The sequence below is a fragment of the Aquarana catesbeiana genome, linkage group LG01, assembly GCF_042186555.1.
Source record: "Aquarana catesbeiana isolate 2022-GZ linkage group LG01, ASM4218655v1, whole genome shotgun sequence".
NCBI lineage: Eukaryota > Metazoa > Chordata > Amphibia > Anura > Ranidae > Aquarana > Aquarana catesbeiana.
This window is the reverse complement of record NC_133324.1, coordinates 188,173,468-188,750,183: the sequence shown is the minus strand read 5'-3', so window position 1 is coordinate 188,750,183 and position 576,716 is coordinate 188,173,468. Positions and strand designations below refer to the sequence as shown.

The 576,716-nt window shown below is 43.1% G+C and overlaps 2 protein-coding genes across 2 annotated transcripts; one reads left to right on the top strand and one right to left on the bottom strand.

Moving 5' to 3' along the window:
* Nucleotides 1-95,189: 95,189 nt before the first annotated feature.
* STARD4 (StAR related lipid transfer domain containing 4) lies at nt 95,190-128,396 on the top strand. The gene is made up of 6 exons (XM_073624609.1): nt 95,190-95,366; nt 97,973-98,081; nt 107,094-107,143; nt 110,073-110,199; nt 113,208-113,322; nt 122,208-128,396. The coding sequence occupies exons 2-6, from the start codon at nt 97,977-97,979 to the stop codon at nt 122,435-122,437; spliced, it is 627 nt and encodes a 208-aa protein (XP_073480710.1). The 5' UTR covers nt 95,190-95,366; nt 97,973-97,976; the 3' UTR covers nt 122,438-128,396.
* Nucleotides 128,397-175,985: 47,589 nt separating this feature from the next.
* On the bottom strand, nt 175,986-517,881 carry CAMK4 (calcium/calmodulin dependent protein kinase IV). Its single transcript, XM_073624608.1, has 11 exons — nt 517,520-517,881; nt 343,003-343,081; nt 325,147-325,209; nt 320,461-320,543; nt 315,477-315,549; nt 269,735-269,825; nt 238,474-238,548; nt 193,089-193,164; nt 185,932-186,058; nt 185,038-185,190; nt 175,986-177,233 (listed from the first exon to the last, which is right to left on the bottom strand). Exons 1-11 carry the CDS (start codon nt 517,693-517,695, stop codon nt 177,069-177,071), a joined length of 1,161 nt encoding a protein of 386 aa, XP_073480709.1. The 5' UTR covers nt 517,696-517,881; the 3' UTR covers nt 175,986-177,068.
* Nucleotides 517,882-576,716: the final 58,835 nt, after the last annotated feature.

Here is a 576,716-nt window from a genome sequence, read left to right as displayed (position 1 = left end):
AATGCCTCCATCAGGGTTTTATGCGAGCTATCCTGCAACATAATTTTTCCACTGGGGTTCCTCCAATCCTGGGTCTCACATCCCCCTATATGCTGCAGCTGAGCAGCAAGGAAATGTATGGTTGGGGCACTGCCAATCCCCCCTCCCTGGTAGGGCGCTGTAGTGTTTGCAGACTAATCCTTGCCTGGCCTTTCCTCCAGATTAATTCTCTAAATAGGGTATTTATTTTCAAAAACCATTTCTTCCCAATCCATACCGGGGAGTTATGGAGTACGTACAAAAGTTGTGGCATCCATACCATTTTAATTAAATTAACTCTACCTGCCATAGATAAAGGAAGTTTACCCCAAATGTCGCTTTTCCTTTTAAATTTTTCCAATAAAGGGGCTAGGTTATCTTCAATATATTGATAAGGATCCCTGGACACCACTATACCCAGATACCTCATTTTCTCTATTACCCTTACCCTGGGCATACAGCCAATCGGGGCATTATTATAAGTTCTAATTGTTAAATCGTTCGCTCTTTTTTTTTTCCTAGTACCTAATTCAATAAATTTCCCACAGACAAAGGCCCTATGGGCCTCCCACACCGTGCCCGGTGAGATATCTGGGCTAGCATTCTTCTGAAAGTAAAATTTCAGTTCCTTTTCGAGCATGTTTTTGTCCATTTCGTCTGTTAGTAAATTATCATTTAACTTCCAATTTATTCTTTTGTGTGGAATAGATGGGACGTGTAATTTAAGTACGATCGGCGCATGGTCAGAAAGAGTAGTTGTTTCAATAAATGAATCTACTATCAAGGGAAGGTGTTGGTGACTTACAAAAAAATAATCGATACGCGAATAGGAGTGATGTAAATGTGAAAAATGTGTGTAGTCTCTCATCTGAGGGTGTAAGATTCTCCACACATCCATCAGCTGAGCTTCATGCAAGCGTTTACGTATAAACGTTAAACGCGTATGTGAGATGTAGGATTTGCCAAGAGACGTGTCCAATAAAGGTTCGAGGGGAACATAAAAGTCTCCCGAGAGGAGGACACATCCCTGAGCAAACTCCATTAGTTTCTTAAGAGTGCTAGCCAGGAAATTAGCCTGATCTCGATTGGGGGCATATAGCGTAGCAAAGGTGCACGGCATACTGCCCAGGTTGCCTCTTATAAATAAAAAGCGTCCCAAAGGATCACTAACCATGGAATCAAACTTGAACAGAGTATCTTTGCGGAGTCCAATGGCCACACCCTTCGATTTATGTATATCAGTCAAGCTGTAGAACCATGTTGGGTAATTTGGAGAGAAGAGTTTGAGCGAAGTTGTATGTGTGAGGTGGGTCTCCTGCAAGAAGACAATGTCCGCTCGCAGACGATCCAACTCTCTGAATAAATTATGCCTCTTACCTGGTGCATAGAGACCACGAACATTAAGTGATATCAAATTGAGCTTAGCCATTGACAGCGACAGGGAACGCTCGTTCAGTGTACTCTCCACATCCAACCGATTCGAGGCAAACAGCAGGGGGGGACAGGGGAAGGAAGAAGAGGGAGAAAAGGAGAAAACAAAAGTGAATGACAGAGGGAAAAAAGAATATGTTAATAATCATTTTCAGCACAATCAAAAGCCACCATATTAAAAGGTGGGTAAGGGCACACAAAAGTCTGTTGTGCATAGTTGGGACGAGCCGCCACCCCCCCACGCCCAGCCCCAAAAAGAGCAGGCGCCTGAGGGCGACGGGCCCCCCGACCCCCCCAGGGGGGCAGTCCCGCCACCAGGGGCGACCGACAGGGCGCGTACATAACTGCCCATGTGTTATCCCATCGCCCCGGGTACGGCACCTTATCTTATAAAATACGTTACGTAAAACCCAGCAAAAAAGAGAACCAGAAAAAATAAAGGAAAAAAAAATAAAAAATAACAGATAAGCAAGCCAGGAGACCTCTCTCCTCTCTTCTTCTCCTATCTATCTTCCTCCTCCTCTTTAACTCTCTCCAGCCACTTTAAAGAAAGGAATAATCTTAAAACAAAAAACTGAGTGGGGGTGATCCCATCATATAGAATAGGAGAACGCCTTCAGTATTTTAGCACCCCAATAAGACAAACTGTGAGTTTAAAGTAAAACAACATTTGTTCCACAGTTGTGGAAAGAGTGTACAGACACAGCATAATCTATAACAGTATACTTGCGGATGCTATGAATATGAGAAGTCTCCTGGGTAGCGTATAAGTGGATTTAGAACAGAAGTCACCCAAGTTGGGAAGAGGATCCAGGGGAGCCAGATCTGCGTTTGTGTTGAACTTTTTGCCAGCGTGGTTCCGAAGGGACATTGAGTAAAGGTATGGATTCTTGCCATCCTGGAAGATCCGGTGGAGAGATGTTAAGCTCCGAACAAAATTTTTCCAGATCCTCAGGGAAGCGGAGGGTTGCTGTCTTGCCATCTTTGTGGGCAATAAGGGCTGATGGAAAGCCCCATCGGTAATTAATGTAAGCTGTATGCAGCTGTTCAGTAAGCGGACGCAGGGCCCTGCGTCGCTCCAATGTTTCTCTAGCGAGGTCAGGGAAGAACAGAAGGGATGCGCCATCAAAGTCCAGTAGTATTTTTTCCCGGGCTTTCTTCATAATTCTCTCCTTTTCATCATAATAATGCAGCCTGCAGATAACGTCTCGGGGGATATCAGAGGACAGATTGCGAGGCCTTAGAGCTCTGTGTGCTCTATCGATTTTCAGGGGAAAGTCTGCTGGTTGGCCTAGCAGGCCATTAAAGATACCACGGAGGGAAGGCAGAAGATCACCTGTGGCCTCCGGCAGGCCTCTTATCCGTATATTGTTACGCCGATTGCGGTTCTCTTGGTCCTCAATCTTATAAAGAGCCATTCTATGCGAGATGGAGAGGTTGCAGGTAGTAGTCTGCAAAGACCTTATTGTGGCCGCGTGGCGATCAAGGTGCAGCTCCGATTCCTCTACACGTTCCAACACGTGTGCTAGATCTGACCGGACAGCTGAGAGCTCTTTCTTAATAGAGCGTTCCAGGCTAGAAAACAAGGTGGCTAGCTCCGTTTTAGTAGGAAGATCACTAACCAGTGCTGCGACCTCTGAATTCCTGGAGGTACTTTCTTCCCCTTCCGAGCAGGCCGAGATCGCCGGAGAGTGTCTCCTAGTGGCAGGTCTATGGCGGGAGGAGGAGCTCGAGCCACGTGGTGAACGGCCTAGTCCATCCATGCTAAGAGTGTCCTCTGTTTCCGCAGCTAGGTACCGCTTTATGGAACCCGAAGGGGTTCCTTTTTGAGGCAGGGATTTGCCTGTCCTTTTCCCCATATTGTGTTGGGTTGATGCAGGGTGAGTACCTGGGTTGAAGCAGTGATATGCGGAGCTCAGGGAAAACACGTCTTCACCACTGCATACCCAAACCACGCCCCCGACAATATCATCTTTTGACTGCATAAATACCACAACCTATTCATCTGTTGTATCCAGCTATCTGATGAGGATTGTCCAGGCCAGGCACAGAGGTCTCACAAGGGATAGTCGCTTCACAACAATCAGAGTCAGAATAAGCCCCTATGTTAATCCGGCCCTGTCTAAGTGATTCTTTACTACAAGTGATATGTACTTTAAACTCTGCACTTCAGTGATTGCATGGAGTGAATATACATAGCAAACTGCACTGGAAAGCACCTAACAGACTGCAGGTGACCCTGTCTCTCTATTCAGCTCTCCTTTCACTCTGTAACATGCGCTCTCTACCACTCCTTCTGACAGTTGTGTCTTCTCTCCTCAAACCCTCTTACTTTCACCCCTCTTCTCCACTCACTGCTTATACATATCACTCTGCCTTCTGTCCTCTCCCTATTACTGCTCCTATGAACTCTTGCTCATTCTGCATCCAAATACTGATAAAACCTCCAGTACCCTGAGGCATGCCCCTTCATATAAACCACACTCCCACAATACCTCTCTCACCCTCCCGCTTCTCCTAACCTTTGGGTACATATCCCCAAACTCTGGGCCTCCACCATCTGTTTTTGCCCAACGCTCCCGTCTCCCTACACCCTCTGGCAGCAACCGCAACCCACGGAAATTAGGCTCTATTCCTGTTCTTCCCAAAACCAGCCTCCCCTTCTCCTGTGCCCTCTGGAATGCACACTCAACCTGGGTCTCAATTTAGTTAGGTTTAGGGGAGCAATCATTGTTTACTCTACTTCAGTATGTTGAGCCCTTTACATGTTCACTATCCCATGTTGTTTGTCTGTGAGTGGTGTGGGCTGGTTTGGTCTGGTTGTTTTCCCTAGACTCGGGAGCTGCGATGAGCACCGGATGTCCTCCCCTTCCCTCTTCGCCTTCTGGCGATGTGGGGGATCTTAAATTTAGACCGATTATTAATGTGTACAACTTATTAATTATAGATATATATATCAAGAATCTGCTCCTGATGAGTGGAGCCCCCCCAAGCTGTATGCTTCATACAAAGGCCCAAACCTCTTTTTTCAATGAACTGGAATGCACACGCTGTCTGTAACAAACTCACTGCCCTCCAGGACCTCCTTCTCACAAATTCCTTTAACCTACTTGTAACTGTCTGTTACTTTAACCATTCCTGACCAGCCGCCGCAGTTGCACTGCGGCAGGTTGGCTCCCCTGGGTGAACCGATGTAGCTGTACATCGGTTCACCTTTTGACCACTAGATCTCTGTGCTGTCAGGGGTGAGGAGAGCGATCTGTTGTTCTTACTAATGAACAACAGATTGCTCTCCTCACCAAGTCAGTCCCCTCCCCCCACATTTAGAATCACTCCCTAGGGAACACAGTTAACCCCTTGATCGCCCCCTTGTGTTAACTCCTTCCCTGCCAGAGACATTTACACAGTAATCAGTGTATTTTTATTGCATTGATTGCTATATAAATGCCAATGGTCCCAAAAATGTGTCAAAAGTGTTCGATCTGTCCGCCATAATGTCGCAGTCCCGATAAAAATTGCTGATCACCGCCATTACTAGTAAAAAAAAAATAATAATAAAAATGCCATATATCTTTCCCCTATTTTGTAGATGCTATAACTTTTGCGCAAACCAATCAATATACCCTTATTGCGATTTTTATTACCAAAAATATGTAGAAGAATACATATCGGCCTAAACTGAGGAAAAAATTTGTTTTTTTTTTTTTTAAAAATGGGGATATTTATTATAGCAAAAAGTACAAAAAGTATAAAACATTGGGTTTTTTTTCGCTTTTTTTTTGTTTAAAATAAAACCAGAGGTAATCAAATACCACCAAAAGAAAGCTCTATTTATGGGAAAAAAAGGATGTCAATTTTGTTTGGGTACAATGCCGCACGAACGTGCAATTGTCAGTTAAAGCGACACAGTGCCGTATCGCAAAAAATGGCCTGGTCATTGAGCAGCCAAATCTTCCGGGGCTGAAGTGGTTAAACACTTGTTCAGCACTGACTGACAGGTGGAACCTTTATGCCTTTCTCTTGTTTTCCTGGGGAATGTTTTAATCATCCGACCCTTCCTGCTTCCTCTAGTTTTGGAGAAAGGGGGCTCTCGTGATTCAGCATTCAGAGGCAAAGCAATTGTATATTGAAGTTTTCTAAAGTTTGGCCTTTGGCAAATGGAGCAAGGTATGCAGTAAAGGTGCATTGTCTATAAATCTATATATATGTTTTTAGGCATAAATTGAGTCCATGCTGTTAGTTAAAAGATATGCTGTAAACAATCCAAATCCTTGAACATATAGTCATGTTTCCTTAGATGTTTAATGTTAATTTAGATGTGTGTAGATAACGGAACTCCACCTTGTAACTCCACATTGTAATTCTGTTGTAACCCCCTTTTGGTGATCTATGTAAACGAATGTATTGCATGTCATTTTACAGTTTTCACAGTTTTTAAAGAGTAAAAAGGATTAACCTCTGTGGTGTTCAACCCTACTGCACACCTTTGAGGCAAAAGAATAAAAGTACTGCACCTGTTGGAAGCTCTCCTATCGTTTTTTTACTCAAATCCATGGGGCCGCTACACTACTTGCCATTACCGAAACTTGGCTTCTTGAATCAGATACTACTTCTCCTGTTTCCCTCTCCCAAGTGGATGGAAGGGAGGTGGAGTGGGAATCCTTCTAGCCCCATGCAGCACCTATCAGGTTCTACACCCACCTCCCTCTCTGACACTCTCCTCTTTTGAGGCACATTGCATTAGTTTATTCTCTTCTATCGGCCTCTTGGACCAGTATCAACCTTCCTTGATGACTTCTTTGCCTGGCTACCCTACTTTCTCTCGACTGAAATCATAATCACAATTATTCTCAGTGACTTCAACATCCCTGTTAACATTAACACCAATATTACAGTGGGGACGGAAAGTATTCAGATGCCCTTATATTTTTCACTCTTTGTTATATTGCAGCCATGCTAAAATCATTTAAGTTCATTTTTTTTCCTCATTAATGTACACACAGCACCCATATTGACAGAAAAACACAGAATTGTTGACATTTTTGCAGATTTATTAAAAAAGAAAAACTGAAATATCACATGGTCCTAAGTATTCAGACCCTTTGCTCAGTATTTAGTAGAAGCACTTTAGTATTTAGTAGAAGCACCCTTTTGATCTAATACAGCCATGAGTCTTTTTGGGAAAGATGCAACAAGTTTTTCACACCTGGATTTGGGGATCCTCTGCCATTCCTCCTTGCAGATCCACTCCAGTTCTGTCAGGTTGGATGGTAAACGTTGGTGGACAGCCATTTTTAGGTCTCTCCAGAGATGCTCAATGGGTTTAAGTCAGGGCTCTGGCTGGGCCATTCAAGAACAGTCACGGAGTTGTTGTGAAGCCACTCCTTCGTTATTTTAGCTGTGTGCTTAGGGTCATTGTCTTGTTGGAAGGTAAACCTTCGACCCAGTCTGAAGTCCTGAGCACTTTGGAGAAGGTTTTCGTCCAGGATATCCCTGTACTTGGCCGCATTCATTTTCTCTCTATTGCAACCAGTCGTCCTGTCCCTGCAGCTAAAAAACACCCCCACAGCATGATGCTACCACCACCATGTTTCACTGTTGGGACTGTATTGGACAGGTGATGAGCAGTGCCTGTTTTTCTCCACACATACCGCTTAGAATTAAGGCCAAAAAGTTCTATCTTGGTCTCACCAGACCAGAGAATCTTATTTCTCACGATCTTGGAGTCCTTCAGGTGTTTTTTAGCAAAATTCATGCAGGCTTTCATGTGTCTTGCACTGAGGAGAGGCTTCCGTCGGGCCACTCTGCCATAAAGCCCCAACTGGTGGAGGGCTGCAGTGATGGTTGACTTTCTACAACTTTCTCCCATCTCCTGACTGCATCTCTGGAGCTCAGACACAGTGATCTTTGGGTTCTTCTTTACCTCTCTCACCAAGGCTCTTCTCCCCCAATAGCTCAGTTTGGCCGGACAGCCAGCTCTAGGAAGGGTTCTGGTCATCCCAAACATCTTCCATTTAAGGATTATGGAGGATACTGTGCTCTTAAGAACCTTAAGTGCAGCAGAATTTTTTTGTAACCTTGGCCAGATCTGTGCCTTGCCACAATTCTGTCTCTGAGCTCTTCAGGCAGTTCTTTTGACTTCATGATTCTCACTTGCTCTGACATGCACTGTGAGCTGTAAGGTCTTATATAGACAGGTGTGTGGCTTTCCTAATCAAGTCCAATCATTATAATCAAACACAACTGGACTCAAATGAAGGTGTAGAACTATCTCAAAGATGATCAGAAGAAATGGACAGCACCTGAGTTAAATATATGAGTGTCACAGCAAAGGGTCTGAATACTTAGGACCATGTGATATTTCAGTTTTTCTTTTTTAATAAATCTGCAAAAATGTCAACAATTCCATGTTTTTCTGTCAATATGGGGTGCTGTGTGTAAATTAATGAGGAAAAAAACTAAAATGATTTTAGCAAATGGCTGCAGTATAACAAAGTGTGAAAAATTTAAGGGGGTCTGAATACTTTCCGTCCCCACTGTACTTCTAAACTTCTCAGTCTAACCTCATCTCTTGACCTGAAGCAATGGATATAGGCTCCTACTCACTCCAACGGCAACACCCTTGACGTTGTCTTCTCCTATCTGTGCACTCCGTGCGACCTCTCCAAAAATCCTCTCCCACTCTCTCTCCCTGTCTTCCACCTCCTCTCCCTCCAACCGCCTAACAGTTACCCGTAGAAACCTTCGCCACCTCAACCCTTCTCTTCTCTACTCTGCTACTGATCACCTCTATGGCAAAATCTCTCCCCTGTCCTGCCCCAACCTAGCCACTTTCATCTACTGTCATCTACTGTCAGCTTACTGTCTTCCTCCCTAGACAAGCTTGCCTCCCTCACTACACGCAGAATCAGGCCCTGACCGCTACAACCCTGGCAAACAGGCGACACCAGAATTCTCAGAAAACGTAGCCGCGCTCTTGAATGTCTGTGGCATAAGACTAATTTCCAGAAAGACTTCCAACAATATAAAGCTGCCCTCCTAAAATATTGTTTCTGCCTTCACACTGCCAGACAGACCTATTTTATCACACTCATTAACATCTTCTCATCCAGTCCACTGGATCGTCAACTCTTCTTTACCTTTAACACTCTACTCTGTCCTCCACTGCCTCCACCCTCTAATTTACTCACTGCCCAGGAAATCACCAATCACTTCAAAAATAAGATTGATACAATTCATGAGGAGATCTCCAGTGCGCAGAAACCTCCCTCACTCAACACCCCATGTCCACAGATACAAGCATTACTTCCCTCATTCAACCCCCGCTAGTATTAACAAGGTTGTAAACTTTAATCTAACACTCATCACCTGCCCCCTGGATCCTGCTCCCCGCAAATGCTATGCTTACCCTCTGACTCGATTCTACACTCTCTAACTCACATTTTCAACCTCTTCCTCTCTTGTGGCATCTCCCCAAACTCTCTAAAGCATGCACTAGTCACCCCCATACCTCCACGGAAACTGCTCTCCTTAAACTCACAAAATGACCTACTAATGGCTAAACCCAATGGACACTATTCTGTACTACTTCTCCTGGACCTCCCTGATGCATTTGACACAGAAGACCACCCTTTCCTCCTCAAAAAACTCCACTCCTTTTGTCTCCGGGACTGTAATCTTTGCTGGTTCTCATTCTACCTATCCCACTGCTTCTTCAGTGTCACTTACAACTCTACTTCCTCTTCTCCTCTTCCTTATTCCGTTGGGGTCCCCCAAGGTTCTGTTCTTGGACCTCTCCTTTTCTCAATCTGTACCACCTCCCTGGGTCAGTTGATTACCTCCCATGACTTTCAATATTATCTCTACGCTGATGACACCCAAATCTATCTCTCCATCTGTCTCCTCACGCATCACCAACTTACTAGCAGACATATCAGCCTTGATGTCACAATCATTTCCTCAAACTAAACCTATCCAAAATTGAGCTCATGATATTTCCTCCCCCAGGTGCCACTTCCCCTGATTTACCTGTCGATATCAATGGCTCAACTATCAATTTGTCCCCCCACACCAAGGTCCTAGGTGTAATCCTGGACTCTGAACTAACCTTTCGACCCACATCCAATCGCTATCCAAAATTTTCCACCTCAACCTCTGCAACATCTCCAAGATACGCCCCTATGTCACCACAAAGCTTCTAATCCACTCCCTGGTCATCTCTCACCTCGACTACTGCAACTCCCTGCTCATTGGCTTACCTCTAAATAGGCTATCCCCACGTCAGTCCATCGTGAATGCAGCTGACAGGCTCATCCACCTCACAAACTGCTAAGTGTCTGCCATACACCTCTGCCAATCCCTCCATTGGCTTCCATTCAACCAATGAATTAAATTCAAGATACTAATAATAACTTACAAAGCCATCCACAACCTGGCCCCCAGCTACATCACTAACCTAGTCTCAAAATACCAACCTAATCCTTCTCTTCGCTCCACCCAAGACCTCCTGCTCTCTAGCTCCCTTGTCACCTCATCTCATGCTTCAGGACTTCTCCAGAGCCTTTCCCATCCTCTGGAGTGTTCTACTCCAATCTGTCCAACTTTCTCCTACTTAGTCCACTTTTAGACGATCCCTGAAAACTCATCTCTTCAGAGAAGCCTATCTGCCCCCCACCTAACAACTGTACATTTATTTTCTCCATCAGCACATTCCTCACAGCTATTAACTCTTGTATCTCTTGACCTTCCCTCTTAGATTGTAAGCTCTAAGGAGCAGGGCCCTCTGATTCCTACTGTATTAACGTGTATTATATTTGTACTGTCTACCACCCTCAAGTTGTAAAGCACTGCGTAAACTGATGGCGCTATATAAATCCTGTATTATAATAATATTCAGCACATATAGGGTAATAGATTTTTATCAACTATGAAATGTTGAAGCGCTATGTGGTGAAGGCATACTGTACCCTGGTAGTCAGCATTTGGGAAGAGCTTAGATCTATTTGTAGTGGTTCCCCTTTCTCTAACGGAGCATGCTTTTGTGAGTAGTCACTGGCATTACCTGTGCAGGGTTCTAACCTCTCAGATGAGACATCATGTCCAGCTCTGGTGTCCCACATGTCCAGTAACCGAGAACATTTCTGTAGGATTGATAAGATTGAGACACCACCCCTACAAGGAAATTTTTACCCTATTGATGTGTCATCTGGAGCTCCATAGTTTGGCCAACAGACACCTTACAATGCCTAAGTGTCAGCCTCCTGGTAACCTGCATCATATAAATTTGGTTATGCCAATATATGCCACACACAAAAACATACTTCTCTTCTTTTAATTCCTCCCCAAAACTCTGTAGTTTGCATTTCTTGTTCTGGAGGATTGGATAGGTTATACTCCTTCCCTAACCTTTAACCCATTGCACTTGTATTTACAGTATGTTTGCATTCTTAAATGACAGGAGGTACTCCAGTAAGATGTTTCACAAGTCTTGTTGATGGGAAAAGTCTTTCAGATACAGCATTAGCACTAAATTGCCCATAAGGAAAAGAAACCTTATATTACATATTAACCTGAATCTCTTCGTTCGTCCCTTCTCCAATGAATGTTTGTCAGAACAAATTTGCGGTGTGGCATGGCACAGACAAACTGCCAGCCAAATGAACATCTTTCATTCATGTTCCAGAGACCTCTCCAATCTCTCGCTCCACCAGGACTCTGGAAATGAAAAACAAGAGCAGAATCAAATTCTTATCCACCATATCTATTAGCTTGCTATTTTTGCTTATATAACCTCCCTTGGAACCCAGGGACTTATTTTTCTTGGCTTCTACAACTCTGAACAAATTATCAAAACAACCATGATTTCTTTAGGCTGAACCCACTCTTAAATGGATCCCCACGATAAGAGAAAGTGAGTGAATGGTATTTTCCAATAATTCTCATTTTAAACGCAAAAAGAGCATTCATCTGTTACTTAAGACTTATGCACTAACTCCCCAGAACCTAAACCTTTTGGAATTTTTTTCCACCTGAATGAAAATTTTAACTCCAAATAACTCCAGGGCATATTCAATGACCCCCCCCCCCCCCCTTCAGGTGGACTTAACCTGACAATTTGGAATTTTCCCACCTGACCAAAACAAAAAATAAAAAATAAATAACAAAATGAAGAGAGGGGAAAAAAAATAAACTCCAGAGGCTTTTTCTTGAGAATACTAAATATATATCAAGGTCCCACAAAATCTTACAAAAATGAAGGCCAAATCTTTGAAACGTGCATCTAAACCTTATTTATAGCAAAGAAACATTAACCAGAAAGTTCTTACCATCCATGCGACTCATTAAGGGCTGTTTTGTTTCCCCTATTGCTATACCTCTGTGAAAATGAGGCTACCTCCATTTTGAGTTTATTCAGTACATACTGATACCTTTCCTGCCTGACTATTTTCAGTTTGTAATCTCAGCATTTGGGTTTTAAAGGGGACCGGGGTTTGACTACTATGTCTGCTATGCCTTGGATTGCTACCCCATCTTGCAGAATAAACTTCATAATGCCTCGGTGTAGTTTTAGGGTACCGAGATTTTCTTTGCATATTATTAGCCACCAAACAATACCTGGCAATTTGCCCCCACTTTTTACAGGCAAAACACTTGAGAGCTGGTCTCCCTGCATTGGCCCTTCTCTGAGCATATGGCGATGGAGACTCACATTGCTGCATAACATTACTATGATTGGAATCAACAGACTTTACCCTTTCACTGTCAGATGAGTAGTCAATTGACTCATCCGAAGTCTCCACTTTCACAGTGCCACTGTTCTCGAAAAGATCAGGCGCATTTTCCATTTGAACTCCTGAATCAGTTTCAAGAGCAGTTACAGCACTTTTGTTTGAATACTCCTCATTCAGATCACCAACATTGATTCCAACCAAAGCAACATGAGCATTAGGCTTCCCTAACTGTTGTTCCTGAACCTCTGTGTGTGCTGAGCATTGAGACTGCTCAACCTTTGCATGTTTGGAGGATAACTCCATTATGGCTGTCTGGGCCTCATGGTTGACTGGGCTCCTTCCTAAGCAGTATTGTAATATGCTCATTCTCAACCTTTCTTTGTTTTAAAGAGGCAATACAACTTTCTTTTAGTTTACATGTTTCTTCCAATTCATCAATTTTCTGTTCCAATACTCACTTCTCAGTCACCAGTTGTTCAATCTGATCGTTAATATATTTTTACTTACACTTTCTATCTGATCTGTTAATTGTGTTTTTCAGTATACCACTGTATTTCTTTTTGTTCAGTGATCTCCTTCATTCTCAACAGCATGCATAGCACATTTGCCATCCTCGCTTTCTTGCATTCCTTAGCTGACGGTTTAATCTTCATATTATCATTTTTAACATTGCTTTAATAAATCATTAAATTGGTGAATTAATGCATCTTCTTTGCAACTGTTAAAACTGACACAGGCATGTCTCCTAAGAAAATCTTCAATGACCTCCATTGATATGCAAATTACATTCACACTGGAGCTTTGCCAACCAGTCTGCCAACAGCTGCAGACAAAAGACACACATATACAGACACACAGCTTTTCCCAAGCTAATGTGGAACTTGTAGTCCCACAAGGAGAAGCACACTAATAAATCAGTACCCTACTCTCTCCTTACCACCGCTTACCACTGCTGACTGTAGCCCTCTTATCTCAGATCTTAGGTGGAGAGGGATCTTCTGTTAGAGCAGAAAGCTCTTTCACATGGATACAAAAAATCATAAAACATAATCAATTTTTCTCCCACTTTCTCCTCAAAGATGTCTGGTTTATTCTATAAATCTACAGAGTACATCAGTTAACCAAGGGTGATCAGCCCTTCACTTGCCGGCACAAAACTGAACAACTAAACAGGCCTAAAACAATTTCCATTAACAATACAATAAACTTTGACACATACACATATACTAGCCAAAGATTCTCACCAGATATTCGCGTCCGCTCACTGATGGAGTATTTCACAGAACTTTCAGGACCACTCAAGCAGGGCTTCAGAATTAATGAACCAGCGCAAATCTTGTCCACAGGAGAGGAATACTTTCAGTTTGGGTCTTGTAGAGTAGAGGATTTCTTAGATTATAGGAACTCAAGGCAAAAATACATTGGGGTTTGGATTCTGTGCAGAATTTCCTTCCACACTCCTGCTTCCGGGGTGCCAAATGAAATAAATATGGGGTTGTTTTGGATTCCCCTTATTTATTATAACTGTGTATTAACTTGTCTATTCCTATAGTTAGCTAGTCTATCAAAGCTCTGATAAAGTCAATGGTGATGGTACAACAACAATGCTAGCTATTAAATAAACACACTTCTTAAATAAGCAAGGATTTCATTTATTAAACATTTATTAAACAAGAAAGTAGAAATGCTAACATAAAACACTAAAAAATATTACAGAGTGTATAGCAGAGGTGATACAATACCATAAGTCCTTCCTTTCAGGTTCTGTGTGTGGCTGGGCTCCAGGACAAAAAGCAAAGAGGAATAACCATAGCTGGCCACTACCTTTTTAAATCGCACTCAGACACCACCCACACAAACACCCAATGCACACCTGTCTAGCACTCTGACAAATGAAAATCCATAAGAGGTCGTCCTCTTCTTCTTTTGCCGTCCTCTTCTTCTTTTGCCCATCTTCCAGGAAGCATGCTGTAGTCTCCACTAGGGGCACCATTAGTCTATGAATCACTGTTTTTGACCCAGGTCAACTTTCAGTAACAGCTGGCCTTTGAGGTTGGTGTAACCTCCTAGGAGGTCTTATCTGGTGCTCCTCTACCCCCATACCTCATATCAGGAGGCCTATGCGAGAGCATTCTGTTAGGATATGAATTCCCATTTATGACTCCTTGTTTCAAACACCCTGCTGGGTAAACTTGCTGTTCTGGCATTCCAGGATGACAATTTCCAACACAGGCCAAATGACTGTATCAATCAGGCAGTAAAACTCCAGAAATATAAGATATTAAACCATGTTGCCTTCCAGCAGGTTGTAAGCCCCATTTAATGAAATTTGACCTAAGCACATAAATCTGTAGTATTTACTTATCTCTCTCCAAAGCTCTAAGTGCCCTTTCTCTCTGGTGCTCGATTCCTCTGTTATCAGCAGAGTCACTTCTGACAAGTTCTCTGACACATCAATAATCCATCCAAATCATTTGGTGGAGGAGGGATTTTGGTGTTAGGTCGTTTTTCAGGGCTTGGGCTTGGCCCCTTAGTTCCAGTGAAGGGAACTCTTAAGGTGTCAGCATGCAAGACATTTTGGACAATTTCATGCTCCCAACTTTGTGGGAACAGTTTGGGGATGGCTCCTTCCTGTTCCAACATGACTGCACACCAGTGCAGAAAGCAAGGTCCATAAAGACATGGATGAGCGAGTTTAGGGTGGTGGAACTTGACTGGCCTGCACAGAGTCCTGACCTCAACCTGATAGAACACCTTTGGGATAAATTAGAGTGAAGACTGCGAGCCAGGCCTTCTCATCTAACATCCAACATCAGTGCCTGGCCTCACAAATGCGCTTCTTGAAGAATGTTCAAACATTCCCATAGACACACTCCTAAACCTTGTGCACAGCCTTCCCAGAAAAGTGGAAGCTGTTATAGCTGCACAGGGTGGGCCAACTTAATATTAAGCCCTACGGATTAAGACTGGGGCACCAGTAAAGTTCATGTGCGTGTAAAGGCAGGTGTCCCAATACTTTTGACAATATTTTAGAGAGAGAGAAAGTCAGAGCGTCCCAGAGAGAGCTGAGAAAAGTCCTGTTTTTTGAGACACTGTACAGCACCTGTGTATATAGACTTGTAAATATCACCTATAAACACTGTACAGTTTTGTTACCTGAGAGACTGCTTATCCCAAGGACCTTTGTACCTGCTATCTGTTCCCCGTTCACAATATATATATATATATTTTTTTTTTTTTTTCAAAAGATTTTATTGAATTTTACAAGATAACAATTAATGCATGACATACATTTCAGTAATCCGGGTAACAGGTGGTTGTTAGGCATGTATAATTTATTGCAATAAGTGAAAGAAAAGGGAAGAAGAAGCAGGTAAGGGCATTGAGTCTGACAATTATCCATGCAAATATAATCTCTAGACACAAGAGGTGTTAACTCACAGAACTCTTGCGGAGTATGGGGAGTGAAACCACACCGTCAATAAACGACCCCAGTTCCGATCACCCCTAAAGGGACCTTCGTTGTGAACGGAATCGGGTACAGGATGAGGTGATGAGTATGTTTAAATGTGACGGTGTGGCTAAGTAAAGTCTTTGGTGCCCGATGAGAAGTTGGATCGTCCGGGAGGTAATAGGGACAGAGGTTGAGGTGTCCATTTGGGGGAAAACCTTTTCATGTAAGGAACTGTAGGTTAGAGTGTGCGGTAGGAGTCGTTATGTAGAGCTTTAGGGATCATGGCAATGTCAGATCAATGTGGATCGTGAGGGGTGAGGTAAGGAATGGGGGGAAGGGATGGCGGGTGGTTACTGAGGGAAGACACAGGACAGCAGGCAAAGATGGTGGAGACGGGGCAGACTTCGCTTGGGATTGTCTGTAATGTGTCCAGCATGCCCAAGTGGCCTGAAATTTGGTGGGTTTGTCGTTAGCTTGGCAAATGAGTTGTTCCATATTCGCTATTCTGTCTACTCTACGGATCCAGTCATTCACCATGGGGGGGGGGGGTAGAGTTCCTCCACAGGGCAGGGATACACAAGTACACATTAATGAGGTGTATAGTTAGTGATTTTTTGTATGAACTGGGGGACTCAGGGGTGTGGTGTAGTAGATAGCGAGCGGGAGAGAAAGCCGGGGAGTATGTGGTAATGTGGGAGATCAGCCAGTGGATTTCCGACCAGAATGGTTGTATGAGGGTGCATTCCCACCAGATGTGAAGCAGGGTGCCTCGTGTGGTATTACACCTCCAGCAGGTCGGTGGGACGGAGGGATGAAAGTGATGGACCTTGTCGGGGGTCCTATACCATTTCGAGAAGAGTTTATATCTGTTTTCCTGCCTTGAGACGTTGATGGAACCCTTGTGCATGAGGGTGAATATGTGATCCCAGTCCATGGGGGTGAGATCTATGGACAGGTCATTTTCCCATTGTCGCACAATTTTGTCCTCTTTGACCTTGTGTCGTGAAAACATGAGGGAGTAGTTTATGGAAATTAAGTGACCCTGGGGTTTCGTGGAGGCGCAGAGAAATGGGGGGAATGGTGGGGTGATTGAAGGAAATGTCTCAGTTGTAGATATTTGTAGAAGGGTATGTTGTGGTTAGGTAGTATGGCAGAGAGTGTAGGGTAAGGGAGGAGAGTCCCATTTTGAAAGAAGTTATGCGCCCTGGCTTGCGAGGTGTGTGTCTCTAGGGTTGGATCTTTTAAGGTTAGTCCTGGGGGGAAGTCCGGGTTGTTGTCTAGTTTAGTCATAGGGCCTGGCGAGGGTGTGAGGGCTAGCGATTTGCATGCCCTTTTGAAAAGTGATAGTGTGGCGCCAATGAGAGGGTGTGAGGAGAATTCTTTGGGTATATTTGTGTGGTTTATCCATGGCGAATTAGCGATGGGGAGGCTTGTAAAGGAAGCTTCCAAAGTGATCCAATCTTTAGAGGGGCGATGTACATGCCAATCCACCAGTCTGGTCAGGTGGCAAGCCCAATGGTATTTTTGAAGGTCTGGGAGACCCAGTCCCCCCAACTGTTTGGGGAGAACTAACCTATCCCAGCTAAGGCGTGGATATTTGGAGGCCCAAACGAAAGTCCTGCAGAGATGTTTATAGGAGGAAAAAAAGGACCCCGGTATCTTAATCGGGATAGCTTGAAGGAGGTAGAGGATTCTGGGTAGAATATTCATTTTTAATACTGCGATCCTGCCCAGCCAAGAGAAAAAGCCCAGATGCCATTTCTGGAGGTCACCTTGGATGGATCGAATCAATGGTAAGAAATTTTTGGCGTAAAGGTCCCGTAAGTTGGTCCTAATTTTGATACCTAGGTATGATATTTCGGATTTCTCCCACACGAATGGGAAGTTACTACTACAAAGATTTACCGTCTCACTCGGTAGGATGATATTGAGGGCCTTGGATTTCTCAAAATTAATTTGAAGTTTGGATAAGGTTTTGAAATGGGCAAAGTCAGCTAAAAGGTTGGGGATGGTTGTTATAAGGTCTGTAAGAAAAAGTAAGATATCATCGGCGTAAGCTGCTAGTTTATACTGATTACGATGGATATTAATGCCTCTAATGGCAGGGTTATTTCTCAATCTACGAGGAACATGGGTTCCATGGTCAGTATGAATATTAAGGGTGACAAGGGGCAACCCTGACGGGTCCCATTGGATACAGAGAAGGCGTCCGACAGGCCGCCATTGATCCAAAGCCTGGCTGTCTGAGAGGCGTATAGGGATAGAATCATTTGTAGCATGCATGGTGGGAAACCTGCCGCTTGTAACGTGGCTTTCATGTAATCCCAGGCCACCGGTCGAATGCCTTTTCTGCATCCAAGGAGAGAAAGAATCCTTGTGTAGCTGTTTTGGTAAGCCAATGATGAATGTCAAGGGCTTTTGTGGTGTTGTCCCTGGCCTCGCGGCCAGGGACAAAACTGACCTGCTCAAGTGAGACCAGAGTTGGAATGAAAGGGAGGATGCGGTTGGCCAGTGCTTTTGCGTAAAGTTTTAGGTCCACGTTTAAAAGCGATATGGGGCGGTAGTTGGGGACTAACGTGGAGTCCTTGCCCTGTTTGGGGATAAGTGTGATATGAGCTTCCAGTAAGTCTTTGTGGGCAGCTGAGGTTGTGGTAAGGTTGTTGAGGGCTTTGGCTAAATGTGGGAGGAGGATACAGGGGGTCCCCGGGTTACAAACAAGTTAGGGACTGTAGGTTTGTTCTTAAGTTGAATCTGTTTGTAAGTCGGAACAGGTACATTTTTTAAGTGTAGCTCCAGCCAAAAAAACTATTTTTAAGCTTTTTGGATAGCATAGGGAAGGGTTATCACCCCTGTAACATTTGTTTTGCTGTCTGTGCCCCTGTTCAGATGATTTCACCTCACTTTCTGTCCCAATGACAATTGGATTTTGAAAATTTTGGCTTGTTGTGGAAACAAGCCTTGGTGATAAAGCATCAGTGGAGGTACCTTTTCCCCATATTAGCTCTTACAGGAGTTTATTTCCCTTCCTAGGGGTAGATTTCCTCTCACTTCCTGTTGTCTCCCTCCGTTTGTAAGTAGGAGTCGTTTGTAAGTCAGATGTTTGTAACTAGGGGACCCCCTGTATTCCGGACCAGGGCTTTTGCCCATCTTCATTTGTTTTAAGGCTGTGAGGAGTTCATCTCATGACAGTGGAAGATCTAGCATTTGCGAGTCTTCTGGGGTGAGCGGGGTAGGGCCGAATTGTGCTAAGAAGTCCGTAATTGCCATCAGGCGGTTAACTGAAGTATCTGTCGTTTGGGCAGTCGGGAGGTTATAAAGCTTGGCAAAATAATGAATGAATTGGGCCGAAATGCCCTCGTTGGTGACCACTGCCTCTCCCTTGGGGTTGGTAATTTTGTGGATGGTATGAGAGGCTTTTTTTGGTTTGGAGAGCCCTCGCCAAAAGTTTACTGGCTTTGTTGCCAAATTCGTAATATAGTTTTTGTGTCAGTGCAAACTTGCGTTTTACTGTGGCAGTCAGTGCTTCTAAGAGTTCCTCTCTTGCTTGAGACAGTTTGGCCAGTGAAGAAATGGCAAGTGAGGCTTTGTGTGTCTGTTCTAGCCTGCAAGTGCGTGCCGTTAGTTCCGCAATGCGGGCATTTTTGAGTTTGTTTCGATGTGCAGCTATGGACAACAGTTCGCCACGAATGACACATTTGTGTGCCGCCCATGTGACTGTGGGTGCTACATCTGGCGACGAGTTATCCTGAAAGAAGTTGGAGAGGCAAGTGGTTAACTTTTGAACATTCATCTCGTCAGTAGGGAACTGTCAAGTCGCCAGATACGCGTCTTCGTGCGAGGCAAGGTCATGGAAATGGGGCTGTGGTCCGAAAGTATGGCTGGGTCAATGGTGGCTTTGGCGAGGTATGTGAGATCTGTTTGAGAGAGAAAGAAGTGATCCAATCTGGAATACTTATTGTGTGGCGCGGAGAAGAAAGTAAAGTCTTTTTCTTTGGGATGCAATGTACGCCATGTGTCATGGAGAAGTAAGTTGCTAACCTGCTGCTTGATCGCCCTTAAGGCCCTGTAGGTTAAGGAGGATGATCCATTTGATGTGTCAATAGAGGGGGTTAAGGAGACATTAAAATCACTGCCAACGATAAGGGTTCCTGATTGGAAGCTGGAGAGTATTACGAAAAAAGGTGACTTGGCCTGAATTAGGGGCATTTATAATGGCGATAGTGAGGGGCAAATGGTTCAGGGTGCCTTTGATAAAGAGGAAGCAGCCTAGCGGGTCTCTTTGTCTCGTCTGTAACCTAGAGGGGGCAGTTTTTAGAAATAAGGATAGTTACACCTTTTGATTTTGCCTCTGAATTGGAGGATTGAAAGGCCGTGGGGAAGTGGTGTTTTTTTTTAGTTTAGGGATAGAGTCCGTCCGGAAATGAGTCTCCTGTATTAGTGCGATATGGGTTTTGGCTTGTTGTAGAGAGTAGAGGAGTTTAGACTGTTTTTCGGGAGTGTTGAGACCCCTAATATTAATAGAGTGTAGTTTGAGTGCATGAAGCTGCGTCTGGCTTGCGGCCATAGGGAAGCTAGTGGCCTGTGGGACCGCCATTAGTGAGGGAGGTGAAGGGTGAGACGAGGATGGGGGGGAGGGTATAGTCCAGAAGGCGCGAAGGAGCTGTGGTTCAGGGGCGCGTGCGTCCGGGGATGATCCGAAGAGGTGTGGATCTCTGTGTCCGACAACCTCGGGGGTCAGGAATCGGTGTGGTATGGAACGTGAACGGGGGGAGCGTCCCTGGAAGGGAAACAACACCATGACCCGAGTCCGTGTGGGGGTTGACCAAAAACCAGGGCAGTGAAGGACAGATAAGGGTGAGGGTCAAAGAAGAGAATATGAGCTGCAGCCACAGGAGATTGTGTAGCAGAGAGGAAGGTGGTATACCTATGGTTAGCCCAACAGGGGCTTGTGAGGATCTCAACGGGTGTTACATAATAGGAGCAGTCAACCTGGGGTGGTGTGGCATGAGCGAGTAAACAGTACTATAGTTAGTGTATGTGCCCAAGGGAGAGAAGCCCAGGTACCGACAACCCTCCATAGCCTGTAGGGGAGGGCAGCTAACCAACCGTGCCATGTCCCCCAGGCCAACAAGAGTCCCTAGGGACGGTGGGGGGTGTCGGTGTCAGCGGGAAGTGTACACCTTGGGCACATAGAGGGTATGACAGGAACTGCTACCTGAAATCAAAATGGTAAACAAATCCTGCTAGTACATTTTTCTGTGTTATATCTACTTAACAAAAGTATAGAAACCAACATGGTAAAGTGAACAGGTATATACTAAACTGGCAAAATTCTGCTGCGGAAAAAGTATTATACTAGAAAAATAAAAAAACAAATAAGCTCCTTGAGAGCCTTAGTATTAAGAGGATGTTACCGGAGCAGTCCAGGGGAGAGTAGAAGAACCACCTAGGGAGGGAGTCTGTGGGAGGTCACTGTGATGCAACGGATGAGCGGCACGTTTTGATCGAGGAGTCTTGTGACGTGGGTGGATCGATCAGTTGAAGATGAATCGTCTGAAGTGACTCCGGGGTAACTGTGTTGAAGAGATGGAGGAGGCAGAGTGCGCCGCTGAGGTTAGAGGTTCGTCACGGAGGCTTGATTGTAGACTGCTCTTTGGATGTCCGCTAAGTTAAGCGCAGCCTGAGAAGCTTTGCAAGTGTCGAGGGGCGGAGTCTGATGCTGCTGTGCATTATGGTAGCTGTAGTGCCCAGCAGTATGTCGAGTAGTTCAATAGCTGTAGGCTACTATCGAAAAGTCCCATGCAGCTTAATGGGGGGCAGGTGGGGGCACACATTCGGCAACCGGTTGTGTTAACTGGATGATGTGGCAGTGTATAGGTATGCCATGGAGGATTCTTGGTGGTGCTTCGAATATGGAAAAGTGGCACAATAAACATAACATAGTCTCTAGGCGAACTAAAACCTCAACACGTAAAGAAATTCAAAAATTAGAACATGTAACAGAGTGAAATCAGAAAATGCACAAAGTGGTGCCAAACTGAGTAAGCCTGGAGTAGTATGAAGGGGCCCCTCTCACAAACTTTAGCGGTCTCTGTGTGCTCTCCTGGACCGTGGTGAGGTAGTGGGGCTTGTATCTCTAGGACCATTACGGTAGCTGGTCTGGGTCCTGAGAGTAGAGGGGGAGCGTCTCCTACAGTATCTGGAGTTTTGGGCATCCATAGGTGGCATCTCATGGTTCGCCGGTGCGGTGCGGAAAGCTGTGTACCAGTTAGGCACCGGGACAAGGGGGATTCCAAGCGTGGCACAGAAGTGAGGCAAGTCCTCAGGTACCTTGAGGAGAGCTGTGCGGCCATTAGTGGACGCCGAAAGACAAAATGGAAACTTTCATTTGTATAGAATGTTCTTTCCTCTAAGGACGTCCAGGAGGGGCTTCAGGTCTCTCCTATGTTGCAAGGTAATTCCCGAGAGGTCTTGGTAAATTTGGACATGAGATCCCTCGTGGAGGATTTGCTGTCTGCCCCTGGCCTGCTTAATGATTTGCTCTTTCAACTTATAATCCACCATACAACAGATTATGTCCCGCAGGGGGTCATTCTCCCTTCCCTTGGGACGCAGAGCACGATGTATTCTTTCCATGGCTAAAGGAGCTTGCGGGGGTTGATGAAGGAGGCCGTTAAAGAGGCTCACTACCGCCTGGGAGATTTGTTCCCCCTCAATGGATTCCGGAAGGCGTCTAATGCGGAGATTGTGCCTCCGACCCCTGTTGTCGAGGTCTTCTAGGTGCCGCTGCATGTCTCGCATCTGCAGCGTGTGGGAGTCAAGGCAGTCGGTGACTGAGTGGATGGCATTGTCATGGCATTTCGTCACTCTCTCCCCATCTGTACTCGCTCGTTTGAGGCACGTAGATCCAAGCTCAGAGATGGCGGCGGATAGTGTATCCTTGATGTCGCCCGCAATCGAGTGTAAGTCTTGTATGCTAATTGGAGGTTGGGGACTGAGTTCCATCCCGTCCCCCCCCCCCCCCAGATGAAGTGAGTGTGCAGAGGGGTCGTGGATTCGGGCTATTCAGCGGCACTGGTTGTGTTCGGGAGTGTGCCGGTCCGTGATGAGCAGGCGCCATGTTGCCTCTGCTGGCCCTGAACATTTCCGGGATATTACGGCTTTGTGAACTGGATAAGTCTCTGGGGGATCGAAAACGGGAGGCAGAGGAGGAACGTGAGGCAGTCCCCATTATCTGAGATCAATGCAGGGTGAAAATACCTCCAAGTTTAGTCAGGTTTCTCCTGTGGCGGACGGAGCTCCGGGATTAGACGTCTGTCTCCATGCCAGGTCAGGCCACGCCCCCCCCCACAATATATATATATATATATATATATATATATATATAAAAGAAGGATGCAATCTCCAATATGCAAATTCCTTTAACTTCAAAGTGATTTCTTTACAAGGTTGCAGACAGACAATGTAGCGACTGGTACAGTTTCAAGCATCCCTGCTCTTCATCAAGCTGTCAGTGAATGTTCACTGCACAAGATTATATCTAAATACCCACACAGGGTGTAACCACACAGGCATCGCTCACTCCCCATTACTCCTAATTGATATCCAAAAAGACTCCTTTAACCAATAGTGTCTACTCCAAAACAATCAGGATTATCAAAAATAATTTATATTAGATATACCATTCTAAATACAGGGGGTCCCCGGGTTACAAACAAGATAGGGACTTTAGGTTTGTTCTTAAGTTGTATCTGTTTGTAAGTCGGAACAGGTAAATTTTTTAAGTGTAGCTCCAGCCAAAAAATCTATTTTTAAGTTTTTTAGATAGCCTAGGGAAGGGTTATCACCCCTGTAACATGTGTTTTGCTGTCTGTGCCCCTGTTCAGAAGATTTCACATCACTTTCTGTCCCAATGACAATTGGATTTTGAAACTTTTGGGTTATTAGGGAAACAAGGATTGGTGATAAAGCATCAGTGGAGACACCTTTTTGCCATATTAACTCTTACAGGAGTGAATTTCCCTTCCTAGGGGTAGATTTCCTCTCACTTCCTGTTGCCTCCCTCCGTTTGTAAGTAGGAGTCGTTTGTAAGTCGGATGTTTGTAAGTAGGGGACCCCCTGTATATACTACTGATCCACCCTTTTCTCCTATAATGCCCTGAAGCTGTAAATTTTCATTACTTCATCATTCAGATCCTGTTCATCATTCATATCCTATAAGAAAAAATAGCATAGTGTGTACTAAATGAATTTTCTACTTGTTATCCCCAAGACAATGTATTTATAGAAACAACTAAAGATCACAATCTTTATTCAAGTCATGTGGATGTAATCTATTTAATGAATCCACCACACCTCCCTTTGTTTTAATTTTAGAATCTTGTCCCCACCTCTCCTATTCCTTAGTATTTCTTCCAAACTCATGAATCTCAACTCAGTAACTTTGTGATCATGTTCCATAAAATGTTTTGGTATATATATATATATATATATATATATATATATATATATATATATATATATATATATATATATGATCTTAAAGATCTATGACTTTTTCTATGTACACAAAAGGCCTATTTCTCTCAAATATTGTTCACAAATCTGTCATCTGTGTTAGTGAGCACTTCTCCTTTGCCAAGATAATCCATCCACCTCACAGGTGTAGCATATCAAGATGCTGATTAGACAGCATGGTTATTGCACAGGTGTGCCTGTGAAATACAGGACTCTCTGAAAACATGTGGTGTGGCTGTTTCAAGATGCACAATAAGGAGGCACTTGGGCTGCATGGTTGAGTCACCAGAAGAAAGTCATTACCACACAAATGCTACAAAGTATCCTGCTTACAATATGCCAAACAGCACAGAGACAAGCCTCAAACCTTCTGGCACAAAGTCATTTGGAGTGATGAGACCAAAATTTAGCTTTTTGGCCACAACCATAAACGCTACATTTGGAGAGGAGTCAACAAGGCCTATGATGTAAGGTACGGAGGTGGATCGCTGATTTTTTGGGGATGTGTGAGCTACAAAGGCACAGAAAATTTGGTCAAAATTGTTGGCAAGATGAATGCAGTATGTTATCAAAAATACTGGAGGAACATTTGCATTGATCAGCCAGGAAGCTGCGCATGGGACCTACTTGGACATTTCAACATGACAATGATCCAAAACACAAGGCCAAGTTGACCTGTCATTGGCTACAGCAGAATAAATTGAAGGTCTCCTCTCCTGACCTCAATATTATTGAGCCACTCTGGGGAGATCTCAGACGTGCAGTTCATGGAAGACAGCTCAAGAATTTACAGGAAGTGGAGGCTTTTTGCTAAGAGGAATAGGCAGGAATAAAGAGCCTCATCCACAAATACCACAAAAGACTTCAAGCAGTCATTGATGTTAAAGGGGGCAAAACACGATATTAAGAACTGGGGTATGTAAACTTTTGATCAGGGTCATTTGGGTAGTTTCTGTTGCCATTACGATTTAAAAAGAGTAAACACGGTTGATTGATAATAAATGGCTTCAGACAAACACTAACCATGAGTGAAAGAAAAGTTTTTGGGTTATCATTCATATTCTTTGAAAAATGGCCAAGTAATCATACATTTTGCCAGGGTATGTAAACTTATGAGCACAACTGTATATACACCTTTAAACTCCATAAGAGGCTAAATGGATCAGGGGTAGCTCAGATAGAGCCACTGCATTAGTTCATTGCCATATTATAGCACACCAAGTCAGAAGCAGTAAATACAATCTTAATCCAAAATTATTGTACAGTCCATAAAATTGCTTATTCGAGCATTGTCAGTTAATATATTAGACCTGATTTATTCAAGTGTAAAGTAAAGGAAAATTGAAAAAATACAGATTCTTCCTTATGATTTGATATTTAAAAAAAAATATTAGTTTGCTTCACCTCACTCCATTTCACACAGATGAACAGATGTTACACATTTATTACAGGTATTTCCTGTTAAAAAAATAAAAAATAAAAAGACCAAAAAACCTTATACATTGTTACATTTTTGCTTCTTGGCCAGTTTGCTCCCTTAGGTACATTGCATATATTTTAATATTTTTCGTTTCTTGTTACTTTTTCTTTTAATTATATGTTGATTGCCAGGTAGGAGTCTTACTAAATAATATATATTTACCCCATTTTTACATGTGAGGAGTACTATATGTACTAAATGTTCCAATAAAAAAACAGCCAGAAATAGGGAAGTGCTTTGTTGTTTCAGCATGAGCTAATTATCACACTGCTTTCTAAAGATATAAGCTACAATTTTCAGGTGCACAACTAATTATAGTCATTTGCTTAACCTTACGTGGCATGACTCATTGGAGGACGGAGAGATATATGGTACCTTCAATTTTTTATTTAATGGAGAAGATATACAGTATCTCACAAAAGTGAGTACACCCCTCACATTTTTGTAAATATTTTTTTTATATCTTTTCATGTGACAACACTGAAGAAATGACACTTTGGACTTGATTTACTAAAACTGGAGCACTCGGAATCTGGTGCAGCTGTGCATGGTAGCCAATCAGCTTTCAACTTCAGCTTGTTCAATTAAGCTTTGGCAATAAAACCTGAAAGCTGATTGGTTTCTATGCAGAGCTGCACCAGATTTTGCACTCTCCAGGTTTAGTAAAACAACCCCTTTGCTACAATATAAAGTAGTGAGTGTACAGCTTGTATAACAGTGTAAATTTTCTGTCCCCTCAAAATAACTCAACACACAGCCATTCATGCCTAAATCTCTAGCAACAAAAGTGAGTACACCCCTAAATGAAACTGTCCAAACTGGGCCCAATTAGCTATTTTCCCTTCCCGGTGTCATGTGACTGATTTGTGTTAAAAGGTCTCAGGTGTGAATGGGGAGCAGGTGTGTTAAATTTGGTGTTATCGCTCTCACTCTATCATACTGGTCACTGGAAGTTCAACATGGCACCTCATGGCAAAGAACTCTGTGGATCTGAAAAAAAGAATTGTTGCTCTACATAAAGATGGCCTAGACTATAAGAAGATTGCTAAGAGCCTGAAACTGAGCTGCAGCACGGGGGCCAAGACCATACAGCGGTTTAATAGGACAGGTTTCCACTCAGAACAGGCCTCACCATAGTCGACCAAAGAAGTTGCGTGCACGTGCTCAACGTCATATGCAGAGGTTGTCTTTGGGAAATAAACATATGAGGTCTGCCAGCATTGCTGCAGGCTGCTTTTAAAGGGGTGGGGGGTCAGCCTGTCAGTGCTCAGACCATAAGTCGCACACTGCATCAAATTGGTCTTCATGGCTGTCATCCCAGCCTGCAAACAGTTTGCTGAAGACAAGTAGACTAAGGACATGGATTACTGGAACCATGTCCTGTGGTCTGATGAGACCAAGATAAACTTATTTGGTTCAGATGGTGTCTAGCATGTGTGGTGGCAACCAGCTGATCAGTACAAAGACAAGTGTGTCTGTCAGGGCGCTGACAGCAGGAGAAGGTCTTTAGGGCCCAGCATCTGTCAGGGCACCAACAACAGGAGAAGGGCTCTAGGACCCAGTGTCTCCAGCAGCACATCACATGGGCCTTTATAAGGAAGTGCATCAGTGCATGAAGTTGCTGACTGATCTCAGCTTATTACCTGTGATCCTGTGATTCCCTTCTCATGTGATCCCTAGTTTCTGTCCTGGCTTGTTCCCAACCTGTCTGCCTATCTCCAGTCCCTGACCCCAGCTCATCTCACGGATACCCTCTGCTGCTTCTCGTGTTTGACCCGGCTTCCACCTGACTTCATCTGCTCTGCTTTAAACCTGGTTCTGATCTTGGCTTGTTTTGACTACTCTATTATCTTAGTGACTTTACAGACCTGTCACACCTCACAGGTGCCACCTGCCTGCAGACTATGTTCATCAAAACAGCAGTATTCCTGAGCTTTCTGCAAGCAACTCCACAGGTCACCTGTGCTACTTTGTGCCCGACTCCTCCTGTCTCACCTTCAGGGGAGTCTGGAACTTAGCTGCAAAGGAAGCCCTCTCTCCACTGGCCTCCAGCACCTGGTACCTGATATTGTCTTGCCTACATTCAAGCATGGTGGTGGGAGTGTCATGGTCTGGGGCTGCATGAGTGCTGCCGGCACTGGGGAGCTACAGTTCATTGAGGGAACCATGAATGCCAACATGTACTGTGACATACTGAAGCAGAGCATGATCTCCTCCCTTCAGAGAATGGGCCCCAGGGCAGTATTCCAACATGATAACGACCCCAAACACACCTCCAAGATGACCACTGCCTTGCTAAAGAAGCTGAGGGTAAAGGTGATGGACTGGCCAAGCATGTCTCCAGACTTAAACCCTATTGATCATCTGTGGGCCATCCTCAAACAGAAGGTGGAGGAGCGCAAAGTCCCTAACAATTCACCAGCTCTGTGATGTCGTCATGGAGGAGTGGAAGAGGACTAATCCATCTCTGAGCAATCCTCTTTTATTGTTCAGTGAGATAAATCTTGACAAACAGAGAAAAACAGAGAAAAATACTCCCCCTTGCTGTGAGTGACAGGTAATTTAAATATCTCCTGCACTAGCCCAAGACATGCATTATTTTTTAATTCCCTCCCACTCCTTTCTCCAGCTGCTCTGCCGGGATTGGATGTTCCACATCTCAGCATAATTGGGCATGCTGAAGTCATGTGGTTATTTTCCTGTCTTTTCACTGGATGTTAGAGATCATAGCAGAAGTTCGGTGTAAGAAATACACAGGAGAAAATGCATATTGACAAGGGGAGTGTAGAGGTGGGCGGGGAGTGTACTGACATCACAACTCCACCCACCGAGCTCCAGACAACAGACCCACCCACAGAATATGCAGTTTTTCTCTCTCATGCTCTCTTTTCAGACAGAGGGGAGACATTTGACAGGTAAAGATACATGCATGAGGCACGTCTATCCTTTATAGATAAACCCTATGGCAGTAGTTTAGAAAGGATGACATTGGGTTTACATCCACTTTAAGGCAGTGCTGGAAAATAATGGTGGCCACACAAAATATTGACACTTTGGGCCCAATTTGGACATTTTCACTTAGGGGTGTACTCCCTTTTGTTGCCAGCTGTTTAGACATCAATGGCTGTGTGCTGAGTTATTTTGAGGGGACAGCAAAGATATAATAAAATATTTACAAAAATGTGAGAGATGTACTCACTTTTGTGAGCTACTATATATTATTTATTATATCTTTTCATGTGACAACACTAAAGAAATTACACTTTGCTACAATGTAAAGTAGTGCGTGTACAGCTTATATAACAGTGTAAATTTGCTGTCCCCTCAAAACAACTCAACACACAGCTATTAATGTATAAACCGCTGGCAACAAAAGTGAGTACACCCCTAAATGAAAATGTCCAAATTGGGCCCAATTTGGACATTTTCATTTAGGGGTGTACTCACTTTTGTTGCCAGCGGTTTATACATTAATAGCTGTGTGTTGAGTTGTTTTGAGGGGACAGCAAATTTACCCTCCCCGTGTCATGTGACTTGTTAGTGTTACAAGGTCTCCGGTGTGAATGGGGAGCAGGTGTGTTAAATTTGGTGTTATCGCTCTCACTCTCTCATACTGGTCACTGGAAATTCAGCATAGCACCTCATTGCAAAGAACTCTCTGAGGATCTGAAAAAAAGAATTGTTGCTCTACATAAAGATGGCCTGGGCTCTGAGAAGATTGCCAAGACCCTGAAACTGAGCTGCAACACGGTGGCCAAGACCATACAGTGGTTTAGCAGGACAGGTTCCACTCAGAACAGGCCTTGGCATGGTCAACCAAAGAAGTTGAGTGTACGTGCTCAGCATCATATCCAGAGGTTGTCTTTAGGAAATAGACATATAAGTGCTGCCAGCATTGCTGCAGAGGTTGAAGTGGTGGGGGTAAGCCTGTCAGTGCTCAGACCATACGCTGCATGCTGCATAAAATTGGTCTGCATGGCTGTCGTCCCAGAAGGAAGCCTCTTCTAAAGATGATGCACAAGAAAGCCTGCAGTTTGTTGAAGACAAGCAGACTAAGGACATGTATTACTGGAACCATGTCCTGTGGTCTGATGAGACCAAGATAAACTTATTTGGTTCAGATGGTGTCAAGCCTGTGTGGCGGCAACCAGGTGAGGAGTACAAAGTCTGTCTTGCCTGCAGTCAAGCATGGTGGTGGGAGTGTCATGGTCTGGGGTTGCATGAGTGCTGCTATTACTGGGGAGCTACAGTGCATTGAGTGAACCATGAATGCCAACATGTACTGTGACATATTGAAGCAGAGAATGATCCCCTCCCCCCAGAGACTGCGCCGCAGGGCAGTATTCCAACATAACGACCCCAAACACACGTCCAACGACCTCTCCTTTGCTAAAGAAGCTGGAGTAAAGGTTATGGGCTGTCCAAGCATAGAGACCTAAATCCTATTGAAAATCTGTGGCGCGTCCTCAAACAAAAGATGGAGGAGCGCATGGTCTCTAACATCCACCAGCTCTGTGATGTTATCATGGAGGAGTGGAAGAGGACTCCAGTGGCAACCTGTGAAGCTCTGGTAAACTCCATGTCCTGGAGGGTTAAGGCAATGCTGGAAAATAATGGTGGCCACACAAAATATTGACACTTTGGGCACAATTTGGATATTTTCACTTAGGGGTGTACTCATGTTTGTTGACAGTGTTTTAGACATTAATGGCTTTGTGTTGAGTTATTTTGAGGGGACAGCAAAGTTACATTGTTATACAAGCTGTACACTCACTACTTTATATTGTAGCAAAGTGTAATTTCTTTTTTTTTTTTACATGGAAAGATATAATAAAATATTTACAAAAATGTGAGGGCTGTGCTTACTTTTGTAAGATACTGTATAACTGCTGGGTTCTGTCCTTGGACCTCTCTTATTCTAATCTCCATCTACATCTCCTCCTTGGGTCAGCTGACTTCCAATACCATTTCTATGCTGACTACACATATCACTAATTTACTAACAAACATAGCAGCCTGGATTTCACACCACTTCCTCAAACTCAATCTATCCAAAACCAAGCTCATAATTTTTCCTCCCCCACGTGCCTCTTTCCCTGATTTCTCTGTCAAGATTGATGGCACAACTATCAACCCGTCCCTGCATGCCAAGGTTCTAGGTGTAATCCTGGACTCTGAACGATCCTTTCGGCCCGCATCCAATCAATGCCCCTAAACCTCCGCAACATCTCCAAAATACACCCCTTCCTAACCAATGACACCACAAAGTTCCTAGTTCACTCTCTGGTCATTCCCTGTCTCGACTACTGCAACTCCCTCCTCACGGGGATTACCTTTACATAGGCTATCCCCCCTTCAGTCCATCATGAATGCTGCTGCCAGACTCATCTACCTTACCAACCGTTCAGTGTCTGCTACTCCTCTCTTTCAATCCCTCCACTGGCTTCCACCCACCCAGCAAATTAAATTCAAAATACTAACAACAACTTACAAAGCCATGCACAACTCAGCCCCTCAGCCACTAACCTAGTCTCAACTTACCAACTAAATAATTCTCTTCATTCTCCCAAGACCTTTTGCTCTCTAGTTCCCTTGTCACCTCTTCCCATGCTCGCCTCCAGGACTTTTCCAAAGCCTCTCCCATCCTCTGGAACTCACTACCTCAATCTGTCCGACTATCTCCTACTCTGTTTGCTTTTAGACAATCCCTAAAAACCCTTCTTCAGAAAGGCCTATTCTGCCCCTACCTAACAACTGTACTTTAATTTTCTGCACCAGATCATCCCCCACAGTTATTACATTTTGTATCACTTGACCCCCCCCCCCCCCCTTCTGGATTGTAAACTCCAATGAGCAGGGCCCTCAAATACTCAGGGTCAGCCCAGCTGGGGCAGTGCAGTTCGGGTGGAAGCTGGAGATGTGTGTTAGGCTGTTGGAGGCTTTTGAGAGTAATATCTTAGTCTGGGGGGTGAACTCAGGCTTGGGTTTGGGTGCAGAAGGGACCTTTCTCATGACACACAGAGGAATCCTGACCAGCAGACATGAGAACAAGGAGAGGACAGCAGGAGGACACTGGGAGGAAGACAGCCAGTTGGGCTGGTGAGTGACACACAGTTGGGAGGACTGAGAGGCATGACTGAGAGGACTGGGATAGAGAAGTCTGGGAAGGATGCAGAGTCAGTCAGGAGGACTCTGGTGGAATGGGCAGGAGAAAGGGGCAGCTGCAGCCAGGTGGACTGGCAGTGCCTGAAGAGGTGGTACTGGGTGCAGTAGCCACAGATAGGACAGCTGTGCACTGGGACTTTCTCTGCTACACCAAAGGGGCCTGCGGTCCCTGCCTGTAGGGGGCATTTCCTACTAGTCCAACTGAGCCTTGTGTTAGACTATAAAAACAGTGCCAGCTGGTCCTGGAAGTTGCAGGCCCACAAGCAAGAGTCGTGTTGGAGAAGCAAGAGTTGTGCTGAAGAAGAAGGAGTAGATCTGCAAGCAAGTTTGTGTAGGAGGCAAAAGAGTGTATATACTGGATGTATATAGTATCTCTCTTCAAAGCCCTAAGTCCCGATGCTTTCTCCTGCTCCGTTCTTCTGTTATCAGCATGATAACTTCCAACAAGTTCTCTGTCAACTGTGATAAAACCAGCCTGAATTTTGTGTCAGGATGGCTGCTATAAATAGATTAACAGAGAACTGGTCAATTCACAGCACAGCTCTGCAAGTCTCTGCCTATGTGCCTTTCCTCCAATCAACTGTCACACAGTGTATGGCAAGAATCCACACCCACAGGTGAATCAGGAAGAGAAAATTCTAACAGGACGTGCACTTTCTAAACAGTATATAAATCTGAAGACAGCAGATATACATGTAAAACTTATGTAAGAAGATTTGTTTAATTCCTGTGTATCATCTGAGGCTGTTCACTTCACTGGGTATATGTGGGGGTTTTCATCCACTTTAATTAATTAAACTGTTTGCTCACTGGGAGACATCCCAGTTAACTTTACCTTGTAGACCCGCTGCCCCCTTAGTCACAACCAGGTCTTTTTAAATGGAGAGTGCTAGACCCTAGTAAACTTGCAAGTGCGTGGGGCTGAGAATCTTTGTCCTTTTATCCAAATTAGCTTGATGAAACCCCTTATATTTTAAAAAGATAAGTGCAGTAAATCGGTATATAAACTTCATCACATTTACTTGTGATTAATTTCAGTATATTTCATTGCAGTATAATTCTAAATGGGTTGTGCGATTTTGCCATCTTGTGGCTATATTGGTATATGGCAATATAAAATATATGTATGTCATGGCAACCAGGAATTTGGGAAGCACAAGTTGCTGCTGGTAGTACTTGGACACTGATATCTTTTAATTTTGGAAAGTTAGTGAGAGGTAAGTGTGTACACATGGGGTTAGGTTTATAATAAAGAGGATTAGTGCTAGGAGTGGGGAGTAAGGGTTACTGGGAAGGTTAGTGTGAGGGGGCCCTAGGATGGGCCAAAGTTTTCTCTGTGCAAAAAACTATCAGTCCCCGTCTCCTAACAAAAGATAAAGTACCAATAAATATCTGTTCCTTTAGACACCCACATGGGGGAGAAATTGAACTAAACAAGGACTGAAATATGAACATGAAACAACACTAAAGCCCACAATCATGTTACATAATGCAGAATAAAAATAAATAAAGCCTATTATGAGAGTAATATGAGGGTTAACATTCTGATGTCCTTCTAAAAATTCTAGTTGCTTGGCTGTTATGCTGACCCACTAAAGCTAATAATTTAAGTCACTGACATGGACATCAGGAAAGTCAGAACAATGTCAAACGTTTGCATATTTTGTCTGGGTCAGCAGTAGGATCAACATTATTACCAGGCAACTGTCATTTTCAAAAAGAGAGGTTAGCCATGACAGCCTCCATGTTTCCTCATGACTGGCTTACTTTAAGGAAAGTCATTGTGGGGAGGTTGCTCTTCTATGGCCCAGCTCACTTTTCTGTACATTAGGCACTAAAGAACAGTAATGTGCTTCCTTTTGATACTTGCATATACAAATACCAGTTTTGGTTAGACTGCTAAAAGTTTAAAAATAATGTTCTCAAACAGGTCAAATGAAAATAAAACCAGGTATCCCTTAAAATTATATAGACCACTTAATAAATAAGTTTTAATAGAATAGGCAATCAGCCAAATCATTAGACAGAGAGTAACTGTAAATTGCAGTTTACTAAGCAGGTACAATGTTAGAAGCAATAATGAAAAACAGATTTAGGTTGGCAAAGAATATACATAAACTGCAGAATAATAAAATAAAAACGTATTAGGAAAGCTGCATACAAATGAAGTCTGATGGGTGATGCTGAGAGACTAGTTATCAGCTCTGTCTTCCTTGTGATTGACAGCTGATGGCAGTGGGTGGATTCTGTCAATCATTAGGAAGATGGATCTGGTGGGGACCTAGTCTCTTAGCTTCCCCATCAGGCTTCCACCCACTGTTAAGCTAAAGAGAGTCATACCTGATAAGAAGCTTGTGTGGGGGGGGTCGGCTGGGGATCAACTGTGCCCATGAACGTGGGGTAACACCTCGCCCGAAGGTGTGCTCACCAACGCCCAGGACCAGGTGGAGGCTTTGATCATGTGAAGAATCAAACATTAAGGTAGCCCCCCGATTCACAGAGATGAGCAACTTGTGTGCAACAATAATATACGGAGCGCCTCCTTAAGATACTTTGTCTCAAGCAACTATACCCTTGTGCTGATGTATGCGTTGCATTTGGAGGGACATGCAGAGCATTGCCCACTCCACCAGTTCAGCATACCTCCGTTACCTCATTCCCAGTAACGGAATTAATTTCTTCTGGACACATAGTGCGGGTCTCATGCATGTCCAAAGTTAACTCTTCCTCTTCCCGTACCTAGAGATCAGGCCTTGGATCTCTATAATGCTAGTGTGCTCCCAGTGACCGGAGGAGACAGAAAGTTAGGAAGTGAGTCAGAGCAACGAACTTCTCACTAATGGGGACCTGTCACCTAACCAGGTACCTCACCAATGACTGGTTGCCGAAGCTGATAAAAAAAAAATGGTGTGCTATTTCAAGGAGCTATGCAGCAAAAAAAAAAGACAAAACTGCAGTAATAAATGATAATGTGCGATAATGTGTAAAACAATGATAAAGTGTGCTAATTTAAAAAGCTATGCAGCAAAGATAAACAAATATGCATGAATGATTGCCCCTAATATCAAATATTACAAAGTAATATGCGATCATTTGCGATATTAACCACTTGCCGACTGCCTCACGACGATATACGATGGAAGAATGGCACGGGCGGGCAAAGTGACGTACGCATCGTTGCAGGAGTGATCCGTCCTGAGGGGGAGGCCACTGATTCATGGCCACCCCCTCACGATGAATGGGAAGCTTCCTCTGCTTCTGAAATGTAAACAGAAGCAGAGAAAGGGATGTCATCTCTCGTGCAGCCTTTTCGTTCCGGCGCCTGAGGAGAGAAGACATCAATGTGAGTTTGCACCAACACTACACTAACTCTAGTACACATAGGCACATACATCACCCCCCCTGCACCCCTGTCACCCCCTGTCACAGTGACACCAATAGCAGTTTTTATTTTTTTACTGATCACTGCATTGGTGTCATTTTGTGATTGTTATAAGTGTTAGGGCAATTAGTGGTAGGCCCCTTTAGGTCTAGGGTACCCCCCTAACCCCCCCTAATAAAGGTTTAACCCCTTGAGCGCCCCCAGTTAACCCTTTCACCCCCTGTGGCTAGTGCCACTAATCGATCATTTTTCTGATCGCCATATAAGTGTCACGGGTGACGCTAGTTAGCCTGTTAGCCTGTTAGTTATTTAGGTTCACCGTCAGCTTTTTATAGCATCAGGTACCCCCATATACTACCTAATAAAGGTTAATTTAATCCCCTGATTGCCCCCTAGTTAACCCTTTCACCAGTGATCACCGTATAAGTGTTACGGGTGACGCTGGTTAGTTAGTTTGTTTTTTATACCCGCCGTTTATTATCCAATAAAGGTATAACCCCCTATTCGCCCGGCGGGTGATATCAGGTAGGTTTTAGGGCCAGTTAGGGTCTGCGTCGCCCCAGGCAGTGTCAGATTAGTGCCAGTACCGCTAATACCCACGCACGCAGCATACACCTCCCTTAGTGGTATAGTGTCTGAATGGATCAATATCTGATCTGATTAGATCTATACTAGCGTCCCCAGCAGTTTAGGGTTCCCAAAAATGCAGTGTTAGCGGGATCAGCCCAGATACCTGCTAGCACCTGCGTTTTGCCCCTCCGCCTCTGCCCAGCCCAGCCCAACCCAGCCCAACCAAGTGCAGTATCTATTGACCACTGTCACTTACAAAACACTAAACACATACAGTAACTGCAGTGTTCGCAGAGTCAGGCCTGATCCCTGCGATTGCTAACAGTTTTTTTTGGTAGCGTTTGATACAGTTGCTGACAGCCTAGGAGCTTTTTTACCTGCGAGTCTCACTACTGTACCAGTAAATTTAGAGCCCGAAATGGCAAATCGAAGGTACAGTAGTGAAGAGGCCTAAACGTTTCTGAGCATGACAGATAGTGAAGAGGAAGTCACTCATCTGTCAGATTCAGGCTCAGAATACGATCCTGTAGACGACAGCGGCTCCATGACAGATAGCTCTGACGACGCAGTTGTGGTCCCTGCCAAGGTCAGGCGTACCAGACCCCGATCTTCTTCTGCTGTTGTTGAGGTGCAAGAACCGCAGGGCTCTCGTATGGAGCAGAGAAGTACTAGTGTCGCTCATCCTTCTGGTGAACTGGCAAGCACCAGCGGCCTAGTACACCCTGGTCATATATCCAGCACTGCAGTATCACGTGGTGACGTGGCGAGTCCCATAAATGCAGTTCAAGCTGGCGAGGTGGCAAGCATAAGTAGTGTCCCGCTGCCACCAAGAAGACAAAGGGACAAAGGTGGTTGTCTATGGGCCCGTTGTGCCCATAGTGTCCTTCCTGCCAATCCTAATTGGGAGCCCCACCATTATGCAGCACCCGTACTTCCCCATTCACTGGCCACCCCTTAATTCAGGTGGAAACAGTAGATTTTACGTCACTTGATTTTTATTCACTGTTTTTCACGGAAGATCTCTATAGAACTATTGTGGACCAAAGTATATTGTATGTTGGTCAATTCATCGCCGCTAATCCCCCAGTTCTCCCTTGCCAGAGATTGGAGACCAATTACGGTTTCCGAATTTAAGACCTTTCTGGGCCTATCCCTCGGCATAGTTAAAATGTGTACGTTGCGGTCATGTTGGTCCACTGACCCAATTTACCACATGCCCGTGTTCCCTGCCTCCATGACCAGGGCACGATACGAGCAGATCTTGCGGTTCATGCATTTCAACAACAATGAACTCTGTCATCCACATGGAGACCCTGGATACGATCGGCTCTACAAAATTCGGCCCCTCGTAAACCACTTCAACCAACGTTTTTGCAGCCTTGTTTACTCCCCATCAAGTTGTCTGCGTTGATGAGTCCCTGATTAAGTTTTCTGGCAGCTTGTCTTTCAAACAGTATCTTCCCAGCAAGCGTGCTAGATACGGAGTCAAGATGTATAAGCTCTGTGACAGGGCCACAGGCTATACATATAGTTTTATGGTTTACGAGGGAAGAGATACTTGTAGTCACGTAGAGCCGCCGAACTGCCCAGATTACATAGGGAGCGCTGGCAAGATTGTGTGGGACTTGGTGTCACCCTTATTCGGAAAGGGGTACCATTTGTATGTGGACAATTATTACATGAGCGTGCCACTTTTTAGCCACTTGTTTGATCATCAGATTGGCGCATGTGGCACCGTGCGATCTAATCGCCGGGGCTTTCCCCAGAGGCTTGTAGATTCCCGTTTTAGGCTGGGGGAGAGAGCCTGCTTGAAGTGTAATAACTTGCTCGCTGTGAAGTGAAGGGTTAAAGAATATTTCATACTGTCCTCCCTTCATGCAGACACGGTGGTCCAAATTCCTATGGCGAATGGTGTTGTGGAGAAACCCCTCTGTGTCCATGAATATAATCAAAATATGGGAGGGGTGGACCTCAACGACCAGTTGTTGGCGCCGTACCTAGTTGCCCGTAAGGCCAGACGCTGGTACTAAAAAGTGTCTGTATACTTCTTTCAATTGGCTTTACTGAACGCTCATGTGCTATACAGAGCTTCAAGACGGACTGGATCCTTCCTTAAATTCCAGGAAGAGATCGTCAGAGCCCTTCTGTTTCCAGACGGTGGTCCACCTCACCTTCCCAATCCAAATGCAGTAAGCTGGCTGCATGAGAGGCATTTTCCGTATGTCCTCCCTGGTACCCCTACCTAACGAGCCCCTCAAAGAAGATGTCGTGTCTGTATCAAACGCGTATATATAGGCATGACAAACGCTATTATTGTTCCTCCTGTCCTGACAATCCTGGTCTTTGCATTGGTGAATGTTTTGAAAGCTACCATACACTTGTGGAGTATTAGTGTAGGGTACAGAACTGCACAGACTAGGACACACTTTCACAGGGTCTCCCAAGATGCCATCGCATTTTGAGAGACCCGAACCTGGAACCGTACCATTACCGTTACAGTTACAAATAAAAGTGTAAAAAAAAAAAAAAAAAAATACAAAAAAATATATACAATTAAAAAAAACAAAAATAGTTGTCGTTTTATTGTTCTCTCTCTCTCTATTCTCTCTCTATTGTTCTGCTCTTTTTTACTGTATTCTATTCTGCAATGTTTTATTGTTATTATGTTTTATCATGTTTGCTTTTCAGGTATGTATTTTTTTTATACTTTACCGTTTACTGTGTTTTATTTTTAACCATTTTTTTGTTTTCAGGTACGCTATTCAGCTACAGAGTGGATTTATTTAATTTTGACAGCAACAGCGTTTGCTCCCACGATACATAAAGCCGTGACTCTATTTTTTACTATTTTGTTTTGTATTTGCTTTGCAGGTATGGTATGTCTTACTGTTATAGTGTAATGTTACATTGTTTTATTGTTAACCATCATTTGCTTAGCAGGTACACCATTCAGTTGCAGCGCGTATTTATTTATCTTGACAGCAACAGCATTTGCTCCCACGATACATAAAGCCGTGACTCCAGCGCTGTAGGAAGTGATTTCACCACCACAGTTAAAAAAAAGAGCATATATCCCAAAGCATGGGGGCAGCAGGGGTGGAGGAGCGATTTGCTCCTAACTTTTGGGGCGGATGCCCCTATGCTTCAGCATATATTTTTTAGACCATTCAGCTGCAGCACCGATTTATTTATCTTGACAGCAACAGCATTTGCTCCCACGATACATAAAGCCGTGACTCCACCGCTGTAGAAGGTGATTTCACCACCACAGTTAAAAACAAAATGGTGCATGCATGCCCATCATTAGAAGTGGGTGGATGAAGGGAGGTATTCTAATGGTGGGCATACCCACCGATCAATCTCTTTGTTTCGTTCAGCCCACAGACTGCATGAAAAAAAAAGATTACAATATATGCCCAAGGACCAGCAACGTACTGGTATGTTGCTGGACTTTGAGTGGTTATACCAGAACGATGCCTGTGGGTTTAGGTATCATCTTGGTATCATTCTTTTCAGCCAGTGGTCGGCTATGTAAAAGCAATCCTAGCAGCTAATTAGCCTCTAGACTGCTTTTACAAGCAGTGGGAGGGAATGTCCCCCCTCCCACCGTCTTCTATGGTTTTCTCTGGCTCTCCTGTCCCAACAGGGAACCTGAGAATGCATCCGGTGGTTCCGCCAGCTGACTATAGAGCTGATCAGAGACCAGAATGGCTCCAATCATCTCTATGGCCTAAGAAACTGGAAGCTGCAAGCATTTCATGACTTAGATTTCGCCGGATGTAAACAGTGCCATTGAGAAATTGGGAAAGCATTTTATCACACCGATCTTGGTGTGGTCAGATGCTTTGAGGGCAGAGGAGAGATCTAGGGTCTAATAGACCCCAATTTTTTCAAAAAAGAGTACCTGTCACTACCTATTGCTATCATAGGGGATAGTTACATTCCCGGAGATAACAATAAACCTGATAAAAAAAAAAAAAAATGAAAGGAACAGTTTAAAAATGAAATTAAAAAAGCAAAATAGATCTTTAAAAAAAAAAAAAGCACCCCTGTCCCAACCTGCTCTTGCGCAAAGGCGAACGCAAGCGTCAGTCTGGCGTCATATGTAAACAGCAATTGCACCATGCATGTGAGGTAACACCGTGAAGGTCAGATCGAGGACAGTAATTTTAGCAGCAGGCCTCCTCTGTAAATCTAAAGTGGTAAACCTTTAAAGGATTTTAAAGGCTTTTAAAAATGTATGCTGTTTGTCGCTGCTGCACGTTTGTGCACAATTTTAAAGCATGTCGTGTTTGGTATCCATGTACTCGGCCTAAGATCATCTTTTTTATTCCATCAAACATTTGGGCAATATAGTGTGTTTTAGTGCATTAAAATTAAAAAAAAAATGTTTTTTCACAAAAACATGTGTTTGAAAAATCGCTGCGCAAATACTGTGTGAAAAAAAAAAATGAAACACCCACCATTTTAATCTGTAGGGCCTTTGCTTTAAAAAAATATATAATGTTTGGGGGTTTAAAGTAATTTTCTTGCAAAAAAATATTTTTTCATGTAAACAAAAAGTGTCAGAAAGGGCTTTGTCTTCAAGTGGTTAGAAGAGTGGGTGATGTGTGACATAAGCTTCTAAATGTTGTGCATAAAATGCCAGGACAGTTCAAAACCCACCAAAATGACCCAATTTTGGAAAGTGGACACCCCAAGCTATTTGCTGAGAGGCATGTCGAGTCCATGGAATATTTTATATTTTGACACAAGTTGCAGGAAAAAGACAATTTTTTTTTTGCACAAAGTTGTCACTAAATGATATATTGCTCAAGCATGCCATGGGCATTTGTGAAATTACACCACAAAATACATTCTGTTGCTTCTCCTGAGTACGGGGATACCACATGTGTGAGAGTTTTTGGGAGCCTAGCCGCGGACGGGACCCCGAAAACCAAGCACCGCCTTCAGGCTTTCTAAGGGTGTAAATTTTTGATTTCACTCCTCACTGCCTATCACAGTTTCGGAGGCCATGGAATGCCCAGATGGCACAAAACCCTCCCAAATGACCCCATTTTGGAAAGTAGACACCCCAAGCTATTTGCTGAGAGGTATGATGAGTATTTTGCAGACCTCGCTTTTTGTCACAAAGTTTTGAAAATTGAAAAAAGAAAAAAAAATGTTTCTTTTCTTTCTTCATTTTCAAAAACAAATGAGAGCTGCAAAATACTCACCATGCCTCTCAGCAAATAGCTTGGGGAGTCTACTTTCCATAATGGGGTCATTTGGGGGGGGGGGGGGTTGTGCCATCTTGGAATTTTATGGCCTTCGAAACTGTGATAGGTAGTGATCAAAAATTTACACCCTTAGAAATCCTGAAGGTGGTGATTGGTTTTCGGGGCCCCGTACGCAGCCAGGCTCCCAAAAAGTCCCACACATGTGGTATCCCCGTACTCAGGAGAAGCAGCAGAATGTATTTTGGGGTGTAATTCCACATATGCCCATGGCGTGTTTGAGCAATATATCATTTAGTGACAACTTTGTGCAAAAAAAAAAAAAAAAAAGTTTGTCATTTTCACGCAACTTGTGGCAAAATATAAAATATTCCATGGACTCAACATGCCTCCCAGCAAAATAGGGTCATTTGGGGGGGTTTTGTGCCATCTTTGTGCCATCTTGGCATTTTATGGCCTTCAAAACTGTGATAGGTAGTGAGGAGTGAAATAAAAAATTTACGCCCTTAGAAATCCTGAAGGTGGTGCTTGGTTTTCGGGGCCCCGTACGCGGCTAGGCTCCCAAAAAGTCCCACACATGTGGTATCCCCATACTCAGGAGAAGCAACAAAATGTATTTTGGGGTGCAATTCCACATATAACCATGGCATGTGTGAGCAATATATCATTTAGTGACAACTTTTTGTAAAAAAAAAATTCTTTTTTTTGTCATTATTCAATCACTTGGGACAAAAAATGTAATATTTAATGGGCTCAACATGCCTCTCAGCAATTTCCTTGAGGTGTCTACTTTCCAAAATGGGGTCATTGGGGGGGGGGGGGGGTTGTACTGCCCTGCCATTTTAGCACCTCAAGAAATGAGATCAGTCATAAACTAAAAGCTGTGTAAATTCCAGAAAATGTACCCTAGTTTGTAGACGCTTTTGCGCAAACCAATAAATATACGCTTATTGACATTTTTTTACCAAAGACATGTGGCTGGATACATTTTGGCCTGTATGACTAAATTGAGTTTATTGGATTTTTCTTATAACAAAAAGTAGAAAATATCATTTTTTTTCAAAATTTTCGGTATTTTTCCGTTTACATCGCAAAAAATAAAAATCACAGAGGCAATCAAATACCATCAAAAGAAAGCTCTATTTGTTGGAAAAAAAGGACGCAAATTTTGTTTGGGTACAACATTGCATGACCGTGCAATTACCAATTAAAGCAGCGCAGTGCCAAATTGTAAAAAGTCCTCTGGTCTTTAGGCAGTCAAATGGTCCGGGGCTTAAGTGGTTAAGTGAAACAGTGATAAAGTGCGCTAATACAAGTAGATATGCAGAAAAAAGAGACAAATATGCATAAATGAATATCCCTAATTTAAAAAATAAATAAAAATGCAGTGAAATTGCGATAATATGTGATAAAGTGCACTAATTTAAGAAGCTAAGCAGCAAAAATAGACAGATATGTAAGAATGACTATCCCTAATTATAAAAAAAATAAAAATACAATATATGCGATACTATGTGATAATATATGAAACAGTGATAAAGTACTCAGTTCAAAAGCAGATATTCAGCTGATGTTATTTAATTAATATTAAGATAAGTCCCAAATAATAAAGTGCATCAAAAAGTGATGAGATGTGAAGATCAAGTGCTCAAAAAAACAGTTCTTCACAGCTGCGAATACAGTTGCTCCCACCATGCAGGCATCCACCAGGAGTGTGCCCTAGCAGCTCACCTCAAACAAAGACCACAACAGGTCCTATGACGCTTTGGTATAAATATCCTTAACGGCAGTTCACGTTCCACTTTACTCTCCTGCATCAAAATCCACAGCTGGTCTGACAAGGCTTTAATATATGGATCCTTTATGGACAATCACATTCCACTTTCCTCTCCTTATAGCATAAACCCAGGGATGGGGTATATGGCTCAGTAATCCAGGATAAATATCCGCTATGCTGTATTAGATCTCCTCCTCTCCTCCATTCACAGGCCATACAGGACAAATATGAACTTCATAGTGTAGTAATTTCACAGACGAAATGGTTTTATTAAAACATAATACCTTACATCTAGGTTAAAAGCCAGCAGTAAACGTAATATGGATATCGCATTGTGTTATTAAGAACTGTTTCAAGCACTTACAGAACTGTTTACGATGTTTGGTATGTTGTGCGGTATTTGTATACCACTACTCCCCCTTTCCCTTTTTTTTCCTTCATTCTGTACCCCCCTTTGCTCTAGTTTTTTCCTTTTGAAAATCAATAAAAATATATTGAACCTTTAAAAGCCAGCAGTAGCGATAAAATCCCTACTGGTTGCTGTGGCTGTTGTTTCCTTCGGTTACTCATGGTAACTACCTCTTCTTTTTAGCTTTGAGAGTGAGTCTCATAACCCATAGAGCGTTAACAAGCCCAGGCTCTTTAGGAATATGCCAGGACCCAACAAGCACTCATTGAATAACTTCAGACCAGGCTCATGGCAGTAGAAACGTTTACTGAAAACTTGGCACAACATGTCTAACATGTATAAATGTTCTTCTCCTAACTACACCTAACTGTGGCTCCCCCTATTTACCTGTACAGGTATAGTCTCTTTGGGAAAAATCCACAAATGGCAGAACTCGCATGGAGATGTGCATGGCTACAGGTGCACTCTGATGGTGCACCACAGGTCCCAGCAGACTTCAGCAAGGTTCCCGTTCTCTATCAAGCCCCCGACCCCTGTGACACAATCCTCTTCCCTTTTATAACACACAGGAGGGAAGCTGAACCCTAGAAAAAGCCCACAAACATGCTCAGGGAAGGCAGGAAGAACCATTAACCTCTTCCCCCTGACCTGGGCAGCCAAGTAGCTAACTAAACATACAATACAGTAGGCCAATTGCCTACAAACTAGTGTCTCAACATTAGGCTCCAACTACAAAACAGCTCAACCCTACAGGGCAGACCGACAGACCTCCCAGTCACTGAAGAGGCTAGGCTGTGTGATAGGTGCATTGGCCAGTCAGAGAGCTCAGTAACATTGAGAATGCAATTTAATCAGGCTCAGCATTACTGATCTTCACTGAGGATGGAGGAGTATCCAGTATGGACAGTCCTGCCTCAGTGCCACCCCCCTCACCATGTCTTCATGTGACAATTAGCAAGTTGTATCATTTCTTGCATACAGTAAATGGGTTTTCCTAGAAGTATCTACCAAACTCTTTATGAATTCCACTGAGAGTGTCCAGCTGAGAATCACTACTTAAAGCGTTTGTTACCCCAACGTTTCATATTCCTGATATGTGCCTGCTGTACCATGTACTTGTATGAAAAAATATCCTGTTGTCTGTATTTTGCTTCCTTTATGTGAAATCCCTGGTGTTCCTGCCAGTACCCTTGCTTTCCTGTTAAAAACTGACCATAATAAACATGAGAACACACCATGGTCAGTTCTCAACCTATGCTGGGAACTCAGCCTGCTCTCCTCCACTGATCAGACTTGTCCTAACACACCCCGCTGAACTGCCATTCACTGGGAAGCTCAGCATGCTGCTGCTTCTCCTCCTCCAGCTCCTATGCATCTGATAACAGAGGGAATGTGATTACTTTTTAAAAAGTGTTTGTAAATTTTTTTTATATCTATACAAAAATAATTTGCCTTTAATTTCTATTTTAAACTAAATGGGTTGCTTTACAAGGTGATGGTTTACATTTACTTTAAGTAAATCAGTTCAGGCCGAACTTCAATATATAGCAAACCCTACTACAGAAACAGAGCAGAAGTGGATACAAAAACAACAGATATATGCTGATATCGTTCGTAAAAAAGCAGAACAGAAACATTTTTTTCCTTTAGCAACCTTATTTTGAGGATGGAGAAACACAGGCCATCTTTTATTAGTAATAGTAAAATCTCAGAAACAAATGACACAAGTAGAACTACAAACCTCTTCAACTAAAACTGTACAAACTACCTTGGAGATTTCATCGGTGTTCTTTGACTTTTATATAAATCTGTATAGTACATTTTATTGATTACAAAAACACATTTTAGCAAGTGTAATAAAATCATGAGCTACAAACAATCCATTAGAGATACTTAATATTAATTATCATTAGTCCGCGAATTGCTGGAAAGATGCTTGGGTATGCGATAAGCCAACATGTTTCGCAGATTTCCTGCTTCTTCTTCAAGCGCTTACATCTGTTGGTATCTCTAGATTATATAAATTCATATTAGGTACTGTTTAATAGTTACATTGTTCAAGTACAGTTTATTAAACTAGTAAGGGTGCTTACCCAATATTGGATGAGAATGAGAGTTCTGCAAACCTAGATGACTCCTCTAGTGAGGAGGAAGAGTCTGAAACACCTGGCAATCTAGAGCCAGTTAAATTCAAACCTAGGTCCCAAAAATTTCCTAATTTACAGACATGCCCAGCAATCTGGGCTTTCCTTAAACAGACCAAAAAACAAATAGAAGACTTGTCATTCCCACGCCAGTTAGATAACAACTTATCACAGGCACAACGTCTGGCCCTTGAAGGGATGATCCATAATGACCAGATTATTATCAAACCATCCGACAAGGGAGGTAACGTAGTTGTTATGGATAAAGACACCTATATCGAAATGTGCAACAGGATCCTGAATAATCGGGAATGGTACCAACAGGTTCCACTTGATAGGCTTACCGAGGCTAGAGCTCAATATAAAGCAATTATTGTCCAGGCACACCAGCAGGCCCTGATTGACAAGGACCTGATGGAGTACCTTGATGTCAAGCATCCTATTACACCTACTTTTTATTCCATCCCGAAGGTCCATAAATGTCTACATAATCCACCTGGATGACCTATAGTGTCGGGGATCGGTAGCCACACTGAAACAGCCAGCAGATATGTCGACAGTTACTTACGCCCTCACGTGATGGCACTGCCGTCATATCTGAAGGACACTTCGGACCTCTTAAAGGCTATTGAAGGATTGACAGTGCCTCCTGGAACGATCTTGGCTGCCATAGATATACAGGCACTGTATTCCAGTATTCCACACAGTAAAGGTGTAGCAACCATAGCAACTTTCCTTAGAGAACAGGATCGCAATGATTGGAGGTTGTGTCAATTCATTACGACGCTCCTTCAACACATTCTCACCACCAACATCTTTCTGTTCAACGGCTCCACTTACCTCCAGGTACAGGGGGTAGCGATGGGGACATCTTGTGCTCCATCGTAAGCCAACCTGTACCTGGGGGGGTGGGAGCGGGAACTGTTTTCGGATGACCGCGCCGCGATACACCTTCGCCACATTTTATTGTGGCGAAGGTTTATCGATGACGTGCTGCTCGTTTGGACAGGATCCGCTCAGGAATTATCCGACTTCATGATATTCATTTCTAATAACAACTTTAACCTTAAATTCACTATTCAATCTGACACGAATAGTATTGCTTTTTTGGATCTACGTCTCTTCATTAGAGGCGATGGCTTCATTTATAGCAATTTTTATATCTTATATCTATATACTATCTTACACTATTCTAGTGCACATCCTCGCCCCCTGGTACGAAGCATACCGTACAGTCAATACTTAAAACTACGCAGAAATTGTGCGAGAGACGAGGATTTCTACCAAGAGGCCAAGGCTTTATACGAACGACTGATTACAAGGGGATACAGCAAGAAGGGGCTTAAAAAAGCATTTCAAAGAGCTAGCACACAAACACGTGAATCACTAATCTTTCGTACGCAGAAATCGAAAACCCAATCCACTACCAAATTTGTTACTACTTTCAGTGCACATCAAAATATTTTTCGGCAACTCATCACAAATAATTGGCATTTCCTATCAGAAGATCCAATTATATCCAAATACGTGGCGAATAGACCAGAAATCATCTATAGGAAATCCCGATCAATTAGAGATAGTCTGGTACATAGTCACTTTTCACCCGCTGCTCCCCTTTTTGGAGCGGCGGGTGGAAAGGGGACATTCAATTGTGGGGGATGCGATCAATGGCCGTGGATAAGAGAGTGTACTGGTTGCCCCCTACCGAGAGGTGGGTACTATAAGTCCAAAACATATGCAGATTGCAATATCATCGGGATAGTTTATCTTGCAATGTGCCTATGTGGCGCATTCTACATTGGCAAGACGAAACGCCCATTTGCCAAAGGGATTCAGGATCACCTCTATTACCTTGATGCAGGGTTACTATACACCCCAATTTGCAAGCATGTTGGACTACATCATAGTTATGATCCGAAGTTTATATCATTTTTTGCATTAGAGGTGATCCCTGAATCCGATAGAGGAGGCGATTTTGACAAGAGGATCCTGCAACATGAGGCTAGATGGATCTTCGGTCAAAGAGCCACTTACCCACCAGGCCTCAATACTGCTTTATCATTTAAACCATTTTTATAATTAACAACACCAAGTGGATAACTTCTGATTGGACCTTCCGTTGGCACCTCAGATTTGGCAGCACATTAACCAACCAAGGGGTCTTTGTTCGTGTTTTTGTCCCATAAACTTAACGTAGACCATGTTTATATTTGATCTGTTTGTTAGGACTGCTTGATTGACTGGCATGTCTTCTGTTATATGACATATCTGGCTTACTGGATGGTACTAGGGGGGCTTAAATGCCCACTAGGACATGGTTTAGAATCTCTCCATATTTTGCTCCCCCCTTCCTCTCCTCCTCACAATTTAGATAGTGTCATCTTCTATTACGTTATTTTCTTTATGTCCCTCCTTCCCATCTGTTTAATCCTCCTCCCCCCCCTATTTCTCAATGGATACCAATATGTGACTCTGTAGCACCTTAAAGTCAATTATGTTTAATGTATTAATAAGGTTTACATAAGCGTTGAACTATGCATTTTCGTATGCATTATTGCAGATTTTCTGTTCCTATATATGTACCAGTGAAATTCAGATTTGTAACAGTATTGATGCTAAGTGGCCTGCATGGCACCTCATAGCGGGGGTTCATTTGCTCAGCCGGCGGCGATTAGGAAATGAGTGTGGTTGTTCGGGCGCCCCTGGCGGGAAGTTAGGGTTATTACATCTTCCCCTTTCCTCCCTCCCCGCGCACGATTTAGCTGGGCGATGTGCGCCGACGCAATGACGGCCAGTCTTGACCGTCTTGCGCATGCGCAATACAGGGGCTCTCGCTCCGGAAGTGAAGTCAGGGGTCAGCTGACCCTTTACTTCCGGGGGGATCACGGAAATTTAAGGAGACGCGGCCAGCATCTCCTTCAGCCAGCGTCACTAACAGTGGTTGCAGCGGACCTTGTCCGGATGGTGGTGGACCAGAAGTTCTCCTATATTTACAAAATCAGAGGTAAATAACAAACTGTTAGTTCTCCTGCTCTTCTGTCATTGAGAGATTGAAATAGTTGGCCCCATATATACCCAATTCAATGCTATACTATCCCCCTTTATGAATTCTAATATCAACTTATATTACAGTGCTTATATAATGCTCCATGTGTTACTTGTATTCATATGGATGCATTCTGCAGTGACTAGTGGGGGTATGTCAGCTACTTATATAATAGCTGACACATTTGACTCTACAGTGATATAGATACATGTGTATATTTGTTTTTGAAATTAACTATGTATTCTCTGGAGGGTATAAGCTAGCCTTATCCATCTGGACGGCCATCTCTTTCAATATGACAAATGGAGTATGGTTCTATGGGTTAAAATTAGCTGTTGCTATTAAGGATGTATGGACAGTAAAAGTGAGAATCAATACATCAGTATTATGAACTACAATAACCAACATCTCTCCCCCTGCTAAATAAAGAAATAAAATTTAGTTGATAAAATTATCTGATAAACTATCTTCCTACACAGGATATACCTCTTGACTAGGCTGGTCAGTACGTGATCCGACATCCCACTCTCCAACCCCGTAGGCTCTGGCTGCCCTGGGGTTTTGATCGCGATCGGCTGTTAGCGAGCTGAGCCCTTTGATGTGAGTTGGGCTTTGCATGCCCCATTTTAGGCATTGGTAACCTTTATTGGGTAAGCACCCTTACTAGTTTAATAAACTGTACTTGAACAATGTAACTATTAAACAGTACCTAATATGAATTTATATAATCTAGAGATACCAACAGATGTAAGCGACGCCCTTGAAGAAGCAGGAAATCTGCGAAACATGTTGGCTTATCGCATACCCAAGCATCTTTCCAGCAATTCGCGGACTAATGATAATTAGTATCTCTAATGGATTGTTTGTAGCTCATGATTTTCTTACACTTGCTAAAATGTGTTTTTGTAATCAATAAAATGTAAATTTTATCAATTGCTAAGTTTGTGCTTACCTTATTATACAGATGATATGGTCCACTAAAAAATCCTAATTTTTAGGAGGTAGCCGAGGCTCTCTCCCCTAGTCTCTATTTTCGAATCAATTTGTAGGGATTGTGGACCTATATCTGTATCTGGAAATAGTTATCATTATTTAAATCTGTATAGTAGTAAAGTATCCTATAAGGAGGCTGAACTGCAACTTTTTGTAAATTCCATTATGTTAGTAGAATTATCAGCGGTTGACAGGGAGATGTTGGATCAGCCTTTGACATTAGAGAAACCTCAAATTGCTACCGCTAGTTTGCTTAATAATAAAGCCCCAGGAGCAGAATGGTTACCGAGGGAGGTGGAGATGAACTGTTGCCTGAATTGTTGGAAGTCTTTAATATACAGTGGAGCAAAAAAGTATTTAGTCAGCCACCAATTGTGCAAGTTCTCCCACTTAAAAAGATGAGAGGCCTGTAATTGTCATCATATTTATACCTCAACTATGAGAGACAAAATGTGGAAACAAATCCAGACAATCACATTGTCTGATTTTTGAAAGAATTTATTTGCAAATTGTGGTGGAAAATAAGTATTTGGTCAATATCAAAAGTTCATCTCAATACTTATATATCCTTTGTTGGCAATGACAGAGGTCAAACGTTTTCTGTAAGTCTTCAGAAGGTTGTCACACACTGTTGCTGGTATGTTGGCCCATTCCTCCATGCAGATCTCCTCTAGAGCAGTGATGTTTTGGGGCTGTCGCTGGGCAACACGGACTTTCAACTCCCTCCAAAGGTTTTCTATGGGATTGAGATCTGGAGACTGGCTAGGCCACTCCAGGACCTTGAAATGCTTCTTACAAAGCCACTCCTTCGTTGCCCGGGCGGTGTCTTTGGGATCATTGTAATGCTGAAAGACCCAGCCATGTTTCATCTTCAATGCCCTTGCTGATGGGAGGAGGTTTGCATTCAAAATCTCACGATACATGGCCCCATTCATTTTTTCATGTACACGGATCGTCCTGTTCCCTTTGCAGAGAAACAGCCCCAAAGCATGATGTTGCCACCCCCATGCTTCACAGTAGGTATGGTGTTCTTTGGTTGCAACTCAGCATTCTCTCTCCTCCAAACACGACGAGTTGTGTTTCTACCAAACAGTTTTACTTTGGTTTCATCTGACCATATGACATTCTCCCAATCCTCTTCTGGATCATCCAAATGCTCTCTAGCAAACCTCAGACGGGCCCGGACATGCACTGGCTTAAGCAGGGGGACATGTCTGGCACTGCAGGATCTGAGTCCCTGGCAGCGTAGTGTGTTACTGATGGTAGCCTTTGTTACGTTGGTCCCAGCTCTCTGCAGGTCATTGACTAGGTCCCTCCGTGTGGTTCTGGGATTTTTGCTCACCGTTCTTGTGATCATTTTGACCCCACGGAGTGAGATCTTGCATGGAGCCCCAGATCGAGGGAGATTATCAGTGGTCTTGTATGTCTTCCATTTTCTAATTATTGCTCCCACAGTGAATTTCTTCACACCAAGCTGCTTGCCTATTGCAGATTCAGTCTTCCCAGCCTGGTGCAGGTCCACAATTTTGTTTCTGGTGTCCTTCGACAGCTCTTTGGTCTTCCCCATAGTGGAGTTTGGAGTGTGACTGTTAGAGGTTGTGGACAGGTGTTTTATACTGATAACAAGTTCAAACAGGTGCCATTAACACATTTAATGAGTGGAGGACAGAGGAGCCTCTTAAAGAAGAAGATACAGGTCTGTGAGAGCCAGAAATCTTGCATGTTTGTAGGTGACCAAATACTTATTTTCCACCATAATTTGCAAATAAATTCTTTCAAAAATCAGACAATGTGATTGTCTTGATTTATTTCCACATTTTGTCTCTCATAGTTGAGGTATACCTATGATGACAATTACAGGCCTCTCTCATCTTTTTAAGTGGGAGAACTTGCACAATTGGTGGCTGACTAAATACTTTTTTGCCCCACTGTAGCATTGGAAATTGTCTTCCATGAATGAAGCAATTATAATAGTTTTGTTAAAACCAGGTAAAACTCCTAATAACCCAGAATCACATCGCCCAATTTCATTACTCAATTCAGATGTCAAGCTTTTGGCAAAAGTATTAGCTGCTAGACTGGCGAAAGTAGTATCTAGTATAGTGCATATAGACCAATCTGGTTTCATCCCAAATAGATCTACTGCGATGAATATAAGGCGTTTATTTCTTAATTTGCAGGCTCCATCTGAAAATTTGGGGAATAGAGCCATATTGCCGCTTGATGCGGAAAAAGCTTTTGATAGTATAGAATGTGATTTTTTGTGGCATAGTCTAGTAAAATTTGGTTTTGGATCCCAGTTTATAAGATGGATACAACTTCTTTATACTGCCCAGTGGCACGGGTAAAGGTAAATGTATATATATCGGCACCTTTTTAACTGCAACGAGGAACAAGACAGGGATGCCCATTATCACCTTTGCTGTTCGCTTTGGCCCTTGAACCCTTAGCTGCAGCTGTTCGTCAATCATCGAATATTATTGGGTTTTGTAGATCTGTAGGAGAGGATAAAATTGCTTTATATGCTGATGATACACTTTTATTTTGGGGAGATACTTTGTCTTCTTTGGAGGCAGTGATGTCCTTAATTAATACGTACAGCCCTTTTTCAGGCTTCACGATAAACTGTGACAAAATGGCTCTGTTACCTGTGGATCCCCTGGTGACCAATCTCCCCACATCTGCTGCTCAAATTGTTTAGTCTCTGTATTTAATTATCTAGGGCTACAAGTTACATCACAAGTGAGTGCATATGTGGAGAGGAATTTGGCCCCACTATTTAAGCGGTTTGGGCAAGTGGGGAAAATCTGGAGTAAGCTGCCTTTAACAATATTAGGTAGAGCTAATCTAATAAAGATGATATGGATGCCACAGTTACTATATTTGTTACATAATTACACTATATGGCTACCACAGAAATGTTTTTAACTAGATACCCTCTTTTTAGAGATCTTATTTGGAGATATAAACATCCCCAGATTTGATTGGAAACTTTGCAATTACCTAATAATGAAGGAGGCTTGGCTGCTCCTAATGACATGTTGTATTATCTGGCATCTCAACTCCAGCAACTATATGGATGGAATAATATAGATTGCGAGGACCCCATACAACAAATCATATTTTCTCAATTGCCAATAGATCCACGATTGCAGTCAATAGTAGCTCACCATTTTTATAATAAACGTAGATATCCTACATTTTATCTGATATATAGGATTTGGACTACTATTCAACAAGATACTCAGTATGAGGGATACACTCACTATATGCCCATATGGAATAATTTACATTTGCCTGAAGTGGCGAAGCTTGAAAATTTTGATTTATGGAAAAAGTCTGGCATTCAGATCCTTAGCCAACTTTATGATAATGATGTTTTGCAATCATTTGATAAGCTGTCAGCGAAGTATTATTTGTCCAATAAATATTTTTTTCAATATTTACAGCTACGGTGTGCTTTGCAGAGTCAAGCAAGGATCTTTTTATTAAAATATAATCCTTCATCAATTTTACCTTTGGCACTAACGGTAATGCCCCGTACACACGGTCGGATTTTCCGACGGAAAATGTGTGATAGGATTTTCCGACACACAAAGTTTGAGAGCAGGATATAAAATTTTGTCGGAAATTCCGATCGTGTGTACACAAATCCGACGGACAAAGTGCCACGCATACTAAGAATAAATAAAGAGATGAAAGCTATTGGCCACTGCCCCGTTTATAGTCCCGACGTACATGTTTTACGTCACCGCGTTTAGAACGATCGGATTTTCCGACAACTTTGTGTGACCGTGTGTATGCAAGACAAGTTTGAGCCAACATCCGTCGGAAAAAATCCTAGGATTTTGTTGTCGGAATGTCCGAACAAAGTCCGACCGTGTGTACAGGGCATAAGACGAGCTAAACAGGGACCATTTTTTGCGATACGGCACTGCGCTGCTTTAACTGACAATTATCATTATCATCGTGTGACGTTGTAGCCAAACAAAATAGATTTTCTTTTTTCCCCACAAATAGAGCTTTATTTTGGTGGTATTTGATAACCTCTGCGGTTCTTATTTTTTGCGCTATAGACAAAACAAGAGCGACAATTTTGAAAAAAAAAATAAATAAATATCCAGATTGTAAAAAAAAAAAAAAAAAAAATTCCTTGGTTTAGGCCAATATGTATTCTTCTACATATTTTTGGTACAAAAAAAAAAAATCGCAATAAGCATATATTGATTGGTTTGCGCAAAAGTTATAGCGTCTACAAAACAGGAGATATATTTATGGCATTTTTATTATATATTTTTTTTTACTAGTAATGACGGTGATCAGCGAATTTTATCGTGACTGCGACATTGTGGTGGACAGATTGGACACTTTTTGACACTTTTTTGGGACCATTGACATTTATACAGTGATCAGAGCTAAAAATAGCAACTGATTACTGTATAAATGTCATTGGCAGGGAAGGGGTTAACACTAGGGGGCAATCAAGTGGTTAACTGTGTTCCCTAGGTGTGTTTTAACTGTGGGGGGGATGAGACTGACTAAGGGAGGAGACCGATCTGTGTTCCTACTTAGTAGGAGCACACGATCTGTCTCCTCTCCCCAGAGAGAACCGGGATTTGTGTGTTTACACATGCAGATCCCGGTTCTCGCTCGTTCACGAGCGATCGCGGGTGCACGCGCATCGGCCCTGGGGATATGCTGCGGGCATGCGCGTGCCTGCTAAAGCGTCTTAAAGAGCCAACATACAGCTACGACAGCTCACGCAGAGGAGCCAACCTGTCACAGTATAAATACAGCGGCTGGTCCGGAAGCGGTTAAAGTATCCTTATCCTCCTCACAGTGTTTGACTCAGTTATTTATCATTCATAGAGCCCATTATATACCTTTAAAATTACACTCTTGGGGTAAAGCAACTATATCAAATTGTCCAAGATGTACTATTGGCACAGGTACACTTATACATATGCTGTGGCGATGTCCCAAATTGCATCACTACTGGGAGTGTGTATTCGATTCCCTGTGTTCTACACACGTACAGCTTGACTCAAAAATTGCATTGCTAGGGATTATACTGGAAGATATCCTCCCAGTTGAAATGCATGTAATGTGGCTGAGAACTATGTATATGGCTCGTAAACTTATAATACAAAAATGGATATCAAACTACTCACCAAGGATAGATGAATGGATCAAAGCAAATCATTTCTAATTTAAGATGAGAGGAACTGACATATAAACATAGGAGGTGTCCTAAAAAATGTGAAAAAATTGACAGTGGTGGTTAGTTTCCAACCTGTCTAAGCAGTCAGCTGAGAATATTAATGATATTGATAATTTAGATAGTTAATATGAGATAGAATTTTGAAAGGGAAATAATTAAATATGAGTATATGCACCATTCAGGTGTAGTAATGTGTTGGAGGGGTCTGAGTAATGATTGAAATATAGTTTGGTGAGCGCAAATATGGAGGGGTTTTTTATTTTTTTTATTTTTTTCTGTTGTATTGATGCTGGATGGGGATCTGGGATGGAAATGTTTTACATTTTTTATATGTTTTTTGTTGTATAATGAAAAAATGTAATAAAAATTAACAGTTCAGAACACTAATAGCCACTTGTGATTATCCTCATAAATAGTGTCCCTAGAAGTGAAATCCAGGGTAGTATTGGTAACACAGGCGAACAGCTTGAGGGATCCAAGTGTAAATGGCTACCCCACTGAAACTGGATTACTCTGGTATAATTTGGGGAAGGCTTCTCCACAGTATCTGGATCTTCTAGAGAAGCTGTGTGCTATTAGGCTCCTGTCAAGCTACCCACACACTTGTGGGCAGGGCTTAAGGTGCCCTATCGGGGACAATGCAGAACTGCACTGGCTGATGCCTAAGCTAAGCAGGGAGCTGCAGTCATGTGATAAGCAACATAAAGGCAGGTCTACCGACTTCAGGAACAAGCAGCAGCTTGCACTGTTAATTCTTTGTAATCCGTGGCTGAACTTCTATAAACTGTTGATACTGAGCACCGTGAACACACTACTTTTAGAGTCTCCCTCCCCGTGTGCACCATTTCTGAGCCAGTACTGCAGAGCATGTACCAGTTTTCCCCAACACAGCAATCCCATCCTCTTGCTCCCAGTGACTGGTCCCGTTCTTGCTATTGGATACAGAAACACACTTCCTCTATAACTTTGTGCTTGTTCTCCTCCTAAGGCCTTGCTACTACATCTCTCTCTCTCTCTCCTGTGACTCCAGGCTGGGTCCCTAGGTACCCTGTGCAGCAGATCAGGTCCCAGGATGTAGGGACCCAGTCGCTAGTGAAGGGGCCAAGCACAAAACTCCTTTACCACCAGAGTAACCATCACCGAGGCCGTGTCACCTGTCTCCTGGCTGGTTGTCTGCATTAGCAAGTGACATAGATACTTAAAGTGATTGTGAAGGATCGGTTTTTGTTTTTTTCACCACTTCATCCCCAGAAGAATTTACCCCCTTCCGGACCAGAGCACTTTTTGCGATTCAGTACTGCGTCGCTTTAGCTGACAATTGTGCGGTCCTGCGACGTTGTACCCAAACGAAATTGGCGTCCTTTTTTTCCCACAAATAGAGCTTTCTTTTGGTGGTATTTGATCGCCTCTTCGGTTTTTATTTTTTGCGCTATGAACAAAAAAGAGTGACAATTTTCAAAAAAAAAAAAAACACATTATTTTTTGCTATAAATAAATATCCCCCAAAAATATTTTTTTTTCCTCAGTTTAGGCCGATATGTATTCTTCTACATATTTTTGGTAAAAAAAAAACGTAATAAGCGTATATTGATTGGTTTGCGCAAAAGTTATAGCGTCTACAAAATAGGGGATTTATAGCATTTTTATTATTATTATTTTACTAGTAAAGGCGGCGATCTGCAATTTTTATCGTGACTGCGACATTATGGCAGACAATTTTGAAACATTTTTGGAACCATTGGCATTAATACAGCGATGAGTGTGATTAAAAATGCATTGATTACTGTAAAAATGTCACTGGCAGTGAAGGGGTTAACACTAGGGGGCGGTGAAGGGCTTAACTGTGTTCCCTGGGAGGTGATTCTAACTGAAGGGGGAGGGGACTAACTAGAGGAAGTTACGAATCGTAGGAACACACGATCTGTCACTCCTGTCAGAACAGAACAGGGAAGTGTGTGTTTACACACACCGGTCCCTGTTCTGTGTCTCCTTGTCACAATCACTCATGGCCGGCGGTCATTGCGACTGTCGGCCATGAGCATCAGCAGCCCCACTGTGCAGCGGGCGCGTGCGCCTGCTATCCGGAACCCGCAAGATCACGTACAGTAACGTGGTTTCATGCAGAGGAACCAAACTGCCGCAGTAAAACTGCAGCAGCTGGTCCGGAAGCGGTTAAATAACAAACGTGTCATACTTACCTTCACTGTGCAGCTCGTTTTGCACAGAGTGGCCCCGAACATCCTCTTCCGGGGTTCCCCGGTGGCTCTTGCGGCTCCTCCCTGCATCAGATAACCCCCTAGGAGAAGTGCTCCCGAGTCCAGCATTTGCATCCACAGACACAAATGCCGGACTCGGCCCCCCCCCCGGCGCCTGCGTCATTGGATTTGATTGACAGCACAGGGAGCCAATGGCTGCACTGCTATCAATCTTTCCAATCAGGACACGAGACATCAACTAGAGCTGATGTGCTTGTCCCCGAGGAGAAAAAAGACCGGGTTCAGGTAAGCAAAATGGGGGCTCTGGGGGGCTGCAGCATGAGAGAAGGTTTTTTACCTTAATGCATAGAATGCATTAAAGTGAAAAACCATGAGGGTTTACAACCCTTTTAAGTCATTAGAAACTGCACTCTAGCGTCCTCTAGACAGCATTCTGCTTGTTAGACCTCTGTACTGTATGTTCTCTAACTTTAGTCCCCTAGTTGTAAGCCCTTTTTTTTTTTTTTTTTATATGACATGCATGCACCCCTTGAGGGGCTTTAGATCAGGCAATTTAGATGAACAATAAAGATCCTTTACTGAAGCAGTTGCAAGTAACAAATCACAGTTCTCAAAGACATATTCCAAACTTTTTCCTATACAAAGCTCTCTAGTGCCCCATAAAGTGTCTGTACTTTAAGCAGATGGCTATATCCTTAGAGAGTCCTTCTCAAGGAAAGAATCCATAAAAGGCAGTCAATATACATAACTGGCAGTTATAAGTCCACAAGGGTCTACAGGCTCCCCTGGAAACCCTGACTGAGCTCCAATAACCCCTCCAAAGGGGTAATCCACTCTGGCAGATAAATGCCGCATAAACATGATCGGAATTTGCTGTTCTTCAGTGCGTTCTGTTAGTTCGTTCTGACCAGTTGACCGTTTTGAGGCCATGTTGCGGGTACGCGCTCGTCATAGAGTTCGTGCTATGCGGGGGCTTGGTGTTGGGGTTGTTGCTTTGACCCAAGCCCAGTCCATGAACAGGGTGGGGAGGAATTCATGAACCAAGAATTGGTTACTCCAACGTGACCAATTCTCTCATATGGCTTTGCTGCGTGAGATCCAGGAGAATAATCCTGATAATTTCAGGAATTTTTTCAGGACGACGGACCCCGTTTTTCACCGTCTGTTGGCTTTGCTGTCCCCTTATATTAGGAAGCAGGACACCTGCATGCGGCAAGCCATCACTCCGGAGCAGAGGCTAGTCGCCACCTTGCGGTACTTGGCGACAGTGAGAAGTCTACAGGACCTCAAGTTCTCTAAAGGCATCTACCCCCAGGCTCATCACATTCTATGTATTTAATGTATGCTAATGTATTGTATTTCTTTCATCATTCCCTAATTACCATGATTGTAATATACTAAGAATGTCCCCTTTGTCCCAATGCATGCTGTAAGCTTTTAATGCTCCTTTTTTGTCCTTCATGAATATTTGCCTTCACTAACTTCCCCAGCATGCTATCCTGGGCCCACATACACCTAGCCTAGTTACTTAACAATGTATTTTGTCAGCTCCATAGTAGTGCTTTAACCTAAACACCCCTAAAATGTGTCCAAATGTTATTTGTGTCCCTAAATTCAGGCAGAGTGCCAGGGGCTCCCAAACTCATTTAGAACCCCTCCCCCCCTAAACTTTTTCCAATGGGCCATCAGAGGGGGTGAGGAATCTGATAAGTGGACCTTATCTTTTTGTCTTTAAATACTCCTTAAAATAAATGTTATACTGATGTTGGCCAAGAATGTTTGTGTCTAATCTGCTTGCAATATTATGTGCAAAAGTACTAATTTGTTTTTTTCTGGTTTGACTCCACAGTTTCCTTCAACGCCACAGGAATGGCAGACTGTGGCATCCCAGTTTGCCAAGCGTTGGGACTTTCCCAACTGTGGAGGGGCAATCGATGGGAAACACGTCCACTTAGTCCCACCACCCCATTCGGGAGTCATACTATTTTAATTATAAGGGTTTCAATAGTATCGTGTTGATGGCGGTGGTCTCGGCGACATATGAGTTTTTATATGTGGACGTGGGGAAGAATGGCCGGATGTTGGATGGTGGAGTCTTTGCCCAGACGGAGTTCTACCAACCTCTCCAGAGTGGTGGCTTGGGATTGCCACCTGCGGAAGAAAACGTCGAAGGACTCCCATTTGTTTTTATCGCTGATGAAGCATTTGGTCTGGGTGATCACATGATGAGGCCATTCCCCCAGAGGACCCTCACCCCGGAGAAGAGGGTTTTTAATTTCCAGCCGGCCAGAGCCAGGAGAGTCGTGGAGAATACCTTCGGGATAATGGCCAGCCGGTTCTGCCTATTTCTAACGGCAATAAATATGGCGGAGTACAAACTTAACCACATTGTGTTATCATGCTGTATACTGCACAACTTGAATGCCGGCTGGAGAACCAATTAGTTGCCACAGATGAAAGAAAGCAGTTGCCGTCAGAGACAACCACTCCTGTCGCCAGAGGCGAGCGAGAACCAGAGGTAAAGGGGACACAGTCGCCAGCAAGGGACAGTCTATCCTGTTATCAGAGGCCAAGTTCTGTATAGACTGAAGAAGTACTAGAGCAGCCTTTTTCACTAGCCGGATACGGTGAAGAAGTTGGGAAATCTTCAGCAGAGTCAAGCTAGGGACCCAGCAGAACAGTGTGGGTGACGCTTGCAGAGGATTCAGCAGGTTAGCTGAAGAGCCAAGTTAGGGACTCAGCGGGACAGCGTGGCTGACACTTGGAAGCCACAGCGGGATAGTTGTGAAGGAGCTCAAGGGATCCAGTGGCGGCTGGATCTGAAAAATCTAGTGAGAGACTGGGTGCTTAGTGAGAGGATCTACAATGGGATACTGTGAGTTGTGATCTGTATTGAAGTTGAAGTTACCAGATCAGTTGCTATAGGAGACAATGGTCTACAGATACAGTTTGCTGCAATTCAGCTTAAAGGCCCTTGAACTGTATAGCTGTTTTTCTATTCCTATTTTTGTCTCGGAGTCTGACAAGTATTTTGCATCTGCCTAAAGGTGTTCAGGCCCTAATCCTCTCTTCCCAGTTCTGTTAAGAGACAATAAATCTTTTTTTGCATTCTCAAAGTGTCTGGCAACCAACTTACTCTAGTCTAGTAAGTACACCACACCCACTATGCCTAGTAACCCACACTGTGAAGATGGATGTCAGCTCTCCCTGACTCTGGAGGTCACCATTAGGCCTTTGGAGGTCAAGGATGCCACTACATATATGTATTGTATTTACATACTTCAGTCAGACCTCAGCCTTGTACATGCACTTAGCTTGCGTTATGAAGCTGGTGCCTGTCCAGGAAAGATGCACCTCCTAGCTGTATAGCATGTGCTGATAACAATGCCCAGCTGGTAATGAAATGGAAGGTCTGTGAACAGTGGCGGCTGGTGAAGTTTTAGGATGGGGGGGCGCCAGACCCCACCCTTCCTTTTTGACCCCTTCCACTTGGCGACAATGGGCGTGGTTTCAGCGAAATAGTGGGCATGGCTTAAATGGTGTGGCTCTAAGGGGGTGTGGTTAGTGTTTGAGATGAACGAGGGATGGAGGGAGAGAGGGAGGGACAGCAGGCCCAGATCCTACACAACAATAGAAATATGTGTATTCTAGAAACTTTAACAATCGGCAGCTAAAGATTCTCCAAACACCTGGTGTTAGCACTTCAATCTTCCCAGCACCATGGTTGTTATGGTGTCAGGATGATTGAAGCGCATTATTTCTATTATTACATAAGCATATAAAATGAAATCATTCAACTCACCATAATGCAGAATCAGTGGGAGCCTTGTCTGCGTCACCTGTCACCTGATGCCATCAGGTGTCCCCAGCTGAGTCCGTCCTTACATCAGGTGCCCCCAGCGGAATAATCCGTCCTTACATCAGGTGCTCCCAACGGAATCCGTTCTTACATCAGGTGCTCCCAACGGAGTCCCTCCTTACATCAGGTGCTCCCAACGGAGTCCCTCCTTACATCAGGTGCCAACAGCAGAGTCCCTCCTTACATCAGGTGCCAACAGCAGAGTCCCTCCTTACATCAGGTGCCAACAGCAGAGTCCCTCCTTACATCAGGTGCCAACAGCAGAGTCCCTCCTTACATCAGGTGCCAACAGCAGAGTCCCTCCTTACATCAGGTGCCAACAGCAGAGTCCCTCCTTACATCAGGTGCCAACAGCAGAGTCCCTCCTTACATCAGGTGCCAACAGCAGAGTCCCTCCTTACATCAGGTGCCAACAGCAGAGTCCCTCCTTACATCAGGTGCCAACAGCAGAGTCCCTCCTTACATCAGGTGCCAACAGCAGAGTCCCTCCTTACATCAGGTGCCAACAGCAGAGTCCCTCCTTACATCAGGTGCCCCCAGCAGAGTCCCTTCTTACATCAGTGTCCCCATCAGCGGAGTCCCTCCTTACATCTGTGACCCCAGCGGAGCCCCTCCTTACATCTGTGTCCTCAGCAGAGCCCCTCCTTACATCTGTGTCCCCAGCAGAGCCCCTCCTTACATCTGTGTCCCCAGCAGAGCCCCTCCTTACATCTGTGTCCCCAGCAGCATAGCCCTCCTTCATATCATGTCTGTCTCTCTCCCCCCTTCAGCTAGTTCCTGGGCCTCCCCTCTCCACTGAACACAAGGGGATTAGGCGGCGACCATCTTTTTGTAGCCCACCGGGTGCCAGAAGTGACTTTGTTCTCACACAAAGCACCCAGCCGGCGCCAGCGGATGCTGCTCGGTGCAATGGATTAAGCCGCAAAGCAGCTCCAAACCCCGCCAATGAAGTGTCGCGTCTGCAATCTCATGACTGCATAGACGTGGCGCTTTCCATAGTGCACTATGTCCGGCGCCTGAACACAGTGCACTTAAGGACTTTTATTTATTTGATTTATTTATTTATTTTTTGTGACTGCCTGGGGGGAGAAGCACCCGGGCACCCCCTATGGACAGGCCGTCACTGTCTCTGACCCCATACCTAATCACTCATAGCAGGACAAGCTGCAGGGTTAAGTCATCTGGGCAGCCATGTGCCACACCAAGTAGCCATGGCACCCTAGGCTACAGCCTATATGGCCTAGCCTGAAATCTGGTCCTGCTTTCAGACACCACAGCAGTTCTTGCAAATGCCAAACCTGCCCTGGACTGATAAGAGCTCCCGTAAGCAAAAGATGAAGGTAGGACAATGATGAGGTGTACTTTCCTTGTTTCCTTTGGTATCAATTAAGAAATCAGTCCATTTGATGGTTTATGCTATATGTTTTATAAATAATTATCAAATGTGCCCATACAAATAACATGGCAGAAATATACCCATTAAAGTATATACAAAGCCAAACTTTGTATGTTATATAGTGTAGGAAATTATAAGAACCAACAGTTTTTGCTTATTATGGCCCAGTGAAAGGGAGTTTCCTCAATGGGACACAGGCAGCAAAGACACATGTAGAAAAATAACAGACAGTAATTCTGTTTTTCACTCCATGCAAAACTATAAAAATCATTGAAAGATACTGTTTAACCCATTGCCACTTGGCCTATGGCCAAAGGATGTCGGGGCCGGATTCTCATTGATCCGGGTGGATGTCATATGATGTCCTCGCGGATTGTGCCTTGTGTGTGCCTGTGGGGCCCTTCCGTGGTGTGATGAGGACACAGCCTATGACTGATCACTGTACCAGCCCACTGCAGGTACGATGTGACCACTGTGACCAATCACAGCAGGTCATATGACAAGAGAAGCAAAATAATACCCCAGCTCCTCTGCCAATATGGTGATCTATGAACTGTGATCCGGTGCTCTAGCCAGGACGTTCAGGCCCCAAAATGCAGGACTTGAATCAGAAAAGGGCTGGCGACTCGGATGCTCTTGAATAAAAGTCCTTTATTGGGTTACATGGGTACATGGGTACACGGGTACAGGTTATGCTGACGCGTTTCGGCTAAGAAGCCTTCATCAAAGCATACATGTTTGATTTAAAAACTGATATTTATAACAGAGTAAGCACTCCAAATAGGGCAGGTGCATCCTAATCAGGCAATCAAAACAATTAAAAACACATGGAGAAGAGAAAGAAAAGCACAGCAGGCATACGAGAAACATACCATGAACAAATAAAGCATATTCAAAATGGTGCGATAAATGTATCAAACAATGCGACTATGTTGAAAAAAAGATTTATATCCATCCTATCGTTCAAACCATACGGTTTTCTAGAATTGAGGGTATGTATCCACCATACTTCACGCTTGAGCAAAATATGATGAGTGGCACCTCCTCTTGGGGTTTTTTTAACCTGTTCAGCGCCAAAAAAGGAAAAAAAGTGTCAAGATGGAATTCCCGGAAATGTTTTGACACATTTGAGATATTTTTAGCATTAGTATTTGTAGTGTCATTCACATGTTCCGAGATTCTAACTCTCAACGGGCGTATAGTGCACCCAACATATTGTAGACTGCAGGCACTACACTGAATAACATATACCACCGATTTAGAGTTGCAGTTTATATACTGTTTGATGGCATATGTTTTCTTGGTAGAAAAAGAAAAAACTGAAGTGCATTTTTTATGTCTATGACACTGCCTGCAGGTGTTGTGGCCACACATGTAGGAACCTACAGTGGAAAGCCAGGTCTGCGATTTGTTTGACTTCTGGGAGCAAAACAAGCTGGGTGACAACATTCTTCCCAGACTGGGGGCCCCTTCTACTGGAAAATTGACAACCGCCCTGGATAACAGAGTACAGATCCTTGTCAGCATACAAAATGGGGAGATGCGCTTTAAGAATCGCAACAATTTTGTTGTATTCTAAAGAGAAAGTAGTGACAAAGTTAACTTTATTTCTACTGTAATCCCTACACTGTTTGTGTTTATTTGTGCCACTATTCTGAATCATCTCCACCCGATCTCTATGAAATGCTATATTTTGACTTCTAGCTATTGATCGTGTATTATAGCCCCTTTCTTTGAGTCGCTTTTGAATTGCTGTGCATTCTTGCAAGAAATCCTTATCTGAAGAGCAGTTTCTACTGGCCCTGATGAATTCACCAGTAGGCAAAGACTTGATGGTGTGACTGGGGTGACAGCTATTGGCCAATAAAAGGGGATTTCCTGCACAGGGCTTTCTAAAAGTTCTAGAAGTCACTGTGTTGCTATCTGGGTGTCCCATCAAGGTCAAATCCAAATAGTCTATTTGGGTCGGGTGGTGCACACAGGTGAACCCCAGGTTTAGGGAGTTGGTATTAATATATTTCATAAAGTCACCTATGCCACCACTCGATCCATGCCATACTACAATCAGATCATCAATGAAACGACCATACCAGGCGATGTTGGTTTTGAATGGGTCACCATGGGCAAATAAAGTGGATTCTTCCCACCAGCCCATGTAAAGATTCACCAAGGGGGAAAATTTAGCCCCCATGGACGCACCTTGACTCTGAATGTAGTATCGTTCATCAAACATGAAGAAATTGTGTGTCAGGAGAAACTCTACTGCTCTACAAATAAACTCACGTACATTAGGACTGTAACCACTGTAGCATGAAAGATGATGTTTGATGGCTAACAGTGCTAGAGAGTGAGGAATGCAGGAATACAAAGATCTAACATCTATGGTGATCCAAATGCATTCTGTGGACCAAAAAATTTCCTGAATGTGGGCTAACAAATGTCCAGTGTCCTTTATGAAACCAGGTAGACGGACAACAAGCGGTTGAAGAAACTGATCAACCCATTCTCCTAATCTCTCCAATAGTGATCCTATGCCAGCAACTATGGGGCGACCTTTTACTGGATTATCTTGTTTGTGCACTTTGGGGAGATGGTGAAAAACCGGAGTAATGGGATGTGTCACCATGAGATAATCTACAGTTTTTTGATCTAAAACACCCATCTCCTTGCCTTCATCCAATAAGTGTAACAATTTTTGTTGTATTGTTGCTGTGGGATCAGAACTGAGGGGGCGATATGCGATGTGATCTTCCAGCTGCCTGAGTGCTTCCTGTTTGTAACTAGCAGTATCTAGGATCACTACAGTACCCCCCTTATCTGCCTGGCGAATCACTATGTCAGATCTCATTTTCAAGGATTTTAAGGCTGTGGTTTCTTGCTTGGTCAAATGAATTTTATTTCTATTATTGTCTTGTTGACACAATTCCTGCAATTTAACCAATTCTGATTCCACAATATTCTGAAACGAATCCACAATGTCATTCCTGTTTTGAACAGGGTAAAATTATTTATCCTCCATGTTGATGTTTGATTCCTTTATACCAAAAGACCCCCCCTCTGATTCTGCTTGCAGACTCTCCAATGCAGACCTTGGTACTAAATAATCAAATCTGAAGGAGGTGGTCTCATTTTGAACATTGTGACACACTGTGGATTCGCTATCAGAAGGTATATCCTTGAAATGTTTCCTAAGCATCAGATTTCTTACAAAACGATTGATATCCAGTATGGTGGAAAAAAGACAAAAATGTGTACTAGGGACAAAAGACAAGCCTTTAGACAAAACAGAAAGTTCATGCTTGGTTAATTCAATGCCTGACAGGTTCAATACATTGTTAGAAAAGTCTGTACCTAGTTCTGTGTCTTCTTGGCTTTCCTTGGATATCTTCTGTAGCCTGTGTTGTTTGTATGATGACCCCCGCCTCGTCCTCTTTTTCCTCTTTGATCTGGTGGTTGTGTTGATGTTTGAGGATTTGTTGCAGGTTGCTGTAATGGCTCCTCTCTGGAAAAAAACCGAGCTGACTGAACCTCTTGAGGAGACAGGAGACTGCTGTTCAGCTGTGTCAGAAAATTCTGACTGTGTATCCTCCGGTGAGCTGAAATTAACCCTTCTGTCGCCTCCTGATCCCGGTCTCTTTTTAAGAATAGAGTGAGGGAAACTTTTATTTTTTGTACGTATGTAAACAGTCCCATCCTCATAATCCTTTAAGTCCCGTAGATATTTGGATCTCTTGGTCTCCATTATCTCAGTCTCTAAGCTAGAGATTTTGAGCTGAAGATCGGTATTAAGATCATCATATATAGAGAGCGATCGATATTGCAAAACACTCTCCTTCAAAGAGACTATGTTCTGGTTGACATCTACAATAGGTTTCTCTTCATGATGAAATCAAACGCATTAAGTCAAACGAACATTTAGAGAGGATGTCATTCCATTCTGTGAGGAAAAGTTCAGAGTAAACTGTGGAGGGAGATTTCCTAATCCGCAGACCTCTGGGCACCATACACTCTGCGATATATTGCTGATGACCTGTGCAATCCCACCAAAGCCGCATTTCTTTCTTCATTAGAGTTTGCAATTTTTCAAAAATGGACTTACATTGGGCTTCTGTTGTTAAGTCTTTATCATCTTTAGTAAAGACTTGAGACAATTTGAACTGCCGGTCAGAAGATGAGAGGATGGATCGAATGTTGCCTGCTTGCTCATTCTCCAAAACTGTACTCGATGCTGTATCCATGATAAATCATCAAATGATATAAAGCCAACACAGTTCAATACTGATCAAAATGGAAAAAGCAGGAGCGGGTAATGAACAGTCACAAGAGAAGCAAAATGATACCCCAGCTCCACTGCCAATATGGTGATCTATGAACTGTGATCCGGTGCTCTAGCCAGGACGTTCAGGCCCCAAAATGCAGTACTTGAATCGGAAAAGGGCTGGCGACTCGGATGCTCTTGAATAAAAGTCCTTTATTGGGTTACATGGGTACACGGGTACAGGCTACGCTGACGCGTTTCGGCTAAGAAGCCATATGACAGTTGTAAACAATGAATGCCTTCCTTTCAAGCCATCCAAAATGTACAATTGTGTTGCTAGCTGTGATTGGTCACAGTGAACACATGGTACAGACTGGGCCAATCACAGTCCATCTATGCCATGTGATCAACTGTGGTCAATCACGGCTAATCACAACATAACAATTCGAATCCACTCAGTAAAATGCTTGCTTATAGCAATGAAATTAATTGCTATAAGCAAGCATAATGTGTAAAAACAAAAACACTGATCACTTCCCCAGAGTAGTAAAATTTTACTATGGTATCATTATATTGCTCTGGTCAAAGTGTGTTAAAAAAAAAAAATAATAAAAAAAAATTAAATGTTTAAAGATTATGCTCTACTGCACTGGTGACAATATTTTAAAAAACAAAATTAATTTCTCCATTTTTTAAAAAAATTACATCTTCAAAAACCTTGCCATGTCTCTTACTCATGGGCGTCCGCAAGGAGGGGCAAGGGGGACAAGTGCCCGCCCCCCACGGAATTGGCAAGGTGTCTGCAAAAATGGGTGTCCATGAGCTGAGCGGTGCTTGCAGTCAGGGTCCGCTGCGGCCAACGCAGACTTTATTCTGAGTCTGCTGCTGGGGTCAGGGTCGTTGAAGCTTTCTAGGCTCTGTCACCACGAGATTTTATAGCTATTTGTGATCACTTTTTATTCCTCATATTCGGTGCTTGTAAAGAATTTCTCTCCGGCACTTTTCAATAAATCTTTTTTATACCGGATTCATGCCCTATGTGGAGATCTTTTTCTTTTTCCTTATGAACTGATTTTCCATGCGGTGGAAGTCGCACTCTCCACCGGTCTGTTTCCTGTGAAGGTCATCCATCCATCCGCTGTGGACCTGAGCATCATCTTACAGCCACGGTTGTCCCAGATGGAACCCACCACCAGTGCCTCCTAGCAAGCATCCCTGGGATCGATTGGTCCTCAAGCACGTATGACACTCCACCGTATGGTGATTGTGTCCACCTCCTCCGGTAAGCGTATCCACTTCTGCCACTTATATGTTGATTCTGAATGCATGAAGATTCCACAGATTTGGAAGCACCATCCACATATGCCTTGTTTTTTCTTTTTTCTTTCTCAAGGAACACTACACTTCATGTGTTGATGAACGTTTATGTCATTATGGACATTCCTTCCAGGCTTTTGGGACTGTCTTTTCATGCACACAGGGTGATAGTTAATCACCTGGTTTTTCTTCATACCTAGTGCTGCATTTGTTACTATTTTTAATTTTTACGGCACGGTTTACCACACTGTTTGATGCTGGCAGCTACCATTTCATTATTTTATTAATTCTGTAGTAGCGCAATTATACGTTGTTTTTATTTGTTCATATTAAATAGAAGAAATAAAATAGAGCAGTATTTGCGGAAGGTAAAGCTTCCAACTATATCAGAAGAGGACTCAAATAAGCTAGATAGTGATACTACTAAGGAAGTAATAGAACAGGCAATTAAAAATACTAAGGTCGGTAAAAGCCCAGGTCCAGATGGGTATACGTCCCTATATTTTAAAAAGTTTTTCGGAACCTTGACTCCCTATTTCCAGATATACATTAATTCCATCGGGGGAGGCCTGAAGATATGTAAGGAAGCCTTCGGGGTCTATATATCACTCCTTGTAAAGGAAGGAAAGGTGTAAGAGAAACCCAGGTAACAAGCGCGCAGTGGTGCGCAGGCGTGGACATTCCAAGAGATGCACAAGAAAGGACATGTACTGGCGCATGCGTGAGCGCAAGCCGGTGCGCACACACGCACTGGCGCCAGTCCGCCTATTTAAACCTGCCAGTGACATGCACACTTTGCTGAGTGGTCTTTTCAGCTAGTGCCTGTTTACCTGATCTGTACCAGTTTCCTGTATCCCGACCCGGCTTGCCTGAACCTTCCGTTTGACCTCTGCCTGCCTACTTGTGACCCCAGCTTGTGCTTGACTCCGCTTCTGCCTGATGTTCCTGTGCTTCATTGCCCGACTGTGTTCCAAACCTGGCCTGTGTCCCATCCCTACCTCTGCCTCACGTCTCGGTACCTGATCTGTCCGGCTGTTGATGACCCTCTGGCTTACGCCCCGGGTACGTTTCCAGCTGCTGATCCAGTGACACGGAGCTCCTGTTCTCAGTTCCAGCCCAGCGCTCTCCAGCCATCTGGTTCCTGCCAAGACCCAGCCTGAGCCATCTGCTACATCGGCCCTCGTGCCACTCTGTGTCCTCCACTCCCTGTCATCACTACCAGGGGTGTTGGACAGGAGGTGCAAGAGAAGCCCCATCTACAGCTCGATCTCCACCAGGTACGTGACAGTACCACTCAGCCAAATGTCAGAGTTTGAGAGAGGGGCTTCGCCTCTGAAGATATGTAAGGAAGCCTTGGGGGTCTATATATCACTCCTTGTAAAGGAAGGAAAGGTGTAAGAGAAACACAGATAACAAGAGTGAAGTGGTGCGCAGGCGTGGACATTCCAAGACACTCACAAGAAAGGACATGTACTGGCGCATGCGTGAGCGCAGGCGCGAGCTGTCGCGCACACACGTGCATGCATTGGTGCGCAGGCGTGGACATTTCAAGAGATGCACAAGAAAGGACATGTACTGGTGCATGTGTGAGCGCGCGCGGGCGCAAGCCAGCGCGCACACACGCATTGGCGCCAGTCCGCCTATTTAAACCTGCCAGTGACATGCACACTTTGCTGAGTGGTCTTTTCAGCTAGTGCCTGTTTACCTGATCTGTACCAGTTTCCTGTATCCCGACTCGGCTTGCCTGAACCTTCCGTTTGACCTCTGCCTGCCTACTTGTGACCCTGGCTTGTGCTTGACTCCATTTCTGCCTGACGTTCCTGTGCTTCATTGCCCAACTGTGTACCGAACCTGGCCTGTGTATCGTCCCTGCCTCTGCCTCACGTCTCGGTACCTGCTCTGTCCGGCTGTTGATGACCCCCTGGCTTACGTCCTGGCTATTCTTCCAGCTGCTGATCCAGTGACATGGAGCTCCTGTTCTCAGTTCTGGCCCAGCGCTCTCCAGCTGCCTGGTTCCTGCCAAGACCCAGCCTGAGCCATCTGCTACATTGGCCCCCGTGCCACTCTGTGTCCTCCACTCCCTGTCATCACTACCAGGGGTGTTGGACAGGAGGTGCAAGAGAAGCCCCCTCTACTGTTCGATCTCCACCAGGTACGTGACAAAAGAATCCAACATTGTGCTCCAGCTTTAGTCCAATATCCCTGATTAATGAAGACATAAAAATTTATTCGAGGATATTGGCCGAAAGATTGAAGCCTTATATGCCAAAATGTATAAAATGTATAGAGAAAGACCAAGCAGATTTTGTCTCGGAAGGGAAGAAAGGGACAACATATTAAGAACTATTCTTTTAATACATGAAGCAAAAAAGTGAAAGAAACCAGTACTTTTTCTATCAGTAGACGCTGAAAAGGCCTTCAATAGGTTAGATTGGGAGTATATGTTGCGGACATTGCATAACTTTGGCATAGGCCCATACATGTTTAGGTGGATAGAGGCACTGTACTCTAATCCTATGGCCAAAATTCAGGTAAATGGGACCCTGTCAGAACCCTTTTTGCTCTATAATGGTACACGCCAGGGTTGCCCACTTTCCCCCCTCTTTTTCGTATTCTCTTTAGAACCTCTTCTAGCAACTATAAGAGCAAATCATGAAATTGAAGGAATAGAGGTGGCTGGACAAGAATATAAAGTACCTGCTTTTGCGGATGATATTATGTTATACATAACAAATCCCACACAAACGCCCCCAAAAATTTTGGTAGAATTGAGTAAATATGGGGCTATTTAAAATTTCAAGATCAATATGGAGAAAACATAGATATTAAATATTTTGGTTTCCTTAATAGAAAGTAGGGACCTTAGAACTCTTTATCCTTTTATGTGGAAGCAAAAAGGATTTAAGTCTCTGGGGGTATTTCTGTCAATATCAACAACAGATTTGTGTCAACATAATTACATAACTTTATTGAGTAAAATTAACCAATATTTGAAAGGATACCCTGCCCACAGGTTGTCCTGGTTTGGCAGGATAAGTGTAATTAAAATAATGATTCTCCTGAAAGCCTTGTACATTTTTCAAAGCCTCCTGATTATCATCCTGGGGACATACTTTAAAACCCTTAGACTTTTACTGCAGAAATTCATATGGAAAAATAGAGGCAAACCTATTGCCTATAAAATAATGAGTAGACCAAAAGAAAAGGGGGGCATATTTCTTCCAGACTTTGAGAAGTACCATGAGGCAGCAGTACTGCGGAGAATAATAGACTGGGTTCATAGCACTTCCCATAAAAAATGGGTGTCACTGGAGGAAAATATAAGGAAATTAGCTTTGGGCCAGATTATCTGGATCCCAAGGCAATATAGAGGTCTCTCTAGAGAAATTGCCCCAATTACAATAGAAACTTTAAGATCATGGGATAAGCTACTTAAAAATATATCATGGCAACATAATAGTCCTTTGATGCCTCTCTCAAATACTACTTCCCGCCAGGAAAAGAAAAAAGCTGTACTTAAAATGGACCCTCTCGGACTGTCTGAGATTAAAAGATGTTCTGAAAGGAAATGTTCTCTGTTCATTACTGGAATTGCGAGAAAGATATGGCACAACACCATGGGAGATACAGACAACTCCAACATTTTGTGGAGTCTCTCCCAAAACCTCCCTGCCCGGTCAGCAGGTTAAGCCCATGGGAAAGACTTGTTGGCCAAGGGGTAAAAAAATAGACAGGGGATTTCTAGTATATATAAAATGTTGATAGACCCCCCAGATTCTGGGTCTATGTGTCTTTTGGAGAGTTGGGAAATGGAATTGAATCAGCCGTTGTCAGAAACTCTGAAATGTAACGTTATTGATTACATACATTCCACTTTAACGGACACAAGGACAAAAGAAATTAATTATAAATTATTAACTAAGTGGTATTATTTTCCATCAAAATTGCATAAAATCAATCCCGATATTTTGCCTCTGTGTTGGAGGGAATGTGGGGAGGTGGGAACCCATGCTCATATGTGGTGGCAATGCCCTTTGATCCAGCCATATTGGGAGGAAGTATTATACTTAATTAAGAAGATCTGCAGGGCTGAAATTGGGCAAGACCCTTGGCAATGTTTGTTCCATGCGATGGGTGACTCAAGGAAAAACTATAGAGCAGCAATTACTCCATTCCTGTTAAATGCAGCGAAGGCATTAATCCCGAAGCAATGGAAATCAAAGAAAATACCAACGATAAAGGATTGATTTAGGGAAGTAGATAAAACTAGGCTAATGGAAGAATTAATATACTTACAAAATGACTCTGAAGTAAGATTTTATAGGACCTGGAAGAGTTGGTTGGAATTCATACAATCCTTGATTTACTTGCCCTACATGGGTAGTGAGGACATTGTTTAGAGTCCCTCCCTCTGTTTCCCCCTCCTCCCCTATCCCCCATCCCCCTTCATTTTTTTGAGTTGGAATCTAGGGGGCGAATATATGTAGTTATCCTACCCTGGATCTACCCTCTTAATTTTTGATACACACTGTAATTCACGGATAAGTATAGGAGATTGGGAATAGAAATTTCGGTAGGGATATTTAATACATTTGGGTAGGGAATTATGGGTAATGGGGTAAAGGGTTGAGACTATCGCCCCCTCTTAAATAAAAGGGAAAGACAAAGATACACTTTACACAAATAGAAAATTTGGTAGGGGTATTTAATAACTTGGGAGGGAATAAGGGGAATGACCTACTATACACAATAGTGGAAAATCCCTCCCCCCCCATTTTTTTCACATTATGTAATAGGAAATGGGGGTGTTTGTACAGGGGGTTGGGGCAGAGCGAGTTATTAGATTATGAGCCTTTTTAAAATTTTTACTTTTTCTAAGAACTTGACATTTTTGATGGAGAGATCCATTCTTGTGTTTTTGTGTTTTTGAATGATTTGTATATATGCTTTTAGAATGATATGTAAGGTTTTATATTTGTGTAATAATTTAATAAAAAATAACTGAAAACAAATATAAATCGCAGATAACCGCCATTACTAATAAAAAAAATAATAATAAAAATAGCATAAATCTATTCCCTATTTTGTAGACGCTATAACTTTTGCGCAAACCAATCAATATATACTTATTGCGATTTTTAATTTTTGGGGTATTTATTATAGCAAAAAGTACAAAATTTTGTGTTTTTTTTTTTTTTTTTTAATTTTCGCTCTTTTTTTGTTTATCGTGCAAAAAATAAAAACCCCAGAGGTAATCAAATACCACCAAAAGAAAGCTCTATTTGTGGGGGAAAAAGACATACATTTTGTTTGGTTATAATGACGCACAACTGCGCAATTGTCAGTTAAAGCTACGCAGCGCCGTATCGCAAAAAATGGCCTGGTCAAGAAGGGGGCAAATCCTTCCGGGGTTGAAGTGGTTAATGTCTATTTCCCAAAGAATGTTTATGTAGTTTCATTATGTGTGATTCAACAGAAAAAAGAGACACAATTCAGGCTGATGAGTGGGACTTTCATAAGAATCATCAACTTGATCATATTAACACGTTGATTAAACGTTGGTCTAAAATGCCCTGGGACATAGTACAAAGATTACCTTGAGGTATTGCTGATTAATACTTGCTTAATTGTATGCTGTGCTGTTTGTAGGATGTAAGGTAAAGGTTAAGGATTTATTATTGTCAGTAGTTTAAAATCATACCATATATTGCTATTTACTGCTGCTATAAGCAAGTCAGAGATGTTGCCTGCATCCAAACCCATTTATCATTGTCATTTATTGAAACCACTTTTAGACTTTGGACAGTACAGTAAATTGAAAAGTTACTAGAGTGCACAGCAATTCTGTTGGACTCTGGTTTATCTCATGTAATAAAATGAGTATGTTCTGACGATGCTTAACCACTCAAGGACCAAGCCTCTTTTTTAAATGTGTTGTTTACAAGTTAAAAACAATTTTTTGCTAGAAAATTACTTAGAACCCCCAAACATTATACATTTTTGTTTCTAACACCCTAGAGAATAAAATGGCAGTCCTTGCAATACACTTTTTTGAATTAAAAAATTAGACAACAGTAAAGTTAGACCAATTTTTTTTAATATTGTGAAACATAATGTTAAAAAAAAATGTTTTTTTCTTATTTATTTTACCTTTTTGGTTTTTATTTTTGAATTTTTTTTTAAATTGTGTCACTTTTATTCCTATTAAAAGGAATGTAAACATCCTCTTAAATATGAGACCTGGGGTCAAAAAGACCTCAAATCTCATATTTACACAAAAATGCAATTAAAAAAAAATTGTCATTTAAAAAAAAAGAGGGCGGAAGTGACGTTTTGACGTCGCTTCCACCCTGCAATGTCATGGAGACGGGTGGGAGCCATCTTACCCTAACTCGTCTCCATGCCAAGGAAGACACAGCATCCGATCGCCTCCACCGCTGCCGAGGGCACCGGAGCGCGGCGGGGGCACCTCTCCCGCCGCTGATAAAAGTGATCTCGTGGTGAATCTGCTGCAGAGACCACTTTTATCTTGAAGCGGACCACCAGCCGAACACGAGGATACCGGGGTTATGGCAGCTAGCTGCTGCCATAACAACGATATCCCCTGTCAAATTCAGGACGTACATCTGACCATGAAATAAATGCCTTTAGTTCTACTTTAACCACTTCCGGTGGTCCGGAAGTGTTTAAAGTAGAACTAAAGGCATTTATTTCATTTAGGAACTTGCGAGCCTTAAACGAATACACAGTTCCTTTTGCCTGTCTATGTCTGGATAATTAAAATCCCCCATTATGATGACACCTCCCATCCTTGCTGCTAATCCAAATTGTGATAAAGGCATTTATTTCATTTTGGATAGAGTAAGGGATGGTTATAACTCCTGTCAGTTTTTAGCCATTTGTGACCAATTTTTGGAAAGTTCCCTTCACTTCCTGTCTCACAGCCAAAACAGGAAATAACAGGAAATTCCTTCAAAGTGAGGGAATCCCTGGTTGTCACCAGAACTAGTGATCCCAACAGAAGATTTCCCCTCTATTTTTGCTCTGTGGGCTAGCCAAAATTTAGAATTTTCTTTTACTTTCAGTAATCATGGTAAGCAAAACAAATAGAGAAAGTGAATCCTAATGGGAGCACAGACAGCAATACAAAGAGGTCTAATCACTCTCTACCTGTCCAGCACAAAAAGTTTTGCCTTTAGTTACACTTCAGGTGTAGACTCATTCACTGTGAACATTGAGGAGGTTGGATTACTAAAGTCAAATAGGCCTTTCATTTTTAAGGGAATCACCCTTTAGCTTAGTGAACGTGATGAAAACTCACTTTGCAAAGAACCGCCAATCATGTGCAAAGAAAAGTTTATTTTGCATGCACAATATTAGATAATGGAAGTCAGCAGAGCTAAACTAAGGGGAAATTCCTTTGCAAAATGAACAGCCTATTTGCCTTTGATAAATCAACCCCAATGAGTTTCAGGTTTTTGCCATTATTTACAAATCCAGCAATAAGGTTAACTGATGACTGAGCTAAGTATTCTTTGCAAAAGTAATATGAAAGGGAAAATAAACAGAAAAAGTTTTTATAGGCAGCAAGAAACATTATAAGACCAATGTGAGATACTATATATATATATATATATATATATATACACACTCTGCATTTAGTGTAGACTATATATACAGTGCAGGCAATCCAGTGTATATATATATATATATATATATATATATATATATATATATATATATATATACATATACATACAGTGCAGTCAGTGTACAGTATATTATACAGTGTATTGAATTGGTTAAGGGGAACCCTATGACAGAATTAAGAAAAAAAACGGCATCCCCCCCCCCCCCCAGTCCATACCAGGCCCTTTGGGTCTGGTATGGATTTTAAGGGGAACTCCACGCCAAAATAAAATAAAAAAACAGCATGGGGGTCTAACATTCGAGATCCAAGAGGTACAGAATTTCTGATCATAGCAAATACATTCCCCCAGGGAGAGGTGGCGCTATGACCAGGGGCGTTTCACGTCTTGAAACTTTCTGGATCTATAATTTGCAGACCCACTCCCCATTCTGAATGAATGGGGAGTGGGACATTAACACCTTTATTAATAAGGCATAATGCAACTCATGATGTTTTTATAATATAGGAATATCTGGGTTCTATATTATTTTAACAATTCAATAATCTAATATAAAAAATGTTATTGTATATAATTTTTAACATATATAATTTGTATACATTTACTGTATTTATGACCCAAGTTGGAGTATCAACCCTGTGGTGGCATGTTAATTTTTACATTTATTTTAATGTGTCTGTATTAGGGCTGCAACATTAGCACATTTTTTTCACTTCCTTTTTCCTCCAAAAGACAGCATGGTGTCAATACCATATGATTTGTCAGAGGATTTCTGGCCACTCCGAAGCGAGGCTTGACCCGAAGGTGTCTATAACACTTGGATTGATGCGTTTAGCAGCCTGATAATCGCGGTTTGAGAGCAAGGCCCGATCCGCACTCATCAGTGTCAACTTGTCCAATAGATACTGGTTGTCTGATAATGAGGCCTGGCCTGCATACATTAGTGCCATTAAGCATCAGGTTGACGGCGCTTTTGACTCATGCATAGATTCATTTCTTATAGTGAAACTTGAACCACACGCGCCCATCTTGCCTGACAGGAAGTGATTACATACACTGCATTGCAAATGCATCACAGGTTTATATCTCATTATTGGTGTCACATTATCTATTTAAACGCAATGACCACGGCAAGCCTATACCCCAGATGATGACACAGTAGACGAAATGCGTCGGAACGAGCCTTGCTGATGCCATTGCATTATTCTTCAGTCACTCCTACAAGCACTTTTTTATCTACTCAAATGTGAGAGTTCCTAACTTTTTAAATAAATACTCTTTATCCAATGGATTTACACTATGTGGAACTTTGTTTCATTTTTGGTCACATCGTGTGAGTATATGGGAAAGACTTGGCCCACTCCTCTCTAAGATTATTTATCCAGTGTGAACCGACAGTATGATCATCCCTCACTTGTGCCAGAGGCTGCAGAAGTGGATGTTCCAATCTACTGTTGTGTTTTCACCACAAGCTTTGACGACTCATCGGGCGTATGCACTTTTGAGTCTGATAATTCTGGTAAGCCTTCTCACTCCTACTCTTTTCACCTGTCCTCCTATTGATGTCACAAGGACGTTATCCATCTACCTGGACTAATTTGGACTTTTTGTTTTTTATCTTTATTCTACATTCATGACATTTGTGGACTTATTGAGTTTCATCACTTTATTATATTCATGTTTTTACACGTGTCATTATATGTGTATTTAATTTTTTTAACATCACCCATACAGTCTCTTATTGCCCAGTGACCATTTTTATTAGTGCTGCACATTTAATCTGTTATTATCAAACACACCTATCCCAGTGGGAATTACCTATCAGGAGAAAGAGGCCCCCTAGAGGAATTTGCTGGTATCCATCCATAGAAGTTTACAGCAAGATTGAGTATACCATCCAGGACCTCCACTATTAGCTGCATATGCTGTTACCTTACAGCTGTACGGTGAGAAGCCACCCTGCGCTTAGGTGTCACTGCACAAGAAAGAAAAGACACCTACTTTATTCTATTCTGCACAAGAGTGGTAGAGGGACTTTATCACTGTATCCACCCCTTTTGATATCTTGTCAGCATTATCACCCAGGACTCTAGTCTATGCTCTATTCAATATTGTTATGATTTTATTACACTGTTTTTTTTCTCTATTTGTCATATTATTTGATGTTTATTGATTTATGCTACATTATTTTTAGTGATTTACTCAACTTGATCACAATTATTAACAGCTCAGCACCATTCACTTTTACACATGCCTTTATTGGCCGCAGATTGACCTTTTCAGTGATTGTAGCAGTTAGACTTCAGTTTTATTATTTAATACTTTGGCAGCCCAGGAATACCATTTCACTTTAAAACATGGTGTCAAACCCCCCCCCCCCGGGGAACTAAGCAGGCTAGTGCATCGGTGTGGCTCCCCCCTTAACCTGCCACAATGGATGGAGCCAGGATGGGATTGGGGCAGTGGATGGAACCAGGATGGGATCAGGGGAATGGATGGAGCCGGATGGGATCGGGGGAATGGATGGAGCCAGAATGGGATCGGGTGGGTGGCTGGAGCCGGGATGGGATGGGCGGGTGGATGGAGCCGGGATGGGATGGGGTGGATGGAGTTGGAATTGGATCGGGGGGATGGATGGAGCTGGGATGGGGGGATGGATGGAGCTGGGATGGGGGTGCATGGAGCAGGGATGGGATGAGGGGGTGGATGGAGCGAGGATGTGATCTTTGATTTGGGGGGGTTGGGGTTAGAGGATATGTACTAGGGGGTGCTTTGGGAGGGGAGAGGAATTGTGCTGGGGGGTTAAACTTCAAATCTGTCCCCCCACCTGTCATTTCTAAACCAAAACAAAGCACCAGGGCCGGTACAAGGGGTGGGCCGGCGGGGCTTCTGCCCTGGGAGCAATGTGGAAGGGGGTGTTAGGTTGTGGGCTGAAAAATCTGTCCACAAAATCTAGCTGTGACACTTGTATGCCCCTGTTGCCTGCCTAAATCAATGATTATACGCCCCTGCTCGCTGCTCCGTGGCAGCAGATACACCCCTTTCCAGGCTCCCTTATTGAGTTCCTGTGAGTCTCCTCCCCTCCCTAGATCGGAGCTGGTACAGTCCCAAAGACAGTACATGTGGACGGAGCAGGAAGTGAACCTCACATTGCAGCATCGATCTTTGGTTCCCGCCCAGCACACAGCAGAGACCTCCTCCAGAGCAGAGTGGAAATGTGTAAATCATGGATGGCAAACTTGATCTTCTTCTATTGTGAGTCCCGACTGCTCTGCATTCCTCACTGTGATGTAAACGTGCCGTGTACTTTTCAGTGCAGGTTTATTGAAAGTGAAAGTAAAATTCTTGAACAGGTTAGGAATTAGTGTGACATGTCAGGTGCTACATAGATGTAATCTACATGTACATTATATCTTCGAAAAAGAATGATTTTTAATTTCTTATCCCAGCCCAACTCCATAAAGTCCACTCTTGTCCTCCTCCTCCTGTATATCAATACACTGAACAAAATTATAAACGCAACACTTTTGTGTTTGCCCCCATTTATCATGAGCTGAACTCAAAGATCTATGACTTTGATGACGCGGTGCGGTTGCATACCAAAGGTTTTATTAGGGAGACATGAAATACATTCGAAATATTAGAAGGAAGGTCTAAAGCGTAAGCCACTGGGTTGATCCTATGGAGTATACGGAAAGGCCCAATAAGTCGGAGGTTGCAAGATGACAGCCAAACCCTATCCCCAACTTGGTAGGAAGGCGCAGGTAGGGGTCCGTGGTCAGTATGGAGTCTGTACCTATCATTGGCACAGAGCAAGGACTCTTGGACCTGTACCCAAGTGGAACAAAGACCACGGAGATGCTGCTCCAACGCAGGAATACACTGAGAAACAAAAGAGTCAGGCAACATGGATGGTTGGAAACCATAATTCGCAATGAATGGAGACAATCGGAAAGCGGTATTGACGGTACGATTGTGAGCAAACTCCGCCCAAGGTAAGAGGTCTGACCAGTTGTTATGGTGGTCAGAAATGTAGCAACGTAAAAACTGCTCAAAGGACTGGTTGGCTCGTTCTGCAGCCCCATTGGACTGTGGATGATACACAGATGAGAATAAAAGCTGAATTCCCAACTGTGCACAAAAGGCTCGCCAAAACCTGGACACAAACTGGCTACCCCTGTCTGAGATGATAACCTTGGGTAGCCCATGTAAGTGAAAGATCTCCCGAGCAAAAATGGAAGCCAGTTCTTTGGATGTGGGCCACTTCTTAAGTGGAATACAATGAGACATTTTCAAGAACCGGTCAACCACCATAAGGATAACAGCTCAGCGAAGCTGGCCCCCCTGCAATCAACACCCAAAAGACAAGAAACTGGTCTCGTTGGTTAGTGCTACGTTTTTGCTGGTTTGTGCTGTTTAAATTTGAATTCTATCTTTTAGCATTTTTGCATTATTAATGATTTTTCTTAATCGTACATCACGGGACACAGAGCCATAGTAATTACTATGTGGGTTATAGGTCACCTTCAGGTGATGGACACTGGCACACCCTAAGACAGGAAGTTCACTCCCTATATAACCCCTCCCACTACTGGGAGTACCTCAGTTTTTTCGCCCAGTGTCTAAGGTGTTGGTCACGGGTAAAGATGTGCTGTGCTGAGCTCAACTGGAGCAATTCTTGCTGGGGCTAGCTATGCAGCCGGATCGATTCAAAGTGTCTTTTTAGGCCGGATTGAATGGTACCCGGGCCTCGTGGCGGAAGAAACGAGGTTTAGCCCGTAACGCTTCTCTTTTTAGAGAGAGTTGGACCCCGGGATCCAGTGCTTTTGGTTTTTTCAGCCATAAGTTTTTTCTGGCAGGGTGCTATTACAGGTCCAGGAGTGGGATCCCCCGATAAAAGGTGGCCCTAGTTCCTGAAGGTTTTTTAAACGGAGCCCACCATGAGAGGTGGAGATTGGATCTGATGGTTTTACCACAGAATTCCCTGCAGCGGGAAAGGTAAGTGGAGACTTCTAAAGAATTTTAAAGTTTCTTATGAATTGTCTCCTTTAACCACTTAAGCCCCGGCCATTTGGCTGGCCAAAGACCACAGCACTTTTTGCGATTCGGCACTGTGTCACTTTAACTAACAATTGCGCGGTCGTGCGATGTGGCTCCCAAACAAAATTGATGTCCTTTTTTCCCACAAATAGAGCTTTCTTTTAGTGGTATTTGATCACCTCTGTGGTTTTTATTTTTTACGCTATAAACAAAAAAAGAGCGCCAATTAAAAAAAATGCATTATTTTTAACTTTTTGCTACAATAAATATCCCCAAAAAATATATAAAAGAACATTTTTTTTCCTCAGTTTAGGCCGATACATATTCTTCTACATATTTTTGGTAAAAAAAAATTAGCAATAAGCGTTTATTGATTAGTTTGCACAAAAGTTATAGCGTCTACAAAATAGGGGAAGTTTTATGGCATTTTTATTAATAATTTTTTTTTACTAGTAATGGCGGCGATCAGTGATTTTTATCGTGACTGCGACATTATGGCGGACAGATAGGACACTTTTGACGCTATTTTGGGACCATTCACATTTATACAGCGATCAGTGCGATTAAAAATGCACTGATTACTGTGTAAATGTGACTGGCAGTGAAGGGGTTAACCACTAGGTAGCGCTGTAGGGGTTAGGTGTGTCTTAGGGAGTGATTCTAACTGTGGGGGGGAGGGGCTGTGTGTGACACGACACTGATCACCGATCATTGATTACAGGGAGCTGTGATCACTGTCAGTGTCATTAGGCAGAACGGAGAAATGCTTGTTTACATTAGCACTTCCCTGTTCTTCCTCACCGTGAGTTGATCGCGGGTATCCCTGTGGACATCGAGTCCGTGGGACCCGCGAACACGCTCATGGAGGTCCAGGCGGCGCAGGCACGCCCTCATGTCGCCTCTTAAAGGGCAATGTACAGGTACGTTAATCTGCCTGTACGTGCCCTTCTGCCGCAGAATATCTGCTTGAGGCGGTCGGGAAGCAGTTAAAAAGTAAATGTTGTCATGCCTAAAAGTCACCACTGGGGGCTGTATAGAGCACGTACCTTGTCATGTTTTCTCAGATCATGCTGTGTCAGCAGACCCTGACAGACCTCTCCGGCTAGCGGTCACAGGACTCCGGTAAGATGTTGGGGGGGGGGGGGTTTTCTCTAAAAAGCACCCCCAAACCAGACAAAAGCTCACCCTCTCTTTCTGAGTGGAGGGAGAAGCAGAACGATTGGCGGATGTTGCTCCATTCTCCACCGCCTCTGTACAGCGGTTTGTCACAGCCCTCCTCCTCGCCCCCCCACACACACACACACACACACACACGCTGTTCCTGTCGGATCGGAGGCCTGCGCTCGCATGGGAAAACACTTTTTTGAAAAGAGGAGGGGGGAGGGCACGGTGGGAACACGGAGTGGGCGTGGTTTAGCGCGGCGTTGGCATGCAGCAACGTCCAGCGTGGGGGTATTTTATTTATGCAGCTGTCGGAGAGACACACTAGCTAAAAAGAGGCATGTAAGTGGTGACACAGGTATTCCTTTGGCACATTTACTAAAAGCATCAGGCTGAGCGTTAAATAGCAGCGGCAGTTGCTGGACTCCTCTCCATTTGACCTCCTCTTCTGAGGGGTCAAATGCCGTGGGGATCAGCTTCACAATCTGAAGGATTGATGGTGCAATTCTTACTGAATTTGTCCGCTCCACATTTTTTGCTACTCTTCATTGAGTCGGTTGATATGCCCACTTTCTTGTTTGGGTTCACTAAAGCCTCCTCAAGTTGCCCATGCCTTTCCTGTTCATTCATTGCTGGAAAGGCTTATTTATTCTGAATGGGATTACCCAGATAAACATTTTCTCCCTCCTTTAAAGTTTTAACACTTTTTACTATGGAGGAAAAATTCACTAAGAAGTGGGAGATACCAGCAATTGTTACTGTTATATCCTCTGTGAATGAAAGTTTGACCTGTCCGATAGACAATGCTCAAATGCTTAGGGATTCAACGGATAAAAAGTTGGAAATTCCTATTAAAAAAAACAAAAAAACGCCACTTTTTTTCTGATGTCTCAACCTGCGCTAGCAGCAATTGGAGTATGCCAGTCCTTGAGAAGACCAGTCTGAACAGGTCCTCAAGGTTATTTCTGATCAGTAGGCCCAGGATTTAGCCGAGTTACCAGCGGCATTATATTTGGCAATAGACGCCATGAGATATTCTATTCTTCAAGCCTCGTGCCTTACGCTTGGCTGGTGCATAGGCATAGAATCTTTTGGGTATTGTAGAGGGGCTGGGTGACATTTGGTGACCTTTAGGGATGTGCCGAACGACCCCTGTTCGGTTCGCACCAGAACTTTTGAACATTGTGAAAGTTAGGAACCGAATAATGAACCCCATTGAAGTATACGGGACCTGAAAAATCAAAAGTGCCCATTTTGAAGGCATATATGCAAGTAATTGGGAATACAATGGTTATGGGGGTCCGGGTACTGCCCTGGGGGACATCTATCAATGAAAAAAAGTGTGTAAATTTTGAAATGAGCAGTGATTTATTGATGCTTAAAGTGAAAGTATAAAAATGAAAAATTCATTTCAATATAGGGTCTGGGGGTCCTCTTAGTCCACCTGTAATGTAGCACATCTGTACTGTGTATAGAAGCTGCTGCAGCAATAATTGCAATTATAAAGCCCAAAAAATGACATTTTCCCTCCTTAATTTATTTTGTAACTAATGGCTTGGGGAGCCAGCCTGTATGACGAGGCCACAATGTAGTGCACGGAGAACAAGATTGAAGATTTTTTGGATTAATTATGGTGTCTCTACCACAGACATTGGTTAGAAGGTGGGGAAAAATTGGTCTTTTTGGTCGGTGGCGCCATCATACTATAACCCCATAGAAGTACTCTTGATGAAAGCAAGAATTGGCCTTGGTGTCAAAAATTGCAATGATATGCACTTGTCAAATAGGTGAAATAGGAAAAATTTGCTAAATTTCCAAATAGGAAAAATTTGTCTTTGGGTGTTAATTGTGCCTATGAAACCTATACCAAAAACATTTTTCCATATGAAATCAACACCCACAACACTAGGCAGCCTAGAAGTCCTGCAGAGATTCCACATCCCAAAAACACTTAATCGGCCACATCGGTATCAGGGTATTCATAGCTGCTGGTAATCCAGGACTGATTCATTTTGATAAAAGTCAGATGGTCCACGGAGTCTGTGGACAGACGCGTTCTATGATCAGTAACAAAACCTCCAGCAGCACTGAATGCCCATTCGGAAAGCACGCTGGATGCAGGGCAGCCCAGCAGCTCAATAGCATACTGGGCAAGTCCTGGCCAGTGGTCTATTCTCATGACCCAGTAAGGTAGTGGATCGCCGGCTGGAAAGCTCTCCATCTCTGTTTTCGCCCCTAGATAATCATCCACCATGTGATGCAGAGGCTGCTGATGAGGTGTGGAAGCTGACAGCCCTAGGCAGCGAGGACTAAAAAAATTGAGAAATGCATCACTTAGGTGGCCACCACTCCTCTCTTGATCAACAGAAGCCTCAAAACTAAATTTTCCATGACACTGTAACCTACTAGAGTCGGGAAAAGCATTCAATAAATCCCTCTTTAAGGTCGCCTCAAGATATTTTATCTTCTGCACTCTCTATGGGGACAGGATGATTCTGAGACTTTCCCCTTATAACGGTGGTCAAGGAGGGTTGCCAACCAATAGCAATCCTTTTCCCTTATGCCGCGTATTCTTGGGTCCTTTTGCAGGCTTTGAAACATGAGGGAGCCCATGCACTGCAAATTTGCAGAGGCATGAGAAGCAGACTCCTCGGGGTCACTGAGGATTACACTATCTGGAACTGCCTCCTACCTGCCACATTTACATCACAGAAATGCCAACCTACCTGGTTGTCCTACCCTGGCAGTTTCCCATGTAATTTAAAAACATGTAGATATTGTCATTTGAATGCCTCTACTAGGTCATTTAGCTCTTTTAGCTCAGGAGAAAGCTTTGAAATTAAACAGTACATTAATTGCGGGACTTGTTTTGTAGTGTATATTATATTTTGTGTGGCATGTAATTTGCAGTATGTGGGGTGCACTACACGTGCCCTATGCACTAGAATAGGGGAGCATTATTGTGACACTTAGAATCCCAATGCAAAACACATTTCAAATGCTTTACGACATTTCAGTGAATGCCATGCTGGGGATTTGTCTTCTTTCAGGTTCACTGGCATCGAGAGATTGACTCCAATGCCTAGCGGTGGAGATAGGGGTAGGCGATTTTTGAATAGAGAGGCATGGTGGATTTTTAGGATTCAAACTAGAGTCCCCCTGGGGTTGAACCTCAGGTGGGACCTGGATTTACATTTACGCTAGTTATAATGTATTAATGTATGTCTATGTAACGCTACCCCCAAAGGAGCCGCTAATGAATGTTTGATTCTGCACCCTGCCTCTCAATCCCAAGAACGGTCTCAACCCCTCTGGCACACCTGCTTGGTAATATTAGTGTGGGACCCAGCAATAGAGAGAAACACATTAATGATAAACCATAAATTATATTTACCATAGCCCTAGATCCCGTCACTTCACCAGCTGTGGTAGTAAATAGAGACTCACACAGAATATCAATTAACCACTCAGAAAGTTTACTAAAGTGGATATTAAACACAATGAACAATGTGATCAATCAGAAACAATAAGTGACAGTAGATAACAGTCAGTGTATATGTGAGACGGTGGGTTCAATAATCACAGGAGGGAGTATATGCAGACAGGTGTACAATGGGACAGGCGTTCAATATGCTCCAAAACCTATATTAAACACCTTCCCACCGAAGCCCCAATACACACACATCAGACCATCATAATATAATGTTACTTACATTCAACAGTACAATGTAATATTTAGCCTGTGCTCAAGGGCTCCCCCTAGGTTGTAATTCAGTGTCCCAACTACAAAATAGAACCGTGATGCTTTGCAGTAAATGATAAGAGTACCTTGTCTTCCGATATTTTCAGCTAGCCTTTAGTTTAAACTGCAGTATTTGTAATCTAACAGGGATACAGATAGAAAGCAAACTGTAGAATAAATGATACGTTGATAACTGTTTAACTGAAGAAATAGAGCACTTGTAAAACTTCCTCCTTATCTGTGCGTGTAATACAGTACTGACTTTACAGCACAGAAAATAACAGACCCTAGAGTTCAGCTGTATGCGGCCTGTGAATAGGCAGGATCACTTTTGTGGGACTACAAGTCTCAACAGCAGTCTGTAAATAACTCACTCAGCAAACAGTGCACTTTACGGAAATGAGTAGGTGCCCTCTCACCGCAATAGACCCAGAGGCTGTGAGTCTCCTTCCAGACTCCCCTCTTGCTGTCTCAGTCTGATGAAAGATGGCGCCGCCGCGCTGTACCGCTCCTCCGGATAGCTAGGATGCAGGAAACTTCCAGATGTCCTGGCACTATACACGGATCCGCTTGCTAAGCTGGCTGTACTCTGAAGTCCCTCAGAGGCTGGCAATCCTGCTCCGTGCCGTGTAGGCCGCAGTCTTTTGATCACACACAGAGCTCCCTGCTGGTTGTTGAATGGCGTCCAGAGGGACCGAAAGATGGCCACGCTTGTCCTTTAATCTGTTTACCCACCAGGCTGTTCTGTGACTTGGCATTGTGGGTCTGTGACTTATATTCTATCTTTATTTTTTTTATTGTGGTTTGCTTTCTTAAAGAACAACTTTCAATCCTCCTTTCCTTCTGGTCTCATTGCATCAATTTGAGGATTAAGAGGCTAATTAAAAGTCTCTGTAACCAATGAAGGGGGGCAGGGTGGGGAGTGTTTTTTACAAGTATATACAGTGCCTTGCAAAAGTATTCACCCCTTGGCTTTTTACCTATTTTGTTACAATACAGCCCTTAGTTCAATGTTTTTTTAATCTGAATTAAATGTGATGGATCAGAACACAATAGTCTAAGTTGGTGAAGTAAAATTAGAAAAATATATACATAAAAGTATTTTTCAGAAATAAAAACCTGATAATTGGCATGTGCGTATGTATTCACCCCCTTTGTTATGAAGCCCATAAAAAGCTCTGGTGCAACCAATTACCTTCAGAAGTGACATAATTAGTGAAATGATGTCTACCTGTGTGCAATCTAAGTGTCACATGATCTGTCATTACATATACACACCTTTTTGATAGGCCCCAGAGGCTGCAACACCTAAGCAAGAGGCACCACTAACCAAACACTGCCATGAAGACCAAGGAACTCTCCAAACAAGTAAGGGACAATGTTGTTGAGAAGTACAAGTCAGGGTTAGGTTATAAGAAAAAAATATCCAAATCTTTGATGATCCCTAGGGGCACCATCAAATCTATCATAACCAAATGGAAAGAACATGGCACAACAGCAAACCTGGCAAGAGACGGCCGCACACCAAAACTCATGGACCTGGCAAGGAGGGCATTAATCAGAGAGGCAGCACAGAGACCTAAGGTAACCCTGGAGGGAGCTGCAGAGTTCCACAGCAGAGACTGGAGTATCTGTACATAGGACGACAATAAGCCGTACAGTCCATAGAGTTGGGCTTTATAGCAGAGTGGCCAGAAGAAAGCCATTACTTTCAACAAAAAACAAAATGGCACGTTTTGAGTTTGCGAAAAGGCACTTGGGAGACTCCCAAAATGTATGGAGGAAGGTGCTCTGGTCTGATGAGACTAAAATTGAACTTTGGCCATCAAAGAGAATGCTATGTCTGCCGCAACCCTAACACATCACATCACCCAAAGATCACCATCCCCACAGTGAAACATGGTGGTGGCAGCATCATGCTGTGGGAATGTTTTTCAGCAGTCAGGACTGGGAAACAGGTCAGAGTTGAGGGAAAGATGGATGGTGCCAAATACAGGGATATTCTTGAGCAAAAGCTGTACCAGTCTGTGTGTGATTTGAGGCTAGGACGGAGGTTCACCTTCCAGCAGGACAATGACCCCAAACACACTGCTAAAGCAACACTTGAGTGGTTTAAGGGGAAACATGTAAATGTGTTGGAATGGCCTAGTCAAAGCCCAGACCTCAATCCAATAGAAAATCTGTGGTCAGACATAAAGATTTCTGTTCACAAGCGCAAACCATCCAACTTGAAGGAGCTGGAGCAGTTTTGCAAGGAGGAATGGGCAAAAATCCCAGTGGTAAGACGTGGCAAGCTAATAGAGACTTATCCAAAGTGACTTGGAGCTGTGATCGCCGCAAAAGGTGGCTCTACAAAATATTGACTTTAGGGGGCGAATAGTTATGCACATTGACTTTTTCTGTTATTTTGTCCTATTTGTTGTTTGCTTCACAATAAAAAAAATAATCTTCAAAGTTGTGGGCATGTTCTGTAAATTAAATAATGCAAATCCTCAAACAATCACTGTTAATTCCAGGTTGTTAGGCAGCAAAACACGAAAAATGCCAAGGGGGTGAATACTTTTGCAAGGCACTGTATTTTGTGCTGTTTTGTTCATTAATGTTGTAATCAAGGCCGTTGCGTCTGAAACGCATCTACCTCTGCTGTACTTTTATCTTTATGGAGATATAATAAATTTGGACTGATTTAAAGAGCATGTACTGTATGGAGTTTCGGATTGTCCATTATCCACTCCTCCCAGGCACATACTACTCCCAAGAGTTCTGGGGGTGGAAAACCATCTCTTACTGTTTGGGATGTGGAATCTCTGCAGGACTTCTAGGCTGCCTAGTGTTGTGGGTGTTGATTTCATCTGGAAGAATGTTTTTGGTATAGGTTTCATCAGGGCTTTTTTTCTCAGAGAATAGGTGCAGGAACCCACCCTCCCCAGTCAACTCGACCACCCCCTCACCCCCCATCCCCACCCCTATTCCCGCCCCCAATACCGCCATTCCTTGGGAAAGAGAAGTAAAGTGTTCTTTACCTTCTCCCTCCCTGTCCACAGCTCACCTCCCCATCCGCAGGTCACCTTCTCTTCTCTCGTCCACAGCTCACCCCCCCCACACACACACAGAGGTTACCTTTCCCTCCATGCACAGATTACCTTCTCTTCACAGCTCACCCCCTCCTCACTCTGGTTACCTTCTCTTCTCTCGTCCACAGTTCACCTCCCTCCCCCCACAGCTCACCCTCTCCACAGTTCACCTCCCCCCACAGCTAACCCTCTCCCCCCTCTCCACAGTTCTCTCCCCTCCCCACAGTTCAAACAGCTCACCCTCTCTCCCTTCCTCTCCACAGTTCAGCCCCCCACAGCTCACCCTCTCCACAGTTCCCCCCCCAGCTTAATCTCTCCACAGTCCCCCCCCCAGCTCACCCTCTCTCTACAGCTCACCCCCCCTCCCTCCACCCACAGGTTACCTTCTCTTCTCTCGTACACAGTTCTCCCCCCCACAGCTCCCCCTCTCCACATTTCACCCCCCCCACAGCTCAACCTCTCCACAGTTCCCCCCCAGCTCACCCTCTCTCTACAGCTCACCCCACCTCCCTCCACCCACAGGTTACCTTCTCTTCTCTCGTCCACAGTTCTCCCCCCCCCACAGCTCACCCTCTCCACAGTCCCCCCCCCTACAGCTCACCCTCTCCACAGTTCACCCCCCACAGCTCACCCTCTCCACATTTCACCCCCCCCACAGCTCAACCTCTCCACAGTTTACCCCCCCACAGTTCTCTCCCCCCACAGCTCACCCTCTCCACAGTCCCCCCCCCCACAGCTCACCCTCTCCACAGTTCACCCCCCCACAGCTCACCCTCTCCACAGTTCACCTCCCCCCACAGCTCACCCTCTCCACAGTTCACCTCCCCCCCACAGCTCACCCTCTCCACAGTTCCCCCCCAGCTTAACCTCTCCACAGTCCCCCCCAGCTCACCCTCTCTCTACAGCTCACCCCCCCTCCCTCCACCCACAGGTTACCTTCTCTTCTCTCGTACACAGTTCCCCCCCCCCACAGCTCACCCTCTCCACAGTTCACCCCCCCCACAGCTCAACCTCTCCACAGTTCCCCCCCAGCTCACCCTCTCTCTACAGCTCACCCCCCTCCCTCCACCCACAGGTTACCTTCTCTTCTCTCATCCACAGTTCTCCCCCCCCACAGCTCACCCTCTCCACAGCCCCCCCCCCCCCACAGCTCACCCTCTCCACAGTTCACCTCCCCTCACAGCTCACCCTCTCCACAGTTCACCTCCCCCCACAGCTCACCCTCTCCACAGTTCCCCCCCAGCTTAACCTCTCCACAGTCCCCCCCAGCTCACCCTCTCTCTACAGCTCACCCCCCTCCCTCCACCCACAGGTTACCTTCTCTTCTCCCGTACACAGTTATCTCCCCCCCACAGCTCACCCTCTCCACGGTTCCCCCCCCACAGCTCAACCTCTCCACAGTTCCCCCCCAGCTCACCCTCTCTCTACAGCTCACCCCCCTCCCTCCACCCACAGGTTACCTTCTCTTCTCTCGTCCACAGTTCTCCCCCCCCACAGCTCACCCTCTCCACAGTTCACCTCCCCCCACAGCTCACCCTCTCCACAGTTCACCTCCCCCCCACAGCTCACCCTCTCCACAGTTCCCCCCCAGCTTAACCTCTCCACAGTCCCCCCCAGCTCACCCTCTCCCCCTCTCTCTACAGCTCACCCCCCCTCCCTCCACCCACAGGTTACCTTCTCTTCTCCCGTACACAGTTCTCTCCCCCCCACAGCTCACCCTCTCCACGGCCCCCCCCCACAGCTCAACCTCTCCACAGTTCCCCCCCAGCTCACCCTCTCTCTACAGCTCACCCCCCTCCCTCCACCCACAGGTTACCTTCTCTTCTCTTGTCCACAGTTCTCCCCCCCACAGCTCACCCTCTCCACAGTTCACCTCCCCCCACAGCTCACCCTCGCCACAGTTCACCCCCCCGCCACAGCTCACCCTCTCCACAGTTCACCTCCCCCCACAGCTCACCCTCTCCACAGTCCCCCCCCCACAGCTCATCCTCTCCACAGTTCACCTCCCCCCCAGCTCACCCTCGCCACAGTTCACCCCCCCGCCACAGATCACCCTCTCCACAGTTCACCTCCCCCCACAGCTCACCCTTTCCACAGTTCACCTCCCCCCACAGCTCACCCTCTCCACAGTTCACCTCCCCCCACAGCTCACCCTCGCCACAGTTCACACCCCCCCCACAGCTCACCCTCTCCACAGTCCCCCCCCACAGCTCACCCTCTCCACAGTTCACCTCCCCCCACAGCTCACCCTCGCCACAGTTCACCCCCCCGCCACAGCTCACCCTCTCCACAGTTCACCTCCCCCCACAGCTCACCCTCTCCACAGTTCACCCCCCCCCCCAGCTCACCCTCTCCACAGTTCACCTCCCCCCCACAGCTCACCCTCTCCACAGTTCACCTCCCCCCCACAGCTCACCCTCTCCACAGTTCCCCCCCAGCTTAACCTCTCCACAGTCCCCCCCCAGCTCACCCTCTCACCCTCCCTCTACAGCTCATCCCCCCTCCCTCCACCCACAGGTTACCTTCTCTTCTCTCGTACACAGTTCCCCCCCCCACAGCTCACCCTCTCCACAGTTCACCCCCCCCACAGCTCAACCTCTCCACAGTTCCCCCCCAGCTCACCCTCTCTCTACAGCTCACCCCCCTCCCTCCACCCACAGGTTACCTTCTCTTCTCTCATCCACAGTTCCCCCCCCCCACAGCTCACCCTCTCCACAGTTCCCCCCCCCACAGCTCAACCTCTCCACAGTTCACCTCCCCTCACAGCTCACCCTCTCCACAGTTCACCCCCCCCACCGCTCACCCTCTCCACAGTTCACCTCCCCCCACAGCTCACCCTCTCCACAGTTCACCCCCCCACAGCTCACCCTCTCCACAGTTCCCCCCCAGCTTAACCTCTCCACAGTCCCCCCCAGCTCACCCTCTCACCCTCTTTCTACAGCTCACCCCCCCTCCCTCCACCCACAGGTTACCTTCTCTTCTCCCGTACACAGTTCTCTCCCCCCCACAGCTCACCCTCTCCACGGTCCCCCCCCCCCCACAGCTCAACCTCTCCACAGTTCCCCCCAGCTCACCCTCTCTCTACAGCTCACCCCCCTCCCTCCACCCACAGGTTACCTTCTCTTCTCTCGTCCACAGTTCCCCCCCACCCACAGCTCACCCTCTCCACAGTTCACCTCCCCCCACAGCTCACCCTCTCCACAGTTCACCTCCCCCCACAGCTCATCCTCTCCACAGTTCCCCCCCAGCTTAACCTCTCCACAGTCCCCCCCAGCTCACCCTCTCTCTACAGCTCACCCCCCCTCCCTCCACCCACAGGTTACCTTCTCTTCTCCCGTACACAGTTCTCTCCCCCCCACAGCTCACCCTCTCCACGGTCCCCCCCCCCCCACAGCTCAACCTCTCCACAGTTCCCCCCAGCTCACCCTCTCTCTACAGCTCACCCCCCTCCCTCCACCCACAGGTTACCTTCTCTTCTCTCGTCCACAGTTCTCCCCCCCACAGCTCACCCTCTCCACAGCCCCCCCCCCCCACAGCTCACCCTCTCCACAGTTCACCTCCCCCCACAGCTCACCCTCGCCACAGTTCACCCCCCCCGCCACAGCTCACCCTCTCCACAGTTCACCTCCCCCCACAGCTCACCCTCTCCACAGTCCCCCCCACAGCTCAACCTCTCCACAGTTCACCTCCCCCCACAGCTCACCCTCGCCACAGTTCACCCCCCCGCCACAGCTCACCCTCTCCACAGTTCACCTCCCCCCACAGCTCACCCTCTCCACAGTTCAGCTGTGGAGCACATTCCCTGGATGCCTAGTATACAGAAGATGGTGGAGGAAGTGAATGGTATAGAAAACTTCCTCTATCGGCTTCTGTTCTATGTAAGAGTCTGCAGAGGAGAGGGCTGTCTGAGGTGGCGGAACTGCGTTCCGGCAAGTTCCGACAGAAAAAAAGCCCTGGGTTTCATGGGCACAATGAACACCCAAAGACCAATTTTTCCGTACCTGTTTGACAGGTGCATATCATTGCAATTTTTGACAGCAAGGCCAATTCTTGCTTTCATCAAGAGTACCTCTATAGGGTTATGGTGTGACGGCACCCCTGACACCCAAAGACCAATTTTTCCCCACCCATTACTTCTTCAATAAAAGTTTGTGGTAGAGACACCAGAATTTAGACAAAAAATCTCCAATCTTGTTCCCAGTGCACAATGTAAAGTAGTGAGTGTACAGCTTGTATAGCAGTGGTTCTCAACTCCGGTCCTCAGGACCCACTAACAGGCCAGGTTTGCAAGATAACTGAAATACATCACAGATGATATCATTTGCTGCTCAGTGATTGCAGTATTCTAGTCTGCATCTCCCCAAGGTAATACTTAAAATCTGGCCTGTTGGTGGGTCCTGAGGACTGGAGTTGAGAACCACTGTTGTATAGCAATGTAAATTTTCTATCCCCTCAAAATAACTCAACACACAGCCATTAATGTCTAAACCGCTGGCAACAAAAGTGAGTACACCCCTAAGTGAAAATGTCCAAATTGGGCCCAATTAGCCATTTTCCCTCCCCGGTGTCATGTGACTCGTTAGTGTTAGAAGATCTCAGGTGTGAATGGGGAGCAGGTGTGTTAAATTTGGTGTTATCGCTCTCACTCTCTCATACTGGTCACTGGAAGTTCAACATGGCGCCTTATGGCAAAGAACTCTCTGAGGATCTGAAAAAAAGAATTGTTGCTCTACATAAAGATGGCCTAGGCTATAAGAAGATTGCCAAGACCCTGAAACTGAGCTGCAGTACGGTGGCCAAGACCATACAGAGGTTTAGCAAAGTGTAATTTCTTCAGTGTTGTCACATGAAATGATATAATAAAATATTTACAAAAATGTAAGGGGTGTACTCACTTTTGTGAGGTATTGTATATTATAATATATGTTGGAAAGTTGGACCAGCTATTGCTGGAAATATATATGTGTAGTGTAATGTTTTATATATTCATCTTCACTTTGTATTGGAAGTTACTCAGGCGTACCATGATCTTTTTATATTGCAATGTATTGCAATACATTTATTGTGGTGGCCATATTTTGATCTTGATGAAAACAGCTATACTGTATTGCAGATGCATTGCAATACATTGCAATATAAAAAGATGTACATTCTCTAGGCTATTTACAGTATATGGGCATGGTATGCCTGAGTAACTTCCAATACAAAGTGAAGATGAATGATCTCTTATATAACACATGTATTTTCAACATTGTCGAAAAACGGTGGAGCATGGGTGACCTTAAAATGATGCCCCCCCTGAAAAAAGTTCTGCGGACGCCCATGTCCCCTGGGGCAGGACCCAGGTCCCCAAACACTTTTTATGACAATAACTTTCTTATAAGCCTTTAAAATGAACACTTTTGTTTTTTATGTTTGTGTCCCATAGACTTTAACGGTGTTCGCGTGTTCTTACAAATTTTTTGCATGTTCTGGTGCGAACCAAACCGGGGTGGGGTGGGGGGAGGGGGGTGTTTGGCTCATCCCTACTCATAAACTTTGAATAATTTTCATCATTATACATTCACTCATATTTTATGATTTTTTTTTCAGCATTTTATTCACCTATACACAATTTTGTGAGATTAATCATTCACCATTGTATACACCTTGGGTAATGTCATTGAGGCGTTTATTAGGGTTTCCACCTTTTCTTCAAGTCCAACCCAAACGCTTTAGTGGCACATGGCAATTTCTTTTTATAGTATAAACTATAGAGATATTTTCCTAATAAATAACATTTCTAATCATATGAAGTTATTAACAAGAGTTCCCCTTTACATCTGAACTCACAGAGATCCTTTTCACTGTAAGGGGGGACTCTGCAGACTCTGATATAAGGGAGAACTCTGAGGACTCTAAAATAAAGGATGCTCTGGGAACCCTGGTTTAAGGGGGAACACTGAGAACTCTATGTATGGAGAAGACTCTGATGTAAAGGAGAACACTATGGCCTCTGATGTAAAGGAGAACACTATGGCCTCTGATGTAAAGGAGAACTCTGATGTAAGGGGTGCTCTGAGAACCCCGATTTGCCTTGATGCACTTACTCAGCTGCAGGAGAGAGAAGGGGGGAGACTTCAGTCACAGACCAGGATGGATGGTGAGCTCACTCACCCCTTGTCAGTCAGCACCTCTCATCCAGATGGATCTGAGGCTGCTGGACTTCAAATTTAAGGCCCCAACTTTCCTTTTCTGAGGTACAGCGCCGGGGATTTGAGTCTGGGCAGACACTGAGGGGTAGGGGTGGGAGGAAGAGGTGCAGATCTAGCCCTCTCTCCTCTCCCATCTGTGTGTGTTTGGGGGGTTGATAGTGTCGGATTTGGGCGGTGTGAAAGAGTGTAACAGACACGCTCAGCTTAAGACAACTGCAACCAGCAACCCTACTGGGAAACCATAGTCCGGTCTGAATAATGTGTCCGCGTTTCAGGCAGTCTGAAACCCGGACACACGATTCCAAACCAGAACTGTCCGGGTGAATCCTGGACAGGTGGCAACCCTAACGTTTATACATCTGTTTTTATTTCATTTTTAAATTATTTTACTTGTTTCACCACTTTGAGCACTACACTAACTATTGTTGATTCATTACATCTGGAATTCAATATTTAAACTACATAAACACTGATGCACCTGATAATCCGGTAATTTCACAATGATTCAGGAATGAGGAAGACATCCCATCCACAGCTAAGGATATGCCTTTGTACTGTCCGATCCCCCCGCACTCCATACTGCTTGCTATGATCCTAGACACCCCTGTACATCATCCCTCCCTCCCTACACCTCCCCATCTGTTCTCCGCTCATCACTCTACACACAGCGGAGATGTCTGAATCAGTCACGTGGCTCCGCCCACTCCAGCATCCTTCTGCCATCGCACAGATGCGGACAAACAGGACGGGGGGCGGGCTCTGACCGGGGCTCTTCTCTTATTGGTTCATGCTCTCTTGTGTTGACGCGGATATGAATGACTTCGCGCCGTGATTGGCCGGTAGTAGAACTGCCGATACTGGAGAATACTGTGTAGCTTCCATCCGGCGAGTGAGAAGGCAGAGCTGGGTACGTGTAGAAGGATATTATGGGCTGTGTGTTCTTTTATTATTTATCCTTTCATTGGACTGTGTGTGTGTGATCATGTGTTCAGGGGGGACCACAAGTCCCAGCATGCTGCTTTCCAGGCTCCCATAGTTAGGTGATCAGAGACAGTGTATCTGGCTGTTGATGACACTATTGTAATATACATGGAGACTGTCATGTGATGGGTTCAGGGGGAACCACAAGTCCCAGCATGCTGCTTTCCAGGCTCCTGGTAGTTAGGTGATCAGAGGCAGTGTAGCTGATCACATATGATGTAGAATGTCACTATTGGGGGTATCAGTAGATCCCTCTCATACTGCAGTACTCAGGTCACTCTCTATGGCAGGAGGTCAGACTGGACATCCATACAGATGATTAGCACAAGCTACTGTTTAGGGACACAAGTCTGCTGGGTCATGCTATAGATAAGTCACATGACTGCTGCTTTGTTGTTACATAGTGATCCAAGTTGCAGATATGTGATCATGATTACTGCATTGTAGCTAATTATTATTATTATTATTTTAGGAAAGTGCATGCAATAGCTGGCACCCCTCCCTAGTCAGTTATTCCATGTCATTTGCAGCATACAGGACAAGGACAGGCGCTGGACAGTGACACCTGTACAACGGATCTGATCCACCCATGGGATCCTAATCCTGAGATACCCCATTGATGTAGTCAGCAGCGTTGGGATCATCCTTACTTATTTTTTAAAAATAAGCCCGCATCCTCTCTGCGGCACCGGCATTGTAACTGTGAGCGCCCACTGCGCATGCGTGAGCCGCGCAGTGACTGGCCGGGCAATCATCTGGGACCTGTGACGTGTCCCAGGTGATTGCCGAGAGGGAGGGAGGAGAGGTGATCTCCCTTTCGGTGCCGCGGTGCGCCGGGAGGAAGTGGGTCCCGGGACCCTCTGAAAAGAGGGTACCGGCTCCCCGCCCAAAAAAATTACATGCCAAATGTGGCATGTCAGGGGGTGACCTCCCTTAAAGCGGAAGTTCCATTTTTGGGTGGAACTCCGCTTTAAGTAATCATTTTTCATTAGTCTAAAAACACTGTCACACTAAAAATAGGTATCGGTAATTGGTATTGTTACCCGTACTCGGCCTTAAAAAACTGGTATCAGTGCATCCCTAGTCCAGACATCGAGCTAACCTGCAGATCTCAAAGTTGGAGAAGATATGAGGTCTGTTGTGGGGGGGGGGGGAATAATTAAGCCATGGTTGCCAGATTGAGAGAAATTTGTCATGGGTATTTTCTAGTGTTGCGGATAGTTTTTCTTTGATATATGTACCCTGTGTCTGGGATTAAATTATGGGATGGGGATTTCTATGCTCCAGAAATGGTTTGTTTGGTGGCTATAAACTTGAGTGTTAACCTTTGACAAGGGACATTATCAATGGGTTTATGAAGGAAAGCTTCCTTCCCAAGGGTCCTTTAGAAGATTACTAAGTAGGATTGAATTGTATAGATATAGACCCTTATCCATAGACCTTAGGGTAAGACTAAAAATTCTATCATATCGCCTGTCTTTTGGCACCCTCTAAGGCAGGAAGTGGGGTAAGATGGCATGGATATTTAGTTTGATTTTAGAGTGCCCAAGGATTTAGGGTTCCCAAAGTACCACTAACAGGCTTATTTAAAGCAGAGACTAGATATTGCTATCCACAGTCAGTAGTGTTTACTCCACATTACACCTGCATTTTATGACCCATTTTGCAATGCGCAGTATGGAACCTACAGTGTAACTGCTGGTATATTTTTTAAGCAAAAATATGGCCACAATAAGACCATACTGCTGCTTTAAAAAGGGGCCTAAAGTAATTACCACATTACCCACATGCAAAGGTAATAAACACACCACTCAAAACCAGGTGGCATTTCATTTCTTCTCTGAGCTGGTTAGCAGTTAGTGTTGCATGTTTCCCTCTGCTATTGAGTGTAATGTAGAAGACGTCAGCTTGCAAGTTTCTCCTTTATACTGTATGGACTGTGAAGACAGTAGGGTAGGAAAATAAACTGTTCACTTTAAAAGGGATTTTCCCAGTGTGGTAAACAAATAAAATAAATCCTTTGCAAAGAATATCCAATAGTGTACAAAGAAAATAAAAAAAACAGCATCATTTTTTGTCACATGGTTGGATAATGGAAGTCAGTTGAGCTTCACCTCATTTACTAAGCTAATGGAAAATTGTCTTGTAAAGTTTACAGCCTGTTTGCCTGTGGTAACTCCACCCCAAGTTCTCAATCATAATCAATGATGCAGAACCACTGGCTAGCCGGCTCAGTGTTATTTAGCTGCATTATTTGGATGAAGGTGGCACATTTGGTGCATTGTTTTGATGAAGGTGGCACATTTGGTGTAATATTTGGATGAAGGTGGTACATTTGGTGCATTATTTGGATGAAGGTGGTACATTTGGTGCATTATTTGGATGAAGGTGAGGTTTAATCGGAGGTCTCTGCTGGGGCATGTGTAGTAGATGGAGAGGTCGAAGGGGGCCTGTAAAACGTAATTTGTTTTAGTATGTAGCTAGTTATATTTTAACATCATTTAATGGCAATATTTATTTTTTTTTATTTAGAAACATGGTGGACCATATAGATGTACCAACAATGTCTACAAAGTTGCAGAATACATTGATTCAGTACCACAGTCTTCCAGAAGATAAATGGAGTGTCGCTAAAAAATCAGTAAGTTTCCTTACAGTATTTTATCTGTGTAATCTCTTATACACAGACTGAGAATAAATCTTTTATCTGAATGGAGAGAAAATACTAAACGGGACCTTTACCCACACTAGTTATAAATGTACTCAGAAATGCAATTACATGATAAGACTTCCAGCGAACTTATTCACTTCCCAGACCATGCCGCAATACTATCAGTTAAGGATGATTTATATTCCCATGTTGGCTGCAACATATATTAACAATCATAGTTTTTGGTAAAAAAACAAAAATAACGGAGGGCAGTAGATTTAATGGCTTAAAGCGGAGTTCCACCCAAAAGTGGAACTTCCGTTTTAAGTACTTATTACCCCCTGACATGCCACATTTGGCATGTCATTTTTTGGGGGGAGGGAGCGGGTACCTAGTTTTGACAGGTACCCAGCTCCCACTACCCCTCGGGAGGCCTAGGCGACTCCTCCTCTCCCCCTAGGCGGCCCCTCCCTCCCTGCAATCTTCTGGGATACGTCACAGGTCTCAGAAGATTGCACAGCCATTCAGGACGCAGAGCGCGACTCGTGCATGCGCAGTGCGCACCCGGCTGTGAAGCTGCAAGCTGTCACAGCCGGGTGCCCACAGTAGTAATGCCGGTGCCACGGACAGGTGGGGGAGAGAAGTGAGGCTTTCGGGCGGCCGCATCGCTGGACCGTGGGACGGGTGAGTGTGTGTTTATTAAAAGTCAGCAGCTACACTTTTTGTAGCTGCTGACTTTTAATAAACACAGAACCGGGTAGAATTCCGCTTTAAGCTGGTCATAGATGGGTAAAATTTCTGTAGCACTACTGCCATAGGAGCCGCAGGAATTACTTGCCCAGGTCTTCCCAACTTCAGCCCCACAGCCAGGCACACAGCAGGCTCATTCGTTCTTCTACAAAAAAGAGTCATGGGGATGTTGTTTTTATTTTTGGAGAACTTAGATAGGAATGAGGGAGGTGGTGGGATACTCCAAGATAAGAACTTTGTACAACTGAGGACTTAATCTTCCTTTCTGTTTATGTAGCAGCACAGCCAGTAGAGCAAAGTCCTTTTTTCTTTAGTGGAGAAGTATCTGGATAAAGGTCTTCAGGACACCAGCCAGTGTCCCCTTTAACAGACCCACAGCTAACTATAACTAGGCACTAGAGGGGTAGCTAGAGCACAAGGTCCTCAAGATCTTCCCAATGTCTGTACACACAAGGCCCTAGGACAGATGGATGCCTCCTTCCAATCTTCCAAGCGATGCTCTTCCAAGTGATGCCCTCCAGTGAATACCAGACAGATCTGGAGCAGACAGCTCCCCTCAGTCAGCTTCTTCTAAGCAATCTGCATTCCTCACTCAGGTCATCCACCTGAGGTCTCCTCATGACAGCCTGTGCCTAAGAGGGTAGCGTTCCCCCCTCAGGCTGGACTCCTCCACTCTGGGACAAGACCCAGAGTTCTGTGGGCTCCAAGAATAAATACAGTCTCCCAGCCCGCCATCAGAGCCTGCCTCCCTGGAGTAGACCAGGACTGTATCAGTATTCATGCTGCTATCTGCATAGCTCCACACCTATCCTCCAGAAACTTCTCAAGTTGCCTGGATATAGAGGGAGCTATCCAGCATACTAGCAGGAGCAGAACACACAGATCAGGCCTGACTAAACAATTGTAGCTCACTGAGTACAATGAGCCAAACTATGCTTTTACATCAGCCAAAATCATAGGTAAATTTACCTATAAAAAACAAGCACTGTCACTTTCCTAACTATCCTAGCACCAACCTATGGAAAAGAAGATTCTAAGAAAGTTTGTTTATTTTTTCTAGTCATTAGTGGGGTCAAATTGACACTTATTTTTGACTGCAGTTATAGAAAATGAGCAGGATGGAAAATGTTTCTTGAATAAACAAATTTCCAACAGTGTATCTGGTCTTTGTTCAGTAAAGTCCATTCATTCAAAAATTAAATGTTAAAGGCAAACAAAATCTTTCAAATGGCATTCAAATGTTTTGAGAATTTTCATTCAGAATTCTATCCATCTATGGTCAGCTTTAGTATAGTGCAGGACATAGCAAGGTTATAAAGGATAAGGCCCCTTCATCAGGCTGATTATTTTACACTATGTAGAACAGTGGTAGGCAACCTTAAAGAGGTGGAGATCTACCTGAAGGTGTCATAATCGCATGCATTGCACGGCAACCATGGGTTTAAATCAGGTGATGAGGATCACTTTTCAGAGGAGCAGCAGTTGTGAATGAGCCCTTAGTTGGATTCGGCAGCAGAACCTTTAGAGCTTGTTCACGCATAAAGTTGGGGGCGGTAAAAATATGCAGTTTTACCCCCCCCCCCCAATACCTACCCCCCCCCCCCCTTTTAGCTGCCGAGACAGCAGCCAAAGGTGCACACATGCCACAGCAGGAATTAAGCACCCTGCTGCTTTTGGTGGTGCAACTGCATGCTTCTGCGGGTCAAAGAGGTTAAAGCAGGTGGTGAGAAAGCAACGCAATGCTGCCTGCTTTAACCCCTTGTTTGCTGTACTGCACAAGTTTGCAGGGCACTTGAATGGGTCATGGTTGGCAGGTGCCAAACCACCAACCGTGACAGCGGGTATGACTCCTGCTGCGTCTGCGACACTGCAGCTAAACGCTGGTGCGTTTGGGGTGGGGGTGATAAAGGAGGTGGAGTGCAGTTGGTATCATTCCACATGGGGCAAGAGTTAGCACTACAGAGGAGGCATCAGATAATGCAGGTCTTGCTCCCTACCACAGCTCCAACTTTACAAGTAACAAGTATTTCCTCTGCATTGCACTCTGATGCTCTGGAATGGCGGGTCAACAAGCCCAGGCCGCGATCTACCAGTCACCTGCCCGCGAGCTACTGGTTGCTGACCCCTGCTGTATTTTAACATTCCGACCTTCACAAAGCTGAGACCCCTGCCTACTGCTATGACAACCCCTCAATTACAAAATACCACTAACGAAAACCGACTCATGCATAGCCCTGGATCAAAAACAAAATTAAGGGGAAGGAGGGAGGGAAATGTCTCCTTCTTGCTGCCAGGCTCTCCACTGACCCTAAAACAACTACTCCCTTCCACTAGACCACCGCTGCCACACCCAGCCACACCCTGCCCCCATATTACCCAATAGGGCAGGCCCTATCACCTTATTCAAAACCAATATCCTACCCCCTACTTGTAGCCTACCCAGCAACTCAGTCATGCAGGCCCTCCACTTATGCTGGGCATGCAGTTACCAGTCTTTTCTTGACTGAAATATAGCTGATGTTGTGGCTGCCACAGCCTACCTCTATTACCCTTATCACAACCATCACCTTAAATACGGTAAATACGCAACACATTTCTTGGATTTAAAGGGCCATAGCAGTAATTTATTAACAACCATTAATAACATTATGAACTTTTTATTCCATTTTACTTAAAGCAGTTGTATACTTGATTTTTAAATTTTTACCTACAGGTAAGCCTATAATATGGCTTACCTGCAGGTAAAAACAATATCTCCTAAACCTGTATGGTTTAGGAGATATTCCCCTCACAATGAGCCTCTGACTGCAGCGGCGCATGCACACAGGGGATTCTCGGCTGAAAGCCCGGCAGACGCCAGACCTTGCCGGAAAGAAGTCTCCCGTGCGCATGCGCGGGAGTGACGACATCGCGGCTCCGGCCACTCACAGCGCCGGAGCCGCGATACCCGGAAGATGCGCCGAGGGGAAATGTCAGCTCCCTCGGCGTAGACCGGGTGAGATGCCGGCGCCTCGTTCTAAGGTAAGTATCTCATAATGAGCTAGTATGTGGTGCATACTAGCTCATTCTGCCTTTTCCCTTACAGGTGTAGGGGGAAAAAAAAAAAAGTCAGCGGGTTTACTACCGCTTTAAACAAGAACTTTACAACCCAAAAGTATCTGACTGAATATATGTCTCAGGTTGATGAAGGAAGTTTTCTCTATCGCATCGGCTGTATCACCAACCACTTTACCATCCTAGCCCCTAGCCGCAGTTACACCAGCTCAGGGACAATATTCCTAACAGTTTTCACACCCGATGCAGCCCGATGACTGATAGAACTTACTTATTAGTAGGGAAGCTACCCATACCGAGATGCGCCCAACTTGTTACACTCCACGTACTGTATTTTAACATTCCAACCTTCACAAACCTTATACCCCTGACACAAACGCCCACCAGTGAAACCTCACGCGAGGGCGGCCCGCCACAGCCGCAAGGCCCATTAAAGCACCTCCTGCTAACCCAAAAACCACATATTGATTCCTACCATGGTCAAGTGAACTCCATCTCCCCTTAGATAAATCCAGTTATCTCCCTCCAGCTCTACATGATGCACCGCCAGCCCCCCCCGTTGCGGACAAAAATTCTAGCCACCTCTTATTCACTTTAATCCTTGCTTTATTGAACCTTTCCACTGACCGTGCCATGCGCCATGACACTCACCCATTGATGTCCGACCACACCAATACGGTGTCCGGTAAGGAAAACCACATGCATCAATAGCACATCTGGGGGCATACCGTTGAATCTCCGGAAACACTGTGGACCACAGCATGACTGGGACCCCGATCCACCTCACTACAGCTTTACTACGTGGAAAACCCAGCTGCCTACCCTCCTGCCTAACTAACACCCTCCTAGCAACCCAATAAACATACGAATGTCCAAGTATCCACATCAAGCAAGCCAGGTCTGAAAAACATAAAGAAACAAACATCAAAATGCACCAACCCACCCAGTACATACAACACCCAAACCCCACCAAGCCTTGCATCCAACACATCTGAGCAACAACCAACAAAACAAGTCACAAAGACACCCAGACTCTCACAAGGGATAAACACAAGGTATGTTGACACACAAGGACTAAAGGAGTTGTCGAAAATATAAACTAAAACCAAAACAGTGCTGCGCTACCAATTATAAATGTGCAAAGAGTAAAATTAATACTAAACTTCAACTAAATCCAACCTGCAAAAAAAATGTGCAAAAATACAATGTGCAAAAATACAATTTCAGTGCAAAATAACAGTTAGGTGCAACGTTACACCACCACTTGATTGCTGCTAGTACCTATCAAACAGAACACAAAATTATATCAATTTAAATGCATATAAGATGATAGACATGAAAGTCCAAAGTCCTAAAATTAAAGTGATATAAAAGTCTTCAGTTTCTTCCAAATTGAAGACTTCACCAAGTCGTGCACAACAAGTTGAAAGTGCTGATGCTCTCCTCCACCTCAATACTCTAGCCGCACACCTTACCATCTGACCCCTGTTTTACCAGCAGGTTAGATAAAGCAGATTCCCTATTGTGGTAATCAATTAATCGGCCCGGCGTGGAACTGCTAATCCCTCCATTTCACCCTCTTTCTCTTTACTGGCTTCACCAGTCTCAGGCCTCCCTCAGGGGATTGCGGTACGACATAAGGATAAAAAACACCAGATCTAGTTCTCTCTGTTTGCCAAAGGTGTATTTGTCCAATAGGAACAACATACGATATACTCACAAATATATCACTTCAGCAGTGTGGGCTAAGGATGCAAGATACAGCGAGATACTCGTGGGATGACATCACCACTGCGACTCCTCCCCCTATACGCTTTACGTCAAATGTACGTGACTTCATCAGTAAGGCCTCCTCCTCCCCGAAACAACCATCCACCGAACTTACCAGCTCCTGCCACTCACGCCATACTCGCTCATATTCACTCATATGCTGTTCACGTGGAATCCACCACTGACCATCTGATCAGGTCAGTTAGGGTGGCAAAACGACGCCCCACAATCGACTGGGGCATGGAATTCCAAGCTGCTCCGCATCTGGTGGCAACTGACAGAATCTCAAGAAAGCGCATCAGCCACACTGTTCTCCACCCCTGGAACATGAACAGCATACACAAAAATATTCAATCTCAGACACTGTAGAACTAAATGCAAATACATGCTGGAAAATACATTAACCACAGTTCAGGTGGACTTACTGATTGCTTTGTCATTCCCTACTGTTTGTCCTAGTGTTATCATTTGGTCACAAGACCAGCTGACTTAGGCTTGTTGTGAGCAAACTCTGCCCATGGTAATAGGTCTGACCAGTTGTTATGATGGTCAGAAATATAGCAACGTAGGAATTGCTGCAAGGATGGATTGGTTTCGTTCTGCGGCCCCATTAGACTGCGGGTGATTCGCAGAGGAGAAAGCAAGCTGAATTCCCAACATTGCACAAAAGGCTCGCCAGTACCGGGACACAAACTGACTATCCCAGTCCGAGACAATCACCTTGGGTAGCCCATGTAAGCGAAAGATCTCCCGAGCAAAAATGGAAGCCAGGCAGCTACGAAGGCAGTTACATCAGCATATAGACTAGGCCACCAGAATTGTTGGGAAATGGCCCAAAAGAGTTGATTCTTCCCAGGGTGGCCAGCAGCCTTGGGAGAATGGTAAGTCTGGAGCAGGGCAGTACGGAGACTCTCTGGGACAAAGCAGCGGTCACAAGGTTTCTCAAGAGGAGCATGAACCTGAGCAGCAAGAATTTTGTCACCCAAAGGAGAAGTGAGAGTGGTGCGAACTGTAGCCAGAATACGATCAGGAGGAATCACAGGAACCGGAACCGACTCCAACTTGGAAGTGGAGGAAAATTATCGTGACAAGGCGTCAGCCCTTACATTCTTAGTACCGGGTAAGAATGAAACAATGTAATTGAAATTTGACAAGAAAAGAGCCCATCGCATGCGGGAACGTCAAATACCCTTTTAAACTAAGCCACAAACTCAGGGTAGCTCAAGACAACAGGTTTTTTTGTGTCTCCTATAAAGGGTTTGCCCAGGCCAAGGCTCTTTCAGAAAGTAAAGATATCATGAAACCTACTTTGCGTCTGTCCGTGGGAAACGCCTGGGGCAGCATCTCAAAGTATATCTCAACCTGGTTGAGAAAGCCTCTGCATTGGACTGGATTGCCCCCAAATCGCTGGGGAAGCAGAGCGGAACCAGACACACCTCTTATAGAGGTAATACTCGAGGCGGGTGCCTGTACAGAGACTGAAGCAGCAGCAGGGTCGGGCTGCAAAATAGGTTGTACCGGGGCGACCACAGTGGGAGATTCCAGGAGAGCCGTGCGACTCAGGAGCCTTTGCAAACTGGTCCGGTGATCCAGTTCATCCAATCTGGAAAAAATATTACCAACAAGTGGATTGACTGCATCTTCTGAATTCATGGCCTTCGCCTACTGTCTGAAACCATGAAATCAGGCCGAGACAGAAGTACAGTTTAATCACACTTGTTTAATAATAAAAATAAAAAGAACAAACATAGTCAAAACATAGCCAAAGTTCAGTAACCGGAACGGATAGTCAGCCAAGCCAGAAGTCGGAGAGCAATGCAGTGGAACAGCAAGCGGGATCTGGAGCCAGAAGGGATATCAGCAAAGCAAGTCTTGAACAGGATCACAGGAGATAGTTTCTGTGATGTGACCAAGGCGAAGGCAGAGATCCTCTGGACTGGACGGCTTAAGCAGGCAGGACTGACAAGCAGGATATCATCAACAGCTGAGTAACCGTGGAGAGATAGCCGACAGCTGAACGGCCAGCTCAGAGAAAGAAGGGCTGAGCCCAGCCCTGACAGCTAGACAGTGTGGCTCTCTTTCAGATGGAGTTTTACCACACAGTCCTAACACCTCTCCACTCTCTCTTCTTCAGCTGACAGCACTCTCTCTGTAATAATGTGTTGAAGCCTGTCTCTCTCTCTTTCAATCACCTCAGCACTTTTTAAAAACTCCCCTTACTCCCAGTGTCCTCTTTGTCTCCTTATATTCAGAAAGGAAGGGTTGGCATCTCCCCTATCTCAGTCTTGTGGCCAAAAGGAGAAATTGCATGTTTGGTTGGATCAATTAGTCTTACATTATAATCTGTGCAAGTCCTGAATAAGCCAATGACAGAATGCCTATTACACTTCTTTATAGAATTCCATAAGATTGCTACTTTTGGTATTACTCAATATCCACTGGAGATCTGCATCTCTCTTGAGGTCCTCCTTTGTGCCTTGAGTGGTCACGGATTATACCCCCACAGTTCCCGATAGAGACATCCCCTAGCGGCCCGTTATCCACAACATTACGTGTTGCACCTAAGGCTGAGTTGTGAGTATATTAGGAACAGGTATTTTCCTATTGGGGTGGATTCAATTTTCCCCTCTTCCTTTCTTTCTTTATTATCCTTGCTCAACCATCAGATTATAGTATTGCTTATATATCTGTTTACAGTTATCCTTAATGCATCTGCTCCTGAGGAAGTGGAGCATACTCCACGAAATGTGTCAAGCTTTTAGGATGCAATTTCTTCATCACATCATGTATCCAATTTAATTTTTAAATTTGTCTATATTTTACTAATTGTACAATGCTGTATTTATATTTGTATATAACCAGCTCTTGGTCCTTTAATCGTGTTTCAAATATGCTGTGATCCAATTGAATTATTGATCTAAGTCTTTTATCATATGCATGTATTGTTGTAATCATGTAGTTTCTACTTATTTGGTGATATAGTCTTTCAAATAAATAAAATTGCTCTCAACAGCATTTATTTTATATAATATGCCGTGTTATGAGTCCACCTGTGTATTTGGATACATTACATTATTATGTACTTACTATTTGCCATGCCACACACCTCATTCAAAGTCCCAACCTTTTCTTTTTATAGGAATAAAACCTTTAGGAGCAGGTGGAGGAGGGGGTCAAAATCGTTTCTTTTCCTTTTCCTACATGGCCATCATTTTGATTTAAGTACTCTTTAAATCAGTCTTATGGTAAAGCCATTTAAGTCATTTGTTCACTTTTACTAATGCGTATTTCTTGCTTTGTAATAATTTATAGCCCATTGTTGGTAATCTTTGTGATAGGATATCTACAGTAGTTATGTTATATTTTCTTCTATTTCAGTCATCTGATACTTGAACCAGTATTGCTGACCTTGACTTCTCTATTTTACAGAATGATGTAACAGTGTGGCGAAAACCATCTGAGGAATTTGGAGGCTGCCTGTGAGTATCTAACAAAGATAAATGTTGTTCATAATTGCATTTGTTTTATAAGTGATTCATGTTGCTTATATTTTATATACTGTAGGTAAAACAGAGCTTATTACCCCTACAGTTTAATGGCCCATTCATATCACCACAGTATGCAAAACGGTATGCATTTCAGTGCCATGTGTTTTGAAAGGGCACTACATTTTTTTATCTGATAGCACTTATTAACTAGGTTTTGTTAACATACATACCTATTCAAATGGCTCTTACATTACCTGCCACGTTTTTTTCACAGCTATTGTAAAAAAATGCACCAGTTCTGGAAGAATTTTTTAATCTTTTACCCTATGTCTCCCCTTCCTATTCCATAAGGCTACATTCCCTTGGGTGTTCATCTATATTGTGAATCCTAGCAGCAAGCATCGACTGACTCCTGCAGCTTGGATTGACAGCTGTGTGCGGATAGCTGTGGCTGCCAAGCCGCACATGGTTATGATAGGCTGTAGGCTGCTGAAGCTATTATTTGTGACCGTTTGCACAGCCAGTGGTTACTTATGGCGATCGTGGCTGGACATGCACAACGTGTCAATATCAGCTGCAGGAATCAGTAGATACTTGCCCTGGGGATTTTCAGTGTGGATGTGGCCTTAATGTAAACATGCCACAAATCTGAGCCATTCTCAGTAAGCATCCAGTGAAAAAAAAAACAAAAAAAAACATAGACCGTTTTTATTTTTAGTAGGATAAATGTGCAGGATAAATAGCAGATCTGGGGATATAGGATGCTGACTTTATATGCGGGTTAATAAAAACAAACCACATTGCAGTGAGTGTAGTATTAGTGTAATAGTTAAAGCGGAGTTCCACCCATTTTCTGAACTTTCTCCCTATTGTATCCCCTTAGGTCATCCTTTTCCAAAAGCAATTTATTTTTATTTTTTTCTACTTAGAAGTACCTTTTTCTGTGCTATTTCTCCTTTGCTCCCACCCGTCCCCGCCTAGGCGATTACGTCACTAGGCGATTCACAAGGGTTCCTGGGATAGCAGCGTCATGTATCCCAGAAGCCCTTGCGAATCGCCTACTGACGAAATCTTGCGTTATTGGAAGAAGGAGAGCCGCACAGCATCGTTACTGCGCATGCACGAGATCGGGAGGTGCATGCTGGGTAGCCAGCTGCACAGCAATCCAGGAAATGAACACAGGAGGGCTTCAGATGCCCACAGCTAAAATGGAATCTGCCTGCTGCCGAGATTTGTGACAACAAAAACAAACTATTTTAAAGAAAGTAAATGCGCTAAAAATATGACATGTTAGAAATGTTCATGGTACAGGTTTGGACAATTATAGAGCAGTCTTTAGAAAAAATGTTTGGGGGGACTGGAACTCCGCTTTAAATATTAAGTGCAATTCCAAGGATTGTACGTGTCACTTTGTGCCCTTTTATGTCCCAATTTAGCTGCTACATAACACAAAACTCCAAAAATATATCATCAGGTACATCTATACAGTATTTAAGTTATGCAGTGCTACTTGCTAATCCACACAGCCTCTGTGACAGTTGTCAATTAATTAACACTCAGTATACTTCAGCCTTCCACTATGTGTCAATTATGTGTGATACCAAAAACAGAGTTGTGAAGGCAACCACTTTAAAAGTTGTGATGAATCTCCATCACAAAAAAACTCACTTTAGGGCAGCCCAATTCCCGAACACTGACTGTGTTGTTGGGGGAACCCTCCGGTAATGCTATTATGTTCTGCTAGCAGGGTAGGTGGGCGCAGGGAGTGAAAAATCTGACAGGCTGGTTGTTCAAGTCGATCGATGGATCATTTTAGGTACAATCAACCTGCTCATACATGGATCAAAATTCGTCTGGTCTCTATATGGCTGGCTTAAAAGTAGCTATAGATGGATAAAATTTCAAACAAAAATTCTTTGAAAAAGAAAATTTGTACGAAAATTCTCAGAACATTCTAATTGTTCGAAAGATTTTGTTTGCTTCTAACCTTTAATTTTTGAATAAATGGGCTTTACTGAATGAAAACCACTTACCCTGTTAGAAATTGGTTCATTTGAGAAAAAATTTCCATCCCGCTCTTTCAAATTTTCTCATCGCTGCAGGCGAAAATGAACATCAATTTGACCCACTAGTGCTTAGAAAAACGAATGAACTTTCTTATAACATTCTATTCCTAAGCATTTTCGATCAAAATTCTACTCATCCATGGCCAGCTTAAGATGCTCCTGAAGACTGTTCCTCTATATGTTTCTGATAATACTCAGGATTTACACATCATCCAATGGAATCTAAGTAGAAATGTGTGAATCTTGGGTGAAAACACTTATAAAGAGACCCCTAAATCTGGCCATACACTGTTAATTTTTTTTTGGATTTATCCATATTCACACCAATGAGGTGGATAGAGGAATCCGCCTTCTGTGATAATAAATGCTGACAGCTCTACCCTCTGTTGTCAGAATACACTGATCAAAGGCTGTAGCTGATTTTGATTAGCCAGTTGGTTGCAGCGGCCAATCGAGGAATGTTTTCCAATATGTCTCTTTAAAAGTGGTCAACCAAATAACTTACTTCTTTCTTGCAGGAACGCACACACACTGAAATTCAGCCAGTCCCTGCTGAACTGGTCACATTTTGATCAGTATGGGTAGTAATTATGAGTTACTTAATTATCACCAACAAAGCTGATTAACAGGGGAAAGACAAGTGCACTTATTTATGTATTTCACATGTATAATAATTCAATATATATTTTAAATAATCCTGCACTCTCCTTGTTCTTTGATGCCAGATCAGCGAAATTCCATTATATATACAGTATTTGGTTTTATCTTTTCCAACATGTAAAATACCTTTTTTTCCATATTTTTTTCCATACTTTTTTGGACTTTGTGAAATGTTTTCCTCTTATTTTCTAAAGCTACAAGATTGAAGGTGTTGTGCAAGATGTTACAAACAAAATTGTTGACTATATCCGACCCGGACCATACAGGCTGCAGTGGGACAGCTTAATGACTACAATGGAAATAATCAAGGATCTAGAACAGGTCAGTGTTTTTAGGTTGGGATTTTTTTTCCATTTCAAAATAGATTTAGTAATTTTTGATCCTCCGAAAAAAGCAGAACAGCATAAACAGAATTAGAAAATCCAAAAATACATTGCTGGTTTAAACAAATAACACCCCGCCCAATGTTTGTGAACCAGTAATAGTAATGTAGTGCACAGTAGAGATCAATTTTAAAGTGTATCTCTGGGTTTTTTTTAGTTTTGGATAGAATGGAGGAGGGTTTAAACCCTTTGTTAAAGGAGAATCGGATCAATGCTGCATCCACCTAGGTGAGTATAATGTTTTTTTGTTTTTTTAAACCCCAAACTTCTCTTTTAAAAATGTAATGTTGTCTTTGTCCCCACTGGGGAGAGTCACCCCTTTGTTTGTACTGGTAACCATTGCCACGAGAAATGGAGGGGGAAATCCATTAGTTGTCCCCAGAACAATAGGTATAAGGAAATTTGTCCAATGCGGACACCTGTCCAGAGAAATCTATCTAAGGTTGGGTTCACACTAGAACACGCAGCGGCTCCAGTTTTATAATGTGACATTAAAGTCTATATTTTTTCATAAAACAGATAGAAAATAACATTAACCTACATGTATTATCTTTTTTCAATAAATTTCCAATCCCAGGGTGTACTTTTTAGGTTGTCCCCCGGCTGCGCTGACACACTTCCCATTCAATGTCCACCCACTGTGCCTCACAAACTATGGAGAGTTCTATATCTGCCCACTGTGCTCTGAGACCTATAGAGACCTGTACAAATCTCCTGTATATGCATGCTTCCTCCCTACAAGCAGCCGCTGCAAGTGCCACGCACACACCAAAAGCCACACCTCTCCTCCTCTTCTGCAGTAGTGATTGACAGCTTTTGCTGTGTGTCTGTCTTGCACTGCTTGTGTGTGTGGTGCTTACGTTAGCTGCATGTAGAGTACAGGGCAGGAGTGTGCAGGTACAGGAGACTCGTACAAGACTCCATAGGTCCTGAGCACAGTGGGCAGATATAGAACTGGGAATGTGTCAGCATAGCCAGCGAAATAAATAAACTTTAAAAGTAAATTCAAATGAGTACATTTATTGGAAAAAAGGGAACACATGTAAGTAATGTTATTTGCATCTGTTTTATGAAAAAATTAATGTCACTTTAACCACTTGCAGACCAGAAAATTTTCCCCCTTAATGACCAGGCCATTTTTTGCGATACGGCACTGCATCGCTTTACCTGCAAATTGCACAATCATGTGATGCTGTACCCACACAAAATTGATGTCCTTTTTTTCCCACAAATAGAGCTTTCTTTTGGTGATACTTGATCATCTCTGCAGTTTCTATTTTTTGCACTATAAACAAAAAAGAGCGACAATTTTGAAAAAAAAAAAATATTTTTTACTTTTTGCTATAATAAGTATCCCCCCAAAAAATTAAAATAAATGTATTCATCAGTTTAGGCCAATGTGTATTCTTCTACATATTTTTGGCAAAAAAAAAATTGCAATAAGCCTATATTGATTGTTTTGCGCAAAAGTTATAGCGTCTACAAAATAGGGGATACATTTTTGGCATTTTTATTATTATTTTTTTTTTTTTTTACTAGTAATGGCGGTGATCTGCGATCTTTAGCAAGACTGACATTGCGACGGACAGATCTGACACTTTTGACACTTTTTTGGGACCATTGACATTTATACAACAATAAGTGCTATAAAAATGCACTGATTACTGTGTAAATGTCACTGGCAGGGAAGGGCTTAACACTAGGGGGCGATGAAGGGGTTAACTGTGTTCCCTGGGAGGTGTTTCTGTGTGGGGAGGGGACTGACTGGAGGAGGAGAGAGGCCGCTGTTCCTAATCACTAGGAACAACAGATCTCTCTCTCTCTTCCCGTCAGAACGGGGATCTGTCTGTTTACAATGACAAATCCCCATTCTGGCTCTCTTTCCCACGATTGTGGGTGGCTGGTAGACCTCGCGGCTGCAGGCCACGTGCATCGGGTCCCCCGCCGTGCAGCCGGCGCCTGCTATGGCTCTTAAAGGAGCTGACATACACCTACGGTGATTTGCGGGAACGAGCTGACCTGCTGCAGTATAATGACAGCGGCTGGTCAACAAGTGGTTAAGCAAAAGAGGGGCCATTTTGTCATCTCCTGCTCATAGACAGTAAGACCCCTTTCACACTGGGGCGGTTTTCAGGTGCTTTAGTGGTAGAAATAGCTTTTGAAAAGCGCCAGAAGACCACCTCCCATTCATTGTAGTGTGTCTTTTCACACTGGGACGGTGCGTTTGCGGGACATTAAGAAAAGTCCTGCAAGCAGCATCTTTGGGGCGGGTTGGGAGCGCTGTAAATAGTGCTCCCAAAACGCCCTGCCCATTGCAATGTATGGGCAGCACTACCAAAGCGCCTTAAAAGCGATTTGAAAGCGTTGAAAAACGGGACTTTTAACCTTGTTTTTAAGGTAAAAACCGCCATGCTAGCGGCTGAAAAGCGCAGCTAAAACAGCGCTAAAGCACCGAAAAAATGAGTGGTGCCTTAGCGCTAACGGCCGGGTGCTGCAGTGTGCAAGAGGTCTAAAGGTTATTAAGACAGTGCATCCATGCATGGAATAGAGTGGAATGTACCCACACAGCACTTCCTACAGGTTATCTAGGAGAACACCATTATCAACTGGGAGAAATTATGCAAGAACATCCCCTTGAAATCTCTAGCTGGGGTACATAGTGACTGCTTCAAACCAATATTTTCTGCATCAAACTCCATTATTTATTGTCTGTGTCCAGCATAAGCAGCTCCTGCTGCTTTCTTACTGCTTATCTTATCTATGATGAAAATCTACCTCTTCTCTTTATCAGTTATTTTTCAGTAACCTTAGGGACAATCAAGATTTGAGTATATCTATGGCTAGAGAATGACAGCTAAAAGGAAAAAGAGAATCTGGGCCAATGATTGGGGAAGTTATAAGGTACTATTCACCAATCTCTGACCGTTATTTTGCCTTGGTTGGCAGAGTTGCTGCGTGATGCAATACACGACTGCTGGGCAACTCCTGAACATTATTTCCCCAAGAGAGTTCATTGACTTCTCCTACACCACCAGCTATGAAAATGGACTTTTAACCTGCGGTACGTTTTTGAATTTTATTAATATTGTATGCTGTATGACCAAATATTGTTGACACCTGACAATGACAGATATACAGTAACTGCCCTTACCTTTAGGATTTAGAGCCCCTTGAGTTTTACTTCCTTGTTTTAACCCCCCTTTCCATTTTCGTATTCCCTTCATTCCCTTCAAAGTAACAGAAATTGAATTATACAGCCAGGGAGGCTTTCCCCCATGTTAAACTGATCTTTTACCATCTATGTTTTTTGACATTGTTTTAGTAGGAAATGATAGGGCTTGCATCTCCCAGGTTTGGTTACTTTCAGTAACATTTTACAATTTGCATTTCATGTTTCAATTTCAAAAAGATAAGATGTAATGAGTCTCTTGTTTGGACTGTATACTTGATGAAAAACAAAGAACTTGAAATTAGCTTTCACTGGTAATATATTGATGCTATTAATGATCGGTTGCTACTATTAGGCTAGGCTTGCACTTGTGCGGCCGTATAGGCCGCGGTTTGCGTGACACGAGAGGCCATTCGTTTAAATTGGCTACTGTGCCCCGCGACACGCAGGAAAGAAATTCCTGCACTATGTTTGAAATCGCAGCCCACACGGGAACCAAGGTTATCAGTACGGCTACGATTTCCAGTGCGGGCTAATGGCACCCGCCTACAGGTCCCGCATTTCCCGCATTTCTGTGAGTGGTTGCGGCTGCCGGTATTTGTACAGGTCCTGCAGTGGCACCACCCACACAGATATGAACCTACCCTTAGAGAATAATTGCTGCCCATCTTAGTAGTGTGACTGAGCTACTAAAAATCATCTGTGCAGCTCTAGCTGAGCAGCAAGCATTTAAAACCATGACATCAAAAATTACTTTCCAATTAACTTAACCACTTCACCCCCTTCCTGACCAGAGCACTTTTTACAATTTGGCACTGCGCTGCTTTAATTGGTAATTGCGCGGTCATGCACTGCTGTACCCAAACAAAATTTGCGTGCTTTTTTTTCCACAAATAGAGCTTTCTTTTGGTGGTATTTGATCACCTCTGCGGTTTTTATAATTTGCGATATAAACGAAAAAAGACCGAAAATTTTGAAAAAAAAATATTTTCTACTTTTTGTTATAAAAAAAAAAATACAATAAACTCAATTTTAGCCGCTTCAGTCCTGAAAGATTTTACCCCCTTCCTGACCAGAGCACTTTTTGCGATTTGGCACTGCGTCGTTTTAACTGACAATTGCGCGGTCGTGCGGTGTTGCGCCCAAACAAAATTGACGTCCCTTTTTCCCCGTAAATAGTGCTTTCTTTTGGTGGTATTTGATCACCTCTGCTGTTTTTATTTTTTGCGCTATAAACAAAAAAAGAGCGACAGTTTTGAAAAAAACTCAATATTTTTCACTTTTTGCTATAATAAATATCCTTTAAAAATATATAAAAAAACTATTTTTTCCTCAGTTTAGGCCGATATGTATTCTTCTACATATTTTTGGTAAAAAAAATCGCAATAAGCGTATATTGATTGGTTTGCGCAAAAGTTATAGCATCTACAAAATAGGGGATAGTTTTATGACATTTTTATTATTAATTTTTTTTTATTAGTAATGGTGGCGATCTGCAAATTTTTATCATGACTGTGGCATTATAGTGGACACATCGGACACTTTTGACACTATTTTGAGACCATTGGCATTTATACAATGATCAGTGCTATAAAAATGCAGTGATTACTGTGTAAATGACACTGGCAGGGAAGGGGTTAAACACTAGGGGGCGATGAAGGGGTTAAGTGTGTCCTAGGGAGTGATTCTAACTTGGGGGGGATGGGCTTCCTCTCACATGACAGCGATCACTGCTCCCGATGACAGGGAGCAGTGATCTCTGTCATGTCACAAGGCAGAACGGGGAAATGCCTTGTTTACATAGGCATCACCCCGTTCTGCGGCTCCGTGACATGATCGACGGGAGACCGGCGGACATCAAGTCCACGGGTGCGGGCACGCTGTAAGCAGCTAGCCCCGCCAATTAAAGGGGATGTACAGGTACGCCCATTTGCCCACCACTGCCATTGTGCTGACGTACAGTATATCGGTGTGCAGTGGTCAGCAAGTGGTTAGTCATACATTTAGGCCAAAAAGCATTCAGCCACATGTCTCGGGTAAAAAAGTTATAGCATCTACAAACTACATTTCTGGAGTTCTGTAAATTTTCTGTAATTTACGCAACTTTTAATTTATGACTACCTATCTAATTTCTGTTGTACTGCCCTGCCGTTTTAGCACCTCACTTCTTGAGGTGCTAAAACGACAGGGCAGTACAACACCACCACCCCCCCAAATGACCCCATTTTGGAATGTAGACACCCCAAGGAATTTGCTGAGAGGCTTGTTGAGCACATTGAATATTTTTTTTTTTTTTATTAAAAAATAAAATACTAAATTAAAATACCATATTATTTAATTATGTGGTATCCCCGTACTCAGGAGAAGCAGCAGAATGTATTTTAGGGTGTAATATCACATATGCCCATGGCATGTTTGAGCAATATATCATTAAGTGACAACTTTGTGAAAAAAAAAAGGAATTTTCATTTTCCTGAAACCTGTGGCAAAATATAAAATATTCCATGGACTCCATGCCTATCAGCAAATAGCTTTGGGTGTCTACTTTCCAAAAAGGGGTCATTTGGGGGGGGTTTGACCTGTCCTGGTATTTTATGCACAACATTAAAAGCTTATGTCACACATCACCCACTCTTCTAACCACTTGAAGACAAAGCCCTTTCTGGCACTTTTTGTTTACATGAAAAAATATTTTTCTTTTGCTAGAAAATTACTTTGAAACGCCAAACATGATATATTTTTTTTAAAGCAAAGACCCTACAGATTAAAGTGGTGGGTGCAATTTTTTTTTCACACAGTATTTGCACAGCGATTTTTCAAATGCAATTTTTTGGGAAAAAAACACTTTTTTTAATTTGAATGCACTAAAACACACTATATTGCCCAAATGTATGGTAAGATATAAAAGATGATCTACTGCAGAGCAGATAGATACCAAACACGACATGCTTTAAAATTGCGCACAACCACGCAGCGGCGACAAACTACATACATTTTTAGAAGCCTTTAAAAGCATTTACAGGTTACCACTTTAGATTTACAGCGGCGGTCTACTGCTAAAATTACTGCCCTCGATCTGACGTTTGCGGTGATACCTCACATGCATGGTGTAATTGCTGTTTACATATGACACGAGACTGACGCTTGCGTTCACCATTCTGCGTAAGCATGGGGGGGAGGGGTGTTTGTTTTTTTTTTTTGTTTTTTTTATTGATATCATAGGGAATGTAAATATCCCCTATGATAGCAATAGGTAGTGACAGGTACTCTTTTTTTTTTTTTTTTAAATTGGGATCTATTAGACTCTAGATCTCTCCTCTGCCCTCAAAGCATCTGACTACACCAAGATTAGTGTGATAAGATGCTTTCCTAATTTCCCAGTGGCATTGTTTATATCGGGCGAAACCGAAGTCATGAAATGCTCGTAGCTTCCAGTTTCTTACGCATAGAGATGATTGGAGCCATTCTGGTCTTCGATCAGCTCTATGGTCAGCTGGCGGAACCACTGGCTGCATTCTCGGGTTCCCCGGTGGGACAGGAGAGCTTGAGAAAACCATGGAAGACGGTGGGAGGTGGGGGGGTGGGCGTTCCCTCCCACTGCTTGTAAAAGCAGTCTAGCCACTAATTAGCCACTAGGATTGCTTTTACATAAAAGCCGACCGCTGGCTGAAAAGAATGATACCAAGATGATACCTAAACCTGCAGGTATCATTCTGATATAACCACTCAAAGTCCAGCAACATACCAGTACATTGCTGGTCCTTGTTGGGCATATATTGTAATGTTCTTTTTTTTTTTTTTTTATCATGCAGCCCTGCATCCACCCACTTCTAATGATGGGCATACATGCACCTTTTTTTTTTAATTGTGGTGGTGAAATCAGCTCCTACAGCGCTGGAGACGCTGATTTACGTATCCTGAGAGCAAACGCTGTTGCTGTCAAGATAAATAAATCAGTGCTGCAGCTGAATGGCATACCTGAAAAGCAAACAATAGTAACAATAAAATAACTCAATAAAACAACAACAATCTGTGTCAGAAAAAGAGTAAAAAATATATGCCGAAGCATGGGGGCGATCCGCTCCTAATGTTAGGGGCAAATCACCCCTCCACCCCTGCCCCCATGCTTCGGCATATATGCTCTTTTTTTTTTTTTAAAGTGTAGTGGTGAAATCACCTCCTACAGCACTGGAGTCGCTGATTTACATATCGTGAGAGCAAACGCTGTTGCTCTCAAGATAAATAAATCAATGCTGCAGCTGAATGGTGTACCTGAAAAGAAAATAATGGTTAACAATAAAACACAGTAAACAGTAAAGTATAGAAGAATTACATACCTGAAAAGCAAACATGATAAAACATAGTAACAATAAAACATTGCAGTTAAAAAATACAGTAAAACAGAGCAGAACAACAGAGAGAGAACAATAGAGAGAGAATAAAATGACAACTATTTCTGGCTTTTTTATTTCATATATATATATATATATATATATACTGTATTTATCGGCGTATAACACGCGCTGGCGTATAACACGCACCCCAAGTTTAGGAGGGAATTTTAAGGAAAAAAACTTTTAGGAGGGAAGTTTAAGGAAAAAAAACTTACATTTAAATGCCCATCAATGCAGCCTCATCAGTGTTCATCTGCAGTCTTTCCCCAGTGTCCAGTGCAGCCTTGTCAGTGCAGCTTTGCCCCAGTGCAGCCTTGTCAGTGCAGCTTTGCCCCAGTGCAGCCTTGTCCCCAGTGCAGCTTTGCCCCAGTGCAGCCTTGTCCCCAGTGCAGCTTTGCCCCAGTGCAGCCTTGTCCCCAGTGCAGCTTTGCCCCAGTGCAGCCTTGTCCCCAGTGCAGCTTTGCCCCAGTGCAGCCTTGTCCCCAGTGCAGCTTTGCCCCAGTGCAGCCTTGTCCCCAGTGCAGCTTTGCCCCAGTTCAGCTTTGCCCCAGTGCAGCCTTGTCCCCAGTGGTCCGTGCAGCCTTGTCGCCGCCGACATACAAACGTTTAGTTTGTATTTTTAAACATGGCGCCGCGGAGTTCGGAGGGACTCGGGGGCGCTCGTTCAGCTGAACGAGCGCCGCCGAGGACACAGTGACTGGGCGGAGCCGAGATACACATAGCCGAGGCTTCTCGGCTATTCTCGGCGCCGTTCACAGTCACGCCCAGTCCCTATGATGAACATAACACAGGTCCAATGGCGGGACTGGGCGTGACTGTGAACGGCGCCGAGAAGCCTCGGCTATGTGTATCTCGGCTCCGCCCAGTCACTGTGTCCTTGGCGGCGCTCGTTCAGCTGAACGAGCGCCGCCGAGTCCCTCCGAACTCCGCGGCGCCATGTTTAAAAATACAAGCTATGTGAATGTCGGCGGCGATCACGGCGATCGCTCCGACAGATCACAAAATATCGGGGATCGGCGTATAACACGCACCCACGATTTTCCCCTTATTTTAAGGGGAAAAAAGTGCGTGTTATACGCCGATAAATACGGTATATATATATATTTTTTTTTTTTTTAACTATTTTTTACACTTTTATTTGTAACTGTAACGGTTCCAGGTTTGGGTCTCTCAAAATGCGATGGCATTTTTGGAAACCCTGTGAAAGTGTGCCCTAGACTGTGCAGTGCTGTACCCTACGCTAATACTCCACTAGTGTGTGGTAGTGTTCGAAACATTCACAGATGCAAAGACCAGGTTGACCAGGACAGGAGGACAGACGCGACATCTTCTTTGGGGTGATCGATTGGTAGGGGTACCATGGAGGACATTCGGAAAATGCCTCCCATGCAGCCGGCTCACTGCATTTGGATTGGGAAGTTGGGGCACAGCACCATCTGGAAACAGAAGGGCTGTGATGATCTCTTCTGGAATTTAAGGAAGGATCCAGTTCATCCAGACGCTTTGTATAACACATAAGCGTTCAGCAGAGCCATTTGGAATAAGTATACAGACACTTTTTTGTACCAGCGTCTGGCCTTATGGGCAATTAAGTACGACGCCATCAACTGTTCGTTGAGGTCCACCTCTCCTAAATTAAGGTTGTATTTGTGGACACAGAGGGGTTTCTCCACAACACCAGTCACCGTAGGAATTTGGACTGTCGTGTCTGCGTGATGGAAGGACAGAACAAAAACATCCCGATTATCCCTCAACTTCACTGCAAGCAAATTATTACACTTCAAGCAGGCTCTCTCCCCCAGTCTAATAAGGGAATCTACAAGCTGCTTGGGCAAGCCCCGACAATTAGATCACACGGTGCCACATGCGCCAATTCCATGATCAAACAAGTGACTAAAAAGTGGCACGCTTGTGTAATATTTGTCCACGTACAAGTGGTACTCCTTTCCGAATAAGGGTGACACCAAGTCCCACACAACCAGCGCTCACTATTTACTGGTACAACTAGTGCAACTAACAGGCTCACAGGCAAAAAGAGCACCTGATTGTCAGAGCCTGCTTCAATCGCTACTAAAAAAACTTAGCGTTTGCAGGGATCAGGTCTGACTCTGCGAATGCTGCAGTTATGTGTTTTGTAAGTGACAGTAATCGATTGATACTGCACTTGGGTGGGCTGGGCTGGGCTGGGCGGACGGGCTAAACGCAGGTGCTAGCAGGTATCTGGGCTGATTCCACTAACGCTGCTTTTTGGGAGCCCTAAACTATTGGGGACGCTAATATAGATCTGATCAGATCAAAGATATCTGATATTTTGAATATCAAAATATTGATCCGTTCAAACACTATACTACTAAGGGAGGTGTATGGTGGGTGCATGGGTGTTAGCGCTACTGGCACTAATCTGATGCTGCCTGGGGCTGACGCTGACCCTATTTGGTGCTAAGACCTAATTGATGTCACCCGCCGGGTGATCAGGGGGTTAAACCTATATTGGGTTATATACGGCGGGTACCCTGACGCTATAAAAAACAAATTAACCAGCGTTACCCGTAACACTAATACGGTGATCGCTGGTGACAGGTAGTGAATGGGTTAACTAGGGGGCAATCAGGGAGTTAAAACCTTTATTAGGTAATATATGGGGGTAACCTGATGCTATAAAAACCTGACAGTGAAATTAACCAACTAACTGGCTAACTAGCATCACCCGTGACACTAATACGTTCAGAATATAGATCTGTACACTATACTAGTGACATTGATGACAGGGGTGAAAGGGTTAACTGGGGGGGTGATCAAGGGGTTAAACTTTTATTAGGAGGTTTAGGGGGGTACCCTGGACCTACCTGGGCCTACTACTAACTGCCCTAACGCTGATAAGTTTTACAATCGGGGGGGTGATCCGGGGGTGACAAGTGTGCCTACGTGTACCTGTGTTAGTGTAGTGTTGGTGCCCTCTCTCCTCTTTCTGGAACCGAAAAAAGTTCCACGAGGGGAGATGACATCACTTCCCCTGCCTGTGTTTACACTTACAGGCAGGGGAAGCATTTCATTCACCAGAACCGATCAGCAGGTCCAGGCCAGAAATCATTGGCCTGGACCAGAAGATTGATCGGTTCTGGAACAAATCCGATGGTCACGCGCGTGCTGCCGGGGGGAGAGCGCGCCCTGTACGGGTAGGGGATTTTGCGCAGCGGTGCCGTTGTGCCGCAGTATAAAGACGTGAGCCGATCGGGAACCAGTTAAAGTGGTTGTAAAGGCAGACTTTTTTAATCTCAATGCATTCTATGAGGAGAGAGCGGGGGCAGAGCCTGGCCACGGCTCCATATCTGAATGGACACATGGGGCTTGCTGTGGGGGCACTCAACAGGAGGGAGGGGCCAGGAGCACAGAAGAGGGACCTGAGAAGAGGAGGATCTGTGCTGCTCTGTGCAAAACCAACTGCATAGAGCAGGTAAGTATAACAGGTTTGTTATTTTGAAACAAAAAAAAAAACAGGAGTTTAGTATCACTTTAATAATATTAATCATTTTAAATGTTTGATCACTGAAAATACACAGTAGTTGTCATATAAAAGACTTTCCTACTAATCTGTGGCCCCTATGGAGCTATTCATCTGCTGAAGGGCACTGATTCAGATCTACTTTGCAGTATTGATGAATAGGAGACCCTCGGTGCTTACTTGATGAGCGGTATTCAACCAATCTCTGCTCATGGGAATATCTTGGCAGCTATGAAGAGCTAATAATTATCAAGTAGCTAATGAAAAAAAAAGGCCATTCAGTATTTTGCTTTTTTGGAGGAAGTATTGATTTCAGCATTGTTTTGCTACAGCTCAAAGCTTTATTACCACTGATTTTCTTCAAATTATTGCAATGATGAAGAAAGAATCTGCAAAGATAAATGTAGACTTCTTGCCATGTGTTTGCTTAGCATGTTTGCCATTTTAAAATTAGCATAATCCATTATTTTCAGTAGGACGATGATGGTAAGGAGATTTTTTAAAGGTGACTCTGGGGTCTTCTGCAAGCCTTACATTCCCTCACAGAAATGTTAGCTCTGTACTTGTAGATTACTTTGTTGAACTTTGACCTATCCCATTTCCATATTAGTCTTGTGTAATACTCCAGCTGAGGGAACAACAGGGCAAGGTTAGAGTGGAGACAAATACAGATTGAGTCTGTGAATTCAGCACATTTTGATGGGTGACAGTTTGCTTAAAGCTTAGGGGCACCTTGGTGAAGACTGACCTCATATATGATAATAAGACATAAACATTGAATGCATACTTTTCTTCACAGATAATACATCCGTGAAAACAGGGTTATTAAAATGTAATGATTTGTAGTCTCATCCATTGTTTTTGTTTGCTCTCTTACACAGGTGTCAGCATTGAATATGAAAATGGCCATCCACATTGTGTTCGTGGCTTTAATCACCCTTGTGGCTGGTTTTGTGTGCCTCTACAGAGCTGCCCGGAGCACAGCTTTCTCACGGGTTATATACAGACAGATCTGAGGGGGATGCTTCCACAGAGCACTGTTGACTTTGCTATGGCGGGCTCCCTTGTAAATTTCTATAGTGACCTCAGGAAAGCGTTAAAGAAGTCGTAGAGCTTATAGGCAAACAGTCATCGCATATTTGGGATCAAACGCTGTTTTCCTTATGAGACTATGACTATAACAAGTAACAAAGCCTTTTGTAGACAGTTGCTCCTGTAGATGTTCAGTCACATACAGTAAATAGAACAATGTGTCCCTGATGCTTCGTGCTCACAGGAATGAGGCCTGCAGTCCATGTTCATATCTGACTTACAGCGACTGTATACACACCTCATACACCTGACTGCCCAATACAGACTTAATATGCTGGGTAACCCTATACACACACCTCAAACACTACAGGGCAGCTTCACACTGCCCCACTGCGTTTGGCCGCAATGTGAGTGTAGCACAGTGTACCTGCATTTTTTATGTCATAGACTTCCATTATGTCCTGTGGTTTTTGGTGTGTTTTATGACTGCACTGCAGGTAAAGCGCAGCGGCTCAGTGTGAAGCACCTATGCTGTTCTATACATATGTCATACCCCAGACTGTTCAATACAAACCTCATGCAGCAGGCTGTTCAACACACACAATTTACACCAGGCTGTCTCCATACACTCCTCATACACCAGGCAGCTCTATACACACCATTTACACCAGGCAGCTCTCTAAACACCTCATACACCAGACAGATGTACAGTATACACACCATTTACAACAGGCAGCTCTTTACACGCCATTTACACCAGGCAGCTCTTTACATGCCATTTACACCAGGCAGCTCTTTACATTCCATTTACACCAGGTTATCTCGATTTGTACCTCATACACCAGACAGATGTACAGCATACACACCATTTACACCAGGCAGCTCTCTGCACACCTCATACACCAGACAGATGTACAGTATTACACACCATTTACACCAAGCAGCTCTTTACACACTATTTACACCAGCCTATCTCAATTTGTACCTCATACACCAGACAGATTCACAGTATACACACCCTTTACACCAGGCAGCTCTCTGCACACCTCATACACCAGACAGATGTACAGTATTACACACCATTTACACCAGACAGCTCTCTGTATACTTCATACACCAGGCAGATGTACAGTATACACACCATTTAAACCAGCCTATCTCGATTTGTACCTCATACACCAGACCGCTCAATACTAGCCTCAAACACTCCCTTTGGCGTTTGTTTTTAGATTTTATCTTATATTAGGTCTTCAAAATAACAAGTTATATTTAGGTGAAGAAACATATATGCATATATATTTAATGGTATATACTATTTAGCTAGCTAAAATGTATTTTTATAGTTGCACATGCTGCTTTGCACACCTAGCTAAATATATAGTACTAAATACATTACTTGAAATTCCAGTGATATTACTGTCAATCTAAAATAACAAGGATATGCAGTATACAATAATGCATTCAGATCTGACTACATGGTCAGTTTTAAAATTTGAAAATGCATATAGCTATTTTTGGCCTTGTGATTTTATAAGATGGACAGCCAGTCCTTGTGAGTGCTTTATTTATATTAGTCAAGCTTGGTGATTGTTATGCCGTGTACACACAAGCGGAATGTCCGACAGAAAAAGTCAGACGGGAGCTTTTCATCGTATATTCCGATCGTGTGTATGCCTCATCAGACTTTTGCCGTCGAAAACTCTGACGGACTTAGAAATAGAACATGTTCTAAATATTTCCGACGGAACCAATTCCTATCGGGAAAACCGCTCATCTGTATGCTGTTTCGACGTACCAAAAACGACGCATGCTCTGAAGCAAGTACGAGACGGAAGCTATTGGCTACTGGCTATTGAACTTCCTTTTTCTAGTCCGATCGTACATGTTGTACGTCACCTCGTTCTTGACGGTCGGAGTTTGGTGTGATCGTGTGTGCTCAAGTCAGTTTCAGTGGAAAAAACGGTCGTGTGTACAGGGCATTATTCCTAACATTAACAGGTTCTTAGGCCACACACTCAAAAGTGGTTTTCACTTCACCCATCCCCCTTCTTGCCCTTAGGGTTTTCAGAACAGTATATACAGTTCATCATGTAACAGTTATATACAGTATATACTACATTTATGTTAATGCTCAATGGCCCTTTGGTAGTTGCTAGGCACCTTAACAGATTGTGAGCTGTACCTGTTGGCAGGGCTGAGCCTAGGCAAGAGGGGCACCCCCCTTAGACGCCATGCTGTAGGGATCACAGCTGAAGCCTCTGAGTCTCTCCTGCCTCTGCATAGCCCTGTACTGTAAAGTACTGAGCTGTCAAACCGACAGCCAAGTCCTGCGAATTACACATGGAGATCTTGACATTCACGGACATCACGGAGATCAAGGTGACAGTTGCCTGCTCTATATCCGGAGCTCTGTGTGATGCTAATAAACAAAGCACAATGCCCAGCTGTCATGAAGGTGTGTTCTCCCTGTGTAATCTTCAAGTGTGACAGCTCAGATCCTGCTTATTCATGAATGATTTAAATTTTTATTAATTACAGTTAGTTTTTTTTTTAACTGATTTTCTTAAAATAATTTGTATGTAAATTTTAAAATTGCATTAGTTTGTGTTTGTAGCTCCAGATTAAAAAAAATGTTTGTGCCAGAAACATGATTCTAGTGCCTTTTTAAAATATATATTGCAGGTAACCCTTACTGGTTTTTACCCTAAAATTTGAAGTTAACATTTTTTTGCTTAAGTTTGCGTTTTTGTAAAGCTTGAGCTGTTGTTTTTTGGCACCATAGCCTTAGGTGTCAGAGGATCTTGTCCCGGCACTACCTGCTGGTCACCAAAGTGTCAGTGAGCATTGACAAGTCAATTTCTGAAAGCTCAGGGGTCAGTTTTCTGCGACGATCACTTGTGAATTATATTGCTTAGCACAAACAATGCATACTCGTGGACACTGGTCAACTACTTAAAACTGCTACTGTCATTGTTTATATGCTTGGTATGCTTTCTAAATATTTTTACATAACTGATATTTAAGAATACAATTGTAATGCATTGCAGCTTATCAGTCCTTAGATGCGGTGTACATTTTCTGCACAGAAATCTTGTCTTCTTTTACCTTCCTGTGCACTGAACTAAAATATCAAACCGTCCTATCAGCCTTCCCAGCTATCTTCTGTGAACTACAGGACATCTCCTGTCTATGTAATGGAGTTGAGGAAAGAGGGTGGTGTTTGTAGTTCAAATCAGGAGAGCAGATCATGTCGACACCTCATCTAAGAAATGGAAAGCTGCATATATTAAATGTTTGTTTTAGATGTTTAGATGCGTTTTATTCCCAACATTTTTTCTATCAATTGATTACGATTTCAAATGTTTACATTCCTCCAGTTTGATGCTGTAAGCATTTTACTCACAGTGTTAGCTACTATAGTGTCTATATTTTATATTTACTTTCTTTATTTTATTTATTTTTATTTAATTAGTAAAAGCAGACATAACTAAAAGCAACCCCGTACCCCATACCACCACCATACATGGGAAAAAAAGGGTGCTAAAATACTTGGACAAGTATTCGACAAGTACTCCATCTAATGGACACTGTTCTCATGACCTCTGATAAGTACGCTGCCTGCAGCACCGATGGACCCTAGTCACATGAGACCTTTGCTAAGTAGAGAGCCTGCAGCACTGATGTGACCTCTGCTAATTTGGGGGCCTGCAGAACTTATGACACTGGCCACATGATCTTTGTTAACTTGGGGGCTTGCAGCACTTCTGACGCTGGTCACATGAGCTCTGCTAAGTACGGTGCCTGCAGCACTGATGACACTTTGCCATATGACCTCTGCTAAGTTGGGAGTTTTCAGCACTTCTGACGCTGGTCATATGACCTCTGCTAAGTTGGGAGCTTGCAGCACTTCTGACGCTGGTCACATGACCTTTGCAAATTTGGGAGCGTGCAGTACTTCTAATGCTGGTCACATGACCTCTGCTAAGTTGGGAGCTTTTAGCACTTCTGACGCAGGTCACATGACCTCTGCTAAGTAGAGTGCCTGCAGCACTGATGACACTGGCCACATGACCTTTGCTAAGTTGGGACCTTGCAGTACTTCTAACACTGATCACATGATCTCTGCTAAGTTGGGAGCTTTCAGCACTTCTGACTCTGGTCACATGACCTTTGCTAAGTTGGGAGCTTGCAGCACTTCACATGACCTCTGCTAAGTAGGGAGCCTGCAGCAATGATGACACTTTGCCACATGACCTTTGCTAAGTAGGGTGCTTGCAACACTGTTGGAAACTCATCACATCACCTCTCCTAAGTAATGTGCCTTCAGTACTGCTTTCTGTTTCAAAAGTAAGTGTTGGAACACTTCTTTTACAGCTAAGGTAGAAACCAAGATGGTCAGGGTAGGGAGTAGGGAGAATGTTATTTTTGCTATGCCTATTTTAATTTATTTTGAAGCGATCAATTTTACCTCATATTCACCTGCAATTTTTCAAATCTCAGAGATTATTTTACATGTTGCTAATTTATGATACAAGTACTGTAAGGGCCTGTTCACAGTAGAATGCCATGCGGAAAACTCGCGTTCCGTGCTTTTTTCTAGAACCGCATTCAAATCACACTGTCCTTGTGATCTGCAGTGGGTGTTAGTGCAAAGTTAATGACGTCCAAAATGCAGGTTACAAATGCAATGCATTCGCCCACACTGGATTGTATGGTAGAAATGTACCACGTGCTCTGGTGGCAGTGCGTTTCCAAACATAGTGCGTGTACTACTTTCTGTGCGGTGCGATTCCAGCCTATTCAGATTGAATGAGCTGAGATTACACTGCACAGAACTGCATGTAAATCGCCCAGGAACACGCAGCGCGATCTTGTGCACTTCACATGCAGTCCCTAGTGTAAATGGGCCCTAAGTCGAGTTAAATAACGATATTACCTTAAAAAAAAACTGTTCATTCTTTACCAGTGGTGTTCCAGTGCTGGCTTCTGTGTGAGACCACTTGTTTCAAGTTGACTTGCAGTTTAAGTGTGTTGTATGTAGTTAAATATATATGAAACTTTTGCCTGTTGGAATGAATCCAGAAAAGAGCTTTGTTACCATAATCACAATGTGGTATTATAAGGGAGGCTCCTTTAGGTGTCATTCCTCCTCGTGCTCTTATGGGAATCTGCTTGCTAATTGTGTTACTATCAGCAGTAAGATCTTTCCAAAAGTGTATAGACTGTTATATATAAGATGTGCCCCCCCCCAACTGTTCCAAGTGTGCAGGGCAGTGGTATATTTAGGGCTCCAGGCTAAGAGTATCTATAAAGTGTGTGCAATGCCCAGATATGGGTGAGTTTATAAGGATATGGATGGAATTTAGATGGATTAAAGTTGATTTTTAAAGGTTTTGCCAGTTTTATGTTTTAACACTTTTGGATACTACGAAGGATAATTGTAGGGCAGTTTGCCCATTACTATATTATTGAGAAAAAAAATCCAAAAGATTCATACATGTGAAGGGTTTTACTTTTAAAATGATTTATAATTCTATTAAGCCAGTGTTGTGAGCCAGGCACCCCTGCCAGATAGCCAGGCCCTGGTCCTTTACTGTGAACTACACTGTCGTTAAGCAATACAGTCAGGCCCAAGGCGCTCCAGTTCACTGACTGGACAGCAAAGAAGCAAAAGCACACTGAGGTTATCACTCTCTTCTCCCTTCATGTTCAGAGGATTAGTTTGACAACACTGTACACAGCAGTAGAACCTGTTTGGCACAGAAAGCTGACCCTCTGTCTCCCAGTCTGAATCCTGCTGTGCTTAAGATTACAAGAGGCTTTTTTTTATCTATTACGCTTTTATATGCTGTTTATTTTATCTTAATGAGCTTGCTCAGAGTTATTGTATATCAATATATATCCATAAAATGTTTTATCGTGTATTAAATTGTGCTATTAATTATCTATTTAATTTAATGCTATTGTTATCTAAATGTAATACTTGTATTTTGGCATGTCTTTTACTCAATAAATTAGCATACCATAGTAAGATTAAATTCATTTCATTATTTCTTTCTGTCTCCTCTTTTGTGATAACAGCTTGTATAGTTGTAATTATCTGTAGACACATTTAAGATCTGAACTCTGGAAGTTGTGCCCATAAAGAGACAAACAAAGGGCAAAGTACTAGTAACCAGTGCTGCCTATATGTTCCCTGCAGATGATCTTTTCCCCCATTCCTGGTTTGTTCTGCACTGTGTCTCTGTGTGGAAGCGACCATCTTGGACCATCTGCCGGCCTGGATGATGATCTGATGACTGCTGCAGAAATATTAAAAAAGCATTAGGAGAGGAAGAAAGTCCACATCCACACAATGAATGAAGCAGAGGCAGGGAGGTCCTTGCACTTCAGGTGCTTAGATGCAGCTTCCTCCCCAGCAAGGAGAACAGTGAAGAGCACAGTAGTGACATCACTCCAAATAAACTAGCAGTCATAGGCAGCAGCACCTTGGATGATCTCACACTGCAGATTTACAGCTATTAGACTCAGGGTACAGTCACATCCCAGGGTACATTTTTCAGGGTACAGGTTAGTCACAAATAACCTTTCTAGGTGATCCCTAAAAAATAGCAAATTTTAACGTTTTGAGTCCAGATCCACTGGAAATGGATCCATATATCTTATGTTGGTCATACACAAAGGGATTGTATTGTGATCTCTATGTACAGCATCAAGTTTTGAATATGAACATTTGTCATGAATTATGAACCTTAAAGAGGAGTTCCAGTCTGTAAACAAAAAATTTTAAGTCAGCAACTACAAATACTGTAGCTGCTGACTTTTAATGTAAGGAAACTTACCTGTCCAGGGATCCAGCGATGTCGGCACCCCTAGCCGATTTGTCATTTGGCTTCGGGTGCAGGCGCTGGCATCTGTAGTAAGGGTAACAGGAAGTGAAGCCTTGCGGCTTAACAGCCAGTTTCCTACTGCACATGTGCGAGTCGCACTGCGTTTTTTGATTGCTCCCTCCGTCTTCTGGGACCTCTGTGTGTCCCAGAAGGCAGCAGGGGGAAGAAGGAGGGGCTGGAAATGTCGCAGATCGCCGTGCGGCGATCTTACACGGAAGTGGGAGCAGGTACCTGTCAAAACCAGGTACCCGCACCTCCCTCCCTTCCAAAAAGTGCCAAATGTAGCCGTGGAGGGGGGGGGGGTGCGAACAAGCGGAGCGTCCCCTTTTGGGTGGAGCTCTGCTTTAAATGAATCTTTGCTTAGCTATTGCAGCAAAAGTTTAAAAAAAATACTTGGCTTCCCCATTCCCAGCAGCAATGTAAAATATCCAACACTACTGAAAATGGACAAGAATGCAGCTTTCTGCCACTCCTCTATATGACTGTGCTAGGATCCTCTTGATTAGAACCTTTTACTTTGCGCTGCATTGGCAAAGGAACATTTCACTTTGGAAGCACTTTGTCATATACGGTAAATAGGATTTTACAAGACAGAATGAATTAAAAGAAATTAAAAGAATGAGAACAAAAAAAAGACGAAGTGGTCTATTGAATCTGCTCTATTTTATTATAATTTCTATATATACAATTTGTTTAACGTTTTATATTTGTCCCAAGCATGTTTAAATCTGTTCCAAGAATCAATTACGCTTTGAGTAAAATAATACTTTCTAAGATTAGTTATGAACTTTCCTTTTGCAAGAATGAGGCCATGTCCCCATGTTTCTGCTCTTGGCTTCATGTTGAAAATGTTGCTCTCCTGAACCTTTTTCACTCCCTTGATGTATTTTAGGCTCCATGCACACTGGACGTTAAAATAACGTTATAAAAACGGCAGTAGCTTTGCAGTAAGTCTTTCAACGTTTTTTAACGTTTTTGCAATAGTGTTTATTAGCAGTTTTTAGCGGTTTTCCATGTTAGCGTTTTTTAGCATATTTTTTTCTAAATTTTTACATTTTTTTTTCAATGGATCAAAAACGTTAAAAACGCTGGTGAGCCACGTTTTTAAGCGTTTATCGCATTTAGGAGCGTTTGTCATTTTTTGTAGTCAGAAAAACAACTCCTGAACGCGATTTTATGACGTTCAGAAAACAGCCCATGAACTCCACTGCTCATAAATGTCCAAAAACTTCCATGTTTGCATGGATACATGGGACAGCACAAAGGACTAAAAGAGGATATAGAATAAAGCGACACAACACAATTTCATGTTGGCAATAATGGCCACGGCATTTATTAAGGGGTTACCCAAGATGAACAATAATCATTCATAACAAAATCTTTAATCTTAAACTTCCATAACCATAAATTATTTAGTTTATTAATGATATCACGTAGTCCATCCAGAACTGAACTGGATGACAAACCCCACTAACAAATGCCATGACAAATTCAAAATTGATATATTTAGGGAGGGAGGGTGAGAGCAGCGCGGGGGGTCCGTCTTCAGCGGGTCTCCTCAGTCGGTGAACGGAACGGGAAAGCTGCCGGCTTTTATAACCACAGCCCGGCTCAAACCCGCCCGATTCAGCCAATCGGAAACCGTTGCCATGCCGCTCTGCAATCTGCCATCACCTGGGGCAATCCAAACAGTAATACAGAGGGGGAGAAACAGCAGAACATACTACCGCCCTCTGTACTGTCCCATGGAGCCCCGCATAAGCGCTAGGGGCTCATTCATGGGACAGCACAAAGGACTAAAAGAGGATATAGAATAAAGAGACACAACACAATTTCATGTTGGCAATAATGGCCATGGCATTTATTAAGGGGTTACCCAAGATGAACAATAATCATTCATAACAAAATGTTTAATCTTAAAATTCCATAACCATAAATTATTTAATTTATTAATGATATCACGTAGTCCATCCAGAACTGAACTGGATGACAAACCCCAAAAGCTGAAAGCCACTCAAAAACGCCGCGGCCTGCTCAATCATGTTTTGTAAACCTAAAATAAGAAAGTCTAAACCAACCTCCGACAGGTGTACAAAATCAATTCTGTATAAACCAGGCAAGAAACCTTCAAGGTCTATATGGTGATAAGAAAAACCGCCTTGAGAAATGACTAAGTTGTGTATGGTTCTATTTACGCGTTTCCTAATCCTGTCTACATAATAAAGATTACTTAAATCTGACCAAAGGAGTCTTGGCAATATTTCTGAAAAACTATAACTGTAGAAGGAAATAACAACTTAAAAGAAGATAAGTCCCTCCATCTCGCAAATCAAATCTCAAGTTTTGATCCTGCCCAGGTCATTACCCCCGGCATGAATTATAATTACATTGGGAGAAAGCCACTTTCCTAGCAAGTAAATGAACTGATCCTTTAAATTCCTCCATCTCCAGCCCGCTTATTCACCACCATAAAACCTGAAAACGTCTTTCATCCAAACCATTATTGATTGTGCCATTCTTGATGGAAGCTCTCCGTTTGGCCCAAAATAAAAAGAATGTCCTATTATCCAAATGACACGCTTGGAAGAACCTAAGAAAAGTTAAATATAAGATCAGGACGAACATACAATTTAAATCTATCACTATCCCAACGCCCCAATTGCTTTAAAACATCCTTAGAAAACCAGAGAAGGCTGGCTTCAGTAGCCTCCCCAATCCTAAATGAATGTGAAGAGAAATGAAAACCGGAAAGGTTATGTTTCTTTAGGCAAGAAGACAGGACAGATGAGAACTGGTATCTAGTTAATGGAGATAGATTAATATGAATAAAGAATGAACCTGTAAAAAGGGGGTCGAGAAGAATGATACTGAGTAACTAAAAACTGGACATATGACTTGAAAAGGGGCTCTATAAAGAATTAACCAACAACCCTTGCCTAATGGATCCATCTTGGATTCACAGATAGAATCCTAACCGAATCTTCTGAAACAGAGATGTCTGAAAAACAAAAAAGGAAGAAGATTTATTAGGTGCTGTGAATTCCCCTAATCTAAGAGCACCAAAATGCAATAACAAGCGCCATTCTAAACAGCAAAGTCTCAAGAGAGGAAAAGCAAACTGATTCCAGAGTAGACATCAATTTTACCAATAAATCAGGAAATAGGGCGTCTACTGTCAACAGTTGGATAGGATCTTCTGAAGTCTTACAGCATTCGTTTGACTGGAAAAAAGGAATTAAGGGCAGGAAGTCCTGATTTTTTCAAAAAGAATGAGGCCCCTGCTACAATTTTGCCAACCGAAGCAGGGCTAAGTTTGGTTGGAATTAGCGAGGAGACAAAACATAACGCCATGTGCGCACTAACTGTATTAAAAGAAAAAATAGACTCTTCACAAAAATTACACCATCTAAACCAAGCTTGTGAGTATTCTTCCCAAGTTTTAAGAGCAATGGAATTTCTTATATTTTCTTCAATTATTCCCAAATCAGGCCCCAGAGAAATTCTGGGCAAGGGAATCCTTCCTGGTCCACCTCTGGAGCGAGTTCCCGAAAACCTCTGGAACTGCGAATGAGATAAGGAATCGGCGATCTCATTAGTAATACCCGGGGCATGTTTTGCTTTTAGCCAAATGTTAAAAGTCATGCATTGCAAAACCAAAACCAAAACGGAGTAATTTTATAACTAGTTCAGACTTAGATGATAAACAGTTTACCACAGAAATACTCCTTTATTATCCATATGCAATATAACTCGTATATTCTCAAAGAATTCCTTCCAAATAATAATAGCCACCACTACCGGAAACAATTCTAATAAGACTAAATTACGGCTAATATCTGGTGACCTCCAAGACTCAGACCATTCCTTAGCACACCAATGACCATCCAGGAAGGCACAAAAACCAACCTAACCAGATGCATCTGTAAACAGGCGAATATCACAATCTTTAATGAATTCGCTCTGCCATACTGCATGGCCATTAAAGTTGATCAAGAATTGATCCCAAACTTTAGATCCTCCTTAATGGGCCGGGTAATAGAGACATGTGAAAAAGGATTTTTAAGACCCCTAGTGCCTAGGGCAAATCTCCAAGAAAAGCTTCTGGCTACAGGGATTACTCTAGACGCAAACGCAAAGAGACCTAACAAGGACTGAAAGTCCCGCAACAGAACCCGTCTTTTAGACAAAAACGTAGCGATCATCAACCTCATTTGTATAATATTTTCCATCGGCAAACGGAATTCCATGGTGACAGAGTCAATTGTGATGCCCAGAAATTCAATAACCGTCACTGGATCCACTGTTTTTTCATTGGCTAGGGGAATGCCAAAAGACTCACAAATGTTAAAAAAACAATTCAACATTTCAGAACAAACTTCAGCTTCAACGGGGACTATAAATAACAAATCCTCTAAATAATGGATAGCGCCACCTTGAGGGGAATTTTGTAACAAACCCCACTGCAAAATGTTGAAAAGGCCTCAAAATAACTGCAAGATTTGGAAAACCCATGGGCATGCACTTATCAAAATAGAATTTATCCTCAAAATAAAAACCCAGTGAGTTAAAACATGTGGGGTTGACTGATAAAAGTCGAAATGCAGATTTTATATCCGCTTTTGACATAAAAGATGCTTTGCCAAATCGCTTCAAAAGACAAAGAGCTTCTTCAAAAGAAGCATAGGACACTGCCGATTGAAAGTCCGCTACTTATCATTTAGAGAATCTCAAAGAGGAATGGATAAACAATGAATCACCCGAAAAGAACCTGGCTCTTTTTATTTATTTATTTATTATTTTTATTTTTTTGGGGGGATCAGGCCTAAAGGGGGGAGAAGGAAAAATCCAGCAATTCTGCCTTCCTTAACTCCTTAGAAATTTTTACTCTGACTATATCAAGGGTGTGCAAGAATGGAAAGTAAATTTTACCAGAAGACAACCTTGCCCTACAAAAGCAGGGACTAAAAACCAAACTAAAATCCTTCATAAAGAAGGTCCGCCATCTTGCGGTCTGGATATTGATCTAGCCAGAACAGCATTTTGCCAATCTCACTGGCGTCCATGCCCTTTGAATTATTGTCTCTTGACTGAGATGTGTTAGCTGATTTTCTAAAACAGCGGGATGCCGGATGAGCATTCGTGCTTATATCTGCAGTTCAATAAGAATTTGCATTGGGAATCATTATATGCAAAGCATACTCCTTTATGAAAAGTCGAATGAACATTCGCCATTTGCAGTCTCTGTGTATATTGAAAAAAATAATGATGTAACAGCGCTCAAGTCAGTGGATATAACAGTAAATTGACATAGTCCAAAGATTCTGAATGGATTTCTCTCTCTATCTATAGGTAGATGGATTATTTAATCCATGTAGAGGGTAGGAAACAATAATGGTCCATAGAGAAACAAAGTCTATAATATGTGGATTATCCGTGGTATGGATGGATGTGGGAGCCAGGGAAGTCAGTGCGACCAGGATACCAAGGGCAGCTTCCTGTAGAATGAAGTCAGCTCTCCATGCGTACATAAAAAAATCCAAAAAAGAAAGCGCCTCTTAAGTATCAAAGGTTTATTATAGTATTAAAAGCAATTAAAAACACTTACATAAAGCGGCAATTCGTCAACTTTTATGTAAGTGTTTTTAATTGCTTTTAATACTATAATAAACCCTTGATACTTAAGAGGCGCTTTCTTTTTTGGATTTTTTCTGTGTATATTGAGGTCTTTGTGGCAGGATCAAGTTCAGCCACAGCCTTACAACTTTTACCCCCAGCGGAGGGATGGATGAACCGAGAGCTTTTGCCTAAAGCTCTCAACATAATTGAACCATGAAATGGCACCAAAGTGGCGGTATGCCTCCGCCACTATATCCCAGTGCTAAAACAATCCTGAGCATTTATCAGGAAAACGTTCACCCATAACAGGAGCAAAAATACAAAAGGCCTGAAGCCAGTTCCGAAAAATACGGGGAATTACCCTCCTCCTATCTTCCTCAGACCTGTCATCCATTCTTTTATCAGATTTCAACAGAAATTCCTTAGATGACGGGAGCAATGATAAAATATCTATGAATTCTCCACGCCATATTTTTTCTTTAACAGCTATGGATAAATGATATCCCAGAGGAGATAATTCACAGGGGAGAGCCTCTTTAAAACAGGATTCAGAAACCAGAGTTTTAACAGGTAAGGAAAATGTAGGATTATAAACAGAAAGAGGCATAGAGGGAACACTATTGGTATTATTAACAGGTAATTTGTCAATAGAAACATTTTTATTCAAATGGTTAATACTTACCGACGCAGGGTTACCCTGTGAAAACAGCATTATCTGATACAGTTAAACCACTTGAGCCACCGTCACTCCATACATTACCAACATTACCAATATTAATAGGTTCACACATTTTAGCAAGTACATTGGCTAAAGAACCAACTACTTTACCTAATTCTATTAAATATAAATCATTTCTTTCACCAGAATTATGGTCCACGCTAACAGGCTGCCCAGATGTTTGCACCTCACAAGGATATGCTGAAGGTGAAGCTGAGGTGATTCCATTCTGGCTCTGTTTAAGGAGCGTGACCTTGCCTCTTTTATATTTTCTTTCACAGGGGAAGAGGGAGAATCTTCTCTTCTCAACCTCTTTCCCTTGTTACCTTTGCAACCTCTCTTCTGGCCAGCAGGGGGAGCTGGTTGACTGTCATTTTAAATTACTTCAGTGGGCACAGACTGAGCTTGCTCTAATTCAGCTGAAGCTGACGTCAACGGGACCGCTTCCTCCTTCAAGCACCGCCTTAACCACTCCGCCCTTCTCAGCTTTGTGGAAAGATGGCACAGCAGCTCTTCCATCCTTCAGATAACGCTGTCTGGAGCAGCACGGGGGGTCCGTCTTCAGCGGGTCTCCTCAGGCGGTGAACGAAGCGGGAAAGGTGCTGGCTTTTATAACTACAGCCTGACTCAAACCCGCCAGATTCAGCCAATCGGAAACCGTTGCCATGCCGCTCTGCAATCTGCCATCACCTGGGGCAATCCAAACAGCAATACGGAGGGGAGAAACAGCAGAACATACTACCGCCCTCTGTACTGTCCCATGGAGCCCCGCATAAGCGCTAGGGGCTCATTCATAGGATAACATAGAAGGGAGTTTATAGGCTGTTAAAAAAAAACGCCCAAACTCCCAAAAATGTCCGTTAATGAGCTTCAGTGTGCCTAAAGGTTTCAATCAAGACTCTACATATTAAGTTCTTGAAGTCTCTCCTGGTTTGTTTTATTCACCATACATATATTGGTCCAGCTTGGCACATCTCATACCTAATGAGTCGCTGGAGAAGCTGAAAATCACTGTAGTAGTTGGCGCTCCTATAGTGTTAGTTGCAATCTTCCTGCTTGTGTTCTGTGCGATTAGCCTTCCCTCAGCACAGCTGCCATTCATAGAATCAGATTTTATTGAAAACAGAGATAGTTGCTTACAGACCATAAAATGTTATGCAATAACAATAAGAACAACCGGAAGGCACATTAACTGCCAAAGAAAGAGCAATTGAAAGGATTAGAAATAGATTCAGAAGAAGATTCTCTCTGCTAACAAGGCAATAAAATATTGAGCATTAAGCAGTAAACATGAATGGCGATTTCCTGGTCCAGTCAGCATTAACGCAATAAGTAATTAGAAAGCAGAGCAGTACCAGAAATTGCGGTGTACACTCATCTCCAAAGAGATTCTGTCAGAAAATCCAATGAACAGATTAAGATATACAGTATGTATACTAGTGTAGTCGGCCATTGGACCAGTTATGGGACTGCCTAGGCATGCAGGCACGAAGATGGTCCCCAGGCAGAGAGAGACATGAAAATAAGTAGGGAGATAAGAAGAAAGGAGAGGGGAGAAAGCGGAAGAAAAGAAAAGGGGGGATATGTTCTACCCCTGAGACTCTTTGTGGATATACTGATATGTCATATTAGGTTACAATTCCAGAAAGAGTACAGGCAGTTGTGTAGATGGAAAGTGATCCAGTCAAGGCTGCCAAATGCACATAAATTTGTCATGCATGTTGAAGTAAATTGGTACAATAAATTGATTGTACCTATGTATTAACTTGTCTATTCCCCTAGTTAGCTAGTCTATTAAAACTCTGATCACATGTTACTGATGATATCACTATAATACAAGGTTAACTAGGAAATCAAGCACACGGCTTTATAAAACGTATTTACTTCCCAAGAGGATAGGAACATGAACATGAAATTAACACGCTAACATGAAAGTATTAAAAAGATATTTCAAATAGACATGTGCACGCTGAAATATTTTGTTTCGGAATTTAGTTTTCGTCCGAAAAATAAATTTATTTAGTTACTCCCGAAATTCGTTTTTATTTATTTTGTTTTCATTAAGATAGTCAGAAAATCCAAATTAAGGTCGAATCTGTCATTGAAGGCTTATGGTGTCTGTTGAATGTTCAAAGAAGATTCGACGGAGCAGCTAAACTGTACGACGCCGTATAGTTTACCTGCTCCGTCGAATCATCTTAGAACTTTCAACAGACACCATAAGCCAAAGTATGTGTGTACTTAGTTCTAGCTATTTTACTGCTCCTCCTCTTTGGTTACAATCAGCCAATAACATTCATCATCATCATTATTTTTATTCATCTTTTCTCTCCTACGTCGAATCTTTTCTCCCCTACGTCGAATCTTTTCTCTCTATGTCAAATCTTTTCTCTCTATGTAGAATAATTTTGGACTAATAGAGCTAAGGTTAGGCACATTCGACCACAGGTTTGATGGACACAGATTGTTATTGTCATCATCATGTCGAATCTCCTATCTATATTGAACTGTTGCAGCAACGAAAACGAAAATAAAGCATTTGTTTATGTCGGATCTTTCGTTTTTCGGATTCTGCACTTTCGTTATCGTTTGTTAAAACGATAACAAAAATACCTGAAATTCAGACGAAAATGCATTAGGACGAAAACGAATGCACATGTCTAATTTCAAACATGTACCAACAAAACACATCACATCAGAATATCAAAGATACTTATCACAAGGCTCTCCGTGAGGCTTTGTATTGTCAGGCTCAAAATGGTGGAGAACCATGTGGCTCAGGGACAGAGAGATAGCCATGTTTTTTTGGTTGAAAATGTATAGTTTATTTTGCAAGAAAATATACAAAAAAACAAATACTTCAACAGGGTACATTCCACTCTGTACTGCGACGCAGCGCATAAATACACTATATAACAATACAGTTCCAAGCATACAAATAAATTATGGTATGATGCCTGATGTGCTCAGAGAGATAGCCATGTGACTCAAGCACAAGCCAGGAGCGATAAGAGAAAAAGGGGCTATTTCTCTTTAGTGTGCCCTTTTTTACTCAAACATTCACACCCACTCGTAACCACCCCCACTTGCCTCCTAATATCTGTCCATTCTCCAGGAAGCATGCTGTATTGTCCACTAGGGGGCAGGGTTTGCCCATGAATCATCTCTACGAGCCCTGGGATGTCTTAGCTAGCCCTTATTCTCTTTAAAGCCTGTACTCACACATATCACACCAGGTGGGCTTGCGCCAAGCCCTTGTTATTCTGATATGCTACAAAGCTTTGATGTGTATTTGGTTACATTCCAACTTGGGGCCATCTGCCTGTATTAGCCAGGGAATGAATTACCATAAATATTAAATCATGTTGAATTCCAACATGTCATTTATTATTGCCGTAAGCTTTTCATTTCATGAGAGTACCGTGTACCCGGCTCTTCACTTCGAAGCTAGGAGCTGACATTTCCCATGCTTGTGTAATTGTCTGTTTTGAAGCCCAAAAATATGTGGGTTAGTAAAATTTGTTCACAAAAAATGTTCTGATTGGTGGAGAGGAGGGGCAGTGACATCACAGTTTCCAACTTGTCCAGTCAGAAAATGCTAGTATTCATTTACAAAAATACAAGGTATTTCTATAAATGGCGGCAGTACCAAGTCAGCGAACCTCTGTGGCCATTGTGCAGAGGGAAAGCCAACCTTGAAGGACCCAGAAGATCACGTCACTGACTTTTACAGTGATTTCAAGCTTCAACAACTGTCCCTGATGTATGAGATATGCATACTTACATTGGGCCAAGGTAGATCAATGTAGCAATGCAATACATATCAAACTTATAGTTTACCTTTAATTTAGTTGGCGTTGAATATCTGAATTGCATGGTAAATTTAATACATGTAGTGAATACCAGATGCCTCTGGTATTCCTACATTCACCACTCCTTTCATAGGGAATTGTCAGTGAACTTGGTAATAAGTGAGAACTTTGACAGATAAAGTTTGCAAATGTATAATATTTTCAAGTTCATCTCAAACACATCTTAAATGCAGTCTAAATAAATGTCTTGTAAAACCTATAAATTCTTCATATATTTGTGCGGATAACCCTGCTAGTCAAACATACTGTCACCAGCCCATAGTGAAAAATAAAGGAAAATAAAGAAAATGCAGGCAAGCTTGCATCTATCTATCTGGTATTCCTTGGAGTCATTGCAGTCCCACTGAGAGGTTTGAGGCCCCAGAAAATTAGGTAAACTTTAAAAAAAGATGAATGTTTCTTCACAATTCAGTTGTTTTCCTTAATGGAACCAGTTCACTGAGTGATTGTACTTGTTTCCTGCAGTTGCCCTGCATAGAAAGGCTGGACATGTATAACACAGTAAAACATACACTATATTACCAAAAGTATTAAGACCCCTGCCTTTACACGCACATGAACTTTAATGGCATCCAGTCTTAGTCCGTAGGGTTCAATATTGAGTTGGCCCACCTTTGCAGCTATAAAAGCTTCAACTCTTCTGGGAAGGCTGTCCATAAGGTTTATGTTTGACCATTCTTCCAGAAGCACATTTGTGAGGTCAGGCCCTGATGTGGACAAAAAGGCCTTGCTCACAGCCTCCGCTCAAATTCATCCCAAAGGTGTTCTATCAGGTTGAGGTCAGGGTGTGCAGGCCGGTCAAGTTCCTCCACCCCAAACTCACTCATCCATGTCTTTATGGACCTTGCTTTGTGCACTGGTGCGCAGTCATGTTGGAACAGGACGGGGCCATTCCCAAACTGTTCCCACAAAGTTGGGAGCACGAAATAGTCAAAAATGTCTTGGTATGCTGATGCCTTAAGAGTTCCCTCCACTGGAACTAAAGCGTCAAGCCCAACCCCTGAAAATCAACCCCATGCCATAATCCCCCCTCCACCAAATGATTTTTACCAGTGCACAACTCAAGGTCCCTAAAGACATGGGTGAGCGAGTTTGGGGTGAGGGAACTTGACTGGCCTGCACAAAGTCCTGACCTTAACCCCATAAAACACCTTTGGGATGAATTAGAGTGGGGACTGCGAGCCAGGCCTTCTCTCCAACATCAGTGCCTGATCTCAAAAATTCTGGAAGAATCATCAAACATTGCCATAGGCACACTCCTAATCCTTGTGGACAGCCTTCCCAGAAGAGTTGAAGCTGTTATAGCTGCAAAGGGTGGGTCAATGCAATATTGAACCCTACGGACTAAGACTGGGATGACATTAAAGTTCAAGTGCATGTAAAGGCAGGCATCCTAATACTTTTGTAAGGGAAAAACTAATACCACACTAGACCTAAAAAGCAAGAATAGCAGCAACTAATATATGGAATACATACATATATGGAAATTGGAGAAAACAGTAAAGATTGCAATTAACAGTAAAGATTGTGCTAAAGATTGAAATTCCTACTGGTGATAAACCAATATAAGACAAATAAAGTCAAAATTGTAAGTAAATAAATTGTGATAATAAAAGTGATAAATCCAAGATATTGAATGACAATCCAAAATCAAAATAGAAATTTTTTTTAGATTGTACATATAAAGAATATGTGTAGAATTACAGTGCCCGGAGGTACACATTCTAAAATCACCATCATCCATGTGTTAAACACAGCCAAAACAATGGTATAAATCCCCTGCCATATCTTATTATGTGATTTGTTTTATTCTATTTTTTAAACCTTTACCATGTATGCCCTTTGGTTCATTTATACCATTGTTTTGGCTGTGTTTAACACATGGATGATGGTGATTTTAGAATGTGTACCTCCGGGCACTGTAATTATACACATATTCTTTATATGTACAATCTAATAATAAAAATATTTTTTGCCACTACTTTGCCCATATATATCATGGCGGATATCAGTCCGCCATGCTTGCTTTGTTTTGTTTGCGCCTCTATCCGCATTTCAGATCGAGGCTTGTTCATTATTGTTGTGCATATAACGTGATGCATCAGTGCGTCGCCCGTGCCCAAGACAACGTCAATTTATGATGAAATGTACGTCGGGCGGACAGGACGTGCTGACATCATCGCGTTGGTCCTTCTGAGCGAACAGGCACTCGCAAGCCGGCCGGCTACTCGTGCTGTTTTTCTACATGCTGATTGTAAGTGCGATCTTTATTTTATAAATAAACCTTTTTTTATGGTATTACACTATGGGAAGTCCCGTTTTTGTATTCTCGGCCAATACCTGATACCTACTTGGGAGATTCCACACATCCTAGCGGGTTGTCGGATCCCCTGAGTCCCAGTTTGATGTTCTGTGTTACCCATCAAGGATCCCCATAGCAAAGGCCCTGGCTGGGTGTTTAGCCGCAAGCTACAATTTGCTTGCCTTCTGGTAAGCGCATATTTTTTATGGTGATCAGCACTTAATGGTGGTGGAAGATTACAATTTATTGTCACAGTATCGTCATCAGACAAAATATTTTTTTTTTTTTTGCAGTTTTTTTGTCTTTTATATTTTTGTATTTCTTATCAATAATATTATCATTTTTATTATCACTAATTTATCACTATTTTAATTTATTCAACATTCAAAAAAGATTTTCTATTTTGATTTTGGGTTGTCATTCAATATCTTGGATTTATCACTTATATTATCACAATTTATTTACTTACAATTTTTACTTTATTTGTCTTATATTGGTTTATCACCAGTAGGAGTCCCAATACTTTTGGTAATAAAGTGTACAAGTAATACCAGTATATAATAATTAAAACTTTTGGAGTTTCATACTAGTCACTTTGCCCTCCTGTGTCACAATTAAGTTATGTAAAGATAACATATCTTCCATGACTTAGCATTTGTAACTGCAGTGTATGTTACTGTGATTTTTGTTACAGCACATTCTTTGGTAGGTTTCCATGCAGAAACCTGGTGCAATTATTTGATCTGAATCATCAGAATATGATCATATTATTACAATCCCTTAGTAGTCCCACACATCTCGATAGCTCGTGTAAACTTCATCTTGATGTTTTCATACTTCCCTGTTGACTGTCTAATGATCCATACAGAAATAATAATGGTACTTGTGTCTGCAGAAAACACATGGCAGTTACAGTTTAACCAACACATTGGACATTTATCCAAGTTATCACTTCTAGAATCTGTTGCCAAGCTGAACTGAAACTAATGCAATCTTTAAGGCATGTTTCAGTAGGATCCCTATCAAGACTGTATTATAGCTAAAACGGGACACAGTCTTTACAAGCTCATAAGCTCATTGATGTTTGACAAAACAAAAAAAAATGTACTATGTCCAAGCTTAATGTCACCTATCTGTGTTACCATGCAAGGTTCCCCAGGGCCTCTGGTGGTTGCAATTTAATGTTACCTTTGTCAATGATTATGATTGGTATGCAAACAATGATTATAGATTCCAGCTGGTGGAAGCTGAGCTGTTGTCATAACCTTTTGCTTCTACATGAGTTGCATAGCACAATTCCAGCATTGCATGCCCCATGAAGGACTACCAAAACTAATCTATGCACTTCTATCCTCCCGACTGCAATATTGCAATGCTTTACAGTGGCTTGCAAAATATGTGATGGATCAGAACATAATAGTCTAAGTTGGTGAAGTAAAATTAAAAAAATATATACATAAAACTATTTTTCAGAAATAAAAAAAAATGATAATTGGCATGTGCGTATGTATTCACCCCTTTGTTATGAAGCCCATAAAAAGCTCTGGTGCAACCAATTACCTTCAGAAGTCACATAATTAGTGAAATGATGTCAACCTGTGTGTAATCTATCTGTCATTACATATACACACCTTTCTGAAAGGCCTCAGGGGCTGCAACACCTAAGCAAGAGGCACCACTAACCAAACACTGCCATGAAGACCAAGGAACTCTAAACAAGTAAGGGACAATGTTGTTGAGAAGTATAAGTCAGGGTTAGGTTATAAAAAAATAACAAATCTTTGATGATCCCTAGGAGCACCATCAAATCTATCATAACCAAATAGAAAGAACATGGCACAACAGCAAACATGCCAGGAGACAGCCGCACACCAAAACTCATGGACCGGGCAAGGGGGGCATTAATCAGAGAGGCAGCACAGAGACCTAAGGTAACCCTGGAGGAGCTGCAGAGTTCCACAGGAGAGACTGGGAGTATCTGTACATAGGACGACAATAAGCAGTACGCTCTATAGAGTTGGGCTTTATGGCAGAGTGGCCTGAAGAAAGCCATTACTTTCAGCAAAAAACAAAATGGCAGTTTTGAGTTTGCAAAAAGGCATGTGGGAGACTCCCAAAATGTATGGAGAAAGGTGCTCTGGTCAGATGAGACCAAAATGTTGGCCATCAAAGAAAACGCTATGTCTGGCGCAAACCCAACACATCACATCACCCAAAGAACACCATCCCCACAGTGAAACATGGTGGTGGCATCATGCTGTGGGGATGTTTTTCAGCAGTTGGGACTGGGAAACTGGTCAGAGTTGAGGGAAAGATGGATGGTGCTAAATACAGGGATATTCTTGAGCAAAGCCTGTACCACTCTGTGTGTGATATAAGGCTAGGACGGAAGTTCACCTTCAAGCAGGACAATGACCCCAAACGCACTGCTAAAGCAACACTTGAGTGGTTTAAGGGGAAACATGTAAATGTGTTGGAATGGCCTAGCCAAAGCCCAGACCTCAATCCAATAGAAAATCTGTGGTCAGACTTAAAGATTGCTGTTCACAAGCGTAAACCATCCAACTTGAAGGAGCCAGAGCAGTTTTGCAAGGAGGAATGGCCAAAAATCCCAGTGGTAAGATGTGGTAAGCTCATAGAGACTTATCCAAAGCTCTACAAAGTATTGACTTTAGGGGGGTGAATATTTATGCACATTGACTTTATGTTATCTTGTCCTATTTGTTGTTTGCTTCACAATAAAAAAAAAAGTTGTGGGCATGCTTCCCAACCAGCCGCCGCAGTTATACTGCGGCAGGTTGGCTCCCCTGCACGAGCCGTCGTAGCTATATGTCGGTTCGCGGGGCCGGGATAGCAGGCGCGCATGCCCGCTGCACAGCGAGGGTGCCGGTGCTCGTGGCCGACGTTCACGATGACCGCCGGCCACAAGTGATCATGAGCAGGAGAGACAGAACAGCGACGAGTATGTGTAAACACACACTTCCCTGTTCTGACAGGAGTGACAGATCGTGTGTTCCTATTAGCTAGGAACCACGATCCGTCACTTCCTCCAGTCAGTCCCCTCCCCCATCAGTTAGAATCACCTCCCAGGGAACACAGTTAACCCCTTGAGCGCCCCCTAGTGTTAACCCCTTCACTGCCAGTGACGTTTTTACAGTAATTAATGCAATTTTATAGCATTGATCGCTGTATTATTGCCAATGGTCCCAAAAAGGTGTCAAAATTGTCCGATGTGTCTGCCATAATGTCGCAGTCATGATAAAAATCGCAGATCGCCACCATTACTAGTAAAAAAAATAATAATAATAAAAATGCTATAAATCTATCCCCTATTTTGTAGACGCTATAACTTTTGCGAAAACCAATCAATATAAGCTTATTGTGAATTTTTTTACCAAAAATATGTAGAAGAATACATATCGGCCTAAACTGAGGAAAAAAAATGTTTTTTTATATATTTTTGGGGTATATTTATTATAGCAAAAAGTAAAAAAGAATGCGTTTTTTTCAAAATTCTCTTTTTTTTGTTTATAGTGCAAAACATAAAAACCGCAGAGGCGATCAAATACCACCAAAAGAAAGCTCTATTTGTGGGAAAAAAAGGATGTCAATTTTGTTTGGGTACAACGTCGCACGACCGCACAATTGTCAGTTAAAGCTACGCAGTGCCGAATCGCAAAAAGTGCTCTGGTCAGGAAGGGGGTCAATTCTTCCGGGGCTGAAATGGTTAAATGATGCAAATCCTCAAATAATCCACATTAATTCCAGGTTGTGAGGCAACAAAACATGAAAAATGCCAAGGGAGGTGAATATTTCTGCAAGGCACTGTATATGTAGTCATCCCTGAAATATCTGCCAACTAATCAATCAGTTCTAGACTTGTTCCTGTATTGATACCGTCTGGGGCAGCCTACTATCTGTGCTGATACCCACCTGAGCTTTCATGCTACAAGAACCTCAGATGTTTGTCTTTTAGGTGTTCTTAATGACTTTATAGCGCTTGTTCATTCATGTAGGAAGGCCATTCTACATCAATCCTCCAACCCTACAACAAGCCTTTCATCAAGTAAATATGGAGCTGCCTAAATAAAAAATCATATAGACAAGCACAGCATGCCCTAACACATTCTATAAAATTTGGCTACCATGACTTCATGACTCCAATGACTGATAATGACGATTCCCTGACTCTCCATCTTCTGCTATATTGTCATAGACCTCTGCACTTACACCCGTGTGCCTGTTTCTAATTTACAAATTAGGGGATAGTGATGCATGGATGTTGTATATAAGTCAGTATGAATGGATGTAATATGTAGTAAGCAATGGTTTTAGCTATTTTTTTAGGTTGTGTGCAGCCATCTTTTATTGTTCTCTTGGACATGGTGAATACTGTGTCCATTGTACTTTATTATATAACACCTTTAAAAAAAAAAAAAAACAATCTATGCCAAATGCTAGAGCTGTACTGCTTACAAATCCACCCTGCTATTCACACATTACCTTGTGTCTATGCACCCTATATTGATTGGCAGTAAAATAACAAATTTAATTTAAGACTGGGCTGATGACCTTTAAAGAGCTGAATAACCAAAGTCATCCAGTGCCTTGAAAAAGTATTCATACTGAATGTATTCATACATTCAGATGTAACTATCCCTCCATGTCACTTCCTGTAAAAGATTCAAAGCATGAGTAGTGGCCTTCAAAAAAGTGGGCATTTTGGGGATAAGAGGCTATAAAAATTATTCTACATACTTCCCAATTCTCGAGGTCAGCGAATTGATTCTGCTGATAATAGGGCACTCGGGGGTTTTGTGGAATTTTTGTGCACTTTGGGAATATAGTAGATGACAGATACACATGGGGGCACTGAAATAAGATATGATCTTTCCTTTTTATTTTAAATCCCATCCCCTTAAGAGCCGGTTCACACGGGGGCGACTTGTCAGGCGACCTAGCCGCCTGACAAGTCGCCTCCCGTTCTGTACAATGGAACCGTTCTAATTGCGTCGCTCCGACTTAGAAGAAAGGTTCCTGTACTACTTTGGGGGCGACTTGCATAGACTTCTATACAGAAGTCGTCTTGCAAGTCGCCGCGGCAGTCGTGTGCAGGTCGCCTTGGTGAGGCGACCTGCAAGTCGTGCCGCTTCTAATGTGAACCGGCGCTAACCCTCATTGATGATCTTTTGCAGATCTCTTTAAAATTTAGAGGTGGGGTTAGAGCTTAACGGGACATACATAGAATAATCAGAAAGGGTATTCATTTCTGCCACAATCTTTTTTATTCAACACTACAACTCTAGCCCCCCCCCCCCCCCATTGTGAGCGGGGCGAATCACTATATCCTTTCTATCGCATAGCCGTTGCAAGCCATCATCAAAAATCCTGTTTCTGGAGACCTTTTTTATATTGACAGAATCAAGATCTTTGAGAGGCATTGGAGAGATTGATGTGTGTCTATATATCCCCTTCCGTACCTATATTGCTAACCGGATTTGACACCAAATACTTTTTCACATTAAGTCTCCTAATACACCTTTGAATGTCCATAAAGGTCTCAAATGTATTAAAAGGTCTCGGAGGGGCGAATTTAAACCTCGATTTAACACCAATTTTTCTTCTTCCATCAGTGTGACCTTAGACAGATTAATTATTCAAACCCATCTTCTTTTTGACTTTTCTATCCCAACCACCGCCTACAGTGTCTAATGGGTGTCGCGTGATTACACCATCTTGAACAGGAGAATCCATAACGTCCCGTTGCAAAGGTCCATACCTGTTAAAGGTAGGGACGCCAGCAAAATAGGAGGGTGCATGTGGGCTCTATACTGAGCATGAAGTGGTGGATATTGTGAATTCCCACCCTCTCTCTGGGGCCAAGGGTTCACCTCACTCTGTGTATAACTATTATCTCTATTTCTCTATGGGTCTTGATGACTATAGTAGGCAGGGCTGGCCCAGACATTGTGCTGCCTGGGACCAAGAATGAAATGCTGCCCCCCCAAACAAAAACACGCCCACCAAATGCCCCCACATTCATTATTTTATATCATGGTGGTCTACATGTATAGAAGTATAAAGAGGACCTGTCATGGCTCTATACATGTATAGGAGTATAAAGAGGACCTGTCATGGCTCTATACATGTATAGGGGTATAAAGAGGACCTGTCATGGCTCTATACATGTATAGGGGTATAAAGAGGACCTATCAAGGATCTATACATGTATAGGAGCATAAAGAGGACCTGTCATGGCTCTATATATTTATAAGAGTATATAGAGGACCTGTCATGACTCTATACAGGTATAGGAGTATAAAGAGCACCTGTCATGCCTCTATACACGTATATAGGAGTATAAGGAGGACCTGTCATGGCTCTATACATGTATATAGCAGAATAAAGAGGACCTGACATGGCTCTATACACATATATATATGTATAAAGAGGACCTGTCATGGCTCTATACATGTATATATAAGTATAAAGAGGACCTGTCATGGCTCTGCACACATATATAGGAATATAAAGAGGACCTGTCATGGTTGTTGACATGTATATAGCAGAATAAAGAGGACCTGTCATGGCACTATACATGTATATAGGAGTATAAAGAAGACCTGTCATGGCTCTATACACGTATATATAAGTATATAGAGTATGGCACTATACATGTATATATAAGTATAAAGAGGACCGGTCAAGGCTCTATACATGTATATAGAAGTATAAAAAGGACCTGTTATGGCTCTATACATGTATATAGGAGAATAAAGAGGGCCTGTCGAGGCTCTATACATGTATATAGGAGAATAAAGAGGACCTGCCGTGGCTCTATACATGTATATATAAGTATATAGAGTATGGCACTATACATGTATATAGGAGTATAAAGAGGACCTGTCAGGGCTCTATACATGTATATAGCAGAATAAAGAGGACCTGTCATGGCTCTATACATGTATATATAAGTATAAAGAGGACCTGTCATGGCTCAGCACACGTATATAGGAGTATAAAGAGGACCTGTCATGGTTGTTGACATGTATATAGCAAAATAAAGAGGACCTGTCATGGCTCTATACATGTATATATAAGTATAAAGAGGACCTGCCATGGCACTATACATGTATATAGGAGTATAAAGAAGACCTGTCATGGCTCTATACATGTATATATAAGTATAAAGAGGACCGGTCATGGCTCTATACATGTATATAGAAGTATAAAGAGGACCTGTTATGGCTCTATACATGTATATAGGAGAATAAAGAGGACCTGCCATGGCTCTATACATGTATATATAATTATATAGAGTATGGCACTATACATGTATATAGGAGTATAAAGAGGACCTGTCATGGCACTATACAGTATATAGGAGTATAAAGAGGACCTGTCATGGCTCTATACATGTATATAGCAGAATAAAGAGGACCTGTCATGGCTCTACACATGTATATATAAGTATAAAGAGGACCGGTCATGGCTCTATACATATATATAGGAGTATAAAGAGGACCTGTCATGGCTCTATACATGTATATAGCAGAATAAAGAGGACCTATCATGGCTCTATACATGTATATATGAGTATTAAGAAGACCTGTCATGGCTCTATACATGTATATATAAGTATATAGAGTATGGCAGTATACATGTATATATAAGTATAAAGAGGACCGGTCATGGCTCTATACATGTATATATAAGTATAAAGAGGACCTGTCGTGGCTCTATACATGTATATAGGAGAATAAAGAGGACCTGTCATGGCACTATTCATGTATATATAAATATATAGATAATGGCACTATATATGTATATATAAGTATAAAGAGGACCTGTCATGGCTCTATACATGTATATAGAAGTATAAAGAAGACCTGTTATGATTCTATACATGTATATAGGAGAATAAAGAGGGCATGTCGTGGCTCTATACATGTATATAAGAGAATAAAGAGGACCTGCCATGGCTCTATACATGTATATATAAGTATATAGAGTATGGCACTATACGTGTATATAGGAGAATAAAGAGGACCTGTCATGGCACTATACATGTATAAAGGAGTATAAAGAGGGCCTGCCACGGCTCTATACATGTATATATAAGTATATAGATTAAGGCACTATACATGTATATATAAGTATAAAGAGGACCTGTCATGGCTCTATACATGTATATAGGGGTAGAAAGAGGACCCGTCATGGCTCTACACATGTTTATAGGAGTATAAAGAGGACCGGTCATGGCTCTATACATGTATATAAAAGTATAAAGAGGACCTGTCATGGCTCTATACATATATAGGAGTATAAAGATGACATATCATCACTCTATACGTGTATGTAGCAGTATAAAGAGGACCTGTCATGGCTCTATAGTTGTATATAGTAGAATAAACAGGACCTGTCATGGCTCTATAGTTGTATATAGGAGAATAAAGAGGATCTGTCAAGGTCCTTTACATGTATATAGGAGTATAAAAGGACCTGTCAGGGCTCTATACATGTGTATTTGAGTGTAAAAGGAAATGTCATGGCTCTATACATGTATATAGAAGTATAAAGTGGACCTGTCATGGCTCTATACATGTATAAAGGAGTATAAAGAGGACCGGTCATGGCACTATACATGTATATAGGAGTATAAAGAGAACCGGTCATGGCAGTCTACATGTATAGGAGTATAAAATGGACCTGTCATGGCTCTATACATGTATATAAAAGTATAAAGAGGACCTGCCATGGCTCTATACATGTATATAGAAGTATAAAGTGGACCTGTCATGGCACTATACATGTATATAGGAGTATAAAAAGGACCTGTCATGGCTCTATACATGTATAAATGAGTATAAAGAGGACCTGTCATGGCTCTATACATGTATATAGGGGTAGAAAAAGAACCTGTCATGGCTCTATACATGTGAAGGAATTTAAAGAGGACCTGTCTTGGCTCTACACATGTTTATAGCAGTATAAAGAGAACCTGTCATGGTTCTATACATGTATATAGAAGTATAAAGAGGACCGGTTATGGCTCTATACATGTATGTAGGAATATAAAGAGGACCTGTCATGGCTCTATACATGTATGCAGGAGTATAAAAGGACGCGTCAGGGCTCTATACATGTATATAGCAGTATAAAAGGACCTGTGCGTGGCCAGCAGCTGCGATGTCCTCCGGCCACCCATGATCTTCGCTCCACAGAGAGCCAGAACAGGGATCTGCCAATGTATGTAAACAGACAGATCCCCATTCTGACAGGGGAGGAGAGACAGATCTGCGGTTCCTAGTGATTAGGAACAGCAATCTCTCTCCTCCTCCAGTCAGTCCCATTCCCCCCCCCCCCCCACAGTTAGAAACACCTCCCAGGGAACACATTTAACCCCTTCCCTGCCAATGACGCTGTATAAATTTCAATGGTCCCAAAAATGTGTCAAAGGTGTCCAATCTGTCCACCACAATTTTGCAGTCCCGCTAAAAATCGCAGATCACCGGCATTACTGGTAAAAAAATAATAAAAATATCATAAATCTATCCCCTATTTTGTAGACGCTATAACTTTTGTGCAAACTAATCAATGTATATTCGTTTTTTTTTTACCAAAAATATGTTGAAGAATACATATTGGCCTAAAATAATGAAGGATTTTTTTTTTTTACTTTTTTTGGGATATTTATTATAGCAAAAAGTAAAAAAATATTGTTTTTTTTTTTTTTTCAAAATTGTCGCTCTTTTTTGTTTATAGCGCAAAAAATAAAAATGCAGAAGTGATCAAATACCACCAAAAGAAAGCTCTATTTGTGGGGAAAAAAGGACCTCAATTTTATTTGTGTACAGCGTCGCACGACCATGCAGTTGTCAGTTAAAGCGATGCAGTGCCATATCGCAAAAAAATGGCCTGGTCATTAAGGGGGCAAATCCTTCTAGGGCTGAAGTGGTTAATCAGGGCTGGGCAAGGCAAGTCCCTCTCAGGCTCTCATATCTCATGCAACTTGTGATGTGTGTTTGTACTTACAGTTTTGATTCAGACTCCATCACCAGATGCGGATTGTCACCTGCCACATGTTGCGAATTGTCACTTGCCACGTCACCTGCCACCAGATGCGGATTATCACTTGGCACACATTGTAGATTGTCACTTGCCACATCACCTGCCTCAAGTTGTGGATTGTCACTTGCCACACGTTGCGGATTGTCACATGCCACGTCACCTGCCACAAGTTGTATATACATGTATATAGGAGAATAAAGAGGACCTGCCATGGCTCTATACATGTATATATAATTATATAGAGTATGGCACTATACATGTATATAGGAGAATAAAGAGGACCTGCCATGGCTCTATACATGTATATATAATTATATAGAGTATGGCACTATACATGTATATAGGAGTATAAAGAGGACCTGTCATGGCACTATACAGTATATAGGAGTATAAAGAGGACCTGTCATGGCTCTATACATGTATATATAAGTATAAAGAGGACCGGTCATGGCTCTGTACATATATATAGGAGTATAAAGAGGACCTGTCATGGCTCTATACATGTATATAGCAGAATAAAGAGGACCTATCATGGCTCTATACATGTATATATGAGTATTAAGAAGACCTGTCATGGCTCTATACATGTATATATAAGTATATAGAGTATGGCAGTATACATGTATATATAAGTATAAAGAGGACCGGTCATGGCTCTATACATGTATATATAAGTATAAAGAGGACCTGTCGTGGCTCTATACATGTATATAGGAGAATAAAGAGGACCTGTCATGGCACTATTCATGTATATATAAATATATAGATAATGGCACTATATATGTATATATAAGTATAAAGAGGACCTGTCATGGCTCTATACATGTATATAGAAGTATAAAGAAGACCTGTTATGATTCTATACATGTATATAGGAGAATAAAGAGGGCATGTCGTGGCTCTATACATGTATATAAGAGAATAAAGAGGACCTGCCATGGCTCTATACATGTATATATAAGTATATAGAGTATGGCACTATACGTGTATATAGGAGAATAAAGAGGACCTGTCATGGCACTATACATGTATAAAGGAGTATAAAGAGGGCCTGCCACGGCTCTATACATGTATATATAAGTATATAGATTAAGGCACTATACATGTATATATAAGTATAAAGAGGACCTGTCATGGCTCTATACATGTATATAGGGGTAGAAAGAGGACCCGTCATGGCTCTACACATGTTTATAGGAGTATAAAGAGGACCGGTCATGGCTCTATACATGTATATAAAAGTATAAAGAGGACCTGTCATGGCTCTATACATATATAGGAGTATAAAGATGACATATCATCACTCTATACGTGTATGTAGCAGTATAAAGAGGACCTGTCATGGCTCTATAGTTGTATATAGTAGAATAAACAGGACCTGTCATGGCTCTATAGTTGTATATAGGAGAATAAAGAGGACCTGTCAAGGTCCTTTACATGTATATAGGAGTATAAAAGGACCTGTCAGGGCTCTATACATGTGTATTTGAGTGTAAAAGGAAATGTCATGGCTCTATACATGTATATAGAAGTATAAAGTGGACCTGTCATGGCTCTATACATGTATAAAGGAGTATAAAGAGGACCGGTCATGGCACTATACATGTATATAGGAGTATAAAGAGAACCGGTCATGGCAGTCTACATGTATAGGAGTATAAAATGGACCTGTCATGGCTCTATACATGTATATAGAAGTATAAAGAGGACCTGCCATGGCTCTATACATGTATATAGAAGTATAAAGTGGACCTGTCATGGCACTATACATGTATATAGGAGTATAAAAAGGACCTGTCATGGCTCTATACATGTATAAATGAGTATAAAGAGGACCTGTCATGGCTCTATACATGTATATAGGGGTAGAAAAAGAACCTGTCATGGCTCTATACATGTGAAGGAATTTAAAGAGGACCTGTCTTGGCTCTACACATGTTTATAGCAGTATAAAGAGAACCTGTCATGGTTCTATACATGTATATAGAAGTATAAAGAGGACCGGTTATGGCTCTATACATGTATGTAGGAATATAAAGAGGACCTGTCATGGCTCTATACATGTATGCAGGAGTATAAAAGGAAGCGTCAGGGCTCTATACATGTATATAGCAGTATAAAAGGACCTGTGCGTGGCCAGCAGCTGCGATGTCCTCCGGCCACCCATGATCTTCGCTCCACAGAGAGCCAGAACAGGGATCTGCCAATGTATGTAAACAGACAGATCCCCATTCTGACAGGGGAGGAGAGACAGATCTGCGGTTCCTAGTGATTAGGAACAGCAATCTCTCTCCTCCTCCAGTCAGTCCCATTCCCCCCCTCACAGTTAGAAACACCTCCCAGGGAACACATTTAACCCCTTCCCTGCCAATGACGCTGTATAAATTTCAATGGTCCCAAAAATGTGTCAAAGGTGTCCAATCTGTCCACCACAATTTTGCAGTCCCGCTAAAAATCGCAGATCACCGGCATTACTGGTAAAAAAATAATAAAAATATCATAAATCTATCCCCTATTTTGTAGACGCTATAACTTTTGTGCAAACTAATCAATGTATATTCGTTTTTTTTTTTTACCAAAAATATGTTGAAGAATACATATTGGCCTAAAATAATGAAGGATTTTTTTTTTTTTACTTTTTTTGGGATATTTATTATAGCAAAAAGTAAAAAAATATTGTTTTTTTTTTTTTTTTCAAAATTGTCGCTCTTTTTTGTTTATAGCGCAAAAAATAAAAATGCAGAAGTGATCAAATACCACCAAAAGAAAGCTCTATTTGTGGGAAAAAAAGGACCTCAATTTTATTTGTGTACAGCGTCGCATGACCATGCAGTTGTCAGTTAAAGCGATGCAGTGCCATATCGCAAAAAAATGGCCTGGTCATTAAGGGGGCAAATCCTTCTAGGGCTGAAGTGGTTAATCAGGGCTGGGCAAAGCAAGTCCCTCTCAGGCTCTCATGTCTCATGCAACTTGTGATGTGTGTTTGTACTTACAGTTTTGATTCAGACTCCATCACCAGATGCGGATTGTCACCTGCCACATGTTGCGAATTGTCACTTGCCATGTCACCTGCCACCAGATGCGGATTATCACTTGGCACACATTGTAGATTGTCACTTGCCACGTCACCTGCCTCAAGTTGTGGATTGTCACTTGCCACACGTTGCGGATTGTCACATACCACATCACCTGCCACAAGTTGTGGATTGTCACTTGCCAATTCACCTGCCACACGTTATGGATTTTCACTTGCCACGTCACCTGCCACACATTGCGGAATGTCACTTGCCATGTCACCTGCCATGCCACCTGCCACAAGTTGCGGATGGTCACTTGCCACGTCACCTGCCACACATTGTGGATTGTCAATTGCCACACATTGCAGATTGTCACTTGCCACATCACCTGCCACACGTTGTGGATTGTCACTTGCCGTGTCACCTGCCACATGTTGCGGATTGTCACTTGCCATGTCACCTGTCACGTCACCTGCCACACTTTGCGGATTGCCACTTGCCAGGTCACCTGCCACATGTTGCAGATTGTTACTTGCCATGTCCCCTGCCCCACGTTGTGGATTGTCACTTGCCCTGTCACCTGCCACATGTTACGGATTGTCATTTGCCATGTCACCCTCCATGTCACCTGCCACACAATGTGGATTGTCACTTGCCACACGTTGCAGATTGTCACTTGCCACGCCACCTGCCACAAGTTGCGGATTGTCACTTGCCTGCTACAATTGTCACTTGCTGTGCCACATGCCTACTAAGGTGCGGATTGTCACTTGCTGTGTCCCAGAGTGAAGTCAGGCAGCAGAGAGATGATGTCATCTCTCTTCTCCCCCCGCCCGCCGGCCCGCTGATTGGCCAGCCCGCCCACTCACCTACTGACTGTCCTGTTCACCGGCTCACAGGCTGACTGGCCCACCCGCTCACCCACCCGCCTGCCCATCATTAATTCCTGGGGGGTGGCCGCCGCTGCTCCTAAAGTGCTGCCTGGGGCAGTGGTCTCACTGGGTCCCATGGTTGGGCCGGCTCTGATAGTAGGTATTAGGGGGAGGGCCCTGAGACCTTTTTTACCCCATTTTTTACTGATAATTACCCATTGTGTAGACTGAGATGGTGGAATATGAGAAGTTTGCATGGGTTCCCCTCTGATTTGGACCATTGGTCCTGTTGGGCTGACATATTCACTTCGCTAGTGTCTCTGAATCAATTTTCTTTAGTTTATTAATTTTCCTACCAATTAAAAACTGCAAAAAATTTCAACCCAGCATCGTTGAAATACTGAAACCACTCTTCTAGAAATGCTGTGTCCCAGTTAGCATGATTCTCTGAAGTCATCAGGTTTTTTAGGCGCATAAAACCACCCGCTAAAGCACCCTGGTGCTCAGAGTTTTCATCAAAAACACCCTCTGTATCAATACCATGGTTATTACGAACATCAGAAATATCCATGACAAATAAATTGATCCAGCAGCAAGGAAATTGCATCTAAACCATAAATAATATAAACCTGTGAAAAATCTGTGCTGGAACAGTATAAATAGTTTGGTAGTGACAGCTGCTGACAATAGATAAAACCAAACAATATTACAAAAAACAAAAGTGCAGCGCTTATCAAAATAATGTTTTATTAATAATAGCTAATGTGTTCTATTTCATCATCATTCTTTTACCATATTTTTTGCTATTTTTCAAAGGTTGAATTAGTATAGATTTATTGCATAGGGCCTTATTTATAATAATCGTATGGTCCTTTTCCTTTTATTAAATATTAGGATAACAATGTTTTTATATTTTGTTTATTCATGCTCTGTAATTCATGGGCTTTTATAATAGGTATCTTGATGAACATTAAATGGGTTGGCCCCTAGATAACGTCCTTCGGTTCACCCATGGGAGTTTTTCTTGTTTGATGCATTTCCTGCTGGCTCCATGACTTCCTTTTCCTCTGTGCATGGTCTGGTAGCCATGCCCCTGACTACATCAAACATGTAACAAAGCGCATTGGATGGTACAAGACGTGATGACACCCCGACTTACAGCCACTGGCCGGAAAGAGTGCATTGCCGAGACACCGGGTCTTTGCTGCTGGCTTGTAAGTTAGAGACACCCTGTAAGGATGTTATTCCACTGCATAGCTTAGTGTCATCTGCAAAGACTGAAATGGTACTTTTAATCCCAGACCCTATATCATTTATAAAGGTATTAAAAAGTAGGTAGCCCAGCACTAAACCTTGGGGTACACCACTGATAACCTTAGACCATTCAGAGTAAAAATCATTAACCACTTCTCTCTGAATTCGGTCTTTTAGCCAGTTTTCTATATATTTTCAAATTGATCTTTCCAAGCCTGTAGACTTTACCTTACACATGAGCCGTGTGTGGGGAACTGTGTCAAATGCTTTTGCAAAATTCAAGTATACCACGTCCACCGCCACCCCTCTGTCCAAGGTTTTACTTACCCCCTCATAAAAAGAAATCAGGTTTGTTTGACAACTTCTGTCTTTCATGAATCCATGCTGTCTGTTGCTTAACCTCTTGCCGCCCGCGGGATGTCATATGACGGCCAGGCGGCGCAGCTCTCATTCTGGGAGGGCGCATATGACGCCCTCGCACTCCCGGCCCACCAGGGGGTGCGCGCGTTCGCCCGCCGCATCACTGGGGCCCCGAAGCGCGTGCCCGGCGGCCGCGTTGTCCGTCGGGCACCCGCGATTGCCCGGTAACAGAGCAGGACCGTGGATCTGTGTGTGTAAACACACAGATCCACATCCTGTCAGGGGAGAGGAGACCGATGGTGTGTTCTCAGTACAGAGGAACACAGATCGGTCTCCTCCCCTTGTGAGTCCCCGCCCCCTACAGTTAGAATCACACCCTAGGAAACATAATTAACCCCTTGATCACCCCCTAGTGTTAACCCCTTCCCTGCCAGTCACATCAGTGCATTTTTATAGCACGGATCAAATGTGTCACAATAAAAATCACAGATCGCCGCCATTACTAGTAAAAAAAAAAAAAAAAATAATAAAAGTGCTATAAATCTATTCCCTATATTTTAGATGCTATAACTTTTGCGCAAACCAATCAATATACGCTTATTGCGATTTTTTTACCAAAAATATGTAGAAGAATACATATCGGCCTAAACTGAGGAAAAAATTTGTTTAAAAAAAAATTGGATATTTATTATAGCAAAAATTAAAAAAGATTGTGTTTTTTTTCAAACTTGTCACTCTTCTTTTGTTTATAGTGCAAAAAATAAAAACCGTAGAGGTGATCAAATACCACCAAAAGAAAGCTCTATTTGTGGGGAAAAAATGATACCAATTTCATTTGGGTACAGCATTGTCATTCAAAGTGTGACAGCACTGAAAGCTGAAAAATGGCCTGGGCAGGAAGGGGGTGAAAGTGCCCAGAATTGAGGTGGTTAAAAGTGGTTGTAAAGCGTGTGTTAGCATCCCCCCTCACCCCCCCCTCTTTAACTTACCTGAGCCCTCATTCGGTCCAGTGCCGTGCACATCTGCAGCTCTTCTCTCCCCTCACTTCTGGGTATTTCTGGCTTTGCTGGGGCACCGGGAGCCATTGGCTCCCGGTGCTGTTAATCAAAGCCAGTGACCCCGAGGGAGTGGGGGGCGGGGCCAAGTCCAGCTGTCTGTGTCAATGGACAGAGTGGAGGGCCAGGAGCGCCAGTGGGGGACCCAAAAAGGGGAGGTTTGTGGCCGTTCAGGTAAGTATAGACATGTTATGTTATGCTATTTTTAACCGCTTCCCGAAGAACCGCCGCAGTTATACTGTGGCAGGTTGGCTCCCCTGCGCAAGCAGTCTTAGCTATATGTCGGCTCGCAGGGTTGGGATAGCAGGCGCGTGCGCCGGCTGCACAGCGGGGGTGCCGATGCTGGTGCCTGACGGTCGCGATGACCGCCGGCCACGAGCAATCGTGAGCAGGAGACACAGAACAGGGCCGAGCGTGTGTAAACACACACTTCCCTGTTCTGTTCTGACAGGAGTGACAGATTGTGTGTTCCTATTAGCTAGGAACCACGATCCATCACTTCCTCTAGTCAGCCCCCCCGCCCCTTTAGTTAGAATCACCTCCCAGGGAACACAGTTGACCCCTAGATCGCCCCCTAGTGTTAACCCCTTCACTGCCAGTGACATTTTTACAGTAATCAATGCATTTTTATAGCATTGATCACTGTATTATTGCCAATGGTCCCAAAAATGTGTCAAAATTGTCCGATGTGTCCACCATAATGTTGCAGTCATGATAAAAATCGCAGATCACCGCCATTACTAGTAAAAAAAGAAAATAATGAAAAAAATGCTATAAATCTATCCCCTATTTTGTAGACGCTATAACTTTTGCGCAAACCAATCAGTATACGCTTATTGCGATTTCTTTTTACCAAAAATATGTAGAAGAATACATATTGGCCTAAACTGAGAAAAAGCTTTTTTTTTAAAAAAAAAATGGGGATATTTATTATAGCAAAAAGTACAAAATATAGTTTTTTTCAAAATTGTACCTCTTTTTTTGTTTATAGTGCAAAAAATAAAAACCGCAGAGGCGATCAAATACCACCAAAAGAAAGCTCTATTTGTGGGAAAAAAAGGAAGTCAATTTTGTTTGGATGCAACGTAGCCCGACTGCGCAATTGTCAGTTAGATCGACACAGTGCCGAATCGCAAAAAGTGCTCTGGTCAGGAAGAGGGTGAATTAACAAAAAATGAGACTATACAATCACTTTAACAAAAAATAAAAATAACAAACATGTCATACTTACCTGCCCTGTGCAGTGGTTTTGCACAGAGAAGCTTGGATCCTCCTCTTCTCAGGTCCCTCTTTGCCACTCCTGGCCCCTCCCTCCTGCCACGTGCCCCTACAGCAAGCAGCTTGCTATGGGGGCACTCGAGCTGAGCCACAGCTCCCTGTGTTCATTCAGACATGGAGTTGTGGCCCAACCACGCCCCCTCTCTCTCCTCATTGGCTAACTGACTTTTATTGACAGCAGCGGGAGCCAATGGCGCCATGTTGCTGTTTCAGCCAATGAGGAGGGTAGCCGAGATACTCCTGCAACATTGCTGGACCTAGATGGGGACTCTAGTATTGGGGGGCTGAGGGGGCTGCTGCACACAGAAGGTTTTTTATCATAATGCATAGAATGCATTAACATAAAAAAACCCTTCTTCCTTTACAACCACATGAAATTTACCTTTACAATCACTTTAAAATATTTTTTTCCAGCAAGAACTCATCTGTGGTATTTTATTAAACTCTCCAGTATCTTCCCAACTAAAGAAGTTAAACAAACAGGTCTATAGTTACTTCGTAAAGACTTTGATCCCTATTTAAATATGGGCACCACAGGGCTCAATTCTTTTAGGATCCGTGGGTGTATGCCATCTTGACCAGTGGCAGCCCATCCATAGGGGGCGCCCAGGCTCGCCCCCCCCCCAGGCAGTCACCAAAAAAAGAAAAGATTTTAAACATGGACCTTTAAAAATAACAATTAAGAAAAAAAGTCCTTAAGTGCACTGTGTTCGGGCACGAGATTGCAGATGAGGCGCTGCATTGGCGGGGTATGGAGCTGCTCTGTGGCGCAATACATCTCGCCGAGCAGCATCCACCCGGTGCCAGTAGTATATCACTAAGGCCAGGTGCTTTGTTCTCAGTCTGAGAACAAAGTCACTTCCGGCAGGCTACAAAAAGATAGCCCCTCCCTTCTCCACTGAACACATGGAGAAAGACAGGAATTAGCTGCAGCTGAAGTGGAGAGACAGATGCAGCATGAAGGAGGGCTGTGCTGCCGGGGACACAGATGTAAGGAGGACTCTGCTCTGCTGATGGGGACACAGATGAAAGAAGGGACTCCGCTGGGGACACAGATGTAAGGAGGGACTTTGCTGGGCACACAGATGTAAGGAGGGTCTCCGCTGGAGACACAGGTGTAAGGAGGGACTCTGCTGGGGACACAGATGTAAGGAGAGACTCCGCAGGGGACACAGATGTAAGGAGGGACTCCGCTGGGGACATAGATGTAAGGAGGGGCTCCGCTGGTGACACAGATGTAAGGAGGGACTCCGCTGGGGACACAGATGTAAGGAGGAGCTCCGCTGATGGGGACACAGATGTAAGGCGGGGCTCTGTTGATGGGGACACAGATGTAAGGAGGGGCTCCGCTGATGGGGGCACAGATGTAAGGAGGGACTCCACTGGGGACACAGATGTAAGGAGGGGCTGCACTGATGGGGACACAGATGTAAGGAGGGACTCCGCTGGGGACACAGATGTAAGGAGGGACTCTGTTGGGGGCACCTGATGTAAGGAGGGACTCTGCTGGGGGCACCTGATGTAAGGAGGGACTCTGTTGGAGGTACCTGATGTAAGGAGGGACTCTGCTGGGGGCACCTGATTTAAGGAGGGACTCTGCTGGGGGCACCTGATGTAAGGAGGGACTCTGCTGGGGCACTTGATGTAAAGAGGGACTCTTCTGGGGGCACCTGATGTAAGGAGGGACTCTGCTGGGGGCACCTGATGTAAGGGGCGACTCCGCTGGGGGCACCTGATGTAAGGACAGATTCCGCTGGGGCACCTGATGTAAGGAGGGACTCCGCTGGGGGCACCTGATGTAAGGACGGATTCCGATGGGGACACCTGATGGCATCTGGTGGCGGGCGACGTGGCAGGTGACACACTCAGGGCTCCCATTGAGTCTGTATTATGGTGAGTTGAATGATTTAATTTTATATTACAATGTAATAATAGAAATAATGTGCTTCAATCATCCTGACACCATAACAACCATGGTGGCAGGATGACTGAAGTGCTAACACCAGGTGTTTGGAGTATTTTTATCTGCTGATTGTTAAACTTTCTAGAATACACATATTTCTATTGTTGCGTAGAATCTGGGCCTGCTGTCCCTCCCTCTCTCCCTCCATCCCTCGTTCTTCTCAGATGCTAACCACACCTCCTTAGAGCCACACCCTTTAAGCCATGCCTACTATTCTGCTGAAACCACGCCCATTTTATTCAAGTGGGAGGGGTCAAAAAGGAAGGGCGGGGTCTGGCACCCCCCCATCCTAAAACTTCACCAACCACTGATCTTGACCCGGTGCTTTATTTGCCTTTATTCTGTCTAAATATTTCTGGACCATATCAATTGTGACCATTGTAGATTATTTGGAGCTGTGTCAATACCAATGCCCATTATGGCCATGAGCTCCCCCATACTCCTTTGTATACACAGAGCTGAAGTAAGTATTTAATACATATGACTTTTTTTCCCTCCAGTCACCCACTCTAGATTATTTTGTAAAGAGCCTTCATGCTTAGACCTCACACTTTTACTAATAATATATGAAGAATTTTTGGGGTTTGTCCTTCTATCTTTTGCAATTTATCGTTCGTTTTGAATTTTTGCATCCTTGATTTCCCTTTTACATATTCTGTTATATTTTTTTATCTTTTAAAAGCTCTTTTCTTATTATTTATAGCTTTTTTAACTTTGGCTGTGAGCCACATAGGTTTTATTTTTAGCCTTTTAAACTTATTGCCCATGGGAATATATTTTGCAGTGAGTTCACATTACTATACATCACACAGTATTTGTTTAAGAATTCCCATTTCTGTTCTGTGTTCATCGATGCCAATAGTCTCTCCCAGTTTAAGCCTTGGAGTGCAGCACTCATCCTTGGAAAATTTGCTCTCTTAAGGTTAAGCGTTTTTATATTTCCAGTATGTGCTTGTCTGAGGAGGAGAGTTAAGGTCTTTGGGGTCTTAGGAGGAGAGAAGGGTCTGAGGAGGAGAAAGGGGAGGTCTGAAAATGAGAGGGTGGTCTGAGGAGGGGAGGGTGGGCCTGAGGAGGAGGGGGGTCTGAGGAGTAGAGAGGGAAGGTCTGGGGCTGAGTTGTCCCCCCCTTCCCCTTGTACTTACAGATGACATTGTTGTCCCCCCCTTCCCCTTGTACTTACAGATGACATTGTGAAGCATCTTCTTCCTCCCTCCAGCCATGCGACAAGGGAATAGAGAAAGAACAGCAGCCTGCCCTCACGGCACAGCGGCGCTGTGCTGAGACTGAGCCTCAGCACATGCGCTCTATTGTCACATGCAGGCTGGAGGAAAGAGAAAGCCTAATCCTCTTTCCAGCTGCAGCTATCTGTCGTTACTCCTGTCAGTGAACAGTGGGATGAGCGGCCACATAGCCTGCGCACTCCCCCAGCATGAAGGGGCAGGTTTCCACTATTTCCCACTGTCGCAAGCACACTCTCAGCTCTCAGGAGAAGCAAGTCAAGATATCACTCCGCAGGGCTTCCAGACAGTCCTTTTGGGCAGCGGCAGCCAAAACTATAATCATAGCATCAGCAAATGCGGCCGGCTGCTGTCTGTAGAATAAAAAGAAAGCTCCAAAGCTCCTGGTGCCTAGAGACAGTACTTTACCCACCTGGGGCTCAGTTTGTGTCAAGCCACAGTGGGAGCCCCTTCCCTCGGTGCCCGTATGCAACGCACAACCTGCACAAATGGATGATACGCCACTGGGGGGACTGCTAAGACTGCAGCGGGAGCCAGCAGTCAGAGTGGAGCACGTAGAGCCGAGGGTATGGAGATCCACCTGTGAGTGCTAGGATGTCACTGGAGATAGCAAGAGTCAAGGACAGCATCCAAGTCATGGACAATGCCTACATGGACTCTCACTTCACAGACGTATGCCTGGGCCACTCCGCTGTTTTAGGAACAGGACGTTATTCATGTTGTATTGCCACGATGTAGGCTGGAGGGAAGAGAAAGCCTAATCCTTTTTCCAGCTGCAGCTATCTGTCATTACTCCTGTCAGTGAACAGCGGGATGAGTGGCCACATAGCCAGTGTGTCCCCCCAGCATGAGGGGGCAGGTTTCCACTATTTCCCGCTGTCACAAGCACACTCTCAGCTCTCGAGAGGAGCAAGTCAAGATATCACTCCACAGGGCTTCCAGACAGTGGTTGTGGTCAGCGGTAGCCAAAACTATAATCATAGCATCAGCAAATGGGGCCAGCTGTTGCCTGTCTGTAGGATAGAAAGAAAGCTCCTGGTGCCTAGAGACTGTACTTTACCCACCTGAGGCTCGGGGAAATGTTGGATTTTAACTTATTTTATGTAATCAATGTGTGCAGTTTGTGTCAAGCCACAGTGGGCCCCCCTTCCCTCGGGGCCCATATGCAAAGCACAACCTGCACACATGGATGATACGCCACTGGGGGGACTGCTAAGACTGCAGCGGGAGCCAGCAGTCAGAGTGGAGCACGTAGAGCCGAGGGTATGGAGATCCACCTGTGAGTGCTTGGATGTCACTGGAGATAGCAAGAGTCAAGGACAGCAGCCAAGTCATAGACAATGCCTACATGGACTCTCACTTCACAGATGTATGCCTGGGCCACTATGCTGTTGTAGGAACAGGACGTTATTCATGTTGTATTGCCACAATGTCTTTTTACGGTAAAGTTATGTTAACTGTTCTAAGCCTGGTCTGAAGTTATTCAAAGAAATTTATATTGGTGATTCAATCTTCTCATTGTGCCATATCCTAACAATCTTAAACCAAACTAGATACTCCTAGGTGGACTTTTAAGGGACTAATATAGTAGAGAGTTTACGTTGAAAAAGTAACATTTATTGAACAGAGTAACACTCTGAAACGCGTTGGGTGAAGGAGAATCATGCTTGTGACAATGTGATGTGGTGATACTTGATACAGATTTGTATTCATTCCATTTCTTTAATGTGTTCAATTGTTTTTATATACTCTGTTCAATAAATGTTACTTTTTCAACATATACTTAAAAGCCCACCTAGGGGTATCTAGTTTAATCAAAGGGGTGCATGTTGGTTCTGGCGTATTTCATAACCTGGGTTTGTACAGGCATTATGAAGTATGAATAACATGACTATAAAAGATTAACTCAGTGAGACAAGGTACAGGAGTGTAGTTGCTGTGGGTAACCAAGAGAAGGAATAGGCTACATCAACCAGTCATTAAGAGTGATGCCTACTAACGTGGAAAGTCTTCCAGTAGCGAGGGGGTAGGTGTTCTGACTTTCTCCCCAGTAGTCCCTCTCCTAGGGTAACCGGGAGCAGGCTAGCGTTACTGAGATCTATGGCCTTGTCACAAGGTGCGGGAAAGACAGAGTTAAGTGAGCGTGTGAATGAGGTCTACACTAGATGCTCGGTGGGATGCTTTTCTGTTACTGGGAGTGAGGTACGCTGGACTGATGGAGTGGGCGCAGGCTCAGCACATCCCTCCTAATACAAACATACAAGCACAGTGTGTATTGACATGGAACAAGTTGCTTTTCAGAGGAACTCTGCACTTTATTACTACACACAGTGAAGTATCTCTAAGTCGGGGAACTACCTTAATGTTAGATTCTTCCCATGACTGCAGTCCCCGCCTGGTCTTGGGCATTGATGAGTGCGCTCCACGCGAGTGTTACCCCATGTGTAGGGTGAAGTGACCCGTTCATCTCCTGACTTAGCCCAAGAACCCCATAGGGGCACACACACTTTGAGCAGTCGGCAAGGATATGCTGCTGACCAGTACCGCAACCCCCCCCCCCCCCCCCCGCACACAATTTTTCTTCTGTAGCACCCTTAGTTAGGTTGCTAAGTAATTAAGTTTTTGGCTGTGAGGCAGTTAGCCCAGTTTTGATTTGAATAGTTGTGCACTTGGCTTCTCCCTAAGCTCAGTAGGGTTGTAATCTCTCACTATTGCCATTAAGTGTCACTGCACCACTGGCTACAGTATCGGGTTTCCCTACCAGGGTGAATTATGAATATTCATGTTTCCATCAGCCATCCCAGTAGGAGGTTCAGGCCACTGTGGCATGATGGGGAGGGTATAAATATTTGGGGAGGCCATGTGCTAGCTTCCTTGCCTCAGGCTGAGGCCTGAGAAGTTGCTGCTAGACTGTTTATGCCTGGGGACCTAGCATGTGCTGGGTATCCAGCCCTACACATCTGGCCTAAGAGATTGACCAGCAACAAAATGTGATTATTTTAAAGGGGGTCATTCTTTTCTATACAGAATTGATCCTAACCTAGCCTTGAGTTTTTGTTTATGTACAGTAATCAGGACAGCACTTTTGTTATATGATAGAAAAGCCTTGCAGTAAATACTGACTATCACAAAATGCTTCCTAGGCATTTTCACAATGCAATTGATTATGGTACATTTAACTTACATGGTCTAATACAGAGGACTGGACTCTCCACTTATGTCCAACCCTGCATATGTATATTAAAAAGTCTTAACAACACACTTGCTTATGTAATCCTCCTGGATCCATTAGCCATTTTTTGTCACATTTATCATGTTTTGATACTTTGGCTTTGAGACCTTATGGAAGGAGTACAATATAAATACTCTTTATTACAGGTACTGTATTTATATAGCACCAACAATTTATGCTGCACTTTACATATTGTACATTTACAACAGTCCCTGTCCTTGAAGAGCTTACAATCTAAGGTCCCCACCTCACATGCAGGGTGGGAGTGCTAACCACTAAGCCACTGTGCAATTATTATTACATTCATGGCAGCTGTTCATCCCATGAAAGATACTGAAAGGCATGTTAGGATATTAGTCCATACCCTGTTGTTTCTCAAAAATTGCAACATGAAATATTGTATATATGCCAGATCAGTAAGAATACTTATTACACTAAATACCTATTTTCTGAAAGTGCAGCATTTAATACCAGTTAATTTCAGAAAATAGCTTACAAAAAGAGGTACAGAGAGATCCAGTTGAAAAGAGGTACCTCCATATTTTCTCTACTAGTTTAAAAGTAAAATAAAAGTAAAAAAGTAATTGTATGCATAATGTTCAAAATGTGCATATTTTGCCATACAGGTACAAACTATATATATATATATATATATATATATATAAAAAAAGTATAATTTATTTATAAATTACTTATCATCAGATGTCCACAAAATGGAATTTTGATTCAATTGGAATCTGTATTAGTAGATTCCCCCCAACTGTGTTTAAAAGGTGTGCAGTGCCATTTTATTTTCTGTAGATGCAATACCAAGCATTTCAATTGCATTTAGTTTAGTTCCTTAACATTCATTTAGAACAAATGATCCTTAATCTAGAAATACTGCCCTTGTTGTGCTTCCAAACAGAGTTATCTGATTATTACTTGAAATTCATTCCTGAACGACCTGCAATCAATTGACCTTCAGACATGACATTGGCATTGTGTTTAGGAAGCAGTGGAGAGCAGCAGCGGTCTGGTTTCTTATGATTGTAAAAGACGTATAACTCTGAGTGTTTATAGATCTCTTGGCACTCCTTAGCTAAAGTACATTCCGTATTTCTAGTCTCTTAAAGCCAGATTTTATTTCGCCTGCAGTTGTAATCATTTATTTTGTACATACTTTATGTTTTTTATACCATTTTATAAATAAAAGTGTTGTGTTCAGGTAATTGGATCCAAGTCCTATCTCACACACACTTGTCTTCAGTCTGCTATGTGGATTGTGTGTTCTGGAGGATTTCCCCAAATGACAGACAATTTGTGTAGTCAGGGCAGACTGCAGGAGCAATGCATAGCACAGACTCGAATTGCAGCATCAGTTTAATCCACGGGTCTCCAAACTTTCTAAACAAAGGGCCGCTTTACTGTCCTTCAGACTGTAGAGGGGCAATACTGTAGCCAGCAGGAATGGAAATTTTCCTGACATCAATGGGAGTAAATATCACCACATTTAATATTAAAAGGAGGGATAGTGCCCCATCATTGGTATCACTGTGAGGAATAGTGCCCCATCGTTGGTATCATTGGGAGAAATAGTGCCCCATCTTTGGTATCATTATGAGGAATAGTGCCCCATTGTTGGAATCATTGGAAGGAATTGTGCCCCATCGTTGGTATCATTGGGAGGAATAGTGCCCCATTGTTGGTATCATTTGGAGAAATAGTGCCCCATTGTTGGTATCATTGGGAGAAATAGTGCCCTATTGTTGGTGTTAGTGGGTGAAATGGTGCCCCATTGTTGGTGTCAGTGGCAGAATAATGTCTCGTATCAGTGGGAGGAATAGTGCCCCAAGGACCAGATAAAGGCAAGCGAAGGGTCATATCCATGCCCCCAGGCCGCAGTTTGGAGACCACTGATTTAATCCACTTATGGTAAAGTTGTAATACTCTTCTTTAACCTCCCTGGCGGTATGATTATTTCAGATTTTTGATGCTGAAAGCGGTACAACTATTTTGCATGGAAATCTGGCGTTTTATATTGTAGGCCTGTAATTCTTAGGAATAACTCACTTAAATCTGTCCAAACAAAAGTCTAGTAGACATCTCGGGTATGATACATTTTGAAAGACAAAATCATAAATTATAATATAATAAATAACTATAAATAATTATACCAAATAATAATTTAATAATAATAAAAAAAAATATTTAATAATGTAATCAAATCAAACACTGAAATTTGCTCAGTTGCAGAATTGTCGCTGTCATTACTTTTCAGCATTTGATGACGGATCTCCCCACAAATCTCTATCGCTCAATTCTGCAAGTGATTCTAATTTATTATCGCTGTTTTCTAGCTGGTCTGAAACCACTTTTGATGTAAATGGACGGTTTTGGTTGCTATGGACAATCTCCAGTTTCCAGGCAGAAAGAACAGTATATATAATATAAAAATGCATGCAGGGCACTGGAGAAACCACTAGGGACAAAAGGGATATTAAATAATTTCATACAGTAATGTAATCTGTAAGATTACAGTGTACTGTATGTATAGTGTGCGTTTCACTTTTTGAATTTGGCGCCATTTTCCGTCCCCGTGCGTCGCAACGCTCGCAGGGAACGGAGCCTGGCTCTGTGATGAATTGAGCGGATTGAGCAGAGGAGCCGCTCACACTGCGGGGAGACATCGCAGGATCCAGGGGAAAAGGTAAGTAAGCTCTTCCTGGATCCTGTGATGCGATCCCGAGTCTGGCTCGGGGTTACCGCTTTTGGTTCTGAAATTCCACCCCGAGCCACACTCGGGAATACCGCCAGGGAGGTTAAAGTAGAGGTATAGACAGAAAGTTATGAGGTCATCATCCCAAAGACAGTATATAGATACAAAATGGACTCCCAAGGGACATTGTAGGCCATGATGGAAAAAACACCAACATCTGAATAGTTTACGTACAAAATTATTTGTAGAAACTTTATTGAGACAATAAATATATAATTCAAAGAGGCTGTAATAATTGTTTAACACCAGAGTAACATGAATAAGCGTAGCATAGTATTCCACAGTATCTGTCGATGATATAGTAGTCTCTTTGTGGACCAATCAAAGAGAAATCACCCGACGCATTTCTGAAATGAATTTCTTTCTTCAGGGGTGTAAGATATCCAGAACAACATTAATGTCAACATCGTTGGTTGATTTCTGTTTGATTGGTCCATAGACTACTATATCATCAGCAAACATGATGGTATACCATCCTACGCTTATTCATGTTACTCTGGTGTTAAGCAATTATTACAGCCATAACCTCTTTTAAATATATATATTTATTGTCTCAATAAAGTTTGTACAAAATCTTTTATACTTACATTTTTCAGATATTGGTGTTTTGTCAATCATGGCCTACAGAATCCCTTGGAGGTCCATTTTGTATCTGATTAAAGAGAATGTAGAGCAGGGGTAGGTAACCACGGCACAGCCATTCGTGGTGAAACTCCAAATCCCATTATGCTTCAGCCTCTGGGATGTCATACCTGTAGCAGTCAATGTATTCCAATGTCTCAAGCTTCACCATAACTGGAGTGCCAAGGTTCTATATAAGGACAGATTCGGCCCACCAGGCTCCACCTATAAAATGAATTTCAACCTCCAGTTCTATATGCATGCACACAATATATTCAACCTAATACATCAACTGTGCACTGTATTGCATGCAACTCACTTTTGGGTTTGATGTAAAAATAAAGACACTTATGAAAAAGGTAGCAAAGAAATCTGCTGAATATTTTAATAATAATAAAAAAAATTATAATAATTTGGGAGATGAATGTTCATTCATAAAAAATTAAGTTTTAAACCTAAATAGCATAAATGACAGTCATCTGTATTAAATCTATCTTGAAAATTGTTGTGCAATTTGCATTTCTCCTTTTTCTTTATACTGATTTAATAAGCATGTAAAGAGCAAGTGCACACAGTAAACCATAACAACCAATTAACTATCTGAAGATAAACATGTTAATAACAACCTAGTTCTTGTTGGCTGTTACATATGACTGCACACCATCGCTCTACTTGCTAAACAAAACCAATAATCTCTTGTTATTATCCAGTGTCCATAAAACAAAAAGGAAAAAGGAATTCAGTTATACACTTATTGTGTTAACACGCTGTACTTCACTTGCTGTTTATTGTACATTGTATAGGCAATGCATCGACAAAAAAATCTATGAAAGTGCTTTTTGATTAATAAAATACTGTATATAAATTGTAATAATAAGGCATTCTTCATACATGCCATGTTAGTGTACCACAATAAATCCCTTGAGCCTGTGCATTCGTGCTGTGTCAGTGGAATGTTTTATATTAAACTATAACTAAGGGCAAAACTTTTTTATATTTTGATAAGAGTCTTGAGAAGCTAGAACGACTGTCATTATTGCTGCCTGTGTCTCTGTTAGGAACATCCATACTCTCTAAGACTGCTTCCACACTGAAAGTGCCAGCTCGTTTCAGCGGCGCTTTTTGGCCGCTAGCGGGGCCCTTTTAACCCCTCCCGTTTTGCGGCTCTTTCAAAGCACTTTTCAGGTGCTTTCAAATCACTGCCCTTCATTCCAATAGGCAGGGCGTTTTGGGAGAGCTAAATACAGCACTTCCAAACCGCCCCAAAGATGCTGCTTGCAGGACTTTTCGGAACGTACCGCAAGCGCACCGCCCCAGTGTGAAAAGTCACACTGGAATAAATGGGGGGGCGGTTTTCAGGCGCTTAGCAGAGGCTATTTCCAGTGCTAAAGTGCCTGAAAACCGCCCCAGTGTGAAAGGGGTCTAAGGGCCTGTTAGACTTCTGAATAGCGGTCTGCTGTGGGTTGCTTTTTAGAGGGGATTTGACAGGTGATGTATTATGCTCCTCGCCACCTCTTTTAACCTCCAAAAGCCTGAACCACTGTGCTGCAACTGCGTGCATTGAGGGGAAGTTGTGGCGCAGCCCCATTCAGTTGGAAGGGTTGCATTAAGGGGTAGCGACAGAGGGTTTAATTCTTGCGATGAAGTTAAGTATTGTGAGTGCGGCCTTTGCAGCTTAATGAAGAGTGATTGTGGGGTGATAAAACTGCATGCTTTAACATCACCCCAACCGCAAAAGTAATTGAGCCCTAATTGTCCTGATCACCAATATCAGGTAGAGATGAGATTGGGAGTCCTTCCATGCATTGTGGGGCGAAGATTGAGCCAGCCCACAGCCATTGGAGTACAAAAAAGTTTAAAGTTTAGACTACAGATGAGCTCAGAGGATGCCCAAGCTCATCTCTAGTCACTGGAAATGAAAGTGAGGGAACATGCAACATTTTGAGTTGCAAGAAACAAGGGAAACAAGAAAAAAAGGGAAATTTTTCAATGGGAACACTTGTTCCTGTGACAACTGTCTAAGATGGGATTACCTTCACATTGGAAAGAAATCCTCTTACTTCCTGTTGAGTTTACAGGACAGAATGAGAAGGGAATATTCCTAATGAGACAAAATGGCAAAAAAATAATAATATAATAATAATAATTGACAGCAGTCTTAACTCTCCCCCACTCTATTCAAAATTAGTAAAAAAGTTTGGGCTTTAGATATATTTTAATGCATACGTTTCTTGAAAACATTTCTAATCAATAACTTAAAGGATCAGCAGACATAAACTACCAATGGGTTTATATAAAAATGCTTTTAATAACATTCAGTGGCAAAAGTGAATATTTTGTATTTTATAAGAAACAGACTAGGAAGTGATCTGATGGAGACACTGAGGAGGTAAGTATAATTTGTAAGTAACATTTACCTCTGTAACATCTTTTGCAGTAAAATCCTGGCTTTCCACACTGTTTACCCATTGTCACTTCTTTTCCCAGCCTCTGCAGCATAGACTGTTTATTTGGTACCAAGTACTAAAATTCAGACAATGCACAGCTCAACATTGAGATCTTAAGCATTAAAGTGTTACCAAACCCACAACAGAAAAATCAGTATGTGTATGCAGTAAAGCATGCTTGTAATACTCGCCATGGAATTTAAGGGGTTAATCCTCCACATTGTGTAAAAAGACTGTTTGATCCTGTGTTCTCTCCTCCCCTTCTTCCATGGTCCCCAATCCATTTCCTGATAAGACAGAGCCTTTGGAGTCACTCTGCACATGCTCAGTTTGGTGTGTATTGCTAGAGAGTTTTTTTTTTTTTTTGGGAGGGTGCATGTGATCAGCACAGAGCCAATCAGCACTGTCCAAACAGAGGATCAGGGTTCCTGCAGCCTGATAGGACAGTCAGAGGAGAATGAAAACTGAAATAATTGCATTTCCATGTTCTGTGTACTGTGGGAGGCCAGATATAGTTAATGCAGGGTCCTGGGTTTAGTAACACTTTAAGGCAATGAGTGAACAGAAGAGCGACTTACAGTCCATGTATCTCCCCAAATGCTTCAGTATGATGATTCCTGTTATTTCTAAGAATTATGATTGTTCAAAAGTGCTTTCCATCAGCTGACATCTGTACAGTAAAAATACTGCAACTAGAGCCCATAGAGTATGTCTCTCTTGTCTTTCAACTCTGGGTCCTGTGTTTAAAGCCCATCCGTGTCTACTGGCAGGTTAATTTCACTCCCAAGGTTAATTGGCACCAAATGTGGTAGTGGCATTCGATTGTAAGCTTCTTGGGGAAGGGTATTGATTTGAATGGTTCTATGTATTCTGTAAAACACTAAATGTAATAGTCTGCTCTATTAGATTGAAATAAATATAAATAAATTGTCTCAATATAGGAGGCGTGAGCAGGTGCCTTTGGGAGCTTTGTCTACTGAATTCGGCCCAGAAACCTGAAGCTTTTACCACTGCAGCACCAGAAGTTCAGAGACAGGAAGAAGACAGGCCATCCCTGCAGTGAAGATTTCTCCAAGATCCAGCTGCCTGCATGACATGGGGCCTACTTGATAACTGGTAAGTTAGGTCACTAAAGCTGTAGGACTTATAATTTATAGCTAAACTTCAGCTTTAATGAGAACAAACAAAAAGGGGATGTTGGAGTTGTAGCTTTTTTTTTTTTTGCAGCAGCAGCAGCACTGAGACATATCATGTAATTATAACTAAGGCAGAGCATCCCACATAGAAGTCACTCTGATAGAGGGCATGACAAGGCCCACATCAAAGGAACTGTGTTAGTCATCCCCCTGTGGTGAGTCTCTACCAGCAAAATGGCAAATGCTTACATGCACATAGAAAGTTTACTGACACATTTGGTGAAGAGCTACAGAAGTAGGACTGGTCAGTAACCTGCAATGGAACTGAAAAGAATGTTTGTTCTCCAATCCATACTGCATATTTAATGCAGGGAGTACCATGGGGTATAAGCATGTGTTAACATATAAAGCCCAACTCCAGGAATTATCAAAAAAATGACCCTTACAATTGCAACCCCCCTATCAGAGATGGGACTGTGCAGGGGAGGGGGCACTGTGTTTGAAGAGGGAAAGCTTGGCTGTGGGGGGCACTGTGGTGTAAGGGGGCTGCACTGTTAGGGGCACTGTAATCATTGCAGTGCCCCTTTGCAGCCCCCTTTTTGTTTCAGTGCCTCTTTGAATTGCCGTGTGGGGGTCCGGCTTTGTGGGTGTCCTGTCGTCAGCTTCACCCACGGGCATCCCCCCATAACTCCCTGGAGTATTTGACTGCTCAGTCTGGAATGTCCAGGCATTTTTTGTCCCAGTCCGGGCTTGCATACTGGCAATACATATCCACAAAAGTATGCAATGTGCATGGAAGTACTTTCAAACAAAGGAAAATGCCCACTTGAAGTCATTACAAACCCTCTGGAAGTAGTTGCCATTTTACTGGTAGTGTAGAGTAGGGATGAGCCCAATGTTCGAGTCGAATGTAAGTTCGACTCGAACATCGGGTGTTTGCCTGTTCGCCAAACAGCAAACAATATGCGGTGTTCGCGGCAAATTCGAATGCTGCCGGAACACTGTTAAAGTCTATGGGACACTAACATGAAAAATCAAAAGTACTAATTTTAAAGGCTTATATGCAAGTTATTGTCATAAAAAGTGTTTGGGGACCCGGGTCCTGCCCCAGGGGACATGTATCAATGCAAACATTTTTTTTTAAAACTGACGTTTTTTTCGGGAGCAGTGATTTTTTTAATGCTTAAAGTGAAACAATAAAAATGAAATATTCCTTTAAATATTGTGCCTGGGGGGTGTCTATAGTATGCCTGTAAAGTGGCGCATTTTTCCCATCTTTGGAACAGTACCACAGCAAAATGACATTTCTAAAGGGAAAATTGTCATTTAAAACTGATCGCGACTGTAATGAATTGTCGGGTCTCGGCAATATAGATAAAACTCATTGAAAAAAAGAGCATGGGATCCACCCAGTCCATTACCAGGCCCTTTGGGTTTGGTATGAATATTAAGGGAAACCTTAAACCAAAATTTTTTTTAAAAATTGCGTGGGGGTCCCCCCAAAATCCATACCAGGCCCTTCGGGTCTGATATGGAAATTAAGGGGAACGCTGCACCAAAATTTTTTAAAAAATGGCGTAGGGGTCCCCCCAGAATCCATTTAGAACCTCGACCCCAAAGCACCTTCTCCCCATGTTGTTCTAAATTATAGTTCACTTCTTTAATTATTTCACTTTCTGCCGCCTGTGTTGAAAGTTTACCTCCCCATGTTTGAGGGGGGCAGGTGATCTGCAGCAGGTATTTGGTCACCTTCGTATATAAGATGACCTATTTCTCATTATACTAATTACCAACATGAACTATGCTTTTTATTTATATTTGTTTTTTAAACTTGATTTATATAGTTTATACTGAATTTAAAATCTATCCATTTTATCTTCCGCAGCTACTATTTTAACATTCCCTACAGACTTCTGTCTGCAGTTCAGGCACCCTTGGCTTTTTTTCCAATTATTGTTTTTTTGATGTAAGTAAGCTACCTTTTCCCCAGGAATCACTTTACACCAGTTCACTTCCAGTTATCACATTTCTTATGGTTCTTAAATGCTAACCATCCAATTTTTCACCTTCCGCACTTCTTATCACTCCCCATTCACAGTCCATTTCTTCACTCCCAACACCTATCCCCCACCTCTTCACACCTTCACCCCCTCCCCCCTTCCCCCCCCCCTTTTCCCTTCTCTCCCTCCTTTTTTCCCCCTCCTTTCCTTCCCTCCCCTTCACTTTCCCTCCCCTTCCCTCCATTTCTATCCCACCCCAATTCCAACTCCCCTCTTTTTCCCTCCCTTTTTTTCCCCTTCTTTCCCCTCCCATCCCCCTCCATTATCCCCCCCCCCAATCTTTTCTGTCCTGGCCACCCCCTTTCCCTTTCTTCCCCCCCTCCCCCCCTTCCCTCCAGTAACCTCTCTCTGTTCCCTTCCTCCACCCCCTCCCCCATTTTACTTACACTAACTTAGTGGATTCATTCCCCTTACTTCACTCAACTACTTTACTAATTTTTGCACTATTCTGTTGGCTAGATTTCATCTGAAGAGTTTTCTTCAAGCCATGAATGCTGTTTCCCCATGTGCACTACCCATTGACGGTTTGACGTGACTAGACCTTGAGCTTGTTGTATTGTACCATTATTATTTCCATTTCAATTTCCTTATTGTATTCTTAGTTAATGTAATGGTTTTAATTTTGTTTTGGTTTTATGCAGTGTTACATCTAACTGTGCTTAAAATATCCCCTGATGAGCCCAAAGTGGCGTAACATGTCATGTCGGGATAACCGCTCCAATGCGATCTTCGAGTGACTATATTTTGTCATCTATTCTGAATTTTAGATGTATTCTTGCACATGTGTATACAATTTATACCAAATCCTTTTATGTTTTGTATGTATCAATAAAAATCTTGTAATTTATTTTTCTATATCTACTATGGATTGAAATTATTTATTTCCCTTGTTGGCACCTAAAAAGTCCCGCTAAAAATCCCCCTCTTTTACATTTATCTACAGGGATGTCAGTGCATTTTTCTTTTTCCAGTCATTGTCACCTACCCATATTGCTACTTTCCACATTTCATTTTTGTTGTTTCACTTTAAGCATTTAAAAAAAATCACTGCTCCTGAAAAAACATCCGTTTTTAAAAAAAATGTTTGCATTGATCCATGTCCCCTGGGGCAGGACCCAGGTCTCCAAACACTTTTTATGACAATAACTCGCGTTTATGTTTGTGTCCCATAGGCTTTAACGGTGTTTGTGTGTGCTGACAAATTTTTTGCCTGTTCGGATGTTCTGCTGTGAACCGAACAGGAGGGTGTTCGGCTCATCCCTAGTGTAGAGGCTGAGCAGAGAGGGATTACACAAATGGCCCAGAATTAACATGTATCCCAAATTATGAGAAACCTGTTTTTCTGCAAAGTTTTATAGAACTCTATTTGTGTGCCTGGGATTCGGTTTCATCTGGGAAGGGCTTTGAAATTCTTTTAGATTATAAATTATTAGAATATGTATCTTATATGAGTGGTATCAATAGCTTCTTTATGTAAACCAAATTATGGTTTATGTCAAATGGCCCTGTAATGTAAAACATACGTTTTAAACATTATTGTTCATACCATCAACATGATATAATACAAAATGAAAATCCTACTAGTAGAATATCCTCTATGAAGTCCATTACTTATATAAAATTGTAAAATGAAACACTACTCACTTCATTCTCTAGCTAGAGTGTAGATACTATATGCATATCAAGGTTATAATTGAATATTTGCTCATGTCATACTTCTTGTGTAGAAAGAGCACTACACCTTCCATGTCTCAGGTCACCCCCATAGTAACTATTTTGATAAGCAGTCACATGCATTGAACAGAGTAGAACCAACTTGTGCATTTCATTGCACCCCGTGAAAAGAACTGCCAGAAGGCCATGCTAAGGAATCTTTCCTGTAAGAAAAAGATTGATGTAGCTGGTGCATGAAATGGCAGAGACCCAGACCCAAACATGGAGGTGGCGAACTCAAGAGGCTCCTTCCTCTTCCTGTTTGGATTCTGATGTTGTCCTTTCTTCATGGCCGCTCTCCTGAACGGGAGACGGGTTTCGGCTTGCCTTATTGCTGTTGTGGCTACTGTGGCTGCCGGCACTTCCTAAACGAGTTGAGGCTACTACAGCTTTAACGGCTGCCTGTAAAACAAGTCCAAAAGTTTGATCCACATGGAAGTTTGGGCACGTCAGTGGTCTTTTTAAACATATTTTTAGCTATACGTGTGAATATCATCTGCTGATCTTGAATAAGCTTATTGATATATGCTAAAGTGTATCTGAACCCAAGCCCCCCCAAAAAACAAATTCGTTTTTTTGATATGGTGGCTGCATTTGTTTTATTTTGTTAGGCTTTTTTCCTTTTTTTTTTACCTGGTGATCCTGCCAGTAACACACTTCCTGTCTTAAGGTGTCAATATTCACTCAGTGTACTGTACCCATGACGGGCTACAGAAAACCTCCCTCTTGCCTTATCTGCATAACATAGAGGAGAGGTGTACAGTAATACACAGAGATTGCTGGGAGCAACTGGTAACAGTGCAGAAGAAGCAAAAATCACAGGAAGTGGTTGTAAAGGCAGAAGTTTTTTTTATCTTAATGCATTCTATGCATTAAGATGTAAAGCCTGTGTGCAGCAGCCCCCCTCATACTTACCTGAGCTCCCTCTAGATCCAGCGATGTTGCACGAGTGTCTCAGCTGCCTGGGACTCCCCTCCTGATTGGCTGAGACAGCAGCACAACGTCATTGGCTCCCGCTGCTTTCAATCAAAGTCAGTCAGCCAATTAGGAGAGAAAGGGGGCCGGCCGCAGCTCCGTGTCTGAATGGAATGGAGCTGCGTATCGGCTCAGGTGCCCCCATAGCAAGCTACTTGCTGTGGGGGCACTCAACAGGAGGGAGGGGCCAGGAGCACCAAAGAGGGACCTGCGAAAAGGAGGATCTCGGCTGCCCCGTGCAAATCCACTACACAGAGTAGGTAAGTATAACATTTGTTATTTTTATACAAAAAAAAAAAACAAAACTTTACAATCACTTTAAGAGTTTACAATATTTCTGGCAGGATCACCAGATTTGTTTTTCACTTTTTAAAGAGATAGGCTCTTTCTCACTCTATGTGTTCCCATTGGAGAGATTTCCCATTACCTCTTGTCCTGGGACAAATCTCCTCAGTAGAGACAATAACTCTTCCCTACTCTATGTAAAACTAAATAAAATGTTTTGGATGGAGTTGGGTTTGAATGTTTTTAGAAAGCACATTTCCATGTATAGTTTATTATATACAGTATGTACATGACAGTGGTCACAGTTGAGTGTTACACATGCAGGGTATTTTTTTTAGTATTGCTACACCTTGGTGTTGCTTTACAACAACACACAATAAAAAACATAGACTCTCTGTGGGGCGTTTCCCCTGTTTTAGCCTCTGTTTAGCACCACTGAGCTTCTGTGTTTAGGTCATGATGTCTTTGTATCGTGCAAGTCAAGTGGCTATACTGGTGCTTCTGGTGTGGTACTGGGCCTGTGTGCTAGCACTCTATACAACGACTTCAACAAGCAGATCAGCTCAGGTCTGGTTGCCTTTTGTCATATGGAGCCAATGGTGTCCACTGAGAACACAGGCCTTAATGTCTCTTAGCACAGGTATGAAAATGAGTGCATGCTCTTGACATCTCCCAAGCACCCACTGAAGCAATGTATAAAGCTAAATGGCTCAATGTACACAAGTACTTATTAAAGTATCTGTATTGCACCGTACGGTTTCATTTTATTAAAATCAATGCAATTTCTTTTATGTTGCAGTTAAATGAGTCTGTTTTGCTCCTACAGGAAGTTACTCAGATCAAGAGGTGTATGAAGTCTATTGCTGATCCTTGCTTTTATAGGACTACTTCCAGGAAAAATATTTGATTTTGATGCCTGTACATTATACATACAGCTAATATCAGTATTCAGTATGTAAACTCCTAATTTTTATTCCATGTGCCTTAGATGTTATTTTTCTTTACATGTACAGGCTGATTAAGTTGTTCAGCAAGAAAGTCAGCAAAAGGTTTGGTAACGCTGCCAGGGGTGGCCATGGTCAACTTTTAATCACATAGACTTAATTTTAACATGGCTGTAAACCTTTTTTTTTTTTTTTTAATAACAAATAGCGCTGTATCAAGATCGGGCACAGGTAAGTATTTACTGGGGTAAGTATTTATTGGGGATTGGGGGAGGGGGAGGGGACCTGCACACTTAAGTTTTTTTACCTTAATGCAGATAATGCATTAAGGTAAAAAAGCTTCTGCCTTTACTTTAAAGCGGAGCTCCAATCATTTTTGTGTTTATTAAAAGTCAGCAGCTACAAAAAGTGTAGCTGTTTACTCTTAATAAACACACACTCACCTGTCCCAGGATCCAGCGATGTGGCCGTTCAAACCCTCGATTCCCTCCCTCTCCTCTCGCTGTCGCTGGCATTACAACTGTGGGCACCCAGCTGTGACAGCTTGCGGCTTCACAGCCAGGTGCGCACTGTGCATGCGCGAGTCGAGCTGTGCCTCCCGAATGGTCAGGCAATCTTCTGGGACCTGTGACGTGTCCCAGGAGATTGCAGGGGCAAAGGGGGAAGAGGAGAACTTCGGATTGCCTAGAAGTGGGAGTGGGTACCTGTCAAAACTAGGTACCCGCCCCCCCCCCCCCCCAAAAAAAATGACATGCCAAATGTGGCATGGGGGGGGGGAGGAGTGCCTAAAGCGGAACTTCTCCTTTTGGGTGGAGCTCAGCTTTAAGAAAGAAAAAACGTTCATGATGCCCACACAGCCAGGGCGTCTTTAATATTGATTGGACCCTGGGCAAACATTTTCTTGCACCCCCCCTATTCTGAGATATACATATAATAGCAGCTAGACTCAAAGTCAGTTTACTGCAGCAGATCAGGCAGCAATTGTGATTGGTTGCCAGAGCTTGCAGCATATCATTGCCACTCACTGACTGGTTGCTAGAAGCTAAAGCATATTATTTCTGCTTGCTGATTGGTTGCTGGAGGTTACTGCACATCATTACCGCTCACTGATTGGCTGTTAGAGGTTACTGCACATCATAATTGCTCACTGATTGGTTGCTAGAGATTACACCAGATCATTACTGTTCACTGATTGGTTGCCAGAGGTTACTGCACATCATTACCTCTGTATCAAATTGTGAGTGTGGCTAAACTGCACTAACAGAACTAACATTGTTATAAACCAGGATTTCAGGTGTGCACTATATACAGACTACAGGAATCTGGAGTGTACTTCATAGAGTACAGGGTTGAAGAGTGCACTATGTACAGAGTGCATGGTTGAGGAGTGAGCTTCGTACAGGGAACCAGGTTGAGCTAAGTCAGAGTGCACATTTGAGGAGTGAACTACGTACAGAGTGCATTTTTGAGGGGTGAGCTGTATGCAGACTGCAGGGTTGAGGGGTGAGCTACGTACAGAGTGCAGGATTGAGAAGTGAGCTACATAGAGAGTGCAGGGTTGAGGGGTGAGCTACATAAAGAGTTCAGGGTTGAGGGGTGCGCTATTTACAGAGTGTAGGGTACAGGGGTGCATTATTTACAGAGTGGAGGATTGAGGAGTGAGCTACATAAAGAGTGCAGGGTTGAGGGGTGCGGTATTTACAGAGTGTAGGGTTGAAGGGTGCATTATTTACAAAGTGTAGGGTTGAGGGGTGCGCTACCTGCAAAGTGCAGGGGTAAGAGGTGTGTTACATACGGAATGCAGGGTTGAGGGGTGTGCTATGTAAGGAATGCAGGGTTGAAGGGTGTGTGATGTGCAAAGTGCAGGGTTGAGGGGTGCGTTATGTAATGAATGCAGGGTTGAGGGGTGTGCTACGTAAGGAATGCAGGGTTGAAGGGTGCGCTACGTAAGGAATGCAGGGTTGAAGGGTGTGGGATGTGCAATGTGCAGGGTTGGGGGTGCATTATGTAATGAATACAGGGTTGAGGAGTGCCCTACGTATGGAATGCAGGGTTGATGGGTGCGTTATTTAAGGAATGCAGGGTTGAGGGTTACCCTATGTATGGAATGCAGAGTTGAGGGGTACCCTATGTATGGATTGCAGGGTTGAGGGGTACCCTATGTATGGAATGCAGGGTTGAGGGGTGCGGTATGTAAGGAATGCAGGGTTGAGGGGTAAACTTTGTATGGAATGCGGGGTTGAGGGGCGCGCTACATATGGAATGTGGGGTTGAGGGTGCGCTATGTATGGAATGTGGGGTTGAGGGGTGCGCTATGTGCAAAGTGCAGGGTTGAGGGGTAAACTTTTTATGGAGTGCAGGGTTGAAGGCAGTGTACATCCAAGTTCTCCACCCCCCTGAGTACAAAGCTCTCCCCCAGATTCCAGTTCAGAGCTCACCCCCCTGTCTCCCCCCCATCACTCCTTCCAGTGTAGAGCTTTTCTTCCTCCCCAAATCCTCTCCCATTATCTAGAAAAGCTCACAGAGAGCAGCTACAGAAGAGCAGCTAAACTCACAGAACATCCGTTCAGGCTGCTGGCTTCACGAGGAGCTTCTGAATGTGTACATTCCATGCCCCCTCCCTCCTCGGCTCTCACTCCTCGACTCTCATATAGAGATGTGTGGAGCAGATGGATCTGCAGGACCGCCGACACAGAAGCGCTGTCACTTGTATTCACAACTGATGGTAGTGAGTGGCCAACAAGTGGCGGAACTCCGGCGGGCAGCAGCGTGGGCTCAATTGGCAGCTGCTTTGGGCCTTGGGCAGCTGCCCTATTTGCCCTGCGCTAAAGACGGCCCTGCACAAAGACCTGCTTTAGATCTCGTTCACACATGCTGCTTTTAGAAGTGTTTTTTTTCTTTTTTTTTTTTCTTTTTTTTATAGAACACTATTTTATCCAATGTGTCCATGCACATCATGGTGGTTAAAAAAATATTTCAGAGCAATGTTTGGGGGCATATAGTTGAATCAGAAAAGGGCTGGCGACTCGGATGCTCTTGAATAAAAGTCCTTTATTGGGTTACATGGGTACACGTGTACAGGCTACGCTGACGCGTTTTGGCTAAGAAGCCTTCATCAAAGCATCAATGTTTAGGGGCATATAGGGGAGGTGCTTACTGGCATATTTTATGCACATGCGCAAATGAAACACGTGAATGAATATTCTAGACAATAGAATGCATTTATACGCATATGCATCTAAATGTCTGTATATGTGAGTAATTACATGCCAAAACTAGCATTTTTTAAGCTGGTCGTTTCTGACAGATCCTGGTAGAAAGATGCAGCGGAGTATTGGAGTATTTTACTACCTGTGTGCATAAGGCATTCATCTTTACCAGCCAGTTGTTTAAATGAAATGCACTATAATCACCATATTTACACCTACCCTGTGCTTATGTAATGATGACACATAATACAAAAATATACTTTTCGGTACGTTAACCCATGCCCGTATGTTACCTTTTTTATACATAAGTGAAACAACAAGCACAAAAATATTATAGACATGGATTTTGGCTAAGTATCATTTATATCAGAATAATAAAATTTGTGAGTCAATGGTAATCTTTTTTGGTTGTTTTGCTAATCTATAAACAAAAGGGTAACATACAGGTATGGGTTACTTGTATGTTCACCTCTATGTTTATATTCATAATGCAGAGATTTTCATTGTTATATTCTGAAAAAATATTCAATAAGTAAAAAGTATTAAAACCCGATAAAGTGTAGCTCCAAACACTATACTACCCCTACTGATGTTTTAGTTTGTCCCAGCCCATCACCGGAGCTTTTGCCAAACAGCTTGGTCTGTATGGAAGTGTACAGAAATATACAGTGAAATTAAAAAGGGATTTATATAATACATATTATTGCCCACAGAATTATCAGATTACAATATTTTTTAAAAAGTGGTCCTTTAAACTTCTGCGGACTGGAAATTGCTTTTCACTATCAGTGATGTACAGGTAAGATGAGCATGAAATGAACTACAAAGACTTCCATGTCTTTTACTCTGTTGTCACCATGACAGCTTGAATCTTATTGACAAGTAACCTTTCTGTCCCCTTTGCAATAAACAGAAAAGGCAAACTTACAGCACACATATTCAGCAATCGTTTATATATTTAGAAGCCTGCTATAATTATTTTGCAAAATATGTAGTTAGAATGACTAATGCAGTTCAGTGACTATTTATTTGCACACAAGATGTGTAGCTGGCAGGTATTTCCCACTGCAATTGTTGTCAAGGACAGGCAATACTCCTGGTAGGCCAGTCCGGCCCTGCTGTATATGCTAACTAACCTGTAACCTAATAATGTGACCTGACACAACCTAATCATAGCAGTGGAAAACTTCCATTCCTAATACATGTTTAAACAAAATAAGAAGAGGAAAGAATGGGACTTTATATGAGGCATGTCACTGAATAAATATGAGGCATGTCACCTCAATACAGGGCACTTACACCCCCTTCTTGCCCAGGCCATTTTTCATCTTTCAGTGCTGTCACACTTTGAATGACAATTGCGCGGTCATGCTACACTGTAATCATGTAAAATTGTTATCCTTTTCTTCACACAAATAGAGCTTTCTTTTGGTGGTATTTAATGACTCCTGGGTTTTTTATTTTTTTCTAAAAAAAAAAAAAAGTCCAAAAATTTTGAAAAAAAAAAGTTTTTCTTAGTTTCTGTCAGTAAATTTTGTAAATAAGTATATTTTCTCCTTCACTGATGGGCGCTGATGAGGCAGCAATGATGGGCACTGATAGGCTGCACTGATGGGCATTGATGAGGCTGCACTGATTGGGCACTGATGAGGCGGCACTTATGGGCACTGATTAGGAGGCACTGATGAGAAGGCATGAATATGCCGCACTTATGGGCACTGATAGGTGATATGTGGCACTAATGAGCACAGATAGGCGGCACTGGTGGGCACAGATAGGCAGCACTGGTGGACACAGATAGGCCGCATGGATAGGCGGCACTGATGGGTGGCACTGATGGGCAATGATGGGCAGCAGTGATGAACATTGATGGGTAGGACTGATAGCCAGCACTGACAGGCATCACTAATGGCCACTGATTGCTGGCACTTGTGGGCACTGATTGCTGGCACTGGTGAGCACTGATTGCTGGCAGTGGTGGGCAATCATTGCTGGCACTGGTGGGCACTTAATTGTAATCAGGGCACTGATGATCAGGTCCCCGTATTACATACCTAGCTGTCCCCTGTGAGGAGATGCCGCTGATCGGCTCTCCTCTCCTCACGCTCTGTCAGTGTGAGGCGAGGAGCACCGATTACGGCATCTCCATGTTTACATGTGACCGGCTGTGATTGAACACAGCCGATCACATGGTTAAAGAGCTGCGGCTCTTTACACAGATCGGGTTCGCGCCGTGTGTCGCGCTGGAGCGGTCGTTCTGGGAAGCCGTCATATGACGTCCACCCAGAACAAGAGCTGCACAGCCCAGCTGTCATTTGATGGTGGGCGGGCAGCAAGTGGTTAAAAGGGGTTTCCACCTTCATAAAGGGTCAATATTCCCCTCCGTTTACTGCAACTACACCAGTGGCCCCAAAGTTGTGCAAAGCCTCATGCATTAGGGTGTGTACCCCAAAGCTCAAACACATATGTGTGTTTGCATGTGTATATACTGTATACTGACGGTGTCAGTAGGGCAGTGTATGGTGTCAGTAGGGCAGTTGATGGTGTCAGTAGTTTTTATTTTTATTTTTTTATTCTTTATTATTTTTACAATTTTTTTTATTTTTGTATTCTTTTTAACAAATTTTTTTGGGAGCCCAGTTAGGGGGCTTTGGTTAAATATCAGGGGTTTAAACAGGGGGAATCTGCACCACACAGGGTGATTAGGGTGTGCCCACACCTGGCACACCCTGTGAGCACGCCTAAGAGTGGTCCTGAGACCATGGCATTTATTAAATGTATATTCAATTATACCTTTAGTTTGCGTCTTGCATTAAACTCTTGCAGTTTCTTTTGTGCATTGTCCATATGAGCAAAGTTTGCAGCTTTTCCCGTGACCCAGGGGTGCTGCAATGCTTGGTGAGTGGTAAGCCGCTTCTTTGGGTCGAACACAATCAACTTTTTCACCTGTATTGAATAAACACAAAATGCATAAGATAAGAGTTATGCCCCGTACACACGGTTGGATTTTCCGATGGAAAATGTCCGATCGGAGCGTGTTGTCGGAAATTCCGACCGTGTGTAGGCTCCATCGGACATTTTCCATCGGATTTTCCGACACACAAAGTTGGAGAGCAGGAGATAAAATTTTCCGACAACAAAATCCGTTGTCGGAAATTCCGATCGTGTGTACACAAATCCGACGGACAAAGTGCCACGCATGCTCAGAATAAATAAAGAGATGAAAGCTATTGGCCACTGCCCCGTTTATAGTCCCGACGTACATGTTTTACGTCACCGCGTTTAAAACAATCGGATTTCCGACAACTTTGTGTGGCCGTGTGTATGCAAGACAAGTTTGAGCCAACATCCGTCGGAAAAAATCCTAGGATTTTGTTGTCGGAATGTCCGAACAAAGTCCGACCGTGTGTACGCTCTATAAGTGTTCTTTAGCACCTTCCAGTACAGTGCTGTGCATTTAGCTTACATCTAAATTTGCTTTTGTATATAATTGCCAACATACTGCATTTACTCATAATGCACTATATATTTACAACTACAAAGTCAGAGTATCTTTAAGCAAGAGCTTGTGATGCCAGTCTCCATTTCCTTTAAATGTGCTCTAACACGTCAAACAAACAATTTGTTGATAGAGATGTACTGCAATAAAAACACAATATAGGTATACCATGCTCGGCGTTTACTCACCAAGTCCTTGGCATTCAGAGATACATCGTCCCACCAGGGGGAGACAAAGTCATAATCACAGTTAAGAATTCTCTTGAACATGTACTGATCCCCACGTTCATCATAGAAAGGTTCAAAACCACACAGCCTGCCAGTAAAGTCATCAGATCATAAACAGGTCACAAGTTATGTCTTTCATGTACTGATTTTAAAGCTAAAAGCTACCCCCTCATAAAACAATACGTCACAGCTTTTTTGTGTGGATGAAAAACAATATATTTTATGCTCTGTCAATACAAAATACAATACAATTTGCTGTACACAGAAATACATTTTTAACAGTTTCCCTCCCTCTTCAAGAAATGTGGAATAAATTCAGTAACTCTGGGAAAAAAGTGCAGCCACTGGACAAGGGAAATACAAGTTAGTTCAGGGTGTTAGGGATTAGGTCAGAGGTTGGGCTAGGTTCCTTTTAGCAGTTTAAAGGTAAGGGTTAAGTTGGCCATACACTCATTGACATTCATCCTGTTCAGCAAGGACCAGCCAAATTTCGATCAATGTATAGCCATCCCCACTCTACAGAAGACAATCACTTGATGGACTTCTGCTGAAGGGACATACTGGAAAACATTTTGTCGATCAGCCTATGTCACATTAGTGTATGGCAAGCTTTAGGGTTATGCTTATGTTTTGGTTTAGGGGGTAAAATGATTCATTTTCTCTATCGTCCATCGAGGACACCTTATTAAGCAACCAAGATGTCTCTGTCCATGACTTTGTTAGAGGAGAAACATCCCCCCCCCCCTTAAAATGTTGGTATGCTGAGTTCTGAGTTAGGTTGGAGTTCTGGGATGCCTGTCTGTTCAGGGTTGTTGGTTTCAGGAAGGATCGTTGCTTCCAATCAACATCCTGGAGTACCAAGCAATTCAGCTGTTATTAGTTCATTAGTACTCTCTTCTAACCAATCATCTGGTCTGAAATCAATCAATGTCACAGCCTTGGCCTACATCAATCACCAGCAGGTTTTCGATTATGTAATCCTGACCATGTTAAAAGCCTGATATCTTCTTACCGCAAGATGGAAGACATATTTTTAAAAGGGTGAGTCTCTGGGGTCTTCCCCATGTGTGTTTGGTGGGCGTTTGGTGGGTGTTTTTTTCTGCAGTGAGCAGCATTGACCCTTAGCAGCAAGAAAAGCTAAAAAAGATATGCACATGGTCCACAGAACGGTTACCAGGCATGCACATGCACGCAAGCATATGCACTTGCTCACGCTTGCATGCACATGCACAATTCCTGTTGGTGCCAGACGGACTATATAAAGGATGCTCATGCCCATGGTCTGTGCTGACTGATCTTTAGCTGTTCCCTGTGTCCTGGGTTTATCCTGTATGATTCCCTTGTTGTTGACCTGGCTTGCTCCTGACCTGATCTTGGATTTTGCTTCTGACCTGTTGCTAATTCCTGACCCGGCTCTGTTCCTGACTTAGGCTTTGCTCATTATTTGGTACCTTGCTGCCCACCTGTTCAAGACCCTGGCTATTCCTGTGACCATGCTGATGTCTCTGATCCTGGCTTCCTATCCTGTTCGAGTGCCTATGTGGGTGTCTGCTGTACCAGCTCTGTGCACCGCTGAGTGTTCCTGCCTCAAGTCTGCTGAGAGCTCTCACAAGCCACACGTCCTGAATCAGCAGCGCAAGTGGAGTGCCCCTTTAACCTGGGCTAGACCTCTGAACATTGCTATTGTTCCTGATCAATTGGTTATCCAGTCTCTTTGGGACCGCATCTCCTGCTGCAAGTTCTTCCATCAACATCTGCTGGCACTCCTCCTGTCCCTTGGTACCCTCTGTTCCACTTTCAGTGGGGCCTGGGCTAGAGATACAAGAGAGGCCTACCTCGTCATTTTAGTCTCCTCTCTGATACGTGACAACAGGACAACTGAGGCTGTGCAGAGCATGGTTAGACCGTGCCTTTCTGGACTTTAAACAGTATAGGCACTTATTTTTAATGTTTACTGTAAATGTTATGATTTAAAGGCTGATTCATCTTCATGAAAAAATAATAAAATAAATGCAAATATTTCTGCAGGAAAAAAATATGCATTTATTATTTTTTTCACAGGAGCTTGCAAAGTATTGCACCCGGCATCAGTGGATCGTGGGTGCAATGTCACGCTCCTGCAGACACTTTCAATGGCTCTTTGCCTGTACCTCCTTACAGGCTTTTAATTGCAAAGCTGTAGGAAGTGTCAATGGACTACGAGTGTACTGATCAGAGCTATCAGAATCCATTCAGAACTACAAGTCCATCTGCTGTGGTAGTGGAAGGGACTTGTAGTTTATTCATTTACAGATCTCTGTGAATGAATGACACAACAGTGATGGCAGAGCCATGCACAGTCATGCTGATTTAAATTTTGACAGTGCCTGTGGGGGAAAGGAACCCCCTGTGTGAGGGGGCTCTTGGGGTGGGAGGCAGGTGCTTAGAAATATGTTACATTTTACACACTCTATATAGGTGTAACATTTAACATGTTCGGAAAGGTGCACCTATTCTTTATAACTTTTTGTCACCTTTCCTGAAAGGGCAGCTAAAATACAGTCCAGGACCTGTGCCCTCCACTACACCATAAAGACTGAGGTGTTTTACCCTTTTTACATGTGCCTGACTGGCTTTATAATCTTACTTTCACATTCTAATGCCCTGTACACACGGTTGGATTTTCCGATGGAAAAAGTGCGATCGGATTGTGTTGTCGGAAATTCCGATCGTGTGTGGGCTCCATCGGACTTTTTCCGTCTGAATTTCCGACACACAAACTTTGAGAGCAGGATATAAAATTTTCCGACAACAAAATCTGATCGTTTAAATTCCGATCATGTGTACACAAATCCGACGCACAAGGTGCCACGCATGCTCAGAATAAATTAAGAGACGAAAGCTATTGGCTACTGCCCCGTTTATAGTCCCGACGTACGTGTTTTACTTCACCGCGTTCAGAACGATCAGATTTTCCGACAACTTTGTGCGACCGTGTGTATGCAAGACAAGTTTGAGCCAACATCCATTGGAAAAAATCCATGGATTTTGTTGTCGGAATGTCCGATCAATGTCCGATCGTGTGTACAGGGCATTAGAGTCCTAACAATGAACTGTAGACTTAGTAAAATTCCTTTTTTTTATTTGATACTGTAGTCATTCTGCAGTGCCGATAAAACCAGACACTTCATTTACACGTCTAAATATATACAGTGAATGGTGCAGAAGCTACAGCATGGTAATGTGTATAAGTGCTTAAAGGCATATGGGTTATGTTTAAAACATATGTCTGTGGAAAGGCTATGCCAACGACACCCAAAACCATCTCTCTACCTCTCAGCTCACGCCGTCAGTCATCTCGTGCATCACTATTTTACTGACCAACATAGTCTGGATGTCACTCCTCTTCCTTAAGCTCAATCACTCCAAAACTGAGCTCATAATATTTCCTCCCCATGTGCCCCTTCTCCTGACTTGTCAAGATTGATGGGACAACTATCATTATATCCCCACATGCCAGCGTGTTAGGGGTAATCCTGAGCTCTTAACTCTTGCCACCTCAACCTCCGCAATCTCCATTCACTCCCTGGTTATCTCTTGCCTTGACTACTGCAATTCCCTCCTCATTGGCTTAAAGTGATTGTAAAGTCTCTTTTTGTTTTTTTTTAAATAACAAACATGTTATACTTATCTGCTCTGTGCAGTGGTTTTGCACAGGGCAGTGCAGATCCTCCTCTTCTCTGGTTCCTCTTTGGTGCTCCTGGCCCCTCCCTGTTGAGTGCCCCCACAGCAAGCTCCTTGCTATAGGGGCACCCAAGCCAAGCTGCAGCGCTGTGTATCCATTCAGAGACAGAGCTGCTGTTCGGCCCTGCCCCCTCTTGCTCCTGATTGGCTAACTGACTTTGACGGAAAGCAATGGGAGCCAATGGCGCTGCTGCTGTGTCTCAGCCAATCAGTAGGAGAGTCCCGGACGGCTGAGGGACTCGTGGACATCGCTGGACAGTGTGTGGGCTCAGGTAAGTTAAGGGTATTAGGGGGTGCTGGGGAGACTGCTACACACAGAAGGTTTTTTATCTTAAAGCATAGACTGCATTAAGATAAAAAAACCTTCTGCCTTTACAACTCCTTTAACTTTACATAGACTATCCCCTTTTCAGTCCATCATGAATGCTGCTGTCAGACTCATCCACCTTACTAACCGTTCAGTGTCTCCTACCCCTCTCTACCAATCCCTCCATAGGTTTCCACTCACCCAACGAATACATTTGAAACTAATAACAATAACTTACAAAGCCATCCACAACTCAACCAAACAAACCAAATCATTCTCTCGCCTCCAGACTTCTCCCTAGCCTCTCCCATCCTCTGGAGCTCCATACCCCAATCTGGCCAACTATCTCCTACTTTAGACTTTTAGGCAAGCCCCCTTCTCTTTAGAGAAGCCTATCCTGCTTCTACCTAACAACTGTACTTTTATTGTTTCCATCACCTCATCACCCAAAGTTATTACGTTTTGTATCACCTGCCCCTCCCTTTTAGCGTGTAAGCTATAAGGAGCAGGGCCCTCTGATTCCTCTTGTATTGAATCGTCTTGTAACTGTACTGTCTGCCCTCATGTTGTAAAGCACAGTGCAAACTGTTGGTGCTAAATAAATCCCATATAATAATAATAATGATAATAAAGCCAGCAAGAAATGTCTCTTAGGATGCTGTGTCAAGAGAGATCACAGGCTGATACTGTATAATTACAGGCCATACTGATGTAGTAAAGGTTAGTGAAAGAGGAATAATGTTCATGAGGAACTCCTGCACAGAATTTGAATTCAATGGTAATAGAAAGATGAACATAGTACAGAAGAAAAAAGAGCAACTGTCATTTACATTTACCAGTTTAATAACAATAAGCCACAACCTATTTATATACTACATACTGTATATGGACAGCAGAACCTCTGAGGGAATTTTTGCCTATATACTGTATATATATATATATATATATATATATATATATATATATATATATAAACTGTATATACACAGTATTGTGCAAAAGATTTAGGCAGGCGTGAAGAAATGCTGTAAAGTAGGAATGCTTTAAAAAATATATATTTTAATCGTTTTTTTTTTTATCAACAAGCGAGCAGAAGAAAAACCTAAATCAAATCACCATTTGGTGTGACTACCCTTTGGCTTCAAACCAGCATCAATTCTTACACTTGTACACTTTGTATACTTGCACAAACTCAAGGATTTTTTAGGATTAGAGTTAGGTGTATGATTAATTAATTATACCAAGCAGGTGCTAATGATCATCAATTTTATATATTGGATGAGACGCCATATGGGGGTATACAAATACAGTGGGTGCAATGCTTCCCATCATGGTGCGGCCAAAATAATCCCCTAAGTTGTGTTTGATGGTCAGTACAGCCCAGGGCTGCCAAGTGGAGCCACATGCTTTTCAATACCCAGAAGTAACAGGTATTTCCTTTTGGCTCTTTGCACTAAAGAGAGCAGCAAGAGAAAAGGAAAAGTAGGTATATAATGCCATGGATTAGGGTAGGGGTTTAAAGCAAGTTTGTTGCTTTGTCTTAATCACTTCAATACAGAGCATTTTTACCCCCTACCTGCCCAGGCCAGTTTTCAGCTCTGTCACACTTTGAATGACAATTGCGTCATGCAATGCTGTACCCAAACTAAATTTTATCATTTATTTTTTTTGGACAGATTGAGCTTTATTTAGTGGTATTAAATCACCGCTGAGCTTTTTATATTTTACTAAACAAATGAAAAAAAAAATGAAAATTTTGAAAAAAAAAGTTTTTCCTTGTTTTTGTTATAAAATTTTGTAAATAAGTAAGTTTTCTCCTTCACTGATGTGCACTGATGGGGCTGCACTGATGGGCACTGATGGGGGACAATGATGAGCACTAATGTGGAGGTACTAATATGCAGCACTGATGGACATTGATAGTTGGCACTAATGTGCACTGATAGGCAATGAGCAGCACTGATGGGTAATGATGGATACTGACAGATGTAACTGATAGGCGGCATTGATGAGGAGGCACTGACAGGCAACAACGATGGGCACTGAAAGGCAGTACTGATTACACTGTAACTGTGGTTGGACACAGCTGATCACATGGTAAAGAGCCTACGTCTTTATCGTGATCAGAGGTGTGGTGTGTCCGAGCGACACACCGCACCACCGATCGGTGCACATGAGCGACGTGTCCTGAAGGACATCATATAACATCCAGTCAGAGCAGTAAAGCCACCATCCAGCCATCATTTTGCTATTGGTCAGGCGGGAAATGATTAAATGGGAAACGCATATGTTTACATTAAAACTTTCTTAGATCCCACTAAACAAAAGGGAAGTGAGTATGGTATATGCAGCTGGTGAGTACTAAATGAAAGTGAGCCAGTTGCAAAGCACAGGTTTACCTTAATAAAAGTTTGGAGGTTTGGCCAAATGACAGATCTAGCAACAACCCCTACATTATGTTATATGTTAGCAGTTGAAAATTTCAGCCAATAAAGCGGTATTAAACCCAAAACAAACATTTATTATAATGCAACTTACGAATTCTTAGATGTGGTGGTTGAATTTGTTTTCTTTCTGTGGCTTTTTTCCTTTATTTTCATCTGGTGATCCAGGCAGTAAGTCTGTTATTTTTCAACAGAACAAGCTGTCCTGCAAATGTAGCAACTAGAATGTTGAGACAAACCATTTACCACTGACAGGGGCGCTGCTTATAATCATCTGCTTTTATTCATTCATGTAAAACCTTTATCCAAAAAGGAAAAAAAAATGTTACTGTAACTGTTTGTGTTACTGCAGTGTGAGCTGGACTTTGTCTTTAAGTGTTTGTCTATTTAACGCTCTCTTTCCGCCAGGTTAAAAATGCTGCTTTCTGCTGTGCCCCTCTGCTCCTTCATCCAGAGTGAGGGACACTCTAATGCAGGAGGTATGTTATGGACCAGATCACCAGGGGAAAACAAGAGGGAAAAAGCCTGAAAAAAGAAAACAAATGCAGCCATCACCTCTAATGATTGGTAAGCTGCACTATATTACATCTGTGGTTTTGCATATAATACAGCTTTAAATATTTAAAAACTATAGTATTACTTACAGTATATAAGTAATTATACCCACAGACCACATGTCCACTTCAGGTCCATAAGCACATCCTCTCAGAATTTCTGGAGCTGAAATATAATAAAACAAAGTTAATAAAAATCATGAAATAAAATATCATTCTCTCTATTTTGAATGTTTTATTGTATTAAAAGGCATTAATGTTATTTAGCTAAAGTTTGTTTTAGAGCTGTTCTACCTTCCTGGGGACTCTGACATCACCAATACTTTTCCCTTATCTCTATAGCAGCGGATATTAAATGAAACACATTTGCAGGGTAAGGAGAAGGATTGGAGCCTACAAACATTGTGGGTACCTTGGGGTTATTTAATAATACAAAGAGTAAAGTGTGAAGCGCGGTAACACAGCAGCAAACCAATACTAATCTGTAATTGTTCTTGAGGCTATTACCTGATGAAAGATACAATTTGGTACTGCATAGTACCATTGGTATTTGCAAAGACCTATTGGAAAACCATGTTGTTCTAGTGTTACTTTTACAAATAAGCCCATGATAGAGAACCATTTTAAGAAAGAAAGAAAAAATGAAGGGCACAAAACACCTTTTATTACATTCATATGTTATGCTATTATTAATTAAAGACAGACCTGGCAGGTCTCTTTGGATGAAAAGAAAGTCTCCCAATCCCAGTCAACCAAGAGAAGGTAAGGAGAGTCACCAGGGGTTAGCCAGGAACAGCTCCGGGGGAGAAGAGCACCACGGGAGAAACAGCATGAGGTTCCAAATGGTCTGGGGAGGGATGGGAACCAGGAATCAACTTTGGAGAGAGAGATGGTATAAGGAGAATGGAAGAGAAGCCAGGGGGCTAATGGGAAACAGAATGTGAAAGGTGATTATGTACTACTGTGATGATGCAGGATATCTTCTAGTCCTTCACATGGAATTAAGACTTCTGTATCTTGGATTAGGAATACGCACAAAAACTTAAAATACATAGCGCGACAGTGCAGTTCATCTGGGATGCTGTATGTCACCTAGTATTCTCAACAAGGCAGGTTTGAGGAGCTCCAGGATGCTTGTTTTATTTGTTGACAAAATCCGGTTTGGGACCTGGAGCCCGGAGATTTCATAGTGATCTGGGTGGGAGAAAATCTCCAATCCTGGGACCAGGTTTTAGAAAAAGTCAGGTCACTGATTATGCAGGTGTGTTCTTGTAGAGTCAGGACTAGGGTTCTGAGTCCTCCCTCCTGAGGAGTCAAGTTGGGAGCAGCCACAAGTGTGCATGTCTGCACGGTGCAGTCTGTGATAGAGCAGACAGAGGGCCCAAGCCTATGGGCTGAAGCCTTAGGAAGCTGCAAAAAGAGTGCTAAGGCCAAGGTACATTGTTTGTACGTGAATGCAGGGACACTGTTATATGGTCAAGAGGACCGAGGCATAAAGCCTGAGCAGCAGTGCTGCTAAAGAGAGCCAGGAGGCTGAATCTGACTTGCTTTGTTTTGCATTAATGGTGGATACCCCTGCGTAGCCAGCTATTTGTTTTGTTGGACATTTTCTTTCTCTTTAACCACTTGACCACTGGGCACTTAAACCCCCTTCCTAACCAGACCAGTTTTCAGCTTTCGGTGCCCTCACATTTTGAATGACAATTACTCAGTCATACAACACTGTACCCATATGAATTTTTTGTCCTTTTTTTCACACAAATAGAGCTTTCTTTTGGTGGTAAGAAAAAAGACTGAAAATTCTGTAAAAAAAAATGAATTTTTCTTTGTTTCTGTTATAAAATTTAGCAATTTATTGATTTTTCTTCATAAATTTTGGCCAAAATTTATATTGCTACATATCTTTGGTAAAAATATGTACAAATTGGTGTATATTATTTGGTATTTGTGAAAGTTATAGAGTCCACAAGCTATGGTGCCAATATCTGAAAATTGATCACACCTGAAGTACTGACGGCCTATCTAACTTATTAAAACCCTTACATGCCAGAAAAGTACAAATACCTCCCAAATGACCTCTTTTTGGAAAGAAAACATTCCAAGGTATTTAGAAAGATGCATGGTGAGTTTTTTTAAGTTGTAATTTTTTCCCACAATGCTTTGCAAAATCAAGATTTTTTTTTCTTTTTTTGTTTTCACAAAATTGTCATATTAGCAGGTTATTTCTGACACACAACATATGCATATCACAAATTACACCCCAAAACACATTCTGCTATTACTCCCGAGTATGGTGATACCACATGTGTGAGACTTTTAAACAGCGTGGCCACATACAGAGGCCCAACATTCAGGGAGCACCCAGGCCAATTCTGACATTTCTCTCCTACATGTAAAAATCATCATTTATTTGCTAGTAAATTACATAGAACCCATAAACATTATATATCCCCTCCCGCTTCCTGTAAGAACGATCAAGCAGCAGAACAGCCGCTATGATCATTCCTATGGTGTAGGGAATCGCCAGCTGAAAAAGCTGATATCTGAATAATGCCTGTAGCTGCAGGCATCATTCGGATATCCCCACACAAAGTCAAGGATGTCATATGACTCGGGTGGGAAGTGGTTAAAACGCATTTTTTTTTAACACAAAGTTGTCCATTTATACAATATTTCTAACACATAGCATGTACATACCAAAAATGACACCCCAAAATAAATTCTCCTACTCCTCCTGAGTACGGCGATACCACATGTGTGAGACTTCCACAGCCTGGCCACATACAGAGGCCGAGTACAGCCGAGTATGGCTGAGCATGCTGGGTATGGCTGAGTATGGCAGGGTATTGCAGGGTATCGCCGAGTCATGACATGACGCCGGTTTGTTTACAAGTGATCGCTCCGTCATTTGACGGAGCGATCACGTGGTAAACGGCCACTATCAGCGGCCATTTACCATTAACCGTGATGTACGGGATCCTTTGGACCCGGCGGTCACGGATGTTCTCAGGTGCGTGCCCCAGGGGGTGCACAAGAGCGGGATTCTGGGAGGACGTCACTGTACGCCCTCCCAGAGTTATGCAACCGCCCTGTAGCCAACATTCTGCTATGGGCCGGTTGGCAAGTGGTTAATAAAAGTGGGCCAACAAGCTCTTAAAATGCAAACTGGCATTAACTCTACTCACTGGTGAGCGCTACACTGAGCTCAACAACCAGAACACCAGACTTTCACAATATTTAAAGGAACAGGGCGACCAATGCAATCATAATTTGTTAAAAAACAGACATGAGAAGGTAGGCTGTTTCACTTCAAGTTTATCATCGCCTAATTTTTCATTTTTACTTATAGGCTAAGTTCACTTTTTTTCTCTTCTAAATTCCAGCTTCCGTATGTACCAATATACCATTAATTTACTTCTGTTGCAGACAAGAAAAATCGTATGATGTATTTTAACACAAGGCATAACCTCAGCCTCCAGCTTGTATAATAGAAAAGTTCATGACTTCCTGGTATGTAGGTTTAGAACATGAAAACTGTTAAGACACGGTTAGTAATTCACCAGCTAACTTCATTAACACACACCCTGCACCTGTCCTCCCCCTGCAGGATATTGCTCCCACCCACCTCTGTACTCACATGCAGATGTGTGACACATGCAGGCAGTAGTATTGAAAACAGAAGTGTGTCCCTGTAAGTCTGTAAAGCCCACCATACACTATACAATCTGATTGCACAATCTCCTTTATATTTACCATCAACTACAATCTCCTTTATGTCTATCATCATGCCCTAAATCTACATACCAGGAAGTCATGAACTTTTCTGTGGAACAAGTTGGAGGCTGAGGTAATGTCTTCTCTTAAAATACATAGAAAGCTTTTTCTTTTCTGCAACAGAAGAACATCAATGGTATATTGGTACATAGGGAAGCTGGAATCTAGAAAAAGCCTTTGAATATACCATTTGTAAGGTGGATTCAAAGACCAGTGGCAGTAAAATCCAAGTAACATCTAGCCACTAAGTACTGTCAGATAAAGAACAGATCTCTTCTACAACATAAACACACTCAGGTGTTCATGAAACTGGTCAGATAGAATAAGATACACCACTTTATTCAAAATGACACCTTTTTGACTGGATTGATACATGTTCAACTGCATTTTTTCTTTTTTAACTGTATATTTATTTTATGTTAGTCAGTAGGTAGCTATCACTGTGGCAGATAGTTCATGATACCTGGACCAAGGTTATGGTGTGCCTGCAAACCTTTATTCAAAATACTTTTGTTCAACATTTCCATGTTCCTTCCGTAAGGCAAACAGTGCAGTACATATTTCAACAACCTATAGCAATTGATTGACAGTTATCTTTAAGTGATCTGTGTCCATCACAGAGAAGTGCTATTCCTTTAGGTCAGGGGTCTCCAAACTATGGCCCTCCAGTTGTTCAGGAACTACAATTCCCATCATGCCTTATGTCTGTGAATTTCAGAGATTTACAATGCCTCATGGGACGTGTAGTTCCGCAACCGCTGGAGGGCCGTAGTGTGGAGATTCCTGCTTTAGATCATTGCACTTCATGATCGCACTTTGCATTGCCTTATTTAATTAGCCTACTTTAGGAACCCATTGGCTGGTTAAATTATGAAATGGTTTTACCTGTCTATATGGCTGCTACTGACATTGTTTTCCAGTTTGAATAGTAGAACTTTTCAAAATGTTAGTAAAGTGAAAACTTTTAATGGCCTCCTTTGGTCAAACCCTTTCTAGGGACTCTTCAAAGAGTAAAGAAGAGAATTACTTATCCAACTATTTTTCAATCAGGTCCAGCAACTATCTCTTGTCTGTTGGGGATCAACGTCTCTGTCAGAGGGAACATTTAATTGGCTAGGATCAGAAGCCTGACTGCACATGGCCCGCATTTTATGGGGATGTTGCTTTCCCACTGTTCTTGTTAACTTACTGCAACTTGTAAGAAATTAATTGGACACCTTTGCTGAATTTGAAGTGATCAATATAATCTTCCTGCACTAGCAATACTTCAAAGACTTTTTAAAATGCCAAGTGAGTAAAGAAACATTAAGTTATTGTGGGCGACAAAGACAACACTGGTTATCTTGTAGTTAGCGTACTAAAGTCAAGTCAAAGGAATGGATGCAGTTTCATCAATGTTCTTAAGTCAATTTAACTTACTACATATTAGGCTAGAGTGTACCTTGGTCTGTGTAGAATGCATTCTAGTAATATTAGATCTGTCTATAATAAACGAGACATGTTATATTCATTACATAAATGTGAATAATTATGCTATATAACAGGTAATAAAGTATAAATCACTGAATGGTTTTCTGGTTCTAGGCATTCAAGGGCAGTTAGACATAGATACAGATATAGATTCAGATTCAGATTCAGATGGACAATTCCACACATCCTTATGACTTTAAAGTATAACTAAAGGCACTTTATCTAGTTTTGGATAAAGTTTAGGGTTTTATTGTTGTCTGTGTCCCCATTAGGGAGAGTTGCCCTTTCTATTTGTTCTTTTTATAAATTTTGGGTTGTCCACAGAACAGAAATAGTGGAGATATTTTCCAGTGTGAACATTAGTTCTGGTGACAACAAGTGATTCCCTCACTTTAGAGGGATTTTCTCACACTTCCTGTTTGGCTATGGGACAGAAAGAGAAGGAAAAATTTCCACAATGGGACATAGATGGCAAAAAAATAACCTTACAGGAGTTATAACATTCCTTAACCTCCTCCCACCCAGCCAATCCATATAAACAGCCAGGTGGGCATTTCATCCTTCTGAGTGGACGTTCCTGAACATCCCTCAGAAGGAGCTGGATCGCGCAGCCGCATGATCCCAGTGCGCTCGTGTCTTTCTCGGATCGGCAGGAGGGCTCTGTGATTGGCCCTCCTGATCTCATGATGGCTGTGTCTAATCACAGCCATCATGTAATGTAAACAGAGAGTCATTGCCAGGCGATCAGCTCTCCTTCTCCTCACACAGAGTCTGTCAGTGAGGAGGAGAGCGGACCTGTGCTGTGAGCCAGGGATCAGTGTGTATGAGCTATATTTTACAGCTTTTTACACACTGATGACCCAGCTAGTGTCCCCAAATCTGTCCCAGTGAACATCTGCGCACATCTGTCCCAGTGATCATCTGGTGCACATCTGTCCATGATCATCTGCAACATCTGTCCATGATCATCAGCCACATCTATCCGTGATCATCTGCCACATCTGTCCGTGATCATCTACGCACATCTGGCGCACATCTGTTCATGATCATCTGCCCCATCTGACCGTGATCATCTGCACACATCGGTCCCTGATCATCTGTGGACATCTGTCCGTGACCATCTGCGCACTTCTGTCTGTGATCATCTGCGCACATCTGTCCATGATCCTCTGCCACATGTGTCCTGGTGAACATCTGCCACATCTGTCCCAGTAAACATCTGCAACACCTGTCCCAGTAGAAATCTGTGCACATCTGTCCACGTTGTGGACAATACTAAGCTAAGCAGGGCAATAACTTCTCCGCAGGATGTGCAAACCTTGCAAGAAGAGCAGAACAAATGGGGTGGGCAACTACATGGCAAATGAGGTTTAATGTAGAAAAATGTAAAATAATGCATTTGGGTGGCAAAAATATGAATGCAATCTACTCACTAGGGGGGAACCTCTAGGATGGAAAAGGACCTGGGGGTCCTAGTAGATGACAGGCTCAGCAATGGCATGCAATGGCAAGCTTCTGCAAGCAAAGCAAACAGAATATTGGCATGTATTAAAAAGGGGATTAACTCCAGAGATAAAACAATAATTCTCCCAATCTACAAGACTCTGGTCCGGTCGCACCTGGAGTATGCTGTCCAGTTCTTGGCACCAGTCCTCAGGAAGGATGTGCTGGAACTGGAGAGAGTCCAGAGAAGGGCAACAAAACTAATACTAATACTAAGGGACTGGAGGATGCGTGTGTGTATATACATTTACCAAACTAGGACATCCCTTCTTCTACTGATATATGTCAGCATTATGGCGATTTATTATATATATATATATATATATATATATATATATATATATATATTTTTTTTTTTTTTTTTAATGATTTTTTTACTATAATCAATTGATTCATTTCTTTTTAACATTATTTCATGTACAATATTCATTTATTTAATCATTTACTATCACCGAAACCCCCCCTTATTTGTTTGTCTACTAATGGTTATAATACGATAATATAACAAAAACATCTTCTCAACTACTATCCAAGTTACCCCTCATTGTATAATATATTTTATAATATTTTACTATATTATAACTCATATCCATTTGGATCACTTTTATATGATACATCAATTTGATCCACCTTCTGTATATCGATCATCAAATTTCCTCTATGTACTTGTATGTAAGCTATACTCCTACATATATTATTTGACCCCTGCCCCATCTATCTAATATAGTTTTTGAACTATCAATTCATATCATTCATTTTAAAATTAAATTCATATTAATTTTTATTTATTTTAATCACAAATTGTATCCAGCATCCACCATGTGTGTGTGTGTGTGTGTGTGTATATATATATATATATATATATATATATATATATATATATATAAAATCATTTTTCAACCATTTTTTAGTTTATATTGACGACGACTGACCTTACTTAAATGTTATTTCTTACTTTACTGCATAGTTCAATTATACTATTGGCTGTTCAGTATATCCATCAAGCAATCAGCCAATTGATGTTTTCTCTGAGCAGAGCATTTAAATCTCGCCCCTTCCTTTCCCCTGTACACTTGAGAAAGGAGCGCGCATGCACTGTATGAGCTTTGTGCATACTCTGAAACGCATTGTGGTTCCTCTACATCCTGCTGACATCACACGCCCAGAAGCGTCGTTCCACGAGCTGATTATTATCATCATCCCCTCCAGCCATCTAAAGGGTTTAGCGGCTCCCTCTCTGGCTCCCTATGGCTCTTGCAGCCTAGACAGAATGATTGCTCAGGACACGCTTTAGATGCTGGAAACAATCTTAGGAGATTTCAATCTCCCACAAGCATACCAGTCTTTACCTAGATGTAAGGAGGAGGCGCTTGAGAGGGGATATGATTTTAATGTACAAATACCATACTGGTGACCCCCACAATAGGGATAAAGCTTTTTTGCGAAAGGAAATTTAATAGGACACACGGCCATTTACTAAAATTAGAAGAAAAGCGGTTTAACCCCAAACTGCGTAGAGGGTTCTTTACTGTAAGAGTGGTTAGGATGTGGAATTCTCTTCCACAGGCAGTGGTTTCAGCGGGGAGCATCGATAATTTCAAAAAACTATTAGATAAGCACCTGAACGACCACAACATACAGGGATATACAATGAAATACTGACATGAAGTCTCCCACATAGGTTGGACTTGATGGACTTGTGTCTTTTTTCAACCTCGCCTACTAGGCAACTATGTAACTATCTGCCACATCTGTCCATGATCATCTGCCACATCTGTCCCAGTGCACATCTGCACACATCTGTCTGTGAACATTTGCCACGTCTGTCCCAGTGCACATCTGCACACATCTCTCTGTGATCATCTGCCACATCTGTGCCAATGCACATCTGCACACATCTGTCCGTGACCCTCTGCCACATCTCTCCCAGTGCACATCTGCACACATCTGTCCGTGATCATCTGCCACGTCTGTCCCAGTGCACATCTTCACACATCTGTCCATGATCATCTGTCACAGTAATCAACATCTGTCACACATCAGACACATCTGTCACATCCGTCCCAGTAAACTGTGAACATGGCTAAAAAATTATTCAGCAGCGAGGAGGCTTTCCATATACTTCAGAGTATGTCAGACGAGAGTAGCGGGGAACTCTCTCCATCAGACTCGGATAGCGAGTATGAGCCAGTAGAAAGCAGTGGCTCTGAAATGAAAACTGAGGATAACAGAATCCTAACAAAGAGGCTCAGGAGCCTTCAAAATGTGATAGGTAATCAGGAAATTAAATGTGTAATTTATGCCTTTAGAATGTCTGACAGTGCTGCTTGAATGTTTGACCTCTGTATATGTGGCCAGGCTGTAGAAAAGTCTCACACATGTGGCATTGGAGGAGTAGCAGAATGTATTTTGGGGCATAATTTTTGGTATGTACATGCTTTATGTCTTATAAATTGACAACTTTGTGTAAAAATGTTTTCATTTTCTTTCCACATTTTACAAAAACTTGTGGAAAAAAATGACATGTTCAAAAGACTCATTATGCCTCACACACTATACATTGGGGTGTTTGCATTACAAAATGGGGTCATTTTGTGGGTAATTCCACTGTCGTGGTGCTCCAGGGTCTTCAAAAATCTGATAGGTAGTCAGGAAACTAAATGTGTAATTTATGCTCCTAGAACACCTGATGGTGCTCCCTGCATGTTTGGCCTCTGTATGTGGCAAGGCTGATGAAAAATCTCACACATGTGGTTTCACTATACCCAGGAGTAGCAGAATGTATTTTGAAGTGTAATTTTTGCTATGTACATGTGTTAGAAATATCTTATAAATTGACAACTTTGTGTAAAAACACAAACATTTTCCAAAAACTTGGAAAGCTGAAAATTGGTCTGGGAAGGAAAGGGATGAAAGTGTCCAGTATTGAGGTGGTTTAAGTGGTTGCAAAGCCTCAAGGTTTTTCACCTTAATGCATTCTTAAAGTGGAAATAAACCTTCACATGTACCCAGTAAAGTGAACAGCCTCAGATGATACACAGGGATGAAACCAATCTCCCTACAAAAGTTTTACATGTATATCTGCTGTCTTTATCTTTATATACTGTTTAGAAAGTGCCCATCTGATAGATTATATCTTCCTGCTTAGCACTGCAGTGAAGGCTGGGCATACAGCCAAGACAGCTGATTGGAGGAAAGGCACACACCCCCTTCCTCAAAGGTAGAGAGTTTCAGCTCTGTCCCTTGAATCATTCAGCATGCTGCTAATCTATTTATAGCATCCTCCCAAACACAAAACTCAGGCTGCTTTTATCATATGTGACAGAGAACTTGTCAGGAGTTATAAGCCTGATAACAGAAGAACAGAGCAGAAGGCAGCTATCTGGTTTACATCCACTTTAAGGTGAAAAACCTTCTGTGCTGCAGTTCCCCCTAGAACCCCTAGTAACTGAGCCTGATCTGGTCCTGCGATGTGCAGGAGCCCAGCAGCTCCAGATGCTGTCTCACTCCTCATTGGACAGACTGATAGCAGCAGGAGCTATTGGCTCCCGCTGCTGTTAATCAAATCGAGCGACACAAAAGCGTGGGGCCGGGCTGAGTACCGTTGTCTGTGCCAATGGATGCAGCAGCAGGACTGGGGAGCAAGCACACATGGGTGCCGCCACAGAAAGCGGCTTTCCGTGGGGGCACCTGATGAAGAGGAGGGGCCTGGAGCTCTGGTGGGGCAACCCAGAAAAAGAGGATCAGGGCTGCTCTGTGCAAAACCATTGCACAAAGCAGGTAAGTATAGGCATGTTTGTTATTTTTATTTAGAAAATTAAACGAGGGTTTACAACCCCTTTAATCTATACAAAAATAAATAAATAATAATAATAAAAGTTATACCCTCTAATTTAATCTTCTTAATCCATTCCCACACACTGTTCCATAGATTTTCACAAACACCTTCTGTTCCCATACTCATACAAAGCATTTTCTTATCTACTTGTGTTCATGCCATATGTTACAGATGGTCTAAGTACAGCTTTATAAACTATTACGTTCTGGACATTTCTTTATTGTACTGCAAAATGATTCCTGCTTTTATTGTAATTTCAAATTCTCGGATATCTTTGTTTTTCTCTATAAAATAGATCCTAAAGATTTAAAAAGAGTAAGTAAAGATTAAGTCCACTTTTGTTGAATTCCCTCTGGGTGATCAATGTACATGTCAGAAAGCCAAGGGACCAAGGACATCAGCCATACTTTCAGACAATCAACTGAGAATCCATATCGAGCTAATGCTTGGGACACTTATAATTCAGAAGGCAACATGGGCTCAATTAGGCTATTGTTTCCAAAATTGGAAAAGTCCATGGATAATGAGATCAGAGCCTATTGGGATTCTAGCACTTTGTCTGAATATGTTGCTTTGGAATGAATTCCAAGGGTTTTACATATAAAGAAGTTCCCTACGTTTGAACTTCATGATGATGAACTAAAAAAAACGTGGACAGACACCCTGTCCACCTGTTCCATTGCAGTCATGAATATCAACATCTTGTCTAAAAACAAGGAGATTGAAGAACTACAAAATTATATCATGCATTTACAAGAAGAAGTTGTTTCTACAAAGATCTGACCTGGACAAATTACTTAATGAAAGATTGGATCGTCTGGAAAAAGGTATTATTAAAGCCAAAAAAGGACAAAATGCTCAGAGATAAACTGGACTATGACACTAACACAGTATATGTGTGGAAGCACAAACGATTTTGGGGCCAACCATCTGGCAAACGTCAGTTTTTCAGATACTGTGGCTGAGTATATGGATGACTCTATGGTCACTACAGATTCTGACCATTCATCTGCACAAACATACAGATCCAAACAGGACGGTGTCAGTACCTCCATCCCTCCAAAAAACGGGGGACAGAAACAGAAATCATAAGGAGGCCCCGCAATTGGGGTATAATAAAACGAGAAGAGCACAGAAACTAGGGAACAGATGGAGGCGGCAATCGATATCCTCTTCGCACCCAGAACTGCAGGACTTAACAGGTACCCATAACGTGTTCAATTACTCTAGTAGAGTATTAACCATTGAAGAGACTTCCTTACTTTCCAAGGGTGTGAACCTTTTTCCATTGAAGCATTTTAATAGTTTTGAAACAATTGTGGACATTAACAAGTTCATTAGAAATTTAGCAATAAAGAAACATTATTTTAATGCAGATACAGATTCTTAATGTGACATGGTGTGACACCTCCAATGAATGAAGTAGGCAGTGACCATTTACAACAAAGCTTTAGGTAATGTTGTGCCCTGGGTGAATTGGAGGATCTCTCTTAGGAGAGAGGAGCTGTTGCTAGTATCAATGTTGATCTTAATCTCGACTCCATTAGGTCTTGTAAAACCAGGTCTGAACTTTACCCTGTCAATGCTTGATGTCTTGAGATGGACAAATTTCAGAAATTGGTTGAGAGAGATCTCACCCTGCTGGCGTTTGGTTGACCAACTGGCTTGAGCACTGTAGAGCACAGGATAATCTATCTAGAAGTGAGAGAGAAGCTCTTAAAAATCTTGAAGATGACACTTCTATCATTATTAGAAACTCGGTGGGTTGGTAGTTGTTAAGGAGGCTGATGCATATAAACAAGAAGCTGACAGGCAGTTGTCTGACGCTCACACTTATATAAAACTCAAAAGTGTTTCCACTAAGGAATATAACAACTTTGATCAATGAGGGGGATTCCTTTGGATGTGTTTGACAGCAAGTCAGGCAACTGTATTATTCCTGAACATCCAGTGATGTCAGTTTGTCATCACCTTCCCAAGACCCACAAAGGGTTAGATCCATTGCAGGGGAGGCCCATCATCTCCAGAATTGGCTCTCTCAATGAGAGACTGGGCCAGTACCTGGATGGTGTTCTGCAACCTCTGGTTACCACACTCCCTAGTCACTTCAAGGATACTAATCACCTTTTAAACATTGTACATTACACTCAGTGGGATGCGCATGCTATGTGGATCTCTTGCGATGTATCCAGTCTGTATTCGTCAATTCCACATGGCTTGGCAATTATAAGCAGTTGGATTTTACTTGGAACATAATACCAACCTTACTATTGAGGTTCGTTTATATGTGTTGGAAGTTCTGGAGTATCTTTAACACACAACTTCTTCATGTTTAATGAGGAATACTTTCTCCAGAGGTGCGGAGCAGCAATGGGGGCAAAATTTTCACCCTCACTTGCCAACTTGTACATGGGTTGGTGGGAGCGCCATTTCATTTATGGCGGCACCAACCCTTTTAGATCCCACATTAGAATGTTCAAACGTTACATAGATGATCTTATATTTATCATGGATAACCGTTTTGGCACTTTGGAGAATTTCCTCAAATATCTGAATGATAATGACAGAAATCTTCAGTTTACAGGTCAGTCAAACAACACGGACATCTGTTTTTTAAATGTCCATCTGTGTGGCCATGATTCTGGTGTGCAGACCTCACTGGATAGAAAACCCCTCTCAGGCAATACACTGCTGATTGTGGGATCAGGACACCCTTGCCATACAATCAAAGGCACTCCAGTAGGTCAATTCTTCAGGGTTCACCGTATATGTAGTGACCAACGGGTTTTTGAGGAGGAAGCTGAGGCTCTTTACTTACATTTTATACAAAGGGGTTATCCGAAATGGATGCTAGATAGAGCCCTGTTCATTGTGAGATACAAAGATAGAAACTATTTGTTTAGTGGCAATAAACACAAAGATTCTAGGAGCAACAAGAAGGGATTCAGTAAAGAGCGACTCATGCTCAATGATCAGAGACAATCAATAACAGTTTAAACTTTTTCCAGTATACAAGTGCTCCAAAGCCCATCTTAGTACACTCTGCACTTGGCCTCAGTAAGCAGCAATCAGAAGGCAGCAGCGGACATCTTGTTACACCCAGCCCATATAGTTGGTGAACTATATGGGCTGGGTGTAACAAGATGTTCGCTGCCACCTTGTGACTGCTGCTTACTGAGGCCGAGTGCAGGGTGTACCAAGATGGGCGTTGCACTGTTCAATCTCCAACAGAGACCAGGGGCCGTCAATTCTGTTAACGAATGTGGCGGCCCGGGTCACCGATGCTGTGACCCACACCCCTGCGCCCGACCAGCTTAACTTCCGCTGCTGCCAGCCTGCCAGAACTCGCTCTCCACTACCAGGACTTGCTCTCTGCTCCACCCACTGACTTCGGGGAGCTGCCTCTTCATGCAAAGGTATCTGCTCATGGTCAAGTACTTGGACAAATACTCAGTATCGGTGCAACCCTATTATTTTATATTCTTTTTGTTTTGGTTTTATTCTTGAATTTTTCTAGGTACTTTTTGGGGGTCTTTATTATGTATATTTATATATATGTTTATGTATATTTCTCCTCATGCTGTACTCTTCGTTCTATCTTTATTATGTCAGTTTTTTCAAGTTTAGTTTTTACACACTTTGTGATTTAATGATTTTATCTGGTGTGTTTAATTGCTATACAGGTTGGTCAGCCAATCAAACCTGACTTTTTTTGTAGCATCACTTTTGGGTGGAGCATTTAAATAGTTTAGGTTTGGGGCTATATTTTTGTTGTGAACAAGCACGAGTTATCCATGTGAAACCTGTCTACCAATTTTCCTGTAACGTCCTGTCTACGTCCTTTGGTACCTTGACAATAAAGTAACTTTTCTACAGCAGTTCTTCCTTCCATGGTGTGCGACCAATCTTTTTTTTATTCGATCAATGTACATTGCAGGGATTTAGGAAAACTTTGTTTCAGATTCCCACCTGTTTCTGCTCTGAAGAAAAAGCTACTTGTTCTTCTATGTCTTTTGGATACTGGTTCTGAAAAGGAGTGACTTTTTAATTATTGATCAGCTGATGCACTTGCAGGACTCTAATGAGGAAAGTTGACGGGTCAGCATCACTTCAAGTCAATAACTCTTTGGAAGCGTATCACCAAAGATTACATTTTTGTTGCAGAGGGTGCCTAAAGTCTGACCTGTATCTTAGTGCAGACTGGGAAAATCAGTGAGCCAATTACACAAGCAGGAACTGACATCTCTGGGGGCCTTCTGTGCACCAACTGTGTACAGATGGGCCCCAGGTTGCCATATGGCATTTTACAGAAAATTACAGCACTGCAGATTGAAAAGGAAAGATAATTTTTAATAATGTTCAATTACAATATGGCTTGCTATGCTATATTATTTATTTATTTGCTATATTTTTTTCCAGTGAAAGTGGAGTTACCCTTTAAATGAATTAATACTTTGATATTTATAAAAATTCTATTTTTAATTTTTTTCTCCAATTTGTGTCCTAAGCAGTATAGTGTAATTATATATTTTGTATTATTACCACTGACTGTACACTCAATCTTTGACTCCTTTTCTAATTCTAGGAAAGCTTCTATAAGAAGCTCTGTTTTCTACTAACACATTCAATATCATCTGCATATGTGAGACACAGTGGGACTGTTATATATCACACCACCTATTTTGATCAAAAGTTATATACTGTACCTTCTGCAGGTTTAAATTAAGAAACGTGCATAGCAAGATCTTTGTCCCTGACCTTTTAATTTGGATTTGCACATATCAGCTTTGTAATGTGGTTTACTAGACCTGCATACTATATATAAATCGAGAAAACTAGGCTATGTAATTCTAGGTCTAGTTACAGTTTAAAGCTTAACTTTAAGCAGATATAGGAAACTCACCATTTAATCAAATTATGGATCTAGTAAAACACATTAAGTACAGTTGTGTGAAAAAGTATTTGCCCCCTTTCTGATTTTTTATTTTTTTGCATATTTGTCACACTTAAATGACTCGGGTAATCAAACAAATTTTATTATTACACAAATATAACCTGAGTAAATACAAAATGCAGTTTTTAAATGATGGTTTTATTTATTAAGGCAAAAAAGCTGTCCAAACCTGCCTGGTTTTATGTGAAAAAGTAATTGCCCCCTAAACCTAATAACTGGTTGTGCCACCCTTGGCGGCAACAACTGCAATCAAGAGTTTGCGATAACTGGTAAGGAGTCTTTCACATTGCTGTGGAGCAATTTTGGCCCACTCTTCTTTGCAGAATTGTTTTAATTCAGCCACATTGGAGAGTTTTCCAGCATTAACAGCCTGTGTAAGGTCATGATACAGCATCTCAATTGGATTTAAGTCCAGGCTTTGACTAGGCCACTAGGCCACTCCAAAATCTAAATATTTTGTGTTTCGGATCATTGTTCTGCTGCATAACCAAAGTGCACTTGAGCTTGAGGTCACGAACTGATGACCGGACATTCTCCTTTAGGATTTTCTGGTAGAGCTCAGAATTCTTGGTTCCATCAATTATGGTAAAAAGTCCAGGTCCTGAAGCTGCAAAGCAGTCGCACACCATCACGTTACCACCACCATGTCTGACTGTTGGTATGATGTTCTTGTTATGAAATGCTGTATTAGTTTTATGCCAGATGTAACGGCATGCACACCTTCCAAAAAGTAAAATTTTTGTCTCATCAGTCCACAGAACATTTGCCTAAAAGTCTTGGGGATAATCAAGATGTTTTTTGGTAAATGTGAGATGAGCCTTTGTGTTCTTTTTGGTCAGCAGTGGCTTTGGCCTTGAAACTCTCCCATGGATGCCATTTTTTTCTATTTCTTATTGTTGAATCATGAACACTGATCTTACCTGAGGCAAGTGAGGCCTGCAGTTCTTTAGATGTTGTTCTGGGTTCTTTTATGACCTCATAGATGAGTCGTCGTCATGTTCTTGGATTTATTCTTGTAGGCCGGCCACTCCTGTGAAGGTTAACTACTATTCAAAGTTATCTCCATTTGTGGATAATGGCTCTCCCCGTGGTTCACTGGAGTTCCAAAGCCTTAGAAATGGCTTTGAAACCCTTCCTAGACCAATACATGTACATTATTTTGTTTCTAATCTGTTCTTGAACTTTTTTAGATTGTGGCATGATGTGTGGCTTTTTGTGATCTGTTAGCATGCTTCACTTTGTCAGACAGCTTCTATTTATGTGATTTCTTGATTCAACAGGTCTGACAGTAGGCCTGGGTGTGGCAAGTGAAATTTAACTCAGCTTTCCAAAAAATTGTGGTTAATCACAGTTCATTCATGATTCAGCATGGGAGGGGGCAATTACTTTTTCACATAGGGCCAGGCATGTTTGAACAGCTTTTTTACCTTAATAAATGAAATAAGAATTTAAAAACTGCATTTTGGATTTACTCAGGTTATCTTTGTGTAATTTAAAAATTTGTTTGAGGATCTGAATCATTTAAGTTGTGAGAAATATGCAAAAAAATAGAAAATCAGGAAGGGGGCAAGTACTTTTTCACAAAACTGTATATTCTTACATACAGCTGGTTAAATTGCTTGAATCTTTTGACATTAGATCATAATAATTTTAACGTTTATATACTTAAAGCTGATCACACACAATATTTATAATTTCTGTTCAATTTCCTTTAGATGCAACTACAAAGTTGGGTTGTTTTACTAAAGGAGTAGAGCATGTTAATTTCAAAGTGAATTAGCACTTTGCAAAATTAACTTTTACTTATCTTAGTAAATGAAGTGAAACAATTTTAAAATTCACTTTGCAAAGAATACCCAAACAAATACAAGGTAAATTAAAAAAAACAACAAACAAATGGAAAATTCACTTTGCAAAGAATACCCAAACAAATACAAGGCAAATAACAAAAAAATAACAAAAAATAACAAAAAAGGATTTTTGCTTGTACATGATTGGATAATTGAAGTCAACACAATTTCACCTCATTCATAAAATGTACTTTGCAAAGAGCAAAATCACTTTGGAAAGAGGAAATTCACTAACCTTAAATCTTATCTATGGCCAACATATGATATCTAAGATTATATATTCATTTTCACATTCCACATGTGTAGTTCCTTAAATTCCGTGACACATATTCACTATGTCCTGTGGGCAGGCATTGCAGTGTCACACATTGCACAGAGATAAGGAAAGGAAGAGTTTTAGAGGGTGGAGTCAGTACAGGAATCACTGCTTGCAGGCAGAAAGGTACCATGGGATATGAAATTGAAATTAACCAGCAGAGGAGAAGCTACAAAGCATGCAAGAATCTAGGAAGTTGTGGAAAGAGATGTCCAGCAGCCAGGCAGCACTCACAACATGAAAATATTTTTTTAAGTAAGCTTATTTTAGATTGTCAAATATAACTATAGTTTGTATTGCTATTATAAGGCTGATGTTAAGAAAACGAGAGCGTATGCTGTAACCAGAGATTTTATTTAACCCCTAGATGCCAGCCCAACCCCTAGATGGCACCCAGCGGCGGCATATATATGGCCCTGTTAAAACAACTTACCTTTCTGAGAGCGCGCTCCCTGCGTACTCCCAGCATGCTAGCCGGCAGGTATTGGAAAGCTCCCGATGCATACTAGCTATCGGGAGCTTTCCAATCATGTGTCCACTGTGACAGGCAATCACGGTGGTCACATGATCAGAAACCCCGCCTCCCAGCATATTAAACCTTAAAGGGCCAGGAGGTGCCAGCACCAAGGGGTAATGATGTGAAGACGTCCTGACTTGCAGTTTTCCGTGCACATGATTGTTTTTTTTTTTTTGCAAATTGAATTTTCAATTTGTTTTACCTCGCTCACTAAGATAAATGAATATTCACTTTGCAAAGTAAATCAGGTCATTGCGTGTGCCTAATTAGCTGTCATAGCTACCAAGATTTAGGCAGCCCCCAGAGCTGGATGGGAGCCTAGACTAATGCGGTGTACACACAACCGGACTTTTCGGCATCAAAGGTCCAACGGAACTAATCCGTCGGACAATTCGATCGTGTGTGGGCTTCATTGGACCTTTTCTGTCTAAAAATCTGACGGACCTTAGAAATAGAACATGTTTCAAATCTTTCCGGCGGACTCGATTCCTATCGAAAAATCCGTTCGTCTGTATGCTAGTCCGACGGACCAAATATGACGCAAGAGCAGCTATTGGCTACTGGCTATGAACTTCCTTATCCTAGTCCGGTCATACGTCATCACTTTGGTGTGATCGTGTGTAGGCAAGTCGGAACTCCGTCGAAAAGTCCATCGGAGTTCAGTCCGACGAGAAGTCCACTCGTGTGTACGCGGCATAAGAGTCTGTCTCAGGTTCCCTTTAAATTCTACATAAAAAACTGGAAAGAAGTTGTACTTGAAAAAGATGGCATTAGAGCATGGCTCTTATATGGGTTATTGCACATGTGAAATAGCCCTTAAGACCTGTAAATGATAAAAGTGGGAATAGAATTATTACTAGTTTTTGTTATTATTTTATTATATTTATTATTTGTTTATTAACATGTATGAATTATTATTGCTTTTATATAGTATATATATTCCTATTTTAATAAAGCCGCATCTTCCTTTTAATAATGTTTTTAATCACCACTTTGCGAACGGAAGAGATATCCATGCTCATTTGCTGTAAAGCAAAAAGCCAGACCATGGATCATACGTATCATTATCTTGTATGGGACCACCACATTGATGCCTGTATTTTAGCTTTACAGACATGTAATGTCTATAGAGCAGTAAAGCCACTTCCTGAATTCAGCCCAGCCTTGAATAACATTTTACTTGAACTCACTAAATATGTCATAAGCATTGTAATTATGAGCATTTTTTCTCATTAGAAAATCCACTTCTCTGCATAATATTGTATGCTCTGTTTTATTTAACAAAGAGGATGAAATATTGAATTAGTATAAACTTAACAAAATTATATGGGTATTTTGACAGGATGAATAATAGAGACCAGGAAACAGATGCAAAATAACAAGCCATGGTCTTATTTGTGCATAAAAAACAAAAGTCTGTATGTGTGTGTAGAGGAATAAGGAGAGATAACAATGGGTACATGTTGTCAAGTTGAAAGGTAGAGTGACCTTTTAAAGGTAAAGAATAATGGTTTTGGTTATGTTTTATTTTACTAAGTTTTTGTTTTTAAATAGATGTTTGACTTGTGTTGCTATCACCATTTTCGTGATTTTTTTAAGGTAATTTATATTATCATTTTTAGCTATCCTCTGGTATAAAAGGTTAGCTGCATTTCTTTGGTGAGTTTCAGTGAGTAGCTAGGCTTCCTCTATTGAACTGCTAATGAAGCTGTTTGGCTAGTCTGAAAAGGCTAGCTAACAGGAATTAGAATTGTGGGTCCCCGCCACGTGGCTGTTAATGAGAACACAGAGAACTGCAGACAATAAAAGGATCTTGACCATCCCAGAAGCATGCATAAACCATTAGAACTAATTAAAATCCCTGTTTTAAAGCTAAATAATAAATAATTGTGTATATAAATTATCACTTGCTAATATGCTTAAACTGGGGTAAATAAATAGGGCTGCCTGCCTGTGTATGCATATGTATTTTTTGATACGTTTTTAGTGCATGTTTTACTACTGCAACTCATCCCTGCTGTCAGCCAGCAGGGATGAGTCATTGGTTGTTAAGGAGAAAAACAGTGTGGGGATCCCTTACCCTATGAAGTAATGAGGTGGGGTCTCCAAGGGGCATCATAGGGGTGAGGTTACCCAGTTACATCACCAGGTGAACCTGCCCCTTTGTTAATTAGCAGCGGGGGGAAGTAGCGCTGTCATTCAGTGAGTGTTAAGTGATGGGAGCGGTCATATTTGGCAGGCAACAGTGTTTTTTGGGGGGTTTTTTTGTGTGTGGCTCATCGGCTAGTGTTCATCGTGATTGACAATGGATTTACATGGGGAGATGTTTATTTATTTTTTGGGAGTTTTTTATTACTTTTGTCACTTTTTTGGTGAATGACTAAGGGTACTATGTACCCCTATTCATTCACATGGGGGGTAGCCAGGATCTGGGGGCTTCCAAATTCTGATAACTGAGTGCTTCTGTTCCTCTTTTAGTACATTACAGATTTTTACTATACTGTGCAGCAGCTAAATATTATACATATATATATGGCCTCTAACTTTACATTTTTCTGGCACAAACTTGCTAGCGTAGAACAGAACTGATAGGAGTCATCTAACTGGTTACTAACTTGGCCAGACTGCTGGTTGGAAGCTAAACAGTGGGGACCTTGAGTGGAGAGTGTGAACAAGTTTTGCTTTTGACTGCTGGTGATTGCTGTGTTGCATTTTTGGGTTCTTTTTGGGGCTTCTCCTTGCAGATTTTTAACACCTTTTTCTGTCACTTTTTAAACAGCCTTTTTTTTCTTTCCTTCCTTCGGCCTACTAATTAAGGGGAGTGGTTAATTGGTCACAGATGCTTGAGGCCTATATAACTTTCTGTAGAACTCATTTTTAGCCTGCTCATCTTTGAGTTTGCTGGAATTTAGACCAAGTGGAACTGGACTAAGTGGTGAGTTAAAAACCAGAGTTGAAAACAGGAGGTTATAACAGGGTTCTCAGTACCTGTGTAGTGTGAGTGTGTACCTGTGTATTTTAAGTACATGAGTGCTGCGAGTGCATGTGGGCTGTATTGAGTATTAGTGTCAGGTAGTACCTGTGTATTGTGAGTACCTGAGTGTTGCCTGAGTAGTGTGTGTTGATTGTTAGTACTTGTGTATTGTGTATACTTGTGTATTGCGTGTGCACGTTGGTCTGCGAGTGCACGTGGGTCTGCGAGTGCACGTGGGTCTGTGAGTACCTGTGTATTGTCTTGTAGAGTACCTGTGTATTGTCTTGTTGAGTACCTGTGTATTGTCTTGTTGAGTATTATGCCGCATACACACGACCGGACTTTATGGCATACTTTGCCCGGCGGACTTTACGACGGACTTTCCGAATGAACGGACTTGCCTACACATGATCAACCAAAGTCCGACGGATTCATACGTGATGACGTACGACCGGACTAAAACAAGGAAGTTCATAGCCAGTAGCCAATAGCTGCCCTAGCGTCGTTTTTTGTCCGTCGGACTAGCATACAGACGAGCGGACTTTTTGACCGGACTCGAGTCCGTCGGATACATTTGAAACATGTTTCAAATCTAAGTCCGTCAAACTTTTGAGAAAACAAAGTCCGCTGGAGCCCACACACGATCGAATTGTCCGACGAAATCCGGTACGCCGGACCAAGTATGCCGTAAAGTCCGATTGTGTGTACGCGGCATTAGTGTTAGGAAGCTAGTTGTTAGGTAATTTGGACAGGGTATAATCCCCAATCCTCATTAAATTAGTAGGTACGATGCCCGGCGGGTGTGGAGATGCGACTCGGTGTAGATCTTGCAGCATGTATGCATTCCTTGATCATCCGATCGAGGGCGAATACTGCTGTGCAAAATGTAAGCACATTGTTTCCCTGGAAGCCCAGGTTCTAAATCTGGGGAAGCAACTGTCAGCACTTAGAAGACCCTCCATACTAAAGGAGAGCTGGGAACGTACCCGACAGGTGTCGGCAGGGGCCAGCACAGAGGCGGGTGGAGACAAAGAGGTGCATGCATCTCGGAACACCCAATAAGAGGATAGTATGTGACCGGTCTAAACTACGTGGCATGTTCACCAATGCCAGGAGCCTGGCGGACAAGATGGGTGAACTAGAGATACTGTTGTACGAGGAGGATTTGGATTTTGTGGGAATTTCAGAGACCTGGTTCAACAGCTCTCATGATTGGCTGGCAACCATTCAAGGGTATAGCCTTTATCGCAGGGATAGAGAGGGTATGCCTATAAATCAAGAATAATGTACAACTGAATGTGAGAGATGACATCACTAAGGGAGATAGGGAGAAGGTGGAATCCTTAAGGGTAGAGCTCCAAAGGGATGAAGTCAAGGGGAAAATAATACTGGGAGTATGCTATAGGCCCCCTAACCTGAGGGAGAAGGGGGAGTTGGATCTCCTATCACAATTTGGATTGGCAGCAAGGATGGGAAGTGTTATCATAATAGGGGAATTTAATTATCCAGACATAAAACGGAGGGAACCACGCATTCGTCTAATGCCCTGTACACACGACCGGTTTTCCTGTCGGAATAAACTCTGAAGGTTTTTCCGACAGAGTTCTGACGGAATTCCGCTCAAGCTGTCTTGCATACACACGGTCACACCAAATTCCGACTGCCCAGAACGCGCTGACGTACAACACGTACGATGGGACTAGAAAATAGAAGTTCGATAGCCAGTAGCCAATAGCTTCCGTCTCCTACTTGCTTCAGGGCATGTGTCGTTTTTGGTGCGTCGGAACAGCATACAATCGGTTTTCCCGATAGGTATTCGTAAATGTCTTGCAGGAAAATTTCATGGGTCAGATGGTAGACGCACCAACTAGAAATAAAGCGTTACTGGATCTACTGATTAGCAACGATACAGACCTGATCACGGATGTGGAAATACGGGGCAATATAGGAAACAGCGATCACAGGTCAATTTGCTTCAGTATAAATCACACAAATAGGAAACATAAGGGGAATACAAAGGCACTGAATTTCAAAAGAGCCAATTTCCCTAAACTAGGAACCTTGCTAGAAGGCATAAATTGGGATAAAATCTTAGGAACAAAGAACATGGAGGAGAGATGGGTTTGCTTTAAGAGCATTATAAATAAGGGCATTAGCTAATGCATCCAATTGGGTAATAAATTTAAAAGAGCGAACAAAAGGGTAGAGGGATCATCATCAGCATTCAGACTTTATAAAGAATGCAACAAGAAATGAAAGGGTGCAATTAGAGCGGCTAAGATAGAACATGAAAGACTAGACATTGCATACTGAAATATTTTGTTTCGGAATTTCGTTTTCGTTCGAAAAATACATTTATTTAGTTACTCCCGAAATTCATTTTTATTTATTTTGTTTCCTTAAAAAATGCATTCGTCCGAAAATCTGAAATAATTAAGGTCAAATCTGTCATTGAAGGCTTATGGTGTCTGTCGAATGTTCTAAGAAGATTCGACAGAGCAGCTAAACTGTACGACGCCGCAATCCTACATTTCCGGTCGAATGTTTCGCCTACAAGCTATAGTAGAATTCTAATGTTGTATGACACTAGTAATAATTACATTTATTAATTATTATTACTAGTCAACCAACATTAGAATTCTTCTATAGCCTATTTGACCATAAATGTCCGCTCGCAGCGACTGCTTCGTCAAATCTTCATGTCGAATCTTTTCTCTCTATGTCGAATAATCTTGGACTAATAGAGTTAGGTTAGGCACATTCGACCACAGGTTCGATGGACACAGATCACTATTGTCAGCGTCATGTCGAATCTCCTATTTATATCGAACTGTTGTCGCAATGAAAACAAAAATGAAGCATTTGTTTATGTCGGATCTTTCGGTTTTCGGATTCTGCACGTTCATTATCGTTTGTTAAAACGATAACGAAAATACCCAAAATTCGGGCGAAAATGCATTCGGACGAAATCGAATGCACATATCTATGGAAGACACATAGCGGAGGAAAGCAAATAAATCCCAAGAAATTCTTTAAGTATGTAAACAGTAAAAAAGCGAGGACAGACCATATTGGCCCCATAAAGAATGAGCAAGGACATCTGGTTACAAAGGATGGGGAGATGGCGAAGGTATTGAATTTATTCTTCTCCTCAGTCTTCACGAGGAAATCAGGGGGATTAAGTAACCAAAACTGCAGTGTTTATCCTCCTGACACATCACAGGAAGCACCTCCATGGTTAACAGAGGACAGAATTAAAATTAGACTTGGGAAACGTAACATTAATAAATCACCAGAACCAGACGGCTTGCACCCGAGGGTACTTAGGGAACTCAGTCAAGTAATTGCCAGACCATTGTTCCCAATTTTTACTGACAGTCTACTGACTGGAATAGTACCAGCTGACTGGAGAAAAGCCAATGTAGCACCAATATTTAAAAAGGGCCCAAAATACATCCCTGGAAATTACAGACCAGTTAGCCTAACATCAATAGTATGCAAGCTCTTGGAGGGGATGATAAGGGACTATATACAAGATTTTAGTAATGAGAACGGTATCATTAGCAGTAATCAGCATGGATTCATGAATAATCCTTCTTGGCAAACCAATCTATTAACCTTCTACGAGGAGGTGGGTTGCCATCTAGAAAAAGGAATGCTATAGACGTGGTGTATCTGTATTTTGCAAAAGCATTTGACACAGTTCCTCATAAACATTTACTGTACAAAATAAGGTCTGTTGGCATGGACCATAGGGTGAGTACATGGATTGAAAACTGGCTACAAGGGCGAGTTCAGAGGGTAGTGATAAATGGGGAGTACTCAGAATTGTCAGGGGTGGGTAGTGGGGTCCCCCAGGGTTCTGTTCTGGGACCAATCCTATTTAATTTGTTCATAAACGACCTGGAGGATGAGGTAAACAGTTCAATCTCTGTATTTGCAGACGATACTAAGCTAAGCAGGGCAATAACTACTCCGCAGGATGTGGAAACCTTGTAAAAAGATCTGAACAAATTAATGGGGTGGGCAACTACATGGAAAATGAGGATTAATATAGAAAAATGTAAAATAATGCATCTGGGTGGCAAAAATATGAATGCACTCTATACACTGGGGGGAGAACCTCTGGGGGAATCTAGGATGGAAAAGGACCTGGGAGTCCTAGTAGATGATAGGCTCAGGAATGGCATGCAATGCCAAGCTGCTGCTAACTAAGCACAACAACACCTGGAGTATGCTGTCCAGTTCTGGGCACCAGTCCTCAGGAAGGATGTACTGGGAATGAAGCGAGTACAAAGAAGGGCAACAAAGCTAATAAAGGGTCTCGATGATATTAGTTTTGAGGAAAGGTTGTGAGCACTGACCTTTTTCTCTCTGGAGAAGAGACGATTGAGAGGGGAGATGATTTCAATTTACAAATACCGTACTGTTGACCCCACAATAGGGATAAAACTTTTTTGCGGAAAGGAGTTTAACAAGACACGTGGCCACTCTTTAAATTAGAAGAAAAGAGGTTTAACCTTAAACTACGTAGAGGGTTCTTTACTGTAAGAGCGGCAAGGATGTGGAATTCCCTTCCACACGCAGTGATATCAGTGGGAGGCATCAATAGTTTCAAAAAGCTATTAGATAAGCACCTGAACGACCACAACCTACAGGGATATACAATGTAATACTGACATATAATCACACCAATAGGTTGGACTTGATGGATTTGTGTCTTTTTTCAACCTCACCTACTATGTAGCTATGTAACTATGTAACTTGCTAATATAAAGTGATTTAGATACTGTTCTCAGTTTCTCAAACTAGGACAATTGTTACAGCCAAGTCACCCACTGAAGCTCGAGACATCACTGCCTCTTCTATAAAGTAGGCTGAAGAGGAAAGGATTATACTATATATATTACTTTGCTTCCATCCTTCTTTGCCCTTTTAGGAACTAGATCACCAAGAGAGAAAGGAAGTTTCAAAATATATATAAAATATACTATTATATACTTTTTTCCCATCCCACCATGGTAACACTATTCCTGTATGCCAATAAGTAATCAAACAGCTGCATTCACCTAAAATTTAAATATCAATTTTGTATTGACTGCCCCTTTTAGAAATATCATTCATTGTATTTCAGGATTAAAAAGTAAAAACGATCTTTGTGTCTAACTGGAGGGGGTGACCCACTCCACAAGCCTTCATTTTTTTTCTGTGAAGAAAGTATTCCTAAATAATGAGAAGCAATATCAGACATTGCTTTGGGGTATTTTATAATTAGGATTTATAACTTTCAGAAACTCACAATTATTTAATCACTCAGTGATATGAAATTATTTTTGATTTACCACGGTCATTATGAAGCTGTTTAATTAAAAAAAAAACTCAGCTGCAGACAATTTATTTAGAATGATGTTGGTGTGCTTTAAACACACTGCATTTTATTAGTGCTTTATCTTACTATATTTTGGATACAGGTCTAATGGGAAATTAATTGTCTACTGAATATAAACAACAGATATCTTGTCGCAAAAAAGAAAGGGCAAATCTTATGAAAAAAGGTCAGATGTTTACAAGGCATAATTATAAATGTATATATTCATATATTTATATATATATATATATTTTTTTATATTTAATATCATTGTGTAAACAACATAAATACATTGTAACCGGTTGTTGCTAAAATGTAACACAAAGTAACTAGGCTTTGTATTGTGGTAACAAGAAGGAGTTCCCACTTCTTTTAAACAGAGGAACCCACATTTTCTTGGTGTTTAAAGGGCTTGACAGGCTGAAATTTGTTGCTTACTCAGCACTTCCAGATTTTGCCAGCCGATGTTCCTGTATGTGTGTTACAAAAAAAAAAAAAAACTTGTGTAGGGGACCTCTCCATGGTGCTGCACAAATCAGCAAAGAAATTCTAAGTGTGCTTGTGGGAAAAAAAATGTCATGTACTGTAAACTGCAATACTGGGTAGCGCACAATATATGCTGTCAGAACATACTGTACCACTCACATTTATTCCTTGGCATGCAAATAGCACATTTCTTGTAGCTCTTTGTAGTTCTGGTACAATTATATTAATTTGTTTGTATGCAAGTTGCCATCATTTTGTTGGTACAGACACCCAACAGAGTCTGCACGCCTTAGGTCTGTACAAGAGCACCCCAGCAGCCCGACCTCTACTAGTAGGAACAAGGCCCTGTCCCTTCTCATTTAACATCAGAATACCCCTTGTTGGAATAGCTGTCAACTTATATTTTATATATTTTCCACTGTGTGTACATATTAGACACTTTGAATGCAATAGTTACTATTTTTAAGTCACTGCGTTACAACTCATGTGTCATGGCTGGACCTAGGGGGTGCTGAGGTGGGATGCGCTCCCCCAGATTTCAGTTGTGCCCCCAACTCCCAGGCTGGCCCTTTCAATGGACATTGTGCCCAGCCTGCTGAGCGCCTCCTCCCATCTCTTCACTGCACACAGCCTGGGCATAGGGCACTCAGCAGACCTCTTCCTCCTCAGATACTCTTACAGACATAGCGTCGTGCACAGTATGTACCTGGCTACAGCAACTACACTGCCATTCTGATCTGGGGATTTCATGGGTCAGAACCGTAACATAGCAGCCACTGCACACAAGGCTGTGTCTATAAGAGAATCTAATTTCAGCTATGTGCTGTTTGGAAGAGGAGCTCTGCTGTGTGACCTGCCAGCAGTGACCCATGTTCTCTGACCTGTTGACCTGTGTGCTCTGCTCTGCTTACCTCTGTCTTCCGCCCTGCTGACCCCCTGTATACTGCCCTACTGACCCCTGTCTTGTGTCCTCTTGTACCCTACCCTGCTAGCCTCTGTACACTCCCCTGCTGACCCGCCATCTTCCACCCTACTGACCCCTCTCTCTGTCCTGCTGACCCCTGTCCTTTGCCCTACCAACCCTTGTCCTCTGCCTGCAAACCTCTGTTCTCTGCTCCGCTGAACCCTGTCATCTGCTCTGCTCACCCCTGTCTTCTGCCCTGCTGGCCCCTATCCTCAGCCCTGCTGACCCCATGTACACATTCTCTGATGGCCTCCCATGCTGACCCCCTATACACTGCTTTGCGAACCCACTGCATACTGCCCCTGCTGACCCCTGTCCTCTGTCCTGATAACCCTCTGTACACTGCCCTACAAACTAATGGCTGCTGTAAACCCCCATACAAACTGCTGTCCCTTATCCTCTGCTCGATTGACCCCTATCCTTTGCCCTGCTGACCCCCTGTACACTGCCCTACTGACCTGCCTCACATCCTTCTTATATAATGGGTGCTGTCCTACTTTCCTGACTGAATTACACCCAGCACCATCCAGACTTTTACTGTTTTTCTGCAAGCCCAGATTGTCATGGACACATCCCCTCTGGCACTGTCTAGGTTCAATATAAGTGTTCATGTTAGCCATGATCAGCTGAATCAAATTGACTGGCATGGAAACATACTGCATACTCATAATTGTAGTTTAGAACTGCATTTTACTTCAAACCATTCTGATGTTAGAATGTTGTTGAAGCCTGCTTAAAGCCCATCTCTGAAGGCAGGAAGAAGAAGAGGCAGTGGCTGTCACATGACGGTGACTGTAATCTAATATTTAAGGTATTTAAGACTAAAACTATTTAAATGAAATTTTGGGAGGTACGCAGGAAGGGGGTGGGGGGGGGGGACTGACCAGTAGGCCTTTCAACTTTTAGGCCTAGTTCACACTAGTGCAATTTCACACAGAATCACATGACAATGGAAATCACATTGTTTTCAATGGTGCCCGTTCACATCAATTAACTCAGTACAGCATGGTTTTGGAAGAAAATCCTGCACTACTTTGTTGTCGGTCCGGCACAATTTTGGTCCCATAAAATATGCTACCAACATCCAACTAAATTGCAACCAAGTTGCACTACATAAACGCACTGAAAATTGGATCAAAATCGGATTGCAGTTGTGTGAACCTAGCCTTGGAGAGAGTGAAAAAATGAATCTATCCGTAATGGAAAACTGTTATAAGAGAAACAAGAAGGCTGACTTCTTATTCTGAAAAGGCTTTTTGTCATCTGTTGTATTAACTGCTTCCTGACTACCCGCCACAATTGTACTGTGGCAAGGTGGCAGGATACCGCGAATCGCTGTCATTGTACGTTGGCTCGTTTAAGTGATATAGCGGGCGCGCGCCGTGGGTCTGGCAGACTCTATGTCCGCCAGCGACCCGCAATTGCAATGTATAGAGACAGAACTGACGGATCCACGTTCTGACAGGGGACAAGTAAAAAAAATAAATAATTTTTTTTTCAAAATTGTCGCACTTTTTTTGTTTATAGCGCAAAAAATAAAAACCGCAGAGGTGATCAAATATCACCAAAAGAAAGCTCTATTTGTAGGAAAAAAATACATCAATTTTGTTTGGGTACAACATCGCACAACCGCGCAATTGTCAGTTAAAGCGACGAAGTGTCCTATCGCAAAAAATGGCCTGGTCAGGAAGTGGGTAAATCCTTCTGGTCCTTAAGTGGTTAATCTGCTTGCTTTCATAGTTGGGGTCACTTACCCAAAATGAAAACAGAATTTTCCCCTGGCTTACCAGATCTGCATAATTATTCCAGGTCAGTGACAAATTGAGTATCGAAACCCACTGGTAAACAGCCAGGCAACTAGAATTCCAAAGGAAATCAGTATGACCATCTACATGTTTCTCTCATGACAGGTTTACTCTGATCATCTCCGTGGTTGGTACCAAACCCTCTCCCGTTTTCTCTTTGTGGGGATGCAAATTGTCATTAGTTAAATGGAATATAATATTGTACTACTAAAAAATGTAATGTTATTCATTTCCTTCTTTTCTTTAAGATATTCATGAAATGTGATGTGTTTCCAGATAGTGGTAAGTGTTGTGGATGTTACCCAGCTAGCTATAACTAGATATTGCACCTGTCACACAAAATAGATACATGTTACAACACAATATTATTACTGTAAAGAAAAGCTATCTTTTAGTATTGTTATAATAAGGTATTGGTTAAAATGCATTTAAGTTGGCCAAAATACATTTTAAATAAATATCTTGGGGGGCACTCACTTGGCACTGCCGCCATTATTAGAACTCCTTGTATTTTTTCAATGAATACAAGGTGTTCTCTTATTGGACAAGTTGAAGGAGGGGTGGTGATGTCATGATTTCTACTTCATCCAATCAGAGAACACCTTGTATTCATTGAAAAAAATACAAAGCGTTCTATGAATGGTGGCTTTGTTACCTCCTGTGTTCAGTGTGCAGATGGGAAGCTGCTCACACAGAACCCGAGCAAGACCCAGAAAATTGCACTTGTCACTGTATTAGATTTTCAGCTTCCCCAATGGCCCATCAGGTACAAGAGATGCACACTTACATTGTATGGTTTATTTATGTAAAAGAATACAGACATATAGTCATATAGATATAAAATCATACAAATACTACATAATATTATAAAAAGAAAAGGAAAAACAGGTAACAAAATAAGTACTAGGAAGTTAAAATTGGGGTGTGCCCATATTGAGGCAGGTATTTAAGAAATGCTGACGCATTTCGAGGAAAACCTCTTCATCAGAGCCAGGAGAACTGGAGCACAGCCTGTATGGGCCGGTAGGCCGACATGTGTACATGGGGAGAGGTGGTGTGGCTAGTAGGAGGATGTGTCCTGTGATGGACAATTGATTATTCCAAGTTCCATACCCAGGTGTTCTATGGATGAAATTAGAATGTAAATAGATTGTATTTTCTTTTTGCGGTCCTGTTAGGCTGTCAGATGTGCCTGTCTCAGGAGAAGTGTGTAGACACAGCTGTAAACTGTAGAGATCCTTTGGAGTGGAGAGCCGTGTGATCCTGGTAGCAGAAGGGGGGGAGGAGGAGGGAGGAGGTGTCCTTGAGGCAGCTGATGGCTGGATATCCTTTCCTATCCCTAGGCAGCAAGACGCTTTCTATCCAGCCATCAGCTGCCTCAAGGACACCTCCTCCCTCCTCCTCCCCCCCCTTCTGCTGCCAGGATCACACGGCTCTCCACTCCAAAGGATCTCTACAGTTTACAGCTGTGTCTACACACTTCTCCTGAGACAGGCACATCTGACAGCCTAACAGGACCGCAAAAAGAAAATACAATCTATTTACATTCTAATTTCATCCATAGAACACCTGGGTATGGAACTTGGAATAATCAATTGTCCATCACAGGACACATCCTCCTACTAGCCACACCACCTCTCCCCATGTACACATGTCGGCCTACCGGCCCATACAGACTGTGCTCCAGTTCTCCTGGCTCTGATGAAGAGGTTTTCCTCGAAACGCGTCAGCATTTCTTAAATACCTGCCTCAATATGGGCACACCCCAATTTTAACTTCCTAGTACTTATTTTGTTACCTGTTTTTCCTTTTCTTTTTATAATATTATGTAGTATTTGTATAATTTTATATCTATATGACTATATGTCTGTATTCTTTTACATAAATAAACCATACATTTCTTGATGTAAGCATCTGATCACGCGCCTTCCATCCACTTCCTACTAAACAGTCCTTTGCAGGCCACCGCTGGTCAGCTAAGGCAGCGGGACACGCTCCATCATCTCCCCCAGTCCTATCTCTGACTACAATACTACCTTTGTTTTACAGCAAACGATCTCACAAGCGCAGGAGTATTTTTCACCATATCTTGTTCACACTCTTACATTGTACCAAGATGGACCAATGTAAAGCTGGCCAAACACTAGTAGAATTGTGTTCAAAATAGTTTTGTTTTAAAGTGCTACTAAACCCAGGAGCCTGCATTCACTATATCTGGTCTCCCACAGTACACATGTAGCACCCTGATGTTTAGGCAGGGTTGCTCTTAAATATATCTGTATCTAAAGTGATAGTTGCCTTGGCCACTTGTTAGGAGGTCAGTTGATTTCACCCTAATTCTGGAATTGTTGCACTGCTCTCTTTTTGTCGCTAGATGGCAGGGTATCTGGTGACATTAGATAAGACAAAGGCAATGCAAGGACAGATTAGGAATGGATGGGGTGTCTCAGCCAACGGGCAGGGATTTTCTTGGGTCCCATGGCCTGCTGGGAGAGCCTATGTTTTTGGGTGGAGTCAGGTGATCGGGGTTCTGTGGCACCTGGAGCGCTGTCTAGGTGGACATGTGTCGTCTTGCCCTGGGCTGCTAGGCCAGAGACCTGAGGCCTATCCCAGGGACATCTGGCTGATAGGCTGTCTGAGGGCCTATCCAGAAGCAAGAGAGCAGCGTAGGGTAGGGATTGCGGCTTGCAGTCCAACCAGTAGTAACAATTCTGCCAGCTGGATAACCTGTTGTGGTTGGAGGTAGAGGGGAAGCTGTTGCCGCTAAGGGACCATACAACTTATTACCAGGGACCACTGTGAGTAACTGAAGCAAGTACCGGAGCAGTATTCTCACCAACCGGGGACTGTAAAGAATTGGGAAACTTCAGCAGATGTCAAGCTAGGGACTCAGCCAGCAGAGGTGATGCTTGCAAAGCATTATTGTGTGCCAAGCCAGGGACCGAGCAGGCCAGTGGGGTGAAGCTTGAAGAGTATCTGTGAGTGCCAATCTAGGGACCCAGCAGGGACGTGGGGGTGACGCTTGAGGAAGATACTGTGTGTGAAGATTGGAAGAGCTCAGGGGATCCAGTGGCAGTGGATCAACAAGTCTAGTGAGCAATGGGGGGAAAAGTGAACTTAGGACTTTAATTGGGACGCAAGGGAAGGTTTGCGCCCCCATCCTTAATATCATGAAAAGGAGGGGGGGGGGTTGGGACTTTGAATGAGGTGTGCATGATGCAGCCCAATCACACTCACAGAGGTGCAAACATATGTATGTTTATTAAGGACCAATGATCAACATGGCATAATAACGCATTATTAGACATAAAATAATCGCATATTGACAATAAATCTATGTATATACAAGCATAGGACATGGGTAGGTACAATTAAGCATCTTAATCCGCCAAGCAAGATAAAAGTCATGTGAAGTAAAAAACATCTGAAAATTGGTCAATGTGTGTTTGATGCATCAAAGGTAGGCCCGACGCTGAGTTTCATGCACTTCAATCCACTCTTCAGGAGCCAGATGCATCTAAATTCTATAAAAAAAATGAATGAAAAGCAATATAGATTCATGGGTCTAAAAAAATCAGAAGGGGGAAATTTGGGCATAATGGGCCATGCCAAAAAGGTTACTCACATGATAGCCAAAACTGGGACCGTGCGACAAAACAAAGCCAGGGGTAAGCCATGGAGCCTGGCCCGGGAGCTGAGAGGGGGACCTCAACGAGGAACACCGGACCGCGCACACCAACACCCCGCAGTGGAGGGGACTTCTATAATGTAGGAAATATATAAAATGTATCTATGATGAATATATAAAATGTATCTATGATGATACCAGTAGCAAAAAACGAGATGATCTAAGCTGCAGATATCACCAAGGTGATTGAAAAAATCACCCGGAAGAGATAATCAGACCTGCCAAGTGAACAGTGATAGATAAGATGTGGACATCATATATTTCTCAAAAAAAAGGTAGAAATGCTTTTGATTTTTCATTAATGGACTGACCTTTATTTTATGTTTCAATGATTTTTATTAACCACTTCAGCTCTGGAAGAATTTACCCCCTTCCTGACCAGAGAACTTTTTGCGATTCGGCACTGCGTCGCTTTAACTGACAATTGTGTGGTCGTGCGACGTGGCTCCCAAACAAAATTGACGTCCTTTTTTTCCCACAAATAGAGCTTTCTTTTGGTGGTATTTGATCACCTCTGCGGTTTTTATTTTTGCGCTATAAACAAAAAAATAGCAACAATTTTGAAAAAAACGCATTATTTTTTACTTTTTGCTATAATAAATATCCCCAAATTTTTTTTTCCTCAGTTTAGGCCCATACGTATTCTTCTACATATTTTTGGTAAAAAAAATCACAATAAGCGTTTATTGCTAAAAAATTGCATTGATTACTGCAAAAATGTCACTGGCAGTGAAGGGGTTAACCACTAGGTGGCACTGTAGGGGTTAAGTGTGTCCTAGGGAGTGTTTCTAACTGTGGGGGGGGCTGTGTGTGACACTACACTGATCACCGCTCCCAATTACAGGGAGCAGAGATCAGTGACAGTGTCAGTAGACAGAACGGGGAGATGCTTGTTTACATTAGGATCTCCCAGTTCTTCCTCACCGTGAGACGATCGCGGGTATCCCCATGGATATGGGGTCCGCGGGACCCGCGATCGCGGTCATGGAGCTCCTGGCGGCTTGCGCGCAGGCACGTCGCCTATTAAAGGGCAACGTACAGGTATGTTAATCTGCCTGTACGTGCCCTTCTGCCACATTATATCTGCGTGAGGCGGTCGGGAAGTGGTTAAAGTTTTCATAGAACTATAACAAAGATCTCGACATTACATTGAGCATTGCACAGCGGCCACAGTACATCGTACATATAAAATATACAAGGAGTCTACCTCTTGTGTTTTCAAAACCAATAAACCTATACTGATATAGACTGTACCTTGTTTGTTCTAGTGCTTGTGGTGTATAGAACATATCCTACTGTGGTTCTTCCACCGTAATCCTCATATCATAGCCTATGGCCATGTGCATGCTCTATAACATAGGCCTTGGAATACAGCCCACCTCCCGGGAAACACCAGCTCTCCTTCCATCTATTTGGGGGGGGGTCTGGCTTCCCAGGTATCGGGGGGCCCCTCCAGACCACATTAGGTTAGTGTCTTGCTGAGAAAAGAAAGGGAGTAGATCTCGAAAGAAAAGAAAGGGGGAGGGTTCAGAGTTAGTGGGGGGTCAGGGAGAGGGGGGGGGGCTCCACGCTCTGGACCAGTCCTTCAAGAAGGGTCCTGGTTTGTGATTGTCCGGGGGTCATTTGTCAAGTATCTGATCCATTGATCCCATACTTTATTAAACAATTTCACTTTATCCTGCACTACTGCTGTTAGCCTTTCATTTAGCATAAGCCATGACAATTTGTGTTTAAGTTGGTCAAACGGTAAGGCTGCAGACCTTGAGTTTCTTGCTATTGTGATTTTAGCTGATATAAATATAAATGTAAGAAGCCTTCTTTGATGTTTTGAGGCCTCAGCTACCCTGCCACCCAGGAGTGCGTGGTTCGCGGACTTTGCCATGTTAATCTGGGTGAGGGTGTATATGAAGTTGTAGACCCTGATCCAAAATCTCCTGACCTTGGGGCATGTCCACCATATATGATATGTAGTTTCCACCTGGCCGCATCCCCAAAAGCACTCCTGGGCGGCTCCAGGCACAAAAGTGGCCAGTCTGGGCGGTACCATATACCATCTTAATAAAACCTTATAGTTAGCCTCTATAATGGAGGTATTGGTGAGCGATCCAGATTTTCTTGAAGATCTCGTTCCCATAGCGTCATGTAGTTCAGTTTTGTCGAGATATATGTCAATATTTGGGTGAGCCTATAATCTTCAGTATTTGGCATTTGGTATTTTTCTACCAGGGTTCTTTCAGTCAGCATACCCTTGTGATCACAGAGGTCTGCTATCCGTATTAGATCCTTGTTGGTCCTCCATTCGAATGCAGGGGGGGGTGAGGCCCAGGATGAAGTCTCTATTTCTCAATAGAGGTGCTAGCGGATTGTGGGGTGACTTGAATTTCTGAGTCCTTGAGAGCCTATCCCAGATTTCTAGCAAGAAGGAAAGGGTAGGACATAATATGATCGTCTCACCTTCACTGGCAGCCACATAATATGTGAAATTGGGTTAGGGTAACAAGAATAAGATTCCATTGTCATCCATATTGCTTGGGGTTGTTGGGAGTGAAATTTAGTAAGTTGGGCCATTTGGGCTGCGTTAAAGTATTTCTGTAAATCAGGCAGGCCAAGTCCCCCTTTCTGTTTTGGAGTGTACATTGTACCTTTGTTCACCCTGGGCCTCTTGTCTCCCCATATAAACTGAAGAATCTTTTTTTGGAATGTCTGCAGGTCGGAGTGGACTAGTAACACAGGTATATTACAAAATAAGTATAAGATCTTCGGCAAAACATTCATTTTTATCGAGTGTAGTCTACCAAACCACGATGGGGGGTGTATCTGCCATCTGGCTAAATCTTCTGTCAGTCTTTTGAACAGAGCAGGATAGTTTTATTTATATAAAGTTTGTATAGATGAGGTTAGTCTTATTCCTAGGAAAGAGCTTCCGGCTCCCATATAAATTGGTGGGATTGTTTGAGTGCTATCTGGGTGGACCTCTGCAAAGAGAGGTTCAGTGCCCTGGATTTACTATGATTAATTTTAAGGCCCGAGATTTCCGAAAACGAATGTAGAATGGCATATAGATGGGGAGGGAGGTGATAGGTTATGACAGGGCCAGCAGGAGGTCGTCAGCGAAAAGTAAACACTTGTGCTCTCTATCTCCACATATAATGCCCTTGACATCTGAACAGGTTCGGGTCCAAATAGCCAATGGCTTTATTGCTAGGGCAAATAACAGCGGGGACAATGGACAACCCTGCCTAGTTCCCCTCCTAATATCAAGGGATTGGGATGGATATCCTCTGAGCATCAAGGATGCTGTGGGGGTTTCATACAGCGTTTGAAGGAGGGCCAGAGAGCTATCGCCAAACTGACCTTTATTTTAAATAATAAACACTATTTGTATTCTACAAAATGTTAATCTGCCATCAAATAAATTCCAGTATGCTATTTAGAGAAAGCATCAAGAAACATGAGAAATGAAGCAAAACTTTTTATGTGGTCATGTAGGAAAATGGATGCATAAGCTAAGCTGTAAATAAACCCCCATAAAACATTTGACTTGTGGCATATTTTGCTTGAAGTGTATCTAAAAACAAAACTTAATCATTCTGTACTTAGTCCAAAACTTGCAATACAATGTCAGTTCTACATATACACTGTCCCCCTTTAATGATCATCTGATGTTTGTATGTGGAAAATGTACCTGTAAAGAAGAAAGTTAGATTTATATTTACACTATAACAAAACCAAAAACTCTTGCGCATAAATGTGTAGCCCGACAGTTCAAAGTACTCGATGGATAGTAGCTTTCAGTCTTGCTGCCCTCAAGGATAGGGAAATCCTAACATACAGACAAAAAACAGAAAAGAGAGGGCGCACCGGCCTTGTGCATTATCTTTAAAAAAGTTTATTTAAAAAAGGAAACGTAAAAGTACTACTCACAAGGGTAGATAAAAATCACGCATAATAGTCTATTGATGGTGATGGTGGTTACACCGATAGCAGTCTCCAGACCTACGGACAGGACGTACAGCTGCTGGCTCACGCGTTTCGAAGGTAGCACCTTCTTCTTCAGAGCCTACTCTGAAGACTTTTTTAAAGATAATGCACAAGGCCGGTGCGCTCTCTCTTTTCTGTTTTTTGTCTGTATTTACACTATGCCTATCTTTCACACTGCTGGGAGCGAAATCACTGTTCTGCCGGGAAGATTCTGGGGGAACGCAGAGCAGGTGAAATCTGGTGAGAAGACACTCAAGTCTTTTGCAAGCACTTGCTTTTTAAAGAAGGGGGTCCAGACAGTATAAGTGGACCCTGCCCTTTACTGCAAGATCTGTTGATCTGTTTTAAATACTTGCTCACAATAATTTATTTTCTAGTTACACAAAGTTCGGCTTTCATCAATGCAAATATTTTACTTTTTGAAATAGAGATTATAAATGCATTAGGACTGAACTTCAGACATGGATTTTCTTGCATAGTTACATTAATCCATCTTGGATCAAGGTCAGTATGTATATGTCATACCTGTGGCAGTCAGTATGTCTGCCAGTATGTATATGTCAGTATGTATATGTCATACCTACTTTATGTAAAAGCTGGAAAGCACTGTAGTAGTCTCTAATGCCGCTGTCTTTCGGGTCCTATGCCGAGTGGGTGCTTGCTGCATAGTGAACACAGGGGGTCCCTTGCTCAGCACAGGCACCTGTACAGAATGCCTTGCATTTTTCTCATGGAATACAAGGTCTTTTCTGACTGGACTAGGTGGAGATTGTGATGTCACAGAATGCAAGCTGTTCTGTGACAGGTGCCAGTGCCAAGTGGGTGACTCCATCTGGTTAATATGCAGCAAGACAGTGATCTCTAGTTTCCACATGGATCTCACAGGCGTGGCATATGCATACTTACATTGGTCAAAGCTGAACCAACATAACTACACAATAAAATCCATACCTGGGTTTTTTTTTGTTTTATTGTTTTATTTGCATATAAAAACATGTAACGTATACAGACAACAACTCAAAAGTAGTGTGTCACAGCTTCAGTAAAGACCCACGCAGGCGGCGTCTTTCCTCTGGGTGTACATTAAATAGCAGTCTTAATTGTGCATATGTGTTACCCTTCGTCCAGTCTCCGACCAGCTCCAGTTCTTTTTTAAAATTTTTTATACTAAAAAAGTTTAGATCCCAAAAATTCGGGACTAGCTAACCAGGAAAAGAGAGAAAAAAAAAAAAAAAAAAAAAAGGGACATAGGGAAGAGGGGTAAGGGGGGGGGGTGTAGAGGGGAGGTAGGGAAGAGGAGTGGGGAGTGGGGAGGGAAAATCTGGAGGATATCTTTATGTAAGCCCGCCGGCCGCGTGGGTAATCCGATAAAACACCCAAATCTTCTGAAGCTGGTGAGATCAATATTTAGTTAGTCAGTTAATTAGTTAGTATGGTGTCATTTAGTCATTCGAGTCGCTGTCCAGGAGGTCTCTTCCCTCATCCGAGAAGATAAAGACGTGCCATGGTGCCCAAGTCTTGGAATATCGCTCCTGTTGGTTTCGTGCAGTTAGAACGAGATCTTCCAATCTGCCTATTTCCTTAACCTTTCGGAGCCACATCCCTACTGTTGGGGGCTGCGATGATTTCCATTTAAGGGGGATGCATGCTTTAGCAGCATCAAGAAGGTGCCGGATAATAGATCTTTTGTAGATTTTCCCTGGTATATTGGTGGCGTGTAGGAGAAAGAATGCTGGGTCATTGGGTATTTCGCGTTCTGTGAGTTTTTGGAGGATGTGTTGGACACCCGTCCAAAAGTGTTGTAATTTAGGGCAGGACCAGAAAATATGCAGGATGGTGCCTTTGTCCTCCTTGCATCTCCAGCACAGATCAGAGGCGTCTAGAAAGAATTTTTTCAGCTTCACTGGGGTTCTGTACCACCTGGTTAGGATCTTGAAGTTGGTCTCCTGTGTTTTTGCGCAGATAGAGGATTTGTATGTAAACCTTATAATATGTTGTTGCTGTGTTGTGCTGAAATTTTTACCTAGGTCCCGCTCCCAATTTTGTATGCAGTTCAACACGTGCGGTTCCGCAGGGGTAGTTAGCAACTCGTAGTTAGCTGAAAGTATGTAGGGCATTGGCCCCATCTCAGAACAGCTTTCCTCAAAAGTGGTAAGGGGCCTGACAAACAATCCCGGAGCCGGGAGAGTTCTGAGAAAGTGGGAGAGCTGAAGGGCACCCCAAAAATCCAGCCGGAAGGGACCTGACTGGTCCATCAGCTTCGGGATCGTCGGCCACGTCCCCACGTATAGCAACTATAGCAACTGTCACAGAATAAGACAGAGACGTTTCAGATAACAAAATGTCATATTGTCCTTAACAGTTAATAAAATGCTATAGTGTATAACATATATGTGCAATGTGATGTAAGATAACACACTGTGTTTGCCCAGATGTCTGTGTTCGACTGTGTTCCTTGAAAAAAAAAAAGACCCGCGCAGGAACCTACTCAGAAGGTACATTACAAAAGATAGACTATTATCGCATAAGCGCACTGACACGGCAAAACCATATATATATATATAAATTGTCTCATGCTCAAAAGGAAGAAAAAAAACTCCAGCATAGTGACCTGCAGAGAGGGCATCAAATAATTAACTCTTTAAGGGGGGTATATATGTGTGTCTAGTAGACCACTCAGGCAGATGTTGCAGTGGATGGTCCAGCTAACCATTTAGTCCACACTCTGTCATATTTTCTAGGGCAGCCTCTGTGATAGTATGTATCCTTGTAAAGAGGTAGTATGTTATTTACATGTGCTTTCCAAAGATAGAGGGAGGGCGGGGCCCTTTTCTTCCAGCATAAGGCGATCATTTTCCTGGCATAGAAGAGAAGGAGGCTGATCAGAGTTCTCTCGGCCACTCTGGGCACTAATTCTTTCACCAATCCCAATAAGCATATCTGTGGGTTATAACAATACCTAAGATGTCTTGCACCACTGAAATTAATTGCACCCAATATACACTAATTGCGGGACAAGACCAGAATATATGTATGAAGTCTCCCGGGGCCTGGGCACAGCGCCAACACCAGGGAAAGGCATGGTTTTATTTTCTGAAACCTATAAGGGGTAATGTACGCCCTATGGACGATCTTGTATTGTATGAGACGGTCTCTTAGGGAGACAAGAATTTTACATGGAAATTCCCATATGTCCTCCCAATCCTCAGAGTCCAGCTCCGGAACGTTTTGTGTCCAACGCTGATGAAGTGTTTTTAGCTCACAGGAGGAAACCCGGAGGAGATGTGCGTAGAGGTAGGTTTCTCTGTACATTCATATCGCAAGCTCCTTTCCAAATCAGGTTGTACCACTTGTGTTTCACTGAGAGGGAGCCAGCTTTTGAAAGCATGGGATAACTGCAAATATCGAAATAGGTATGAGGACGGAACATTATATTATGACATTAAATGATCAAACGAGTATATGAAGTTATCTAAGGTAATATCGGAGATTAATTTAATTTTGTACTTAGCCCATATTTTGGGTTTAGCTAGTGCAAAAAAATGGGTGGGGTTGTTCCATATGGGGGTGTTTGGAGAAACCGCCTCCAGGACCGCCGCGGGATTAGATGCGTCCAGAAGCAGCCACCAAACTGCTGTGACCAGCTGGGCTGCAATCCCTTGGAATAAGAGTGCCCTTTTGAATTTAGAGTTTACACCCCTCACATTCCAGGATAGCACCAACATTGCGTCCCAGTCACGTGAAGCCATGATCATATTGGCAGGATATTGAGATTAAGAGAGCAGAGTCTAGAACAGACTCCACAGTTCGGGTGAGCAGCATTGTAGCAGTATTGTAGTATGAGCCAACATGCATAAGAAATATAGTAATTAACACACATAAAACCAAAATAAAACTTCCCAAGCACAACGTTCTTATCCTACCGGTACCCAATGCCCCCCAAAAATGTATGGGGAGGGTTGGGAAATGGTCTGTACCCAAAACTTAACAATGCATTGTTTACTAGCCAAACCTGAGAAGACAGAACACTGTGATCATCAGCAGGACGTGGTCAGATTACCATGTGTCATTTCAAAAACAAGTAGACTTCCGGAGTGTGTATTCCAGGGGATAAAGTGGGGCAGGAAGAAAAAGAGAAAAAAAAATGAAAACTGAGAATAGCAGTTCCGGAGGTATTCATTTCTATTCTGTGGCAGTGTGAACCCCTCAGACCTGGGGGGTAGACAGGAAATCAGACAGGTGGGCAACCTGGAGGGGTGGATGGCAGTTAGTCACAAAAGGGGGAATCACACGGTGACTAAAGCGCCTGGCCCCAAACAGCGAGCTCCAATATATTCTGAAGCTGGCAGTTTGGCCAAGTTTGATAAGAGAGAAATACATTGGGGACTTAGGAACGGGTGCCTCTTATAAAGATATGACATAATGGCTGTCAACCAAGGTGTCAAACAGAAGAAAGGAAACAAGGCCCATATACTTGCAGCATTACGGTATCCAAAATGCACCTCACCACACAAGGGGTCTGTCAGCAGCAAAACTAGCGACCATCCAGCCAGGACCCCACAGCCTTAGGAGTTTTAAAGAACTTGGCGTGGTTACCATCCACCACTAAGGATGAACCAAACACACCCCCCCCCCCCCCCCGGTTCGGTTTGCACCAGAACTTGGCGAACAGGCAAAAAATTTGGTCGAACAAACGAACACCGTTAAAGTCTATATGACACGAACATGAGAAATCAAAAGTGCTCATTTTCATAATTAATTTTCATAATTTTCATAATATGCAAGTTATTGTCATAAGTGTTTGGGGACCTGGGTCCTGCTCCAGGGGACATGTATCAATGCAAAAAAATGTTTTAAAAACTGACGTTTTTTCGGGAGCAGTTGTTTTAATAATGCTTAAAGTGAAACAGTAAAAATGAAATATTCCTTAAAATATCGTGCCTGGGGGGTGTCTATAGTATGCCTGTAAGGTGGTGCAATTTTCCCGTGTTTAGAAGGGTAACACAGCAAAATTACATTTCTAAAGGAAAAAAAAGTCATTCAAAACTGATCGCAGCTGTAATGAATTGTTAGGTCTCAGCAACATAGATAAAACTGATTGAAAAAAACGGCATGGGTTCCCCCCCAGTCCATTACCAGGCCCTTTGGGACATTTGGAAATGTCATTTTGCTGTGGTGCTGTTCTAAACATGGGAAAACTGCGCCATTTTACAGGCATACTATAGACACCCCCCAGGCACGATATTTAAAGGAATATTTCATTTTTACTGTTTCACTTTAAGCATTATTAAAATCACTGCTCCTGAAAAAACTTCAGTTTTTAAAACTTTTTTTGCATTGATACATGTCCCTTGGGGGAGGACCTGGGTCCCCAAACACTTTTTATGACAATAACTTGCATATAATTCTTTAAAATTAGCACTTTTGGTTTTTCATGTTAGTGTCCCATAGACTTTAACGGGGTTTCGCGGCTTTCAAATTTGCTGTTCGGCGAACGTCCGAACAACCAAAGTTCGGCCCGAACTTATGCTCGGGCAGAACCGTTCCCCCATCCCTATCCACCACCCGGAGCTTGCTGGGATATAGAAGGCTAAACTTGAGGCCTTGTTCCCGGGGCCGCTTGCGAACCTCAGTGAAGGAGCGGCGTCTTTGTTGGATCTCAGGCGAATAGTCAGGGAATAGTATAATCTTGGCGCCCTCGTATCGTAGGTCTTGTATCACCCTGGCGGCTATCAGTATTCGATCTCGAACCCTGTAGTTAAGCAGCCAAAAGAGAAACGGCCGTGGGGGTGCCCTGGGATAGGAGGAGTGAGGGGACCCTATGGGCCCGTTCCACCACATAGGCGGGTGGCATATTAGGGAGGTCTAGCAGCTTGGTGAGGAAGGATTCGGCAAACTCCAGGAGTCTAGGGCCTTCTGCCTGATCAGGCAGACCAAGGATGCGGACATTGTTAAGCCTAAGTCTGTTTTCAGTATCAATGGCCTTCTCCTGGAGCGCCTTTACCTGCAGCTGTAAGGCATGCATTTCCCTGGAATCCGCCCTGGTAGAATCTTCCAGCTGAGAGATACATTCCTCTGCTTCCGATACCCGAGATCTGAACTTGTCCTGATCATGGCATATTAGACTGATGTCCGTGGCCAGGTAATCAATTTTGACCGTAAGGGTGTCCTTGCAGGTTTTAATGGTGTCATTGCAGGACTTTATGGCCTCAAGGATGTCGGTGGAAGTAGGTCCAACCATCTCCTACTGCCCAGGAGGTGTCTGTGTAGCTGCCGACATGATAGTCACAGGCTTCCTCATGCTCAAGATGGCCGCCACTGGAGGGGGGAGGCACGGCGTGCTCTTGGAACTGAAAATAGGCTTCAAGATGGAATAAAAGGAGCCCGGATAACTGGCAGGATTATAGCAGGAGCGGAGCTCAGGCAGTACACGTCCTCTCTGTCTCCCATCCGGCCTCGCCCCCCTCCATACCTAAAGTTTAGCTATAAATAGGAACATGCCTTAAATTAGAAGAGGCTAAACAATAAACCAGCTTAAAAAATGTTGCCTAGCCCATTGCTTACCATTGCCCTTATAATAAATTTAAATGTAAATATATTTTTTAATGTTTTTATATACAGTCATGTGATCCACAAAGCTCCGGCTTTTAGTTGTGACATGGAGGGCTGACAAAGGGACTGAATAACCCAAAGTAGTGATGTCACTTGCCAGCATCTATAGCTCTAGGGGTAGTCAACAAGGGAGAATGGTCACCCCCACCATCCGCACAGAAAGGAGAAGGAGCTGGAGCACTGTGGTCACTTGCCTGCATAGAAAAATGTTTTAAAAACATTGAGATTTATTACAAAATATTTGCAGGGCAATGGGGAGCAATACAACACAGAGCATTTTTTGTCGTACAAGACACTCAACGCTACCAACACTGTCTATGTGTAAGCCCCCTAACAAATATAAAGCAAACAGACAGTGCAGCGCCAACAAAAAAAATAGTATTATGCATATACCAATTATATGTGTAAATATATAAACTGTGATCACTATTAAATCACAAAAGATAACACAGATAAATAAATATAGTAAATCAATATAAACAGTGCTATAATAAAGGTGCTCAATTAGATCATCCAAATGTATAAGTCAATGCTAATGGTCCAGTATATAATTCCAAAGGGCCAACTCTCAATTCTAAAGTGCTTCCATGCAGAAAAAAAAGGAAAAAGTGCAGCTCAATCTATGTGTCCAATAGTGCAAATCCTCCACCACATTGCACTCACCAGAAGACTAATGGTAATTAGCCTATATGTGTAATCCACCTTTTCAGGAGGTCTATGATGTCCTTTCCTCTCAATATATAAAATTGCTGATCATCTCCTAATGGAGAAATGCTCACCACCCAGAGCCAGAGATGCTGTATATAGTGTAGTATTTATGTATTAATGCTCCTAAATCACATAAACTTCCACATGGATAAAGTATAAAACAAATGTAAAAACAAATGCGGCCAGCACTTACTCCAATGGCCGCCGCTCCACATACACACGGAGTTGGCGGCGTGACATCATCGTATAGGGCTCTACTCGGCGAGTTTCATGCGCATGCATGTCTTCAGGGCCTCTGCCTATCTTAATATCACGCCGCCTTTATGTGCATGTAGAACAATGGCCATTGGAGTAAGTGCTGGCCGCATTTGTTTTTACATCTGTTTTATACTTTATCCATGTGGAAGTTTATGGGCACCCTTGTGCCTACAAGTACCAAAGCACCACTACATGCCTCTCTGTACTCTTTTCCTAATATTCAAATAAACAAGAATAAGTTCACATGGACAACGAGAAGTGGTGAAATACACTGCTCACATCACCTGTATTATGGTATGAGACCACAGTATTCTTTAGAGCTATTCTCTCATATTAAACAATGTTTGCATTTGTGTCAGGCTTTTTGCTTAAAACAAATCAGTAAATGGGAATATTTAATTTCTCTTACCACAATATCCTGGAGTCCCACACACAGTCTTCATTGTCACTTGATCATCCACAATTTTTGACAGCCCAAAGTCAGCTGAAAGACATAGCATAAAAGTGGACACAAGTATTCAGCTCCAGAAACAGATCACAAATAGATAATAAATAATTCAAAACCTTCCACAAGCATGTTGCAATTATTATCAATAATTACATACAGTTGTAATTTTCCGGTTTTCTGATGTTTAACATCATACAATTCATGCAAATGGTATAGAGCCCAGAGGCAAGAGGAGCCTGGTCCTCAGTACCCTTTTGTCAGAAGTGTTTTCTGTACAGTACATACTTTTGAAATTTAAATTAACAGTATTTTTAAATGTATTTAATTTTTTTTTAATACATATTTGAGCTATAGTTATTTTTTACATTTCCATGGAGTTCTGCTTTTACACTTTGGCCCACTTTCCCTGCATTGAGGATGCAGGTAATATGTGTGCTCGCCCACTCCAGTACCTTATACAGACAGCAAATCACAAAGTGAAGGAGGGGGGAGAGACATTATTGAATCATGACAGCTGTGTTTTGTTTTTTCCTGTTTCAGATTTGCTACCATCATATCATAATTCGTACCATAATAAGTAAACTCCTTTAACAAAGGTTTACGTACACACACTGGAAAAGGAGGCAAAAAGCAGATTTGTTTGACCCTTGGCAAGTACGCTGATTCAGTGTAATGTACCCCATGGCTCAGTACACATGTGGCTGGGGGGGTGCGGTCCCTCACTGCTATCTGTAATGTTTGGGCTGTGACCTACTATTCGCTACATCACGACCACTGGCAGATCCTGTATAGCTGTTGGAACAATGGATGGAATGCAAGCGAACCACTGCTCCATCAATATGGGTTGTGTGAATCAAGCCTGAGTTAGATGTCAGTGCCTAGTAGATTTCTCCCTAAAGGGAGCAAAAATGCATGTAGGGACAGAGCGGGAGTGTCCCTTGTCTAATTTTAGATAAAGCTACACTGTAGTCAGCCTAAGCTCTAATTATTAATGTTTCTGTGTGTGTTGAATTTCCCCCAAAATCAGACTATTGTTTATTTCTGCTTCTTGCTAGGGAGTGTTCTCTAGTAGATAGAGCAAATGAAACAGCATTCTGAGTTACTAATATTTATTTCTCTCTGGTCAATCATCAGGTGGTTTATTACCAGTAATGCAGCCTAGGAAAGAAAATAACTATTTGGGATGACCTTTCAGAAGGGTCTTTCCTCCCAGGCTTTGTTTGGAGGGGATGCTAGTGGGAATTAGTCCTTGCTTCCGCCAGTAGGGAAGGTCCTTGCCTTCCAAGCCTGATGTCTAGGCATGGTGTTGCAGAAAGATGGGCTGAACTAGAAAACAGAAGTTGGCTTGCGTCCTGGAGAAGAATGGCTGCCTGTGTGGAGCATCTTAGGAGGAGGCTTCTGTGCTGAAGAGTGCCCTGGGAAGCTAGGTATAGGCTGCTGGTGGTGGATAGTGCAATTTCTCACTATTCATCCACTAAAGTATTTGTGATTGCATAGGGCCTGGGTTCTGCTTGACTGGGCCAAATACATGCTTTACTAGAGAATTCTGGAGCTGTAATTTTGCTTGTATTTGTGTATCCTGTGCCCTAACCCTCACTTCTAAGTTTACTGAAGCTAAATAAATCTTTAAAATGTACAACCAGGACCCCTGAAATAGCCCTGTTCCAGGACCCCTGAAATAGCCCTGTTCCAGGACGCCTGAAACAGCCCCGTTTTAAAACTTGATATAGAAACATCTAAATATAAACCAAAAAAATTATCATTTACATGATTCTGGCAGCCAGAATTGCCATAGCTAAATTTTGGAATCAACCAACGATATCCTTTGAATACGTTAAGCATAAACTGAACTGGATAATGATTAACAATAAAATATAATCTACTGTCACCAATACTCAATCGAAATTTGATAACACATGGCAGCCATGGATTTGTTATCTTAAATAGGGTGTTGTGTGATCCGGAGATCCCCTCAAAAATGCATGACCTTTCTTATTCACTTCTTTATTTCTGGCAATTATTCTCCTATTATCTTTAAAGAGGAGTTCCCATTTTTAAAAAAATAAATAAAAGTCAGCAGCTACAAATACTGCAGCTGCTGACTTTTAATAATCGGACACTTACCTGTCCCACGGTCCAGCGATGCGGGGGATAGAAGCCACGCTCGTCTCCCCCTCCGTTCGGCGGTGCTGGCATTGCAACTGTGGGCGCCGGGCTGTGGCTTCACAGCAACTGTGCATGCGCAAGCGGCGTGATTGGCCGCTCAGTCATCTGGGACCCGTAATGTGTCCCAGATGATTGACAAGACCCGTAATGTGTCCCAGATGATTAACAAGAGGGAAGGGAGCAGAGCTGAGCCCTTCCTGCGCCGAGGGGAAGTGATGTCACCAGCTCAGGCACTGAAAGAGGCAGACTACGAGGGACCCCCTAGCAACAGGCATTTAGAGGTAAGTTAAAAAAAAAAATTCAAATTTTTTTTTTTTTTTTTTTTTTTTTTTTTAGGCATACCTAGGCATATTCATGCATTTTTTTTTGGGGTGGAACACCACTTTAAGTACATTTTTTATATAGTCACTTGGTACATTTACCAAGTGTTGGATGTGGAAACAATTTTGTACTTTCAATTCACTATGACTCGATCCCATATGTAATTTTACAGCTTAACTACCTATTGATTCTCAGGCATGTATCCTTAATTTGAGACTTTTTCATATTGCTGTAATGTGTCTTAACTGTACTCAAAATCCAAGTACCTAATTTGTTTTTTTCTTTCTTGACAAGGGAGTATGTTTGCTACTTGAACCTTAAACCTTAAAAAGATTGCAATATAAAAAATGTACAAAAATGACTGCTGCCCAAATTCCTTTTACCCCTTTTACCCTATAGGAAGTCATCATGGCTTCTGCACTATGAGATGAATTACTAGCCCAGTGAGCCACCAATGCTAGCCCAATGCTACATGCATCATGAGAAAAACACATAGGCTGCCATTGCTGACTTCTAAATTTCTGGTTGCCTGACTGTTATGCTAATCAATGTTTTCAATGCATTCTAAATCACTAATCCAGAACTATTATGCAGATTAGGTCATCCGAAAACTGACATCACTGGCTGTGTGCTTTTTACAGGTCAGTGACTCTGAAACCAGAGGCAGCCAAATAACTTGCATCTTCAGAAGGAAGTCAGTATTGGCAGTTAATAATTCAGGGTTTCTCAACTAGGGTTCCTCCAGAGGTTTCTAGGGGTTCCTTGAACAATGAGCAATTTATGCCTCTTAGATAAATTCCCACTGATACCACTAATCTTTTTAGCTATCTCTAAGGAGGTAATTCTTCCCACTGATCATCACACTAATGTATCATAAAATGTAAGTACAATCATTTTTAGCAGAGGTTTCCAGACCGGGAGATTATTTTAAGAGTTCCTCTAAGTTAAAAAGGTTGATAAAGGCTGCCATAATTTGTGTTTGTTTTATGATAATTGTTCTTTAACCACTTGTCGACCAGCCGCCGCAGTTGTACTGCGGCAGAATGGCACGGCTGGGCGAAATGACGTTAAGTAACGTCACTTCGCCCTGTGGCAACTAGGGGGCGCGAGCGGTCATGATCACCGCCGGGCTCCTGGCGATCGCCGCTGACACACGGAAGACCAGGATCTGTGTGTGTAAACACACAGTTTACGGTTCTCTGAGGGGAGAACAGACAGATCGTCTGTTCATACAGAGTATGAACAGCGATCTGTCATCTCCCCTACACGGTCCCCTCCCCCCTTTATTTAGAACACACACTAGGGAACACATTAACCCCTTGATCGCCCCCTAGTGTTAACCCCTTCCCTGACAGTGAAATTTTTTCAGTAATCAGTGCATTTTTATAGCACTGATCGCTGTATTTATGCCAATGATCCCAAAAATGTGTCAAAATTGTCCAAAGTGTCTGCCATAATGTCACAGTCCCGATAAAAATCGCAGATCGACGCCATTTTTAGTAAAAAAAAATTAATAATAAAAAAGCCATAAAACGATCCCCTATTTTATAGACACTATAACTTTTATGCAAACCAATCAATATACGCTTATTGCGATTTTTTTTACCAAAAATATGTAGAAGAATACATATTGGCCTAAACTGAGGGAAAAAAAAGTTTTTTTTATATATTTTTGGGGGATATTTACTATAGCAAAAAGTAAAAAATAATGCGTTTTTTTCAAAACTGTCGCTCTTTTTTTGTTTATAGTGCAAAAAATAAAAACTGCAGAGGTGATCAAATACCACCAAAAGAAAGCTCTATTTGTGGGGAAAAAAAAGGATGTCAATTTTGTATGGGTGCAATGTCGCACGACCGCGCAATTGTCAGTTAAAGCAACGCAGTGCTGAATCGCAAAAAGTGCTCTGGTCAGGAAGGGGGTAAAATCTTCCGGGGCTGAAGCGGTTAATTTACAGAACATGCCCACAACTTTGAAGACTTTTTTTTTTTTTTTTTATTGTGAAGCAATCAAATAGGACAAAATAACAGAAGAAGTCAATGTGCATAACTATTCACCCCCCTAAAGTCAATACTTTGTAGTGCCACCTTTTGCGGCTATCACAGCTCCAAGTCGCTTTGGATAAGTCTCTATGAGCTTGCCACATCTTACCACTGGGATTTTTGCCCATTCCTCCTTGCAAAACTGCTCCAGCTTCTTAAAGTTGGATGGTTTGCCTTGTGAACAGCAATCTTTAAGTCTGACCACAGATTTTCTATTGGATTGAGGTCTGGGCTTTGACTAGGCCATTCCAACACATTTACATGTTTCCCCTTAAATCACTCAAGTGTTGCTTTAGCAGAGTGTTTGGGGTCATTGTCCTGCTGGAAGGTGAACCTCCGTCCTAGCCTCAAATCACACACAGAGTGGTATAGGTTTTGCTCAAGAATATCCCTGGATTTAGCACCTTCCATCTTTCCCTCAACCCTAACCAGTTTCCCAGTCTCGATTGCTGAAAAACATCCCCACAGCATGATGCCACCACCATGTTTCACTGTTCGCTGATGGTGTTCTTTGGGTGATGTGATGTGTAAGGTTTGCACCAGACATAGCATTTCTTTGATGGCCAAAAAGAAACTTAACATTTGTACTTGATATTTATGTTCAACCCCTTGAATTAAAGCTGAAAGTCTACACTTCAAATTAATTTGGATTGTTTTAATTTTATTCTGGAGACATACAGAGCTAAAAGGATGAAAATTGTGTCCAAATATATATGGACCTAACTGTATGAACTGTATGAAATATATACAGAGACTTATTTGCAGAGTGTTTATGCAAATTCTATGGCACTAATTTCCCCCTAAAAGCTTATCAAACATAAGCTAAAGAATTCTCTAAATCAGCTTATACATAAAACTGAATACACATGTATGAACATAAAATGCTCACAAATTCAGAATTGAGAGCAAAGCAGCGATTCACCATTTGCAGATAATGAGAGATGAGAAGGTGACAGCTACCATGGGTAGCATTGTTGCATCTCAGGCAGTTCTGATAAGGAACAGATTCTACAGGTACCCATAAATATTAGATCAGCCTTGTTAAGCACTTGGGTTTTCAACACTTTCATTCAATAATCGCATTGCAAATGAAAACCAAACCGCAACATACAGTATATCCTGAGAAACCGAAAAAAAGGGAAAGCTGAACATTCTCTTTTTTTTCATTATGTGTGTAGAAATAATCAAGATAACACACATGTAGCTTTCGACATCTTTTGGCTCATAATACATGATCCTGTGGCTCATAACATACACAAAGCTCTCACTGTCCAGTAGCTCATGGCATACTTTTCAGTTTCATCATTTTGTGGTTTATAACACATGTAGCTTTCTCTCAGCAAGCTTAATCCAATCCCAGTAGCTTATAACACACATGTGTTTGTTAGCTCCCAGTGGCTCATAACAGATGTCACTCTTATGCCCTGTACAAACGATAGGATTTTTCAACAACAAAATCCTGGATTTATTTACGACGGATGTTGGCTCAAACTTGTATTGCATACACATGGTCACACAAATGTTGTCGGAAATTCCGAACGTCAAGAACGCGGTGACGTACAACACATACAAGGAGCCGAGAAAAATGAAGTTCAATAGCCAGTGCAGCTCTTCTGCTTGATTCCGAGCATGCGTGGAATTTTGTGCGTCGAAATTGTGTACACACGACCGGAATTTCCGACAATGGATTTTGTTGTCGGAAAATTTGATATCCAGAACTCAAATTTTGTTTGTCGGAAATTCCAACGGAAAATGTCCGATGGAGCCTACACATGGTCGGAATTTCCGACAACAAGCTCCCATCGAACATTTGTTGTCGGAAAATCCTATCGTGTGTACAGGGCATTAGATCCCAATGACTCATAACACACATGTGGCTCTACTGATATTAGCTTCTCAGTTTGAAACAAAGGCAACCGTAAACAGGCTGAAAACTACTTTTACTTAAAGTTCGTAACCCTAAAAAATGTAATTATAATAATCTATCTTTTTAATAAGTTAAACTCTATTTTTTCATATAACTATGTTAATTTTTACTGATCTTGTAACTAATACCTAGCTGATCCTGACAGTTCCCCTTCTTCATGGTTGAAAACTGACCACGCTAGCACGAAAGCCTATCCATGCGATATTGTGGTCAGTGCACTGGACAGCCTTTCTGTATCTTCCATGGTCAGTTTGGAGCCATGCCTCCCACTCATCCCTCTCCTCTTCTCATTGGCTTCAATACCCAGCCTTGCTATTCAACTGTGCAAGTTGGCTGGGGATAGGGCCTGGGCCTGTCAGTCTAACATTGTTAGTAAGTAAACTATTGAAGGGGATGATAAGGGACCATATCCAAAAATTTGTTGATGAAAACCGTATAATTAGCAGTAATCGGCATGGGTTTACGAAAGGTCGCTCTTGCTAAACCAACCTATTAACATTCTACGAGGAAGTAATCTGCCATCTGGACAGGGGTAGGCTGGTGGATGTGGTGTATCTGGATTTTGCAAAAGCATTTGATACAGTCCCCCACAAACACTTAATCTACAAACTGAGGTCTTCAGGCATGGACCATAAGGTTTGTTCTTGGATAGAAAACTGGCTGCGGGGGCGTGTCCCAAGGGTAGTGATAAATAACATGTACTCAAAATGCTCTAGAGTGGTTAGTGGTGTACCCCAAGGCTGTGTCCTAAGACCAATTCTGTTAAATTTATTTATAAATGATATAGAGGATGGGATAAATAGCTCAATCTCAGTGTTTGCTGATGACACAAAAATATGCAGGGCAATAACATCACAGCAGGATATAGAAACTTTACAAGAGGACATGGATAAAGTAATGGAGTGGGCTACTAGATGGCAAATGAAGTTTAACATTGGTAAATGAAAGGTAATGCACTTGGGGAGTAAAACTATAAATGCAAGTTACTCATTAGGGGGAGAACCCCTTGGGGATTCCAGGATGGAGAAGGATCTAGGCATCCTAGTAGAAAACACACTGAAAAATAGCATGCAGTGTCAAGCTGCACCTACCAAAGCTGGCAGAATATTGGCATGCATTAAAAAGGGAATTTACTCCAGAGATAAAACAATAATCCTGCCACTTTATAAAACTATGGTTCCGTCGCATCTGGAATATTCTGTCCAGTTCTAGTCACCAGTCCTCAGGAAGGATGTGCTGGAGCTGCAGAGAGTCCAGAGAAGGGCAACTAAATTAATATGGGGACGCCCTTGCCAACAAGATACACCTATAGCCTGAAGCCATCTTGTGAACGGAACGCAGTTCTGAACCCAATTATCCGGATCAGCGGCCATCTTGCTGAGTCTAAAGTAGGCCTGGCGAGAGATATACTGGAGCAGTGGGGGACTATGTCACCGCCGAAGAGGACCTCTGAGGCGGTGGACAAGCTGGCGAAATACCACCATCAGGACCAAGATCTGCAGGCCAAAGAAGGAGGCAGCGCGTGCCCGGCGGAGGTCCATCAGAGCGCGGACACAGCCAAGGTCTTAGATGCCATTGCATTGTTGCAGGGAACACTCACTGCCAAAATAGATGAGGTCAAGATTGACATTTTCCTCCTGCGCCAAGACTTATCCAAAGTGAAGGATAGGGTGACTGAAGCTGAGACGCGCATTGGAGCGGCAGAGGACATCCTGCACCCCCTGAGCCACACCACGGAGGACCTACAGCGCCAGATTCATCAACTACACGCACACTAGGATGATATGGAGAATCGTTTGTGGCAATGTAACCTCCGGTTCATCGGTTTACCTGAAAAGGCGGAAGACACCAATCCGGCAGAATACTTGGAATCCCTTCTGATCAAACATTTTGGAAGAGAGGCCTTTTACGTTATGTTCACAGTGGAACGGGCGCACAGAATCCCAGCTAAACCTCCACCTGTGGGTGCCCCCCCAGAACCTTTATTGCCAAATTTCTTAACTTTAAAGACAGAGATAAAATCCTGCGGCTGACCAGAGAGAAAGGCAATATCACCCTGGGCAACAATCAGGTTGCAGTGTTTCCTGATTTCTCCAATGAAGTCCAAAGAAAGCGTGCACAGTTCCAAGATGTTAAGAGGCGGCTTAGGGTGATACATCTAAAATATGCCATGCTGTTTCCGGCCAGACTGAGAGTGGAGGATGATGGTAAAGTCCTATTTTTTGAAAGGATGGATGATCGGGCAATCGGCCAGTTAGTGTGAGTACTGTTGACATCTTTGCTTTATCAGTAACTTCCGCTGTGGGGAGATAGTTCTACATCACCGCTCATTTTCTATACAAAGGCCTCCCCCCCTCCACCCCCCCCCCTCCTTGGGAGTCTGAAATCTCCCCTTTTTGAAGTCAAGAGACCCACTGCCTAGGTTGGACACTTTGGGGGGGAGGTGGCGTACAGCGTGTTGATACCCCTGGACACGAGACTTTGGGGATGAGGCCCACAGAATTTACTACACTGAATACTATAATATCCCCACAGCGTGGCACAGTTCAGGAGACTTTTATAGGGCTGAGGCCCCACAACACTACTTTACCAGGATGACTGTGTATCCTTGCAGCGCGAGTACCACTCAGACAGGAAAAGAGACACATCAGATTTGCCACGTGTCCTTTCCATGCTTCACACAGTGGAAAATCGCCCCCGTAATGTTTGCAACCCTTATTTTTTTCTCCTTTTTTGCCCTTTTGTTCTGATTGTTACAGCTCAGCAATTTCAAAGATCTGTACCTCCAGCCAATGTTGATGGCTGGAAGTTGAATCATATACAGGTTGCAAGGGAATGTATGCTTCCACCAAGTTGGGGAGGTGAGAAGCTGGGAGGGAAGGAAAATGCCAGATACCTTGATCTGCGCATTGGGAATGTTAGCACCGTTGTGCAATTGTTATATACTTGGAATGTTTCTGAACATGCACTTAATATATACGCAGTATGTTTAATGGGTCACTAAAGGATGGTGATATTACGGGTATGGAGAGGGGAGTTGCCCTGCCGATGAAAATGTAATATATATGCAAACAAGCACCATGGCGGACATTAAATTTATGTTGTGGAATGTGCGTGGCTTGAGAGACAAGATTAAAAGGACAGCAGTACTGCGATATCTGAAAGGTCAGAAAGTAGATATAGGTGTACTGGTCGAAACACATGTCACGGGCCACTTACAGGCAGCCCTAAAGCGTCCTTGGGTGGGGTGGGCATACCACAGCACCCACACAAACATGTCTAGAGGGGTAACGGTATTGATAGTGAAATCCACACCTTTTGAGTTGGTTTCCATGGTGTCAGATCAGCAGGGTAGGTACCTCTTTCTGCATTCACTTGTGGGAGGAGAACCCTTGCTGATTTTGGCTAGTTATATCCCCCCTCCATACAGGTCGGATGTGGTTACAGAAGGCCTTGCATTTATAGCGCAATACCCTTCCATACCAGCAGTGTGGTTGGGGGACTTCAATCACACAATGACTCCATCCCTGGACAGGCCAGTACAGGCTGAACCCAGTCGGGGCGAACCACTGCACACTAGGCTATATCGCACACTGATGGACTTTGACCTTATTGACGCATGGAGACATGCAAATCCCACGACCAGAGCATACCCCTGTCACTCACTAAGCCATAATACTATGTCCAGGATTGATTATATACTTGTTTCCAGGGCCTTATTGCCCAAGGTCACAGGCTCAGGATTTTCTCCTAGGATCCTATCAGATCACTCTCCGTGTTGGCTGACGGCATCTCTGAGGTTAGCCTCTCCTGATAGGCTTTGGCGTCTAAACCCTCACTGGCTATCCCTTCTATCGGACCATGATTCCATAGCTAGGGAGCTGCTTTTCTTTTTCGAAAAGACACAGAGACCTTATGCCCTTAACACACACTGGGACGACTTTAAAAATCATGCTCGTAGGATCTTGTCCTCCAGAATAAATAGGCTAAAATGAGAGTCTAACACCATACTCCAACTCACGTGTGACAAACTACGGGACTTAGAGGTGGCCTACAGTTCCAACCCATCCTGTGAAAGAGTGAAACCCTTCCTGTGACAGAGTGAAACTGCAGACACGCCTAGTCACACAACTACATATACTGTAGAGAAGGCAAAACAATGTGTCTTTTTTTGTAAACAGAGGGTATACGAACAGGGAGAGAGGGCTGGGAGACTGTTGGCGTACTTGGCCCACATGGACGAGAAGCCCCAAGTCGTAGTGTCGCTTGCGGACCCAGACGGACGTAAAATAACAGACCCGGGACAAGTGGCGGCCCGATTTAGACAATTCTATGACAATTTATACAAATCTCAGTGCACATACACTCAAAGGGAGATCCATTCATACTTATCTTCCATACAGTTCCCCCAGCTGCACCAAGAGCAAGTTGAGCTTCTGGACGCACCTATTACTGAACATGAAATTACAGAAGCAATAGCACAGCTGCCAAATCTAAAGCCTCGGGGATGGACGGACCACCTCTGGAATTTTATGTAACATATATAGATATCTTGGTCCCCAGGCTGAAAGAATTATACCAATCCATTTTTGATCAGAACTCACTCCCTGAATCTATGCAGGAAGCCCAAATTATAGTCCTCCCCAAACCAGGAAAAGACCCGCACTTCCCTGAGTCCTACAGGCCGATATCACTCCTGCAGGTAGATATCAAAATCTTAGCTAAAATCCTGGCCTCTAGGTTAAACACTGCTATCCTAACATTAATTCACACGGACCAAACGGGATTTATGCTGGGAAAAAACACAGCCATGAATATAAGGCGACTCTATATGAATATTCAAGCCCGTCATAACTCAGGAACGAGGGTAGTGGTGGCGTTAGATACCGCTAAGGCTTTCGATTCTGTTGAGTGGCCATATTTGTGGGAATGCTTACAAAATTACGGATTTGGGTCACGCTTCATTAAATAGGTACAGCTCCTATATCAGACACCCAAAGCGAGAATCTTTGTGAATGGCTGGCTCTCGGAGCAGTTTCCACTAGAGAGGGGTACCAGACAGGGATGTCCCCTCTCCCCTTTACTGTATGCGCTGGCGGCTGAACCACTGGCCATTGCTATCAGAGCACACCCTGATATTCAGGGTCTGTGCCGAGGCCCCACAGTCGATAAAATAGGAATGTATGCCGACGACACCATACTATACCTTGCGGATCAGGGACCATCACTCCAGGCTGCTTTAAAACTAATCGAACAAATGGGGGGATACTCGGGTCTGCGTATAAACTGGGACAAGTCCCAAATTCTTCCAATAGATGTGTTTCCTCCTCCCCTCACGTCCCCCCCATTACCACTTGCCAGGGTATCCAAGATTAAATACTTGGGAGTGGAGGTGACTAGAGATCTGGTGGATTACACTCCTTTAAATATAGCTCCCTTGTTTAATTTACTGAAAAGTAAAATGCAGACATGGTCTAGACTGCCTATGGGGGTGATGGGCCGTGTAAACTTAATTAAGATGATTATACTACCCAAGATTTTATATCTGGTATGGCATGCCCCTCTATACATCCCCTTAAAATTTTTCAAACAGATGGAAGCTATTTTAAACTCATTTGTCTGGGAGCAAAGCAGACACAAACTAGCCTGGCAAACCCTAAAGAACCCCACAGACATGGGGGGCGTAGCCCTCCCGGATTTGCAGGATTATTACCTAGCCTCACAACTTTCCCATATGTACCACTTTCACACGTCGGAAATGCAGCGATATAGATCTTTGGTCTGTGACAAACCAGGACACCCGACGTTTACACCAATTCAGGCTATCCTATGTAGGAAAAAAGCACCAGGCCCCACTGCGCGGTACAACTCGGGCATGTTGATGCATCACCAAAGAATTTGGGAAATTTCTCTTAAAAAGCAAAATGTGGGGAAATTTCATTCACACACCCCATTGTGGCTTAATAATATGATGCTGGAATTGGAAACGATTCCAGATTCAATAGTCTGGGCTAGGTATGGAATACTATATCTCCATCAGGTCCTCTCCGCATCCGGGCTTAAGCAATTCCAGACACTTAAAGAGGAGTTTTCCCTTCCACACCATCTAGCATTCAAATACTTGCAGCTCCGCCACGCGCTTAAAACCCAATTACCGAGTATGGATCTAGAAATGGAGCCTCCCCCCTGTGTTGGGTATAATTCTAGGAGATGACCCCTCAAAGCTTATATCACTCCTGTACTACACAATTAGACAAAGGGGAGTAGCAGTTGTGTCACACAAAGCTAAGATGGGAGCAAGATATAGGACCTATAGATGACGCTGCCTGGAATGAGATCTTAGAAGGAACCAAGACAGTATCTCCCAAGATGTCAGATAGACGGACACAAATATATATTGTTCATAAGGCTTATCTGACACCGTTGACACTGTTGAAGTTCAAGCACACGCCGGATCCGGACACGCCCCCCTGTTCAGACATTTTGGGCACAGGTTATCCGTTTCCTCCATGACAATATGGGGTCCCCTGTGGTGCTGGACCCTAAGTTATGTATATTGGGGTTACTGCCAGATGTAGAGGTGGATAAGTAGCATGCAATATTCATCTCTGAAACTATATTTTTGGCGCGTAAGGTGATAGCTCAGAGATGGATGCAGAATGTACCCCCCACGATGCAGATGTGGAAAAAAGCAATAAACGATACCCTACCATTCAAGAAACAGATCTATGCACACAGGGGATCATCGCAAAAATATTCTAAGATATGGGACAGATGGTTGGGGGATGGGGAGACCTGTGTTTGGTTGGGTCATAACTGGTGAGGTGCTTCTCTGCATCCGGGGCACAAATTGTTTACAGGTTGGATTAATGGACTAATCGATTCACTACACCTACGGATATAAGAATATACATCCTACAAAACTTTTGCTTATTGAATTTTGCTGTTATGTTATGTTCTTGACTTTCCTTGCATTCGTGTACCCAAATGGCTTGCAAAATGTATTTTATATCAATAAAGTTTTTTTCCAAGTAAAAAAAAAATTAATATGGGGACTGGAGGACCTCAATTTGGAGGAACGACTACACGCACTAAATGTATTCTAACATAAAAGAAAATAGAAGGCATGTGGCTTAGCACATTGGCCTCAGTAAAAGCTTTATTAATTAACAAATATAGGTATCGTACTCACAAATAAAGGCTTGCATAAAAGCATATCATATCATTCCTCCATATGAGCAGCTAAGCCTATGCTTTTGCGAGATAGTCCCATGGGATGGGGACAGCTTCATATGGACTCATATGGTCTCAAGTTCACTTGCAAAGTGAACATGCTCTTCTAGTAAACAACCCCAGCGAGTCTACGGAACTCCCTGACAATGTAATGGCACATTAAACACAGCGATGTTATCATACTTAGTGCTGGTTCACACTGCTGCGTGGTGCGAGATCACATGTGATTCGCACCGCACTGCAGTGCAAATCACATGCGATGACCATGCGATGCGATTTCAGCCATAGAGATAGTATGGCTGAAGTCGCATCCCATTCAGACTAAACTCACACAGGTCCCTTTTTTTGGTTTGCACCAGAATCGGATCACATGGGTGTTCACTGACAGTTCGCAGTGCGATATGCGAGCTGAAATGGGGGTGTCATTAACAATGTATTGACACTCCCCGCAGTTCGCATATGGGTGCAATGCGGGAACCTGCAGTGGATGCACAGGGTTTCCTCATCGCACAAGTGTGAACCGGCACTAACAAGGTGCAGAACCTATGCTAAAGGCCAAGCCTTTCATGGCAGCTTTCTGGTCGAGGAAAATGCTGTCTGGGTAATTAGTATGTGTTGTACATTTTGCAATTTCATTCCCACAGGTTTAAAACAGACCAAATTGTGAAAAGGCATTCTCAAAAGCCCTGAATACCCTCCAAACTATTTAAAAAGAATAGTTTATTTGAGTTTACTTTCAACATAATTGAGCCGGCATGTATAAATTAAATGTAATTTTGGCTGTCCCTCCAGCCTAAGCACTTTCAGTCTTAGTGGAAATAACAAAAAGCGAATAACTGTGCAGCAATCACTATGAATAGTTCACATTGTTAAATCCTGAAATGTTCTGTCGGTATTAAATGCCAACAGTATTCCTGATTAGCAACTGCAATTTTATTTATTTTAATGGATTTATCTTTTATATGCTTCATAATACAGACCTTTCAAACACAGCAGTCTTTAGCTTGCAGGAAGAATTTGAAAGCACCTTGAAGATGATTTTTAAAAGCAGCTATAGAATAAGAATATTGAGGTCGACATCATTTTCTTAAACTCTTTGTGCATTTACTAATCAAGTGACAGCATGCTCTATTTCTATATCCTTAAGGCATTTTGCTATTGAGCAAAATCTTCTATAAAATTGCATTTTACAAAAAAGTACAAAAGAAAATGGGAATTCTCTCTTCTTATATTTTTTATTATCATCAAAAGCAATTTTATTTTTAGTACGCTCTGGCAAAGTGAAAAGTACAATGTATCCCTCCATGTGTAACGATAAAGGTAAGGTCAAAAAAGACTCCTTTCTAGGTCTTGAAATGAGTAACATGCCTTTCAGAATATTAATTTGAGTGTGCACTCTGTAAATATTACATGTACCCCGCGTGTTTCTGCTTTCAGCTACCTCCTTGTTATATGACCTAATTGCTTGACTGCTATGCTTTACTGCTCTGAGTCACTGAGACAGAACAAGGACGCAGCAAATTAAGTAAGAACTCTCGATCTGTAGGTTTGTATTGTCAGAAAGTATTGAAGCCGTGGATCAACATGAAAGCAAGGCCAAAAGTGAGGTCAGCGATGGCAATCTTTGTAGAGCACTCAAATGGAGCTGCAGGATGACAGGACTTATCTTTAGCAATGGAAAATTAATGTAACAGAGGTGCAAAAGTGACATTTAAAGAGGAGCTTCAGTCTTCCCCCCAAAAAGTAAAAGTCATCAGCTACAGATTTTCCCTAACAATGGGAGGAGCTCCCAGTATAAATCTGTCTGCTTTACTGCCAGTTTAACACCATATAGTTTTGCACGCGTTACTGCCAGTTTAACGCCATATAGTTCTGTGAGTGTTACTGCCAGTTTAACGCCATATAGTTCTGTGTGTGTTACTGCCAGTTTAACGCCATATAGTTTTGTGTGCGTTACTGCCAGTTTAACGCCATATAGTTCTGTGAGCATTACTGCCAGTTTAACGCCATATAGTTCTGTGTGCGTTACTGCCAGTTTAACGCCATATCATTTTGTGTGCGTTACTGCCAGTTTAATGCCATATAGTTTTGTGTGCGTTACTGCCAGTTTAACTCCATATAGTTCTGTGTGCGTTACTGCCAGTTTAACGCCATATCGTTTTGTGTGCATTACTGCCAGTTTAATGCCATATAGTTTTGTGTGCATTACTGCCAGTTTAACGCCATATAGTTCTGTGTGCGTTACTGCCAGTTTAACGCGATATTGTTTTGTGTGCATTACTGCCAGTTTAATGCCATATAGTTTTGCATGTGTTACTGCCAGTTTAATGCCATATAGTTCTGTGCTTCACTGTACGTTTGGCGCATTATATTGCAGTATATTATAGTGTATCCGTGGAGTGTGTCTGTGTAGTGAGAGTACTCAAATTAAAGTGCACCAAACACCTCTTTACATTGAAAAGTGCATCTACGTACAGATTTCAACTTCTTTACATTTGCTTATAAGCACCGCCCCTCCCACCCAATAATGTCTGGGAGGACAACAAGGAGAGGCAGATGTTCCCTGGGCACTGTAAGGGGGCCATCAACAGGCAAAGGTGGACGTGGTGGTCAGTCCTCAGGCAGGGCATCATTTCCTCTGTTTAGTGAGTTTGCCTGTGCTATCCAGCGTGCTTTCAGAACGGGCATTCAGTGCTGTAGGAGGTTTCATTACTGATCATAGATAGCGTCTGTCCACAGACTTCGTGGACCATTTGACTTTTATAAAAATGAATAAGTCCTGGCTTACCAGCTATAAAGCCCCGGATGCCGATGTCACTGATAAAGTCTTTTTGGGATGTGGAATCTCTGCAGGACTTCGAGGCTGCCTAGCTTTGAGGGTGTTCAATCATTTCATCTGGAAGAATGTTTTTGGTATGGGTTTCATGGGCACATATAACACCCAAAGACAAATTTTTCACCACCTGTTTGACAGGTGCATATCATTGCAATTTTTTACAGCAAGGCCAATTCTTGCTTTCATCAAGAGTACCTCTATAGGGTTACGGTGGGAAGGCGCCACCGACACCCAAAGACCAATTTTTACACACCTGTTACTTCTATCCAAAGTCAAAGTGACACCAGAATATATCCAAAAAATCTCTAATCTTGTTCCCAGTGCACTACATTGTGGCCTCATCATACACCCTGGCTTCCCAGCTGCTGCTGAGCAAATTAAAGGCAGCTTGCAGGGAACATTTTTTTTTTGGCTTTATAAATGCAATTATTGCTGCAGCAGATTCTAGACATGGTACATATCTGCCACTTTACAGGTAGACTAAGGCACTATATTGGAAGGAATTTTTAATTTTTATGCTTTCACTTTAAAAATAAAAAAATCACTGCTCATTTAAAAATGACGTTTTTCACAAACTTTTTTTTAATTGATACATGTCCCCCAGGGCAGGACCCGGACCCCTATAACCATTGTATGCCCAATTACTTGCATATAAGCCTTCAAAATTGGCACTTTTGATTTTTGATGTTTGGGTCCCATTGACTTTAATGGGGTTCGTTATTCGGGTCTAAACTTTCGCGGTGTTCGAAAGTTCTGGAGTGAACTGAACAGGGGTCCGTTCGGCCCATCCCTAGTCAGTAGTAAGTGAGGTAGAATGCAAGGATCAGTGGTAAGTGAGGAAGAGTTCAGAGGTCATTAGTAAATGGTGCAGAGTTCAGAAGTCAATAGTGAGTGGCACATGACAGATTTTACCTAACAATGGGAGGAGCTCCCAGTATAAATCCTTCTTACCCCCCAATCCCTGATTCTAGTACAAACTCAACTAGAAAAGGTACAATTTCTGGGGAAATTGTGAAAGTGTTCTTGCCTCTACAACTGGAGTGGGCGGAGTAACTGGATGGAGTGGCTTGAGTAACTGTGAAAAGTGTTAAAAAGCTTAATATTTTAAAAAGTATAAATAGTAGTAAAAAAGAAGTTCCATCATTAGCTGAAAGAGCTGAACATTTTTTTCAAAAGTTTTTTTTTTTTTCAAAAACTGCCATCAAAACTGCCCCATCAGAATTGTCCCATCAAAACTGCCCCATCATATTGCCACCATCAAAACTGCCCCATCAGAATTGCCCCATCAAAACTGCCCCATCATATTGCCACCATCAAAACTGCCCCATCAGAATTGCCCCATCATATTGCCACCATCAAAACTGCCCCATCAGAATTGCCCCATCATATTGCCACCATCAAAACTGCCCCATCAGAATTGCCCTATCAAAACTGCCCCATCATATTGCCACCATCAAAACTGCCCCATCATAATTGCCCCATTAAAACTGCCCCATCAGAATTGCCCTATCAAAACTGCCCCATCATATTCCTCTATTATAAATCAGTACATGGTGTGTCTGTCCCCTCCCCTGGGCTTTGTAATCAGAGCTGAGATGCTCCAGCCACCTCCCCCCCTGTGTATAACAGAAGCTTTGGTAACCATGGCAACAAAACAAACACAGTACACTCTGATTAATGGCTAAAATTTCCTGAAATGACCTCTAAACAAAAAGCTTTTTCCCAAAAACTATAAATACTACAGCGAAGATCTTTATATTGTGAGAATCACAAGACCCAGACCTAGATTTTGATGTATAGTATGTCTCTGAAATATTAAAAATGAAGGCACGGTCGCAGTTTAGAAATTGCCCTTCAAATTTGGAGGGGGCTAGAGTGTAGTTTCAATGAATGTCAATGGACGGCGTGAGTTGCAAACAAATGGTCATATTGTGAAAACTATCAGGACTATGGCTTAGCCGTGGACATGTTTAGTGGCAGCAGGGATAGCTGAACGTTTTGATATAAGATTTGTGTAGGTGGGCTTGAAAATGAGGGAGTGGCGGCAGTTTAGAAATCATGTTCTGATTTTCCAGCTTTTGTCATCTCCCACTCTAGTTTCCCCATTCATTCCTATGGGACCAATTTCGCCGCAAAAACGATGATATTTCGTGAACCATTCGGCGAAACGTTCCACAAAGTAATAGCACACCATTCGGGAACAATCCGCACGTTTCGGTATATTACTTGTCTATGTAGTGTAAAAACTGTGGGAGGAGTTAGGGTGGTAAATTTGGCTATAATAATAAGAATAATATATATGTGAGATAACAGTAAGTGGTCTTGCTATGCAAGAACACTTAATTATACCCCCCTTCCCAAACTCAAACCCATCCAAGCACAGAAACAATCCACCCCTACCCAAATCTCCCCTTCTAGTTCTATGACCCCCCCAACCCCCATCAGCATAAATCATTCACCCCCAACCCTTCTTCTAGCACAAATCTTTTATACCCCCCCTACATAGAGATGTGAAGGCCGGGGAAAAAATGGAAACATTTGGAAAAAAAAAGTTTTTTTCCCGTTTTTTTTCCTGAAGGCTTTTTTGTTTTTTTCCCAAAAATTGGAAAAATTGAAAAAAAGAAAAAAAATTGTGGAATATTTTATTTTAACATGATGAATAAAATATTTTAAGACAGGGTGTTCAAATATTTTCCAAATCATTTCTAAAAAAATGTATGATAACGGATTATTCGCATTTCTGTGCACTGAGTGAGGACAAGCAAGTCCTAGGTAACAAACGGAACCCTCCAATGCAAGAACAGTATGCATTTCTTCATTTAGGAGGTGCTGTGCTGCTATTGTAACAAGAAAAAAGTTTCAGTTTTGCTTTTGCATGTTAGTGAGTGTTTGGTTTGTTCTGTCCTCTTCACTAGGCCTCAAAAGCATTGGAAGAAAATACAGAGCAACAAAAAGGACCTGAAAGTATATACTTAATTAAAAAAGGTAAGAGTTTACATTTATCTGATTCTGAATCCAGAAAACTGAATCATTTAGCTACATTAGTTTATCTTTATAAACGTTTGTGTAAATAATAATTTAATTACCAGTAATCTGGTTCTTTCCTCACCCACATACACAACCATAGATTAGTGTCTTCTTGCAAAGTAGTCATTTTTTCTTGTTTTAATTTCCTACTCCCCTCAGAAAAATGGTGAGACCAACATCTAGCATATGGAGGCATTTTCACATTACAAGTTCTTCTGAAAAGAAAAATTTGATTTGCAAATGTTGTCAGATGAAATATGCATTTCCAAATGCTACCAGGATGACAAAACACATTCTTGTATGTAACAAGTGTCCTGTAGATATTAACAAATCCTTCATGGATCGAAGTGAAGAGGACAACAATGATGACAATGCACATGGTCAGTGTTTCAGGTGGAAAAAGATCCAAATTGCCACAATCCAAGAAAGCCCAAGAGTCGGATAAATAAAAGCAGCTTCAGCCTGGTGCGTGCATCAGTTTGAATTTATTTTGCTTCGAGTGTGTTCATAGAGCTAAGACAGACTCTCCTGGATACTCAGGGCTAGCAATGCTACTGCCCCCTGCCCTCCCCCCACATTACACCAGTTGTGTCTCAGCCATGGGAGAAGCGGTACTGTAGCTGGGCACAGTGTCCAGGGCGAAAGCAGAAAGGGGAGGTTAGCTTCTTGGGGGTGCAAATGAATCTGGGGAGGTGCAGCACACTAGCCTGCCCCCAGACTTACAATGCTGCTGTCCAAAGGAGTCTCTGTTGCTCCTTTATCCAGAATGTAGGCACTGTAATAAAGAAAGTGTGTTACTGGCCAGATGACCAGGTGAAAACTGAGGGGGGAAAGCCTAAAAAAAAGAAAAAAAACGCACCCACTATATATAATGATTGGTAAGCTCTAATATTTTACATTTTTCGTTTTGGGTTTATACCACTTTAATTTTTTTACCAATGGTTCTGCTACCCCGCCCCCATCATCTTCTTTCAACCTTGTTCATCCTCATACCTCCATTACTAGTCACTGGTGCTTGGTGCAGAGCTTATTTAATAAGTTAGTGCAAAGTTTAGGGGTAAAGTGTAGTAATCTATAGCAACAAACCAGATTTCAACTTACCGTAGACTGTGCAAGTCAAAATATGATTGGCTGGTATGGGTTACTGCTTTGGCACACAGTTATTTTCACGGCCTTGTTAAATGAGCCCGAATGTGAATTGCAAGTGAATAACCCAATTACAGCCCATTACTTCTGCCAGTACATCGAGTGATTGTGCACTATGATCTGACAGAAAGGAATTTATTGTGGATGGAGAATTTACTGCAATACTTCACTGATGATATCAGCGTGCTGAAACATTGGGGTTAATTTACTAAAATTGGAGAGTGCAAAATCTGGTGCAGTTCTGCATAGAAACCAATCAGCTTCCAAGTTTTTTTGTCAAAGCTTAACTGAACATGCTAAATTTAGAAGCTTTTGGGCTACAATGCACAGCTGCACCAGATTTTGCACTCTCCAGTTTTAGTAAATTAAGCCCACTGTGTATGTTAGAGATTTACATTTACATAATCTTATACTTGCAGAATTGTATAAAGTAAGATGTTCCATACAATAGGTCTCTTCATATTTTTGGGATGATCAGACCCCCTCTTTTTTACATTGGACCGTTTAGTGCATTTAGTGAATACTGTCTTTATTCTGCACCGGACAACTATTAGACAACAATGAGAAGTTTCCATTAGCATTTCCTTTTTTTTAAGTGTCAATACGCCCAGGCTATGAAAAAGTCACATTGCATGCTGTATAACAGAATGTTCATACTCAAAAAGCCACTAAAGCATTAATTTTGTGTAGAGTGAATTATACCTGGTTGATCCTGCATTAAGCTGCCTCTCCCATCTTCTCTGTGTCCCTACTGCAGCCTGAGATTGTGTAGACCAGCTGCTGTCCTCTATGGAGCATGCTCAATTTCAGTTCCCTTCTAAGCTCTTGATTTGCTCCTTTTTCTTATTTGTGCAGTCCACATGACTGTGCTGCAGCTCAGTTTCAGGGTCTTGGCAATCTTCTTATAGACTAGGCCAGCTTTATGTAGAGCAACAATTCTTTTTTCAGATCCTCAGAGTTCTTTGCCATGAGGTGCCATGTTGAACTTCCAGTGACCAGTATGAGAGAGTGAGAGCGATAACACCAAATTTAACACACCTGCTCCCCATTCACACCTGAGACCTTTCCCCAATTCGGGCATTTTCACTTTTGTGGCCAGCGATTTAGACATTACTGGCTGTGTGTTGAGTTATTTTGAGGGGAAAGCAAACTTACACTGTTATACAAGCTGTACACTTACTACTTTACATTGTAGCAAAGTGTAATTTCTTCAGCGTTACATGAAAAGATATAATAAAATATTTACAAAAGGGAGGGGTGTACTCACTTTTGTGAGATACTGTCTGTCTGCTGTGGTAGCTGACGGGACTTGTAGTTCATTCATTCACAGAGTTCTGTGGGCGGAGTCCTGCACAGCTACACTGTTTTGAAAATGTGACAGCAGGTGTAGGGAGAGGATCCTTCACCTGCTGTCATGGGGGTAAGGAAGGGTGAGGAGGTGAGCGGGGGTACTTAAAAGTAACATGTTACATGTTGCACCCTAAATACGAGTGTAACATGTAACATGTTACCAAAGGTGTCCTTATCCTTCAGGACATCCTGCTGAAATATGTTATAACAGTAGTGATTTTTCTTACCTGCACCTACTGTAATAAACTTTAGGTACTTGTGGCTCCTATACACTGTGAGGAAAGAGGGGGGGCAGCCTAAAATGTTAACCAATCAAAAGGTTCTTAGAGGTCCTTGTTACGGACCATCCAGCACCCAGTTTGGGTGCCTCCGTCAAGATACAGATTCCTCCAGTCTGGATCCAGGAACCAGGTATTATAGCTGAGCACCCAAGAACTAGACTAGCTTAGGTGAAAACTGGAAAATGAACTCACGTTATTGTAAATTCACACAGAATATATGGTTCATTAACAAGGTAAAGTGGACAAAATATTAATCACATCTCCAAGAGATGAGAGGACAGACAGAAACAATAGGTGACTCAATTAACAATGGGAATTCACACCTAGGAGGCACACAATGGGGCTAAGACACTTAACACCTTAAACAGATTATAGCAGGTGACCCCAGCATCAGGTTGTTTTGAGCTGATTATATTACCATCTACTCTGAGTCTTACAGTCTAAAGTAGTCATTGTTGGTTTGGGCACAAAGACCCATAATCTGTATCTGGGTCCTAAATTCCCAGAGTCTGTGTTTCAGGGAGGCATAGACCTGAATGCAAAGCAGGACAACTCCAAGGATCCCCCAGGTACACACATACCAAGAATAGACCCCCTCAAAAGCCAGGGCCCATAGTCAGTAGGCAAGAGGCTACTCTGCAATCCCCTCCAAAAGCAGCTGTCCTGGCTGGGTCTGTCACAGTCCTGTCTTTGGGGATGGAATTAAATGTTCTCCAATGCAAAAATGGTACATTCCTGAGTCTATATATGCTGACTAAAGAAACATATTCACACATGCTACAGATCTAATCAGACAACATTGCTGTATTTATTGTTAGGGATGGGCGAACGGTTCGGCCCGAGCATAAGTTCGGGCCGAACTTTTGTTGTTCGGTCGCTCGGCGAACAGTCGAACAAATGGGTCGTTCGACCGTTTGATCGCCCCCCCCCCCCCCAACAGACCACAATGCATTACGGCGTTGAACGGTGCATTGCAAGCCCTGAATGGCTGAAGCAGTGAAAGCTTCAGCCAATCAGGGCACAGAGCACTGTCAGAGTCATGATTGGACACTGTCATCATGACTTTATCTAATCATGGCTCATTCACGCCCCACAGTATAAAAGTATTCTTTTAATGGCAGACATTTTTAGTGTGATTTCGGTGTGGAGAGAGATAGAACAGGGCTATGTTCAGTGCTATCAGTTAGTTAGTGTGCTATACTGTGCTATTTTGCTTCAATTGTTAGTGTAGAATATTAGTTTAGTGTCAGTCTAGGGATAGTGTGAGTATAGTGAGGAGCACCATTATTTAGCTTTGTATAGTGTGCAGCTAGAGTAGGGACAGCTCAGATAGTTTCACTGTAGTGTAGTGAGACCGTGTCATTCATACATACATTAGTGTACAGTAGGGGCAGCTCATATAGTTTCAGCGTAGTGTAGTGAAAACATGTCAGTAATCTTTACATTAGTGTATAGCTAGAGTAGGGACAGTTCAGATAGTCAGTGTAGTGACAGTTGAACACCACCTATCTGATTGCGTTACTGACCGTTTAGCGCCATTTACTTCTGTGTGTGTTACTACCAGTTTAACGCCATATAGTTTTGCGTGTGTTACTGACAGTTTAACGCCATATAGTTCTGTGTGCATTACTGCCAGTTTAACGCCATATAGTTCTGTGTGCGTTACTGCCAGTTTAACGCCATTTACATCTGTGCGCATTACTACCAGTTTAACGCCATATTGCTTTGTGTGCGTTACTGCCAGTTTAACATCATATAGTTTTGTGTGCGTTACTGCCAGTTTAACGCCATATCGTTTTGTGTGCGTTACTGCCAGTTTAACGCCATATCGTTTTGTGTGCATTACTGCCAGTTTAACGCCATATAGTTCTGTGTGTGTTACTGCCAGTTTAGCGCCATATCATTTTGCATGCGTTACTGCCAGTTTAACGCCATTTACTTCTGTGTGCTTTACTGCCAGTTTAACGCCATATAGTTTTGTGTGTGTTACTGCCAGTTTAACGCCATATAGTTCTGTGTGTGTTACTGCCAGTTTAACACGATATAGTGTTGTGTGCATTACTGCCAGTTTAACGCCATATCGTTTTGTGTGTGTTACTGCCAGTTTAATGCCATATAGTTCTGTGCGTCACTGTACGTTTGGCGCATTATATTGCAGTATATTATAATGTAACCGTGGAGTGTGTCTGTGTAGTGTGAGTACTCAAATTAAAGTGCACCAAACACCTCTTTACATTAATTAAAGTGCAACTACGTACAGATTTCAACTTCTTCTTTACAATTGCTTATAAGCACCGCCCCCTCCCTCCCAATAATGTCTGGGAGGACAAGGAGAGGCAGATGTTCCCTGGGCACTGTAAGGGGGCCATCAACAAATGTGTCCACAGGCAAAAGTGGACATGGTGGTCAGCCCTCAGGCAGGGCATCATTTCCTCTGTAGTGAGTTTGCCCGTGCTATCCAACCACAGCATGCAGAGGAGGTGGTGGACTGGCTAACTAAGCCTTCCTCATCCTCCTCATCCTCTGTCATGCAAGAAGAGACAAGTGTGCAGTGCCCTGCAGCTGCCAGAGTGGATAAACCTCCCCATCTATTCCTGCCATAGCCCCAACATCAGCCATTAAGGAGTCAGCTGAGTTATTTGACCACAGCATCAGCCACTTTCCCCTTGATGATGCCCAGCCATTACTGGATTCAGATGTTGGTTCTGAGGTTGAGGATGACAGGAACATGAGCCTAGAGAGAGGGAGGAACACTGGTAGACAAATTGGTATTCATGTTCCCCAAGCCGCAGTGTATTGCCAATTTCTCTCCAGTGGTAATGATGAAGATGGAGGAGATGGAGATGATGATGATGATGATGATGAGGTCACTAATGTGACTTGGGAGCCAGATAGAGTAGAGGAGGAAACTGAAGGTGAGGTGGCACAAGTCCAAGGAGGTCGACATCAAGAAAAAGTAGAGAGCAGCCACCCTATTCTATCACATTCTGCAGCTGTTATCTCCCAGCCCACTTCCCAAAGCTCAGCTGTCTGGGTCTTTTTCAATACATCTGCAGCAGATAGCACTGTTGTTATCTCCAAACTGTGTCTCAGGCACACCAAACATGTCAAAAACACCAATCATTTAGGTACCACATGCTTAACAAGGCATTTAACGTCCAACTACTCAGCCCATTGGCAAGAGCATCTAAAATCCACACAAAAGGGGCACAAATCTGTCCCTCCTCCTCCTCCTTACCCACTTCAGTCTGCCCCTGCAATACCGAGTCATTACCTCTCAGCAGCCTCCACTGACAGGGATGATGGTATAGCACAGGGTGTCCCAGGTCCTAGCAGCACATCTGCCAGCAGCACACCACCAGCTGTAGGCTGTAGCCGGCAAATTTCTCTGCCCCATCTGCTGCAGCAGAAAAAAAAAATACAGTCCCTGCCACCCACATGCCCAGCGTCTGAATGTAAGCTTGTCAATGCTGTTGGCTCTCCAACTTCTGCCTTTCAGCCTGGTGGATTCACCAGGTTGCTGTCCACCATTTTAAAAGACTGTATCCATTTTAGAATAATATGTATATGTGACGTTTATGAGAAGTTAAGTTTCAATTTCTTATAAATGGCCTGACTTCTTTCAAATGATGTGCTAGCCCCTTTCCTGTTAGTCTTTTCCTGTTGATAGTTTCTATATGAGAAAATAGGGAGTTATATTGTTTTATACACGTACTTAGTAAATTTCCACTCTTGCTTGCTAGATGAAACATCCTGTATGTCTATATTTTTACCATATACTGTATGAGAAGGGTTGGACTTTCTTTGTGATGTCATTATGCTTATATAAGCTCCAGTCTAATTAAATCAGATCGGATCATTCTGAGAACTGCATGTTTTGTATGCGTGTCATAATTTCTGTCAGAATGGTCTCCAGATCTGAATGGGTTTGAAGGAACACTCTAGGCAGGATATCATACGAGGGTTCACTTGCTTTTAGAACATCCCTACACCCCATCAACCCCCTTCCGTGAATTTGCACAGCGTGATGTACCACAATGGGAGGTTTCCAGTCGCTACTACTTTTCACGTAAGGCTGTTCCATCTCTCTACCACCATGTGGAAGGGAATTTTCTCGCATCGGGCAAGGCAGGCAGCCATAGAATCCACCTTACTGCTGACATGTGGTCCAGCAAGCATGGGCAGGGACGATATATTTTGTTCACAGCACACTGGGTAACGCTGCTTGCAACTTGAAAGGATGCAGGACAGGACTCTGTGCTGCAGCTTGTTGTGCCCCATGTCTCCATACAGCTGGTGGTGATGATGCCAGACCTGTGAGCTCTACCCCCTTCTCCTCCTCTTCCACCACCTCCATGCCCTCCTCTGCAGAATTGTGCTATGAACATCAGGTACCCCCTAAGAGTTTAAACAAGAAAATAACTAGCTCATTCTAGGTTTATAAGGGGGGGCCGTGCCACATCCATGAGATACATATTAACTAAAAAAGGAAATTCCCCTAATTGGATTTTTCCGGCACTTGCACAAGAAATTGTATAGATTGTGATCTCATATAAGAGTAAAAACAATATTTTTATTTAAAGATTATAAAAACAAGACATTCCAAGCAACGGAAACATAATACATATAATTCAAAAACAGTACTGATTATATTCAACTAGACAATGATATTCCTACAGTCGGGGCTTTTTAGGCCCATTAATTGTGTTCCACTACACGGTGGTATTTAAACGATGGAAACTCTTTGCCAGCCCAACGCGTTTCGGGATATATTAAAATTCAGTCCTTCTTCAGGGGCTTAATTGGAAAGAGGAATTCATCTGAATTAATTAAGAAAATGTAATAGGTAAATTACCATGCATATTTTTGTGTCAATATCTAACTGTATAGGTTGATCAATTGATCACCTACCTGTGATGTTGACGTTGCTTGTTTTAGAACCAATGGTAAAAAGGGAGAACGGAAGTATTTGAAAATATGATAACAGATGGTTATAATTTTTATATATATGAAGTGCTGTTCTCTGGATAGTTCATCAATATGTTTCAATCCCTCAAATTGTGGATATGCAAAGTTAACCTTACACCTACCCTGTCCGTCCTGGATGCGTGCTGGCCGCAGCGGTACACTGGAGCAAAAACAGGGAAGAAGGCAAACCTATGGATAGAATTTAAATATAGATTCTCTTTAAAAATAAATATTTATTCAAAGTAGCTGATTGTGAGAAAAAAAAAAAAAAAATATTGTATGAACATATATGCATGAATGCGTAATACACACACAGACGTATACGCACAAAAAATTCAAATGGGCCATTGTTGTTGCATCCTAGGAGTGGAAATGTAAAAGATAATAATGAGAGCTAATAAAGAGGAAGGACCTCTAGAGTATTGCTGCATTGAAGTCTTTTTTATTATCCTAAAAACAAATGGTAGTATTACCTATGGTATTCCTACACATAGGTCTTTTAAATGTTTTAAGGGCGTTATTACATAATTATAATTAGGGCAAAACAATGTGTAAATATAGTAATAAAATATATCCATATATAAAAATTGTTCAATAGCAGAAGCAGTATAGACAAAACGATTGCCTTGCATAGCTTGTAGAGATAATTAACATATCGTCTCCACAATGTGCACCTAAATTGCACCTAAAGATATACCATAGGTAATACTACCATTTGTTTTTAGGATAATAAAAAAGACTTCAATGCAGCAATACTCTAGAGGTCCTTCCTCTTTATTAGCTCTCATTATTATCTTTTACATTTCCACTCCTAGGATGCAACAACAATGGCCCATTTGAATTTTTTGTGCGTATACGTCTGTGTGTGTATTACGCATTCATGCATATATGTTCATACAATATTTTTTTTTTTTTTTCTCACAATCAGCTACTTTGAATAAATATTTATTTTTAAAGAGAATCTATATTTAAATTCTATCCATAGGTTTGCCTTCTTCCCTGTTTTTGCTCCAGTGTACCGCTGCGGCCAGCACGCATCCAGGACGGACAGGGTAGGTGTAAGGTTAACTTTGCATATCCACAATTTGAGGGATTGAAACATATTGATGAACTATCCAGAGAACAGCACTTCATATATATAAAAATTATAACCATCTGTTATCATATTTTCAAATACTTCCGTTCTCCCTTTTTACCATTGGTTCTAAAACAAGCAACGTCAACATCACAGGTAGGTGATCAATTGATCAACCTATACAGTTAGATATTGACACAAAAATATGCATGGTAATTTACCTATTACATTTTCTTAATTAATTCAGATGAATTCCTCTTTCCAATTAAGTCCCTGAAGAAGGACTGAATTTTCATATATCCCGAAACGCGTTGGGCTGGCAAAGAGTTTCCATCGTTTAAATACCACCGTGTAGTGGAACACAATTAATGGGCCTAAAAAGCCCCGACTGTAGGAATATCATTGTCTAGTTGAATATAATCAGTACTGTTTTTGAATTATATGTATTATGTTTCCGTTGCTTGGAATGTCTTGTTTTTATAATCTTTAAATAAAAATATTGTTTTTACTCTTATATGAGATCACAATCTATACAATTTCTTGTGCAAGTGCCGGAAAAATCCAATTAGGGGAATTTCCTTTTTTAGTTAATATTTTCCCTAAGAGTTTAAAGGGCTATTCCCAGAGTCAGGCTAAAAGGTGTCATGCAGTGCTTCAGCTGGTGCGTTTAGGGGACAGGAACCACACCAGAGCAGAGATTCTTGCAGCTCTGCAGAGACAGGCCCAGAGGTGGTTCACACCACGCCAGCTGGAGCCAGGAATGGTGGCATCCGATAATGGCTCAAACCTCCTGTCTGCCCTTAGACAGGGAAAGTTGACACATGTGCCATGCCTGGCAGAAGGCCTTAATTTGGTGGGGCGTTTCCTAAGTACGTACCCAAGGTTGCAAGATGTACTAAAGCAGGCCAGAAGAGTCTGTAGCCATTTCAGGCGGTCATACACAGCCAGTGAATGGCTGGCTGAAATTCAGCGGGAATTCCACCTGCCGTAAACCGCCTGATTTGTGACATGTCCACCAGATGGAACTCAACTTTGAGAATGCTGCAACCGCTATACATGCAGCAGAGGGCCGTCATCGAGTACCTGTGCCAGTACGGCACGACGACAGGCTCAGGCCGCCTTGGCTTTTTTTCCCCATGCCAATGGCTGATCATTAAGGATGCATGTACTGTATTGTCACCATTTGAGGAGGCCAGAAGGATGGTGAGCAGTGACAGTGCATGCATCAGTGACACAATCCCTGTTGTGTTCCTGCTGGAGCAGACTCTGCGTGGAATTATGGACAGGGCACTGGAGGCAGAGCAGCATTAGGAAGAGGAGGACTTCCTTTCCTCTCAAGGCCCACTTTATCCAGACACCATCATTCCTATGTCACAGAACACACAGGAGGAGAAAGGGGAGGAGGATGAGGAGGAGGATTCTGGCATTTTCATAGGCTTTGAAGAAGAGGAAGACATGTGTCAATCTGTAAGCAATGGCTTTCCAACCCCGGGACCCTTGGGAGTAGTACGTGGCTGGGAGGAGGAAGTTCCAGATGCTGTCATCCTGAGTGAACCCGAGGAGTCTGCTTCTCAAGTCTGGTCAAGAGAGGAGTGATGGAGAAGGCGTCCACCTAAGTGAGGCATTTTGGAATTTTTTAGTCTTCGCCGCCCAGGGCTGTCAGCTTCCACATTCCATCGGCAGTGTCTGCATCACATAGTAGACGATTACCTCTGGGCCAAAACAGAGATGGAGAGCTTTCCAGCTGACCATCCACTGACTTAGACTGGGTCATGAGAATAGACCACTGGCCAGAACTTGCCCAGTATGCTATTGAGTTGTTGGGCTGCCCTGCATCCAGTGTGCTTTCAGAATGGGCATTCAGTGCTGCAGGAGATTTCGTTACTGATCATAGAACACGTCAGTCCACAGACTCCGTGGACCATTTGACTTTTATAATAATGAGTCAGTCTTGGATTACCAGCTATGAAGCCCCTGATGTCGATGTCACTGATTAAGTCTTTTTGGGATGTGGAATCTCTGCAGGACTTCGAGGCTGCCTAGCTTTGAGGGTGTTCAATCATTTCATCTGAAAGAATGTTTTTGGTATAGGTTGCATGGACACATTTAACACCCAAAGACCAATTTTTCAGCACCTGTTAGGTTCATATCATTGCAATTTTTTACAGCAAGGCCAATTCTTGCTTTCATCAAGAGTACCTCTATAGGGTTACGGTGGGAAAGCGTCCCTGACTCCCAAAGAGTAATTTTTCTGCACCTGTTTGACAGGTGCATATCATCTCAATTTTTTACAGCAAGGCCAATCCTTGCTATCATCAAGAGTACCTCTATAGGGTTATGGTGGGAAGGCGCCACCAACACCCAAAGACCAATTTTTACACACCCGTTACTTCTATCCAAAGTCAAAGTGAGAATGTATCCAAACAAAAATTTTTCATTTTTATGCTTTCACTTTAAAAATCAAAAAAAATCACTGCTCATGATGTTTTGCACAAACTTTTTTTTTATTGATACATGTCCCCCAGGGCAGGACCCAGACCCCTATAACCATTGTATGCCCAATTACTTGCATATAAGCCTTCAAAAAGGTCACTTTTGATTTTTGATGTTTGGGTCCCATTGACTTTAATGGGGTTTGGTATTCGGGCCCGAACTTTCGCTGTGTTCGAAAGTTCTGGTGCGAACCGAACAGAGGTCCGTTCGGCCCATCCCTATTTATTGGTATAATGATTGATATACAATGTATATGCATTTGCATGAATGAATTATATTATTTTTTTATCACTGCTGTCTTACTTGTACAGGACCAATCACAGTATGAATACAATACAGAAGATTTTTAAAACGCTTACCAATTTTCAAAGGAGCATCTGGTGCTGGAGTAGCATAGAGGAGATTTTCTGGCTTGAGATCTCGGTGAACAATGCCATTTTCGTGCAAATACTGGAAAATGAAAGTATTCCATTAGACCCACTTCACCTGAAAAAATACTAATTGCTGTGTTGGTTGCTCATCAGTTATTCATGCTCTGATCTGGACTGCTAACAGGGATGATATCAGTCTGAAAAATCCATGCGTTTTTCCTATCTGTACAATTTACAGCCATAGCTAAATACTGTATGTATTTAAAGCAACCCTTTCCTTTACCACTGTTTGCAGATACTACTGTCAAATATTAGCAATTTAGCTCATAAAGAATTCAAAAGTGCTTAATCAGGTGACAGAAAGAGACCCAGTCATAGTATATTACCATTGGATGCCACCATCTTTCCTCTTGCACAGCCTACAGGAAGTGACGCCAGGCTTTCAACCACAGTCCACATATCAAAGACATATCTGCCCTACCTGTGATCGCCAGAAGTATAACTTCTTTTCCCAGTACCCTAGGCCTAATGAACATTTAATCCTTGCAATGTGGGGGCAGCCTCCCTGCATGGGAGAACTTTTTTCCCCCTGGAGTTCAGCTTTAAATATCAGTTTAAATCTCTAACATCTCTAGGTCCTCCTTAGTATACTAAATACATTTGGCCTGATCATTTGTGTTTCACATAATTTGAAACGCCTTACATATTTCTGAACACAGATATTGTTCTGAAATCTGATGCAGCTCATTGGCTTTTCTTCCAAACATTCAGAAAACAGTACAACTACAAAAAGCAGAAAATCAGCTGTTCTGATATCTATATATATATGATATATCATATTTACTACAACATTGTGTTTTGCTTTAAAGTGGTTGTAAAACCTTATATATACCTACCGAAGCTACTAATCTAAGATGATAAACAGAAATGGAACAAATCCTTCTACATAAGTTGTGCCTGTTTATCTGCGGCCCTCTCTTCTCCAGATCTGTTTAAAGTACACAGATCAAATGCTATTTCTTAGTAGTAGACGGCAGAGGGCGGGGATCTGACATCACACACTGCACAGCTAGGACACAGAACTTCAGTGTAACCTGAGAGTGCAAGGAAAAGACACACCCTTCTATACATATTCTCATAGGAAAAGAGGCAGAGCTGAGGCTGTCAATCACCTGCTGTGGGCCAGAGGGGAGTGGGGCCATCTTTGAAGATTATCTGGTGTCAGCATAGACTTTTGGAAGTTACTCATGTAGTTAAAGAGGAACTGCAGTCTGCTCACAAGACTTGTAATGAAAACATCTGTGTCATTCTGAAGCTTCCCTTCAACCACTTTGCATATTATTTTATATATACTGTGTTTCTGTACTTGCCAAATATGCTGCAGAAATCTCCCTCCACTGAGTCTGGCTGCATCCATTTTAAATGTGGGCAGCTGAAGCTGCTGCCTTTTCACTTCCTGGATTTACACAGATACACAAAGGCACACCTCCAGCTCTGCAGCTCTCATTTTCCCTCTTATGACTCATCCCCCCTCCCTTCCTGGCAAACTCTCACAACAGTGAGAGAGCTGTACATGATGTCATATAAGCCTAGGCTTTTTACCAGACAAGAAACACGAAGTGGGCTGTATAAGGTATTTACTGACAGAAAAAAAATGTTTTACTATCCAAAGTTAAAACAACAAGGGCAGAAGATTTAATAGATGGAAAGGTGAAAAAATGACTGAAGTTCCGCTTTAACAGAGGGAGGAGAGAGGAAATAGGAACCACACTAGGTGCTTTGAACAGTGGCAAGTACACACTATAGCAGGATATTCTTTGTCCATTTTTCAGTTCAGAGGTTTATAACCACTTTAATTCACACTTGCTAGCAAAATACATAGTCATGCACTTTAACCTACAAAGCAGGTTTTTGTTTTTAATTGAAATGCAGCTGTATATTTAGTTGCAAAATGTGAAGCCACATGTAAAATGTAAATTGAATTTTTATTTTTTATAACAATGCACATATACATTGGCTTAGAAGTGTCAGTAGCCTTTAGCATAGATATTGTACATTCCAGGAATTCATGTGTCCTAAAAACCTAGAAAGCCATTCGGATAATACATATTTCATTTCCCATGTCGTAAAACCAGGCTGTTGTCAGGATCTTAATCAAGCTAACATTCATCTCTGCGTAAGGAAGCTTATTGCTAGAAGATGGATACACGACGAACTGCTGACACTGGGGATGTGGAAAAAAGTAATTAACGCTGATGTTTTGATGTATAAAATGACTTATGAAGCTAGGGGGGGCCTCTAAGAAATTTCAAAAAGTATGGTTTCGATGGGTTGCCTCTACTGATACCCTGGAAGGCGAGGGATAAATACTTTTCTGGGAGTTTTCTTATTCCAGGAAGTGACTAAGCAGAGGGTTGATGATAATGAAGCTAAACTTTCCGACAGGGGTGATGAGGTTTCTTTTGGTTTTGGTTTTTATCCTTTGGGACATTCTACTGAAGACAGACTTTGGGTGGGCGAGGGTGGGATGGGAGAAGTTGCTGGTTGTAATATACTGGTTTTTGTTTGTTTGTTTTTCTGGTTTAAAAAAAAAAGCACATATACCAAATGAGTGATAAAGATAGAGAACTCATGAACCTGAATGTAGGAGCATTGCAATATGTATGTTTACTAATGCTGGTCACATGTCAGATGTACACTTTTATTTTGATTTGTACGTCACTTCAATATTGACTGTATTGTATAAATTTTGACTTTGTGCGCAATAAAAACCTTTGAAAAAAAAAAAAAAAAAACATTAGTCTCTGCTTAGTAGACATTCAACTGGAAAAGAAAATTGGTAATATATGGGATTGTGTCACCTTTACAAACATCCCATGCATGATGGAGAGATTGTCCTGATTTTTTGCACCCCCACAAAAAATGTGTAGGCTCAGATAGATAGACCTTGGCCACATTTTGTCCAATGATCAAGTCCTATTTATCATAAGACACTCATGGCCCTGTGCTTGCTGCAGATATACAAGGACACAAGTAAGATGGGAAATGTCCGCAGCAGAATTGTTACACACAAAAAAAACATCATTTTATATCTCACAGCAGTGTGGCCAAAGAATTAGGGCAGTCTGAAATGGTGCCAATATTCTCAGTAGACCCTCAGCCTTATCTGTGGTGTTCTTTTCATTTTCTAGTACTGTACAGGTTAAGAAAAATGAAAAACAAAAACCCCAATGGTAACCATATAGGGCAATGATGGCAAACCTTGGCACCCCAGATGTTTTGGAACATTTCTCATGATGCTCAACTACACTGCAGAGTGCACAAGCAAAGGGTTGCCACCTGTCCGGGATTTAACCGGACATTTCGGGTTTGGAATCATGCATCCGGGTTTCAGACTACCTGAAACCCGGACATATTATTCAGACTGGACTATGGCCTCCCAGCAGGTTTGCTGGCTGCAGTTGGCTAAGCTGAGAGTGTCTGTTACACTCTTTTTCACACTGCCCAAAGCCAGCACTAACAATACTAACAATTTCCCCAACCCCCTGCCCCCCACACTGACGGGAGAGGAGAAAGGGCTCGATCTGCACCTCTTTTCCCCGCCCCTACCCCTCTGTGTCTGCCCACACTCCAATCCCTGGCGCTGTGCCTCAGAAAAGGATAGTGGGGGCTGGAAATTGGAAGTCTAGCAGCTTCAGATACATCTGAATGAGAGGTGCTGACTGCCAAGGGGTGAGTGAGCTCACCATCCATTCCTGTTTGTGGCTGAAGTCTCCCCCCTTCTCTTTCCTGCCTCTGAATGAGTACACTAAGGTAAATCAAGGTTCTCAGAGCACCCCTTACATCAGAGTTCCCCTTTACACCAGAGGTCACAGTGTTCCCGCTTACAGCAGAGTCCTCTCCGTACATCAGAGTTCTCAGTGTTCCCCCCTTAAATAAGGATTCCCAGAGCATCCCTTAGAGTCACCAGAGTTCTCCCTTACATCAGAGTCCCCCCTTAGAGTGAAAGGGAACTGCGAGTTCAGATGTAAAAGGGGAACTCTGTGGACTCTGATGTAAAGGGGGACTCTTGGTATTAATGCCATATGATTAGAAATGTTATTTAACAGCAAAATATATGTATAATTTATACTATTAAAAAAAAAATTGCTGTGCGCCGCTAAAGTGTTCGGGTTTGATTTGAAGAAAAGGTGAGCATCATGGGAAATGTAGTTCCAAAACATCTGGGGTGCCAAGGTTCGCCATTACTGATATAGTATGTCACTTAATTTAAAGGACCTAGACTAATGTGTGGGCTCATGTATAATGAGCTGTATATACAACAAACTGTAATTGCAATAAAAAATGAAGAGCCAGAGCGGTGTCATCACTCTCTGCGCACTGAAGACAGAGAGCCGGGCAATCAGTGGTCATATGATCGTTCAGTTCTTGGAGCCAGTGGGGGACAGCTGCAGCATTGGACTGATACTGCAGCTACAGAGGTGAGTTTGAATGTTTTTTTTTGTTTTCTCCTTTAACCACTTGGCGACCGGCTCACGCCGATATACCTCAGCAGAAGGGCCCTTACAGGCAGATTAACGTACCTGTACGTTGCCCTTTAGGAAGCGGTTTGCAGGCATACTGCCACAACCTCCATGAGCGTGATCGCGGGTCCCACGGACCCCATGTCCGTGGGGTTTCCCCGCGATCATCTCACGGTGAGGAAGAACGTGGAAATGCTGATCTAAACAAGCATTTCCCCGTTCTGGCTTGTGACAGGACACTGATCACAGTTCTCTGTAATCGGGAGCGGTGATCAGTGTCGAGTCACACATAGCCATGCACCCCATAGTTAGAATCACTCCCTAGGACACACTTAACCCCTTCACTGCCCCCTAGTGGTTAACCCCTTCACTGCCAGTCACATTTACACAGTAATCAATGCATTTTCAATGCACTGATGGCAGTATAAATGTGAATGGCCCCGAAATTGCACCAAAAGTGTCCGATGTGTCCGCCATAATGTCGCAGCCATGATAAAAATTGCCATCGCTGCCATTACTAGTAAAAAAAAATTATTAATAAAAATGCCATAAAACTATGCCCCTACTTTGTAGATGCTATAACTTTTGCGCAAACCAATCAATAAACGCTTATTGCGTTTTTTTTTTACCAAAAATATGTAGAAGAATACGTATTGGCCTAAACTGAGGAAAAAAAATGTTTTTATATATATTTTTTGGTGGTATTTATTATAGCAAAAAGTTAAAAAATATTGGTGTTTTTTCAAAATTGTCGTTATTTTTTTGTTTATAGCGCAAAAAATAAAAACCGCAGAGGTGATCAAATACCACCAAAAGAAAGCTCTATTTGTGGGGAAAAAAGGACGTCAATTTTGTTTGGGAACCACGTCGCAAGACCGCGCAATTGTCAGTTAAAGTGACGCAGTGCCGAATCGCAAAAAGTGTTCTGGTCTTTGGGCAGCCAAATGTAAAAAACTGCAGCCTCCCTAATTGGGAACAGTACCTAGGTGGAGTCCAGAAATAATTAAACTCTAGTAAGGGGAAGTGGCGCTGTTCAAATAAAAATAGAACCTATGTGTAAATTCATATAAAAAAGATAAAATATAATCTACTGATGTGGGTATTGCCAACAATAGTGCTTCAATCAAAAATAAATAAAACAAATGTAAGTGAATAGTGCTTCAATCAAAAATAAATAAAACAAATGTAAGTGAATAGTGCTTTAATCAAAAATAAATAAAACTTCAATCAAAAATAAATAAAACAAATGTAAGTATAACATTCAACACATATTGTGAGCAAAGGTATAAAAAATATAAATAAAGTGACAAGTGCTATTTCTTGCGTGATTCAGTCCCAAAAAATGTATATACAGTGGGGACGGAAAGTATTCAGACCCCCTTCATTTTTTCACTCTTTGTTATATTGCAGCCATTTGCTAAAATCATTTAAGTTCATTTTTTCCTCATTAATGTACACACAGCACCCCATATTGACAGAAAAACACAGACTTGTTGACATTTTTGCAGATTTATTAAAAAAGAAAAAATGAAATATCACATGGTCCTAAGTATTCAGACCCTTTTCTGTGACACTCATATATTTAACTCAGGTGCTGTCCATTTCTTCTGATCATCCTTGAGATGGTTCTACACCTTCATTTGAGTCCAGCTGTGTTTGATTATACTGATTGGACTTGATTAGGAAAGCCACACATCTGTCTATATAAAACCTTACAGCTCGCAGTGCATGTCAGAGCAAATGAGAATCATGAGGTCAAAGGAACTGTCTGAAGAGCTCAGAGACAGAATTGTGGCAAGGCACAGATCTGGCCAAGGTTACAACAAAAATTCTGCTGCACTTAAGGTTCCTAAGAGCACAGTGGCCTCAATAATCCTTAAAAGGAAGATGTTTGGGGCGACCAGAACCCTTCCGAGAGCCGGCCGTCCAGCCAAACTGAGTTATCGGGGGAGAAGAGCCTTGGTGAGAGAGGTAAAGAAGAACCCAAAGATCACTGTGGCTGAGCTCCAGATATGCAGTCGGGAGATGGGAGAAAGTTGTAGAAAGTCAACCATCATTGCAGCCCTCCACCAGTTGGGGCTTTATGGCAGAGTAGCCCGATGGAAGCCTCTCCTCAGTGCAAGACACGTGAAAGCCTGCATGGAGTTTGCTAAAAAACACCTGAAGGACACCAAGATGGTGAGAAATAAGATTCTCTGCTCTGATGAGACCAAGATAGAACTTGTTGGCCTTAATTCTAAGAGGTATGTGTGGAGAAAACCAGGCACTGCTCATCACCTGTCCAATACAGTCCCAACAGTGAAGCATGGTGGTGGCAGCATCATGCTGTGGGGGTGTTTTTCAGCTGCAGGGACAGGACAACTGGTTGCAATCGAGGGAAAGATGAATGTGGCCAAGTACAGGTATATCCTGGACAAAAATCTTCTCCAGAGTGCTCAGGACCTCAGACTGGGCTGAAGGTTTACCTTCCAACAAGACAATGACCCTACGCACACAGCTAAAATAACGAAGGAGTGGCTTCACAACAACTCCGTGACTGTTCTTGAATGGCCCAGCCAGAGCCCTGACTTAAACCCAATTGAGCATCTCTGGAGAGACCTAAAAATGGCTGTCCACCAACGTTTACCATCCAAACTGACAGAACTGGAGAGGATCTGCAAGGAGGAATGGCAGAGGATCCCCAAATGCAGGTGTGAAGAACTTGTTGCATCTTTCCCAAAAAGACTCATGGCTGTATTAGATCAAAAGGGTGCTTCTACTAAATACTGAGCAACGGGTCTGAATACTTAGGACCATGTGATACTTCAGTTTTTCTTTTTTAATAAATCTGCAAAAATGTCAACAATTCTGTGTTTTTCTGTCAATATGGGGTGCTGTGTGTACATTAATGAGGAAAAAAAATGAACTTAAATGATTTTAGCAAATGGCTGCAATATAACAAAGAGTGAAAAATTTAAGGGGATCTGAATACTTTCCGTCCCCACTGTATATGTGTATATAAATACACACAAATTTCCGTGTTGAAATAAACTGGTCCCAAAAAATATTAAATAGCAGTCTGTGAACAGTGATCCATGCACAAGCAAAATAAAGGTGACGCTTCAGTGCTCCCTCTTCCATCTGCATCCCCCTCCTGTGCCTGCACTCACCAGAGCGCCTCACCCCTGCAGGGGTAACAGGCGTAATATCTGTATCCAAATGGCGATGTCCTCATTGATGAGGTATCCCTCTGGTTCACACAGCTGCAATCCACCTCATCAATGCGGTTTAGAAGTCCTCAGCAACGGGCATCCACATATATATGGAAAAGTATTTGTAAAAATATTTTAAAAACTGAAGGAGCTCCACTGCACCAACCATTATCGAATAGGGCACTTCTGTAGATTCGGTGTGATTGCGTCGTGCGTTCCACGACCAGGCTGGCAAAGAACGGAAGTAAAGAGAAACGGAAATGGCATTTTGCGTACCAAGTATGTCCCGCCTTACGCGTTTCGTCACACGGACGTCATCTGAGGTGCTGCCATATTGGTACACCCTACACCCATATATAGCACATGGAGGTGCCGCAATAGCCAATCGGGTAAACGCCAACTGAACAAATCATAACACAAAGGCAGATGAAAGCTCCGTAACCTAGCTCCCCCACTAGATGAATGATAGATTCCCATCACAGAGTGCCATCTAATGGGGAAAATGTGTAATGGCAATAAGCGACATCTCCAATGCTAATTAATCACAAACATATAAGAAACATGGATAGGTAAAGATCATATATAAAATTAGGTCTGTATAAATTTACAAAGACAAACAAGGTTAAGACTAGTAGGACAAAGGGCTAAATTCAAACAGGTTAATAAATATGAAAAAAATAAAAAATTAATAAAATATTAACCTGTAAAGTGCATAGGTAGAATATATCTATATATATCTATATATATAGATATATATATATATATATATATATATCTATATATATATATCTATATATATAGATATATATATATAGATATATATATATAAGGCACTATATATCTTTCTCTGAAAAGACAGAAAAAATCTATTGTTTAAAAGAACATTAAAAAAAAGATTGAGACATAGAATTGGATTCATAATTTGTATGGGAAGGATAATAAAAGGGAACTGATTAAAAATTGGATAAAAAGCAATTCAAGTTGATATCAACATTTAACCCTCTAGGCACTAGGGACCCTAAACGATATATCCATTTAGTTTCATTTTGGGATATCTGTATCTTCTTATTTCCACCCCTCCAGTGATCATAGTATCGATACCGTGAAAAATCAATCCAGATGGGTCCCAATTATGGAATGTATCAAAATGTCTGGAAAGGTTGTACTTAGGGAATCCCTTTCTTATATTAATAATATGTTCCCTGATTTGTACACAGAGGGGCCTAGTGGTTCTACCCACGTATTGCAGTCGACATGGACATTCAATGACGTAAGTCACGTGAGTACTGTTGTGACTAATTCTCTATTTCATATTCCTTCCCAGTCCTAGATTTAAAAGAAAATTTCTTCCTTGGCTGCTTTTTGCTAACACGACAGGCTAGACATTTCTGACATTTATAGAAGCCTTTCATATGGGAAAACAACTTGACAGCCTTAGGTGGATCAATTACATTTTGAACCAAATGATTCCTGAGGGTAGGTGCTTTCCTATAGATAAAACAGTTTTTTTTGTAAGAATTCTCGCTAGGATCCTGTCAGATTTTAAAATAGGCCAATACTTCCTAACAATGTCCTCGATGGATCGGTATTGATTATTAAAACCGGTGAGGAAAGCTACATCCATCTGCGAATTATTATTTCTCTTCTTATTCTTCGTCAGTAAGGAGTTCCGATCCAGATTCCCTCTTTCCATTTTTAATTCCACCAAAGGTTCCTTGTGGTAACCCTTATCCACAAACTTCCTTATCAGGGTATCAGCTTGGGCTCGGGAGCTGCGATGCTCTCTATGTACCTCCCCCTCCCCCCTCTCCGCCCACCGGGGGGCGGGGAGTGTTACGGGGTAGCGGGCGGATGCCTACAGAGCATCGGCGCCACGCACCCTGCCCTGTGTGCGTGGCGTCATGATTGGGGCCAACGCACAGGGCACGTGATTTCCATCCCAGCTGTTCTGGCAGTGAATATGGGCTTCTGTGGAGGGCGGTGCTTACCGCCCTCTCCGGAGCCCCTTCCTGCCTATCACACGCCAGCGTGACGCTGGTGAGAGCCGGCGTGCACGTGTGCGGAGTACATATAAGCTGCCTCCCCTGTCACACTCTTGCTGATACACCTCCGAGTCATCACATTGCATTCAACACTTCCCTTTGTTTTCAGCCCTGCTCCAACACGTAAGTCACTTCCTAGGTCATCCACAATTGTCTGTCACCATGTTTTATTTTATTTATATTTATTTTTGTTATCACTGTTGCCACCTTTCACCTTTTTCACGCAACATCAATAATGCTCACATAGTTCATACACTTAGTCAACCTACACCCCCCTTTTTTATATCACATTCCATTTATTTCACTATTTGTATTCATTTTTTTATCTTTATATTTATTTATTCATATATTTTGAATATTTTTTTATTATATATATATTTTTTTTTTTTTTTTTTTCATTCTTTCACATTTTTACTCATTCTCACTTTCACATTCTTTTTTTGACCTTCTCATATCACTTCAGGTTGCCCTCTCAGGCCACCGCAATATTTCACCTGCACCAGCAATTTGTGCCTTGGGTCATCGGGAGGTTTTGTTGCGTGTGCCCTACCGTGCGCGGCTGCATTTACCTCAGTTCCCGGGGGAGGCTTTATTGGGACGTTGATCACATTGCCGCAACATTTTACCGTTTTGGACCCTATGTGAGTATTTAGGACGAGATAATCTGCCCTATTGCTACATTATTAATTAGAATTAGACTAATGTCACCACTTTTTTCTTTACACTCTGCAGATATATTTTAGCATCTGCCCCTGAGGAGTGTCTCTACACGAAACGCGTCGGGCACAAGTGATGCTACTTGTGTCTGTAATGGACAGATTGAAATTCAGTCTGCAGCAGATTAATAATTCTGACATTTATTTATTCATCCATTTTGGTTATACTTGCTACACCCATACTCCTGCCGCTGGTGCTGTTTTTATGTCATATGTAATAATATAAATTTACCCTATGTTATGTACCTTTGAACTGCTTTGACTATACCATACTCATGCAAAACTTTTTTCCATGCCACACTTGTATGTTATGTGTGGGTGGAGTCTATACTAATTACTGTATTGAATGTATATGTGGTTACTTTATTGCCATATTCTTTACAACGTTTGTCATTAATAAAACAATTTTGCATTTATTTCAATTTTGCCTCCACAAAGTCATCTATCTCAATCAAAGTCCCACTTTCCCTTCTCTTTTTTGCACTTAGCATAGGGATGGAGGCACACCGCATATGTGCCTCAATTAAAGTCCCAATTTTTCCCCCCCCTTTCTATTCAGCTTGGGCATGGTAATCCTCTATAGTCCGACAATTCCTACATACTCTCATCGGTTGCCCCTTAGGAATATTTTCTTTTCACTTGGGATGATGGCAACTGGAAACAGGTATATATCCGTTATGGTCTGTCATCTTGAAAAAAGTTTTTGTAAATATTTCATCACCTTCCTTAAAAATCTGCAGGTCCAAATAGTCTATCTGGTTTTGGTCACTCTTGTCGGTGAAAGAAATTCCATATTTATTTTTGTTTATTTCTTTTAGGAATTTATGAATTGACTCCGAGGTATCCTCTCACAAGATGATTATATCATCAATATACCTCCAGTAGAATTTTATTTCAGGGCGCCTCCTTCGATATATATTGTTCTTCCCACATATCCATGAATAAATTTGCCACGTTAGGGCCATATTTGGCGCCCATAGCTACACCCTTCATCTGGACATAGTATTCATTCTGATACCAAAAATAATTACTTTCCATTGCTAGTCTGAGGCCCTCTAGTAAGAATCCAATTTGCTCTTGTTTAAGGTCCGTACCGTCATGTAAGGCCTTCTCAACCCCTTCCAATCCAACCTTTTATGCAATACTAGTATACAGGGAATTGACATCTATAGTTGCCAGAAGACATTTGTTAGCACCTGCAACCTGTTGTAGTTTGTTTATAAGTTGGATACTGTCCCTAAGATAAAACTTCCCTTTCAATACAAGGGGTTCTAAAAACTGATCAATATATTCACCCAATCTCGAAAAGAGTGAATTTACTCCACTTATAACTGACCTACATGGTGGTTTTTCCATCCTCTTCTGTACTTTAGACGGGTAGTAAATTACCGGAGTTTTCGTGAATTCTGGAACCAAATACTTGGCTTCCTTCTTGTTTAGAATCCCAGTTTCTTTCCCTTTATTTACAAGTTTTATAAGGCTCTTCTCATAATGTTGTTTGGTGTCACCCTTTAATTCTTTATACGTATTTTCAACTCTGAGTAAATTACCCATTTCCTCTTCATATTCTTCCTTTTTCAATAAAGCCAAACCTCCCCCCTTATCGGCAGGCCGTATCAAAACCTCTTTTCTTTTTCCTATTTCTTTAATTGTTTTCCAAATTTGACCACTTTTAGAATTCTTCTTGTCCAACTTGGTAAGATCACTCTCAACCATATGTTTAAAAGCACCCATACATTGGTCTCCTGGGACTTTTGGGTTAAAAATAGAATTATTTTTGAGGTTCGTGTGTACAAATTCTGAAGGTTCGCCTACTGGTGTGACTTTATCATTCAGAGCATAATGTTTTTTTATTTTTAATTTCCTTATAAATTTTTGCAAATCATTAAAGACCTCAAGCTTGTCAATGTTCTTGTCGGGTGCAAATTTAAGTCCTAGATCTAAAGTTCTCATCTCCTCATCTGAAAAAATGACATCACTTAAGTTAAAAATCCCTTGTCCTAGTGCTCTCTTCTTCTTTTTCTTCTTCCCTCCTCATTTTCCTCTTGTCTGTTTCTTTCGGTGCCTCTGTATAACTGTTCTGGTTCTCTCTCTGGATTCCTGGTCCATCCATTCTGTATATTCATCCATTGATTCTGAAAAGGTGGATATCCTCGATTCCCATTCATCCTCTGTTCATATCTACAAGTGGGCCATCCCCCCAACTAAATTAATTTATTGGTCCCTCCATCCCAATCTCCAGTAGGGGATCCGTGCATTCCATCTCCCAGGGGGTCTCTCTCTCTCCCCCGGTGAAAATACCCTTCTTCTCTGTACTCCCTTCCATTTTGGAAATTCTGATGGGGTGTACGCTGTCCTCTTTCCCTAATAGGGGAAAGCCTATTATATGTGGGGATATTATATCTTGGGGTGCCCGGGGATCTTCCATAAGAGGGTCCACCATTATCTTCTCTCCTGTCACCCATAAACCTCGATTGGTAGTTAGGTGTTCTGGGTGTTCCTACCCTTCTAGTAAAAGGAGTGTGTTTGAATCTAGTTTGAATCTAGTTTGGTGTAGATTCTGGGTTTCTGCTCCTACTGTTTCCTCAGTGGGGCTATCATCCATTGAGATTTCATCCAGATCTTCATTTAACCCTTCAATATCTACCTGCCACTTGTACACCTTTTTGTTAGCATAATCCGAAACATCCCTTTTGAATTTCTTAGCTTAAATTTCTTTGCTTGGATATCAGCATCATATTTTTTAATGATCTCATGTAACTCCTTTTCTTTTGCTTTATAGTTATTTTGATCACTATATGGTAAGAAGAGATTTTTAATCTCATTGATGCTGCTCTCTACCCTTCTCAGTTTCAATTGTCTCCTCTTGACTATATTTTGTAAGAGTTCATTCTCACATTTGGAGAAAAAAAGAATACCATTCCTCCATAAGAGTGGCATCATCCAAACTGTCATTGGGATTCAGATCCCATCTCAACCTTCTTGGTGTCATATTCTCCCCAATATACATTTCAAGGGTGGCAATATCCCACCATACCCTTAGTTGTTTTTCAAGGGTATGCCTAAGCTGTTTAAATAGGCCATTCATATCTTGTGTATTATTAACATGTTCCTGGTTGAAAATACCTGTAAGGTCAATATTCCTATTCGTCATCTATCCAAAAATATCCAATGCAGCAGAAAATATGTGTACACCCACAGATGACAGAAAAATATAAAAACAGATATCCGCGCTTAGGAAAATAAAAAACTGCAGCCTCCCTAATTGGGAACACCACCTAGGTGAAGTCCAGAAGTAATTAAACTCTAGTAAGGGGAAGTGGCGCTGTTCAAATAAAAATAGAACCTATGTGTAAATTCATATAAAAAAGATAAAATATAATCTACTGATGTGGGTATTGCCAACACTCCCTATAAAGTGAATAGTGCTTCAATCAAAAATAAATAAAACAAATGTAAGTGAATAGTGCTTCAATCAAAAATAAATAAAACAAATGTAAGTGAATAGTGCTTCAATCAAAAATAAATAAAACTTCAATCAAAAATAAATAAAACAAATGTAAGTATAACATTCATCATATATTTTGAGCAAAGGTATAAAAAATATAAGTAAAGTGACAAGTGCTATTTCTTGCGTGATTCAGTCCCAAAAAATGTATATATATATGTGTATATAAATACATATTTATATATATATATATATATATATATATATATATATATATATATATATATATACATTTTTGGGGATTAAAGCACTATTCACTTACATTTGTTTTATTTATTTTTGATTGAAGCACTATTGTTGGCAATACCAACATCAGTAGATTATATTTTATCTTTTTTATATGAATTTACACATAGGTTCTATTTTTATTTGAACAGCGCCACTTCCCTTTACTAGAGTTTAATTATTTCTGGACTCCACCTAGGTGGTGTTACACATTTCACTGTTTTCCCATATGAAAGGCTTTTATAAATGTCAGAAATGTCTAGCCTGTCATGTTAGCAAAAAGCAGCCGGGAAGAATGTTTCTTTTAAATCTAGGACTGGGAAGGAATATGAAATTAGAGAATTAGTCACTTGTAACAGTACTCATGTGACTTACGTCATTGAATGTCCATGTCGACTGCAATACGTAGGTAGAACCACTAGGCCCCTCTGCGTAGGAATCAGGGAACATATTAATAATATAAGAAAGGGATTCCCTAAGCACAACCTTTTCAGACATTTTGATGAATTCCATAATAGGGACCCATCTGGATTGATTTTTTACGGTATTGATACTATAAATGATCACTGGAGGGGTGGAAATAAGAAAATACTGATATCCTAAAACTAAACTAAACTGATATATCGTTTAGGGTCCCTAGTGCCTAGAGGGTTAAATGTTGATATCGACTTGAATTGCTTTTTATCCAATTTTTAATCAGTTCCCTTTTATTATCCTTCCCATACAAATTATTACTGTATGGCAGCGCCTCAGATGACGTCTGTGTGACGAAACGCGTACAGCGGGACATACTTGATATGCAACATGCCATTTCTGTTTCTCCGTACTTCCGTTTTTTGCCAACCCAGTCGTGGAAGGCATGCCGCGATCACGACGGAACTACGGAAGTGCCTTATTCGATACTGGTTGGAGCGGTGGTGCTCCTTCAGTTTTTTTTTATATTTTTACAAATACTTTTAAATGGAGATTTGAATTTAATAAAAATCCTTGGTTCGATGGATTCACGCTATGAGGCTCATCTTTTCCATATATATGTGGATGTCCGTTGCTGAGGACTTCTAAACCGCATTGGAGAGGTGGATTGCAGCTGTGTGAACCAGAGGGATACCTCGTCAAGGGGGACATCGCCATTTGGATACAGATATTATGCCTGTTACCCCTGCAGGGGTGAGGCGCTCTGGTGAGTGCAAGGAGGGGGATGCGGATGGAAGAGGGAGCACTGAAGAGTCACCTTTATCTTACTTGTGCACGGATCACTGTTCACAGACCGCTATTTAATATTTTTTGGGACCAGTTTATGTCAACATGGAAATTTGTGTGTATTTATATACACATATATATACATTTTTTGGGACTGAATCACGCAAGGAATAGCACTTGTCACTTTACTTAGATTTTTTATACCTTTGCTCACAATATGCGTTGAATGTTATACTTACATTTGTTTTACTTATTTTTGATTGACGTTTTATTTATTTTTGATTGAAGCACTATTCACTTACATTTGTTTTATTTATTTTTGATTGAAGCACTATTCACTTTATAGGGAGTGTTGGTAATATCCACATGAGTAGATTATATTATATCTTTTTTTTATGAATTTACACATAGGTTCTATTTTTTTTTGAACAGCGCCACTTCCCCTTACTAGAGTTTAATTATTTTGGCAGCCAAATGGTCCGGGGCTTAAGTGGTTAAGGAAAATGTCAATTAGGCTCAGTTCACACATGTTGGGCCGTGGTTTCAGTGTATTTTTAAAAGGAGTCTGATGCAGTTTTGTTCAACAGTTCAGGTGCGATTCAGGTGTAAATCTTTTGTTGAAATCGCACCTGAACCAGGCTAAAAAACACACTGTGGCTGGCCCGTAGATATGTCAAGTGGCTCCATAGAGAAAGCTGCCAGTTCACATGTCATGCGAATTGGATAAGGTTCAAAATGCATCCAATTCACATGCATGTGAACCTAGCCGTGCAATGAAAGGAAATTGTACTGCTATTGCTCATATTTACATAAAGATCATATGTGCAGAGTATTTCTATGCAGTTATGAACTGACACGTGACAGGCAAGTACCCCCAGTACTCACAACGGTATTAAACTCAAAAGCAAACATGTAATATATTGCAGCTTACCAATCCTTAGATGTGGTGGATGCATTTGTTTTCTTTTTTTCCTGTTATTTTTACCTGGTGATCTGGCCAGTAATACACTCTCTGTCTTAGAGTGTCTCCACTTTGGCTGGAGGAGCAATGGAGAACACTTTTGGACATCAGCAGTCACCTTGTGGAGAGGATAGTGATAGATGCACTAGCAGATTAAAGCTGGCCATACACTAAATGAAATTCGACTGGTCTCTGCTGTGCTCTTCCACTTGAAAGAAATTGATTGTTTAATCGTCTGGTTTGAAGAAACATGTTGGAACGTTTTTTATCAGCTACAGTTGCTGATCAGCGTATTCTGACAGCAGTAGGAGTGGGGAATTTCTCCATCCACCTCTTTTTTGTGGATAAAGGAATTTGTTAGTGAGCTGAGCAAAATGAAACAAACAGTTTATGGCCAGCTTTAGATGGACTTGATTAACAAATTAAAGCTGAACTCCATCCAACACACAATGTAAGCAGTTACAACAAACATTTTTTTTTCCTTTTGGAATAAAAGTGTTACATAAAAAAAAATAAAAGCTGATTATTGTAAGCACCCCTGTCAGTGCTAAGTGGTTTCTCTCTCAACAGGTGAAAATAAGGGAAAAAACCTAAAAAAAACAAAAAACATAACAATAAACATAATAAAAGAAATTTCAGCACTGCAAAGTGGTTGTAAACTCTGTTACACCACTTGTACTTACAGGTAAGCCTATAATAAGGCTTACCTGTAGGTACTGTGAATATCTTCTTGCACAGTTTAGGATATATTCAGAGTGCATGCAGCTGATGACGTAATCGGCATATGCGCTCTAAAGGTCCGGTTTACAGTGCTGGACCTTCAGAGCCTGTGCCGGAAACGGCAGCTCCCACATGCATGCGCGGGTGTAACGTCATCACGGCTCCGGCCACTCACAGCGCCGGAGCCCGCGAACCAGGAAGAGGTCAGCTGTCTCAGCGGTGAGCGGGCGCTGCTGGATGCGATGCATACTAGCACATTTTGCCCTTGTCCTACAAGTTTCTTTTTTTTCTTCAGCAGTTTACAACCACTTTAGGAACTGGTAAGCTGCAATATACAGTTAGTTTTTTTCGAGGGCGGATCTTCACTGCATTTGAGCACCACAAACCAAAAACACTATTAATTTATTTTTAATATCCAATACAAACTCCCCATCTATCCATGTCTCCATGCTTTATTTTGTTGAGAAACTACTTTGAAAAACACCCCCCTAGCATTTCTGGCCGTGGCCATTTTGAGTAAGGGCAAATGATTCATGTACCATTTAACTCCTGGAATCCATCTGCCCTTAGCTCAAGCATTCATGCAGGAGAGTGTGCTTAGCTGAGAAAACCCTTCCTCCCCTCCTCTAGACTCCTGGGGTGTATGACATCATTTGCCTAGGCAAGAACCATGAAGTAACTGAAGAAATAAAAAAAAAAAGTTTAAACAAGTAAATATAATATACTTCTCTATCTATTTACTAATGCTAGCAGCATGAGGATTAAAAATAACCAATATTGATTGGGAGAGTGAAGTTTCACTTTAAGCTCACCACACACATTACAGTCTCATTGTACAATCTCCTTTAGCTCTACCAAGAACTATATAGTACGAGGGTCTGTCTGATTGGATACAGGTTGATTGAATAGTTTATCTATGTGCTCATGTTACATAGGTGTGGTAAAACGAAAACTGATTGTACAAACATTGTAACATATATATCTTAGGACTGAGCCCCGAAGGTGCAATGGCACCCAACTGACTGAGCTTAGAAGGTTCTTTGGCACCTACCAGCCAGCTGTTTTGTTCCTTTGTACACAAACCAGTTATTTTCGGTCACTGTCTGTAAATTCCAATAAGACCCAGGTATACGGTATATCAAATTCAAGCGCCTTATTGGAAAATGTATTCTAAAAAAGAAAATCTTTCAGACTTTGCTGCAGACACCACTTCTCCGGTGAGTAATGCACACTCATTGATGGCACCATTTCAAGCAGGCCAGCAAAAAGTATGTTAGATAAGAATGATTTAGATGTCTAGTAATGAGAGATGATATGAAATACCCATACAGATGTCATTGCTTTAAGGCTAATGAAAAGAAATGCTCAACCTTTTGAGAACTTGGGCTAATGCTTTTCTAGAGAGAATCTATATAACTGAACAGAATAGTCAGCCAAACCTTACAAATGTTTTCCGAGCATTACATTTCAAAATGGAAATCATGGATGACTCATGAGAGAATAGTTCTGAGCAGAAAATGGGGAATTTGTTAAAACCTGCCATACTTTGTAAAAACAGTTATTTTTAATTCCTAGCTAATGTTCCCAATGTTCTCTTTAGGGCGAAATGAAAAAATGTTCAAATTCACATATATTATGGATGTTGGTGACCTGATTAAAAGAAGTAGAGCCCGTTCTGCACTCCTGTTATCCATTTTCAGCTGACAGTGGGCTGAAGCCCGCTGTCGGCTGATATCACAGAGGCGTTTCAGGCTGGGCCGGCACCTGGCTCAGACATTCAGCGAGCCACCGAGAGCCTGAGTCAGCCACTCCCACCCCCTCTACAGTCCATCACTCCATGATATCAACCACCATCCTTGCCCCTTTGTTTAAATTCAGATGTCAGCCAATAATACCCGACTGACAACTGAATGGCCAGGTGGAAATGGCTGCTTGCAAGTCAGCTGCCCATGGATCTTTTATAACAAGCCTGAGTGGGACGCTGTCGGAGGGCAAGCAAACACTCCATTTAGTTTCTACTTTGGTCCAAACCCAAACTTCATCCCTAGTGCTCATGTAACCAAAAAAACCTAGGCATTTGGTCATCTGGTCTCTGGTGAAGAGGAGGAGCAGCCAACATGGACCCTAATCCTCCCCTGCGGGAATGCTTTGACTTTTGGTCACATGACATCCCAGGCGATAACCTGAAGCAGGATTTTCTACAGGAATAGAATTTCATCCCCTAACTTATTTTTTATTTATATATCTATTGTAGCTAGCATTGACAGCTAATATAGCTTTAAAGTGTAATCATTAAACTCTCATTTAAGCAATACCGTGTTAATGCAAGTTCAAAAGTCATTTTCAATATTTTTAAAGCCAGCAGTGATAAATGATAACATGGGGTTACATTAAACTCTTGTTTAATAAAAGAAAATTGCATTCAAGTATGTAGTATTAACTCAAAAAGTATTTGCTATTTCTCTTAGCCTCCTCCTAATCCCCAAATTCCTTTTTATTGCTGCTGTGATCTGACGTCCTATTAGAGAATGGCTATGTTCATTCTTCATGTCCCCAGTGTATGTAGAAATGTAGTTTTCCTCTCTTGTTCTCCAAAATGGACTAAGGACTAGGGACTTTGGACCATGGGATTAAGGCTACTTTCACACTGGGGGGGGGAGGGCGTTAACAGTAAACTGCTGCTAATTTTAGTGGGGCTTTACCGCTGCTCTAGCGGAGCTTCTCGGCCGCTAGCGGGGCGCTGTTAACCCCCGCTAGCGGCCGAATAAAGGATTAAAAGTGACCGCAAAGTGTCGCAGCCGATTGATTTCAATGGCAGGGGCGGCTTCTCCACCGCCCGAAAGATGCTGCTTGCAGGACTTTTTCTAACGACCTGCAAGCGCACTACTCAATTGTAAAAGCACTCGGGCTCTCACACTGGGGCTGCAGGGGAGGCATTTTTCAGGCACTTTACAGGCGCTATTTGTAGCCCAAAAGCGCCTGGAAAACGTCTCAGTGTGAAAGGGGTCTTATAGTGTGCGTAGAGCTGTACACATGACCATAACTAACGTGCTCAGCTGGTTCCAAAACAAATAGAAATAACAGGGAAAAGGAGAGGTTCAGGGGCTTGTAGAGGTTGTTACAAGGAGGCAGAAAAACAACAATTTCATGAAGAACAGATTACAGGGCCATTAATTAGTGAATGTGTATGAATTATTTTTGAGAATAAGAATATTGTTTAAAAACAGGACAAAGCAAAAGTTGTAATGCAGCAATAAGCATATGTTTTTTGTCATATCTTAGGCTGGGGGTCAGCAACCTGTAGATCGCGCTCTACCGGTAGATCTTAACCAGGTGACTGGTAGATCCCGGTCTGGGCTTGCTGACCCGCCATTCCAGAGCATCAGACAGAGAGGAATGCAGAGGGATTACTTGTAAAGTTGGAGCTGTAGTAGGGAGCAAGAGCTGCATAACCAGATGCTTCCTCTGTAGTGCTGGCTGCTGTCCTATGCGGAGTGATACCAACTGCACTCCACTTCTTATCCCGACTAGTGGTCTCCAGAGTAGTGCCAGCAGCAGGAAAGAAGAGATTTTCAGGTCAGTGTGAAGCAATACATTGGGCATATTAGTATAGGGCTGCTTTCACACTGATGTGCTACGGTTTACCCACACCATGGGTGCAGTGCAATGTACCTACAGCTTTCCTGCTGGTTTGTTGCGCTTAGCCATAGACTTCTATTATATCCTGTGGATTTGTTTTTCTGAATGCAGAAGTTTTGGTGTGCTTTCAGAAAGTGCACCGCACCTGCAGGATATATTAGATGTTGATGGCAAAGCACAGCTAACCAAGGAAAGTAGCAGCTACACTGCGCTGCACCCATGGTGTGGGTAAACTGCAGAACATCAGTGTGAAAGCAGCCTTATAGGGGGCTCAGAACAGTAATGCACCGTACACACGATAGGATTTTCCGACAACAAAATCCATGGATTTTTTCCGACGGATGTTGGCTCAAACTTGTCTTGCATACACACGGTCACACAAATCTTGTCGGAAATTCCGAACGTCAAGAACGCGGTGACGTACAACACGTACCACGAGCCGAGAAAAATGAAGTTCAATAGCCAGTGCGGCTCTTCTGCTTGATTCTGAGCATGCGTGGAACTTTGTGCGTCGGAATTGTGCACACACAATCGGAATTTACGACAACAGATTTTGTTGTCAGAAGATTTGAGATCCAGATCTCAAATTTTGTGTGACAGAAATTCCGATGGAAAATGCTCCGATGGAGCCTACACATGGTCGGAATTTCCGACAAAAGGCTCCCATCGAACATTTCCGTCGGAAAATCCGACCATGTGTACAGGGTATTATAGGGTGTACACACGGTCGGACTTTGTTCGGACATTCCGACAACAAAATCCTAGGATTTTTTCCGACGGATGTTGGCTCAAACTTTTTTTGTCTACACACGGTCGCACAAAGTTGTCGGAATTTCCGATCGCCAACCACGCGGTCACGTACACCACGTACGACGAGACTAGAAGAGGCCGGTTCAGAACCAAGCGCGGCACCCTTTGGGCTCCTTTTGCTAATCTCGTGTTAGTAAAAGTTTGGTGAGAGACGATTCGCGCTTTTTCAGACTCGTGCCTTTCAGATCGTTTTCTGACATTCAGTTTGTGCTTGTGGGTTTGTATCTGCTCTTCAGTGCGTGCAGCAAAATTTGCGTGACTTTAGGTAGTCATTGTATTCTTGTTCGTTCGTTACTGTTTTTCAGGTTGCTCTTCACAGGCCTTGCTGTTCTTCAGTGCGTTCTGTTACTTCGTTCTGAGCAGCCGATCGTTTTCTAGCCATGTTTCGAATGCGTACTCCTCGTAGAGTTCGTGCTGTGCGGGGGCTTGGTGTCAGGGTCCTGACCTTGACACAAGTCCAGTCCATGAACAGGGTGGGGAGGAGTTCATGGACCAAGAATTGGTTGCTTCAGCGTGACCAGTTCTCTCATATGCCTTTGCTCCGTGAGATCCGTGAGAATAATCCTGATGATTTCAGGAACTTTCTCAGGATGACGGACCCCGTGTTTCACCGTCTGTTGGCTTTGCTGACCCCTTATATTAGCAGGCAGGATACCTACATGAGGCAAGCCATCACTCCAGAGCAGAGGTTGGTCGCTACCCTGCGGTATTTGGCCACAGGGAGAAGTCTGCAGGACTTGAAGTTCTCGACAGGCATCTCCCCCCAGGCTCTGGGGATCATAATCCCAGAGACCTGTTCTGCCATCATACAGGTCCTACAGAAGGAGTACATGAAGGTAAGATTTTTATCCTTTTATATCACATTTTATTGTATTGAATGTTTGCTAATATCTTGTATTTCTTTCCTCATTCCCTAATTACCATGATTGTAATATGCTGTGAATGTCCCCTTTGTCCTCATGCATGCTGGATTTTTATGTAATTATTATTTTAGGTCCTTCATACATATTTGCCCTTCACTAACCTCCCCAGCATGGTGTCTCCTGCCCTATATTCAACTCATGTAGTCACTTAACAATGTATTTTATCAGCTCTATAGTAGTGCTTTACCCCAAACACCCCCCAAAATGTTTGGAAATGTGATTTTTGATTTAAATTCAGGCAGAGTGGCAGAGGCTTTTTTTTGTGGTGTCCCCAAATAATTTTTAGTAACCCTCCCTCCCCCAACTGCTAAGTCAGCTGATCCCAATTCTCTATCTATCCTCAATCATCTATCTGCTGACTTTGCCAAACCCATACACACTATACCCATCTCTTTAGTGCTCAGATGTATGGATGAATTCCCCAAAGCATGTAGTGCAAGGGCCTGCCTGTATACTTTCCAATGGTACTGTTTAAAGTTTTTGTATCCTATTATTATCTTGATAGGTAATAGCAGAATGTCCAAATGTCCTCAAATGTGTACAGTGTGTATTTATATCTTTGTATTATGACACTTCTTACCTGTCCAGTGGTCTGCCAATAGTGTAACTAAGGAGGGGCTGTTCAAAGTAATACCCATTATTTAGGCATTCAGCTCTCAATGAAGTGAAGAGGGTTACCTGTCCAAGATTTACACACACCCCCTATAATGTTAGAAATGGCCCATGAGGGGGGGGGGGGGGTATAGTGTGATAGTATAGTGTACCTTATACTTTGGCGTTGTTAAATTCCCCTTAGTAAATGCTATCTGGAGGTTGCTCCATAATGTATGTGTATAATCTGCTTGCCATGTTTCAGAGTAAAAATAGTAATGTTTATTGTTTTTTCATCAACAGTTTCCTTCCACGCCACAGGAATGGCAGACTGTGGCCTCCCACTTTGCCGAGCGGTGGGACTTTCCTAACTGCGGAGGGGCAATTGATGGGAAACACGTCCACATCGTCCCACCACCCAACTCGGGGTCGTACTATTATAATTACAAGGGGTTTAATAGTATAGTGATGTTGGCGGTGGTGTCGGCTAATTACGACTTCTTGTATGTGGACGTGGGGAAGAATGGCCGGATGTCCGATGGTGGAGTCATCGCCCAGACGGAGTTCTACAGGCGTCTCCAGAATGGCAGCTTGGACTTGCCAGCTCCAGAGGACAATGTGGAAGGACTCCCATTTGTGTTCGTTGCTGATGAAGCGTTTGCGCTGGGGGACCACCTGATGCGGCCATTCCCAATGAGGACCCTCACCCCGGGACAGAGGGTTTTTAATTACCGGCTGGCCAGAGCCTGAAGAGTGGTGGAGAACACATTTGGAATCCTGGCCAGCCGGTTCCGACTATTTCTGACACCCATCTATATGGCGGAGTATAAACTGAACCATATTATACTGGCGTGCTGTGTTCTCCATAACTTTTTAAGGAAACATTCGGCCAACTATGCTGGCTCAGTTGGGCCTGAGGCCGGAATCCTACATCAAACCACACTGACGGCGCTTGAAAGTGGCCGTCCTGGCTTGCCCTCCCTGAGTGCCCGTGATGTCCGGTTACGCTACCTGGAGTTCTTTGCGGGTAGGGGGGCTATCAATATGCCAGCAAATCTGTGAAGCCTTTTTTTTTATAATTAAAAAAAAAAAGAAATTCTTGGTGGACATTTACTGCTTGTGTTTGTTTTAGCTGACCCTGACAGAAATGTGTTGAGTCCAGAAAATGTCGTGATTGTGTAACCTTATACAAAGCACTGTTGGCTGTTATTTCCTAAATGCAAAAACACAGTTGCAAGTGCACTTGCAACTGCACTGAAACTGCCCTTGTAGTGCCAAGAGGATTTGCCCTTAGGAAATAACACCCATTTTTGCAGAAAACAGCAATTACATCACCCCAAAAGTGTTGTATTGTAGCGTTGAGACAATAATCCACACATTCTTGAGTAAGCAACTTTTTTATACCTGCACAATCACATGTGCATTTACCAAAGGTTTTTAAAACAAACCAACATGTTTGTTGTATAACAATTTTTGCAGTAGCATTATCAAAAATTGAAATGTCCATTTCAGATAAAACAGGCCTGTGTAAAACCAACAAGAAAGCCAAAAAACTTGAACTTACAAAGTTCACATTAGGTAAAACCTTAAGGCTATATCAGACATCAGTATTTAGGAACTGGGTTTGATATAGCGTTCAGATGGGGGGAAATCACCCCTGGAAAAGCCAAATTTGGAAGATGCACACCAATTTACGAATGTCAACATGTGCTAGCTGCCATCAGGGGGGATCAAGGGACGTGTTTTGAGGGAGCAAGCCCTTCCTCAACGCTACTTTATAATTGAGGAAGGGGTTGCACCCCCAAAACGCGTCCATTGATCTCCCGTGATGGCAGATAGCACATGTTGACACACTGTGTGCATCCTCCAAATTTGGCTTTTCTAAACATTGCAAAAAAAGTTAAAAGATTGGACCACAATCCAAAAAGGTGATTTTGTGGGGTTTTAAATTCGCCCCAAAACATCAATGATGTTATTATTTTTTTTAATAACATCATTGATTTTTTGCTGTATGTTTTGCAGTTCGACATTACACCCCATGATCTCCCCGATCAGGATCTGGGCACTTTCTGATGTGAAACGTTCTGGATCCACAACATCACGATCACCTAAAAAGAGAGAAACAAAACAAAAACAGGTCTCAAAAATCTGCCACCATCCATCTCGTTTACCTGAGCCTGTGGTCGCAGACACTCACCTGTTGTGGTGCAAATCTCCACCACATCTTCTTCTTCCTCCTGCTCAGCTTGGGTTGTTGGTATTTCACCTTCTTCCAGAGGTGGGGGGTCTCTGGTCTCCTCGGATGAGGGGTGTCCTCCGAGTCTTTTCTCCCCTATGTAAAACAAAAATGGTATAATTAGCACACAAATATTTGATGGCAGAACTAGAAATAGGAAACATTGCTTGGAAGTGGGGTACAATTGTCTATTTTAGGCGAGTTCCAAGATGTATTTTTTTTATTGGCCTTTGTCAAGCTGCAATACTTTACCTGTTTAGTACAAGCTTCACAGATGTAGCCCCCCCTATAGTATACACTGGAGCACCTGTGTGGCACCCTAATAAAAATGGTGTTCTGGTGTCCCACACTAGTGCTCCAGTGTCCAGATGTGAAAACAGCTGCTCAGTGTCCTCTCCTTACACACAGTCTAGTTGGCATTTCATTCTAGTAACAAACCCATCTACACAAACAAATATTTGGCATCCAAGTAGGCAAAAAAAAAAATGTGGGAAAATGCATATGGCCTAAACAATGGTGTTTTAGAGGCCGAAAGAAAAATGTTTGATACGAACGAATAATGGGCCCATGAACATTAAAGTTGCCCTTTCAAACGTTACAATTAAGAAAAGCATATGGAGCAGCACGAACGGAATAAAGACAGAAAGAATAGGAACACAGCACAACTACTTACTTTTTTGCAGCACTCTCCGGATCTTTCGGTACTGCTCTGGCTCTCTTAACTTCAGGTCCGACCACCGCTTCCTGAGCTGATCTTTTGATCTTCGTACCCCGAAATTCTTGTGAAGGCTTTTGACCACTTTCGCCATGATCTTTGCCTTTCTGATGTTGGGGTTGGGGTAAGGCCCATACTTTCCGTCATAATCGGACTTCTTCATGATGTCGACCATCTCCAACATCTCTCCAAAGGACATATTTGTGGCTTTAAAACGTCTCCTTCTGGATCGGGACGTGTCCGGATCCGGGCTTTCCTCCTCCTCCTCCTCGTTGCTATAATTAGCACACACCTGCTCTAACTCCGCCATGTGCTCTTCACCCAATGCGCCGAACGAAAAGGGGCGGGGAATAGACTAGAAAGAACGTCAGGGGCGGGCGGAGTTACACGCATGCGCAGTGTGTATAAAGCGTAACACGCGTGCGTATTACGTACGATCTGTGAGCGGAGGAAGGAGCATTGGACGCGCCGATCATAAGAACGAAGGTAAGAGACAAACTTGTGCCTATACTGCTTCTACATTGAAGCCTATATTGTAACAAGATTAGGAGAGTTTTGTCTGACATTAGGCTTTGTCTTGTGTTGTGTCTTGCAGTGAACATGGATATCTTACTGAAAGATAATGACTTCATGTCAGTATTCATAGATATCTTAAGGGAGCTGCCCTGTCTGTGGGAGATTAAACACCCCCATTACAAGAACCAAACAAAGAGGAAGGCAGCACTGGTGCAATTGTGTGAAATTGTGAAGCAGGTGATCCCCACGGCAGACATCACCTATTTAAAGATATTAATTGGTGGCCTGAGGAGCACATATCTGAGGGAGCGCAAGAAAGTCCTGGATTCACAGAGATCCGGAGCAGCAGATGACATCTATGTCCCCAGGATGTTGTACTATGACAGGCTGCATTTTCTGGCAGGCCAGACTGAACCAAGGCCATCCCTCTCCAGTCTTCCTTCCACGCTTCCTTCCCCCCCGGCTGAGGCTTCTGACGCCCAACCTGGGCCTTCCAGGCCACATGTGGAGGAGCCCAGATTGAGCCAGGTATAGCATTCCTCTAAATATTTCTGCTTGTCCAATCAATGATGTTAACTAGATGTTAGTTTGGAGTACTAATTTAGGATTGTGATTGATGAAGCAAAACATTACAACCATGTCCCTTTTTCATACACAGGGAAGTCTCAGCCAGGAGGTGGCCGGGTCGAGCTGGCTGGCTGATCTGCAGGTCCCTCCACTCCCCCTGGAAAGAGAAAGTGGCAGTAGGAGGAGTGCCCTAGAGGAGGCTACCGGAGGACTCTTTTGGAGGGCTACAGAGGTCCTGGGAGCACCACACACCATGGAGGAGGACATTGCTGCCACCATTGCCTATAAAATGCAGAGGATTGAGGAGGGCCAACAAGTCTTGTGTGAGGCGCTCATATTGGAGGCTCTTAACAAAGGTATGAGGGGCCAAATGACAGCTCAGACACACCTTTGCGATGATCCTCCTCCTCCTCCTGCAGGTCCTCCTCCTCCTCCTCCCTCTCCTCCAGGTCCTACTCCTCCTCCTGCCACATCTCCAACTGCACAGCCACAGCCGGGAATGAAGCGTGAAAGGAAGACCAGAAAGTGAGGACCCTGGATCCAGTCTGGTCGGCCAAAAAATGCAGCCTCTTGTTGTACCACAGCCTGGGGACATAGATGTCATCTGCTGCTATCCGGATCTCTGCGAATTCTGGACCAGACTGCCCTCCCTTACATATGGACTCCTCAGGCCACCAATTTTGATGTTCAAGAATTGATGTCTGCCGTGGGGGTCCCAGGCTTCGCTAATTTCTCTTGTTGATCCAGTGTTGCCTTCCTCTTTGTTTGGTTCTGAGCCCTTAATAAAGGATTTTTGTTTTGAATTATACTCTCCTATGTGTTTTACTTCAAAAAGGACAGTTGGTTTGTGAGGATTCAGGTACATTTCAAATATACAATGTGAAATGAACAAGGGACACCAACACCAAACAATCTCCTGGAGATTAAATAATAAAAGATATCAATGGTGTTGGGGTAACTTGACACAGAAAACACACACAAAAATATTCTGGAGTAAAAATAAAAATAACATTGAACAAAGATCAGCCTTTGAAAAAATACAAACATTAAATCCAAAAAAAAGGCTTAAAATCCCCAAAAAAATTAAATAAAAAAAAAAAATACTGTCAGATGTGACAACTAATAACAATATATTCAGGGAACCCCAATAAAAAAACAAAAATAAAACTTTGTGAGAAGTGTGTGTGAATATGAGCAGCAAAACTACTTAATTCTTGTCACATTATAAAGAAGAAGAGAGTGCGCTGTATTAAACCATTTTTAACATTGCAGCGTGACGAAAGTGCTGTATCCATTGCGAACGCTAAGTTTACCAGACCAAGCTGTTCCGTCTTGGAATTTCTTCTGAGCATGTGTGGCACTTTGTGCGTCGGAACAGGCCACACACGGTCGGAATTGACGTGATCGAATTTTGTTGTCGGAAAATTTTATCTCCTGCTCTCCAACTTTGTGTGTCGGAAAATCCGATGGAAAATGTCCAATGGAGCCCACACACGGTCGGAATTTCCGACAACACGCTCCGATCGGACATTTTCCATCGGAAAATCCGACCGTGTGTAGGGGGCATTAGAGTTAATTTACATTTGCAGTTTGAGGGGTGGTAAAACCCCATAGTTAAGACCAGTGGCAATGCGTCCATAAGGGCGCACGAGTGCAGCCCCCTCTCTCCAGCCACCCCCTCTATCACCAATAGATAGATTCATGCATTGCATGAATCTATCCATGACCGCCGCTGCCAACGCCTATTCAGGCGCCTGGCCCCTTTTCGGGCACCGGGCGCCTGAATTACAGTGGCGGGGGGTGTTTCTGAAGCACCTAATTAGAGCCATAGGCTCTAAAAGGCATCAAAAAAGGTAAACAGCGAGCGCCATGAGTGGCGCTCGCAGTTTATCCAGCTGCGTTAGAAAAGCAAATGAATATTCGCTTTCCTAACACTGAACCGCCTCTCTGCCAATCAGGTTCTCGGGTCTGTTGCCTGTCACCTGATTGGCTGAAACGACAAGCACTGTGATTGGACACCTATCAGGCATCCAATCATAGAAGAGGACGAGAGGTGAAGACAGGAGAAGACACTGAGGACATGGAGAAGCATGGAAGACACTGCCCGCCGCCGTCACCCGCTGCCCCACTGAGACAGGGTAAGTGCCAGGCAGATGGCAGACGCCCAGTGGCAGCATTTGATGGGCACAGTGGGAGCATTTGATGGGCACAGTGGGAGCATTTGATGGGCACAGTGGCAGCATTTGATGGCACAGTGGAAGCATTTGATGGGCACAGTGGTAGCATTTGATGGGCACAGTGGCAGCATTTGATGGCATAGTGGCAGCATTTGATGGGCACAGTGGCATTTGATGGGCACAGTGGAAGCATTTGATGGGCACAGTGGGAGCATGTGATGGCACAGTGGCAGCATTTGATGGGCACAGTGGGAGCATTTGATGGGCACAGTGGCAGAATTTGATGGGCACAGTGGCAGCATTTGATGGCACAGTGGCAGCGTTTGATGGGCATAGTGGCAGCGTTTGGGTACAATGGCTGCGTTTGATGGGCACAGTGGTGGCATTTGATGACACAGTGGCTGCGTTTGATTGCACAGTGGCTGCATTTGCTGGGCACAGTGAAACTGCAATTGATGGGGTTTTTTTTTATAGAATTTTTCAACCCCAAAAACTTTGAGCACCAGCCGCCACTGGTTAAGACGTGCTTTTACCACTCCTTCCCCAACCGCACTCCCTTCACCCCCTTTAGCTGCAGTGGCCAGGGGTGTACACATGTCACAGCCGCAGCAGCAGTTATATGCCCTGTCATGGTTGGTGGGTGTAGCACCTCCCAAGCATTACCTATTCAAGTAAATGAGGCTGCTCTGCAAGTTCCCTGCAACCTTGTGCAGTACAGCAAACAAGGGGTTAAAACAGGCAGCCTTGTGTTGCTTTCTCACTACTTGCTTTAACCCCTTGGACCCCGCAGAAGCATGCAGTTGCCAGGGAACATGCATTTACTTGAATGGGTCATGTTTAGCAGGAGGTAGCACCCAGCAAAAGGGAGTTTATTTTCTGCTGAGGCATGTCTACAACTTTGGCTGCTGTCTCAGCAGCTAAAGGGGGATAGGGATTGGGGGTGGTAAAACGCAATCTCAGGATTTTACCCCTCTGACTTTACATGTGAATGAGCCCTAAGAGTGGCGCTGCCGAATGCAACTCAGGGCTCATTCACAAGTGCAGCAGGCACGGCTGCTTCTATGTGAAAAGTGAACCGAGTGTGTTTGACAGGCGGTAAGGAGGTGATATGTTGACTCCTCGACACCTGATTTTTTTTTTTTTTAAATCTTTATTTTATTTTTCAATGTACAAGAAATACAGGAATAACAATGTAGACATAAACATTCCGAAGAAAAAGAAACTGTCTAGATAATGCACTATAGGACTTCATTAGGGTTCTTCAAACATGTTGTGAGTATAACACCATCAAATCTATAGTGGAAGATGATGCAGGGAGCCCAGCATTATATGGCTAGGCTAGGGTGCTATGGGGAACGTTAAAATTGGGTAGAGGGGAGGAAAGGTGAGGAACACAGAAAATGAAAATAAGCATAATGTGCGGTCACCAAAAATGTGGTGACATATTGGACAGATAGGGGAAATAACATCCTAACTCTCAGATAATTAACTAACAGTGTATATCAGAAATGTCCTGGTCAGAAAGCCTCTGCAGTACTCCATACTTATACCGTGAGTTGTTTATAGCAGTCAGAGGAACAAAATTCTATCCATAATGCTCAACGTTTATAGAATTTTTGGTACATTTCTGCACATTGGTGCCTCCACTCCTCCATAATATCATGTAACTTCAACAACCATTCCTTAATAGTGGGTTCTGCCACGGACTTGCAATGAAGTGGGATAAGGCTCTTACCAGCAGTGAGGAGGTGAGGCATCAAGGAGCGTTTACAGGACCCCATTATCATGAAATGACATAGGTAGAAGATCATCCGTTATCTGGCATTGTGTCACCTTATAATCACATTACGGACATCAATCCAAAAAGGTTTGACAACAGGACACTCCCACCATAAATGTAAAAAGGAGCCTCTCTCTCCACAGCCCCTCCAGCATAGTTCCGATATTGTCGGAAATATGCAGGACAAATTTGACGGGGACCCTAGACAAAAATTTCAAACACTCCTGGGTTTTAGAATTCACAATAGAAGTGTGTGCTAGCAATGTTATTTTCTCAATGCTACTTTTGGAGAGTTCCTTACCCAATTCCTTCTCCCATTAACATAATAGAGGACTGTAGTGGTCAATTTCTCAAGTAGGAGTTTATATAATTTAGAGAGTAAGTGGGTTGAGCCCTCTTTATCTAGACACATGGCCTCAAATTGGGAGAGGGATTCATTGGTTCTCATCTCATCCTTTATTGTTTTAAAGAAGTTCTTTAGCTGGATATGTTTCAGCTGTCCCGGGGCGACCCTCCCCATTCCTTACAGAGTTCAGCCAGGGATTTCAAGTTATGCACCCGGCATAAATTAAAAACAGCGGATTTCCTGAGCTCCTCCCCAGGACTTAAAAAAGGCCAAGTCCTCCCCTGGGGTGAACCAAGGAAAGCCACCTAATTGAGAAATTGGCGAGGGCAAACGTGCCACCACCTGATTTAAACACATGGCTGCTGTGCAATGCGACACAATTTCAAGATGGTAGTATGACAATTAGAGCCCATTCACACAGGGGCAACTTTGGATCCGACTTCAAGTCACCCCAAGTCGTCCCTAGTCGCCTCAAGTCGCGCTACATGAAAAAATCAATGTAAGTGAATGGATCTGTCTTAATGCACACTACTGCAGTCGCTCCGACTTCAGAAAAGGTTCCTGTACTACTTCAATCTGACTTGAAGGCAACTTGTACCCATTGATTTCAATGGAAGTTGCCTCCAAGTCTGATCACTGTTCATACTGAGGCAACTTTACAGGAAGCAGAAAGGAAACAGAAAGTAATTTCCTCCACTAAACAGCCAGCCCCCTCCTTCTCACACACAGCTGATAAGCTCTGATTGGCCACTTGTAAAGTTCCCTGTCCTGGAGGCGATTTCAAGCTGTGTTGTAAGTTGCCCCAAGTCGTGGTGTGATTCATACTCAAGTCGTGTCCAAGTTGCCTCCCAAAGTCGTGCTGGAAGTCGTGTTGCCCCTGTGTGAATGGGCTCTTATGCCGCGTACACACGAGCGGACTTTCTATCCTACTTGGTCCGGCACACTTTCCGACGGACTTTGTCCGCCAGGTGCGCCGGACTTTAAAACGGACGGACTTGCCCACACACGCCGGGACTTTCCGGCGGGCTAAGTCCGCCCGTCTTTCCGACGGACTTTCGCCGGAGTTCCGGCGGACTTTCAGAATGAACGGACTTGCCCACACACGGACAAGTCCGTTCATTTTGAACGTGACTCAGGTGCGACGGGACTAGAGAAGGATGTCAATCTTGCCGCTTTTATCGGCGAGATTGACACCTTGCTAGCCCCGTCGCGGGGCATACCAGGCCCTTAGGTCTGGTATGGATTATAAAGGGGAACCCCGCTACGCCGAAAAAACGGCGTGGGGTCCCCCTAAAATCCATACCAGACCCCGATCCGAGCACGCAGCCTGGCCGGTCAGGAAAGGGGGTGGGGACGAGCGAGCGCCCCCCCCCCCTCCTGAACCGTACCAGGCCGCATGCCCTCAACATGGGGGGTGGGTGCTTTGGGGGAGGGGGGCGCCCTGCGCCCCCCCCCCCAAAGCACCTTGTCCCCATGTTGATGAGGACAAGGGCCTCTTCCCGACAACCCTGGCCGTTGGTTGTCGGGGTCTGCGGGCGGGGGCTTATCGGAATCTGGGAACCCCCTTTAATAAGGGGGCCCCCAGATCCCGGCCCCCCACCCTATGTAAATGAGTATGGGGTACATGGTACCCCTACCCATTTACCTAGGAAAAAAGTGTAAGTAATAAAACACACTACACAGGTTTTTAAAATATTTTATTAAACAGCTCCGGGGGGGGGATCTTCCTCCGGCTTCGGGGGTCTTCTTCCGGCTTCGGGGGTCCCTCCGCTTCATCTTCTCCCGGCGTCCGGTTGGTTCTTCTCCGCTCTCCGGCCTCTTCTCCCGGTGTCGCAGGTCTTCGGCCGGCCCCTCCGCTCTCTTCATGTAGCTCTATTGCGAGCGGAGGTCCGGACTTCTGGGCTTCTTGGCTTCTTGGCTTCTTGGCTTCTCTTCTCTTCTCTTCTCTTCCCCCAGATGTTGACACGACGCTCTCTCCGGCTGGACTGGTCTCTGAGGGCTGCGTTGTGACTTATATAGGCGGAGACCCCGCCCCCATATGATGTCACAGTCCTTGGGCATGCTGGGACTGTGACGTTTTAGGGGGCGTGGTCGACCACGCCCCCTAAAACGTCACAGTCCCAGCATGCCCAAGGACTGTGACATCATATGGGGGCGGGGTCTCCGCCTATATAAGTCACAACGCAGCCCTCAGAGACCAGTCCAGCCGGAGAGAGCGTCGTGTCAACATCTGGGGGAAGAGAAGAGAAGAGAAGCCAAGAAGCCAAGAAGCCCAGAAGTCCGGACCTCCGCTCGCAATAGAGCTACATGAAGAGAGCGGAGGGGCCGGCCGAAGACCTGCGACACCGGGAGAAGAGGCCGGAGAGCGGAGAAGAACCAACCGGACGCCGGGAGAAGATGAAGCGGAGGGACCCCCGAAGCCAGAAGAAGACCCCCGAAGCCGGAGGAAGATCCCCCCCCCCGGAGCTGTTTAATAAAATATTTTAAAAACCTGTGTAGTGTGTTTTATTACTTACACTTTTTTCCTAGGTAAATGGGTAGGGGTACCATGTACCCCATACTCATTTACATAGGGTGGGGGGCCGGGATCTGGGGGCCCCCTTATTAAAGGGGGTTCCCAGATTCCGATAAGCCCCCGCCCGCAGACCCCGACAACCAACGGCCAGGGTTGTCGGGAAGAGGCCCTTGTCCTCATCAACATGGGGACAAGGTGCTTTGGGGGGGGGGGCGCAGGGCGCCCCCCTCCCCCAAAGCACCCACCCCCCATGTTGAGGGCATGCGGCCTGGTACGGTTCAGGAGGGGGGGGGGCGCTCGCTCGTCCCCACCCCCTTTCCTGACCGGCCAGGCTGCGTGCTCGGATCGGGGTCTGGTATGGATTTTAGGGGGACCCCACGCCGTTTTTTCGGCGTAGCGGGGTTCCCCTTTATAATCCATACCAGACCTAAGGGCCTGGTATGCCCCGTGCTCGCCGCAATAGGAAGATTTGTTTTTCCTATTGCAGCGAGCGCGAGATGCAATACCATCCCCTCGTGTCGTATTTGGTCTGTCGGACCAGCCTACACACGAGCGGGCTTTCCGTCGGACCAGCACACACACGAGCGGACTTTCCGCCCGAAACTGAGTCCGACGGAAAGATTTCAAACATGTTTAAAATCTAGGTCCGGCGGGCTTTTGGGAAGAAGTCCGCCGGAAAAGTCCGCCGCCGCCCACACACGGGCGGATTGTCCGGCACACTCTGGTCCGCCGGACCAAGTATGCCGGAAAGTCCGACCGTGTGTACGCGGCATTAGAGGTTTAAATCAGGTGTGAGGAGGCGACACTGTGCCTGGTGATCCTTGACTTCTTCCATGTTGTTCAGGTAGATCTCCACCTCTTTAAGTTGGCCTACCACTGTCTTTGGGCTTTTATGTGTAAGTAAATCAAAGAATTCTGTGATTAATGGGCTTCTGTAACAACTATTTCAGAGATAGAAAAATAGCAATAAGAGCCATCCTGGGCTATATGTAATTGTGGCTCATTTGTAGCTAACTAAATTCCCTAAAGATTATTTCAGCAATGTGCTTATTTACTAGAACAACTCCATGTGAAATTCCACATGGCATTAATGCTTTTGTATAAAAGATTTAATGCTAAAATTTTGCAAACTCAAGCTGAATCCCATTTTTCTATCATCAAAAATAGCTAAATAATTCTCTAATTGAACACTATATAGGAATTGGGGGCAAAGGTACGCTAGCAAGGTCAAATAGGCTGACCACTCAGAGGCAAGCATTACACTACAGTTTTTTGATATAGCATTGGTTGAATTTTGTGATACACAAGGTGTAATGTCTGGTACATAATCAGTCCAGACATTAAAAAGTCTCACATGTGGTATCCACATATTAAGGAGGAGTTGGAGAATGTGCTTTGGGGTGTAAATGGTAAGTATGCCCATGCTGTGTGTGAGAAATAACTTAAAATTACAACTTTATGAAATAAAAATAATATTTTATTTTTTCTTTTACAAAACATTGTGAAAAAAAAATACAGCTTCAAAAAGCATACCATGCTTCATAATAAATACCTTGAATAACATTCCAAAAAGTGGGGTGTTTGTACTGCCCTGGCATTTTAAGCATCAAGAAATGAGATGGGCAGAAAGGGGTTGATACATTTCAAATATATATATTCCATAGTTTGTAGACTCTGGAACTTGCACACAGTTAATAATATACAAATATATATATATATAGATATATATATATATATCTATATATATATCTATATATATATAGATATATATATATAGATATATATATATATCTATATATATATATCTATATATATTTTTTTTTTTTTTTACCAAAGAAATGTAGCAGAATACATTTTGGATCGAATTATGAAGACAGATTATTGATTTGAAAGGTTTTATAACAGGAACTAAGAGATTTTTTTTTTTTTAATTTTAAGGCTTTTTTTCCTAAAACCCAGTGGTGATTAAATATCACCAAAGGAAAGCTTGGTTTGTCTCAAAAAATTATATAAAATCCATTTGAATACAGTGTTGCATGACTGTGTTAAAGTATTACAGTGTTAAAAACTAAAAAAATGGCCTGGACAGGAAGGGGGTTTAACATGCCGAGGTGTTCGATGGTAATGAAGCAAATAATTTGAACTCCAGTTAAAATACATATACAGGAGCTATACTACTTGCCAAATGATTTGTATTTCTGTCTATCCAGCCCAGAAATTTACAAACCCTTACTACACAGCACAGGTATCCTGGCCTGGTGACATACAGTATCTCACAAAAGTGAGTACACCCCTCACATTTTTGCAAATATTTTATTATATCTTTTCATGTGACAACACCGAAGAAATTACACTTTGCTACAATGTACAACGTAATTTTGATACAACGTAAAGTAGTGAGTGTACAGCTTGTATAACAGTGTAAATTTGCTGTCCCCTCAAAATAACTCAACACACAGCCATTAATGTCTAAACCGCTGGCAACAAAAGTGAGTACACCCCTAAGGGAAAATATTCAGATTGTGCCCAAGTGTCAATATTTTGTGTGGCCACCATTATTTTCCAGCACTGCTTTAACCCTCTTGGGAATGAAGTTCACCGGAGCTTCACAGGTTTTCACTGGAGTCCTCTTCCACTCCTCCATGATGACATCACAGAGCTGCTGGATGTTAGAGACCTTGCACTCCTCCCCCTTCCGTTTGAGGATGCCCCACAGATGCTCAACAGGGTTTAGGTCTGGAGACATGCTTGGCCAGTCCAACACCTTTACGCTCAGCTTCTTTAGCAAGGCAGTGGTCATCTTGGAGGTGCGTTTGGGGTCGTTACCATGTTGGAATACCGCCCTGCGGCCCAGTCTCCGAAGGCAGAGGATCATGCTCTGTTTCAGTATGTCACAGCACATGTTGGCATTCATGGTTCCCTCAATGAACTGTAGCTCCCAAGTGTCTCATGCAGCCCCAGACCATGACACTCCCACCACCATGCTTGACTGTAGGCAAGACAAAATTGCCTTTGTACTCACCTGGTTGCCGCCACACACACTTGACACCATCTGAACCAAATAAAGTTATCTTTGTCTCATCAGACCACAGGACATGGTTCCAGTAATCTATGTCCTTAGTCTGCTTGTCTTCAGCAAACTGCAGGCTTTCTTGTGCACCATTTAGAACAGGCTTCCTTCTGGGATGACAGCCATGCAGACCAATTTGATTCAGTGTGCGGCGTATGGTCTGAGCACTGACAGGCTGACCCCCCCACCACTTCAACCTCTACAGCAATGCTGGCAGCACTCATATATCTATGTCTATTTCCCAAAGGCAACCTCTGGATATGACGCTGAGCATGACGAGGCCTGTTCTGATTAGAACCTGTCCTGTTAAACTGTTTTATGGTCTTGGCCACCATGCTGCAACTCAGTTTCAGGGTCCTGGCAATCTTCTTATAGCCTAGACCATCTTTATGTAGAGCAACAATTCTTTTTTTCAGATCCTCAGAGAGTTCTTTGCCATGAGGTGCCATGTTGAACTTCCAGTGACCAGTATGAGAGAGTGAGAGTGATAAACACTAAATTTAACACACCTGCTCCCCATTCACACCTGAGACCTTGTAACAATAACAAGTCACATGACACTGTGAGGGAAAATGGCTAATTGGGCCCAATTTGGACATTTTCAATTAGGGGTGTACTCATTTTTGTTGCCAGTGGTTTAGACATTAATGGCTGTGTGTTGAGTTATTTTGAGGGGACAGCAAATTAACACTGTTATACAAGTTGTACACTCACTACTTTACGTTGTATCAAAGTGTCATTTCTTCAGTGTTGTCAAATGAAAAGATATAATAAAATAATTACAAAAATGTGAGGGGTGTACTCACTTTTGTGAGATACTGTAACTTTGCTGCATTCAAATGTAAGTTTACCTTTTTTAAGAAAGAAATTAAAAGGTGAACTAACACTGTACACCCTCCTTATCCCCCCGCTCCTCACTGTAAATACCTCCATGGGTGATGAGCTGTCAGTACCCGCCCAGCTAATGCAGCAGTCCAGGGATTTAAAATGTGTGCTCTTTTCCCTCTTCTTTCCACAGCACTTCTAGGATGGATCAGAGTGATTCTAATGCCACGTACACACGGTCGGACTTTTCGACCGGACTTGTCTGACGGATGCCGACAGACCAAATCCGGCGGACAATCCGATCGTGTGTGGGCTTCACCGGACCTTCAGCGGACTTTTCCAGTCGCAAATCTGACGGACTTTAGATTTGGAACATGCTTCAAATCTTTACGTCGTGACTCCACCGGACCCAGAAATCTGCTCGTCTGTATGCTAGTCCGATGGACAAAAACCGACGCTAGGGCAGTTATTGGCTACTGGCTATCAACTTCCTTATTTTAGTCTGGTGTATGTCATCGCGTACGAATCTATCGAACTTTGGTGTGATCGTGTGTAGGCAAGTCCGGTCGTTAGAAAGTCTGTTGAAAGTCCGCCAAAAGTCCGTCGAAAGTCTGTCGAAAGTCTGTCGGAGGGGCTGTCGGACTTTTGTAGCTGAAAAGTCCGACCGTGTGTACGCGGCATAATGGGTCAGCGCCAGCATGGACAATCACACTGATTAATACTGGAAGTACTGCACAGAAAAGAGGGAGCAGAGCGAATACCTGGACCGTTACACCGGCTGCGTGCTGCATGGGCACTAGCAGCTTATCACCTAGGTAAATACAGCAGAGACTAAAGGGGTGAAGGGAGGGAGGGGGTTGTACAGTGTTAGTTCACCTTTTATTTTTTTCTGAAAAGGTGAACTAACTCTTTAACTAATATAGCCTGATCAGTAGCAAAAAACTGATTCAGGTATTTATACTAGATCTACAATATTTAAAATATATTTAATTATTTTTTTACCACAAAATTGTAGTCATTAGTGATTTTGTAATATATGCAAAGATTTCAGCATTTTTACTAATTTATATAACACAAACATAATACAACACCCGTAAAACATAAGGTTATTGTCTTTTTTTCGCTAGATATAAATTGATGATTTTGCTGTCTTGAGAGGATTTGTACAAAAAATAATTAACAGGGGTTGTTTGCTCTGTGCACTGCAGCTGTGTAAAATATGAACCAATAAATAAATTGGTTTCTGGATGAAATGCAATAAGACTGGTCTCTCTCTTGGGGAAGTGGTGATCTCATCTAAGTGATGTTCTTCTAGGCTTTTATTTCCCTAACAGAGAAAAGCTACAGTGCCTTGCAAAAGTATTCACCCATTGGTTCAATGTTTTTTTAATCTGAATTATATGTGATGGATCAGAACACAATAGGCTAAGTTGGTAAAGGAAATTTAGAAAAATATAAACATAAAAATATTTTTCAGAAAATAAAAACTGATAATTGGCATGTGCTTATGTATTTACCCCCTTTGTTATGAAGCCCATAAAAAGCACTGGCGCAACCAATTACCTTCAGAAGTCACATAATTAGTGAAATGATGTCCACCTCTGTGCAATCTAAGTGTCACATGATCTGTCATTACATATACACACCTTTTTGAAAGGCCCCAGGGGCTGCAACACCTAAGCAAGAGGCACCACTAACCAAACACTGCCATGAAGACCAAGGAACTCTCCAAACAAGTAAGGGACAATATTGCTGAGAAGTACAAATCACGGTAAGGTTATAAAAAAACATCCAAATCTTTGATGATCCCTAGGAGCACCATCAAATCTATCATAACCAAATGGAAAGAACATGGCACAACAGAAAACCTGCCAAGAGACGGCCGCACACCAAAACTCACGGACTGGGCAAGGAGGGCATTAATCAGAGAGGCAGCACAGAGACCTAAGGTAACCTTGGAGGAGCTGCAGAGTTCCACAGCAGACTGGATTATCTGTACATAGGAAGACAATAAGTCGTACGCTCCATAGAGTTGGGCTTTATGGCAGAGTGGCCAGAAGAAAGCCATTACTTTCAGCAAAAAACAAAATGGCACTTTTTGAGTTTGCGAAAAAGGCATGTGGGAGACTCCCAAAATTTATGGAGGAAGGTCCTCTGGTCTGATGAGACTAAAATTGAACTTTTTGGCCATCAAAGAAAACCCTATGTCTGGCGCAAACCCAAAACATGACATCACCCAAAGAACACCATCCCCAGAGTGAAACATGGTGGTGGCAGCATCATGCTGTGGGGATGTTTTCCAGCAGTCAGGACAGGGAAACTGGTCAGAGTTGAGGGAAAGATGGATGGTGCTAAATACAGGGATATTCTTGAGCAAAACTTGTACCACTTTGTGTGTGATTTGAGGCTAGGACGGAGGTTCACCTTCCAGCAGGACAATGACCCCAAACACACTGCTAAAGCAACACTTGAGTGGTTTAAGGAGAAATATGTAAATGTGTTGAAATGGCCTAGTCAAAGCCCAGACCTTAATCCAACAGAAAATCTGTGGTCAGACTTAAAGATTGCTGATCACAAGCGCAAACCATCTAACTTGACGGAGCTGGAGCAGTTTTGCAAGGAGGAATGGGCAAAACTCCCAGTGGTAAGATGTGGCAAGCTCATAGAGACTTATCCATAGTGACTTGGAGCTGTGATAGCCGCAAAAATTGGCACTACAAAGTATTGACTTTAGGGGGGTGAAAAGTTATGCACATTGACTTTTTCTGTTTTTTTGTCCTGTTTGTTGCTTGCTTCACAATAAAAAAAAAATCTTCAAAGTTGTGGACATGTTCTGTAAATTAAATGATGCAAATCCTCAAACAATCCTTGTTAATTCCAGGTTGCGAGGCAACAAAACACGAAAAATGCCAAGGGGGTGAATACTTTTGCAAGGCACTGTAGGTTCTAGCAAAAGTAATTATAAAGTGGGCAAATTGTATAAATACTGTATAGAATAAGGGTAAATTGTAACTGTATAAACCATACAAAATATTTAGAATCTATAGCAAACACATATCACCTCCAGGCAGTTTAATGCAAGCTTGAAAAAAGCCTGATGCAGACGGGCAGGTCAGGCCATACAACTCCAGGCACATTTCTGCACCCAGGCGACACTGCTGCAGCATAGAGCTGCTCATAGTAATGGCAACCATGTTTAAGAAGCCCATCTAGACTTACATTCTGGTGGCCCATGTCTTAAAATGCTTCCGCTTCACTTCTCCCCATCTGCTGTCGGTATTCAACCCTTTAATATAGGTTGAATAAATGTTACCCCCGGGCTTCTTTTACAGTGTTTTTACATGTGACCCTGGGGTGACAGGGTCGCTTTAAAGTACTTATTGTACTAGTCACATGACAGGAAGTGAGAAGAAATACTCCTGCTGCAAGAACTCTATGCCATAGTTCTTGACATCCTGGGAGCTCAAGGAGTCATAGGAGAATGCACCATTTCTGCAGGCCGTACAACTGCAGAAGGGCCTTCAGAGATTAAAGGCCCATGTACACAAGTTGTAGTTCAGGTGGGTGTGGGGACCCTCCAATCCCCCTCCTGCTGTCACTTTAACCTGGAGAGGTGACAAGTCGGATACGCTGTTAATGGTGTCTCAACTGTTGCCTTATACTGTGAAACAAAAGGAAGGAAAAAAATGTAATTCCACAGGGGTGCTTTGCTATGTCTGCCACTGTGGGTTGTTTTTGCCCAGCTTTGCTTATTCCATGTCCCCTTGTTGCAGCGTATAGACCTGAGAACTGAAGCCCTGGGCTCTGAGGAAGAGGGTAAGTCCCTCAAAACGCGTTAGCCTGTCGGACTTATACTGTCCCTCTATAAGATGTGATGTATCGAGGACTTGAAGCTTATTTTTATGACAAGCTTTGATGTACCTGTTGGTTTGTGAGTATATTACCTACTATTACTTTGTTTTTTTTTGTTTTTTTTTTAATATCTTTATTTATCAAAAGCATTTTTACATTAACTATAATCCAACATATACACAACTGTTCTTATCTAACAGTATATTAAAATACAATTCATTTACACATATATTCATAATTTCAATCCTGACCATTTAATGACCAACTTTATCATTATGTCAAACCGATGGCCCAATAATCTACATTCTCTAGTCCCTTCACAACACACATCCCCACATACACACCACACATACACCGCATACTCAACAAGAACGAAAGAAAAAAATAAAAAAGAAAAAAATAACCCCCCCCCCCATCACCATTCACTTTATACGTCTCGCGTTTCCCCTAACAGTGTTGACAATGTTTTAAACTGTTCCCACACTTCCCATACCGTTATACATTTTTTTTTAACCTTTTTCAATCACCAGCCTTTCCTCCATAGAACGCATCTCGCTCATCCATTCATCTATAGTGGGAGCTGTCCTACTCTTCCACTTTCTAGCAATAATAGTTCGTGCTGCTATCAGAAAATGTTTTAAGATACCCTTTTTATATTCTTTATTGATCCTGGAATCATTGATAATACCGAAACCAACATATCTGGTTGTAAATTCGTTCCTGTCACTGTCTGATATATTTTAAAGATTTCATTCCAAAATATCTGAACCCCCAGACAAAAGTACCATATGTGTGACAAAGTACCCTCTGCCGCCCGACATCTCCAACATATATCCTCATTCTCTGGATTTATTTTATGCATGTTTACGGGGCATTTATACCATCTAGCTATTAATTTATAGTTTCTTTCCTGATGTCTATTGGAAAGAGATAAATTATGGATTAAAATAAATGCTTTTTTCGACTTATTCTTAGGGATATCAATCCCTAGATCTTCTTCCCATTTTTTAATATAACTAATCTCCTGATCTTCATTTTCAGATATTATGTATTTATATACCTTGGATAATATATGTTTCGGCTTATTTTCTTGTAGAAATAACTTTTCTAACTCAGTAAGCGATCTATTCACCCTCCCATCTTTCATGAGAAAGTTAATAAACTTTTGTAATTGTAGATATTGCATCCATTTCGTATTATATTCCGTACCCAAAACCTCTATCGAGGGAGGACCATTCCTTTCTATTATCTGGACCACCCTTATATCGTCCTTACTTTGCCATTTTAGGAAGGTCGTGGCCTCCGCTGCCAGTGGGAATTCTGGGTTGCTGAAGAGGGGGGTCATTGGGCCAACATAGATTCTATCCCCCTCCCCATCAATCCATCCCAAACTTTTAATGTTGACGCCACCAAGAATGGCAATTCATCAACAAGGGGCCTATCTTTTTATCCATGCGAGTGATTTCAGTTTCGTGGCCACAATCTCCTCCTCTAGTTTCACCCATTGTTTGTATTCTGCATTATGGAACCAGTCCACTATTCTAGTCACAAATACTGATTTAAGATATATTGAGAGATCTGGAAGCGCTAAACCTCCCTGTTCTTTAGGTCTAGTTAGTACTGCTCTATTAATCCTCGCTGGTTTACCGGCCCATATAAAACTCCCTATATAGAGTATCTTAGGCAGTATATCCATCTTTATAATGTTTATCCTGCCCATCCAAGAGAAAACGCTCCTATCATACCGTTGAAGTGTCTTAATTATTTTTCGTGCCATTGGTAGATAGTTATATTCCTGGAGCTTTTCTATTTCCCCCGGAATAAATACCCCAAGATATTTGATTGCTTTATCCTGCCATTTAAAGGAGAAGTTTTTTTTAAGAGAATCCACAATGTTTTTATGCATGTTTATATTTAATGCTTCAGATTTATTGTAGTTCACTTTGAAATCACTCTATTCGGCAAAACGATTAAATTCTTTAATTAAATTTGGTATTGTTACCACTGGATTTGTAATATACATTAGTAAATCGTCTGCATAGACCGACATTTTATAATCTTTATCTCCCACTTTTATTCCCTGTATATCCATATTATTCCGAATTGCTATCGTAAGATGCTCCATAAGCAATACGTATAACAATGGTGACAAGGGGCAACCCTGTCGAGTTCCATTCGTTATATGAATTATGTTGGATAGTTCTCCATTCGCACGTATTCTGGCAGTTGGGTTATTATATAAAGCCATTATTTTCTCCCGAAGAATAGGACCCACCCCCTAAGTCTCAATGTCTCTTCCAGGAACCGCCACCCCACCCTGTCAAAGGCCTTCTCCGCATCTACCGCCAAAAGACAGGATGGGGTGGCGTGTCTCCGGACATACTCCATCAATGTCAAGGTTTTTAGGGTGTTATCCCGTGCCTCTCTTCCCTCTATAAACCCAGCTTAACCTAGGTGGATATATGTTGGCATTTTTGGAGTAAGTCTATAAGCTATGAGCTTTGAGTAAAGTCTAAGATCAATATTTGTCAGCGATATCGGCCGATAATTTCCACATATTGTGTGATCTTTATCAGGTTTTGGTATAAGTGAAATATATGCCTGCATACCCTGTGTAACAAAGGTTGAGAGGCAGACACCGAATTGAAGGTCCTCTTCATGATTGGAACTAGTAGGTCTTTGAATAACTTGTAAAACCTTGAGGTGAAACCGTCCGGGCCGGGACTTTTCCCTAGTACTAACGCATCAATTGCCATCTGTATTTCGATCTCTGAGAAATCCTCTTCTAATTGCTCAATCTCTATTGATGTTAAAGTCGGTATAGCAGTTTCATTTATATATTGTCAAATGTTCTGTTGAAATTTTACTGGATCCTTCTCAGCCAATTGATTAGGTACGTTATATAACCGGGAATAAAAATTATGGAATGCCTTCAGAATTTCTTTTGGTTCGTGTTTCATATCCCCTGTTTCTGACTTGATCCTTACAATAGATGTTGTGTTCACTCACTGGTGTAGTGCTCTAGCCAGTAATTTACTGGGTTTATTGCCGTATTGATAGACATAAAGTACGAGTTTTATCCCTAAGCTTTAGTGTTTGCTCGTTTAGCAAGGTTCGTAATTTGAGTCGTTTTTCTGTTAGGTCCATTGCTATCTCCCGTGTTAGAGCCTGTTTATGCTGTTTTTCCAATTGCTCTATCTCTTGCAATAATTGAGCCAATCTATTTCCTTTTGTTTTTTTTAGTCTAGCTCCATGTTTTATAAACAGACCTCTCACGACACATTTTAAAGCTTCCCACTGCACAGGCAGGGGGGGTATCATCTTTTACATGATCTATTACAAAGTTTGAGATCGCCGACCTAATCCTACTATTACTTTGTAACAATAAAATATATTTTGAGGATAATGCACTGGGTTGTTGCTCCCTACGTTTGCTCTATGTCTGCAGTGTGTTTAGACTTCCCCAATCTTGAGAGGCAAGCAAAGCATGGCATGTCCGTGAAAGCCAGAATATGAATACAGAAATAAGGAGTCTTCTACCTCTGGGAACCACTTCCAAGTGCAGGAGGTTGTGCATTTGCCTTTTAATGATTTTTAAATACCTGATCCCCCACTCGGCAGTGGTCAGTGCTCAATTCGTCTCCCTGACGATTCAGCTTGTGGAGCGGCCCTGGGCGACAAAATATACAATGCTGAACTACTGGCCCTGCATTGTACTTGATGATGTCAGAGCGCCTGCGACCGCTTGGAGAACAGACTGCAGTGGGTTCCATTGCTTGGAGCGAGCCCGCAGGAGCAAGGGATATGGTAAGTAGAAGTCTGTTTTGCTGGTACCCTAAGCATTTAACCTGCCAGTGTGAATGAAGCACTAGTACAATGGTTTTTCCCCTTCCTCGGCGTTCAGCTTTAAACCTCCAGCATATACCAATAATTGAAATATTTGTTTTTGGTGAATGGCCCTTTAAATAAAATACATTGATGGAAACTGATCAACATAAGCAACATAAGCTTTCTTTTTCTCCTCGCTTAACCAATAATTTCAAAAGCAATAATATATTATTACGATAAAACAAAACACTTACCGCAACAGCTTCTAAAATCTGTTTCACAGCATCAGCAGCATCTCGCTCACTATAATATCCTTTTTCCACAATCCTGTAAAAAACACAAGAGACATGTCTTACAAAAAGCATAACTAGTAAGTAAAGGTTACATGTAACATAGTTTGGCTATTTCAAACAATGGATCCACAATAATAGCCTAAATCAACTTCCTTCATTGGCAATGGCAGGCAATTGGAATGCTTAGACTACCTTGGCCTAAACTGACCCTTAACAGTCAGAGCAGCTGCACCTCCTGCAGTTCCAATGACAGTGCCGTCTGCTCTCAATAATGTGCCAACATATCAATGCTTTGCAGGAAAACTGAATTTTACAGTTACATTTTGTATGGCACTTAAAGTGGAAATTCATACAAAATATTTTTTTTTTGGATGAAGTTGTGGGAGGTAGGATTTAGAATACTTTAAAATCACCCAAAAGTTATAGGAAATCCAACATTTGACAGCTGTCATTAAAGCAGACACAGTGATACATCAGATGCTTTCAGCTGCTACTCTGCTGGGCTTGTGGTATGTCCCTGTGCCTTTAAGGAGTGATGTACTCCCTGCGGGCTTATCTACCAGTGGCGGATGGTGCTCAATATTTGGGGGGTGGCAAATGAAAGATCAGAATCCCCCCCTCCATGGGAGACAGACGGAGTGGCGATCCCCCCCCCGCAGGAGATGGATGGGAAGGCAGCGATCAGAGGCCTCCTTACCTTAGGAGGCAGATAAGGAGGATCCAGGATCCGGTGTAGGGCTGCTAGTCCTCGCTCAGGGCTGTTGCTTCTCCTCCCAGCCACACAGGAAGTGAGTCCTAAGACTCCCTAGCCAATCGGATCTCAGGACCTGCTTCCTAATTCCTAATTGGCTGGGCGGAGAGTCAGGAAGACAATAGCGAATATTAATTCGCTATTGTCACACAACTGGGTGGGCGCAGTGCTCTGCGCCCTGAGCCCACCTTTTTTGAAGCCAATTGGAGCCTCAGGCTCTAATCATGTGTCCGGCACCCTGCATGTAGATTAGGGGCTGGATGGATGGATTAGGGGGGCAGCGCCCCTGTTCCCCTTATGGATGTGCCACCATTGTTACCTACCCTTATTTATCCATTATTATGTATGTTCCAAAATGAAGACTCATTGATTAGAGTTAGGACTGTACTATACAGAGGGGCCTTGACAAGGCTGTGCAGCTTCCACATGCATTTTGCAAATGTTGTGCAACTAAAACCTCTGTCTTTAATGAAAACTGTTAGACAGCGTTATCTGTGTGTGTTTTTAAAATTTTGCTGGCTAGCTGGTAAGTGCGCTGGGGTTAAGTTACTAAAGGCAAATAGACTGTGCACTTTGCAACTGCAGTTGCTCTCATTTTCCCCAGAGCTTAGTGAATGTGGTAAAGCTCTGCTGATTTCCATCTTTCAATCAGTGGTGGCTGGTGATTTTTTGTTTGGGGGCGGCAAACAACCAAAACACCCCCCCTCGCGGCAACCCAAACTCCCCCCCCCCCGCTGTCTGCTGGTCAGTCCACCGGCACTTACCCCATCTAAGCGGCGGGATCAGGCACTGGCGGGTATCCGAGGAGCAGCATCTGGGATCGGGCATCCAAGGAGTGCCAGGGATCAGGGTACCAAGCAGCGGCAGGGATCGGGCATCCAGGCATTGCCCAGCGGCTCTTCTCCTCCTCGCTTCCACCGTGCATCTCCTCCCCTCCTCCTAGGCATCCAATAGGATCGCCTGTCCTTTCAGCCAATCGGGTCAGAACCACTTTCGGATTGGCTGGGGGAGGATCATTGTTGCAACAGCGAGTATTCATTTGCTGTTGCAACACAACTGGGTGGGCTCCAGACGCAATGCTCTGCGTCCCGAGCCCACCCTATTTTGAAGCCTTTTAGAGCCCCTGGCTCTAATCAGGTGCTTAAAAAAAAACCTGCTGCTGTAATTCATGCGCCAGTCATCCTGAAAGGGGCCAGGCGCATGGATAGGGAGGGCGGCGGGCATGGATAGGGGGGCGGCGCCCAATCGCCCACAATGGATGGGCCTCCCTTGCTTTCAATCATGTGCCAGCAAAAAGGCTGTTTTTGTTAACCCTTCACCCGCATTTTTTATTAAAGTGGTTGTAAATTGCGAATGTTGCAAAAAAATAAACCTGCAAGGTAATGGCATATTGTGCTAGTAGGCATCGCCTACTAGCACACTATGAAATACTCACCTTGGAACAAAGCCTGCCAGCGCTGTAATGTCACCTCAGAGGGGGCATGACATGTTCCCCCTGTCTTTCTTCGGGGGTTCGCGTGCTCTGGCTATTTGATTGGCCGGAGCCGCGATGACGTCACTCCCAGACTTTCAGAGTGCTTGCCCCAGTGATGTCATTGGCTGTATGCAGGGTGAATATCTCCTAAACATTGAATATTTAGTAGATATTAATTTTACCTACAGGTAAGCTATATTATAGGCTTACCTGTAGGTAAAAATGACCAAGCGGGGCTTACAACTGCTTTAACATTCTCTAGCATGATGTCCAATGCTAAGGATAGAATATTAAACATCCTCACCTTTATGGGAAAGCAGCTGACACTTTTACCGAATGCTTCCTCTTTTACTGACAAGTGGGTTTCCCACTGACTATCAGGACCCAGAGTGGTTCCTGGTCACGTGACCACCATGTCAACTCTTAAATAGTTATCACATGCAATCTGGAGGTTTTATTGACAAAGTCTTCAGCCTACAGCTGAAGACTGGCACCTTCAATGTTCATCTGCAGTGCTATGGTATTCAGTATTTCAAATGTCAGATACAATTACATCATTAACAATAATAATAAAGTCATATAAAACTAGGAAATTTGAAAAAAAGCAAGTAACTGCAAGATGTAAAATGCTCAGTACTAAACATGTTCGATTATTAAAGGTTAATTCTTTTGAACAGAATTAAATGCCTTGGAATTATGCAGGAACATTTAATAGTACGCTGTGCTAATCTATTAGCAAAGGGAAAGTGGCTGACTTAAAGTGTCTGTAAACCCAAACAATGAACTTATTCTATTTGTTCCATGTCAGTCTTTTAATTATACTTATGGATGCATTTTGTTATATCTATTTGATAAAAGCATATAATTGCTGATATTATTAGAAATTCACTTTCACAATTCTTCCCCACAGCTGCACTGATCTATTGAAGCCGCAGTGAAATATGCAATGTTCCTGCGTGGGGGGAGCATGGGATCTACTCATATCAAACACTGTTCTGTACCTGAATGGCCAATCATCTGTCTGAAACACTGTGATGTAAGGGAAAGGATGACGTCATCAACATTGTGTAAGCTCCATCCAATACAAAGCTACATAGGGTTAGGATGGCTTAGGAAAGCTTGGGAAATTAGTATTGAATGGGCAAAATAATGACACAGTTTCTTTACATTTACTAGGAGAAATCCAAGTGCCATTTTCTACAATACTTTGTTGTAATTAACTAATTACCTACTAAATAATTTACTGCACCCATATTTAATAAACACTTGACCCTATTGAAAAAAATGGATTTCTTGAAAAAGAGAAAGCAGGCATAAACAATAGTTCATCCAAAATCAGAGAGAAATAAGCATACCCATACTATGGTGTTCCTTGGGGACATTCAAGTGGTTAGAGCTAGATACATTTCAATTAAATTGCTTAGTAGAGCACTTTGACTACTCAGTATGAGGCTGATAATGTACATTTTATGGCAATCAGTCACTCATGAAAGATAAGAAGCATGTTGATTAAAGGCAGTGTGCTTCCACTAAAGCACTGCTGATTACATAGTTAATGCTCTGTATAGAGATGTTTTTAGATACTAAGAAACATCAAATGTTTATTTTAATAGTAGTATAATGCCTCATAAATACTAAACTCTGCTAAGGACTTGAATAACCGTATTAACAAAATAGTTAAATTAGTCTTAACAAACTCCTAACACTTTGTAATGTAGCAGTATACAGGCATAAAACATGATTTATCCACTGCATGCGTCTGCTGAGGCCAGCAAGTCTCAATGTGCAATAATGAGGCTCAGTAACCAGCATGTGTAGGACAGTAAATTGGTATGCTGTATCATTTATTTTCAGCATTACTGCAACAGTAGCCACATAGAGAATGATTTATATATACTTGAACTGAGGGAGGGTAGAACCACTGTATAAAGCTCACCACGCAATAACAATCTAACTTTACAATCTCCTTTAGATCTATCAACAACTATGTTGTGCATACATATTTTATGTGTAGTTTACGTAGGTTCTTATATTCATTGCTTTGGTAAATCTAAAGGAAAATGGTACAAAAAGTGTATAGTCAGACTGTAACAAGTATGGTGAGCTTAAAACCAAACGTTTGGCAGAATTACCTTCACAGGTTGCCAGCACTTATATGTCTATGTCCTGAAAATGAGTTTGTTTACATGCCAGAGGAAGTACAGCTCCTGTTGTACCTCCTGACTAATCTGGCTGCAAGTGGTTCTAAACATATATAATCGCCCCGACGCCATCGCTATGATCATGTCCCTGCCTACCACTACTCCAGGACAGTCACAAAACAGAGTCTGGAGTTGTATATTTTGTGAATGGCCTAGAGAAAAAAAAAGGGTGGGATACAGGTCCATAGCGCTGGGACTATGAGACCTACAGCCAAAGCAGTTAGGAAGTACAGTGGAAGCTGTACTTTCTCTGGCATGAAAACAAACCAATTTGCAGGACATAGAAGTATGCCTGGATTACAGGGAGGTCCTCCTGAGGAACAATAACCAGCAGGAAAATGTGGACACAGGAATAATGGCAGTTCTATAGGCATCTGGACCTCAAGGTCTTATGGTTATAACATGTATTTACTTGTATTGAATAGCCTAACATGTCTATAAAGTGGACATCACCTTGCATTTTTATGTACCAGCATTATAAAGAGCCATCAAATTCTGCTCTTCAATTTCAATCCTCACCTGTCAAACAGTTCTCCTCCTGTCACCAGTTCAAGAACAAGACTAATTTCTGCAGGGGTTTCAAAAATCTCCTTCAATTTGATCTGTAGGTGAATGATAATAAATATTAATACTGGATATGATTATATCACACACACTATTGATACACATACAATTCGTGAGGAGATCTCTGCTGTACAGATACCTTCTATGCTTTACACTTCATGTCCACAGGTACAATAATTACTTCCCTCATTCAACCCCACCACTATAGATGAGTTTGTTAAACTACTTGCTAACGTCCAGCTAACCACCTGCCCTCTAAATCCAGTTCCCTCGCAAATGCTACGTTCACCCTCTGGCTCTAGTCTACATTCTCTAACCCAACTCTCTTAAACATGCACTAGTCAGCCCCATACTTAAAAAGCCCTCACTGGACCCCGCCAATCATAACAACCTATGTCCCATCTCCCTGCTCCCCTTTTTATATAAACTCCTTGAATGTCTGGTCTACAACCGACTGAGCATCCACCTCGCTGAGAATAGCCTTCTTGATCCTTCAGTCTGGATTTCGTCCTCAACACTCCACTGAAACGGCTCTCCTAACACTAACAAATGATCTACTAATGGTCAAAACCAATGGACACTATTATGTACTTCTACTCCTGGACCTTTCTGCTGCCTTTGATACAGTTGACTACCTCCTCCTACTTAAAAAACTCCATGCCTGTACTCTTCCCTAATTCTCTTCCTACTTATCCAACCGCATCGTTAGCCTTAAGCCCCATACACACTATCAGATTTTCTGCTGATTTTTGTCTTCAGATTTACCAAAACCATATAATATGAGGTCAAACCTTAGGAGTTTCAATTTGTATGCAATCAGGCAGGCCCTTGCACTACATGGTTTTTGTAAACCTGAAGACAAAAATCAGCAGAAAATCTGATAGTGTGCATGGGGCTTAGCTTACAATTCTACATTCTCCACTTCCTTTCTCTGTTGGGGTCCTCCAAGGTTCTGTTTTTAGACCGCAACTATTTTTTAATCTACACCTCCTCCTTGGGTCAGCTGATAGCCTCCCCATGGCTTCCAATACCATCTCTATGCTGACGACACCCAAATCTATCTCTCTAACTCTCAGCTAACTCCCTCCGTCTCCTCACGTATCACTAATTTACTAACAGATATATCAGTCTGGATGTCACACCACTTGCTCAAACTCAATCTATCCAAAACCGAACTTATAATTTTTCCTACCCCATGATCCCCTTCCCCTGATCTCTCTGTCAAAATCGATGGCATAACTATCAGCCCATTCCCACATGCCAAGGTTCTAGGTAATCCTGGTCTCTGATCTATCCTATAAGTCCCACGTCCAATCTCTGTCCAAATCTTGCCGCCTCAACTTCCGCAACATCTTCAAAATGCACCCCTTTCTAACCAATAACACCACAAAGCTCTTAATTCCCTCCCTGGTCATCTCTCGCCTCCACTACTACAACTCCCTTCTCATTGGCTTACCTTTACATAGACTATCCCCCCTTCAGTCCATTGTGAATGCTGCTGGCAGACTCATCCACCTTACCAACTGCTCTGTGTCTGCTATTCCTCTATGTCAATCCCTCCACTGGCTTCCGCTCACCCAATAAATTAAATTCAAAATTCTAACAACAAATTACAAAGCTATGCACAACTCAGCCTAGTTTCAAAATACCAACCTAATCGTTCTCTTCATTCCTCTCAAGACCTCCTGCTCTCTAGCTACCTCATCACCTCCTCCCATGCTCACCTCCAGAGCTTTTCCAGAGCCTCTCCCATCCTATGGAACTCCTTACCCCAATCTGTCAAATTATCTCCTGCTCTGTTAGCTTTTAGATGATCCCTGAAAACCCTCCTCTTCAGAGAAGCCCATCCTGCCCACACCAAACAACTGTACTTTCCTTTTCTCCATCAGCTCTTCACTCACAGTTTTAACCTTTTGTTTCACTTTACCCTCCCTTCTAGATTGTAAGCTCTAATGAGCAGGGCCCTCTGATCCCTCCTGTATTGAATTGTATTGTAACTGTACTGTCTGCCTTCATGTTGTAAAGCGCTGCGCAAACTGTTGGCGCTATATAAAACATGTATAAAAATAATACTATTGATGAATTCTTTGATATAGAAGCCTTAACAGCCAAGTTGATATAGCTTGTTCACGAAAGGGATAGTTAATGATAAAGGGCCAATTTTAGCAAATTGATAAAAAAAAACGTTTCTACTTTCTGCCAAAAGCAACCAATCGGACTCATGTCTTTAAAGAGTAACTACACCTGCACCTGCAGAGGTCTAATGAGGAAAATTGTAGGGTCTGCATCCCTTTAAACATGAATTTCTATTGGGAGTATCTCACCAAAAATTACATTTTTGTTGCAGGGGAATGCCTAAAAACTGATTTGTATGTTAGTGTAGACTTCTTGAAAAATCAGTGAGCCAATCACACAAGCAGGAAATTGTGTTTCTGGTGATGGGGGGGAAGAGTTCTGTACACATTCCCAGAACATCTCCAGGTAGCCATATTGCCTTGCATTTTACAGAGAATAGGACACTGGCAAACACAAAAAAATGCCCAGGATAACCACATCCACTACCAGTAAGCTTTAGTTTTGTAGCAAAGCAGCACTAAGAGCATAATCATAAACACTAAAGCTGCGTACACACGAGCGGAATGTCCGACAGAAAAAGTCAGACGGAATCTTTTCATCGTCTATTCCGATTGTGTGTGTGCCTCATCTGACTTTTTTTTTTTCGAAAATTCTGACAGACCTAGAAATGGAACATGTTCTAAATATTTCCGACGGAACCAATTCCTATCGGGAAAACTGCTCGTCTGTATGCTGTTTTCCGACGGACTAAAAACGACGCATGCTCTGAAGCAAGTACAAGACGGAAGCTATTGGCTACTGGCTATTGAACTTCCTTTTTCTAGTTCCGTCGTACGTGCTGTACGTCCTTGGATTCTGAATGGTCGGACTTTTGTCAGACTTTGGTTTGACCGTGTGTAGGCAAGACCACTTGAATGGAATTCCGTCGGAGTTCTGTCAGAGAAACCTTCGGAGTTTATTCCGACGGCAAAACCGGTCGTGTGTGCGCGGCATAAGGTGGTGGGGCCTGTATCCCTCAATGAACTCCAAGACAATAATTTTACAATACAAATAGTATAGTACAATACAAAATCCTACTGTAGTTAGTCATATATAACTGGACAAACTCTGTAAATATTGATAAATGTTCCTGATCATTGGATGAGTACACTACTTGGATTTATGGTAAATGTTTTCAACATTACAGAACAAGCCCATTTGAATTTGATTTGCTAGTGAGAGGACATTTATTACAGTTTCTTCCACTGAAAAGGTACACGTCTGCCATTTCCATGCTGATGTCTGGCCATGGACAGACTGTTTTCATAGTGAATGACAGCTGAGGACATTGCCTGTTCTGACAAGCATTTCATCCCTGGACAGAACTGTGGACTTGAGTGGTGCTAAAATGTTTTTATTGATTCTTTTTATATAATTAAAAGAGTGTACAATGCTTTGCAGAGAACGATACAGCCTGCATATCCTTGGCCTGTGAAATATCTTATAATCAAACGGCTTTAAAGCGGTTGTAAACCGCTGGACGTTTTTTCTTTTTTCCCCTGCAAGGTAAAGTCATAATGTGCTAGTATGCATTGCACACTAGCACTTTATGTAAAACTTACCTTAAAACGAAGCTGTTCCAGCGTCGCAAGGTCAGAGCTGCAGGGGCTTCCATTTTCACCCGTCTTGCTTTTGAGTTCACAGGCTGCGGCACTGTAACTGGCGGAAGCCACGATGACGTCACTCCCTTGCATGCGCGGGAGCCGCTGCATTCACGGCACGGGGTTCTGAAGGAATGGCACGGGTGGCTGTTCCTTCAGAGCGCATGCGCCAGTGATTTCACTGGCAGCATGTAATGTAAATATCTCCTAAACAGTGCACATTTAAGAGATATTTACACTTTCTATAGGTAAGCCTTATTATAGGTTTACCTATAGGTAAAAGTCAGTAAAGAAAGTGTACTTCCTCTTTTAAATGCAAGCAATGTATGTACCTGAATTTGACTTGGAATCAAACTTTTGTAGACCCTGTACAGCACAGTTGAGCTTGGCCGAGGGGGAAGCAGCAAAAAAGCCAATCGGTTGTGCTGCAGTGTTCATTCGCTAATGAGAGTATGCTGATAGGAGGAGAGAGCAGAGTGACAGGGAGATAAGCTCATCAGCCTGATGCTTTTCCTTTCACTTATTCATCACAGACTGGGGAGGGGGGGGGGGGGCACAAGATCTATAAGTCTTACCTAACTCCAGTGGTAAAAATCATGATGAAAGAACTGGCTAAATCTACAGAGCTAGAAAGACAGCAATACCATTCCTTTTGGTGGGTAAAACACTATCTGTATTTAATCTATGTATTTACCTGTTTGCCTGAAATTCACTCTTAAACTACCAACACTCATTTGTGGCTGAACATGTTACAATCTATTTGAGCAGTTGTTGTTGGTGGTGTTACCGGGATTGCAATGTGTGGACATCAATAGTTAAAAGGCAAAAGTGTGCCCTGTTACATTTAAAACCAGCTTCCCAAGAGCTGAACAAGATTGCCAAAATAGTTTTATAGCATTTCTTGTTGCTAATAAAAAATACTTACGATATTTGGATGTGAAAGGCGTAACAGTACACCGATTTCTGTTCGTATTATTTTCTTGTCTACCTAAAGGAATTAAGAAAGACGTAAGAAAAAACTGTAATAATCACTGACAGTACCAATGTCAGTTGCTTGAGGGCCAACTAATGATTATTTAAAAATACATAAAACAGAATCCAAGTATTACAACAGTACCAAAAAATCTGAGCATCCACCAAGGCTACAACCCAAAACAAAACACCAACCAAAAGTAACAAGATAAAGATGAAAAGGTTAATAAAAGGATTCACGCAATTCTCTCTGTATGCATCTGTTTTGGTGATTTCCCCAAAAATTAAGTTATATACTTGAAACAGTTAAAACTTAGTAATAACGTGCAAAGAAAATTGGCAGTATAAATCTAGAAGGGTTATTGTGGATTAGAGCCCTTGTGTTCTATATAGACTTTTATTATATAAAATGTTTCTAAAATGTTGAAAATTTTAGAAATGTATTTGTTTGGTCAGCAAGTATACATTTTCCAAAATGGAAATGGTCAGTTTCATTTACTGAGCTGCATATTTTTTTAGAAAAAAGAAACATTACTATGGCAGTCTATGGACCATTGAGCTACAATTCCCAATGCGTTGTATTTTCTCAGAGTGAATACCAAGGAACTCTTTGCTGCGAGGAGACCTTACGTCTGGATTGACTTCTTCCCCCTTGGAAGAAGTCGATTCCAGGCGTAACGCATAGGGCGAAGCTTAATAAGAGTAGATTGTATTTCTACCAGCTGCGGTCCATCCTGTGTGTACATCAAAGCTGTCAGCCAGATACAAGTAGTAGGCCGTGGGAGTTACCTTGCTCTGAGTACCGATGTTCTATGTTTACTTTTAACTTGTCTTGTGAGTGTGGTTTTAATAAAATTGACCTAGATTTCTGTTTCAATCATTTTTTATTAAATGTTTTCTGAAGAAAAAGAAGGAGCAATACTGAGCAGCGCAGTAAACAATCATTGCATAGCTCTGTACATACAACAAAGTAGATAGACACAAAGGGGAACATAGAGGGAGCATGACAAATGGGATGAACCATCTATGAGGTCCCATATAATTGCATACAGATAGAAAGATCAAACATGTGATAGATAGCTACATAATATAGATCAATAACACCATAATAAATGGAAGAAAGCCATCACGAAAGACAGCTTATCAGATCTGTCTATGATATACATGAGATCCATTAGGTCCAAAGCATCAATAATACATAACCTCTATGAAGTGGTCTGCAAAATGGTAGAGCATTTAACTTGTGTTATATCAGAGGCTCTTCTCATTGTCAGACATCATCTTAGTCATTTATTGGGGTCACGAATCCCCACAGCTAATAGCATAAGTATCATAGGTGAGAAAAGTAGGAAGGGAGGGAACAGAAAAAGGACTGAAGGGGAAAGAAGGCAGAAGATAGAAAAATTAGGGAGTGGGATAATAAGAGTGTAAAAATGAAAAGAGAAAGAGTCCAACCGGGGATTTTTCGCCAACAATCCTTAAAATCAGCCTTGTATATCTGGAACCTGCAAATAGGCAATCCAGTGGGACCATATTTTTTCACAGGGGGATTGCTTATCTTGCAAGACATTAACAATTTTTTCATTTAACACGATCCGCGTGAGTTTATGTTTCATTACAGCTGTCTCTATAACTGGACTTTTCCATGCAGTCGCAATAGCAATTTTGGCCGCTAAGAACATAAAGTATATTAAGGTCTGTGTGTGTCTCTGAATATTTTCGACCGGTTTGTTCAGCAGGGCGATGCTTGCATCCTTAGTAATATTGATCGTCGTGACTGAAAATATAAAGGAATGTACCCTCATCCAAAAGCGATGAACTTTGGGGCAAGACCACCATACAGGCAAAGTCGTACCTCTGGCCACAAACCTTGAGGCAGGAGGCCGATGAGCATGGGCGTCCACAGAACTTTTTTCGGGGGGGGGCATCATTTTAAGGTCTGGTCATGTGATCTTACCTGTGTCAGTCAACAGCGGCTGCAGGGGAGAAAGCGCTTGGCGACAGCTGATAAAGCCTGATGAGGTGATGTCACCCATAGGTTCTCATGTCACTGTTGTTATTGGTGCTCCCTCCTCTCCCCTGCAGACGCTGCTGGATCACACAGGTGATATAACATGACCAGATTGGAACAGTCTGAAAATAGGTTAGTCTGCATAGGTGTTAGGCGTAAGGAGGCGGGGGGCAGTTTCTAAGGCTAGCGCAAGCTGGAATTCTACTTTCAATCTACCCTCCCTATTAGTAGCTTGTGGCAGTGTTAAAGCAGAGCTCCACCCAAAAGGGGAAGCTCCACTTGTTTGCACCCTCCCTCCTTCCACTGACACATTTGGCACTTTTTGGGGGAGAGAGTGTAACTGGTTTTGCCGTGGTGATCTGAGCCACATGCAAAACCATGCAAAATATGCTGCGAGTGACCACAGCAAGTGAAGGTATAAATAAACATACGATTTGACAATTAATCAATTACAAAAAAAAAAACTACACCTGCATGGTGCAGCATTGTCTTAAAGGGGTTGTACACCCTGTACAACCACTTTTACCTACAGGTAAGCCTATATTAGGCTTACCTGTAGGTGCTTGAAATTAGGTTTAGGAGATATTTACAAAAAAGCCAAGCGCCGTTGACAATGGCACATGCGCCAATGTCTACGGCGCATGTGCACTTAAGAAGGGGAAGATCGTGCCATTTCTAATAGGGGTCATGCCGTGATTGGCGGCTCCCGCGCACATGCGTGGGAGTGACGTCACGAGACTCCGGCCAGACACAGAGCCGGAGTTCGCGGCCCCGGAAGGAAGAGGGGTGAAGATGGACGCTCGCTGCTAGTGGGGACAGCAGTGACATCACAGGCTTCAGTATCAGATAAGTGACACATAATGGGCTACTATACGATGCATAGTAGCCCATTATGCTTTACCTTTGCAGGGAAATAAAGAGGAAGTTAAACCCACCAGGGTTTACTTCCTCTTTAAGACAGTGGAGATTTTAAAATCTATATGGACACAATAGCATCTTTATGCTGTTGTGCCGATATAGCTGCTTTTGTGCCCATATAGATGCTGGTGTGCCTCTATATGGGTGCAACAGCATCTATATAGGCAAAATAGCAGTTATATGGGCACAATAACATAAAGATGATATTCTGTCCATACTGTATAACTCCTATTGTGGCCATACAAATGCTACTGTCTCCTATTGTGCCCAGTAAAACTGACCTTGCAGCACTGCCAGTGCCGGGACAAGGTTATCTGGTGACCAGGGCGAAGACGCCAAACTGCACTAAAAATTAGTCTTTAGTTAGCCTAAAATACAGAGTTCTGGTAAAATATTAACAGCTACATACAGAATGCCCAAGATGATTTCTACTGAGTGAGAGAGAGATTTTTAGACTTTTTTACCTGACCTTAAAGAATATGTAACTGATCACATGCTTGGTCAGAAATTAATTCTTGCAGACGCCCACCTCCTTTGCAATCAAAACATGTAGCCTTAAAAATGTCCATTACAGATTTGTAATAAGCCTGAGAAGTAGTATAATTGTCCTGGTCTGGGGTCTTATCAGAGTTGCTGGATACTGAGAATTAAACAGTAATCTGCAAGCACTGATTGCAGACAGACCATGACACTAACCCAGCTTGTTCTACAAATATAATTTAGCACTTCACCCTAATGGCAGCTTCCATGGCTTGATTCAGGAACTTCTTAGCTGGCCTGGGGTGAGTTCTGGTGACTGTTGGGCTGGACAGTGGCTGGATCACAGTCAGAGCCTCACTGCTGCTCTGACTGTGATCACTCTTGACTTGGACAGCAGCCAAACCTGGGAGGATCGTCCTTCTCCTGTCTGGTATGGCTGCAGCTACAGAGAAGGAGGCAATCACAGCCTCAGTTCAGTGTGCGGGTTGTATCAGAGTTCAGAGCATGGGGTAGTGTGACAGCTGGGCAAGTTGCTGAAGAGCTTCTCCTGAGTGTCATGAGCATAGTGGAGCTCGCAATATGGCGCCCCCTCTCCTCCCCACCGTGCCTGCAAGGACTGCTCATGGACACCAGTGTCTGTGTGCAGACACCTTGCCAATTCCAGGGGGGGGCACTTGACCCCCCTTGCCCCTACCTGCAGATGCCCATGCCGATGAGCTTGGGTACATTTTTGAAAGGCAGGTTGGGACCAGGTACCACCTGGCGTATACTTTGTACCCTGCTTCAATCAGAGCAACATTTAAAATACCTTTGTGAATATGGGAAGTCTCCTGCATGCACCTGTTTTCAAACACTATGTGTAGTGCTAGGTCTGAGCTGTTTTTCTGTAATGTTTTAAGAAAATTGTAAATTTGGTGTAAGTGAAAACTCTAAGTGGAGGGCCAAGCTGTTCAAAGTATAAAGGTGGATGTATCCCTCAGTGGCCAAGATAGTCATCTATACGGTAAAGTCCCTTTTCCAACCATCAGCCAAATCTAATTCTTATTTTTTGTATTCTTTTATGAGTTGCATATATGTATCCTGGAGCTGTTTTATTGGAAAAGGACAATAAACAACAGAAAGCTGTTTGCCTAAATTTGTCCTAGACGTTAAAGGAGAACACAGGCAATAAAGCAGGAAAGTATGAGGGGATGAGAGACGCCACACACCACTAGCCCAACAAGTACAAAGGAATGTGAACAGCCTCAGCATAGAGCTCCTCCTGAGCTCCGTACTGATGCATTTTGCTCCGCTCATTGGGGATTAATCATAGAGTTTTCTATGTGGAGCTCAAGGCTGAGACTGTTGGCATTTCTTTTTATTGAGCTAGTGGTGTGCAGCGTCTTCCATCCCCTCAAATTTCCCTGCTTTCTATATTAAGCATAAGAGAGCCCGCACCCTTATATTTCTGTGAGACACCAGATCTACAAATGCAGCTTGAGCAGTGCTATAAGTGGTATAGGGTATAGTGAACATGCAATAAGACCTTTTATAATTTAGGGCTGGGTTCACACTCTTGCGAATTGGATGCGAGATCACTGCATCCAGTTCGCAATAGCAGGAGATTGTGACCGGCTCTCTATGGAGACGGTTCACATATCTCCGATGCGGCTCCGGTGCGAATTTGCACAGGAGCCCTGTGCGTCTTTTGGTCCATTTCAGGATGCACAGGATCCCTGCGGTGAGCCGCATCGGCAGGCAGTGTGAACCAAGCCTAATGGTCCATAATACAAGGTGAGCAGTCATCCTTTGTCCTTTCAGTGATGAAACTTTTTCACTTGCATGAACACATTTTATGGACGATTTAATAAATTATTCCTATTACATATATATTGATAATTTTGGATTTAATTTTTGAGAGTTATTTTATGTTATTATAACATAAGCATTGTAAAGGACCAGTGTCAAATGTAGAGCTTTAAGGACACCGCCACTCGCTGGTTCTTCTTTTTAAGGGCTTTGTTTGCCCATTTTTATTAAAAGCAAGTTCAGCAAACAAACATAGGTTTCCCTCGCAGGGGTTTTCAGCATTTCTTTGTCCATCAACAAAATGACATTCAGCCTAGTTGGCTCTCGCATGCAGCACTGCTGCTCTGGCCTTACACTCCAGGCCCTTGTCTATCTCGTACAGACTGTTTCACCAACCACCTTGGTGCATATAGCTAGTAGCCTCTTGCTGCACTGGCTCCCCCGTGGAGTCTTCCTGACTCCTGAAACTCAGACTTCCTATCTGCCGGGGTGGAGCCCAGAACTATGATCAGGTTACTACTAAAAGCCCAGCACACAATCTAATGACCAATCAGTATGCTGGCTGTTTTCAAAATCAGGACCCAGGACTGGGCATTTTATCCCACCCGATCTCTCATAAATCCAGGGGCTTCAGGTCCTAAAGTGGACTTTTCTAAGGAGGAAACTGAAACTGAAAAGCCAGTTTCCTCTTCATGTTAAAAACTCCCTGGAGCCCCTTAACCCGTCCGGTTGTGGATTCTGGGTCACAACCTCCTTCTAGACCCTGGCAGGGCAACGCTCTGCCACATATCCTCCCCCCTGTTTCGACCCCGAAGGGGGCGTAACACACCAGCCAAACCTCTTAAAATTGGCGCTTCTGTGCCAGCTATCACCCACAAGGGCTAACCCCAGTGTTATCAGGTGACTTTCCCTATGTCCCCCTGCTACACTGACTTGGGTACTACAAAGACATCCTGGTGACTTTTTACGGGTGCGCTTCCAAAAACGCCATCTGCCCATTTTCTTTGGGGCCACACCTTCAAACACTTTAACACTAGGGGACTTACTAAGGACTTGGACCTTTTTTCCCAACCTTTTCCTCTTTACTTCTAAAGTGGTCAACTTTTTAAACACCTTTATAGCCATAAGTGCGGGCCCTTTTATTTGGGAATTAAACTCTTTTAATGACACCTTGTTAAGCTTTGGGCCAGTGTCCTCAGACCTTTTACTCTTGCAACTTGGGAGGTTCCTGGATCTCTGGAAATCTTTCCCAGAATTACACTTCTGAGCCTGTAGGGGGCCTAATTCTACTGCACCTATTCCCTCTTCTGTGTCTGTCATACCATTATTCCTCTTCCTGTATTTTTTAAGATTAACAGCAACCACGTCACCTTGACCATAGGCCTATCCTTATTTTTGTTGTTAGCCATGGTAACCGAAACATTTACCAGTGCGTTGCACTTTTTTCCTCATTGTCAGAAATATCACCACATTTATCAGAACTAATTTCACCAGTGTTCTGCAAGGTAGTGTCTGGAGCAGAATAGCACAAAGTGGGGTGGTTGTTTACCATGGCACTAACCACGAACTCCACTGCCACACAATCCTCTTCCAGCAACTGCCCTGATACCCGTTCATCATTATCTAATTTCACCTTTGGGTTGATGACTCCAACCACATCACATATGCTTGTGCCCTACGGCACTACAGCCCAGACTTCTGTACTGTCCAACAGTACTCCAGAGTGCCTCTCATACACAACCTCTGTATGACGCAATCCAGCACACTGTGAGATGACTTTCCATATTAACAACAATTGCATTAAATGCTTCCAATATTGGCAATCTCTGCATAGTACAGCCTGTAATACCCAGCTCCATTTATGCATACCCCGTGGTACAAGTTCTCCAAACGCAGGAGAGGATGGCAGGATATACACCAGCTGTACACTCCAACATTCTAACATTTCTCTCAGCATATCTGTCATAAAAAGGCACTGTGATTCTACACCTAAGACCTTCCTGGGGTCCTTCATGTTTCTGGGGATAGACCCATTTACTGATGCCTTAGAGGTGATGCTTCTTAGAGGGGCCTCCTCTCCGCTGGAAGTATCCAACACAATAACCTGGTGGTCTCCTAGAGTGCAGCCAGGTGCGGAAGTCACCAAAAAACTCTCAGGCTCAGTGTCAATGATCTGTTCCAGGACTTCTCTATGGATAACATTAGTTTGGTATACCACACCAATAACTCCTTTATGGGTTGTGGGCACAACCTCTGCTACATGCTCAATTTCCGTTGGCCCTTCCATCTCCTGAGAAATATCCTCTGCAACAGCAGCAAGCGAGCCCTTGTCCAAAAACTGCTCTGCAGTCCCTCCATTTAGCACAGCAGAAATTGTGTCCGCTCCACTGTTACACAGTGAGCCTTCTTTCAATAAAGCCAACAGACTTATCGCCCATCTGTCCCAGTCTACTTTCTCTGTGCTCCCATTAGATGTACTACGCAGTACCGCTCCAACTGCCAAAGGAGACACAGGACAGAGTGGCTCCACAGCAGACACATTGCACAAATCACTTTTGTTTAAACTAACCTGTGGCAAAACATTTTTAAACACAGCAGGCTGCAATACCATAACTTCCCCACCTTGCTTGGGTGGCGCTTCATTAAACTCATGAAGACTTTTGCTGTCAGCAGTGACAGACCACAGTAACCCATTATCACCACGTAATTTCAGACATTTTAGTTTTACCATTTGACACATTCTCATCACCAAGGTCAAGTACCCTCTTATCCATCAGAGCGGCACCACAGTTTTTTCAGGCAACCTCTGGCTCCAACACACAGAGCTCCCTGGAGGATTCTAGGGACACCTCTGCAGCCTTATATACTGTGGCTAAGGGGAATAGCATATCCTGCTTAGAGATCACCCCTACCTCATTAAGCATCACATTATCAGCATTAGTCAACTCAATAACAGTATGATCATACTCCTCAGTAAGTTTCACATCATCACATTCAATTTTGACACTTGCCTCCCCACTGGACAGGGCACTGCAGTGAGGCAAGTCCTTTTCTGCACCAACAGTGGATCTCCCCTCTGGGATCACTTCCACTTCAGTCTTTCCCATGACTTCAACAGCAACAGTCTTACCATTCTCTTTGGCAGGTGTTGAAAGTTTCAATTGAGGGCGTTGTCCCTTCTTTGCTGTGCTTTCACAAGCTAATGCCCCCTCATGGACACGGGGCGACATTGCATCCTTCTTGGATTTTCCAACATCCCCTGCAGGCTAGATTTCCTGTTGCCATGGGTAACAGCAGACCCACACACCTAGTCGTACCCCTTGCAGGATGCCGGATATGATGCCCTCTTCTCTGGGCTGACCACTTCATCCAAGCAGCCATAAGATGAAAGCACTGGTTTCTTGTGCTCTCTGTCACCCCCTGCTGGCTGAACATAATTTTCACCACGGTTGCCAGGGGTGACAACAGACACTTTTGAACCAACATCTTCACTCAAAATTTGAGCCACATCTCCGCTGCGGCCTTTCCTTTTCTGCAAATACACTTTCTCCGGTTGCTATGGGAGACCACATTTTCCCTGCTGAATTTTTTCAGTGCTCCCTAGATTGGATTGCTCCTAGGAAATTGTCATAATCATCTCGGTTATGACCCATCCAGCGGTACACCTCTTGGTACTCCTCCATCAGAAAAGGCTGTACCAACTCAACCCAGCGACCTTTGGGCCATCCTCTGTAGGAAGCACTCATCGCAAACTCACCCAAAAAGTCTTCAACATGTTCAAAAGGCAACATAGGCCATATGACGTCAGCAGCACAGATTTCTCCTTTGCTGCCACAGGCAACCGCAGCCATCTGCTCACTCCTTGCATTGTTTCCCAAACACAGATGCAGACTTTGGTGGACTCTCCATACTCATAGTCACCTGTGCAGTCATTGTGCCAGTGTTACTAGAGATAACCCCAGCCCTCTTTCCCCTTGGCAAACTCTGTTTAGGCATGTATGGGGTTCGATCAGGTGGTAACAACCCCTCCGGCCACAGAGCTGTCTCTCATTTCAGCAATCCTTACTTCTTTTAGGAGCTTTGCTCGCCCCATACACACAGAGTCACTCCAGAACAACTTTGAACAGTTCAGCAACAAATTGGACCACTGTCTCTTTAAGGCTAGTTACCTTTCTCTCTCTCGTGTGCAGGTTCTCCTCACCTGCACACACAGATTATGCAATCTCATGCACCAAAACACAGTTCATATAACAGATGAACTTACTTGATTGCAGGGATCTCGGATTGTGCCCGCATTCTCCACCATGTGTAAAGGACCAGCGTCAAATGTAGAGCTTTAAGGACACCGCCACTCGCTGGTTCTTCTTTTTAAGGGCTTTGTTTGCCCATTTTTATTAAAAGCGAGGTCAGCAAACAAACATAGGTTTTCCTCACAGGGGTTTTCAGCATTCCTTTGTCCACCAACAAAATGACTTTCAGGGTAGTTGGCTTTCACTTGCAGCACGCGGAGCCCTCCTGACTCCTGGTACTCAGACTTTCTATCTGCCGGGGTGGAGCCCAGAACTATGGTCAGGTTACTACTAAAAGCCTAGCACACACCTGACCAATCAGTGTGCTGGCTGTTTTCAAAATCAGGACCCAGGACTGGGGATTTCAACCCATCCGGATCTCTCAGAAATCCCAGGCTCCAGGTCCCAAAGTGGACTTTTCTAAGAAAGGAGGAAACTGAAAAGCCAGTTTCCTCTTCATGTTACAAGCTCGCTGGAGCCCCTCAACCCGTCCGGTTGAGAATTCTGGGTCACAACCTCCATCTAGACCCTGGCAGGGCAACGCTCTGCCACAGCATATACAGTATATCTTTCATTGCAATTTATATATTTAATTTCTTGAGCTCTTCTGGGTGTTTTTGGTATCACGGCACTTTTTTATACAAATATATTGGGTTAATTTACCACTAACCAGTCTCATGTTTGCTTATTGATGCCGAACCTTAGTTGTGTGCAGGGTATCTATATTTCTTCTCCCAGTAGCAGTGTAGTATCCATTTGCTTAACCTGGTGTGTTATTTGGGCTAAGTTTTGTTCTCAGAATGGAGGCAGAAGTACAGAGAATCCAATCTACAAAGCGGCTCCTGTGGGGGCAGTGCAACAGGTCCTTCTCCTTGCTCTGACATAGCCACATTCAGCAACAACTGTAGTACATAATAACTGTTTCATGTGACTTTTGACTGCAATGAATATCAGGAGGATGAAGCTGGGAGATGGGAAGGTTGTGCCCTCTTCTCCTTCCTTTGGTTATTGGGAAGAGAAAGATATTCATGTTCGGAGGAAGATGGATGTGCTCCTTCTGATGCTGCACTGGTTTTTAATTCCATGCCCTAAAATGGAGATAGGGCGGGTAGGCAGAGATGTCTGAGTGTGCTACCAGTGCTCAACTGCCTGTACATTACTATTGGGCTGTCTATGCAATACCACTGCGCTACATGAGTATTGCCACAGATTTGTGCAGTACTGCCTTTGGTCTGCACGTGACATCATGGCAGCCAAAACTATGCTTTGACTTCAGGGATGTACTGTACACTGGCAGCTCGGAGTGAAAACAGGACACAGTTGGTGCTTTGTTTAGTGTATCAATCTTCATAAAATCTTTGATAAACCCCTCTTAAAGGCCTGTCAATGTAAAACCATGCCTCTTGAAATATCAATATGTTGACCACATTTCTATTTCGGCATTAAGCTTATTTTAGCAGTGTACCATGTACACACCTATTATTTTTGCAGTGCACTATGCATACCGTTCCTTTCCTTCCCCCAAATTAAATCATAGGCCCATTAGACCAATTCCCAGCAATTACATTAAGTAACATGATACAGCATGTGTTATGTATTATGTTAAGTTCAGAATACATGATGTCTTCTGATTTTTTTTTTTTTTTTAACATTAAAATATTTCACTCCAGGTATAAAAAAAACAAGCTTCCATATAATTGAATAAACTGTAAAAAGGATAATGCTTAGCTAAATGAGCAATCTAAAAAAAATAAATAAACTGAATACTCTCCTTTCGATGAAAACAGTCCTTTTAGTTCCTGATTAGTGCAGCCCGAGGAGACGAATAATACTGTACAATCCTAGTGCTGTTTCAAGCTTGCTGTGAGATCAGAATTACAATTGCGCTGGACATCTTACAAACCAAAGCAAGCAAGAATGATTTGAGGACAAAAGCACAATTTTTCCTAAGGTACAATGTTTATCGTTTCTATTACCATCACGCCTCCAGCTTCTTTTCATTTTGCATTTCATGACATTATTTTACAGCCTTAGAATCAGAACAGATCTTCAGTTTTTCAGCAGTTGAGATAATAAAGGCAATCTAAACAGAGACAAGCTGCTTCTATATAATTTATTTGATTCCCAGATCTATACATGCCAAATTCTATAAACGAGTAAAGCTTTAGATGCTGCTCATAATTACATAATGTAGTTCAAAGGTTTTATGGCAGACAACTCTTTCAAAGAAAAGCATTTAACCAACACAAACCCAAAAAATCTCAAGATTGATAAGCATAGAGGAAAATTGGTGCCCGCTGTAAAACAGTAACACTTTTAAGTTTAGCAGAACATTTAAATGCAATTAACAGCATTGGGTAATTGGCATGAAACAATGAGTCGTAGAAATTGCTCAGGTTGAATACCTAAGGAAGACAAATTGGATAATTGGAAATCAAATGATGTTAAAAGGGTCTTTAACCACTTAAGGACCGAGCCTCTTTCTGAGATTTGTTGTTTACAAGATAAAAACATTTTTTTTGCTAGAAAATTACTTAGAACCCCCAAACATTATACATTTTTTTTCTAACAACCTAGAGAATAAAATGGTGGTTGCAATACTTTCTGTCACACTGTATTTTCGCAGCGGTCTTACAAGCGCACTTTTTTGGAAAAAATACACTTTTTTTGGAAAAAATACACTTTTTTTTGGAAAAAATACACTTTTTTTAAATAAAAAATAAGACAGTAAAGTTAGCCCAATTTTTTTTATATTGTGAAAGATAATGTTACGCCGAGTAAATTAATACCCAACATGTCACGCTTCAAAATTGCGCCCGCTCGTAGAATGGCGACAAACTTTTACCCTTAAAAATCTCCATAGGCGACATCTAAAAAATTCTACAGATTGCCTGTTTTGAGTTACAGAGGAGGTCTAGGGCTAGAATTATTGCTCTCCCTCTACCGATCGTGGCAATACCTCACATGTGTGGTTTGAACACCGTTTTTATATGCAGGCGCTACTCACGTATGCGTTCGCTTCTGCACACGAGCTCGGCAGGACGGGGGCCTTAAAATTTTTTTATATTTTTTTCTTATTTATTTTACCTTTTATTTTTACACTGTTCTTTAAAAAAAAAAATTGTGTCACTTTTATTCCTATTACAAGTAATGAAAACATCCCTTGTAATAGAAAAAAAGCATGACCTCCTAAACATGAGATCTGGGGTCATGATCTCATATTTACACTAAAATGCAATAAAAATAAAAAAAATAAAAATTTGTTATTTGCAAAAAAAATTTTTAAAAAAATGGCCCTTTAAGAGCTATGGGCGTAAGTGACGTTTTTACCTTGCTTCCGCTCTGCAATGGTATGGAGATGGGTGGGGGCCATCTTCCCCTCTCTCGTCTCCATACCCAGCCAGCAGAAGGACCCGATCGCCTCCGCCGCTGCCAACGGAGGGCACCGGAGCGCGGCTGGAGGGGGGCCCTCTCCCAACGCCGATAAAAGTGATCTTGCGGCGAATCCCCCACAGAGACCACTATTATCGGAAACTGGACCGCCGGCCGAAGAAGAGGATACTGGGGTTATGGCAGCTAGCTGCTGCCATAACAACGATATTCCACTTCAAAGTTAGGACGTATATCAGCATGCGGCGGTCCAGAAGTGGTTAAAAACACGAAATGGCTAAAATCACAGACAGCCCAAAGACAGTGTGCATTTCTTTCCTGCAACCTGCTGGAATTTTCACGATTCCCCCATCAACACAGACAGGGGGAGGGAGCCATTCCCGCTGGGAGAAGACAGTGATCATCGCTAGCCACTATAGCAGCCGCTTGCGATAATCGGAAGTGAATCCAGTTGGCTGGTTGAACCCAAGTTGATCGATAGATCAACCAGGTATGTTCAGCCTGCCCATTAATGGTTCAAATCTCAACCAGCTCTTGCCAAAGGTTCAAACCGTGTATGGCCGGGCTACCTCCAGCCAATTTTTGAGATGCCCCACTAGGAAGATTGTCCCTCACTTTCTTGTCTCATTAGTGAGATTTCCCTTCACTTCCTGCACAACAGGAAGGGAGATGAAATCTCTATAAAGTGAAGTATATTTCCTCAGAAAGGGAGTTGTCACTGTAGCATTTGAAGATTTACCATTTATTCCTATTCTAGTGACAACTCAAAATATTGTATTTTCCCCTACAATCAGTCCCAGTGAACAGATAGGATAAATCTACACAGTGGGGACACAGACAGCAATAAAAATCTGACAAGCGTTCCAACCCTTCCTTCTCTAACCAGAACTAAAAAAAAAGTTTTGGCTGTACAAAAACTTTACCGCTATCCTTTCCTCTATCCTTCAAGGTGCAAATATACTCCTTTCCCTTTGTTCCCCTATTGCTCTGTCTGAAAATCAGAATCAAAGTAAAATACCCTGTTCCTCTGGGTACAGAGAACACGTGCTCCTTTTCTTCCCAATTGATTGTGCAAGGTGCCCAAGTGGCCTGTTACCATCACATGGGGTGAGTTGAGATCCCTTAGTGTAAGCTCTAACTGGAAAGAGTTAGAAGTTATATAGGTCCTTTGTGAAACAAAAAAAAAGAAGTTATATAGGGTTTCTTCTTTTCACTCCTGGGGGGGACTATGAGGCGGTGGTGCAAACAGAAGGTAAGTATAAGCAGCTGAGGTGCTGACAGTTAAGAGAATCCACTGTTTTGTTTTGCATGAAAAGCAAGTATCTAGCTTGGCATAATCCTACAAATTCTTCCTTTACTGTAACAGCATTAAAAATAATTTGCTAATTTGTTTTCTGCCTCTGAGGGCCTTAATTATAGATAAGAAACCGCCTGCTATGGGCGGAAACAATTCTGATTGCTAACATACATGGAGCGATCAGATAGAAGAAGTAACAAAATATAGGCTGCTGTTAAAGAGATGATAGTCCACATGATAAATATCAATAAGTGGCAATTGCAAATCACTTTAAAAATACGTCTATGTCTCACCTGCAGTTGAGACCAATTAGAACCCACAAGTGTAATGCCTCGTTCACACAGAGTATACAAAACCATATGCCCATGGAGAACCGTGTTTACCTGCATAAGGATGCACAGGTGTTCTGTGCATCCCCGTGCAGGCAGTCCCATTGCTGTCAATTTGGATGCAGCAGCTGCACAGACACTGCTGCTGCTCCCAATACGACATCTATTATGTATGTTATATATGAAATGTTGTAGCATACCAAATTCACCTCACCCCCTCGAACGTTGCCCTTCATGCAACTAACAATAGTCCAACTTTACAGTGCCTAAAATCTCTGATCTCCTCTTGGTCCTGATACCACCTATCATGGATAGGGAAACTCAATGCCATCACAATGACAGTCCTACCAATGTTCCTTTATCTGTTCTGCACCCATCCAATCCCAGTTCCATCATACAACCTGAAATCTTTATAGAACTATGTCCCACAATTTATTTAGTCCAATAAAAAAACATGGATCTCAAAATACACAATGTTTATACACAAGAAGCAGGGCAGACTTGGAGTGCCCAATTTCGTCAAATACTTCACAGGCTTACAAATCACCCCATTAATCCCCTTGTACTCCACGCAACAGGCCCTTTTATGGGTCGACCTGTTTCCCCTTGCTCACTTCCCCGGATATCATTAAAGTCCAGACCAACTTCCATGGGCCCTCTAATGCGGCATACTCTTAATATATTGGGCACAAATATTTCATCATTTACCACCCCTTCTGGGCAATCCAAGTTCTCCCCAGGACTAGTCGCTCCTGGTGCTTTCCACATATTTCACTACGCCTACTCACTCCTTAATAGTTGCACCACTTATACTTGGGCAGAGATAAATATCATGCCCCATTTTCTGAATGTTTTCCCTTCCTGCGAATAAAACATTGACTTTCCACCATATTCACTAACACTAACACTTACTTTTTGAACATAGCTACTATCATACATCTTGCTTTCTCTCCCAAATTGATGTCCATCCTTTACTCACAACTAAACAATTCTTGTGCGCTAAAGATCAAGAGATTTGGTCAACAATGGCCTCCTGTTCTATTAACCTAAACACAACTGAATTTGCATTCATGACCATTGAAGATGGTACATGGTTTTGTCCCGATAAGCATACCTCCATCCGTCTCTTCCTAGCACGTGCTTTTGTGGCTGTTCCACCTTGGGAGATGTTTTCGACATATGATGGACCTGTCCCATGTTTGCAAGGTTCTGGACCAAGGTTCTAAAGCTGTTGCAGTCTCTGAGACCCTTGGCATTTCCTATTATATCCTACTACATTTTAAACCCCAAGGTTTACCAAGTCTCAATTCAAAATAGTGACCTATGTTCTGTTAATCAACAAAATACTATATCAAAAGTGCAGAAAAAGGAGTTTGCTCACTTTGCAGCAATCCACCAATGTATCAACATATTTTTATCAATAAAAACTCACTAGTATTCTTTTAGACACACATAAGAAATTCCTTAAGGTATTGGCTCAGTGGATTCAGTATGCTCATCCTTCAATGTTTTAGGCAAGTTATTCCTCTCTGTAGGTGCTGGGCCTCAAGGTCCTCATTTGGGTGTCATCAATAAACTTGTTCCTCTCCCCCGTCTTTCCTTATTTTTTCTCTCCTCTAACACTTCCTTATATCCCCTGCTGTGTAGATTCCTTTATATCTTTTTCTGATTTTCATCATGAAACAGATTCTACTATCCACCTGTACTTGGCACCACATCTTGGTCAGTTTCTAGTTAGCCACCAAATCCCCTACCAGTTAGTCACATATCACATTTATATTGCTTGCTTACTAATCTGAACATTAATGGATTTTCATTATGCTTATAAACGTAATTATGTTAATGGTGGCTGTAGTCCTTGTGACTGCATTGCCCATATCTACATCTTCATGTTATGATCAATATTTTTAACTACTTGTAGTATGGGTGTAACTTTAGTTATTGAATTACAAGAAACTTAGTAATAGTTTTAAGGTGATTACATATATATATATATATTTCTATATATGTAAAATGTATGTTTCTGAGCTAACAGATGGTCATTCACAGAGGGTCATTGTCTCTGAACCATTCTCTGTTTAGCCTGTTGTTAGTACCAGATTAAACCAGCTTTTCGCGCCTTATATCTAGCCTTTATAAAGTCAGACGACAGAGCAGGGGAGCGAACTGCGCTGAGGACGTAAGAGGTCCCAGATCTTGAACAGACTGTCGGCTTCCAGAACTATCTGAAAACTCAGAAGTTGAGAGGTTCCCTGGATTGAATGCTAAATTTATCCTGTATTGTAACATCTGTAATACATCTTTAATCGAAGCTAAGTAAATCTCTTTTATTACATTCTTTGTTTTGTGTGTTTTAATCATTGCATTTACTGACCACATATCTAAAAGGGTAAATATATAAATGAATCTATGAATAAATGTAACACAGAATTTAACCCCTTGTTACACTACTTTAATAAAAATTCAGTGAATGTGAAATGCTGTAGCATAACAAAAGTGGTTCAAGTTTTTGTTTTTTTGTCCTCTCTTTATACACACTCTTTACCATATCTATTTAGTTCTATTTTATGTCTGCCTTCTTTTTAACCTATTTTCTTATGCACTGCCAAAAGTTCGGTGGCCCTTTGTTGACAGGGATGTGAAGCCAAACAACTTGCACTTGCAAAAGGCCAACAAAAGTTCTAAGCAATGCCATAGCTTTTACCAGAGATAATCAGCTACTTCGTAATGCCATTTATTGGTTAAAAAATCCTCTCTGGATTAAATCAGGTCTAATATTTTTTTTTACTGCAAAAATGAATAGGTATGATATATCCTTAACAGTTATTTCATAAAGTTGATGACAGGACTGATTAAAAATGAAATGTGTTATAATTGCTTAAAGGAATAAGGGGCCTATTTATAAATGTTAACACATAAGATCCTATTTGGATTCAATTTAAAAAAGTTGTGCGACTCCTGGGTCAAATTTTTTAAAACTTTTGATAAAGCATTTATAAGTCGACTTCTAAAAATGTGTAAACCACAATTCAGCAAAGATTAATTGGTTTGTCTGGAGGACCATTCTTGGGCTGACAGGAACAATTGCTACAACAGAGACCTAGGGGCAGTCAGTAAAAGCATGGCATGTGCCGTAGGTGCTATGGTCTAGTAACACCCCTGCTCACATGGGTATTATTATATTTGTGAATGTTAAGAGTGGATGTTATATGTATGGCAGAAAAAATATTTACTCTCTCATTTTACTTTAGTCATCCTATAGAAATAATTATGAGTAATCATCCATACAAAGAAATTGTCAACTTACAGTTTTCTTCAACATCTTGACAGCAAAAGGCTTCTGAGTTCCTTTTTGTCTGCATCTGTATACAACGGATGTTGCTCCCCTAGAAGATAAATTTTTCAACTGTTATTGTTGAAGGTCGTCGTAGTGCGTATACAGTTGGGAAAAAAATTATTTGATTCCCTGCAGTTTGCCCACTTCCAAAGAAATGAAGGGTCTATAATTTGTATGATAGGTGTATTTTAAATGATAGAGACAGAATATCAACCAAATATCCAGAAAAAAACACATAAAACAAATGCTATAAATTAAGTTGCAGTCCAGTGAGTAAAATAAGTATTTGATCCCAAAGCAAAACATGACATAGTACTTGGTGGAGAGACCCTTGTTGGCAAGCACAGAGGTAAGACATTGTTTGTAGTTGGTGATCAGGTTTGCACACACCTTTTCTCTAAATCCATAAGGTTTATTGGCTGTCTCTTAATGCCGAGTCGAGTTAATGCCAAAGAGCTAAATTTTGTTCTCATGTAACCACAGCACTTTCTCCCACTCCTTCTCTGAATCATTTAGATGTTTATTGGCATGACTGTACATGTGCCTTCTTGAGGAGCGGGACTCTCTGTGTTTGGAGGAAGAACAATGATGACTATGACCCCAAGAACACCAGCCCTAGAGTAAAGCACGGAGATGGAAACATTATGCTTTGGGGCTGTCTCTCGGCTAAAGGTACAGATTGACTTTGCTGCATTGAGGAGCCCATGGATGGGGCCATGCATTGTTAAATCTTGGATGAAAACCTTCTTCCCTCAGCCAAAACCCTGAAAAGATGGGTTATGGATGAGTCATTCAGCATGACAAAGACCCAAAACATACCGCCGAGGCAACAAATGAGTGGCTCAAGAAGAAGCACATTAAGATCATGGAGTGGCCTAACCAGTCTCAAGATCTTAATCCTATAGAAATTTAATGGAGGGAGCTGAAACTTCAAGTTGCCAAGCGACAGCCAAGAAACCTTAAGGATTTAGAGAAGATCTGTAAAAAAGAGTAGACCAAAATCCCTCCTGAGATCTGTGCAAACCCGGTCACTAACTACAAGAAAGGTCTTACCTCTGTGCTTGCCAACAAGGGTTTCTCCATCAAGTACTAAGTCATGTTTTGCTTGGGGATCAAATACTTATTTTACTCACTGAACTGCAACTCAATTTATAACATTCATATTATCAGTTTTTTTTCAGGATTTTTGGTTGATATTCTGTCTCTATCATATAGAATACATACCTAAGATAAAAACTATAGATCCTTAATTTCTTTGTTAGTGGGCAAACTTACACAATCAGCAGAGGAGCAAATAATGAATTACTATTTTCCCACTGTATGCAAACTCAACATTTCAGTGAAAGAACATTTTAATAGCATGCTATTGGTATTTTAATAAGATCATGATCCAGGTTTACCATTAGGCGGACACATTAGTGTAGGACTTACAGTGTACCTTACCAGCTTTGGTAAAGTGCTGCATAGGCCACACAGAGCCACCTTCATCCGTTAGCAGCTGTAATGACTGTGCAACTGACTATGAGCCCAGACTTGTGTAGCAAGTGATATTGATGTACTGCAATGTCTGCAGATAGTAGCAATTATTATAGTTTATGCAGCAACATGACAGACATCAATGTAACAAGGATCAACTTATAGAAAATTATAGAATTATTACCAAAGGCCTACTGTACCTATTTACTCTGGGAAAAGAAGGGACCTTAGGACAATATTAAAGTTTCAGTATATTAGAGATCAGAATAAATATTTGCTAAGGAGCCTTTTTTTTTCTATCTCTAGGATTAAGTTAGGACTGTTAGAGGATGCCATCCTCCTAGCTTTGAAAAAAATATTTTATCATCAACATACAGTGCATCCGGAAAGTATTCACAGCACTTCACTTTTTTCACATTTTGTTATGTTACAGCCCTATTCCAAAATGGATTAAATTCATTATTTTCCTCAAAATTCTACAAACAATACCCCATAATGACACCATGAAAGAATTTTGTTTGAAATCTTTGCAAACTTATTAAAAATAAAAAAACGGGAAAAAAAAATCACATGTACATATGTATTCACAGCCTTTACCTTGACACTCAAAATTGAGCTCAGGTTCCTCCTGTTTCCACTGATCATCCTTGAGATGTTTCTACAACTTCATTGGAGCCCACTTGTGGTAAATTCAGTGGATTGGATATGATTTGGAAAGGCACACCCCTGTCTATATAAGGTCCCACAGATAACAGTGCATGTCAGAGCACAAACCAAACCATGAAGTCTAAGGAATTGTCTGTAGACCTTTGAGACAGGATTGTATCGAGGCACAGATCTGGGGAAGGGTACAGACAAATTTCTGCAGCATTTACTATCTGACAGTGACAAGAAGGTTGGTTTTATTTCAAGTCAAATACACACTAAAAAGCATCTTAAAGTGATTGTAAAGTCTCATTTTTTTCCTACAAAAATAATAAACATGTTATACTAACCTGCTCTGTTGCAGTGGATTTGCACAGAGCAGCCCAGATCCTCCTCTTCTTGGGTCCCTCTTCTATGATCCTGGCCCCTCCCTCCTATTCAGTGCCCCCACAGCAAACAGCTTGCTATGGGGGCACCCGAGCCGAGTCACAGCTCTGTGTATCCATTCAGACACAAAGCCCTGACCTGGCTCCGCCCCCTCTTTCCCCTGATTGGCTAGCTGACTTTGATTGACAGCAGCGGGAGCCAATGGAAATGTGTCTCAGCCAATCAGGAAGGAGAATTTTGAACGGCTGAGACACTCATGGACATTGCTGGACAGAAAGGGACCTCAGGTAAGTATTAGGGCGGCTGAGGGGGGGCTGCTGCACACAGAAGGCTTTTTATCGTAATGCATACAATGCATTACGATAAAAAAAACCTTCTCCTTTACAACCCCTTTAAGGACCCTTTCGTTAAATTTATTGTCCTCTGTGCCGTAGATGCACACATTTATCAAATTTTTTTCACTAATTGAACCATTTACTTAACAATACTAAAGTAATTTCCTTCATGACATTTAACAAATTTCTACCTTGAAGACTGAATACATTAATTTAACTTGAAAGATAAAGATGGTCCACCTTTATTTCCAGCCTAAAATATACTTGGCTTTGTAGGCTAAGGATATTCTTATTTTTATCAATACACCATGGAGTAGCACATAGGGCTGTGCAATGCGTTAATCTGCATTGTATAAAAGGTGCACATACATGCATTTTGTTCAGTTTATTTTGTAGGAAAGGCATAGTAAACTGATATAAATGGATTTAAAGTGGTATTAAACCCAGAAACAACAAAAGTTATATATTGCGGCTTACCAATACTTAAAGCGGAGTTCCACACAAAAATGGAACTTCCGCTTTTCGGAACCCTCCCCCCTCCGGTGTCACATTTGGCACCTTTCAGGGGGGAGAGGGGTGGGCGCAGATACCTGTCTAAGACAGGTATTTGCACCCACTTCCGGCATAGACTCCCATGGGAGTCTATGCCTCTTCCTGTCCCTCCGCGCTGTCTCCTGGGAAACACACAGTTCCCAGGAGAGAGCGGGGACCACTTACGATGCGCAGCGCGACTCGCGCATGCGCAGTAGGGAACTGGGAAGTGAAGCCGCAATGCTTCACTTCCTGATTCCTTCACCTAGGATGATGGCGGCAGCTGCCGAGAAACGAGCGGGTTATCGGCGTCGCCTGCCGACATCGCTGGACCCTGGGACAGGTAAGTGGCCATGTATTAAAAGTCAGCAGCTGCAGTATTTGTAGCTGCTGGCTTTTAATATTTTTTTTTTTTGTGGGTGGACCCCCGCTTTAAATGTAATGGCTGCATTGGTTTTCGTTTTTTTTTAGCCCTTGTTTCTTTCAGACCTTACACACTTTGAAGTCTATCCGCTCAGTGGGGAATATGTCCTCTGATCCCCGCTGAGGGGGTGGATAGCTGGTCCGTGTCCTCTCCACCTATGCAGAGCGGATACAGATGCAGCCCGCTCTCCGCTATGGAGAAAAAATGGAAAAGTGTAACTAAATTGGGTAAAAAGGAAGTTCTTAGCTAGTTCCTTCAGCAGGAATGCATGCTGATGAAAACTTCTCATGTCTGAATGAATCCCAGTATAACTAGAGGTAGGATTAGTAGATGTACACCTATGAAATCAGGTTTTCAGACCTTTTTTGCCTTTGAGTATTAAATATACCATCATTTTTCTAAGCATCATCAATACAATAAGCAGGGTACTATCCTGCACATGTCAACTTATCAGTAGGAGCAGACATGCTATTCCATGTATAAGGCTTCATGTATGCAAGTATGCTCCATAGTACATGTCTTTACACGCATACATGCACTTACAGTAGCAATAAAAAGTATGTTTTTTGGAATGATATGGATTTCTGCACAAATTGGTCATAAAATGTGATCTGATCTTTACCTAAGTCACAACAATAGACAATAACAGTCTGCTTAAACTAAAAACACACAAAGAATTAAATGTTACCATGTTTTTATTGAGCACACCATGTAAACATTCACAGTGCAGGTGGAAAAAATATGTGAACCCTTGGATTTAATAACTGGTTGAACCTCCTTTGGCAGCAATAACTTCAATCAAACGTTTCCTGTAGTTGCAGATCAGACGTGCACAACAGTCAGGAGTAATTCTTGACCATTCCTCTTTACAGAACTGTTTCAGTTCAGCAATATTCTTGGGATTTCAGGTGTGAATCGCTTTCTTGAGGTCATGCCACAGCATCTCAATCGGGTTGAGGTCAGGACTCTGACTGGGCCACTCCAGAAGGTGTATTTTCTTCTGTTTAAGCCATTCTGTTGTTGATTTACTTCTATGCTTTGGCTCATTGTCCTGTTGCAACACCCATCTTCTGTTGAGCTTCAGCTGGTGAACAGGTGGCCTTAAGTTCTCCTGCAAAATGTCTTGATAAACTTGGGAATTCATTTTTCCTTCGATGATAGCAATCTGTCCAGGCCCTGACGCAGCAAAGCAGCCCCAAACCATGATGCCCCCACCACCATACTTCACAGTTGGGATGAGGTTTTGATGTTGGTGTGCTGTGCCTCTTTTTCTCCGCGCATAGTGTTGTGTGTTTCTTCCAAACAACTCAACTTTGGTTTCATCTGTCCACAGAATATTTTGCCAGTACTGCTGTGGAACATCCAGGTGCTCTTGTGCAAACTGTAAACGTGCAGCAATGTTTTTTTTGGACAGCAGTGGCTTCCTCTGTGGTATCCTACCATGAAATCCATTCTTGTTTAGTGTTTTACGTATCGTAGATTCGCTAACAGGGATGTTAGCATATGCAAAGTCTTTAGCTGACACTCTAGGATTCTTCTTCACCTCATTGAGCAGTCTGCGCTGTGCTCTTGCAGTCATCTTTACAGGACGCCCACTCCTAGGGAGAGTAGCAGCAGCGCTGAACTTTCTCCATTCATAGACAATTTGTCTTACCATGGACTGATGAACAGCAACGCTTTTGGAGATACTTTTATAACCCTTTCCTGCTTTATGCAAGTCAACAATTCTTAATCGTAGGTCTTCTGAGAGCTCTTTTGTGCGAGACATCATTCACATCAGGCAATGCTTCTTGTGAAAAGCAAACCCAGAACTGGTGTGTGTTTTTTATAGGGCAGGGCAGCTGTAACCAACACCTCCAATCTCATCTCATTGATTGGACTCCAGTTGGCTGACACCTCACTCCAATTAGCTCTTGGAGATACTTTTTCCACCTGCACTGTGAATGTACACGGTGTGTTCAATAAAAACATGGTAACATTTAATTCTTTGTGTGTTATTAGTTTAAGAAGACGGTGATTGTCTATTGTTGTGACTTAGATGAAGATCAGATCACATTTTATGACCAATTTGTGCAGAAATCCATATCATTCCAAAAGGGTTCACATACTTTTTATTGCAACTGTATACGTGTAAAATTCCTTTTTTTTGCAAGCTATGATTTTAATTATGTGTATACAGATATATGTGCATACAAGATTACACGCATTTAGATGCAATTACATGCGTTTAAGCGTAAATTATGGACCTCAGATGAAGATTTTTCAATTCAGATTTTGCAGATCTGAATGCAATATGGTTTTACTGATCCTTACGCACTGTGAATGGACCTATAGAAAACAATAGAACTGGGTACGTGTGGGTGATTAGTGCAGAGAATAGCATATAGAAATGAATAGTAATCTCAGGGAAGGACAGCACTTTACAATCTGAGAGATATACAAAAAATCTCTAGATGTGGTGTATCTACACAAAGGAACTGACTTGAAGCTTTAGGCCTCATGCACACGAGACGCTGTTAAACGCGCGTTCAGAGGCAGTTGGACACTTTTTTCAACTACCCCTGAACTTATTCAATGTTATCCTCGTTTTTTGATGTTTTTAGGCAGTTGTGTTTAACCTCGTTTTTCCAGAAGCAAAAAAATGGGTTCAGACGCAAAAGTTTTCCACGTTTCAGACGCCAAACGCGGCTAAACGCCGGTACCGCGTTTAGCCGTGTTTGCGTTTATAAGTGTTTTTAAAGGAACCCTATTTTTTGGACCAGAAAACACAGAAATATGATGGTAAACTGCAGCAGAGAATGACAAATTTGGTGTACAAACACAGTGGAACTAGCACTACAACATATCCAAATTTGGGGTTCCTAGCACCAATTGGCCCCGAGATACGGGGCCCCAAAGTTGGGTCGCAAGTTGGGTTCCACTGAGTTAGCACACCAAATTTGGGGTTCCTAGAACCAAGTGACCCCGAGATACTGGGCCCCAAAATCAGAGAATGGCCTTTTGCAACCCAACTTTGGGGCCCTGTATATCAGGGCCACTTAGTGCTAGGAACCCCAAATTTAGTTATGTTGTAGTGTTAATTCCACTGTGTTAGCACACCAAATTTGGGGATCCTAGCACTAAGTGGCCCTGAGATAGGGGGCCCCAAAATCAGAGAATGACATTTTGCAACCCAAATTTGGGGCCCCGTATCTCGGGGCCACTTGGTGCTAGGAACCCCAAATTTGAATATGTTGTAGTGCTGGTTTTACTGTGTTAGCATACCAAAGTTAGAGTTCCTAGCTCCAAGTGGCCCTGAGATACGGGTCACAAAACGTCATTCTCTGCTCTGAAAACGCTTCTAGACGCAAACGCGGTAAAACGCGGCTAAACGCGGCATGCAAATGCGGTAAAACGGGCGTTTCTAAACGCCTGTTTCAGTTTTTAAAAACGTGTTCAGCAGAGTTTGCACCGGCGTCTCGTGTGCATGAAGCCTTACATCTGTGGACGCGCTGATGTGACTGTTAAATTGATAGCCATATCCTATTAGCAAATATATTTGGACAGTTACCTAACTGAAGTGATTTTATGAAGGAAACTTTGTTGCACTTTTAGATATCAGCTATGGAAATGCAATGTTGCAACAGGAATATGTGAACTTCTCATTATTTGGAGAACTCTGGACTTATGACAGATCTGGCTCAATACACCATATCTAGCATGGTTACTGAATGGATCAGGATACCACATCTAGCATGGTTACTGAAGGACTCAGGATATCACATCTAGCACGGTTACTGAACAGATCAGGATACTACATCTAGCATGGTTACTGAACGGATCAGGATACTACATCTAGCATGATTACTAAAGGGATCAGGATACTACATCTAGCATGGTTACTGAAGGGCTCTGGATACCACATCTAACATGATTACTAAAGGGATCAGGATACTACATCTAGCATGGTTACTGAAGGGCTCTGGATACCACATCATGATCTAACATGGTTATTGAATGGCTTAGGATGCCATACACAATATGGTTACTGAAGGGCTCAGGATACTACATATAGCATGGTTACTGAAGTGCTCAGGATGCCACACACAAACATGGTTTCTGAAGGGCTCTGGATACCTCATTTGGCATAGTTACTACAGGGCTCATGCTGCCATACACAACATGGGTACTGAAAGGCTCAGGATAGCATGGCTATCAAAGGGCCTAGGGTTCCATACAGAACAGGGTTACTGAAGGGCCCTGGAAACCACATCAAGAATGGTTACTGAAGGGACCAGGATACTACCTTCTAGCATGGTTGCGGAAGGGCTCTGGATACCACGTCTAGCATGGATATTGAAGGGCTCAGGCTGCCATAAACAACATGGTTACTGATGGGCTCAGGATACCATACATAGCATGGGTCCTGAAGAGATCGGGATACTACATCTAGCATGGTTACTGAAGAGCTCTGGATACCTCTAGCATTGTTATCAAAGGGCCTAGGATACCATACAGAACATAGTTACTGAAGGGCACTGGATACCATGCGTAGCATGGTTACTGAAGAATTCAGGATACCACATCTAGTATGGTTACTAAAGGGCTGATGATAACATAAGTGGCGGCTCGTGAAGTTTTAGGATGGGGGGCACCAGACCCTGCTCTTCCCTTTTTGCCCCTCACACTTATCATAAGCCCCACCCCTTATAGAATCCACCCATTCTGTCCCCTGTATTCCACTTGCTTCCACCCATAGTGTAAGGAGTATACAGCTCAGCATCACAGGGAAGAGTATACATCCCCAAAATCACAGGACAGGAGTATACAGCCCCAGCATCACAGGACAGAGTATACAGCTCAGTCTCAGAGATCAGGATATGTAGCTCAGCCTCACAGATCAGGGTATATAGCTCAGCCTCACAGATCAAATTATACAGCTCAGCATTACAGATCAGGGTATACAGATCAGCCTCACAGATCAGGGTATATAGCTCAGTCTCACAGATCAGGGTATACAGCTCAGCCTCCCAGATCAGGATATACACTTCAGCATTACAGATCAGGGTATACAGCTCAGCATTACAAATCAGAGTATACAGCTCAACATTACAAATCAGGGTATACAGCTCAGCATTACAGATTGGGGTATATAGCTCAGCCTCACAGATCAGGGTATATAGCTCAGCCTCACAGATCAGGGGATACAGCTCAGCATTACAGATCAGGGTATATAGCTCAGCCTCACAGATCAGGGTATGCAGGTATATATCATCTGTCCTGTATACAGCTACCTTCCTTCCTGTATATAGAGACCTTCCTCCATCATCACTGACTGCAGATATACATCATCTGCCAGTGGAGAGACCTCATCCAGCAGAGAAGCGCAGGGAACTGACTGAGGCACACTGCAGAGCGGAGGGCGGCTCGCGGCTGTCAGTCAGCTGAGCTCAGCTAGGAGGAGAACGAGACTTCACTGAGGCCTGCCCACGGCACCATATTGCCTGTGCATGGGTACCGGATTGTGTCGAGCCTCAGGGGGATTGTTGTGCTTCTCCAAAAGGATGCTTATGCTGGGTGGACTGGAACATTGTGCTGCTACTAGGGGCTTACCCGTTAAGAGGAGTCGCGCCACTCAGGCGTTCCACACGTTGGTCGCTCAGGCAGTCTCAGTCGGGGTCAGTCCACTGCACACAGGACAGCAGTGAGCTGGGAAACTGGAAGTGAGGTTGCGCTGTGCCACAAAAAGCACCACTCAATGCAGACTGTCCTCTGGTCCCCCCACCAATTAAAAGATAGGAAAGGAGGACAGAGACGAATGAGTGTACAGTGGGGAGTGTTAAGGGCACATCGATTGCGCTGCGAACACTCCCCGGCGCTTGGACACTCTTACAGTGCCCCCCTATTTTTTTCTTTTTTGTGTGATAAGCGTTCAGGATACCATACACAGCATGGTTACTGAAGGTTCAGGATACCATACACAGCATGGTTACTGAAGGGCTATGGATACTGCATGCATGGTGGTTAATGGAGGATAAGGATACCACACACAGCATGGTTACTTAGAGGTAAGGATACAGTACACAACAAAAATAACTAGGAGCTAGAGATACAATACACTGAAAATCACTAATGGCTAAGGATACCGCACACAGCATATTTACTAAAGGCTAAGAAAGATCACCCTGCACCATTATTAAGTGCTAAAGATGCTGAACACAGGTTACATACATGGTTACAAAGAGCTTAGTGTACCATATACAACATGAGCACCTAGGGCTTAGTGTACCACACCCAGTATGGGCTAAGGATGTTTTATGCAGCATGAGTGGAATTCCTACAATTATGTATTAATTATGCTTTAAGTTCACTTCTGTTCTAAGAGAAGAAAGACCCATCCTTGTTTTCACACAGTCAACCTAATATATGACTGTACCCAACTTCCAAATGCTGTATGGGGTTTATTTGCGAAAACTGGAGAGTGCAAAATCTGGTGCAGCTCTGCATAGAAACCAACCAGCTTTCAGGTTTTATTGTCAAAGCTTGATTGAACAAGCTGAAGTTAGAAGCTGATTGGCTACCATGCACAGCTGCACCAGATTTTGCACTCTTCAGTTTTAGTAAATCAAACCCTATGTCTAGGTCGCCTGCACGGTGCAGTTCCTCTGTGAATTGGCTGTGGTGTGACTCCTCACCATAAATTAAGATATGGGTGAAATGTTTTTACTATGGTATACTTACTATGGTATACTGAAGTATAATTACAAGCATTTCAGTGTCAAAGGCTTTTATTAACAATTACATACTTTTTTGCAAAAAGTCAATATTTGCAGTGTTGATCCTTCTTTTTCAAGACCTCTGCAATTCGCCCTGGCATGCTATCAATCACCTTCTAGGCCACATTATGACTGATGGCAGCCCAATCTTGCATAATCAATGCTTGGAGTTTGTCAGAATTTGTGGAGTTTTTTTTGTTCACCCGCTTCTTGAGGATTGACCACAAGTTCTCAATGGGATTAAAGTCTGGGAAATTTCCTGACCGTGGACCCAAAATTTTGATGTTTTATTTCCCAAGCCACTTAGTTATCACTTTTGTCTTATGGCAAGGTGCTCCATCATGCTGGAAAAGGCATTGTTCGTCACCAAACTGTTCTTGGATGGTTGGGAAAAGTTGCTCTGGGAGGATGTTTTTATACCATTCTTTATACATGGCTGTGTTCTTAGGCAAAATTGTGAGTGAGCCCACTCCTTTGGCTGAGAAGCAACCCCACACATGAATGCTCTCAGGATACTTTACTGTTGGCATGACACAGGACTGATGGTAGCGCTCACCTTTTCTTCACCTGACAAGGTTTTTTCCAGATGCCCCAAACAATCGGAAAGGGGATTCATCAGAGAAAATGACTTTACCCCAGTTCTCAGCAGTCCAATCCCTGTACCTTTTTCAGAATACCAGTCTGTCCCTGTAGTTTTTCCTGGAGAAAAGTGGCTGCTTTGCTGTTCTTCTTGACACCAGACCATCCTCCAAAAGTCTTCACCTCTCTGTGTGTGCAGATACACTCACACCTGCCTGCTGCCATTCCTGAGAAAGTTCTGCACTGGTGGTCCCCCCCATCCCACAGCTGAATCAACTGTAGAAGACGGTCCTGTCGCTTGCTGAACTTTCTTGGGCGCCCTGAAGCCTTTTTCACAAATGCAGTGGAAATGTTTTTTTATGAGATTAAGTTCATTTTCATGGCAAAGGGGGACTTTGCAATTAATTGCAATTCATCTGATCACTCTTCATAACATTCTGGAGTATATGCAAGTTGCTGTCATAAAAACTGAGGCAGCAGACTATATGAATATTTGTGCCATTCTCAAAACTTTTGGCCACAGCTTTACTGATATGAAGGCCTGCTCTGTTCCCACCCAACATTGCTTCTTTTACTACATCTTGGTTGGTGCAGCACTGGAGAGTCAAATAACATATCTCAGAACCTGGAGCACTATCACACATATTCTGTGCTGTACAGCATTTTTTCCCAGTTTTTTTATGTATTATGTCAAGTTAATGCAAAGTTTTTGAAACAAGCTGTTCACTTTAACAAATGAAGGGGGCTGCTGGCAGAACTGATTACAGTTTCGCCTACTCACTGCTTTCTTTCAAGCAGAGCATTCAAAAGAGCAGATACAAGGGAAAAAAAAGCTTTTCACATTGCATAGTAGCTAGTGCAGTTAGTGTTTTGCCTGGAGTTCTTCTTAAACATCATGCCACATCTGAGAGACAAATTACAAAGACTAAGGGCAGATCTCATTACATCTTCCTCCCACTCTCAGGGGAGAACGAGTCTTCTCCTTTTCCTAGATTTAACCGCTGTTCTGGAAATGGAGTGTAATGAGATGACAACATTTGCAAAATTATTGTAGAAACGTACAGTAGCTGCTTTAGAAATATGCCACTCCAATTAGCGCTTTTTCTCCCTTTCAGAAGTTGCCTCCCATTCATTCAGACATGCTGTCATAGCAGTCAAACCTGTACCTACACTCGATAAGTGCCATAAATTTCTCTCTCCGTATGGGTTTGTATACCTCTGACAGCACTGCTTTATTCCGCCATGTGATTTGAGTTGCAAAGATGGTTATTGTTACCAATTCAATAACTCTCCCAGAGGAGGAAGTGAAGCGAATTACATATAATCAGCAGCATCAAAAATCTGTCAGGACAAAAAAAAAATGCAGCCAGTACTATAGTCGTCGGGTATTTGTTTTAGCAATAACATATTATAAAACACAAGGTACTAAATGTATAACTTGCCCTCTGTCTATCATCCCCAAATACCTATCAATAGTTTACTTGTATTACACTGCTTGGCTATTATGATGTCATACACCGTGGTCATACCAAGCTTCCAGCATAGATACCTGGCATTGCCTAGCAAATATGTTGTATCCACTGGTGTGAAAACACATTTAAAAAAAAAAAATAATGTTTTCCTTCTAATGAACTTTTTCACGCCGGCCGAACGTATATATGGGGCCTCTCGGAGTGTGGGCCTTCATACCAAGGATATGTGTCGAGCCTGTGTAGAACAATTACTGTGCTGAGAGCGCGCTCCCTGCGCGGTAGCCAGAGGTTACCGGAAAGCTCCTGGTGCAACTAGCAATCGGGAGCTTTCCAATCATGTGACTGCTGTGACAGCCAACCACAGTGATCACATGACCCAAAGGCCCACTTCTGCCTCCCTGCGTTTAGAGCCCTTAAAGGGCTGGGAGGCAGCCAGTGTGAAGGGCTTAACCACTTGCAGTTTTACTGCGGCAGAATGGCAAGGCTGGGCGAAACAACGTTACCTTACGTCGCTTCCCTTTTGGCCACTAGGGGCGCACGCGCCTGCAGCGTTTGCACTGACCCGATGTGAGTGCCCGGCGGGTGCAATGACCGCCGGGCTACCGCAATCGCTCGTGTCAGAGCAAGAACCAGGATCTGTGTGTGTAAACACACAGATTCCGGTTCTCTCAGGGGAGTAGAGAGAGATCGTGTGTTCATACTATGTATAAACACTGATCTCTCTCTCCTCCTAGACAGTCCCACCCCCTACAGTTAGAACACACCTAGGGAACACAGTTAACCCCTTGATCACCCCCTAGTGTTAACCCCTTCCCTGCCAGTGACATTTATACAGTAATCAGTGCATTTTTATAGCACTGATCACTGTATAGTTGTCAATGGTCCCAAAAATGTGTCAAAAGTGTCCGATGTGTCCGCCGCAATATCGTAGTCCCAATAAAAATCGCAGATCGCCGCCATTAGTAGTAAAAAAATAAGTAAATAAATAAAAATGCCATAAATCTATCCCCTATTTTGTAGACGCTATAACTTTTGCACAAACCAATCAATATACATTTATTGGGATTTTTTTTACCAAAAATATGTAGAAGAATACATATTGGCCTAAACTGAGGAAAAAATGTGTTTTTTTAATAAAAAATGTGGGATATTTAGTATAGCAAAAAGTAAAAGATAATGTGTTTTTTTTTTCAAAATTGTCGCTCTTCTTTTGTTTATAGCGCAAAAAATAAAAACCGCAGAGGCGATCAAATACCACCAAAAGAAAGCTCTATTTGTGGCAAAAAAAGGACGTCAATTTTGTTTGGGTACAACGTCGCACGACCGCGCAATTGTCAGTTAAAACGATGCAGTGCTGTATCGCAAAAAATGGCCTGGTTATTGAGCAGCCAAATCTTCCAGGGCTGAAGTGGTTAAAGTATAACTAAATGCACAACTTTTTTTTTTTTTTTTTTTTTTTTTTTAGTTTTGGATAAACTGGAGAAGGATTAGAACACCTGTCAGGTTTATTGCTGTCTGTGTTGGAGATTCACTTTCTCTATTTGTCCTGTTTACCATTATCATTGAAAGTGAAAGTAAAAAATAATCCAAGATTTTGGGTTGTCCCTAGAAAAGTAATAGAGGGGAAATCTTCCAATGGGGACACTAGTTCTGGTAACCTGGGGGGCCTCAAGGGATTCCCTTAATTTGCAGGAATTTCCTCTTACTTCTTGTTTTGGCTATGGGACAGGAAGCTTACGCAAATCTCCCCATTGGGACAATTAACTTTACAGTGGTTATAACCCTCCCTTACTCTATCTAAAATCAAAATTAAAAGTTTTGTCTATAGTGCTACTTTAAAAGAGAAGTATGGGAGTATTTTTTTTTTTTGGAATTATTATTACCTAGGTGGATGCAGCATTGGTCCAATGCTGCATCTGTCCCCCGCCGGGTCTGAGGCTGAGAACTGAGTGAACAAACACCACTGTCAGTGTCACTGTGACTGTCAGTCAGCGGTTCTCTGCTCTGCCCCCCCCCCCCCCGCTCACTGGACTGTGGAGGGGGTGGGAGTGGCTGGCTCAGGCTCTCAGTGGCTTGCTGAGAGGCTAAGCCAGGTGCTGGTCCAGGCTTTTGGTTGGATCCTGACCATATGGTCGCGATCTTTCCCCATCCTGGACCGGCTCTGTGGTGTCAGCCTACAGCCGGCTTCATCGCTCCTGTCATCCACAGGAGAAGTACAGTGAAATGAGCTTTGGCTTTACTTCTCCTTTACGGTTGAAGATGAATAAGTCGAGTGTTGGAAGATAAATAAATCCTACAATTTCTGCGTTCAAATGTGGTTCCCGTGCATCATACATTGGAAAAAATGATAGAATTTATTTGACTATACTGTAAGTATAATGTAAAGAGAAACATTTTCCCATCAACAACTTTCATACAATGCTCTCAAGAAGTTTATAGGACGCAAAGATCAAAGAAATATAACAATGTACTTCCCCTATTGACTTACAAATGGAAAATGGCCCACGCACTCTTCTCTGATACCTCCAAGTCCTAGAAGTATTATATATATATAACCTTTGCGCTGTGTTTGTTGGCCGTAAAAATGCAAGTTTAACTTAAGGGTAACTCCACTTTTGTGGGAAAGAAAAATAGCAAATAAAGAATAAATAATATAGCGTATACAACTGCGACACAAGTCATATTGTAATTGAATGTTATTAAAAATTACCTTTCCTTTTCAATCTGCAGCTCTGTGATTTTCTGAAACTGCAATGCAATATGGCTACCTGGAGGTGTTCTGTACACAGAATGTGTACAGAACGCCCCCCAGAAACATATTTTCCTGCTTATGTGATCGGCTTACTGTTTTTTCCAAAAGTCTACACTAATGCCCCGTACAAACGGTCGGACTTTGTTCGGACATTCCGACAACAAAATCCTAGGATTTTTTCCGACGGATGTTGGCTCAAACTTGTCTTGCATACACACGGTCACACAAAGTTGTCGGAAAATCCGATCATTCTGAACGTGGTGACGTAAAACACGTACGTCAGGACTATAAACGGGGCAGTGGCCAATAGCTTTCATCTCTTTATTTATTCTGAGCATGCGTGGCACTTTGTCCGTCGGATTTGTGTACACACGATCGGAATTTCCTACAACGGATTTTGTTGTCGGAAAATTTTATATCCTGCTCTCAAACTTTGTGTGTCAGAAAATCCGATGGAAAATGTGTGATGGAGCCTACACACGGTCGGAATTTCCGACAACAAGGTCCTATCACACATTTTCCGTCGGAAAATCCGACCGCGTGTACGGGGCATAAGATGCAAGTGAGAATTCAAGCATCCTCTGCAACAAAAGTTTCATTTTTGGTGAGATATTTCCAATAAGAAATCACGTCTAAAGGGATGCAGGCCCAGCAGCTTTCCTCATTAGTGCTCTGCATTTGCACAGCTGGTTGATAATTATGAAATCACTCCCATTAGACCCACTTTCCCACATGCACACAGACACACAGGGATTTCTTCAGAATAACAAAAGGTAGAAATCTGCAACAAAGTTTGTTAAAATCCTTGCCATGTACACAGATCACTCAGAGGGGATTGTTTTATTCTCAACAAAAGTGGAGTTACTCTTTAAAGCGGGATTCCGGCCATAAAAAATAAAAAATAAAAGTCAGCAGCTACAAACATTGTAGCTGCTGACTTTAAATAAGTAGTTACCAGTCCTGGGTGCCGGCGATGTCGGCTGCCCGAGGCCGACCTGCCCCTCGGCTCTCGGGTCCCGGCACCGCCATCCTAGGTAAGGGAAACAGGCAGTGGAGCCTTTCGGCTTCACTGCCAGTTTCCTACTGTGCACGTGCGAGCGGCGCTCTGTGAATGGCCCCGTGGTGTTCTGGGAACACACACAGTTCCCAGAAGACAACGGGGCTGCTCACCAAGGAGCAGAACATGCTGCGGAATCGGGAGAGGCAGATTAGGAAGACTGCCTAGCAACAAGGGTTTAGGTAAGTTTACAAATTTTTTTTTTTTTCAAATTTTTTTTTTTAATTTTGTTTTAGGATTTTTGGTGATTTTTTTTTCAGGATGGCCCTCCACTTTAATGTTAGAATACTAGGTAAATATAATTAACATTCCAGCTATGTATTTGTTCCACTATAGCCAATGAATGTTCACTTCTACTTATACTGCACTCCCCCATTGCCCCAGCCTTGTATGAGAGCCTTGTAAAAAAAACAGTAGTGTTGGCATGGGGCACATACCAGTGGTGTATTTAGGTTTTGTGCTGCCCTAGGCCTGACTAAACTCATGCACCCCCCTAATTTAAATACGACCCACCCCTTGCTGCCGAGGCCACACCCCTTTGTGTTTAAGACCTGCCCTATTATCTGTAAACCACACCCCTTCCTCTTTAGGCTCATTTGGCACCTTTCAGGGGGGAGGGGGGAACAGGTACTATTCCCCACTCCCTGGAGCATGCAACTAAATGTGGACTGTTTAAAGGGTTTGCATTGATTTTAGCATGCATGGAGCACTTTGCACATGCCAGTGGCGGCTGGTGCTCAAAATTTTTGGGGGGGTGCAAACAAACTAAGAAATTCAGAAAAAAAGACATCAATTGCAGCCTCACTGTGCCCCATCAAATGCAGCCACTGTTCCATCAAACGCAGCCACTGTGCCCACCAAACGCAGCCACTGTGGCCACCAAACGCAACCACTGTGCCCATCAATTGCAGCCACTGTGCCCACCAAATGCAGCCACTGTGCCCCATCAAACGCAGCCACTGTGCCCATCAATTGCAGCCACTGTGCCCACCAAACGCAGACACTGTGCCCCACCAAATGCAGACACTGTGCCCATCAATTGCAGCCACTGTGCCATCAAACGCAGCCACTGTGCCATCAAACGCAGCCACTGTGCCATCAAACGCAGCCACTGTGCCCACCAAACACAGCCACTGTGCCCATCAATTGCAGCCACTGTGCCCACCAAACGCAGCCACTGTGCCCACCAAACGCAGCCACTGTGCCCACCAAATGCAGCCACTGTGCCCATCATTTGCAGCCACTGTGCCATCAAATGCAGCCATTGTGCCCCATCAATTGCAGCCACTGTGCCTTTAAACGCAGCCATTGTGCCCCATCAAACGCTGTCACTGTGCCCCATCATTTGCAGCCACTGTGCCTTTAAACGCAGCCATTGTGCCCCATCAAACGCGGTCACTGTGCCCCATCAAATGCAGCCACTGTGCCTTTAAACACAGCTATTGTGCCCCATCAAACACTGTCACTGTGCCCCATCATTTGCAGCCACTGTGCCTTTAAACGCAGCCATTGTGCCCCATCAAACGTGTCACTGTGCCCATCATTTGCAGCCACTGTACCTTTAAACGCAGCCGTTGTGCCCCATCAAATGCTGTCACTCTGCCCCATCATTTGCAGCCCCCGTGCCTTTAAACGCAGCCATTGTGCCCCATCAAACGCTGTCACTGTGCCCCATCAATTGCAGCCACTGTGCCTTTAAACGCAGCCATTGTGCCCCATCAAACGTGTCACTGTGCCCCATCAATTGTAGCCACTGTGCCATCAAATGCCAACACTGTTCCCATAAAACTCTTATAATTTTTTTCAATAACTTTACCTGCTGTGCCGAGGAGAAGGGTCAAACAGTGTGGAGGAGGGTAGGCGGAGCATAAGGCTCCACCTCCGCCAGTCATCGGCCGCTTATGGGGGCGTGAGTCACACGCCGCCCCCCGCATGAGAGAAAGTCCCCCCAACCGTCTTCCTGATTCCCGGTGTCTTGTAAAATACAGTCCCCTATCATATAGTGTCCGCGCAGGCGCAGTACGGAGGACAAAAGAGACGCCGAAAGTCTCTGAAGTTTAACAGCTGATCATCAGCTGTACACGGCGCCTGCACTTTTATTCTCACCCTGTCCAGGTTCATTCCCTACTATCCAAGTGGACATAGAGTGAGAATAAATAGTTGCCGAGCGCAGCGAGGCCGTTGCCCGAAGCGCGGCGAGCGAAGCGAGCCCGCGAGGGGCCCTCTTACACAGCCATCGCTAAGAAGTGCCGAAGCGCCGTGTACAGCTGATGGTCAGCTGATCAACTTCGGACACTTTCGGCATCTCCTTCTGCTCCGTACTGCGCAAGCGCTGCGCCTGCGCAGTACGGAGCGGACACTATCCGATAGGAGGACAGTATATGTCAGAACACCGGCTCCCGCACCCGTCCCCCCGCACACATGCAGCCCACGGCAGCCGCCTTGCTGTAGCGGGTGGCGCTGCTGTGCATGGGCGTGCTTGTCAGAGGGTGGAGGGGCGTGAGCTCTGCTAAGCACGCCCATACACACGCCCCTCCACTCTCTGCCAAGCCATACACAACAGCGCCGCTACAGCAAGGCAGCCGCCGTGGGCTACATGTGTGCGGGGGCGGCCGCGGGAGCTGGGAAGCGGGTGGGGGGACTTTCTCTCATGCGGGGGGCGGCTTTTTTTGCTGCCCCCCGCAAAGTGCCGCCCTAGGCCTAGGCCTTGTCGGCCTAGGCCAAAACACAGCCCTGGCACATACTGTATGGGCATTTGCAGCCTTTCTAAAACTGTGGACATAATTAGGGGAAGGGAGAGCACAGATATGACTTCTTTGTTCAATCAACAGATTGAGAGGTGACACTACTTTATTCCTGTAATAGAGAACATGGTTTCACCTTCCTGGCTATGCAGTGCGACAAGGTGCATGAATCACAAAAGAAGCTAAACTGAAATATTTAGGCAGGCAAAATAGGTCACATAATATATATATGACAGCAGGAGAAGGATCCTCTCCCCACACCTGCTGTCACATTTTCAACACAGTGTAGCTGTGCAGGGCTCCACCCACAGAACTCTATGAATGAATGAACTACAAGTCCCGTCATCAACCACAGCAGACATACAGTATCTCACAAAAGTGAGTATACCCCTCACATTTTTGTAAATATTTTATTATATCTTTTCATGTGACAACACTGAAGAAATGACACGAGATCTTGTAACACTAATGAGTCACATGACACCAGGGAGGGAAAATGGCTAATTGGGCCCAATTTAAACATTTTCACTTAGGGGTGTATTCACTTTTGATGCCAGTGGTTTAGACATTAATGGTTGTGTGTTGAGTTATTTTGAGGGGACATCAAATTTACACTGTTATACAAGCTGTACACTCACTACTTTACATTGTAGCAAAGTGTCATTTCTTCAGTGTTGCCACATGAAAAGATATAATAAAATATTTATAAAAATTTGAGGGGTGTACTCATTTTTGTGAGATACTGTATATATATATATATATATATATATATATATATATATATATATATATATATATATACTCTGCTACAAGACTGATTTCACTGATTTCACAATAAAGTATATCTAAAGCCCAAGCTTTTTATTTTGTTTTGAGGAATGAGGAAGGGATGGTTTTTATTTCTGTTTGTGCTCCCACTGGAGATTCACCTTCCGTATCTGTTCCGGTGACCAATGCCCAACAAGACCAGGTGGTGGGAAATCCACATTTTTTACAGTTTTTACTGTGACAGGAGGAAAGAGGGAATCTTCCAAAGCAGACATCTGTTTTTTGTGACAACTGTCTACGAGGGAATATTTAGAGCAATTTCTTCTTAAAGCAGTAGTAAACCGTCAGAAAAATAAAAAGCAATGGGCCCCCTGCAGGTTTAAGTCATAATGTACTAGCACCGCATACTAGTACATTATGACAGACTTACCTGTCTGCACAGCGCTGTCATGGCTCCCTGTTGCTGACATCTTCTCCCAGTCTTCCTTCTGGGTCTGCAGGCTCCGGCTGTTAGAGTGGGCGGGGTTGCGTTGACATCGCCCCCCAGCTCCTTCAGAGCGTATGGTTAATTCCACTTTAAAGTGGTTGTAAACCTCAGACATGAAATATGAACAAAGCACATCCCTCTATAGTGTGTATATGTCTCAATTAACCACTTGCTGACAAATTATGTACCTGGTATGTGATTTGACTTCAAATGGTTGTACCAACTGGCCGGAGATCCAAAGAAAGCCAGAATCGCCTTTGATCGGGTCTCCGCAATAGTTACCCGAAAGCGAGGACATGACATCACTTCCGGTTTACCTGGCTGTCATCAGCAGCATTTTTTGGAATTCGAAAGAATTCAAAAACGCTGATCTTGGTGTTTTGAATGCTTTTAAGTGCAAAGGAGGGACTTGGGGTCTTATTGACCCCCGATCCCTCCATAAAGAGTACCTGTCACGTCCCTATTGCTTTTACAAGGATGTTTACATTCCTTGTGACAGCAAAAAAAAAAAAAAAAGCAACGGCCAACACGTGCGTCGGTCCTGCACACACAATTTTAAAGCATGTTTGCTATCTATTTATCGGCGTGACATCATCTTTTATATTTTACAAAAAAATTGGGGTATGTTATGTATTTTTTTTTTGCATTAAAATTTTAAAAAATGTATTTTTTAAAAATGTGAAAATTGCATTTGAAAAACCGCTGCGCAAATACCGTGTGACATAAAAAATTGCAGTGACCGCTATTCTATTCTCTAGGGTCTCTTCTAAAAAAAATTTATAACGTTTGGGGGTTCAAAGTCATTTTCTAGCAGAAAATACAGATTTCTTACTTACGTAAACAACAAATGTCAGAAAAGAGTCTTTAGTGGTTAAGAGCACTGTGTCATTTCTGTCTGCTGTTTTGTTCCTCTGCTATCAGCATGAGTCTATTTTGACAAGTTTTTCTGACACCAAGAGAAAAATGGTGATGGGAAGGGACCTCCAGCAGACTGACAACCTCAGCTGTGTTTCTGTGTGCTGTGTGGAGGGGGGCATGTCTCTTCCCTCCAATCAGCTCTCAGACCTCTCCTCACTGAGCTCGGCAAAGTATAACTTCAGCTCTCCGCCCCCATTTTTTCTAAAAGGGGGTGACTGTGTCGTCACGTCCCCTGATGAAGTCACGTGACTGTGACAACATGCGTAGGGATACAGAGGCAACGGAAGTGACGCTGGCGAGCTCGGCGCTCGTGGGTTTTTTAACTGAATGATACTATGCAATGTGAGTACCTGAATCTTTGTTTTATTCAATAAATGAAGCTGTAGAAACACACTACACCATTCTGGAATCCCCTTCTTCTCCCCTATGTTATCCTACATGCACTTTCACTTTCATGAGCAATACTGTGGAAGTGATAGCCGCATTGGATCGTAAAGGAGCAGACTTCTACCCCCATATTGAAAACACATGCATAGGAGTCCGGTTTCCGTCAGGACATACAGAGGAATCACCTGTGATTATTATATACATGCTGTTACCTTACAGCCTTAAGGTAAGAGGCCATCTATCACCATAGTGCTGTAAAGTGTGTTTTACCAAAAAAAAGAAAACATCTTGCACTTTATTTTTTTGCACAAAAGAAAGCCACTTTATCTTTGCATATTGCACTTTTTTATTTATCACTCTTTAGAGGATCATTTATTGCTTTTCAGAAGACTTTTTTAAATATTTGTTTATATGCTTATACCAAGACTTTTTATGTGATTTGCACAGCACACTCTGATATATTTGCTCACTTTGCACTTTATTGTCATTGTTTATATAGATTTACTAGGTGCTTCTACTATGCATTGTTCCTAGTTTCTGTATCTGTACACTGGTAGTTACTCTCTTAGTGTTTCTCTCTTAATATTTAACAGCGCAGCACTATTTTTTGTAGGAGCATATGCCTGTAAACTCCTTAAAAAGCCATAGTGTGTGTCAGGGATTTACCCGGCGCTCGCGCGTGGGCACGGTCATGCACGCCATTGCGACTGGCTCCAATCCACCATATTTAAACACTACAGCTGCACTAAGTCTTTGCTGTCTGATTTGCAGCTTGTACCCTGTGAAACCTGCTCCAGAGATCCTGATCTGAGTCCTGTGTTTGACCCGGCTTCTTCTGACTACGTTGCAATCCGTTATCCTGACTCGGCTTGGCTTGTTAACTCTGCATACCTCTTACCTGCTTGATATCCTGTTGTCAAACTTTTCCTGCATTCTGACCATTCTCTGCCTGACGTTTATATCTGCATCTGATCATCTGTTACCAAACCCGGCTTGTCTAACTACGCATTTAGTGTCTCCTCAGCTCTGCACATACCAGCCTGTTCCTGTTTCCTGCTGCATCAGCTAAACTAACAACACCTGCCGTTTAAACCTGATGGACCATCCTAGTGACACATCCTTTGCACGGAAGACGATCCTGGCACCCATACACCGCCAGGCTCTTGCGGCCACTGTTGCAACATCGGTGGGCCAGGGTTGTACGAGAAAGCCTTCGCACTACATGTCAGGCTCATCCGTCAGGTACGTGACGGTGTGCATGGACACATTGGCTAACATGGATGGGAGTTCTAGTCAAAAAGAATAAGAGCTCAAAAAAGCCCAAAGCCTGTAGGAGCAGCTTCTTTAAGCTTCTTTGAGCTGCAGTGTGCATGAGCCCTTAGAGTTTTGTGTGTCTAAATGGTGTGGTGATAGGGGACAAGTTACTACAACCACTTCTGGGCCACAGATTGGCCTTCACTCAGTCTGTGGCTAGGTGCATCCCTGCATATTAATCCAAGATATAAATACATTGTGAACTGTCAACTGTCATAAACCCTTATTCTGTATAAAACAAATGTAATTACACGTTTTATTAAACAAAACTCAAAGCGTAATCTCTCACATTTTATATTTAGCGATTTCTCAGTTAAAGTATCTCACTTTCCAAACAGATCTGTCATGTTGAAAATAATGATCCAGCTGCTTCATTATGAATTTGCATAACTGTGAATCCAACTTGTTGGGATTTACAGATGAATAGTTCCTATGTGAATGCTTTTTTCAGTTAGCTTGTTATAAATGCATCTGTATTTGAACACCAAAGTCAATTATTCACTCATTCATTCCTTTTCTATCTGCATTCCATTTGCAGGATTATATATAACAACATTCAATATTAATGTATATTTAAACACCCCCCCATTCAATATTTAGGGGGGAATTCATAACGGGTGTTGACCTCCTTTAGAATTCTATCGGACTTCCATAACAAAATTGTTGGTGCTTGCACCCAATTTTTTTTTCTTGTCAGAAACAGCTATATATATTTTTGTCAGAGCCTGGCACTGAGGTCAGTGTGCCCAGTCCTTCCGTAGTGCGTGCCCTCCCTGGCTACTGCGCCCATCACACTGACAGGCACATGGTCAAGGTGTTTCGCAGTAGGGATGGATGAACTAGTATCCTGAAGATAACTCTGCCTGCACAATGTGTGTTGGCCCAGCAGCTTATAGTCTCCATTGCAGGCTCACCTGGTATTCTTTTATTCTTTCTGTACATTTACATTAACGTGTTAAGCTTATATGAGATTTTACTGACAGCATTTAGATCTATAAATATATATAACTCCTGTACAAGGGGTCAAAAAGGGACAGTAAATACATCTGTCTGCCCCACATTGGCATTGTGTCCACCGTAGCATTTGCAGTGGCAACGCAATGTAGGACTGACCATAAGAGGGATTATTTTGACGCAGTTGGCCAGCTTAACCCTTTCATGCCTAAGCCTATTTCTGACATTTGTTCCTTACAAGTTAAAATCCATATTTTTTGCTAGAAAATTACTTAGAACCCCCAAACATTATATATATTTTTTAGCAGAGACCCTAGAGAATAAAATGGCGATTGTTGTAATATTTTATGTCACACGGTATTTGCCGTCCTTCAAATGCAATTTTTTAGGAAAAAATACACTTTCATGAATTAAAAATTATCTAAACAGTAAAGTTAACCCAATTTTTTTGTATAATGTGAAAGAGGATGCAAATTGATAACTAACATGTCATGCTTTGAAATTGCGCACACTCGTGGAATGGCGACAAACTTCGGTACCTAAAAATCTCCATAGGCGACGATTTAAAAAAAATTAACGGTTACTAGATTAGATTTACAGAGAAGGTCTTCTGCATTAATTATTGCTCTCACTCTGACGATCGCGGTGATACCTCACATGTGTGATTTGAACGCCGTTTACATTTGCGGGCACAACTTATGTACGTGATTTTTTTTGCTGCGCGAGCACGCGGGGACGGGGGCGCTTTAAAAAAATGTTTCTTTCTTATTTATTTTTTGTTTTTACATTGTCCCTTTTAAAAAAAAAATTAAAAAAATAAAATCACTTTTATTGCTTGGGCACAATAACAAGAATAGGGTAACAAGAATAAAGGTGTAGTGCTAAAAAATGGTGGTAAATGAGCAAAAAGTTCATATGTAATAAATTCAATGGCATAAAAAATTAATACAGTCCACATTGAAAACTCCAATGAAATGAAGAGAGAAAGAACCGTCAGCAACTCCCAATAAAACTGACTCTTACCGCCAGTGTATGGCAAATACACAATAAGCAAATCACTGAAAAATCAGATCCATAGCTCTTGTTTATCGAACAGTCCACTAATTAAGCAAGAGATCCTTTTTCCACAGACACACCAGAAGCAAATAGCTTAATCTTTTCAACACCTTGGCTAAGAAATATGCTCCACAGAACAGCACGGTGGTCACATATATGGGAAATGAAAGAAATACTCTTATTGTGCAGACATCCAAAAAATGTGTGCAAAACAGGCATAGGGAAAGCGTCCAGCGCTTCCTAACAACAAGACGGCGGCCACTCCTCTGTCCACACCACTACGTCACTCGTCCCTTGCTGAACCCGATGTTTCGTCACAAACGTACATCTTCAGGGGCAAGGAATGTGACAGTAATAGGTGGTGACAAGTACTCTTTATGGAGGGATCGGGGGTCTAAAAGACCCCAAATTTCTCCTTTGCACTAAAAAGTATTCAGATCGCCAAAATCAGCAATTATGAATACTGTCATTTTTTTAAATTGGTGCCATTGGATTTTACATCAGAGACCCGATCAAAGCCGATTCCAGCTTTGTTCGAGTCTCAGCCTAGGAGGCGAACGCCCCGGCTTGGGTCTCCTGGTGGGATGGGAGGCCTGGGAAGAGGGGCAGAAGGGGCAGAAGGGGGGCAGGAAGTCCCCTCCTGCTCCTTTTGGATAACAGCAGCATCGGTTGTCATCACTAAAAAGCCATCTGTTGGCTTTAAAAAATGGTACCGGAGTGATGCCTGCAAGCCCTTCAAGCCATGAACGCAAATTTGCGTACGGTCGGCCCAAAGGGGTTAAACATGTATTGCTAAATGTGTAAACTAAAAATCCCTTTCTTTCATTGCAGTTTGCTAGTTTGCTGGGTTATCCAGATTTTCCAGTGTTAACGTGTTCACACCCCTTTTAGCACCTGATAAATGGTATGCATGTACAAACTATTGGCATTTGAGCACAGGTATATATTTGTTTCTAGTGAATACATCCATACACAGAGAGCTCAGAATTACATGGCACTGTTGGAAAGCCAGGCCACAGTACTTTCGGGTATGAACATTACAGGCCTCATTGTAATTGATGCCAACCATGAATAGGACATCTCGCTTGGAACAGCATTGAAACTAGGACCTTGCACAATTAGGATAATGACATGCAAATCCCAAATCACTGGGACCCAATTACATTTCATTTGCCTACCAATATTACAATTATGCCCTGATTAATGATGCAGAGAACATAACAGTAGATCCTCTAACCACACCATCTATATTCATTCATAAAACAATTCCCAAAAAATAACTAGCTGACCACACTGAAAACAAAACCAGCATAATATACAAAGATGAAACGTGCTGTATTGCCATATGCGTTGCATAAACATATGTTATTGTTAATGCAATTTGTAACAATGTACTTATAAGTAAAAACCAAAAAGCATTTGAAATTGATCTGGTTTCCGAGCCACTAATTCATATACTGTATAACAGTGGTCGCTAATCCTGTCCTCAGGGCCCACTAACAGGCCAGGTTTGCAAGATAACTGAAATACATCACAGGTAATATCATTTGCTGCTCAGTGATTGCAGTATTCTAGTTTGCATCTCCCCAAGGTAATACATAAAACCTGGCCTGTTAGTGAGGACAGGGTTGATGACCACTGTTGTATAGTGAATAAAAGCAAAGCTATAAAGCTTATAGTGACAAATAAAGAAAATAAGTTAATTTTTCAAAATATATTTTCTGCTTCAAGCTAATGGCTAGAAACATATGTTTTTACAATGCAATTTCCAAAATTCCGTCCAGATTTTATTGAGCGATTGACCACACTCTTGCCTTCTGATGTCGTATGCGGTTCAGGTGTTGGACAGGTGGCTGTGTAAAGACTGGATGTGTGCAGAGTTGGTAACAGTGCATTGTTATGGTGCATCAATCCAAATATTATTTGAAGGCTTATTGACTGCTTGTAAGAAATCAAATTTGGTGTTATTAAACCCAGGACCCTGCATTCACGATATCTGGTCTCCCACAGTACACAGAACATGGAAATGCAATTATTTTAGTAAATATAAACTGCTAAAAACCTTTTTTCATCAGCAGTATATTGCAGTCTTTTGACATCTATCAGTGCCTGGTTATAGCTTGTAGGTGGGGTTTTCATACTGCACTGAGCTGTCCTATTAGGACCCAGGACCCCTGACCCTCTGTCTGGACAGTGCTGACTGGCCCTGTGTTGATCACATGCACTCTCCCAAGAAAAAAAAAAAAAAACTCTCTAGCAATACACACCAAATTGAGCATGTGCAGCCTGTCTCCAAAGACTCTGTACTATCCGGACCTGTTCTGGAGTCAATGGAAGAAGGAGAGGATCAAACAGCCTTTTTTACACAATGCAGAGGATTAACCCCTTAGGTTCCACAGTAAGTATAACAAGCATGCTTTAACTGTATATATAGACTGATTTTACTGTTGTGGGTTTAGTAACACTTTAAAAAGTGTAAAAGGTCCCACCTCTGTCCCCTTTCCTACTTCCCCATTTTCCCCCTAACCCCCCCCCCCCCCCCTCATTTTTTTTCTCTTAAATCTTTTTTCCTTCTTAGATTTTCTTTGTTTTCAGGATGCTAATAGGCTCTGGTTATAAGCCCTGGATGATAAATCCTTTTGGGTCAATGGGTTTGCTGGAATTGTTCATCCCTATTTAATTGGATGTCTATCTAGGTCCTCTGTTCTTCATGGTTTGTTGTGGTCTACAAATGCATAAGGCCTCATGCACACTGGAGATCAAAGAAGCTGCTTCTTTGAGCTCTTAGCTGTTTAGAGCTTTTATTTTTCTCTGCCTGTTCAGATTTTTTTTTTTTTTAAAAAGGTCCCACCTATCACAACTGAAAAACTGCTGCTGTTATTAATGAAGTTCAACATGAACCATATATTTGAAAACTCAGTTGAGGTCTCACACATTTTTTTTTCTTTGGCCCAATGCACACTAGTGTAGCTCGACAACTCTTTTTCTCACAATTTGTTGCATGTACACAAATTGTGCAAAATGCTTTTTGTGCTTGTAGCGACATTCATTGTTAATAGCACCCCAAACAAACCAAGTAAGAATGGCAATCTTGCACATGAAAAAGCAAGCAAAAATGCATGGCACTAGAAGTGCAGAACAAGCACATGGGCTTCTTTGCTGTCTTTGTTGCGTGTGTGGCAGCCCACTGAAATGAGTAGCATGCCCTAATAGCAAAACGTGATGACGTACAAAAAAATGAGAATTTGCGCGACGCCCGATGTCACACTTACACGAGTGTGAATGGAGTCTTATAGTTCTGTATTGCTGTATTTTATGATTTTTAACTGATTTTTACTCAGAAATGCCTTTATATGTGTTAGCTGCCCTTCCACTCCAGTGGGATCTCTCATCCCAAGCATCTTCAGACACACTTATGGTGCTGAGAAAGAGAAAAGGTGTGTCTGACCAGGTTTGTTACATCAGTGGTCATCAACCCTGTCCTCAGGGTCCACTAACAGGCCAGGTTTTATGTATTACCTTGGGGAGATGCAGACTAGAATACTGCAATCACTGAGCAGCAAATGATATCACCTGTGATGTATTTCAGTTATCTTGCAAACCTGGCCTGTTAGTGGGTCCCTAGGACAGGGTTGATGACCACTGTGTTACATTACGGAGTGTGCTGGACAGCATGGTCAGACTCTAATGCTATCGGACCGTGCTGTCATTTGCTATTATAGAAGAGTTAAAGTGGTTGTAAAGTCACTAATCACAAATCCTGGAATCCCCTCTGTTACAGAAAGATACAGTATCTGTGATTTTTTTTAAAATATACAGCAATATACCTTCTTTTACAGCACGGCTGTGCAGTCATGTGACCTCCGGGGCTCTCCATCCCCAATCTGAGTACTACAGTGGGAGGGGCTGAGATTCCCCATTGACGTCAGCTGGGAGGAGAGGAGGAGAGCGGTCGGAGGTCACGTGAACGCACAGCAGCACTCTGAAATAAGGTATTTTCGCTGCTTAACTTTGGAAACACAGATATTGCACAGTATATCTTTCTATAACAGAGGGGATTGCAGGATTTGTGATTAGTGATTTGACAGACACAGCGGCAGGAGGAGAGGGGAAGGGGGGGAGGAAATGGCTTACACACAGACTCCCGAGCTGACAGGCAGGGAGGGAGGGGGAGAGAAGAGAGACAGCAAGATGACGCAGGCATGTAAACTGACCATGGTTTCATGGATTAGCAGCCATGATTACTGTGGTCAACACACTAAGGGGGACACAGGAACAGGCAAGATCAATCAGGTATTTTACAGCATACAGAGGAACAAATTACACCACACAAGCACTATGCTGTATACCCTGCTTTACTCGCTTCCCAAACACACACCGTAGTTATACTGAGGCAAGGTGGCTGGATAGCGCGAATCGCCGTAGGTGTGCGTTGGTCCGTGCATGTGATGTCCACCGGTGACCCGTGATCGCTGTATACAGAGGCAGAACAGGATCTGCCTGTGTAAACAAGGCGGATCCCCGTTCTGACTGGAGACATGATGGTGATCTGCTGTTCCCAGTCATCGGAAACAGCGATCTCTGTGGTGTTCCAGGCAGCCCATCGCCCCTACAGTTAGAACACACCCAGGGAACACAGTTAACCCCTTCCCTGCCAGTGTCATTTATACAGTGATCAGTGCATTTTTATAGCACTGATTAATGTAATAATTCCCTGGACCCCAAAAAGTGTCATTTGGGGTCAGATTTGTCCGCCCCAATGTCGCAGTCCCGCTAAAAATCGCAGATCGTTGCCATTACCAGTCAAAACAATAAAAAAATATAAAAGTCCCTAAATCTATCCCATAGTTTGTAGACGTGATAACTTTTGTGCAAAGCAATCAATATACGCTTATTGCGATTTTTTTTTCACCAAAATAATGTAGAAGAATATTTATCGGCCTGAACTGATGAAAAAATGTGTTTTTTAATATATATATTAGGATATGTATTGTAGCAGAAAGTAAAAAAAAATTTTTTTTTTTTTCAAAATTATCGGTCTTTTTTTGTTTATAGCGCAGAAAATAAAAACCGCAGAGGTGATCAAATACCACCAAAAAAAAGTTCTATTTGTGGGAAAAAAAGGACGTCCATTTTGTTTGGGTACAGTGTCGCATTGACCGCGCAATTGTCAGTTAAAGTGAAACAGTGCCGTATCGCAAAAAAATGGCCGGGTCAAGAAGTGGGTAAATCCTTCCGAGGCTTAAGTGGTTAAAGGAACAGGATCTTTTTTTTTTTTTTTTAGGGTTAAAACCACTTTAAGGCAAAACTATGTTGAGTTGTCTGTCTGACTGATTCCTTTTTTTTGCCACAAGCTACATATACTACAATATTATCATTTAAAAATACAGCAACTCCTCCAGTGAAAGAAGTCTGACTCCCTGAAATGTGCAATTTAACACAAGCTGCAAGAATCACAGGCAGGAATTATTTTCTATGTCAATGACAATAACTACCTTCTGCAGATCTTAAGCACCGGACACTACATTAAATTATACAGTAAGTGTACAGTACTTCACTCAGCAACCACCCAGGATCAAGATCAGACATTGTAAAGAAAAATCAGGACACAAAGGAGGGAACAAAGTGCCTTTTTGAATTGTATGCTGTTACAGTGTGCGATAAAAGTGTACCAAATTTTTCTTTTAGCATTAGAGCGTGTTAAAGCTGAAGATAAGCTTAACCACTTAAGCCCCGAACCATTTGGCTGGCTAAAGACCAGAGCACTTTTTGCGATTCGGCACTGCGTCCTTTAACTGACAATTGCGCGGTCGTGCGAGGTGGCTCCCAAACAAAAATTGACGTCCTTTTTTCCCCACAAATAGAGCTTTCTTTTGGTGGTATTTGATCACCTCTGCGGTTTTTATTTTTTTGCGCTATAAACAAAAAAATAGCGACAATTTGGAAAAAAACTCATTATTTTTTACTTTTTGCTATAATAAATATCCCCAAAAAATATATAAAAAAACATTTTTTTTCCTCAGTTTAGGCTGATAAGTATTCTTCTACATATTTTTGGTAAAAAAAATTGCAATAAGGGTTTATTGATTGGTTTGCGCAAAAGTTATAGCGTCTACAGAATAGGGGATACTTCTATGGCATTTTTATTAATTTTTTTTACTAGTAATGGCGGTGATCAGCGATTTTTATCGTGACTGCAACATTATGGCGGACAGATCGGACACTTTTGGCGCTATTTTGGGACCATTCCCATCTATACAGCGACCAGTGCGATTAAAATGCATTGATTACTATGTAAATGTGACTGGATGTGAATGGGTTAACCACTAGGTGCCGCTGTAGGGGTTAAGTGTGCCCTAGGGAGTGATTCTAACTGTGGGGGGGAGGGGCTGTGTGTGACACGACACTGATCACCGCTCCCAATTACAGGGAGCTGTGATCAGTGTCATTAGGCAGAATGGGGAAATGCTTGTTTACATTAGCACTCCCCCGTTCTTCCTCACCGTGAGACGATCGCGCGTGTCCCTGTGGACATCGAGTCCGCGGGACCCGCAGTCACGCTCACGGAGCGCCCACAAGCCGCCTCCTAAAGGGCAACGTACAGGTACGTTATTCTGCCTGTATGTGCCCTTCTGCCACAGTATATCTGTGTGAGGCGGTCGGGAAGCGGTTAAAGGTGTTGTAAAGGTTTGTGTTTTTTCACCTTAATGCATCCTATGCATTAGGGTGAAAAAACACCTGGCATTGACCAGCCCCCCCCCATTTTACTTACTTGAGCCCTGGAACTTGACCCGACAGGGACACGCTGTCTCTCTGTCAGGAGTTCTCGGCTTTTGATTGTATAGATTGATAGCAGCGCAGCCATTGGCTCTCGCTGCTGTCAATCAAACCCAAATGACACAGGCGCCGGGGGGTGGGGCCGAGTCATACATTAGCCGGCTATGGACACCGAATGCTGGACTCGGGAGCGTGCCCACAAGGTAACCCGCTCGGGAGAGCGCTTCTCCTACGTGGTTATCTGATGTGGGGGGAAGCTGCGAGAGCCGCCGGGGGACCCCAGAAGAGGAGGTTCGGGGCCACTCTGTGCAAAACATGCTGCACAGTGGAGGAAAGTATGATATGTTTGTTATTAAAAAAAAAAAAAAAACAAGCCTTTACAATCACTTTAAGGTTCAGTCTAAACTTTAGTAGTTTGGCAGTTCGGAGGAACGCCTGAACATTTACCCATTTGACGGGAGCCAGACATCATGTATAATGGTGGTATGACTACAGCTATTATACATGACTCATAGCCTCCCCCTTTCAATGGTTGTTAGGGATGCTGGAGATTGCAGGAACCACCGAATCCTTAACAACCGACGACATCACTCCAGATCTGGTATGGATTTTAAGGGGGAACCCTATGCAGAAAAAAAAAATGTAAGGGTCCAACTGATATTAGACTATTATACAAGCATGTAGTCTTGCAGGCCAGGAAAAGGGCAGGATGAATGCCCAGCCCCCCCTCCTGAACCATACCAGGCCACATGCCCTTAACATGGATTACCTGGCAAAGAAAACAAGGATTCTCTTCCCCACAACACTGACCTGGTGGTTGTAGGGGTCTGGCCAGGGGGCTGATTGGAATCTGGAAGCCCTCTTTAATAATCAGGGGGGCCCCATATAACACATGTGAATGACATCACTCAGGAGCCCCCTGCTTCTTTTTTATATCTGGTGTTACTCTGTCATTTGGAGAGAATGAAGCGACTGGACCAGATGTATGTCATCGGGTGGCAAGTTACTTTCTTTCTTTGATTGCCCTGGAACTACATCGCTGGACAACATGGATGTACATCCTGGGATTATTTATTTTAAAAAAAGGGATCTTTCTTTGTCCTTATTTACACTCTACTTTTTTTTTTTGTGCGCGAGTAGGGGTATAAAGTATATGAGGGGGAGGTATCTGGGGCCCCCTTTTCTAAAGTCCCAAAAGGTCCCCTGGGGAAAGTCCTCTGTTCTCATCAACATGAAGATAATGTGGTAGGGGGTCCCCCTCTGGCAAGGTAGCCTTCATATTGAGGGTATGTAGCCTGGGATTGTTCAGGAGGGGGTGCACACTTTTTCTTCATTTTTGAGTGGGGTTCTCACCTAAAATCCATACCAGATCCAAACATATCTACAGTATATAAAGCCCTTATATAGGGTAAGGGTCTGGTACAGATGAAGGTAATCCCCACCCATTTGTTTCATCTGAGAGCTGTCATTTTTCCAGCAATTTAAACACACTCTTTCTTTGTAAGCCCTGGTTCATATTGGTACGATTTGACATGCGATTTGATATGTCAAATCGGCAGCAATTGCCGGCAATGGCACCATACTAATCTGTGAAACGCTGCATTTGTGGCGCCGCACCGATTCCAAAAAGTTGTTTCTGCACTACTTTTTGCGATTTCGGGCTGTGATTTACATTGACATCTGTGCAGAAACCTGCACAGATGTCTCTGAAATTGCAGCCGAAATCGGGACTGACATGCGGGAGTGAAATCAGTTGAACTTGCACGGCTTCATTCGCACAACTCAGTGTGAACGTTTGTATAAATCATACACTTTACAGGTAAGGTCAGGGTGTCTCTTAGACATGTTAATTAAAAGAATTTTGCATTTTTAAACTTTAGCATTGCTCCCCACCAAACTGATTTTTTTTTTACATGTCCCCCAGGTCTATGCCCATCCCCACGTCATTCGTTTGACAATCCTTTGCCTAGAAAATGGTCCTTACTGTGTTTTAACATTTGGCTCCTATTACCTTAAGTGGGGTTTGTATTCAGCACCTGAACTTTAATAATGTTCGCAAAATCCTACTAATAATAGTATAATAATGTGCCAGAAAATGTTCAAGAAGGATGCATGAGTTGTTATACCACCATTTCTAACTATAAATGTAATACAAAAAAAAAAATGGAAAACCCCAGTGACAAGACTGATTTAAAAAAATCTATATTTAATATGGAAGTCAAAAAGCAGAAACGGGTATGCTTAGTGCAACATTCCTCAGCAACCAATCAGATTTCAGTTTCCTGCTGTCAGATCAGCTAATATTTATAACAGTTACAGGGGAGAGGGGGAATAATTACAGTCTCCTATCAACACCTCAGTCTGCATGGCCTGGAAATAGTATGCCAAGGGGAGCTGGAGGAATGGGATGTGCTCTTCTGTGCCTGCTCTCCTCCTTTCTCCCCCTGCCAGTGTGTATCTGGATACATGGCAGGAACGGCGGGACACCTTTGTGTTTGTGCAGTTGCAGGATTTTTTCCCACAACACTGGGCGTCAATGTAAAGTTAATGACACCCCAAAATCAGTTTGCAGATTACAGTGCGAACTGTGAAATTGGACAGGAATCGGATCGCATGCGTGTGAACACCTATGAGATCCAATTCCAGTGCAGACCAAAAAAAGGGTCCTGCACTATTTTGGTGCGAATGCGATGTGATTTCAGCCATACAGTTTGTATGGCTGAATTCGCATGCACAGACATCGCATGTGATGTGAACAGCAATGCAGTGTGAATCACATGCGATGTCTGCCATCGCACTAGTCTGAACTCAGCCTTAATCTGATGTTTTCAACCGTATTCACAGACTTGTTTATTGTTCTGTGCATTGCATTTTGCTTGCCCTGCAATCATTACTTTATTTACCATCAACCAGCCTGTGGCCTATTTCCTGTGTACCAGTATGGCGTGGTAGCATACTAATACTTAAGTTATACAGGTGTGTGCAGCCTTCAAATAATATAACCAGGTGTGTCAGAGAGGACAGTGCAGTTTACGGTGTCGTGGCAAAACAGAGAACCGAGAACATACCAAACGGCTCCTGTGGGCATAAGCGCTACAATTGTAATAACCCTACACAGCCTCCGCAACTGTTTAACCACTTGCCAATAGCAATATAACATCAGCAAAGTGGTTTCAATATCCTGACCGGACGTCATATGATGTGATCAGAATATTAAGCCGCTGCGTGCCCCCGGGGACATGCATCGCGGCGATCGTTGTTGCGCTGTGTCAATCTGACACACAGCAACTCTGATCTAGGTAAAGAATCTCTGACGGAGACTCTTTACCACGTGATCAGCTGTGTCCAATCGCGGCTGATCACAGTGTAAACAGGAAGAGCCGGTGATTGCGAGTAGAGGAGAGCCGATCGGCTGCTCTCCTGACGGGGGGGTCTGTGCTGATCGATTATCAGCGCAGCCCCCCCAAGGATGCCCACACTGGACCACCAGGGACGCCACCAGGACCACCAGGGATGCCACCACTAGTCACCACCAGGTATGCCACCCTAGACCACCAGGGATGCCAATCAGTGCCCACAATGGATGCCAATCAGTGCCCACAATGGATGCCAATCAATGCCCACAATGGGCATAACTGATTGGCAGGCATTATTGTTTGGCACTGATTGGCATCCATCGGTACCATTTATTAGTGTACAGTGCCACCTATTAGTGCCCAACCGTGCAACCTTTCAGTGCCTATCTGTGCTGCCTATCAGTGGCCATCCGTGCCGCCTATCAGTGGCCATCCATGCTGCCTTTCAGTGCCCTTCAGTGCTGCATATCAGTGCCACCTATCAGTGCCGCCTATCAGTGCCCCATCAGTGCCACATCAGTGCCCATCATCAGTGCCCATCAGTGCCACCTCATCAGTGCCCATCAGTGCTGCCTTATCAGTGCCCGTCAGTGCAGCCCCATCAGTGTCCATCAGTGAAGGAGAAAACTTACTTATTTACAAAGTTTTGTAACAGAAACAAAAAAACAAACTTTTTTTTCAAAATTTTTTGTCTTTTTTTTGCTTAGCAGAAAATAAAAATCCCAGAGGTGATCAAATACCACCAAAAGAAAGCTCTATTTGTGGGAACAAAATTATAAAAAATTTAGTTTGGGTACAGTGTAGCATGACCGCGCAATTGTCATTCAAAGTGCGACATTGGTCTGGGCAGGAAGGTGTATAAGTGCCCTGTATTGAAGTGGTTAAAGTGAACCTGAATTTTGATTCTAGCCATTTTAGTAAGTTTGATTTTAGCCAAGTTAGTAAACTTACCAATACTTCCCAACATTTTGAGATGGGAATGAGGGACACCTACTAGCAAATGTATGTAGGCATAGGACACGCCCCTTGCCACACCCCCTTAAAGGATAATTAACCACAAAAAAAGGTTAATTAAATCCATACAGGCTTTTTTTTATTACTACTATTCCTTTATATTGGCTTTTACAAATGCAGCAATTTTGAATTTGGATGAAAGGTCGCATCAAAGATTACTGTAATATTACGTCTATTACTTTTATTTAGTACACTGCTCATAGGTTTTATTTGGAACATAGATATCTATCTACACATTTAAGAGAAATAGATTTCTATAGATTACTGAACTCTGTATCATTTTTGTTCTTTACAGTGCCTTACTAAATAAGCTCAATGGAAATCATAATGAAAAATACATGGAAATGACTATATGGCATTCAGGAAGCAATTTTACTGTTGTGAAAATAAAGTTTTACTTTAATGATTTGGCCAAATATGATGCTTTTGCTAAGACCTGATTGCCTGTGATTATCAGCAGTATATCTGTGATAGACGGGGATAATTACAGCAATAACTGTGGGATACATGTAAATGTGCACACCTCCAATCATACTCATAAACTTGCTCCCCTCAAATAATTCTATAGTTGCTAATTGACGTCCTTTTTCCCCCACAAATAGAGCTTTCTTTTGGTGGTATTTGATGGCCTCTGCGCTTTTTATTCCTTGCGCTATATACAAAAAATAGCGCCAATTTTGAAAAAAAAAAAGCAATATTTTTTACTTTTTGCTATAATAAATATCCCCAAAAAATATATAAAAAAACAATTTTTTTTCTCAGTTTAGGCGGATATGTATTCTTCTACATATTTTTGGTAAAAAAAAATCGCAATAAGGGTATATTGATTGGTTTGCCCAAAAGTTATAGCGTATACAAAATAGGGGATAGATTTATGGCATTTTTATTATTAATTTTTTTTATTAGTAATGGCGGCGATCTGCGATTTTTATTGTGACTACGACATTATGGCGGACACTTTTGACACCATTTTGGGACCACTGTCATTTATATAGCAATCAGTTCTATAAAAATGCACTGATTACTGTGTAAATGACACTGACAGGGAAAGGGTTAAACACTAGGGGGCGATCAAGGGGTTAAGTGTGTCCTAGGGAGGTGTTCTATCTGTGGGGGGGGGGTGGATGGGCTTCCACTGACATGACAGCGAGCACTGCTCCCAATGACAGGGAGCAGTGATCTCTGTCATGTCACTAGGTAAAACGGGGAAATTCCTTGTTTACATCTCCAGGCATCTCCCCGTTCTACCTCTCGACACCACAATTGTGGGGACGCCGGCGAACATCGAGTCAGGCACACTTCCAGGCACGCGAACATCAGGCATGCTTCTGCGGCATGCCTGATGCGGCGCACCCGATAGGCGGCAAATTTAAAGGGACGTACAGGTACGCCCATTTGCCTGCCTGTGCCATTCTGCCGATGTACATCTGTGTGCGGTGGTCGGCAAGTGGTTAAATGGATGCAACCAGACTTAGTGGAGGAAGATTTCTGCAGCATATTTGGCAAGTATAGAATCACAGTATATATAAAATAATATGCAAAGTGGTTGGAGGGAAGCTTCAGAATGGCAAAGATGTTTTTATTACAAATTATGTGAGCCAACTGCAGTTCCTCTTTCTTTACGAGTGCTGCTGATTAATATTGTTAGTACAAATATCAGCCCAAATATCAGTATGAATAGAATATACTAGGCTTCATAAGTCACACAAAACATAATATAAATGTTTGGACAAGAAATAAATTATTTGTTTTTCAGTGCAAAAAGCAATCACTATTGCTAACAATAGAAGCAAATAGCACCCAATCAGGTTACTCTTATCAACAGAACGTGCATTCTGATCATAATACAAAAGGCTTACAGGTACATAGTACTATAGTATGCATACTAATGTTATCAGTACAATAAAATGGGAAAGGGGTTTATACCAGTATGTGAAATGTGGGTGAGGAGGGTATATTTCTGGTCTAGGTATCTGTTTTAAAATGGGTTGAATTAACACATGTTATTGTAGACTTTTAGGGCCTTTAGGTTCTTAGGGTCTCAGTCTGTATAGACAGTTTTATTGGGGATTCTTTATAGATTGTCCAGGTGGATCAAATGTTTTCAAAGTTGTCTATATTTACAGCTATAAGTTGTTCCATGCACATCATGATGTTCATTAGGTCTTTCCACTCTGCCACCGATTAGGATATACAGTTGTGCTCATAAGTTTACACACCCTGGCAGAATTTATGATTTCTTGGCCATTTTTCAAGGAATATGAATGATAACACAAAAACTTTTCTTTCACTCATAGTTAGTGTTTGGTTGAAGCCATTTATTATCAATCAACTGTGTTTACTCTTTTGAAATCATAATCAAAATATAAACTACCCCAATGACCTTGATAAAAAGTTTACATACCCTGGTGATTTTGGGCTGATAACATGCACACAAGTTGACACAAAGGGGTTTGAATGGTTATTAAAGGCAACCATCTTCACCTGTGATCTGTTTGCTTGTAATTAGTGTGTGTGTATAAAAGGTCAAGTTTCTGGACTCCTGACAGACCCTTGCATCTTTCATCCAGTGCTGTACTGACGTTTCTGGATTCTGAGTAATGAGGAAAGCAAAAGAATTGTCAAAGGATCTGCGGGAAAAAGTAGTTAAACTGTATAAAACAGGAAAGGGATATAAAAAGATATTCAAGGAATTGAGAATGCCAATCAGCAGTGTTCAAACTCTAATCAAGAAGTGGAAATTGAGGGGTTCTGTTGAAACCAAACCACGGTCAGGTAGACCAACTAAAATTTCAGCCACAACTGCCAGGAAAATTGTTTGGGATGCAAAGAAAAACCCACAAATAACTTCAGGTGAAATACAGGACTCTCTGAAAACATGTGGTGTGGCTGTTTAAAGATGCACAAAGAGGAGGCACATGAAGAAAGATGGGCTGCATGGTTGCCAGAAGAAATCCATTACTACGCAAATGCCACAAAGTATCCCACTTACAATACGCCAAACAGCACAGAGACAAGTCTCAAACCTTCTGGAACAAAGTCATTTGGAGTGGTGAGACCAAAATTGAGCTTTTAGGCCACAACCATAAATGCTTAATTTTGAGAGGAGTCAACAAGGCCTGTGATAAAAGGTATACCATTCCTACTGTGAAACACGGAGGTGGATCGCTAATGGTTTGGGTATGTGTGAGCTGTGTTGGCTTTTTGACAGTAGAGGTAGGGTATGGGTGTGAGATGGAGTGAGTTATATTGAGAGAAAAAAACAGCGTTGTCATGGGAGCCTAACACAGGCATCCAGCACAGGGTAAACAAATCAGTTGGCTACACTAAAGGAATCAGGCACAAAGGTAAGTGAAAAATATATATTTATTAAAGATAAAGACACACGTGCAAAACCAATAAACAGCAAATCATAAACAAGCAAAGAAATACAAAGAATACACTGTAACCCCAAACACCTAATCTAACTAACTAACTATATATATATACACAAGGAAAGGGAACACATACATATCAACAAGGAAGGGATGAGAGACAAGGGGAACAGGTGGGAGCAGAAGCAAGGGGGAGCTGGAAGCAGGAATCAGGGGACAAGTCTCAGGAACAGGGTACAGGAAACAGAGTCCAGGACAGGGCAGGGCAGGAAGCGGATTAGGAACAGGTTTCAGGCAATGGATCAGGTCAGGAAGGGACAAAGCTTGCAGAGGGAATACTGAAGCCCTGAGCCTCAGTGAAGGGCGGGCTTATATACTCCCAGCAGTCCCACATCAGGTGCAGCTTGATCATTAGAACGTCCATCTGCTAGGAGAGACCCGCTGGTGGCCACCAGAACTGCACCCTTTGGTGCTGAAAGAAATAGTGACACCAGCAGGTGACCCAAGCAATAACACTGACCCTGACAGGCGTGGGGACCCCCACAAAATCCATACCAAACCCTTATCCAAGCACGCAGCCCGGCAGGTCAGGAAAGGGGGTGGGGACAAGCGAGTGCCCCCCCTCCTGAACCATACCAGGCCACATGCCCTCAACATGGAGGGGTGGGTGCTTTGGGGCAGGGGGCCCTGCACCCCCCACCCCAAAGCACCTTGTCCCCATGTTGATGGGTAAAAGGGCCTCTTCCTGACAACCCTGGCCGGTGGTTGTCGGGGTCTGCGGGTAGGGGGCCTACGGGATTCTGGAAGCCCCCTTTAACAAGGGGGCCCCCAGATCCCAGCCCCCCACCCTATGTGAATGAGTATGGGGTACATTGTACCCCTACCCATTCACCCCAAAAAAAGTGTCAAAAATAGAAAATTGTAAACAGGTTTTTGACAAAGTAATTTATTAAAGCATGGGGATTTTTGGGGGGTCCCACGCCGTTTTTGGGCGCGGGGGGAACTCTATGCCATTTTTTTTTATTGTGGCGTGGACTTTTCCCTCAAGATTCATACCATACACAAAGGGCCTGGTATTGTTGAGATCAAAAACGGATACCTGTTCATTGAAGTCGGATAGAAGTCGGACTTCAAGTCGCAGGGCAAATTCGGATCCAGAGTCGTATCAGTGTCAACCCAGCCTAATATGTGAAATGGCATTACAGCCAATAGAGTTTACAGTTGATTTTTTTATTATTATTTTTTTTTTAAGTTGTTCTGTTTGTCAAAAAATAATATTTTTGTTTGTTTATGAAACGTGGTTTTATTGATAAAGATGTCACAAGGCTAAATCTGTGTCTGTAGTGCATGTTCAAACCTTAATGTCATATATATAATAACATGTTATTAGACTCCAGGAGTATATAATGAGTTTGGCAATTCTAGCGAAAGGCCGGAGAGCGGGAGAAGAGGCCAGAGAGAGGGAAGAATTCTGAAGAAGACCCCTGAAGTCGGAAGAAGACCCCTGGAGCTGCCTAATAAATTACTTTAAAAACCTGTGTAGTGTGTTTTTTTATTGACACTTTTTTCCCCAGGTGAATGGGTAGGGGTACGATGTACCCCATGCTCATTCACATAGGGTGGGGGCCAGGATCTGGGGGCCCTCTTATTAAAGGGGGCTCCCGGATACCGATAAGCCCCCACCCACAGACCCCGACAACCAACGGCCAGGGTTGTTGGGAAGAGGCCCTTGTCCTCATCAACATGGGGACAAGGTGCTCTTGGGTGGGGGGGGAGCAGGGCGCCCCCCTTCACCAAAGCACCCACCCCCCCATGTTGAGGGAATGCGGCCTGGTATGGTTAAGGAGGGGGGGCGCTCGCTCGTCCCCACCCCTTTCCTGATTGGCCGGGCTGCGTGCTCGGATAAGGGTCTGGTATGGATCTTGGGGGGGACCCCACGCCGTTTTTTTCGGCGTAGGGGGTTCTCCTTAAAATCCATACCAGACCTAAGGGACACTGTCGCCTCCCTCTCGAGCTCACTGCAATAGGAAAATGTGTTTTTCCTATTGCAGCGAGCGCAAGATGCATAGTACCCTGTCGCCGAGAACCAGCGCAATCCTATCGCGCTGGAAACATTCTCGCGGGCAGATGCTATAGCTGCCCTTGCGTCGTATTTGGTCTATCGGACCAGCATACAGACGAACGGGCTTCCCGATAGGAACTGGGTCCGGCGGAGTTTCGGCGGAAAGATTTGAAACATGTTTCAAATCTAAAGTCCGTCAGATTTTCGACCGAAAAGGTCTGTCGGAAGTCCAATGAAGCCCACACACGGTCGGATTGTCTGACGGATTTGGTCCGTCGGACCAGTCCAGTCGAAAAGTCCGCTCGTGTGAACAGGGCATTAGTTAGCCTATGTGTCCATGCACACATAGGAATTTAAGCCTAGGTTCACATTGAAGCGATTTGGTATGCGATTTGACATGTCAAATTGCATGCCAAATTGACGGCCATTGCCGGCAATGGCACCGTCCGAATCGGTGTGATGCCGACTTTGCGGAGCCGCGCCGATTCCCAAAAGTAGTTTCTATACTACTTTTGCCGACTTCAGGTGTGATTTGTATAGACATCATTGCAGGACCCCGCACAGATGTCACTGAAATCACCCCTGAAGTCGGACCAACATGCGGGTATGAAATTGTGCGCGTTCAGCTGAACGCGCACAATTTCAATCCCGCTGTCAGTGTAAACCTAGGCTAAGGCTACTTTCACACTGGGGTGGCCCAAGCGTTAGTGCTAAAGCGCCCCTTTTTTTCCTGCGCTTTAGCGCTGTTTAAGCGGTGCTTTCAGGCTGCTAAGCGGGGAGCTTTTAACCCCCGCTAGCAGCCGAAGAAGGGGTTAAAAGCGCCCGTGTTGCGGCACTTCTGAATTGCTTTTCAGGCGCTTCGGAAACACTGCCCATTAATTTCAATGGGCAGGGGCATTTTGGGAGCGCTGTATACAGCCCCAAAGATGCTGCTTGCAGGACTTTTTCCTATGTCCCGCAAGCGCATCACCCGGGTGTGAAAGCACTCGGGCAGCACAGGAGGCAGTTTTCAGGCACTTTACAGGCGCTATTTCTAGTGCTAAAACACCTGAAAACTTCCTCAGTGTGAAAGGGGTCTAAAGGTTGTTTAAAGGCTCAAACGTTTAGAGGCAGAAAAAACACCTATCACTTGTGTGTTCAGAAGAGGAGAATTTGGACGGAAGAAAGCCAAGTGCACATTAACTCTAGACGCGTGTTCACACATTAATACATTCTGATGGGCAGAATAAATTAATATTCTGGCCAATAGCATGCATTAACACTAAACATATATAAACATGCATGAACATGTTTATGAAATTCAAGTTTCACAAACAAACAAAAATATTGTTTTTTGACAAACAGAAGAACTTTAAAAAAAATAATAATAAAAAAAATCAACTGTAACTCTATTGGCTGTAATGCCATTTCACATATTATTCTGGGTTCACACTGATACGACACGATCCAAATTTGCCCTTCTATCTGACTTCAATGAACAGGGATCCGATTTTGATCCCGACAATACCAGGCCCTTTGTGTCTGGTATGAATCTTGAGGGAAAACTCCACGCCACAATAAAAAAAAAAAAAAAAAAACGGCATAGAGTTCTCCCCACTCCCCCCAAAAAATCCCCACAGCAGACCCTTATGCGAGCACGCAACCTGGCAGAAAACCATCCTTGTGTGTATGAGGCCTTACTGTCCAGTATTGTTAACAATACAAGACTACGGAGTTATATTTTCTACTTAGCTCTTAATTTTTCTTTAATAAAACAAGTGTATTGATTTCCACAACATTCCCATGCCCTAAAGTGAAACATGAATATTAAAACAGCGGTCAGAAACAAAACTTTCTGAAGCAGTCGGGGACATAACTCTTGCATTAAATGATACATTTGCCACTAATGATTGTTGCTAAACCTAAGGGCAATGTCCAGGCTAGCACTGTAGCTTGTTGTTCAAATAATTCATTACAGCAGCTGGCATTTCCAATGGGAACATAGTGAGGCATTTTGTCTCAATGGTACAGAAAAATCAATAACTTATTGCCGTTGAAGCAATCCCGTTAATTTATGTTGTTATGTGAGAAAGCCATTCCAGAACTGCAGTATGTAGGAGCAGAAGTCCGATGTTTTTACACGGGTGTGCACCAACCAGCAAAGCTTATTCCACACTGACAATTCTCATATTGTAAAACAGGACAGGGAAGGTTATCTCTAGGTAGGTAAAAAGGACAATGAATGCAGCTCTGGAATCATTAACCGTGCCTCTTTTTGAGATATGTTGTTTACAAGTTACATTTTTTTTTTTGTTTGCTAGAAAATTACTTAGAACCCCCAAACATTATACTTTTTTTTTTTCTAACACCCTAGAGCATAAAATGGCAGTCGTGGCAATACTTTCTGTCACACCATATTTGCGCAGCGGTCTTACAAGCGCACTTTTTTTGGAAAAAATACACTTTTGTGAATTAAAAATAAGACAACAGTAAAGTTAGCCCAATTTTTTTTTATATTGTGAAAGATAATGTTACGCCGAGTAAATTGATACCCAACATGTCACGCTTCATAATTGCGCCCGCCCGTGGAATGGCGACAAACTTTTACCCTTAAAAATTTCCATAGGCGATGTTTAAAAAATTCTACAGGTTGCATGTTTTAAGTTACAGAGGAAGTCTACAGCTAGAATTATTGTACTCACTCTACCGATTGCAGCGATACCTCACATGTGTGGTTTGAACACCGTTTTCATATGCGGGTGTTACACACGTATGCGTTCGCTTCTGCACGCGAGCTCGCCGGGACAGGGCGCACTTAAAAATTTTTTTTTTTTTTTTTTATTTATTTTACCTTTTATTTTTACACTGTTTTTTTAAAAAAAAAAATGTGTCACTTTTATTCATATTACAAGGAATGTAAACATCCCTTGTAATAGAAAAAAAAGCATGACAGGTCCTCTTAAATATGAGATCTGGGTTTAAAAAGACCTCAGATCTCATATTTACACTAAAACGCAATAAAAAAAAAAAAAAAAATGTGTCATGTAAAAAAAAGAAAATGGCCCTTCAAGAGCTATGGGCGGAAGTGACGTTTTGACGTTGCTTCCACCCTGCAATGTTATGGAGACGGGTGGGGGCCATCTTCCCCTCACTGGTCTCCATGCCCAGCAAGGGTGAAGATCCAATCGCCTCCGCTGCTGCTGACGGCTCCGGTAAGCAGTGGATGGCACCGGAGCACGGCGGGAGGGGGGCCCTCTCCCTCCGCCGATAAAAGTGATCTTGCGGTGAATCCGCCGCAGAGATCACTTTTATCTGAAACCGGACTGCCGGCCGAACAAGAGGATACCGGGGTTATGGCAGCTAGCTGTTTCCATAACAACGATATTCCCCTTCAAAGTAAGGACGTACTGTATATCGGCATGCGGCGGTATGGAAGTGGTTAATACATCATTTAGGGCCCTTTCACACCATACTGCACACAAAAACTCATTCCAATGCATTGATGCGTATTTAAGATGCATTTTCATGAGGGCTGGCATGAGTTTTTATGTCATCTGTTGTAAAGTAACAGGTCAGTGGAACAATTTGTTTTTATATACAGTGCCTTGAAAAAGTATTCATAGCCCTTGAAATGTTCCACATTTTGTATTTTATTGGGATTTTATGTGATAAACCAACACAAAGTGGCACATAATTGTGAAGTGGAAGGAAAATGATAAATGCTTTTCAACATTTTTTACAAATAAATGTGAGAAGTGTGGTGTGCATTTGTATTCAGCCCCCTTTACTCTGATACCCCTAACTAAAATCTAGTGGAACCAACTGCTTTCAGAAGTCACCTACTTAGTAAATAGAGTCCACCTGTGTGTAATTTAATCTCAGTATAAATACAGCTGTTCTGTGAGCCCTCAGAGATTTGTTAGAGAACCTTAGTGAACAAACAGCATCATGAAGGCCAAAGAACACACTAGACAAGAAGGCTGAAGTGGGAGCCAATCAGATCATGTGCTGATGAAAAACATGTTTATAGAAGAAAAAGCAGAGTGACTAAGTCTGTATTCACACATGATCGTGGATGGAATTGCCGCGATTACGCCCCACGTTTTCAAATGGTTGCAAAATGCAGATGCGTTTGCGATGCCTGGCGAAGGAGTCCTGCGTGGCTCTGAAACTTTGCAGTATGTCTTTTTATATGAAATTAGAAGTATATAAGGCATATCAGCTGACTGATAGGTCTACTTCATGCACCCGAAATTAAGTGTTGCCTATTTGTGCAATTTTATACTGGTAAGTATTTAGATCAAAGAAGCATATTTATTCCTATATGACTAATCATATATTTTGTTTAAGATATTTAAAGTGTTATTAAACCCAGGAACCTGCATTCACTATATCTGGTCTCCCGCAGTACACAGAACATGGAAATGCAATTTTAGTAAATATAAACTGCTATATACCTTTTCTCATCAGCAGCATATAGCAGTCTTGTGACCCCTAGCAGTGTCCAAGCACTGGTTAAATCTTGCAGGAGGAGTTTTCTGACTGATCTTTGAGACTGCAAGATCCCTGACTTTCTGTCTGGGCAGTGCTGATTAGCCCTGTACTCAGGGCCGTCTTTAATATTGATTGGACCCTGGGCAAAACTTTTCTTGGGGCCCCCCCTCGATGCAGTTTCACTCTCCACCTGCTCTGAGACATACAATAAATAGCAGCTAGACACAAAATCAGCTTACTGAATCAGATCAGGCAGCTATTGCGATTGGTTGCCAGAGGTTACAGTGTATCATTACCGCTCACTGACTGGTTGCTAGAGGTTACAGCACACATTACGGCTCACTGATTAGTTGTTAGAGGTTACAGCAAATGATTTCTGCTTAACAAAAATAGGCTGCGCTGCTATGAATATGTGAGTGTGGTCATAAACCCTTTATATGACCATAACAAATACACCTAAGTGTGAAAAAACACGATAGATAATATATGGAAAAGAGATGATGACACCTGGAACGTACATAAATAACCACAAATGTGTGACATATAGGATTAATCCTTGTATATATATGCAATCAAACACTAGGTGAGTTGAACAAGGTCCACATACAAAACGTTCCTTTGTAAAAAATGTCCTTCACCACAAAAATTAAAAGGCATCAAAATGTTGGTGAAAAATAAAACACCACTCTTCCGCTGATGTGAAGCATGCACTGTTGTCACCCTGAAGAATGTGAAGACAGGGAAATTCCTCCACCAAACAAAAACGATCTGCCCCTTACCAGATACTATGATCTCTTGTTTAAGGAGATCATATATGCAGGTGACTGTGTCCCCCAGCCACTGGGTCTTTATCGAAAATATGGCTCCAAGGGTCACCTCTCAGGGGATCCGCTAGATGTTAAGCTGGCACTCAAATCCCTTTCACAGCCCACACTCTGCTGGAGCTCAGACCGCATGCACACTTGCCTACAGCTTCCACACCACTCTCCAGGAGTCCTGTCAAGTCCAAGCCCCGCCTGTCATCTGGTGCAAACAACTCTTGTTTGCACCAGATGACAGGCGGGGCTTGGACTTGACAGGACTCCTGGAGAGTGGTGTGGAAGCTGTAGGCAAGTGTGCATGCGGTCTGAGCTCCAGCAGAGTGTGGGCTGTGAAAGGGATTTGAGTGCCAGCTTAACATCTAGCGGATCCCCTGAGAGGTGACCCTTGGAGCCATATTTTCGATAAAGACCCAGTGGCTGGGGGACACAGTCACCTGCATATATGATCTCCTTAAACAAGAGATCATAGTATCTGGTAAGGGGCAGATCGTTTTTGTTTGGTGGAGGAATTTCCCTGTCTTCACATTCTTCAGGGTGACAACAGTGCATGCTTCACATCAGCGGAAGAGTGGTGTTTTATTTTTCACCAACATTTTGATGCCTTTTAATTTTTGTGGTGAAGGACATTTTTTACAAAGGAACGTTTTGTATGTGGACCTTGTTCAACTCACCTAGTGTTTGATTGCATATATATACAAGGATTAATCCTATATGTCACACATTTGTGGTTATTTATGTACGTTCCAGGTGTCATCATCTCTTTTCCATATATTATCTATCGTGTTTTTTCACACTTAGGTGTATTTGTTATGGTCATATAAAGGGTTTATGACCACACTCACATATTCATAGCAGCGCAGCCTATTTTTGTTTAGTATTTTGGAATGGAAGATGTCTCACATTTAGGGTTGCAGCAGCATTAATTAATTTTTTTCTTGAATTTTTTTCTTGAGTTTTTCACAGACATAGGTTTTTTGCTTTTTTGTATATCGATTACTTTATGGGATAGCGCAGTATACACCTTTTGGTTTTGAAAATGATTTCTGCTTGTTGATTGGTTGCTAGAGGTTACTGTGAATATGACCTCAGGGGGGCATGATACATATCAATGCTGCCAGCCGAGGTTATTTACATATGAATGTCGTCACTATTTACATATGAATGCCGGTAATTTACATGTAAACACTGAGTCTGTCAGGTGAGTCATCTGTATACAACAGTAGGGCAGAGCTGGGCAGCATTAGTACCAGCACTTCACACTGAGTTATTGGGACACAGCATGGGACTAAAACCTCGAGGGATGAGGGAATTTAAACTGGGATAGTTGGCAAGTATGAAGCAGCTGCTTTGGGCCCCACAAAAATGGCAGGGCCCAGGGCAGCTGCCCCTTTTGCCCTGCCTTAAAGACGGCCCTGCCTGTACTGATCACATGCACCCTTCCAAGAAAAAAAAAAAACCTCTAGCAATACACACCAAACTGAACATGGGCAGCCTAACTCAATAGACTCTGTGTTATCAGGAAATGATTAGGAGTCAGTGGAAGAAGGGGAGGATCAGAGAAGACAGGAGGATCAGAGAAGACAGGATCAAACAGCCTTTTTACGCAATGTGTAGGATTAACCCCTTAGGTTCCACAGTGAGTGTAACAAGCATACTTTACTGCATATACACACTGATTTTACTGTTGTGGGTTTAGTAACAATTTAAGTGGACCAATTATCAGACATATATTTTCATGTTAAGTAAACGCATTCTAATAATTGTGAAATACTTAGGTAATGGGTAGTTATTAGCTCTTGCAGTGATTACAGTTCTGACTGCAATTACTTTCTCTGCTTTGAGACGATGGCTCAGAGATGCACACTCATAAATCTCAGTGCACAAGAGTACTTGGCTTTGTTAACAAATGACTGATACAGACCGGTGGCAGCAGCCTTTCTCCTTGTGACAGGATACAAAGTTACAATGTAGCAGTTGGATCACCAGAAGGGAGGGACTGAGGAAATGCTCCCTGCTGCTTGCAGTAGACTGATGACATCATCGCAGATTAAAAGAAGACCACTAAACTTGAACTCAAAACAAAACAAAAAAATACTCTTGCAGTGCCCTCATTCCTGGCTCCAGCAGTCTTCCACCACGCTGTGTAACCAGTCCCCTGGAGCCTTTTCTTTTTGGTACTCCAGCTGATGGTCACACTCTGACATCCTGTAGTACACTGCAGGACCAGCAGCCCTATCTTGTACATGAGGATAGCGATGGGCCTGCTCACAACCCCTAGCATCAGAGGGACAAGTTAAAGTGTTTCTTACTCTGATATTTTATACTCTTGATATGTGTCTGTTGTACCATGTAGTTGTGTTTTAAAGTGTCCCATTCTCTTTGTATTGCTTCCTTTGTGTGAAATCATTGGTGATTCTGCCAGTCCCTCTGCTTTTTTATTGAAAACAGACCATAACAGGCATAGAAGCACTTCTTTTCCAGAGTGGTCAGTTTTCTGGCTGTGCTGGGAGAACAGCCTGCCTGTCCTCCAATGATTAGACTTGTGCTGATACGCCCCCTCTGAACAGCCATTCACAGGGAAGATCAGCGTACTGCTGTTTCTCTACCCCTAGCTCTCTAAGCCCCATATGCAACTGAGAACAGAGATTATGCGATTTATATATATATATATATATATATATATATATATATATATATATATATATATACACACAGTTGTGCTCATACATTTACATACCCTGGCAGAATTTATGATTTCTTGGCCATTTTTCAGAAAATATGAATGATAACACAAAAATATTTCTTTCACTCATAGTTAGTGTTTGGCTGAAGCCATTTATTATCGATCAACTGTGTTTACTCTTTTTAAATCATAATGACAGCAGAAACTAGCCAAATTACCCTGATCAAAAGTTTACATACCCTGGTGATTTTGGCCTGACACAATGGCTATCAAAGGTAACCATCCTCACTGGTGATCTGTTTGTTTTTAATTAGTGTGTGTGTATAAAAGGTCAATGAGTTTCTGGACTCCTGACAGACCCTTGTATCTTTCATCCAGTGCTGCACTGATGTTTCTGGATTCTGAGTCACGGGGAAAGCAAAAAATTGTCACAGGATCTGCGGGAAAAGGTAGTTGAACTGTATAAAACAGGAAAGGGATATAAAAGATATCCAAGGAATTGAGAATGCCAATCAGCAGTGTTCAAACTCTAATCAAGAAGTGGAAAATGAGGGGTTCTGTTGAAACCAAACCACGGTCAGGTAGACCAACTAAAATTTCAGCCACAACTGCCAAGAAAATTGTTTAGGATGCAAAGAAAAACCCACAAATAACGTCAGGTGAAATACAGGACTCTCTGAAAACATGTGGTGTGGCTGTTTCAAGATATACAATAAGGAGGCACTTGAAGAAAGATGGGCTGCATGGTGGAGTCGCCAGAAGAAAGCCATTACTACGCAAATGCCACAAAGTATCCCGCTTACAATACGCCAAACAGTACAGACACAAGCCTCAAACCTTCTGGCACAAAGTCATTTGGAGTGATGAGACCAAAATTGAGCTTTTTGGCCGCAACCATAAATGCAACATTTGGAGAGGAGTCAACAAGGCCTATGATAAAAGGTACACCATTCCTACTGTGAAACACGGAGGTGGATCGCTGATGTTTTGGGGATGTGTGAGCTACAAAGGCACAAGAAATTTGATCAAAATTGATGACAAGATGAATGCAGTATTTTATCAAAAAATTAATTTTTGTATTCATCAGCCAGGAAGCTGTGCATGGGACGTACTTGGACATTCCAACATGACAATGATCCAAGACACAAGGCCAAGTCGACCTGTCATTGGCTACAGCAGAATAAAGTGAAGGTTCTGGAGTGGCCATCTCAGTCTCCTGACCTCAGTATCATCATAAATTCTGCCAGGGTATGTACCATAAGCTTATGAGCACAACTATGTATAAATATAGAAGGGAGTGATCTGTATTGGCCCAAAACTGTTTTTGGGAGGGCTTGATTGCTTGCACTTGTTACTTTGACCGATGTGCACCTCACCCACTTTAACATATATATATATATATATATATATATATATATATATATATATATATATATATATATATATATATACGCACACACACACATACAAGTTTTGCATTTCATGTCTATTTTAAACTGAATTGGTTGTTTTACAAGGTAAGGATGTTTAAGCTTGCTGGAGCAAAGAAAATGTATTAGGCCTCATGTACACTGCTGCTGGTAAACGGACATTTAGGAGCAGTTGGGCGTTTTTTTTAGCTGCCCCTGAACTCTCCTCTATGTCATCTTATCAGTAGATGTATGCAGGGTCGTTTCTAGGCAGTTGAGTTTAGAAGCATTTTTTTTTTTTTAAAAAGCATTCAGGAGATACATTTTTGACTATTTGCAATGCAAAAAACGCTTCTATGCAAACGTGGCTAAACGTGGCATGTAAACGCGGCACAACAGACGTTTTTAAATGTCGGTTACTATCTGTCAAGTTATATCATTCAGGAGAGGTTTTAAACGTCCCGTGTACATGAATCCTTACAGTCACTCTACCACTAGACTATGAGGTTGATTTACTAAAGGCAAATAGACTGCGCACTTTGCAAAGTACAGGTGCACTCTACAAGTGCAATTACTCCAGAGATTAGTAAATGAGGTAAAGCACACTGCAGCTCAAAAAAAATCTGCTTTTACAGGCATTTGAGCTTTTATTTCAGCTTGAGGAAGCTTGTGCTTTTTTGTGCTCTTGTGTACATTTGTATTGGGCTTCTTTATTTATTTATTTCAGGTACTTATATAGCGCCGTCAATTTACGCAGCGCTTTACATATATATTGTATATTCACATCAGTCCCTACCCTCAAGGAGCTTACAATCTAAGGTCCCTAACTCACATTCATACATACTAGGGACAATTTAAACAGGATCTAATTAACCTACCAGCATGTCTTTGGAGTGTGGGAGGAAACCGGAGTACCCGGAGGAAACCCATGCAGGCACAGGGAGAACATGCAAACTCCAAGCAGGTAGTGTCATGGTTGGGATTCAAACCAGCGACCCTTCTTACTGCTAGGCGAGAGTGCTACCCACTACACCACTGTGCCGCCCTCTTTTGAGCTTTTTTGAGCATAAGCATTTTTTTTTTTGACAAACCCTCCTAGATAGTATTTTCTTAACCACTGTTTAAACAAAAAGCTGGAACAAATGTTTTTGCACGTTTTCAAGCTTTTTTGAGCTCTTTGGGGCAAAAAATAAGAGCTCAAAAGCCTGTAGGAGCCACTTCTTTGAGCTCCTTTGAACTGCTGTGTGCATGAGCCCTTAAGGCCCCTTTCACACTTGTGCGACTTCAAAGTCAAAGATTTTGACAAAACAGTCGTACGACTGTGGATCCGACTTTGCCCTGCGACTTAAAGTCTAACTTCAATGAACAGGGATCCGACTTTGATCCCCGACAATACAAGGCACTGTCTGGTGTGAATCCATAGGGCAAACTCCACACCAATTTAAAAAAAAAAAAAACAGCATGGGTTCCCCCTCCAAGAGCATACCAGGTCCTTCGGTCTGGCATGGATTTTAAGGGGAACCCACACGTCGAAAATCCGGCCTCCAACCCTATGTGAATGAGTCTCTGGTACATTGTTCCCCTACCCATTCACCTAAAAAAAAAGTGTCAAAAATAAAACACAGAACACATGTTTTTAAAGTAATTTATTAGGCAGTTCCGGGGTTTCTTCTGACTTCTCCGGCTCTTCTGGCGATATCTTCTGCCTCCTCCACTGACGTCTTCTGCCTCTGCTGGTTCTTCTTTCCTCTCCAGGTCTTCTCCGCTCTCCGCTGATGACTTCTATCCCTCTCCGGTTCTTCTTCCTCTGTCCGCTGTCTTCTGTCTCTGCTGGGTCTTCTCCGCTATCTTCTCGCTCTTCTCCCTCTGTTCTTCTTCCGATGTTGACTCTAATGCCGGGAGTGCGGTGTGCCACTACTTATATTGGCATGGGGTGGGGTCACCAGAGGCCCACCCTTTATGACGTCACCGCCCATCATGCCCCGGGTGGTGACGTCATGAGGGGCCAGGGCCTCCAGGTGACGTCACATGGTGACCCCGCCCCGTGCCGATATAAGTAGTGGCACACCGCGCTCCCGGCATTAGAGCGGAAGAGAGCGTCGAGTCAACATCGGAAGAAGAACAGAGGAAGAAGAATCCAAAGCACCCACCCCCCTCATGTTGAGGGCATGCGGCCTGATACGGTTCAGGGGCGCTCTCTCGTCCCCACCCCCTTTCCTGACCTGCCGGGCTGTGTGCTCGGATAAGGGTCTGGTATGGATTTGGGAGGGGAACCCCACGCAGTTTTTTCGGTGAATGGGTAGGGGTACAATGTACCCAATACTCATTCACATAGGGTGGAGGGCCGGGATCTGGGGGCCCCATTGTTAAAGGGGGCTTCCAGATTCTGATAAGCACCCCGCCCGCAGAACCCCGACAACCAACGGCCAGGGTTGTCGGGAAGAGGCCTTTGTCCTCATCAACATGGGGACAAGTTGCTTTGGGGGTGGGGGGCATAGAGCCCCCCTGCCCCAAATCACCCACCTCCCCCATGTTGAGGACATGCGGCCTGGTACGGTTCAGGAGTGGGGGGGGGCGCTCGCTCGTCCCCACACCCTTTCCTGACCTGCCAGGCTGTGTGCTCGGATAAGGGTCTGGTATGGATTTGGGGGGACCCCCACACCATTTTTTTGGCATGGGGGTTCCCCTTAAAATCCACGGCAGACCGAAGGGCCTGGTATGCTCTTGGAGGGTTTTTTTTATGCCGTTTTTTTTTTTTAAACTGGCGTGGAGTTCCCCTTCAAGATCATCAGAGCATGACATGTCAAAGTCGGATCAGTTAAGACTGCGATCCGACTTTGATCCGACTTCAGTGATATTCAATGGGCTGAAGTAGAATCAAAGTTGGACCAAAGTAGTGCAGGGACTACTTTGAAGTGGTACTAATATGAATGGTAGTCATTGGAAATTATGGGGAACAACTTGTCATACAACTTTGCAGTCCAAAATCGTAGGACAAGTCATGCAAGTGTGAAAGGGGCCTTAATGAGCATTTAACCCTTGGAGTGCAGGAGGGAGGGAGGGGGCTGGGCACTGCAGAGATATATTTTACAAATATAACAATATTACAAAGATAAAGTTTTAAAAAAAGATATATAATAATAATAAAATAGTTTGTCATGTAAGGAATGTATTCATGCACATTTGTAAAGTTCCACTTTAAGAGTTTAGTCTTATATGCTGCATCTGAAGTCTTAGTTGTATCTTTACATGAGTGCAAAAATTCATTCACTGAGATAGCCTGGGCTCTCCAAATGCCAAGCTGTCATCTAGAAGATCCAATTAAAATCTCTTATGGTAATTAGCTGCAATTATCAAGAAAGAACATGAAAGTACATAAGGGAAGGAATGTGCCATGTATTAATATTTTTATGATTAAACTTCATTTGGTGATCTTGTTACAAACTCCAAATAACATTAGAGCCACTCAAAGTAATTGATACTGCATATCACCACAAAGTGCGCTGATGTTTGCAGTATATTTACTTTCTTAACATAAAGTGTGTATTAATTAGCTTGTGAATGCCCGACAAGGCTTATTTTGTTCCATAAGCTGGTTTATCAGTCACTTGACTGCCATATATCCTAAGAAGAGTTGCTTTTAAAAAGGAGCATAGCAATTATAAAGCTGAACTCCAGGCAAATACAGTATCTCACAAAATTGAGTACACCCCTCACATTTTTGTAAATATTTTATTATATCTTTTCATGTGAAAACACTGAAGAATTGAAACTTTGCTACAATGTAAAGTAGTGAGTGTACAGCTTGTATAACAGTGTAAATTTGCTGTCCCCTCAAAATAACTCAACACACAGCCATTAACCACTTGCCGACCGCCGCACGACTATATACGTCGGCAGAATGGCACGGGCAGGCAAAAGGACTTACATGTACGTCCTTGCCTGCCCGCGGGCGGGGGGTCCGATCGGACCCCCCCCCGGTGCCAGCGGCGGTCGGCAAATCTCCCCCGGCGATCGGAGGTGAGGGGGAGGCCATCCATTCGTGGCCCCCCCCTCGCGATCGCTCTCAGCCAATGGGATCATTTCCCTGCCTCTGTATTGTACACAGAGGCAGAGGAAATGCTGTCATCTCTCCTCGGCTCGGTATTTTCCGTTCCGGGCCGAGGAGAGAAGACTGCAATGTGAGTGCACCAACACACACACACACAGTAGAACATGCCAGGCACACTAAACACCCCGATCCCCCCCCGATCCCCCCCCAATCACCCCCCCCCCCCCCTGTCACAAACTGACACCAGCAGGTTTTTTTTTTTTTTTTTTTTTTTTTTTTCTGATTACTGTATTGGTGTCAGTTTGTGACATTTACAGTGTTAGGACAGTTAGTATTACCCCCCTGTAGGTCTAGGGTACCCCCCTAACCCCCCCTAATAAAGTTTTAACCCCTTGATCACCCCCTGTCACCAGTGTCGCTAAGCGATCATTTTTCTGATCGCTGTATTAGTGTCGCTGGTGACGCTAGTTAGTGAGGTAAATATTTAGGTTCGCCGTCAGCGTTTTATAGCGACAGGGACCCCCATATACTATCTAATAAATGTTTTAACCCCTTGATTGCCCCCTAGTTAACCCTTTCACCACTGATCACTGTATAACCGTTACGGGTGACGCTGGTTAGTTTGTTTATTTTTTATAGTGTCAGGGCACCCGCCGAATAAAGATTTAGCCCCCTGATCGCCCGGCGGTGATATGCGTCGCCCCAGGCAGCGTCAGATTAGCGCCAGTAACGCTAACACCCACGCACGCAGCATACGCCTCCCTTAGTGGTATAGTATCTGATCGCATCAATATCTGATCTGATCAGATCTATACTAGCGTCCCCAGCAGTTTAGGGTTCCCAAAAACGCAGTGTTAGCGGGATCAGCCCAGATACCTGCTAGCACCTGCGTTTTGCCCCTCCGCCCGGCTCGGCCCAGCCCACCCAAGTGCAGTATCGATCGATCACGGTCACTTACAAAACACTAAACGCATAACTGCAGCGTTCGCAGAGTCAGGCCTGATCCCTGCGATCGCTAACAGTTTTTTTGGTAGCGTTTTGGTGAACTGGCAAGCACCAGCCCCAGGCAGCGTCAGGTTAGTGCCAGTAGCGCTAACACCCACGCACGCACCGTACACCTCCCTTAGTGGTATAGTATCTGAACTGATCAATATCTGATCTGATCCGATCAGATCTATACTGGCATCCCCAGCAGTTTAGGGTTCCCAAAAACGCAGTGTTAGTGGGATCAGCCCAGATACCTGCTAGCACCTGCGTTTTGCCCCTCCGCCCGGCCCAGCCCAGCCCACCCAAGTGCAGTATCGATCGATCACTGTCACTTACAAAACACTAAACGCATAACTGCAGCGTTCGCAGAGTCAGGCCTGATCCCTGCGATCGTTAACAGTTTTTTTGGTAGCGTTTTGGTGAACTGGCAAGCGCCAGCGGCCTAGTACACCCCGGTCATAGTCAAACCAGCACTGCAGTAACACTTGGTGACGTGGCGAGTCCCATAAGTGCAGTTCAAGCTGGTGAGGTGGCAAGCACAAGTAGTGTCCCGCTGCCACAAAGAAGACAAACACAGGCCCGTCGTGCCCATAGTGCCCTTCCTGCTGCATTCGCCAATCCTAATTGGGAACCCACCGCTTCTGCAGCGCCCGTACTTCCCCCATTCACATCCCCAACCAAATGCAGTCGGCTGCATGAGAGGCATTTTCTTTATGTCCTCCCCCTAGTACCCCTACCCAACGAACCCCCCCAAAAAAGATGTCGTGTCTGCAGTAAGCGCGGATATAGGCATGACACCCTCTATTATTGTCCCTCCTGTCCTGACAATCCTGGTCTTTGCATTGGTGAATGTTTTGAATGCTACCATACACTAGTTGAGTATTAGCGTAGGGTACAGCATTGCACAGACTAGGACACACTTTCACAGGGTCTCCCAAGATGCCATCGCATTTTGAGAGACCCGAACCTGGAACCGGTTACAGTTATAAAAGTTACAGTTACAAAAAAAGTGTAAAAAAAAAAAAAAAAAAACACAAACAAAAATATAAAATAAAAAGTAATAGTTGTAGTTTTATTGTTCTCTCTCTATTCTCTCTCTCTCTATTCTCTCTATTGTTCTGCTCTTTTTTACTGTATTCTATTCTGCAATGTTTTATTGTTATTATGTTTTATCATGTTTGCTTTTCAGGTATGCAATTTTTTATACTTTACCATTTACTGTGCTTTATTGTTAGCCATATTTTTGTCTTCAGGTACAGCATTCACGACTTTGAGTGGTTATACCAAAATGATGCTTGCAGGTTTAGGTATCATCTTGGTATCATTCTTTTCAGCCAGCGGTCGGCTTTCATGTAAAAGCAATCCTAGCGGCTAATTAGCCTCTAGACTGCTTTTACAAGCAGTGGGAGAGAATGCCCCCCCCCCCATCGTCTTCCGTGTTTTTCTCTGGCTCTCCTGTCTCAACAGGGAACCTGAGAATGCAGCCGGTGATTCAGCCAGCTGACCATAGAGCTGATCAGAGACCAGAGTGGCTCCAAACATCTCTATGGCCTAAGAAACCGGAAGCTACGAGCATTTTATGACTTAGATTTCGCCGGATGTAAATAGCGCCATTGGGAAATTGGGGAAGCATTTTATCACACCGATCTTGGTGTGGTCAGATGCTTTGAGGGCAGAGGAGAAATCTAGGGTCTAATAGACCCCAATTTTTTCAAAAAAGAGTACCTGTCACTACCTATTGCTATCATAGGGGATATTTACATTCCCTGAGATAACAGTAAAAATGATTAAAAAAAAAAAAAATGAAAGGAACAGTTTTAAAATAAGATAAAAAAGCAAAAAAATAATAAAGAAAAAAAAAAAAAAAAAAAAAAAAAGCACCCCTGTCCCCCCTGCTCTCGCGCTAAGGCGAACGCAAGCGTCGGTCTGGCGTCAAATGTAAACAGCAATTGCACCATGCATGTGAGGTATCACCGCGACGGTTAGATCGAGGGCAGTAATTTTAGCAGTAGACCTCCTCTGTAAATCTAAAGTGGTAACCTGTAAAGGCTTTTAAAGGCTTTTAAAAATGTATTTATTTTGTTGCCACTGCACGTTTGTGCGCAATTGTAAAGCATGTCATGTTTGGTATCCATGTACTCGGCCTAAGATCATCGTTTTTATTTCATCAAACATTTGGGCAATATAGTGTGTTTTAGTGCATTAAAATGTAAAAAAGTGTGTTTTTTCCCCAAAAAATGCGTTTGAAAAATCGCTGCGCAAATACTGTGTGAAAAAAAAAAATTAAACACCCACCATTTTAATCTGTAGGGCATTTGCTTTAAAAAAATATATAATGTGTGGGGGTTCAAAGTAATTTTCTTGCAAAAAAAAATAATTTTTTCATGTAATCAAAAAGTGTCAGAAAGGGCATTGTCTTCAAGTGGTTAGAAGAGTGGGTGATGTGTGACATAAGCTTCTAAATGTTGTGCATAAAATGCCAGGACAGTTCAAACCCCCCCCAAATGACCCCATTTTGGAAAGTAGACACCCCAAGCTATTTGCTGAGAGGCATGTCGAGTCCATGGAATATTTTATATTGTGACACAAGTTGCGGGAAAGAGACAAATTTTTTTTTTTTTTTTTTTTTTTTTGCACAAAGTTGTCACTAAATTATATATTGCTCAAACATGCCATGGGAATATGTGAAATTACACCCCAAAATACATTCTGCTGCTTCTCCTGAGTACGGGGATACCACATGTGTGAGACTTTTTGGGAGCCTAGCCGCGTATGGGACCCCGAAAACCAAGCACCGCCTTCAGGCTTTCTAAGGGCGTAAATTTTTGATTTCACTCTTCACTGCCTATCACAGTCTCGGAGGCCATGGAATGCCCAGGTGGCACAAACCCCCCCCAAATGACCCCATTTTGGAAAGTAGACACCCAAAGCTATTTGCTGAGCGGTATAGTGAGTATTTTGCAGACCTCACTTTTTGTCACAAAGTTTTGAAAATTAAAAAAAGAAAAAAAAAATTTTTTTTTTTGTCTTTCTTCATTTTCAAAAACAAATGAGAGCTGCAAAATACTCACCATGCCTCTCAGCAAATAGCTTGGGGTGTCTACTTTCCAAAATGGGGTCATTTGGGGGGGGTTTGTGCCACCTGGGCATTCCATGACCTCCGAAACTGTGATAGGCAGTGAAGAGTGAAATCAAAAATGTACACCCTTAGAAATCCTGAAGGCGGTGATTGGTTTTCGGGGTCCCGTACGCGGCTAGGCTCCTAAAAAGTCCCACACATGTGGTATCCCCATACTCAGGAGAAGCAGCAGAATGTATTTTGGGGTGCAATTCCACATATGCCCATGACCTGTGTGAGCAATATATCATTTAGTGACAACTTTGTGCAAAAAAAAAAAAAATAAATAAATAAATTGTCACTTTCCCGCAACTTGTGTCAAAATATAAAATATTCCATGGACTCAACATGCCTCTCAGCAAATAGCTTGGGGTGTCTACTTTCCAAAATGGGGTCATTTGGGGGGGGTTTGTGCCATCTGGGCATTTTATGGCCTTCAAAACTGTGATAGGTAGTGAGGAGTAAAATCAAAAATGTACGCCCTTAGAAATCCTGAAGGCGGTGATTGGTTTTCGGGGCCCCGTATGCGGCTAGGCTCCCAAAAAGTCCCACACATGTGGTATCCCCGTACTCAGGAGAAGCAGCTAAATGTATTTTGGGGTGCAATTCCACATATGCCCATGGCCTGTGTGAGCAATATATCATTTAGTGACAACTTTTTGTAATTTTTTTTTTTTTTTTTTTTTTTTGTCATTATTCAATCACTTGGGACAAAAAAAATGAATATTCAATGGGCTCAACATGCCTATCAGCAATTTCCTTGGGGTGTCTACTTTCCAAAATGGGGTCATTTGTGGGGGTTTTGTACTGCCCTGCCATTTTAGCACCTCAAGAAACGACATAGGCAGTCATAAATTAAAGGCTGTGTAAATTCCAGAAAATGTACCCTAGATTGTAGGCGCTATAACTTTTGCGCAAACCAATAAATATACACTTATTGACATTTTTTTTACCAAAGACATGTGGCCAAATACATTTTGGCCTAAATGTATGACTAAAATTGAGTTTATTGGATTTTTTTTAGAACAAAAAGTAGAAAATATCATTTTTTTTCAAAATTTTCGGTCTTTTTCCGTGTATAGCGCAAAAAATAAAAATGGCAGAGGTGATCAAATACCATCAAAAGAAAGCTCTATTTGTGGGAAGAAAAGGACGCAAATTTCGTTTGGTTACAGCATTGCATGACCGCGCAATTAGCAGTTAAAGCGACGCAGTGCCAATTTGTAAAAAGTGCTCTGGTCAGGAAGGGGGTAAATCCTTCCGGGGCTGAAGTGGTTAATATCTAAGCCGCTGGCAACAAAAGAGAGTACACCCCTAAGTGAAAACGCCAAAGTGTCAATATTTTGCGTGACCACCATTATTTTCCAGCACTGCCTTAACCCTCTTGGGCATGGAGTTCAGCAGCGCTTCACAGGTTGCCACTGGAGTCCTCTTCCACTCCTCCATGATGACATCAAGGAGCTGGTGGATGTTAGATACCTTGCACTCCTCCACCTTCCATTTGAGGATGCCCCACAGATGCTCAATAGGGTTTAGGTCTGGAGACATGCTTGGTCAGTCCATCACCTTTACCCTCAGCTTCTTTAGCAGTGGTCATCTTGGAGGTGTGTTTGGGGTCGTTATCATGTTGGAATACTGCTATGCAGCCCAGTCTCCGAAGGGAGGGGTTCATACTCTGCTTTAGTATGTCACAGTACATGTTGGCATTCATGGTTCCCTCAATGAACTGTAGCTCCCCAGTGTCGGCAGCACTCATGCAGCCCCAGACCATGACACTCCCACCACCATGCTTGACTGTAGGCAAGACACGCTTGTCTTTGTACTTCTCACCTGGTTGCTGCCACACACGCTTGACTCCATATGAACCAAATAAGTTTATCTTGGTCTCATCAGACCACAGGACATGGTTCCAGTAATCCATGTCCTTAGTCTGCTTGTCTTCAGCAAACTGTTTGCGGACTTTCTTGTGCATCATCTTTAGAAGAGGCTTCCTTCTGGGACAACCATGCAGACCAATTTGAGGCAGTGTGTGGCTTATGGTCTGAGCACTGACAGGCTGACCCCCCACCCCTTCAACCTCTGCAGCAATGCTGACAGCACTCATATATTTATTTCCCAAAGACAACCTATGGATATGACGCTGAGCACAGGCTCTCAACTTCTTTGGTCGACCATGATGAGGCCTGTTCTGAGTGGAACCTGTCCTGTTAAACCACTGTATGGTCTTGGCCACTGTGCTGCAGAACAGTTTCAGGGTCTTGGCAATCTTCTTATAGCCTAGGCCATCTTTATGTAGAGCAACAATTCTTTTTTTCAGATCCTCAGAGAGTTCTTTGCCATGAGGTCCCATGTTAAACTTCCAGTGACCAGTATGAGAGAGTGAGAGCGATAACACCAAATTCAACACACCTGCTCCTCATTCACACCCGAGACCTTGTAGCACTAACGAGTCACATGACACCGGGAAGGGAAAATGGCTAATTGGGCCCAATTTGGACATTTTTTACCTAGGGGTGTATTCACTTTTGTTGCCAGCAGTTTAGACATTAATGGCTGTGTTGAGTTATTTTGAGAGGACAGCAAATTTACACTGTTATACAAGCTGTACACTCACTACTTTACATTGTAGAAAAGAGGATTTTATCCCCAGAATAACCAGACAACTGCGCCACAACTGTACTCATTGTGTTGCAAAAGGGGGAGCGGTTGAGAGGTGGTACTGCCCCCCACCAAACTGCATGTGCCTCTAAAGTAAACAAATAGTCAAAATGGACAGCATTATTCCTGGGAGTGGATGATTAACACCATGCTGTACAGATGACAGTAACAGACACTTTTACCATATCTACCAGTCTGTCCACTTGGACTTTGTCTTTGCAAACTTAGCCTCGTACAAATCAAGGCCCTTGAAATGTTCATCTGGATTTATACATCCTTCCCCCTTTCATTGAAGAACACATGTATATCACCAATTCTTATCCATTCAGTGCTACCCAGTGTTTGTCCCTACATTCACCCATGTGGGGTACCCCCTGGTTTTTAGGTGCCTTCTTACCCCATTGATCTCCCTGTATACTCCTGAAGAAGCCAGATTTCCCACAAAACCCGTTAGAGTTCCAGCTCCCTTGAACATCCCAGCATACTATACTTACCTTTCGAAAGCCTATTTTCTAAATTCTAACCAGTGATTGTGTAGATGTGTTGGAAATGTTCTGCTCTGGTACTTTAAGGGGGCTTTTTTATATTTTGGGGGATCTTTATTATTTTGTAGGTTTTTCGGCAGGATATGTTTTTAAATATGCATTTCTGTATCATGTGATCATACCATATTTATCGGCGTATAACACGCACCTTCAATTTAAGAGGGAAGTTTCAGGAAAAAACGTTTTTTTTTCAAAATAAACCACTTTGAAGCAAAATAATGGTCAGTGCCCATCAATGCAGCCTGATTAGTGCCCATCTGCAGCCTCAGTGCAGCTTGATATGTGCCCATCTGCAGTCTCAATGCAGCCTGATTAGTGCCCATCTGCAGCCTCAATGCAGCCTGATCTTTGCCCATCTGCAGCCTCAATGCAGCCTGATAAGTGCCCATCTGCAGTCTCAATGCAGCCTGATCTGCACCCATCTCCCATCAATGCAGCCCAATGCCCATCATCTCACAATCTCTCATGCAGGAAATCACTGAGCCTTCATCTCCTGTTTACTCGGCTCTCAGTCGGCAGTCACATACACAGTCTTGCCTCTGCCATCGGCATTGGACCAGCTCCTGTGATTGACAGAACACTGGTCCAATGTCGGTGGTGGAGGCGGGACTGTGTGTGTGACGTCAGTGCCAGGTGAGAGCCGGTTATACAGGAGATGACGGCTTGGTGAATTGCGGCGGCGCTTGTCCCCCTCCTTCCCCTCCGAGGTACACTATCGGCGTATAACAATGTACCTGTGATTTGCCCCCTATTTTCAGGCTGAAAAGGTGCGTGTTATACGCCGATAAATACGGTACTTGCTCTTTATTTTAAATATATTCTGCAATAATAAAACTGTGAAGTTTTAACTATATGCACTAGGGATTGTGTTTGGCACCTTTAGGCTGGGTTCACACCTATGCGAATTGGATGCGTCTTACACCACATCCAATTTGCATGACATTTTAAAATACGTTCATTTGAATGAGGCTGGTTCACTTATATGTGCGTTGCATTTGCACTCCGCATTGCCCAAAAAACGTGTGCGTTTTCTGGGCATTGCGGTGTGCATTGCAAGCACATTATCTTCTATGGGAACGCATCAGATTCGCAGATGCATTCCGTTGTGAACAGGATAAAATCCTGAACTGAACCTGATGTAAACCTGACCTGATACTGATGCAATCCCCCCTTATCAAAAATTAATGTGAAACGCTGAACAACTACTTTGTCAATTAGATGTGAATACGGAGCTTCAGTTCGCACCGCACATGTGTCCATTTTTAGGAATTTGTATAGTAACCAGTCAAGATGTGGTGCCATTCTAACTGCCTACACACAATGATTCTTTTTAGACTTAGAATGGGAAAGCTACCTTATATACTCGAGTAAAAAGCCGAGTTTTTCAGCATATTTTTTTGTGCTGAAAGTGCCCCCCTCGGCTTATACTCGAGTCAAGCACTTTTCTGGTGCAAAGGATGACATTTCCCGAACCAACTTTGGGGCCCCGTATCTGCTAGGAACCCCAAATTTGGTGGAGTTCCTAGCACCAAGTGGCCCCGAGATATGGGGCCCCAAAGTCGGTTCGGAAAATGTCATTCTCTGCTGCAGAAAAGTGCTTGACATTTTCTGAACCGAGTTTGGGGCCCCGTATCTCGGGGTCACTTGGTGCTAGGAACCCCAGCTTTGGATATGTTGTAGTGCTTGTTCCACTGGGTTTGCACCAAATTTGGGGTTCCAAGTGGCTCCGGGATATGGGGCCCCAAAATCGGTCAACTGTGTCCACCTGCAGCAATGTAATTTCGGGACTCTTTGGGTGCAGAGACCCCAAATTTTGGCTGCAGCTAGGGTGCATCTAGGAACCCTTAACTACCGAGTTTGAAGTTCGGGGGACATATGGCTGCAAATGGGCACAGTGAGGCTGCAAATGGGCATTGTTGACCCTCTTTTCCACTTACAGTAGCTGCGCATTTCTCACCCTAGGCTTGTACAATACATTTTCCCAGTTTTTTGTGGTAAAATTAGGTGCCCTGGCTTAAATTCGGGTCGACTTATACTCGAGCATATACGGTATATATATTTTCAGTTGGTTCATATTTTGCTGCCTATTTCCTCTTATTGGGGAAGTTTCCCTTCACATTCTCTCCTGGAGGCAAAACAGAAATGAGAGAAAATCCCCTCTCAACGCCTGCTTAGACAGTTAACAGTTATCTCTGGAACAGGGTTCCTCATTGGCTGATTTCCCCTCTATTCCTGTTCTGGTGAAAACTGTAACATTTTGGCCTTTCTATTGCTTTTTGTCGCATTGTCACTGGTCACCACGACAGAGAGTGTTAATCTCTCCAGCGGTGATATAGACAGCAATAAAAAAACCTGAGAGTCTATATACCAGTAGATTTAGGACCACGCATGCTCAGAAACAACAGAATATATTACAACACAATACAACGCATTACATCACGTCTGTTGTATCAGAATTTTCATAACCTTTTAATTTTCAATATGAAACTAGCATGCAAAAATAAAACAGATGATCATTCGTCCAATATTCTCATCGTGTGTATGAGGTTTAACCACTTGCTAACCACGCGCCGCAGGTATACTGCGGCAAGGGGGCTCGGCTGCACAAATCACCTAAAGTGTACGTTGGGCTCATGTACTCGCTTTTGTGGTTGTGTTGGTGCTCCCACTGGCCAGCGTGGGGGCCAATTAGCAGGTCCGATGGCCTCGATGTCCGCCAGCCACCCGCGATCGCTCACCGCAGTGACAGAACAGGGATCTGCCTGTGTAAACAAGGCAGATCTCTGTTCTGACAGGGGAGATCACACAGATCCTGTCTTTCTGCTATGCACATTTAACGCCCCTGATGTTAACCCCTTCCCTGCCAGTCTCATTAGTACAATAACTGTGCATATTTTTAGCACTGATTACTGTAGTAATGTCACTGGTTCCCAAAAAAGTGTCAAAACTGTCCGTTAGGTGTCATAGCCTGCTAAAAATCACTGACCGCTGCCATTACTAGTAAAAAATTAATAAATAATAAAAATGCCATAAATCTGTCCCCTATTTTGTAGACACAATAACTTTTCAAAATTGGCGCTTTTTTTTTGTTTATAGCGCAAAAAATAAAAACCGCAGAGGTGATCAAATACCACCAAAAGAAAGCGCCATTTGTGGGGGAAAAAAGGACACAAATTTTGTTTGGGCACAGCGTTGCGTGACCACGCAATTGTCAGTTAAAGCGAAAAAAAAATGGCCTGGTCGTTAAGGGGGTAAATCCTTCCGGGGCTGAAGTGGTTAAGGAACCCTTCTTTTGCTTGTTTTCTTTGGTAAGTAGCAGACAGACATCTAGAACTAGGAAAGGCAAATTCCATGGCTAGTGGGCATCTGCCTCCACTTGCTTGATAGCCTCTAACTTCAAAAACAGTATGCTAGCTACCAGTGTGGTGACTATATTGTAACTTATCAATGGCATTGCCTTATATATAGCTTTAGAGTTTTTAACACTCCAGAAAAAAAGAGGTTATGAAGGGGAGATTTCGACATAAACAATAGGTTAAGTTTTATTGGAAACCTGAAAAGGTTTTATATGATTGTCATTTTTTGTCAGGCTTCCATTTTTCCCTGACTTTTACTTATACCTTTACTGACTCTGCCTCTTTAAGAAACCTCCAGTCTTGTTCTCTACACATCTGGGAAAATGGTAAAAATCAACTGTAGACTATGGCAAGTAACATGTGTAGGATGAATTCTCTATCACAAGCCCACATCCATTCAGTGTATAAATAGAACAAACAGCTCTATACCGTGCATGCAGAAAAGGAAACAAACCGCAGGCTAGCTCACATAGCCTATTAATGTGTCCATTTATAATGTTTATGGCATGCAGTGCTTGTTTTACTGCTTGCGCTTTAGATATGGAAATTATGTTAACAATATGTAAGGAGGTTATTTATTATGTTTTCAGTATCAGCACTAAACATCCCGAAAACAGCTCATGAGAAAGATATCATTGCCTGAGCTGATATTCACTGTTACCTGAGATCTCTAATGTCATCAGAATGGCCATGGATACAAAAGTAAACCTGATGTAAGAGACCATAAGTTGCCTTCCCTAACAGTGCCAAGGTTCTGTATAGCCAACATAGGCCATGTCCTAGGGCGGCAGATGCACCACAGGCTATGTCGTAGGGCGGCAGATCCACCATAGGCCATGTTCTAGGGCGGCAGATCCACCATAGGCCATATTCTAGGGCGGCAGATCCAACATAGGCCATGTTCTAGGGCGGCAGATCCAACATAGGCCATGTTCTAGGGTGGCAGATCCACCATATGCCATGTTCTAGGGTGGCAGATCCACCATATGCCATGTTCTAGGGTGGCAGATCCCCCGTAGGCCATGTCCTAGGGGGGTCCTAGGGTGGCAGATCCACCAGGGGTGGCACATAACTACCCACATAGCATGCTGCGGACCATCTGCAACATACTGACACATGTAATGAAAGAAAGACTACCACCCTGTCTTCCTGGCAATCTGGCTTTGTCTTAATTGCTGCTGTTCCTGCACACAATCCAGTTTTGTTTTTGGAGATTAGTAGTGTTTTTTGCCCGCTCTGGGTCTGCACATATAAAAAAGGACTGCCTGCCCTGTCAGCGCTGGAGGAGATGAGAGAAAATCAGGAGGATTTCAAATCCTCTGACTGGTAAAGCGACGTCCCGTTGCCTCACAGCTGGGGATTGCGGGACTCTGGTACAGCGGGACCAGGGGGGAGAGGGGTCCAGTGTCAGTTCACTTTACAGGTTTTCTGTGGGCAGTTTACATTCACACAAATGCACACACATAAACAGTGCTGTCAAAAAGTATTTGCCCCCTTCCTGATTTTTTTTTTTTTTTTTTTGCATAACTGGCAATGAGTCTTTCACATCCCTGTGGAGGAATTCTGGCCTACTCTTCTTTTGCAGAATTGTTTTCATTCAGCCACTTTGGAGGGTTTTCCAGCATGAATTACCTGTTTAAGATAATACCACAGCATCTCAATCAGATTTAAGTCTGGACTTTGACTAGGCCACTCTAAAATCTTCATTTTGTTTTTTTGGAGCTGTTCAAAAATGGACTTGGTGTGTTTCAGATCATTGTCCTGCTGCATAACCCAAGTGTGCTTGAGCTTAAGGTCATAAACTGATGGCCGGACATTCTCCTTCAGGATTTTCTGGTAGAGCGCAGAATTAGTGGTTCCATCTATTATGGCAAGTCGTCCAGGTCTTGAAGTTGCAATGCAGCCCCAGACCATCACACTACCACCACCATGTTTGACTGTTGCCATGATGTTCTTTTATGAAATACTGTGTTAGTTTTACCCCCAGATGTAATGAGACACATACCTCCCAAAAAGTTCAACTTTTGTCTCATCAGTCCAAAGAATATTTGCCCAAAAGTCTTTGGGATAATCAAGATTTTTTTCTGCAAAGGCGAGACAAGCCTTTGTGTTCTTTTTGGTCAGCAGTGGCTTTCGCCTTGGAACTCTCCCATTGATGCCATTTCTGGCCAGTCTCTTTCTTATTGTTGAATCATGAACACTGAGCTTAACTGAGGCAAGTGAGGCCTACAGTTCTTTAGATGTTGTTCTGGGTTCTTTTATGACCTCTTGGATAAGTCATCATTGGTCATCTTTTGGTAGGCCGCCCACTCCTGTGAAGATCCACCAGTGTTCCAAGTTTCCTCCATTTGTAGATACTGTAATGGCTCTCACAGTGGTTCGCTGGAGTCTCACAGCCTTAGAAATGACTTTGCAACCCTTTCCAGACTGATACCTGTCAATTACTTTGATTCTCATCTGTTCCTAAATGTGTTGCTTTTGGAGATCTTTTAGAGTGCTTTCCGAGCTTCACTTTGCAAGACAACTTCTATTTAAGTGATTTCTTGATTCAACAGGTCTCGCAGTAATTAGGCCTGGGTGTGGCAAGTGAAATTTAACTCAGCTGTGGTTAATCACAGATCATTTATGATTTAGCGGGGGGTGGGGGGATTACTTTTTCGCATAGGGCCAGGCAGGTTTGGACAGCTTTTTTTCCTTAATAAATGAAATCATCATTTAAAAACTGCATTTTGTACTTACTCGGGTTATCTTTGTGTAATATTAAAATTTGTTTGACGGAAGCTGTATGGGATGGTATCTTGACCTGTAATTTTCTCAGATTATAGGTGAGGTTTATTGATGTATCCCTACTTATTGTCATTTAATCTTTTCTTCTCCTACCCTTTTCTCCATATCATTCTGGTCTCTTCCCCCCGCCCCTTTTTTTTTCTTCCCCCCTCCCTTGACAAACTGAGCCCCCCTGGCTGTGGACCATGAACGCAAGCTGATTTATTCTTCCTCCTCTTCTATACTAGCAGAGAGATACCTACGCACTGGGAATATACTGTATCTTTGCTTCATTATTTGTACTTTATAATGTATGTGAAGCTCAGGTTGCATTGAACTATGTAAGCCAACAGTTGCCTTCTAACTTGCACAATTATCGTGCTTCTTGCTCTGTTCTTCCTGAATAATTTGATTTGTACTTTTGATAATCTGAATCATTTAAATGTGACAAATATGCAAAAAAAAAAAAAAAAATCATGAAGGGGCAAATACTTTTTCACATCACTGTACTTACCCTGCCTGTTCCCCAGAACCACTTTAAATTGTTTAACTTATAATTAAAGGGGTTCATGCACACTGTATTCTGTTTTCTCCTACAGTTTAGCAGCAGCAAAAATGTAATAAAAAGCCGCATTTTTGCATGCTTGTTTATGCACATTCCTGCGTCTACATTCTATAGGCTCGAATTCTGGCCATTAGAATGTATTACTGTTGGAATGCATGTAAACGCACTTAGCATTAATGTGTTTATGCGTATTTAGGCACTTGTGAGCATTTTTTATGCTCAAAAGCTCCTCTCCTGAATGTACAAGTGATATATATTTTTATCTGCCTCTAATCTCCTATGTGTGCATGGACACATAGGTTAACATGGAGGGGCATTTAGAGGGGGGGAGCTCAAATGCCTGTAAAAGCAAAGTTTTTGAGCCCAAGGGTGCATGAGGAATTAGTATTTATTACTATTTCAATACATGCTGATTAGTTGTTTTTACCACTCCCATATCCCATATCAAACGGTGAGGATTACCAACTCGGCTTTCTCTCTGCAGTCTTTAGGACAAACTTCTAACCTTCTGGTTGATAAAGGCTTACTAATGGAAAGTAAAGTCACAGCAGTACAGTGTCTCTCTAAAGCTTGGTAATAAATGTATCTATGGTTTAAGTTTTTTTTTATTGCCTATCACTGAAACAACTAAAGCACACTTGTTATGTGACTACATCAAAAGCAAACTGAGCTTATAGCCGCTTAGGAGACACCCTCTAACGGTCCGTATCCCCCAGTACAGTCTTCGTGAGATCCCATGCAAATATCAACATATCAATGGACAATCTGTATTTGCAAACAGTTAGGCAAACCCTTCACATGATAAGGGGGTTTGCCTAAGGCCGGCCATACACAGTGTGAATATCTTTTCTGCAACCACATGTTGCAGGAAAGAAATTCACGCGACTCCCCCATCAACATAAACAGTGCTGATGGGGGATCCCTCCTGCCAAGCAATTGTCTGCTCCCGGCGGGGGAGGTAATAACCATATCCTCAACAGCCAAAATAGGGAACTTTGAACCAGGCAATATTACCATACACGTGGAAAGGGGAAAGCCCAATATAACTATTGCTATGTAAAGTCCACTTTAAGTGTAGGGGGCCAGTGGAGCCTCAACAGTGTTAAGGCCGGCAAATCAGCAGCACCTCTTCTTTGCTAAAGAGGGACCTTGCCATGTCCACCTAGATGGAGACCACGTGTATGGTAATATTGCCTGGTTCAAAGTTCCCTATTTTGGCTGTTGAGGATATGGTTATTACTTCCATCCCTCACAAGTTATAAGGACTTTTCAGATGTGATTAAAAGAAGCCGGTGAACCATTTCCTGGATATGGTATTGGAGGCTGTGCTGAGCAGAGGACCCGTGGGGACACCCTGACTCGGGACAGGTGGTCATCAACCTCTATCGATACATGCCTATTACCCCTGTAGGGGTGCCAGGAGCTGGTGAGTGGGGACCCTTAAGGGGGATCACGGAAGTCACTGGATTTTGATGAAGCACAAGAGTCACTTTTTGTATGAACTTTTCTGCATGAACACTTTTTTGTATGAACACTTTGCCATTTTGGAGCTTCACTTCTATTTTTATTCGTCAGATTATACTTTTACTTATTTTATTTATTTTTTATTTATTTTATTTTTTCCATACTGTGGATTTGGACACTTATCACTTGGAAACAATTTTGATACACAGTGGTTTATATATTTTGGATGTTATTATCTTACTGACAGTGGGGTATTTTATTGCTATCACTGGGAGTAGTGTACACATTGCACTATTAGTTTGATGTTTTGCATTTACTGTTTAAATCACGGATACTGATACACGTTCATTATAATACACACTTATTATATATGTATTTTATATGTATTTTATTTTAGGTGGTTAAGAGCACATATACACTTAGGTGGATATTATATCTCAATGGTATATAGGGAGCCCAATCCTACCACTCACCCCATACTTTCTTTCATTTATGTACATTAACTACCCACAGTGTAGCTTTGATTTATTTTATTTTTTTAATAAGCCACAGATGTGTTGTTTTAAAGGAGCTTTAGTACAAATAATTTATTGGGCCCCCGCCACCCCACTCAAAAAGCTAAAGCCTTAAAATATTATATAATATATGTCCCGTTCCAAAAAAGTTCATATTTCCTTGCTCTTCAGTGCAGTTCAACAACATCTGCAGTAATACATATTTTCAAAGCAGTTTCACAACATCTGTAATAATACGTGTCATACTGTGACCTAATATTTGACTGAACTGTAATCTTTAGACTTTTTGCAAATCCTAGCTTACGCTGCGATTTTTGTTTTTGTTCTGCTGCTAATCTTCTTATAAGATGCAGTAAATCTCTATGTCACATCTTGATACCAATCACATGTCAGCAAGATAACATAACCGGTCTTGGCACTCAATACAGTAACATTAGTTTCATTCTTTAAATACTGTATGAAGTAAAAAAATAAATAAATAAAGGAAATTATTTGTTTATTCCATCTGTCCTGTCACAGCTGGACAGGCTGTGGATGTTGTTATAAATTAAAAAAAAAAAAAGATGAAGGGAATCTGGAGTTGACCTTAAAGTAGAATTCCAGCCTAATACTAACTATGCTTATAATGTTCCCTCTCCCCTCCTGCTATCTAGCCTAACCTGTGTAAACATACCTATTTTTCGTCCGCTCCAGTCTGGTCATGTGATTCTGCAGCTCTGGCTCCCCTGTGTCAGTGAGCAGCAGCGACAGGGGAGAGGAGGAAACACTGACAACAGCTATGTACAAGGGAGCCTATAACTAACATGCCCACTGCAGGAATTCCCAGCTGGTGTCAAGTGCTACCTCCTCTCCCCAGCAGCAGCTGCTGGGATCATATGACTGGACTGGAGCGGATTTATAAAAAAAGGTACGTTTCCACAGAGTAGGCAGGATAGATAGCAGGAGGGTGGAGGGAACACGTTTCATAGTTTTATAGTAGGTAAGGTTGAATAAAGATGCCAGTCCATTCAGTTCAACCTGTGCAGGTGTATGTGAGTCAGTGTCGATAATCATTTCCCATATCCCTGTATGTTGTGCTCAGTAAGATGTATGTCCGAGAGTCTTTTAAAACTATCAATACACCCACTGACACCACCAATTGTGGAAGAGTTCCACATCCCTATCACCCTGACAGTGAAAAGCCCCCTACGCAGCTTAGGAATAAACCGTTAACTCCTCCAGTTGCATTGTGTGGCCCCGTGTCCTTTTACACACCCTGAGAGATTTCTTCCTACGCTGGGATCACCAATTAGGTATTTGTATACTGCTATCATATCCCCTCTCAAGCTCCTCTTCTCCAGAGAGAATAAGTCCAGTGCTTGCAAGTCGTTCACCACAACTGAGGTCATCCAGAGCTTATTAATTTTTTTGCTCTTCTCTGGACTTTTTCCAGCTCCAGCACATCTTTCCTGAGGACTGGTGACCAGAACTAGACAGAATACTCCAGTTGTGGCCAAACCAGAGTTTTATAAATTGGCAAGATTATCGTTTTATCTCTGGAGTAAATTCCCTTTTTTATGCATGCTAATAGTCTACTGGCTTTACTTGCTGCAGCTTGATATTGCATGCTATTGCTCAGTGTGTCTTCTACCAGGACCCCCAGGACGTTCTTCCTGGATTCCCCCAGAGGTTCTCCCCCTAGTGAGTAGTTTTCCTTCATATTTTTAGCCCTCAAGTGCATTACTTTACATTTTTCAACATCAAACCTCATTTTCCATGTAGTTGCCCACCCCATTATTTTATTCAGGTCTTCCTGTAAAGTTTCTATATCCTGATGTGAAGTTATTGCTTATTTTTGTGTCGTCCGCAAAAACTGAGATTGAGCTATTTATACCGACCTCTATATTGTTAATGAATACATTAAACAGAATTGGTCCAAGAGCAGAGCCTTGGGATACCTTGCTTCCAACTCCAGACCAGTCACGTTATTTATCACCACCCTTTGGACATGCCCCTGTAACCCATTTTCTATCCATAAACATAAACTAGTTAGCATTAGGCTGAACATCACTTTAAGATTTTATGTTTATACTATAATCAGTCTAATTCTAACATACAGCATCTCAACATTCAAATACTTGCATTGCCTGTACTGTGGTACAAACCTGGACAAAATAACAGATTCTCCCTATGAGAGATATCATGAACAGGGTATACTCACCTTCTCTGCACTCTCCTGCCACTCTGATCTGATAGAAGAGACTGAGAAATATTTTGAGTGGGAGGGAAACACATGGCAACCCCCCAGTTCTCCATATGGGGGATATACGGAAGGTCCAGTGAAAGAACAAGAAAACCAGTGTGGGTGCATGCGTGTGGTCCTGTGCATAGGGTCACTACTGGATGGCCATTAGCGTGCGTGTATGCATGCATGTATTAGTGGCCAAACTAAGCAGAATGTGCGGGCATGCCAAGCACCAGTATTAGTGCCAAATGGTCTATATAAACTGAAGTGTGACAAGGACAGATTGCTGAGTGGTCTTCAGCTAGTTACAGATAATTCTGCAACCTAATTTGCTACTTCTGCTTTCCTGTGTATGACTCTGCTTGCTTTTGACCTGTCCCTGGATCCCTGTCTTCCCGTTGTGACTTCAGCCTGTGTTTTGGACTCTGCTTTCTGCCTTCTGACTGTTGCTGAAATCTGCCTGTACCATGATGCTGTCTGAGCTGCCCAGCTGTTGATGACCTTCAGCCTGTATCCTGGCTATGCACCTACCTTCTGATCAGGCACCAGGATTGTTAGACAAGAAGTCCAAGAGAAGCCCCCTATTCAGCTCAATCTTCACCAGGTAGGTTACAGGGGGTAGTCCATCACTGTCCAAGAGCAGTTATATTGGGTGAGCTTTGTTTTTGGATTGTCTTTCAGAAAGATTAAACTTTTACAGGAATTTGGGGGTTCTTTGGTTGCTGATCAGGGCAGTGGACCAGCAGGGTGATAATGACTATACCTTACTTATGGTGCCTTCTATAAAGCAAACCTGTTACTTTGCTAGTATGGCCAAAGACACATATTATATTTGGTGATTGTTATTCGGACTGCCCTTTTCTTATGTATTTTTATACTGCTATTTTGGTACCAAAACAGAATTCACAAGTTAAGCATCAATATGTGTTGTGCTGTGTGAACATCATAGTTCTACAATCTTCTGAGCACAAAGATACTCTAATACTACTAAAGTATTATCAAAGAAATCATACTGTAAGTAGCAAAAGCCAGATAAAACAATATTCAATTCATTACCTGCTAACTAATCGAATGCGTTGGCGGCATTGGAGGAATTTCCGGTCCTGTTGTTTTCGCAACCTGTCAATCAATATAGAAAACCCCGAGGAAATCTAGCATACCATGCTGCTCCTGGGATTGATGACACTTATATCCAAGGAGGCAGCAGGATATGACGTACCTTGCCACGGCGAAAGAAAAACAGAAATGGAGATCTATATTTAGCCACAGGTAATATGCTTTGGAAATAAAAAAAACAACACTCCAAACATTCATTGTATTGCGATCAGCAACGCTGGGGGCTGAAGATCAAAAATAGGGTGCAACTCTGCTTTAACATTTAAACTGTTGTATCCCCTTAATTCAGTTCAACTGAAATTACAATCCAGCAAGTAGAAAGCTGCTTTACCTAGCTATCATCTCCAAGAGAGTATGCAATAAATCAATTGAAAACAGAATGTACAGTTTGCTTTTAACTCAAACCAATTTTTCTCAAAAGCGTTTTGTGCAGTATTTTTAAGAAAAATTTTATTTAAATAGGGGGAAATCCATCACCATGCTGCTCAAGATCTCAACAATCAAGACAATATCATTCAAAAAATCAATATGTTATTAGGGCTTTATTACTTTGTCATGGATTGAACTGTCAGCTTTATCATTACTGTAAAAGTTTCTCGTAAACTCTATTTTACACATTTGCAATAAAAAGTATGTGAACCCTTTTGGAATGATATGGATTTCTGCACAAATTGGTCATAAAATGTGATCTGATCTTCATCTAAGTCACAACAATAGACAATCACAGTCTGCTTAAACTAATAACACACAAAGAATTAAATGTTACCATGTTTTTATTGAACACACCATGTAAACATTCACAGTGCAGGTGGAAAAAGTATGTGAATCCCTAGACTAATGAGATCTCCAAGAGCTGGTGAGTATACCCTGTTCATGATGAGGTGTCAGCCAACTGGCGTCCAATCAATGAGATGAGATTGGAGGTGTTGGTTACAGGTGCCCTGCCCTATAAAAACACACAGCAGTTCTGGGTTTGCTTTTCACAAGAAGCATTGCCTGATGTGAATGATGCCTTGCACAAAAGAGCTCTCAGAAGACCTACGATTAAGAATTGTTGACTTGCATAAAGCTGGAAAGGGTTATAAAAGTATCTCCAAAAGCCTTGCTGTTCATCAGTCCACGGTAAGACAAATTGTCTATAAATTGAGAAAGTTCAGCACTGCTGCTACTCTCCCTAGGAGTGGACATCCTGTAAAGATGACTGCCAGAGCACAGCGCAGACTGCTCAATGAGGTGAAGAAGAAGCCTAGAGTGTCAGCTAAAGACTTACAAAAGTCTCTGGCATATGCTAGCATCCCTGTTAGCGAATCTACGATATGTAAAACACTAAACAAGAATGGATTTCATGGGAGGATACCACAGAGGAAGCCACTGCTGTCCAAAAAAAGACATTGCTAGAAGAGGTGGAGGCCACTGGGCACATGCTGGCTATGTTGGCGTGTGCACAGAGGTCCTCCTCTCTTGTCTAGGCCATCTGTGATGATCAGGGTGTCCTCCAGTCCCAGACCTCTGATATTATGCAAATCTTTAGATCATTCTATGCTGATCTTTATACCTCTAAAGTACAGCCCTCTGACATGGAGATTGAAGGATTACTAGATTATTGTGTGCTGCCTCACTTGTCGGCATCGGATGCTGCCTTACTCAATGCCCAGTTAACGGAGGAGGAACTAGCAGTAGCTTTAGCACAATCTCACAGCAATAAATCTCTGGGGACGGACGGCCTCCCATTAAAGGTCTACAAGCGATACTCAGGCACATTGCTACCCATATTATTGAAGGTTTATAATGAGGCATTTCAGGAGGGAACTTTGCCCACCTCTATGAATGAGGCGATCATTGTTGTACTATTAAAACCAGGAAAAGACGCTGATCTACCTGATTCATACAGACCTATCTCCTTTCTCACAACCAATGTAAAACTATTGGCTCATGTGTTAGCAACCAGATTGGCTTAGATGATACATAATTTGCTACACAGGGACCAGTCAGGATTCATCCTCACTAGATCCACGGCCCAAAACATTTGGAGGCTTTTCTTGAACTTGCAGCTTCCTGTGGATAATCCTGGTAATTTAGACATTTTTTTTTACTGGACACAGTTAGGGCCTTCGACAGTGTCGGGCGGCCTTACCTGTGGAAGGTGTTGGAACATATGGGCCTGGGTGCTAATTTTATCAGGTGGGTCCAGATACTGTATGCTGAACCATCGGCTAGGATCAGGATAAAAGAGGAGCTCTCGGAACCTTTTCCATTGTTCTGGGGCACTAGGCGGGGGTGTCCTTTGTCACCCCTGCTGTCTGCCCTGGCTTTGGAACCCCTCGCATCACGGATACGGGGAGAGGCTAATTTAGCTGGGTTCAAGCAAAGCATGGAGCACTGACGTGGTGTTGCTGTACACTGATGATACCCTACTTTACCTGGGTGATACTCAGGGTACTTTGCAGACCGTCATGAACCTTATTAAGGCCTCAGGCTTTTCCATTAACTGGAACAAGTCGGTGCTGATGCCTATAGATCCTATAACAGCCCCTCTCCCTGAGTGTGCAGAAATGGTACAAGTGGTCTCCTCCTTTCGCTATCTGGGCATTCAGGTTACCCCAGACCCATCTCAATATATTGAACTTAACCTAACTCCCCTACTCCGCAAATGTCCTGAAAAATGTACTACTTGGTGTAAACTACTATTATCAGTGGTGGGGAGGATTAACCTCATCAGAATGGTATGGGCACCACAATTATTATATGTATTCAACAATTTTCCGGTCTGGGTTCCCGACAGTGGTTTGCCAGGATAGACTCCCAATTTAGGGAACTGATGTGCAAAAAAAAGCCGGATTAGTCTGTCGACATTACAATATAGCAAAGATGAGGGGGGACTGGCGTCATTCTAGAGCCTATTACCTCGCTTCCCAGCTACAACAGTTGGGGAAAAGGATATAGGTGCCATAGATGGGGAGACATGAGATCTTTGCCTAACCTCTGCCTCTTTGGTGTTCGTATCCGCCTCTCAAGAATTGTCCCATTTGTATCTGTTGCACAGGTTATACAGAACCCCTGAGCAACTTCATAAATGGGGGAATCATAGTACCCCCTTCTGTTCGAAATGCAAGAGAGATCACGGCGACCTCATTCATATGCTTTGGAAATACCCCAAGCTCTTCCGCTACTGGAAGGAGGTTCTTGACGTGATCTCTCAGGTTTTCATGTTTAATATTCCACGGAACCTAGTGTGTCTGCTGGGTGCCCTGAATGAGGAATCCCTAACACCGTAAGCTCACACTGCGGTTTTGCGACTGCTGTATGTTGCACGTAAACTGATCGCACAATATTGGATTGTTCCCAGGCAGCAATGGATGGAACATGTTAATAAACTATTAATACAGAAAAAGTTGACGTACCAACATAGAAATGTCACGCGTAAATTCTACTCAATGTGGCAGGCCTGGCTGGATGTCCTGGGATTAACACCACAACAGCTATTTAAAGACAGGCTCCTACAGGGGTAAATTGCATGAGGAGTCCAGAATTTTTGCTGACTGGGTCTCATATCACATAGGATCCAAAATGGCAATGGTGACTTTGGTGGGTTGTGTTCATTTGTTTTTGGTTTACCCTCAGGGCCCCGAGGGTTTAGACAAGTTAAACTGTTAGTCCTTTTTTTCTCAGTGATGCTATGCCTTCATAAATATGTCACTCTTAGTAATTATGGTTTACATGGTTCTGTATACATTGTACCGACCGGCAGAATGTTATGGAATGACCAATACTCCTTTTCCTATTGTATACTGAATGGTATATATCCTATACTGTGAGAGACAAAAATACATTTTTTCTTCTGATTTAAAAAAAATTATATAGTATTCAAAGATATTTTAACAGTTTTGCATTCCCATTCTTGTGAGGCACAGTTCCAGGGAGGCCCATTTCTGTTCTAGCATGACTGCATCCCTGTCCATAACTCCAAGGCCATAAAGTTTACTATGGAAGAACCAGAGTGGCCTGCACACCTGAACTCAACCCTTTCAAACACCTTTGGCATGAATTGAAACATCAATTGTAAACCAGGTCTTCTTGTTCCAAATACAGTACAGACATTTACAAAGGCTCTTTTGGCTGAATGGACATGAATTTCCAGAGACACTCTCCAAAATCTTGTGGGAAGCCTTACCACTTAACTAAAGGATGCTATTGCCACAATGAAAGGGGAAAGGGAGCACACCATATTAATGCTCATGGTTTTGTAATAGGATGTCCAACAGCTCATAATGGAACCCTCTACTGAAAGAACATGTAGGCAGCAATGTCTGCCTTTCCTTCTAACAATGTTCATTGCTCAGCTTCCTTGCTGATCTAAGGCTGGGTTCACACCTATGCGAATCAGATGCGGGTTTCCCGGTTCACATAGCTCTGTTGCGGCTGCGGAGCGCACTGCACAGAAACGCTGTGCGTCTTTGGCTCCGTTTCAGGGACGAATTCAGGCAAAGATTCTGCCCTAATTCATCCCTGAAACGGAGAACAGGGACAGACAGCGTTGCTGTACGATCTGTGGCCAGTTTAGGTGTGAACCGAGCCTCAAGGCTTCAATAATTATAGTTCACCTGATCTGGCACAAGCATACACATAAAGAGTTCTGACTTTTCCCTGACTTCCTTACTGCATGCATGTTCCAGGTCAGTGCCTTAAGGCTGCACTCACACCTGGGTGACGCGTTTTGCCCATTGTGTGTTTGTCATGCATCAGTATGCATGTTTTTGAGCATTTTTGTACAGTGTTTCCCAAGCATTTCAAAACTTTTTTTGCTTGTTGAGCACTTCTGGGCATCAAGCTTTGAGCTAAGTGTGAACGGCGTATAAATGATAAGGCTCCATTCATACCTGAGCATATCAATTTACTGGCATTTTTTGGGTGTTTTTTTTAAGGTTTTTACCAGCTTTTTAAAAGCATTTTAAAAGCGTATAACAAGCATTTTACAGCTTCAGGCGTTTTTATTTAGCCAATAGAAAGTACTAGGGGGAGGTGAAAGAGAGGAAATTAGGGGTGGAGAGCTGCTATTTGAGCAGAAAATGAGCTACAAAATGCTTGTAAAATGTCAGGCATTTCTATTGAAGTCTATAGGGCCAAAAACGCTTGTACTCTGCCAAAAAGAAGCTCATGTACTTTTTTGAGCTTCAGGCATTTTGCTTCAACGCTCAGATGTGAACAGGGGCCATTGAAATGAATGGGATTTGGCTTGTTGAGCGTTTTAGAGCTTCAAGCTTCAAGCAGAAAATCACTCAGGTGTGAACAGGGCCCAAGTGGATGTTTCCCATGATGGTCTGCATGCAAATACTACTTGCCCAGGAGCATCCTCCCCTTATGACTGACATCTCTATCTTCCCGCTTGTCGCCACAGGTCACAGGTGTGAAGAGACTCAAAGATTATATCACTGGGTTCAAAATATTTCGTAGACCAGTTACTTTTCTAAGACTGCTACGGCTACCACTGACTGCAGAGCTGCTTTTTTAATGTTGTAAAAAGGTAATGTATTTGTGAAGCTGCACTGCATGGCAATGGAGAATGCAAAGCAACTCTGATCAGTAGAGTAGTGGCCTCGAAGCTTCTTGGCACAGTTGTTAAAAGCTATTTACACAGGAAATGAAAGAGGGACTGCAGTTTGCTCACATAATTCGTAATAAAAACATCTTTGCCATTCTGAAGCTTCCCTCCAACCACTTTACATATTATTTTATAGATACTGTGATTCTGTACTTGCCAAATATGCTGCAGAAATCTCCCTCCACTGAGAATGGCTGCATCCATTTTAACTGTAGGCAGCTGAAGCTGCTGCCTGTTCACTTCCTGAATTTACGCAGACAAACAGAGGCACACCTCCAGCTCTGCAGCTCTCATTGGCCCTCTTATGACTCACCCCCCTCCCTTTTTGGCAAACGCTCACGTAGTGAGAGAGAGAGCTGTGCATGATGTCATACGCTTAGGCTTTTTACCAGACAAGAAACAGGAAGTGGGATGTATACGGTATTTACTGGCAGAAAAAAAATGTTTTACTATCCAAAGTTAAAACAACAAGGGCAGAAGATTTAATAGATGGAAAGATGAAAAAATGACTGAAGTTCCGCTTTAAAGATAACTTTTTGGCATCGAGACAAAAGAGCAGATAATTTACAAAGAAGGCTTTGTGTTATAGGCTGTACTTGGGCCAAAATACACAAGCAGCTTGGCATCTGATAGACATTTACCAAGGAACAAACCGAAATATACAGTTATCCAGTTGAATCACATTTAACATAACTGTGTTTTGCTAGCATCATCACACTGACTGCTAGAGGCCATTATATAGCAGAACAAAAACTAGACGAACCAAAGTTTAGCAGTATATACTGTGTTGGACATATATATATATATATATATATATATATATATATATATATATATATATATATATATATATATATAAATATAAAATATATATATATATATATATATATATATATATATATATATATATATATACACATATATATATATATATATATATATATATATATATATATATATATATATAGGTCCCTCTAGGAGGCACACTGTTTTGGTGGTTGTGGCCAGCTGTAGATGGAGCTGCTGATACTCTGTTAAGGTTAACCTCCTTTTTTCTTTTTTTTTTTTTTATGTTTTGCCATTTTTGTACCTTTCGAATATTGTTGTTTTTTTTTAAGCATATTTTGTTTTTCTGTATCCATGTAATGCTCCTATGGGATCCCTGTGACTGCCAGCCTTTCTGCATGCATATTGGGGGATCCACTGCAATAGTGATAGAAGCACTTGAATGGACTTTCCTGCCCAATACTCCTCCATGGTGACTTCCTCTTCCTGTTTGATATATATATATATATATATATATATATATATATATATATATATATATATATATATATATATATATATGTCCCTCTGAGTAGAATGGCTGTGTCTGTGGTTTCCCTGTTTTAATAAACATTTATTAGTTATTTATTACATATAATGTGTTTCGTTTTTGGGCGTATATATTGAAGCATGTATTGATTTTATGTGTCTATTTTAAGGGGACAGCACACTTAATTAGATACATATTTAAATTATTCCAACAATGTTTAGAGTGTGACTTTCTCTAAAATGTAATTTGCGTTTTTCTAATGATTAATTTGATTTTCACAAAGCACAGAGGTTTATTTTACACAAATCGATTTAAAAATCACAACACCAGCACCATTTTTCTGTGTTTCATGAGCATAGTGCAGCCTATTAAAAAACACATGTGAGAACACGCAAAAAAAAAAGTGGTTTTGCTAGGACGCACCTCCTTGTGTGAGAAAGCCCTCAGACTGGTGTGCCCCAGGATTGTGCGCAATTCTATAGGGTACCTTGACTGGAAAAAGGTGAAAAAACACTGGTCTAGATGACTATTTATGGAGTAACAACAATAACTGCAAAGAAGACCTTGGGCACTTAGTAGAAGACCTGGGACACTAGGCCTAACAATGCCCCTGGTACCTATTGACAACAGAATACTGTACTGGGCACCTGATAGAGAAATTAAACAGCACTGAATGTATTAAAGACACATGTAGGTGGCCCCTGAAGTCTTTCAGGCTTACTGGCTATCCAGCTCATGCTATGGAATAATCTTATTCTAGATTACACTGAGCTTTTGCATACTGTATTCAGCTGCATATATGCATCCAAACTGCTAACAGTGTGAGAATAGAAAAATTCCTGAATATATGAATTATATTAAAGTCAATAATTTCTTGTGGAAAACTGTCTTCTGCAATGAAATCCGTCTGCTGATGCATACACAGTGTCTAATATTGTGACAGCATTTAGACATGAAGGGTTTTCAATAAAAGACATCAGTATTGCTGTATTAGTGTTCACCAGGGAGATCCATCAATAGGCAGTATAACAACACACTTTAAGTATGTTCTCATACAGTCATCTCCACCACCTGTGGGGTGATATCATTTGCCAGAAAACGGAAAGCCAAAGTCATTTCCATATTATAATTAGCAGACTGACGGTTACTTTCATTTAATGAAAACAAATTTGCTTTCAGTATTTAGTCAATTGCTGCAATAATCCCCACACATCTCCTGGTCTCCAGAACAGCGGAAGTCGTAAAGTAGTTTTAATGAGATTCTAGTGGAAAAAAACAATAAAATGGCACTAAGCAACAAGAAGACCTCACAGAGGCACCGATGGCCTTTCATGCTTGGATGGTGGTAGGACAGCACACAGGTATGACAACATTCCTGCTTCAAAATAAGTAATAGGGCTGAGGCAGTGGTGCATCCTCTATGTGTGCGGCCCCATTGTCCCCCGGCAGAGTACTGAGTCCTGTTCCCTCCACAGAGGACCAATGTCCCCTTTCCTCACTGAGCACCTATGCCCATCTCCCCCCACTTAGCACCAATGCCCCCCTCCCAGTTATCAATTGTCCCCTACTGAGCACTAATGCCCCCCTCTCTCCCCACTTGGCATAAATGTTCCACCACTGAGCACCAATGCCCCCTTCTCCCCACAATTATCTCCAATGTCTCCCCACTGAGAACCAATGTCCCCCTTTCCTTGCCATACTTGGCACTAGTGACCACCCCTTTTCCCATCTAGCACCAATGTTTCCTCTTTCACCCCACTTAGCATTAATTGTCTCAAGAGTTGCTGGTTGCTACCGGCTATTTGAACAAAAAAAAAAAGGAGCTGGTTCCTCCATCCCTGCATTCAAGGTGAGCTATTACATGCTAACAGTGGGGAGCCTTTCCCGCCATCGGAACACACTGATCAATGCCGCCGGCTATAGTCTGAGGGATTGATCAGTCGGGAAAAACCCGTCAATCTGGTTGTACACAAGCTGATCAATAGATTGACTTCTGTACAACCAGTCTGCCCATACATGGATTGAAGTTTGCATGATCCCTGCTGAACTGTCCAAATTTCGATCCATGAATGGCCAGCTTAAGTAGTTTCTAACTATTAAAGGCCTACTTTAAAGTGGTTTTAAACCCTTACACACCACTTTTATCTACAGGTAAGCCTATAATAAGGTTTACCTGTAGGTACTGGAAATATCTCCTAAACCTGCACAGTTCAGGAGATATTTACCATATACGATTGCACCGACGTCATCAGCGCATGCGCACTAAAGAAAAGTCACAATGGTGCTGTTTCTATAGGGCCCATGCCGTGACAATGGCGCCCACATGCATGTGCAGGAGTGACGTCACGCGACTCCGGTCAGTCACAGAGCCGGAGTCCACGGCCCCAGAAGGAAGAGGGGTGAGGATGGACACGGCCACCAGCAGGGGCCTGGGGGACATTGCAGGCTTCGTTTGCAGGTAAGTGCAGCATAATGGGCTAGTATGCGATGCATACTAGCCCATTATGCTTTTACTTTGCAGGGGAATAAAGAGGAAGTAAAACCCATCAAGGTTTACTTCCTCTAAGGTGGCCTTAGTAAAGTTTTAGCTCTTTGCCAATATTCTGTTTTAAAGACAATACTTTAGGTGTATGCGTGTCACTTGTGGCAAAGTAAGGAGTATTTTTTGAGTACAAGTACTGCGGCAAATGTGCGCAGTATGTACTGCAATTAGGCTTATGCCCCGTACACACGGTTGGATTTTCCGATGGAAAATGTTAGATGGGAGCTCGTTGACGGAAATTCCGACCATGTGTAGGCTCAATCGGACATTTTCCGTCGGAATTTCCGTCAAACAAAATTTGAGATCTGGATCTCAAATTTTCCGACAACAAAATCCGTTGTCCTAAATTCCGATCGTGTGTACACAATTCCAATGCACAAAGTTCCACGCATGCTCAGAATCAAGCAGAAGAGCCGCACTGGCTATTGAACTTCATTTTTCTCGGCTCGTCGTACGTGTTGTACGTCACCGCGTTCTTGACGTTTGGAATTTCCGACAACATTTGTGTGACCGTGTGTATGCAAGACAAGTTTGAGCCAATATCTATCGGAAAAAATCCATGGATTTTGTTGTTGAAATGTCCGATCGTGTGCACGTGGCATTAGACTATATTTAAACATGTTCCTTTAGGCCACACTCAATATCCAGTGCAATTTAGCCACACCATCTTTTTGCCAGAGAGCCTATTCCACACCTCCTCATTCTGTATACTGCACTGTACATTTCCTATTCACCACTGACTGCCTCATTCTGTACCTTTATTCCTCTCAGACTATTTAACCACACCGCTTTAAGCCATGCCAAATACAGTGCTTTGCAAAAGTATTCACCCCCTTGGCATTTTTCATGTTTTGTTGCCTCACAACCTGGAATTAACATGGATTGTTTGAGGATTTGCACCATTTAATTTATACAACTTTGAAGATGTTTTTTTTTATTGTGAAGCAAACAACAAATAGGACAAAATAACAGAAAAAGTCAATGTGCATAACTATTCACCCCCCTAAAGTCAATACTTTGTAGAGCCACCTTTTGCTGACACTTTGGATAAGTCTCTATGAGCTTGCCACATCTTACCACTGGGATTTTTGCCAATTCCTCCTTGCAAAACTGCTCCAGCTCCTTCAAGTTGGATGGTTTGCTCTTGTGAAAAGCAATCTTTAAGGGGCGGAGCTAGGCGGAGTCCAAGATGGACGTGTGAGAGCAGAGCTCCGGCACCAGCGGGAACATCGCGGCACACAGCACCTCGCCCGGGACCTAAACCGAGCTTAAACCACGGCGTTCCGGTCCTCATAAACCCGTCACCAAATGACGAGGAGAAAGAAGGAGGGGAACCGGCCGATGCGCCTGACGGAGTTCTTCTCCCATGAGGCCAGGCAAGATGGCGCCGGCTCGGCACACACGTCGACATCCGCGGCTCATCCTAGCAGCAAACAGTAAAAAACACAGAAAAGGAGCAGTCCTCCTAAAGGCTCAAGGTCTCCAGCAGCTACCCCATCATCAGGGAGCCCGGAAAAGTCGAGATTCAAGGCGGATGCCATGGATGAAAATAACGAGGTAAGCTCTCCCCCTGACTCAGGAGATGATACCAGAGAGCTACCTGACTCCATAGACTCATTCCCCACAAACGGCCAGCCAGTCATGGACACAATGTTAAAAGAGATGCTAGTGTCACTGAGAGGATCGCTCCACTCAGATATGATCTCCTGTATGCATAAATTCAGCAATGAGATTAGATCTGTATCTGATAAAGTGACCCACATAGAACATAAGATGGGGGAATACGCCACAACGATAAATGATTTGGTAGATGCAAATGAGGCCAAGGAAGATGACATAGAACGGATCAAAGCCAAAATGTCGGACATAGAGGATAGATCCAGAAGAAATAATTTAAAGATCAGAGGGGTCCCGGAAACCGTTAAACAGCAAGATCTGAGGGCATGTGCAACCCAGCTATTCACAGCTATTCTACTTGATCTAACAGCATTAGATCTCACTGTGGATAGAATACACAGACTACCTAAACCTGCCTATCTATCAGATAATATACCGCGTGACGTAATCCTTCGCTTACACTTCTACCACACAAAGGAAAGGCTAATGGCAGCCTCAAGGCAAAAAGACACAATTCCATCGCCCTACTCAAACCTGCAATTCTATGCGGACTTATCACAATACACGCTGCAAAAACAGAGAAACATGACAACTATCACCAAGGCACTCAGAAACCACAAATTAGGATATGGAAATGGGGCTTTCCAACCAAAATGATTGTTACAAGAGAAGGCAAGGAGTATGTGATGGACTCTTTCGCAAAAGGTATGGCGCTGCTTGGCTCCTGGGGGATTATACCAGACAGCCAAACATCTTCACGGCCAAGGAGCCCTACCACAAGCCCAGATCCAGAATGGCGCACGGTTGATCGCAGGAATGCCCACACTCACAACTGATTTATCCATGGGCAGAACGCATAACCAACAACCCGCGCTGGAGTATCTATCATTGTTCCGTTAAGTTTGTTTAAACTTACTACCCACAAGTTACCGTACTACCTGAGTGACTGAAAGTCACACTTTATTTTCTTTTGTTAGTTGGCACACAGCCACGAATGTTGAATTTTTGTTCCTATAAACTTTTTTTTCTTATCTTAACAGTCAAGAGTATTGCTTCAATTCTAGGAGGGAATCGAATCACACAAGCACAAGAACCAACCTCTTCTGAACATCACAGTGACCCACAAGTAATCAACACACAGGACTTGCATCTAACAAAGTAAGTGACACTCAAACAATAGGCTATACACATCTCCATACAAACCGCATGCATGGCAATGAACTTCCTGACCATTAACTCAAAGGGACTCAATCACCCAGCCAAACGCAGGTCTTTATGGAAGGAAGCAATACAAAGGAACTGTGATATCCTATGCACACAAGAAACCCATTTCCAAATTGATTCACCACCTAAATGTTCTCACCCAAAATTCCCACATGTTTTCTGTGCAAATGCGAAAACCAAAACGAAAGGGGTGATGATTGCAGTTAAGGATACTATCGCATTCCATCTGCACAAGATTAAATTGGATCCACAGGGTCGCTACATAATTATGGTGTGTGACATTAACTGTGAGACTTTCACTCTAGCAAACATCTATGCCCTAAATGCTGGGCAATCCAAATTTTTACACACGGTTCTCAAGAAAATTAACCAGATACGCCAAGGAGCTCTAGTGATTTGTGGGGACTCTAACATAGTGCCTGACTCTAAACTGGACTCATCATCCAACCCTTAAAGAACTCCACCAACCCTACAACCAATACTTCGCAAATATCTATTGTATGATGCATGGAGATGTCTCAACGCTAACGATAGAGATTATTCCTTTTTTTCCCATTGTCACAAATCTTATAGCAGAATAGACCTATTCTTAGTAGATAAACAATTGTTGTTTAAGTGCAAAGCTGCTAAGATACACAACATAACTTGGTCGGACCATGCCCCAGTGGAGTTACAAGTGGGGGATCCTTCTGTCCTCAAAAACACATTTATTTGGAGATCCAACCCCAGGTTGTTCCAGCATGGTCCGACCAAGTTGTACATTGAACAGCAGATGAAAGAGTTTTTTTCAATTAATCAAGAGTCGGTCTCGGATCCATGCACTTTGTGGAATACTAATAAGGCATTTATAAGAGGGGTCCTAATACAACAAGGGGCGAGGGTCAGGAGGTTGAGGCAACAGCAGACTACGAAAATCATAAACCAAATTGAAACTTTAGAAAAGCAAAACACGACACTAACATCTCAAAAATTGACTGATCAACTTAATATGCTGTGTACAGAGCTGAGGCTAATGTTACTGGAGGACTTCGAAAAGGCCTCCAAGAAGCTAAAACTGACATACTACACTAGTGGCAACAGAGCAGGAAAATTACTTGCTAATCAATTAAGAGGTCACAGATATAAAACGCACATACCATTTATTATACATCTAAAGACAAAAATCAAACATCAACACCCACAAGACATAGCTGATGCCTTCAGCCACTACTATAGCTCATTATACAATCTAAAAAACAATTCCACTATACCACAACCAACCACGGAAGCTATAGAGACATTCCTACAAACTCGTCAACTACCTAAACTTACCACAGAACACCTCCACACACTGAATTCCCCTATAACAGACTCGGAAGTTAATCTAATTATACAATCACTGCCACTCAACAAATCCCCAGGCCCAGATGGCTTCTCGGGGGAATATTACAAAGCCTTCCAAAATATACTAACCCCACATTTGGCGGCGATCTTTGGTGCTGCTGTTGCCTCCTCGTCATTCCCTCCAGAAATGTTAAAAGCAACTATAATAGCATTGCCTAAACCAGGGAAAGATCCAGATTCCCCACAGAATTTTAGGCCAGTTTCCTTATTAAATACCGATGTTAAGATTTATGCAAAACTACTAGCTACTAGACTGATGAACATACTTCCTGAAATTATTAATATAGATCAATCAGGGTTCACGAAAGGAAGGCAAACTTCAGATTGCCACAAGACGGCTGATTAACGTAATCCACATAGCTGACAGATACAAAACGCCTTCTCTGCTCCTAGCTCTGGATGCAAAGAAGGCGTTTGATAGAATCCATTGGCAATTTCTCTCACAGGTACTGGGGAAGTTCGGGTTTGACGGTTCTATTTACTCAGCTATCATGGCCCTATACACACAACCATCAGCACAAGTATTCATAGCAGGAACACTTTCCACCCCGTTTCAAATCACTAACGGGACAAGGCAGGGATGTCCCCTTTCCCCCCTGATCTTCAACTTATTAATGGAACCACTAGCAACCCACTTGCGAACACATCCACTCATATCTGGGGTACAAATAGGCCAAAGAAGTCATACAATCAGTTTATTCGCAGATGACATCATACTAATGCTCACCAAAGCGGAAACTTCCTTACCATAAGTCCACAAGGCCTTACAAACATTTAACAGTGTATTGTATTATAAAGTAAACGAATCTAAGTCCTATATCCTAAATCTTGGTATATCGCCACAGACCAGACAAAAACTTGAACAAGATTTTCCATATGTATGGAAAAAGGAGGGAATAAAGTACTTGGGCATTATTACACTGACACCCAAGACTAGAGACCTTTTGGCAGCCAACTATACCCCCTTTATGAAACAACTACCTGACAAACTAAAGACACTTGCAAAAACTGAACTTTCGTGGCTGGGCAGACTTGCAGCTTTTAAGATGCAAATTCTGCCAAAGATACTTTACCTGTTCAGGACTCTTCCAATCCCATTGCCGAACTCTTCTTCAACTCCCTTCAATCCATAATAAATAGATATGTATGGCAAGGAAAGAAGACTAGATGTGCCTTCACCAAACTAATAAAGCACAGGAGAGCGGGAGGGGTTGGACACGTACACATGCAAGACTACTACTTTGCAACCATACTAGCGCAAATTAGAAATTGGTTAACCTCTGACACGGGCCTGTCTACACTGTGGACGGAGATAAAAAAAAATCAAATAAAAAGCAGGTCATTGAAGGATTTCCTCATGACAGCCCATTTAAACTTCTCCTTAGACGTTAAGCTATCACCAACTATACTTGCAGCAATAAGGGCATGGGGCCACCTTCGAAATTACCCTGATTGAACAGGAGCACAACTACCACTTAAACTACAGATCTCTGCACTTAGCCATATTATACCAGAAATTAATCTTAAGTCATGGCAGATGAAAGGTATTCAACACATTGAGGATCTAGTAGAGGGCGAATCAGTCAAAACCTTTAGCACTATACAGAAGGAATACGGTTTACCGAATACAGAACAATATAAATACACACAGGTCACTCAACTCCTGAAAAGACACCCAAACATAACTACCACTTTGCCAGTGAAGATATTCCAATACTTCACACAAACTCAAACGATAATAAAAGGGATATCAACTTTATATCTAGGTCTCCAAGAGAAAAATATATGTACCAAGTCACAGAATATAATAGCATGGGAACTCGAACTGGGACAATCTTACCCAGTGGAAAAATGGGAAACGACATTTAAAATTATCTACAACTCCACTAAAAGTACTAACCTGTGGGAGATGCAGCAAAAAATCCTCCTTAAGTGGTACCTTACACCTAGTCGAATATCCAAAATATATCATAATTCCTCTCCTGAATGTTGGAGATTATGTGGGGAATGCGGCACATTGACCCACATTCTTTGGAGTTTCCCTAAAATTAAACCACTATGGACCCAGATAGAAAACATTATACAAAACATTACGCAACAGAATGACCCATTACATTCAAAAATGGCCATGCTCTCACCGAATCTAGACTCTACACCAATCCCGCTAAGAACAGTAATATCTCACATATTGTTGGCAACTAGGCTTACAATCCTCAGACACTGGAAAGACATAGAGCCACCATCCATATCAGAAGTAATAGCCACAGTCCACATACATGGTGCATATGAAGTTTTACATTCATCAACCACGGGGAAATATGAGAAAGTATCCAAATTATGGTTGCCATGGAAAGAATGGTACTCAAGGCGACTGAACACTTAAGGGTCTGACTATCTTGAAATAGGAATTCTGACAGGAGGTGCAATATGACTGTTAGGGTATGTTATATGTTATATATTATACTTTCTATTTATTTTCTTTACGTTATGTTACCTACAATAACGTAAAATATTCAAAATATAATATCTATAAAAAGATACAAGAGATTACTAAATTACCAAAATTAACAGAAACTGTATATGCAACCACTAGAAACATTAGCAGCAGGGATTCGCAACCATAACTCCGTGTCGGAGGATGCGACCATGATGAGAGATCGCGCAAATCCGACGATATGGAGCTAATGAAAAATTACATATATTTTATATGTCTTACAAGTTGTAACATATAATTCAATGTAATGGAAAAATGTGAAGCAATATACAGAACTAAGGTTAACAATACGCAAATGTTTGTAACAATTTTTGTACATCGATCAATAAAAAAGATTGAAAGAAAAGCAATCTTTAAGTCTGACCACAGATTTTCTATTGGATTGAGGTCTGGGCTTTGACTAGGCCATTCCAACACATTTACATATTTCCCCTTAAACCGCTCAAGTGTTGCTTTAGCAGTGTGTTTGGGGTCATTGTCCTGCTGGAAGGTGAACCTCCGTCCTAGCCTCAAATCACACACAAAGTGGTACAAGTTTTGCTCAAGAATATCCCTGTATTTAGCACCTTCAATCTTTCCCTCCACCCTGACCAGTTTCCCAGTCCCAACTGCTGAAAAACATCCCCGCAGCATGATACTGCCACCACCATGTTTCACTGTGGGGATGGTGTTCTTTGGGTGATGTGATGTGTTGGGTTTGCGCCAGACATAGCGTTTTCTTTGATAGCCAAGAAGTTAAATTTTAGTCTTATCAGACCAGAGCACCTTCCTTCGTACATTTTGGGAGTCTCCCACATGCCTTTTCACAAACTCAAAACGTGCCATTTTGTTTTTTGCTGAAAGTAATGGCTTTCTTCTGGCCACTCTGCCATAAAGCCCAACTCTATGAAGTATACGGCTTATTTTCATCCTATATACTCCAGTCTCTGCAACTCTGCAGCTCCTCCAGGGTTACCTTAGGTCTCTGTGCTGCCTCTCTGATTAATGCCCTCCTTGCCCGGTCCGTGAGTTTTGGTGTGCAGCCGTCTCTTGGCAGGTTTGCTGTTGTGCCATCTTCTTTCCATTTGGTTATGATAGATTTGATGGTGCTCCTAGGGATCATCAAAGATTTGGATATTTTTTTATAACCTAACCCTGACTTGTACTTCTCAACAACATTGTCCCTTACTTGTTTGGAGAGTTCCTTGGTCTTCATGGCAGTGTTTGGGTAGAGGTACCTGTTGCTTAGATGTTGCAGCCTCTGGGGCCTTTCAAAAAGGTGTGTGTATGTAATGGCAGATCATGTGTCACTTAGATTGCACACAGGTGGACATCATTTCACTAATTATGTGACTTCTGAAGGTAATTAGTTGCACCAGAGCTTTTTATGGGCTTCTAATTTTACTTCACCAACTTAAACTATTGTGTTCTGATTCATCACATATCATTCATATTAAAAAAACATTGAACTAAAGGTTGTAATGTAACAAAACAGGTAAAAAGCCAAGGGGGGTGAATACTTTTGCAAGGCACTGTATTCAGCACAATGAAAACCTCACCCACTTTATGACACGGTGCACTGCATGTTCCTTCTCTCGATCAAGGGGGCTCAGTTTATGATCATAAACACACTGCATTCAGAGGGTCACTGGCTCAATAATTATTTGAAAAAAAAAATCACTTTACAATCTCTTTAAATCATTAATTCACATTAAAAGGGCACATAATATACAGTGCCTTAAAAAAAGTATTCATATCTCTTGAAATTTTCCACATTTTTGTTCATGTTACAACCAAAAATGTAAATGTATTTTATTGGGATTTTATGTGATAGACCAACACAAAGTGGCACATAATTGTGAAGTGGAAAGAAAATGATAAATGGTTTTCAAAATTTTTTACAAATAAATATGTGAAAAGTGTGGTGTGCATTTGTATTCAGCCCCCCTGAGTCAATACTTTGTAGAACCACCTTTTGTTACAATTACAGCTGCAAGTCTTTTGGGGGATGTCTCTACCAGCTTTGCACATCTGAAGAGTGACATTTTTGCCCATTCTTCTTTGAAAAAAAGCTCAAGCTCTGTCAGATTGGATAGAGAGTGTCTGTGAACAGCAATTTTCCTGCCACAGATTCTCATTTGCATTTAGGTCTGGATTTTGACCGGGCCATTCTAACACATGAATATGCTTTGATCTAAACCATTCCATTGTAGCTCTGGCTGTATGTTTAGGGTCGTTGTCCTGCTGGAAGATGAACCTCCATCCATCTTCCCACCATTTTTACTGTCCCAGCTGAAGAAAAGCATCCCCACAACTTGATCCTGCCACCAGGGTGTTCAGGGTGATGTGCAGTGTTAGTTTTCTGACACACATAGGGGGTGATTTACGAAACGCTGCGCCGGTAACAGAGCTTGAATCCCCCATTTACTATATCGATCTCGGAGCACGGGAGAATGCAATCTGTGCACCACTATGGACACGGCGCATGGCATCTCTGAATCAATACTGACATAAGGTGGAGGTGCAAATATTATGGGGTGATGTGAGGAAGTTCAGTAACAACTGCCCAAGTAACAAATATGCCCAAAATAGAATGAGAAAGTAACTTTTTCAGAGAAAGCCTGCTGTGCCTGCAAGTACGTTTAGAACTGTGTGAGATCAATGTAAGCAGTGCGCATGCGCAAGCGGCTCTTGTGCTCGTTCAAATGCGTTTGTTCACTGCGCAGCCAATGGGTGCATGGGTTGAATGGGCGCACCACTAAACTTGACAACTTTTTTTTTTTTTTTTTTTTTTTTTTACGCTGGTTCACCTTTATGTATTTTTTTTAAGGAGATTTGCACATAGGTCATGTTAGCATGTTACATTGTCAACATGTGATATGTACCTTGTTAAAATTATGTAAAAAGACTCTCGCTCCTCTAGCTCCACCTAAAAGGGCATTTAACCTTCCCCCCTCTAATGCATATGATTTCCATGAGGTAGCTTTTGCCTTTAAAGGTGAACTCTACACTCCATTCTCCAATGCTCTTGTGTCCCCCCTCTAACCCCTTGGATTTCCATGGGCTAGCTTTTGCTTTTAAAGGGGAACTCCACATTCCACTCCATTCTCAAAAGGCTGTGAGCTGCCTTCACCAATCCAAACTATATCCTTTTTCAGAGCATACAACAGGGCCAGCTAGGAAAGGGGCGAGAAGAGCGATCACCCAACCCCCTCCTGAATCATACAAGACCACATGCACTCAACATAGCTGGCTGCCTTTGGGGCATGTTGGGCTTATCCCAATACCAACCACAAAGCACCTTGTACCCACTAGTTTAAAGGGGTTTTCCACATTCCGTAAAACTCCCTGTCTGCAGCCCCCCACAACCCCAGCCTAGGGTTGTGTGGAAGAGGCCCTTGTCCCCCTGAATATGGGAACAAGGTGGTTGACTTTTGGGGTGCCCAAGCCCCTCCTGCCCCAAGCATCCACCCCCCTTTCATGGGCTGGCTTGCTGGATGTTTGGCTAGGGGTTTGTTAGTGTGTGGGAGGGGCACAATATTTTTTTAGTTTGGGGTGGTATTTCACTTTGGGGTTCTCATTTTAAGCCTTAACAGACCCATAGCCTTGTATGTATTGGGGGGGCAGGCCATTTTTAGTTTCATGTTAAATTCTTGCAGCTGCAATGTAGATTTGTAAGTTTTCTCTAAAGCCGTACATCTTTGAATCTTTGAAGCAGCATTTTGGATAAATGCTACCACTCTACAGGCAGAGTAAGCCCCCCCCCAGTTTCTAGCGTTTAAGCAATTTTGCCTTTTTTCATTTTTGGGGTTGTCCAAATTGGTGACATTGATATATGTCCCTCAGGGTGGGACCTTGGCCCCCATACCCATATTAAGGCCAATAACTAGAAGATAAGCCAGCCAAGTGGGAACTAGCAAAATTAACAAGTCAGTTCCCATAGACTGCAATGGTATTTGTTGTATAACTTATGCCCATGTTAGGCTCTTTGTTTGCCCCCCTGGACCGGGGGGAGGGGGTTTTGTCCCGTCTGCAATTTTGTAGCATGCTGGATGATGTGCTTAATTTTGGGGGGGTGGCTTATTTTGTGCTAGCTGCATTTGGGTTGGTCTGGGCATGCTCAGGGACATTGATTTTTTTTCCTGTGGCTTTTGGTGTGCTAGCTGCATTTGGGTTGGTCTGGGGGGATGTGTGTGGCAGGCAGGCAAGAGAGTACATTTGGGTGTCCTTATAGAGTTTGTAACACATGTATTTTCATCATTGTATTTTGTTTGTTATGTCTTTGCAAAACAGATGTGTTTTAGAGCAAGTTTTTTTTTACTTTTGTTTATTTTATTTTTTGTGGGGGGATATTTTGCCCTGAAATATTTGTGATGTTGTCAATGTGTGTCGTTTGTAGGTTGTTAGTTTCACTTTGATTTTATTGTCTGTGCTACATTATTTTGCAAAATCTTCCTCAAGATGTTGTGACTAATAAATGTTTAACCCTTTCATGACTAAGCCTATTTTTGACATTTGGTGTTTACAAGTTAATATACGTATTTTTTGATAGAAAATTACTTAGAACCCCCAAACATTATATATATATTTTTAGCAGAGAATCTAGAGAATAAAATGGCAATTGATGCAATATTTTATATCACACAGTATTTGTGCAGCGGTGTTTTAAACGCAACTTTTTGGGAAAAGGGACACTTTCATGAATTTAAAAAAAAAACTGTAAAGTTAGCCCAATCTTTTTGTATAATGTGAAAGATGATGTTACGCCCCGAGTTAATAGATACCAAACATGTCACGCTTTATAATTGCACGCACTCGTGGAATGGCGACAAACTATGGTACCTAAAAATCTCCATAGGTGACGCTTTAAATTTATTTTACGGTTACCAGGTTAGAGTTACAGAGGAGGTCTAGTGCTAGAATTATTGCTCTTGCTCTGACAATCGCGGCGATACCTCACATGTGTGATTTGAACACCGTTTACATATGCGGGCGCCACTTCCGTATGCATTTTCTTTGCTGTGCAAGCTGGCGGGGATGAGGGCGCGTTAACATTTTTTTTTCTTATTTATTTTTATATTAATAAATTGTGTTTTAAAAAAAAAAATTTGATCACTTTTATTGCTGTTACAAGGAATGTAAACATCCCTTGTGATAGTAATAGGTGGTGACAGGTACTCTTTATGGAGGGATCGGGGGTCTAAAAAAGTCCCTCCTTTGCACTTCAAAGTATTCAGATCGCCATTTTCGGCGGTTCTGAATACTGTATATTTTTTCAAAACCGGCCCATTAGCAGCCAAGTGAATGGGAAGTGACATCATGACGTCGCTTCCATGTTTACGATTAGGAGGCTGGAACGAAGCCACTCACGGCTTCGTTCCAGACTGTCACTAGCCGCCGGAGGCGGCGGATTGGTCATCGGGCCTCCCGACGGAACGGGAGGCCCAGTAAGAGCGGCGTCCCCTCCCACTCCTTCGGTATAACAGCCGAGTGGCTTTTAGCCGCATCGGTTGTTATACCTGGAAAGCCGATCGCCGGCTCTAAAAAACAGTACCGGGATGATGCCTGCAGCTGCGGGCAAAATCCCAGTATAAACCCCAAAAGCCGAGTACGGACATCTGCGTACGCTCAGCGGGAAGGGGTTAAATCCTTAAGAGACTGTCCGTTTGTGGGCACAGTCCTTTTAACTCCTGTTAATTTCCTCTGCAAAATGGTCAGACCTCAAAACTATATTCTGTTAGTGTCCCAAATTAACATACATGTGTTTTTTGCTTTCCTTGCACTTTTCCAAGTCCTTTTTTGTTGGCCAATAAAATTTGTAGCAAATTTTTATGTTTTATGTGTTTTGTTAATTTTCATGCAACAGATTTCCCATCTGCAGCTTAACTAGGCTGATTGGCATGGCAAAAAAAGATGATTTGTCTAAAAGCTACTTTCCTGGTGCCTTCATGGTATGCTGCCATGGATTGGCACCAGGAAAGGAAAATTACAGAGAGGTAAGTATTCAGTTTTCCATTTTAGCGCAGTGGTTCTCAGCCTCAGTCCTCAAGTACCCCAACAGGACATATTTTGGGAGTTTATCTTAGCTAAAATAGCTGGCCAAAATACCAAGCCATTGACTCTGATTTAAAGCACTTGGCAAGATGGAGGAAAACCTGCAAACATGGCCTGTTGGGGTACTTAAGGCACTTGTTGAGAAGCACTGATTTAGAGCACTGGGCTAAAATCTAGCTCAAGACAATCCCTTTCTAACTGTGGGCATTTGAGGGAAACCACGTAAGTGTTAGAACCCCTGCTTGTCTTTTTTAGGTTGGGCTTAGTGTCCCTTTTCTGAAAATTGGCTTCACTTCCTGTCACATAGCCAAACAGGAAGTCTGGGTAAAACCCTACCAATGTTTTTCCTTGGGGACACACAGGTCAATCTAACTAGTGTCCGCATTAGGCAAATTGCACTCTAGCACTTTGTTGTGCACACCCCAAATTATTAGGTATTTTGGGGTTTATTAAAGACAAATCCACTCTGCAATACAAGTATACTCGCTGTAAATCTAAGGGGAAGCACTGGTGATTTTATCATTCAATCATGTAGAAGCAGAGATGCTGTTTTTTTATTTTCCTTGCATGTCCTCCTTGGATCTCCAGCAACTGCACTTCCAAGTGCACTTGTAGTGCAAAGTGGATTTGCCTTTAGTAAATAAACCCCAAAGTCCAAGATACCTAATAATTTGGGGTGTACACAACAAAATGCTAGAGTGCAATTTACCTAATGGGGAAACTAGTTAGACTGACCTGTGTGTCCCCAAGGAAAGACGTTGGTAGGGTTTTACCCTCATTTCCTGTTTGGCTATGTGACAGGAAGCGAATAAATTTGAAGGAGAAAGTGGAAAAATTTGGGAGGTGTCTTCACTCTATCAGGGGTGCAGACATCCCCAAAAACTGACAAGACTTCTAATCCCTCTGCACTCTATCCCCAAGCAAAAATAAGAAAGGATTTCATTTAGTTTAACTTAGACTCATTTCTAAGTTCAACTGTGATGCCTGTCAATGGCCCATTTAGACCTTGTTTAATAGAAAACACCAGTTGCCTTTCACTAGAAACATTTGTTAGTCCAGTTCTAGAAGTCTGCATCTGCTTTACTATTAATTTCCCTAAAAATTGGGTTCCTGCAGCTAGATGTGCCAAATGAATCTAATTGCGCGACCGCTGTGTATGGAAGATGTGCAACTGCTGTGTGCACGGAGGTATGTACACGTGGCGCATATCTGGTACCCAGAAGCAGTGGCCAGCACACAGGAATGACATCACGCCCCTACAGGAAGTTGCTTGTACTGCTGCTAATTTTATCCCACCACAATGCCCCGCTCACTAAGAACATTTTTTATTTTTTTTTTACATGGGGTGGTGTTTGTGTGGGTCATGTGTGATAGGAAATCAGCGACCCTTTTTGCTGTTAACCACTACACCACTGTGCTGCCCAACTATATATCTATAGATGTAGGTTCTTGTGTCCACCAGAAGAGAGAAGTTGGGTAGATGCCACACTCCCAATTCTGGAGGCATAATAATGGTCTAGCACAGGGGTCTTCAAACTACGGCCCTTGAGTTGTTCAGGAACTACAATTCCCATCATGCCTAGTCATGTCTGTGAATGTCAGAGTTTTACAATGCCTCATGGGATGTGTAGTTCCGCAACAGATGGAGAGCTGTAGTTTGAAGATTCTTGATCACTCTAGCATGTCTTGAAAAAAGTTGGTTTCTCGTGTGCCTTGTATAATGCCCAAGAAATATTGTTTGGAAAATACAAGTGGGTCATGGCACATCTACATTCCAAATTTGGCATTTAAGATGGTCATGCACTATGCAATCTGATTGGCCAATCTCTGTCCAACTCAATATTTATGCAAAATAGGTAATAGGAAGACGCACTTGAACAATTAATTCAAATTATAGGAAATCAATCAGGCTCTCGCACTAAATCTAATTTATTTAAGATCTAACTGATTGCAGTGTATGGTCACCTTTAAAGGTCAAGATCTGAAAATATACATTTATTGGGTTTAGTAACACTTCTCTGTTCTTTGTAATGTATTGAAAGATTTGGGTAAAAAAAGAAAAAAAACATTTCAAAGATATATTAGAAGTAATAGGAATGAGATTAGCATCAAAATGGTTAACTTAGAATACCTACTAATTGCCTAACAAGACACATCCAATGAGATGAAATTAACCAATTGGATTGGGAGTGCGTTATTATCAATGAGAAAACTGCAGTTACCCTAGCGACAGTTGCAGTTTACATACGCGTGTATTTATTATCGTTATTTGCGCTTCAAAGTGCACCGGTTCGCACGTTTGGTTAATGACTTTTCCGGTGCACCAATTAATGTATGAACTGGCCCCATAGCATTTTTTTTTTAGACCAGAAAGTTCAATTTTGGTCTCATCTGACCAGAGCACCTTCTTCCACACGTTTGCTGTGTCCCCCACATGGCTTCTCACAAACTGCAAATGAGACTTCTTATGTCTTTCTTTCAACAATACCTTTCTTCTTGCCACACTTCCATAAAGGCCAGATTCGTGGAGTGCACGACTAATAGTTGTCCTGTGGACAGATTCTCCCACCTGAGCTGTGGATCTCTGCAGCTCCTCCAGAGTTACCACGGGCCTCTTGGCTGCTTCTCTGATTAATGCTCTCCTTGCCCAGCATGTCAGTTTAGGTGGACGGCCATGTCTTGGTAGGTATGCAGTTGTGCCATACTCTTTCTATTTTAGGATGATGGATTGAACAGTGCTCTGTGAGATGTTCAAAGCTTGGGATTTTTTTTATAACCTAACCCTGCTTTAAACTTCTCCACAACGTTATCCCTGACCTTTCTGGTGTGTTCCTTGGCCTTTATGATGCTGTTTGTTCACTAAGGTTTTCTAACAAACCTCTGAGGGCTTCACAGAACAGCTGTATTTATACTGAGATTAAATTACACACAGGTGGACTCTATTTATGAATTAGGTGACTTCTGAAGGCAATTGGTTCCACTAGATTTAAGTTAGGGGTATCAGAGTAAAGAGGGCTGAATACAAATGCACGCCACACTTTTGAGATATTAGTAAATCATTTTGAAAACAATTTATCATTTTCCTTCCACTTCAAAATAATGTGCCACTTTGTGTTGGTCTATCACATAACATCCTAATAAAATCCTAAAAAAAAATACATTAATGTTTTTTGGTTGTAACATGACAAAATGTGGAAAATGTCAAGGGGTATGAATACTTTTTCAAGGCTCTGTAGCCTATTTACATTTTTTTTTTTTCCTGCCTATTTTGCACAAAACAAATTAAATTGCACATTCATTCCCTTATATGATTTCTTCCTCTGGTCGAATGCTCTTAGCCGGTAGTGTTAAGCTATTTTCTCTATTGGTCGAATATTCCAGTTTTATGGAGGAAGGTCTATTTTTCTCTTAGGGTCAAAAGTTAGCTATAAAAAGTGACAAGTATAAACTGACATTTCACACATATTACAAACACAAATATGTGTATATTTGTTACATTTGTGTGAATGCTAAGACATTCACACAGCATTTTTTTTATAAGCAGACCCAAAAAAATAAGATCCTGGTACAAAGCAGAGCAAAGTTTTTTTTCATTTTGCAACACATACACACAAAAAAGAAGAAAGTAATGAACAAAATGAAAATGAAAGGAAAAAAAACATTTTGACACATTGACAAAATAATGGTTAGAAACACAGAAATGAACAAAAACAATATTAGCTAAGGAAGAAGGAACTAATCAAGGCCAATTAGAGCAAACTAAGGATTAATAAGGGGTTAAATAGGATCATATTTTACATGTTAGGTTGCTTTAAATGACATCATACGCAGACTGAAGCTGACCTTGATCTACAGATGAATGAAACAGTAAGTTCAAAAGTATCAATGCTATTTTCCTTGTCAAAAGAAGTTTATTGAGTATACAATGTTATAAAGATACATAAAGTAAGTTTACAAGGATCTATAAAGTAAGCTCATTGTTTTACAGTAGGGTTTATATAGGTAAATATCATGAAATTTCAAATATTAAACATTGGGTTCACGTAAACCTAAATTAAAGATATATATCATTTCCTTAGTTACTTTTGTAGGTATTTAAATGATTTATACCTACTATACATATTGTTTACAAGTAGAGTGTATATAGGTCAAATAAATTCTGATAATGAGCTTTAATCGTAAGGTGGAGAAAAGGAAAGAGAAAGAAGAAAAAGGGTTGAAAGGAAGAGGTATGGTCCACAAGGTTGTCCCGCTCGTCAGTTTATTATTCTTTTTAGTTCTCTTTGAAGCCTTAGAATGGGTGTCTCTGTAAGTCATTTAATCTGTTACCATGGCAACAGGACAGAGTCATTGAAATTTGACAGGAACTGTTGTTTTATCCAAGGATGCCAAAGTTTTTCAAATTTTGGAATTTGATTTTGATCGATGGCTACCATCTTAGCATGGGACATTGTATTATTCATTCTGTGAATTGTTTCTGCTAGTACCAATGTTGGAGATTTCCATGCCTTGGCCACTGTTTGTTTTGCAGCCGTTATTAGTTGGATCATAAGTTTGAATTGAGAGAGTGTTAACCATTCCGGTTTTAGATTAAGTAAAGTTAAATATGGATCTGGTTGTATTATTTTTTAAAATATTTTAGATGCAATCACGAAGACTTCCTTCCAGAAGGTTTGGATTACTGGGCACGTCCACCATATGTGTAAATATGTGCCTATTTCTGGGCATCCTCGAAAACAAAGAGTTGAGGTATTAGGTGAATATTTTGCCACTCTAGCGGGTACAAGGTACCAGCGAGTTAGGACTTTATAATTTGACTCCAGTGCTAAGATGTTGGGTGAAGATGACTTAGATGTGAGCCATATATTAGACCAGTCCGTGTCTTCTAAAGTTCGTCCCAGGTCCTCCTCCCACCTCTGAACGTAAGAGGGTCTATTAAGATTTGCTACTCCATATAATTGATTATAAAGTGATGAAATTGTACCTTTAGCAAATGGATCTTTTGTACAGATTGATTCAAAAATGGATAATTGGGATAATGGTGTATCCCCCTTTAGGAATGGTGTATAGAAATTTTTGATTTGGAGATATCTAAATATCTCAGAGTTTGGTAGATCATATTTTTCTCTAAGCGATGGGAATGAAAGGAATGATTTAGATACTATGAAGTCATTTAGTGTCTGAATGCCTGATGTTGTCCAAGCTTTAAAAGAATTTGGGTAGATCCATGCCGGATAAAAGGCCGGATTTCTGATAAAAGAAAGGAGAGGATTGTGTGGAGATTGTAACTGATATCTGGTTTTTAGTTTATCCCAGAGAGATAAGAAGTGTTTAGTTATGGGATTATGAATTTTAAAGCGGTCTTTAGGATCAAGGCATAATAAATTTGATATTAATAGAGGGTCATTTTCTGAAGCCTCTATAAATACCCATAATGGGATTTCCTGTTTTGCATGGTATTTGGTCAGACTGGCCAAATGTGCTGCTCTGTAGTAGTTAGTAAAATTAGGGTATCCCAGGCCTCCTTTATTTTTGGGAAGATGTAGTGTGTGTATAGGTATACGTGGTTTAGAAGAGCCCCATATAAACGAAGTTGCTCTTTTTTGTACTATTCTCAAAAAATAGGAAGGAATTGGAATAGGGAGGACTCTGAATAGATAAAGCAATTTGGGTAGAATAGTCATTTTGATTGCATTAATCTTCCCTATCCAGGATAAAGGAAGTTGCGACCATTGTTTTATTAGATTTGTGATCTGTCTTAATACAGGAGGATAATTGGTTGAGAATAAGTCAGAATGAGATGCTGTTAAATGAATTCCAAGATATGGGATTGATTTTTCTGCCCATGTGAATGGGAGTGCTGCCCTAGTCGGGATCAATTCCATGTTTGTGAGTGAAATATTAAGCACTAGGCATTTCTTAGGATTAATCATAAGGCCGGATAGGGCTGCAAATCCATCAAGAGCTGGTATTAAGTTAGGACCAGAGACCTGTGGTGATGATAGAAAAAGTAATATATCGTCTGCAAATATACATAATTTGTGTGTAATACCTCCTACTTCAATGCCAGTTATAGTTTGGTTTGTTCTGATGTATTGGGCCATGGGTTCGAGTATAAGGGCAAATAATAAGGGAGATAATGGGCAACCCTGTCGGGTACCTCTTTCGATATTAAAGGCTTCAGATTTGTATCCAGCATATTTTATATAGGCTTTGGGTTTATTATATAATGCTTTGATCCATGTTAAAAAGTGGGGTCCAAAACCCCATTTTTGTAATGAATATTGCATATATTGCCAGGATACTGTGTCAAATGCCCTCTTAATATCGAGAGATAGAAAACATAAAGGGATTTTCCGTTTTTTAGCAATATGTGCCAAACAACTGCCCTGCGTATATTATCGCCTGCCTGTCTATTTGGCATGAAGCCTACTTGATCTCTATGTATTAATTTTCCTATAATGCTATTGAGGCGTTTTGCTATTATTTTTGCTAATAATTTAATATTGAGGTTTAACAGAGAGATAGGCCGATAATTCACACAGGAAGTATCATCAGAAAGGGGTTTTGGGATCATACAAACAATTGCCATTAGTGTTTCTTGCTGAAAAGAATGTCCATCTAGAAGTTTGTTAAAAGTTTCAGTGAGAATGGGAGAGAGTATTTCTGAGAATGTTTTATAGTATAAAGCCGAGTAGCCGTCTGGGCCTGGTCTTTTGTTAAGTTTTAGGTCTTTTATGGCGTTAGCAACTTCATCTATAGTTATAGGCTCATCCAAACTGCTTTTTTGATTCTGAGATAACTCAGGTAAGGTTATTTTTGAGAAGAAGGATTCAGCCTCTGTAGGATTAAATTCATTGTTTGTCTTGTATAAAGTTGCGAGATGTGAGTGAAATTTATGGACTATTTTAACTGGATTACAAGTGTAAACATTTTTTGATAATTTCAAACGTATTGGTTTGAAAGATTTGTTAGTTGAATTTAATGCCCGAGCCAAATATGTACCTGGTTTGTTTGTATTCATGTAGAAATTGTGTTTGGAGCGTTTGAGGGATTTATCAACTGACTCAGTGAGAAATAGATCGTATTCCAATCTAGATTTTTCCAGATGAGATTTTGTACTCTGAGATGGATTATCTTGAAATGATATGTAGGCTGCATTAAAATTGAGTTCTAGTTTTTTTGCTAGATTTTTGCGTTCCCGTTTAAATAGTGCCATTTGTCTTTGTATTGTACCACGCAAGACAGGCTTATGAGCTTCCCACAGTGTTATTGGGGAGATGTCTGTTGTATTATTAATTGATATGTATTCCTTTAAAGCTTGTTCAATGGCCATCTGATGTAGTGGGTGTTTGAGCATTATGTCCGGTAAGTACCACGTTGGGTCATGCGCTTTTGGTATGGCTGAGGCTATAGTAGTGTATACTGCATTATGGTCAGACCACGGAATCGGAATTATATCTGATGCAATAATTTCTGGTATCATTCCTATTGTTAGAAAAATATGATCTATTCTGGTGAAGGTTTGATGAGGGTGCGAGAAATAAGTGAATTTCTTTTTCATTGGGTTACTTTCTCTCCATGAATCTACCAGATTGTATTTGGAAAGAAGTTGAGAAAAAGGTAATCTAGAGGTTATTTTGGATGGTGTAAATGGTGATTTATCTAGAAATGGGAGGAGGACCTGGTTCGAATCCCCACACATTATCACTGTTCCTATTTTGTGTGTATTAATCACTTGTAATATATGTGAGAGGAATGGTGTAGGTTGTTTGTTAGGAGCGTAGTAGGAAATCACCGTGATTGCTGTATCCATTATATAACCCATGAGTATCAGGTATCTACCTTCTGGGTCTTTAATTTCTGATGATAAGGTGAATGGTGTGGATCGGTGAAATGCAATTAGAGTTCCCCTTTGCTTGGTACAGGCAGAAGCCGTGTAAATTTGTTGATAAAAAGGAGAAATATATTTTGGAGTAGAATCTTTGGTGAAGTGTGTTTCTTGGAGGCATACTATGTGAGCCTTCTTGTTATGGAAAGTACGGAAGGCTTTGGTCCTTTTTTGAGGGACATTTATTCCCTGAACATTCAGGGAAAGTATATTCAGTGGTGCCATGGCAATAGATCAAATAGTTTTGACCTACTTTTTGTTATGCAGAGCTGACTGCGCAGATCAACCTGTGTGGACTGAAGAGATGAATAGATAGAAAAGAAACCAGTGAATTCTGGAGTAAAGAGTAAACAAAAAACATATGAGATTAGATGATATATTGTATAAATTATTTTTTGCAAGTAATCACAATTTACCCGTGAAAGAGAATAAATATCTCTCTCAGGGGAATAAGTGCCTTCGTCACACTCCCACATAATATGGTTGGGAGAATGAGGAGGGCTAATGGGGGTACATGGATCTTCCGCTTACAGGAGAGAAGTGCTATGTCAAAAGACATCAAAATGATGTTTCATTAATTGGAGTGCAGAATATAGGTTTTGTTGAAATTATTTATTCCAGGGTGGTTGTATATGGTTAGTCTTGCCCTCGGCTAAATAATTCAGTTAGAAAGGTACTGTTAATAACTTTGGTATTGATGAAGATAGTTTGAATTATTTTGGGATTTTAACCCTTTTAGAGTAAACAATTACATATTTTATTCATATGTAACTGTTTAGATATGTTAACTCATAAAATTGAGGTTGTATTGCTTCAGATTAGAATAAACAAAAACATAATTCTAGGGACTAGTTAGGTAATAATATATTTGTTTTAAGAAAAGAAAGAAAAAGCTTCCATTACTTCTGGATTATTGAACATATTTGTCCTAAAAAGTAATAAATCTATTGTTATTACCTGATAATATATAACTGAACAAGAATTTCCTTATTTCACTTATATATTCTAAGGCTATATGAATCAGAATTAATAAGAAATATAACTGGAATGTAACATGATCCCACACAGTGTGTGACTATCAGAATGCAGTTACATTCAGTTATAAATACAGGTTTTTTATAGAGAACCATCTCTTAGTATAATAAATGAAGAGATATCAGGAATTAGGATGTCAGTCCATTGAATCTTCTTGGTCCATGGATGATGTGGCATAACGGCCTCTTTTGTGAGAATGATGATTCCCATTTTGTTCTGAAATTTTCTGGGTGCTGCCTGAAGGTGAAGATGACCCCATTCTTCTGCATGTGGGAGTGTTGCTGCTTGTGGGTTCTGTCAGATTTAATTTTAAAAGGGTTTGTTGTAGTTCATCTGCTGATCTGCTTCTGTAAATTGTACCTTGGTAGTTAAATCTGACTGAAAAGGGGAAGCCCCATTGATACATAATGTTGTGGCATTGCAGTTCCATTAGTTGGGGTTTCATGGATCGTCTTTTAGTAATAGTAAGTTGGGATAGGTCAGCAAAAATTTGATAATTGTGTCCTTGAAAATGAAGTTCCTTTTTTTCTCTTGCAGCAATTAGTATTTGTTCTTTCGTTCTGTAATAATGAAATTTTGTGATTATATCACGTGGGGGTCCATCTTTCTTTTTGGCTGTGAGGGCTCTGTGTACTCTGTCCAGTTCTAAACGTTCAATAGGGATATCTGGCTTTAGTTCTTGTAATAGAGCAGTAATAGTAGATTGCAGGTCTGTCACAGTTTCAGGTATTCCCCTTATGCGCAAGTTTGAACGTCTGGCTCTATTTTCGTAATTTTCGAGCTTAGTTTGAAGTATTAAATTCTCTTTTTTTAATTGTTCCAATTCTGTTATATTTTCTTGGGTTGTAATTTCAATTTCATCCATTTTTATTTCTAAGGCTGCGGTGCGGTTTCCCAGCTCTCTTATTTCTTTGGTTAGGCTTTTTGTTATTTGGTCTGAGGTTTGTTTTAAAGCCTTATGAAGCATCTTTTCAAATTGTAATTACTGGGGATACTGAGGAGGCTTGTGGAGAAGTTTGTGAGAGGATTTGTTCTGTATCTGACTCAAATGGAGAGTCTTGCTGTGACATTTTCTGTCTGTGAGAGCGCCCTGATGCTGTGTATTGTGAGGTGACTGGAGCTGCTTCAGCTGCAGTGAGTGCCTGTGAGCTCTTTGTGAGGTGATTTTTATTTCTGCCACGGTTTCCTCCCAGTACCATATTTCCTGCCCAAACTTTCACAGTTTGTTCCCTGGGGCAAAAAGGTTCAAATGGATACCTTTTGAGCCTGCAGGCTCCACTTTGTCCTTCTCTTCTCTCCTCAGCGGTGTGGAGCTCTAACAATGCATGTCTGCTCTGCTAGGCTCCGCCTCCTGCCCTCATCAATGCTATTTTCAATCTATCTGGCCTCTGAACATTGTTTACAAACACTCTATGTAGGCCCTTTTTTGATAGCAGCTACTGTAATAGCGCCTGGCTGTCATTTTGACAGGTGGTATTTGGCAGCAAATGCAGGGAGGGGAGCAGAAGCAGGGATGAATGACATGGCAAATCTGGTGCAGCTCTGCATAGAAGCCAATCAGCTTCCAAGTTTTTTAGTCAAAGCTTAATTGAACAAGCTGAAGTTAGAAGCTGATTGGCTATCATGCACAGCTACACCAGATTTTGCACTCTCCAGTTTTAGTAAACCAATGTGTATTATAATCACGTTTTTTGGGAGTGTGGAGCATGCCCAATGTCCACAACTGGATAAAGATAAGGGAAGAAACTAACATGAACAATAACTAGACTATAGGATTCCCGCAGAGACTGAACAGCTGATGTTTCATTACCCATACAAATGTAAAAAAAAAACAATTGTTTTTTCAAAATGCTGCCCTGTTCACACTTGACAACTTACTTTTGAGTGGGTGATTTTCAAGTGTTTCCATGTGTCATGCATAGGGAAGCCTATTCACTTAAAAGAGCTGCCCTATGCATGTTTGTTGCTGCAAAGAAGCTAAAGGACCAAATTTTGGCCCTGAGCCAGACAAGGATTTACCTGCATGTTTTGCTGCAATTCTTGTGTGGTAAAATTGCACCGCTTTTTTTGGTACCATTAAGTATGAATGGAGAACAATGGTCCACTTTGCACCGATTCTGCCCACGACTCCAAATCACCTATAAAATATTACCAAAAGTATTGGGATGCCTGCCTTTACACGCACATGAACTTTAATGGCATCCCAGCCTTAGTCCGTAGGGTTCAATATTGAGTTGGCCCACCCTTTGAAGTTATAACAGCTTCAAATCTTCTGGGAAGGCTGTCCACAAGGTTTAGGAGTGTGTCTATGGGAATGTTTGACCATTCTTCCAGAAGCACATTTGTGAGGTCAGGCACTGATGTGGACGAGACGGCCTGGCTCGCAGTCTCCAATCTAATTTATCTTAAAGGTGTTCTATTGGGTTGAGTTCAGGACTCAACTGGCCTGATCCTGTTTGATCATCTAATAACATTACTTTCAGAGCATTATTTCATTACTTTTTTTTTATTACCAAGTACACGGAATTGTGTAGCCACAAAAATCTGTGATCAATAGGTGGGCAGAAAGACGTATTTATAGAAGCGTATTATCAAAATCCAGCCTTACGTTTATTCCATACTCTATTAAAAGATTATATTTAATCGATATTGTGTTTAGTAGCTTCTGCGCTGGCAAAATATTTTATGAGCCAGGGACTCAATTAAAAGCTGAATCATTAGAGTTGTCCGATATATGCATACTAGATTCAAATAATTCATATGTTTTACAGTAACTGGTGCTAATTAAATGTAAGGCTGTTGGACCCAACCGGCCTTTCAATGTGCTTTAAAAGACACTTACTTCTGGAATGTGCTCTATTAAAACAACTGCATGCTGAAAGTCAAGGGGAAGCTAAATGTATCTCATCTATTAATAAAAGATCATTATTTTTTCAGTAGACCTTCTCTTATGCGGTTGGGCAATACCATAAAAATAGTTCAACTGAAACAAACATCTATCACTGCTAAGAGCTGAATGTATTCCTTCACAGGGAGAATGAACAGGGCCTAATATACTATTTATTAATTCCTATTTTACTAGCATGCAAAGGTGAATACTAATACAATGGTTTTACTCCCAGGCGTCGGCAACAACTGTGTATGGTGAAAAATAATTAAAAAAATGTCTTGAGGGTTGAAAAGCCACAAATTGCCTGGGAACCATGCTTTGATTTTTTTTTTAATACTGCAGGAATCAGTGCACAGTATGAATGCTTAGAACCACGGCTGGAATAATCATGAACATAGCACGTGTTCAGACATTTGATACGCACATGATTTTTTTTTACCTCACCTAGTACTTAAGAAACTAGGATGACAGCCTTTGGTCAGGTAAAATGAAAATATTGCAAACGGATTTTCCGTATTTTCATATATAGCCAACAGATGAAGTTCTTATCTTCCTTGACTCCCCTCTTAAAAAGTTTGCCGTTTACAGACCTAAATAGCTCAAGCTGAAATGTACACTTACAACTGATTGCGACAGAGCAGTGAATTCTCCTCCCAACAACTCCCTTTAGAAGGCAAACAGCCTTAAATGGTAACGCCATTGTTGTTGAGAGCAAAAAAAATAAAAAATCCCACTCTCGCTCATACATGTACATTTCAAGCATTTTAGCAAACTTTGTCACAAAGCCCTACCAGTTACTCTTCTTAGGAAAAAACTGTATATTCTACTATGGAACAATGTACTATTTGGAAGTCTGCTTCCTAAATGGGGGTGTCTGTGTTCTATCCAATTGGCTGATGCACTCGCAGGGGAAAGTTGTAATGTCTGCATCATTTTAGAAGCAAATAACCCTTTGGGAGTATATCACCAAAAATGTAAGATCTAATTTCTGTCTTAATGCAGACTTCTGGGAAAAACAGTGAACCAATCATAAAACAGTGAGCCAAGCAGGAAATTACATTTCTGGCGATGTACTGTAGGGAGGCAAGTACAGCACTGCGCTAAAGATGCAAGAAAATATATATCACAATTAGCAGCTAACACACCTATAGACTCAGGTTAGGGTACAAAAATAAAAATAAAAGTGTAGCGCTATATATATATAAATCAAAAGGTCTTACTTACATAGAGACAGTGAATGAAACCTATATGTGGGTGATAAATTTTTACTGACAGTCAATTATTGTCTTTTTACCCCTTGCCTGTGGGAGTCCAACAATTAAAACAAGACCCTTACTAACCGGAAGTGATATCAATTGTTACACTTCCGGTATTATGACACTCCCAGTGGGGGTCATTATATGTTTATTAAGCGGTGAGGTGGGGGGGCTCCACACCCCAGATGACGGCTTTGTAGCTGAAACATGTCGGGTGGATCCCTCACGATTACCGCTATTTGACCTTTTGAGCTGTCTTTGATCTCCTAATATGTGAGTTTATCTTTTATTATTTTAATAAATTAGTGTTTTTAACGTTATCACGCTATGTGAGTTTTTTTTCTCGCATGGCATTTGAAATATCCGTTTGGCTTATTGGATCGTTTGTGGATGTTGAAAGCTGTGGTGATACCCCTCTTCCCATTGCAAGCTGAGGATACTTGATGAGTCATCTTGTCCAGACCGGTTGGTCAACAAGCCTTTCTGACTTGTAAGACGTAGGTCTTTTCAAGTCATTAAGTTCTGGTAAGCCTCTTGATGTTCCGGTGATGGTCCTGCCACCCATCTAGACCCTCTGTCCACCTGTGGTTCCCTCATTGTCTACTCACCTGCCAGATGTGACCAATTCCATCTACGAGTGAATTTGGGAATTATACTTCCATCATTTTCAACGCACAACCCCCATAGACTTTTGGTGGTGGTTTTCTTTTTCACAAGTTATTATCAACACATACTTTGGATTTTTCATATGGACTTGAGTGTTTGATCTGCCAAATCTGTATGTTTTTCCAGATATAATTTATTATTATTTTTATAATTGGTCATCAATATTTATTGCATTTCAATTGCTGTTTTGGATCACACAGTGTCACTACATTATGCACTTCATACCTTTGTTTTACAAGGGATGATTAGGTTTTATTCACTGTCTCTATGCACGTAAGACCTTTTGATTTATATACATAGCGCTACACTTTTATTTTTATTTTTGGCGATGTACTGTACACTTACATTGTATAGAAGGCCTACAAGAGCCATATTGCACTGAATTTTACAGAAGATTTCAGCGGCTACAGATCAAAAAGGAAAGGTAAATTTTACAATAAATTACAATATGGCTTGTGTCTTAACTGTATACAGTGGGGACGAAAAGTATTCAGACCCCCTTAAATTTTTCACTCTTTGTTATATTGCAGCCATTTCCTAAAATCATTAAAGTTAATTTTTCCCCTCATTAATGTACACACAGCACCCCATATTGACAGAAAAACACAGAATTGTTGACCTTTTTGCGGATTTATTAAAAAAGAAAAACTGAAATATCACATGATCCTAAGTATTCAGACCCTTTGCTCAGTATTTAGTAGAAGCACCCTTTTGATCTAATACAGCCATTAGTCTTTTTGGGAAAGATGCAACAAGTTTTTCACACCTGGATTTGGGGATCCTTTGCCATTCCTCCTAGCAGATCCTCTCCAGTTCTGTCAGGCTGGATGGTAAACGTTGGTGGACAGCCATTTTTATGTCTCTCCAGAGATGCTCAATTGCGTTTAAGTCAGGGCTCTGGCTGGGCCATTCAAGAACAGACACGGAGTTGTTGTGAAGCCACTCCTTCATTATTTTAGCTGTGTGCTTAAGGTCATTGTCTTGTTGGAAGGTAAACCTTCAGCCCAGTCTGAGGTCCTGAGCACTCTGGAGAAGGTTTTCGTCCAGGATATCCCTGTACTTGGCCACATTCATATTTCCCTCAATTGCAACCAGCGATCCTGTCCCTGAAGCTGAAACACACCCCCACAGCATGATGCTGCCACCACCATGCTTCACTGTTGGGACTGTATTGGACAGGTGATGAGCAGTGCCTGGTTTTCTCCACACATATCACTTAGAATTAAGGCCAAAAAGTTCTATCTTGGTCTCATCAGACCAAAGAATCTTATTTCTCACCATCTTGGAGTCCTTCAGGTGTTTTTTTAGCAAACTCCAGGGCTTTCATGTGTCTTGCACTGAGGAGAGGCTTCCGTCCTCTGCCATAAAGCCCAACTGGTGGAGGGCTGTAGTGATGATTGACTTTCTACAACTTTCTCCCATCTCCCGACTGCATCTCTGGAGCTCAGTCACAGTGATCTTTGGGTTCTTCTTTACCTCTCTCACCAAGGCTCTTCTCCCCGATAGCTCAGTTTGGCCGGACGGCCAGCTCTAGGAAGGGTTCTGGTCGTCCCAAACGTCTTCCATTTAAGGATTATGGAGGCCACTGTGCTCTTAGGAACCTTAAGTGCAGCAGAAATTTTTTTGTAACCTTGGCCAGATCTGTGCCTTGCCACAATTCTGTCTCTGAGCTCTTCAGGCAGTTCCTTTGACCTCATGATTCTCATTTGCTCTGACATGCACTGTGAGCTATAAGGCTGGGTTCACACTGGTGCGGCACGACAGCCGTCCTACTTTGGATCCGACTTTGCCCTGCGACATGACGCCGTCATGCGTCCGACTTTCAGTGAACGGGGATCCGACTTGGATCCCCGCCAATGCCCAGCACTGTGTTTGGTATAAATCTTGAGGGGGAACTCCACGCCAAATTTTAAATAGAAAACTGGCATGGGATCCCCCTCCAAGGGCATACCAGTCCCTTGGGTCTGATATGGACCTTAAGGGGAACCCACTACGCAGAGAAAACGGCGTAAGGGTCCCCCCAAATCCATACCAGACCCTTATCCGAGCACGCAGCCCGGCCGGTCAGGAATGAGGGTGGGGACGAGCGAGCCCCCTCCCTCCTGAACCGTACCAGGCCGTATGCCCTCAACATGGGGGGTGGGTGCTTTGGGGCAGGGGGCCCCCCACCCCAAAGCCCCTTGTCCCCATGTTGATGAGGACAAGGGCCTCTTCCCGACAACCCTGGCCGTTGGTTGTCGGGGTCTGCGGGCGGGGGGCCTATCGGAATTCGGGAGCCCCCTTTAATAAGAGGGCCCTCAGATCCCGGCCCCCCCACCCTATGTGAATGAGTATGGGGTACATGGTACCCCTACCCATTCACCTAGGGAAAAAGTGTCAATAAAAAAACACAGTACACAGGTTTTTAAAGTAATTTATTAGACAGCTCAGGGGGTTTTCTTCCGGTTTCGGGGGTCTTCTTCCGACTTCGGGGGTCTCTCCAGTTCTTCTCCACGCTCTCTGGGTCTTCTGCCGGGCTCCTCCGTTATCTTCTGCTCTTTTGCCGCTCTTTTGCTAGCGGTGGCCCGGACTTCTGCCTTCTTGTCTTCTTCCCTCTTCTCTTCTTCTGATGTTGACATGATGCTCTCTCCGGCTGGAATGCTCTGTGAGCGCTCCGCAATGGACTTATATAGGCGGTGACCCAGCCCCCTTATGAGGTCACTGTCCCGGGGCATGCTGGGACTGTGCCGTCATAAGGGGGCCGGGTCACCGCCTATATAAGTCACATCGGAACACTCAGAGAGCATTCCAGCCGGAGAGAGCGTCGTGTCAACATCGGAAGAAGAGAAGAGGGAAGAAGGCAGAAGGCAGAAGTCCGGGCCACCGCTAGCAAAAGAGCGGAAGAAGATAGCGGAGGAGCCGGCAGAAGGTCAGGACACCGGAGAGACCCCAAAGTCAGAAGAAGACCCCTGAAGTCGGAAGAAGACCCCGGAGCTGTCTAATAAATTACTTTAAAAACCTGTGCAGTGTGTTTTTTTATTGACACTTTTTCCCCCAGGTGAATGGGTAGGGGTACCATGTACCCCATAATCACTCACATAGGGTGGGGGGCCAGGATCTGGGGGCCCTCTTATTAAAGGGGGCTCCTGGATTCCGATAAGCCCCCCGCCCAAAGACCCCGACAACCAACGGCCAGGGTTGTCGGGAAGAGGCCCTTGTCCTCATCAACATGGGGACAAGGTGCTTTGGGCTGGGGGGGCCCGCAGGGCGCCCCCCCTGCCCCAAAGCACCCACCCCCCATGTTGAGGGCATGCGGCCTGGTACGGTTCAGGAAGGGGGGCGCTCGCTCGTCCCCACCACCATTCCTGACCGGCCGGGCTGCGTGCTCGGATAAGGGTCTGGTATGGATTTGGGGGGACCCCAACGCCATTTTTTCGTCGTAGGGGGTTCCTCTTAAGGTCCATACCAGACCCAAGGGCCTGGTATGCTCTTGGAGGGGGAACCCATGCCGGTTTATTTAAAATTTGGCGCGGAGTTCCCCCTCAAGATCATCTCAGCACAAGTCGCATGCCGAAGTCGGATCATGCAAGATGGCGATCCGACTTTGATCCGACTTTGATCCGACTTCAATGAAGTCGGATCAAAGTCGGACCAAAGTAGTACAGGGAGCATTTCTAAAGTCGGAACGACTTGTGTCAGACCAGTTAGGACGGCTCCCATAGGGAAACATTGAATTTCACACGTCATGCGACATGAGCTCCCAATGTCGGAGCATTTGTCGGACAAGTGTGAACCCAGCCTTAGGTCTTATATAGACAGGTGTGTGGCGTGCCTAAGCAAGTCCAATCAGTATAATCAAACACAGCTGGACTCAAATGAAGGTGTAGAACCATCTCAAGGATGATCAGAAGAAATGGACAGCACCTGAGTTAAATATATGATTGTCACAGAAAAGGGTCTGAATACTTAGGACCATGTGATATTTCAGATTTTCTTTTTTAATAAATCTGCAAAAATGTCAACAATACTGTGTTTTTCTGTCAATATGGGGTGCTGTGTACATTAATGAGGAAAAAAAAATTAACTTAAATGATTTTAGCAAATGGCTGCAATGTAACAAAGAGTGAACAATTTAAGGGAGTCTGAATACTTTCCGTCACCACTGAATCTGTATTAAAAATCATTTGAGTCTGTCTGAGATTACATGAAGAGACACAAGGATCTGAGGCAGCCTATATCCACAGAAGATCTGTGGTTTGTTATCCAAGATGTTTGGAACAACCTACCTGCCGAGTTCCTTCAAAAATTGCGTGCAAATGTACCTAGGAGAACCAATGCTGTTTTGAAGGCAAAAAGTGGTCACATCAAATATTGATTTGATTTGGATTTCTCTTCTGTTCATTTACTTTCCATTTTATTAATTGATAAAAATAAAATATTAACACTTCAATTTCTGAAAACATTCTTAATTTATAACATATTTTTCATGCCTGCCTAAAATTTTTGCATAGTTGTGTAGCAGTGTGTGTGTGTGTGTGTGTGTGTATATATATATACATATATATATTTATATACCGTATGTATATGTATATATATATATATATATATATATATATATATATATATATATATATATATATATATATATGTGTATATATATATATATATTTATATATGTATATATATATATATATATATATATATATATATATATATATATATATATATATTTATATACACACACACATTAAAAACACAAATAACACATTAGTTAAAGTGATTCTAAAGGCAGAAGGGTTTTTTTATAATTAATGCATTTTTTTAATACATTAAGTAAAAAAAAAAACTCCTGTGTGCAGCAGCCCCTCTCAGCACCCCTAATACTTACTGAGCCCCATCTCGATCCAGCGATGTGCATGAGTGCCTTGGCTATCCAAGACTGGACACACAGAGCTGCAGCTCAGCTGGAGTGCCCCCATAGCAAGCTGCTTGCCGTGGGGGCACTCAGCAGGAGGGAGGAGCCAGGAGCACTGGCGAGGGACCTGAGAAGAGGAGGATCTGGGCTGCTCTGTTTAAAACCATTTTACAGAGCAGGTAAATATGACATATTTGTTATTTTTAAAGAAAAGCAAACGAGACTTTAGTATCACTTTAAGGATAAATAAACTTTATAATTAAACTTTTTTTTTTTTTTTTGGGATAGAGTAAGGGAGGGTTATAACCCACATCAGTTCATCTTTGCCATCTGTGTCCCACTGAGATTTTCCTTCAATTCTTGTCCCAAAGCCACAGCAAGAAGTGACCGGAAATCCCTCCAAAGTGAAGGAATCCCGGCGTGTCAAACAAAACCAAAGAAAATTTCCAGCTCAATTTACCAACAAAACCAAAGAAAATATTCCCAGCTCCCTACTTAATCCCAGTGTGTTACCAGGGTCACCAGAACTAGTGTCCCCATTGGAAGAGTTCCCCCTATTAGTGTTCTGATGTCAACCCATAATTGATTTCTGGATTCATATTTTGTGTTGCATATACTGCTAATGTTATGTTATATGTGCATTGCCATTTATTGTGACTAACGCCCCATTGCACATATATAGTAATAATAAATGCAACTGCTCTATAGTGAAACACAACATACAGATATGAATACTAATTGTGAAAAATAATGCAGATGCATTTTTTGTCCATTGAGGTGCTTGACTCCCCATTACAGAATGAATGGGCTCTCTCAATACAACGTGCCTCCGTGCACAAAAAAATGTGTTAATGAATGTGATTTACTGCACACAAAGGGGTGAATAGGCCCTAAAATAAAACTGACCATTACAAAGCATTACAGTTTTATTTTAACAGGAGATGACAAAAAAATCGCATTCGTTCTCGATCACCTTTATAATATTTTAATTTTCAAAACATCTCAAATAAATAGTAAACTGCTAATTTCTTCCTACAATTTTAACAAGAAGCAATGTATGGAGACACAAATATGCACCCCAATCATTTTCTAAATTCTACATCTCAGATCAGTTCATAATTAACCTCATTGAATCCCAAGTATTCCTCTTATTTTCTTTGGAGAATAGCCTCTAGCACTCCCAGTGAACCATTGTTACATCCAACATTCTGATGAAAATTCAGTTCAAATATTAGACAAACTAGCAACAATCCTGCAAAATTAAACCGTCCAACAGTATCTTATACCTCCCTTAGGACTGTTGGTAAAATCTTTGTGGTTAACCTCTGACGGTTTTCCCGAGTGTGGCTCGGGGTTAAATTTCAGTCCCATTAGCGGTAACCCCGAGCCACACTCGGGATTACATTGCAGGATCCTGGTGCAGTGTTACTTACCTTGTCCCCAGGATCCTGCGATGTCCCCCCGCGGTGTCTGCAGGCTCTGTTTCCTCCGAAGCCTCTCTGTGCCAGGCTCCGTTCCCTGCGAGCGTCACGACGCACGGGGGCGGAGCCTGGCGGCAAATTAAAAAAAATGTAAAAATCATAACACATACAGTACTGTAATCTGTAAGATTACAGTACTGTATAAAATTATTTCACATCCCTTTTGTCCCCAGTGCTTTGGCCCATGCCCTGCATGCAGTTTTATGTTATATATACTGTTCTTTCTGCCTGGAAACTTTACGTCAAAAGTGGCTTTAGACCAGCTAGAAAACAGCGATAGTAAATTAGAACACTTGCAGAATTGAGCAATAGTGAATCCTGGGGAAATTAATTTTATTATTATTATATTTTTTTTTTTTTAATTAGTTATATTTATTTATTATATTATAATTTATGTTTTTGTGTTTCAAACTTCATCATACCCGGGATATCTACTAGACTCTTGTTCGGACAGATTTAAGTGTGTTATTGTTAAGAATTACAGGCCTACAATATAAAACGCCAAATTTCCATGCAAAATAATTGTACCGCTTTCAGCACCTAAAATCCGAAATAATCATACCGCCAGGGAGGTTAAACTCCCAGGCCTATACACCTACCATGGTCATTACCAGAAGATTCTACTCTCAGTTTTATATCAAGGCAAATCCAGCAGGATGAGTGGGCCCACTCATACATGAATTATGAGTTTTAGATGACTGAGCCCTTTAAACATCTATTAACCAGCTACAGCCATACTTGTGGATGAGTGTAAAGCATAAAGCTGCTGGCACAAGGCTATAGTAATTGCTCATTAAGTTTTAAAAGATGTTCCTCACGGGACATTTATCTCAATCTGCCCATGTTCCCTGAGCCCCACTATCCCACAGAGCACCAATAAATTAAAGTGAAAACCCGATCAATAAAACAAACTACTGCATAGTACAAAACAACAGACTCTCTGCTCTTATTTATTACCTTTGAATGCACAGCTAACACTGGACGAAAGCACTAAATAAAATGTCACATAGACTGTCCACATTTCTGTCGCTTGGCTTTATATCAGTCCCTAAAGTACTAAAATACGTATTTACTAACAATATACAAGTGAATTGGACAGAGGAAGAAAATATGCTAAAACATAGAAAACAGACTACTAACATTATAATGTGTATACATTAAATAAAGTACACCAAAAGCCTCAAAGTCACTGAAATTGAGGCACAACACTAACATTTGAGTTGTCACCAGAAATGAAACAGACGGTAAATCTTCCTGTGGGGATACTGGTTTTCACTTTGGATAGATTTCAGTAGATTTCTCCTTATTTCCTTAGGTTGTCTGCATTATGGGAAGTAAAAGAATATCTCCTCAATGGGACACAGATGGCAAAACACACCTGAGAAGGGTTTTAATCATTCCCTACTCTTTCGAGAATGGAATAAAAGTGTTGGCTTATACATTATTTTTTTTAAACTTAGCAGAAACAAAGTATGGTATTCCCCAAAACATGTCCTGAAAACATTTGGGGAACCTCCCAAGGAAAGAGCAAATATGCTTGATCCTTGTTTACAGTTCAATCTATATAAGGGCTCATGTACACTTGAGTTTAAGAGATTTTGGTCTTTTTTTGCCTAAACTCAACTCCATAAAAGCCTATGAGTCCATGCACCCATAGGCTTTTACAAGAGTTTAGAAGCTGCTGCGGTTGGGGGAGGTTCAACCTCCCTCTCCTGAATGCGGAAGAATAGTGTTCAGGATAGGAACGTTTTGACCGCCGGCCACAAAACACAGCAAAATCGTGCTGCAATTTCACCACGATTTTCCCACGCTTAGCAGCCGGCGTTCAATACGTTCCTACCCTGAACATGATTCTTGCATTTTCCCGTGGCCCGCGGTCAGCCTAGTCTGTGTGTACATGAGCCCTAAGGTGGATGGTGGTGGGATTTTTGTTGACTTCTCTTCAGTATGCCAAGGCAACTGCAGCATTCTGCATGTATGATTCATACACTAGCCACCACGGTGCCAGTCATTAGGAAAATAAAGAAATTACAGTTATCCCCCCCCCCCCCCCACCTTTTTTTTAATTTATTTTTTTTAAGCAATTTCTCGCTAAGTAGTTTATAATTATCTTCTATGGAACTGCTAACTCATATTTTAAAGCAACCTATCAAGATTCCACGGTGGCAATAAAAATGCTCGCTCTTCATTTCACCTGGGCTTACCTACAAATTGCTTGGCTTAGCTGCAAATTACTAAAGTAGACAGATTTATAGACAAGCACACCTACCTAATACTGTAGCACTAGTTTAGCTTGTAGCAGCGACAAATCACCATTTCTATAGCGATTAAACTACTTGCTACAAATCACTGACAATCCCTGGCATTGGCAATTTGTAGCAGCGATTATTCTCTGTCATCAGACATCAGCTTTACACTAATTTTGTTTGCTGTAATCTAGTAGCCATACTTATTCAAAACCCCATCCTTTGAAAACACATTTCCTATTTTTTCTGGAGAGATTTTTTCCAGAGAGAGGGGATCATGCTCTGCTTCAGTATGTCACAGTAAGAGCCCTTGCACACTGGGGCGGGGGGCGGCGTCGGCGGTAAAACGCCGCTATTATTAGCGGCGTTTTACCGTCGGTATGCGGCCGCTAGCGGGGCGGTTTTACCCCCCGCTAGCGGCCGAGAAAGGGTTAAATACCACCGCAAAGCGCCTCTGCAGAGGCGCTTTGCCGGCGGTATAGCCGCGCCGTCCCATTGATTTCAATGGGCAGGAGCGGTAAAGGAGCGGTATACACACCGCTCCTTCACCGCTCCGAAGATGCTGCTAGCAGGACTTTTTTTACCGTCCTGCCAGCGCATCGCTCCAGTGTGCAAGCCCTTGGGGCTTGCACACTGGAATGAAAGCAGCGGCACTTTCGGGGCGGTTTGCAGGCGCTATTATTAGCGCAATAGCGCCTGCAAACCGCCCCAGTGTGCAAGGGCTCTACATGTTGGCAATTATGGTTCCCTCAATGAACTGTAGCTCCCCAGTGCAGGCAGCACTCATGCAACCCCAGACCATGACACTCCCACCACCATGCTTGACTGAAGACAAGGCACACTTGTCTTTGTACTCCTCAACTGGTTGCCGCCACACATGCTTGACACCATCTGAACCAAAGAAGTTTATCTTGGTCTCATCAGACCACAGGACAGTTTCCAGTAATCCATGTCCTTAGTCTGCCTGTCTTCAGCAAACTGTTTGCAGGCTTTCTTGTGCATCATCTTTAGAAGAGGCTTCCTTCTGGGATGACAGCCATGCAGACCAATTTGATGCAGTGTGTGGTATATGGTTTGAGCCCTGGCAGGCTGACCCCCCACCCTTTCAACCTCTGCAGCAATGCTGGCAGCACTCATATGTCTATTTCCCAAAGACGACCTATGGATATTACGCTGAGCACGTGCACTCAACTTCTTTGGTCAACCAAGGCGAGGGCTGTTCTGAGTGGAACCTGTCCTGTTAAACCGCTGTATGGTCTTGGCCATCATGCTGCAGCTCAGTTTCAAGGTCTTGGCAATCTTTTTATAGCCTAGGTTATCTTTATGTAGAGCAACAATTCTTTTTTTCAGATCCTCAGAGAGTTCTTTGCCATGAGGTGTTGAACTTCCAGTGCCCAGTATGAGAGAGTGAGAGCGATAACACCAAATTTAACACACCTGCTCCCCATTTACACCTGAGACCTTGTAACACTTAAGAGTCACATGACACTGGGGAGAGAAAATAGCTTTCTAATCTAGCTCAAGTTCTCTCAATCTCTCCACATTATCACATAACGCCGCCATGTAAGCAGCCATTATATAGTGTGGGGCATGGACTTAGCCCCCTGAGCCATGATTGGCCAAAGGCACCCTGCCTTTGGCCAATCATGGCTCTCCCAGCAGATCGCACTGTAATTAGCCAAAGCATGCAGGTCAGGTGCATGCTTTGGCCAATCAGCAGCCGTCAATGCACTGTGACCTTGCAGTGCATAATGGAGCACCTTGCAGCACTCGAAATTGCTGCGAATGCCCCATATGTTCGGTTCGTTTGCAGACAAACACCCGATGTTCGAGTCAAACTTATGTTTGATTCAAACATCGGAACCATCTCTACTGGCTAAAAGTAAAAATATTGTGTAAAATAATAACACTTGTTTAAATGAACCCTACTACTCAGGGCCGATGCTACCACTAGGCAGCCGCCTGGGGCGCACTGCTGCTGCTTTAACTACTCTCCATCTCCACGACCTTGCTATGTACATTTTCTGTGCTGTATTATAAATACATCTGTACCAATGTTATAAACTCTAGTGGGCGCTGGCTGGGATAAAACATGCACATCTAGAAGGATGCAGGGGATGCCTCTGCTGCATGTAACTCAGGCAGCCGCTCCGCTCTGTAGTGTCATTATAGAGGCGCAGTACTGACATGTCCCAGCGGAGCGGAAGCAAACATCCCCTGTGTGCCTCTATAATCAGTGACCTGTCTGTCTTTGATGAATCATGTGACCCCCTGCTGCACTGGTATATGGTGTCTGTCCATACATTGTTTCATATGGATGGGTGATGTAATGCAGCCAGGGCCTATGCTTCTCCTATGGAGGCCTCCTTCTCCTTCACAAACAGGATGACCTTCCCAGCTGTCATCTATGCCCAGCTGCCGAGGAGTGGAGGTCTCCACACAGAAACACACAATGCATGCCTTACAGCAGGGGTGCCCAACCGCTGGCGCCCTCTGATGTGGCCCGCTACCTCCTGCTCTGGGATGGTGGGTCGGCAAGCCTATATCGCGTGTTTCCGACCCGCCATCTCTGAGCCTCAGTGTGAAGAACGGAGTAGGCACTAGAGGAAGCAGAGCCGATGTTTCCTGTATAGCACCAACTCCTGTCACATGGGCAGGGCAAAGGGGGTGGAGTCATGGGGCAGAGCCGGGGGGGGGGGGGGGAGGGTGGTAGACAAAATGAGGTTTCGCCTAGGGTGTCAAAAATCCTTGCACCAGCCCTACTACTACTGGAACTCTCCAACTAAATAATGCATTTTACTGGTTACTGTTCATTCGCAGGTGAAATATTTTTTGACACAGTGTTAGATTATGTTGATGGGATACAACTGCGTGTTCAGGCAGTCAATTGAAATAGTAATGACAAACCAAATAAATTCCTTGCACTAGCAAAAAAAATATAAAAAAGCACTACTGAATCCACTACACAATCTAGAAACTAGACATAAAAAAGCTAGTTCAACAAAAGTGGGTGCGCTGTCCCTTTAAAATTCAAAAGTGTTACTGAGCATACAATAAAGATATATCATAAACTATTACCATAGCATGAGAAGGTACCAATAGTGTAAGCTTAGTGCATACAATCTACATGAAAAAATAAATAAAAAAATATTCAATAAAGATGCAATAGTGCCATTAATTATTATACTAGAAGTGCCAAAGGACACTCAAGCCCTAAAAAAAAATCTGTATTACAATATGATAAATCACGTCAACCTAAAATAAAATAAACATATAAAGTGTTTATATCCATACAGATGGAGAAATGTACCTATGGACAATTCAAATATGAATAAACAAGCATATACAAACGCACGTTATTTAGTGACAAAGACAAAGATTATAAAAGTGAATAAAGCAAACAGAAAAGGCAAATGGGTGTACAGGTGGATAAATATCCTGGTGAACAGTCCAAAATCAAGATAAAAAAATCCCAAAGGATAAGAAAACACACTTCAAAGTGTGAGATGAAGAGCATTCAGTGTAGCTGGAATAAAGGGTGCAAGGAATCACCACCCACATGTAAGGTAAACTCCTTACCAGAGACACTGATCCCACCCAGAGATCATGAGGTGCCTCCAAATGTTCAGACACACCACTTCATCTAGGAGGTATGAATCTGTGTAAATGTGCTCAGCATAGAGGCAATAAAAGCAAGAAGGGACCATCATAGTGCAGTATTTTTAAAATCATGGGCTTTTAATAAGGTATTGTACTTACTATAAGAAGTCAATCACAGGCACGTAACAAACAATAAGCACCTCTGGATTCCCATCAGCGTGCATAAAGATGTCAAGTGTTCGGCCCCACCCAACGCATTTCCCTGCAAACAGCATCTTCAAGGGATAGAGGTACATTGTGTACAGTACAAACTGCATTAGCATTCTATTATTGGATACAAGCCATGAAATATTGTGTAAAATAATATTACTTGTTTAGTTGAACCCTACTACAGTAAAACCTTGGTTTTAGAGTAACTTGGTTTGAGAGTGTTTTGCAGGACAAGCAAACATTTTTGCAAACATTTTAACTTGATATACAAGCGATGTCTTGATATAAGAGTAGCGTCATGTCACAACTGAGTATAAAAGCGAAGAGAGCCGAAATATGGTTACATTTAATGAAGGTACAACATTTGGAAACTCACATGGTTGATGATTAAAACAGGCACATCTAAGGCATCCGGGGTAAAGCTGTCCACATAGACCATCCTCCTCACCGCCATCAACGCCGTCTCTTCCACTCTGCGCTCCACAAGCGGTTCAAACCTCGCTTTCAGATCGCTCTACTGCAGGGTAGTCTTCCCGGTCATGATTGCAGACTGACAGCGGTGAGAGCCGGCGGTGCGGAGGATGGAGACAGCTTTACCCCGGATGCCTGCATACTTAGATGTGCCTCTTTTAGGCCCCTTTCACACGGGACGGATCCGTGTTGATCCGCCCCGTGTTTATCCGCTGCTCAGCGGGGATCGCTCTGCTTTCCCCAGCTGAGCAGGCAGATGACAGGGCGGGACCCGCACACTGTGCAGGGACCGCCCTGTCAGATCTCCGCTCTCCCCTATGGGGGATCGGAGGAACACGGACCGTCTGTCCGTGTTCCTCCGATCCGCTCTGCAGACGGATAGAAAAATAGGATTTTCTTCCGTCCGCAGAATCGGACGAGAGCGGAGGCGGACGACATCGGGTGTTAGCGGATGTACATCCGCTGACACCCGCTATCCCATAAGGATGCATGTATGTCCGTATTTCATCCGAAAACGGATGGATGAAATACGGACATACTGTCCGCATGTGTGAAAGGGGCCTTAATCATCAACCATGTGAGTTACTAAATGTTGTACCTTCATTAAAGGGGTTGTAAAGGTAAACATTTTTTCACCTTAATGCATTCTATGCATTAAGGTGAAAAAACTTTTGACAATACCGCCGCCCCCAGCCCCCCCGTTTTACTTACCTGACGCCTCGAATCTTCGCTGCTCGTTCTCGTCATCTCCACTGCAGCTCAGCCTGGTCGCTGATTGGCTGCAGTGGATGGACTGAAAGCAGCGCAGCCATTGGCTCGCGCTGCTGTCAATCACATCCGATGACGCGGCGTGCCGGGGGGCGGGGCCGAGTGATACAGCGAGCGGCTATAGCCGCCGGCTGTATCACGGGAGCGCGCCCGCAAGCACTCACCACCATGCGAGGGAGCTCGCATTAAGGTGGTGAATGCTTGCGGGGAGGAGCTGAAACAGCCGCCGAGGGACCCCAGAAGACCAGGTTCGGGGCCACTCTGTGCAGAACGAGCTGCACAGTGAAGGTAAGTATAACATGTTTGTTATTTTTAAAAAAAAATAATTTTACCTTTACAACCCCTTTAAATGTAACCATATTGCTACACTTAGAGGAGCCTCTCTTCTCTTTTATACTCTGTAGCTCCTGCTGGATTTTGCCTCTAATCCCCTTGTGGAGGCTTCCATTTGTAAATGGACATTTTATGTTTACACAACCTATCACATGGCTATAATCTTTTTATATGGACTATAAACTGAAGGACTTATAAATAAATGGTTGTGGAGCGAATCATTTTATTTTTTATGGGGAAATTTGCTTTTATATAGAAGTGCTCTGGATTACAAGCATGCTTCTGGAACAAATTATGCTCGCAATCCAAGGTTTTATTGTACTGGAACTCTCCAACTAAATACAGTAATGCATTTTACTGGTTACTGTTCAATTGCAGTTGAAATCTTTTTTGACACAATGTTAGATTGCGTTGATGGGATACAACTGGGTGTTCAGGCAGTCAGTTAAAATACTATTCACCAACATTTAGGTGTCTAATTAATGTGTATATGTAAGATGATGTATTATTTTTGTACAACAGAAATACATTTTGAGTCCGACATGCTGATCCAGTACTGCTGATCCAGTACTAGCTGTTGCTGGTGTTACCGCCTATATACTAATCCAACAAATGAACAAAAATTCATTTACCTCATTTCCCTATAACTGGCACTTAAACTTTACAAAAGCAATTGCTGTATTTCCATAGACACCACCAGGTTAAAGCGGGGTTCCACCCAAATTTTGAACAATATCTGTATGTATTCTCTTCCTTGCCTAGATGCTGACATGCTGTTTAAAAAAATTTAAATCGCCGTAATTACCTTTTATTTTTCTATTCTTCTTTGCACTTCCTGGTTCTCCTCCCGTGGGAGTAGACGTGTTTCTAGCCTCTCCCAGACTCCTGGGAGCTAGTCTCAGGCTTCCCAGGATGCCACTGAGCATGTGCGGGAACGAGCGGTGAATGCTGGGAGCACAGCATTCACCACATCCAGGAAATAAATGCTTGTGGGCTTCAAATGCCCACAATGAAGATGGAAACCGCCTGCAGTGAATAATATAAGTTATTCTTTCCGACGAAATCTGACACAGGCGGACATATTACACACAATATGTGAGTATGTAATGCTGAGAAGAAAAGTTTGTGAATGAACTAAAAAAAAAAAAAAACGATAGATAGGTGGACCCCCGCTTTAAAACAGGCAACCGTGGAAAATTGCTTCTAGAAAGAACAGAAGTTCAACCCTGTTGCTTTTTTAATACTTTAGCTAGTTCTGAAGATCTCTGATCAGAGATACGAGCATGCATGATACAAGTGTGCAGTGATACAGCTAGACACCTTTTTTTGTGTACAATATGAAGCTAGAAAGCTAGGCATATCGCTTACAATCATGTGCATGCTAAGCTGGCTGCAATTATGGTAATTATACTGTATGTGGTCAGAAAATGGTAACAAATTATTGGAATACAATAAATGCATCCAAATTCTTGAAATATGATATACAAATTTTATTTTAAAAAATGCCATTATTGGTAATTATATACATTGTGTGCATTGTGGACTAAGGATTATATGACACCACAGTGGTTATTACCAGTCATGGTACATCACAACAAATTTCAAATAGTAATATCAAGTTCATTTTCTCAAAATTTTGAACCTGATCTCTAGCAATTCTGAAAATATTGAATGTGAAACAGGAAGGAAGTATGACCATAAATTGTATTACTAAAGTAAGTATTCACATAACTTGAGCATTTTTAACTCTTGGGTCTTATGGGGCGTACACACGGTCGGACTTTTCGTCTACAAAAGTCCGACAGCCTGTCCGACAGACTTCCGGCGGACTTTCGGCGGACTTGTGGCAGACTTTCTAACGAACGGACTTGCCTACACACGACCACACAAAAGTCCGACGGATTCGTACGTGATGACGTACACCGGACTAAAATAAGGAAGTTCATAGCCAGTAGCCAATAGCTACCCTAGCGTGGGTTTTTGTCCGTCGGACTAGCACACAGACGAGCGGATTTCGGGGTCCGTCGTAGTTACGACGTAAAGATTTGAAGCATGTTCCAAATCTAAAGTCCGTCAGATTTGAGGTTTAAAAAAGTCCGCTGAAAGTCCGGAGAACCCACACACGATCGGATTACCAGCCAGCTTTAGTCCGTCGGCGTCCGTTGGACTTTTGTAGACGAAAAGTCCGACCGTGTGTACGCCCCATTAGGGTTTCTAATTTACAAGAGCGTCGGTATGAGAGATATTTAGTTACACAAGTTTTCATTAGTATTTATGTTCTGAGCTTCACTCAATATTTACAGTGCGATATGAAGTTCCCAGCTCCACCCACATCCAGAAGACTGATGTGATTATAATGTAATGCTATGCCCAAACATTTTTCCTAAACAAGACTAAGCAGAAGTCAAACACACAAACTACCTCCAAAAAAAGGTAATTGATCATGTTGGGCACAGTACAAGCCCTGTCAATTGTTAGTTCACGTTGGGGTGAGGGATTCCAAGGCTACATAAATAACAATGAAACAAATAAGTACACTCTGAATAAAATTAATTTTTCACTACATGGAAAGTTATATTTTTGTATCGTCATTGCTGTTTCTTAATGATTGATCCTAAGCAACAGCAATTTCTGCAGAACATTGAATAGGTAAGTTTAATGAACAACCCACATCATCCAATTCAATGGTAAATGTGTTAACCAGAACGTATGCATGCAGCGCCAGGAAAAGGTTATCCAGTGCCGAAGGTGAAGATGCTAAACTTCTTCCTCCTTTAGTCAGTATGTGCCCGCTTGTTTCAGTCTCACTGCACAGCTCCGAGTCCACCACTCGGGGACCAGTTGGACTAAGAAGTGCAAACTGATTTTCTGTGACCTTCCATACTGTATGTTACGTGAAGACACTGCGCCTGAGGCAGCTACCCTATCTTCCTCTCAGTCTGCCCAAAAATTCCTGTGGAAGATTTGTCTTTTCCATCTCCTTTGAGGAGCTTAAATCTCATATTTATCTGTGCATGGCAACCACATTAGATAAGATGTCCAGATTTTTAAAATATGGAAGCTCTGGAACTCACACTATATACTGGCAGACTTTGACCATTCTCTGCTAACCGCTTATGCTATAGAGGATAGTCCTTTCTAGGTCTGAACTTTTTGATCTACCTTAGCTTTGGAATCATACCTAGCCGAGCATCAGTCCCCCCCACCCCCCTTTTATTTCCTCTTCCTTCCTTATTCTATGTTTTTTCTGTCTCTCCGTTCGCCTGACATGGAGGTTATTTTGTTCTTTCTTTGTGCATGATGTACTTTTGCCTCCAGGACCTACTCTCTCTGGGGCAGCTATCTCTCACCTCAGATCCTTATTTTTCTTTTGCTAAATGGACAACTTCATACTTTTAGGGTATTTTATTGTTCTGTTGACTGAAAAACAATATTTTGCTGATATTCCTTTGTGCACTGTGTACACACTGTTATATTTGTATTTTGTGAAATTTCAATAAAAAATACTGCAAAGAAACTTTTGTCTGTTCCATAGATCAAAACTTTCATAGGTTTTTACATGGTACTTTTTTTTACCCTTACCTGACAGTACCTTGGCTGGTACCAAGCTTTAAATGAGGGGCCTAGAAGGAGATTTATATATGTTCACACCCAGCAGTACTGGGTTTTCCTCAGGGCTCTAACAACAGGACAACACAGAGATTGTACCTTATGGTGCCTCAATTGTACGCTTGTACACGTATAGTACAGGTTTATCTTAATTTTCTAGGCAGGGCCATAGAACTGATCTCTCTGAGACAATAGTGTACATACAGTCAACAACCGAATTTTCACAGGCAGCATGGTTAACGGAATCTTGTCATCATTGGCAAGAGAAGTAGATGCTGACCCTGGACAATGCCAGTGGTTTTATACTGCATGTTTTATTATTGAGATCTCAGTAAATATCTGAGATTCTCTTTTTGGTGTGCTGGCATTTTTTTTGCCTATGGATAGGTGTGGTGTATGTTGGCCATGAACCCTATCAGGCGGGAAAGGGGATGGTGTGGGATGAATAATATGACAATGCCAGAACAAAGACAAAACGGGACTTTCAGGAGAAAGGAAGCTGATGGCATTATTTTGAGTAGTGCCATGATCTCTTTGAAAGTATGTTCACACTGTGACTGACAGCACTGTAAAAAGCAATACGCTTTTAAGCCTTGAGTTCACACTGACAGCGGGAATGAAATTGTGCGAGTTCCGCTGAACTCGCACAATTTCATTCCCGCATGTCAGTCCTGACTTCGGGGGCGATTTTAGAGACATCTGTGTGGGTTTCTGCACAGATGTCTATTGAAATGGCACCCCAAAGTCACCAAAAGTAGTACAGAAACGACTTTTGGGAATCGGTGCAGCGCCGCAAATGCACTCTTTTTGCACTCTTCGGATTTCATAAATCAACCTCAATGTGCTACAATGCATACAATGCACAGTAGTTGTCCCTGATAATCACATTTCTTCATTATACAGTATATGTTGTAAATCTTTATTGGGTGCAGAGACATGCTCAACTTATTGGGAATTGGATTCTGTTACTTGTAAAATTTAGAGGCTCTTGGTTCCACAAATGTTATTATTTATATGCCATTTTCTTCTCCGGTTAGTCTGAATGCTGCTGGAGATTACAGTGGGTCATTTTAAGACAGACTCAGGTACATAGGATTCATGCACATGGCCAGAAAGGGGCCATACAGCATACATTTGACATAATTCCCTGTCCAGTGGTCACAGGTGCAACATATAGCCCATTGTCAGTAGCCTGCCAAAAATCTATGATAAATCCAAAAACAAAAATAGACCTCAAAATAAATTTTATGGTTCCATTACAATGGTAATACACTGCTCCTATTACGCATTTCACTCTGCAGAAGCAGTTGCTCCAGAGCTTAGTAAATGAGCAGAAGCTCTGCTGACTTCCATCATCCAGTCACGTGCAAGCAAAAATGCTGTTTTTTAAATTTTCCTTGCATGTGATTAGGTATTCTTTGCAAAGTGAGGCTTTACCTCATGTACTAAGCTCTGGAACAACTGCTATTGTCTATTGGCTTTTAGTAAATCCACCCCACTGTGACCAAAACCAACCCAGGTAATGTAAGATGGCTTCAGTTCTACTCTCCACCTAAAAGAGAGGTCCCTCAGATGTGCTTTGCCCCCTAGTGGGCTTAATTGTTGGGTTCCATCTTTCTGTAGCATATTGTATCCTGACAAGCTGTTTTATACAAGTAATAGGAGCACTGAAGCGGTCATTTTTGGTTTGCATAAAAAGGATCAAGTGAATTACACTTGTACTGTATAACAACAATAAAACTCATTTGGGGTTTTTAGAAAGGAAGCTTTATTTTTGTGTTTGGAGCTATAATTAGTTAACGGGTCAAAGAGCGCTTAAAGTGGTTGTAAAGCCACATTGTTTTATTCCTAGAATCCCCTGTGTTAGATTACACTGTCCCCAGTGTATGTGCTTTTTAAAAAAATTTGCAGCTTTATACCTTATTTCAGAGCACCACTAGGTGCTCATGTGACTGCTCACTGCTCTCCTCCCCTGATTTGAGAGTTACAGCGGAAGGGGCTGAGAATCCCCGCTGACGTCAGCCGGGAGGAGAGGAGGAGAGCCGCGGACGCTCACGTGAGCGCTGAGAGGCACTCTGAAATAAGGTATAAAGCTGCATATTTTTTTATAAAGAACATAAATTGGGGCACATAACTTCATTTAACACAGGGGATTCTACGAATAAAACAAAGTTATTTTAGCAATATTTAGTTTTAAAGCAGCAGGAGGGGAGGGGTGGGGAGCAGATCAGCACTGAGACTAGCTGACAGGCAGGGAGGGAGGGGGTGAGGGGGAGAGAGGAGAGACAGTGGGCTGATGGAAGCATGTAAACTGATCACTATATCAGGGCTCAGCAGCCATGATAAACCTGGTCAGTTTACAGAGGGGAGGGAAGCACCAGGCAGGATCAACCAGGTATTTTAGGTGATAGAAAGGGACAAATTACACAGCACAAGCACTGTGCTGTTATTTATGCTTTAAATGAACAAGATAATTTTTTTTTAGGGTTACAACTGCTTTAAAGTCAGGAGCCATCGGTGGGTGGAGCGAGGAAGAAGGGCGTGGAGCTGAGTAGTTGGAATTGTCTGTGACAAAATCAATGACAAGCTGAAACATGCAGCAACTGAATGCAGATAATCGCGCATTTGAGCAGTAGTTGCGTACACAGATGTATGCGCTGCCCAAAATGCAGACAAAATGTTTTGCTACACAAAATTATACATAAAAATATATCTAATCCATGTAAGTTAAATACACAAATGAATCAGAGTTCAAATTTAAAGTATGTTAAAGAAAATGGAACATCTTGAAATACGGAAAAGTCTCCAAAACAATCTCCCTATAATTGCATGCTGTGTTTTGTGGTAGAGGCGCCTCAGTCCCTCAGCTGTCACTTTTCATTATTAGTTGGGAGCTTTAATTAGGCAAGATGTTTGGTGGATCAACCACACCGCACTAAGCAGTTACATTACAGAGCAAACTCTGCATACATTTGAGACTGTTTTATAGCGCAGAGCTACTTTGCATTATGGCTGCTCAGCAACTGTTACTTAAGCCCTTTGTTTATTTCATTAGAGAAGCATTTTTATACATGTCGGTATCGATTTGGAAACACTTTGCCGAGAATACACTAAACTCCATTGCGAACAAAGAAAGCTAACTACAGTATAAATAAAAATGTTTTCCAGGCACACAAAGAAATACTTCATTTCTCCAGTTTTGTTATTAGACCTATTTTCCCTCTAACATATGGTGGCCACACATGCTTCAACTTTATTATTATAAAATTCAAACAAAACAATTAAATACGCAAATAATCAAATAGTCATAACTTCCCTTCTGATCGATTTAGACCTTATCTAGATCAGATTCGTTCAAAACGAGTTGATTGTAGGATGAACTATTATTGATTGTTTTGCATTGATCAGCAGCACTTAGATACTGCACTCATGAGTGATCAGATTATGAGACTTCATGGTGGAAACAGAGATGCGGTTGATAAGTTACAATAATAAGTTATGACTGTATCTTAACTATTGATTGAAATTCACTCCCCCATGTTTGATATATTGAATGGGTTGTTGATAATTGATAGACTATAGACCAATTATTCCTATTGGATAAGATCTATCAGAAAAAATTAGTTTTGGAAGCGTGTATGGTCACCATTAGACTTATCTTCCCAGCATATACTGTACATTCTAATCAGGTCATGTACAATCTGGACATAATGAAGGTGTTTCTGCCATCAGAAGGCGGTACTCACTATGTTTATTTATTTATTTATTTATTTCAGGTACTTATATAGCGCCGTCAATTTACGCAGCGCTTTACATATACATTGTACATTCACATCAGTCCCTACCCTCGAGGAGCTTACAATCTAAGGTCCCTAACTCACATTCAGAGCCGACCGGCGATGACCGCACTTAACCGGGATGAAAGAGGCTCCAACGCCCGCTAACCATACTAGGGACAATTTTAGACAGGATCCAATTAACCTACCAGCATGTCTTTGGAGTGTGGGAGGAAACCGGAGTACCCGGAGGAAACCCACGCAGGCACAGGGAGAACATGCAAACTCCAGGCAGGTAGTGTATTGGGATTCGAACCAGCGACCCTTCTTACTGCTAGGCAAGAGTGCTACCCACTACACCACTGTGCCGCCCTATGTTCAAATGCAGCTGCTCTTCAGAGGAGTGGTGGGTTTAGACGAACATCTAAATCTAGCCTTAGGAAGGAATATAAACCCACGTGCCCATGTCCCATTCAGGAGATTTCTCTTGACTTCCTGTCGCATAGCCACATCAGGAAGTGAGAAAAAATCCCTTCCAGGTGAGGGAAATCTAGGTTCACCACAACTATTGTCCTTGTTGGAAGAGTAATCTCTGCTCTTGTTCTTGTAACAACTCAAAATTTACTTTCACTTTAGATCAGTGGTCTCCAAACTGTGGTTTAGGGGGCAAGAAGTGGCCCTTTTTTATCTTTTATCCGGCACTTGGAGCACTATTTTATCCACTGATACCAACAATGAGGCATAATTCCCCCCACTGACATTAACAATGGAGCCAAATGACACCAATGATGGGGCACAATTCCTCCCACTGACACCAAAGATGATACACAATTTCTCCCAATGACAACAATGGGGCCCACTGACACCAACAATGAAGCACAATTCCTTCCACTGACACCAACGATGGGGCAATTCCTTCTACTGGCACCAACAATGGGGCATTGTTTTTTTTCCCACTGACATCAGCAACTTTTCTACTTTCAGTGGCCACAGTCTGGACCCCCTAATGTTTGTTTAGAAAGTTTGCAGACCCCTGCTCTTGGTGATAAGGGCAGGGCAAAGAGGGAGGACCAATGTTTCTAACGGGGACACAGACAGCAATACAAACCTGACAAGTGTTCTAATCTCTCTCCACTACATCATATCCAAAAAAAAAATGTTTTCCTTTAACTTAAAGGAGTTGTAAAGGTAGAAGGTTTTTTTATCTTAATGCATTCTTAGCATTAAAATAAAAAAACATTTTGTGTGTAGCACCCCAGTAATTACATACATGAACCCCATCTCTCTGCAGTGATGTCCACGAGTCTCTTAGCTGTCCCAGACACTCCTCCTGATTGGCTGAGAGACACAGCAGTGGTGTCATTGGCACCCGTGGCTGTCAATCAAAATCAGTGAGCCAGTCAGGGGAGAGGGGGGCGGGGCTCTGAGTCTGAATGGATACACTGAGCTGTGGCTCGGCTTGGGTGCCCCCTGTAGCAAGTTGTTGCCTATGGGGGAACTCACCAGAGGGAGGGACCAGGAGAGCAGAAGAGGGACCCAAGAAGAGGAGGATCTGGGCTGCTCTGTGCAAAACTGACTGCACAGAGGAGATAAGTATAAGGTGTTTGGTATTTAAAAAAAAAAAAAAAAAAAAGAGACTTTACAATCACTTTAAATTTAAAGAAAAACTTACACAACTTACTGTGGGCCAGCTTGGATAAAATTATTTCTGCTGGGGACGCTGCAATCTAATGTAATAATATTACTATATACAGTAAGCATTGAGGGCTAAGTGTACCTTCCCTCTGCTCCACCCTGAGTGCAGTCTGCCTGAAGAAATACCAACCTTCCTTCCACATTTAGTGATCTCCACTGTCTGTCTGGCATAGCACAACCTTTGAATAAAAAAAGAGACATGGCTGGCTCCTTAAGCATAGTTGCCCCATCTGTTCCTATAATTAAGTTATACTCACGGCAGCCTCCAGCCATGCAGGGGAGTATAGCTCATCTATAGGAATAAATAGGACCATGGTGTGTGTGCGCAACAGGAAGAGTGCATCAGAAAAGGTAGGGAGACAAACACCAGCAATCAGCCCAGTAACCAAGTATGGTAACCAAAGTCATATCCCTCTAATGCGTTTTACCTTCCTTCGGGCTTAGTGACCTCTATGACTAAGCCAGTGGGAGAGTGAAATGCATCAGGGGGGCATGGCTTGGAAGGAGACAAGCTGAAGCCAATCCACAATATATGGTGACTGGTCTGATTGCTGGTGTGTGGCTCCCTACCTTTTCTGAGTCAGTCTAGGTGGACTGGGCAAGCTCTGTTGGATGCTGGCACCCAACAGCGTTGGGGCTGTGCTCTTTACATTTTGTTAAGGTAAAGCAGTAGGAAGAGGACGTAGCTGGAAAGTTTTCCTTTCAAAGACTGTGCAGTGCCAGGGTGGGCCAAACAGTGGAGATTGCTGAAGTGGAGAGAAAGGTAGGGCCTTGAAACAATATCTAAACCCAAGAACAACAATGCCATAGTCCTTAGATGCGGTGGTTACCTTTGTTTTCTTTAGGGTTTGTACCGATACAAGTATACCGATACCAAGCATTTGCACGAGTACTTGTACTGGCGCAAATACTTCTGATGCTTAATTGATACCTTGGAACGTTGGAATGAAGAGTGGGAGGAGAGGGAGTCAACAGGCTGGCAGCTGTGTCAGGTAAGCTGGCCGGGGCAGGGGCGCAGTCGCTAGGGTGTTCTGTCAGAATCGGCGATCCTGCCATCACATTTGTTAACAGAAGTGACGTTCCGTCAGAACACCGTGATGCCCATCTGGGTACACCCTGCACTCGGCGGCAGCGAACATCTTGTTACACCCAGCCCATATAGTTCGGGCTGGGTGTAACAAGATGTCCGCAGCCGCCTTCTGACTGCAGGCTTTCTGTGGTCGAGTGCAGGGTGTACCAAGATGGGCGTCACGGTGTTCTGACGAAATCTGTGCCCCTAAGTGCCGCCTAGCAGTGTCCATCAGTGCCACCTATCAGTGCCTCCCATCAGTGCCACCTATCATTGCCCATAAATGCCACCTATAAGTACCACCTATCATCGCCCATAAGTTCCGCACATCAGTACCACCTATCAGTGCCCATAAGTGCCACATATCAGTGCCACCTATCAGTGCCCATCAGTGCTACCTATTATTACCCATAAGTACCGCCTATCAGTGCCACCTATCATTGCCCATAAGTGCCGCCCATCGGTGTCACCTATCAGTGCCCATCAGTGCCACCTATCAGTTCAGTGCCCATCAGTGCTGCATTTTAGTGCCACCCCATCGGTGCCCATCAGTGCCATCTATCAAAGCCCATTAGTGCTGCATATTAGTGCCTCCTCATCAGTGCCAACCCATCAGTGAACCTTTTATAATGTCTTGAGTTACAGTTCTTCATAATTATAAAGAAGATATCATTAGTCTGTAATGTGCGTTGAAAACTGTCACATGACATAGAAAAAAAAAGTATCTGTAATTGGTATCGGCGAGTACTTGGAAAAAAGTATCGGTACTTGTACTCGGTCTTAAAAAAGTGGTATCGGTGCAACCCTAGTTTTCTTTTTTCAGGCCAAGAAAATTGTTTGCAGGTACAGAAAAGTGCCTGTTGATCTTCCCAGAATTCCAGCATTCTTATACCTTCCTGTGTACTAAACTGATATCTCAAACAATGTTATCAACTTAACCTTTACACAACCTGTGGGGAGAGAGCAGGGGCAGGGCTGAGCCGTGTTGTGTGTATGAATGGACGCACATAGCCTGGCTCGGGATCGAGCCCCCACGAGTGCCCCCATAGTAAGGCCCTTGCCAGTAGGGGACCCCAGAAGAGGAAGATTAGACTGTCTGTGCAATACCATTGCAGATAGCAGATAAGTATATCATGTATGTTATTAAAAAAACACCTTTACAATCACTTTAAATGATTTGTCTCAACACACTCTACCTGCCTATTTTGTTGGACAGCTTGGTTTGTAAAAGTTTAAAATAACAGACTTACTGGCCAGATCAACAGGTGAAAATAAAATTTAAAAAAACGAATGCAGCTATTGATAAGCGACAATATAATAATTTTGTTTTGGGGTTTCTATTCCGATAGGGACTAATGCCTCTGCTTATGCACATTCTAACTTCTGGCTTGCCCCCAGATTTCTAATAAAACTGCAATGTTTAAGAGGATAAAATGAAGATTCTGTTTTACACAAATATTCCTTTCATTATAAGATATTTTCATGATACTTACATTTATATCTATTCTCTGCGGTACAATAAATGTCAATCAATAAAGTGATGCAAAAGCAGTAATGTATGACAGCCAATACAATTTCAGTATATAATAGAAAGAAGATAGAGTATTTCCCTACAAAATGTTCTCTGCCTTATGGTGTCCGCACATGCTTCACATTTTATCTGCTAGATGTGTGATTCAATTAAAACGATCAAATCCACAAACCATCAAATAGCCATAACTTTCCATTCTGCTCGCTTTAGGCTCAGTTTCGATCAGATCACATTCAATCAAACTGAATCGAGCAGCCAGAACTAAATAATATTGATTATTTTGCCTCAATTGGCAGCAATTACTTACTTTGTTCAAGAATATGATTGTATTTTGATTAATCAGATTATGGGATTACATGGTGAAAACAGAGATAGGATTAATAAAATGCAAATGTATCTTAACTTTCAATTGAAACCCACTTCCCCGTGTGTGACATATTGCTTGAACGGGTTGCTGACTATAGATGATTTATTCATTTCGGAAGGGATTAATCACAAAAGAAATCAATCATTTATCGAAGTGTGTATGGCCACTATGAGAGTGAGCATACACTATACAATAAGACTGTGTAAATTCAGCATTATTGAATAAACTAAATACGGTATGTAGTGAAAGGATACATGAATAAAGGTGTTTTGTGATATTTTGTATATATTAGCTTGCTAAACATGAGATGACTTTTCCTTTGGCGAGAACACTATACCACAATGTTGCAGCCCGTTCATTTATTATTTGCTGGTAAAGCACTAAATGGTGTGATAGCGGAGGTGTTGGAATTTTAATACTCCCTATTCCAGGCTATGTAAATAATGACATGAAATCACAGCACTCAGTATCAGCATGTACAGCTCTCACCCTCCAGATTCCCATCACAGTGGGTGCACTGCAAAACGCTTCTTAGAATTTATTCTTCAACATTTCTAGTGTGGTGTATGATTCACCAGGAGCAGATCAAAACATGAATGATGACTGGTCTCTTGAAAGTGATAAAAGGAACCTTTTAGGATCAAAATACATTTGTTGCAATGTTTGAGCTTTGTTTAAAAGTGCATACTCTACTCTGGGGTTTCATAATCTTTTCTTCGAAACTAGGTGACTTACAGACATAAAATAAGCATACGCTCAACCTCCCCCCCCCCCCCTTGTGGTGTTCCCATCTTGTGGCCCACCATTTATCTTCCTGATTAATACGGTGGACACAATGGCCTCCCTCCTCTGTTGGGATGGCATATGACCAATATTGGTGTTTATAATGCCACTGATTCCGGGCCTACACACTAGCCTAGTCTATACGACACTTTGGAATCTGCAATTTACCTTACTTTTAGTTTACTTAGTGTTATGTTAATTTTTTATTTTTGTTGATTGAGTGATAGGTGATATATTCTTTGATTTCTTCTTGGACTGCTTTGAACGATAGGAAACACTCCAAATTTGTTTATGTCCGCTATGCCTATGTTTTGAAAAATAAAATAAAAATTATATTATAAAAAAAATAAAAAATAAGCACGTGCGTGTCAAGACTCCTAAACCTGTCAGTACTGGGTCAGTTACACATTTTGTACCTACTTACCTTCCTACTGGAACAAGGCTGACAACCTTATTCTCCTTCAAAAACAAGTAAAAATGGCAGTTCCCCTCTTTCAGGGTGTTCCTTGTAATGAGCACAGTTTACATGTTCACAATACTAGAGTGCCTGTACCAAGCATATTATCAGAGTATGAGATAGGTCTGAAGAAAATGTCAGCAAATTAGACCGCAGATTACAAAGTTGGAGATGGGTCGAAAATAAATGTCAATAACTGAGCAAAGGATATCATCAGAGTAGGAGATCAGGGTCAGGAGAAATGAGAGTAAGCTTGACCAAACATATCAATATAGGGGATAGATAGGAATAAAATGTCAGTAAACTGGATCAAACATAGGAGATATGTCAGGAGATGATGTCAGTAAACTGGACCAATGATTTCAAAGTTGGAGATAGAAAGAAAATGTCAGTGAGCTGAACAAAAGATAGCACCAGTGCAGAAGACAGGTCAGAAGAAAATGTTGGTAAAGTAGATTAACCTCCCTGGCGGTTTTCCCGAGTGTGGCTCGGGGTTAAAATTCAGGACCATTAGCGGTAACCCCGAGCCACACTCGGGATTACATCGCAGGATCCTGGTGCCTCCTTACTTACCTTGTCCCCGGGATCCTGCGATGTCCCCCGCAGTGTCCGCGGGCTGTGTACTGTTCCAAAGCCTCTCTGTGCCAGGCTCCGTTCCCTGCGAGCGTCGCGACGCACGGGGGCGGAGCCTGGCGGCAAATTTTATATTGCATATACTGCAGTTTTATATTGCATATACTGTTCTTTCTGCCTGGAAACCTGAGATTGTCCATAGCAACCAAAAAGTGTCCCTTTACGTCAAAAATGGCTTTAGACCAGCTAGAAAACAGCGATAGTAAATTAGAACACTTGCAGAATTGAGCGATAGTGAATCGTGTGGAAATTTATTTTATTACTATTTATTTTTATTTTTTTTAATTATTATTTTTTTTTATTATATTATAATTTATGTTTTTGTGTTTCAAACTTTATCATACCCGGGATATCTACTAGACTCTTGTTTGGACAGATTTAAGTGTGTTATTGTTAAGAATTACAGGCCTACAATATAAAACGCCAAATTTCCATGCAAAATAATTGTACCGCTTTCAGCACCTAAAATCCGCAATAATCATACCGCCAGGGAGGTTAAAGATATCAGAGTAGGAGCTATGTCAGGAGAAAATGTCAGTAAACTGGACCAAAGATTTCAAAGTTGGAGATACTGTAGGTAGGAATAAAATGTCACAAAATCAGATCAAACATATCAAATTAGGAAATATGTCAGCAGATGATGCCAGTAAACTGAACCAAAAATGTCAAAGTTGGGGATAGGTAGGAATAAAATGTCAGTAAAGTAGATCAAACATATTAAATTAAGAAATATGTCAGGAGATGACGTCAGTAAACTGGACCAAAGATTTCAAAGCTTAAGATAGGTAGAAATAAATGCCGGTAAACTAAACAAAAAGACAGCATCGGTGTAGGAGATAGCTCAGTAAAGTAGACCAAAGATATCACAGTAGGAGAAAGGTCAGGGGAAAATAAAAGCAAACTGGACCAAAAATTTAAAAGCCTGAGATAGGTAGGAAGAAAATGTCAGTAAATGGAGCAAAATATATAGTCAAAGTCAGAGATGGGTTAGGAGAAAATGTCAGTAAAGTAGACCAAAGATATCAGAGTAGGGGATATGCCAGGAGAGAACGTCAATAAACTTCACCAAAGGTATCAAAGTTAGAGATAGGTAGGAAGAAAATGTCAGTGAACTAGACAAAGATATCAGAGTAGGAGATATGTCAGGAGAAAACGAAAGATTTCAGAAATGGAAATAGGTAGGAAAAAATGTGAGTAAACTGGACAAAAGTTATTAGAATGGGTGATGGACAGAAAGAAACTGTCAGAAAACTTGACCAAAGATATCAGAGTGCGGGATAGATAAGAAGAAAATATGAGTAAACTGGACCAAAGATATCAGAAAATATATCAGAGTAGAGGACTGGTCAGAAAAAAGTTTAATTAAACTGGACCAAAGATATTCCAAGCAAACATTGCTTTACCCTGTAGACCGTGTACGCCCTTTTTTCCTTTCAATGGCATAGGAAGAGGAGTTGTAGGTGGAAGTTATTATAATGCTTGTGATGTATGAACTGGCAGATTACCATAATGCTCTGGCCACTCTCCTCCTCTATACACATTTATGGTTCCAGCACCATTGCCACTCTGCTTTTCTGCAACTGCGTGCTCCTCAGGCGTTCACACATGTTAGAATGAAAAGGTCTGACAGGGCTGGCACTGCTCCTGAGCATCTCACAGAACCATATTAAAGTAAATTGAGTGGACTCAATGCCTTCAGGGTAGATTCACTGTTAATTTATTTTATTTTCCTGGAATTGTTTTTTAACTACTTCATTACCAGGGACCCCTCCCACTTAAAGTATGCTTTTAAAGCCAAAACTTGGTTTTGTAGTCTTTGACTATTCTGGTTGTAAACCCCGTCAGGATTTTATTGTTGTGTCCCAGGAAGACTTACCCTCTATATATGTCCTGGTAGCCATTGTTACATAGAGGGAACATGATGGGAAATCCAAAACTTTAGAGTTGCCATCAGAACTGGGCTAGGGGAAATCTTGTAAAAGAGACACCTTTTCCATTGGGAGCTAAGGCCTCGTTCAGAGGGACGGCAGGTTTACACACACCTCTGCAAAGCCATCTGCAGAGGATTGTATTCCAGAGGTGGTTTGGAATCAGTTCACAGAAGCTCAGTAGACGATACTGCTGCCTCCTGAATGCCTGGGTTTCTTTTTTTTCGACCCCAAGGGGGGTTTTTAATAACATACTGTGTCTCAACTGTGTGGCAAGAGTTTGGCACACAGTTGCATTGCAGTCCCAATAACTTCAATGGACACATTTGGCAAGTGGACCAACCCCAAGTGGGCACCATGTAAAAATTATAGGTGGGCAGTGTGGCAGCTGGTGATTATTTTTGGGGGGGGGGGGCAAACAACCACCCCCCCGGTTGGTCGGTTGGCGGCACACCCCCCAGGCACCTACCCCATCTAGGTTGCGGGCGGGCTCCTACAGGTGGCGGGCAGTGGGCTCCTACGGGCTTGGGGCAGCGGCTCCTGTGTCCTCTTCCCTTCTTCTGCATGACGGCGGCTCCTTCCCCCTCCTCCTAGCCATCCAATAGGATCGCCTGTCCTTTCAGCCTATCGGGTGACGGGTCTCAAGGCCCACTTCCTGATTGTCCGGGAGGAGGATCAGTGTGGTGATAGCGAATATTCATTCGCTATAGTCACACAACTGGGTGGGATCGGGGCGCAGTCCTCTGCGTCCCGAGCCTACTCTTTTTTGAAGCCTATTAGAGCCTCCGGCTCTAATCACGTGCTTCAAAAAGACAAAACCCCGCCATTGGAATCCATGCATCCGGCGCCCTGTATGTAGATCAGGGGGGCAGACGCATGGATGGGGGGGCAGCGCCCATGCACCCCTAATGGATGGGCTTCCGCTGGGCGGGTGGTGAAAACCATGGGAACAAGGCCTAAGAGGGGAAACCTCAATGGGGTTCTAACCCTTCCCCACTCTATCCTAATAATTTGGGCTGCAGTTCACTTTAATACCCAAACATTTTCCATTATGGAAATTCATCATTCTATACCTCCTAGATTTTTTAGTTGATCCAAAAATGTTATATGTGTTTTTTGAGGGTTTTTTAAGGCAGATATGAATTTAATTTTTTTTTTTATTAGAAAAAGATAAAAAATAACAAAAAAAGCATTTTCTTGTATTATTTCTAAACATGTCTTTTTAGCTACCTTCCCCCAGATACTTACCCCCAAATTACAATCAACAAAGCCTTTTGGTTAAAAGATTTTCACTCACGTATTTTATGTAAAGTAGCAGAATGGTAGAGCTAATAGTCAAAAACTTTGTGTTTTAAAGCAGCTCCTGGGACTCAAGTGGTTAAATTTCAAACCTTATTGATTTGCTAACCGTCTTATTAGTATGAATATTCATTTTCACTCCTTTCCAAGCAGCCTAATTGTATTCATAACAACCACTCCACGTCCCTTGTCACTTTTTTTTTCTTTTTTTTTTTACATTTTATATGTAACATAAGATTCTGGCTTGTTGTATAGATGAAGCCTATATTGTATTACCAGTGTTATGAAGTGGGAATTATATTAGGAACACATGCTCTATATGTATTTGCAGGCCATGTGTTCATGCATCGGTTCAGAGGGGGATTCTGCTTTTGAGGCCAGTGCTGAATATTTTAATCAATTATTGATAATCTCCTTCTGAAATGCAGCTTGGCAGCAAGATTTTTACATTTCACATCCGAGATGTACTTTGAATAACTAAATCATTACAGCAGCTGTATGATCATGTAGGTTGGATAAAACTGATATATCCATAATTTAAGCAGCTCACTACATTCATATTACTGTCACAGAATGGGATTTTCCCTGGGTTTTAACTCTTTCATGTCAACCAAAAAAGACTGCATTTTTACGTCTATTCTAAAGGGGCCCAATCACTATTGAGGATACAGAATTTCACTTTAATACTGGGCACTTATACCCCTGCCTGCCCAGGCCAATTTTAAGCTTTCAGCGCTGTCGCATTTTGAATGTCAATTGCGCGGTCATGCAACACTGTACCCAAATGAAATTTTTATCATTTTTTTCCCAATAGAGCTTTCCTTTGGTGGTATTTGATCACCTCTGGGTTTTTTATTTGTTGCTAAACAAATAAAAAAAATTTTGAAAAAAAAAGTTTTTCTTAGTTTCTGATATAAAATGTTGTAATTAGGTACGTTTTCGCCTTCACTCACAAGCACTGATGAGGTTGCACTGATGGGCGCTGAAGGCGGCACTGATGAAGGGGCACTGATAATGAGGCACTAATATGCAGCACTGATGGGCACTGATAGGCGGCACTGATATGCAGCACTGATGGGCACTGTTATTCAGCAATGATAGGCAGCACTGATGGGCACTCATAGGTGGCACACATGGGCACTGATAGGCGGCACTGATAGAAAGGCACTGACAGGCATTACTAATGGGTACTGAATAGCATCTCTAATGGGCACTGATTGGCATCCTTGATGGGCACTGATTTGCATGCCCGGTGGGCATCCCTGGTGGGCTCTAGTGGGCATCCCTGGTGGGTCTGAATTGAAAATCAATGCGCTGATTATAAGCCCAGACCCCACTGATTGGCTCTCCTCTACCCACGCCTTGTCAGTGCGAATAGAGGAAAAGCCGTTAAAGGGCACTTCCTGGTTATGAGTGACCAGCTGTGATTGGACACAGCTGATCACATGGTAAAGAGCCTACGTCATAGGCTCCTTACTGTGGTCGAAGATGTGGTGTGTTAGAGCACCACACCACCGATCGCCACGGGCGCACATGAGCGGCTTATCCTGCTGGATGTGATATGGCGCCCAGTCAGGATAACTTAACCACTTTGTGGCCGTCATTGTGCTATATGGCAGGCTAGAAGTGGTTAAAGATGATCTCCAGACAGATATAAAAAAAACCTTATAATGGCTCTGATAAATGAGCTGCTGTAAATGCATTTACTGCAGGAGAAAGGTTCCTGTTACTCTTTACAACGCAGCTGTAGGAAAATCGCATGGTGCACTTTTGCACCATGCAATTTCCAGCAACAGAAAGTACGATGCATTTTCAGATGCGTGGGGGTCCCATTAAGAATGAATGGCAGCCCTGCGCATCTGCAAAGGAGTAGCACGGTTTAGCTTTGGGTGCGAGAACAGGTGTGATTTACATGCTGTTCGACATGCACAACCACCCCCACAATTGTGAACCTAGTCTAAAGCCTAGTATACACGAGCCAAAACATTCGGACCGTGTGTATGGCAGCCGGTCCAACAGAAGCCACATGTTCAGCCGACTTCTGTGGAAGGCTCATGACCAAAAAATGTATGCCGACCAGCTCCCAATCAGCCCTGACAGGAATGTTCTAGCGCTGCCAGCAGTGTGAACCTAGCCAAAAATAATCAAATGTATCTATAGGCAAAACTATTCTTTTTTGGGTTTAAATAGGGACCACCAGCAGTGTGAGCCTAGCAGAAAAATAATCAAATTGTATCTATTCTTTCTTGGTTTTAAATAGAGTAGTAAATGGTTAAAATACCATTTTATTTCAAATACTATTTAGGTTAGGTCATCACCATGAGCCAATCAGAATCTGCTGTAGAGCACAGAAGATGGAGAGTACAGTGAGCAGCTGGATTACTCTCTGTAGTTTAATTCACAGACCTACTCTTACACATATGCAGCTTGTCAAGTTTTTATTTCTGTCTGTGCCTCTGTTAGGGGGATTCACCCTCTCTATTGGTTCTATTTATTGTTATCACTGCAAGTGAAAGAAAATCCCACATTTTTGGTTGTCACCAGAACAAATATAGAAGAGAAGTCCTCCCAAGGTGACAACTAGGGATTCCCTCAGTTTGGAAGAATTTTCTCTCACTTCCTGCTTTGTGTATGAGACAGGAAGTGAAGGAAATGTCCTTAGTGGAACACAGATTACAAATCAAAACTTACAGGGGTTATAACCCTCCCTTACTTTATCCAAAAAAAAAACAAGTTTTGCCTATAGTTCTATATTAACCACTTCCCGCCCAATGACGTCATGAGGTTGTGGACTTTGAGTGGGGATATCTGAATGATGCCTGCAGCTACAGGCATCATTCAGATATCTTCTTTTAGAGCCAGCGATTCCCTGCACCGTAAGAACAATCATAGCTGCTGTCCAGCCGCTTGATAGTTCTTACAGGCAGCAGGAGGGGACGTCCCCCTACCGCCGCCCTCCGGTGCTTCTCCCAGCTTGAGAGGGAGAAGCAATCGGTCCATGCCGGAAGTTTACCATAGAGAATCCGGCGAGCCAGATGGCCCCCAGAAGTCTATATGATCTTTCTGAGGCCAAAAGCGATGATATGACATCACGCACAGCCGGTGCATTTGAAAAAATGCTGCCGCCTTGGCTGGGAAGCCAGGATTTTTTTTTTTTGTTTTTTTTTTTTTCAGGCTTCCCAGCCTAGAGGCGAGATGTGGGGACTTATTGACCCCACATCTCTCCATAAAGAGGACCTGTCACGCACTATTCCTATTACAAGGGATGTTTACATGCCTTGTAATAGGAATAAAAGTGATAAAAAAAAAAAGTAAAAAGGAAATGTCAAAATAGAAAAATAAAAGTAAAATAAACAATAAAAATAAAAAAAATTTAAAGCAACCCCGTCCCTGCGTGCTCGCACGCAGAAGCAAACTCATACATAGGTCGCGCCCACATATGTAAACGACATTCAAACCACACATGTGAGGTATTGCCGCAAACGTTAGCGTGAGAGCAATAATTCCAATGCTAGACCTTCTTTGTAACGCTAAACAGGTAACCTGTAAAAAATTTTAAAGCGTCGCCAAGAGGGATTTTTAAGTACCAAAGTTTGGCGCCATTCCACGAGTGTGCGCAATTTCAAAGCACGACATGTTAGGTTACTCGGTGTAACATCATCTTTCACATTATGCAAAAAAATTGGGCTGACTTTACTGTTTTTGTTTTTTTAATGCATGAAACAGGGTTTTTTTCCCTATTCCCTAGGGTCTCTGTTAAAAAAAAAAACAAAAAACATATATAATGTTTGGGGGTTCTGAGTAATTTTCTAGCAAAAACATGATGATTTTTACATGCAGGAGCTAAGTGTCAGAATTGGCCTGGGTGGCAAGTAGTTAAATAAGACTGTCTTATCTATTATCTTGAGTTAGAAGACTATGATATAACATTTCAAATTCATTCATGCTAAAATCCATGAATTTCCCAAGAGTTCCTAAAATGTTTCTCAGAACTCTGCAGCAATCCAGGAAATGTCTGCTCCTCTGTAGGGGACTAGTGCTCTTTGTAGCACATCCCAGGCATACCTATATACATTGTCTATAGAAAGCAGGCATGCGGTGTAACCATGACAAATAATTGTGCGAGCCATCACTAAATATCTTGCTTTAGATCTGACAAAACACAGTCATGCAAGCTTTGCTTATCAATAACTGAAATCAAACAGGCTTGGCTATACACACAAATGTACACTACTACTAGGAAAAACATCAAACAATCTACAATCCAAGCTCCTGACCAAACAAACCGCCCTTACACACAGGATTACTTTTTATGGTCAAACAGCGTATCCAAAACATTGCCGTGACAGCCATACGTCTTGTTCAGTATAAGGAACACAACAGGGGTTTATGATCATACATACCTGAGGAATGCAAGCTTAATCTGCGTGATATTAATATTATTCCAAGTTTTAAATCGAATACACACCATAATGGTGTTCAGACTTAAGGTAAATCTAGGGCTTAAGCTGGATATACACATACTGAATTTGGTTATGTGCGTATCACAGTCTGTTCAACAGAAGTCGGTCTAACGATCGGCTTCTGTCAAACGGTCCTGCTGGAAAACAAGCTTTCAAACAGCACATGCACCAATGGCTGCAGCGCTGATCCCTGTATTCTGATGAGGGGGAAAGTCCTCGCTGTTAGAATACAATAGCACAGCAGGAAAGATCCCTGCATCCACATCACTTGTGTGGATGCGGGGATCTGTGAGTTTTTTTTCATTCAACCCAATGGTTAAATGAAAAAAAAAAAAAAACCTCGTGCGTACACCCAGCTTTAGATATCTAGGGCTGCATTCATACTATAATGTTTTGTGAATGTTTCTTGAGCATTAACAAAAAAAAACACAGGTCGCACTCGCGGTGCCAATCATTGTTAATCAAACTCCAAATGCGAAAATGATGCTTGAGCTACTTTTGCACATAGCAGCACAGCCTATTCAAATGAATCGGTTTCCCTATGTACGTGGTACAACAACACACAAAAACGCTCACATACATGGTGCGATTTTCACGAAATATTGTAATTTTAATGCAGTTTAAAGGCAAGACTTTTTTTACATTTTTGGTTAGAGTTGGAAATTGTTGAAACACGTCAGTTTTTGCCATTTGTGTGCTTTTGGGCAAACTTCCATTCACTTGGTGTCCAGTAGACACAACATGAAGTGAGATGAAGTGAGTAGAAATCTTTCTCAAGTGAGGGAAATCCCCTCCTAGATAGTTGTCACAGGAACAAACCTCCCATTGGAAGATTCCCCTCTACCTGCTGCTCTGGTGACAACTCAAAACTCAGAGGGGCAATTACCCCATCCCCCCCCCCCCCCCCGGGTCTGAGTAGAGGCCAGCTCTGTGCCCCAACAGAGGCTCTACTCCCCCAGCCAGCCCCAACCGAGCCACTCTGACTACCCCCTGCAGCCCCCTTCTGGCCAGTTCAAGAAACCGAAGTTGGTGCAGCAGGCTTTGTCAAGCCCAACATACCTGGAGAGCAGAGAGCGCCTGGAATGGAGCTTCTGCCTAAGATGAGAGTCGGGAGGAGGCAGGGAAGAGGGAAATATGGGTCTCTGGGTTGTACTTGTCCCCTGGGCCAAAGGTTGCCAGTCAGAAACCAAGGCAAATAACAAGAGGAAATCTCCCAATGGAGACACAGACAGCAATAAAAACCTGCAGTGGTCCTATCCTCCACCACTCTATCCAAAACTTAAAACACCCTTTAAGCACGTACCTAAGTTTCTCAAAGAGCAAGAAAAAATCCTGGACGGCCGCACACCGATACAACACCTTTATTCCTGAATTAAAATCCAAAACAGTCAGTCCATGCTATGCAGAGGTAGAGGCATATAACTTACGAGTTTCACACCGATAGAGCGGTGGAGGATAGAACCACAGCAGGTTTTTATTGATGTCTGTGTCTCCATTTCTTGCTCTTTGATCCATTGAAAAACCTGCACCTGTGTGCCTTATCAGGGCGTGTGTCTCAAGGAACTCTCTAAGCTCTCTAAGCTTCTCAGTCTTTTGGCTAAGATTCATGTGTAGTATGGACTTTAGCCCCTAGGGGTGTTCCTGCTGCCCAGCTAGGATGTTGAGAGCCACTTTGATGTACCCAAGCCTCTTGGTCCTTGTGGGGTAGCTTCTGCTCAGCCTTGTAGGATTGTCAATGAAGCTTGGCTTCACATACATTGTACTTGTCATTGGGTTAGAGGGTTAGCCCCCACAAGGAATGAAACTGCAATCTACCTTACTCCCCACTTTACATTACTGCCTTCATGTAGTAGCTGTGCAAATGTTTCTTTAAAGGCTGCAAAAAAGTGAAGACATGGATGTGGAGGAACAGGAAGGAAGTTGCTGAAGACCCCCAGAAGTGACTTCCAGTGATATGGTGAAAGGGAAAACCAAGGATTCTGCTCCTGCCTCTTCCACAGAGTCCCCGAATCAAGCCGCCTCATTCTCCATGGCCCCTCCAGGTGGCGCAGGCCTGTTGGAGTCAACCAAGCCCCAGCAATCTGCAGAAGGGCTCCTGCCTTGGATGAAGCAGAAGTCTTTTGGAAGATAATGATCCTCGACCAGGGTGGGGACACTGTCAATGCAGACCTTTGTATAAGTTACATACAGTAACTCACAAAAGTGAGTACACCCCTCACATTTTTATATTTTATTATATCTTTTCATGTGACAACACTGAAGAATTGAAACTTTGCTACAATGTAAAGTAGTGAGTGTACAGCTTGTATAACAGTGTAAATTTGCTGTCCCCTCAAAATAACTCAACACACAGCCATTAATGTCTAAGCCACTGGCAACAAAAGTGAGTACACCCCTAAGTAAAAATGCCCAAAGTGTCAATATTTTGTGTGGCCACCATTATTTTCCAGCACTGCCTTAACCCTCTTGGGCATGGAGTTCACCAGAGTTTCACAGGTTGCCACTGGATTCCTCTTCCACTCCCCCATGACGACATCAAGGAGCTGGTGGATGTTAGAGAGCTTGCGCTCCTCTACCTTCCATTTGAGGATGCCCGACAGATGCTCAATAGGATTTAGGTCTGGAGACATGCTTGGTCAGTCCATCATCTTTACCCTCAGCTTCTTTAGCTAGGCAGTGGTCATCTTGGAGGCGTGTTTGGGGTCGTTATCATGTTGGAGTCTCCAAAGCGAGAGGATCATACTCTGCTTCAGTATGTCACAGTACATGTTGGCATTCATGGTTCCCTCAATGAACTGTAGCTCCCCATTGCCAGCAGCACTCATGCAACCCCAGACCATGACACTCTCACCACCATGCTTGACTGTAGGCAAGACACACTTGTCTTTGTACTTCTCACCTGGTTGCCACCACACACGCTTGACACCATCTGAACCAAATATGTTTATCTTGGTCTCATCAGACCACAGGACATGGTTCCAGTAATCCATGTGCTTAGTCTGTTTGTCTTCAGAAAACTGTTTGCGGGCTTTCTTGTGCATCATCTTTAGTAGAGGACCAATGCAGACCAATTTGATTCAGTGTGCGGCGTATGGTCTGAGCACTAACAGGCTTACCCCCCCCCCCCTTCCTATGACAACCTATGGCTATGACGCTGAGCACGTGCTCTCAACTCCTTTGGTCGACCATAACGAGGCCTGTTCTGAGTGGAACCTGTCCTGTTAAACCGCTGTATGGACTTGGCCACTGTGTTGCAGCTCAGTTTCAGGGTCTTGGCAATCTTCTTATAGCCTAGGCCGTCTTTATGTAGAGTAACAATTCTTTTTTTTCAGATCCTCAGAGAGTTCTTTGCCATGAGGTCCCATGCTGAACAGTGACCAGTATGAGAGAGTGAGAGCGATAACACCAAATTTAACACACCTGCTCCTCATTCACACCTGAGACCTTGTAACACTAATGAGTCACAAGACACCAGGAAGGGAAAATGGCTAATTGGGCCCAATTTGGACATTTTAACTTAGGGGTGTACTCACTTTTGTTGCCAGCGGTTTAGACATTAATGGCTGTGTGTAGAGTTATGTTGAGGGGACAGCAAATTTACACTGTTATACAAGCTGTACACTCACTACTTTACATTGTAGCAAAATGTCATTTCTTCAGTGTTGTCACATGAAAAGATATAATAAAATATTTACAAAAATGTGAGGGGTGTACTCACTTTTGTGAGATACTGTATTTTATATAACCTTTGTATTGTTATAGGTCTGAAGGAGATATTGGGTGAGAGAGGACAGCTGTACCCGATTCCCCTTTCTACAACTTTGTTGCAAATTTGTTAATTTAACTGGAGCAAAGACGGGTGACAGTACCCTTGTGAAATCTACACATTCCTGGAAAGGACATCGCTATCTACCTCCAGTGTTTCTGCACTGTGTTGAAAAACACAGTCCGGATCCCTGATGCAGATGGCTTTTGGACAGGTAAGGGAACAGGCTAAGGAATAATGACCCCTCCATAGGGGACCTCCAACACCTACTTTTTTCTAGAATTACTACTTCCCAGAGAAGAGCTTTTCCAGACCCTGCAGACCCAGCTTGTCACTTCCAGAACAGTAGTGCTTGGCAGTGATTTCAACTGTCCTATAGAGGAAGATGGGCACAGTTTCGGCACATACACCAAGCTTGATGCTTTATCTAGGCTGCTAAGGGTGATGACTATGGACTCTGTATGCATTCATAGTCAGAAACCTGTCCCTAACCACAGGTAACTGCTCCATGTGCAGATTTATGTGAACGTTGCTTTGTACAGGCTGAGCCACTGCAGCTATTGACACACAACTATGATCCCAGCCACAAGAATACACTTTATGACCCGAATCGCTCGTATGAAGGAGACCAAACAGGGGCGGAACTACCCCCATAGCGACCCATGCGGGCGCTATGGGGCCCCCAGCCGAGTTAGGCCCGGTGAGGATGAGAGCACCGCCGGCACAGTCTCCCAGCCAGGGGAAGAGAGAGGAGAGGAAGAGGCAAGCTGTCCGTATCAGCAGAGAGCTGAATTGCCTGAAGTAAGAGCTTTCATTAGAACTTCCAGTGTTTCCGGGGCTCAAGTCACATAGCTCCACCTCTTGGCCCGGTGCCTTTGATAGACAGAACGCCAATCCAATGCGGGACGTGTGATGTCATCAAAGGCATCAGGCCAAGAGGTGGGGCTATGGGACAATGAGCCCCGGGAAGACGGGAAATTCAAATGAAAGCTATTACAGCGGGCAATCCCGCTCTCTGCTAATCCGGGTGGCTTGCCTCTTCCTCTGCACAGGTGAGGCTGTATGGGGCACAGGCAGACCAGGCTGTATTGGGCACAGGCAACGCTGTATTGGGCACAGGTCACATTGCATTGGGCACAGGTCACGCTGTATGGGGCACAGGTCACGCTGCATTGGGCACAGGTCATGTTGTATGGGGCACAGGTCACGCTGTATGGGGCACAGGTCACATTGCAATGGGCACAAGTCACGCTGCATTGGGCACGGGTCACACTGTATGGGGCACAGGTCACGCTGTATGGGGCACAGGTCACGCTACATTGGGTACAGGTCACGCTGCACTGGGCACAGGTCACGCTGCATTGGGCACAGGTCACGCTGTATTGGGCACAGGTCACGCTGTATGGGACACAGGCCACGCTGCATTGGGCACAGGTCACGCTGTATGGGGCACAGGTCAGGCTGTATGGGGCATAGGTCATGCTGCATGGGGCACAGGTCATGCTGCATTGGGCACAGGTCACGCTGCATTTGGCATAGGTCACGCTGCATTGGGCACAGGTCACGCTGCATTGGGCACAGGTCATGCTGTATGGGGCACAGGTCATGCAGCATTGGGCACAGGTCACGCTGCATTGGGCACAGGTCACGCTGAATTGTGCACACATCACACTGCATTGTGCACAGGTCACGCTGCATTGGGCACAGGTCACGCTGCATTGTGCACAGGCCACGCTGCATTGACACTAGGGCTGTGGGGGGGGGGGGGCTGTTTGCAGGGGGGCCCCATACAACATTTTGCTATGGGGCCCTGCTATTTCTAGTTACGCCCCTGAGACCAAAAGTGCATCACAATTGCTGCATTAAAGTGAAGTTGTATTTCTTTTTCCTGTCTATTGCAAATGCTTAGAATTATCATCCCGATTGTCAGTCTAGCAAAGGCACCCTTTGACACATTGTCAGTTGCAAACCTACAAGCATAGCAGTGCGTTACCCTGGGGCTGGTAAAGAAGCACAGGTCACAGCTATCTGTCCAGCCAGAACCTCGCTGACTACAGAGCCACCAAAGGTCATCTAGTTTTATACAATAGTATCCAGGAGTCCGTGTCTACAAGTGTCAGGATGACAGATGTAGAAGATGTTGGGAGATTCATCTAGCTTTGACAGCTGTCAGGTAGTGTAAGAGAACATCCATATCCCTGTACAGGTAGTATATGGTGCTGTGTAATGTATATACACAGTGATCTGTACACACATCAGTTAATGATCATACTGTCTGTAGTATCTGCTGGCCAATGTGTTCCAGGGCTGACACACTTGTCGCTTTGATCCCGGTAAATAGGCACAGAGGTTTTCCTGAAAACAATGACAGCTGCTGATGAAATGGGACTTTTGCTCTCATCTGAACAGAAAGGCACAAACAGCAATAAAATGTAGGTCCAACGCAGTTTTATTGCTGTGACAGAGGGAGAGAGTGTGTACTGCGCATGCACAGCTTTTGAACCAGGGAGACTCATACCTGTGATATTGGGAGCGAGCGTCTTAACATACGGAGCATCCCAGCAACAAGGCAGGATGGGGTAATGATGACTTTTTGGATGTTTTTCGGTCAAGCAGTTCTGAAAATAACCTACAGGTATGGCAATTACATCTGTCAATATTTGTCAAAGCTGCTCAGTTTTTTTAAGTGGTTGTAAGGGTAAAACTTTTTTTTTTTACCTTTAGACCCCTTTCACACTGAGGCGGTTTGCAGGCGCTATTGCGCTAAAAATAGCGCCTGCAAACCGACCCGAAACAGCCACTGCTTTGTCTCCAATGTGAGCGACCCCCATTGAAAATGTCACCTATAATGAAACGCGTCTGGGAGGGCACGCACTGACGTCACCACGCTGTCTGTGAGAAGGACGGGTCCTTATGTTTGCCGGCCGGCATTTGTTTTATGAATTTTATTCTATGTAAGTGCAATACATTTCTTCTTTTTTAATAAATGGTATACAGTATCACGCTATGGTCAGTTTCTCCCTTCTTTGAGATTCCCCGGAGTACATCTCCAGTATAGCCTTGATCCAGCGGGACGCCTAGGGGGTTGTCATTACCAGATCCATAACCAGGGGCATTCCTGTGTGAGTCCAGCAGGCGTCTTTGGAAGCTAAAGGCCGTGGCTGTGTTACAGCCAATCGCTTCTTGTTGCCTGCTATCTGGTAAGCAGGCAATTTATATGGTGGTCGGGCACTTTTCCAATTTGTGTGAAGTCACTGTGGTGGTTACCTGATTGATTTATGGACTATTGATTTATCAATTCATGGACTGATTTTACCATTTATCATTTATGTTTGAGCGCAGCTCCTTTCCATCCATTTCTCCAATGTGAAAGCCCTGAGGGCTTTCACAATGGAGCGGTGCGCTAGCAGGACAGGAAAAAAAGTCCTGCTAGCAGCATCTTCAGAGCGGTGAAGGAGCGGCGTATACATCGCTTCTTCACCGCTCCTGCCCATTGAAATCAATGGGGCAGCGCGGCTATACCGCCGGCAAAGCGCCTCTGCAGAGGCGCTTTGCGGTGGTTTTTAACCCTTTCTCGGCCGCTAGCGGGGGTAGAACCCCCCGCTAGCGGCCGAGTGCCGCCGCTAAAATGCCGCTAATTATAGCGGCGCTTTACCGCCAATGCACCTCCCGCCCCCGTGTGAAAGGGGCGTAAAGGTTTTGTAAACCTCCGACATGAAATATGAACAAAGCATATTCCTCTTCAGTGTGGACTTGTTTCAAATAAGAGCACTAAGTGTAATTTCTGTCTGCTGCTTCATTCCTCTGCTATTTTAGGGTTACAACCACTTTAAGATTGTTTGAGGGTATTAGGCTGCATTCACACCTGAGCGTTTTCAGCTCATAAAACGCTGGAAAAAACGCCCAACAAGCAAAATCCCATTCACTTCAATAGCACCTGTTCACATCTGAGCGTTTTGTCACCTGAAGCAAAACGCCTGAAAAACGCCCTAAACTCAAAAAAGAACATGAACTTCTTTGGGGCAGATTACAGGCATTTTTCTGTATTTTACATTGGTGACCTGAACAAAATTGTGGCAAAAACGCAGTAAAAAAACACGGCAAAATCACAGTAAAAACGTGCAACTTTGAAACGCTCAGGTGTGAATGCAGCCTTAGGGGTAGTACTGATTTAAATTTTTGTTACTTAATATCCCTCTATAGTGTGGACTTGTCTCATTTCTGTCTGCTGCTTCGTTCCTCTGCTATCAGCATGAATCACTTCTGACAAGTTTTCCTGACACCAAGGGAAAAATGGTGACAGGGGATGGACCTCCAGCTGATTGACAACCTGTGTCAATCAGCTGGAAGTCCCTTCCCTCCAATCAGCTCTCAGAGCTCTCCTCACTGAGCTCTACAGAGATCAGCTGTCCACCCCCTTTTTGTGACAGCTCAGACAAGCTTATAAATTCTGAATTTTGAAAAGATGAAGAAAAGACTGCAGATAAACAGGTACAACGTATGTAGGAGGGTATATGGAAGAGTTTACAACCACTTTAACCACTTGACCCCCGGAAGATTACCCCCCTTCAGGACCAGGCCTTTTTTGCTAAACGGCACTGTGTTACTTTACCTGACAATTGCACAATCATGCGACACTGTACCCAAATAAAATTTATGTCCCTTTTGTTCCCACAAACAGAGCTTTGTTTTGGTGGCATTTGGTTTTTATTTTTTGCACGATAAACAAAAATAGGTCGTCAATTTTGAAAAGAAAAACAATAATTTTTACTTTCTGCTATAAAACACATCCAATAAAAAAAATGGAAAAAATCAAATTTCTTCATAACTTTAGGGCAATATGTATTCTGCTACATAGGCGTATATTGATTGGTTTGCACAAAAGTTATAGTGTCTACAAACTATGGTATACAGTATATACTGGAATTTGTACTTATTTAAAAAAAAAATGATAGCCTTTTTTCAATAGTCTTATATCTAGGTTATACGGTCGGAAAGCAGTTAATGCATTCTCTGCATTAAGGTGAAAAACCTTTTCATGTCAGCTTCTCCCACCCCCCTCTTAAAAACTTACTTAGACCTCTTTCACACTGAGCAGCCCCGGGCGCCAGCGGTAAAGCGGTGCTATTTTTAGCGCCGCTTTACCGTTGTTTTAGTGGCACTAGCGGGGGGTTAAATCCGCCCCGCTAGCGTCTGAAAAGGGGTTAAATCCACCCGCAAAAGGCCGCTGCAGAGGAGCTTTGTCGGCGGTATGGTGGCGCTGCCCCATTGTTTTCAATGGGTAGGAGCGGTGTATTCACCGCTCCTACACCGCTGCAAAGAAGCTGCTGGCAGGACTTTTTGTTACGCCCTGCCAGCACAGCGCCCCAGCGTGAAAGTACTCGGGCTTTCACACTGGGTTTGCAGCTGAAGCTTTTTTCAGGTGCTATGCAGGCGCTATTTTTAGCGCTGTAGCGCCTGAAAAACGCCTCCAGAGTGAAATGGGTCTTACTGAGCCCCATCTCGATCCAGCGCTGCTCTTCATTCCCCTCTTCTCAGGCTCAGTGGCAGTAGAGGTCATTGGCTCTTGCTGCTGTCAATCAAATCCTATAAGTAGAGAGCGTGGGGGGGGGGGGGGCAAGGCTGAGCCACACTGTATGTGCCAATAGACACACACTCAAGCAAGCCACATGTTATGGGGGTGCCTGGAAGGCAAGAGAAGCCAGAAACACCGGCAGTGGACCTTAGAAGAGGAGGATAGGGGCTGCTCTGTGCAAAACCACTGCAAAGAACAGGTAAGTACGACATGTTTATTATTTTGGGGGAAAAAAAAAATTAAACCTACTCGAGCCTTTTGACTCCATAGTCACTTTTATGCAGAACGTGAACTTATGCCGCGTACACACGATCGGACTTTCCATCAGAATAGACTCAGACGGTCTTTCCAACAGAGTTCCGACGGAGTTCCGCTGAAACGGACTTGCCTACACACGATCACACCAAAGTCCGTTCGTTTAGAACATGATGACGTACCACGGGACTAGAAAAAGGAAATTCAATAGCCAATAGCCAATAGCTGCTCGTTTTTGGTCCGTCGGAATAGCATACAGACGAGCGGTTTTCCCAATAGGAACTGATTCCGTCAGAAAGATTTGAACCATGTTCTATTTCTAGGTCCGTCAGAATTTTAGAAAGAAAAAGTCTGATGAAGCCCACACACGATCGGAATGTCTGACGGAAGGATTCCGTCTGACCTTTTCTGCCGAAAAGTCCGATCGTGTGTACGCGGCATTACACTTTAAGAAACATCCGAATATACAAAAGTGCAAGAAGTAATGTTAAAGTGCATCTATGGTCAAAATGTAAGATGACTACAGTGATAGCTCGGTTCACGAACAGAAGAGTTCACAAAAATTAGCTTCGGTACGCGAACTCCGCTTCGGTACGCAAACTCACAAACACGAGCTGCGGCCATCTTCCCTGCTCTGACACGTGGTCGCGACTTCCTGTAGGTGAGATCGCGGTCACAGAGAGACACTAAAAGTGTACTGTGAAGACACTTATGCCCTGTACATACGGTTGGATTGTCGGAAACTCCGATCGTGTGTGGGCTCCATCTGACTTTTTTCCTTTGGAATTTCTGACACACAAAGTTTGAGAGCAGGCTATAAAATTTTCCGACAACAAAACCCGATCAGTTAAATTCTGATCGTGTGTACACAAATCCGACTCACAAAGTGCCACGCATGCTCAGAATAAATGAAGAGACGAAAGCTATTGGCTACTGCCCCGTTTATAGTCCCGACGTACATGTTTTACGTCACCGCGTTCAGAACGATCGGATTTTCCAACAACTTTGTGTGACCGTGTGTATGCAAGACAAGTTTGAGCCAACATCTGTCGGAAAAAATCCATGGATTTTGTTGTCGGAATGTCCGATCAATGTCCGACCGTGTGTACAGGGCATTACAGTGTCGAGAAGCTTTTTTTGTGTGCTGTACCGGACATCCAGTATGGCACCAAAGAGAATTCAGAGCAAGCATGGTGGTAAGAAGAATTCGGTTCACGAGTAGAGTCGTTTCATGAATTAAGTTTGTGAACTGAGCTATCACTGTATATTCATTTCCACATTTAATTTAAAATATTTCTAGCCTCCTTCTATTAATCAGAATGAGGTTGAACCCCAGTGTACAGCCACACAGCATACATGAGGACCCCATGTCTACCTACATTTGGCTGAACCCTATATGACTCCCAGATGTAAACTATGGGGGTACCCAGCAATACAATCTCCCATGTGACCACCCAATGTCATTACTTTACCAAGTGTTCTGCTTCTATTCAGCTGCTCCATATTCATCATGGTCCCCAAACACCATCATTTGCATTACTTCAAAGGAAGAAAGGAAAAATGCTGCATATTAATTAACAATTCAAAGACTTCCACCAAAGAACATTCAGACATTTTCAAACACGCCATTATTGTTTAAACTAACAGCCTAATGCTGTCCACACACAGTCATTTCCACCATCTCCCACATGGAAACCAGCCTTCAATCACAAACACCACTGAGGGGATCAAGGCAACATACCTCCAATTGGTTCAATTGCTTCAAGCTTTCAAAAGAAATTGTTTTGCAGATATAGGCGTATATTGATTGGTTTGCACAAAAGTTATAGTGTCTACAAACTATGGTATACAGTATATACTGGAATTTGTACTTATTTAAAAAAAAATGATAGCCTTTTTTCAATAGTCTTATATCTAGGTTATACGGTCGGAAAGCAGTTAATGCATTCTCTGCATTAAGGTGAAAAACTAAAGTTGGTTTGGGGCTCATTAAGACAGGCAGCCAAAGACTGTCAGGCCTCTGAAAAAAGTGATACATGGTCACGGTTGCTTTACAGAGATGTTTGGTGAGCAGGCAATATGTCACCATCTCACCTCCTGGTTTAATATACACGTAAAAGCCAGTAAATTAGAATATTTTGAAAAACTTGATTTATTTCAGTAATTGCATTCAAAAGGTGTAACTTGTACATTATATTTATTCATTGCACACAGACTGATGCATTCAAATGTTTATTTCATTTAATTTTGATGATTTGAAGTGGCAACAAATGAAAATCCAAAATTCCGTGTGTCACAAAATTAGAATATTGTGTAAGGGTTAAATTTTGAAGACACCTGGTGCCACAAACTAATCAGCTGATTAACTCAAAACACCTGCAAAGGGCTTTAAATGGTCTCTCAGTCCAGTTCTGAAGCCTACACAAACATGGGGAAGACTTCAAATTTGACAGCTGTCCAAAAGGCGACCATCGACACATTGCACAAGGAGGGAAAGACACAAAAGGTTATTGCTGAAGAGGCTGGTTGTTCTCAGAGCTCTGTGTCCAAACACATTAATAGAGAGGCAAAGGGAAGGAAAAACTGTGGTCAGAAAAAGTGTACAAGCGATAGGGATCACCGCGCCCTAGTCAAGATTGTGAAAAAAAACCCATTCAAAAATGTGGGGGAGATTCACAAGGAGTGGACAGCTGCTGGAGTCAGTGCTTCAAGATCCACCACCAAGAGACGCTTGAAAGACATGGGTTTCAACTGCCGCATAGCTCGTGTCAAGCCACTGTTGACCAAGAAACAGCGCGAAAACCGTCTCACCTGGGCTAAGGAAAAAAAGAGCTGGACTGCTGCTGAGTGGTCCAAAGTCATGTTTTCTGACGAAAGCAAATTTTGCATTTCCTTTGGAAATCGAGGTCCCAGAGTCTGGAGGAAGACAGGAGAGGCACAGGATCCAAGTTGCCTGAAGTCTAGTGTAAAGTTTCCACCATCAGTGATGAGTTGGGGTGCCATGTCATCTGCTGGTGTCGGTCCACTCTGTTTCCTGAGATCCAGGGTCAACGCAGCCGTCTACCAGCAAGTTTTAGAGCACTTCATGCTTCCTGCTGCTGACCTGCTCTATGGAGATGGAGATTTCAGGTTCCAACAGGACTTGGCGCCTGCACACAGCGCAAAATCTACCCGTGCCTGGTTTACGGACCATGGTATTTCTGTTCTAAATTGGCCAGCCAACTCCCCTGACCTTAGCCCCATAGAAAATCTGTGGGGTATTGTGAAAAGGAAGATGCAGAATGCCAGACCCAACAACGCAGAAGAGTTGAAGGCCACTATCAGAGCAACCTGGGCTCTCATAACACCTGAGCAGTGCCAGAAACTCATCGACTCCATGCCACGCCGCATTAATGCAGTAATTGAGGCAAAAGGAGCTCCAACCAAGTATTGAGTATTGTACATGCTCATATTTTTCATTTTCATACTTTTCAGTTGGCCAACATTTCTAAAAAATCCCTTTTTTGTATTAGCCTTAAGTAATATTCTAATTTTGTGACACACGGAATTTTGGATTTTCATTTGTTGCCACTTCAAATCATCAAAATTAAATGAAATAAACATTTGAATGCATCAGTCTGTGTGCAATGAATAAATATAATGTACAAGTTACACCTTTTGAATGCAATTACTGAAATAAATCAAGTTTTTCAAAATATTCTAATTTACTGGCTTTTACCTGTATAAGTGGTCCATATAGTGAACTTGGTGTTGAGTTATTCAGTTTAAGGTCATCCCAGAAGACAATGGGGCACGCTTTACGGATGAAGGAAAAAAGATTTAATCTCCAAATACGGAAAGGTTTCTTCACAGTAATGCCCTGTACACACGACCAGTTTTGCCGTCGGAATAAACTCTGAAGGTTTTTGGGACGGAATTCCGCTCAAGCTGTCTTGCATACACACGGTCACACCAAATCCCCACCGTTCAGAACGCGGTGACGTACAACACGTACGACAGAGCTAGAAAACGGAAGTTCAATAGCCAGTAGCCAATAGCTTCCATCTTGTACTTGCTTCAGAGCATGCGTCGTTTTTGGTGCGTCGGAACAGCATACAGACGAGCGTTTTTTCCGATAGTAATTTGTTCCGTCGGAAAAATAGAGAACATGTTCTCTATCTAAGTCTGTCTGAATTTTCGACAGAAAAAGTCCAATGGGGCATACACACGGTCGGAATATAGGATGAAAAGCTCCCATCGGACTCTTTCTGTCAGAAATTCCGCTCGTGTGTACGCGGCATAAGAGCTGTGAGAATGTGGAATAGACTCCCTCCAGAAGTGGTTCTGTCCAGCTCAGTAGATTGCTTTAAAAAAGGCCTGGATACTTTCCTATATCTACATAATATAACTGGGTACTGACATTTACAGGTAAAGTTGATCCAGGGAATATCAGATAGCCTGTTAATGGATGAGGAAGGAATATTTTTCCCCTGCTGGAGCAAATTGGATCATGCTTTATTGGGGTTTTTGTGGCTTTCCTCTGGATCAACTGTCGGTATAGGATTGTATATATGGAGAAGTGTGTGTTTTTTTTTCGATGTTGGTTGAACTGGATGGAATTGTGTCTTTTTTTCAAGCAGATTAACTATGTAACACCATAAGTGCCCCATCACTGTGTAATTAAAGCAGTTGCGGAATGGCTGCAGTGCGGCCCCATGCACTTTAACAGGTTGGGTTTGCGGGCGGTAGCTCCTGCCGAATGTAACAGAGGGTTTCACTCCTGCCACAGCTGGTGAAGCAAAGCATGCCAGGCGTGACATACGTATGCCCCTGTCTGCAACTTAAAGAGGAGAGGTTGGGGGTGGTAAAAATGCAGCTTAGCTGCATGTTTTTACTGACCCCAACTGCAAGTGTACATAAGGTCCTAAAGCAGTATTAAACTCAAAACCAGACATGTTATATATTGCGTTAGTTTCCTTTTCTTTGGCTTTTCCCCCTCTGTTTTCACCAGGCTAAGGTTTCACAGATTAAGCGTTTTCTTTTTAATTCCAATTTTATAATTTTTAACATTTAAAACAACAGTAGGAACTGACCGGTCTAAATGTCATGAACCGCAAATAGACTCCTGACAATATTGTGTCTGTAAAAAAAAAAACACCTCAGAGATTGCTGCCGTGCCCTGGATGACCAGGTCTTTTCTCCGTGAGGTGGCTCCGGCCTCTGTGACTTGCTGTCATGGTTTTTCTCTTCTTGCCGATACCTCATTACAGGCATACCCCACTTTTAAGTACACAATGGGGTTTATTTACTAAAGCTGAAAAGTGCAAAATCAGGCTCACTTCTGTATAGAAACCAATGAGCTTCTAACCCCAGCTCGTTCAATGAAGCTTTGGTAATAAAACCCAGAAGCTCATTGGTTTCTATACAGATGTGAGCCTGATTTTTCACTTTCCAGCTTTAGTAAATAAACCCCATTGTGTATTTAAAAGTGGGGTATGTCTGTACTATTGACTTCCGGTGACAGTGAAATCACATATAAACTGCATGCTATTCGATATAAAAAAAACTGTTGAAACTGGCTCATACTAAAATATTGCTGTCCAGCAGTATGTTCATTGTAAAGTTTATCTAAAGCCTAAACATTTTGTTTCATTTCAGCTAGACACCTGAAACACCTATCAGTGTTTTTTTTTTTTTTTTTTTTTATCTGCACCCCATTGGGGACATTTCCCTTCACTTCCTGTCCTGCAGACAAAACAGGAAGTGGGAGGCACTCTCTCCTAAATTAGGAATATATCATTAGGACTCATTTACACTTCCTTGTTGTGGTAACGTGAGCATTACCACAACCCAGGGCAGCACAATGTGTGCGTTCATTTTGAATAGCACAGCAATAAATGTTGTAGCTGTATTCCAGTGCACCACAGAGTACCACTGAGCACAGGACATCTTTTTGAACTTTGAATGGGTTGCCCAATGTAGTGCACCACAATGAAAACACATGTGGCGTGACGCACTGCCTGGTTAACGCAGAACAACTGTCCCCACTGGAAGATTTCACTTCTATTGCTATTCTGGTGACAACTCAAACTTTTGGATTTCCCACACCTTTTTATCCTGAGGACAAAGGTCACAGCACAAATACATTTTCCTACTGGGGACACAGCCAGCAACAGAAACCTAATAACATACCTCCCAACAGTCCCTGATATCGACGGACTGTCCCTGATTTGGAGCAATGTCCCTCTGTCCCTCATTCCTCCTCATTTGTCCCTCATTTTGGTCTGATCTATATAGTTGTATATAAAATGCACTTTTTATCTATCAAAAAGTGTTTCCCAGTGCTAAACCTTTCATCTAAATTCTAAATTGCTGCATTTGTACATTTTTTAAAGCCAATATAAAGGAATAGTAGTGGTAAAAAAAAAAGCACTTGTGGATTTAATTAACCTTTTTTTTGGGTTAATTCTCCTTTAAGGGGGTGTGGCAGGGGGCGTGTCCTATGCCTACATATATTTGCTAGTAGGTGTCCCTCATTCCCATCTCAAACTGTTGGGAGGTATGCTAATAATAAACCTAATAATGAAATGTGACCTGCAGTGAACTACTTTTCAGAGGGTGTTTGACAGGTGGTAAGGAGGCAATATGTTGCCTCCCTGTAAATGCAGCACATGACCAATACAAGTCTATGGGGTCACACCACAACCGCCCTGCAAAACACGAATAGCGGCACGGCCCCACAGACTTGCATCGGTCACATTTGGTAAGGGTAACACGCAACCACAAAGGACAGTATTGTGGCTGCGGGTGTGTGCACAGCTCTGAGTGGATGCATGCCCTGGTTCTGGTAGGTGGTTAAGAGGCGCTAAATTTGTGGCTCGATCGCTTGTTTTACACCCCCCTAGCCATGTATGTGAATGAAGCTTTACTGTGTTTTTCTGCTTCCTTGTAATGTCCTCGGTGAGCTCCTGCACCTCTACTTTTCCCCCTTACTTAGGGGGTGCACGTTAGTTTTGGCCCTATGCTCATTACAATTTTGCCCTATGCCCATAGTACATAGTGCCTAGTCCACCTGTGGAGTGAGAAAGTGAACCACAGCATGGAGAACGAATGTAGCCACCCTCTAACAGGAAGTCAGATCACACCAGCAAAAAATAAATACGTTTGGAGATTAGGAGGAAGCTGACAGCAATAGGCTTTTTGAGTAAAAACACATAATGTTTATTAAAGAGGAAGTAAAGCATGATGGGTTTTACTTCCTCTTTTTTCCCCTGCAAAGTAAAAGCCTAATGGGCTAGTATGCCTCTCATACTAGCCCATTATGTGGCACTTACCTGCAAACAAAGCCCTTGTTGTCTCCGTTAGTGGCCACATCCACCTTCGCCTGTCTTCCTTCCAGGGCCGTGGAATCTGTGACTGGCCGGAGCCACGTGACGTCACTCCTGCGCATGCGCGGAGGAGCCGTCAGTCACGGTACTTGCTAGTGAAGAAATCACCAGCTAGTGCAAGCGTATATGGTAAATACCTCCGTGCAGGTTTAAGAGATATTTCCAGTGCCTACAGGTAAGCCTTGTTATAGATTTACCTGAAGGTACAAGTGGTGTAACTAGGTTTACAACCACTTTAAGTTTAAGCACCAGTAGCAGTCTTAAGCCCCGTACACACGATCAGATTTTCCGACAGGAAATGTTGGATGTCAGGCTGTTGGTGGAAAATCCGACTGTGTGTATGCTCCATGGAACAGTTGTTGTCGGACTTTTCGCCAACAAATGTCTGTTGTTGGATTTTCGGAGCGGGTGTACACAAGTCCGTGAGCCAAAAGTCCAAAGTACAAACACGCCTGCTCGGAAGCAATCGGTCTTGTAAACTAGCGTTTGTAATGGAGAATTAACATTTGTGACGTGGCAAATTATGAAATCTAGAAATGCAGCGCACATTCTCTTCTTCTTTAATGGGATAATAATGAAGCTGCTTTGCTGGTGATACTGATGGAGTTATTGCAAACAAATTTTCAAAGGCTTTTTTTTTCTAGTGATATAAAGAATAATATTATTATGTTTTATTTTTTTATTTGTGCAAGTTACCATAACATCATTATCCTGGAGTTTTTAGGATCAAACATACAACTATGTTGGTGTCCCTTGTTAATTTTACATTGTATTTTTTTAAATGTAACTGCCTACTCCCAAACTGTCATTTGAAGTAAAACACATAGCCAAGTATTATTCTCCACAATTTTTTTTATTGTGCATTAAAATTAAGAAAACAAATAAAATCAGACATGCTATCTGCCAATAGAACTTTACCAAAAAGTACATTCTATGCATCCAAAATATAGAAAATATACCAAATCAAGTCATTATTTAACCAAAAAATGTCAAAGCAATAACTCCAAGGCCAATAATAAACATTATCTCCTCTGATTCCGCAACTCGTCTGGTTGACGTTCAGAAACAAACTGAAAAGCACGAAATGAAAAGCGCAAACTGAAAAGCGCTAAATGAAAAACACGAAAAGAAAAGTGTGAATCGACACTCACCAAACTTCTACTAACAGGAAATTAGCAGAAGGAGCCCAAAGGGTGGCGCTAAAGAGCTGAAAAACCACATAGTACGTCACTACGTTCGTAATTGTTGGCCATCATTTGTGTGACCGTGTGTATGCAAGACAAGTTTCAGCCAACGCCCTTCGGACAAAAATCCACGGCTTTGTTGTCAGAAAGTCCGATCGTGTGTACGAGGCATAACAGTTCTAGGTATATACATCACCTCTGTGGAGACCAATCCAACAAGTTTCAGGGGCCAATTCACACCAGTGCGTTGATCTGCATTTTGCACAGCTGTAAAACGCACATCAACATAAGGACATCTGAAAAACAATCATTTCCAATGTGTTATATTCACATGATAATACTGTACATGCATGTCATTGGATCTCAAAATGCATGTCAACGGACATCAGCGTGCGTTTAAACAGGACTAAATTGGATGGAAATGTACATGCATTTTTCAAACACTTTAGCACAAGTCAGTGTGAATTGGCCCTAAGAGATGTTACCTGAGCCCCGGTTCAAACTGCTGCGACTTGTCGTGTGACTTGAGAGTTCAAAGTTGTGCCTCATTAATCTGTTGCCGACAGCCCCACATACATTTACTGCAGGGCAGTGGCTCCTCTGCGCAGAATCACATACAGTTACGTGATTCTGCACTTCCGGGTCTGTGGTGTGCACAAGCGCCGCCAGAAACCTGCTCCTGCTGTGCTTGGACACAGCAGGAGCCAATCAGCAGGTCCGGTGGGCCCAATGTCTGCCGGGACCCCCCCCCCGATCATTTCCGATAGAGGCAGAACGCTGGTCTGCCTATGTAAACAAGGCAGATTGCCATTCTGTTAGTAGGGAAGACAGATCCTGTGTTTCTGCTAAATAGGAACACGGATCTCTGCCTTACCACAGTTAAAGCACCCAACACACAGTTAGCAAGCACTCCCTAGGGATACATTTTACCCTTTGATCGCCCCTGATGTCAACCCCTTCCCTGCCAGTGTATTAGTACAGTGACAGTGCATATTTCTTAGCACTGATCACTGTATTGGTGTCACTGGTCCCCAAAAAAGTATCAAAAGTGTCACTTAGTGTCCGTTTTGTCCATGGCAATGTCGCAGTCTCACTATAAGTCACTGATCGCCGCCATTACTAGTAAAAAAATTCCAGAAAAATATCCCATAGTTTGTAAACTTTTGCGCAAACCAATCAATATACACTTATTGGGATTTTTTTTACCAAAAATATGTAGCAAAATACATATTGTCCTAAATTGATGAAGAAATTCGATTTTTTGCATTTTTTATTGGATGTATTTTGTAGTTGAAAGTAAAAAATATTGTTTTTTTTTTTTGTTTTTTTTTTCAAGATTGTCGGTCTCTTTTGACTTGCATTGACTTGCATTGACTTCTGTTAAAGAAGTCGTACGCAATCCGCAATGAAGTAGCGCAGGGATGTCGGATTCAAAGTCGCGTGAAAGTCGTGCAACTTTGACGTTGCGGCAGTGTGAATCCAGACTTAACCTGCTACGATACAATGGAAATTGTTACAATTTCTGCTCAAACATTGTAAACATTAATCATTTGATTAGTCCAAAGCAGGGGCGATCCCCGGCACTGGTGCCGCAAGCGGCATTCGAAGCCTCTTTTGCCGGCACTCGACTCCCTCCCCATCAGCAGAGCAGCGCAGGGAAGTGTCAGTGAGACACTAATGCATTCCAATTTCAGAATTCCCCACACCGCACCTGCACTGAGGCACTGTCCCCCCACACATTGTAAAAGATGGGAAACATTGTTTGGTTCTCTACCTTTGCTGTAGCTTCGATCGTCAGCTCTTGTGATGGGGAAGAGATTGGGTGCAGTTCTGCTGGGGGGGCGGTCCCTGTTTCCAGGAGGAGGAGGACTGTCATTGGCCACTGCTAAAGCCAATCACAGTCCTGCTAGCCCCGTCCACCGTCTGGAGGGAGCTGACTCTCTTGGTTGCCACTACCAATATCACAAAGAAGGGATTTCACTGTGATGGAGAAAACCACAATCAGGTGACAGTTTGTGGAATTACTGTTGAGCTTCTGGGAACTTTGTTAAAATTATTCCTGAACCTTTGTGTCACTTACTACTGAACCCCGGCACTCAGGGGACAGGTAGATGTGTCTCATCTCTGCTGTCTTTCACCACTCTGCATATCACACATCATAGATGAGAAGAGGGTACAGCGGTGGGGAAAATGAGCAGGAGGGGTTCAGAGGTGGAACAGAAGAGCAGGAGGGTACAGCTGTAGGGGAGATGTGCAGGAGGTATAGTGGCGGAAGAGATGAGAAGGGAGTTCAACAGTGGGACAGAAAAGCAAGGGGGGTACAGTGATGGGCTAGATGAGCAGGGGGGGGGGTTCAGTGTTGGGGCAGAAAAGCAGGGGGGTAGAGCAGTGGGGCAGATGTGAAAGGAGGTGTATTGGTGGGGCAGCTAAGCAGGGGGAACAGAGGGGGGGGGGGCAGAGGAGCAGGTGGTACATTGGTGGGGCAGATGAGAAAGCAGGTTACGTGTTAGGACAGATGAGAAGGTGATTCAGCAGTGAGACAGAAGAGCATGATGTGGAGCAGATGTGTAGCGAGGTACAGTGGTGGGGCAGATGAGAAAAGGGGTACATTGATGGGGCAGATGAGCAGGGGGTTACAGTGGTGGGACAGAAGAGCAAGGGAGTACAGCTGTGGGGCAGATGTACAGGAGGTACAATGGTGGAAGGGATGAGAAGGGGGTTCAGCGGTGGGACAGAAAAGCAGGGGGGTACAGGGATGGACCGGATGAGAAGGGGGTTACAGTGGTGGGAAAGATGAGCAGGGGGCGTTCAGTGTTGGGGCAGAGGAGCGAGGAGGTACATTGGTGGAGCACATGAGCAAGGGGTTACAGTGGTGGGGCAGAAGAGAAGGGGGAACAGAGGTGGGACAGATGTGCAGGAGGTACAGTCGTGGGGCAGATGAGAAAGGGGGTTGCAATGGTGAGGCAGATGAGCAGATAAGTTCAGTGTTAGGACAGATGAGAAGATGGTTCAGTGGTGAAGCAGATGTGCACGGAGGTACAGTGGTGGGTAGAGCTGCACGATTAATCGCGGAAAATCATTATCGCGATTCTCCGCCCACTGCGATCACAACTCCAGATTTGTGCGATTCTGACCATCAAGCAATTTGAATGTTGTGAGCTGAAAAACATGTGCCGCCGCGCACCGATCGATGTTATCCCCGGGATGTTTCCCTGTTTTGGAGCGGAGGGGAAGCCATCAGAGCCAGCGTCCTGACGTCACTCAGCAAAGAAGAATGTGATTGGTCGGGTAAGTAATGTTTCTTCTTCACAGAGGTCTCGGGCACAAGCGTGACTGCAGCTGCAGGCTGCAGCACTGAGGAAATGTGAGCTGCTTTACTTCTTTTTTTTTTTTTTTTTTTTTTTTAGAATCATCAAATGCTTAATCTTTCTCTCTTTCAATCAAGTCTCAATTAATCCATTTCTCTCTCTCTCTCTCTCTCTCTCTCTCTCTCTCAATCATTCTCAAATTGAAAGTGATTGATTGAGAGAGAGTGAGAGAGAGAGATTAATTCAGAGAGATTGATTAATTGAGAGATTGATTAATTGAGAGATTGATTGAGAGAGGGATTGATTGATTGAGAGTCTCAATCAATCAATCTCTCTCTCTCTCAATCAATATTTCAATTAATCAATCTCTCTGAATTAATCTCTCTCTCTCTCAATCAATCTCTCTCTTAATCAATCTCTCAATCAATCAATTGCTCTCAATCTCTCTCTCAATCAATCAATCGCTCTCAATCAATCGCTCTCAATCAATCTCTCAATCTCTATCAATCACTCTCAAATCAATCGCTCTCAATCAATCACTCTCAATCAATCAATCGCTCTCTCTCTCAATCAATCTCTCTATCAATCTCTCTTTGTCAATCTCTCTCTATCAATCTCTCTCTCCTAAAAAAAAATTACATTGCGATAATTGTGAGAGAATCGTGACCTTTTTATTCTAAGTAAAAAAATTGTGATTCTCCTTTTGGCCAGAATGGTGCAGTTCTAGTGGTGGGGCATATGAGAAATTGGAACATTGTTGGAGCAGATGTACAGGGGGTTACAGTGGTGGGACAGATGAGCAGGGGGTACAGACGTGGGGCAGATATGCAGGGTGGTACAGTGGTGGGGCAGATGTGCAGAGGGTTACAACAGTGGAGCAGATTTGCAGTGGATTACAGTGGTGGGGCAGATGAGAAAGAGGGTACATTGGTGGGGCAAATGAAAAAGGGAGTACATTGTTGGGGCAGATAAGCAGGGTGGTACAGTGGTGGGGCAGATGTACAGGGGGTTACAGTGGTGGGGCAGAGGAGCAGGGGTTACAGTGGTCGGGCAGATGTACAGGGGGTTACAGTAGTGGAGCAGATGAGCAGGGGGTTACAGTGATGGGGCATATGAGCAGGGGGGGACAGAGGTGGAGCAGATGTGCAGGGGGACAGTGATCTGAGATGTGAAGGTGAATAAATTGGGGCTGATCTCAGGCGTGAGAGTGCAGGATGTTAATTTCTCACTACAGCATTTACTTTATAAAAAATCCTTTTCGTGATTGAGAATGTGAAGTTGACCACCCCTGGTCCAAAGTCTTCTTGTCTGGATAGATCAAATCAATACAATGTCTTAATGACTTCCTTTATTTTTATTGTTGCAGTTCTAGATTCACCAAACTCACATGTTGTCCTTACAGAGGTATCTGCTCTCCACCAGGCTCTGGCAAAGGTGGCCTTATGGTGGGCATAGTGTGATGATGATATCACTAACACAGACAAAGCTGACAGCCATGTATTCTCTGCCCATACATTATTCAATTTTCTTGTTCAATTTCCTTTAGATTTTCCTTCAATTATGTAGTGCAAGGGCCTGCCTGATTGAAATGAAAAGTGTTTGGGTCTGACCTCATATTATATGATTTTGGTAGATCTAAAGCAAAATTGTATAAGAAGATTGTATAATGTATGGCCAGCCTTATGCCCTGTACACATGGTCGGATTTTCCGACTCAAAATGTGTGATAGGACCTTGTTGTCGGAAATTCCGACCGTGTGTGGGCTCCATCACACATTTTCCATCGGATTTTCCGACACACAAAGTTTGAGAGCAGGCTATAAAATTTTCCGACAACAAAATCCGTTGTCGGAAATTCCAATCGTGTGTACACAAATCCGACGCACAAAGTGCCACGCATGCTCAGAATAAATAAAGAGATGAAAGCTATTGGCTACTGCCCCGTTTATAGTCCCGACGTACGTGTTTTACGTCACCGCGTTTAGAATGATCGGATTTTCCGACAACTTTGTGTGACCGTGTGTATGCAAGACAAGTTTGAGCCAACATCCGTCGGAAAAAATCCATGGATTTTGTTGTCGGAATGTCCGATCAATGTCCGACCGTGTGTACGGGGCATTAGGCTTCTTTTACGCTCCTGTGCGGTGGGTCGGTTTTCTGAGTGCAGTGAGAGGAGGTTTGCAAACGTTCAGGAGGCAGAACTGCTGCCTCCTGTTGCCTGTAGGGATGCACTGATATATCATCCGAAAATAGGGTTATAGACGTTTTGCCAAGAGAAACAAAGGTACCGATAATAGCCGCCGAAAATCATAGGGCGAAAATAAGTGCCAATAATGGCCAAAAATACATTTATATTCATTTAAATTCATGATATTAATAAAAAAAAGTCGAATATCATACAATTATATATAAAAATATATATTTTTTAAAAAACTATCCATTTCAGTTCCAGTTTTCGGCCAAGTGCATCCTGAATTTTCAGTTTCACTAGTTGCCTGTTTTTCTTTTGGCTTTTTTATATACTGAAATGGTATTTTGCATTACAGAAATGCACCACATTTCCAAGTGAAGAACCCCAATCATGTACATGTCAGAGTTTGACAGGCAGTACTGCCTGTCAATCTCTGCATGTAGCGTTAAAACATTACCAACAGTATTGGAGCCACATGAAAACCAGGCAATGGTCATTCTAAGAGGTCAAAAACTCCATCTCACATATTTGTCTCATGGTGGGTTTCCCTTAAGGTGCTCTTTTCACTCCCAAATTGAGAGTGATTGAGAATTGAGAGTGATTAATCACTCTCTCTCAATCAATCTCTCTCTCTCAATCAATCAATCAATCGCTCTCAATCTCTCTCAATCAATCTCTCAATCTCTATCAATCGCTCTCAAATCAATCGCTTTCAATCAATCAATCACTCTCAATCAATCGCTCTCTCTCAATCAATCTCTCTATCAATCGCCCCCACTCACAACAGAGAACATTAGAATCCTACACAAGCACATAAACTAATGCTCTGATTCCTGAGACTTAAGCTGGTCTTACACCTGTAGAACTTCATATGAAAGATGTTGTTCTCAGAACGTTCATTTGATTAACTAAAGGATTACCTAAGAGCAAGAGAAAAAAAATCAAAGGACCAGGATGGCAAATTTTTCTTGATTCTACTGGGAATGAACAAAGTTCTAAGCCTCAAATTTGCTACCAGCTGATAAAAATCATAACTAGTCTTATGCTCATGTGCTTGTCAAAGTTAAAGTTAAGGCAGAAGTTGAACATTCGTTCTATGAAAATCGAAATGTTGATATGGTACTAGAAAGAAAAGTCATCCAAAATCAGTCGAGTCCATGAAGGCACCAACAAATGGTTGGAAAAGTGATTTTTATACTTTCTTGTCTGAATGTTCGAATGAGATTCTACAACTGTAAGGCTAGCTTTACCATACTACCTTGGTGGACCACAGACTAGTAGAATTATATATTTACAAAATGGAATTGCATCTAGTACGATGGGTCTGATCACTGGGAGTGGCAGCCTCAATCCTGCCACTATACCCATCACTCTTCCACCCATGGGCTGGCCATGAACATGTCCAGTTATACAGTATATAAATTTCCCCACATCTAGTGTGATGGGTCTGAGCACTCCTTCAACCCTGGGCTGGCCATGAACCTGTCCAGTTATACAGTGTCTACATTGCTCTAGATCTAGTATAATGGGTCTGAGCACTCTTACAACAATGGGCTGGCCATGAACCTGTTCACTTATACAGTGTCCTCACTGTCCCATATCTAGAATGATGGTTCTGGTCACTCCTCCAACTATAGGCTTTCCATGATCTTATACAGATATAGTGTCCGCACTGCCCCAGATCTAGTATGATGGGTCTGAACACTCCTCCAACCATGGGCTGGTTATAAACCTATCCAGATATACAGTGTCTAAATTGCTCCACATCTAGTATGATGGGTCTGAACACTCCTCCAACCAAAGACTGGCCATGAACCTGTCCAGTTATACAGTACTCTCAATGTCAAAAGTTTAGTATAATGGGTATTAAAACTCTCCAAACATGGGATGGCCATGAACTTGTCCAGCTATACAGTGTCCTCACTGCCCCAGATCAACTATGATGGGTCTGAACACTTCTCCAACCATGGACTGGCCATGAACCAGTCCAGTTATACAGTACGCTCAATGCCCCAGATTAACTATGATGGGTCTGAAAACTCCTCCAACTATGGGCTGCCCATGAAACTGTCCAGTTATACGATGTCCTCAGTGCCCCAGATCTAGTATGATGGGTCTGAACACTCCTCCAACCATGGGCTGGACATGAAACTGTCCAGTTATACAGTGTCCTTAATGCTCCAGATCTAGTATAATGGCTCTGAACACTCTTCCAAACATGAGCTGGCCATAAACCTGTTGGGTAATTAAAAAAAAACAGAGGATAACACTCTTTAAAATACCAAGCAGAATACAGATACAGAGATTTTTTAATACCCCACTGCAGGTCAAGAAGGAGCATTTCCCTTTACAGGCCATAGTTTATTGAGGGTTTTCCTTTCCCTGGAAGACTGGAATAGCTAGGGTTCCCTCAGGACACAAGGTCCTTTATGTATTCCTTTTAAGGGATCAGTCCACCCTACACTGATATTTCAGTTTGTGGTCAATGCTAGATAGTTTCTTTAATTCTATCAGGAACTTGGGGGTCTCGCTTTTGGAGTATTCAAGACACATTAGAAGCCAGGAACTGGCTAGCCTCCCAGGATCCATGTAGAACTAAAATATCACTTATGGGGGGGTGGGGGGACTGACCTTTTGGGTTGAACTGGATGAGGATGTACCTTTTTCAATCCTAAATATGTATATAGATTACTTAGCTTAGATTCACTGAGCATTACATAAGACCCAAATACAGTAAAGGAACTGTATGTCACCACTCACAGATATTTAGATAAGCTAAAGTCATTGTTGCCCAGCAGGGAAAGTGTATCTATAGATTTAAAATAAGTAGACAGACTGTAATCTTCAACACGGGGCAGGAAGATCAAATCTATGTAATTTACCAACTGTGCTACTCAGAGATGCTTGTAGCGCCTTATATATAAGTGTAAGAGCATTAGAAAACAGCGATTGGGAGACTCTAAGGATGCCTCCACTCCAGTCAGACACAATCTAATGCAACACTCCCTAGAGATCAGTCCTAATAGCTTAATAACAGGTAGACTGCAGTTCCTGGGCAGATAAGCCATCCTGCGCTGTCCTGGGATGTGGTGTGCATACGAATGCCTGCTGTCTCCATAGACGCTGTGCTGATCAATCAGCAGCATTAGCACTCCCATCCCTGGCCGTCACAGTGTTCTCAGCCCTGGCCACCACGGTGTTCTCAACCCTGGACATCATAATGTTCTCAGCCCTGGCCATTACAGTGTACTCAGCCCTGGCCACAACGGTGTCCTCAACCCTGGACATCATAGTGTTCTCATCCATGGCCATCACAGTGTTCTCAGCCCTGGCCATCACAGTGTTCTCAGCCCTGGCCATCACAGTGTTCTCAGCCCTGGCCATCACAGTGTTCTCAGCCCTGGCCATCACAGTGCTCCCAGCCCTGGCCATCACAGTGCTCCCAGCCCTGGCCATCACAGTGCTCCCAGCCCTGGCCATCACAGAGCTTCCAGCCATGGCCATCATAGTGTTCCCATCCCTGGTCATCACAGTGTTCCCTGCCCTGGCCATCACAGTATTCTCAAACCTGGACATCAAAGTGTTCCCATCCCTGGCCGTTACAGTGTTCTTAACTCTGGACATCATAGTGTTCCCATTACTAGCCATCACAATGTTCTCAGCCCTGGCCATCACCCTGTTCCCATTCCTGGCCATCACAGCATTTCCATTCCTGGCCATGACAATGGTGTTAGCCCTGGCCATCACAGTATTCACATTCCTGGCCATCACAGTATTCACATTCCTGGCCATCACAGCATTTCCATCCCTGGCCATCACAGTTTTTCCATCCCTGGCCATCACAGCATCCCAGATCCTGATCAAAACAGCAACCCCAAACCTGGCCATCATAGTATCTCTATCCCTGGCCATCACAAAATCCCCATCCCTAGCAATCTAAGCACCTTCTATCCCTGGCCAACACTGGATCTCCATCTGTGGTTATCAAACCATATCCCATCCTTACCCATCCAATACCTGGTCATCGCAGCATCCCCATCCCTGACCATCACAAAACCTCTATCTCTGGCTGTCTTGACATCCCCAATCCCTGGTCATCACAGCATCTCCATCTCTGGCCATCATAGTATTCCCATACCTGACCATAACAGCTTCCCTGACCCTCATAGTGTCCTCATCCCTGACCATCATAGTGTCCCCATCCATGACCATCATAGTGTCCCCATCCCTGACCATCATAGTGTCCTCATCCCTGACCATCATAGTGCCCCCATCCCTGACCATCATAGTGTCCTCATTTCTGACCATCATAGTGTCCCCATCCCTGATCGTCATAGTGTCCCCATCCCTGACCATTATAGTGTCCCCAATCCCTGACCATCATATTGTCCCCATCCCTGACCATTATAGTGTTCCCATCCCTGACCATTATAGTGTTCCCATCCCTGACCATCATAGTGTCCCCAATCCCTGACCATAATAGTGTCCCCAATCCTGACCATCATATTGTCCCCAATCCTGACCATCATAGTGTCCCCATCCCTGACCATCTAGTGTCCCCATCCCTGGCCATCATAGTGTCCCTAATCCCTGACCATCTAGTGTCCCCATCCCTGGCCATCATAGTGTCCCCATCCCTGACCATCTAGTATCCCCATCCCTGGCCATCATATTGTCCCCATCCCTGACCATCTAGTGTCCCCATCCCTGGCCATGTATGGGTACCCCTGCCCTCCTCCCAGCCTGGCTCCAGGGCGTGCATGCCATTGCTGGCCATTGAGGAGGGAGCAGGCTGTCATCTGGCAGCACCTCCAATACAACTTTCCCCGGTATTCCTCCGATCAGACCGGGAATGGTCCATAGAGGAGGCAGCAGCGGACATGACAAGGGATACCCTCCGTCCACTTACCGTCCCAGCTCGGACTCCAGCTCGTAGTATTGGGCCAAGGTGTCCTTGTTGGAGCCATCGATCCAGTAGTCGGGGGCAGCGCTGGCGGACCTGGATGAAGTGGAGGAGGTGGAGGAGAAGGCAGTGGAGGAGGAGGAGGAAGATGAGGATGAAGAGGGCAGAGTGACTTTCAGCATCTCGGGAAGATCCAGGAGAGGGACCGACACAGGGACACCGAGCACTGATTCCCGATCAATGGAGCCACGGTCAGCTGCAAGAGGAGAATGAGGAGGAGGAGGAGGATCACCGAGCGCCCGGGTACCTCCGAAATCCAACCTACACCACACAGGCGTCCCCGGAGTCCCTCTAGACGTGCACCGCCACACACTGAACACTAGGGGCCGCTGTACTGGAGATCATCCTGCTTCTGCTCATCACATGTTCTGCACGGGTGATATTTAAATAATACGAGGATTTCCCTCAGTGCACAGCAATTATGGGGGACCCCGGTGTGGTCTGTACTGTGCACAGCAATTATGGGGGACCCCGGTGTGGTCTGTACTGTGCACAGCAATTATGGGGGGGACCCCGGAGTGATCTGTACTGTGCACAGCAATTATGAGGGACCCCGGAGTGATCTGTACTGTGCACAGCAATTATGAGGGACCCCGGGGTGATCTGTACTGTGCACAGCAATTATGGGGGACCCCGGAGTGATCTGTACTGTGCACAGCAATTATGGGGGGGACCCCGGGGTGATCTGTACTGTGCACAGCAATTATGGGGGACCCCGGAGTGATCTCTACTGTGCACAGCAATTATGGGGAACCCCGGAGTGATCTGTACTGTGCACAGTAATTATGGGGGACCCCGGAGTGATCTGTACTGTGCACAGCAATTATGGGGGACCCCGGTGTGATCTGTACTGTGCACAGCAATTATGGGGGACCCCGGTGTGATCTGTACTGTGCACAGCAATTATGGGGGGGACCCCGGGGTGATCTGTACTGTGCACAGCAATTATGGGGGGGACCCCGGGGTGATCTGTACTGTGCACAGCAATTATGGGGGACCCCGGAGTGATCTCTACTGTGCACAGCAATTATGGGGAACCCCGGAGTGATCTGTACTGTGCACAGTAATTATGGGGGACCCCGGAGTGATCTGTACTGTGCACAGCAATTATGGGGGACCCCGGTGTGATCTGTACTGTGCACAGCAATTATGGGGGACCCCGGTGTGATCTGTACTGTGCACAGCAATTATGGGGGACCCCGGTGTGGTCTGTACTGTGCACAGCAATTATGGGGGGGACCCCGGGGTGATCTGTACTGTGCACAGCAATTATGGGGGACCCCGGTGTGATCTGTACTGTGCACAGCAATTATGAGGGACCCCGGAGTGATCTGTACTGTGCACAGCAATTATGGGGGACCCCGGTGTGATCTGTACTGTGCACAGCACTTATGGGGGACCCCGGTGTGGTCTGTACTGTGCACAGCAATTATGGGGGGGACCCCGGGGTGATCTGTACTGTGCACAGCAATTATGGGGGACCCCAGTGTGATCTGTACTGTGCACAGCAATTATGGGGGACCCCGGAGTGATCTGTACTGTGCACAGCAATTATGGGGGGGACCCCGGGGTGATCTGTACTGTGCACAGCAATTATGGGGGACCCCGGTGTGATCTGTACTGTGCACAGTAATTATGGGGGACCCCGGAGTGATCTGTACTGTGCACAGTAATTATGGGGGACCCCGGAGTGATCTGTACTGTGCACAGTAATTATGGGGGACCCCGGAGTGATCTGTACTGTGCACAGTAATTATGGGGGACCCCGGAGTGATCTGTACTGTGCACAGTAATTATGGGGGACCCCGGAGTGATCTGTACTGTGCACAGCAATTATGGGGAACCCCGGAGTGATCTCTACTGTGCACAGCAATTATGGGGAACCCTGGAGTGATCTGTACTGTGCACAGCAATTATGGGGGACCCCGGAGTGATCTGTACTGTGCACAGCAATTATGGGGGACCCCGGTGTGATCTGTACTGTGCACAGCAATTATGGGGGACCCCGGTGTGGTCTGTACTGTGCACAGCAATTATGGGGGGGACCCCGGGGTGATCTGTACTGTGCACAGCAATTATGGGGGACCCCGGTGTGATCTGTACTGTGCACAGCAATTATGGGGGACCCCGGAGTGATCTGTACTGTGCACAGCAATTATGGGGGGGACCCCGGGGTGATCTGTACTGTGCACAGCAATTATGGGGGACCCCGGTGTGATCTGTACTGTGCACAGCAATTATGGGGGCACCCCGGAGTGATCTGTACTGTGCACAGTAATTATGGGGGACCCCGGAGTGATCTGTACTGTGCACAGTAATTATGGGGGACCCCGGAGTGATCTGTACTGTGCACAGTAATTATGGGGAACCCCTGTGTGATCTGTACTGTGCACAGCAATTATGGGGGACCCCGGAGTGATCTGTACTGTGCACAGTAATTATGGGGGACCCCGGAGTGATCTGTACTGTGCACAGTAATTATGGGGGACCCCGGAGTGATCTGTACTGTGCACAGTAATTATGGGGGACCCCGGAGTGATCTGTACTGTGCACAGCAATTATGGGGAACCCCGGAGTGATCTCTACTGTGCACAGCAATTATGGGGAACCCCGGTGTGATCTGTACTGTGCACAGCAATTATGGGGAACCCCGGTGTGATCTGTGCTGTGCACAGCAATTATTGGGGACCCCGGAGTGATCTGTACTGTGCACAGCAATTATGGGGAACCCCCGGAGTGATCTGTACTGTGCACAGCAATTATGGGGGGGACCCCGGGGTGATCTGTACTGTGCACAGCAATTATGGGGGACCCCGGTGTGATCTGTACTGTGCACAGCAATTATGAGGGACCCCGGAGTGATCTGTACTGTGCACAGCAATTATGGGGGACCCCGGTGTGATCTGTACTGTGCACAGCAATTATGGGGGACCCCGGTGTGGTCTGTACTGTGCACAGCAATTATGGGGGGGACCCCGGGGTGATCTGTACTGTGCACAGCAATTATGGGGGACCCCGGTGTGATCTGTACTGTGCACAGCAATTATGGGGGACCCCGGAGTGATCTGTACTGTGCACAGCAATTATGGGGGGGACCCCGGGGTGATCTGTACTGTGCACAGCAATTATGGGGGACCCCGGTGTGATCTGTACTGTGCACAGTAATTATGGGGGACCCCGGAGTGATCTGTACTGTGCACAGTAATTATGGGGGACCCCGGAGTGATCTGTACTGTGCACAGTAATTATGGGGGACCCCGGAGTGATCTGTACTGTGCACAGTAATTATGGGGGACCCCGGAGTGATCTGTACTGTGCACAGTAATTATGGGGGACCCCGGAGTGATCTGTACTGTGCACAGCAATTATGGGGAACCCCGGAGTGATCTCTACTGTGCACAGCAATTATGGGGAACCCCGGAGTGATCTGTACTGTGCACAGCAATTATGGGGGACCCCGGAGTGATCTGTACTGTGCACAGCAATTATGGGGGACCCCGGTGTGATCTGTACTGTGCACAGCAATTATGGGGGACCCCGGTGTGGTCTGTACTGTGCACAGCAATTATGGGGGGGACCCCGGGGTGATCTGTACTGTGCACAGCAATTATGGGGGACCCCGGTGTGATCTGTACTGTGCACAGCAATTATGGGGGACCCCGGAGTGATCTGTACTGTGCACAGCAATTATGGGGGGGACCCCGGGGTGATCTGTACTGTGCACAGCAATTATGGGGGACCCCGGTGTGATCTGTACTGTGCACAGCAATTATGGGGGCACCCCGGAGTGATCTGTACTGTGCACAGTAATTATGGGGGACCCCGGAGTGATCTGTACTGTGCACAGTAATTATGGGGGACCCCGGAGTGATCTGTACTGTGCACAGTAATTATGGGGAACCCCTGTGTGATCTGTACTGTGCACAGCAATTATGGGGGACCCCGGAGTGATCTGTACTGTGCACAGTAATTATGGGGGACCCCGGAGTGATCTGTACTGTGCACAGTAATTATGGGGGACCCCGGAGTGATCTGTACTGTGCACAGTAATTATGGGGGACCCCGGAGTGATCTGTACTGTGCACAGCAATTATGGGGAACCCCGGAGTGATCTCTACTGTGCACAGCAATTATGGGGAACCCCGGTGTGATCTGTACTGTGCACAGCAATTATGGGGAACCCCGGTGTGATCTGTGCTGTGCACAGCAATTATTGGGGACCCCGGAGTGATCTGTACTGTGCACAGCAATTATGGGGAACCCCCGGAGTGATCTGTACTGTGCACAGCAATTATGGGGGACCCCGGAGTGATCTGTACTGTGCACAGCAATTATGGGGAACCCCGGAGTGATCTGTACTGTGCACAGTAATTATGGGGAACCCCTGTGTGATCTGTACTGTGTACAGTAATTATGGGGGGACCCCGGGGTGATCTGTACTGTGCACAGCAATTATGGGGGACCCCGGTGTGATCTGTACTGTGCACAGCAATTATGGGGGACCCCGGAGTGATCTGTACTGTGCACAGTAATTATGGGGGACCCCGGAGTGATCTGTACTGTGCACAGTAATTATGGGGGACCCCAGTGTGATCTGTACTGTGCACAGCAATTATGGGGGACCCCGGAGTGATCTGTACTGTGCACAGCAATTATGGGGGACCCCGGAGTGATCTGTACTGTGCACAGTAATTATGGGGGACCCCTGAGTGATCTGTACTGTGCACAGCAATTATGGGGGACCCCGGTGTGATCTGTACTGTGCACAGCAATTATGGGGGACCCCGGTGTGATCTGTACTGTGCACAGCAATTATGGGGCACCCCGGAGTGATCTGTACTGTGTACAGTAATTATGGGGGACCCCGGAGTGATCTGTACTGTGCACAGCAATTATGGGGGACCCCGGAGTGATCTGTACTGTGTACAGTAATTATGGGGTACCCCCAGTGTGATCTGTACTGTGCACAGCAATTATGGGGAACCCCGGAGTGATCTGTACTGTGCACAGCAATTATGGGGGACCCCGGTGTGATCTGTACTGTGCACAGCAATTATGGGGGACCCCGGTGTGATCTGTACTGTGCACAGCAATTATGGGGAACCCCGGTGTGATCTGTACTGTGCACAGTAATTATGGAGGACCCCGGAGTGATCTCTACTGTGCACAGTAATTATGGGGAACCCCGGGGTGATCTGTACTGTGCACAGCAATTATAGGGAACCCCGGTGTGATCTGTGCTGTGCACAGCAATTATTGGGGACCCCGGAGTGATCTGTACTGTGCACAGCAATTATGGGGGACCCCGGAGTGATCTATACTGTGCACAGCAATTATGGGGAACCCCGGTGTGATCAGCACAGTGCACAGCAATTATGGGTAACCCCGGTGTGATCTGTACTGTGCACAGCAATTATGGTGGACCCCAGAGTGATCTGTACTGTACACAGCAATTATGGGGGACCCCAGAGTGATCTGTACTGTGCACATCAATTATGGGGAACCCTGGTGTGATCTGTACTGTGCACAGCAATTATGGGGAACCCCAGAGTGATCTGTACTGTGCACAGAAATCATGGGGAACCCCGGTGTTATATGCAACACTGTGCACAGCAATCATGGGGAACCACGGTGTGATCTGCACTGTGCACAGAAATTGTGGGGAACCCCAGAGTGATCTGCCCTGTGCACAGAAATCATGGGGAACCCCGGAGTGATCTGCACTGTGCCCAGCAAACATGGGGAACCCCGGAGTAATCGGCACTGTGCATAGCAATCATGGGGAACCCCGGTGTGATAGGCAACACTGCACTGTGCACAGCAATCATGGGGAACCCTGAAGTGATCTGCACTGTGCACAGCAATCATGGGGGTCCCTGGAGTGATCCTCAACTCTGCACTGTGCATAGCAATCATGGGGGACCCTGGAGTGATCCTCAAAACTGCACTGTGCACAGCAATAATTGGGAACCCTGGAGTGATCTGCATTGTGCACAGCAACCATGGGGAACCCCACAGTGATATGCAACACTGCACTGTGCACAGCATACATGGGGGACCCCAGAGTGCTCAGTTTGAAGCGGTGGAGCTTGGTGTAAGTGGAGCTGGATTAAGTGGGAGTTAAAAACAAGTGTTAGCGTATACAAGTCTTGCTGTCTGTTGGTGTTTGCTGCTGTCTGTTGGTGTGTGTATTGCTGCTGTCTGTTGGTGTGTGTTTGCTGCTGTCTGTTGGTGTTTGCTGGGTTGCATTTTGGGGACTTTTCCTTTTAGTTTTTAATTTGCCTTTTGCTGTCACTTTTTAAATAGCTTTTTTTTTTTTTTTTTTTTTTTTTTCTGTTTCATCAGTCTATCAATTAAGGGGTGTGGTTAATTGCGCCCAGGTGCCTATTTAACTTGTTGTAGGACTCAGTCTGAGCGTGCTCAGTTTGAAGCTGTGGAGCTTGGTGTAAGTGGGAGTTAAAAACAAGAGTTTAAAACAGGAGGTTATAACAGGGGTCATAGTACCTGTGTAGTGTGAGTATCTGAGTGTTGTCTGAGTAGTGTGTGTGGATCGTTAGTACTTGTGTATTGTGTACCTGTGTATTGTCTTGTCGTGTACCTGTGTATTGTCTTGAGTATTAGTGCCAGGAAGCTAGTTGTTAGGTAATTTGGACAGGGTAAAATCCCCAAATCCTCACTAAATTTAATAGGTACGATGCCCGGCGGGTGTGGAGAGGCGACTCTTTGTACATCTTGCCGCATGTATGCGTTCCTTGATCATCCGATCGAGGGCGAATACTGCTGTGCAAAATGTAAGCACATTGTTTCCCTGGAAGCCCAGGTTCTGAATCTGGGGAAGCAACTGTCAGCACTGAGAAGTCCCTCCATACTAAAGGTGAGCCAGGAATGTACACGGCAGGTGCCGGCAGGGGCCAGCACAGAGGCGGGTGGAGACAAAGAGGTGCAGGCACTAGCAAAGAGTAGATGGGTGACAGTCAGGAGGGGTAGAGGGGGAAGTGCCAGGGAGGCCGATCCAGGACTGGAGCATCCCAATAAGTACGCTCCATTGAGTGACATTGGTGTTACCAGTCAGGGACCAGCACTGCTGGAGATGAGGGACTCTCCTAGCTGCCAGGGGAAGAACTCCTCCAGTGAGAGTGGGGGGGCAGCAAAGGGAAAGGAAAGACAGATTCTGGTGGTAGGGGACTCAATTCTTAGAAGGACAGAGAGGGCAATCTGTAACCAAGACCTGAAGCGCCGAACAGTATGTTGTCTACCGGGCTCTCGGGTTCGGCACATCACGGATCTTGTGGACAGATTACTGGGAGGGGCTGGGGAAGACCCGGCTGTCATGGTGCACGTTGGCACCAATGACAAAGTCAGAGGCAGATGGAGTGTCCTAAAGAACGATTTTAGGGACTTAGGAGCTAAATTGAGGAAAAGGACCTCCAAGGTAGTGTTCTCAGGAATACTACCGGTACATCGAGCCACACCAGAGAGGCAGAGGGAGATTAGGGAAGTAAACAAGTGGCTGAAGAGCTGGTGTAGTAAGGAGGGGTTTGGGTTCCTGGAGGACTGGGCCGACTTCTCAGTCGGTAACCGGTACTATAGAAGGGACGGACTGCACCTAAATGAGGAGGGTGCAGATCTGCTGGGAATGAAGATGGCCAAAAAGTTAGAGGTGTTTTTAAACTAGGCGATGGGGGGGAGGGTCCAGAGACAGTGATAGCCAGCGCGGAAGATATTCCAGAGGGTAGTATTGGGGGCATTAGTGGTAGGTTAACCAAAGCACAAAAACACAAGGTGAGTATAGTAGCAAGTCCAAGTTGCAATCTTGAAACACCCAATACGAGGACAATATGTGACCGGTCTAAACTATGTGGCATGTTCACCAATGCCAGGAGCCTGGCGGACAAGATGGGTGAACTAGAGATACTGTTGTACAAGGAGGATTTGGATTTTGTGGGAATTTCAGAGACCTGGTTCAACAGCTCTCATGATTGGCTGGCAAACATTCAAGGGTATACCCTATACCGCAAGGATAGAGAGGGTAAAAAAGGGGGAGGGGTATGCCTATATATCAAGAATAATGTACAAGTGAATGTGAGAGATGACATCACTGAGGGGGCTAGGGAGGAGGTGGAATCTTTATGGGTGGAGCTCCAAAGGGATGAAGCTAAGGGGAAAATAATACTGGGAGTATGCTATAGGCCCCCTAACCTGAGGGAGGAAGTGGAGACGGATCTCCTATCACAAATTGGATTAGCAGCAAGGATGGGAAGTGTTATCATAATGGGGGATTTTAATTATCCAGACATAGACTGGGCGAAGGGAACCGCGCATTCATTTAAGGCTCGCCAGTTCCTTAATGTCTTGCAGGACAATTTTATGGGTCAGATGGTAGACGCACCAACTAGAAATAAAACATTACTAGATCTACTGATTACCAACAATACAGACCTGATCACAGATGTGGAAATACGGGGCAATTTAGGTAACAGCGATCACAGGTCAATTAGTTTCAGTATAAATCACACAAATAGGAGACATGAAGGGAACACAAAGACACTGAATTTCAAAAGAGCCAACTTCCCTAAACTACAAACCTTGCTAAAAGGCATAAATTGGGATAAAATATTAGGAACAAAGAATACGGAGGAGAGATGGGTTTGCTTTAGGAGCATATTAAATAAGGGCATTAGCCAATGTATCCCATTGGGTAATAAATTTAAAAGAGCGAACAAACATCCTGGATGGCTTAACTCCAATGTAAAAATGCATATAAAAGCAAAGGAGAAGGCCTTCAAAAAATACAAGGTTGAGGGATCATCCACAGAATTTATAAAGCATGCAATAAGAAATGTAAGGGTGCAATTAGGATGGCTAAGATAGAACATGAAAGACACATAGCGGAGGAGAGCAAAAAAAATCCCAAGAAATTCTTTAAGTATGTAAACAGTAAAAAAGGGAGGACAGACCATATTGGCCCCATAAAGAATGAGGAAGGACATCTGGTTACAAAGGATGGGGAGATGGCAGAGGTATTGAATTTATTCTTCTCCTCAGTCTTCACGAGTGAATCGGGGGGCTTCAGTAACCAAAACTGCAGTGTTTATCCTCATGACACAACACAGGAAGCACCTACATGGTTAACAGAGGACGGAATTAAAATTAGACTTGAGAAACTTAACATTAATAAATCACCGGGACCAGATGGCTTGCATCCGAGGGTACTTAGGGAACTCAGTCAGGTGATTGCCAGACCGTTGTTCCTAATTTTTACAGACAGTCTATTGACTGGAATGGTACCAGCTGATTGGAGAAAAGCCAATGTAGCACCAATATTTAAAAAGGGCCCAAAAAACATCCCTGGGAATTACAGACCAGTTAGCCTAACATCAATAGTATGTAAACTCTTGGAGGGGATGATAAGGGACTATATACAAGATTTTAGTAATAAGAATGATATCATTAGCAGTAATCAGCATGGATTCATGAAGAATCGTTCTTGCCAAACCAATCTATTAACCTTCTATGAGGAGGTGAGTTGCAATCTAGATAAAGGAAGGCCCGTAGACGTGGTGTATCTGGATTTTGCTAAAGCATTTGACACAGTTCCCCATAAACGTTTACTGTACAAAATAAGGTGCGTTGGCATGGACCATAGGGTGAGTACATGGATTGAAAACTGGCTACAAGGGCGTGTTCAGAGGGTGGTGATAAATGGGGAGTACTCAGAATGGTCAGGGGTGGGTAGTGGGGTCCCCCAGGGTTCTGTGCTGGGACCAATCCTATTTAATTTGTTCATAAACGACCTGGAGGATGGGATAAACAGTTCCATCTCTGTATTTGCAGACGATACTAAGCTAAGCAGGGCAATAACTTCTCCGCAGGATGTGGAAATCTTGCAAAAAGACCTGAACAAATTAATGGGGTGGGCGACTACATGGCAAATGAGGTTCAATGTAGAAAAATGTAAAATAATGCATTTGGGTGGCAAAAATATGAATGCAATCTATACACTGGGGGGAGAACCTCTGGGGGAATCTAGGATGGAAAAGGACTTGGGGGTCCTAGTGGATGATAGGCTCAGCAATGGCATGCAATGCCAAGCTGCTGCTAATAAAGCAAACAGAATATTGGCATGCATTAAAAGGGGGATCAACTGCAGAGATAAAACGATAATTCTCCCGCTCTACAAGACTCTGGTCCGGCCGCACCTGGAGTATGCTGTCCAGTTCTGGGCACCAGTCCTCAGGAGGGACGTACTGGAAATGGAGTGAGTACAAAGAAGGGCAACAAAGCTAATAAAGGGTCTGGAGGATCTTAGTTATGAGGAAAGGTTGCGAGCACTGAACTTATTCTCTCTGGAGAAGAGACGCTTGAGAGGGGATATGATTTCAATTTACAAATACTGTACTGGTGACCCCACAATAGGGATAAAACTTTTTCGCAGAAGAGAGTTTAATAAGACTCGTGGCCACTCATTACAATTAGAAGAAAAGAGGTTTAACCTTAAACTACGTAGAGGGTTCTTTACTGTAAGAGCGGCAAGGATGTGGAATTCCCTTCCACAGGTGGTGGTCTCAGCGGGGAGCATTGATAGCTTCAAGAAACTATTAGATAATCACCTGAATGACCGCAATATACAGGGATATGTAATGTAATACTGACACATAATCACACACATAGGTTGGACTTGTGTCTTTTTTCAACCTCACCTACTATGTAACTATGTAACTATGTAACACTTCACTGTGCACAGCAATCACGGGAAACCCTGAAATGATCTGCAACTCTGCAATCATGGGGAAACCCAGAGAGATCCTTAACACTGCGCTGTGCACAGCAATCATGGGGAAACCCGGAGAGATCCTTAACACTGCGCTGTGCACAGCAATCATGGGGATCCCCGGTGTGATCTGCCCTGTGCACAGAAATCATCGGGAACCCCAGAGTAATCGGTACTGTGCACAGCAATCATGGGGAAACCTGGCGTGATCTGCACTGTGCCCAGCAATCATGGGGAACCCCCGAAGTGATCTGTACTGTGCCCAGCAATCATGGGGAACCCCGGAGTGATCTGCACTGTGCACAGCAATCATGGGGGACCCTGGAGTGATCCTCAAAACTGCACTGTGCACAGCAATCATTGGGAACCCTGAAGTGATATGCACTGTGCACAGCAATCATGGGGGTCCCTGGAGTGATCCTCAACTCTGCACTGTGCATAGCAATCATGGGGGACCCTGGAGTGATCCTCAAAACTGCACTGTGCACAGCAATAATTGTGAACCCTGGAGTGATCTGCATTGTGCACAGCAACCATGGGGAACCCCACAGTGATATGCAACACTGCACTGTGCACAGCATACATGGGGGACCCCAGAGTGCTCAGTTTGAAGCGGTGGAGCTTGGTGTAAGTGGAGCTGGATTAAGTGGGAGTTAAAAACAAGTGTTAGCGTATACAAGTCTTGCTGTCTGTGATCTGTACTGTGCCCAGCAATCATGGGGAACCCCGGAGTGATCTGCACTGTGCACAGCAATCATGGGGGACCCTGGAGTGATCCTCAAAACTGCACTGTGCATAGCAATCATTGGGAACCCTGAAGTGATATGCACTGTGCACAGCAATCATAGGGAGCCCCGGATTGATCTGTACTGTGCACAGCAATCATGGGGGACCCAAGAGTGATCTGTACTGTGCACAGCAATCACGGGGAACCCTGGAGAGATCCTTAACACTGCGTTGTGCACAGCAATCATGGGGAACACTGGAGTGATCTGCAAAACTGTACTGTGCACAGCAATCATGGGGGACCCCGGAGTGATCCTCAACTCTGCACTGTGCATAGCAATCATGGGGGACCCCGGAGTGATCCTCAACACAGCACTGTGCACAGCAATCATGGGGAGCCCCAGATTGATCTGTACTGTGCACAGCAATCATGGGGGACCCCGTAGTGATCTGTACTGTGCACAGAAATCATGGGGAACCCCAGTGTTATATGCAACACTGTGCACAGCAATTATGGGGAACCACGGTGTGATCTGCACTGTGCACAGAATTCACCGGGAACCCCAGAGTGATCTGCCCTGTGCATCGAAATCATCAGGAACCCGCTGTGCCCAGGAATCATGGGGAACCCCGGAGTAATCGGCACTGTACACAGCAATCATGGGGAACCCCGGAGTGATCGGCACTGTGCACAGCAATCATGGGGAACCCCGGTGTGATATGCACTGTGCACAGCAATCATGGGGGACCCTGGAGTGATCCACAAAACTGCACTGTGCACAGCAATAATTGGGAACCCTGGAGTGATCTGCACTGTGCACAGCAACCATGGGGAACCCCACAGTGATCTGCAACACTGCACTGTGCACAGCAATCATGGGGAACCCCAGTGTGATCTGTACTGTGCACAGCAACCATGGGGAACCCTGGAGTGATCTGTACTGCGCACAGCAACCATTGGGGACCCCACAGTGATCTTCAACACTGCACTGTGCACAGCAATCATGAGGGACCCCAGAGTGATCCTTAACACTGCACTGTGCACAGCAATCATGGGGAACCCTGGAGTGATCAGCACTGTACACAGCAATCATGGGGGACCCCAGAGTGATCCTCGACACTGCACTGTGCACAGCAATCATGGGGAACCCCAGAGTGATCTGCAACACTGCACTGTGCAGAGCAATCATAGGGGGACCCCGATGTGATCCTCAACACTGCACTGTGCACAGCAATCATGGGGAACCCCAGAGTGATCTGTAACACTGCACTGTGCACAGCAATCATGGGGGACCCCGGAGTGATCTTCAACTCTGCACTGTGCATAGCAATCATGGGGGACCCCAGAGTGATCCTCAACACTGCACTGTGCAGAGCAATCATAGGGGGGCCTCATAGTGATCCTCAACACTGCACTGTGCACAGCAATCATGGGGAGCCTCGGAGTGATCTGTACTGTGCACAGCAATCATGGGGAACCCCGTAGTGATCTGTACTGTGCACAGAAATCATGGGGAACCCCGGATTTATATGCAACACTGTGCACAGCAAATATGGGGAACCCCGGTGTGATCTGCACTGTACACAGAAATCATCGGGAACCCCGGAGTGATCTGCACTGTGCACAGAAATCATCGGGAACCCCGGAGTGATCTGTACTGTGCCCAGCAATCATGGGGAACCCCGGAGTAATCTGCACTGTGCATATCATGGGGAACCCCGGTGTGATATTGCAACACTGCACTGTGCACAGCAATCATGCGGAACCCTGAAGTGATCTGCACTGTGCACAGCAATCATGGGGGACCTCGGAGTGGTCCTCAACACTGCACTGTGCACAGCAACCATGGTGAACGCCACAGTGATCTCCAACACTGCACTGTGAACAGCAATCACGGGGAACCCCAGAGTGATCTGCAACACTGCACTGTGCACAGCAAACATGGGGGACCCCAGAGTGATCCTTAACACTGCACTGTGCACAGCAATCATGGGGAACCCTGAAGTGATCTGCACTGTGCACAGCAATCATGGGGGACCCCGGGTTATCGCCAATGCTGCACTATGCAGAGCAATAACAGGGAACCCCAAAGTGATCCTCAACACTGCACTGTGCACAGCAATCACAGGGAACCCCGGAGTGATCCTCAACACTGCACTGTGCACAGCAATCATGGGGAACCCCGGAGTGATCCTAAACACTGCACTGTGCACAGCAATCATGGGGAACCCCGGAGTGATCCTTAACACTGCACTTTGCACAGCAATTATGGGGAACCCCAGAGTGATCCTCAATACTGCCCTGTGCACAGCAATCATGGGGGGACCCCGGAGCGATCCTCAACACTGCACTGTGCACAGCAATCATGGGGAACCCTGGTGTGATATGCAACACTGCACTATGCACAGCAATCATGGGGGAAGGCCGGTGTGATCCTTAACACTGCACTGTGCACAGCAATCATGGGGAACCCTGGTGTGATCTGCAACACTGCACTGTGCACAGCAATCATGGGGAATCCCGGAGTGATATACAACACTGCAGTGTGCACAGCAATCATGGGGGACCCCAGAGTGATCTTCAACACTGCACTGTGCAGAGAAATCATGGGGGGACCCCGGAGTGATCCTCAACACTACATTGTGCACAGCAATCATGGGGGACCCCAGAGTGATCCTCAACACACTGCACTATGCACAGCAGTCATGGGGGACCCCAGAGTGATCCTCAACACTGCACTGTGCACAGCAATCATGGGGGACCCCAGAGTGATCCTTAACACTGCACTATGCACAGCAATTATGGGGGACCCCAGAGTGATCCTCAACACTATGATCCTCAAGCACTGTGCATAGAAGCCAGGAGCAGCATGGAATATTCCCATCAGCATACATGTCATAGATCAGATTCCTATCTATAGAAAAGACTAACAACATTCCCACCTCCCTACTTTATCAGTTGTGTAAGAGGGACACCCTTCATTAAAAAAGGGGAACACCCTGCCAGGCCTTACATTGGTGGTCAGGGGGAAGAATGTTTCCTACATTGGTGGTCAGTGGGAAAAATGCTGCCGTCATTGGTGATCGGTGGGAAGAATCCCCCCTTACATTGGTGGTCATTGGGAAGAATGACCATTACATTGGTGGTCATTAGGAAGAATGGGCCTTACATTGGTGGTCAGTGAGAAGAATGTTCCTTACATTGGTGGTCAGTAGAGCTGCATGATTCTGGCCAAAATGAGAATCACGATTTTTTTTCTTAGGATAAAGGTCACGATTCTCTCATGATTTCCATGGCGTAACATCTTTCACATTATATAATAAAAAATTGGGCTAACTTTACTGTTTTTTTTTTTTTAATTCATTAAAATGTATTTTTTTCACATAAAATTGCATTTGAAAAACTGCTGTGCAAATACAGTGTGACATAAAATATTGCAACAACCACCATTTTATTCCCTAGGGTCTCTGCTTAAAAAACATATATGTAATGTTTAGGGGTTCTAAGTAATTTTCTAGCAAAAAATAATGATTTCAACTTGAAACCAGCAAATATAAGAAAAAGGTTTAGTGTTTAAGTGGTTAAACTTCCCTCATTTACACATCGAGTGTATTCCTTTGATCTAAAGGATAAATATTACAATGTTTATACTTAGTTTGGCTGAAGAATGTTGTGATACTTGGCAGACTGCCTGTTTTTTTTTTTTCTTTTGACGGCTGTGGCTTCAGCAGAGCAGAGAATTCTCTGCATAGAAAAAACCTGCAAAATACTTTGTCAAGATCGCAAGGAGGAAAAAAATTGCGTTAACGATTCTAAACAATTAATCATAGAGCTCTAGTGGGAAGAATGCTCCTTACATTGGTGGTCATTGGGAAGAATGCCCCCTACATTGGTGATCAGTGAGAAGAATGCGCCTTACATTGGTGGTCAGTGAGAAGAATGTTCCTCATGTAGCACCCTTGTCCTAAACGGGGCTGCTTATCAATTTAGTTGTGCTAGGTGGTAGCTAACCTGGCTAATTTGTAGTCTTTTGATCAAGATCGTAGTCTTTTGGTTTCTCCTAAGCCTGGCTTTAACTTTCTCCCTTTTGTCAATAGGTGGCACTGTTACCTTTTGCATTAGTGTAAATAATTACAGTGAATTCAGGTTATGAGTGTGTATACTTCTCTCAGCCAATCAGTAGGAGTTTCTTTGGCTGCGGAGGATGCTGGGAGAAGGTATTTACTGTGAGGAGGCCCTATGATCTGGGTTCTTTCCACGCAGACAGTCTGGGTGGGTGTGTGAGGAGTAGCTGCGGAGGTGTAGGCCTATAGCCTGAGGTCTAGCCATGTGTTTAGGGGCTCTGTCGGAGAGAGCCTGGTCGATGCCAGGAGGCATGGGAGAGGAAGTTGCCAGAGCGTCAACACCTCTTGTTGCTGGTGGCATGCTGAGAGAGATGGGGTTCTGAGGAAATACCAGAGGAGACACTTCATAGACCAGGGATTATGAAGTGGCTGGGGAAGCTTCAGGAGAGAACCCATCTGAGGAATTTCAGTGAGATGCTGTGAGTTGAGTTTGTTGCTATAGGAGACAGCTGTTAAATACAGATCGCTGGGTCCATCTTAAAGGCACTTTTTCTGTATTGTTATCTACCTTTTTCTACATTTTGTCTGAGGAGTCTGCCAGTCTGCTAATTTGCTATTGCATTTGCCTAATGCTGCGTATACATGAGCGGACTTGCCAATGGGCTAAACTCCGTCGGCATTTTCGACGGAAAGACTTAGAACATGTTCTATATCTAAGTCAGTCAGAAATTCCGACAAAAAAAATCCAATGGGGCATACACACGGTCAGAATGTCTGACCAAAAGCTCCCATCTGACTTTTTCTGCCAGGAAGTCCGGCCGTGTGTATGCGGCATAAGGGTGTCCTGTGCCCTACCCTGCTCTCCCACAATTCTCCTGTTAAGAGAAATAAACTTCTCATTGTTCATTTCTAAAAGTGACTGACGCCCATCTTTCCACCTTGCACAACACCCACCATGCCTAGTAACCTGCACCCGGAGAAGGAATGTCAGCCCTTCCTGTCTCTGGTAGTCACCACCAGGCCTCTGGAGGTTGGGGATGGTGCTACACTTACATTGGTGATCAATGGGAACAATGCTCCTTACAATGGTGATCAGTAAGCTGAATGTTCCTTACATTGGTGATCAGTGGGAAAAATGCTCCTTACATTGGTGATCAATGAGAAGAATGCTTCTCACATTTGTGGTTAGGGAGAAGAATGCTTCTTACAATGGTAGTCAGTGAGAAGAATGCTCCTTACATTGGTGATCAGTCAGAAGAATGCTCCTTACATTGGTGATCAGTGGGAAGATTTCTCCTTACATTGGTGATCAGTAAGAATGCTCCTTACATTAGTAGTCAATGAGAAGAATGCTCCTTACATTGGTGATAAGAATGCTCCTTACATTGGTGATAAGAATGTTCCTTACATTGGTGATAAATAGGAAACATGCCCCTTACATTGGCGATAAATAGGAAACATGCCCCTTACATTGGCGACAAATAAGAAACATGCCCCTTACAGTGGTGGTCATTGGGAAGAACAGCCCTTACATTAGTGGTCATTGGGAAGAACAGCCCTTACATTAGTGGTCATTGGGAAGAACAGCCTTTACATTGGTGGTCATTGGAAAGAATGGCCCTTACATTCACAGTCAGTGGGAAGATTGCTCCTTACATTGGTGATTAGTGGGAGGAATTCTCCTTACATTGGTGGTCATTGGAAAGAATGCTCCTTACATTGGTGGTTAGTGAGAAGAATGTTCCTTACATTGGTGATCAGTGGGAAAAATTATCTTTACATTGGTGATCAGTGAGAAGAACGCTCCTTACATTGGTGGTCAGTAAGAAGAATGCGCCTTACATTGGTGATCAGTAAGAAGAATGCTCCTTACATTGGTGGTCAGTGGGAAGAATGCTCCTTACATTGGTGATCAGTGGGAAGAATGCTCCTTACATTGGTGATCAGTGGGAAGAATGCTCCTTACATTGGTGATCAGTGAGAAGAATGCCTCTTACATTGGTGATCAGTGAGAAGAATGCTCCTTACATTGGTGGTTAGTGAGAAGAATGTTCCTTACATTGGTGATCAGTAAGAACAATGCTCCTTACATTGGTGATCAGTAAGAACAATGCTCCTTACGTTGGTGATCAGTGAGAAGAATGCTCATAACATTGGTGATCAGTAAAAAGAATGCTCCTTACATAGGTGATCAGTAAAAAGAATGCTCCTTACATTGGTGATCAGTGGAAAGAATGCTCCTTGTCCCTTACATTGACAATAAATAGGAAACATGCCCTCTACATTGGTGGTCAGTGGGAAGAAGGAGAAGGACACACCCAAGGAGCTCTCTGTGAGAACCAGCCTTTTTCAAGCCTAGGCCTTGCCTGCTAGCTTGGAATTCCAGGGCCTCCCCCAGGAATAATGCATGATCCTGGGGGAGGCCCTGGAAGGGATTCCCCTGATGATACGGGGCCTAGTGAGGAGGAGGTGGAGGATCTGACTGTGGGTCCAGGCCCTGGTGAGAATGTGGATGTCTACAGACAGAAGATCATTGACCATTTTCGGGCAATTGGAAGGGCTAAGGAGAAACTTAAATGTTTAAAAGCTGAACATAAAAACTTCAGGGCCAAGTATTTCCAGGCCTGGAATAAGAATCGTTTTGCCATGAAGCCTGAGTTACAGCAGATGAAAGAGAAGGTAAAGAAACAGTCTTTATTTTTGGAGAAATTGAAAGATAAAAGTGGAGCTTTTGCAGAAAAGTTTAAAAATGACAGAAGATTTGCCAGCCAGACTTTGGTGAGTTCTGTGGATCAGCAGCTGCAGGTAGCAGACAACCTGGCTTCATCTGCCACTGCACCTCTCCCCCCATGTCAGGCTGAGGAATCGCCAGCGGCAAACAGCCAGGGAGTTGGGAGTGAACATGGCACCCTAAAGTTCATCCAACAGATGGAGTCACCCCTAAGGGCAGACAGGTCTGTTGGTGAACCATCAGAAGTCCCTGAGGATGAGCAGAGGGGTTACAGACTGGCGGAGCCAGCACTGGTGGAGAAATCCCAGTGCACCGTACTGCCTCCTTCCTACATGTCTGCCCCACTGGCTGTGGTGGATGGTGTCCCGGCTGAGGAACAGAGAGAAAAGGAGCTCTGCAAACAGCTGCCTATTGGAGTTTCTGCTACAGAGAAACCTTCTGCAGACATGGAGGGAAAACCCCTGACAGAGGTGTCATCAGCTCCCCAGAGCAATGCAGATGGATCTGCATCAAACACCCCGGACATGGATCTTGCTGCTCCTGCTGAGACCTGTAGTTCTACAACCAAGATGGCTGCCAGCTCCAAAGAGCCTGTTTCACCTTCACCTGGGCTGATTGATGCAGGCGGGGGAGGGGAGCAGCACAGTGCAGTGGAGACAGGCATGGAAGTCTCTTGCAATGATTCACCTGTTGCTGTATTAGAACAACCTTCACTCTGCTCAGCTGATAGTCCTGTCCTGATGGAGGAGAAGAGTCTGCCTGGAGGTGAAGTGTGTATGGGAACAGCAGGAACTATGAATGTGACAGAAAATAATGACAGCAATAATATTGATAAAGCAATGGATGTGGTGGGTGATGGTGGAGAGGTTAATATTGCTGGGCAAAATAAAAATAACATTGCTCTCCCTGCTCAGCAGAGTAAAGACTCATCGATTGTTCAGACAAAATCTGTACAATCGATATCTGCTAGAAATGTGTCAGATGGTTCAAAACACACAAATGTTTTTTCTGCTGGGAGAAATGTGGGCAGTTATGCGTCTGTTCTGGGGAGTCGCACCAAGGAGGGTGGAGGGAATTTTGTAAATGCTAGTCACAATTTGGGGAGGTTAGGTGGTGGGATGGTTGATGGGTATAGGAGAAGGAATGTGGTTCAGTTGAAGTGGGAGGGGGAGGTGACCCCACCAGTAAGGGGGAGGGTGGCTGAGTTGGTTTTAGAAATGGCGTTTAAAGCCTTGGATATATTTGCTTTGATTTGCCCAGTGGGGAGTTATGAATTTGATTTGTCCTTTGTAAAGCCTGAGGGTTTGGATTTATTTTGGGAGTGATATAGGAAGTGCAGGAGCCTTCCGCAGTGGAGTGGTTTGGTGCCAAAGGTTATTTCAAGGCAGCCTCTGATAAAATTGGTGACGATCCTGGTGTGTAATGAATCCATACCAGAGGCTGATTTGATAGTATGGCTACGCCGATATGGTGAGGTCCTCGCTCCACTGCGGAAGGTCCTGGATGAACATGGGATATGGACAGGGGCCTGGACAGTCTCACTAAAATTGGGGGTGCTGGGCAATGTTGTTCAACGCCTTCCCTGTTCAGCCTTTCTGGGGAGGGATAGGCTGACCATTTTTTACCAGGGTCAGCCTAAAGTTTGTAATAAATGTGGTGACAAAGGCCATTTTGCATCTACCTGTACCCGTAAGAAATGCTCACTATGCCAGGATTTGGGCCATTTGGCTAAGGATTGTACCGAAATTCGGTGTAATTTGTGCCAAAAGCTCGGTCATCCTTATAGTCAGTGCCCAGAGACATTACATAACTTGCCAGGATTGGAGGCTGAGTTGCAGAGGCTTGATAAGGAGCATGAGGCCGCTAAAATTGTTGTTGCTCCTCCTGTTGTTTCAGATTCTGTTTCCCTTAGTAATGTGGTCCCTGAGTCTGTCCCTTCTGTGGTGGTCCCTAATCCTTCTGTACGTAGATCCTCCAGACTAGCAGAAGCTGCTGGGGGGGCAGGTTTAGCAGATCTTCCATCTCAGCCTCCAGTCCCTGTCCCCCAGCAGCGCAAACGTGGTCAGGGGAATGTGGGGGTGCTGGATGGGGGTGGGGCTGATGGAAGGGTGTCCATATCCCATGTCTCACCCTCTGAGGGGGATTCGGATGATGAGGGGTGGGAGAAGTTTAGGAGGAAGAAAAAGAAGAAGCAGAAGATAAGTAAAGTGGTAATTTCTTCCTCAGAGTCGGACCCAGGAGGAGTTCCTCTTGGCAACACTTTTTCAGTTTTGTCAGGTCATGAGATGTCTGATCTATCTTTCTCTTTATCATCCATGGATTAGGGGGAATCACGTAGTCTAAAGAGAGCTGTTTCTGGTGATGAGAGTATGGTAAAGGTTAAGAAACGACTACCCCAATCATCCTGATGGCAGTTCCCACTCCGATAAAGGTGGTGACCATTAAGGTCGCCAGCATTAAATCTGCAAGAGCTTGTGATATTGCCTTATTTTTGCTTAGCGAGTTTGATGCCGAGATTTTATTTTTGCAAGAGACCTGGCTCAATACTTTGGCCGATGTCCATCTAGCAAAAAGGGAGTGGAGATGCGGTCCCTTCTTTTGGTCTCTTGCGGCTGAGCCCTGCATCAGAGTTGCAGTCCTTTTTAAAACCGATATGGTAATGTGCCGGCAGGTAATTGAAGTAGAAATGGGGTTTGATCAATCTCTATGGACCTCAGTCAAAATGGGGCAGGAAATGCCTCCTCACAGAGATCAAGCCCTTACTTTTTACGTCCCAGCAGGTTGTCTTTGGAGGTGACTTTAACACCATAATTAGGCCTGAAGACAGGAGAGGCTCCATAGACAGGCTGGGTTACGATAGTGTGTTTCTTAGAGCTATGGCGAGACAAACAGGCCTGGTAGATGTGCATATTAAGCACTGCCCTGGCAGCATGGGATTCACATTTCAGAGAGGGAATAGTCAGAGTAGGATAGATAGTTTTTTTTTTTTTTAAAGGAGAACTCTGCTTTCTCGGCTCCTGAGTTGAGGGCGGTGGAGTTCTCTGACCACTGTATTCTGTCTGTGATTCTGAATGCCTCGGACACTCCACCCAGGGGAAGGGGTACCTGGAAACAGAATTTGGCTCTCCTGGAAGAGGTAGAGGTAAGACAATCCTTTGAGGATTTTTTACAGGCACAGGTTTCTATTCTGGACTTTTGCAGCAGTAAGTCAGAGTGGTGGGAACTTGTGAAACAAAGGGCAATTGGACTTTTCAAGTCCATAAGTAAGAAGAAGCAGCTTGGTATGTCCATTGCCTACCAGCATTTGCGGAGGAAGCTTGATCATCTTGTCTTGTATAGAGGAGATCCAGGGGAAATCTCTGAGGTGAAGTTTCTTCTTAGGAAGTGTCAATACGACCGGCATGCCTCCTTGGTTCTGGAGAGGGATTATGGAAACTCGCCTGATCCTTACCAGAACTGTAAGCAAGGCATAGCAGTTAAGACGGTCATAGGCCTGAGGGATAGTACGGGTTCCCTGGTGAAGTCCAGATCAGGGATCCTGGAGATCTTCAGATCTTATTATGCAGACCTTCTGGGAAGAAAGGACCTTTGTCGGGACAGGATGGAAAGCTTTCTGGATTCTACTCCAGGACTGGGAAATGCTACGTTGCTTTTGATGGAGTTGACAGAACCAATTTCAGTGGATGAGGTAGTTTATGCTATAGAGAAGCTGGCTACCAAAAAATCGCCTGGGCCAGATGGGTTGACAGCTGAATTCTACAAGTGTTTTAAGTCCATTCTGGCTCCCTTTTTAGCAGAGGTTTATAACAGCTGTCTACAAGAGGGTTCGTTCCCTCCCTCCATGAGGCAATCCACTGTGATTCTTCTGTGAAAAGGTAAAGACCCCTCAATGATTGAGAACTGGCGCCCCATCAGTCTTCTCAATGTTGACAGATCTTGGCGAAGATTCTTTTTTGGCGCTTGTCGTGGCAGGCGATTTGTTGTCCAGTCATCAGCACTGCTTGGTCCAAGGTAGAAGTACCTTTTCAGCGGTTTTAGCTGTCCGGGAGGCTTTGGAACGATGCAGGGCTGCTGGATGGAGAAAGTACTTGCTGGCATTGGATCAGGTGAAGGCTTCTGATAGAGTCAATCACGAGTACCTGTATTTGCTACTTTGTAGATACGGCCTCCAGGGGAGGTTTATAGATTGCTGAAGACATTATATAGAGGGGCTGAGAGCTTCCCACTGGTTAATGGTTTGGTTGGACGGCCTTTTGAGGTTGGCTCTGGTGTGCGCCAGGGATGTCCTCTGAGCTCCCTGTTATATGTATTCGCAATCGACCCCTTCATAAGAAGGCTAGAGAGTGGATCTTTGTGCGGGGTACTTTTGGGCATTGCTGGTGTGCCGCCTTTGAAGGTCGTGGCCTATGCCGATGATGTGTCTGTTATTGTCTCTGGGATGGAGGAGGCACAGGAGGTGATCTCTATGATAGAGCAGTACACGGAGGCTTCTGGTTCTAAAGTCAATCATGAAAAGAGTGAAGTTTTCTGGATGGGTGAGGAGGGTGAAAGCTTTGAACTTCTGGATGCCTTCCCAGAGCTCCAGCATGAAATTAAAGTGTTGGGCATCAAATTTGGTCCTGGTGACTATGGTCATCAAAATTGGGAAAGCAGGTTGGTGTGTGCTAATGGCAAAGTAGCAAGCTGGAAGAAATGGAAGCTTTCCTTGAGGGAGAGGGTTGACTTGATAAAAACGTACCTGGTCCCAATCTTTTCATATGTCAGCTTTGTCTTATCTTGTCAGCATCTCTCTATGCAAGGGTATACAGCTGTTTTTTCCAACTGTTATGGGGAAATGAGCTGAACCTGATCAAACGCATTGTAACTTACCTGTCTAGGCGGGAGGGTGGCCTAGGAATGGTCAACCCAATGGTTTTCTTTTCTATGCTCTTTTTAAAGTACAATCTTGGTACCATGCTAGCAGAGAACCCGCCGGGATGGGTGGGTATTTTTCAATTTTGTTTTAGGCCTTTTCTGCGATGCTGGGAAGATGGCGGGCCAGTGAAAAGTCTGAGAGTCCGACATGGCAGGCTCCTGGCTTATGTTGCCCCATGTCTGAAAATACTTTGGCAGTGGCAGTTGACAGTAGAAGATATCAAGTCCCTCCCCAGGAAACCTCTGGGGAAGAGGATTTTGAGCCCTGCTTTCAGTGTGTCACTGGCTTTAAGGGATTGCCCAGGCTCTGTAATGAGGGAGGAGTTTAATCAACTTAGAATGAATCCCTTAGAAGTTTTGGGATCAAGCCTGGCTTGCGTTCCATGGAAGGCTCTATGTGAGAGGGAAGCATCGCCCTGTGGATGATTGGGATTGTCCTAGAGCGGAGTGTGTTGGTAAAGTGGAGTCTATGGACCACTTTTTGCTGCAGTGTCCTTTTAACATAGAGGTGTATAAAAGGGTGGGGTGGGCTCTAGGCATCCCCTTTTTCTATCACATGAGTTATGCGGAGTGGGTGTATGGGGCATTTCTGACTCGCTGGGATTTTGATTTCGATACACTTTTTCTAGTTAGTATAGTTGTCCGTTACTTTACATGGAATGCACGGTGCCAGATTACCATGTAGAAGAAAGTGCTCTCTGTTGAGGTGGTGGTGCACGATATTCTGGGTGAGGTTGGGAAAATTCGGGGTCTTGAGAAGGGCAGGGAGCCTTGTGTGGTCTGGAAAAGGGCGTGGAGGAATATCAGACCTGCCTTTGGTGAACTGCCCATCTCTGGGTGAGGAGCACTTTTCTTTTTCTGTTTCTTTCACTCCCTTAGCTTTTGTTGGTTAGTATCTTTTTTTTTTAAGAAGGGCTGCATGCATAATGGGTGCGGGTTTGTTTCTTGACCTTGCAGGTTTGTCTGGTGTAGTGGTGTGAGTTGTAGTAAGATTTATCTTCCCCAGTAATGACAAGATTTTTGGAGATTTTTTGCCTATGCTGCAAAGTCTTTCTTTGTTTGAGCAAATTCGCTATATTTTCTTTTTTATGTAAATACGTATATACTTATGTATATGATATGTATATATTGTTTTTATGCTTATTGATTGCAAGACTTTTAATAAAGAAAAATTGGGAAGAATGTTCCTTACATTGGTGGTCAGTGGGAAGAATGCTCCTTACATTGGTGGTCAGTGGGAAGAATGTTCCTTTCATTGGTGGTCAGTGGAAATAATGGCCCCCCACATTGGTGGTCACTGGGAAGAATGCCCCTTACTTTGGCATTAATATAAAATAATGCCCATTATATTGGTGGTCAGTTGAAAGAATGCTGCTTATATTGGTGGTCAGTTGAAAGAATGCTCCTTACATTTGTGGTCAGTTGGAAGAATGCTCCTTACATTGGTGGTCAGTTGGAAGAATGCTCCTTACATTGGTGGTCAGTTGGAAGAATGCTCCTTACACTGGTGGTCAGTTGGAAGAATGCTCCTTACATTGGTGGTCAGTTGGAAGAATGCTCCTTACATTGGTGGTCAGTTGGAAGAATGCTCCTTACATGGGAAGTCAGTGGGAAAAATGTCCTCTTACTGATGGTTAAAACCATAATTGGTTTCAGTGGTTACTTATCTAAGAGGAATAATTATCAACTACTAAGGAACCCAGGAGTTCCACAAAGCCCAGGTTGAGAAAAGTTGCGCTAAGCCATATCCATCAAACTTTTTAAATAAAAGGCAAGCTCATCGTCATCCGGACTTTGGGGAGTTCATAGTGGGACTAGAAAATGCCCTGGCATCATTGGTCCTTGGGAGTAAAAGCGAGCCCTCTCCCTAATGTTATCGTTCCCTCACATTACTGTGGACCCCTCCTGTGACAGAATCACCAAATATACAGTGCATCCTAAAAGTATTCACAGCTATTCACTTTTTCCACATTTTGTTATGTTGCAGCCTTATTCCAAAATGGATTAAATTCATTATTTTCCTCAAAATTCTACAAACAATATCCCATAATGACAATGTAAAAGAAGTTTGTTTGAAATCTTGGCAAATGTATTAAAAATAAAAAATTAATAAAAAAATCACATGCTCATAAATATTCACAGCCTTTGCCATGACCTCAAAATTGAGCTCAGGTGCATCCTGTTTCCACTGATCATCCTTGAGATGTTTCTACAACTTGATTGGAGTCCATCTGTGGTAAATTCAGTTGATTGGCCATGATTTGGAAAGGCACACACCTGTCTATATAAGGTCCTACAGTTAACAGTACATGTCAGAGCACAAACCAAGCCATGAAGTCCAAGGAATTGTCTGTAGACCTCTGAGACAGGATTGTATCGAGGCACAGATCTAGGGAAGGGCACAAACAAATTTCTGCAGCATTGAAAGTCCCAATGACCACAGTGGCCCCCATCATCCGTAAATGGAAGACGTTTGGAACCACCAGGACTCTTCCTAGATCGGGCCGCCCGGCCAAACTGAGCAATTGGGGGAGAAGGGCCTTAGTCAGGGAGGTGACCAAGAACCTGATGGTCACTCTGACAGAGCTTCAGTGTTTCTCTGTGGAGAGAGGAGAACCTTCCAGAAGAACAACCATCTCTGCAGCACTCCACCAATCAGGTCTGTATGGTAGTGTGGCCAGACGGAAACCACTCCTCAGTAAAAGGCACACGACAGCCTGCCTGAAGTGTGCCAGAAGGCACCTGAAGGACTGTCCGGCCATGAGAAATAAAATTCTCTGGTCTGATGAAACGAAGATTGAACTCTTTGGCCTAGATGGCAAGCATCATGTCTGGAGGAAACCAGGCACCGCTTGTTACCTGCTCAATGCCATCCCTACAGTGAAGCATTGTGGTGGCAGCATTATGCTGTGGGGATGTTTTTCAGTGGCAGGAATTGGGAGACTAGTCAGGATCAAGGGAAACATGAATGCAGCAATGTACAGAGACATTCTTGATGAAAACCTGCTCCAGAGCGCTCTGGACCTCAGACTGGGGCGAAGGTTCATCTTCCAACAGAACAACGACCCTAAGCACACAGCCAAGATAACAAAGGAGTGGCTATGGGACAACTCTGTGAATGTCCCTGAGTGGCCCAGCCAGAGGCCAGACTTGAACCCGATTGAACATCTCTGGAGAGATCTGAAAATGGCTGTGCACCGGCGCTCCCCATCCGACCTGATGGAGCTTGAGAGGTCCTTCAAAGAAGAATGGGAGAAACTGACAAAAAATAGGTGTGCCAAACTTGTAGCATCATACACAAAAAGACTGGAGGCTGTAATTGGTGCCAAAGGTGCTTCAACAAAGTATTTATTTTTTTCATTTTTTATTTAACCACCTCAATACAGTGCACTTACACCCCCTTCCTGCCCAGACCAGTTTTCAGCTTTCAGCACTCTCACAGTTTGAATGACAATTACTCAGTCATGCAACACTGTACCCACATGAAATTTGCGTCCTTTTTTTCACACAAATAGAGCTTTCTTTTGGTGGTATTTAATCACTAGTGGGTATTTTATTTTTTTGTGCTATAAATAAAAAAAGACTAAATTTTGTGAAGAAAAATGCCTTTTTCTTTGTTTCTGTCATAAAATTTTGCTAATTAGAAATTTTTCTTCATAAATTTTGGCCAAAATTTATACTGCTACATATCTTTGGTAAAAATAACCCAAATTAATGTATATTATTTGGTCTTTGTGAAAGTTATAGAGTCTACAAACTATGGTGCCAATCACTGAAAATTGATCACATCTGATCAGGCCTTCAGTACATCAGGTGAATCTCATTCACCGATACCACATGTGAGAGACTATTACACAGCCTGGCCACATACAGAGGCCCAGCATACTAGGAGCATCACTTACACATCTCATTTCATTCCTACCTATCACACTTTTGAAGGCCCTGGAGCACCAGGACAATGGAAGTACCCACAAAATGACCCCATTTTGGAAAGCAAACACTCCAACATATATTCTATGAGGCATGGGCTGCAAATAGGTACTCGGGTACTCTGATGGGCTGGAGACAGGTACTCGGGTAACTTGATGAGCTTCAGACAGATACTCGGGTACTCTGATGGGCTGGTGACAGGTACTCGGGTACTCTGATGGGCTGGTGACAGGTACTCGGTTACTCTGATGGGCTGGTGACAGGTACTCGGTTACTCTGATGGGCTGGTGACAGGTACTCTGGTACTCTGATGGGCTGGTGACAGGTACTCGGGTACTCTGATGGGCTGGTGACAGGTACTCGGGTACTCTGATGAGCTGGAGACAGGTACTCAGGTACTCTGATGGGCTGGAGACAGGTACTCGGGTAACTTGATGAGCTTCAGACAGATACTCGGGTACTCTGATGGGCTGGTGACAGGTACTCGGGTACTCTGATGGGCTGGTGACGGGTACTCTGATGGGCTAGTGACAGGTACATGGGTACTCTGATGGGCTGGTGACAGGTACTCGGGTACTCTGATGGGCTGGTGACAGGTACTCGGGTACTCTGATGGGCTGGTGACAGGTACTCGGGTACTCTGATGGGCTGGTGACAGGTACTCGGGTACTCTGATGGCCTGGTGACAGGTACTCGGGTACTCTGATGGCCTGGTGACAGGTACTCGGGTACTCTGATGGGCTACAGATAGGTACTCGGGTTCTCTGATGGGCTGGTGACTGGTATTCGGGTACTCTGTTGGGCTACAGACAGGTACTCGGTTACTCTGGGCTGGTGACAGGTACTCGGGTACTCTGATGGCCTGGTGACTAGTATTCGGGTACTCTGAAGGGTGGTGACAGGTACTCGGTACTCATATGAACTGTGACAGGTACTCATATGGACTATGACAGGTACTCAGGTACTCATATGGACTGTGACAGGTACTCAGGGGTACTCTGATGGATTGTGACAGGTACTTGGGTACTCTGATGGACTGTGGCAGGTACTCTGGTACTCAGATGAACTGTGACAGGTACTCATATGGACTGACAGGTACTCATATGAACTGTGACAGGTACTTTGATGGGTGGTGACAGGTCCTCTTTATTGGGGGGGCAATCAGTGTGATTGGTGTACACTGTAAGCGGTAACGAGATGTTACCGCAATCTCCTTCTCACACACGCCCGCCCAGAACGAGAGCCGTGCTGCCTGGCCATCATATGACGGCCGGCGGGCGGCAAGCTCTTAAAAACATACGTTAAAATCATTATGTATACCGTTCAGTACAGAGCATAAAAGTAACTGGTATAGAATTTTGTTTTTGTTGATCAATGATCCAGTAGTTTCTTGGTCTACACATTTCACGGGAGCACACACTTCATCAGGGACCATGTATATAATTTAATTAATTCAATACATAAAGCTCTGACCAGAAGAGAGGGTGCAGGTGGTATTCAATGTTTTAGGGATGTAATGCTATGTGCATATATAAGTCACAGGGGGTATAGGCCACGTCGGCCACAAAGGGGTGTAGAGGAAATTCACCCCCCATTAAAGAAAGCACCTTCATTCAAAAGTGCAAAGGTCTCCACCTCATTCCATATGTCACTACTGGTACCATCCACCTATAATATACCTGTAATGAATATGGAATGATCCTCCAATGATCAGACTTGTCCTGATACCCCCCAAATAGCCATTCACTGGCAAGACTAGTGCTCCTCTGTTTCTCCTCCCCCAGCTCTCTGAGCTCCTTATGCAGCTGAGAACAGAGGGTATGTGATCAAAAGAATTTATACAGTATTGTCTTTTATATCTTCACACAAATGTTTAGCCTTTCATTTATATTTTAAACTTCATGGGTCGTTTCCAAGGTTAGGGTTTACATGTACTTTAAGCTTAATTACTTGTTAACATTCTCTTAGCAATTTTTATTTAATTTTTTTTAACCGATTGCCGCCAGCCGCCGCAGTTGTACTGCCCGCTGCTCACCCCCGTAGCCGATGCGAGTGCCCCGCGGTCTCGATGGTGCGATCACTCGAACACAGCGAGAACCGGGATCTCTGTGTAAAAACGCAGAGATCCCGGTTCTCTGAGAGGAGAAATGACAGATCGTCTGTTCATACAGAGTATGAACAGCGATTTGTCATCTCCTCTAGTCAGTCCCCTCCCCCTTTCAGTTAGAACACACATTAGCGAACACAGTTAACCCCTTGCTTCCCCCCTAGTGTTAACCCCTTCACTGCCAGTGACCTTTTTACAGTAATCAATGCATTTTTATAGCACTGATTGCTGTATTAATGCCAATAGTCCCAAAAATGTGTCAAAATTATCCGATGTGTCCGCCATAATGTCGCAGTCATGATAAAAATCGCAGATCGCCGCCATTACTAGTAAAAAAAAACTAATAATAAAAATGCTATAAAAATATCCCCTATTTTGTAGACGCTATAACTTTTGCGCAAACCAATCAATATACGCTTATTGCAATTTTTTTTTACCAATGTAGATTATACATATCAGCCTAAACTGAGAAAAATTGTGCTTTTAAAAAAAAAATGGGGATATTTATTATAGCAAAAAGTACAAAATATTGTGTTTTTTTTTTTTTTTTTTTTTTTTTATTGTCGCTCTTTTTTTGTTTATAGCGCAAAAAATAAAAACCACAGAGATGATCAAATACCACCAAAAGAAAGCTCTATTTATGGGAAAAAAAGTACATCAATTTTGTTTGGGTACAACGTCGCACGACTGCGCAATTGTCAGTTAAAGTGAAGCAGTGCCGAATCGCAAAAAGTGCTCTGGTCAGGAAGGGGATAAAATCTTCTGGGGCTGAAGCGGTTAATCTTGTGTTATTTCATAAGAATTTTTCAATTAAAGTTTTTAAAACACCTTTCATTCATTTGTAAATACATTTGCTGTGCTTTGTATAAGAAACATAATTCTAATGTTTTGAAATCTGTTGACTATTCCTCCCCCAGTGAGCCTTAGCTTGAGGTGGGTGAACTTTGGCATCTTTGCTTTGGGTGCTAGAGGACCTTGTCCTGGCACTGAAGACAATATCACAGCTAATATTGGTGCCTAGGGGCTGGCTGGGACAAGCAAGGATAATGCACATCTAAAGTGATGCTGGCCATGTCTCATTTTCTATAGCAGTGGAATAGATAAGAGACCCGCTGGTTAAGGACTGGCACCCAGCGCCCTTTTGCAATCAGCCTGTGGATGCCAAAGTGCAAATAGCAGGAAGCAGTCATGGCAGAATGCTTATGTAGATGCAACTTATAAGGATCTGTCTGCATTTCCCTGGCTTTTCCTTTCACCATTTAAGATGCTGCCAGCTGTTCATGGTTGGCAGTGGTGGAGGGAAGCCAAGGGTATTAATAGGAGTACTCTTTGTTTAGCTGAAGTGCTGCTATCGCAACCCTGCTTGGTATGGCCTGCGGCTGCTGCTGGAACTAGTCTAAAGAGGTCCCTTTCAGCTTTGAGTACATGAGTGTGAGCCATAGAGATGTGTGTCAGGAAAACACAATTCCTATAGTGCCTGCATATATATCTGATTACACTCCGCCAATCTAGCCAAATATGTTCCTATGTTTGTAGGTCCCTCCATTACCCTGGCCAACACCTGCTGGCTATGGCTTCTTGGGGAAGTAATGAATTGGCCAGGGTATGTTTTCATTGAGAAGATATGTAGGAGTGCCATTATCAATGAATGACACCACAGCGCACCAATACATGTACTGTGCATAGATTAACCAATAACTAATTAGTAGCCTTTCTTAATTGGGTATAACTCAATGGCAAGGTCAGATCGATTGTATATAGCTAAAGGGCAGGCCTCCTTACTACACAGTTTAAAAAAAAACATGAGAGATTGCATAATTTAGACACACACAACTAACAATCTTTTATTTCAAGCTATTTTCTTACATCTAGATTGAATGATATTTTCATGTTTTTTATACTCTTAACAGTGTATCAATATTCTGCTTTTGGTAAAGAGACCTGTTGTCATGAAAAAGTTAAAATTTGAATAACTCTATGCAGTTAGCACAGGCAATAATTGTATGTTGTATTACAAGTGCCTTTTTTATATTTTCTTCACATTTATGTTAACAAACTGTCTCACAAAGCGAGACATAAGGGACTATATGTAAAAGAGAGGCATGAGGCACTGTGTCCCATAAAAAGAATTGTGGTGCAGCATTTAACAAGTGGAGTACAACAGACTTTTTGTATCTCTTAGTTGATATTGTGTTTACATGCAATAGAAAGAAGGCAGAGTCGTCTGGGATATTATGTTCCTTAAACTTCTGGATAGTTGTTCTGACTGTAGACCAGAAATGGGATAGCTTCAGACAAGACCAGAATATATGTAGTAACGTACCCCTGTCTCCCTGACGCCTCCAGCAAAGTGCTGAGGTGTTCGTTTTGTAAGCATGTAGAGCATGTGGGGTTAAATACCACATTGTTAGGACCTTATATTTGGTCTCCTGTACTTTTGTACAGATGGAGGATTTTAGGGTAAACGTTATGATACGTTGGGTCTGGTTCGAAGTAAATGTACAGTTCAGATCCCTCTCCCACTTGCTCAGGAAGGTCAGGTGTGTGTTTTCCATCGGGGAAATTAGTAGGTTATGCATTATGGATACCGTCCTCGAGAGTGTGCCATCTGCTGAGCAGTAGTCCTCAAATGTAGTTAGGGGTTTGTTAAACCCTTGCGGATTAGGTGTGGATGTAAGGAAATGTCTTAGTTGGACAGCAGTCCAGAACAGCAGTTTAAAGGGGCCCGTTTCATTTCTTGGTGTCTCTAAAGAGGGCCAAGAATCATTTATCAAGAAGTGTCGTGCTTGCGTACGATTTACTTTAGTTAATGAAAAATAGAGGCTGGTGGATGGTATGTCCGAATAGATAAGGCACCTCATCCCTGGATCAGAAATGAATAACAAAGCATGGGTGATGGGGATTATAATGGTGCCAGTAACGATTAAACACACTTAGTAACTTTAGTTAATGCATTCCTGACCTGGGAGTCCAACCCTGGAGGAAATTGCGGGTTCCCTATAATGGGGTATAGCGGAGAGTTAGGTGTGGATAGTGACTGTGTGAGACAGGCTTGTGACCCTATACAGAGCGTCGTCCCTATCAGTGGATGTTTCTTTACACTTGCTGTAAGATGTTCATAACACCAAACATCTCCCTGCAGGGGCACTTGCGTTCGAGCTCGTTCCAGGTGCGTCCACAATTTCAGGTCTTGATGACGGCAACAGTCTATAATTCTACCTAGTTGTACAACTTGATAATACTTCTTCACGTCTGGGACAGCTAGACCTCCATTAAGCTTGGGTAGGGAGAGTAGGGTAAGAGGTAATCTTAGTTTCCTATTTACCCATATAAATTTGTTAAATTGACTGTGCACCTGTCTAAAGAATGATGTCAGGATAGAGATTAGAAGTGCCTGTAATAGATAGAGGAACTTGGGTAAGATCTTAATAAGATTGTATCTGCCGAACCAGGAATGGAGGCCCTTATGCCATGATTCTAGTAAGGTCCGGGTTTTAGGGTCCTTTCACATGGGGCGGATCAGTGATGATCCGCCCCATGAACATCCGCTTGCTCAGTGGGGATCGCTCCGCCGATCCCCGCTGAGCAGGAAAATTACAGGTCCGTCGCTGCACACCGTGCAGCGACGGACTTGTCAGAGCGCCGCTCTCCCCTATGGGGGATCGGGTGATGATGGACCGTAGAGTCCGTCGTCACCCGATCCGATCTGAAAACGGATGGAAAAGTAGGGTTTTCCTCCGTTACACTTTTTCGGATCGGAGCGGGTCGGATGTCAGGGGACATGTCACCTCTGACAGCCGACGCTCCATAGACCTCCATGGAGTGTCCGTTCAGGTCCACCTAAAAAACTGACAGGCGGACCTGAACGGACAGTCCGTGTGAAAGAGGCCTTAATTAGTAAAGGGGGGAAATTCATATTAAAGGTATGGGTTAGATTAGTTGGAACGGACATGCCCGGGTATTTCGGGGTGGTAGATGTCCATTTAAAATTAGAATTGGAGCGAAGTGCTTGCATTGCCGTTTGCGGTATCTCTACACCCATGGCTTCTGACTTATTATAATTAATTTTTAATTTCTTGGAGGAAGTTTGGGAGGGAGATTGATGGGTTTGTAGGGGAAAAAGGCAAATCATCTGCATATGCGGAGACCTTATATTGGGTGTCTCCAACCGTAAGGCCTTGGATGTCTGGGTTAATCCCGGTTTTACATAAGAATGGCTCCAATGATAGGGCGAAAAGGAGGGGTGACAGCGGGCAGCCTTGTCTAATCCCGTTCATAATTGGGAGGGGGTCTGAGAGGATTCCATTCACTTTAACTTGTGCAGTAGGGGTGGAGTATATTTGGGCAATCCATCTAATCAGGGTTTCCCCTAGCCCTATATATCGAAGGATTGTGAACATATATTCCCAGTTAACCCTGTTGAAGGCTTTTTCCGCGTCAGTATTTATAAAGGCGGAGGGTGTATGAGTCTGGTTGGCTACATGTATTAGATTCAGTACTTTAATTATACTGTCTCTGCCCTTAGAGTATCACTGGAGAAGGCTGCCGTGTTCCCTATCTCATTGAAGAAGGTTACCATATGGGGACTAAGGGACGGGAATAATGTTTTGTAGTATTGAAGGGTAAGGCCATCTGGCCCAGGGGCTTTACCTGGTCTAGTCGAGTTAAGTGCTAATTCCAGTTCTTCCAGAGTTATCGGGGTGTCTAATTTGGCTATACTTTCCAGTGTCAGTGTAGGGATCTGGGCAGAGGGTAAATAGGCCTCTATCAGGGGTTGCGCTCTTGGTGGGGCAGGTAAATTTTACAGGGTTTCATTATATTCCTTAAAGGTGTTAGCTATTTGATGTGGTAAACTGACCTTCGTATCAGTTGCCGTCTTAATGTGAGGAATGTAGGCTTTCATTTTAATATCTTTAACTGCTCTGGCGAGAATTCGCCCACATTTTATCTCCCGATTCATAGGTTATGAGACATTTTTGTAGCAATGCTTTAGCCTTATAGCCAAGGAGGTCGTTGATTTGGTTGCGGAGGGAGGCAAGTTCAGGCTCCACCAGGGGGTCAGGGGAACTTTTATGTTGTGACTCAGTGGTATGGAGTTTGGCGAGGAGTAATTCTAATTGTTTTCCATTCTCTTTTAATAAGTGCGCCGTGTTTTATGAAGATACCCCTAAAACCGCCTTGTGTGCCTCCCACACGGCTCCCAGGGTACAGTTTACTGCTGTGTTAGTTTGAAAGTCTAATTTTTGTTCTCTATTTACCTCCTCCAGGACTTCTGGTCTTTGTAGGAGGCTTTCAATTAAATGCCAGAAGCGAGTCCTGTGAGAGCATAGGTCAATGTTATAGGGGCATGGTCGGACCATGTCCTATGGCCTATAGTGGAGTCTTTAACAGCATGTAGTTGGCCGTGGGGTATGAGGAAATAGTCTATTCTTGTATATACAGTAGTTCGTGGGGAGGGGAATAGAACGTATAGTCCCTTTCACCCGAATGCTGGAGGCACAACTGTCGATCAACTGTGCTTCGTGTAGAGTTTTGGTGATTCGTTTGTGTGCTCTTGTCGGTATAGAAGATAATCCTGAGGAGGTGTCTACATTAGGGGCTAGAGGAACGTTAAAATCGCCTCCCAAAATCAGTTGGCCTTCTTGAAAGTTAGACAGTTTAGAGTATGTCGCATAAAAGTATCTTGACAGTCGTTCAGGGCATATATGGTCGCTAATGTTAAATTGCACGTCTCCTATAAGACCCTTAATGAACGCAAATCGTCCCTCATGGAATCCAGAGGGGGCCATTGTATTCTGCTGGACAGGAGGATAGAGGTTCCTCTAGATTTAGTTTTATTGGAAGAGTGATAGGTTAGGGGGAAGAATCTGTTGTTTAGGACTTTCAATCTGTCCTCTTTAAAATTAGTTTCTTGGATGAAGGCTATATCAACCCGAGCTCATTTTAAGCCGTTCATCATCATACGCCATTTCTTTGGCGTGTTGAGGCCCTTCGCATTTATTGAGTATATTTTAAGACCATCCATTCTCAACCAGGGTTATAGGTAAGAAAAGAGGTTAATCCGGCAGGGGGGGCACCGAGGAAGAAAAATGGGAAGAAATGGAGAGAAAAAAAAGGGGGGGGAGGGAGGTGGGGGAGGGGGGATGGGTCAGGGAAAGGGATTTAGCTGTATAGGAGTTACAAGATGTCTTTACGATGGGGTTGTACAATCAAGCTGTACTCTTTCCAATAGGGAATTGAACTGGGATCGGTATACAGGTGGGGGGGGGGGAATAAAAATGGAACAATAGGACTCAGGTCGGGGGGGAAGGAAATAGCTACCAGTGGCAAGCAATATGCTTGCATTAGCACAACTCTACCCATTTCGGTCGAGGGATGTGCTGGCCTATGTGGGGAAGTAGCTGGAGTGGGCTGCAAGGAGGTGCTCCCGACCCATCCCGCCCGACTTAAGCTAAGGGAGCTCCGAACATTTGGCCCATCTCACTCTGCCTTCAGTGTTCCCTCGTGCACCCCCCCAATCCCAATGGGGGGGAAGGGGGAGAAGGGAACTTCACCCACACGGCCCCCCCCAACGCCCACAGAGCGTCAGGGGGGCTCCGCACACATGTATCAGCACATCCAGGTGTCGCCAGCCATGAGATCTCATCTCACTCACTAGCCACAGCACCTACTGGCGCTCAGGCGTCCTGTGCCTAGGCTCTACTCATGCTCCCCATTCATTTAGACAGGCAACCTTACCCGGGCATCCACGGGTCATCTAACAGCAAGCAAACAGTATGCCGAAACATTCTTGATCATTTCAGGCTGACATATACAATTATATTCAGTGCTGTGTTTTGGCCTAGGCCAACAAGGCCCAGGCCTAGGGCGGCACTGTGCGGGGGGGCGGCAAAAAGCCACCCCCCCCCGAAAACAGCAGCGGCGCCCTCTTCCCGACTCCCGCACAGCAGGGCCACCATCTGGGGAGTACAGCGAGTACTGATTAGCAGTGTCGTGGCGTCCCGGGTGCGGAGGGGGCTAGAAAGTAGTTTAAGAGCCGTCAAGCCGCCCCTCCGTAAATCTGTGATTCTGTCTCTGATTGGCCCTCTGCTGTGGCCAATCATGGGGAGGAAAACAGCGGTCAGGAAGCTGGGCAGCGGCATGGTGAAACCAATTAGAGCCGCTCTCTCTCTCTTCTCCCTTCGGCTGACAGAAAGGGGAGGGGGGGCGAGCGGGGGAGTTCTCTGGTAAATGGAGCAGCGCTGTGACAGGGAGAGGAGAGATGCAGGCTGTCTGTGTATCTCCCCCGCTCGCCCCCCCTCCTCTTTCTGTCAGCCGAAGAGAGAAGAGAGAGAGAGCGGCTCTAATTGGTTTCCCTGTGCCGCTGCCCAGCTTCCTGACCGCTGTTTCTCACCCCATACTTGGCCACAGCAGAGGGCCAATCAGAAGACTCTGGGGGGCATCATGGGAAAAGTAGTCCCTTAAGAGTGGCGCCCCTGTGTGTCCACAGACATGCTACAGCCCCCAGCATGCATGCACTCTGCTGGGGAGGAGAAAAAGAGAGTACTGTGCTGGGGGAAGCCAGAGAGGGAGCCACGCTGTACCCCTGTACCACCAGAGCCACACTGTACCCGCACCACCAGAGAGCCACGCTGTACCCGCACCACCAGAGAGCCACGCTGTACCCCTGTACCACCAGAGCCACACTGTACCCGCACCACCAGACAGCCACGCTGTACCCACACCACCAGAGAGCCACGCTGTACCCCTGTACCACCAGAGCCACGCTGTACCCCTGTACCACCAGAGCCACACTGTACCCGCACCACCAGAGCCACGCTGTACCCACACCACCAGAGAGCCATGCTGTACCCGCACCACCAGAGAGCCACGCTGTACCCGCACCACCAGAGCCATGCTTTACCCGCACCACCAGAGAGCCACGCTGTACCCGCACCACCAGAGAGCCACGCTGTACCCCTGTACCACCAGAGCCACACTGTACCCGCACCACCAGACAGCCACGCTGTACCCGCACCACCAGAGCCACGCTGTACCCACACCACCAGAGAGCCATGCTGTACCCGCACCACCAGAGAGCCACGCTGTACCCGCACCACCAGAGCCACGCTGTACCCGCACCACCAGAGAGCCACGCTGTACCCGCACCACCAGAGCCACGCTGTACCCGCACCACCAGAGCCACGCTGTACCCGCACCACCAGAGAGCCACGCTGTACCCGCACCACCAGAGCCACGCTGTACCCGCACCACCAGAGAGCCACGCTGTACCCGCACCACCAGAGAGCCACGCTGTACCCGCACCACCAGAGAGCCACGCTGTACCCGCACCACCAGAGAGCCACGCTGTACCCCCACCACCAGAGAGCCACGCTGTACCCGCACCATCAGAGAGCCACGCTGTACCCGCACCACCAAAGAGCCACACTGTACCCACACCACCAGAGAGCCACGCTGTACCCGCACCACCAAAGAGCCACGCTGTACCTGCACCACCAGAGAGCCACGCTGTACCCGCACCACCAGAGAGCCACGCTGTACCCGCACCACCAGAGAGCCACGCTGTACCCGCACCACCAAAGAGCCACACTGTACCCGCACCACCAGAGAGCCACGCTGTACCCGCACCACCAGAGAGCCACGCTGTACCCACACCACCAGAGAGAGAGCCACACTGTAACTGCACCACCAGAGGGGGATAAAGATAAAGCCACTGCCAGGGTACAGACATGCTACACTACTGACCAGAGTCAGCCTGGGCAACCCAGAGTGAGTGAACGTCCAGCCGGAGGGATCACTGTTGCGGTTTCACCGGGTCTGGTAAGAGAGCCTGTTGGCCATTATCCATTACTGTTCCCAGGGAGCCCACAACAAGTTCCAGCACTGAGCTTCGGTAACTGGCCATACAGGGTGCGCTAGCATGGGCACCCAGGACATCTACTGCCTGGGGTCCCACAAGCCGCGATCGGCTTTCCGTAGCAGCCGCCACCTCTCTCTCCACTGTCAGTCACACACACTCCTCAGCTCCTCCTCCTTGTTCTAGTGTACACAGCCAGGAGGAGAAGGAGCCACAGAGGAGGGACACGACTTCAGTGCATGAGCCGCGCTGCTGCTCTGAGGTCTGTGTATAGTTTACAGTGGAGGGGGACACAGTAACCGGGAAGGGGGGCAGATAACAGATTCCCACATGGATGAGGGGAGGGGGGTAAGGGGATATGTGCTGGGTGCTTTGGGAGGGGAGAGGATATGTGCTAGTGGGGGGGGGTCTGATCCTCCCCTCCCAAAGCAACTAGCCTATATCCCCTTACCCCCCAAATGAAAAGATGCAGCATGCCCCTCTGTCCTCTTCCCGCGGCGTCCCTCTGTCCTCCTCCAATGAAGATGACAGGGCGGATCTTAAAAAGAAAGGGGTGTGGCCTTGACAGGAAGGGGTGGCTCATATTTGAATTAGGGGGTGCGCAAGCTTAGTCAGGCCTAGGGCAGCACAAAACCTAAATACACCACTGATTATATTGCAGTCCCTGAGGTATGTTAACACTGTACAAACAAAATCAACTGTAGTAGGAGATATAACGAGTAAGAAAGCACAGGGTGAACTGAAGGGGGGTTGAAAAGCCCGCCCCTACTCATTTGTACACGGGGGTCATACTCCTCGTCCCCCGAGCAAAAAGGTGGCAGTCTTCTCCTGAATGGCTTAGGCGAGGAGCCATGTCCCTCCTCCCTCCCCACCAACCCCCAACATTGTCCCCAAGAGCAGGCTCTGTCAGTTTGTCTTTCCAGGTCTGTGCAGCCACTCAGGTTCAATGACCTGTCAGAACGTTTTGTCTATGTGGTGGCGCTTGTATAATTCAAGGAGAGGGGATCCATGTTCCGCTCACAGCCCAAACTTCACAAATGGCATATGCGAGTACCGCATTATCTGTATGGCATCCCGGGGGTCTGCTCCATCTGAGGGTGGGGGCGGGGGAATGGAGGACAGCTCTCTTCGCATCTAGAGTCTCTGTGATGCCCGTCAAGAGAAGGGGTCAGCTACTTCAAAGTCTTGGTAGTGGGGCACATAACGGAGAGTCACAAAGTGATCCCCTCGGGGTCCAGGGCGAGGATGTAAGGGCACATTAGGGGGAGAATTTGCGGGTCAAAGTTGGACGGTGAAAGTGGAAGACTCTGGCGGGTGGAGGGGGAGAACCCCCTATGGCTTACGTGTTCCTTCTGGTGTAAGCGCCCGCGACCTTCGGTGCTGCCTCTGCGGTCTAGACTGGAGGTTTCCCTGCGAGGACTGCGGGCTAGGCGGGCCTCCCGACTGAGGGACGAACATTAACCAGTTCTGGATCCTTATGGGGGCCGTGTCCAGGAATGGATCCCCAGTGGTAGGTGGCTGTTTGCTGGCGGGCCATTTCTAATACCGGGCGGAGCGTGACTCTTCTCTGTAGGATAGCTCGGGAGACGTCAGGCAGAATCTTGACGATCGCTCCATCAAAGTCTATGTCTCCTGCTTCCCAGGCTTTGCGGACAATCGATTCCTTATGGGAGTAGTGGTAGAGACGACATATGACATCCCTCGGTCTGTTGGGGTCTTGAGATCTCGGTCCCAGTGCTCGGTGGAAATGATCGAACTCCAGTCTCTAAGGGAGTGGGTCACCTGGGAGTCTGCGGAAGATAGCTGTGGCTGTAGTGGCCAGGTCCTCTGGTCCTGTCGCCTCTGGAAGACTGTGCAGACAGAGGTTGTTCCATCTGCTCCTGTCCTCCATTTCCTCCAGGTGCAGTTGCAGCATCGTCGCGGGGTCTATGTGGGCATCTTGGAGATGTTCCAATGCAGACACCCTCCGCTCTAGGTCAGTTACTGAGGTCTCCCCTGCAGTCAGCCTAGTGGCCAAGGAACCCAGTTCTGCTCTCACCTCCTGGATGTCCTTGCGGTGCTGTGTCTCCAGACGCCCGATGATTGACCCTATATCAGCTTTGGTTGGAAAGGCCTTAAGAAATGCCCACATCTCGGCGTCTTCTCCGACTCTTTTAGAGTTGAGTAGTGGGATTTCAGATCCCGACTGCAGGTCGGCAGGGGTGTCCAATTAAGAATCCGATTCCATCGAGGCAGCTGGGGATGCCGGCCAGCTCCCCTGGGCTTGGGCCTCGTTTGCCTCTCCACACGGTTCCGCCATCTTAGGAGCGGAGGGGGTGAGCCAGGGTTGTGTTAAGAATTGTCCTATAGTTCCCCCAGTATCGCTCGGTCTCATGGGTTTAGTTCTCCCCTTTGTTCTCCTCTTCTTTGAGTACATGCCTCGAGTAGTGGGTGAATATTAGAGCATAATAGGCTCAGTCAGCCGGGAGAAGGTTTGGAGCTCGAAGTAAAAGCGTCCTCACCCAGCCATGTCCAGGCCACACCCGCGTGTACCTTTCTTCACTGAACAAACTAAGCCTGCCACCCTGTGTGCGTGACAGAGGGATTGTCTGTTACATGGACACTTTGGGTGAAATTGTTCCTGACTACCCCCTTTTGGAGCCTGTTTGTTCGGGGAGGGGCCCCTCCCATCAGGAGCAAAAGAGGACCGTTCACCGTTCAGTATATATGTTTTTTTGTTGTTCTGTTTTTAGGCTAAAAACCCCCTTCCAACAGAACAAGACAAGGAAGATGTGTGTGCTTTGTTGCTTAACCACTTGCCACCCGCCATATAGCAAAATGACGGCGGCAAAGTGGTTGTGTTATCCTGACCGGATGTCATATGACGTGATCAAGATAACAGAGCCAGCGCGTGCCCATGGGGGCGCGGCGATTGGAGGTGCTGTGTGTCAGTCTGACACACAGCAACTCCGATCGTGGTATGAACAGGGCCGTCTTTAATACTGATTAGACCCTGGGCAAACGTTTTCTTGGGCCCCACATACAATTTTGCTCTTCACCTGCTTTGAGACATACAATAAATAGCAGCTAGACTTAAAATCAGTTTACTGCTTCAGATCAGGCAGCAATAGCGATTGGTTGCCAGAGGTTACAGTGTATCATTACCGCTTACTGACTGGTTGCTAGAGGTTACAGCACACATTACAGCTCACTGATTAGTTGCTAGATGTTACAGCACATGATTTCTGCTTGTTGATTGGTTGCTAGAGATTACTGTACAGTAATACTACTCACTGGTTGTTAGAGGTTACAGCACATCATCTCCTTACTGCAGGGGGCATGATATACATATGAATGCCACTTTTATTTACATATCTATGCCGCTATATCTATATCGGATACTGCTATTTACATATGAATGCTGCTATTTACATATGAATGCCGGTTATTTACATGTAAACACAGGGTCTGCAGGCGAGTCATCTGTACACAACAATAGGGCAGAGCTGGGCAGCATAAGTAGTAGCACTTCACACTGAGATATCAGGACACAGCAAGGGACTAAAACTTCAAGGGACAAGGGAATTTAAACTGGGATAGTTGGCAAGTATGAGGCAGCTGCTTTCGGCTCCACAACAATGACAAGGCCCAGGGCAGCTGCCCCTTTCGCCCTGCCTTAAAGACGGCCCTGGGTATGAAGCCTCTGACAAAGGCTTCTTACTACGTGATCAGCTATGACCAATCACAGCTGATCATCGCGTGAACCAGGAAGTGATGGTAAACGGCTTTCCTTCATTTTCACGCTGACAGGGAGAGCAGATTGGAGGCTCTCCCTGTCAGAGGGGGGATCTGTGCTGATGATCAGCACATTGATTATCAGCACAGCCCCCATCAAAAGGTGCCCATCTGCTGCCAATTAGTGCCCATCACCTGCCAGCCTGTCCCCCTCTATAAACGCCTGTTAGTGCCCATAATAGTGGCAATCAGTGCCCACAACAGTGCCCAAAAAAGTGCCAATCAGGGGCGCATGCATTGCTCTTCACGTGATCCGTGTTCCCTGCACAGCTTCAACAGCAACCGATTGCAACAGGGTAAGCTACCACAACCCCTTGGACCTCCTAGCACTACATGGGAAAAATTGGGGACCAGCGACTCAGGGGTGAGATAGACCTAATGGGCGAGCGCACAGCTACCTTGGAAACAAAGTTTGTTGAAACTTTGCACTTCAGGCTCTAGAAGAGTAGAATGCCTTCCTTAAAAATTCAGTATACTAGCTATAGCTCCAGCAAAAGGACCTGGAGAACAGGGAACGGTGCCAAAACCTCAGAATCCGTAGAGTTCCGGAACAAGTGGCTGACGATATCAGACCCTACCTCCTGGGCCTATTCAACACCCTGGCACCTGACATCATGGACATAGACTGGCACCTTGACCGGGCCCATAGGTCCTTGGCCCCCAAACCCCCTGTGGGGGCCAGACTGCGTGACAGTGGTAAGGTTCCACTTCTATGAAAGCAAAGAGGCGCTCACTTTGGCCACTCGTAACTGATCCAGCATTGAATACAAGGGAGACAAAATTCAACTATTCAGTGACCTCTCCCCAATCACCCTGGCCAAACGCCGCTCACTACGGCCCATCACATCTCACCTTCAAATACACAAGGTCCCCTATTTTTGGGGCTTCCACTTTTGCCTCAATGTCACTAAGGTTGGTGTCCAACATGTCCTTCGAGACCTGCAAGAAGGAGATGCCTTTCTCAAGAGCCTAGACCTCCCACCATTGCCTGCAGAAGAAGGTCAGTTCGCACCTGCAACCCCACTCTAAGATTTGGACACCAGTGAGAGGAGGAGGATTGAGGGCCTACTCCACACCCCAGCACTCTCAACGTACCAGGCTACCTACTTGACCTACTGAGAGTCATCCTTGTTGCCCTTCTTTCTTCTCACATGGGAACCCAACTCCCCGTCGACCCCTTCAAGGGACTGTTTTGCCTTCTATTTTCTTTACCCATGGAGGTGCCTTGAACTTTTTTTAACTGTTTTTTGTTTGTTTTCTACTTGCTAACTTCTGCAAAGTTCCAAGGAGTTCCAGGTTTGATAACACAAAATTCAGAACACTGTGGCGGAACGTCACGCCTTTTCCCCTTGTTGGAGACCGCTTTGCTCCCCCACATGTCCTCTGGCTATGGCTTAGGATTCCTGAGAGCAGATGCCTCTCAGGCCTACACCTGATGTTTACATCTTTTGTGTTTTTTGGACTGGCCTTCTTGTTACTACGCTGCAATATTTCTTTTGGTCCTTTTTTGTGGACTTTTAAAAAAAAAAAAAATTCTTGTTTGTTTTCTTTTTTCCTTTTTTTTTCCTGCATTAACGGTGATCGTTTTTTTACTCTACGTGGCATAATAGATTACTACCTGGTATAAGGCTATATATCGCCCACTATACTGAAGGTTCACTGGCTAAATTTGACGGCTATACTATGGCTTTGAAACTGCTGTCTTATAATGTGAAAGGTCTGAATTCCATCAAAAAATAATGGATGGCTTTAAAGGAGTTCAGGGCCTCTGGCGCGGATGTGATCCTGGTGCAGGAGACTCACTTCCGTGCTGGGGAATTTGCTTCTATGTATTTCCCGGTGTCTTATATGGCGTCTGACTCATCTAAAAAGAAAGGCTGGGGTTGCAGTGCTGATCAGACGCTCCTGTCCTCTCCAGATCAAAGTCCACCCATTTAGATCCCCACGGTCCTTATATAAATACTCCAAGGTACCCATCTGTATAATCCTATAACACTTATGAATGTATATGCTCCAAATATGGGTCAGATTACATTAGTTACTGATGCATTTGTACGTCTGCAACGCTTTTCTCAGCCTTTTATGGTGATTGGTTGTATAATTTGAGTCCCCCAATCTCCCTCCAACAGTGGGCCAAAATATGGACCTCAACTTCTAAAATATCCAGATGTGTGGTGCAGAGAGAGACAGCATTTAATCGCTTGCCAACCACCTCATGCAGATATACTGCGGCAGAAGGGCACGTACGGGCAGAATCACGTACCTGTACGTTCCCCTTTAAGAGGCGGCCAGCGGGCGCGTGCGTGGCACGCTCCGTGAGTCAGGTCGCGGGTCCCGTGGACTCGATCACCGTGGGGATACCCCCAGTCGCCTCACAGGGAGGAAGAACGGGGAGATGCTAATGTAAACAAGCATCTCCCTGTTCTGCCTAGTGAGAGTGTCACTGTTCTCTGCTCCCTGTCATCGGAGCAGAGATCAATGATGTGTCACACACAGCCCATCCCCCCTACAGTTAGAAACACGCCCCTAGGACACACTTAACCCCTATACTGCCACCTAGTGGTTAACCCCTTCACTGCCAGTGTCATTTACACAGAAATCAGTGCATTTGTATAGCACTGATTGCTGTATAAATGACAATGGTCCCAAAAATGTCCGATGTGTCCGCCATAATGTCGCAGTCACAATAAAAATCGCTGATCGCCGCCATTAAAAAAAAAAAAAATTATTAATAAAAATGCCATAAAACTATCCCCTATTTTGTAAACGCTATAACATTTGCGCAAACCGATCAATAATCGCTTATTGCGATTTTTTAAAAAAATTTTTTACCAAAAATATGTAGAAGAATACGTATCGGCCTAAACTGAGGAAAAAAATTTTTTTTTATATATTTTTGGGGGATTTTTATTATAGCAAAAAGTAAAAAGTTTTTTTCAAAATCGTCGCTCTTTTTTGTTTATAGCGCAAAAAATAAAATCGCAGGGGTGATCAAATACCACCAAAAGAAAGCTCTATTTTTGGGAAAAAAAAGAACGTCAATTTTGTTTGGGAGCCACGTCGCACGACCACGCAATTGTCAGTTAAAGCGGCGCAGTGCCGAATCGCAAAAAGTGCTCTGGTCAGGAAGAGGGTAAATTATTCCGGGGCTGAAGTGGTTAAAGTGTTATTTTTTTGGTATAGGACCCCCAAGGTATTACATCATTTTGACCCCTCCCTCTCCCCCCTCTGTTGGAGATGTGGTAAAACTAGAGGAACTCACTATCTTCTGGCAGTGTGAATTGATAGTTCCTTTCTGGTCCATGGTGATATCTCTGCTTCAGCAAATTTTTGAGTCCCCTATTTCGCTGGATCCATTACATCTCCTCCTGGGCCTCCCATTTCCGGGTCTGGGAAAGACCTTGAATAGATTGGCTTCCTATATTTTACTATCTGCAAAGAGCGTCATTCCATTGTGTTGGCTATCTCCCTCCCCCCAAACCAAGAATTGGTGACTTGCATAAAGCTGGAAAGGGTTATAAAAGTATCTCCAAAAGCCTTGCTGTTCATCAGTCCACGGTAAGACAAATTGTCTATAAATGGAGAAAGTTCAGCACTGCTGCTACTCTCCTTAGGAGTGGGTGTCCTGTAAAGATGACTGCAAGAGCACAGCGCAGACTGCTCAATGAGGTGAAGAAGAATCCTAGAGTGTCATCTAAAGACTTACAAAAGTCTCTGGCATATGCTAACATCCCTGTTAGCGAATCTACGATACGTAAAACACTAAACAAGAATGGATTTCATGGGAGGATACCACAGAGGAAGCCACTGCTGTCCAAAAAAAAACCTTGCTGCATGTTTACAGTTTGCACAAGAGCACCTGGATGTTCCACAGCAGTACTGGCAAAATATTATGTGGACAGATGAAAGTTGAGTTGTTTGGAAGAAACACACAACACTATGTGTGGAGAAAAAGAGGCACAGCACACCAACATCAAAACCTCATCCCAACTGTGAAGTATGGTGGTGGGGGTATCATGGTTTGGGGCTGCTTTGCTGCGTCAGGGCCTGCACGGATTGCTATCATCGAAGGAAAAATGAATTCCCAAGTTTATCAAGACATTTTGCAGGAGAACTTAAGGCCATCTGTCCACCAGTTGAAGCTCAACAGAAGATGGGTGTTGCAACAGGACAACGACCCAAAGCATAGAAGTAAATCAACAACAGAATGGCTTAAACAGAAGAAAATACGCCTTCTGGAGTGGCCCAGTCACAGTCCTGACCTCAACCCGATTGAGATGCTATGGCATGACCTCAAGAAAGCAATTCACACCTGACATCCCCAGAATACTGTTGAACTGAAACAGTTCTGTAAAGAGGAATGGTCAAGAATTACTCCTGACCGTTGTGCACTTCTGATCTGCAACTACAGGAAACGTTTGGTTGAAGTTATTACTGCCAAAGGAGGTTCAACCAGTTATTAAATCCAAGGGTTCACATACTTTTTCCACCTGCACTGTGAATGTTTACATGGTGTGTTCAATAAAAACATGGTAACATTTAATTCTTTGTGTGTTATTAGTTTAAACAGACTGTGCTTGTTTATTGTTGTGACTTAGATGAAGATCAGATCACATTTTATGACCAATTTGTGCAGAAATCCATATCATTCCAAAAGGGTTCACATACTTTTTATTGCAATTGTATTTTTATTTTTTTATTTCTTTGTCATTTATTGTTATGTTTCATTTCTTTGACTTTAATATGTATAACTTGCTTTATCTGTATTCCAATAACCTTTCAATAAAAATTTTTAAAAAAGTGCCATTTAGTGCCCCACCAGTAATGCCTGTCAGTGCCCCATCAAAGTGCCAATCAGTGCCACTCATGCCTGTCAGTAGCTCCTCATCAGTGCTGCCTATCCAGTGCCACCTATCAGTGCCGCCTATCGGTGCCCATCAGTTTTTTTTTTTCAAAATTGACGGTCTTTTTTCATTTATAGCACAAAAATGAAAAACCGCAGAGGTGATAAAATACCACCAAAAGAAAGCTCTATTTGTGGAAGGAAATGCTAAAAATTTAGTTTGGGTACAGTGTTGCATGACCACGCAATTGTCATTCAAATTGCGACAGCGCTGAAAGCTAAAAATTTTCCTGGGCAGGAAGGGGCGAATATGCCTGGTATTGAAGTGGTTAATATTCTTTGCTGAAAGGATGCTAACCCCCTTCCAGCGGAGGTTTTTGTACAGTGTAAAGATATGTGTAAGTTTGTGATATGATGCCTTTTATCTTCTCTTAGGATCCTCAATGGGATCCATCTCCATCTCCCGGAGGACAAGAATTCCTGCGAGCAGAGCATTTCTTCTGAGAAAGAGATGGCTCAAAAATGTGTATATGTTTTTAGCTGTAGGGACCTGTAGTTAGGAGTGTCTTGATCATTATGTACAGATGTAAATACTCATAAAAAATGTATACAAATATTTTTGTACGTAATTTATTTGTACAGTTCCCCATCCAAGTTGTTTCCCTTTCCCCCATCCAACTTATTTTATGGGATGCCCTTGTTCTTGGGCCCAGGAGCCATTTTTTTCAAATTTCCTCAGCTGAGGGACCAGCTGATTTGTGGTGCGGGGTGAGTGTAGCACCCCCTACCTTAGGTAGGTGCTAGAGTTAGGTTTTTTTGGCCAGTGCAGGTAAATTTAGGCAGGCCTAACCTCTAGGCCTGTTTGTTTTGATCTGGGGGCCTGTTTGTTTTGATCTGGGGGCTGGGGAGTGGTTTAGTGTAGGCTGGTCACTCACAGGCAGTGTCACTTCTTGGTTACCTCCCTCTGGCTCTCAGAAGATTCTGGAAGCAGAGGAGGGGAAGAGAGATGGAGCTGTCTGGGTGTGGTAAGGAGCCCTGACCAATCCCCAACTAGGGTTGGTGGGGGGCGGGCCTCCTTAACCACTTGAGCCCCGGACCATTATGCTGCCTAAGGACCAGAGGTCTTTTTCCAATTTGGCACTGCGTCGCTTTAACTGCTAATTGCGCGGTCATGCAATGCTGTACCCAAACGAAATTTGCGTCCTTTTCTTCCCACAAATAGAGCTTTCTTTTGATGGTATTTGATCACCTCTGCGGTTTTTATTTTTTGCGCTATAAACGGAAAAAGACCGAAAATTTTGAAAAAAAATGATATTTTCTACTTTTTGTTATAAAAAAAATCCAATAAACTAAATTTTAGTCATACATTTAGGCCAAAATGTATTCGGCCACATGTCTTTGGTAAAAAAAATGTCAATAAGCGTATATTTATTGGTTTGCGCAAAAGTTATAGCGTCTACAAACTAGGGTACATTTTCTGGAATTTACACAGCTTTTAGTTTATGACTGCCTATGTCATTTCTTGAGGTGCTAAAATGGCAGGGCAGTACAAAACCCCCCCAAATGACCCCATTTTGGAAAGTAGACACCCCAAGGAAATTGCTGAGAGGCATGTTGAACCCATTGAATATTTATTTTTTTTGTCCCAAGTGATTGAAAAATGACAAAAAAAAAAAAATATTTACAAAAAGTCGTCACTAAATGATATATTGCTCACACAGGCCATGGGCCTATGTGGAATTGCACCCCAAAATACATTTAGCTGCTTCTCCTGAGTATGGGGATACCACATGTGTGGGACTTTTTGGGAGCCTAGCCGCGTACGGGGCCCCGAAAACCAATCACCGCCTTCAGGATTTCTAAGGGTGTAAATTTTTGCTTTCACTCTTCACTGCCTATCACAGTTTCGGAGGCCATGGAATGCCCAGGTGGCACAAAACCCCCCAAAATGACCCCATTTTGGAAAGTAGACACCCCAAGCTATTTGCTGAGAGGCATATTGAGTCCATGGAATATTTTATATTTTGACACAAGTTGCGGGAAAGTGACACTTTTTTTTTTTTTTTTTTTCATAAAGTTGTCACTAAATGATATATTGCTCACACAGGCCATGGGCATATGTGGAATTGCACCCCAAAATACATTTAGCTGCTTCTCCTGAGTATGGGGATACCACATGTGTGGGACTTTTTGGGAGCCTAGCCGCGTACTGGACCCCGAAAACCAATCACTGCCTTCAGGATTTCTAAGGGTGAAAATTTTTGATTTCACTCTTTACTGCCTATCACAGTTTCGGAGGCCATGGAATGCCCAGGTGGCACAAAACCCCCCCAAATGACCCCATTTTGGAAAGTAGACACCCCAAGCTATTTGCTGAAAGGCATGGTGAGTATTTTGCAGCTCTCATTTGTTTTTGAAAATGAAGAAAGACAAGAAAAAACATTTTTTTTTTTTCTTTTTTCAATTTTCAAAACTTTGTGACAAAAAGTGAGGTCTGCAAAATACTCACTATACCTCTCAGCAAATAGCTTGGGGTGTCTACTTTCCAAAATGGGGTCATTTGGGGGGGTTTTGTGCCACCTGGGCATTCCATGGCCTCCGAAACTGTGATAGGCAGTGAAGAGTGAAATCAAAAATTCACGCCCTTAGAAAGCCTGAAGGCGGTGGTTGGTTTTCGGGGTCCCGTACGCGGCTAGGCTCCCAAAAAGTCTCACACATGTGGTATCCCCGTACTCAGGAGAAGCAGCAGAATGTATTTTGGGGTGTAATTTCACATATTTCCATGGCATGTTTGAGCAATATATCATTTAGTGACAACTTTGTGCAAAAAAAAAAAAAAAAAAAAAAAAATTTGTCTCTTTCCCGCAACTTGTGTCGCAATATAAAATATTCCATGGACTCGACATGCCTCTCAGCAAATAGCTTGGGGTGTCTACTTTCCAAAATGGGGTCATTTTGGGGGGTTTTGAACTGTCCTGGCATTTTATGCACAACATTTAGAAGCTTATGTCACACATCACCCACTCTTCTAACCACTTGAAGACAAAGCCCTTTCTGACACTTATTGTTTACATGAAAAAGTTTTTTTTTTTTGCAAAAAAATTACTTTGAACCCCCAAACATTATATATTTTTTTAAAGCAAATGCCCTACAGATTAAAATGGTGGGTGTTTCATTTTTTTTTTTTCACACAGTAATTGCGCAGCGATTTTTCAAACGCATTTTTTGGGGAAAAAACACACTTTTTTAAATTTTAATGCACTAAAACACGCTATATTGCCCAAATGTTTGATGAAATAAAAAAGATGATCTTAGGCCGAGTACATGGATACCAAACATGACATGCTTTAAAATTGCGCACAAACGTGCAGTGGCAACAAAATAAATACATGTTTAAAAGCCTTCAAAAGCCTTTACAGGTTACCACTTTAGATTTACAGAGGAGGTCTACTGGAAAAATTACTGCACTCGATCTGGCCTTCGCGGTGATACCTCACATGCATGGTGCAATTGCTGTTTATGTTTGACGACAGACCGCCGCTTGCGTTCGCCTTAGCACGAGAGCAGGGGGCGACAGGGGTGTTTTTTTTTTTTTTTTTTTTTTTTTTTTTTTCTTTATTATTTTTTTGCTTTTTTAATCTTACTTTTAAACTGTTCCTTTCATATTTTTTTTTTTAATCCTTTTTATTGTTATCTCGGGGAATGTAAATATCCCCTATGATAGCAATAGGTAGTGACAGGTACTCTTTTTTGAAAAAATTGTGGTCTATTAGACCCTAGATCTCTCCTCTGCCCTCAAAGCATCTGACCACACCAAGATCGGTGTGATAAAATGCTTCCCCAATTTCCCAATGGCGCTATTTACATCCGGCGAAATCTAAGTCATGAAATACTCGTAGCTTCCGGTTTCTTAGGCCATAGAGATGTTTGGAGCCACTCTGGTCTCTGATCAGCTCTATGGTCAGCTGGCTGAATCACCGGCTGCATTCTCAGGTTCCCTGTTGAGACAGGAGAGCCAGAGAAAAACACGGAAGACGGTGGGGGGGGGGGCATTCCCTCCCACGGCTTGTAAAAGCAGTCTAGAGGCTAATTAGCCGCTAGGATTGCTTTTACATGAAAGCCGACCGCTGGCTGAAAAGAATGATACCAAGATGATACCTAAACCTGCAGGCATCATTCTGGTATAACCACTCAGTCGTGAATGGCGTACCTGAAGACAAAAAAATGGTTAACAATGGTTAACAATAAAGCACAGTAAAGTGTAAATAATTACACACCTGAAAAACAAACATGATAAAACATAATAACAATAACAATAACAATAAAACATTGCAGAATAGAATACAGTAAAAAAGAGCAGAATAGAGAGAGAGAATAGAGAGAGAGAGAACAATAAAACAACAACTATTTTTTTTTATTTCATATTTTTTTTTTTTTTTACACTTTTTTTGTAACTAACTTTTATAACGGTAACCGGTTCCAGGTTCGGGTCTCTCAAAATGCGATGGCATCTTGGGAGACCCTGTGAAAGTGTGCCTAGTCTGTGCAATGCTGTACCCTACGCTAATACTCAACTAGTGAATGGTAGCGTTCAAAACATTCACCAATGCAAAGACCAGGATTGTCAGGACAGGAGGGACAATAATAGCGGGTGTCACGCCTATATCCGCGCTTGCTGCAGACACAACATCTTTTTTGGGGGGGTTCGTTGGGTAGGGGTACTCGGGAGGACATAAAAATGCCTCTCATGCAGCCGACTGCATTTGGTTGGGGATGTGAATGGGGGAAGTACGGGCGCTGCAGAAGCGGTGGGTTCCCAATTAGGATTGGCGAATGCAGCAGGAAGGGCACTATGGACACGACGGGCCTGTGTTTGTCTTCTTGGTGGCAGCGGGACACTACTTGTGCTTGCCACCTCACCAGCTTGAACTGCACTTATGGGACTCGCCACGTCACCAAGTGTTACTGCAGTGCTGGTTTGACTACGACCGGGGTGTACTAGGCCGCTGGCGCTTGCCAGTTCACCAAAACGCTACCAAAAAACGTTAGCGATCGCAGGGATCAGGCCTGACTCTGCGAACGCTGCAGTTATGCGTTTAGTGTTTTGTAAGTGTCAGTGATCGATCGATACTGCACTTGGGTGGGCTGGGCCGGGCCGGGCGGAGGGGCAAAACGCAGGTGCTAGCAGGTATCTGGGCTGATCCCACTAACACTGCGTTTTTGGGAACCCTAAACTGCTGGTGACGCTAGTATAGATCTGATCGGATCAGATATTGATGCGATCAGATACTATACCACTAAGGGAGGTGTACGGTGCGTGCGTGGGTGTTAGCGGTACTGGCGCTAATCTGACGCTGCCTGGGGCTGGTGCTTGCCAGTTCACCAAAACGCTACAAAAAAACTGTTAGCGATCGCAGGGATCAGGCCTGACTCTGCGAACGCTGCAGTTATGCGTTTAGTGTTTTGTAAGTGTCAGTGATCGATCGATACTGCACTTGGGTGGGCTGGGCTGGGCCGGGCGGAGGGGCAAAACGCAGGTGCTAGCAGGTATCTGGGCTGATTCCGCTAACACTGCGTTTTTGGGAACCCTAAACTGCTGGGGACGCTAGTATAGATCTGATCGGATCAGATATTGATCCGTTCAGATACTATACCACTAAGGGAGGCGTATGCTGCGTGCGTGGGTGTTAGCGGTACTGGCGCTAACCTGACGCCTGGGGCTGGTGCTTGCCAGTTCACCAAAATGCTACCAAAAAAACTGTTAGCGATCGCAGGGATCAGGCCTGACTCTGAACGCTGCAGTTATGCGTTTAGTGTTTTGTAAGTGACAGTGATCGATCGATACTGCACTTAGGTGGGCTAGGCGGAGGCACAAAACGCAGGTGCTAGCAGGTATCTGGGCTGATCCCGCTAACACTGCGTTTTTGGGAACCCTAAACTGCTGGGGACGCTAGTATAGATCTGATCGGATCAGATATTGATCCGTACAGATACTATACCACTAAGGGAGGCGTATGCTGCATGCGTGGGTGTTAGCGGTACTGGCGCTAATCTGACGCTGCCTGGGGCGACGCATATCACCGCCGGGCGATCAGGGGGCTAAACCTTTATTTGGTAATAAACGGCGGGTGCCCTGATACTATAAAAAATAAACGAAATAACCAGCGTCATCCGTAACGGTTATACGGTGATCAGTGGTGAAAGGGTTAACTAGGGGGCAATCAAGGGGTTAAAACATTTATTCGGTAGTATATGGGGGTCCCTGTCTCTATAAAACGCTGACGGCGAACCTAAATATTTACCTCACTAACTAGCGTCACCAGCGACACTAATACAGCGATCAGAAAAATGATCGCTTAGCAACACTGGTGACAGGGGGTGATCAAGGGGTTAAAACTTTATTAGGGGGGGTTAGGGGGGTACCCTAGACCTAAAGGGGGGTAATACTAACTGTCCCAACACTGTAACTGTCACAAACTGACACTATGCAGTAATCAGAAAAAAAAAAAAAAAAAAAAAAAAAAACTGCTGGTGTCAGTTTGTGACAGGGGGGGGGGGTGATTGGGGGGGGATCGGGGGGCGATCGGGGGGGGGATCGGAGTGTTTTGTGTGCCTGGCATGTTCTACTGTGTGTGTGTGTGTTGTGCACTCACATAGATGTCTTCTCTCCTCGGGCCGGAACGGAAAATACCGACCCGAGGGGAGATGACATCACTTCCTTTGCTGCTGTTTAGCATACAGCAGCAAAGGAGTGTTTTCATTGGCCGGCGGCGATCGCGAGGGGGGGGCCACGAACGGATGGTCTCCCCCTCATCACGGATCGCCGCTGGACAAAAGACGACCGCCTCGGGCACCGGGGGGGGGTCCGATCGGACCCCCCACCCGCGGAAGGCAAATCACGTACCCTGTACGTGATTTTGCCTGTCCGTGCCACTTTGCCGACGTACATCGGCGTGAGGCGGTCGTCAAGTGGTTAAATACCTTGGGTCAGCCCAGCTTGGGAGGAGTTGTCGGGTGGAAGAACTGAGTGATGGAGTGTTAGGCTGTCAGGGCTTTTGAGGGAGCCCCTTATTTGGGGGGCTAACCTTGGGCTTGGGCTCAAACAGCTGGGAAAGAACCCCTCCATACAAACTAAACAAGGGGTGTCCTGAACAGGAGCAGGAGAGGACAGCGGGGAACACTGCCAGACAAATCATCAGGAGGGATCCATCTGCTGTTCTGTGAGTGACAGGCACAGTCAGAAGATCTGGGAGAGACATGCCAGGAGTGGATGTAGAGCCAGAGGGAGAGACTGTGATGTTGTTGGCATTAAGAGGCAGGCTGCTGCAGCCAGGAGGGTTGGCAGAGTCTGCACAGGACTGACTGGGACCAGTAGTCCACCTAGAACACAGCTAGCACAAAAATACTCTTTTCAATTGCTATTGGTTGCTGCACCAAAGGGGACTGCAGACTCCTGCAAGCAAATGGCGAACCTTTAACTGTTAGGCCTTATTCAGAGTGGGGCCTAACCATGTGCAAGCAGTGCCCGGAATCAAGAATTGTGCAGTACAGGAAGCAGAGTTGACTCATAAATGATGTGCTGGAGGAGTATGGAGCTTTAGAGACTGCAAATACAGATTCCAAATATATTTTCATTCATTTAAAGTCAATTTTAACTTTAATTGTCTGTCAATTTTCAGACAGTCTGTGAGAGCTGCACACAAGAGAACCATGAGATCTATGTAGGGGTGTCATTAACCATTTCAGTTCTGCATGCCGATCATCATAGATGTGAGACGAACTCATTCCCTCCATTTCAAGCAATTTGTTCAATTCAAGTGCCATCTTTGCAAACAATGAGATGAGTCTTGCTGACATTGAAATTTATGGCTTTGATTATGACTACACATTAGCATTTTTCTCTAAAGATCTTCACACCTTGATTTTCAATACTGCTCTTGATCTCCTAATCAATGAGCATCGGCCTGCATGACCTTCTGTTAGTTCAGAGGTCCATCACATCTGGTAAGAGTTTGGATTTGTTGGTGGAGGATCAGTCACTCAGACTATTCAGCAAAATTGAATTGCGTATCTCCTCACGAGGTGTCCCTGCCTTTTCATTACCGAGAACTGTCTGCTTTTTCCATACCTGCTTATGGACTGATATATTGCCCTGCACTAATTTTATTCTTTACATATTATTTGAGGTGTTGTGATTTGCCTTCAGTGTAAAGCTTGCAATTCTCCTTTATACTTGATATTTGTGTGCGCTGATTGTTTTATATTTTTTTATATGGTCTTGTAAACTAGCGCTCGTAATGACGTGGCAAACTATGAAATCTCGAAATGCAGCGCACAATTCTCTTCTTCTTTAACCACTTGCCGACCAGCTCACGCCAATATACGTCCGCAGAATGGCACGTACAGGCATATTAACGTACCTGTATGGTGCCCTTAAAGACGTAACATTGTGGGCGCGTGCGCGTCGCCGCAAGCTCCATGCATGTGATCGCGGGTCCCGCAAACTCCATGTCCTTGGGGATACCCGCGATCGTCTCACGGAGAGGCATAACGGGGAAATGCTGATGTAAACAAGCATTTCCCCATTCTTCCTAGTGACACTGACACTGATCACCGCTCCCTGTGATCGGGAGCGGTGATCAGTGTCGTGACACACGTAACCCATCCCCCCTACAGTTAGAACACATCCCTAGGACACACTTAACCCATTCAGCGCCCCCTAGTGGTTAACCCCTTCACTGCCAGTCACATTTACACAGTAATCAATGCATTTTTAATCGCACTGATCACTGTATAAATGTGAATGGTCCCAAAAGTGTCCGATCTGTCCGCCATAATTTCGCAATCATAATAAACTGCCATTACTAATAAAAAAAAATTATTAATAAAAATGCCATAAAACTATCCCCTATTTTGTAGATGCTATAACTTTTGCTCAAACCAATCAATAAACGCTTATTGCGTTTTTTTTTTTTTTTTTTTACCAAAAATATGTAGAAGAATATGTATCGCCTAAACTGAGGAAAAAAAAATTTTTTATATATTTTTGGGGGATATTTATTATAGCAAAATAAAAAATATTGTGTTTTTTTCAAAATTGTCGCTCTTTTTTTGTTTATAGCGCAAAAAATAAAAACCGCAGAGGTGATCAAATACCACCAAAAGACAGCTCTATTTGTGGGGAAAAAAGGACGTCAATTTTGTTTGGGAGCCACTTCGCACGACCGCGCAATTGTCCGTTAAAGCGACGCAGTGCCAAATCGCAAAAAGTGCTCTGGTCTTTGGCCAGCCAAATGGTCCAGGGCTGAAGTGGTTAATGGGATAATAATGAAGCTGGTTTGCTGGTGATACTGATGGAGTTATTGCAAACAATTTTTCAAAGGCTTTTTTTTCTAGTGATATCAAGAATAATATTATTATGCTTTTTTTATTTTTTATTTGGGCAAGTTACCACAACACCATTATCCCGTAGTTTTTAAGATCAAAGATACAACTATGTTGGTGTCCCTTGTCAATTTTACATTGTATTTCTTTAAATGTAACTGCCTACTCCCAAACTGTCATTTGAAGTAAAACACATAGCCAAGTATTATTCTCCACAATTTTTTTATTGTGCATTAAAAATGAAAACAAATAAAATTAGACATGCTATCTGCCAATAGAACTTAACCAAAAAGTGCATTCTGTGCATCCAAAAATATAGAAAATATACCAAATCAAATCATTATTCAACCAGAAAAATAATGTCAAAGTAATAACTCCAAGGCCAATAATAAATAACACGTTATCTCTTCCGATTCCGCAACATGTCTGGTTGACAAACGGCTGTTCAGAAACCAACCGAAAAGCACAAAATGAAAAGCGAGAATCAACACTCACTAAACTTTTACTAACACGAAATTAGCAGAAGGAGCCCATGTAGTACATCACTACATTCGTGATTGTTCGCAAATTGTGTGCCGTGTGTATACAAGACAAGTTTGGGTCAACGCCCTTCGGACAAAAGTCAAAGTTCTTGTTGGCCAACAATCCGATCGTGTGTGCGAGGCTTAACACTACCCTCCCCCTGATGGACAATGCTGCTGTCCAAGCGTGGCTCCATTGCAGTGGAGTGGAGACACCCTAAAACAGGAAGTATGTTGCTGGCCAGATCACCAGGGAAAAATAAAGATAACAAGCCTGAAAAAAAGAAAACAAATGCAGCCACCACATCTAAAGATTGGTAAGCTGCAATATATTACATTTTTAGTTTTTGATTGGATAGTGCTTTAAAGCCCTGTAAATTACCATACAGCAAAATGAAGGTGACAAGCACATTTGACATCAGAAAGATGTAATTTATTCTGGAGAATCTGTAATTTGAAAATGCACTATTAGTTTGAGATAATTTTGAACTTCCTTATCTGACACAGTGGTAATTTACCACTGGGTGCTTTGGTGGTGCTGCTCTGCTACAAGCAATGCCTGCACTATCTTTGATGCATTTTGGTATTTTAGACAGCCTATTCAAATTAAGAGGCTGCCTTATCACAGGGGACTTTAACGTGTGACACAATGTGCATGCTTTAAAAACCATGCACAGATGTAAAGGAGCACTGGCATTGGTTTCCATATTACTTTTGGCATATTCGCCACTTGTCAAACTCTGCAACTAAAGTTAAAGTGATACCAAACACACACTGCTTAATTTACGTTGTCCCTTCTATTTCTGTCTATGGATGATGGTACTGACCCAGATCCTTCCTAGTCTGTCTGCAGGAGGAGGTCCTAGTCCTCTGCTGTTGGTCACATGTTAAAAAAAAAATAAAACAGCCTTCACAATACAGAGTAAACATAAATAAAGAGAATAGGAGGGAAATGTAGCCTCCATCAACCTACATGTAATATCCCACCCCCATTGTGTTTAGCTGGTTAGTGCAGTGCTGTGTTTTGGCCTAGGCCAACAAGGCCCAGGCCTAGGGCGGCACTGTGCGGGGGGGGGCGGCAAAAAGCCACCCCCCCCCCCGAAAACAGCAGCGGCGCCCTCTTCCCGACTCCCGCACAGCAGGGCCACCATCTGGGGAGTACAGCGAGTACTGATTAGCAGTGTCGTGGCGTCCCGGGTGCGGAGGGGGCTAGAAAGTAGTTTAAGAGCCGTCAAGCCGCCCCTCCGTAAATCTGTGATTCTGTCTCTGATTGGCCCTCTGCTGTGGCCAATCATGGGGAGGAAAACAGCGGTCAGGAAGCTGGGCAGCGGCATGGTGAAACCAATTAGAGCCGCTCTCTCTCTCTTCTCCCTTCGGCTGACAGAAAGGGGAGGGGGGGCGAGCGGGGGAGTTCTCTGGTAAATGGAGCAGCGCTGTGACAGGGAGAGGAGAGATGCAGGCTGTCTGTGTATCTCCCCCGCTCGCCCCCCCTCCTCTTTCTGTCAGCCGAAGAGAGAAGAGAGAGAGAGCGGCTCTAATTGGTTTCCCTGTGCCGCTGCCCAGCTTCCTGACCGCTGTTTCTCACCCCATACTTGGCCACAGCAGAGGGCCAATCAGAAGACTCTGGGGGGCATCATGGGAAAAGTAGTCCCTTAAGAGTGGCGCCCCTGTGTGTCCACAGACATGCTACAGCCCCCAGCATGCATGCACTCTGCTGGGGAGGAGAAAAAGAGAGTACTGTGCTGGGGGAAGCCAGAGAGGGAGCCACGCTGTACCCCTGTACCACCAGAGCCACACTGTACCCGCACCACCAGAGAGCCACGCTGTACCCGCACCACCAGAGAGCCACGCTGTACCCCTGTACCACCAGAGCCACACTGTACCCGCACCACCAGACAGCCACGCTGTACCCACACCACCAGAGAGCCACGCTGTACCCCTGTACCACCAGAGCCACGCTGTACCCCTGTACCACCAGAGCCACACTGTACCCGCACCACCAGAGAGCCATGCTGTACCCGCACCACCAGAGCCACGCTTTACCCGCACCACCAGAGAGCCACGCTGTACCCGCACCACCAGAGAGCCACGCTGTACCCCTGTACCACCAGAGCCACACTGTACCCGCACCACCAGACAGCCACGCTGTACCCGCACCACCAGAGCCACGCTGTACCCACACCACCAGAGAGCCACGCTGTACCCGCACCACCAGAGCCACGCTGTACCCGCACCACCAGAGAGCCACGCTGTACCCGCACCACCAGAGCCACGCTGTACCCACACCACCAGAGAGCCACGCTGTACCCACACCACCAGAGAGCCACGCTGTACCCGCACCACCAGAGAGCCACGCTGTACCCGCACCACCAGAGAGCCACGCTGTACCCGCACCACCAGAGAGCCACGCTGTACCTGCACCACCAGAGAGCCACACTGTACCCGCACCACCAAAGAGCCACACTGTACCCACACCACCAGAGAGCCACGCTGTACCCGCACCACCAAAGAGCCACGCTG

Coding starts and splice junctions, on each gene's coding strand:
- STARD4 (XM_073624609.1), top strand. CDS start 97,977: ATGGTGGACCATATAGATGTACCAACAATGTCTACAAAGTTGCAGAAT. Junction 107,144..110,072: donor GAGGAATTTGGAGGCTGCCT/GTGAGTATCTAA, acceptor TATTTTCTAAAG/CTACAAGATTGAAGGTGTTG. Junction 113,323..122,207: donor AAATGGACTTTTAACCTGCG/GTACGTTTTTGA, acceptor TCTCTTACACAG/GTGTCAGCATTGAATATGAA.
- CAMK4 (XM_073624608.1), bottom strand. CDS start 517,695: ATGCTGAAAGTCACTCTGCCCTCTTCATCCTCATCTTCCTCCTCCTCC. Junction 343,082..517,519: donor CTGGAGTCCGAGCTGGGACG/GTAAGTGGACGG, acceptor TTTATCTTCTAG/GGGAGCAACATCCGTTGTAT. Junction 238,549..269,734: donor AGATGCTCCTTTGAAAATTG/GTAAGCGTTTTA, acceptor TATGTCTTTCAG/CTGACTTTGGGCTGTCAAAA.